General features: G+C 41.7%; 1 protein-coding gene and 1 pseudogene across 1 annotated transcript; both read right to left on the reverse strand.

Moving 5' to 3' along the window:
* Window positions 1–25,233: 25,233 nt before the first annotated feature.
* On the reverse strand, window positions 25,234–377,276 carry LOC124616297 (putative ferric-chelate reductase 1 homolog). The gene is made up of 12 exons (XM_047144600.1): window positions 377,069–377,276; window positions 99,807–100,142; window positions 74,782–74,873; window positions 73,836–74,013; window positions 73,552–73,746; window positions 73,306–73,413; window positions 72,634–72,790; window positions 50,461–50,684; window positions 50,045–50,288; window positions 48,446–48,558; window positions 37,750–37,863; window positions 25,234–25,857 (listed from the first exon to the last, which is right to left on the reverse strand). Exons 2-12 carry the CDS (start codon window positions 100,140–100,142, stop codon window positions 25,717–25,719), a joined length of 1,902 nt encoding a protein of 633 aa, XP_047000556.1. The 5' UTR covers window positions 377,069–377,276; the 3' UTR covers window positions 25,234–25,716.
* On the reverse strand, window positions 359,140–359,257 carry LOC124616928 (annotated as a pseudogene).
* Window positions 377,277–576,716: the final 199,440 nt, after the last annotated feature.

Consider the following 576,716-nt stretch of genomic DNA (forward strand, 5'->3'; position numbering starts at 1 on the left):
GATGACAACACTGTTTTTTCTAATTACCTAGAGGACATGTGCAATGACTAAGAGCACTCCTTTCACACACACAAAAAAAGCAAATCTCTATCTAAAATTAGTGAAACGCTAATTTGCAGAACTGCAAGTTAATTATTTCTGTCACATAATTTCAGCAGTTGCAGTCCAACCTCATCTATGCTTAACTGAAGCCCTCCTGTAATGTGAAAGAATTACAGTCCTTTCTCAGCTTAGCAAATTATGATCATTATTTTGTACTGGAATATCTCACTATTGCCAGACTTCTCACCAATTTGCTGAAGAAGGGAATAATATTTATGGGGACCTCTAAGTGTGCAAAAAGAGAAAAAAGTTATAAATTTGAATAATCTCTGTAAACTTATAACTTTTTCGTTATAACTAATTAGCTTAAAGCTCACACAAGTAAATTTTGTGCGAGTTTTACCATAATGCCCTAGAGCCTCCCTGTACCTTGATAATGTAGTAATTCCTCAGTTACCATGCATAGTTTTAGCTCACCCTCACTTGTCCACCAGTACCAGCCTGACAGCTACTCTGCACTGTCTGGTCTGCTGTCTCCATTTAGTTGCCTAACCAGAGCCACTGCCCATCAGAAGAAAAGTCACATATTGCAAAAGTAACATCATCAGCTATTTTTTTTTCTTTAATTATCCCTCCATTAGTTGTAGGCAGCCAGCCAGAGCAAAATCACATGTGGATGTATGTGAAAAGGGGGGAGGGGGAGTATACAATGTATGTTTATTATCCAACTGTTGTAAGAGTTTCAATATTTTCAATCCTTTTACTGAGGCTGGAGGAGGGAGATGGTGGCCCAACTGCTGTACTGTGAGCGCAGATGTTGCGGTGTCAGTGCAGATGGAGCAGTGCTTTCCGGGTGACCAGTGAGCTTCCTCATCAGAGATTGGGTGAGACTTACCTGTAGTAGGCCTGGAAGGTTAAGAGACTAAAGTTTTCCATCATGCCGCCCTCTATTCAGGCCCTCTGTATCCATTCTTCCAGTAAAACACTTTGCTGTCAAATTTTCCTTCTCCTTATTGCCCTAAATTGACTGCTGCCCCTATCATCCACTCCCGTGGCTTGGCCATTCTGCATAATAGTGACTTTCATTGACAGTTTTACTCACTTAACAGCACCTTATACTCTTCAGTCAAAGTTGTAAACTTTTAATTATTTTGGAGCATAGTCAGGAGTAGCTCCTGTTCATTTAAACATGAATGTCAGCAGATTTAGACATGATAATAGTCACAAATTCATTTAAAATAAAATGAAAGAACTGTCTGAAGAAATGAGTGTGCAGCTCAAGTTTAGCGTAAGATAGACTACTCACCAAAATGGGATGGCAGAACAACTAAATCATACCATCATTGAAAAAGTCTCACTGTATGATTCTTAGAGGCAAACTTGGAAAGTAATTTTGGGCAGAAGCTGAAATGACAGCTGCTAATATCATTAATCACAGTCCCATTTCAGTTTTAGATGGAGAACTTGAAGCAATGTTATGATGTGGAAGGAATCCAAATTTGTATGACCTGTTTGATTTCGAGCATTTTGTATTTGCACATTCCAAAGGAATTAATGACAAGCAAGTTTGATATCAGGTTATTTAAGTGTTCCATGACTGTATTGTCCCAATAGTTATGGATTATGGTGCCACAAACACATAAATTCTAAATTGGACTGAAAGTCTTTGCTGTGGCATGCAATCTTTATGACTATAATTGTTGGAAAGGCTGTGTGGTTGCTTAAAAACAGTCACTGGTTTTCTCTAAATTTTTTTATTAACTGTCATGATGACCTATTATAAACAGAGAAAAGCAACAGATTTTATATAATGAATATTACAGAAACCCAAATTTCTTATAAAAGTTAGTTCTAAACAAACAGTATACAAGAACATTGATAGAGAAATACGTACCATTTTAGATGGAAATACACGAGACTTTGATGTAGATGTCAAATGTAGTTGTTACTAATATGTAGAATAACAAATAGCACCTGCACATGGTGCCATCACTATTGGCACAAATGTAGCTATAGTAGCCAACATTGGCTCATCTGCAAAGCCAGAGTCTGAACATCATGTAGAGACAAGAATGGTGTGAAAAACATATGGAACTGGAGCAGATGAATGACTAACTAAACAGAGCACAGCATGAGGCAGAGGCCAGATGCAAGGTATTTGAAGCCAGCATAAGAACTGATGGGCACTCGTCTATCACCATCAGCAAGTGATCACCTGGGTCAATGTTTCTGCACATATAATGCTCCATGTGTGCCACAAGACCATTTCAAGCTCATCTGTGTCCATATTGATATCTGACAGTAGGAATACTAAGCCCCTCCTCTCTGAAATGGCCACATAGGGCTGAAAACAGCCAGGCTTGTGCCTTGACTACTGTCACAAAATTGGAGACGGCTTGAGGTTCCCCATCAGTGGATCCACCCCCAAGTAGGCAACACTGACACACCTGATGCCTGCAGAGCAGTGGAAGATTGCGGGGGCTGGTATAATTACTGGTCCTCCTCATCGGCGGGGACAAGGACCTGTCCACAGGTGAATGGGGAAAGAAGGGCATTAGTTCTAATTCCGTGAGCTTTGCAGAGGGGGCTGCAGGACTGATTACCATCATCGTCCCATTCTGTGGGAAAAAGTAGGATGGCAGAGGGCACAGTGGATGCAGCAGCAGGTGCACATACTGCCGCATTTCGGAGCCTTTGACTGAAAAAATGCTGCAACCAACCCCATCCCCCATGTGGCATGGAAAAGACAGAAATGCAGGTAAACTGATTGTGGATGCAACTGACTGGGATGATGGATAAGCTGTTCCTTAACAACATCTACCACAGAAATAGTACCAACCTTTGTGACCCACCTCAAAGCCCAGTACCCAAGCTGCTGTCCGCTGAAAGACCACGCCAAAGGCCCAGGGCATGTGACTCAGGTTCCACCAATTTTTAAAGAGCCCTTGGCTGGTGCCCACTCAAATGTTCTATTATCATACTGCACCCATTCACCAGCATCACCTGGTACAAAGCAAGAAAGCTAGACAGTGTATTATTGTGGGACGAGGTGCATACACAGACTTCTTCACTTGCGTCTTGAACATTTTCAGTAAGCTATCCATCTTGGAGATAGAAACCAGGTAAAACAAACTGTAGTCAGATGCAGGATACCAGTGTGAATACAAAAACAAATCTGCAGACTCCAATGACACAAATCGTTGATTGTTTTCAGATAGGAGGGTCCAATGGGGGTCTCAATAGCAAAATGAGAGGCAACACACAAATAGTAACTGTTGACATTGCAGATGACAATTCAGCAATGCGGAGGAAATTTGACAACAAATCCACTACCGACAATGACGCGCATCCCAAAAAAGGGCCTGCAAAATTGATGTGCATCTTTTCCAAGGGTGCTTTGGGGCTGGCCACACTGATGTGGCAGCACAACTGGGTCTCTACAATGGCTGCACAAGTCCACATAAGATGTTTAATATCATGATCAATTGCTGTTTGGTAGATTGACACCATGCCAAAACCTTCATACAAGACATACAACAGTGTGATGTGTGCAGCAGGTGGAGTGATGGAGGAGGCGATGCCGGAGGGTCAGTCTCTTGCAGTTTTACTCCTCTGTGGCAAGCATGAGGACCCACTAAACCAAGTTGAGGCAGTCACATGGGAGGAAAATCTTATACCCCACAGACTCTGCTCCCGAAGGAGTCTATTTGAGCCATCCTGTCTGTAATGCAGAAACAAGAGCCTCCTGTTGGTTGAACTCCAGCTCTGATCCCACTGGCAACATCAGAAGTACTTCTGCATTAGCATGCTGGGTGATGGACAAGTAACAAATGTCATAGCAATAATTACTGAGAAAGAGTGCCACCTCTGCAACCTGTGGGCAGTTCTATCCTGCTGCTTGGAATGAGGGCCGAATAATGAAACCAAACCACCAGCTTGTGGTCGGTGATGGGTAGGAACTCCAGTCCATAAAAGAAAACATGAAACTTTTTAATTCCAAAAATTGTAGCCACTTTGTTTTGAACAATAGTGCTGCTAACGATGACGATTGCATATGATGTTATTTATATGTACTTGACGATGCTGGTGCTGATTTGGGTTTAACATTTGATGATGCCACTATGGCTCCTGTATATTAGGACATGTTTCTATAAAACAGATCTGAATATGGTCATTATAGACCAAAACCAGTTGTCTGATGACAAAAAATGGCTGACCATAGATGTAAAGTAAAGGAAATTTAGTCTCTTTTCTCACTGTGAATAATTACATTGTGCTGTTGAAAGCACATTCAGGATGTAAGAAATGGGCTGCTTGGTGCCATCTATGTTCTGATGTGACAGGATTTCACCGGTGGTATATTGGGGTGCATTAACAGCCAGCATTAATGGTTCACCTGACATAAAAGAAGCCAAACAGCAAGCAGAGCACAATCACTGACCATTTGAAGGACTGAAAGCCTTTGTTAGTCCACAGACCATACAAATTTGATGCCCTTTTGGGGTGATGCCAGTTAAGGAGATGGCAGGTGTGCAGGGCCTGCTGGATGAATGTAGTAAACTAACAAATATTGCCCAAAAAGGACTGGATGTCCTTCATATCCCCAAGTAATGGCAGTTTGAAGATGATTTTTGACACACTTGTCAATAGGGTTGGGGCCATTATTGCTAAGCACATGATCCAAAAAATTCACCTCTTTTTTTGTGGACTGCTATTTCTTGTTAAATGATTCAGACTTACGAGAAAGCTTGTCTACCCTAGATTTTGGGGCAGAGGAAGATGTGAAGTCCTATGACCTGCAACGTGTAGCTCCTTCAGCCACGAGCTGGCATCTGGTTGCAGGTCATTGTAGTCTTGTGAAGCGAACGTACCAAGGAACCCCTTCCTGATTAGAGTTGTTGGAGAAGGGCATTGCTTCTTCAGCTGGGGGTTGAAGACTGATGTTCCCTGCAGATAAGGAGTCAGTGCTCCCATAAGGGGAGGTGGGGGAAGCAGTAGGAAAAGGACCCCCAACCACCAGGAGAACAGTGCACTAGAGCCACCCCAAGGCCCATATGTAGCAGACAGATAGTGATGATACAGTCACTAAAGAGAATAACATTGTCACAGCAATAGCATAGAGTGTGTGTGTGTGTGTGTGTGTGTGTGTGAACGCACAATAATGTCATCCATACAACAAAATTTGTCAACAAATAAACACTATTGAAGGAAAAGGGTGTAAGTGCCAAATAGGTCATTATTCTAATTTTGCATTGAAAGTGTCCTATGTGCCATTGCCAGTGGCCTGGAGAGAGATCTATGGTCCAGAGCGACTGCTTGTAGTTCCCACTGACACAGCTAGATGGCATCTGATGTAACTCCATGGTTGTTGGCTTGGAAAAGGATGTATGTGCCTTTCAGTATTCAGTAAGAGTCAGTGCTATACTTAGGGAAGTCTGAGTGTTGATTTATATTCACTACTCATTTAAGTGTATTTTGCTGCTTACTGAAGAATTATATAGAGCTAAGATGTTAAGGAACATCCCAAAAGTGAAGGAATTGTATAAACCCCCAGACAAGGTATGTTTCAATCAGTTCTTTGTTAAATATAACAACATAATCAACACATTGTTTGCATTAAACTCCTTCAATATTGTTGCTGATTCCGCTGTGTTCATTCTATCCAGGCTTCCTGTAAATGCAGATATGCATGCCAATCATTGACCTAGAGTGACATCCACAAGCTGTATGAGGATTTCTCTCATTTAGCAAAAGATGCACAAGGCACATATTAAATGAGTCTTATTCAACTGACAAACATTGCAAGAAGACACCAAGGGAGCTGTGAACATCCAGCAGACAGCAGAACACAAGTGTCAGCTACGTACACTATTCCATAATGGCAAGGCACCATATGGGTCTGTAACAATACCTTCTTAGCTGTTTTCAGAATATCAAAAAAGAAAAACCAACTTCTCTTGGATTGTTTGAAGAAAGGAGATGTAGTGCTCAGTGATGCCTGAGGCACTTCCGCTGCATCACACAAGCAAAAATATAATGCCACTGACTTACATAACATAAAAGATCATGTACAATCATTCCCAATAGAAGAAAGCCATTATTCGAGGCAGAAGTCAGCAAAGCAGTACCTCAGTCCTGACTTAAACATTAATCAGCTTTATCATGCATTCAAGGAAAAATTTCCTGAGGCACATATTGATGGTCGATTTTATTGCTGAGTCTTCAAGAGAGAATTTCCCAATCTGCATTTTAGATGGCCGTACGTGTGATAAGTTCATCTGTGAAATAATTGCCAGTAGTGAGGCATCCAGATTCACTGCAATTTCCACAAAAAGAGCTTCACCTCAGGAAAGCTGGGAAAGCTGTAAGACTTCTTTCTGCTTCCATTAAATCTAGTCAATATCCTTAGAGCTCCATATCTGTAGCTATCGATATGCAACAGATTATGTTCACGCCCACTTTAACACATAGTAACATGTTTTATATGTGCCAGCTGTCGAATTACAACTTGTGTATTCATGTGGGAAATTCTGCAGTCACGTGTATGTGGCATGAAGGAATTGGAGGCCGTGGAGGCAATGATATTGTATCATGTCTTTTGAAGGTTCTGTCCAATCGATTGACACCTAAGCGCCAGCTGGAAATATGGTGAGACAACTGCGCTTGTCAGAATAAGAACAAGATGGTGTAGCTGGTTCTAATGTATCTAGTAGTAAGAGGATACCATGATTCCGTTGAACTGAAGTTTCTGGTCTCTGGGCATTCTTATACACCTTGTGATCGAGATTTTGGCATTATTGAAAAATGAAAACGCGTTTGCAAAGCCATGGTACTAGAAGAACTTCAGAGTGTAGTGAGATTGTTGCAGTTACACAACCCATTTCAGCTGGAGCCAATGGCAAAATATGATTTCTTTGATGTCTCCCGTGCCTTTGATGAGTTTATAAACACAACAGCATTACAGATCACTAACAAATCGTGGATCAAAGTGTCTGACAGATTTACCACAAATTAAAACAAAGAAAACCTTCAATGAAATGGGAGCATCATACTATTTTCAAGAAGGGAAAATATGAGGAATTAGATAATATGTACGCCTTCAACAATGAGACATCAGCGATGCCAAGAAAAAAGATTTATTGGCTATGTTGGATTACCTAAATCCAAAATATCATCAGTTCTACAAGGACATCTGCTCTTCATAACTTTTTATTGTTGTATATAACAATGACTTTGATACCTTTTGTTAATATCTATAGTGAGGATTGTTCAAAACACACAACTAAATTGATTGTACCTAAAAATTACAAGAAATAAAGCATTTCTGAAGTCCCAGTTACATTTTCTTAATGCCTGAAAAATTTACTTTTTGGCTTTTACATCCTTTTCCACACATGCTCTTGAATTCTTCATTTTTGTGACCTCACATTCCTTAAACTGGTGTAGGGTCATGTCTATAAATAGAGAGATGCCAAAAGGCAGTGCAGCATGAATTAAGTGTACCTCACACTGATGCAACAGAAATCATGTCACAACCTCACAGGATGCCTGATTTTTGTAACACATCTGCCACATGGTGCCAATCCGGTTTCACAGTGATGCAGCGTTTCCTTTGCCACACGTGTTCTCAATGTACACACAAGAACTGAATCTTTCTCAAATGGCTTTAAGGAAACCTTTTAACAAAAGTTTGATAATTTCACATGTTACCATCTGACATTCCTTTTACTAATGCCATTTAGGAAGGATCAATTCAGCTTTCAAATGACAGATTAGAAATTTAAGATGAGATAATGTAATCGCTATGTTTTTCTTACTTGTTACTTCTTTCTCCATGAGTTTTGGCTATTAGGAAGCTTTAATTTTTGAGTACTAGTAATAGTGTTCCATAGATTTTGTGTTTGTTTTGAATACAGTCCAGAGACGGTTAGTGCTTATTTTCATTGTTTCCAACAAGAAGTGTCTAGTAACCACAGTTTAGTCAGCTATCAGCTGTCTTTAGTGAATTAGCAGTCTAGTTAAAAATTGATTACTTAACTCTCTACAGTAAATTGTTGATTTCTTAGGATGGATAGGATGTGTGACTGCTGTGTACGGATGCAGGAGGAGCTGGCCACTGTTTGCGAACAGCTGAATGTGCTGATGGCCACGGTCAGCCGTCTTCAGGCTGCTGCCTCTGAGTGTAGCGGCAGTGGGGAGTCTGGTGCATCGCATGGTACACCCCAGGTGTTACATGCTTCACCCATGGTCCTTGCTGTGGAGACATCTTTGCAGGTACCGAGCACGGTTGGGCCACCCTCTCGCCAAGGGGAGTGGCGGGTTCAGCGGCGTTCACATCACACGAGGCAGAGGGTCAATATGGAGGCTGACCATGTGGCATCGCCCGCTCTGTGTATGAGTGGACATGTGGCCACTCCTTCAGCAAGGTCCGAGCAGGCACACGGGGGCAGAGGTTTATCAGTGACTGGGAGCTCCAATGTTAGGCGGGTGATGGAGCCCCTTAGGGAAATAGCGGAAAGATTGGGGAAGAAGACCACTGTTCACTCTGTCTGCTTGCTGGGGGGTCTCATCCGAGATGTGGAGGAGGCCCTGCCAGCGGCGATAGAGAGCACTGGGTGCACCCGAGTGCAAATTGTTGCTTATGTCGGCACTAATGACTCCTGCCGCCGGAGTTCAGAGGTCATCCTCAGTTCATACAGGCAGTAGGCAGAGATGGTGAAGGCAGAAAGCCTCACTCACGAGGTGGAATCTGAGCTAACTATTTGTAGTATTGTTCTCAGAACCGATTGCGGTCCTCTGGTTTGGAGCCGAGAGGAAGGCTTAAATCAGAGGCCCAGATGATTCTGCGGAGATCTGGGGTGCAAATTTCTCGACCTCCACTATCGGGTGGAGAAATCTAGGGTCCCCCTGAATAGGTCAGGCGTGCACTACACGCAGGATGCAGCTACAAGGGTCGGAGAGTACATGTGGAGTGCACATGTGGATTTTTTAGGTTACAGAATTCCCTCCCTAGGCCTGACGAGACGCCCCCCGAGATGCGACAAAGTAGCAATAGGCAAAACACAACAGGGAATGACAATATTAATGTGGTAATAGTAAACTGCAGGAGCATCTATAGAAAGGTCCCATAACTGCTCTCATTAATAAATGGTCACAATGCCCACGTAGTACTAGGGATGGAAAGTTAGCTGAAACCAGATGTAAACAGTAATGAAATCCTAACTCAGATTGGAATGTATACCGCAGAGACAGGCTGGATAGTGAAGGGGGAGGCATGTTTATAGTGATAAAAAGTGCAATAGTATTGAAGGAAATTGACAGAGATCCAAAATGTGAAATAATTTGGACGAAGGTCATGGTTAAAGCAGGCTCAAACATGGTAACTGGATGTCTCTATAGGCCCCCTGGCTAAGCAGCTGTTGTGGCAGAACACCTGAAGGAAAATTTGGAAAATATTTTGAGTAGATTTTCTGACCATGTTATAGTCTTGGGTGGAGATTTTAATTACCAGATATAGACTGGGAGACTCTAACGCTTATGACAGGTGGCAGAGACAAAGAATCCAGGAATTTTTTTTAAGTGCATTACCTGAAACTTCCTTGAGCAGTTAAACAGAAAACCAACTTGTGGAAATTACATATTAGACCTTCTGGTGACAAACAGACCCGATCTATTTGAAACAGTTAACACAGAGCAGGGAATCAGCAATCATAAAGCAGTTACAGCATTGGTGATTTCAGCCATCAATACAAATATTAAAAAAGGTAGGAAGATTTTTGTGTTTAGCAAAAGTGACAAAAAGCAGATTTCAGGGTACTTGATGGCTCGACACAAAAGTTTTATCTCAAGTACAGATAGTGTTGAGGATCAGTGGACAAATTTCAAAACCATCGTACAATATGCATTAGATGAGTATGTGCCAAACAATATCGTAAGAGATGGAAAAGAGCCACCGTGGTACAACAGCTGAGGTAGAAAACTGCTACGGAAGCAAAGGGAACTTCATAGCAAACATAAACATAGCCAAAGCCTTGCAGACAAACAAAAATTACATGAAGCGAAATGTAGTGTGAGGAGGGCTATGCGAGGGGTGTTCAATGAATTCGAAAGTAAAGTTCTGTGTACTGACTTGGCAGAAAATCCTAAGAAATTTTGGTCTTATGTCAAAGAGGTAGGTGGATATAAACAAAATGTCCAGACACTCTGTGACCAAAATGGTACTGAAACAGATGATGACAGACTAAAGGCCGAAATACTAAGTGTCTTTTTCCCCGAGCTGTTTCACAGAGGAAGACTGCACTGTAGTTCCTTCTCTAGATTGTCACACAGATGACAAAATGGTAGATATTGAAATAGATGACAAAATGGTAGATATTGAAAGAGATGACAAAATGGTAGATATTGAAATACACTCCTGGAAATGGAAAAAAGAACACATTGACACCGGTGTGTCAGACCCACCATACTTGCTCCGGACACTGCGAGAGGGCTGTACAAGCAATGATCACACGCACGGCACAGCGGACACACCAGGAACCGCGGTGTTGGCCGTCGAATGGCGCTAGCTGCGCAGCATTTGTGCACCGCCGCCGTCAGTGTCAGCCAGTTTGCCGTGGCATACGGAGCTCCATCGCAGTCTTTAACACTGGTAGCATGCCGCGACAGCGTGGACGTGAACCGTATGTGCAGTTGACGGACTTTGAGCGAGGGCGTATAGTGGGCATGCGGGAGGCCGGGTGGACGTACCGCCGAATTGCTCAACACGTGGGGCGTGAGGTCTCCACAGTACATCGATGTTGTCGCCAGTGGTCGACGGAAGGTGCACGTGCCCGTCGACCTGGGACCGGACCGCAGCGACGCACGGATGCACGCCAACACCATAGGATCCTACGCAGTGCCGTAGGGGACCGCACCGCCACTTCCCAGCAAATTAGGGACACTGTTGCTCCTGGGGTATCGGCGAGGACCATTCGCAACCGTCTCCATGAAGCTGGGCTACGGTCCCGCACACCGTTAGGCCGTCTTCCGCTCACGCCCCAACATCGTGCAGTCCGCCTCCAGTGGTGTCGCGACAGGCGTGAATGGAGGGACGAATGGAGACGTGTCGTCTTCAGCGATGAGAGTCGCTTCTGCCTTGGTGCCAATGATGCTCGTATGCGTGTTTGGCACCGTGCAGGTGAGCGCCACAATCAGGACTACATACGACCGAGGCACACAGGGCCAACACCCGGCATCATGGTGTGGGGAGCGATCTCCTACACTGGCCGTACACCACTGGTGATCGTCGAGGGGACACTGAATAGTGCACGGTATATCCAAACCGTCATCGAACCCATCGTTCTACCATTCCTAGACCGACAAGGGAACTTGCTGTTCCAACAGGACAATGCACGTCCGCATGTATCCCGTGCCACCCAACGTGCTCTAGAAGGTGTAAGTCAACTACCCTGGCCAGCAAGATCTCCGGATCTGTCCCCCATTGAGCATGTTTGGGACTGGATGAAGCGTCGTCTCACGCGGTCTGCACGTCCAGCAGGAACGCTGGTCCAACTGAGGCGCCAGGTGGAAATGGCATGGCAAGTCGTTCCACAGGACTACATCCAGCATCTCTACGATTGTCTCCATGGGAGAATAGCAGCCTGCATTGCTGCGAAAGGTGGATATACACTGTACTAGTGCTGACATTGTGCATGCTCTGTTGCCTGTGTCTATGTGCCTGTGGTTCTGTCAGTGTGATCATGTGATGTATCTGACCCCAGGAATGTGTCAATAAAGTTTCCCCTTCCTGGGACAATGAATTCACGGTGTTCTTATTTCAATTTCCAGGAGTGTAGATGACAGAGGGATAGAAAAACAATTAAAATCGCTCAAAAGAGGAAAGGCCGCTGGACCTGATGGGATACCAGTTCAATTTTACAGAGTACATGAAGGAACTTGCCCTCCTTCTTGCAGCGGTGTACCGTAGGTCTCTAGAAGATAGCATTCCAAAAGATTGGAAAAGGGCACAGGTCATCCCTGTTTTCAAGAAATGACGTCGAACAGATGTGCAGAACTATAGACCTTTATCTCTAGCGTCGATCAGTTGTAGAATTTTGGAACACGTATTTTGTTCGAGTATAATGGCTTTTCTGGAGACTAGAAATCTACTCAGTAGGAATCAGCATAGGTTTAAAAAAAGACGATCGTGTAAAACCCAGCTCGCACTATTCGTCCATGAGACTCAGGTCAGCAGCTGGAAGCAGTTAATTCCATAAATTATCTGGGAGTAGGCATTAGGAGTGATTTAAAATGGAATGACCATATAAAATTAATCGTCAGTAAAGTAGGCGCCAGACTGAGATTCATTGGAAGAATCCCAAGGAAATGCAGTCGGAAAACAAAGTAAGTAGGTTACAGTACACTTGTTCACCCACTGTTTGAATATTGCTCACCATTGTGGGATCCGTACCAGATGAGGTTGATAGAAGAGATAGGGAAGATCCAACGGAGAGCAGTGCGCTTCGTTACAGGATCATTTACTAATCGGGAAAGCATTATGGAGGTGATAAATAAACTCTGGTGGAAGACTCTGCAAGGGAGACGCTCAGTAGCTCAGTACAGGCTTTTGTTGAAGTTTCGAGAACACATCTTCACCGAGGAGACAAGCAGTATATTGCCCCCTCCTACGTATATCTCGTGAAGAGACCATGAGGATAAAATCAGAGTGATTAGAGCTCACACAGAGGCGTACCGACAGTCTTTCTTTCCACGAACAGTACAAGACTGGAACAGAAGGGAGAATCAATAGAGGTACTCAAGGTACCCTCTGCCACACACCGTCAAGTGGCTTATGGAGTATGGATGTAGATGTAGAAGTAGATTTTTTTGTCAGAGGCTACTGATTCAAGAGAATTTGTATTCCATTTATAATCTTTTTAACAAGATTCTGGGGGCATGAAAGGTGCCTCCCTGAAGTATGCTAATTACGGATTTGAGCATCCCCTGAGGAACAGCTTTGGCTGGCCCATCCTTTCACTCCAGAAACATCAGAAGTGAAACAGTTAGAAAATGTAAACAATGCAGAGGTCCTTTTCAGGTCCAAAGATGACTGTTATCTCTTTAAACATGGAGGGCATATCCACATGCTAGGAAAAGCAGTTGCAGGGCCTATGTCAAAAATAGGACTGATGTCCTGTGTATTCTGGTGACCCACAGAGAGAGTTACCAGAAGAGACCTAGAATTCAAAGCAGAGGCTTACTGCCAAAAGACCTCATTGACAATATGGAAGAGCAGTTTCTGTTGAGCCCAGCATCCAGACCCAGCCCACCAATATAACTGAGGAGAAGGAAACTGAGATACTAATAGTAGAACTGAACAACTGCACAGTTACTTCTATGTGTATGCCACCATACACTGAAATTGAGGCCAACGAATTCCACTCACTTGTTGCTGAAAAGGTACATTTGATGGTTGGGGATTTCAACTGCCACAGCAGTCTCTGGGGGTGCTGCGATGATGACAAGAATGGGGAGGTGTGATCCAGTTGGCAGACACAAATGGTCTAGGTCTCTTACACAATGATAAATTACCATCCTCCTTCAGTAAAGCTGGATAGTGGAGCAGTTATGGCCCACATATGCTATTTGTGAGTAACGGGATAAACCACCGATGGATCAATGGAGTATGCCCACTCATTCCAAAAACTCAACACTGGCCAGTTATGTGTCAGCTTACTGCTATTGCCAGATCCCATAACATCCCCTTCAGATGCATATATGACTTTCAAAAAGCCGCCTGGCCCACATTTCAGAAATTACTGGATAATGCCATGTGGATACCCTTTTCCCCATCTGAAGCACGTATGGCAGGTTTGTGAAAATTGTTAAAAAATGCTCATGACTCTCCATCTCCTGAGGATGCAACAAGAACTATATCCAAGGTCTGACAACAACAACAACAACAACAACAAAGGCTGAACTGCAAAACTACCTAACTCTCTTTGAGGGCAATTCCCTGTGAGATGGCACAATAGGGGGCGAGCTATCAATTAATCAGTTCTGTATTATAGGCCGAGAGAGAGAATTGGATCAAACTAATGGAGGAACTCAACATGGCAAGAGCAGTCACAGATTGTGGAGACTACTGAAACACCTGAAAGCGACCCAACTCACTCAAGAGCCTATATGTATGTAATGGCAGACCAAATAGCCACTCAGCTTGTAAAGAATGGCAAGCCAGATCAAATCCCCCCAAAGACATGAACCCAATATTAACTGAAAAAGATGACAATGAAATGGCCAAACTGTCCTTCCCTTTTACCATAGAAGAGCTGATTACTGCCACAAAAAAATTCAAACCATAGAGGGCCACTGCACTAGATAACATCCTGACTGAGCAGATCAAATATTTTAGACTGATAGCTAAACAGTGACTATTGACATATTCAGTGCCTGTCCACAATAGTGCAAAATTCCTAGAATCTGGCAAAAAAACCAAGACCATACCTATTCTTGAACCATGTAAAGATACCAGCAGTCCAAAGAGCTACCATCCATTCTCCCTGCTATGCCATATGCATAAAGTTTTCAAATGAATTGTATAAAACTGCCTCTCACTGGCTATGGAACCTATCCTCATACTGCAACATGCTGGATTCTGTCCTGAAAAAAGGGTACCACGTAAGTGCTCAGTCTAACTCAGCACATCAAGAATGGTTTCCGAGGGGGCTATGTAACGGGTGCCATTTTCATTGACCTTACAGCTGCATCAGTCTTCAACTCCTGATGCAGAAGGTGTATGCTACGATTACAGACATTAATCTTACAACCATCACTAGAAACCTGCTCCATAGTCTGAGGTTTCTAGTGGAGTTACAGCAAAAACAAAGCCGAACGAGAAACCAGAGGAATTGCCTGCCACAGGGTAGTGTTTTGTTTTGGGGTGCAAAACCAACTGGGGTCATACACACCCAAGTCAAAAACATAAAACACGAAGACAGAGAGGAGTTAAAAAATGATTACACGTCAGTCCCTATCGACATAAGAGAAGACAGCTAAAAACAGGGATGTGGAGAAAGGTCTACAAATACACCACAGAGAAATGGAGGTCCAGAACTAAAAGTTAAATGGCCTTCACCATGTTGCTACAGTGGATAAAAAGTAAAATGCAGTTAACAGCCCATGCGTTGTTCGCTAAAATGACCAATAACTCGGAAGGCAAACCCAAGCGGAAACGTAAATGGTTAAAAAATGGGCATTCCATCAGCAAATGGCGGACAGTTGGAAGCACCAGTTAACAAATGGTGATGGCTAAAAAGGCAGTGCCCAATACGCAACCTAGTTAAAATGACCACCTCTCGGTGGGGGGGCTGTGAGGAGGTTGTCCAAGTGCTGGGAGAGGCTTAATAATCTGGAGCTTATCCCCAGGAAGGGAGGAGCAATGGCATTGCTAAAGTGACACCACCTCCTGACAAACAGCAACACGGAGATCAGAGGGGAATATAGGAACCAGTAGGCTGTGGTATGAGGACTGCAGCCTTAGCAGTGGCAGCAGCCTCGTTTCCTGGAAGACATAACAGGAACCCACAAACATCGCAGTGGCGCCATCAAGAGTGAGCAAGTGGACCCACTGCACTAAGTAATGAGCAGTGTACAGCGCACAGGGACTTTAAATGGCACCGAGAGAGCCTGAGCAGAGAACACAATAGAAAAGTCAGTGTTGCCGGGTGTACTCCATGGCCTGATACAGGGCCAATGATGAAGGCATACCCAATACCAGACCCAGTTCAAGAACCATCAGTGTACACAAAAGTACTATCACGAAGTTCCATGCGAAGGTCGTGTAATTGAAGGCAATAGAGCGAGGCTGGAATAGAGCCATTAGGAAGCAAATGAAGACTAAGGTGAACATGGGCCGCTGCACAAACCAAGGTGGTGAAGGGTTCACACCCACTAGGAAAGTTGCAGGTAGTATGAAGTTAAGCCACCAGAGCAAGAGCCAAAAGCGGATTACAGGAGGTAACAAGGAAGAGGGACGTGCCCCATTCTGGTTATCAAAGGAGTCATCGAAGAAGGAGGCATAGGATGCATGGTCACACATGGCAGACAAACGGTGTGCATACCTTCTGAGGAGAAAGTCACAGTGGTAGGACAGTGATAGTTCAGCAGCTTCGACATACAGACTCCCATCCAGGCTAGTGTGGCCAAACGGGTGCCATGGTGATGGATAGTGTTGAGATGCCATAAGAGGGACGGATATGCAGATGCATAAACAAAGCAGCCGTAGTCTAGTTTCGAACAGACAAGGGACTGGTACAAATGGAGGAGGATGGTTTGATCTGCACCCCGGGAAGTACCATTGAAGACATGTAGGACATTGAGGGACCATGTACAGTGGGCTGCCAGGTAAGACACATGGAATGACCAAGAGTGTTTGCTATCAAGAATGAGCCCCAGAATTTTGTAGTTTCAATGAACAGAAGTGCAACAGGCCCAAGATGTAAAGTCTTGAAGCTGGAAATCTCACATTTTAGGTCCTCACTGTTGGATTGAATTAAATAAATATGGAGAATGTCGTCACAGAATTTTTGTTTTTACATAAACATATTTTGCCACATTTTAGTATATCATACAGTATTTTAATTTTTTGCATTAACAAAGCCAAAATTACATTGTTCGCACAAAAATACAAAATTACATCCGATCACATCAGTGCATGCTTACGACTTCTTCACTTTGTGGAAGTAACGCTATTCCAAAGCGTTTGCAATTCTTCTTGACAAATGAATTTCTGCTAGTTACCATTACATTATTAATTTCGATTATTATTTCATAAATGAATCCAGACATAAATATAGCAAACAGTACAGGATTGTGTAATTAGTAACAGAAATTTTAAGTGTACCAATAATTTATAATTTCAGATTTTTCTAAAAAATAATTTTAACTGCACATTCAGAACTAGTACCTATCAGTTTTAACATTGAAACTAAAATATTTTATAAAGTAATTCCTTTTCATAAATTTTAGCTTGAAATACAACATACTGTGCATAAAATTGTATGAAAGTTTTCAAAAAAGCAACTGCGATAATACTGACCAGTCCAAAATTCAAAAAAATTATACTGGTATCAACAACTACTGTTGAGGAAGAGTAAAGCTAGAGGAGGATTCCTGTAACACACTAATGCCCATGGAAGGTGCAACTCTTGCATATATTCTTGGTTCTGCATAAATAGAATCCTAGCAACAGTGTTTTGCTCCCCTCTAGTTCAATTAACTTAAAATAATAGTTTTTTCCTTATATTCACATGAATATCTTTCATTTCTTGAAGAGCCAAAGAGTGTAAAAACGTCATGTTAAATTACAAGGTGTATTCTGTATGGGAAGATTTTCAAGAGCTGGGGTTCTCTTCAAATCTCCGATCCACATTAGATGCCTTAAAAATCGTACAGTCAGTATTTTTTCCATAACCATGTATGTCAACACAAATTTATAAATCCTTTCATCATTGGTTTCTCACAAATGAAAGGGATCTTTTTTATGATAACCTTTTGGACTTTGCAACAGTTACACACAGAGTTGAATGTCCGACATGGAAACTGGATAACAATTAATATACTGAATATTAGTAAAATTACTAGCTTATGAGAAAGAGTAATGTTTCATAATGCATCTCTCGTTATTTTCAGGAAAATCACCCAAGAAAAAAAAGACAGGAAAATGTCTGTGAGATCTATTATGAATTTTTTAATAACACTAAAATAGAACGTACAATCAGCTGACAGTAAGAAATTATGTGATCTAAACAAATGATGGCATTCTGTCCCTTTGACTTTTGTGTCAGCACTACTAATGTATCTGCACCTGCACATTTGATACATATACAGAAGGAACAAAGGAATGTTATGAATATCCCTCTTGCACAAAATAGGAGTTAACTGTCTGTGACGTCCAAAACAGCTAAAATGAAACGCCTGCTCTGCCTGCACAAGCAATGCTAAGCGAATCACTCCCTACAACAAATTGCGTGGCACATATCACTAAGAAAAGGACTTTAAGGATCTCCTCAAAATTGTTGCCTTCTGTAATAGACATTTTTTTTCACCTTATGCCAAAATGGTGAAGACATTTTCACTTACAAGGCAAGCCTTAGTAGAATTAAAAATAAACATCAGCTACTACTAAACAGTGAAAAATCATGGATAGAGTAACAACCATATGGAAAGGATAGATTGCTACTCACCACACAGAGGAGACATTGAGTTGCTAACATTTGAATAAGAGTACATTTGAAGAAAACCAAGAAAATGGCAGCATGTAACAGCAACATGCATTCTACCTCGAATAATAGTGCGAAGGATGTGGAAGTGAATGCTTTCTACTTTACCCATGAAGGGTGTTAAACAATAGAACTGAGTAACTTATTGCAGTGTCTATTGCAAAATATGTGCAGTCATTAGTTAGAAATCAATAGCAGCCCACAATAAATTACTTTGTAATTTTTTTGGTATGTACAGTTCATTTGTAATTGTACAAATGGAAAAGTGTTTCTGTGCACATATGGTTGCAGTTTGCTTACTGTAAAGTGATGATCAACCATTTTTCAGGGGCAACTGAATCACAGAAAGCTGTATCTGCTTTTTGTATTTTGTCTTTACCGAGACTTAAAATCTCATTGAAACATTCACTAGTTATTTTAAAGTAAATGAAAAATTGTTTCTTATCTAGATAGAGTTCTGGCATCAATGTAGGATATTCACCGTACTTGCAGTTTTCCAAAATGATACTATGGGATGCTTACCTCATTCTTCAATCATCATCTATGACAGCTAACAATAGAAATGTGTCTTCTTCATCAGACAACATCATTATGAAAAGGATCGATTGGTACTAACGGTAAAGGTAACAGACTGAGTTGCAGACAGGCACAATGAAAATATTGCACAGTCAGGAAGCACACCTCATGCATACATGAGAGCGCACTCTGGCCGCTATGGGCCATGTGCGTGTGTGCAGGTTTTTCTTGTCTGAAGAAGGCTTTGGCCGAAAGCTAAGAGTGTAACAGTCTATTTGTTGTGCCTGTCTGCTACTCAATGTATATTTCCAATGAGCAGCAGTCTGTCCTTTTCATAATATTGTAGATATTCCAACAGGGTCATTCCAGTGTGGACATCCTCTTCATTTGACTAGCTGCAGAAAATTATGTCATGCCATTAGGGCAGATTTTACTTCATGTGGATTGTCTAGATAAAACACTTCTCCATTGCTCTTGTGCAGCCGGGGCGTAATTCCAAATCTGCTGCATCACATTTCATCCAACAAGATCGCATCTGTGTAGAGACCACTTTAACATTGATTGGTACAGGTAATGGAGATCTTCAATATTTTTTGTTTCTGAGAAACCTTTCCAAAAGTACGTTAACAATGTGACAAAATATGGTCAATGGCCATTACTGTTAACTGTGTCTATGAAATAAATATTTTAAGTATGACCTTGTGGGACTGACTTCTTGATATTTACAAAGCACAAGTGAACTCTGGGACCAGATTTCTGGAATGGACTGCATGTAGCATAATTCATCATATATTGAATCTACATCTGTGCTCTGCAAATGACTAAGTTGCTTGACAGAGGTATGCCCCACTGTACTAGTTATGGTTTCCTCCCGTTCCAGTCACATGTGGGGTATGGGAAGAACGATAGTTTGAATGCCTCTGTGCATGCAGTAATAACTCTAATCTTATCCTCATGATCCCTATGCGAGCAATACGTAGTGGACTGGGGTATATTCCTTGAGTAATCACTTGAAACTTTAACAGACTTCATGACAGTTTACATCTGTCTTCAAGAGTCTTCCACTTCATTTGCTTTAGTATTAGAATGAAGAGTGTTTCACCCCATCTGGGACCAGTGCAGAAAACTTTTTGTGTGCTCTATAGCTTTACACTACCTGACAGTAGCAAAAACACACTAAAGTGGAGATCCATGTTCCTCTCACCAATAATTTTTTAGTCAAGACTGAAAACATTTTATTATTGACTCTGAAATAATGCCATAATCAAAATAAAGTCCAACTGACAAACTATGCTCATGACCATAATACATGTAAGAATTAAGTTTTTGTGATTTATTACTTGGTAAAGACAGAGAAAGCAAAGTAGGAATAGTTGGACCAAAACCCTTTTGTTCAGTATAATCTTGACATTAACGTAAACCAGCGGTAACATTTTCACCATTGTTTCAAATGGCCTTCATCAGGTTAGTGAATCTATTATTTACCTGGATTCCTGAATTGCCCTGTCTTAACATACTGATTGCCATGAGACTGTCGCTGGCCAAAGCAGAGCCTCAGTTCTGACACCATGGTCTGGCATGGTGATGAACCATCCATCAGCATGTGTGTGGCAGTCAAAGTGTTAACTGAGCTTTACCCATAATATTGTAAACATGCAGTCTAATAACATAGCAGATATCAACATTTGAGCTTATCTTAAAAGGAGAATGTAAATTTAAACATTTTTTTGAAAATTTCAAAGATAAATTTAACACCAGATGATTATGTAATCCACAGATTGTGTGTAGCAAAAACCAGCAAAGACTGTGTCTAAATGTTATTCATTTCTTAAGAAAACATTAAACAATCATGGACTTCCTCTTCTGCTCTTCACTTCTTGTTGCATTAACGGATAGAGGTATGTATAATTGCTCTGTGTAATTTGTAATTATTGATGATTAATAATGCTATTTCTTACAAATGAGTGTACAGTCATTCATAGACTCGTCTAGAATCAAGCCTTTTAATCTCATTAAAGAGTTTTAACATTTCATATGTGTTTATCAGATTGTGCACTTGGGGAAGCCAATGAAGGTCAATGCTTTCAAACAGTGACAATGCATAATAGTCACTAGGGCCGGATACATTGAGAAGACTTCAAAATAGCAATGGCAGAAGTAAGGTATTGAAATTAATGACAGTTAACCAAATGATAAGTTTTGTGATGTGTGTGAAACTGGTAACGATTCATGCCATCACACTTGTGATGTGTCTTTTCTGAGGCAAATCTTCCTTAACCGCTCTGCATACATTTTGCTTATAGCTTAATGTTTTTTTCCAATTTTTATTCTGCTAGTAAGGAAGGATACATTACAATTTCCTATGTTAGTCATATAATTATAAACAATGGTTGCCCATGTCTCTGTATATTTAATCCTTAATGGACATAATCATAAATAATACCACCGTCTTGCAAACCAACAATTCTGTCCAAAGGGCCGATATTATGGACAAGAATATTGTCCATACACTCTTAAAATAACGTAATTTGGTCCAGAATGGTGTCCATTATTTCAAAAAATTACATTTAAAATGCCATGCCAGCAACTATAAACGTTTCAGCTACTTCCCAACTGAAAGTACTGGATGGAATAACAACAATATGAAAAGGACAGATTGCTACTCACCATATAGATGAGGCATTCCGTCACAGACTGGCATTATGAAAAAGGCTGGCTTTCAGACAGAGCACTCCTTACAAAGTACAAACAACACACCTCACACACGCATGGCCATGATCTCTGTGCCCTGGGTCCCAACTACGACTGCTGCTGACATGAGGAGACACCTGCTGGGGTAGGAGGAAGGGAGAAGGTGGCGGCATAGTGATGAGATGGGGCAGGTATAGCACAGTAGGTTTGGGGCAGATGCTAGCACTGCCAGCTGTGCTGTGGGGAGGGGGAGGGGGGGGGGGCACAGAAGTAGGAAAGGAGTAAGAAGGACTGGCAGGTGCATTGGCAGTATAGGAGCCTTGTGTAGTGCTGGAGTCGAAGCAGGGAAGGCGATTGAAGGTACAGGTCAGGGACTAGCGGGAAGGCAGTGGGGTTAGGGGAATGAAGGCTATGTTGTGCAGCAAGTTTTCACTTTCACAGATCATAAAAATTGGTGTTGCTAAGAAGAACCCAAACAATGCAGGCTGTAAAACAATCATTAAAGAGAAGCAAATTATGTTTGGTTGCATGTTTAACAACTGAGTGGTCCATCTCTCTCTGTCACAGGTTGGCCGAGAGCATTCATGCAAATAGACAGCTTGTTACTTGTGAGATGCACGTAGTAAGCAGCACAGTGGTTGTAGCTTAGGCGGCAGATCACATGGCTTCTTTCACACATGGCCCTGTATGAGGTAGCAGATGTCTGACATGACTGGAGTAGTTGATAGCGGGAGGATGTGTGGGACATCTCTTGCATTAGGTCTATTGCAGGGATACAAGCCATAAGTCAAAGAGTTGGAATAATGATGAACAAGGACACTAAGTTTGTTGGCAGTGAAATACCATTGTAGGAGAGATGGGGAGGACAGTCCTCATTTCATGACATGATTAAAGATAGTCTTAACTCTCTAGTGGAGAACATGATTCACTTGCTCCTGTCCTAGTTGGGAGTCTTGGAGATAGTCAGTATTTAAAATTCTTTAAAATTCTTCTGTTTTGCAATCCCAAATTCCTGCATTCCATTTTCCACATTCAAACTCTTGCCCTCCAGAACTAGAGCAGCATGCCACCTCAAAAAACCTCTCCACTCTGTTCACCTCATACTCCCACCTTGGATTAGCACTATCCACCATCTCTGCAAGAGCCTCCAACAAATTGTCCCCACATCCCCTCAAAATCACCAAACCCTACCTCACAGACCAGCTACATTTATAACCCCTATAAGAATGCAGAACCTGAACAGACCCACAGCATAATCCTGAACGTATCCTCCAAAATTCTCAGCCCCACAAAAGTATTAGTTCTTTCCAAAAGCTTTAAGTTTTGTGCCACTCCCAAATTAAATTATGTTGGCCTTGTTGACCTTCTCTCCATCTCCCAGTAGACACTGCCTCGCCACCAATCCAACCACTTGGACTCAATCTGAAACCAATATTTAACTCTGGCAAACTGTTTATTCCTCCATTCAACCATGATCCATCCCTACTGGACCCAGACCAACTACTGACTTTCCAGAATTGTCTCAACTCGAACCTCGTGTCACTATCATCCTTCAGCATGGAAATCTACCTTACAGCTGCAGAAGGAACTGCAACCCACCACCTAAAAACTGGTCCCAACTTTATAATCCCACCTGCTGACAAAGGCTCCACCACTGGTTATGAAATGCAGGGGTTACTTGGTGGAAGGACTCCACCAGCTGTCAGGTGTAACCACCTACACACCCTGATGCTTTTCCAGAAATCCAGCCTATTACCTGTAACCTGGCTTCCTGTATAAACAACATCAACCATTTCCTCCACAGACTCTTCACAGTTCGTGTTCCGTTACCAACTGGTGTCCTGCTTGCCACTGCTGATGCCACCTCCTTCTACACTAAAATTCCTAATGCCCATGGCCTTATGGCCTTGCCATTATTGAACATTGCCATTATTTCCCTGTGCCAAGTGATTCCAAACCTACAACCCCCCCTACAAAAATAAATAAATAAATAAAATAAACACACACACAGCAGCGCCACATGGTTGTCAAACCCCATATAATATGCATGACAGTGGTTTCAGCTTGTAGATCCCACCCACCAACTCGCCAGTCAGGTGCTAAAGTAATAGAGAGAGAGGATGACAGAAGTCTTTCTCCAGCTCACTAGAAGTGAAATTCATTAGAGATGGTTTTGGGAGAAGAGCAAGATCGCTTTGTTATTTGGGGCAAAACTGTTCCAGGCAGGGTTCTATGTTGGTTCTATTTCTTGGGGTTGTGATTGGATGGTGAAGTGCTATATCCTCTTGAGGTGATATTTAACTAAGGCATTATGATTGAATTCAATGTGGAGGGCTGAAGGTTAATGTCTTTAACAAAATGGATGCCTCTTGTGCAGAGAGGTAGTTTGAAGATTGATTCTAAACCTAACTGGAATAAGTACTTCGAGGTGTTCAGATGTGATTGTAGCTTTTGTGCTTAGGCAGAAGATGTGTTGAGAGTGTAAGGTTAAGTGAGGAGACAGACCAAACTGTATTTTCCATCCAAGAAAGAGGGTGGGTGGGTAGGGGGGAGGGGGGGGGGGGGGAGGAGTAGTATCCTCATGCGCGTGAGGGATTTTGTTAAAATTTACAGCTGGCTTCTATGAAAGTGATGGTGGCTGTATTCACAGACCCACTGGCTGAAATGTGGAGGATTTGCTACAGCTGTGTATAAAGCTAACAGCAGTTGTATGTTCCAGAAGTTGTTCAGGTCTTATCAGTACTTCATACCCATGTCAGAATAACAAAGTGACTGACGATCAGTTGCTTACAAAAACAGCTACCACAGGAACACACCAGAGAGTGAGCTTGGTCACACCTGCTGTTTTGTTGTCAGTTGTCATACTGCTCTGTGGGCAATGATTATGGTTGACAATTTAACTGTTATGACTTGTTTTCACAATGTTTTATTATAGTGCACAAAACAATGTCTGCAGCTAATAGTGAAAGTGATAAGGTTATTACAGTTCTGCATAGAAAAATCCAGTGTTGTCAGTTAACAGAGAATATGCAAAGGAAATTCATGTTTAACTTAACAACTGCTGCTGCAGCTATCATATTATGCTTGCAGTAACAGTGAACTGCCAGTATCAATCATTTTGTTTGTATTATGATCCAGTTACATGCTATTAATCTTTTTTCTTGTTTGTGAAATTTCTAACTTCATACCGAATCCCACTTACCTATTTGAGAAATATGTAAAACAAAGGGCATAAGGCACAACTGCAAAGAAACTGGAAAACACATTAGATTAATATTTGACACAAACTGTCCTGTAAATACTCCAAAGTGTGGATCTTTCTACATACTGCACCACTTACAGTTTAACACACAGTAATCTGCTGTCCTTGCTAGTTTTCGTCCGTTTACCTAATTTTCTTATACTATACCTAATGTGTTCGCCTGTAGGTAGTCTCGTTTGGCAGTAAGATAGCTAATTCAGCATATTAGGCTTGTTAACAACAGGGGTAAAACTGTATATATAATATTTGCTGATATTGTCACCAGATTTTGATTGAATATCTGCACTATTAACATATTTACGACTGTCTATTTGCTTGTGATGCTGTTTTGAATTTTGTGCCAACTATGTGGTTCAAAATGGCATGTTATCGTTCAGGTACTGCTGAATGATTCTTAATTAAGAAGGTTACAAAGATAACCAAACACAAGGAACGTTCTAAAAAATGTGATGAGACTTTATTCATTCTGATATCATAAGCAATGATTTGACATGAATATTCACAAATGTTGTAACAAATTGAATGACCTTAACTTGTTTGCAGCAAATCTTTGAAACTGTCAACAAATATTACATTCCAACTACAATTACTGTACAAAAATGTCATGAAGAGGAAATATCTTACTGTAAACAAAACACAACAAATTATTCTCAGATTACCAGCATTAAATCACCTGATTTGTGGTCACAAATGGTATTAATAAGTCACTGACAATTTCAATAGTGTGATGGTCATTAAAAATTGCAGATGTAATCTGATCACAAAATAAATGAAATGTCAACACCACCATTTATATAAATATGGACATTGGTGAAACTGACACACACACACACACACACACACACACACACACACACACACAAAATACTTTCATAATTAGTAAATGTCTTCTGAATACTGAACAGTCTACACAGTTCTCACAATAGCTTTTATGGAAGTTATCTTTCAAGCATCTTTGAGCCATCTCGAGAAAGTCTCATAGCTTTCTTCAATTGGTGCAAGAGCAACTATTACAATAATTGCTACAGCAAGTCCAAGTATGATCACGATATAAATTCCAAGGAGCACTTTCCTCAAACATGTAAACTGTAAAGCAAGAAAACTGAATTAATATATGTTACAATTGAAAATGAGGTAAATTTGCTACAATAACAACAAATTTTCTTAAAATCTGTATGGTTTTCCACCACAGCTACAACTAAAATAAACACACAAAAATAACTACAGAAAAACTGTACTGAAATTTTACATGTTCTGCAGATTATTAAATATAAGCAGGTCAAACATTAATAGCAATAGGAACCCAACAACTTATGTACAATAGAGGATTTAAACACACAAACACTTTTTTAACAATTAATAAAATTCTAACTTTTATCAACACTGGAATAGGATAAATTTAATACCACTGGGCATCAAGACAGTTATTCGCTGTATACAAAGATGGGTGACAAATGAGCACAGGTTTGTTTGACTTGCAGGAAAGAGTCACCTAGACTTTGTGAGCTTCATTGTTTCAGTTGAACACGTGAAGACCTCAGCTTACATGAGCAATCTGACAATATAGAGCTCCCTGAGATCATGCAACCATTCAAGTTATTGAATGTTTAGCAATGCGATGCAGCTATTCTGACCTAAATAAGCAGCACAGCTGTGTAGGCTATGTTCACAGTGTACTTAGAATGGTCACCAGCTCAGCAGACAGCTTTGTTATAGTGCATCCCCTCTCTTCCACCAGTTTTTGGTGGGATCACTGTGGTGATGTTAGGTTAGAATCTGTTCAATCTAAGAGCTCAGAATCTATTTTAACCTCCTTAAGGGGTGGGGGACGATGATGAAATTTACCAAAATGTCAATTTTCAATTTATTTTTTATTTGTTAGTACAACTCATGGACAATAAGTTTCCAAAGTTTCAATGTTTAAATCGCATCCGAAGTGCCTGGAAAATGAATTAAAAGTGTGACGTGGCCTTCCTGCCATGCCCACATTTTGAAGCAGCACTTCAATACTAGCTGAGTGAACAACGATTCGTGTATTACTTTCAACCAAACTTGGGCAGGATATACCTAAAAGGCCATGATACATACTCTTTGGTTTTGTAGATCATCTTTGACTGTTCCGTATCATAAATGTTTCTCTAAATTCACTCCTATGGAAATGATGCCCTAAGAACACATTTGCATCTGCTACAGTTGCCATAATTACAACTTATGATGCAGTTACTGTATTTAACAATGGGAACATTGGGAAGATGAAGTTGTTACAAAGAATGGGCTTCAAGATAGGAAATTTTACTCAAGACATCCTGAGAAAAATAGTTTTACAGTGCATCTCTGCAGCTGAAAAGTCAGTTTAAGACCTGGTAAAGGAAAGAAGACAGAAAACAAGAAACCAGGAAAGAAGCCTTGAAGGGAAAGGTGACCCAGAGTACAAATGTGGTGCCTTCTGAAGAAGTGACTTAAGGAAACAAATTAGGTTGAACTTGAAATTGTGTTTCCTGAAATTTTTGTTTTTTAAAGTTTATGTACCTTTTTCTCAGATTCTATGAATGTTAGAATTATGAAATTTTGTACACATATTTAAATGATTGGAATTTTGCATGAATTTAAAATTGTACTTGTGGAATTATAATTAAAAAAATTATGAAAATTCTCCTATTTGACCTATTCCAAAAACCTCATGAGAGAAGCTTACAACATATAAAGAGATGAAACAGAGAATTTTTTGTAGAAATCTCTTGAATACTTTCTAAGAAAAAGGAACATTATTATTTTTTGAAAATAAAACTTCAAATTTCATTCAAAAAAAGTAAATGTGTTGTTTTCATGTAAAGTGTGGTACAAAATTTCATTGCCATATATCCAAAACTTCGGATTTGGTGCATTTTTGAAATAGTGTGTGTTATTCATGAACGTCCTCCTATTCCTTTAGTTATTGGAATAACGAGACAAGTTTTATGAATACACGGGATGATGAGAGAAATTTTCTGTTACATGGTTGAGATGATGTGTGGTGACTAAAGAACAAGTCTACAAACATTGCACAATTTTAAATACATTCTGAAAACACACACATGTCAATTAACCTTCAATGATTGTCATTCAGCATGTGTGTGACAGACATGCATAACTTTTACAATAAGACACACTTATCATGAAAAGCTACTAACAAGTTAAAGCACATACCTGTACTCAAGATATGCAAATGCTTTGTATAATGGAATCACCACCCTACTCGCATAAAAACACCAATAAGCAGCGTAACAGTTCACAGAAAGCTGAAGTTGTCACCTACATATGAAAATAAAAGTTACTACAGTAACTTTAAGCATTACATATGGCACCCTTCCAACTTGGCCGTATTTTTTGTGTTATAAATTATGTCTTACACTTCCGATAAAGATGTTGTGGTTTTCGATGAAGCTGCAATTTCGGTCCACAGATTCCAAGCTACATCCCCATTATGATAATTTTCGTCCTCAGAATATCACAAACTACTATTTTCGTGGGCTTAACTCGTCTTTTTCTTACAGTGTAAATATCATGTGAAAGAATGTTGGCCAATTCAGTCAAAGAAAACAGACTTATTTTAATTTCACCAGTTGCCATCCAAAATCTGTACATTCAGGCAAAGAGATCACATGCACTATGACAGCACAAGCACACTCATACTGATTTGAAAAGATCAGCTGTCCACTGTCAGCAGTGAACAACCAATGTCTGTGTCACTGACTGCAAACTGTCTGCAGCACTTGCGTGAATGTGCCAGCTGCTATCAAATACATGTCACCCAATTTTAATAAATCTATTCTGTGAAGAGATTTGATTTTTGCACATACACCATATCAAATTAAGTAAACCATTGTATGAAACTTTAAAGAGTTCGCAGAGGTAAAAATGCATTGTGTGGACTTAGTGTATTGTTCATTTTGGGTCCTACACTGCTGCAATATGAAATGTTGCTAACCTAACAATTTTTTTTTTAAGTAGAGAGCAGAGCAATATATATCTTCACTCTCAAGATATTGGTTTTTATACAGTGTTAACATTAATAAAATTGACAAACTGCATGGACTGGTTCCTAAGTGAAACAGAGGAGAAAGTCCTATCAGCATCCATTTGGAAATGCATTTGCCATGGCAGGTGGCACTGACAAATGAAAGTTCCTCTGACCATGGCAGTGCATTCTTTGTGCGTTGAAGGCTGTGTGATTGACTCAGCATACTGTAAGCAATAGATTAGTCCAGTATTCGTATCGGGAACAATCCGAGATGGTGTTTGTGTATAGCCAAGGAGATGGAAATGGTCGAGAGGCAGAACCCAATCCCCCAAATCAGCAGATGTATGCACGTTCTGCTGCCTCCTTGAGTGTTTGTCCATATGAAAGGATCCACAGTCATACTATCACCCAAAACAGGCTTGAAATTTTGTGTGATGTGGTTGGTGTCTTTGAGGGTATTTGTTTTGGTATAGCCATGCTGCCTCTACTATTTCCATCTGTAACCTGAAACTTTAAATGCATTTTTCTCAAAACTGTGTTTTTCTAATTGGTGGGAAATGCACCTCGAGGATGGTACATACAACTTTGATCATAACTCAATGCTAGCATTCCAAATTGAATTCTCCTTTTGTAACTTAAAACGCAAACTGCATCCATTTTGTGCAAAAATGTCAAACCAACCGATTGTGTCCGCTTTGATTGAGTCAGTCGTGCTGTAGCCATTAGTTAACCGACTCTCATAACTGCAATGAATTTGTGTAAATACTTACTCTAAAGTTCACCATCTTTATTGGAATGTAAACAAACAAATATTAGGATTTCTCAAATTTTCCAAGCAAAATGGCAGTTATGATATTTGAAGTGTTTAACACAATTCTGCTGAAAACATTGGTAACTTCTGACTCTGCTTAATCTTTAAGTACTCTGCATTTTCATGTTAAACATTGTTTCCGTAACTGGAGTTATATGTTCATGTGATCTAAGCCAGTGAAACTATTTTTCTACACACAAATTTGAATCGAATACGAGCCTTACTCATTAATTAACCATTCACTTATGCAAGACTTTCATTGTAACTCATAAGAAATGGGCACTTCATAAGAAGTAGGCAATCAACAATACACCTACTAAATTTTGTTTATTGTTAGTTTACATAAGGTACATGGCTGAAACCACACCGAGGTAATGTTGAAGCAGCTTTCAATTAAATCTGTTCTGTATAAGTTTTTGCCACAGTGTTATAATAAATAGGAAAGATTTATCTATGGTGCGTTGTCTGCATCATTTGTAATTAGTATGCCATACCAATGCCCTGATAATTTGATTTGAACCACAGACATGTTTTAATGAAATAGCTATCACAACTTGCCAAGTTGCACTACCCTCAAAATGAGCTGTAAATTATCAGTTAAGTAATGAAATGAAATGCCTGGTCCATTTCATAGTTCATGTGTAATGTAATAAGTGAGTGAGAATTATTATTAGTAAGGGTAAGTGAGACTGTTGGTGTAAGATTTATAGTATCATCAGGAAGCCAGTGTTTAAAGTACTGACAGCCATTTGGGGATACCAGTTTTAATCATCAGTAAGGACACAAGAACCATTAATGGAAATTAAGGATGGAGCAATACATCCAATAAGGGAAAGCCAATAACTAGTGTATAGCAGATCAATGTGCGGGGCACAGAAAAACAACTGAAAACAGTATTCACACTAGCTTTTGAACACAAACTCTTTCTAATGAAAGTAAATACCTTCCAGCACACAGACAAAAATACACACTGCTGTGTGCATGGCAAGACTAATTATTGATACTAGATTATCAATAGCAGTTGCCTGAGCTGATTGAGATGTGGAGTGGGTAGGAAAGATCTTTGAACAGATGACTTGTGAAGAAGCAAGCTGGGATATTTTTAATTCCACTCTTGTTTTGCTATCTTCCTCCTTAAAATTCATTTTTTCAAATCTGACTAATTACCATTGACATACGTGAGTATAATCTGCATTTTCATAAAAGCGAAAGGTTGGCGGTCAGTTTTAAATAATATAACTTCTGATCTAATTTTGTGCTTAGTTTCATGTATGTAATTGATTTTCTAATTTATTTGGACTATTCCTAGTTAGTATCTTTTGTTATAGGATGAAATCAGTAACTGTTTCATAACTTAAATTCTATTGTTGACTTATAAACAAATATAAATTCTGTACCAATTATAAACATATTTGGAAGACGAAACACTGGCATTCTTTAAGTATTTATTTGGCTCTATTTGAAAACTTGTTAACAAAGCCAGCCCTTAATTCCAAAGTAATTACCAGTTTTGTCAAAAGTATTGTTCGTATAAGTATTTCTTTTAATTTCATCATTTAAACAAATAATTCAGCTTAACCATTGTAGTAGAAGAAACCGTTAAAAAGAAAGAATTTTTCATGTATTCAGTTAATTGAATGAGGTATGCTTTAATTGTAATTTCTGTAACTTTAACATCAAACAATGTATAGTTTCAGTGCCTAGTATTATGAGGATATATAAAGGCCCGATTTTTGGTGCCGAGACAGTCAGTCCACAGCCGATTTTCAGAAGAGAAACTTGTGCTTGTTAGGTCAACAACAATGCATCAACTTAACTGTGAAATAAGTGTGTTAAAACAATGATAGTGTGTGTTCAATATGTACATATTATTCTGCAAGAACTGTAAACTGTGTGGTTAGATTTTTACTGCTCATAGATATTCAACAGTAAACTATCGTAGCAATATGTTTATGTTTGCTTGCAACCTATTAATGAGGCTTATCAAAGTTAACCAATAGTATTTGGGGGGGGGGGGGGGGGGTTGTGAACTGTAAAGAACTGTTAAATGCAAATGTGCACCTGTCAGCTACATCATTTAAAATAGCCAGTGTTGAACTTCCAACCCCTATTAGCATCTATGTATGACCATGCCAACTACTTTACACAATTCTGTACTGTGTCACCCCTCTTATTATTTTAATGAAATCTGCACTATAAATCTGAATAGTTTTTAGTTTATCCTGTCGTGGTGGTGTAATAAATAAAACACACACAGGACAGAACTTAAGTTTTGTTGATAGATGACTAGAGCTATTGTCACAATCCACATCACCATCCCAAAATCTATGATAAGCAGTATTTGTTCAACACTACCCTCCAAAATTCATGATAAAACAAAAGAAGGTTATACTGATCTGAAGTAATAACTTCCTCCAACATAGAATGAAGTAAAGACAAAACTGAAGAACTTGGAAAATAGGACACCAGAGTCTGTTGACCATGTAGATATGACAAAAGGCGACTGCGATACCATGCTTGCTCTGGCTGTGTGGATTACTGATGATCATTTGATGGACTAAGAACATAATCTTTTAAGACTTAACAGATTAACTATACTTTGCCTCAGGAAATGAAGAAACAGGTATCACTTGCTGCATTCCATTAAATTAGTAGAAAAATAATTTGCAGACGTTAAGGAAGGTAGTCAACTCACTATTAGAAGATTAGTGAATATATCCTCCATGACTCACTGTTATAGACCTAACTATAATGATAATGGGGAAGCCTGGGAATTTTGAAAGAACTCTGTTCACATGAGAAATACATTCCACAGTGTCACAAAGTAAAATATGTGGAAATTCTTCTGAGGTGTGGAAGTACAAAGCTTCCTCATTAAAAATGAAAAGATTTTACGGCAAACAATGGAAACTCCAGGTAGGAACATCAATAATGCAGGAAGAAACAGATTGCTACTTACTGTAAAGAAGAGACATGTAGTTGCAGACTGGCAGACAAATGTAGCTTTTGGCCACAGCCATCATCAGTAAAGAGGACACACATGCGCACATGGTTGGACACAAGTGAACACAGATGGACACAAGTGAACACGGACGAGCACATGCGCGCAACCACCAAACTCCAGCATCTCAGACCAGCATTCCGGCCTGAGATGCTAGAGAAGGCAGTTGCTGATGAAGGCTGTGGCCAAAAGCTACATGCAAGTCTATTTTAATCATGCTTGTCTGCAATTTGATGTGTCTTCTTTGCATTAAGTAGCTATCTGTCTTTTCCTACACTGTTAAGATTTTATAACAAATGTTACAGTTGCATTTTGGTGGTGGATGGATGATCCAAGCAATTTGAAAAATGTAAGAGTTCATTATGGAAGTACTTTATGACTACTACTATTTATTGTAGTCAAAGATCAAAATGATTAAAACAAGTAATGAAAGTTATGGTAAATTCTGGTATTTATAGATGTTATAATGTTATGGGAGGAATCTGAAATAGCAGTGCAGGAGAAACTTACTACTTTGACTAACCAGTTAAAATAATTCACATGCTGGCTGAGCAGATATTCACAAAACTTTGGCACATGCACCACTTAACCAATACACCTTATAGTACACATGTTTATTGTTCACAAGGATATTGGCAATTTTAGACAGTGTGTAAAGGAACAGCAGCAACCACATACATTTGTCTATTGTTGACAAAGGCCAGTGGCCGAAAGCTTTAATTGTGAAAGTCTTTCTGTTGTTCCTATCTGCGACTCAGCATCTCCACTATATGGTGAGTAGCAACTTTCCTTCTCATAATATTGTTGAAGATATAAGATTGATGAACTACGTTAGATATAGAGGCCTTTAGCAATTTGATTGTAAAAACAGTTATAAATAAATTGTCTCATTTCTATGAACATTATTACTAAAATGACAAATTACTGAAGGATGAAATATGAGTAAAACAGGATCAAACAGTGATAATTCTGAATGGACGCTAGTGGGAGAGGATAGAATTCAAATCTCTATCCAGCTATTCAGATTCAGTTTTTTTAGTTTACCTCTATTGTTCAGGATGAGTGAGAGGATGGTTAGTTTGGAAAGTGAATGGCCAATTTTGTTCTCCTACCTTATCTGATCCAAATGAGCTTCTGCACACCTGCTTCCATACTTTGTAAACCACTGTGAAATACTTAGCACATACTACTTCCCATTGCACCACATAATAATTTTCGGTTCTACTCCACTAACATAGGAGTGAGGGAAGACTGAGTGGTTAAATGCCTCTGTTTATGCTGGCTTAGCAGTCTCTTTGACAGCAGTACAAGGTCTGTTAGAGAAGTATTCGACCATTGGAGGAGGAAGAAGAAGAAGACCCACCTGGAGTGTTGGACACCTAATCACCCTAAAAGTAGTTCCCTTGGGACTCCCTACATGTTGCACACACTTTTCCCAGTGGTGCCACCATTATTGGGGCGTTTAGCTTGGCTGTTGTCGCTGCCATAATACGCTTTCTTGTGAAATCGATATCCTTTCAATAGCCTCTCGAGTTTGGTGAACAGCCAGAAGTTGCAGGGGGGCCATATTAGGAATGTAAGGAGCCCGTTTTAAGCACAGGAATCTGGTTTTTCACCAAAACAGTCTGAATCAATTGCAATGAATGTGCTGGAGCATTGTCATGATGAATGTGCCTATTTCCTGTTGACTGCAAGTATGATCTCTTGCACTGAACAGCATCACATCCTGCAGTGCTTTCTCTTGGTGTGCCACACTGTGGGAGTCAAAGAAAGCAGTCAGCATCCCTCTGACATTGCTGCACACTTGGTGAGTCTTCTTTGGGCTTGGTGACAAGGGATGCTTCCACTGTGACAACTGGGATTTGGTTTCCAGATCATACATTCACTCCCAGGACTCATCACCAGGGATTATGGTGTTCACAGAGTTGGGTTCACTGTTTCTGGAGTCCAGCATGTCCAGTGAGACATGAACACAAAGTTGCTTCTCCTCCATCACCAGCAGCTTTGGCACAAGTTTTACTGACACTCTTCATGGCCAAATCTTCCATCAGAATGGACTGTGCCAAAAAAAGGGCTGATGCTTACTTCTGCAATTTCTCTGATAGTTACTTGATGGTCTCACATCACTAGTGTTCAATTTAGCAATGATCTGGCCATTTCGGCATGTTGATGGTCAATTGGAGCAGGGCTTGTTCTCCACCGATGTGCAGTCATCTTTAAAACCATTTTACCACTCATTAATCTGTGTGATGCCCATAGTATCATCACCTAAAGCTGTCAATCTCCCAAATGGTTTCCACCTGGCTGTCACCCAGTTTCTGCCAACATTTGATGCAGTAGCACTACTCCAGTCATTCCATCATTTCCCTTGCAACGAAAAACTGACACTAGCAGTACCTCACAAAACAGCTGCTTGCCAGCAGCTGATGCCATCTACAGACAGGAAAAAAATTATGAATGTGCATGAAGGTTCAAGGTTGGCTCATGCAAGCAGGCTAGATTCAAATCCATCAGGTGTTCACAGAAAGTGAGCCTGGTAGTTTACTACTACACCTAGTATACAGGGTTTTTAATTACATCATTAGATTCTTCATTTAATATTGTTCTTGAAATTTTATAAGTAGACTTTTGTGGGATAACTGATGCTTATTTTCATATATTTGCCTGAACTGGACTTCCAGCATTTCTGTGACTGTCCAGTGGGTCATACAAACTTATGAGCAAGTGCATTGTCCTCCTTTGTATACAACTGGTATGCCCTTTAGAACTACACTGGTAATGATTAAAATTGCAAAACCAGGAATGGTAGCAAATAAAAAAATTAATTCACTTGCTTCCACAGTTTAGTAGGAAGAATAGATAATTAAATTTGTAGGAGATTTGGGGGTATACAGGAAGCAGAATTGAGCACACAGAGCTGGCTTCTGCGGTAGCAGCAGTGGCTGACACAGCTGTACATCAAATTGAGCAGAGCTTGGACAATAGATATGGCCACATCATTCCATGCTGCTTCACTCTTGCAGAAATGATCAATCAGAGTGGCTGGTGAGAGGTAGTGCAATAGCCTTTCAGCATGCTGTTACCAGATGTTTTCAATACGAGAGAGATCAGGAGAATTCAACAGCCAGGGCTTCTGTAAGGAACTAGGTTAAGACAGCAAGGACAAAACTCAGTTTTTCTGCATAATGGAGATTAAGGTAAAGACACAGGCAAAGTTAACACATCATAAATGCCTGCTAGCCAACTTACTAACTGTGCAAACCAAGGGTGTAATATTTATGTGGTGGCATCCCATGCCATGACACTACATTTATGACAATGATTACAGTCTGGCAATAATCTTTTTCCTTTGAGCCTCCACACATGGATACGTCCATTGTGTGGCTGTAAATTGAACTGCGACCAGTATGTAAAGGTCTTGGATGCTAGAGTAGCATGCAGCATTGCTGCTGTGTGCATGACTCTCTCTGTGCCTTTCACTGCTGCTGCACCAAGCAAAGCTCAACAGTAGTCCCCGTGTTGACAATCATGGTGCTCCAGGCATCATGGCATTATTTTTTTGGAACTTAACTTGCTACAGAAAATTGTCTTTTATAATCCTAGGTATATGATGTAGTTGTACAGTCCTGCACAGCTCAAGCAAACAATGCTTGTGTCCTCTTGGGCAGCAGGCTTGTGGAGCCACTGAGATCCTGCATGGCTTTTTCTATTGGCTCCCTGAACCCATTGAATCCATATTCACATGACAGTCATGGAATCCCAATGAACACAAGCAGCAGTATTGCAGAAAGATAAACTGCAGTCTTGATAGGCAATGAACCTGCTGCTGCTGCTCAATTCTGACATGCTGGTGCACATTTATCCTCCTTACATAAGGATAACAAAACCTTCTCACAAAGGACTAACAGTCACATACATTTTCTCAAGAGAAACTCTTTACATAATATATCATCATACACAACAAAATGTACGATTTTGTTAAACCTATTTTGTGCTTTTGTGCTGTTGTTGTGAAATATTAAGCATTTGCATATTATAATGTAATAGATCAAGATGAACTAATTGCAGAACATGATACACCTTTTAATAAACAAGCTGACCCATAGTAAATGATTATTATGGGAACTTTTATTTTCCACTCACTGTAATTATTGACTTAATATGTTATATGCAAACATAATTAATGTCCTCATTATTAAATAATTTTAGAGAACCAGTGTGTTTCTTATATGCAGATTTATGTGCCTAGCTTTTCAGAATTCCAAGTAGAAGGAAAAACTTTATATGATACTGTACGATGTAAAGTTCAGACACAAATGTTACGTGTGTAATTAAAATCTGAAACTCTGATTGTTGAAAATACATATGATGTAAATTCGAAGCTGGGAAGCATGTAAATTACTTAATTCTTACCAGAAAGTACATATTTATATTTTGTCAAGTATACAAATGTGCAGTTCAGTAACTCTATAATGAACTTCTCTAATTAGAATCAAGCTAAAATATTATTAGCAATACTCACGTTGGTACAACTGTTAATAATGTACATATACTCTGGTGGCAGAACTCAACAAACCAGTGTAAACTGAGTGCACCCAAGTGCCAGTGCAGTGAACGATTAATCATACGAGAGCCCAAGGTCATGTTGATAGGCACATCAATGTTTTGAGAAAATTCAATCAGAAATTTTAAAAATTATTAAGTATGTGAACTTATTTAATTTGTATGTGATTTTATTTGAGATACTAAGTATACCAAATAATACAACTTGGAACTAAATTGTTGCAGTAAGCAGTCTCAGCTGACTTACCTTCTACAGTTGGATTATGAAATAAGCAAATCAAAAAGTAATGTTGCATTTGTCTGCTGCAATATACTGATATGCTTCTTAATTATTCTGAAGGTTGCACAATTTAAATGCACATATTTTAGCTACACTAAAGGCAAGGGGGTATTGCAATATCCAAGCACATAATAAACTGGGTGCCAGGTTGACTTTTTACATGTCAACTTCACGCTGGTGCAGTTTTAATGGCCCACAGCTTATGTTTTACTCCTCTGCGTACAGTCAATATCCACTAGCTGTCTTGTTTGGTGTTAGTCCCATAAACTTTATAAATATTCTAAAATGAATTGCTAGAGTTTCTTTTAAGTAATACATCTTACCGGAGCATCATGTTTCCTGTCAGTCTGGAGTGCCATACGACTTGATGCAATGTCTTTCATTGGGAAACTGTCTATCCTTGATGCACTATGCCGTTCACTCATACAACCAGTGACCTGAAATGAAAGCAATGAATCTCTGAACAGAGTGAGTACGTGTGTGAACACACGTTGTAGCTGCAGTTGTGTTACTGATACTTTAGTCAGTGATAAACAAGAACTCAAGAACTGTGCAAATAGTTCACTTATACAATACATGTGGACACCCTCAATATTTCAGAAAATTTCTAAGGTATCTAAACAAGGTTTTTCAATAGGACTTTATTCCCACCCCCTTCCCCTTCCCCCCAATAAATTTTATCTGTGTAGTGAAGCTATTTTTATTGGGAGCAGTGAACTATGATATTTTCATAATGCACAGAAATAGCAGTATAACGAAACAATATGTCCCAATTGTTTATGCTGAAACAATTAGCAAAAATACCCACGACATAACAGCTTTATGTGAAACTGATGTCTGTGCATACCAACCAGTTTGTGCCCTTTAGCTATAATCACGAAGAAATCTAAGAAGAAATGCTTTGTACCCTACCACTGTGCACTTCTCCTTTATACAACATTAATTGCAGTTAAGTTCATTGTTCCATTTTAAACCAATCATAATGGCAGTAGGTAAAGTTTTTAATGTTGATTATACAGGAAAAAGCTTACCCTTTCCCTATGACACAGAAAAAATTTCTGTTTCAATACCCTTAACAATCATGGAAAGGATAGATTGCTACTCACTGTAAAGATGACAGTTGCAGACAGGCCCAACAAAAAGACTTCATAAGAAAAGACGAACACACATTCACACAAGCAAGCACACTTTATGCAAATGATCGCTTTCTACGGCTGCTCAGACCAGGCAAATATGTCTAACAGGAGTAATTATCTGTAGCAGAGCAGTGAACACAGAGGGATGGCAGGGTAAGGGCAGGGAATGTGAAAAAGTGGTGCATAGCAAATTGTGCAGGGACTAGGTGACAGACAAGGCTGGAGAAAGGGAACAGGAAGGAGAGTAGCACAGAAGGGGAAAAGAGCAGTGCAAAATGAGGGTGAGGGGACACGAGCTCCCTCAAAATATCAACACCACCTCTCCCATACATGTCACTTGGTCCTTATCAAACCAACATGCTATCTTCCTGGAAGTTGACCTCCTCCTCTCTCAGAGCTCCATCCACACCTCTGTCCACATTAAACACATCAATCACCATCAGTGCATGGATTTTGACAGTTGCCATCCTTTCCACATCAAAGAATCCCTCCCGTGCAGTGTAGCCATCTGAGTATGGCATATCTGCAATGATTGCACCTCCATTGCTCAGTATGGTGCCAGTCTCACAAAAGCCTCCACAGTCTGGCACAACCCCTCAGACCTAGACTGCAAACAGATTTGGTGTGCCAAATACCAATACACCACAAATCCTTCCACCACTCCCAATAATCAGTTACAAAATAATGCATCCCTGTCATCCAATTCCACCTTAGACTGGAGCAACTGAATCACATCCTTTGTCAGGGCTTTGATTATTTATCATCATGCCATGATATGTGGGATATCCTCCCAAGAGCCTTCCCATTCCTCCTAAAGCAGTGTTCCATTGCCCATCCTACCTCCACAACATTCTTGTCCAACCCTACACTACTACCAAACACACTGCTTGCCACAGTGGTCTTATCCCTGTGGAAGACCCAGGTGCAAGACTTGTCCAATCCAACCACCCAACACTTCCTATTCTGGTCCTAGCCCATCAGAGGCTGGACCACCTGTGAAAGCAGCCCTGTCTTGTACTAGCTCTGCTGCAATCATTGCACAGATTTTTATATTGGTATGAGTACCAAGCAGCTATCCACCAGGATGAGTGGCCATCTCCAAACTGCAGTGTAGAGAAAGTGGACCAACCTGTTGCTCAACATGCAGCTGAACATAATATGCTTTATTTCAATTGCTGTTTCACAACCCAGGCCAGCTAGTTCCTCCCCTCCCTCACTTTCCCCAAGGCCTCATGATGCTATACCAGGTGGCCTTGTCTGTTACCTCTAATCCATTGCATTCTGCCAGACATTACGGTTTTCTCTTCCCCCACCAATACCCTGCTATCCCTCGCTCCTTCCCCATTCCAAACTGATGCTCCCACTCAACGCATTTCTGCTTCAGTCTGGCCTGAGCAACCAGAGAGAGAGAGAGAGAGAGAGAGAGAGAGAGAGAGAGAGAGAGAGAGAGAGAGAGAGATCATGCTTTGGCTGGAAGTTTACTTAACATAAGTTATTTGTGAGAATGACCTATGTTCCACTGAGGACACACACACTATCAAAAGATGGCTGTATCTCTTATAAACGTTTTATGTTGTGGAAAAAACCCACTGCATCCATCTTGATTTTTTTATCTGTGCCTATGAGTAGTATGCAGTGACAAGCTGCAGCATGGTGACTGAATTAGCACTTGCTTGTCATGGATGTTTATGCCTTGGGGACACACTTTCAAAGTATCACGAATACCACACAGAAAATGGACATACTATAATGCAAACACTCAAGACAAATGAAGACTGTAGGCCTTTGATCTTAAGTTGTGCATGATGTGGTTGGATGTTTTGAGTGATGTGTTTCAGTCTACAAGTTACTAACATTTGAATCTGTCTTCACAAATGATGTAAACAGCTGGAACAATACAGAATATTATTGTGGAAGATGTGTTCCTCAAGTGTGCGCATGTGTGCCAGAGTGCCAGCTGCCTGTTACAGCTTCTCAATACGACTTGCCCACTGAACCTGTGCAGTCAGTGGCAGTTTGCTGGTCTACACATTGGGTCGGATACAATTTTGGCAGTTTAGCACTTTTCTATTATTAGTATCCTATTATTTTGTGTACAGGAACTTACACGATTAGTTACCAATGTTTGTGGTGATGACTAGTAATGCCTAGATTAACTAATTATTTGAGCATTAAATTAGCAGTGTATGCCTTTGTGGACAAAAAAAAAAATGGCAGCAGAAGCACTGGAATGGTTTAGGTTATTTGTGAAACAGAACAAAAAAGCAGTGGAGGAAAACAGTGAAGCATTTAACAAGAAATTAGAAAAAGTATTAAGAAACTCACAGGGCCTTTACAGTACTTAGGGATGACAATAAAACCAAATTGGAAGTTATCATTAAGACTCTATAGACTCAATGAAAAGCTAGACTTAAGAAGTTGGAAAAAAAAAATATCAACCAAAATTAGAGGCTAGAACTACCAAGTTTGCAGCAATTAAATCACATGCAAAAATGTTTGAAGAGGAATTTGAAGTCTATAGTTAACATACAGCAGAATAAAATTACTGCTATTGAGAAAGAATTAAATGATTTGCCTAATGAAGTACAAATGGACATTAATTCACAGTGTGATTTAGTGGAGGATGAAGTAAATAATTATCTGAAGGAAGTTCATAACAAAAGTACAAACCTTAATCAGATGTCAGGTACATACGCAAGCGGGTTGAAACAAAGCAGAGACAATTATTGAATGAAATTTTGAGTCCGCAAGCAACCTTTATTAGTTTGGAAGAGAGAATACAGGAGTTGGTACAACAAAAACTACAGGATGCAGCTGAATCCACTGGTATTAAAACCCTTTCTTTGTGAGATACTGTAGACCACAGAAAGGAAATACAGAAATTTTGTAACACCTTAGGAAATGAAAAAATAGAATTTAGAATTAATGAGAATAATATTAACATTGGTGTGCCTCATAGAAGACTAATAATAATGTTGGTGTACATCATTAGTTTGGGGATATTCAAATGGAAAATAGAATACCATTTTCTGAACAGTTTCAGAAGTTCAGACCAGATGGGGAGGTGCATCCAGTACATTTTTAAGGGCATTCTGTAGATCTTTACCGGAAAGATGCGAGGACTCCAGAAAGATAGATTATAGGCTTATTTGGTGATGCATCAGAATGGGGAAATGCCCATTCTGAAGGTTTCAAGTCCTGGGAGGATTTTTCAGGGAAGTTTTAAAAAGGCAATATTGGTCTCCCAGCACGTGACGTAAAGCATTATAACAGTTCTTGGGGTAATTATAAGAAGTACATTGAGTGACATATAATAAGATCAAACTATTTAAATAATGCATTATAGGAATCACATTTAGGGAAAGTGTTAATATATCAGTTGCGGCATGACACACGACTACATTTTGTAGAGGCTGGGCAACTGTGAATGAGCTACCAACTTTTGTTGAGGGATTAGATACCTTCAACAAGGAATGTAATGAAAATATTAACATTACTAATCAGAACAAGAAACAAAGGCAATAGACCATTTCCAAAGGAGAGAGAAAAGAATTTCTGTTCCATCAACAACAGACTACAACTAGCAATAGTAATACACATTCGCAGATACTAATACCTACCCCTGATAATGTGAACAATAATGCTAGTAATACTTCGGAATTGGTGAGGATGTAATAACAGGTAATTATCTGGTAATAACAACAGAAAAAACAGAATGTGCTGGGTTGAGGGCCAGGATCCAGAATGTGACTGATCCATAGTTGACACATATATACAAAAATTAATAGCCTAAATCCATACAATGCTAAGTAATGAATGGTTACTAGAGGAGGCAGAAGGTGAAACTGAAGGTATACCGCCAAAACCTGTTGTGTTAGGAGAAGTGTGTGGACATAAGGTACATATATACATTGATTCAGGTAGTGAAGTATTGATATCAAAAGAATTAGTACAGACTATAAAACAGGAACAATTAGTTCCTCTACTACCAGTTATTGGAGTATATATTGTAGGTATTAGCAGAATAAAATTTTAGTCAATTTAGTCTGAGATGAGAGTCCATAGAAAATTGGGCCGGTTTCAATGTATACAGTCTATAATAGTTGTTTCAAATGTTCACAGACTTATTGTTGGGGATAGACTGGCTGCTAAAGTGCAAAGTGATTTCAGATTTTCGTACAGCTAGCAGTCATGTGAAGTTTATGTTAAGCGTATATTGCTACCTTTCAAAATAATGAAGTTGTTATGCAGAATATAGTAATAGAGAGTAAATGTGTCCAAGATGTAAATGGACAATCAGAAAATGACGCTATCAGATTCTAGCAAATTAAAAATCAGTTTTCCCCAATGAGCCAGGAGTCATAGGAAGTTACATCTGTCAGTTTAATACCAAGAATATTAACTCATTCATATGCAAACTTTATCTTGTGCCTTTAAGTTTAAGGTCTGCAGTTCAGGATGAAATTAACAGTATGGTTATCATGAGGTGATTGAACAAAGTACTAGTTTGTGTAACAGCCAACTGTTAGGGGTTAAAAAAACCACAGGAAGTGTGTTTTTAGTTTTAGATGCATGTATACTTAATGATTACATAAAAACACAAAGAGATGGACCTGTAAGTATTGAGGAACTGTCAGCCAGATTTGAGCAGGCCCAGTATGTTAGCTCAATGGATTCAACGGCCAGATATTGCCAGGTGAGGTTGCATGAAAACCCCAAGAATTATACTACTACTATCTTATTTGATGGAAAATCTTACCAATCCTGCATCTTACCTTTTGGTTTGAATTCTCTGTGTCAGTTTTGATTCTAATTCTGGGTTAAGCATCAGCAAGAGTATTACTACAAGAGCTATGATGACAGTGACGACATTCTGTCGGTGGTGAAAAAATTGGAAAGAACTTCGTACCCTGTGCATTATACACATCACGGGGGAAGGTAATGGGGAAATCCTGTACATGCAGTTTAACAGTCTGAAATATGACATGCTAACATAAGCGTAATGAGTGGAAGATGGTAGTGTCATCTATAGAGAAATCTGTTGACTGATAGCACACGTGTGTGGTCAATAACACAAGACTGTTTTATCAGTTTTAAACAGAGTTAAAGTAGGCAGTACACAAGAAATGGGAGTAGCAAACACAAAGATTATGGTATAAGTAACAATCATCAATCAGTGTAAGAAGACAAACAACAGTTAATCACCCAGATATACATTATAAGATAAGGAGAAAATAAAATAAAGTTTTTTCTACCACCATGCAGGTTTTGCCATCAATATAAAATCAGTTGAGTCTTCAGAGGGTGAAAATGGCAATTTCAGTCCTTTCTTTGCTATGCTTTGTGGAATTTTTATTGCCAAATTGAGCTGTACGTGTTGGCTTCAATAATTTTAAATTGAAACATTGGAGGAGATCTAAATGATCTTCAGGAAAGGAATACCATCGCCCAAAGTTACAACACCAAATGTTTTTTGTACAGCAACAATCATTTAGGGAAAAGCGATTTTGTATAGGGAGTATAGTGTGGTATGCTTTAAGAAAAGGGGCGAGGACACGCCAGAAATAAAGGAACCCCTCTGTCAGGACTTGAGACATGAAATTGAGGTACTGTGCACAACTAAATTTTATATGGAGAAGTGTACTGTGCCTTAGGTGAGTTGGAGTTTAAATTAGTAGGCAGACTTGTAGAGAGGCTGTTCTACAACTAAGCACAGGTGCATTCAAGAAAAAAATGGCCTGTACCACATTTAGGGTAGAGGAGTCTGGGGACAGGTGTACAAAATAGAGGGGCTATTCCTTAGGTGAATCTGCAGAGTGTAACATAAACTGTTTTTGTAGGGAATGGATAGGTGACACTCATCTGAAAGGAAGAATGGTTGTACAGTATCTGCCCATAGAGAGGATTGAACTCAATTATTAAGGTTGGAGAAGATGCGTTGAGTGACTGTGTCACTTTGTCAAAGGAGTATCCAAATTAGTTAGGAGCAAACAACTTTACAATGGAACCCACGTGTGGTAATCTATATTCCATGTTGTCGACTTTTTCAAAAGGATGAAATTAAGTAATTTCTAATGATAAACTTCTACTGTTACCCAGCAATGTATTTCAGTTTAAATGAAGTAAACATCTCATCCTCTTTGTAAGTTAAAAGCATAATTAATGTTCTGGGGTGTGTAATGACTGAGCACAAACACCATGGTATGCTGAATTGCTGGAGACAGCTTCCACACTAACTCTTTGTGACAACATAATCATGCATGAAGATTTAAAGAAAAGTTTCCATATATTTAGTACAGATAAGTGAAACTCATCAATTGTAATATGATACCAGATATTTTACATTTAATTGTAAATAGTAGGTTGAAGGAGTTTTGCACGAAATCTTTGTCTCAATGGGGAGATTTGTAGGGTATCATGGGTTGTTCGTGAGAATGACTATGTTCCACTGAGGATGGTCATATTGGCAAAGGATGGTCAAGTCTTTAATAAACATGTTATGTAGTAGAAAAAGAAAATCCACTGTGTGCACCCCGATCTGTGGTGATGGCATGTATGCAGTCACGTGACACACTAGGAGCAAGGTAAGGCATAGTTAGCATGGTGCCCTTCCTGGATGTGGACATTTATGCCTTGGTGACACCCTTTCAAAGGGTACAATGTAAACACTCAGGACAAATGACTATTGTAAATCTATCTTGGGTGAAGTTTGATGTGGTCAGACGTATTGATTGATTTGGTTCAGTTTATGAGTTACTGATATTTGGATCAGTCTTCACAACTGATGTAAATAGTTGGAACAATACAGAAGATTACTGTTGAAAACCTATTCATTATTCTGTAGTTGAAAGTAGTGAGATACTCTTACAACATGAACTTGTCAGGATACGAAGTCAAGAGGAATAAGTTTGCACATGGCTGTGGTATGGAGTAGCCGCACTAAGAGAACAAAAATAATTATTAGTCTCACTTGAGTGCTTCAAGTGCTTTGGTAGTTGAGTTTCTGGGTCTCTGCATGTTAATCTAACTTACTACACACAGTTCTTCCACTTTCTTCCATGTCTACTATAGAGTGACAAAGTACATTTATATTGTCCTTGTTTGTGTGTGTAGTATAGTTTTCCACAGTCTTTATTATGGATAGGGACTGTGATTGCTGTGTGTAAATGGGAATGGTGTTGGTAACACTTCAATCTCAGCTCCAGGTTGTGCTGGGTTCCGTTATAGCTTGAAGCTGCAGTGGATGGGCATCACTGTTGGCTGGCTGTGTGGATCTAACCAATGTCCAGCGCATCTGACCCCTCACCCCTGGTCGAGTGGGAGGTCACCTTGGGGTGCAGCAGGTGGTGAAAGACTCCCAGGGAGTCGCACATAAGGCCTGCCCAGTTAATCTGACAAACATATTCCAGGTGCTGTCTGTGGCTGACAACCTCTCAGCCAGCAAAATCCGGGCAGTCACAGAGGGTGGGATTATTGGTACCTTGGAACTCCAATGTTAAGACACGTTACGGGGTCCCTTAGGAACATGGGTGCCAAGGAAGGAAGAAAACCAATATGCACTCAGTGTGCATACCGAGTGGAACCATTCCAGTCACGGAGCAGGTTCTTCCAGATGTCATGAAGAGCACTGGATGCAGCCAACTGCAGGTAGTGGTGGCTTATGTCAGTAATTTGGATTGGAAGAGATTCTACCTGGTTTCAAGCAGCTAACATAAGTGGTAAAGGTTGTTAGTATTGCTTATGAGATGAAAAGCAGAGCTCGCCATTTGTAGTATTGTCTACATGACCAATCAGGGATCTCTGTTACAGAGCTGAGTGGAGGGTCTGAATCAAGAGACTCAGACAATTCTGCAACTGCGTAGGCTGCATATTCTTCAATTTGCGCCATAATGTGGCTGGGTTTCAGGTTCTGCTGACTAGGTCAGGAATCCCACTACACACAGGAAGTCGCTACGTGGGTTGCAGGGGCTGTGTGACATGGACTGGGTGGTTTTTTAGGTTACTGGGTCTCAGGGAAACACAAAAAAGGCTTCAGTCTCAAAGAATGCAGGTCAAACACAGGAACATAGAGGAACTATTGGTGTAACAGTTGGAAATTATTGTAGCTGTTTTGGGAAAGTATCGGAGCTCCAGGTGCTAAGAGAAAGCACGGATGCTCAAACCATTACAGGCAATGAAAGCTGGCCTAAAGGTGGAGATAAGTTCAGCTGAAATTTTTGCAAAGAACCTAACAGTGTTCTGAGAGGATAGGCTAAACACAGTTGGCAGTAGCATGGTTGTTGCTGGTAGAATAGTTTACCTTTTATAGAAATTTAAGTAGATAGTTCCTTTGAGTTAGTGGGGGCAGAGGTTATTCTTGGCAACCGGTACAAAATTATAATTGGATCCTTTTACTGACCTCCCAACTAGGATGATACAATTGCTGAAAAGTTCAAAGAAAACTTTAGTCTAATTTCAAACAAGTACCCAACCCATACGATTATAGTTGGTGGTGACTTCAGTTTACCCATGACAGACTGATGAAAATACATGTGTAAATCTGAAGGTATACATAATACATCATCCAAAATTGTGCTAAATGCATTCTCTGAAAATTATTTTGGGCAGTTCATGAGCCTACACAAATATTGAGCAGTTATGAAAACACACTTGACATCTTAGCAACAAATAATACTGTGCTAATAATTATCATCAACACAGGGTTTCCTTAGCGAAATTAAATATTGTAATTTCCAAATTCTTCAAAAATAAATGAAAAATACACCTATTAAAAAAAAGCACATAAAATTTCACTTAACACCTTCCTTGGAGACAATCTCCACTCCTTCCAGATTAACAATGTAAGTGTAGATCAGGTGTGGCTTGAATTGAAAGAAATAGTATCAGCAGCAGTTTAAAGATTTATATCAGATAAATTAATAATTGATGGAGCTGATCCCCATTGCTACACATAATGGGTCATAACACTGTTCCAGGACAATGAAAAAAGTGTGCCAAATTTAAGCGAATGCAAGATCTCCAAGACTGGTGATCTTTCGCAGAAGCTCAATACTTAGTGTGGACTTCAATGCAAGATGCGTATAATAGTTTCCGCAATGGAACTTTGTCTTGAAACCTGCAGAAATTCCAAAGAGATCCTGGTTGTATGTCAAGTATACTAGCAGCAAGACATAATGACACTATTTATGACAGCGCTGCTAGAACAAAGTTACTAAACACAGGCTTCTGAAACTCCTTCACCAAAGAAGACTAAGCAAATACTCCAGAATTAAAAATCAAGAACAGCTGCCAACATTATTAACTTTAAGTAAATAGCCTCTGAGTAGTCCAGCAATTTAAATCACTTAATAAAAGCAAGTCTTCCAGTCCAGATTTTATACCAATTAGGATTTTTCAGAGTATGCTGATAAAATAACTCTATACCTAGCAACCATATACAACCATTTGCTCAACGAAACATCTGTACACAAGCATGGAAAGTTGCACAGGCCACACCAATATACAAGAAAGACAGTAGGAGTAATCCGCTAAATTCCAGGCCCATATCATTGAAGTCTATGTGCAGAAGGATTGTGGAACATATATTGTGTTCGAACATTACGAATTACCTCTAAGAGAATGGTCTATTGACACACAGTCAACACAGATCTTTGACTTTCTAATGTTTGTTTCAGTATCATTAAATGTTTATAAAATATTACTACTGTCCACACCACATTTGACAAATTGTTTATGATCAATAAATATGTTTATGTCTGGCAAAAACACCATATTTCAGGCCACATTACATAACAGGGTGTACAGTTTTTTGTCTCAAATTAATCACTTATAACTATAAAATCTGTGTTTTGATATAAAGAAAAGCCGTCAAATCCGTACTTACAGAAAATACTAGGTGCATGACCACATGGAACACCACATATGACACTAGTATCCAGTCCAGCCATACAGGAAGTTCAGCCTTTCCCAGTTTTGCAGCAAAGAAAATTGTAACAACTGTAAATCAGAAAACAGACACCAAAAAGTTAATTGATTTCATTTTTTTCATTTTGTTTAGATATAACTAACTGAATCAAGAAATAAAACCTTTTAATGTAATTATCAATGTGAATCGCATAAACCCCCTCCCTCTATTGACAGTATGGGGATCTACAAGGGAGAGCAGGAGGGAGTAGCATAGTACTCTCTCTCTCTCTCTCTCTCTCTCTCTCTCTCTCTCTCTCTCTCTCTCTCTCTGTGTGTCTGTCTGTCTCTGTGTGTGTGTGTGTGTGTGTGTGTGTGTGTGTGTGTGTGTGTGTGTGTGTGTGTCCCACTCCTGCCTCTCAATATTATGCTACTCCCTCCTGCTCCCCTTGTAGACCTCTATACTCTCAACATAGATGTGACAGAGTGGTCAGGAACAAGTTAGTGAAGGAAACTTCCTGGCAGGTTAAACCTGTGTGCTGGACCGAGACACTAACTTGGGAGCTTTGCCTTTCACGGGTAAGTGCTCTGGTAGAATTAAAGCTGTGGGGACAGACCATGAATCGTGCTTGGTTAGCTCAGTTGGTAGAGCACTTGCCCGCAAAAGGCAAAGGTCCCAAGTTCGAGTCTCAGGAAGTTTCATATCAGCATACACTCCACTGTAAAGTTAAAATCTCATTCTGGAAGTTAGTGAAGGTTTAGGCTGGGGATGGGGATTGCAGAAACAGCATATACTGGGGGAGGCAGGGTGGAAAGCTCTTTTTGGCTAGAGGTAATCCCAAGCATGTGGGAGACTCGAGTAGCTGAGGCAGCTTCCACAGATGGTACTGGAAATGCTATTCCAACTGTTTAACGGCAGGAGTTTCTATTGCAGCAATATGCTGCAGGAAGTTGTGATCACAGAGTAAAAGGATTTTGTGAAACAAACAGAGGCTGTCAAGTATGGCTTTGATCTTTCACAGGGCCAGATCAGTGACTGTGAGGGACTGATGGAGCTGGGAAAGGTAAAGAATCTTGCACTAGGATAGATGACAGGCTGAGATGGCAGTTTTAATGGTAAGTCCATTAGGAGGGGTACCATGTGTCTGACAAAGTAGTTTGAAGTAAAATTCTATGCACAACTTTTTATAAATTGTAAGTTCATGTAAATTCGAGAATTATTATTTTACTCGTGATTGTAGTAATGCATAAATAATCAGGCACATGAGCCCATGTGGACAGTGTTGGTCATTTGCACCAATATACAGCAGAAATTTCATTATGCAGCCATTAATTTCCAGTGGTATGTAGACTTTTCCTCCATCTTCACTGCTCTGGCGATTTTTGCAGCTGATGCATTTCTCACACACACACACACCACACACACACACACACACCAACCATTCTGCTGAAGTGTTATGAATTTAGCTCATTTCTATTTGGCACAGACACTTGGAAATAATCTCTTATGTTTTGAAGATACAGTATGTAGAGTACTATTATAATGTTTATATCTAATTTCCTTGTTCACTATGCTTACTTGCTAAAATATGTGCAGAATTTCCAATGAACCAGTGAACCCAATTAAATATTGGTCGTTGTCTCGTTCCAGGGTGAGGCCTGAATGCTGCTCCTATTGGCTGTATAAAAGCTAAAATTGTTGTAATTGTGCCAAGAATTGCATGTGGATTGTCTTCTTGTGACCAGCCACGTAGTTCCACAAAGATTATGACGAAACCAGCGATGGTGAGGACCCACGTGGTGACCATCAACATGCGATGCCACTGGAAACAATTTCCAAATAAGTTTGAGCTATAAAGTAATGGAAGTATCACATTTCAAAGTCTGTTTGTTTACGGTAGCCTTATTCTTTAGAAAATCAATAATTAAATATCTGGGAATAAAATAATCTTAAGTAAGATCTAAATACGCAGAGTTACACAGCAGCACACTTACTGCAAACCACAAGTCCTTTTTGCAGAGTTGTGTACCGACCCAAGTTTGTCTGAAATATCTCGCCAAGAGAATTCCAAGACTTGCCGTTCCTATCCATGCAGCTATCATGAACGCACCGTGGAGACGGAGCAACACTTTTGAAGCAGCAGTCCATCCCGTTACATCAGACAAGTATTTAGCAGATGATGTACTGACCTTAGCAGAGTGGATACCAATATTATTATCTGAAAATAAAAGTTATGTTCATTTTCTGCTAGTATAGAACTGCTTGTGGAAATACAACCAATCATCAGACATACAAAATTTATGATAATGGAAAATATGTTGGATTAATGGTTGGCTGCAGAACCCACCCATTAAATCAGTTAAATAGAATGCAGACTGTTAGAAAATTTCACTTTTTGTCCAAAGATGATCTTCAGATGAGAGACAATAACACACACATTCAGACTTACACAAAAAGCCCAAGCATGCCCGCACATGGTCATGGCCTTCTTTACGCTGATAGTTTTCAATAGCCTACTTTTAAATGTGTGTGCCAGTCAACACATCCTCCATCTGGTGATCAGCAATATGTTCAGTTCATACTGCTATTATTATTCCATCCCAGATTTTCCATTGTTCAAGTAGACAGAAATATGTATATGACATAAGATGAGAAGCACAATTCAGACAAAAAGACTAACAACAACAAGAACGCTCTTACTGTGATACAAACAGAGAAAAAGGAACCAAACACCCAAGCAAGCAGGCACATTTTAGGGACTTTCCCTGTTTGCACATGCACATTTTATATGAAGAGTGTCAAACAGTAGACAAAACCAGCCAGAAAAATATACAAATCTAAAAATAGTTTAATGTATTTATTAAAAATTTTAAGCCACTAAGTTAGGCAGTAGAAAAACACATTCAAAAACCTTTGGAAAGTAAATTGTTAAAACTTATTTTTGTGGCCATTTGAAGTTAAAGAAATATTTGAATAGTCTCTTATTAAAATATATAGTTGAACATGAAAAACTCTTCAGAAATATAAGGAATATTATGTGATTCTTCAATTTCTCCCAGCGTATTTCTTGCTCGAACAGTCCACAGGTGTACAGCCGATGCATAGTGTCCAATGGGCACAATATTTCAGTGATCAGACATGTCACCATCGTCAGGTGCGCTGACGAACTGAGCTGAGTGCGGGCGGCAGTCCTAAATCCCCCTTCCCCGCGAGCCGTTCTCTCCGCGGCCATGCGTCGGCAGTCGCTGAGAGGCTGGCGTCAGAGTCTATGGTGGCGTCGGTGTAACTGAATCATCCGCCCTGGTCGCTTGTTCGTTTTCATTGCTGAGTCTCTTTCTAATTAGGTTCAGTGCTGGTTCCCATGCCTTGCAGAAGTTGTAGCTGCAATCTCTGTTGATGAGTCCATCCCTGGTATGAATTTTGATAGCCTCTCTAACGATGCTGTCCCAGTATTTAGATGTCTGTGCCAAGACCCTGGTATGTTGGTAGTCCATTTCATGATTTTCGGACAAACAGTGCTCTGCGACTGCCGACTTGTTGGGGTACATAAGTCGAGTGTGCCTCTGATGTTCTCAGCAACAATATTTGATGGTGCGCACTGTCTGTCTAATGTAAGTCTTCCCACACTCACAGGGAATCTGGTATCCACAAACCTAGATCGTCTGACACTTCCCAATAGTGCTCGTGTTTTATTGGGCGGGCAAAAGACAATTCCTACTCAGTGTTTCCTCAATATTCGTCTTATTTTCCCCAATAGTGCGCCAGTATACGGTATATAGGCGGTGGCTATCTCTTCCTCCGTGACTTCGTCCATCTCCATACGCTGTACTGTAGAGGAGGGGCAGAGAGCGTGTCTACTCAATGGCAGATACTAGACTGCTGCATGGAGGGTTGCGAGTTCAAAACTCACCTGCACTGTAAAATTTTAATTTCTATATTTGGTTTGAGTACATTCTACAAGTATCCACAAATATCAAGAATCATTGCCACGCTATTTTATGTGCAAGTGCTGAATAGACCTTCATTAAGTGAAGTTAGTGTTTGTCATTCATCTAATTATACCTTCCTCTACATGACATTATTCTGGTGGAGACACTGGGTATTGGAAGTTGTGATAGCGCACATTATCGACGACACAGTGGCTTCAATCAGGCCATGACAGAGCCGCCGTTTATGTGGCGAGAAACCCGAGTTCGAGCCATATTCAGCAATTCGCAATCTACCGGAGACAGAAGAAGAGGACATTACGATGACAGCAACTGCGTGCCACCACATGAGACATCCTTCCAGGTTCTCTGGTGACGATGGCCAAGATCCAAACAAGTGGATGAAGGTATATGAGCGTATAGCCAAATTTAACACACCGAGCGAGGTGGCGCAGTGGTTAGACACTGGACTCGCATTCGGGAGGACGACGGTTCAATCCCGCATCCGGCCATCCTGATTTAGGTTTTCCGTGATTTCCCTAAATCACTCCAGGCAAATGCCGGGATGGTTCCTCTGAAAGGGCACGGCCGACTTCCTTCCACATCCTTCCCTAATCCGATGAGACCGATGACCACGCTGTCTGGTCTCCTTCCCCAAACCAACCAACCAACCAAATTTAACAAATGGGATGACACTGTGTGTTTGGCTAATGTAATTTTCTACTTGGAGGGCACTGCCAAGCAGTGGTATAAGAACAATGAGGAGACGTTCACAAGCTGGGAAGTATTCCAGGTAGAACTGCGCAAGTATTTCGGTGACACAAGACGACAGAAGTGCAAGGCTGAAGATACATTAAAGTGCAGGGCACAGCGTCCACGAGAAACTACAGCATCCCACATTCAAGACGTCTTGGAGCTGTGTAAAATAGTGGATCCTAGAATGAAGGAGGAAGATAAGGTTGCACATCTCATGAAGGGTGTTGCTGAGGACATGTATCAAGCCCTACTCCTGAAAGAGGCTTCGACAGCAGGCGACTTCATAAAATGGTGCCAGTATATCGAGACAAGGCATCAAAATAGAATTACACACAAGAAGTCTGAACGGCTTCCAAATGTCATATCGATGTCTGGGATGGAGGAAGGAACCAATTTCACAAGTGTTCATCAGATAGTGAGAGAGGAAGTTCAGGACGCACTTGGATTGCACGGCGAGCAAAAAACCGAGACACTTCAAGAGGTCATAAGGGAGGAAGTGGAACAGACATTGAACCCAATCTCTCATCCTGCATTTCCCTTTAAAACGATGAAAAAGTCGAGACCCAGGTGAAGTTATGTTCCTACAATGCCGCATGAGGAACCTGTTTGGGCACCGAGGACGACTGATGTTTGGAGGACCCAGGATAACTAACCAGTATTTTTCCACTGCAGACGACCGGGACATGTGGTGCGCTATTGTCGAGTAAGGCTGCATGTATTTGATGATGCCCGTGCCAAAAGACAGCAGACCAATCTTAGCAGATGCCAACTCTGGGACAACGAAGACAAATATGAAGATTTTGGTGCAGGATGATGTAGGTCACCATCGCTGCAAGCTGGCCACTGGAGAGGATGCTCCCAACACTCCAGTCAAGGTCTCCATCACCTTTTAGAAGCTCCAGCCAATCACCCAGCCACCACAACCTGGAAAACAAAATGGTGCCACCTTCCTTGGAGGTGAGGCCACCGAAGAGAAAAATCCTCCACCATCGATCACTATGAAAATGATAGGAAAATATGTCGATATCCTCATGGATGGCCGACCAGACCAAGCCCTTGTGGACACTGTAGCATCATATTCAGTCATTTCGGAGAAGTACCGTTGCCAGTTGCAGAAAACCATATTCATCGACAAATAAACATCAGAGCTGAAGGTGGCTAATGGGAAATATGTAAAACCTATAAAACCTGCAGGAAGATGTGTCATTCATGTGAGTAACTAGCCATACACAGCCCTTAGAATTCATCGTCTTAGAAGAGTGTAGTCAAGACGTCATTCTCAGATGGGACTTTTTGAGAGCTCCTCAAGCAATTATAGATTGTAGTTGCTCAAAGATTATGCTAGACTGTGGACAGAAAGATGTGCATCTGCATGTGTAGAGACTGTGTGTGCTGGACGAAGTAATCATTCCTGCAGTCAGCGCTACAAAGGTAGCTGTCATGTCATACCATGCATCAACCCATGGATCTTTTAGTGGAATGTAAGAGAAGCATACCACTGAAGCATAACTTGGTCATCCCAGCCTCTATAGTCTCATTGAAGAATGGATTCGGTGAATTGTGGATAGTTAACTGTCGCCGAGAACCGCAGATCCTTCCAAGACACGTGTGTAGTAAATGCTGAGCTGTCAATTGCAGAACAGCCGAGCGTCATAGACACCTCCCATGCCGAGTCTGTTGGCGAAATTAGTGCTACCACTACGAGACAAGATCTTCTAGCTTGACTATCACCACATCTCACTAAGGAACAACAGAAGAAGCTACTTGCCATTCTTCAAGAGTTCTCTGAATGCTTCAATCCACAGGTGACAAGCAAATTAGACAAATTGACCGTGAAGCACCGGATTAGCACTGGAGACCATCAACCAATAAGCCAGAGAGCATACCGTGTGTCAGCAATGGAATGTCAAATAATTCATGACGAGGTAGAGAAAATGATTAAGAATGACATCACTCAGCCTTTGCAGAGCCCATGGTCATCACCAGTGGTTGTCAGGAAGAAGGATGGCAGCTGGCGCTTTTGTGTTGATCACAGGAAGCTTAATAAGATAACTAAACAGGATGTTTACCCCCTTTCCACGAATTGATGGTACACTCGATTCTCTGAAGGGGGCTAAGTTTTTCTCTACCATGGACATGTACTCGGGATACTGGCAAATTGAGATAGATGAGGCGGATCGTGAGAAAACTGCATTCATCACCCCCTGAGGGCTTGTATGAGTTTAAGGTAATGTAGTTTGGTTTGTGTAATGCACCAGCACCTTTTGAAAGGATGATAGGATGACGGATAATCTTCTACGTCACCGGAAGTGGTCGATGTCTTATTTAGATGACATTATATTGTTCTCAGAGACATTTCATGAACACACAAAAAGACTGAGGGCTGTTCTTAAGTGTCTCCAACAAGCCGCACTGAAACTTAATCCAATACAGTATCTCTTTGGAGCAAAAGAAATCAAAATACTTGGGTACCTTGTGTCAAACGAAGGTGTGTGGCCAGACCCATAAAAGATGAGAGCTATAACGGAATTGCCTATTCCTAAAAGTATTAGAGATGTGAGAAGCTTCCTCAGATTACTTTCTTATTACCGTCGTTTTATCAAAGACTTTTGTATCGAAGCCAGGCCACTCCAAGAATCGTTAAAAGCCAATGCTAAATTTATCTGTGGTGGTGCTCAACAAGATTATTTCTATGTGCTGTGAAAAGCTTTGACGACTGACCCTGTACTTTATCTGTATGATGGGAGAGCACCTAAAGAACTACACACAGATTGCATTGGGTATGGGGTTGGTGCTGTTCTGGTGCAGATTTCAGATGGAAAAGACAAGGTTATAGCCTATGCTTCTAGGACACTTAAAAAAGCCCAGAGAAACTACTCAACTACAGAAAGAGAATGTCTTGCTGTGATCTGGGCCATGTGCAAATTTCGACAGTATCTCTATGGAATGCCATTTACAGTTGTTATGGACCATCATTCACTTTGTTGGCTGACAGGTCTTAAGGATCCAACAGGATGACTTTCCAGGTGGGCACTGTCTTCAAGAGTGTACAAAAGTGGAAGAAAACACCAAGATGCCGGCCGTGTCTCAAGAAACCATATGCAAGGCCATCAAGACTTTGATGAAGATAGTGATTGTCTCTCAGCACTCCAAGATCTCTCTATTGAGCAGAAGAAGGACGCCAAGATATCTCAAATTATGCTTGCCGTAAATCCGGTCAGAGGATGTGAAAGGACAATTTAAGATTAATTAAGAAAAACTTTGATCTGTTTGGAAAGAGGTGGCTACCAGTGATTCCTAAACATATGGCTTAGATGTTCTACAGAAATTCCACGACACACCCGAGGCCGAACATCTAGAATTTATTCAGACATACGATAGGTTCTGCAAGAGATTTTTTTGGCCAGGTTTATCTAGGAGTGTCCGTCACTATGTGTCGCACTGTAGAGAGTGCCAGAGGAGAAAGGCAGTCCCTTAGAAACCACCTGGCTGACTCATACCAATTCCACCAGCTGAAACGCCTTTCCAGCGTGTTGGGATTGACCACCTTAGATTATTTCCAACGTCTGCTAGTGGCAATAGATGGATTATTGTTTGCACGGATTATCTGACACACTATGCCATTACAAAAGCCGTGGAAACAGCCAAAGCATTCTAGGTAGCCAAATTCATCGTAGAAGACATTGTATTAAAACACGGTGCCCCCAAGGTTGTTAATTATGGAACGAGGGAAGTTTTTCAATTGAATCTTGTGACAGAGAGGAACCATCAATGCAACATTACTCATAACATGACGACTACCTACCGTCTGCAAACTAATGGGCTTACTGAATGCCTTAATAAGTCCTTGGCCAACATGCTATCAATGTTGAGCAGAACAACTGGGATGAGGTGCTACCTTTCGTGACATTTGCCTTCAACACCGCCAAACAAAACACCACAGGATTTATGCCATTTTTCCTGGCGCATGGGCATGAGGAGGAGACAACGACGACGACAACGACGACGACAACGACAGACACTGTGTTTCTGTTACATCCTGATGACATGGATGACGACTACATCGGCCAGGTGTTAACCAGAGCTGATGAACCTTGGCAGTTAGCTCGACTCCGCATGCTGCAGGCTCAAGAAAACGATTGCCGAAGGTATGACACGAGCCACCACCCTGTTGTCTACTAGCATGCTGACAATCTCTGGATCTTCACTCCTGTTCAGAAGGTTGGTCTCTCTGAGAAGCTCCTCAGGTGATACTTTAGACCTTATAAGGTTGTAAGACAGTTGTCTGATGTTACTTGTGAAACTGAAGATTTCGACCCCGACACAAGACTACGAAAGATCAGAGATACGGTCCATGTCCTTCGAATGACGCCCTATAAGGATCCTGCAACCCAGGGTAAATTCGAAGCTCCAGCGACAGGCAACAAGCAACAAGCAAAAAGGCAATGAAGAACATAGCAGCAAGGGAAGTTCTAAGAAGATTACCACCAGGGTGAACATCAGTCATTGGGAGTTTCAGTATGCAGGACTAATGACTTGTTCCCAGACTAGGAGGAGGTAACACCAAGATGCTGTTCTCTTAAGGAGGGAGCAATGTCGCAGAAGAAGCCAAGTAGCACAGTCGCCGTAGTGTCGTGGTTATGATACTAGATTGTTGCATGGAGGGTCACGAGTTCAAAAGTCACCTGAACTAAAAAAAAATTAATTTCTATATTCGATTTGAGTACATTCTAGAAGTATCCACAAATGGCAAGAATCATTGTACTGGAATGTTCTGTAGCTGTATATATACTGTATGTGTTCTGGCTGGAGGCAGTTTGCTCCGCACTCTTGTATGTGGAAGTACTGAATAAATCTTCATTAAGTGAAGTTAGCGTTTGTCTTTCATCTACTTACACCTTCCTCTACATGACAATATAACGGTAGTCCATGGACACCTTCTGAAGACCAAATTTATGTAACGGTTGATTAACATTACTTTATTCTCAACAGGGAACTCAAAGAAAAACGGGCTTAGAGTGTAGATGCTTATGGAACTATACCACACAGTCAGATAAACCAGGAGCAGTGGATGTCCATGCACAACATGTGATGGAGTAGAACACTATAAGCAATAGTTCTGTTCTGTGTGTTCGTGGCACCATGCAGAGTAAGATTATTCTCTGGCCACAAGTCTTCCATTTCCATGTACCCAAAAAACCAGAGGGCAAAGTCATGGTGTTACACCTGATCTTGGGGCTTCATTCTTCTGGACTGTTGACCAGGGGGGAGACAAATCACCACAACACAGCTTGAGCACGGGCAGCAAAATTTACGGCACACCCTGTTTAGTCGGGTATAGGTAAAGCAACTTCAAAAACTGCCATGGGACTGGGCTGCTGCTGCTGCTGCTGCTGCTTCCTCCTACTCATACTCCTCCTCCTCCTCCTCCTCCCCTCCTCTCCCCACTGCACCATTTATTTGAAGGGTTTAGGGAAAGACAATGGTAACTGAGCCGTGCTCCAGCTCACCTTGGTGCCATTGACAGGTTGGCGTCGTGTATTGGAATTGTCACCTCTCATTTTCTTAGTCTGTTCACTGGTGCTCACTTTGTCTGTCCATCAGTGGCAGCAGCAGTGCTTATCGATAGCAAATACTGTGGTACTATCTCTGGAGCGACCTCTAATATTTCTGGGTCATCTTGTGTCAGGAAGTTTGCTTAAGACGGAGGAGCAGTGAGGTCCGCACAGCGGCAGTACTCGCCAGGCCTGTGTGTATCTAGTGTGTTTGAATGAACAGTTATTTTAATGCTGTCTGTATACTGCATTTGTGGAGTGGTTCCTTCTGCCTTTTGGTGTTTTAAAAGCCAGATTCTGCAGACGCAGTCCTCTGTCCCTTCACCCTTGCCTGAATTATTCCATCATTTTACTGGTTATCAGATGTTAGGTGGATAAGGTAAGAGGGTTAGTTCGAGTCGTAAACTGTCCCTAGTTCGAGTCGTAAACTGTCCCTAGTTCGAGTCGTAAACTGTCCCTAGTTCGAGTCGTAAACTGTCCCTAGTTCGAGTCGTAAACTGTCCCTAGTTCGAGTCGTAAACTGTCCCTAGTTCGAGTCGTAAACTGTCCCTAGTTCGAGTCGTAAACTGTCCCTAGTTCGAGTCGTAAACTGTCCCTAGTTCGAGTCGTAAACTGTCCCTAGTTCGAGTCGTAAACTGTCCCTAGTTCGAGTCGTAAACTGTCCCTAGTTCGAGTCGTAAACTGTCCCTAGTTCGAGTCGTAAACTGTCCCTAGTTCGAGTCGTAAACTGTCCCTAGTTCGAGTCGTAAACTGTCCCTAGTTCGAGTCGTAAACTGTCCCTAGTTCGAGTCGTAAACTGTCCCTAGTTCGAGTCGTAAACTGTCCCTAGTTCGAGTCGTAAACTGTCCCTAGTTCGAGTCGTAAACTGTCCCTAGTTCGAGTCGTAAACTGTCCCTAGTTCGAGTCGTAAACTGTCCCTAGTTCGAGTCGTAAACTGTCCCTAGTTCGAGTCGTAAACTGTCCCTAGTTCGAGTCGTAAACTGTCCCTAGTTCGAGTCGTAAACTGTCCCTAGTTCGAGTTGCCATCCTGTTACTTGAGCATAACACTTTGCTGCCTGTCTCACTGCTTACACAGCTGTAGGGACTTTCCTCAGGTCAATCCTTAGAGCACTGTCTGTGGATCACTCCCTTCTTCATTTGGTCTGATTGTGTCAACTGTCTAAAAATAATATTTTGTTTACATTATTCCTATTGCTTGTGGCCTTCAGCCAATAAATAATTTGAATTCTCCTTAATAAGGCCTTCAGCTGTCACTGTAGTTTGTGTTACAGTCCTTTCTTTTTTTTAAAAAAATATTGTTTTAAAATATAATTTCCTTAAATAAATTATGTGTTTACTGTGCAACCCACAGTAACCGATTAGGATCTGTCCACACCTTTTCCTGCCTTCCATAAGTCCCTCGTATCAGTACCCATCAAATTTGAATTTTTCAAACCAAGTACAGCAAGACAATGGTAAACCTAATCTACACCAGGAAGTGTAACTAGTTCATCTTATTGATGAGAGATGGCAGGACAACAAACAATGTTTATTTGCTTCTGTGGGAATCCACATACACTGGTGAGAAACATTGGTAACGCATAAATTCAAAATGGAGGCAGCAGCAGATTGCAGTGAGGGAAGTTTGTTTTGATGATGACAATGATCCAGATTTCAATTTAAATGAGGAGATGGAAAATTCTACTTATATTAATTCTACTACAAGTCAAGTCAGTTTTGTTTCCCACATCATGTTGTTGTTTGCTGGTTACCATTGTCTTTATGCTAGCTAGTTAGGCTACATATTTTATTTCCATATTCAACTTTTTTACAAGATCTTTATACAAAGATAGAGTCAACACGTTTTTTACTATGTTCGCCACAGCTAGGGAGGCAATATCTATCGTATCCCTAGTGAATTTAAACCTTCCTAACCCTGTACACCAACAGCTACTTCATGAAAAATCAATACACATCACCAAGTGACAAACAGCATACTGATGTCTTAACATTAAAAACTGCACACACTGGTTGCTTACGGCACCATATTTTAAGCTGGTGGCAGGAAGTGGAACTATTAGTTTTTCAGCACTCTCTGCAAACACATTGATTTATGAACATACCTACAATGTTTCTGCATCCTTATGCTGTCTGCACTGTTGCACTCTGAATGCCTACAGTTTAATTATAATCAAGCAGTGTTCGAGTAAATTTTCACAGGATAATGGCAAAGGATTTTTATGATCGCTCTTTGCATTATCCTCAACAAATAGCTAATGATATCCTACACATGCAAAAAGGTGAACAGAAAATACTAGATTTCTCTCAAACTTGTCATTCCCTGGTAATGTATTTTGCCTATGTTTGTACCAACAAGTACCAATAATATGCAGCTGCTTGTCAGGATTTTCGAGGCTGACTGTCAGAAACCCAAATTCCAAACTCAGTTAAGAATACTTTGTTGGAAACCATAATGACAAGCATTCATTACAGTTACTCAACTATTTTACACGAGAAGAAAATTGTTGCTATTTCGACTACTTTATCAATACCTAGCTGCAAACTGATTTTTTCCTTCTTAAACACTCTTTAAAACTATTATGATTGCATATAGTGTGACAGTAAATCAAATACTAAAACGGAAGTGTACTAAGCAACTGTAACAATCAATTTTTCATTAAACTCTGACATAAAAAAACCACACAAATTGGTCAATGGAAAATTGAGGATGGAATTTAACAATATTATGAGAAAGAAAGTTGCTACTCATCATATAGCGGAGATGCTGAGTCACAGATACACACAACAAAAGGACTCTCAGAATTGAAGCTTTCCACCTTTGTCCTTCGTCAACAACAACAACAACAACAACAACAACAACAAAACACACACATCACACGCAACTGAAACCACGCTGCTAGCAGCTGCACCAGTGCATAATTGGAGTGGCAGCTGGGTGGGGGTAAGGAAGAAGTTGGGGCAGGGAGGGGAGGAATCTTATGGTGGGGGTGGCCGACACTGAAATACCGCAGGTTAGACAGAGGGCAGAGGAAAGGTGGGGAAGGGGGGGAAGGGGGGGGGTAGTGGAAAAGGAGAGAAATAAAAAGACCAGGCGTGGTGGTGGAATGACAGCTGTGTAGTGCTGGAATGGGGACACTGAAGGGGCTGGATGGGCAAGGACAGTGACTAATAAAGGTTGAGGCCAGGAGGGTTACAGGAATGTAGCATGTATTGCAGGGAAAGTTTCCAGGGTATCACGTTGGCAGTGTGTTCAGCAACAGGGTGGTCCACTTGTTTCTTGGCCACAGTTTGTCAGTGGCCATTCATGCGGACAGACAGCTGGTTGGCTGTCACGCCTACATAGAATGCAGCACAGTGGTTGCAGCTTAGCTTGTAGACCACATGACTGGTTTCACAGATAGCCCTGCCTTTGATGGGATAGGTGATGTTAGTGACCGTACTGCAGTATGTGGTGGTGGGAAGATGTAAGGGACAGGTCTTTCATCTAGGTCTATTACGGGGGCATGAGCCATTTGGTAAGGAGTTTGTAGCAGGGGTTGTGCAAAGATGGTTGAGTATATTGTGTAGGTTCAGTCGATGGCGGAATACCACTGTGGGATGGGTGGGAAGGATAGTGGCAGAACATTTCTCATTTCAGGCTTCACCTGGTCCTACTAAACCCAACGAGCCACCTTCCTAGGTGTAGATCTCCACCTCAAAGAAGGCTACACCAGTACTGACCACGAGCAATACCTCCACTTCGACAGCTGCCATCTGCTCCGTACCAAAAATCCCCTTCCGTACAGCCTAACCACTCGTGGTCATCACATCTGCAGTGACGAGCCATCCCTCTCGAAATATACAGGGTCTGACTGAAGCCTTCACCGACTGTAATTATCCTCCCAACCTGGTACAAAACAAATCTACAGTGCCTTATCTTTCCAGACCCCCACCACCTCCCGAAGTTCCACCATCCGGTCACAAATGAGTATTCCCCTTGTAACTTAGTACCATCCAGGACTGGGGCAACTGAATTACATTCTCCGCCAGGGTTTCGACAACCCCTCCCACAGTGGTATTCCGCTATCCACCAAACCTACACAATATACTCGTCCATCCTTACACCACCCCTGCTCCCAACCCCTTACCTTTTGGCTTATAACCCTGCAACAGACCTAGATACAAGACCTGTCCCATACACACCACCACCACCACCACCACCACCACCACCACCACCACCACCAACTACTACTACTACTACTACTACTACTACTACTCCAAACTGGTCACCAATTGTGAAAGTCATTTTGTTGTTCTTATCTGCAACTCAGCATCTCAGCTATATGGTAAGGAGCAACTTTCCTCCTCAAAATATCAAATTGGAAAACTATACAAATTGAATACAAATGGTAATCTCATATCCAGTATCTATGAAACTTCCTGGCAGTTGCGTGCGAGACCTGGGTTGAAGACCCTAATCTGGCACACCATTTTAATCTGCCCATAAGTTCCAAACCAGCATCCAGTCCACTGTACACTGCAGGATTCATTTCACTGTATCTTTCATGAAAGTTTCAGTAATGACTGAAGACAGCTAGCTAAAAATGGGAGAAATATCTACAACTCATCTTCTATAATTAATAAGCCAAGTTGCATTAGTGAGAGAACCACGGATTATTATTAAATGCAACATTCTGTGTGTCAAGAGGCAAAATTGAGGTCAAATTCAATCTGCTGTTTGGAAGAAGTAAAAGAAAATTCAATCTTTATTCCGTTAAAAATTTCAGATCCATTCATAATACAGGGTGACATATAAAATATATCCCCATCTGTCTTGTACATAATTTGTGGGTTCTATTAGATAACCCATTAGGCATCTCAACAGTAGTAGAGCTTGGTGAAACAAATTCACAATACCATCACTAGGAGACTAGCATTTACAATGTGGCTGACAATTGCTCAGAAACAATGCAGCAGTGATTAGCAGTTGTATTACTTTTTCACAAAACAAAAAATCCTTTTACAACTCAGTGGCAGTTTCGACATCTGTTTTACACACTGTAGGCCTCTTTCAAGAAATTCATGCACAGGCTGTATGAAACACCAATAGTGGAAGCTAAATGTCCTTGGCAAAAGTCTGTTCATCAACCAGCGAATATTGACACTGTTGGCCGAGTACACCAACCCTGGTCAAAAAGCATGATAACCAAGGTCCCGCGATCATGGTTAAAAGTAAATCTTGTTTAAAATGTTTCTGCAGTGCACCAATGTTAATCGATGGTCAGCAAACCGTCATCAGCCAACCGTGCATTTGACCACGGTAAACTCTGTACATTGCAATGGAACATGCGCTGGCGACGCAAAGATGTTAGTAAATATGAAATTGCACGGATAATCGCTGGTGTCACAGTCTCTCTTTAATGTGTTTTCCGTCAACAAGCAGAAGTCTGTATACATACGTCGGCACCTATTTCTGATCCCCCCCCCCTTTTTTTTGCGGGAGAATGATGTGGAATAAAAGAAGAACACTGAATTTCTCTAAGTACGAGATAGATGTACTTCTTTAACTGGTGGGTGAAAAAAAATAGGCAATGTGGTCTCACGTGGAGATGCAATTTAATTCTACTCCTGGTAACTTTACTCATAAAATAATAACTTTTCTAGCTTCATTGTAAGCGTAGGATGTGGCACACACTGGCTTTTAGTTTGAAATTTGAAAGTGTTATTGATGTACCACTGAAATACATGATAGGGTTATGTACATTTACACTTGGAATTGTTTTGTTAGTTTTAAATTTAAAATCCAATGCTGTGCTACTGTTAACTAAAAATTATGTGACTAACGGAAACTTTGCTGTTGAAAATTGCGAACATATGTTTCTCAGATAGCCTTGTGCTGTTTCTTCATATATGCCTATACCACTTTCTTTTTAATGAACTATTATGTAAACAACAGCCATATATAGATCTTAGATTTTTATTGCAGTCATAAGTTAAGAGCCTCAGAATGCAAAATGGACTTATAAATGTAAGTAATATAAGAATTAATTTCTGGTACTGCAAACTACAACATTTAGTTAATTTCAGGTGTGACAAAAAGATTGTGACACGCTGAAAACCTGTTATGAAAACATGAAAAGAAAACTTCAGAAAGACCTTGCAGAAGAGAAGATTGAAGTGTATAAAACAGGTGGGGTGGGGGGGGGGGGGGGGGGGCATACCCAAAAAACCAAGATCCATGATCGGGCTGAACTGTTAGAAATTGTTGGTTCCTCAATGAAACCCTTAACAAATGCATACAATTCCGATGCACAGTTTAGTATGATTGTGGATATTGTTAATATGGAGTGCAGTGCAGTGAGAACACACCACCTGCTTCAGTTGTCGAGCTAGCAAACTGCACACAACCTAGCACTTCCCACACACATGACGTAATACAAAGTAAAGAGACATCAAACAATGTTCTGGTGGATGTGACCCAGCTGCAGTCTGTTTCGCAGTCTCCTGATCCACCCAAAGAAAACATTTTCATGCCAAAAAATACATGGCATCCTCGCAGGATGCCTGCAAAACCAGGCATCAGGTTCAGGAACAATAATCGAAAATGTGTGCAAGAAGAGAGTGGAAGTACTGGGGGCCCAATTACACATGATGAAGGCAGAACATAAGGAGGAGCTGAGGATTAAAAATACATAAGTAAGCTACATGTCAGTTGCAGGCCTGTACCCATAATATTAGGTGCCAATTTCTACTTAATTGACTTAACAATGAGGTAGACTGTTAATGAATCAAAATAATAGTAATAAAGCGTCCTTGTTACTCTAACTTTGAAATGAACATATGTACTCTAACAGTTATATACATGAGGCCCAATGTAATTATGTTTTGCAATATTTACACCAGAAATATCCTAATATATTAAATTATGAGGGGAAAGTGCTCCAAACCATAACTGTGTGTGCCATTTCCCTAGTAATACTCTTCACCTGGTAATGTTTATAATGGGAACCTATAACTTTTATGACAATACAATTTGTAGAGAGGCATTTTGAGAAATACATTGCTGTGATGGGCACCCTTTTCTGCAAAAATAAATATAGCATATATAGCTTTCCTAGCTATACTCTGCACCTGGTAATGTGTACGGTGGAAACCTGTAACTTTTATCACAACAGTATTTGTAGACAGGCATACATTGCTAATATGTGCACTCTTTTCTGCAATAGTGAGATTAGCATTGTGTGGCTTTTCTAGAAATGGCCTGCATCTGTTAATGTTTATAATGGCAACCTACAGCTTTTATCACAACAGAATTTGTAGCAAGATATTTTCAGTAATGCATTCCAATGATGGGGAACTTTATTCTGCTGTAGTAATCCTAGCATGTGTGGCTTTCTTAGCAATAATCTGCGCCTGCTAATGTTTATGATGGCAACCCATAACTTCTGCCACAACAATGTATTTGTAGTGAGGCATTTTTCAGTGGCACTATGCTGTGACAAGGAATTCCCCTCTGCAAAGGTGAGCATTAAATACACGAAAAAACTGCATTGACATCAGTGACAGAGGGAGGGAGGGAGTTTTCCTTTGTAATAACTTAAAGTATTACACTTCTTACAGACAACCCACAGCATTATGGTTCCACTTTCATATCTTCCGAGGTAGCACACTCCTTAACTAATTATTGTTCTTGCACTGATCCCCAAAGTGTTAGACATTGCTGACAAAATTCCATTGCCTTTTGTAGCAATGAGAACTTGTTTTTGGTGGCAATTTCTAATCACAAATTTGTCTTCAATTTCATGTATTTTTTTGATTCCATACAGTTGTACATAATATTGTGTAAAGTGCTGCTACAGGCATGACTGGCTAGAATTAACAACGTAATTCAATTCTTTGCACAGTTTGTCATTACATCAACATTTACATAAGTGATCTGGGCTACAACCTTATAGCCACACACACTTATGTTTGAAGCAAATCATATTGTAAATAAAGAGTAGTGATTAATATGGAAACAATTTAACAACTAAACGATGCCAAACTCACATTTCATGTTATTACACAAATGATTATTTTGTGCCTATGTGTTTACTGCATATTCACAAGTTTAAGCTAATGGGTGATAAGACTGCATTAATAGTGAGCAGAAGTGCAGTAAAATAATCTCTAATCTGAAAGGTTCTCATAATAATGAATGTGCTCTCTTTAATATTGCAAAATTGTTGGACATTCACATATTTGTTGTTACAGTAGGAAATTTAAGAGATAACAAGTTTGTTTGTGTGCCCATCCTCCGCAGCAAGCATATAAATACTTGTTTTGCAAATCAAACTGCTTTTTCCTGCTGCTAGGCAGTTTGATTTGCAAAACAAGAATTTAAGAGATGTTTAGGATTGGATCTATAGTGAACATAATACAGAACTATCCATTATATTTTATTCCGTTTGATTTTACTCTCACACTCTCTAAATGTAATGGAGTCATTAGTTCTCAAATTTAAGTACATAGACAGAAACTGAACATATATATAAATAACAGTACTGCATTGCTTTCACAACCGATGTGATACAAGAAATATATCTTTAATAATGAATTATCAACAGTTCCACACTAAAAAAAATCTCTCAGAAAAGCAGCAGCTGGGTAATTGTCCGTAGGCAACATATCCTGTCTCTGGCATGCCTCAACCTCAAATTTCTCATCACACACCCAGTTCAGTGAATTCTTTTATGTTCCCTAGATAACGGAAAAAATAGATTACATGCTGAAATAACCGGGAAAATTAAAAATACGGCAGAATCCCGTAACTATAATCATAATTTTTCCATTCTGAACAATATCTGAATTTATGTTACCTTATTGGAAATGTTCATTAATTATAGCACTGCGAACTGCTTTTCCTGGTAATGTATCATCACGATACATCTGCTGTCCAGGTAGCACAGGTTCGTTACCTTAAATGTTGGGGCCTCTCTCATCTTTTAACCAATTTAAAAGTAGAGAAATTTCTGGATCTTCTCACGGTTCTTCACTGCTTGTACTCCTCGCAATATTATGTAAGAAAGCTGCACCCACTATTATTGACATTGCTTTCTGTGGATTACATCTTATTCCTACAGATGATATGGGAAATCATCTCTTCCACAAGCCATATTTTCTCTCAGCAGTGTTTCTAGTTTTAATATGAGGCCAATTATATAGATGCTCTGCTTCATTTTGCGGATTTAAAAGTGGAGTTAAGAAGTAGGATCTACATGCACAACCACTATCTCCCAATAAGTGACCTTGTGGTATTTCTCCATTTTCAAATTGTGCTCTTTGAGTATAGTTGAGAAATATGGTACTGTCGTGCACAGAGCCTGGCCATCGAGTGACAATATCTCTTATTAACAAATTGTGATCACTAATGGTTTGACAGTTAAAGGAAAAATATGATTTCCTATTGCGGAAAAGTTCCGCATTATGTTCTCCAGGAGACTGAATTCTTATATGGGTACAATCCAAGTTACCAGGAATGCCAGGAAATCGGTCCAATTGACTAAAACCATACATCACAGAGCGCACTTCTCTTGTAGGAAATTTTATAAAGCAAGGAGACATTGATGCTATGATGTCTGATACATCACTGATGATTCGTTGTGCTGTTGTACGATGTACGTTACTGTTGTCCCCAATAAAAATGTTGAATGCACCTGTTGTATATGCCCTTAAAGTAATCAAAAGTCTGTTCATTGGCAAAAAGGGGTTATTCTGATCAGTAGGAAATCCGAACCTATAATTAATTTGGTTTAATAACCACCACACTATTTCTTTTGACAGACGAAATCTCTCTTCAAACTTCCTGTCACCATAATCTTGAAAAGGGTTTCCCTTTTCCAAATCACTCCAACACAGTTTTGGTCATGTATTAAATGGTCAAGGTATAACAATTCTTCCTCAATGCCATCCATATCATCAAAATGCGCCACCAGCTTAATAATGTATGCTTCTAAAAACGCGGTTATGTCTAGAAAACTGGGAAAGAGCCCCAGTTAAATCTTACCATGGTCGATTCCCTCATTTAACTTAGATTGACGTTGGTGCACTAGAATTTTGCGTTGAACAGGATTATATATTGATTTAACCACGGTTAACTGTTAATCGAGATTGGTGCACTCGGCCATGTGAGTTGCTCTAGAGAGAAGTTCCAGCAAATCATGCAGAAAGGCAGTAGTGCAACTGAGCATATCCGTATGCTCTGTTAAATGGATTCCTAAAAGTGACCTCCAGATGTATCCATACAAGAAGACTACTTCTCAGAAGTTCACTGCAGGACACAAGCAGCAGGGACTACTGTGTGTACTGGACTGAGGAAAGAGAAACTCTCAACAAAATCTGGTTTTCAGATGAGGAGGATTTTTATTTGGATGGTGTGGTTAAGCTAAATTTACACTTTAGGGCTTCTGAAAATCCCAGAGTGCTTCATGAACAACATTGCTCTGAGGTTTACAATGTTGGTCACAATTTCCTTTCATGGTCTTACTGGACCTGTTTTCTTTGACAAAACCAAACAGTGCACATTATTTAGCCAGATTGAGATGTCTTGGCAACAAGAAACTGTTGTTCAAAGCTCCATCATTAATATGATGGTAATGATTTGGATGCTGCTATTACAATGGTTTTAAGTAAAGGACTAAACACTGCACCCAAGCCCAAGGTTTTACCAATCCCTCCATTGATCAGTGCCATTGAAAAAGCTGTTTGACCTCTTTCTATAGAATCAGCAGAAGAAATAAGAAGTGAAACTTGTCGAGCAGTTATGAAAGCTTGCCCACAACGGAGTAACATGTCTGTGACAGAGGGGGCTGCACTACGTAAGCTTTGCCAGGATACTGAGATGATGGTTCTTCCAATGATAAAGGTAATGTCACTGATTCAGTGTCTTGTGACAACTATCATGATAAAATGAACAATTTACTGTGTGATAGCACATAAAAGAAAATCAGTAAAGAACCCACCAACCAAGTGGTAAGGAAGGCTGCTTCACTTTAAAACACATGCCCTTTCCACTAGAAGTTGTGCAAAGACTTAAAGTGGTGCAGTTCCTCTGAGGCTTTATGAACTTCCAAAGATCCAGAAGAATGGAGTTCCTCTGTGTCTGATAGTAACATTGGCCCTCCAACCTATGACTGTGCTTAACATTTAGCATCACTATAAAGGCCTCCGTTGGAAAAATGTGCTTATCATGTGTGTAATTCTGAGGACTACATTGGCAAATTAAAAAATCATTCAAACTGAACACTTCTGATACGCAAGTCTGTTTCGATGTAGCGTTGTTGGTCATGAAGGTTCACTTTTGAGACTCATCATTTCTCATTGGCAAAACCTTTGACAAAGAGATTCCATAAACGAAGTCACTTCACAAAGGCATCTATATTTGCATTTGTTCTGAACTCAGTGGTATTTAAGAAAAGGTAGTGACTCTTGACTGTGCTGTAAACAGAAAAAATGGATTCACTGCCATAAACATTAATCAAAACAGGAAAACTTTGAATGGAATCATTCAAATCAACCCATCAAGGGAGGAGGAGAGAGAGAGAAAATAAATGAACAAAGAACACCACAAACAAAGTGACATTCACAGATTTATGACTCAAACCCATTTTGTAACAGTTTAGAAGCACAGTTCACTGAACAGCTAGTACTAATTCAATGTTCTGTAAAAACTAGGAGTCACAATATTAATATAACATTAAAGAAATGAGTCTGCTACACTGTATCAATTTCCATCATTAAGGTAAGATAATGTTCTGGGCTCTGGTCTTAAATGGGCCAAATGGGCCCACTGCCATGTCATCCTCTGCCAATGGCACCATTGGATGCAGTATGGAATGGCATGTGGTCAGGACACCACTCTCCCAGTTGTCACGTTTCTTGACCTGGGAACTGCTACTAATCAGTTGAGGCTCCTCAGTTGGTCTGTTAGGGCTGAGTGCACTCCGTATAAGACTTCACAGCAGGAAAAATCCCTGACAGTACCAGAAATCAAACACTGGTTCCCCACATGGCAGTCAGCCATGAAGACTAGTCGTCTTTGGAGACTACCACCACCACCACCACCACCACCACCACCACCACCACCACCGTACCCAGAAAATGCAACAAGAGGGTGAAGGGTGAAATTAGTGTTCAATGCCACATCAATTATCAGATATTGGAGACTTCAGTACAAGACTTGGTTTGGGAAGGGTGGAGGATGGAAACCAGCTGAGTCCTTTTCAGAGGAACAACCCCAGCATTTGCATCAATGGATTTAGGGAACCTTGTAAAAATTGCTGATGGCCTAAAAAGGGCTTTAACTGCCATTATCTCAAATGCAAACCTAGTTTATTACCACTGCACCACCTCACTTTGAAGAAAACATCAGAGATTATTATAAATTTTGGTTAGAAGGTCTGTATCATCCACTTTACCATTCCAGCCTTACATAGCTCAATTTGTATTTGTTAAGTCTGCTGCTCCAGTGTGTACAGATCATGTTTCAAAAGGAAAATACAGCAACAGAATACTAAACATGAGATGCTCAGACACCAAGATTTGATTTGAAAGCTCACTTGGCAATGTTATGAACGACTATGTGTTTGAGGCTACATGGTAAAACACTGCATCTTTGATTGTTTGTTCAATAAATGATCTGAAAGATGAATTTTAACAGCACTTGAGACTAGCTCATTTTTATCAATATGATTTGTTTTAAATTGATTGAAAGTGTGGGTCAAGAATTAGTGGTGGATTGGTGACAAATTATCGATCCTAATCATGTACTGAGGAGGACAAATTATCAGTTTAGTTTAATTTTTTTTTAATATTTTAAGAATTAACATTGTTTTAGTAATTAATATTTAAAGAATTTTTCTGAGTCAAATCTTCAAACTGGTTTGATGTGGCCCACCATAAATTCCTCTCCTGTGCCAACCTCTTCATCCTAGAGAAGCGCTCACAATCTACATCCTCAATTATTTGCTGTATGTGTTCCAGTCTCTGTCATCCTTTACAATTTTTGCCCTCTACAGCTCCCTCTTATACCATGGAAGTCATTTCCTGGTGTTTTAACATATGTCCTAACATTCTGTCCCTTCTTGTCAGTGCTTTCCACATACTCCTTACCTATACGATTTTGCACAGAACCTCCTCATTCCTCACCTTATCAGTCCACTTAATTGTCAACATTTGTCAATAGCAACACATCTCAAATGCTTGGATTCTCTTTTGTCCCAGTTTACCCACAGTCCATATTTCACTACCACAAAATGCTGTGCTCCAAACGTACATTCTCAGAAATTTCTTCCCCAAATTAAGGCCTATGTTTGGTACTAGTAGACTTCTATTGGCCAAGAATGACCTTTTTACCAGTGCTAGTCTGCTTTTGATATCCTCCTCCCTCCATCCGTCACTGACTATTTTGCTGCCTACCTATCAGAATTCCATAATTTCATCTACTTCATGACTACCTATCCTGATAAGTTTCTCACTGTTCTCTTCAATTTGTTTGCTTTTAGTTAGTTAATAATCCTGTTCAGTTTTCTGTAACATTTAAGTTCATTTCTGATGTACAGATTTCACATTTATAAATCTTAATTGAGGTCCGTTTATTACATACTACCATCCAAATAATAATATTAAAATCATCACTTCTTATGAATGATACACACTAAATTTCATATCTTTCAAGTTCTGTGTTAGTTCTTTAGTTATTAAGATATGAAGCTATTAAACTATGCAAAGTTTTATTTTGTTTCTCTTACTGAAGGAATCACTGAATAAGTGGAATTGTTGATGAAATGAATAAAAAACATTAGTATTTTAACCTATGCTTAGTAAATATTTATAAAATTAACTCTAATTCTGGGAAAAGTATATTCTGAACTGATTTCTCAAAACATACAGTAATAATATGTCATTAACATACCTTTGAGACTTGTGCCAGAAGCCAGAAGTAGGAAAAATGGTTGATTGGCTAAATCATATGTCTTGTTGTTCGTGTAAGTCACCACTTGCCTTCTAAATCTGCAGTAAACTCGACCATTGACGTAACTGTGATTCACTAACGTAATTCCTTCAAAAGGCTGTAAATTAACACAGCAATGAAGTACTTAATTGAAAAGGTATGAGTGACCATTTAAAACAAAAAATTCTAGTATAAACAGGCACTAAAATGTATACCTAAAGAGCTATGACCACTAGCTTATTTTCACTGCTCTGTGAAACATCTCTTCTACTGAAGAAGTGCCCATAGCTCTTTGCGCAAGGAATGGCATGGACAAGGAAGGTATGAAAGCAGAAGTCTTTTGCTGGAGTATTAATGAGTTTTGGTAGAACTCTATGATTATTCATAACATTTTGTAACCACACAGTACCTTATACAGTAAGCTAAAACAATATATACAATATCTAAATTGGGTATTACATGCAGTTATAGAGCTTCTTTTGTTGTTCAAAGCTTTGCCTACATCAGTATGCATGTGTATAGATTCACAAATACAGTTTTACATATTTGTTTTTATAAGTATCCTATCACACTATGTATATATCCAATAGTTAAGCCATGTAAGTAATAAATTCTTAGTGTAGCGTAACTTACTTTTCCATCGCGGAAATTGGCCTTGTCGTCGGGAGCATTTGATGACCTGTATGCTTGAACAGCTGTATTAGTGGCATCATAAACACACTCCACAACACTGTCGTCACCCTGTAATTGAACATTATATATGTGACTGAAATTTATTATCCAATTTGCATTTATATTAAGTCTCATGTACTAGACATACATGTGAATAAGGTCTCAAATTCACTCACTACCTCATAAAAATGACATTTTAGTGCTCACCATAATTCCATCATCTGACAAGCCAACAGCAACATATAAAGCACTATCTGCCATCATTTCAAATTCATAATCTTCTACTCTATCAAGAACCGATACCATCATACTACAACTTTTTGTTGCAAGACATTCACCAGGACCAAAGCAAGCTTTTGTTGAGCCACAGCCTTCATATATAGGGTTTGAAGGTTCTGATATCTGCATGGAAAAAAAAGGGAGCCAAACAAAGTCAGGTATCTTGCTATATTTTTATTATTAAATTATCTCTTAATAGAAGGTCAACATACTGCTTTAGGATCAGGAAACTCTGGTATAACTGGTATCTCTGTAGTAGACTTCACTGGATTCCTGGTTGTTGAGATTCCTGTTGAATGATCAGTTGTGACTTCTGGGTGTTCAACAACTTTCACTTCTTCTGACAAAATCCCTGTCCAGTAAGTCTGGAAATCTTGCACAACAGTGGCTCTGAAAATTCAGAACAGAAGATATTTGAAAAAACTAACAATACTAACAAACAATAATTAAAAATGAGTACCATAACAGCCGGCCGAAGTGGCTGCGTGGTTCTGGCGCTGCAGTCTGGAACCGTGAGGCCGCTACGGTCACAGGTTCAAATCCTGCCTCGGGCATGGTTGTGTGTGATGTCCTTAGGTTAGTTAGGTTTAACTAGTTCTAAGTTCTAGGGGACTAATGACCTCAGCAGTTGAGTCCCATACTGCTCAGAGCCATTTTTGAGTACCATAACCATTAGTTGTATGAAAATTTTATCCCTAGTATGTACAGCTTTTCACTAAATATCCCTGACAATTAATATAATGTCGTTTGTACAATTTGCATACATTTTCATAAATTAAACTCACAGCACAAAGATAAAGCTGCTACAGGACACTTGAGTTTATTCCCAACAGGCTGCTGCAGAAATGCTAATGATCAACTTATATCATCAAATGGTATAATAGTAATAAGCAGCTTTATTTTTCCTCATCTTTGTTATAAAAATATACTATATAAGAGCCATTATAAAAGAAGAGCTACAAAGTAATAGATGTTTAACTCTACAAATGTATAATAGACAATTTAATCTTCCCTACCACCAAGTTAACAATTTTGTTTAGTGGCGTGTTACTTTGTTACTGACTAAATACAGTGGCTTACTTAAATATTCATGATTACAATAACCTTAATGAATATTCCTAAGTTCTGTAATCATGAAAGCCATTATAAATTACTCACCGGAAAACGAACATTTTTATGTCTTCGTCTGGTGCTGTCCACTCAAAAGTTAAGGAATTCTTCTTTGAAGCATCCTTATGAGTTACTGCCGACTGAAACAAGTCATTAAGCAGAACTGTGTATCAGAAAATTAGTGAAAGAAATGGAAACAGGAGAAAAAGAGGACACAAAGAAACAGAAAAATACTGCACATGCGTTTAGCATGTATCTTTATACTTTATGTAAGAAAACTGGCAAATGATAGGCCATTAGGTTATTGTGTATTGTGTTTACAGTAACATAAAAAGCATATTACACTATTTCTTCTCACTCATGTACTTCAGGTGTATACTCTGCAAACCACTCTGTTGCATGGCAGATGGTACTGCCCATTGCAACACACACTACAATTTATTTCTTTTCTATTCCAATTTGGAGTGCAGGGACAATAATTGCTTAAATGCCTATGTGGGTATATACTTAAGAGCACTCAACTGTTCTTTAAACTTTGTAAGGAGACTTTCACATGAAACCAGGCATACCTTCAAGCATCTGCCAGTTCCAGTCTTTCAGCATTTCTGTAATGTTCTTCCATGGGTCAAGCAGACCTGTGACCATTTGTGTTGCTGTTCTCTGTTTGCGTTAATATACCTGGTAAGCCCTATTCGGCAATTGTGTCTCTCACTCTAGTAATATTCTTTGACAGATCACAGCCAAGTCTTTCCTCTGTATCCTGACAGTTTTTGCCCAGTATTCGAGCAGTGTAGCCAAGCTTTACTTGCGGTTAAGCATATTTTATCATCCCATTTCATACCCTTGGAAATTGTTAAAACTCTGTATTTGTTTAGAGTTTTTCAACTGTAATTATCTATCATTAATATTTTAGTCATAGGATCCTACTTCCTTGTGTTTTGTTAAGTGTATAGCTTCACATTTCTGTATATTTAAGGGAAGTTGGAAATCTTATCAGAATATAATTTAATGCTAGTGCAGCTCACGGTCTAGCTGTCAGTGTCACAGCCTCTAGATTGCAGGATCCCATTTTGGATTCCTTGCTAGACTGGAAATTTTCTTCACTTCAGAATCTGATGTTTGTATTGCCTTAATCATCTCATCTCCATTGACTTACAAATTGCAGAAGAGTCATCAAATAAAACTACTTGCCCCAGGAGGAGAAACAAGCTCTGATCACGTATCCTGGGCATTTCATTTGAAATAGTGCTTCATTACAAATGACTGCATCATCTGCAAAATGTCTAAGATTCTATTAATATTTGTTGCCAAGTCATTAATATTAAACATGAACAGCAACTGTGCCAATGCACTTCTCTAATACATTTCAGAAGTTCCTTCTAAAGGTTTCAAGGCCCCACCATCTAAGATATCCAAACTGGGTCCTCCCTATCAAGAAATTTTCAATAGTCACAAATTGTGTGTGATAATCTGTATGATAGCTCATTCATTATTAAGTGTTGGTGTGATGCTGGATCAAATGCTTTTCTGAAGTCTAAAAATAAAGCTGCCACCAAATTTCTTAACCCATAATTGTAGTATTGTAAAGTGAGCAAAGTGCGAGATTGGCTTCACATGACAAAGTTTCAGAATTCGCGTGTGCGCGTGTGCATTAGGTCGCAAAAACAACTGAGGCTTTGACAACCAGCACATCATTCTCGAAAATGGCTAATAACTCATACGGCAAACATACACTAGAATGCAAGTGGTCAAAAAGAAGAGCATTCAGTCAGGAAATGGCGAACTGTCTAAGGTTGACACCAGTGAGCCTACTGTGGTAGGGGAATCACCACCTAACAAATGACTGCTAAAGTGACAGTGCCCAATATGAAACCTAGCTAAAATAATCTCATTACAGTGAGAGGGCGAAGAGGAGGTTGACCAAACTCCCGGGAAAGGTTAAAATCTCTGGAGCTTGTTTGCATGAAGAGAGGACCAGTGATGATGCCAAAGTGACACCACCTGCACAGCCTCATCTCCCATCAGACCAATGTGACCAGGAACCCAATTAAATCACAGTGGCTCCCTCAAGAGTGAGTGGATGCTTTCTTGGACCCATTTCACTAAAGGATGAACTGTGTACAGCACACAGAGGCTCTGAAGGGCATTGACGGAACTGGAGTGTGTAACAATTTAAAATCCTGTGTTGTCTGATGTACTGCATAGCCTGGTAGAGGGCAGAGACCTCTGCTATAACTACTGAACAGTATTTCAGAAGCAGATACCAAAAATGGATGGTACCAATCACGAAGGCACACCCACCACCACAGTCAGTCTTTGAGCAATCAGTGAACACGAATGTGCTACCGCTAACCTGTGTGCAAAGGTCAAGAAACAGCGATCAATCTAATCTGCTGTAGTTTCCTTACGAAGCAAATGAAGATGTACATACTTCGCACGCGCCGACTGGCGACGCTCTGCGCTGACAAAACCGAACCGCGCGCAACCTGTGATCTTTTTCAAACGATTTTACAGAAACTATTCACTGAAAATATTTGATTTTTGTCTTACTTGTAGAGTTATATGTCAGCTTCGTGGGGAAGTGCCCTTCATCTCGCTAATGACCATTCTTATTGTGAGGTACACATTTTAGTAAGACACTACGCAAAACTCAAAAAGTTTGCGACTAAAATTAGGGGTCGCTATGATTTTGCGTTTGGTGCGTATTACACCATATGTTGCTGCGTATGAAATTTTGCTAACATGTTGAATTTTTGTTTAGACTTGGGAGGAGGTCTCTATCTGCCTCCGATTTCGAGAAAATGGATCCCATGTAGCGCTGCCACTTCCGATTTCACGCCCGCAAGTATGAAATATTCGCAACATGTCTCATATCTCGGAGAGTTTTTGACAATTCTTAAACACACGGAACTTTCTTATCTATGGCGATATATTAGTACTTCCATTTTTATTTATTTCACTCCAGCGACTGTAATTTTTTAAGAGCTAGCGAAACAAGAATTTCCTAGTATGAAAATAAACATGAAATTTCTTCTTTTATGTTACTGCAAACCGACACTACGAGGTTTTTCGTAAGCTACTGAACTCTGTGATTGCCAATTACTTGTTTACTGAGGCACTCCGTTTCGGAATTCTGACGCAATAGCTGCTGTGAGATGAGTTTGGCAAATTACACTGTGACAAAGGAAGTACAATTAAACCTGTCACCAAGAGAAATGTGGCTGTTACTCACAAACGGTGATGTTTCTTCGAATGAGAAAAGCTTAACAACTCACACAAAAATAGATTGCCAATTCTGTTGGAATTTTTGTGGAATCCCCGTAACCCATCGTATTTTTAACACTGAGCGACTGGAATGGAAACTTACCAAAGGATTTTATTTCTTCTCGTGATCTGAGCAGTATTAAAATAATGACGAGCATTCCTTCAGGCGGAATGATAGCCACATGCCAGATACTGGTTACTCACCTACGGCTTGCCAAACTGACAATGTGTGATCGCGAATAAAATAGTTGTTATTGAGAAAAATAAACAATTGATCTGTCGCACAACACAATGGTCAGTGTATCGTCAGCAGCAGAGGATAATGCGCGCGACAGAAATGCCATGTGTGCCTTGTGAGTTGGAGTTCGAAAAAAAATTGTCATGAAAGTATACGATGGGTTACGGGGATTCCACAAAAATTCCAACAGAATTGGCAATCTATTTTTGTGTGAGTTGTTAAGCTTTTCTCGTTCGAAGAAACATCACCGTTTGTAACAGCCACATTTCTCTTGGTGACAGGTTTAATTGTACTTCCTTTGTCAGCAGTACATTTCAACAAATTAAATATATCTAATCATAACACTCTTAGGATATTCCTACTTTCGTAATAATACCGACCATTTTTCTTCATTTGTGTAGCCTGTTGTACAATTAGTTTATTAATGCTGACAATGTGCATGGAACAATTGAAATGTTTTTTCTCATCACGGCGAACCAATTAAAACATTGTTATTTGTGACTGCTTTTCGAATGTTTCTAGCTTGCAGTGGAAATGTGATGTTCACATGCATGTAGTACAGTGCGTCTTATTACATTATTACATCCATATCCAAGTAATCACAGTGAGACTTCTATACTTCATATCTTGGACGCTTTTTACCAGGAGCACAAAGGGATCACACCTGTGGAGATTATACATTTCTAAATATTTTGTAACAGATCGTACAGATACGCCAGCATACTACGCAGCCAGAAGATAACCTTGTTTTACTTTCCTGCCTTGATTCTTAATCACACGATTTTATAATATTCCTTGCTTCCTTATTCACTACCCTCTGTCCCTTCTTGTGATCTGAAAACATCGCGGAGGCATATGATACAATTCCAGCGGCCAATGACTCATCAGTTACTGAAGTATGCATTTTTTTTGACAGATGAAAAACAAAACTATACAGATATAAACAACAGATCTACATGTACACATATAACAGAAAAGTATAATGTACTAACGAAGAAAGCTGGAGCGTTTAAATGGCGAAAAACGAGATACTACCCAAAGGCAATAAAATTTAGTACACAGTAAGGCAAAATTTATCGTATGGGCAATACTACCACTTCTCATATGCGCCGTGCCGATGTGAGCATATAGCCGGGCTACTTTTCCGCTTCCCGGCTCAGATTTCCCACGGTGCTAGCGAGGCACGCGCGAAGCGCGGCGCGAGAAACTGTGCCACAACCACAACGCCGCGCGACCTGGCGCAGGCGCGTGTCGCGTCCCAGTCGCGTCGCGTCGCAATTTGCGCGCTCCCATTTGAACCTGTGCAGTTACAAAAATACGCGCTGCGCTGCGTCGCGCCACACGCGCTATACGCGTCTCAATTTGCGCCTAGCCTCACAGTAAATGCGGTACTGTAGCATCCACCATCCTAAGATGAAAAGGTTATCACCCAAGCCGAGGTGGCTTCTTTCCGAGGGAGGATAGTGGGTTGATGGTGGATGGAGCTTTAAAAATAGCGGCCTGAGGTGTTGGAGATAGCAGTAGGGTCCACAGTGACATCTGCTATGGTCAGGCCAGAAAGTGGGGAATGGACTCTGGTTCTAGAGAGCAGATGGTACTGGCCCCACACAACAGAAGAGGGAGCGAGGCTGTTAAAAGAAGTAGTAAATGAGATCCAGCTACCTGTTCCGCTATTTCGAAGAATGCAACAACACTGTGCACCTAACTGTTTATAAGGAATACAGTTCACCATCGTAAGATTATTAAAAACGCAGAGAGCACATCTCTGCGTACAAATCTTGTCATGGCGTGCCTCAGTCCAGGACACGGCACAGTAAAGAAGAAATGTGGGGTATGGAACATTCTGCGGCAATAAGGAAAACGTTTCTAAGTTACTTTACCTGGTCATCACACCTGGGGAAATGATGTTCATCGAAGGTTGCCTGGGAGGAGTTTCCTTCCAGTCGGCTTTACAAAACTGCCAGTTGAGTTTACACATAGGTGGGATACGAGTCAGCAAATGGATATGACACAGGAAATCGTCACTCGAGTACATGTCGGAGAGAACGGGTTATCTAGACAATGACCAAGCTAGGCAGTGCAGAACGAGAAGTCCATTATGGGAATAGGTGTGTGTGGAGTCAAAGAAAGGGGGTGCGACAGTGTTAAAACAAATGATATTGAATTGATTGAGTTCAGCCAAGAGGGCACCTCTCCAACTGTTCCTGGGCGAGCCTGAAAGGGTGTAGTGTGCATTAAAGTCACCAAGCATCAAAAAGGGATGAGAGAGTTGATCAATAAACTGGAGGAAATCTGCCCTAGTGACACCTAATGACGCAGGGATGTAGACGTTGCAAAGAGAAAAGGGAAGCGAGGAAGGATAATATGGATTGCAACAGCTTGTAGCTGTGTGTTCAGTGAGATGGTTTGGCTATGAATGTCATCCCAGATGACTAGCATGACTTCCCCACGAGGTGGAATGTCGTCCTGGGTGGTAAGGTCAAAGTGGACCAGACAGAAATGTCAGAGGTCAAAGCACTCTCAGAAGATGCAATTTTTGTTTCTGGGAGCCAGAAAACAAGTGGACGCTGCGATTCCAAGAGCAGCTGTAATGCCTCTTTGTTGAATATAATGCCCTGAACGTTCCATTGGAGGAGAGTCAAAGCGGGGAAAGGGGAGGAGGGAACAAATGAAGGGTTGTCACCTAGACAGCTGCCGAGTGCCAGCCTTTGAGGACTCACTGCTACAGGGCGCAGAGGCTGGAGGATCCTGTTCCACGAGATCTACATAGCCGGCGGCATTCTCTCTGGGTCGGCGTATGGATCCCAGGGTGGAAAAACAGTAGATAGTGCGCACCAGCAAAATGAGAGGTCATCTGGGTGAGTATCACACGGCGATACCGTTTAAGAGATTCCCCGAGTTGGGAAAGGAGAAGACCACTTGCCTTTCTTTGATTTCTTAGAACCTTTGCTTTTGGCAGATGAAGGCTCAGATGTTCGTTGACTGGAGGGACGTAACAAGTCTTCATGGGAGCGTTCCGTATGTCCTTTCGAGCCTGCTGGTTGTGAAGCAGGTGATTTCGTCGCCGGGGATGAAGATTTGTTGGCTTGTTGCGCAGCTGTGGGAGAAGGAAATTGGGATGCTGCCATGATACTGGGCGATTTTACAACTGCAGTGCGGAACTTGAGCTGCAAGCCTGGGTGGCCATGTTCTCCGTAGAGCGAGGCATACGAAGAACGGAACTGCAAGTGCCAGATGGTAAAATGCATGGCTTTCAACTAGCCAGCAACCTGCGGAAGACATGGTAAGGTACTTTTTCCTTCACCCGGATCTCCTGAATGGCCCGCTCATCGAGATACACGGGACGGACATTATGGATGAGGCTGCATGGTCGCCATTACAACTGATACAGTGGGGAAGAGGAGGCTGGCAATTGCCCTCTTTAGCATCCCAACCGCAAGTAATACATTCGGCCGTGTTTTGACAGGACATAAGAGTGTGGTTGTAACATTGACACTAGCAGCAATGCATTAAGTTTGGAATGTACAGTCGAAACGTGATGACTTTACAGCCTGGTTTGATCTTTGAATTAAGCACTACTCGATCAAACATCAGAAATAAGAGTGGCCGTAGGTACTAAGGTAGCATCAACCTTTTTCATTCCCCAGTGAACTGCACCGACGCCATGATCAGATAGACAAGTTCGGATTTCACCTTCAGTCAGATCACCAAGCAGCTGAGTATAAATAACACCATGCGAAGGACTCAGTGTTCGACAGGCCTCGGCAAGAACAGGACAGGACAGCCTTTGAGGAGCAAAACTGTAAGCAATTGTTGGGCTTGAAAATCACAATTGGTCCCCCAGAGGCAAAATTCAGTTACGTAAGCAAGAGCAGGATTTCATAGGGCCTGCAACTGCATCAACACCTTTCTGAAAAATGAACGGATTAACCGTAGCAAAGGACTGACCTACTTCAGTACGTGATACCACTACGAACTGAGGTGCAGTTGGGTGATTCTTTGAACTTTAGCCTCATTCTGTTTACGTTGAGTAGACAGACTGACATTGTGATTGGCTCATTGCAAACAAATACCCCACGATTGCCAGCTTCTCCTACGGCGCGCTCCTTCCAACTGGGGTCGCGCGTTCAGAGGCAGGCTCACCTGCCTTAGGTCCCTACAGCACTGGGATGCCAGGGCAGGTCTGCTGGCAGAGACGCAAGATCAAAGCGTGGGACGCAATGGAGCCTCTCGCACCTGGCAGCTACCTGAGTATGGCATCTCTGCCGGCAGGCTTATGGCCACTTCCACACCAGGACGCCAGCAGAGTTGCCAAGTGCTCACCTGCCGCTCATAAATTAAGGATAATTGCAGAATGTGGTGCCACACAACGTGGCACTACACAAAACTGGCGCTAATAGCATAGGCACATAGGGAACACACATGTCAGATCTGTAAGTCCACGGTATTGCTGATAAGTTGAGAAAACCGTCCCGAAACACATGTGCTACAAAAAGCCACTGTTTCCTGCGCATGTACCCCTACATCAATATGGGATATGATCATTATGCACACGTACACAGGCCGCACAATGGGTTGGCATACTCTGGATCAGGTGGTCGAGCAGCTGCTGGGATATAGCCTCCCATTCTTGCGCTAGTGCTCGCCCGAGCTCCTGAAGTGTCCTAGGGATTTGAAGACGTGCAGCGATACGTCGACCGAGAGCATCCCAGACGTGCTCGATGGATTTAAGTCTGGAGAACAGGCAGGCCGCTCCATTCGCCTGATATCTCCTGTTTCAAGGTACTCCTCCACAATGGCAGTTCGGCGGGGCCCTACGTTTATCATCCATCAGAAGGAAGGTCGGACCCACTGCACCCCTGAAAAGGCAGACATACTGGTGCAAAATGACGTCCCGATACACCTGACCTGTTACAGTTCTTCTGTCAAAGACCTGCAGGGGTGTACGTGTACCAATCATAAGCCCACCCCACGCCATCAAACCACGACCTCCATACAGGTCCCTTTCAAGGACAATAAGGGGTTGGTATCAGGTTCCTGGTTCACGCCAGATGAAAACCCGGCGAGAATCACTGTTCAGACTATACCTGGACTTGTTCGTGAACATAACCTGGGACCACTGCTCCAATGACCATGTACTGTGTTCTTGACACCAGGCTTTACGGGCTCTCTTGTAACCAGTCGCCTGTTCAGTCGCCTGTAGACTGTGTGTCTGGAGACAACTGTTCCAGTGGCTGCAGTAAGGTCCTGAGCAAGGCTACCTGCAGTACTCCGTGGCCGTCTGCAGGCACTGGTGGTGAGATATCGGTCTCCTTGTGGTGTTGTACACTGTGGACGTCCTGTACTGTAGCGCCTGGACACATTCCTGTCTGCTGGAATCGTTGCCATAATCTTGAGATCACACTTTGTGGCACACGGAGGTACCGTGCTACGACCTGCTGTGTTTGACCAGCCTCCAGTCGCCTTAGTATTCTACCCCTCATAACGTCATCAATGTGTGTGTTGAAAATGGCTCAAAGAACACAGTCACCATAAGCACGTCTGAAAATGTCTGCACACTCACTCGCTGCACCGTACTGTGACATGCACCAACACACCTCTGCGTATGTGGACTGCTCCCAGCGCCACCGTGCGACGACCGCAAGTCAAACGCACCGCATGGTCATACCCAGAGGTGATTTAAACCCGCAAACCGCCCACCAGAGCGTTGTTTCACCATGCGTCAGCATTAGTCTTAATTTATGAGCATGAGCGTAGTTTTATCCGCCCATATGAGCATTATGGGTAGTTTTGAGATCGCATCATTTTATCTACGAGATGCAGATGAAATCAGCAACATGGGCCACTCAATCTCAGAGTTATCCAAAATGCAAACTGGAAAAAAGGTGTTGGAATTACCAGGGTCATAATTGGAGCTCAGTTCGAAGAATAAGCCTCTCCGCTTTACAATCACGTTCTAACTACTTACCATAACGCAGTTTCTGCCCTCTGGCAGGCTGGAGATCGTGGAAGTTATCGATCCTCAATTTCTACACATCCTGTTCCCGATGATCCACTCCAGCCACAAGAGCTTTACTCCACAGACGAAGCACATTTACTATCCGGGCTATGTCACTTTTCCTCGAAACCTACTTCCAGACCGAAATAGCACAGCCTAATCTCCTGTTTCAGCCATAGAGTAGAAATATCTCTGGAGTGAGCATTCAGAAGCGCAGAATTGATTGTGTGTTTTCAACATACGTTGCCACAATGGTCACGTGATCTCGGGACGGACGCCGTAGATTTGCCCGACATTTATCCTATAAATTTTGAATGTTGTCATATCGCTAGTAAAGACAGATTCCCTTCGTAAGTGCTGTGGATTTAGTATAAACGTTTTGCCGGCACCATAGCAATTTACGTCTGATATTTGAAATAAATTGGGCTCTTAGCTTTGAAGAGCAAAATGAACGAGCATGACTTCACAGAAGCTTGTCTTTCATGTCACATCTCGTCAAGTCGCTTAACACAGTACTGACGGCGAAATTCGTGTTTTGAGTCACCATCCCTAATATGCATAAAATGTTACAGTATAGTATCAGAACTGAGGAGCTAACCACGACAAAATTTGTCAATGGCCGAAGCAAACATTATAACATATGTTCTTGATCAATTATGTTTGGTAAATTACTGAGAAGTGAGACAACGTTTCAAAACATCGACAATTATTTGCTAGGGAAAATATGTACATTCATACACATCAAAGAAAGCTTCTAACGAATTAATGAAGCCTGTTAAACTTATCCATTATGTTTCTTACGTAATTTTAACGTCATTAACAACTGTATTTGACTCCTTCATTAAAGCTGACTTTTTGCTTAAAATGTCATATGGTGGAATTTGCTTCGTCTACTTATGTTCTTATACATATACATTGTGGGCGTCAGCGCCGTTGTGTTATCGTAAAACCTAAATAACTTTTCGTCTTCAGATATAAGACCTCGGTTGTGTAAGAAAGTGGAAAAAATATCCCAATCGTCATGGAACATCTCCAATTTGTCACTAAAACAAAGCGCTATTATAAAATAAAGATTATGAAGATACAACAGTACAAAATCCAATATTATAATGAGAACGAGCGCGGCGAAAATAGGTTCACTCAAGATGTTAACAGACTGGTACTGTCAAAATTTTCTTCCCGAGAAACCTTGGTGTACCGTGGAATGACGTGACGTTCCGTTGACGACCTGTGAGAATGCCTCCATTCGAAAGGTATTGTAGAAAGTTTTGGTGTTGTGTGACGAGGCGTGACGTCACCTGATGGCGGACGCGAATTGGTGTTAAACAGTTGACGTCGTCCCTAGATCACGTGACAATTCCAGTTTAATGTTGACAACATGCGCAGGACGCAATGCTCACTCCAGAGATATTTCTACTCTATGGTTTCAGCAAGTGACGCTAATGGGCCAGATACATCACACAGGCTGGAAATATTTTAGGCAGGTTTCCGACTTCTTGCCTAAACATTCATAAATTTAATTTCAGTTTATAGCAACGTACTTCTCAAATAGAAACTGAAGACCACTTCTATGTACACTTTACGGTTATAACTAAAACTGTAAATATCGTTGCAGACAACAAATAGCTGCAGAGTACACAAGTCACGAAAATCTTTTTCTCTGGTGATTATTTTCCTTAAAACGTGACTTTTTCGCCAGTTAATCTCGGGAAATATCCACTATCTCGTCAAATGAACGGACACAGTATCAGGGCACTGGAAAATAACACTGTAATGTCTTTCATAGTAAAGCGAGTCAAATAACCCGTTAATATCACGGTCAGCAGTGAATGGATGTGCCCAGAACTACTTTTTCTGCATTCTCTTTTTATTTCGAACTTGCACACAAAAGTTTCAGCTCTTTTGCCGAGCTGAGACTGAAGGCTTTCATCTGGCGTCTTGTACTGCCAGACTTGAGTGCTCGCAAGGAGACGCGGGTTCTATTCCCTGCGCAGGACTGGGTATTGTGTGTCCATCATTTTCATCATCATTGACACGCAAATCGCCGAAGTAGCGTCAACTAAAAAGACTTGCAATACGGCGGCCGAACCCCGAACGGGATATCCCCGCCAATAAATGCCATACGATCATTTCATTTCACCTGAGCGCTGCCGGTAGAAGACGTGCAGTAGCGTCCCCGTGCGTAGGGCCATCAGGTCGTTGTTCATACTTCCAGAACGATTGACGGTGGTGACATCTGGAAATTTGGGAAGGACACAGCTTAGGCAATAACCCCTCCCTGGGCCTGGCCTGCACCTGGGGGGGGGGGGGGGGGGACGTGCGAACACTGAACACTGTGTCGACCAGGGGCTCGAATTACGCGTTATCCAGTCATCTGTTATGCGTCAAACGCGTGCGTCGGTCTTCAGTAGCATACAGGGAGGACGAAGAAGCAGAAACCTCAAATGCCGAAGCGGAGGAAAGGCAGGAGATGGACAACGAAGAAAAAAAAAAAGTAGATGAGGGGTTGCTCTGGTGTCAGGCTATTAAAACCCAAGAACACATTCCAAAAAATATCTGAGACATGTTCCCGAAGGGAGGGTATAAAGAATATTACAAGGGTAGACATGCAGCACGGAAATGGAAGAGGTGCTGCAGGCACAAATTCACCGGAGATTAGTGAGCCCTCTGAGGCGAAAATACATGTTTGAAATGGAGGTGATCCTTCTGCTAAAGACTCCTTTCTTAAAACTCTGTTCTATGGTTCTGCAGGAGATGGATTTCAGGTAGGTGACTGTTTTGTTAGTAACTTCCGTGTCCCTTCTTGTCAACAGATGGGACATACTCTGTTTCAATTACTGAGCACAATCTTTTGTTTGAGAAAGCTATGGTAACTTAAATGTCGGTTGCAGTTTTTTCTGCTTTCAAAGAAGTGACATGTAATTCCCTGATTCTTCCTCCTTTGAGACAGTCTTTTGCTCCTTTGCACCATACATACATTCATTCTGAATACTCAAAAAATTACAATGATGTAACAGAAGTGATGGGATAGCGATATGCAGGTATACAGTGTGGTCCATTCATAGTGACCGGGCCAAATATCTCACGAAATAAGCATCAAACAAAAAAACGACGAAGAACGAAACTCGGTATAGCTTGAAGAGGGAAACCAGAAGGCGCTATGGTTGGCCCGCTAGATGGTGCTGCCATAGGTCAAACGGATATCAACTGCGTTTTTTAAAATAGGTACCCCATTTTTATTACATATTCGTGTAGTACGTAAAGAAATATGAATGTTTTAGTTGGACCACTTTTTTCGCTTTGTGATAGATGGCGCCGTAATAGCCACAAACGTAAAAGTACGTGGTATCACGTAACATTCCGCCAGTGCGGGCGGTATTTGCTTCGTGATACATTACCCGTGTTAAAATGGACCGTTTACCAATTGCGGAAAAGGTTGATATCGTGTTGATGTATGACTTGTGATCAAAATGCCCAACGGGCGTGTGCTATGTATGCTGCTCGGTATCCTGGACGACATCATCGAAGTGTCCGGACCGTTCGCCAGATAGTTACGTTACTTAAGGAAACAGGAAGTTGTCAGCCACATGTGAAACGTCAACCACGACCTGCAACAAATGATGATGCCCAAGTAGGTGTTTTAGCCGCTACCGCGGCTAATCCGCACATCAGTAGCAGAATACTTGCGCGAGAATCGGGAATCTCAAATACGTCGGTGTTGAGAATGCTACATCAACATCGATTGCACCCGTACCATATTTCTATGCACCAAGAATTGCATGGCGACGACTTTGAACGTCGTGTACAGTTCTGCCACTGGGCACAAGAGACATTACGGGACCATGACATTTTTTTGCACGCGTTCTATTTAGCGACGAAGCGTCATTCACCAACAGCGGTAACGCAAACCGACATAATATGCTCTATTGGGCGACGGAAAATCCACGATGGCTGCGACAAATGAAGCATCAGCGGCCTTGGCGGGTTAATGTATGGTGCGGCATTATGGGAGGAAGGATAATTGGCCCCCATTTTATAGATGACAATCGAAATGATGCAATGTATGCTGATTTCCTACTTAATGTTCTACCGATGTTACTACAAGATGTTTCACTGTATGACAGAATGACGATGTACTTGCAACATGATGGATGTCCGCCACATAGCTCGCGTGCGGTTGAAGCGGTATTGAATAGCGTATTTCATGACAGGTGGATTGGTCGTCGAAACCCCATACCATGTCCCGCACGTTCACCGGACCTAACGTCCCCGGATTTCTTTCTGTGAGGAAAGTTGGATATTTGCTATCGTGATCCACCGACAACGCCTGACAACATGCGTCAGCGCATTGTCAATGCATGTGCGAACATTACGGAAGGCGAACCACTCGTTGTTGAGAAGAATGTCGTTACACGTATTGCCAAATGCATTGAGGTTGACGGACATAATTTGGAGCATTTATTGCATTAATGCGGTATTTACAGGTAATCACGCTGTAACAGCATGCGTTCTCAGAAGTAATACGTTCACAAAGGTACATGTATCACATTGGAACAACCGAAATCAAATGTTCAAACGTACGTATGTTCTGTATTTCAATTTAAAAAACCTGTTACCACCAACTGTTCGTCTAAAATTGTGAGCCATATGTTTGTGACTATTACAGTGACATCTATCACAAAGCGAAAAAAGTGGTCCAACTAAAACATTCATATTTATGTACTACACGAATGTGTAATAAAAAAAAGGGGTTCCTTTTTTTAAAAAAACGCAGTTGATATCCGTTCGACCTATGGCAGAGCCATCTAGCGAGCAAACCATAGCGCCATCTGGTTTCCCCCTTCAAGCTAGACAAGTTTCGTTGTTTGTAGTTTTTTCGTTTGATGCTTATTTCGTGAGATATTTGGCCCGGCCACGATCAATGGACGACCCTGCATTGATGGAGTATCGCGTACACAAGGTATAGAAGGGCAGCGCATTGGCGGAGCTGTCATTTGTACTCGGGTGATGATGATGATCGTATGGCATTGTTGGCCGGGAGGCCCCATGCGGGAAAGTTCAGCCGCCGTATCGCAAGTTCTTTTTAGTTGACACCACTTCGGCGACTTGCGAATCAACGATGGACACACAACACCCAGTCACCACGAGGCAGAGAAAATCCCCAGCCCCGCCGGGAATCGAACCCGGGACCCCGTGCGCAGGAAGCGAGAACGCTACCGCAAGACCACGAGCTGCGGACTGTACTCAGGTGATTCGTCTGAAATGCCGTCAGACGTGATTATGGCCATACGATGGGAATTTACCGACTTTCAACGCAGAATGCTAGTCGAAGCTAGACGCACTGGACATTCCATTTCGCAAATCGTTTGGGAGTTCAATATTCTGAGATTGAAAGTGTAAGTGTGGCCGAGAATACCAAATTTCAGGTATTACCCCTCTCACCATGGACAACGCAGTGGCCAACGGCCTTCGCGTAACGGCCGAGAGCAGCGGCGTTTTCGTGGAGTTTTCGGTGCTTAGAGATGTGCAACACTGCGCGAAATAACCGCAGAAATCAGTGTGGGACGTACGATGACCGTATCCTCTAGGACAGTGCAGCGAAATTTGGAGTTAATGGGCTACGGCAGCAGACAACCGACACAAGTGCCTTCGCTAACAGCACGACATTGCCTGGAGCGCCTCTAATGGGCTCGTGACCATATCGGTTGGATCCTTGATGATTGGTAAACCGTTGTCTGGTCATAAGAGTCCCGATTTCATCTCGCAAGAGCTCATTGTAGGGTTCAACTACGAGCCGTGGACCAGGTTGTCAACAAGGCACTTTGCAAGCTGCTGATTGTTCCATAATAGTTCAAATGGCTCTGAGCACTATGGGATTTAACATCTGCTGTCATCAGTTCCCTAGAACTTAGAACTACTTAAACCTAACTAACCTAAGGACATCACACACATCCATGCCCGAGGCAGGATTCGAACCTGCGACCGTAGCAGTCGCGCGGTTCACAATAGTTTGGGCTGTGCTTACATGGAATGGACTGGGTCCTCTGGCCCAACTGAAGCGATCATTGACTGGACAAGACTATGTTCAGCTTCAGAGAGACCATTTGCCGCCTTTCATGGACTTCATGTTCCCGAACAACGACAGAATTTTTATGGATGACAATGCACTATGTCACGCGGTCTAATTGTTCATGATCGGTTTCAGGAGTATTCTAAACAATTCAAGTGAATTATTTGGCCGTCCTTATCGCTCGACACGAATCCCAACAAACATTTATGGGACATAATTGAGAGATCAGTTCGTGCACAAGATTCTGACCCGCAACAGTTTAGCACTTATGAATGGCTGAAGGGGCAGAATGGCTGAATATTTCTGCTGAGGTCTTGCAGTGACCGAGTCCATGCCACGTTGAGTAGTTTTACTACACCGGGCAAAAGGATGTCCGACACAATATTAGGATATAGCCCATGACATCTCACTTCAGTGGAGGTACGAAAACTCTTAACAGGCGTTCAAATTTAAATTCAGCTTTTTCATTGGTATAAATTTTCTTAAACATTTTACTGATCAGTTCACTAAGAACTCAGTTCCTCTACAGAAATGGTTTATGGTTTGTCCTCTACAACGACAGTTTGGCTCTGGACAACCAGTATAGTATACTCTTCTTTGGTGATACTGAATCTTGTTTTAACTGGAACCCCCTTTCTGAATAACCTACACTATAGGAAACTGCTACATATACCCTGCATGCAACAGAGGTCAGCAGAGGCTGGTTATCACGTTTAAATGTGCTACAAATGGTTCAAAGGGCTCTAAGCACTATGGGACTTATCTGAGGTCATCAGTCCCCTAGACTTGGACCTACTTAAACCTAACTAACCTAAGGACATCACACACACCCATGCCCGAAGCAGGATTCGAACCTGCGACCGTAGCAGCAGCGCGGTTAGTTTTCGACAGGATGTGACGTCATCCCTGCAGGCACTGAGGGCACTACATTGCTCCAAGCAGGAGGTCATTTTTCTTTGAGCACTGTGTGTGAAGTATTCGGCAAGTGTAGAGTATGAGGGATTTTAGAGGAGCAGTTGAGATTTCAGTACCATAGTCCAGTGGTCAAGTGCACCTACTAACAATAATTCGGGTTGGGTTAGATTCCCGCCGCTACTATCGCTTTTTTCTTCATTTGTTTTGCGTATGGTTGATTTTAGCCCATATATTGCTGTTTACGAAATGTAGATAATATATCGAAATTTTAATTAAAATTGAGAGCAGAACGTTATATCTGGAAGATTGTCGCAAGTGATGCACCCATTTCTGTGCATGCGCATCAGGAATCATGTAATCATAACAATCGTCTCATTTCATAAGCGCTTTAAGATACCGCAACGAGGATTTTTTTGCGAATGACAGCATGCAGAGAGGCACATATGTTATATGATAAACGCTAGAAACATTTTTTATTCACGGTGATATGGAAGTAGCTTGCTTCTCCATAGCAGTGAGAGGGCCAGAAAGACTGGACACGTAAATACAATAATGCTCTAAAGACTTACCCGTACAGCACGAGGGATTTTCGATTGTCAGTTTATGTACGAGTCCCACAGCCCAGTGCTCAAGCGCAACGACTGCCAATTAGTTGTCTCCCGTTCGATTCTAGCTGCTACTGTTTTTCCATTTTATTTTATTCCTCAAAAAGAAACGATTAATTACTAAATTTAAACGCCTTTAAATAGTTACATTTATGTAAGAAAAATTAATATATTCACTTCGGTCTCTATTGCTACCCTTGTAAGTCAAATTTCTATAGACCATCACGTTGTGGCACACTGGTAAGATTCTGCATGAGCCACCACGCTCTTCTCTACAGGAAACTATTACATAACTACATATACCCATAATGCATTCTCCGTACTGGTCAGCAAAGTGCACTGTGTAATCAATTGTGAAACGGCAATGTGCCTTTCGGGCTTTGAGCTAGCAAGCATTGCCACTTTCACATACTGTATTTGTCAGCACAGGAAGTTGCCCATTGAACTGTTACCCACAACAATGTCAACGTCGTTGCAGCATTCTTGCGTGGGGAGGGGGGGGGGGGGGGGTAGTTTGAAGATCTGCTTTTCAGTAGCCGACTATAATAAATACCCCACCGGCTAATGACTGCTGCTGCATACAAATTATGGCACAGTAAGTAGTGAGAAATTAATGCAACGTAACTATCACCTATTGCGGAGGAACAGTGAGCTTTGTCAGTCCAGACAACATTTGTAGCAGTTTCTGAAACAGTTGCGAAAAGGCAGCTACTGTCCTCTGAAAAGACGTTGCTTAAATATCGAAATTAACTGCCCAATTAAAGATGTTAATTGTGAATTGCCAGAATGAGTCAGTCATCCCACTAGACTCTACATCGTATCTATTATCGTCGCATGTAGTGCGGCGTTAATAGCGCATTTATTTTAGGAAACAGTAATGTGGCAAATAAGAGCGGAAATGTGATTTGGAAACCTCAGGCTGGTAAAAACGGCACCAATTACGGCCGTTAGGCGGAGGATACCGTACAGTCCCGACAGCATGGCGCTGGGGAGGCTCTAACACAAATAGGTACTCCTCCGCAAATTTCTGCACTACTTCGCCACGTTTTGCCAGCTGCAGGGGATGCTCGCCATTGGTTTAGACTAGATTCTAGAGGTTCATTCAGGTGTGAGTATGAGAAAAATATTAGGCCTAAGTGTCATGTAATATTTTGTGTAATGTAATATCTTGTATAGACACCTTTTATTAACCTGACACGTTCCACATCATTACGAAGTGTCGTATTCATGATGTATGGAACAAGTACTAATCTGGAATGAGATTTTCACTCTGCAGCGGAGTGTGCGCTGATATGAAACTTCCTGGCAGATTAAAACTGTGTGCCTGACCGAGACTCGAACTCGGGACCTTTGCCTTTCGCGGACAAGTGCTCTACCAACTTGCCCGCGAAAGGCAAAGGTCCCGAGTTCGAGTCTCGGTCCGGCACACAGTTTTAATCTGCCATGAAGTTTCAAGTACTAATCAGAGAGAGAGAGAGAGAGAGAGAGAGAGAGAGAGGGAGCTGAGGCACTTTTCAAAAATAAAGAAAGGGAAACGAACGCTCTTTCGTTCAACTGCGCTGAAGAGTAAGCAAAATATGCCCAAAGAGTATGCATTTAGCAAATGTCACAAATGAACTCAATATCACCCTCAAATGAAGAGCACTGTTCGTGCCACCATCTCACACACTTAATGCGCTGGATCCACTCCTCTGGAAACGCTAAAATTCTCTACTCACTTTTTTCAGTCTTTTCCTTAAAGCAGACTCCTTCGTACCAAGAGCAGCGGCAACCAAATTTGAAGTCATTCGGAAACACACACACACACACACACACACACACACACAGTAGAAATGTGCAGTTGTTCCCTAAAGAGAACATGCGCACTCTATCGTACAGAAACAATCATTCCTAGTGGAGTCAACAGATGGCAGCACACGTCACATTAGCAAAACATGTGGTTGCAGCAGGGTAGACTGGAAGCCAGTCTTTCACAACGAAGTCAAGAACTGAAAGGTACTGCTCACGTTTTCTGTGTGTAACTTATGCAACAGAGTACCAGACCTACATCAAGATAACTGGAAAGTGAGTCTTGCTTGTTTCACTCTGGAAACGCAGTATTTCTTCGGACAACTTCTACGAGATGTTTCTGATACCACTCTGAACACAACTACGTCAGATGCGAGCTAATCAGTTTAGTCAACTGTCAGGAACACAAACTGTGCTCGCTTTGGGGCCGCGCACTCTTCGGTACATTGCCCTATCTTCCATTTCGACCACCTATCGTCAGCTTCGCTGAGGCTCTCTGGACGGTGTGCCATGGCAAGAGGGCGTGCGTGGAAATATGGACGCACTTCTTATGCAGTGCACAAGCCCGGAGTGGGAATTCTAATAGACTAGAAGTAGCGTGCGTGCGGCTGGTGTATGGCGATTAACTTAGACGCCTGACGTGATCTTTCCTGGACCAGCGCGGCTCGTACCAGAGGCACCTCTCGAAAAGCGGCAGAGCGCCTTTGCCGCCGTTAACGAGGAAGTACACCGCACAACACAGCGACCTGAGACTGAGACTGAGCGTGGAAGCCGAGGGCTAACGACCGTCTTGCTGATCTGTAACTGGTGAGCATTTGCCGGATTTGTCTGTTTCCTGCAAAGACAGCGCTGTCTCCGGCTGTGACACTGACTTAACATAGACAAGTACCAGTGGTGCAGAGTAGACTGTGTCTAAAACAGTTGCGTAGTATGCGCGGTCGGCTGTAGTGCCACTCAAGTTAAATCATCCAAAGAAAAGTAAAAATTAAGCTTACGTCGGTAAGGTTCTTCTCCACTAATCGATTGCCTGTGTCATGGTTGTTTGGCAAGTTATTGCACCTGTCATTTGATTCAGTATTGAACTGGGGGCGATTATTTTTCTACATCGGCTGTCAATCAGTTTTGTTATTAATGTGCCAGTTCTTATGAGGTACGCCAGGGGAAGTTTTTGTATACATGATTTGCTTCAGTATTAATCTATGTACTATTACCTTTTGCAGCTGTTAAACTAAATCATTTTGGGTAATATCTTGTGAGGCACGGTAGATGGAGATTTGGGTGTGTGATTGCTTTATCATGACCTGTAAGCTTATTGTGTCTTTTTCTCTGTTATAGAGGTTAAATTTTGTATATTTTTTACTGTAAGGCGTCCCAGCACAGAGAGTGGTCCACGGGCATCTTTTACCTGTGAGCTGTCTACGACCTGATACGCCGCCTTCACGAGCAACTGCTACCGCTGCTTTTTCTTAAAGATTACAGCCGCAACTTCGTGTTTATCAGTTTTGTATCTTGATCTGGCCAGATCACTGTAGTTGTACCTGAACATTTTGGAGATTGTCATAGTTAAATTGTCAGTTGTTCTTCAACGGTTTCAGACGATTTGCTTTTTGAATATTAAAATTTTTAATATATTTATCTGTTGTGTTAGTCAATCCACTTACCTTGAATTTAAAATCCATTATACTATTGTCAATTGTGTTAAGGAGTTGGTCAATTTCCATACCTTAAAAACTTAAAATAATTTTATTTTTATTTTTTTAAGATTTGATTCAATTACAAATATCATTACTGTTATTATTGATTCTGCCATAAAGATTTCTGGCTAATTAACATTTTCTGTGTGAAGTTATGTTTTTCAAGTACCGGTGTATGCAAATATTTGACATGTAATAAATGGTGTAAGTGAAATCCCAGTGGCTTGTCGCCTACGTATGCATGTCTCCAAGGTATTCTACTCAATCGCACCTAGCGCAATACAATTCCAGCATTATTCCCCTATGTGACATGCTACATAATTTTAAATTACGTTAAGCCTTTAAATGGGTAACTAGCTGCAGTAAAGCTATGAGTTAGATCTTTTTTTTACTCTGTGCATATTACGAACACACACGTCTGTAAATCAAATATTGAAGCAGAAGCTTCAGGGATATGGAACAGTTCACTACTGGTGCGATTTGACATCCCTCCTTGTGTAATTTAGGTTGTGATCTTAATATGGGGGCCTCAGGATCCAGACAGGAAACATTACTTTTCTTATCCTGTCTACAAGAAATGTTTTCTTTAACTGGTCTTTTCTTTTGTTGCATCTTTGCTCAGTTGCAGTATGTCGTTTCCTACATACAAACTCGGCCAAACCATATCACTTCCTAAAAGAAGTACTTCATACATGAAACAACCTGTTCTGGTTGGATGGTTAACGCAACGAAACTACTAGATCATCAGTCCTTTTTTCCCCTAACATATAGGTCTGCTCGACTATTGATCAGAGAGAGCTTAACGCAAAACCCAGTAGAAGCAAACAAGGTCTACGAAGGGGCCAATAAAGGTAAAAAAAGAAAAAAAGCGAGACAAGGAAAACAACCTGTTCTGTAGAGAACAGTACCATACTAGCCAGTGAAATAAGAGAAACATTCCGTATCCTTCCAGATTTATATCACTAGATATCACAAACCGATACTGTAATGTTCCCATTACAGAAGCCAATACCCTCAGAACAAATTACTAAAGCACAGAACGTGTTCATAAGCTGAAATTAAAGAATTTATGACATTACTAGAACTAATCCTCAACTGCAATACATTCAGGGGTAATATTTAACAGTAAGATAGACTAGTCTTGGGCTCGTCCTTATCTGGTGCAACAGGAGGTATTTTCATTAACGCCTAATACAGTAAATATATCAGAATTTTAGTCCAAGGTGACTCGAGGGCTACGTTAATATTATAAATTTGTTCAGTAACGCACACAATTGATAATCAACATGGTGTCGAATATGGGTACCGACAAAGATCATCTCTCGATTTCCCAAGTATGTGTTGGTTCTGCAGGTAATATGTGCTCTCAAAACTTAGTACGGTAGAGAGTATTTTACGTACGGAACATAAGTGTTACTATCACCGGAAGTGAAACGATGTATCAGTGCAAAAGCCGTACGTGTATCGAGCACTTAGCAGAAGGTAATTTAAAGAACTCCCTAACGTAGCAGGAGAAGGAAACTAATACATTAAAATAGTATCTAAAAGAAGGGAGGGACAAGGGACTGTGGCGGCAGCTGCTACCACTGGAACTTATAACCTATTCTGGTCGAGTTCATTCCTATTATAGGAATGAATTTTGTTCTTTCGTGTCTTCTTAATTTTTATTGTGTTCTTTGCTTTGTTTTCGTGACACACCAAAGTTACACAAGGTTCTGGTTTTTTTTTACTACTAGTGTTCTACAAGAGGAACGAAATATCTGAAAACAAGAAGAATTTACGTTTTACAGAGAAAGAACCTACAGTGCGTATAAACAACGTTGATAGATAAACGTTTAATGACAGGCATTTGAACAGCTAACAAGTCGTAATTACAGGATAAGGAAAATAGTTTTCGACCTTATTTGGCACCTGGCAAGAAAACAAGATACAAATTATAATGGAAAAAGGGGCTATTACTGCGTTCTGCATACTTTCTGATGTGTTCCAAGCATATATTTCCTCGACCAAATAAATGTTTTCTGAAAGGTTTGGGTGATACTTTTCCTATTCTTTCAGCTCTCAGTAGTGTGAACAATTTACCATACGACCTTTGACAAGAACTTCCACTATGAATTCTCATTTGGTTATTATTGAACTGTACTGTCATTGCTTTTTTTATGTTTTGTTACTGTATTTCGATTTTTCCGTAAAAAGGATAAGCCCTCAAACTCCACAGCAGACAGCTTTCACAATACCGGCCATTTTGGCGCTGACGTGTAAACGAAAACGACCACTCAACGCAGACGGCTCAGTACAGCAATAAACCGCCAGGGCGCTGCAGTAGACGCACTTGGTGCAAGTACTCAATCGAAACAATGAAGTCGATAGTGTAAAAGGGGGCTTAAAGCCGGTATTACACTATCAAATATCTTTGTCAAAGAATTTTGGTGGTGTAACAGGGAACTTAGTCAAATGTCGTCAAATATGTGATCAAATCTAGGGCCACGCTGTAGATACGATCTTTAACAAATAAAAATAAAGTAATAATATAATAATTTATACTAATAATATGTAATAATAATTGTTGTTGTTTGGATAAGTAATTGAGAGATTAAAATTTACGCCGTGAATTTATCGAGTTTCGCACGTTCGAAGATGTACGGAAAGTAGCCAGGGCTCATATTTTTTTGTAGACAAAGTCTCATATCTGACCTCAGCTTCAATCATGACAATGGAGTGACTAAAACTACTAAAACAGAGAAAACTATATACGATTAAATAAAACATATATTCATTAAAACATAAACATTAAGATATGAATGACACGTAAAATTCTATCTAAATAATTGCAGATAATTCACAAATGAGAGCGACTTATTAATTCTGCGCCTCCTTTCTGCAAATATCAATATGTCTGACTGTGAAACCACACAAAATATTACGTCCTTCTAGGACAACGAATGACATAAGAGTGAGCTGATGCCTACTGGCTGTGACAAGAGAGCGGTGTTAACTCCTTTATTTTGCATTCTCTTGTCTTAAAAAATCGATACATATAATCTAAGTTAACTAAATTAAATATTGTCTGTGCTCGAGTGCAAATGGTTCCTTAAAGATCAAAGTCGCCGCTTGTCTTCTGTTCACTGCAATGTGACATGTTACCACGTGGAGCGTTAGCATCGCTGCAGCGTTCTGTTATCTGTAGTATTTTTATAAACATTGCCGGTAAATACAATAGGTGGGTACCGACAACTACAAAATTAATAGAGATGTATGAAGCTGATGAGGCGCTTTACAGTGTGAGGCACCCTGAATACAAAAATAGATTAAGACGATTGGAGACCTAACCTAACCTACCCCTCTCCTGTAGCAAGGAATTTGAGTGTTACAGTTAGTCTGTCTTCTGTAGATATAGCAGTTCTTAAGTTAGTATTTTGCATTGTGATATGACACACTTCACTGAGCACATACAGAAATTTATGCTCATCCATCCTTATGTAATTTATGTACGACTTGACGTTCTCCACTATAAGCTCACGTAACAAGTTTTGTTGAATGCTTTTATCGTGTCGTAAAACTCACGGCTTCACCCAGGTACGTTTCCTTTTTTCCCCGCTTCCCTTCCGTATGTGCACACAGTGCAATTGTGGTACATGCAACTGCTGCGGTTAATAACAAGTTGTCAGCCATCTTTAACTTTGACGAAAACTATGATGACAGTGTAATACCCCTTTTCAGCGCCACATCAAATATCTTTGTCAAATATATTCGACGGACATTTGATCACATCTTTGACAAAGAAATTTGATAGTGTCATACCGGCCTAAGGGACGGTCCTGTACTCACGGCTAGAGTTGTGGCAATTCGTGAATGAGTCGTTCATTTGAACGTCTCTAAATAAAGAATCGAATCGTGATACGGACGAATCATCGTTCAACAGAATCTTAAGAACGATTGCGTGTTTCCGAGTCGTGACGATTTCAAGTTCCAACGATTCATCGATTCTTAGTATGCTATGCTCCGAAGGCAACTTCCGAATCATGCCAGGTCGTGCCGAATGATTACGACCGCCAGATGGCAGTCAAGTGGAGAATGCGTGTGAACAAAGGAAGCTCAGAACGAACAAACGAAGTTCGTGGGCCGTAATATTACTCGCGAAAACCAAGCTGACACTTGGCGGTGGCTGACGGGAACGAGCGTAAAAGCATTTCCCATTTACTATTGCTACCATCAGCCCCCGCGCCGACGTCAGCTTAGTTTGCGCGAGTAATACACGAACTAGTGATGACAGAAACGATGTACAGCGAGTACACAGCTCCCAATACACACGATTTCAGACATGTCCTGCCATCTGTGAGTAAGATGTAGAACTTTTTGCATTCCGTAAGAATCGTGTCATCGCAGACTAGAATGAATCGTGAAAGAATCGTTAACGAATAGTAGGAATCAATTCGCAATGTGAGATTGAATCGTAGGAATCGAATCGGGAAAAAGAATCGTGTTGCCCAACTCTACTCACGGCGTATCGGCCGTTGCAGTTGATGGTCTTGGCGGTGTCGGGGTAGCTGGTGAAGGCGCCCTGGGCCTCGTCGGAGCCGGGCGCGCGGGCCTCGAGCAGGAAGCCGTGGATGGGCAGGCCCTGCGGCGACGCCAGCGCCACGGTCAGCTTACCGTTGCGCGCCACCTGCCGCACCGACGGCGTCACCGTGTAGGGCGGCGGCGAACTCTGCGGCGTCGAGCCGGTGTGGCGCGGCGTCATCGAGGCGCACGTGCCGTTGGGCGCGCCGCTGCTCAGCGCCCAGCCGCGCCCACACAGGCACAGCCAGAGCAGCAGCCAGGCTGTCCACTCTCGCATCTGCAACAAACGACATCTACCGTCACACCTGCTGCTCATTCACTTTCACGGTCTTATTTCTATAAAGATGGACGGAGGTTTCAGTTTAAACAAGGCTCTGGGTTCGGCATTCAGTACTCGGCGAGTCAGAAAGGACTTTACAGCTTTGAAATAATATATAAATTTGAGATAAATTACAGAATCGGCAGATGTGTCATTTTGTAGCAAACACCCTCAAGTTACTAAAATGTAGACTTTCACGGCCGGAAATGTCATGTCCATTATAATTATCCGGGCTGTTATGCCGTGGTCGGCTGATGAATTCTGTGTCAATTCCCAAGGTTTCGTCCCCGTCTGCGGGGGACATCTCCAAGGGGGTGTATAGCTCGATGGAAGGTCCAACACACCCACTGGCTCGCTACTGACTGCCGCTGAATTCAGTGACCGCGCTCTCCCGCGCCGAGGCGTGACGTCACGCGTTTTGGAAACGTCAGTGCAGTTGGCCGCTGGCCGCTGCCGTCGATCGCCGTTGCCATCACCCGGTGGTGGACGGGTGGTACACACCTTCAGCACCGGCATCCATATACCGTTTAATTTCACGCCCTCCCCCTTTCGATTCAAATTATTAGGGTGTTTGGCGATTTCGATTGCCTCCCTGTAAGAGCCTTTCGTAATATTCGCATGTGGCCGCTAGCACTTTCGTCTCCCCAAAACGAATAGAGCGGTTACCTGTTTGGAAAGCATGCTCCGCAACAGCTGATCGTTCCGTTTCTCCTTTTCTACAATTGCCCTTGTGCTCTTCCAAACGTTTTGAAAAAGGGCAATTGAAAAGGAGAAACGGAACGATCAGCTGTTGCGGAGCATGCTTTCCAACCAGGTAACCACCATATTAGTTTCGGGGAGACGCAAGTACTAGCGGCCACATGCGGATATTACGAAAGGCTCTTATAGGGAGGCAATCGAAATCGCCAAACACCCTAATAATTTGAATCGAAAGGGGGAGGGCGTGAAATTAAACGGTATATGGATGCCGGTGTTGAAGGTGTGTACCACCCGTCCACCACTGGGTGATGGCAACGGAGATAGACGTCAGCGGACAGCGGCCAATTGCACTGACGTTTTCAAAACACGTGACGTCACGCCTCGGCGCGGCGCGGGTGGGCACGGACACGGAATTTAGCGGCAGTCAGTAGCGAGCCAGTGGGTGTGTTGGACCTTCCATTGAGCTATACATCCCCTTGAAGAGGTCCCCCGCGGACGGGGACGAAAGCTTGGGAATTTACACAGAATTCCTCAACCGACCACGGGACAACAGCCCGGATAATTATAATGGACACAACCTCAAGTTCCATTCACGTTGAGCATGAGTACCCAATTCCGCCACCAGGAGCGCCAGAGTAGTGGACAGTTAAAATAGCCACTTTCATTGGCGCCGAGCGCACTCACTGTGTGTTATGGTTTCACGAATCGAACTCTACAAGAGCTGCTCGGCGTAAATTTGCACCGAGTTCGTTACAGAACCTCCAAGCAGGCTTACAATTCTCTCTTCGCACAAGAACTTTGATGGGAGAGGCTGTTCATTGCGACTTGATAAATCACCAAGTCGCCCGCGTGTTGTTGTTGTTGTTGTTGTCAAACAGGTTAGGGAGAGCTTTGCCCGCAGTGCACAAAAATCAACGAGACGCGCTTCTCACGAGACTGGCATTCCACGAAAGACTTTTTAGCAAGTAGTGCGTACACGTTTACACTTTGAAGCATATAGATTCAAAATGGCGCAGCACATTAGAGCTGCAAATAAGGTTGCTCATGGGGAATTCTGTGGGGAAATTTTGTATCCGACAGAGGACAAAGAGACATTCAACACAATCTTCAGCAATGAGTTAGCGTTTCATATCAGTGGCAGGGTGAAAACCAATAAGTGCAGAATTTGGGGCAGTGAAAATCCACAAGCAACCCCGTAATATGTTGAAGACAGCCCCGAAGTTAATTTGTTCTGTGCCCTTAGCAAACTGAAGTGTACGGCCCTTTCTTTTTCATGGAAAAAACTGGTTTTGTCTGCTTGAGTATGCTTGAAAACTTTAATTCCACAGTCCGACGAAAATGACAGATGGAATGGTTTACTACAAGGAAGGTGGTGTATCGTATTTCCTCACGGAAGTTCGAGGTTTCCTCGATAATCGCTTGCCAGGTCGCTGGATTGGTCGTGAAGGGCTAATCGCACGGCCATTACACTCCCACTGGATTTCTTTCTTTGATGTTTCATTAAAGACCGTGTGTATGTTTCTCTCTTACAAAACAATTTAGCCGAGCTGAAAATTCTATACTGCCGTTGCACAAGTTACGCCCAATTTGCTACAACGAGTGTGGGAAGAAATTAATTACCAGTGGGATGTTTGCCGCATCGCAAATGGTGGTCACATCGAACCAAAATGAGATTTGACATTTTCAAGTGAAACTTGATGTTTATTATAAAATGATTACCGATTCTGAAAGTTCTCAATAAATTTCAGTAACATTCCAAAGTTGTAAAGTCCTTTTAGAGTCACCCTGGATGTTAAGATCTCACCGGCCATCATGACTAAAAAAGCTGACGAACGCTGATGGTTAGTGTTTAACGGAATCCAGTGTCGGCACTGACGAACAAGACCATCAAGGCGCTGTGTGGTCTTGAATTGAACTCCGCTATAAACTGCTGCAAGAGACCGACTGTGGCTAAGCCTGGTTAAGAGTCCAGTAGCGAGTACACAACAGCAGAAGTGTAGCTCCTGAATACGACTGGGTCGGTCGTCGACTACTGCGCACAACATGGAAATAACGACAACTCCAGGAAGCACACTTAACAAATTACTAAAAAGTTTCCTGGCTACACATATCGTTGAACCAAAAGCCACACGAAGTACACGAAATAATTCAGCGTTTTAGTGAAAAAGCATACAGTTTGGCAACAAAGTGAAGAGTGTATTAGTTTTGAGGACAAAAAAAAAAAAAAAAAAAAAAAAAAAAAAAAAAAAAAAAAAAAAAAAAGCGCATACAGGAAGCTGAAACACACGCACACGCACAAAGAATGTTGTGTAGTGTGATGATAAACGACATTAAAATAACAGACAAGGATGAACTTACTTCCAGTTACTGACAACCACTGAAATAAGGGATAAGGCCAGAGTGAGAAACTTATAATTCAACAGTAGCACATTTTTTGAAAAAATAAGTAATGTCAGACTATTACCACAAGAGAAAATCAACCATCAACAATACATTAAAAACAGTACGTACATAATGATCACAAAAGGCAGGTGAACATGGCGAATGTAACTAGTCACAGAAGTCATAACAAACCTAAGCTGAAAAGTTTGTGTTAGTAAATGGACAAACATGACAATTGTTTTTGTAAGGTAGGATTTGCACGAAGTTTGGCCTCATGGACATTCTAGTAGCTGCAGTTTTTGCTTTCTTTCTATTAATTTCGTTTTATATTTATCTAGCTCTTCAACTTTTTCCAATAATTATCGATCATTATTTTATATTATGATTAGGGTCTTTAGGAAAAACAGAAGTGTTCGCCACTACAATGTGCGATTTTCAAGACCTCTCTATTCTGACTGTGAAAGTCATCGGTCCCATCCCTCCGAACATGTTGCAAAGAACCTGGATGGAAACTGAATACAAAGTAGTCATTCTTCGAGTCACCGCAGGGGCTCGCATGGAAGTTTTCGATGATTTAATTTTTTTAAAACTCAACTTCACATCCAACTTATTTTTTAAGAGTAAACCAACTTTATTTAATTGTTTCTTGGGAGCAAAATGAAAATAGGGCATTTCAGCGTAAACTCCGTATAAGTTCTGCAATGTTTCGGCAACTTGCCACGAAAGTTTGAACCGCTCTTTGCGTTACACGCAGAACTTTCAAGATGCCACACTGTATGTCGCTTCCAGCTGAAGCACATATTTGGTGGGTTTTATAGCTTACATCCTACGAATAGATGCTGTTTGTAAGCACCGGCACATTGAGCTGCTCTCTAAACTGTCATTAAAAAGGAGGTTCCAATGGTTCTGAGCACTATGGAACTTAACATCTGAGGTCATCAGTCCCCTAGAACTTAGAACTACTTAAACCTAACCAACCTGAAGACATCACACACATCTATGCTCGAGGCATGATTCGAACCTGCGATCGTAGCGGTCTCGCGGTTCCAGACTGAAGCGTCTACAACCGCTCGGCCACCCCGGCCTGCTAAAAAAGAGGAGTGTTATATTTGTGGTTAAACGATTTTCGTATTTTGGTGCTATAACTTGCGTGACAAAATACGCCGTTTCTAGGTACGGGACATTGAAGATTCTTAAAAATACGTGCCTTTCTTGGTAGGAATTCTAATTAACTATAAGATAACATATCGGCAATTAAAGCCGTCAGATGATCGTAACAAAAGATGTCATTGGTCGAAGTTCTGTGTCGCTTAATTGGTGGAGAAGATGAGGTACGAAGCACTGTAGAGTGGGTTCGTGTCTTGCTTTATCTTAAATTTTCATTTTTTTTATCTTCAAGTTCTCTAAAAGGTTGTGGGATTTTGTTACTAATGAACAGAAATGTTTTCTCTAATATTTAATGTTATTTAAATATGAATGTCCTGAAACGCAAAGACTCGACATGAAACTTTCCTTTTTGTCTTAACAATTTATCGCTACTCAAGTTTATGTACAATACAGACTAGCGTGACTAGCATATGAACAAGGGAGGAAATGTCCCTTTTAAGAGAGCTAACGAAGGAATTTCACGTGCGTCGATTTGCGCAAACCAAATGTATGGCTTGGGAGCCGATACAGCAGATAGCTGCAACTGGAGAGCGCTATAGTCGCAAATGGCTTGAAAATGCAAGAAGCACGTGACGCGTGGCTTGTCTCGTGGGGTTAGATTTCTCGTCCGCGTCCACGTAAACATTATCTGCCTCGTCGCGTGTGAATAAGGCTTCACCGAGCTGCTGCTTTGGACTAGCGGCGCCTACAGCCCAAGTGCGTTGATTCCCCTCTGAGGGAGCTCTCTTGCTTCTAGTGTCCCCTGAACGGCAGTGTCGCATCGTGGCGGGTTCAAGGCGAGTCACTCGCTGTCATTTCCTCGGGGAAACGTACGGTGACCAGAAATACCGCAAGTTCTTGAGTCACAACAGCGCGTCACGGCAAGAACCACAGGACGCGCGGAAATACCACCGATAGGAGAATTCCTGTGATAATCAGCAGTGACACGGACTGAACGTCCGTAGATTTTAGTATTTAGGAATCACCGCTGTAGTGGGACGCGAAATTGAAGCGTCACCCATCCACCAGTGTCAGTCCAGTTTGCAGGTGAATATAAGTTTTATTTAGTGTTTTGTTTATGTATTTTGTAATATTTGTAATGTTTGTGAATTATCTTAAGTTTTGTATTTATTTTTATGTTTCATGTACGGAGAGGGTGGCGCAACGAACGGAGACAGCATCTTCACTACCGGGACCAGAGAGAAAATTGCTGGCCACTATACGTCGCGGGTCGACAGCCAAAGAGCAACAGAAGATCCTGAAACCGAGTTGTTGCGTCGTGCTTCTAAAAGCTGAAAAAATAATTTGTAATGTTTCTACAACAAAGACGTCATAGAAAGTTTAATCATGTTGTAAATGTTCAGTCTTGTCTTGTCAAGGCTCATGTTCACGTCTATATGTAGTATATACGAAAATAAACTAGTGTATACTACAAAAGTTTAAATACATGTTCCGAGAATCATATTAAGGAAGAATCATCATAATCATCATATTAAGGAAGAATCATCATATTAAGGAAGAATCATCATATTAAGGAAGAATCATCATATTAAGGAAGAATCATCATATTAAGGAAGAATCATCATATTAAGGAAGAATCATCATATTAAGGAAGAATCATCATATTAAGGAAGAATCATCATATTAAGGAAGAATCATCATATTAAGGAAGAATCATCATATTAAGGAAGAATCATCATATTAAGGAAGAATCATCATATTAAGGAAGAATCATCATATTAAGGAAGAATCATCATATTAAGGAAGAATCATCATATTAAGGAAGAATCATCATATTAAGGAAGAATCATATTAAGGAAGAATCATATTAAGGAAGAATCATATTAAGGAAGACGTATTACTGATTTAATTGACAAGATTATTAATTTTTGACAACGTTCATCGCGAGTTTGAGTCTTAAAAGTTTGTTCAATGTGGTTTTAATATTTATTAAAGCAGATAACTTGCATTAATGTAATTTCTGAGAAGAAACAAACGACACTTAAATTGAGAAGGGTTTGCGCAAACCAATTGGACTGAGTGATGTAATTCTTCGCATACGACTCAAATGATGTTTTAATTACAGTTTCGTTGAAGAACCATTCAGAGACAACTTTAAAAAGAATTTTCATAATTTTGAAGTGTTTTGTAACTGATGTAGGTGACGAAGTCTGCACATGGTCATATGTCAAAAGAAAATCATTTATACAAAACTTACGTCGTTACACTACACCGCGTATTACAGACTCCCCACCGCGTTTTTCTGTCTATATGTGAAGGTGAATCTCAGGAACTAGTGTAGCAACTCTGATGCTGTTTTCACTGATGGACTAATTAACTAACTAGATTTTGTGTGTGTATTACCGCTACGCCAGACAAGACGTCCTCACGTAGATACGTCAGTGCTACCCCCGCAATGCCGGTACGTGTCTCTGGCATGTGGTAAAGATGAGCAGTACAAATTGTGTAGATTTTATTTGTTTTGCAGAGTCTTGATACTCTCGACTAACGATATCGGAAAGATGGCCGTGAGTAACGAGCAGATCGCTTCCAACAATACAACCAACCACTCAACTGACCTTCCGACCACAGAAAATATTACAGGCCAGGTCATAAATTTTATGAAAAATTATATTCGGAGAGTACCATTTTTGAAAATCTAATTAACCACTTCACCAGTTGAAGAGACCACAAATGCCGCCTCCCCCCCCCCCCCCCCCCCAAAAAAAAGAAACAAAATTACAAAATTTTAAATTTATCCACACTCTTCATAACAAGCTGCAAAAAAAAAAAAAAAAAGAGGGTTATCCCAAAAGTAAGGTCTATTTTTTATAAGTACATGGACCTGTTTATTTCTCGAATGGTTCACATCAGTTTACAGCTTGAACATTCAGCTATTTTTCGACATAATCACCATTTCTGTCGATGCATTTTTGGAGACGCTGTGGCAGTTTCTGTATGCCCACATCATACCACCTCGCCGCCATGCTGTTCAGAAAGTTATGAACCTCTTCTTTCACCTCTTCGTCTGAGCTGAATCGCCTTCCGGCCAAATGTTCTTTTAACGTAGGGAACAGGTGATAAGTCACTGGGAGCCAAGTCAGGACTATAGGGAGGATGGGTGATTATGTTCCACAAACTGTTGCAATAGAGCACCGGTTTGCCGAGCGAAGTGTGAGCGAGCGTTGTCATGGAGAATGTGTACGCTCTTGCTCAACATTCCTCTTCTCCCGTTCTGAATTGCCGGTTGAGTTTTTTCAGAGTCTCACAGTACCTGTCAGCGTTAACTGTGGTCCCAGCGATTCAGCTCCGACGACGAGGTGAAAGAAGAGGTTCAAACTTTCTGAACAGCATGGCGGCGAGCTGGTATTACATGGGCATACAAAAACTGCCACAGAGTCTACAAAAAATGCATCGACAGAAATGGTGATTATGTCGAAAAATAGCTAAATGTTCAAGCTGTAAACTGCAGTAAACCATTGTAGAAATAAACTGGTCTATGTACTTATAAAAAAAATTGGAGACCTTACTTTTGGGATTATCCTCATACAAGGTGGTTATAATTAAACTTTCGCTATTTGAGCCATTGTAGATAGGAATCTATTTACCGTATGGGTAACCAACTTAATACGAATGATGTTCAGACTACGTGCTGCGGGAATTGCGTTGTTAGTTGCGTACGTCATGACTTGGCGAAAGGCGCCACGTCTGGTACGATGACATAGCGCTGAAACGCAAACATCATTGTGCGTCACTTTTGCAGACAATCAACATGAGTCTGGACAACATGACCAGGGCTCTACTCTTAATGCTGTTCTTATAAAATAATAGCATTGTTGCTGTTATTCGCGGCTATCGACGCATTAAAATACAAATAGGTCCTTTTTCTGAACCTGTGTTGAATATGATACGGAAGTTCGAATTAACAAGCGATTCGGGAATTGCCATATATTTTGAAGTTACTGTTTTCATTGCTTAGAACGCTGGACACAATGTGCGATCTTCAAGCAGTGAAAATCTCTTCGGAATGTCTATACAAATGTTTCCAGAAAGTTTCAATGTCGAACAATTTTTTTTGTTAAGGCTCTCGTAAGTAGCGAAAGTTGACTTTTTTGCTGATAAGGCAATTTAACCTTATTTTGTTAGTTATGTGGTTACTAATAACAGCAGATTGCTGTATATTAACAATGCCATTAACTTCACATGGTCGGAGTTCACAGTCATCTAGAATATTTTAAAGGACATCATGTTCACCGTTGACTGTAATATTGTTATACAATTGCAGTTTCGACCTTTGGGCCATTTTTAAGTGGTACTGCGAAAGATTTTGCTTCAGCACATATCTGACTTTGAAATCCTCTCACATGTACACATGTCATTGTCAAAAATAGGCCTTTTCACTGTAGAAGTAAATTGACACCATACAAGTTCGCTTACATCGTGAGATGATGATTATTACGTGAATTGTTACCATTGTTAACATCCTTCACATAAATCGCTACAAATCAACGTTCCAACATACTGTTTATATTTGAGGGATGTTAAGATTGGTAACAGTTCACGTAATGAATCTTTCACAATGTCTAGAGCTTCGCACTCGTTTGGTGTTACTTTATGCAGTGAAAAGGATTGTTTCTGACGATGAAATGTATACATGTCTGAGGATTTTGAAGACTGATATGTTCTGAAGAAAAAAGCTTTTGCATTACCACTTGTAAATGTCCCAAAGGCCTAAACTAGTGGTGGATGTGGGGAGAGAGAGAGAGAGGGCAGAATTTTGAGAGCGGACGATTTGGACGTGTTTCCATCAGAAAGAGTAAATTTGTAATACTGTATATCATGAACTGATATATATAATTACTTTTGAATATTGTTAAAGTAAATGCATTGTTTGTTCTCTATCAAAATCTTTCATTTGCTAACTATGCCTATCAGTAGTTAGTGCCTTCAGTAGTTAGAATCTTTTATTTAGCTGGCAGTATTAGCGCTCGCTGTATTGCATTAGTTCGAGTAACTAAGATTTTTGTGAAAAGTATAGGTTATTGTTAGTCAGGGCCATTCTTTTGTAGGGATTATTGAAAGTCAGATTACGTTGCGCTAAAAATATTGTGTGTCAGTTTAGTGTTGATCAGAATAAGTAAAGAGAGAAATGCCTGAGTACGTTCATTTCTGCTCAGTTGTTTGAAAATCAAATAACGTAAGAGGTTTATCAGCACAGTAATTCATTAATTTTTCTAAGGGGGTGTTTCAACATGCCGTATGATTGCAATTCATAAACAGTCATTGGTACAGTAATGAACCATAACTTTTTGGGACTCACGGAGCCTCGATCGTCAGACAGTGTTCACGGCATCGGGTCTTCAAAACCTTAATAACGCTTCCATACGGATTTAGTTGCGCGTTTCACTCGCTGAAAATCTCAGATTGTCAGCCGTGTCGTTGGGTGTGATTAGACAGTGTCACCTCGTTGCTTCATTACACTGCTGTCTATATTTTGTTTTGTATAACGAACAGAAGAGTTACCAACTGGAGAAGAATATTGCCATTTGCCCGTAAGCTACTACTGGATCACCAGCTTGTGTAAATTCACCGGTAACTTTCTTAGGACTGAAGGAACTGCTTATTGGCAAATAAGCAGTATCTCAAATGTAATTCGAACACACAAAAATACATAACAGAATACATATATTTTTCGATATACTTCCATCTTTAATCTCAGAAACAATGTTTTCATGTACTCCCTCCCAAGCGTAACGTATTGGTTCTTATTTCATTAATCCTAGATTATGGTTTTTAATCTTATAATGAAATACTCCTCATGTAATCAAATGTACCACATAAATCTTAAGAAACGCGCGTGGTTCAACAATTACAACTGCCAAAAAACTCTGCCTGGCGTGATCGCTGTTTTTCGTTTAGGCCCTACCTCGGCCCGGTGTTCGCAGCTGCACTCGTGAATTGACCAATGGTTTTCAGCCAACTGTAGTCATCTTGTTAAAGGAGGAAATAAATTTCCTTTGAGTCTGCGATATCCGCGATGCTTGTGACTCTTCTGTGAATATAATCGTTTAGATCGCTTAAGATATGTCTATTTCTAATAACGTCGTTTCGGCTACTGCTATCAGATCTAATGCTGAAACTTCACGGCCCAATTATACATAGGTTTTATTGATAGATAATCAATTTCGAAGTTTTGGTGTGCTGAAATTCCGGTACGATGCAGCGGTGTCCAAACCGCGGGCTGCATGCGGCCCAAGGGAAGTATCACTGCGGATCAAGCAGTGAGCTCTATCATACGATCCGTAAAAACAATAAAATATCCGTTTATGTGAAGTTGTGATACACTTAACATTTTCAGTTTGGAACCATTGCCACACGACGCTACTCTCTCATTGGTCCACTTTTTTGTTTCCTCAGTGGTTACTGTTACATTGTTCGCTGTAAGTATATTAATTGTGACCCAGAAATACTTTTCTTCCAGTGTGGGTAGGCAAGCTAAAAGGTTTGACACCCCAGGAGACCGCTTTATTCGTTAGTAGTCATCTTGGGTACGAAGCGCATCAGCCACCATGGAGAAGGCGGGAGAGAGTACGCAAATGATTACAGTCTGGAGAAAAGCGCTTAAGCCCTTACGTGATGTGTATTTTAATGAAGTAAGCGAGGCAGCAGGGCGACCAGATCACCAGTATCAAAGGAGTTTAGCAAGCACCATATTGAATTGGTTAGCTCCAGGAAAATCTTGGGTCCTTTCGGAACATTTCTGCCTTCGGCAAGTACGTTCCATGTTGCAGTAAAGCTACGAGCAGCTGACGTACGTGAGACTAGCTGGGAGTTTCTCACGCTGCTTCAGGACGTGTAGTACATGGCCTCCTGGTTTCATAGCAGATTGCACAATGCTGTGTGAATTTCAGCGTTGCTTGAAAGAGCAAAGTATCTAATAAGCTGCGCTGCGATGTCTGCACTTTTCGCCGTTACTGTAGCAATGTTACTCATACCAGGAGTCTATCATCACAGTCTTAGACGACACTTGCGATAGGTGGGGAGCTACCCCAGTCGCAGCGATGTTTTAAGGGTGTTTACGGTGCCCTGAAAGAGTATTTTAATACGATAATACCTGAAGCGTTGGATCGAGCAAGGTGGCGCGTTGGAAACTATGGTATCTCATTCGGTTGGACGGCAATTTAAAACACTATCTAGTCATACAGGTATAGGCGAATGACAAGATGGTTCCTTGTAAAGAACACGCCGATTTCTTTCCGCAATACGAGCCCTAAGCCCTGAGCTTCACTCGTTCTGAAAGTGTTGGATCATTACCAGTAACTCAGCCAGAATGTTTTAAGTCATGAGCTCCTAGCAGAATTTTGGAGGTAATATTATGCTCCGGCACACAATCAGCAAGAATTCAGAAAATATCGTTCCATAGTTCTAGACTTCCAGAAGGCTTTTGACTCCTTTCCTCTCAAGCGGCTTCTAATGAACTACGTGCTTAAGGACTATAGTCGCACCAATCCAACTGGGCTAGCTTCTGTCGAAGATGAAGGGAAATAATCTTGTGTACCCCAAAGAAAGGCTTATAGGTCCTGTGCTGTTCTTAATCTTTATATATGAACGACTTAACGAGACAATCTAAGCAGTAAGATTGATTGCAGATAATGCTGTCAGTTCCCGTCTAGTAAAGTCACCATAAATTCAGAACCAATTGCAAAACCACTTGAGACACGATATCTACGAGATCTGATAAGTGGCACTTGACTAAATAAGGAAAAAAGAGATCATCCAAACGAGTTCTAAAAGAAATTCCTTACCTTTCTGTACACGATAGATCAAATTTAGTACTTATTGATTCAATTAAATACCTAGTCGAATAGTTCAGCATTAAAAATAACTTAAACTGAAACTCTGACACAGAAAAGTTATTGGGAGGCGGAACAAAGACTGCGTACGATTGGCAGAACACACAGAAGATGCAGTAATTCAACTTCGGGGAGTGCCTACGCCATGCTTGTTCGTCATTTACGGGGTATTGCTGCGCGGTATGGAATCCTTACCAGATAGGATTGATAGATGACATCGAAGTTCAAAGAAGTGTTCCTCGTTTTCTATTATCGCGGAATAAGGGACAAAGTGTCACGAATATGATAAGCTAGCGGGGGCGGCAATCATTATGAAAAGAGTTTTTCGATTGCGGCGAGATATCACCATGAAATTATCACAACTTTTCTCCTCTCCACCCCCCCCCCCCCCCAATGCAAAATTTCGCTGACTCCCACCTAGGAGAAATGACTTCTGACGAAATCAGGGAAATCAGAGTTCGCACGAAAATATTTAGATGTCCCTTATTCCCATGTGCTATTCCTGAGTGAAACGGTAGAGAAATATAGAACCATTTTCGAGCAAATGTAAATTGCAGCTTAATCGTGTACGTTTAGCTGACTATATACACAGTAACGCTGTACCGAAGATTTCTAATAATTATTAACACAATTTTCGAGAAGGGTCGAAATCTAAATTCAACTACTCGACGGGGACTTCTCCAGATATTACAACTTTCAGACTTCCGCACGAAGTGCGTCCCGCTTTTTAATCAATTTATCTTCTATTACGATGTACCGCCAGGTCTTCTCTTTTCAAGAGGAATCACAATCAACCCATCTCCCATCTTTTGTTTCGGTACATGCGAAGCCTATATCCATTTTAGTATCTTAACAGTCACAATTCTGCTATTTTCTCCTATCTGTTCTCTCCGTCATTTATCTGTTTCTTTGTTTATCCTAGTTCTGCCCCATGTAGTGAGAGCCTGTAGCACTGTTGGTGGGAACAACCTGACAGGACGTTGCCCAAGACGCGATGTCCGATTCTCCCAGACTCCCCCAATGCTCGTTTGATTGACTTTTCTTGCTAACGGTGAAACATTAACTGGTCAACAACAATTTGATCTTATGGATGAAAAAAATGACCTGGCGCTAGTAAGACTCGTGCTCTTGGGTCTCCTCACAAATTTATTTACTTGTGTAGACAGTGCATCCATTTCGAGAATCGAGAATATCTACGATTTTTCCCTGTTATAGATATTGATACTGTCAAGATATCGCTCATAGGGCTCCCTGGGATTCGAAGACTTTCGAGAATGTTTCATGTCTGAAGTCTGATAACAAATAACGAAAGAAATGTTTTCGTGTGATAATTACAAATTAATAATTATGTTTTTTTCATTACATCTACCGTGAATCCATCCATCCTTGCCAAATTTCATGATTCTAGGCTAACGGGATGTACCCTGCCGATTTTAATGAGTGAGATTACTGGTATCAAAAATCTGACACTTGGCCATACGTTGATTGCATTGACTTACCGGCTTCAACTTTTTACACTGCCGTAGGACCGAAGACCTTAGTATGTGACAAATTTCAGCTTCGTACGTCTACCCGTTACTGAGAAAAGGTGTCTTTCACAGACGGACAGACAAAGTGGTCCCATAATGGATCCGTCTTTACAGATTCACGTAATACGAAAAAATGAAAAAGCATCAGAGTAATGGATAGTACTGAGGCAATGAGAAAACTGAAGGATTTTACGTACAAATTGTTGGAATATCGACTGTTCTCCAGATGTGACTGACTTCCACTCCGTCCCAGTGTTACAGAAATTTTTAAGAAGGGGAAGTTTAGGTCAATAAATACATTATAACAACTGTATATGGGTGTTTCCGTACTTCCCAGTGTCTAACTTTCAGCACGTACTTCACTCACTAGAAAAGAAAAACTTTTTGAGCCAGTGCATACCTTAGAAGTATACGCGGCGTCTCAGCAGAAAAGGTAGACCCTTTGAGGTATGATGTTCGCGAATCTGAACAAAAACTTTTCAGTGAACGTATGCCCCTTTGTTAAATGCACTCGACATACAGCTGTTTGAAAATCACAGGCGCCAGTCGCATGTTCTTCACCAGCACTCACGTGCGAATACAATCAACACTGTTTGTAGGGTTGGCTTAGGAGCGAAGTAAAAGCAGAAACATCTCGCTCGTATTACACATGCATGCGCCCACGTGGAGGACCGTACGAATCAGGTCAGATCAGCAACATAACAGCTGTCTACAAGAGCTGCAAAATGCACTGCAATTGACGGTGGTGTTTTTGAACACCTTTTGTGAGGAAATTCACAAAAAACTGTAGATCAATTATTACCACCTGCATTACTCATGTTCCTCATTGTTTTCATTACTTTCTTCGGAAACTTAAGAACATGACAGATATTCGTATGACTTTTATTCAGAATCACTAATAGTATCAACCCACTAAGCATTCACGTTTCCTGCTGACTACCCCTATTACCAACTTCACATACTAGATGTAGTTTAAGTTTTAACTATCATAGCGAAAAAAATAAAGTTACACGATTTTTTCGCTTGTAAGTACAGTCTGCAGCGCTAGTAAACACTGAAAAACTCTCGTCACAGTACCGTGAAACCCCGTTGAAGAGGAGTCAAAAACTTAACAGCGCAGGCCATTGATATAGTGCAGTAGCCCTCTGGACTGACACATCGAAATTTCCGTTAATACAGAGAACGAGTTACAGCGCGATACTCCCCAGAAGTATTTCGTTTCTGGCGCATCCAGCGGCGTGCTATGGTAGTGTGACGTGGGGATTTCAGTCCGTACCAGCACTACAGACCTGTATGTGAGAGGACCGTTCACAAAGTAATGAAACATTTTTTTTCTCGGCCACAAGTTTGTTGTAGGACATCGTGAAATATTCCCGCTTCAGCCCCTATAAAGTTCCGTTGGGTGGTGTAGCCTTCAAAATGGCGCCTGTAAGAGGTTTCTTTTGGCGGAAAACCAAACAGTCTTAGATATTCATAGGCGCTTGCAGAGTGTCTACATAGATCTTGCAGTGAACGAAAGCACAGTGAATCGTTGCGCGTGGCGTCTGGCATCGTCGCAAGAAGGTCGTGCAAACCTGTCTGATCTCCCGCGTGCATCCGGCCGCACACGGCTTTGACTACTCCAGTGCTGGAACGTGCGGACACATTCGTTGGAGGTGATCGATGGATCACAATTAACCACCTCGCTGTTCAACTCGTTTTTTGTTAGTAGTTCTGAGGCGCATGTGCGCTCGCTCGCACTTACGTCGACCAGTTGCAGTACTCAAAGGTGTACTGTGCTATCATCAGTAAACTGGGGAAACAACTGCGCCACAAACAAAAACAGACGAATTTGTCCTCCATGACAACCCAAAGCCTCACCCAAGTCTGCACACCAGAGAGGAGCACACAAAACTTCATTGGACTGCTCTGCCTCAATCACCGCCAGGATCTTCTACCTTCTGACTTCCATTTGTTTGTCCCAATGGTTGGTTGGTTGGTTGGTTTGTTTAGAAGCGGGAGAAGGGACCAAACTACGAGGTCATCGGTCCCTTGTTCCTAATAAAACAGTGCCACAAGTTTGAGAATAAAACGAACGAAACACATAACAGGAAACGGAAAGGAAGGAAGGAAAAGCCACAAGAAAGAAGGGAAGGAAACGAACACTAAAAGGAACAAAAGAGTACAAGAAAACAGAGACGCTAGAAACAGAGTAAAACATGAAAGCAGATTACAGTGGCTGGCCAACCACGAGAATAAAAAGGGAAAGCCAGCCACTCTGCAACACATTAAAACCTCCACCCGAAAAGCACTAGGGTGGAAGACAGAGGGACAAAGGACATGCGCTAAAACTTACATAGAAGAATAAAGGCCACTCTCACAGATAAAACGTAAAACTAAAGCTGCTGTGGAGGCATTGTCGCCCAACACCGAAGGCAGGGTGCTGGGAAAGTTTAAAGTCTGCCGCAGAGCGGCTAAAAGTGGGTAGTCCAGCAAGAGGTGGACGACTATCTTTTGGGAGCCACAGCGACACTGAGGTGGGTCCTCGCGACGGAGTAGGTATCCTAGAAACGTATGGCCAATGCGGAGCCCGCAGAGGACAACTGATTCCCTGCGAGAGGCCCGCATGGAAGACTTGCACACATTCATAGACTCCTTAATGACAGCAGTTTGTTACGCGTGCTGTTATGGCATTTCGTCTCCCAAAGCCGGAAAACCCTGCGGTGTAAGACAGAACGCCGGTCAGCTTCGGAGATGCCTATCTCCAGAAGCGGTTTCCGTGTAGCCTGTTTGGCCAGCCTGTCGGCAAATTTGTTGCCGGGGATTCCGACGTGTCTTGGGGTCTACACAAACACCACGGAGCGGCGGAACTGTTCCAGGGCACAGATGGACTCCTGAATGGACGCTACCAGATGGTGGCGAGGGTAGCACTGGTCGATAGCTTGTAGGCTGCTCAGTGAGTCACAGGAGATAAGACTCGCCAGGGCACGAGCGGAGGTACTGAAGAGCACGAGATATGTCCGCCAGCTCTGCAGTGAAAACACTGCAGCCAACCGGCAAGGAGTGCTGCTCAATATGTCCTCCATGAACATAAGCGAAGCCTACGTGACCATCAGCCATTGAGCCGTCGGTGTAAACCACTTCAGAGTCCCGGAACACGTCAGCAATCCAGAGGAAGTGATAGCGGGTGGGTTGACGGAGTCCTTAGGGTCATGCAGAAGGTCCAGACGGAGCTGCGGCCGAGGTGTACACCATGGAGGCGCATGTGACGGTGCCGCAAGCAGAGGTGGTAAAGGGAAGGACTCCAGTTCGGAGAGAAGGGACCGCACGCGAACCGCAATCGTTATCCCCGATCTGGGCCGCTGATGCGGGAGACGGACTGCCACAGGCGGGAAAAGCAGACGGTTATTCGGATGCGCAGGGGAACTATGAATGTGTGCTGAGTAACTGGCGAACAGTTGCACACGTCTGATCTGTAGTGGAGGGACACCAGCCTCCACCAGTACGCTGGTCACCGGACTCGTCCTAAAATTCTTGTCACCAATCTAAGCCCACAGTGGTGCACAGGGTCGAGTAAATGCAATGCTGAAGGCGCTGCCGAACCATAAACCACACTCCCATAGTCAATTCGGGATTGGACAAGGACTGTGTAGAGCTGCAGCAGCGTGCAGCGATCTGCACCCCAGTTGGTGTTGCTCAGGCAACGGAGGGCATTGAGGTGCTGCCAGCACTTTTGCTTAAGTTGACGAAGATGAGGGAGCCAAGTAAACCGAGTGTCGAAAGCCAGTCCTAGGAATTTATACGTATCCACTACAGAAAGTGGATCGTCATTAAGGTAAAGTGTGGGTTCCGGATGAACTGTACGACGCCGACAGAAGCGTATGACACACGACTTGTCCCAATGAAGGATGCACTCCGCGGGAAGCTGTACATGGATGATGGAGAGGTTATTAATGCTGCACGACGTTGGCTCCTACGTCTAACAGTTGAGTGGTACCATGTGGGCACACGAACCCTCCCAGTACGGCGGTGTAAGGCTGTCTTACTGAACTATTTAAAGGAGTTTATGTTGAAAAACAGGGTTTTGTAGCCAAAAAAGTGGGGAATTGGAATTCTGAATAAAACCAACTTTCTTTCAGAAAAGTCTGTTGCATTACTTATTAAACGATCAAAAAACTGACAATTTTTTTGAGGTGGCAAAACTGTGCCAATCCTCGCACTGTCTATGCATGGCGGAGGAATTCTCGTAACAATGAGGAGAGAAACGCAGGAGGGTCTAAGAGCTTTCTTAGTCTTGCACGGCTTGGCGACCGATGTGCTCCGGCACGCCGCGCTGTGTTGTGTTTACCGGCAAGTCGCTTCTCTCTGCTTTCGCAACGTCCACCAAGGCCGTGTGGGCGCGCCAAGACGGCGCGCCGTGCGTGCCTGTGGAAGGGAATGGCGCTTCTACACACCTCGAGGGGTGTGTCGCTGCCCGTGGCTGAACAGCTGTGCAAGTGTCCAGTTACGGAATCACTGAAATAATCTTATGACATTAGTGGCCTGGAGCAACTGGAGACCTCGTCTAGTGTTGCTCTGCAACCTACATCTACATTTACACTCCGCAAGCCACCCAACGGTGTGAAGCGGAGGACACTTTACACGCCACTGTCATTACCTCCCTTTCCTGTTCCAGTCGCGTATGGTTCGCGGGAAGAATGACTGCCGGAAAGCCTCCGTGCGCGCTCTAATCTCTATAATTTTACATTCGTGATCTCCTCGGGAGGTATAAGTAGGGGGAAGCAATATATTCGATACCTCATCCAGAAACGCGCCCTCTCGGAACCTGGACAGCAAGCTACACCTCGATGCAGAGCGCCTCTCTTGCAGAGTCTGCCACTTGAGTTTGCTAAACATCTCTGTAATGCTATCACGCTTACCAAATAACCCTGTGACGAAACGCGTCGCTGTTCTTTGGATCTTATCTCCTCTGTCAACCCGACCTGGCACGGATCCCACACTGACGAGTAATACTCAAGTCTAGGTCGAACGAGTGTTTTGTAAGCCACCTCCTTTGTTGATGGACTACATTTTCTAAGGACTCTCCCAATGAATCTCAACCTGGCACCCGCCTTACCAACAGTTAATTTTATATGATCATTCCACTTCAAATCGTTCCGTACGCATACTCCCAGATATTTTACAGAAGTAACTGCTACCAGTGTTTGTTCCGCTATCATATAATCATACAATAAAGTATCCTCCTTTCTATGTATTCGCAATACATTACATTTGTCTGTGTTAAGGGTCAGTTGCCACTCCCTGCACCAAGTGCCTATCCGCTGCAGATCTTCCTGCATTTCGTTGCAATTTTCTAATGCTGCAACTTCTCTGTATACTACAGCATCATCCGCGACAAGCCGCATGGAACTTCCGATACTATCTACTAGGTCATTTATATATATTGCGGAAAGCAATGGTCCCGTAACACTCCCCTGTGGCACGCCAGAGGTGCTAATCTTTCTATTTGACGTCATTTCCGCAACCTGCGAGTATTTATGAAGATGAGATGAAATGATGATGACACCAGGAACATTGAGTCCCCGAGTGAAGAAAAACTCCGACCTGCCCGGGACATTTCTTCGTTCAGGATCTGCATGTTGACATTACTTACTTTAATAGCAGTTTCGAGGTTGATGTGCACATGGGACGTTTAAGAAAGTGTCTCACTTACAGGAGCTAGTATTGCACGAAAATGGAAGAGAAGTTCCTATATTATGTCCGGGAAACGATACCTTTCAAATATCAAACTGTTCTATCATTCCCATCTGCCTGTTAAGCAGAAGTAGACTAACGGATGTGACAAAAATCATGGAGGTACCACCTAATATTGAGTCGGTCTCCTTTTATTCGGGGTAGTATCACAAGTCGACGTGGTATGGATTAGTCGCGGAAGTCTCCAGCAGAAATATTGAACCATGCTGCTTTTTTAGCCGTCCATAACCATCGAAGTGTTGCCGGTCCAGGATTTTGTGCAGGAACTGACGCCTCGATTGTCCAATAAATATTCGATAGAATTCATGTAGGGCGATTTGGGTGGTCAAATCATTCGCCCGAACTATCCAGAATTTTCTTCAGACCAGTCGCGAACAGTTGTGGCTGGTGACAAGGTGTACCACCATCCATAAAAATTCAATCGTCGCTTGAGAACAAATGATCTCCAAGTTAGGACTGTTGATATTTTTTAAAATGCCGGAATCCAATATACTGATATTTAAAAATATCGGCTCTCGGTATATCGAACAAGTATCGATATATCTGCGAGGAAATATCGATGTACTGCCCATAAAAATTAGTGTTGCCCATTGTAAATACACTGCCGGTTCTAGAGCTGTATATTGAATTATTGATTTATTATTAGATATTCTGTGAATCAAGTTAGCAGCTTGCCTATCACCCTTACAGCAAGAATTTAAAGGAAAACGTTACGCGTTCACACTTTGCGATAACAACTTTGCTAACAACGTAACTGCAGTTAAGAGGCACAATAAAAGGTGTCTGATGTGTCAATCGTTCGATTTCGTCACTTATCGGATTTGTCCGGACACTTCACGTCGACTTCTGTTTTTCCAGTTCTCGAAACATCAGTGACCTAGCAGTTATAGTGTCAAACTGCTTGCTGAAGCAAAATGTTGCTATTTCTTTTGGCAGCGCCGAGCACCAACTACGTCAGCATTTCCCCTCAAGCTTCTCCGCCCACTGTTTTTAAAGAATGTCGATGTCAAGGAGTAGCACACTAGTTGAGTTAATTTTTTTTTTAACGCAACTGGTGTGCTGTTTCTTCACATCGGAAATCCTCTTATTCCATTCACACAGCCACAGTCATCAACAGGTTTACAAGACTACATGTGCTATAGCCCATGCGCGTCGCGTGAGATTTTCATGTTCTCTTCTCCAGCTCTCTACACATCGTCATCGATTGTTTCGCCATTGTTGCTTGCATTAGCTTGTTATTTATTCACTGCCTAATTATTACATGTTTGTTTGTTGTATCTGCTCGTAACGCGCAACACATCGTCCGTAATTGGCGAGCAGTCTGTAATCGGGGCCGGTTTTCCGTGCGCCACGCTATATTATTTCCCTGCGATCAACCACACAACGCTACAGTTGGCTAAACGAGAGGTTCTGCAGAATCACAGAAATTACTTCTAAAAGTGTGTAAGAATTCTGTAATGAATAAAAACTCTATACTCCAGTGGGGAGGCAAATTCCCTCTCTTCGTGCCCTCCATCCTTCAGTCACCTACACTACTGGTTTTCAGTTTTTCATAAGAACCATATACCAAGCACAAATGAACGGTGAACGAGTAAAAATGAACGGTTCCCACAAAAGAACCATCACCAGTGAACTAGTTCCCAAGGATGAACGAGTTTGCCCATCTCTAAAACACAACGACTGTGGTTTTAGCAATACGAGAAACAGACCTTTTTCTACTGTACGTGTGGCAGTAAATCACAATTTTTCATGGGCAATGGATTAGTCGAGATGATCCAGTAGCATGGCCTCCCCATTCACCGGACCTGGATCAACTTTATTTATAGCTGTGCGAACATTTAAATGCATTTGTATACGCCAACCTCCCCGACAATGTACAGACGTTACAGGAGCGTGTGACCGAAGCACGAGATGCAATCCGAATGGAGCCAGGTGACATTTAAGATGTGCATATTACTCGATGAATGGCTGAAGGAGTGGAGTGGGTGTGGTAACCACAGACAGCGCTGACTGTCGAGTGTTTCGACGTGACATACAAAAGACAGAATGGCCCGTATGGCAACATGTATTCGTTTACAGGAATTTTTCCTTCCAGTTTTAACCAACACTACCTACTATTGGGAGGCGAGACTTTTTCAACGCCTCTTTCCTTACATGGCGCTAATTCTTTCCTTCTTTGCACCATGCAGCTTGACGCTGTACGGGTCGTCCTATTGCCGTAATTTTACTGCATTTCACATGACGTTCTAGTGACGGACCGGTTGAATGATATAGTTGATGGATGGGCAGCCGAGAGTACAGGCATGGTCTAGCAGGGGGATTTCCGTCTTTTAACATATGAAAAATATGTGACAAAGTGATAGAATACAAGTCAGCCTCGACAAGGGGATTAGCTGGACAATGACTTCGTCGTTCGCAAAACCCTCGACTGGCCGTCGGTTATACCAACAATGATTATCGACAGCCGTCAGTATTGCTGTAATTTGCTAATAAAGCCTAGAAAGTTTGCTAGCTGAATTTCGTTTGTGATTACTGAACATCATAGTTACTCAACGATTTGTTGGAGAAACTTATTACTTATGAGGAAATATAAAAGTCTTATACTTTACTGCTGTTGGATGTTACTCCTAGTTCAGACAGTGTTGACTGAGATGGATGAGCAGTGTGATGTGTTAACGTGAGAAATTTTCAGCCGTGCTCTGCCGAATTTAATTTTGACGACTGAATTAATAATTAGTTTGCGAGTTGTGCGTGAACTGTTCTGAGCAAGTGGATTTTTCCTTGCGTGTAATTAGAATACGAAGGCTTTACACTTTAAGTCAGGGCCTACTAATGCTTATCGTTTATGTGCACAGGATTACATTTTTGTAGTTCAGCACCTGGTTTCTGCGGGTACCCCATGAAGCGGTGATTACAAACTACAAGTCTTCATGTTTGAAGTAGGTCGGACGGTAGACAGAGCAACTATTTTTCGAGGTTAACACTCGTACAAGGTTGGCTGATATGCACGAAGTGTAGTTGCAGAAGCTATAGGGAAATATGTGCGGTGTGCAGTATGTACAAAAACCAAGAGGGAACAATAAGACGAATACCCGGATTAAAAATGATGTAAGACAGGTATGAAGTCTTTGCCCCTACCGTTCATTCTGTATATTGAAGAAGCAAGGACGGAAATAAAACAAAGGTTCAAGAGTGATATTTTTTCACCTTTAATGTTAATGCCAGTGGTAAGACTTGCTGATGACACTTATCCTCAGCGAAACTGAAGAAAAATTATTGTATGTGTTGAATGGAATGAACAGTCTAATGAGTACAAACTATGGATTGGGAGTAAATCAAAGAAAGCCGGTCGCGGTGGCCGAGCGGTTCTAGGCGCTTCAGTCCTGAACCGCGCGACTGCTACTGTCGCGGGTTCGAATCCTGCCTCGGGCATGGATGTGTGTGATGTCCTTAGGTTAGTTAGGTTTTAGTTGTTCTAAGTTCTAGGGGACTGATGACTTCAGATGTTAAGTCCCATAGTTCTCAGAGCAATTTTTTAAATCGAAGAAAAATGAAATAATGAGAAGCAGCAGAAATGAGAACAGAGAGAAATTTAACATTAGAACTGGTGATCAGGAAATAGATCAAGTTAAGGAATTCTATTACCTAGCAAGCAAAATAAACCCTAACGGTCGGAGCCAGGACGACATCAAAAGCAGATTAGCGATGACAAAAATGGCATTCCTAGCCAAAAGAAGTCTGCTAGTATCAAACATAGGTCTTAATTTGAGGAAGAAATTTCTCAGATGTACGTCTGGAGTACAGCATTATACGGCACAGAAATGTGGACTGTGGGGAAGCTCTAACAGAAGAAAATCGAAGCATTTGAGATGTGGTGCTATAGATGGATGTTTAAGATGAGGTAAGGAATGAGATTTTCCGCAGAATCAGCGAGGACATGAGTATATGGAAAACACCGACTAGAAGATACAGGATGACAGGAAATGTGTTAAGACATCAGGAACTAAGATCCATGGTACTAGAAGGAGCTGTAGATGGTAAAAACTGTACAGGAAGACAGAGACTGGAATATATTCAGCAAACAATTGAAGACTTAAGTCGCAAGTGCTAATCCGAGGTAGAAAGGTTGGTGGTGGGCCGCATCAAACCAGTCGGAAACGGCTGAAAAAAAGTTGTAGAAATTTCTATTAAAATACTAGCTAAATCAGCAATGGGCACTAAATTCTCCATTGTAAAGCCATGGAGAAGACAGACAACGTGACAGCTATGTTGACAGGATTCGGGCCATTATTTGTAACAACATTTTTGTTAATTACGTCACCCAGTTAGGACTTTGAACATCTTGATATCGAACTGAAAGAGCGCGACTGAACATTAGCAGGATCATCCACCCGATGTACACAGCTCCAAAGCGACCACTGTAATCTTAAGCTTTTTTGTGGTGGTGGTGGTGGTGGTGGTGGTGGGAAGAGAGACTGATACTTTGTCCAGTGGGTTTGCATTAAAATGCGGTTCAACTTAGGTAATGACCATGTGCAGCAATGTATCTCTTGGGGAGGGGTGACTGGCTAGGAGCACCACTTTACTGAAACCGGTATTAGCTCCTCGTCTTACGGGCTTTCACCGTACAATCTTATCAGCCTGTGAGAGTATTAAGACGCATCATCAAACATAGTACCGTAACACTAAGTACCAACCACACAGGCAGACAAGATTGTACTGTGGAAGCCACGACGAAGAGAATGTGGAGCGTCTAACACTTCGCCCCCACACTTCTTAACCAATACATTACTATATAAAATCATTACGTAAAATTAGTTTAACAATCTATTAATTTCTTAAAATCTATGCCTGACGAGTAGAATCAATCTCAAGTGCGTCGCTTTTTAATCGTGATCACCGGTAACTGGTGTCGATTTCAATATTTTTTCCTTACGACAAATAGAAGACTGGTCCTGACATACATAGATTTAATCCCTGATGTAAGTCGAGGACGGATTACCCTAAAGGCAATGATTTATTTCTGTTACCAGTGGCAAATGCATGAAACGACTGAACCGAATCCTGTAGCTCGGAGACAACGAACAGCCAATAGTGTGTGTTTCTCAGGCAGTTTGTGAGATAATGATTTCGTTGCTGTGGTGAAAGCGACACACAAAAATTTGTGAGGTTGTTCGACCTCGTGATAATCACTTCACTGGTGCAGATACTGAACACTCGTATTTTAAACCTAATGCCTTCACTATAGACGGCAATTAATCTTATTATTTTGTTACATATTTAAGGGTTATTAGAAGTATTTACACAAGTACTTAATCTGTATTCAGTTTTCTTCCCTGCACTGTGATTACCTCGTTATGTGTGATGCCTACTTTCAGCAAGGCAGGCACAAATCCTTACCCATAAATTCTTTGAGAAGGGGGCCATAAAACCGAGGAGCCAGGCGTAGCCGCAACATCTGCCGAGTTACTCGTCAGTCCTGTTACAACCGGTTTTATATAGTGAGGGCAGGTGCCAGGAAAGAAACCTTGAGGGATGCCAAGTGCTGCGCTCCCTGGGGTAAAAGCAAAGCTCAGCCTTCTGCACGGAGAGAAATATACTAACGAAAAAATCTGAACTCTAAAAAATTAATTTAGCTGAATTTTCTCATTATGGGAGTACTGAAGGGCTATCTTTTTAATTGTTAAAAACTATTCGAAAGCCAATATCATACGAAATATTTTCTATTCAAGACAACCGGATTCAGCAGTCTTAGGTGTCATCCTCAGATCTTAGATACTTTTTTTGTACACTACTGGCCATTAAAATTGCTACACCAAGGAGAAATGCAGATGATAAACGGGTATTCATTGGACAAATATTTATACTAGAACTGACATGTGATTACTTTTTCCACGCAATTTGGGTGCATAGATCCTGAGAAATCAGTACCCAGAACAACCACTCTGGCTGTAATAACGGCTTGATACGACTGGGCATTGAGTCAAACAGAGCTTGGATGGCGTGTAGAGGTACACCTGCCCATGCAGTTTCAACACGATACCACAGTTCATCAAGAGTAGTGACTGGCGTATTGTGACGAGCCAGTTGCTTGGCCACCATTGGCCAGAGGTTTTCAATTGGTGGGAGATCTGTAGAATGTGCTGGCCAGGGCAGCAGTCGAACATTTTCTGTATCCAGAAAGACCCGTACAGGACCTGCAACATGAGGTCGTGCATTATCCTGCTGAAATCTAGGGTTTCGCAATGATCGAATGAAGGGTAGAGCCACGGGTCGTAACACATCTGAAATGTAACGTCCACTGGTCAAAGTGCCGTCAATGCGAACAAGAGGTGACCCAGACTCGTAACCAATGGCACCCCATACCACAACGCCGGATGATACGCCAGTATGGCGATGACGAATACACGCTTCCAATTTGCGTTCACCTCGATGTCGCCAAACACGGATGCGACCATCATGGTGCTGTAAACACAACCTGGATTCCTCCGAAAAAAATGACGTTTTGCCATTCGTGCACCCAGGTTCGTCGTTGAGTACACCATCGCAGGCGCTCCTGTCTGCGATGGAGCGTCAAGGGTAACCGCAGCCATGGTCTCCGAGCTGATAATCCATGCTGCTGCAAACGTCGTCGAACTGTTCATGCAGATGGTTGTTGTCTTGCAAACGTCCCCATCTGTTGACTTAGGGATCGAGACGAGGCTGCACAATCTGTTATAGCCATGCGGGTAAGATGCCTGTCATCTCAACTGCTAGTGATACGAGGCCGTTGGGATCCAGCACGGCGTTCCGTATTACCCTCCTGAACCCACCGATTCCATATCCTGCTAACAGTCATTGGATCTCGACCAAAGCGAGCAGCAATGTCGCGATACGATAAACCGCAATCGCGATAGGCTACAATGTGACCTTTATGAAAGTCGGGAACGTGATGGTATGCATTTCTCCTCCCTACACGAGGCATCACAACAACGTTTCAGCAGGCAACGCCGGTCAACTGCTTTTTGTGTATGAGAAATCGGCTGGAAACTTTCATGTCAGCACGTTGTAGGTGTCGCCACCGGCGCCAACCTTGTGTGAATGATCTGAAAAGCTAATGATTTGCATATCACAGCATCTTCTTCCTGTCTGTTAAACTTCGCGTCTGTAGCACGTACTCTTCGTGGTGTAGCAATTTTAATAGCCAGTAGTGTAGTAAAACGTTCATTTTACACTGAACGTCATGCACAAAATGTCAAGTGGGTAAAACTTAACGCAATATAAAATTTTGTCGTCGCTAAAATATTTAAAAACACACAGCCCCTTGTCCAAAAGGCCATGTCCGTACACGTATTGCTCATCATGACACCACAACTTGACATCACTGATTTCGCAGGCTCTTTTGGCTCAGTGGAATGAACGCTACTGGGCGTCTGGCTCTGAGTTGTCCTTGAAGTAATGGATTTGTAACAGTTCGTGGTGTGGTGTTAACTGCTGCTCAAACTGCTGCTGCAGATGCAATACGCCGAACACGATGGCCTTCCCTGTCGCTAGTGTCACGTGGCCGTCCGGAGCCGAAGAACGTACTCTCTCGTGGCTACCGTAGCCAGCAGTCATGCACAGTCGACACATTCCTGCCAAGTCTTCCTGCAGTATCGCAGAAGGAACATCCAGCTTCTCGTAGCCCTATTACACGACCTCGTTCAAACTCCGTGGGATATTGATACTACAGGGTGTCCGAAAAGTCTTTCCCTGATTACATAAATTGATAACTCAGGCTAGAAGTAAGAGACAAATATGAAACTGATGTCTAATTGTTTACCAACTATCAAAGCTTTTTTCACACATCAGTGAACTTCCACTTCCATTGTTGCCCAATGACAGTACACGTCGATATGACTTTGCGGTCTAAATGCTATCACGTATTGAGGACGATGATTGTTATCTCAGACGAATTGCCTTTTCCGACGAAGCGACCTTTTTTGTCAGTGGAGTAGTGAATCGCCATTATGTGCGCATTTGGAGTTCACAACCCCCTGGCGAGGTCATGGAGTGCACCAGAGGCAGTCCAAAGGTGAATGTTTGGTGCGCGCTATTGCACGACCGAATTATCGGGCCATTCTTCTTCGCTGAGGCTACCATCACATCTGCAGTGTATCTGGACGTATTGCAACTGTATGTTGTTCCTCAGCTGCTTCAGTATCACCTCGATGTCTTGTTTCAGCAAGACGGTGCACAGTCTCATTGGGGTTTGAACGTCCGTGCCTATCTCGATATGACCTTTCCTCGGCGATGGATTGGTCGTGATGGGCCAACGGTTTGGCGTCCACGCTCTCCTGACATAACCCCATTAGACTTCTTTTTATGGGGTTATGTGAAGGACGAGGTCAACTGAACACGTGTACCAGATCTTGAAACCCCGCGGCAACGGATAACCACAGTCGTTGAATCGATCCCTCCAGTGATGTTGGCTAATGTGTGGACGGAAATTAAATATCGCCTAGATGTGCTACATGCTACCAAGGGTGCTCATGTGGAAGTTAACTTATGTGTGAAAAAAAATTTTGATAGTTTGTAAACTATTAGACACCAGATTCATATTTGTATCTTACTTCTAGCCTGAGTTATCAATTTATGTAATCAGGGAAAGACTTTTCGCACACCCTGTATAATGACGTATCTGTCGCCTTAAAGGCTTTCTCGAGTAACATCAACTCACCGCGCCCAATCTCAGAGATAGCTAACGCTCACGACCATTACAGAGCGCACTTAAAGCAAACCTGATCTGCATCCTCAAAGTGGCGCTACTAGCGTCATTTTTATGCGAGTGGTGCGAAATTTAAACTTTCTTTCGTTAGTGAATATGACGTCTGGGAAACCAAGCAACGCCACAAGATTTTTAATTTTTCTTTCGGCTGGACATGTAAAGTCTAACTCAGAGGGGGGGGGGGGGGGGGGCAAAGTTTCATTCATATTGGTAGGAAGTAAGAAGCTTATGCAGCCAATAATGACAAAAATTGACGAAAGTTGGTGTCCGAGGAGATACAAAGGCGGGAAGAATGAACAACTGTAATGGTTTTCACATACAAAGAGATGTCTGATCTCTCACAGCTAAACTGCCACGTACCGGGTGATCAAAAAGTCAGCATAAATTTGAAAACTGAATTAATCACGGAATAATGTAGATAGAGAGGTACAAATCGACACACAGGCTTGAAATGACATGGGGTTTTATTAGAACCAAAAAAATACAAACGTTCAAAAAATGTCCGACAGATGGCGCTTCATCTGGTCAGAAAAGCAATAATTAGCATAACAAAGTAACGCAAAGCAAAGATGATGTTCTTTACAGGAAATGCGCCATATGTCCACCATATTCCTCAACAATAGCTGTAGTCGGATAATGTTGTGAACAGCACTGTAAAGCATGTCCGGAGTTATGGTGAAGCATTGGCGTCGGATGTTGTCTCTGAGCATCCCTAGAGATGTCGGTCGATCGCGATACACTTGCGACTTCAGGTAACCCCAACGCCAATAATCGCACGGACTGAGGTCTGGGGACCTGGGAGGCCAAGCATGACGAAAGTGGCGGCTGAGCACACGATCTTCACCAAACGACGCGCGCAAGAGATCTTTCACGCGTCTAGCAATTCTTTTTTTGTTCTAATAAAATCCCATGTCATTCCTAGCATGAGTGTCAATTTTTACCCCTCTATCTACTTTATTCCGTGGTTTATTTAGTTTTCAAATTTATACTGACACCCGATATTTTTGGCCACGCCCGCAGCAAGACACCGAAACAACCGACAATCTGCTACCGCGTGACACGCAGAAGACGTAACGTCAGTCCCTGAGAGGACTCCAGTGAGACGGGCAATGAAGGCTGTCCGCCTGCACAGCCGACACCTCACTCAGCTACTCAATGAACATTTGTGAAGACGACACCTAATTATTTTCAGGAACCACGCATGAAATAATGGGCTATTTCTGCTCCACCTGTGATGTACTGAGTAACAAGATTATCTCTTCAAAATGTTCAAATGTGGGTGAAATCTTATGGTACTTAACTCCTAAGGTCATCAGTCCCTAAGGTAACACACTACTTAACCTAAATTATCCTAAGGACAAACATACACACCGATGCCCGAGGGAGGACTAACCTCCGCCGGGATCAGCCGCACAGTCCACGACTACAGCGCCCCAGACCGCTCGGCTATTATCTCTTTATTTAAATGTACAAACAGATAACAGATTTGTTTGTTCTAATTAATATGCTGCCACATTAGCAGTCTTCCCTTCGTGTATCCTATAAAATTGGTCTTTATCTGGTAACATTCAACGGTCTGCCGCCCAACAATTATAAAGAAATGGCTGGTACGAACAGCGGGCTGCTACAAATACGTTTTATACAACTTGGCGAGAAATTTACATATTATGAGACAACTGAACACACCTTGCACTTCATGCGACTGCGATTGTCATTTTATAGTGAGTACCAGTCAATTAGTCAGTCGTACAGTAGGTGCTGTTGTGGATCCGTCAGCGGCCGACCGCGTTCTTCGAAGCAGAAATTGATCGTCTCGTCTCGTCTCCTTGTGAGACAACTGTCTTAACGCATTTGGTGATTACTTTTGAATGGGCCCATTCCGTGGTCCCGTTGTGGCGGGTGTTCTGTTTTCATTTGACTGCCCCTTATATGATGCATAGCTAGGAAGAGTGCATCTCACCAGCTTTGACAAATACGCTGTCTTTAAGTTATAATTATCTAATTTTGTACACAGTTACACTTTTAGGAAGGTTAACATATCGACGATTACAGTTTCGAACTTCCATGTAGTGCGCGCATTTAGCTGCCGTCTTAATCATGCACAGAATAGACGGCCGGCCACAATGACATCTAGGAAGGAAGCTTATTTACGGAAGATACTAGTATTAAAATATCGTTTATCATCAATTCCAAGAAAAAGTATCACTTATCTGCAAAGATATGAAAACTTCTAGAGTCTACGACGAAGCGACTTCCGACAGCGGTCTCAAAATCTCTGCATCTATGCAGGTATGCCTACATATTGGGGAATACATCACATTTATATTATGTACTTGAAAAACCGCACTGTTCACATTCAGACTACACAAGCCAACGACGAAAAAAAACATTTTTGCTGAAAATACCTTATGTTTTTAGGGTGGGAAATCCAAATATGATACTTCAAAAACTGAATCACCCACCATTTCTTCACATTTTACAGTTGAATTTATTAAATTAAGCGAGTTTTTACAGAATTTAATACCTTGTGTATAGTTAAAATAATTTAAAAAGGAAATGTAATGAATGTAGATGACGTTGGTAGCACTGCTGAAAAACATTTGATGCCAAGAAAAGACTATTTTTGTCTTAACAGATGGTGTTTTGTTTACTGTCAACCTAACTTCACTTTCCCGTTTCCTCTACATGTGTTCAGTACAATGTCTAATCGTGGTTGTAAAAACTCTGCTGACAGTCTTGTTATATTTGTGGTTAATTTGTGATTAAAAACATCAAAGAAACATTACAGACTTTGTGAAAAGGTTATCTATCATACTTCGGATCTAAGCTTGGTGATCAAGATAAATCTTGGGCGCCGCATAAGGTCTGTTGTTTGTGCTTAAGGTCTGACAAAACGATCCAAAAAGGAGAAGAAACTTTTAGATTAGCTGTTCCTATGATACAAAGGCAGCCAAGAAATCATTCCGATGATTGCTACTTTTGCAGCGTTAATATTACTGGGCATAAATCGAAAAACAAGAAGGTAACAAGCTACCCTAACCTTCCGTTCGCCATCCGACCAGTGAGGCATGGTGTAGATTTGCTGGTTTCTGGACCACCAGATGGTTTACGTTCTATTCCAACCGAAGTATTTTCTGATGTACAATCTGATGTACATGAGCCAGATGATGAATTCCATTGTAATACAGATAGTCTAGAGCCCAAATTGTTTACTCAGACCGAGCTTAACGACTTGGTTAGGGATCTGGGCTTAACGGAAGAAAAATCAATTTGTTCGCTCTAGATTAAAAGAGAAGAACTTACTGACAGCTGGAACCAGCATATACATGTATAGAAAGGGAGACACCAACAATTTTCCAAGTTTTTTTCAACAAGAAGGGATTTAGTGTAGTGCTCAGACATTCCCGGTCTGATGAATGAGTTTTGTATTGAATACAAAAAGGAAGACTGGAGACTTAATTGATTCATCCAAAACTAAAGGCTGTTTTATTACACAATGGTAACATGTATTCATTTATACCTGTTGGACATTCTGTACATATGAAAGAAAGCTATTTTTTTTTAAACCTAGAAACAGTGCTGAATAAAATAGGCTATTCTGCTCATGGTTGGATGATATGTGGCGATCTAAAAGTAATATGCATGATCCTTGTCAGCAAAGTGGCTTTACCAAATTTCCATGTTTGTTGTGTGAATGGGACAGTAGTGCTAGGGATCAACACTGGTGCAGAAAGAACTGGACTGTGAGGGAGTCTTTAAAACCTGGTGAGAAGAACATTCTACGCAAAAACATTGTAGATTAAAAAAAAAAAAACGTAGCACCTCTTCATATAAAATTAGGCCTAATGGAACAGTTTGTAAAGGCTTTGCCTAAGGATGGACCACGTTTCAAGTATGTGTGGACACTTTTGGCCAAAAGTTTCCACACCTTTTCGAAGTTGAACTAAAAGAAAGCATCTTTGTCGGACCTGACATCATATAATTGATGTTTGATGTTGACTTTGAATCCACAATTACCTCAAATGAGGAAGAAGCATGGGTATCACTCAAGCAAGTCGTTACAAAGTTCTTAGGACATGAAAAAGACCCAGAATATGGGTATTATAACTACCATGTTAAAGTAGTTTAAAACTTTAGGATGTTTAACGAGCCTGAAAGTTCACTTTTTGAACAGTAACACTGATTACTTCCCGGACAATATGGGAAATGTTAGTGCGGAGCAAGGAGAGCGTTTTCACCATGACATTAAAGTGATGGAAAAACGCTACCAAGGCCGCTGGAACACCAACATGATGGGGCTTACTGTTGGTCATTTCACCGCGAATTTCAACAAGCGACTCATCGTGGAAAAAGCTACACAAGAAGCTTAAAAAAAGCTTAAAAGAAAAAAATAGAAAGAAAATACAAAACAAATCCAACTGAAAGTGAAACCCCTATTAAAACATTATATTGTTTGAAGTAGCTTACTGTAAATACAAACCATGCTTATGTTTTAATAAAGCGTTTCATTAATTTCTTCGTTTACCGTACAGCATAGGATTTTTATACTATATGATAAAAAGCATATTGCTCGAAAACTGTTGGTGACAAAAAGACTATATTTGGATTCAGCTCAAAAGTCGATAAAGATAAGCCATCGAAGCAAAAAAGTTTTTGAAAAAATTTTAGTTGGCCTGTGCTATATGTTAGTGCAGGACAATGATTTTTAATCTAGAGTGCAACACTGTTTACATTTTCTTGGATCGTATTCAGTGAGAACCAACCCCGTCCTCCTCTCTAACAGGTCTTGTGAAATCTACACTTATGTGAGTCACTGACTTCGAAGAAGAAAAAGTTATGACCAGAGCCGAGGAAAAATCAAACTCTAGCGTTCAAGGTCTTGTGCACAATAACGACAAAAGCGATTCCAGATTATCACCAAGGAGTTGCACCGTGTCTGGCTTTTACTACGCACATTATGAACGAATATAGCCAAATAAACGACCAGTACCGCACGCACTCTCTCTGAAATGGTCGAAATCCCCGGAATGTAGCATTACTTTGAATCCAACTCACTATTCACTGTTATTAACCGATCAACTTTGATGTCCGAACTCGCTGATACCAGATCTTTAAAAAATTTTATCCCTATATTTGGTGCGTCTGAGAGTTCAGATGGATATCAGATTTTCCATTTGTGTTATTGTAAGAAATCTCTGACTGCAGAAGATTGTATTCACCTATATTTCCCTCCTAGCTTTTTAATTACAAAAATAAGCACTGCTATGTACTGTACTACGATGCCATATGATCTGTATGAATAAATCTCGCGAAATATTTTATCGGCACCAGATTTACCAACGTTTCGCAGTCTTCAGCAGTTTCGTTACAATACGTTCTCATTCGTCATGGAGCCATGAATCAGTCCTAAGAATGGAAGGACTTGCAACTTGTACCCAGTAATGATAAATAGTCCATTCAAGATTTAGGAGGTTCATCTATAGCCGCTGTAAGTGAAGCAGAGCTGGAGATAAGTTTTGACAAAATAAGATCTTTTAACGTAATTACTCCAAGGATAGTACTTCCTTTTAAAGAGACACTTGTGAACGATATCAAACAGTGAGATATTACATAATTCTTACTGTTACGTGAAAAATGTTAAGCATTATTGTTCTGTTACGCAATAAAGTAATAAGCTCTTCCGAAGTAGCAGTAGAGCTTTAAAACTACACGCCATTGCTTTTAAGATAAAACTGCCCTTGTTTCAGCCACAACTGGTTATCTTTCAAGGAGCTTTGCTATGGCGACGATTAGGAAACTTGGAGGGTCTGACCTTCGAGACATTCGTTGTCTCCACATATGGGAAACTGATATGAAGTACATTAATGGATATCAACATATCTTATCCAATGAATTTACGGCTGGTGTTGATCTCAAAGGCATAAAGAGCCCTTTAGACCTGTCTTATGTAAGCATTGGCTAGTTAGTAATCTGTTACCTTCTCCTGGAGCATCTGTGGAAGTCGACAGTTTTCACATACTCAAACGCGAGGCTTTATTCCCTTTGACTCCGGTTATTTTAGCAGAAAACTGCTATCAAAATGAGCAGAAGTAGATATTAAGAATTGTTTGTACTATACAGAAAAGGCAAAAGCAATTTTGTCTTCAGTCGAATACTGTTGGTGCGATGGTAAACGCCTGATACAAAGTCAGTTCAAAATGAGTAAAATTACTTGGAAATTCAACATGTCACGATCTGCCACCAGTCGCGTTTGTGTGTCAGATTTGACATTTTCCGTCCAGCTGATTCCATTGTCAGGCCGTGCTTACTAAGGGCGTGCACAACTGTCAGCATACGCGGCAAGCGTTGTGCAGCACTACATGCAAAACCCTATTCATCAGCTGTAGCTTCAGCCCAGTCACTTTCCTAGTCTCATGTTCCTTAGTTACTGCAGAGAATTGTGCACGATTTGAAAATCAGTTAGCACCAGTGAATAATGGCAGGTAGAAATAACCCTCGAACGTCAGGATAGCATTTTCCCAATTCAGTAACATTCGAAAGCACTTTTTTGAACACGATAATTGTCGTGTCGGAGACTGCCATGATCAAAAAATTATCCTGTGCACTGTTTTCAGTGGTTCACTTTCAGAATTTTTGGTTTCTGCTGTGACCCACAGGTTTTTCAGATCAGTGTTACGATGCTTTATGTGTTTAATACATCAAAGGCGTAACCGGTAAATAAAATACGAAACTAACACTTGTGTATGATACATTTGTGACGTTCGTTTTTCGATAACAACTCTCCTGCCTAAGAACATGTACTTAAGCACATATAGTGTAATACCCTGCGCTCCACCGTACGCTCAGTCATCGCACTTTATCTTCAGCTCCATTATCTGAACAGCGTATCACGAATTTCCATTAACATAGCAAAATTCCATTCATACAACAACATAACACAGCAGTCTCGTCAAATCACTTTCAGTGTTGGGAATCCCACTTTGGAACAACCTTGCTGCAAGTATACGAAAAATTGTAGTCTTCCCCCAATTCAAAAGATAGCTATTGTGGCAGAAGATGGACCGTTAATTTTCTTCTCCATAAAACTGTCTGCAGCTCACTCTAGTCAACTCCCCACCGTGTGTATAGCTGTCTATTGAAACAATCTGCTCTTTTTTTAAGTTCCTTTAATTTCTGTCTTCTCCTCTGTCATTATTTCTACCATTTCTGAAGGTAAGAATCACTGCATCAAAAGTGCAAAAAATTACCACTACTATTTTAGCAGTTCTAGGTATCCTCACGAATTCTCAGATTTATTTCTGTACCGCAAGTATGCACAGAAGTTGACGTTTTCCAATACGTTTTGTTATGAATCACCGCTGGTTTGATGTAAGAAGGCTCGAAGGCCCCAATGTAACCAAACTAAAAAAAAATGAAATGATAACGATTATAGAATTGAGAAATCAGCAGAATACTCAAAGTGCGGTCTGTGCAAAGCAGCTGACGAAGCAACTGACCATCTCTTTAGCTGTTGCAAAATGATCGCTCAGACTGGTTATAAGCGGAGGCACAACGATATAACAAGATTGATACGGTTTAACGTGTTGTGAAAATTACGATTTGCCGGAGGCAAGGAACTGACCGGACCACAAGCCAGAAAAAAACGTTGTCAAAACAAACGTGGCAAATTACTGTGCGGCTTCGGACAGATTGAATGCTAAAACAGTACTCCAGACATGACAACTGCGATGAAGTAGTAAGTGTCGATCATTGACATTACCATTCCAGGTGATCGCAGAATCGACTAGAAACGACTTCAAAAACTTGTCAGTGGTTCCTGTGGTTTTTGGCTCATCGAGACCAGTACTAAAGTGTCTTAGTGGACGCTCTAAAACCATTGGCACTAATAAAATATCGATCTTGCAACTACAACTCTACTGGGACCTGCACGAATTATCCGCCGATAGATCACGCAGTCTTAAACTCTTGGTAAGAGTTAGACTACCGATAAGATACGAAATCCAGCACAGACGTCATTTGCAGTGTCGCCTTAATAATAGTCCACTGTCGGCAATAGTGTAGGTTTGTTGCGTTGCCGTTCCAAGTGGAAGCTGTGGCTAGGCAGAGGGGCAACGCCCACCCTGTTAACATTTCAGCCTCTGAGCCGTGACACAGAACATCTTAAGTTACTATGCCCGTCACACTACATACAGTAAACTTAACACACTTCAAAGCTACTAAATTTACCAGCTGTTTCTAAACTAACATTTATTCATTATTCATCCTAAGGTATGAGAGCAGATGATTTCTTTCCGCAACCATTTTTTAAGAGAGACATTTTTCCCTGTTTTTAAGAAAGATTTGGTTGTTTTCTTTCATTCGGTACCCATAACGATACGGGATACTGTGTTCATATCTTGAAAGAGTGTGAATTCAAACAAATTTAGAACCCAATATGACAAAATCTTCACTGGTTACAGTTAAAGGGTGCTTTCATATACACGGAAACTTACAAAAGTTATATGTAGCTGCACATTGAAATTATATTGGCGAGGATTGGGCTATGCACATAGTGGAAAATGAAGATCAAAAATAACTTTCATCACTCGGTAAATGCAGGTGTATGTGATTAAAATTATAATAAACTAATGAATTTTCTGTTTAAACATGTCAACATTATTTGACGTAAATTAAGTACTTTCACGTTACCAAAGAGCTCACTAGAAAACTAAGTCTGCAGCGGAAACTTGTCGCGACCTGCTCTAAAATTTAAATGAACGAATCAGTTCGTCATGTAGTGTTTGTTGTTATGGAGGATGTGCTCCTTTGCAACGAGGCACTCACTTTTCAGAGAACTTCAGCGAAGAAAGTATGTCTTAACAGACAACGGTTTTTGATACTGAACACAGTAAGATGCGCTGTTTATGCCGATGAAAGTACTTAAACTCATTAAAAAAACTTTGTGTCCTCAATTTTCTGGTAGATAAAGCTATCACTGTATTGGTCATACAACAACTCGCTCTCTCTCTCTTTTGTTAAGATTTTATGAAAACATAAGTTTCGAGAGCTTCAACAATTTATTACCTGGGACGCTTTGCCTATCTTGAGTACATTGTTTTCCGTCTCTATTTTACTTATACAGGGAGGTCCGGGATGAAGCTAAGCTAATAAGTGGTCATGCGTGAAACCACAACAGCAAAAATTTGAAATTCACAGCGGTAACACAGAATTAGCAAGGGACGTGGGAGCGAGTGATGTCCGAGTTCGATATACCGCCGTGTCCGTTGTGGCTTTCGGTATCGACTGGCCCACTTCTGCGAGCTCTTTCTGACTATCAGCTTTGCATTCATTTTACATGCGCCGTCTACGGTAAGGCCTCAAGGGCTGCGAGATCTATGCCAAGCAACGACCCAGAAAGACTATGCCCCGTGCGATTTACAATTGTTCGCACGCCACCCGTGTTAAACCTGCTCGGCAATGGTGCAGAGTCTAATCCTTTCCGCTTTAGTATAGTATTTTGCACAGTCGTTTAATTCTCAGTAGACTGCAAATTTGTGTAAGGGTGTAATACAGTCTAATAATAACAACAGCCAATAACGGCAAGGCAGAGTTGGCTAGAGGACAAATGTAAGGATGTAGAAGCATGCATCACTAGGGGTAAGATAGTTACTGCCTACAGGAAAATTATAGAAATCTTCGGAGAAGAAAGAACCACTTGCATCAATATCAAGAGCTCAGATGGAAACCCAGTTCTAAGCAAAGAAGGGAAAGCAGAAAGGTGGAAGGAGTACATAGAGGGCCTATACAAGGGCGATTTTCTTGAGGAAACGGAAGAGGAGATAGAAGAAGATATGGGAGATATGATACTGCGTGAAGAGTTTGACAGAGCACTGAAAGACCTAAGTCGAAACAAGGCCCCGGGAGTAGACAACATTCCATTAGAACTACTGATAGCCTTGGGAGAGCCAGTCCTGCCAAAACTCTACCATCTGGTGAGCAAGATGTATGAAACAGGCGAAATGCCCTCAGACTTCAAGAAGAATATGATAATTCCAATCCCAAAGAAAGCAGGTGTTGACAGATGTGAAAATTACCGAACTATCAGATTAATAAGCCACCGCTGCAAAATACTAACACGAATTCTTTACAGACGAATGGAAAAACTGGTAGAAGCCGACCTCAGGGAAGACCAGTTTGGATTCCGAAGAAATGTTGGAATACGTGAGGCAATACTGATCCTACGACTTATCTTAGAAGAAAGATTAAGGAAAGGAAAACCTACGTTTCTAGCATTTGTAGATTTAGAGAAATGCTTTTGACAATGTTGACTGGAATACTCTCTTTCAAATTCTGAAGGTGGCAGGGGTAAAATACAGGGAGCGAAAGGCTATTTACAATTTGTACAGAAGCTAGATGGCAGTTACAAGAGTCGAGGGGCAAGAAAGGGAAGGAGTGGTTGGGAAGAGAGTGAGACAGGGTTGTAGTCTATCCTCGATGTTATTCAATCTGTATATCGAGCAAGCAGTAAAGGAAACAGAAGACAAATTCGGAGTAGGACTTAAAATCCATGGAGGAGAAATTAAAACTTTGAGGTTCGCCGATGACATTGTAATACTGTCAGAGACAGCAAAGGACTTTGGAGAGCAGTTGAACGTAATGGACAGTGTCTTGAAAGGAGGATATAAGATGATCAACAAACGCAAAACGAGAATAATGGATTGTAGTCGAATTAAATCGGGTGATGCTGCGGGAATTAGATTAGGAAATGAGACACTTAAAGTAGTAAGAGTTTTGGTACTTGGGGAGAAAAATAACTCACGATGGTCGAAGTAGAGAGGATATAAAATGTAGACTGGCAGTGGCAAGGAAAGCGTTTCTGAAGAAGAGAAATTTGTTAACATCGAGTATAGATTTAAGTTTCAGGAAGTCGTTTCTGTAAGTATTTGTATGGAGTGTAGCCATGTATGGAAGTGAAACATGGACGATAAGTAGTTTGGACAAGAAGAGAATAGAAGCTTTCGAAATGTGGTGCTACAGAAGAATGCTGAAGATTAGATGGGTAGATCACATAACTAATGAGAAGGTATTGAACCGAATCGGGGAGAAGAGAAATTTGTGGCACAACTTGACTAGAACAAGAGATCGTTAGGTAGGACATGTTCTGAGGCATCAAGGGATCACCAATTTAATACTGGAGGGCAGCATGGAGGGTAAAAATCGTAGAGGGAGACCAAGAGATGAATACACTAAGCAGATTCAGAAGGATGTAGGTTGCAGTAGGTACTGGGAGATGATGAAGCTTGCACAGGATAGAGTAGCATGGGGAGCTGCATCAAACCAGTCTCTGGACTGAAGACCACAACAACAATAACAGTGGACTGTAAGAAATATGGTGTTTTACAATTTTGTGAATACGGCAATAAAATAGCAGTAGAGGTCAGTTTTTCTGCGTCGTCAGAGTAAAATTATTATTTTTTTTTTTACCTCTGCAACTCAAACGGTGCTATCGTACATGCAGAATGGTATTACTTCCCGCACAATCACCTTCGTGATGTCTAACGCTTCCGGCCACCCTGACTTAGGTTTTCCGTGATTTCCCTGGTGGCTCCAGGCAAATGCCGGGAAGGTTCCTTTGAAAGGTCACAGTCGACTTCCATCTCAGCCTTCCCTAATTCGATGGGACCAATGATCTCGCTGTTTGGCCCCCTTCCCCAAATCTACCAACCAACGTCTAATAACTGGGGTAACCCTACCACATCTATACCTGGTCACCGCTAACGAAAAACTTTTTGCCAGAAGGTGAGACAGGTCCAGCGTGGGGTTGCTGGAATGAATTAGATGTAATGTACAATAAAACAGCTTTGTTACTAATGTTACTTTCTAATGAACACTCCTCACCCTTGAAGACCAACACTTGAAGCCATGTAATGGTATCTGGCCATGCTAGTCACCCTGTTTCTGTTCCGAAGACATACTGATTTTTGAACAGCTAAATGTGTACATCACATCCCATCAAGGTGGTGATTTTCCCCTAAAAGGAGCAGCTTAACCAGATCTGGAAATGAGTAACTAAAAGGTAGACGACTTTTATTAGCAACTAAAGCTCTTCTGAAAAACAAATTTATATCTAATTTTTATTAATTTTTAGCATTATTTGGAAGTATGTGTGTGGTTTGCAGCCTTGTATGGAAATGAAACTGTCGATAGAGAGCGCACACAGAAGTAAAGAAGCTTTTGAAATGCGGTGCTATGCATGAATGCAGAATATTACATGGGCAAATTTCATGGTTAAATCGGGAGGGTACTAACCCAATTTGAGGGGAAAAACAGACACCTTCACTCAAACAAAGGATAAGTTGATAGGTCACATCCTAAGAAACTTTGTAATGGAGAGAAGAGTGTGGCGGACAACAATTCTAGAGGGAGACCGAGGATGACTAGTAACCAGTTTCAGATGGATGTAGGCTGAAACAGTTACGCACAGATGATGAAGCTTGCATAGGAGAGACTATGGTGGACAGCTGCATGTAACCAATCCTTAGACTGAAGACAACAGAATATTGGATTTATTTTGTGTGAGGAGTAACATATTTTACTAAATGAAAGTAAAACGTATCGTAGCAAGACAGGGCTACAAAGTTCAATTAAGTTTCCGCGCCGGCCGCTGTGGCCGAGCGGTTCCAGGCGTTTCAGTCCGGAACCGCTCTGCTGCGACGGTCGCAGGTTCAAATCCTGCCTGGGGCGTGGCTGTGTGTGATGTCCTTAGGTTGGTTAGGTTTAAGTAGTTCTAAGTTCTAGGGGACTGATTACCTCAGAAGTTAAGTCCCATAGTGCTCAGAGCCATCTGAACCATTTTAAGTTTCCGCAGAAAGGCGATAGATTGTTTGCTTCCGTGTATAAAGACAAAATTCTGGTTCAGTGCTAATAAAATTAATACTACACGTGGGCTTCCGCAGCCTTTGTCACAGTCATTTTTCTGGGTTTGACTGAATTGTCAACATGCGAAACTACCCACGTTTCAGTCACTATTACGGGTGACCTCCTTTAGTGTATCTTTGTTTACAAAAAGATTTATTAATTGAAAATTAATACTGTACATGATTCATGAAGATCGTCATAATGTGTCATGAAATGTAGAAACACAGCTATTCGAAATACTGGGGTTATCAGTTTCTAAAATTTGCTATTTTATTTTTCTTTAAATTCTGAAATATGTCTATCTGCTTGAATTAACAACTTCCTCATCTGCTACCGAACTCAATACCTTAGTTGATATCAGCATCAAAAGTGTGAATGATTCATTGACAAGACAAATACTGCGGGTGTAAATATTTTACACCAGATTAGCAGTATTCAGTGTCGTACGCTCATTTATCTTTCCCAATAGATGAGTTTAATCGAGACCCAAACGTCATTCTGTTAACTTTATCGATAACGCGATGAGGATGGCGTCGACAAGAATTTTAAGAATACCAGTTCGTTACCAGATGATCCAGTCTCTTACTGCTGCAGTTCGAGCAAGTTTTCGAGTCTGAGCAACGATAATGTTACGTGACTTAAATTGCGGCCACGCCGAGGTTATCACTGTGATATTGAAGACAACCTTCCCCATTTCAGATCAAATTTGAATATACAAAAAAAACTCAAATAGATGATTTTTCAGATATTATGCAGCGCATCATTAGAAGTTATGTACTATACTATTGAGTTGTTCACCGTTATCGAGTTTCAGTTTTCTGTTAAACACTGAGCGAGTCGTATATACGTGGCACGCTAGGGAAATAGTGTGCACGCAAGTCTGTTCACGTTTTTCAAAATGGTTCAAATGGCTCTGAGCACTATGCGACTTAACATCTGAGGTCATCAGTCTCCTAGAACTTAGAACTACTTAAACCTAACTAACCTAAGGACATCACACACATCCATGCCCGAGGCAGGATTCGAACCTGCGACCGGAGCAGTCGCGCAGTTTCGGACTACAGCGCCTAGAACCGCATGGCCACCGCGGCCGGCTCACGTTTTTCCCCGCAATCCAATGCCGCTAAGGAATTTGTAGTATGCACCCGGATGTTGTTGGCTTCAGTCCGCAGGCTGGTTCGATGCAGCTCTCTAGGTTGCTCTATCCTGAACAAGTATCCTCACTTGCGAATAACTACCGCAATTTACTTTCACTTGAACCTGCATAGTGTTTTCATCTCGCAGCCATCCAGTACAATTTTTACCCATCTCCCCGACTCACTGCGCCGCTCACACACCACCACTAACGCCAGACTGCAAAAACCGGTCTCTATGGTTAGACAAGCTGTGCCACGAATTTGTTTTCCCCCCAGATTCTATTTTTTACTACCTCATTAGTTACTCAACTAATCTAATCTTCAGCATTCTTTTCTAACACCACATTTCAAAAGCTTCTCTTCTCTTATTGGCGGTGCTGTTTATCATCTACGTTTTACTTTCACGTAAGGCTACATACACTCCCCGAGTGCTATGATAACTTCTGAATACTTAATGTTGATAAATTTATCTTTTTTACAAACGCTTTTATTCCAATTGTCAGTGTGTTTAATAGCCTCTCATTTGGCCATCGTCACGGTCTGCTGCTCAGGTAGCAAATCGCGTGTGTTTTCGCCGTAATTATCAAGTACGTACAGCGTACTGCCCATGTCGCTGACATAAGGCTGGAATCGTCACACGACATCTGTATAAGGCTGTATGTTTACATTCCTTACACTCAAACTTGTATATCGCATGGGTATTTGCTCTTTTGCACACATTTATTAGTAACAGCAATTGTCAATAACTGTTGCTGCTATCAATGTATATATAAACACACAAAAAAATCTCTTCATAGATGACCATCACGGATGTCCAAAAGGACCTTTATTAGAATCTAGGTAGTAGTGCACTGCAAGTCAAGCTGTCCAGTTCTACTCGGTGCTCCCTCATTAGTTACGTGATTAACCCATTTGATCTTCAGCAATCTTCTTTAGTACTAGATTTCGAAAGCTTCCATTCTCTTTATCTAAACTGTTTATCGTCCATGTTTCACTTCCATACATGGCTACACTCTGGACAAAAAAAAAATCTGAAAAGACTTCCTAACACTTAAATCAACATCCGATGTTAAACTTCTTTTCTTCAGAAACGCTTTTTTTTCCATTGCCAGTCTAAATTTCATATTCTCCCTACTTCGGCCATCAGTTACTTTGCTGCTCAAAGAGCAAAACTCGTGTACTACTGAAAATGTGCCATTTTCTAATCTAACGCCCCTAGCATCACCTGATTTAATTCAGCTACATTCCATTATCCTTTTTCCCTATGTTGCCATTCCGTTCAGCTGCTCTTATAAGTCTTTCGCTGTCTGACAGAATTACAAGATCGGCTAACTTCGAAGTTTTTATTTCTCCATGGATTTTAATTCCTACTCCAAGTTTTTTTCTTTTTTTCCCTTTACTGCCTGCTCAATATACAGATTGAATAACATCGGGGATAGGCTACAACCCTGTCTCACTCCCTTCTCAACCACTGTCTCCCTTGCATAGCCCCTCGACTCTGTAACTGCTGGCCGATTTCTGTAAAAGCTTTAAATAATGTTTCACTCCCTATATTTTATACCTGCTACTTTCAGAACTTCAATAAGCTTTCTCTAAGTCTACAAATGCTAAAACTGTGGGTTTTCCTTTTCTTAACTTCCAAGATAAGTCGTAGGGTCAAGTATTGCCTCGCGTTTTCCTGCATTTCTTCGGAATCCAAATTGATCTTTCCCGAGGTCGGCTTCAACCAATTTATCCTTTTGTAAGGGGGTTCGTATTAGTATTTTGCAATCATGACATTAACTGACAGTTCGGTAATTTTCACACGTTGTAGCAACTACTTTCTTTGGAATTGGAGTTGTTACGTTCTTCTTGAAGTCTGAGGACATTTCATCTGTCTCTTACATCTTGCACACCAGATCGAAGAGTTTTACCAAGGCTGGCTCTCCGAAGGCTATCAGTAGTTCTGATGGAATATCGTCTACTCCCGGTGCTTTGCATTGACTTAGATCTTTCAGAGCTTTGTGAAATTCTTCTCGCAGTGTTATGTCTCCTGTCTAATCATCTACGTCCACTTCGCTTTCTATAATATTGCCTTGGAGTTCATCTCGCTTGTATAGATCCTCTATATCCTCCTTACACCTTTCATCTTTTCCTCCTTTGCTTAGGACTGGTTTGCCACCTGAGTTCTTGGTAGTCTTACAGCTGCTTCCTTTTCCCTAATGGCCTCTTTAATTTTCCTGTAGGCGGTATATATCTTTCCCCTAATGAAAAATGCTTCTAAATCGTTAGATTTGTCCTCTGGCTAATCCCTGCTAAGCAATTTTGCAGTTCTTGCCAGTCGCATTTTTTATACGTTTGTATTCCCTGTCACCTGATTTATTTGCAGCATTTTTAAATTTTCTCCTCTCATCAATTAAATTCGGTATCACTTGTTTTATCCAAGGATTTCTACTAGGCCTCGTCTTTGATCCTCTGCTGTCTCCACGATTTCATCTCTTCAAGGTCTTGTCTTTTACTGTGTTCTTTCCCCTGGTCCAGTCAACCTTTGCCTAATGCTCAGTCTGAAACTCTGAACTATTTCAGGTTCTTTCAACTTACCCAGGTCCCATCTCCGTAGTTTTCTACCGTTTTTTCAATTTCTTCGGTTTTAATGTACAGTTCATAGCCAACAAATAGTGGTCAGGATCCACATCTGCCCCTGAAAGAGTCTTACGAATTTAAAATTTGGTTCCTAAATCTGTCTAAACATTATATAATCAGTCTGACACATTGCAGTGTCTTCCACGTATACAACCTTTTATGATTCTTAAACTAGGTATTCTCGTGAATAAATTATGCTCTGTGCGAAATTCTACCAGGCAGCTATTTCTCATTTCTTTCCCTCAGTCCATATTCATCTAACGTTTTTCCTGCTGTTGCTTTTCCTACTGTCGAATTCTAGTGCCCCATTACAAATTTTCGACTCATAGTTATGAGAATAATTTCTTTTATCGCATCATACATTTCTTCCATCTCCATCTGTGGAGCTAGCTGGCATGTCAACTGTTACTACTGTGGCAGGCGAGGGCGTCGTGTCTGTCTTGGCAATGATAATGTCATTGCTGTGCTGTTCATATTAGGCCACCCACATTCCTATTTTCCTATTCATTATTAAATCCACTCTTGCACTACCCCTATTTGACTGTGTTTATAACTTTGTATACACCTGATCAGAAGTCTTGTTCCTCCTATTACCAAACTTCACTAATTACCCGCTATAACCTCAAACGTATCCGTAGAATGCCAGTTTTGTTTTTCCTGATAACATCCTCCTGAGTAGTCCCCGCCAGGAAATCCGAATGGGGAGGAGGGACTTATTTTCGGAATATTTTACCTATGAGGATACCATCGTCATTTAACTATACAATGGAGCTGCCTGCCGTCGGGAAAAATTACGCCTGTAGTTCCCCCTTGCTTTCAGCCGTTCCAGTACCAACACAGCAAGGGGGTTGTGGCTGATGTTACAAGGCCAGATCAGTCAATCATCCAGATTGTTGCCCCTCTTTAGGAACCACATGCTTGTCTGGTCTCTCAATAGATACCCCTCCGATGTGGTAGCACTTACCGTGCGCTCTCTCTATCGCTAAGGCACACAAACCACTTCACCAACGGCATGGTACATGGTTTATTGGGGGGAGGGTGGCTCTGGATTATACACCTCTTCAAACCACTGTGGCAAAACAGTCGCAAAAGGAAAGTGTAGGAGCCTTTTCGTACCCGCGACGTGAAGACTGGGTGTTTAAGATTGATATCTTAGTTGGAGGTATGGCACCGGAAACTAGAAACTCAACTATTTACCCCTAAAAATATTTAAATATATGATGAACTGCTATTTCCAGTACGCCAGAGCTCGAAATTCGACAATTTTCGGGACTTATCCGCATGGTGTACTAGAAAGCCAATTTGCAATTTGACATCAGCGTAATTTCTTATACTTACATCTATACCACGCAAGCTAACGGACGGTCTGTGGCAGAGAATATTGTGCACCACTGTTACTTCCCCTTTTTCGTACCAGTTGCGAATTGTTCGCTGGAAGTAAGAACGCTGTGAAGCAGTGAGCAAGAAAATGTTTACTTCCATAGATATATACAAGCAGCAATCAAATAAAAACGAGACAGATGGAGAGGGTTGGGTTGTTTTGGGTAAGGAGACCAGACAGCGAGGTCATCGGTCTCATCGGATTAGGGAAGGAAGGGGAAGGAAGTCGGCCGTGCCCTTTGAAAGGAACCATCCCGGCATTTGCCTGGAACGATTTAGGGAAATCACGGAAAGCCTAAATCAGGATGGCCGGACGCGGGATTGAACCGTCGTTCTTCCGAATGCGAGTCCAGTGTTTAACCACTGCGCCACCTCGCTCGGTGACAGATGGAGAAGTAGAGGTGCATCCAGTAAGTGATGCAACATTTTTTCCAACCAATTACGGTTGAGAAAATTCTGTATTTGTGGTGGGACGTCGTGGAATATTCTCGCTTCACTTCATGTGCGTGAAGTCTCAAGGAACTTCCAAAGTTATCCACTAGGTCATTTACATGTATTGCGGAAAGTAACAGTCCCATACCACTCCTTTGAGGTATGTCCGAAATTACTTTTACGTCTTAAGTTCTCTCTCCGTTGGGAATGTAATGCTGGGTTCTGTTTGGTAGAAACTCTTGAATCACGTCATACAGCTGGTATGACAGTCCGTACGCTCTTATTTTGTTGATTTAGGCGGCAGTGCGGAACTGTGTGGAACGCCTTCCCGAATCTCGGTTGATTCCTACAGAAATTTGACTCCACAAACGTCATAATAAGCATGGATAAAACACGTTCCAAAACCGAACAGCCGACCAGGGTGGCCAGGGTGGCCAAGCGGTTCTAGGCGCTACAGTCGCAGGGTAGAATCCTGCCTCGGGCATGGATGTGTGTGATGTCCTTAGGTTAGTTAGGTTTAATTAGTTCTAAGTTCTAGGGGACTGATGACCTCAGATGTTGAGTCCCATAGTGCTCAGAGCTATTTTTTGAAAACCGAACAACAGACCGACGTCGGAGCTATACTCTTACATATCCGTCCGTCTTTTCGGCGACTTCTTGGAAAATGGAAGTGATCTGCGCTTTTTTCCCCCCAATCAGTAACAACGTTTCACTCGTATAGCGATCTACGGTACACAGCTCATCTTAAAGCAACAGCCCTTTCGTATATTCTATGTAGAATCTTATTAGTATTCCTTACCTCTGTTGAGTGGTGTTATTTGTTTTTCTGTCCCATGGTGACTTATTTCACCATATGTCATTTTGACGATTTAAAGGAGGAACTACAGTGCGACCGTCCTCTGTGAAGCAGTTTTAGAAAATGACATACTACTTCCCCCTTCTGTGTCTTCCTCCACTTAGATGCCATTACGTCCTCACAGTGTCTGGACAGACGGCATCGACCCGTGTACCGATACGATACGGGCTCGGCAACATGTTGGAGTGCAGTACAAAACCAAAGAAAACTATCAGTGGCTGTCCTTTCATTTCTCTTAAGAAAAAAATTAGCAATGTCTGAATCTCGAAATTTGTCGCAAACAAGTGAAATGTTCTTCCATTCCACAAGTTGCGACATGGTCGCGGATTAAAACAGTGATAAAGGAAGTTTGGAATGAATCTCCCTTATTTCCGCTCATGATTACTGATCTTTTGACCTTTAGGCTACCACCAGTTTCTGTCAGCAATTATCTTCAGAAATGCAAATAAACGTGGGAAATTAAATACGACTAGTGAACAGATTACGTCTTAGAACAACAAAATACGCCATAATGAAAAATTATTGCTGTGATAGATGTGAAAACATACGTTTAATGTATGACGAGGCATACCTGTTTTATAACGTGCCCCAATATTATAAAATCATAGACACATCGTAACCAACACAAACCCAGCTTAGCAGCGCCGTACACTAAAATATGTGAAAACTAGGCCACAGTTCTGGCCGTCATACTATATCGCTACTGTTCATAACAAACTAGAGTACAGTAGCCACAAATACGTTTTGTGCCGTAAAGATAGTTAGATTTCGTTACTGTAATCATTAAATGAAGAACGCAATAGGTGAAGTCTATAGTTGGCTTGACAAATGAATAAATTATTACAGTTATACAATATAATAATTAGAAACATGAGTAAAGTGCAAATTTAAATTGTTAAAAAGGAAATAATACACGATTCTGAGACGCTCGTATGATATTTTAAATAAAAACTATGAGGTACACAAGCTTATGGAGGCCCTCCAGCGTTTAAGTTCCTCCGACTTCTGGAGTATGCTGCATTCTGGCGACTACGCCAACAGACGTCGCTGATTACTTTAGTCCTTTGTTTTCATCTTTTTTTCTTCTTTTCCTAGTTATTCTATCAATTTTATGTTATATTATTAGCTCTATGAATTGTATGTGTTTATCTAAAATGACAAGAACGTCTCAAAATCGAATATTGTCACTTAACCATTACACTTTGTCACACTAATAACGTACATTTACGGCGCACTATAGAATCTATCTACTCTGCTCTTCGTTTATTGACTACTGTACGATATTATAATTGGCGAATGTGTGTAAACTTACAGCAGCGACATTAACGATCTTACGGCACAAACGTACGTTGTGCCTACTGTGTTGCAGTTTGTTATGAACAGAAGCGATAGACACGTTATGAATGCCAGAACTGTGAAATAGCTTTCACCGTATTTTAGCTGTGTAAGGCAATGCTAAGCTGATTTTGTGTATCCTTTGTGGCTTTATAATATTAGGATACGTTATAAAACAGTTCATCAAGCCAGTCAGAAAAGTGATGAATTGAAGAATTGAAGAAGAAAAAAAAAAGGCAAGCCTCGTCACATTTTAAACTTACGTTTTCATATCCATCAAAGTAATAATTGTTGATTGTGGCATATTTTATTGTTCTAAGAGGTAATCTGTTCACTAGTATTTAATTTCTCATTTTTTGCTGTAGATCTGAAGATGCTCACTGCTGATCGAAACCGGTAGCCTAAAGACCAGAAGTTTCGTGGTCATTGGCAGGAACGGTAGAAATTCGTTTTTGCTTTTAGCTCTTTTAGTACTTTCAATCGAGATCTGACAATACTACAGATTTAACGACATTAAAAATGTGCAGAGCGCTTACGAGGAACCGTTAACGCAGTACCAATCACGTGACTGGAGGAAAGCAAGGCTGACGCCAGAAATTGAATTCAGCGCATCTGAATGCTAGGTATTCTGAACGCTGAAGGTATTCTTACTCTATGGTATTTAGTTCCGTGTATAAAGAAACAGCTCAAGTAGTCTGTACCGAGTACTTTGCGTATCGCTTCTGGATATGCAAATTATCGCTCGTTTCACGCGGTGAGGGCAACGACCCGCAGCCACGCACGCTAGCCCTCATATCGAGCGGCCTGCACGAGGATCAACCTCGGTATCGTGGCCCTCCCCTGACCACCTGTCCACTTGCCATGTTCTACAGTCACCGGGATTTTGCCTCTTTACTCTTGGTGTCTGAGTGTGGGTGGGTAGGTAGCGGTAGGTACGCAAGCTGAACGTGCGTACCGAAACATCGTTTAAAAATGCTACATCGTGAAAGGTCTAAAACATGGCGATCTTTGAAAAGTAGTGATTGAATGAAGGCACTCGTCAGCATAGTTATCAGCGCCTTCACTGGATGTCAGCGTACTCGCCTCTGAAGTTCGTAGGCTTCCACAGCCGGTGTCATTTAGGACAAAATAATTTTAGCTACTGGGCTGCGTCATTGCAAACTACTAAAACAACTAAGTTGCCGACGTTTCAATTGACTTGCTTCGGTTCTCTTCAGCACACCCTGAAGAGGACCACAGCAAGTCGGCCGAAACGTCGGCAACTAGGTTGTTTTATTAGATTACAATGACGCAGCCCAATACCCAAAATTAGTTCACCCGAAATGCTCGACCCATAGTCTGAAGAATATCTGTTTTCACAAGCAGAATTGCTGGAAGATTCCGCCAGTGAAAGATAGTAGACCATTCAGAGCTCGTTGACACCTCCCCAAATGCTTAGGTAGCAGGCCAGACACTTAACGACATTCAAAAATGCGTTTTCACCAAAGAAAAGTCACCAAGCAGCCATATGTTTTCAGAATTTATTTTATTTACACGACCAGTTTCGGCATCTCATTACGCCATCTTCAGGCCCCTTATATATGTATGTTAGCACCGAAACTGTTTTGTCATAATAGAGTTATAATACAACATACAAAACATTACAAAAACGGACAATACGCGAAATTGACACACGAATTAGTTTGCCTGTGCTCTTTTTATAAAAAAAAAAATTCTGGAACTCGTGTAGATGGAATCACCGTAGTTCTTAGGAAAAGCTAAGTTCACTCAGATTAAAAGTCTTGATTTAACCTATGAAGTACATAATTCTGTACATATCTATCGCTCAAGTAATATTACCGCTTATGATATATCAAAACACGCAACCAGAGGCAAAACTCAACGGCCGACGAATTGCTTAGTGCATAATGGTAAACAAAAAACTTTCGAGGGACTACTCATATCTAGAGGACAATGTTATAAACCACACGAAAAAAATGGAGATATTGCTTAGAGTTCCTTAAACATCAATCAGCGGGCAAATACTACGGTGGAACAAGCAATTTCTGACTGAACACCGTTCCATATCCACGCCATATGAACAGATTTAAAAATGCATGTTACACTGTTAGCGTTGTCAGCAAGGATGGCAAACAGATCTCCAGCCATGCTGGGTTATTTTCATCGTGCGAAACGTGCGTTTGAAATATGTTGTAAAATTATGACAGAAGGAAGAGAATGAAACCTGGTGGTACTACAGAGCTCAATCCTTTGCAGCAGCACCACCGGGGCCGCCGGCTTTCATGTCACCGCCTAGCAGACAGACCACCATCGACAGTGTCACCTGTCCTCACTCCTTGGGGCACTGGATAGCCGTTTGGAATGTAACCCAGGACATCAGCTTGAAGTGTTGTCATGAACTGTACGCTATTAACTTTCCTCCCTTTGCAGGACAAATTCTGATACTAAAATACTACCGGGCCGACTGCCATTGCCCAGGCGGTGCTGGAATTCATGAAAAGGATCCCAAAGAAGGCTCTCACGCTTAGAAACGCCTCGTGACCAATTATTTTGGTGTCGTTACATGTTTCACCAGTTCAACACAATTTTTAAAACAACAACAACAACAACAACAACAACAACAACAACAATAATAATAGAGTGGAGGATGTACGCAAGCAGTTAACGTATTACAATGCGATATATCCAAGACATGATCGACCATGTTAATTTATATTTATGTGACGACTGAACAATGGTTGGGAAATGATGAATGGTAGGGCAGTATGCAGCGGTAACAGAGGCTTAAATGTGATCAAGCATTAGAAGATCTTTCTGGGACCACCTACAGAGTTTTTCCCTACCTCAAATTTTTTGTTAACGTTTATGCTCGTGGACAATCTAACTACATCTCCTTGAATTTGTTTTTCGGAAGTGTATGTCGCTACTTTCAAGAATGGAATATCGTTCCGTCGATGACGAGGTCATTAGAGATAGAGCACCTGCTCCTATATTAGGAGCAGATGAAAGAATGAAATCGGCTGCGTCCTATTCGTAAGAACCCTCCCAGCATTCGCACTGCGCCACGTCGACCCGTTTGCTCGGTTCAGACTTCGCTTCTGCTGCAAATATTTTAAGTAATACTCTCGAAAGAATGCAGTAATATGAGATCGCAACTGGCAACTGCTATACTATCAGGTAGGATAAAGACATTAAATCAAGGTACATTGAGAGGTTTGAGGTAATAGGAAGTCTATTTGCGATCTAATTCTGTAACCACGAAAGCACTGTTAAGATTTTTAAAGTTCTAGGTTATAGTCATCTTCGTGTTACAGATTTCTTTCCATTTTACAATGTCTCCAGATATGGTAAAACAAACCAGAGACCTATGTTTTACCTTACGGATCTAATCTGAAACACACACGTGATAAATACTGAAGTGTTCACGATATTTTTTTTAGTTGCAGAGCAATACGCCATTTCTATGTGCTGTGCTCCGCCCCCGTAAGTCATTACCGTACATCCAAGTATATTACGAAGTCGGGAAAGGTCGTGGGGAGGGAATGTTAGGTGTCGCCCTCTATATGTAGTATGTCAGGATGCAGCAGTCACGTTAAAACGAAGTCCCAAAGACTGGACCGCTTTTGTTTTAACGTATCATCATCATCATCATCATCATCATCATCATCATCATCATCATCATCATCATCATCATCTTCACGTACTACACAAAGGCGACGCCTTATAAGACGCTGAACTCACTGTCCTCTAATTCCTGACTTTGTAATTTATGTACGGTAGTGACTTCTTGAGGGGGAGCACAGCACGTAGCACTGACTGGTTGTTCGTAATAGCTGTCGCCGATATCTCCAACTTCACTTATCTATTTCTAATAAACACTTGGTAAGAGTGACTTGCTCGCTTACGTCAAAAACATACGTATTCGTACAGCAAAAGCAGCCGCAACAATTCAAGTCTGCTTGCACTAAACAGCAGCTCCGCTAGGTGAAGCTGCTGACACATTCATCCTGCCGTCGAAACAGACTACGAAAAGTTATGTGCGCGCACTGCATTAGCCGTCAACATCGCAAATGGTTCAAGTTTGATTTGCCTGCGCAATTATATGAACCGTTCACAAAAACAGAGCATCAAACACAGGCTGTATAAGCATCTAACTTACCCGGGTTGTCATTGTTACACTGGTCCTGTTACGACGTATCAAGTGTGAAGGAGACTGTTTTCGTTGGTGTCGCCCGTTGCCCAGGGACGTGAATCACAGGCGACGCGCTCGTGACGCAACGAACGGTATCGGTTCGCACTCCGCACGCACAGTTCCGTCGCTGTGCGTCACGCACCGGACGACTAACGGAAACTGACACTAGGAAAACCCCGGCCATACTAATGCCACGTAACCGGTTAATGGACACTGCTGTAGGGCCAATTATGGCCTCATATGCTCGCTTGGGTTGCACTGGACCTAACAGCCAACCTGTCGATCAGGAGTCTCCACCAATTTCACTCTGCACTCTGTCGTTCTCTCTCTTTGAACACTAACGTTACTGGAAACTAGAAAATCCAGGAATAACGGCGCTAATGAATCTAAGACGGGATGGTTTTAATACGAGGGCTATCCACAAAGTACATTACGTTTTGGAATTAAAAATAAATAAAGTATTGTAAATTTTTTTTATTGTATACAAATGAAAGTCACACTTAAATACTACTTTTCTACATAGTTGCCATTTAAATTAAGGCACTTATCGTAGCGATGGACGAGCTTGGAAATTCCTTCGTCGTAAAATTCGGCCGGCTGTGCTTTCAACCACGTGGTTACCTCTTCTTTTGGGACAGAAAAGGTGTGATTTTTGTGGATTTCCTGGAAAGAGGCACTACAATAAACTCTCAAAGGTATTGCCAAACTCTGCACAACCTCAGAAGAGCAATACAAAACAAGCGCAGGGGAAAGTTGGGCTCAAAGATCTTGCTGATTCACGACAACGCCTGGGCCCACACGGCAAATGCCACTCGTGAAGTTCTCGAATCTTTTAAGTCGGAGTTGTTTCCTCATCCGCCGTACAGTCCCGACCTGGCACCGAGCGACTTCCACTTATTCCCAGCAATGAAGAAGTGGTTGGCTATGCAGCGTCTTGATGACGACGCACAGCTTCAAGAAGAAGTAACCACGTGGTTGAAGGCGCAGGCGGCCGAATTTTACGACGAAGAAATTTCCATGCTCGTCCATCGCTACGATAAGTGCCTTAATTTAAATGGCAACTATGTAGAAAAGTGGTATTTAAGTGTGGTTTTCATCTGTATATAATTAAAAAATTCCAATACTTTATTTATTTTTAATTCCAAAACGTAATGTACTTTGTGGATAGCCCTCGTAGCTTCCACAACGAAACTGTCGCATGGCAGAAAATCCAAAGACATTTTAGTAGTATGTGGAGTACACCCGTATAAAGACAGAATCAATACCCTCACTGCGCAGTAACAATGTTACGGATGACGGTACCGCTAAAGCGGAGTTACTAAACAGTTTTCCGAAATTCCTTCACCACGAAGGACGAAGTAAATATTCCAGAATACCAATCAAGAACAATTGCTAACATGGGTAACTTAGATATACTCGGTGTAGCGAAGCAACTTAAACCACTTAATCAGGGCAAGGCCTTCGGTCCAGCTTGTATACCAGTCAGGTTCCTTTCCACGCATGCTCATGCAGTAGCTACATACTTAGAAATCACATGTATCCGCTCATTCATCGAAAGATCCTTGCCTAAAGGCTGGAAGACGCAGAAATCACATTAGTAAAAAGTAAAAAAGAAATAGAAGTCATCTGCTGAATTACGGACTAAAATTTCTAACGTCAATTTGCCGTGGGATTTTGGAACATTCACCGTTTTCGGAAGTGATGAGTTACCTCGACGAAAACGATTTACTGACGAACAGGCAACACGGATTCAGAGTATATCGTTTTTGTGAAACAACTAACACACTATTCTCACGGAATAATTAGTGCTGTCGACAGGGGATGTCAACTTGAGTCCATATTTTTATATTTTCACAAGGCTTTTGATACTATTCCTCACAAGCGAATCCTGGTCGAATTGCGTCCCTATGGAGTATCGTCTGAGTTTTCCTGCTGGATTCGTGATTTCCTGTGTGAAAGGTCACAGTTCGTAGTAAGTGACGGGAGGTCAGAGTAGAACAACAGCGATATCCGGGGTTCCCCAAGGAAGTTTTGTAGGTCCTCTGCTGTTCCCGTTCTATACAAACGATACAGAAGATAATCTGAACAGCCCTCTCCGACTGTTTTACAGATGGTCCAGTTAAAGTGTTATGAAGTGACCAGATGATCAAAACAAACAGTAAATAATTTAGACTACATATAGGTAAAGTCATCCACGTTATTACTAAAAAAATCCGCTAAATTTCGGTTACACACATCTGAACGGTGAGAATTCAAGTAAATACTTAGTGATTACAATTACGAATAACAAACTGGAACGATTGCATAGATAATAACGTGATGAACGCAAACCAAAGACTGCGAACTGTTGGCAAAACACTTTATCTTCTGGAGTATTGCTGTTCAGTGTGGGGTTCTCATCAGATTGGACTGATTGAGTAAGGGCAGCGAAATGATGGAAGCGTGCCGCAGATATGATACGCCAATTGGGACTGGCAATCACTAAAACAAAGGCGATTTTGATTGCGGCAGGATCTTCATGAAATTTCGATCACCAACTTTGCACTCAGAGAAGGAAAATGTTTTGTTGACCGCCTACATAGGTAGAAATGATGATCAAAACAAAATGAATCAGGGCTCACTCCGAGAGATTTTAGTGGTCGTTTTTGCCGCACGCTGTTTGAGATTGGAACGGTAGAGAACCTACTGCCAGGTACTTAATCGTGAACTGCAGAGTAAACATGCATATACACGTGAATGTTGAGCACGCAGAAGAGTGCCGCGTCAATAGGCGGTTACTACTGCAAAGAGGTGGATTAACAGACCCGCAAGCGCCATCTACGCTGGATGTTATGCCAAGGTCATTCATTCACTGAAGATATGAATGACTGGAAACGAGAAAGCAAGCACCTGTATCAGCAGTCGACCTCTACGGCAGCAACATCGGCAACCGAATTCCAACAGACCACTACGACCGATGTCTGGAAACGAGTTTGCTATTGTGCATTCCGGTTTGTACTGAGCGCACCATTAAGAGATGTTGTGGTCCCGCCTGCGTCCACTTCCCGACACTGCCTTTTTCAAGACGAAATGGTGACACGGCTTCCACAGCGTCGACGAGAAACTCCGAACGCCAAAGACGTGAACGTGGCCACCAGCGCTCTGACAAGGGTAGCGTGCACGAGTCACCGCTTTAGCTCCTCTTTCGTACGATTATAGTGCATGCGTCGTACTGCTCAATTACGTTGCGCTCCTCAAACGTTTTTGAGAAACAGAAGTTCCAAGTTTAACGAGTCTGTTGAATACTAGACAAGTGCGCCAGACGCATGGCAGCAAGTTAGGGAAACCGGGGAAGGCACCACAAATGAAGCGCATTCGTGTACTGCGTTCGAATGAAGTATAAAACTTCTGACGAATCCTCCTTCAATCTCTCATGCAGTAACTGCCGCGTACCCGCTAGGCGCTACTGTGGCAGTGGTATCTACAAAACGGTAGCTTCCACTGTTGAATGGCATAATATGGAATGGTGTGGGGAGCCACCAAGTCACCTACATATTGAGGGAAATTTGAACAGCATCTACTACATCAGAGGAGTTAGTCACCCAACTTCATTAATTTCGCATGCCGTATCTGAGCAAGCCAATACTTAGCCTCACACGATGAGAATTTTTGTTTGTTTGTTTTGCACTATCTTGTGGTACCTTCAGCTTTCCTGCCCTGCACTTTCGCCGGACGTGTCAGATTACGCCATAGGTACGATCGATGGCAAGTGGTTCATCACAGTATAATATGACTGCTGACGCTTTGTGGACGGAGGGAAATTCCCAAGGAACTTATCCAGACTCCGATTTTATCCGATGTCGTTTTTCGACTGCAGCACATATTGGCTGAATGCTCACTGTCCGAAGTCCTGTACAGGTCTGCAATCAGAATCTTTTCTATATCGCCTAATCTCTGACAGTTAACTTCCAGCGTCATTTACAATTTTTCGTTTCGCAGAATGACCAACGTCAATGTACACATAGGAAGCAGTTGTCAGCTCCACCTGTAACGTTAAATACGATCTGTCTTCCTGGCTGTACCACTCCAAAAACCAAAAACGTTCTACAGATACAGTGCATGGCAAAGCAAAAAGCTATATCCAGAAGTTGATAGAAAGCCCAATCAATTTTTCATAATTGTATTTTACCGCCTCAAATTACATAAGAACATTAAGAAAATTAAGTAAACGCGACCAAGTTTAAAATAAATAATTCCAGCGAAATTACGTCCGTTCAGGCGTACACATTTTTCCAGACGAGCCTTGAGGTTATTCATCACATTCCGCAGCACTGCCAGTGGGATTTGAACCACCACCTGTGGGATCCTTTTTTCAATGCATCAGCTGTTCGTGATGGGTTATCCTGATACAATACTCCTTCGTTAACCCCACAAGAAAAAGTCGCATGATGGTAAGGCCGATAGACAGTAATGCCATACGACGCCTTTACTTCGAAAGATCACTTGATTTGGAAATAAATCATTAGCACAATTAATGCCTAATCTTGCCATATGGGAGGTTGCTCCGTCTTGTTGAAAAAAATATATCCTCGTGTATTTCGTGCTGAGGAAGTCGAGGACAAAAAAGCTTTCCAACGTGTCTGAATCTCTCTTAAGTCACTGTCTTAGAACTACCTAGATCATCTTCGAGAAACTATGACACCCTTGATGAATACATAGCGCACCACGCAGCAATTTTTGTTGAACAGAAGGGCTAATGTTGCAGTGATTCACATGGGCCCATGTGCTTGTTGACGTTACCGGATGAATGGAAACGGGTTTTATCACTTATCTATGAACTGTTTACAATGTCTTCGCTTTCATCAAGTAAATTCAACATTTCACAGAGCCGTCTCCGTCTAACAATGTTTTCTTTAATAGCCCGGACAATTTGGATCCTTTAAGGAAAATAGTGTAGATCGTTGTGTAAAATCCGCCAGACCATTCTGTTAGAAATTCCTAATGCCATCCCAGCGGGATGAGCGACGCGGACAGCTTTCGATTGCAGGTTCTTACACGCTCTATGTTCTGAGGTTACATCTTTGGTTTCCCAGACTTCTTTATCCTCATTGACGATCTCTCTTCAAAGTTCTTAACCCACTTTTTAATCGTTGAGGCAGACGCCTCGAGCTGATCCCAATCAATTTGAAACAGATTGCGAAAAGCACAATTTGCCTGCACGTGAAAACTGTAAACACCATCATTAGCTCTTATCAGATACAACAGATAACACTTTGCATGAAAGAAATGACAATGCACGAAAAAAAAAAAAAAAAAAAAAAAAAAAAAAAAAAAAAAAAAAAAAAACTCTTTCTTGATCAGATATTCGTAGTTTAAAAGTTAAGTAGTATTTGTGAGGAATTTACTGGCGACTGTATGTCGGAAGCTTTGTATGTACATTACACGAGCAGCTATTAGTTTAGTGTTGTGTGTCATCTTCTAAGGTAATGAAGTTACTTATTTTTGCGTTTCCATGTAATTGGTTCGTATTTCACAAATTCTGCAACACCTATTTCCCTCATAGATTTGATAATGGCTGCAAAATCGAGACCGGATATCTCTTCAAATAAAATACTGTGAGACCGTGATTTTATAATACAATTGTCATCAGCTTATGGAACGCACTATCTAGTAATTTAGCCCTCCCGGTTAGCCGTGCGGTCTAAGGCACTGCTTTCCGGGCGGATTACTGTCGTGGTCTAGTGTGCCGGCCATTCTGTGGATAGTTTTTAAGGCGGTTTTCCATCTGCTTCGGCGATTGCGGGCTGGTTTCCCCTGTTCCGCCTCAGTTACACTATGTCAACGACTGCTGTGCAAACACTTGTTCCACGTACGCGTACACCATAATTACTCTACCACGCAAACATTGGTGTTACGCTCGTCTGACGTTCCCGGGAGGGGGGGGGGGGGGGGGTGTCCACAGGAGGCCGAACCGCACGATAACCCTGCGTTCGGTGTGAGGCGGCGGTGGGGGTGGTCAGTGGACTGATGTAGCTCGTTATGGGGTTGTGCACCACTGAAGGCTACGGCGGAGACGAAGCCTCTCCGTCGTTTCTAGGTCCCCAGTTCCATACAATACAGTACGATCTAGTAATTTACACATGTTACCACAATAACGTAACGCGTAACTAAGCTCCTCACTCACCCGCTTGTTGCCTTATACGTTCAATCCTTAACCTTCACTGAGTCGCACCTTCCTAGACTACTCTTCGCTGTCTATTACTTCCATGCCTTTCAACGGCCTTCCGTCTTTGCAGTAAATTCTCTTTCGGCTCGCGTGGACTGCTGCCACAACTTACCGTCCTTTTTCACGTCTTATGAAACAGAAATGCGGTTTTAAGTTCTGGGCCAATATCTCTAACGTGTATTTGTTGTAGGGTACTTCGGAAAACTTCGAAGACAACGAATTGCAGGCCTTATTGGATGAAGATGATAAACTCCACACGAATTCGCGGAACAACTGAATATGACGCAGAAAGCCGTTTCTCTTCAGTTGAAATCTATGGGTAAAGTGCAGAAAGTGGGAAAATGGGTTCAGCATGAATAGAATGAAAGACAATAAGCAATTCGAAAGACCACTTGGGAAATACTGCTCGTCAGATACAAAAAGTAGTTTCTCTATCGAACAGTGACAGGTGATAAACTGCTATATATTGAGAATCCTGAGCGTCATAAATCATAGATGAATCCAGGCAAACGATCGACATCCACTGCAAGACCAAACTGCTTTGGAAAGTAGAGGGTGCTCTGTCTCTGGTGGGATCAGAAGGGTGTCATCTATTATGAGCTGATAAAACCTAGTGAAACTTAACACTGATCGCTACCAACAGCAATTTCTCGATTTAAATCTAGCATTACGTTAAAACGACCGGATTATGGGAGAAGGCAACACAAAGTCAAACAGCTATGATAATGCCCCACCACACACAGCAAAACAGATCAGGGAAACGATCGAGGCATTCAGCTGGGAAATTCCAGGTTATGCGGCTTTTCTCCAGACTTGGCTCCGTCCAGTTACCGCCTATTTGCATCACTGGGATACGCTCTCACTTAACTACGCTCCAGTTCGTATGAAAATGTACGAAAATGTACGAAAATGGCTCGCTGACTGGTTCGCCTCAAAAGAACAACTTTTTTTTGGTGGGAGAAATGTACAAATAGCAATGGAGATTATTTTGAATAAAATATTGTTTATCAGTTTCAAACAACAAATGTTTAATTATTGCAACCAAATTTCGGTTTCAGACTTCTACGCCTCGTATAGTCTACTTACGAATTTAATGTCCCTTCTTGAAAAAGCAATGCCAAAAAATTGTCACTCTTTCAGAAGGCATCTCTGGTGTGAAGCACAGCTTGTCCTCTCGGAATGAGTCCTGGTATATTTCTCTACACCAGTGCTGAAGATTAGACAAATTTTTTATTGTGACTGTTGAGAGAATGTATGATACTAAGTTTACCAATGCCATTTATTCTAAGCAAATGAATGGCATTTAAAATACTAACATGTCGTAGAAGCGACAGGTAGTGTAAAGAGAAACTAAACTGCTCGTTATGTATAGAAAAACCCCGACGTCTTATATAATTGGTTAAGTGGTAATCCTGGACTGCAGTATCTGTGAAATCTTTATTGGTAAGCCTACAAGGAAATGTACGAAAAGGACAATATAATATATACTTTATTGCTGCATTATTCCGACTTGTCTAATTGTCTACAGTGGGCCGTAGAGTCACACTTAAGTCAGCTTTAATGGATAGAAGGTATTCACAGCTTGGCTTTCAGTATTGCTGCTGAACGGTTAGGGATCTTACTTTGGGATCATTGGTAAAGGCTTGAATCTTACTCTTCGCTGAAGGGCCGTTAAGAAAATATGTAACACGATTCGAGATTTGTATTTATGCCGAATCCTATAAACATTCTTTCACAACGATCTCACCAGGAGAAAGGACGTACCGTTCATGGAGTTCCTTGTTGGAAATCTTCTTCGAAAGCTGTGTGTCCACCGTCAGATGCTTGCTATAACAAAATTGCACGTTAGTACTTTATCCCGTCTTTGTTTAAATTCGGTTTGAAAGTTTCATTTTCAGTGCTCCTACAATACGTATGCATCTGTTTCTCTCTACTTATTCTAGCCCATGCGTTCACTCAGTGTGGGCCATAATTTACGCACTCCTGATCAGTTATTCTGAAAAACCTAGGTTTGGCAGAATAAATTATTAAGTATGGCGACGCAGAATGAACATATTGGTTGCGACACCTTTGTATATACGTGTCCCATTATTGCGCCTACAAGCTTACTTCAAAGATCTGTCACTGAAAGCTGATGTACTCTTACGAAGCTTTTAGTTAGTATGAATTAATGTTGTTTTGTGTCGAACAAAACAGAACACGACGGGAAGGTAAGTTTAGCCAAACTCCTCAGCGCAGTCTTTATTAGACACTCTGCGTTCAGTACACTCCACACTCCACTTCTTTTTCACTCACTGAACCCAACTGAAGCTAGGTGATGGTCACGGTTTACATAACACTTGGCGGACAGCCTCCAGGATGAGCCTAGACGTACCTCGTGTCGCGTGATGGTTTCGCTGCCTCGTCAGTAGTCCCGGAGGCGTCTCGCCGTCTTCGACAGTGAACGCCTACCAACGGCTCTGCTGCTTCAGACTGGTCTCTCGCAGTGCGAGACGGACAGTATATAGTGCTGCCCGCCAGCGCCTGTTACGAAACGTGTGACGCGCAGCCGAATCTTGAGCGCCGTCCAGTGCCGCTGCTATCTGCTCCGCCAGGTAATCAGGAAGAAGACACACTGGCTGGCTGGGTGGTGGGGACAGATTTCCGGAACCTCTGACGCTGCCATTGCTATCTGTCCAGGCTACAGCAGTTGCGTAACACTTGCCGATGATCATCGCCAGCTATTGTGCTCATAACGCCATGTTACTTGTACGAGGGTAATCCCAAAAATAAGGTCTCCAAAGCGCTGGGGCTCCATAGGGGGTGGCTGTTGGCCCCCTTTTTTCCCTCGCTTCCTTTACTCTTTACAGAAACCACCGCACATCCGATGGAGCTTTCTGTCTTGGTGACAGGCGTCTAAAGCTAGCGAAATGAGGGATGCTCAACTACCTTACCTACCTCTAGCGCCAAGCTATCGCTAGCTGTAGACGCCTGTGTTTGTATGCGCCACACCAATAGTATCCGTCAAAACCACAGTTAACTTATCTCCTCTGGTGATTTAGATATTTTTCATAGCTGTGAATGTTGATTCGTCGCGAATGATAATGCCGATCCTTTGCTTGAATCTACTCAGAGCGATTTTGTTATATTTTTAGTTCCCTTGCCCGTTAAAGTATTTCTTCTCCAATAGTTATCACACACCATTTTTGTGTATGTGACGGTCTTGATCCATACTGTAATAGTTTACTTATAATTACAATGCCCAAATGTCGCTAATGACGTCGTAGCGTAACGACTACCGTTTTTGGCTAGTAATGTCAAGGTCTTGGGTTCAATACCTACTCACTGATGTTTTTTTATCTGGTGGAAAGATTTGGAAGGAGGTTCCTTCTGTCTTGGGAAACCAACAGAAAAGCTACTTGAATATAAAAGGAGCAAAACTGACGCGCAAATCGCTAACGTAACGATTTACGTCGAAAGGCTTGCATCAGGATAGGTGACATTTGTTAACAGCAGAAGCATCAGCCTATATTTTTTTCGGGTTAGTGAGCGAAATGCTCTATGCATTACAATTACAGGTATTATTCTTTCCAAGATTCCAGACCAGTTCTACAGAATTTAGGTCGAAACTGTGTGGCGGAACTAGGAAGGGAACATTTCCTTGCAAGATTTCTTCACTATAGTTGGGTCAAGCCTGTTATGCGCACCTACGTCACGCATTCTCCGACAACCAATATGCGTTCAGTACTGTTCTCAGATCTCTGCTGTGAAAGTGGTTGCCATCGTGAGCATTAAAGGCGACCGTAGCGAGTTATTCAGTAAACTTTTATTCCATTTCTTGCGATTTGTCACGGTCGATGGTAGAGATAAGCAACAAATTCCGCGCAGGCAAGTGAGAATTATAATTTGCAGCAACCACGCTCTTTTCTAGCGCAGAGCGCGTCTATGCGCTTACGGCAATCGTCGCCTGAAACAGTGCAATCCCCATCCATATCTCGATCTGCGGGAACAGCTATCATTCACAGATCAGACTATAGAATAAGCAGGAGTTGGAATTTCTTTGTCGCTCCGTATTACAGGCGTCGCAAAGGATCATGGTAACGTGACCGTAGAGTCATCTATCATTTGGTGCTGTAGTTGAGCGTGACCCGAGACACCTGGACTCGCAAAGGATCATGGTAGTTTGACGCTAGAGCCATCTATCGGTAGGTCCGGTAGTTTAGCATCCCTCATTTAGCTAGCTTTAGATGCCTGTGTCTTGGTGTGGCAGCGACTTTTAATGGAGTTTCCGTTAGCCACTACCACCACGAGCGAAGTTCGCTCAGTTATTCGGGTTTTGAGTGCAAAAGGCGTTAAACCAATCGACGTTGACGGAAGTGTTTGGAGTATCGTGTGTGTGTATAGTGGTGTAGAGTGTTTGCAGGTGGTCGTACTGAAATTTAAGAGGAAGGAAGCGGGAGACCGCCAAATCCCGAAGAGGCACCTGCAAAGGTTGATCAAAACGTGTTTCAAGATCGGAAGATCACTCTCAGTAAGCTCTGCAATGCTGAAGCTGAGGTTTCTAGGAACACCGTTCACCAGACTGACTGAAGTGTTGAAATTTTGGAAGGCGTGCGCAAGATGGGTTCCAAGAATACTGGCGGAAGACCTCAAACGGCAACGCGCTGAAATTTCACACCAATTTCTTCAACGCTATGCGGATGACATTAACAACATGTGGGATTCAGCAGTCACGGATGATGAAACCTAGGCTTTCCACTTCACACCTGAGACCAAACAACGGTCATGTGAATGGCGGCATCTCGATTCATCCAAGCCGCCAAAACTAGTCTCCGGTAAGGTCATGACCACTGTGTTTTGGGATAGAGAGGGAATGTTGCCGACAGGTGTTGTCAGACAAGAAACTCAGACGAGCGATTAAGAAGCTTATGACTATTCAGCGAGGCCCTACGCCCTCTCCATGACAATGCCCGCCCCCACATCGCCCATCAAACGACGACGACGAGAAAGATGAGGTCCGACGCTTCTTCAGTAGCTTGACAGCAGGCTAGCATGACATGGGCGTACAAAACTGGTACAGCGTTTACAAAAATGCATCGATCGAAATAAGAGGTTACGTGAAAAAATATTGAAGATTCGAAATTGTATGCAGTTAACTGTGAATACATGTTTCTCCATATTTTTTGAGGAACTGGAGACCTTACTTTTGGAATCACCCTAGTATCAATTGAAAGACTCAATGCAAACCTTTTAAAAAGACGTTCTGTTCGCCGAGCAGGTAAAGGAATTATTGTAAAGTGGATTTTTTTTACCCAATCACATGCTTCGTGACCCAATCACATGCTTCGTGACCCAATCACATGCTTCGTGACCCAATCACATGCTTCGTGACCCAATCACATGCTTCGTGACCCAATCACATGCTTCGTGACCCAATCACATGCTTCGTGACCCAATCACATGCTTCGTGACCCAATCACATGCTTCGTGACCCAATCACATGCTTCGTGACCCAATCACATGCTTCGTGACCCAATCACATGCTTCGTGACCCAATCACATGCTTCGTGACCCAATCACATGCTTCGTGACCCAATCACATGCTTCGTGACCCAATCACATGCTTCGTGACCCAATCACATGCTTCGTGACCCAATCACATGCTTCGTGACCCAATCACATGCTTCGTGACCCAATCACATGCTTCGTGACCCAATCACATGCTTCGTGACCCAATCACATGCTTCGTGACCCAATCACATGCTTCGTGACCCAATCACATGCTTCGTGACCCAATCACATGCTTCGTGACCCAATCACATGCTTCGTGACCCAATCACATGCTTCGTGACCCAATCACATGCTTCGTGACCCAATCACATGCTTCGTGACCCAATCACATGCTTCGTGACCCAATCACATGCTTCGTGACCCAATCACATGCTTCGTGACCCAATCACATGCTTCGTGACCCAATCACATGCTTCGTGACCCAATCACATGCTTCGTGACCCAATCACATGCTTCGTGACCCAATCACATGCTTCGTGACCCAATCACATGCTTCGTGACCCAATCACATGCTTCGTGACCCAATCACATGCTTCGTGACCCAATCACATGCTTCGTGACCCAATCACATGCTTCGTGACCCAATCACATGCTTCGTGACCCAATCACATGCTTCGTGACCCAATCACATGCTTCGTGACCCAATCACATTTTTAATCTTCAGATGCTATGGGTGGCATCTGGTGAACTCATGTTCAAGATTCTATCATAAAAAAGTGAAAGTCAAAAATAAAAAACCTTACAAAACTTTAAGGGGAGGCGTTCATTTACGTCGTCTCACGCTAGCGATATATATAAGACTGCGACGTACTTGCCAGGTGATAAGACCTCTGGCAAGAGCTGTGTGCTCGAGACAGATGCTGTGCGAGTGAATAGTAATCTGAACTGTACAGTGTATAGACACTGCACTGCTTGTACTGTTCTGGCTTACCAGTCAGCGGAGAGATGACAGCGGCATTCGAGGCCCCTAATACTCGAAACGAGCAAAAGCAGATAGTTCCTATGCTGGATGAAAGTTGTAGCAGTCTATGTACTACCTGAAAATTCATTTATTTGTTGTTATTAGCTAGAGCTGCCTTAAATGTAAGGTTACTATGTCCCGTGGGCTATTAAGTTGGCACCCTAGCGGAGGTGGTCTCACTGACTTGTTCACTGTCAGGTAGCGGTAGAGAGGTTACCGACATAAGAGCTCGCGCTCCCTGGTTAGAAAGGAGGTTATTCCTTCTATTCAGTTGCCGCCATCCATACTTAGTTACCTTCATCAGAAAATTTGAAACCCAAAGTGTGTATCAGTAAGTTCCAGAAATTAGAAACCCTAAGGAACCACCATCCGGAATTCTACCATCTGGTGAGCAAGATGTTTGAGACAGGCGAGATTCCCTCAGACTTCAAGAAGAATATAATAATTCCAATCCCAAAGAAAGCAGGTGTTGACAGATGTGAAAATTACCGAACTATCAGTTTAATAAGTCACAGCTGCAAAATACTAACGCGAATTCTTTACAGACGAGTGGAAAAAGTGGTAGAAGCCGACGTCGGGGAAGATCAGTTTGGATTCTGTAGAAATTTTGGAACACGTGAGGCAATACTGACCCTATGACTTGTCATAGAAGCTAGATTAAGGGGCTCCGGAAAGGCTCAAAATCATGAAAAGTTCAATTTTTACTTTTTTGCGTTTTCTGAATCTGCAGACTATTACCTTTTAATAGATATATAATTTATTCAATTCCGAAGACTACAACTATTTTTAATTTTTTTTTGAAATGTGTTCTACATGGGCGTGACCCACTGTGGCGCTGTTAAACTGCTGTCAAATGGTATTATTAACGTCCGTGTTCATCAGGTACATTTTAGTGATGTGAGATAAAGTATGTGTTGTGGCTAACCTGTGATGGTTCAATATATATCGCTGGTGTGATTGTCGATTGTTTCATGTTTATTTACTCTGTCGTTATCTCGAAAATATTCGTAATTAATTCTGTTTCTTGAGAGAGTGTTTCGTTGAAGTATAATAATGAGTAAAAGTAAAGTTATTAGAAATCCTCTGAAGGCTTTTAAGAAAAGGAGAAATGTTGGAAAGCCAAAGGTATGTGTTATTACTGTAAACAATAAAGACGTTAACCAAGTGAGTGTCCCAAAGAAGAAGACAGTTGGTGTAAACATAACAAAGGATTGCTAACTGGTGAAGTATACACTCATAAGCATAGTCTGCCTCATGCAATAATGGAGGTGATAAAACCTATTTTCAGAGACTTAGCAGCACCTGAACTGTTGGAAAAGTGTATTCACGGAAAAACTCAAAACCCCAATGAAAGTGTAAATAGTGTTATATGGTCGAGAATCCCCAAGACTGTATTTGTTGGAATAGAAACACTTCACTTTGGTGTGTATGATGCTGTTGCGACTTTCAATGATGGCAACATTGTAAGGTGCAAGGTATTTCGAAATATGGGAATGAAGATAGGTTCCAACATGGTACGAGCGATGCTTGCTTTAGACAAGGAACACCTTCGGGCTGCAGACAAGGCTGTAAAGAGTCTAGAAATACAAGCAAGAGTAAACAGGAGGAGGAACAAGAGGAAGCTGGAGAAGGAGTTTGCAGAGGATGAAGATAATCCATCCTATGGACCTGGAATGCACTAAAAAGTTAATCCAATCTTTGTCGCTCGATTCCCAAAACTTTTATTTTCTCATACTAATTACATGTTTTCTAAGGATCTTCCAAACATATTTGTTTCAAACTTTCAGTAAATGTTACACAGTACCTTCTGCATAATTTAACACAGCCTTTTTCCAAAAAACTGTATATTTTTGAATATATAAATAAAAAATTGCAAAAAAATGTTGTGAATTTTCATTACAATTGAAAAAAATCATCTTTAATAACTGAACTAAAATTTTGTAAAATCCCTGTGTTAAGTTGTAGCCCATATTCCAATAAATAATCTGTAAAAAGTTCAACTTCCTACCTCAAATACTTTGTGAGGAAAGATGTAATTTATAAGCGTTATTTTAACATTGCAAGTATAGGGCGATCCGGAGCCCCTTAAGGAAAGGCAAACCTACGTTTCTAGCATTTGTAGACTTAGAGAAGGCTTTTGACAATGTTGACTGGAAAACTCTCTTTCAAATTCCGAAGGTGGCAGGGGTAGAATACAGGGAGCGAAAGGCTATTTACAATCTGTACAGAAACCAGAGGGCAGTTGTAAGAGTCGAGGAGCATGAAAGGGAAGCAGTGGTTGGGAAAGGAGTGACACAGGGTTGTAGCCACTCCCCGATGCTATTCAATCTGTGTACTGAGGAAGCAGAAAAGTAAACAAAAGAAAAGTTCGGAGTAGGTATTAAAATCCATGGAGAAGAAATAAAAACTTTGAGCTTCGCCGATGACATTGTAATTCTGTTAGAAACAGCAAAGGACTTGGAAGAGCAGTTGAACGGAATGGACAGTGTCTTGAGAGGAGGGTATAAGATGAACATCAACAAAAGCAAAACAAGTATAATGGAATGTAATCGAATTAAGTCGGGTGATGCTGAGGGAATTAGATTAGGAAATGAGACACTTAAAGTAGTAAAGGAGTTTTGCTATTTGGGGAGCAAAATAACTGATGATGGTCGAAGTAGAGAGGATATAAAATGTATACTGGCAATGGCAAAGAAAGCGTTTCTGAAGAAGAGAAATTTGTTAACATCGAGTGTAGATGTAAGTGTCAGGAAGTCATTTCTGAAAGTATTTGTATGGAGTGAAGCCATGTATGGAAGTGAAACATGGACGATAAATAGTTTGGACAAGAAGAGAATAGAAGCTTTCGAAATGTGGTGTTACAGAAGAATGCTGAAGATTAGATGGGTAGATCACATAACTAATGAGGAGGTATTGAATAGAATTGGGGAGAAGAGGAGTTTGTGGCACAGCTTGACTAGAAGAAGGGTTCGGTTGGTAGGAAATGTTCTGAGGCGTCGAGGGATCACCAATTTAGTACTGGAGGGCAGCGTGGAGGGTAAAAATCGTAGAGGGAGGCCAAGAGATGAATACACTAAGCAGATTCAGAAGGATGTAGGTTGCAGTAGGTACTGGGAGATGAAGCTTGCACACGATAGAGTAGCATGGAGAGCTGCATCACACCAGTCTCTGGACTGAAGACCACAACAACAAGGAACCACAGGCGACAGGAGTATAGCAAGTGACTTCCACGATGATTATTAGATTATTTGGACGCACTACACCTAGGACTTTAGACCCGGTAACAAACGCATAGAAAGCCAAGTGACCAACTGGGCCTTTAGTTATGGTAGTAAGCAAGTGCATCATCTGGAACAGATGACCAACTAAATCGCGTCATCATTCTGCTGTCAGTTTATACGCATCATCAGAGACGGTGGCCCTCCAATTATCCGGTGCGGTCATTACAATGTATTCGTATTCCGTTGTAGAGCAGAAAATGCAATGCATGTTTGCCCGCTCACCATAGTTGGGGAAACAAAGTAATTGACGGCATTATGAACATAAAATCAACCAGCAATTCTGAAGATTTCACGACCGAATGAGAAACTGGAAGCTCTAAAACATCGTTCTGGTAGTCTTCAGTCAGATGATTCTGTAAATTGTGATTAACAGATTACATCGGCCGCATTTCTTACTACTGGTCTTACGGCGCAACTGTTAATAGCCTCGAGTCGTAGCCCCATTCAAGTGAGTCTGTAGGAGGACGACATGAACAGAGAATGTGGTGATTATTTACGACTAGCTGGGAAACCTGACGTTGATCGTATCAGAATATACAATACGGCATGGGAGAAGGCATGAGTAGCATTATAGATACGAGATGCATACAGACGTATTCATCAATAAGGACACTACGGACGGTGTTTTCCTGTTAGCAAAGTGGCCCGGTCGCGGTGCGTTGCAATGGGTGAGCGTGGTGGGCAAAAATTTGCGAAATTTGGAGCAATAAATACTCTTAGGTAAAACTAAATAATATAGGACTTAAGAACTTTACTGTATAGGTGTAAATATTTTTATTGTTTCATTCACGATGGTGATCAGAGTCCTCAACATGCAAATACTGTGGTGAGTGGGTGGCAAGTATCAACGTAATGTGTGATGCCGAACACTTAGTTCTCTTAGAAAAAGCCATATTCTCTATGATTTTTGAACTTTATCGTATTAATGGATATACTCGCTTATATAATCCTCACCCTGCTCCATCCATACTGGCATTAACATTACGTCACGCAGGCACATTTAACCGTGGGTAACAACGGGGCCAGTGCTAGTTTAGAAACATTCTTTTAACATAATAGTGTGTGAACGAAGCTGGAAAGGAAGTTACTTTATTTCATTAGGCATTAGCGAACTGAATTACAAAAACGCGCTAAATTATCGAAAGGATTATACCCACCAAGAATTAGCGAAATGTGTGTCCGAAATCACTGTAGCGTACCGTTGGATTATTTATTTGTTGGTTATGATTATTTTTATCTTTGAGTTTCTCTAGATTTATTCATTTGTGTTGGCGGTAACGCTAGTTTCGCAACAGTTCCTGCAAACGTGACCATTTTCACGTCACACACAATATCGGCGACCGCATGGCCGGGTATCGGCTGTTGTTAACATTCGATACAGGTCTCGAGATTTCAGGCGCGCCTACCGGAGATTTACAAGAACACGTCATTCTTGGAATGGTTTATTATTGATATTGCTATAGTAAAATGTCACGTAACTATTTTTCCAACGGTTAATGCCCTTCATATAAGAGTGCTCTCTTGGGAGTGAGCTATTATCGTCAATAATTTACAAATTAAGAATGAAACACTTGTTTTATATTTTGCAGTATGCTGCTTCAATGTAACGGAGCATTGAAAATACGCATCACAATTAGCATTAAATGCCACTTAATAACGCATTAACGATACAAGCCTTCAAGGTAGAATGTGGTAACCAAGACAGGAGTTAAACAGCGCATAGTTAGGTGCTAGCGTAGTGAGTAACGTCGTGGTTTCTGGAGTCTCAAGTTTTTGGTTCGTATACCGATACACGCAATCTTCTTTCATGTTAGCGTTGTTAACACCTGTTACTTTCTTATGAATGTAACAGAATTATATTCTGCTATATTGGATGTTATTTACATTCAGACTGATCTGAGAACGAAGGATTAAATATTAAGCGATTTCCGAGTATGTGGTTAGGCAGGAACTTAAGTGGATAGCTTAAACTGCTGCGAGTTAATCAAGGAGCAATAAAATTCATATTCTTCCTTGTCACAAAGTCGATAACCGATCATGCAGTCGTCGATATTGCGCGCGAAGTGAAAATGACATCACGTTTGTGGGAATTATTGTTAAACGAGCATTATCCCTATGTTCGTCGGTAAAGTATGCTTGACGAAAACACGGTGAGATATTAAAATCTGATCTGTTCGATATTACACGTTGTTATTAACGTCTAAATGACGAAACCGCTCAAGCATCGTATTATGTCGGACGAATGAAACAAACGCGTTTTCACATATACGGCAAAATTCCTAAGTCAGAGTGTATGACTTTTCCAAAGAGCCTTTCTTGCTCCATACTTCAGATTGTTACTCGCTACCCTCACCCACTGCCACGCACCGCGACCGAACTTCCTTACTAATAGCGTGAGACCAAGGACGATCTACCACTACAATCAGGAGTGGGTGGCCGCCGAGAAAAGTGTCAGCACACATACACACACAAGCCTTTTATATACAGTTTACTTCACTTATGCATCGGCTTGTTCTGTGGAAACTCTTGTAAGTTACGCCACAAGTCGAGAACAACCCTTTGACCCATTATATCTCAGAATTAATTTTTTTTAGATTTTAATGAAATTTCAGATCCAGTACCTACATAGGTTAATAATCACATTATGAATGTTAATTTATGATGATGGCCTTAAATTCATTATTTTTAACGTATAATGTACCATACCATGGGCAGTAACGGGGAAAGTTAGAGGTATGATGTATCATACGATGGGCAGTTCGGGGTAGAATTCCTTACTCAATTTTACCACAAGTAATATGATGAATTTTTTGTATCATTTATTACACGAAGAAATGAAGAAAAGTACAATAATAATTTCCATGTATTGCAATGCTCATTTTATTTATATTTTAAGGTTACATTATTTATTTATACACCAAGTTTACATGGCAAATCCATGTAGTAGAATCAACAAAATAACTGTACTGCATTACGTGAATGAAGTAAGACATGGCAATAATAAAGGACAAATGACAAATTTCATGAGATATCCATTAGATGTAGCTAAACACCATAGCGAATTGGCTTGCCTTTTATAAACCGTTTAACAAAGTGATGGCCATAATAAGGCTCCATGGCGTCATCCAAGGAGAAGTTTGACACCAGAGGTTGTGTAATGTCTTGAAATTTCTTATTTAGGTATGAAATTAATGGCCGAACCTTAAAACTTTATCTTCTTCAATGCTGTCATTATCATTGACATGGAAGAATCTATGAATTTTGTCAAACGTATTTCTGGAGCTAGAATTCGAAACAAGGACATTGTGTCAGGTCCTATCCCCAGTACATACGTCTATGCCTGACCTTACAATATGCAGATAACAGTAAAATAGCTATGTATTTGTAGATATGACTTTTTGTATGTTGTGTCCCTTTTGAGCAGCATATTTTATTGTCTCTCTCGTCAGAATCTCAACCAAATCACCACCAAGACCTTTACGAAAAAGATCTATTGAAGTCGAGTTTGACGTGCATAAATGTTCTGTTATATCAGGTGTAGGATCACAAGATACCTCAAATTTTTGTGATGAGTCTAGTCTTTCTTCTATCCAGTGCCTTGCTTTCCTAACTCGGAACCGCGATCATGATTTGGAACAGCAGGGACTTTCCTCTTGAGTGGATAAAGATTTAGCATTTTCAGCTAGGCCGTTAGCATTTACTGATCTTATCACTGCAGTTCGTCCCAGAGCCTTTATCTCCAGACCAGGAACAGTCGCAGGGTTTCCTCCTGCATTATCTTTAACAGTGTCCTCGCCATCATTTGGAGGAACAAGTACACATTCAGGCTCTTGACATATCAGAGTTGTCTGACAAAGTTTCATTATCTTCTTCTGTCAAGAACAGGATATTTAGAACCTGTTCTAAGGTCCTCTCCTTTTCCAAATTACATCTGAAATAAATCGGACCAACTGCGAGAAAATGACCCCTTACTGCCCACCCTATGATATTTCATACATGAAGATATAAGCCAGTACCATAACAAAGCAGATAAAGTACTATTTTCCAATATGTGCCTATATATTGCATTTAAGTATTCAAATTACTAATATGTAATAATATGAGCGAAATTATGAACCTGCACATCATAATTTTATAATTACATACCACCTGTCCCCACGAGAAGCAACAGAATCAATGGCACTAGAACAAATGCTTTCCACCAGGAAATAAACTGTCCTGATCTCCAGTCCTACTGTCAGTTTCAACAATGGACTTTCGATCTAACAATAAAACATAAAAGAAATATTTCAGTTGTTGACAAAGAGCTTCTTAAAACAAATATGCCAGAGAACAGCAAGCGTATGATAGATCATACGATGGGATATAACGGGTTAAATGCTTCAGAGGCTACTTGTGTGTGGGGACTGAGGTGAATGTCTGGAAGTATAGGTAATTGTCCAGTCGCAGCTCTTCCCACACACTACTCACGCCAGCACTGCCTTCTACGTAGCACGTAGCGCCAAGTGCGAGTAGTAAAAACGGCCTCCCCTCCACGGGAGTGCAGGACGTCCATTCGCGGGCAGATATCAAACGCGCTAGCACGAGCGACCGAGCCAAGTTCAAAACAGATGCACTATATATCACACGCCCACTTCCGCCACATCAAAGGCATCGCTTTCTAGCTATCTGACGCACTTTTCCGTTGGTTAAATTCTACTTATTTCGTTCGCAACGTTCAGTTCCTGCTTGCTTTGTCCGATAAAACATGTGCAAGTACAACTGAAAAAAAAGAGAAAAATTTAGTCTCTATTTCTCAATGTGCACAAGGCGTAGAAGAAAATCAGACACAATCGTGTTCCATAGATCCCAACAAGGAGAAGACCTCCAGGAAAATGGAATGAGTTAACATGAATGTTAACGAAAGGCAAGTAAATCTTGGAATCAGTCTGTATATTGAATTAAAAAACAAACTATCACCACAACAATCCTTAATGGTATTCACACTCAAGCCAGCTACATTTAAATTATAAAGAAACTTGCTACTCTTAGTTTAATGAAGCAGGAGTTACATTAAACTAGTAACTCCCATTCTTTAAAGAATCTAACTCCATGTATAAAATAGTTTAGTCTGTTTACAAATGAGAGAGTGTTAAATATTCGCCTTTAACCATGAAAGGTGTAGAAAATGTTTGAAGTGCTCTCATTATCAAACACAGGCTGAGTATAGAATGGATAATTGGGGCTCCGTTTACAGAAAAAGCTGTTTTTTTTCTCACGTGTTTATGATTGCTACGTTCTGAACTGTCTGTCATACAGTGCCACAATATTGCAAGTACAATCAGTGCTATACGTGGATACTGCCTGCAAACTTGCATTTAGAATTAGCATTAAAGTAGTAATAAATCAGTGCTTGACGCGGCAATTTCGTAATTTTATAGCGGATGCCAGCGAGAAAGTTTCACAAACATTTGAAATGATGTGCAAAGTTTGTTATAAGTAGCTAAGTGACCTCATACTAGGAGAATATAGTCGGGTACTTCGGCGCCGTTAAGCTGTGTCAATATACATACATTGTTTTACTTATTGTGTTAAACTTTAACTCATGATTATACCGCTTAAGGAGTGGTTTCTGACAGCATCTTAAATTTTTATATTTGGTAAATAATTATAGGAAGACTGGAAACTATTGTTGTCCCTCGAAGACTTCAAATAGGCAACCTGCAACTGAGTTGGTGCCCGTGCACTGGGTTATTCGCGTAGCAACAAAGGTAGCTAATGTTTATCACAAAGTGGTAGCTTAATCTTTAACTAATTGCACCGATGTTTGTGAAACGAAATTGTTATGTATATCTGTGAATACAGAGTCCCGATTACACAACTACAGGGTTATTACAAATGATTGAAGCGATTTCACAGCTCTACAATAACTATTATTTGAGATATTTTCACAATGCTCTGCACACACATACAAAAACTCAAAAAGTTTTTTTAGGCATTCACAAATGTTCGATATGTGCCCCTTTAGTGATTCGGCAGACATCAAGCCGATAATCAAGTTCCTCCCACACTCGGCGCAGCATGTCCCCATCAATGAATTCGAAAGCATCGTTGATGCGAGCTCGCAGTTCTGGCACGTTTCTTGGTAGAGGAGGTTTAAACACTGCATCTTTCACATAACCCCACAGAAAGAAATCGCATGGTGTTAAGTAGGGAGAGCGTGGAGGCCATGACATGAATTGCTGATCATGATATCCACCACGACCGATCCATCGGTTTTCCAATCTCCTGTTTAAGAAATGCCGAATATCATGATGGAAGTGGGGTGGAGCACCATCCTGTTGAAAGATGAAGTCGGCGCTGTCGGTCTCCAGTTGTGGCATGAGCCAATTTTCCAGCATGTCCAGATACACGTGTCCTGTAACGTTTTTTTCGCAGAAGAAAAAGGGGCCGTAAACTTTAAACCGTGAGATTGCACAAAACACGTTAACTTTTGGTGAATTGCGAATTTCTGCACGAATGCGTGAGGATTCTCTACCGCCCAGATTCGCACATTGTGTGTGTTCACTTCACCATTAAGAAAAAATGTTACTTCATCACTGAAAACAGGTTTCGCACTGAATCCATCCTCTTCCATGAGTTGCTGCAACCGCGCCGAAAATCCAAAGCGTTTGACTTTGTCATCGGGTGTTAGGGCTTGTAGCAATTGTAAACGGTAAGGCTTCGGCTTTAGCCTTTTCCGTAAGATTTTCCAAACCGTCGGCTGTGGTACGTTTAGCTCCCTGCTTGCTTTATTCGTCGACTTCCGCGGGCTACGCATGAAACTTGCCCGCACGCGTTCAACCGTTTCTTCGCTCACTGCAGGCCGACCCATTGATTTCCCCTTACAGAGGCATCCAGAAGCTTTAAACTGCGCATACCATCGCCGAATGGAGTTAGCACTTGGTGGATCTTTGTTGAACTTCGTCCTGAAGTGTCGTTGCACTGTTATGACTGACTGATGTGAGTGCATTTCAAGCACGACATACGCTTTCTCGGCTCCTGTCGCCATTTTGTCTCACTGCGCTCTCGAGCGCTCTGGCGGCAGAAACCTGAAGTGCGGCTTCAGCCGAACCAAACTTTATGAGTTTTTCTACGTATCTGTAGTGTGTCGTGACCATATGTCATTGAATGGAGCTACAGTGAATTTATGAAATCGCTTCAATCATTTGTAATAGCCCTGTATTTGTAGTGCAACTGCACAACGAGCACTTCTATGTGCTACGATTGCTCCGAGTAATGTAAAACATCTTTTTCTCGGCCAATTTCGGTTGAAAATGGGGAAATTGTTGTAGGACATGATGAAATATTTACGCTGCAGCCGCTATAGTTTCAGAAAGTTCCGATAGGTGGCGGTGCCATACATAACGTTCAAGATGGCGTCTGTAATGGAGATGCGTTCCGAGCAGGGAGCTATCATAAAGTTTGTTTTGGAGGAAAATCAGAGCATCGCTGATATTCATAGGCGCTTGCAGAATGTTTACAATGATCTTGCAGTGAACAGAAGCACGGTGAGTAGTCGGGCGAGGCGCTTATCGTCGCAATTATGACTTTTGCAGTGTTGGAACGTGCTGACACTGTCATTCGATGTGTCCTGTGCATCACAAACACCTCGCTGTACAACTGGACGTCTCTGTTTTTAGTCCTTACATACTTTTCAAGCGACCATAAACAATCATATGTACGGAATTGCTTGCGCGTTGAGACTGATCTTCACAATTTTCCGTCTAACATTGTCACAGGCGATGAAGCACGGGTTCATCACTTTGAATCGGAAACAAAACTGCAATCCATTGAGTGACGCCACACCACTTCTCCTCCAAAGAAAAAGTACAAAGTTGTACCTTCAGCCGGTAGAGACATGACGCTCTCATGGGGATCTGAAGGGATCTTTTGTTTTATGTCCTCCCTCATGCTGAACTATCAGTTCAGATGTTTATTGTGCTACCCTCAGGAAATTGAACGACTTCAGCATGTTCGTCGCCACAAAAATGCAAACTAACTACTGCTCCATGACAATGCAAGGCCTAGCAAGCCAGCGCCCCGGAGCGGAGCTCTCAAAACTCCTTCGACTGTTCTTCCTCATCTATCCAACAGCCCAGATCCTTCACCTTCCGACTACCAACTGTTTGGCCTAATGAAGGGGGGCACTCAGTGGGAAACAGTACAAGGATGAAGAGGTTGTTGCAGCGTCACACTGGCTCTGACATCGACCAGTAGAGCGGTACAATGCGGCCTCCCAATAACGTGGCGTAAGCCCGTTGCATTGAAGGGAGATTATGTTGAAAAAGTGTTTTATAGCCAAAAGAGTGAGGAATAAAATGGGTATTGGAATCCTGATTAAAAACAACCTGCTTTCAGAAAGGAAGTGTGGCAATTCTTATTTCATGTCGTGCTTTCAATGGTCAGCCCTCGCCGTTCACCCCCTCCCCCCCTCCCCAAATCCACCTGTTTATAGGACGTGTGGCGGATTCGTACTGCCATGACAGTGTAAGGGGTTCAAAATGGTTCAAATGGCTCTGAGCACTATGGGACTTAACAGCTGCGGTCATCAGTCCCCTAGAACTTAGAACTACTTAAACCTAACAAACCTAAGGACATCACACACATCCATGCCCGAGGCAGGATTCGAACCTGCGACCGTAGCAGTCGCGCGGTTCCGGACTGCGCGCCTAGAACCGCGAGGCCACCGCGGCCGGCAATTTAAGGGGTCCCGCAGATTTACAGCGAAATTGAAATAAACTGCGGAGATTATAACTGTGTGTTCCTGAGAGCCGTACCAGTGACGGTGCGACAATAAATATGTGGTTATGTATTTCAGCACCCTCTTGTGCAAAGGCGAAAACCACTGTTCTTTATCACCTACACTCTCGTCTAAGGACGCAATTTCATTTATGTTGCGGCGTTTACCATATTCTGTTATTTTAGGAAATATTATTGCCTTGGGGCGGGAGTAGAGAGTGGAGTGGGAGTAAGATACTTGGGGGGGGGGGGGGGGGCAGTTAAGGGAAGTTGCAGCTGCATCAGGCAATCGACTATCTGACTATGACATTACACAGTATCCGTTCTTGATGTGTGTACATACGCTAAACACTGTCTGTGAATGTTTGCGTGTTTCTTACACTCAGCGATGTCTACGAAGTGTGTGCATTCAAGAAATTTTTTTCTGTTAAGTATATGGCGAGTTTACGGTTTAAGTTTCTAAGACATCCCATTTCACCCATAGTAAAAAAGGCGGAGAAGTCATGTTTTAGATCAAAGGTAGATTAGGGTAAGTGATGGACACCACAAAACTGATGGTCATGTTGCTCCCGCTACCTAAGAGGTTGCTTGCATGGAACACACACATGTATGCTATTTGCCGTGACACATTTGTGGAGGGATCGTGGACACTACATAACAGACTACTTCTGTTTAACGAATGTAAAATGAGTCTCAAGTAAATCAAAACATACAGTTTCGTATTCACATTTGGAATCTGCATTTCGCCCAGTTCCGCATTCTGATTCCCAGTTCCAAAACCACGAACGGAATTCAGCTTGCTAGATGAAACAGACGATGTTAGTGACAAAGCAACAGCTCGCGAAGATCATGAACATCTTGAGTACACGCCATCTGCAGCTCGGCTTAAACCACAGCCACTGCTAGTGACAGTCCTTGACGATCTTTTAAGAGATAAAATCTTTTAAAGATCTCGTCTTCAAGAAAGTGACCTGTTACAACCAAGGCCGGCCAGAGTGGCCGAGCGGTTCTAGGCGCTACAGTCTGGAACAGCGTGACCGGTACGGTCGCAGGTTCGAATACTGCCTGTGGCATGGATGTGTGTGATGTCCTTAGGTTAGTTAGGTTTAAGTAGTTCTAAGTTCTAGGGGACTTATGACCTAAGAAGTTGAGAAACATAGTGCTCAGAGCCATTTGCACCATTTTTGTTAAAACCAACACTAGTAGTACATTCCGTAAACGACAGCTTGATCTTCCCACTTTTGCTTTAATAACAATGTTTGGTATAATGTACAGACATGAATGGGCTGCTAACGAAATTTGGGCTGATTCGCAATCCGGAAGAATGGCGCCTATTTATAGATTACTCAAAGAGCAGTCTCATTGCTGTTGTCTTACATAACGGAGAAGATAAACCTTCGATACCAGTGGCCATTCCGATCAGTGAAAGGAAACATCCGAGTATACTGGCTATTCGAATCAGATGGAAAATCTGTTGTGATCTCAAAGTTCTGGGGTTACTTCTGGGAATGCAGACTGGTTACACAAAATATTGCTGCGTCTTGTGTCACTGCAATAGTAAGGTAAGGGAAGGACATTATGTTGTCAAAGAATCGCCTTCGAGAGAAATTTTCCAATTCACGCAAAAAAAAAAAAAAAAAAAAAAAAAATAAAAAAATAAAAAATAAAAAAAAAGTGTCGTATGAAGTCCTTGTTGATAAAGACTGTGTTACCAGCCAACAGCTGCTGACAGGTACTGAGAAGTCAACTTGGCTTGCTTTCAAAGACGTAGGCTATAGTTTCTTGGGAACAAATGTCTGAGAATTACGGGGAATTTACGGAACACATGCTGGACTGTTACAAGGCTATGTTTTACAACACGCCTCTGTAGTTACATTTCCTTCATTCCCCTTTCCATTTGTTCCCATGCAATTCTCGAGATGTGAAAGACGAATACGGTGAGCGATTTTACCCTGATATCGCTACCATGGGAAGACAATTTGAAGGTAGATTGTCTCCAAACCTTTTGGCGGATTAGGCTGGACACTCCTACAAGGGTTTTTTGTGTCCATCCTTTTGACGGGGGGGGGGTCCTGGGGACGACGGGCGTTTACTATTGTGAGAAAATGAAAAGCCTACAGCTGTCCCAATTTTATTTATTTTGTAGCTACTAGTTTCGGTGCTTCAATGCGCTATCTTCTGGCTGTAGTTGATGCTGAAGGGGTTGAAACTATCACTCTACTTACCTCATCAGTGGCCGACGTAACTGGTTACGCAGACTATATGGCCACTTATGCGGTATATGTAGGGATCGTTTCAACCCCTTCATCATCAACAACAGCCTGAAGATGGCGCATTGAAGCGCCGAAACTGTTAGCTACAAAATAAATAAAATCAGGACGACGGCTGTAGGTGTTTCATTTTCTCACAACTACAAGAAGTTTCACCATACACCCACAAACGGAAAATTTCCAAGAAAAATTTGTAACTTGTAAGTACTGGGTGATCAAAAAGTCGGTATAAATTTGAAAACTTAATAAACCACGGAATGATGTAGATAGAGGGGTAAAAATTGACACACATGCTTGGAATGACATGGGGCTTTATTAGAACCAAAATAATACAAACGTTCAAAAAATGTCCGACAGATGGCGCTGGACAGCAAAACGTCACTGACTGCACATGACAATCGTGTATAACAGGAGCTGTAATGTTACAGAATCGCATCATCCCCAGCCTGGGTGATAAATACCTGCTGGAACGTACGATGTTTATGCAGGATGGCGCTCCACCCCATATTGCCAGACGCGTGAAAGATCTCTTGCGCGCGTCGTTTGGTGGTGATCGCGTGCTCAGCCGCCACTTTCGTCATGCTTGGCCTCCCAGGTCCCCAGACCTCAGTTCGTGCGATTATTGGCTTTGTGGTTACCTGAAGTCGCAAGTGTATCGTGATCGACCGACATCTCTAGGGATGCTGAAAGACAACATCCGACGCCAATGCCTCACCATAACTCCGGACATGCTTTACAGTGCTGTTCACAACATAATTCCTCGACTACAGTTATTGTTGAGAAAAGATGGTGGACATATTGAGCATTTCCTGTAAAGAACATCATCTTTGCTTTGTCTTACTTTGTTATTCTAATTATTGCTATTCTGATCAGATGAAGCGCCATCTGTCGGGCATTTTTTGAACGTTTGTATTTTTTTGGTTCTAATAAAACCCCATGACATTCCAAGCATGTGTGTCAATTTGTACCTCCCTATCTACATTATTCCGCGATTTATTCAGCTTTCAAATTTATACTGACTTTTTGATCACCCGGTCCATTTCAAACTTTATTCAGCTTTCTCGTCCTATTTTCATTTTATTTTATGTTTAACACATACAACTGGATTGTTACGGATTCTTTCAGTATTGTTACTAAGTCGTTTCCAAGTTTCTCGGAAGTAGTGTATGCGCCGTGTCTTTTCCAGAAAGACTGGTATGTAATGGAACATTTCTGATTTCAGTTTCGCAATCAGCGTATGTGATTTAGTTAAGAACACACACTTTCTTCTCTCGGCAAGACAAAAGTTCAGATTTGTTGCACTGTGTGAATTCCGAGCTGGTAACCAAAGACGAAACGAGCCCCGATTTAAGATTTTTTTATGCTTTAACAGCTTAACATAGTCAAGGCTTCCCTTTATACTCGTTGTGCCTGGCTTGATGATTGCTGGAACGCTGTTGCGAGTAAACGTTACGAAGAGGTGAGTTTGTAGCTTTTTCCAGTGCAGCGTGCAGCGCCAGCCACTCGCAGGTGCTGACGTCTGCTGCGGCGAAAGCTATCCACCAGATGCAGGTGCGTGTGCGTCGTTCGTGTCCAGCTACAAAGAAGGGACGCAGTACGTTACGTCACGCGCTGCGGTCCGGGCCCCGTGGAATGATTAACTATCGTGTAACATTGTATGAGCATATCATCTAGGCAGAAAAAACTTTCTGCACGTGGCGGATGACTTTCGCTTGTGTCTACGTATACCGTCAAACAATTTCGGAGCATATTTCCACAGGATCTGACACGTAAATTCGTGCGAACACTAGTTCTACCGAATCTCCACTCTTGTGATTTCATTCAAAAAGTAATGAAAACACCAGACTTACAATTAAGCAGGAATGCTTGTGCGCGTTATATCTGCAGCATTCGTCTGAATCAGGGATGGGCTCAGGCATCACTTTGTGGAACCAGATAGTATTGGAGGGACACACTTTTTAAAATAATTGCATGCATTAGTTAACTCTGTATTTCAGAAAATATATAAATTCCTGTATATAGAAGTCAATGTCCCGACTCACTCACCCACCTCACTACACCCCAGCCCAAACCACTAAGGACAGAAACGTGAAATGTGCAGATGGTGTTGGTCTACTATAGGCGTCTTTTACGAAGGGATTCTTTTGAAATTCCATCCCTAAGGAGGTGAAACAGGAGATGAAAAGTTTTTTGAAAATATGTTGCTGTTTTTTGAGGCTAGCCCTACGAAAATTGGTTTTTGATTCCTTGGTCAGGGATGAAGAAATGTGTGAGAATTTTTGGAAAATTAACTCTTCCGGAGGCGAAACAGTGAGTGAAAGTTTTCTTTCCAAATTAAATTACTAAAGAAGTATTGAAGTATTTTAAAGCAAAATTGATACTCTACTTCTCGGTTCCAAATAAATACATATTTCAGGGTTTTTGGAAATCCAACCCCTAAGGGGGTGAAATAGGGCACTAAATGTTTCACGAAAATAATTTCTAAAACATTATTAACGCTATATCTGTTGAAATCTGAATTTGTCTTCTCGGTTGTAAATAAATACGTGTTTCACTGTTTTTGAAAATTCGACCCCAAGGGAGAGAAATAAGGGATCAGCATTTCTAAGAAAAAGCAGCTACATCCATGAAAACTGGTATTTCACCTCTGTTACAAGGCAATGTGTGTTGAATGAAATATCACCACACGAATGCCAAAGGCATGACTGACTTCACCGTTTGACTCCAGCTACCTGAATCACCTTTTGGTTGTGAAAAACATTCGATTAAAGAAAGACGAAACAAAAAATCTTTGCCAGGCATAGTGTTCGCAAGGGACGCAGCTCGCTCTTCACAGGCCGCGCAAAACCCACTCTTGGGCAGTATGCTGCCCTCGGGCCGCTGTTTGTTCACACCTGGTCTAAATGTCCAGGACATTTCTTCACACGTCCAGATATGTTGGTTGTGGCCAGACAAGTTACGGGACTACCGCACACTATGTCTTATTTATCGGGTCCTCAATGCGCAAGTAGCTAACATCAGAGGTTAAATACCTGTCATCTTAACACTATCGTGGCAAATGGTCCCACTTATCCAATATCTTAGCTGGGCCCCTTCACAAAAAGTCGGGATTCTTCACTGTTTCTGCTGTCTGCCTCTGAAACAAGCTCCTCTGCTCTTCACTTTGCACACAGTTCACTGCCCTATTGTGTTCAAGAAGCTGAAGCACTTTCTTCCGTCACCCTCCTAACATTTTCTCCAAAAATTACCGTGTATGGCCGATTTTCCCCTTGTTACATAGTAAAGCTATCTTATCAAAGCTACGCTTCCTTCTCTCTTCTTTTCTGAGTGACGCGACTTTCTTTCCCGTTATATTCATTAATCATTAAAACCTACATTCCCATAACATCTGTTATGTATGAATACACGCTTTATCTGTGCTAGTGTAATTTTTAATTTCTAAATTAGTACAACATGCTTTCTTTGACAATGTGAAATACGTACAATGCCAGGTCAGATGTTGGCAGATTAAATACACAAACAATATTTCTGGAAGAATATTCTGGAGGACGATGAATGTTGAAATCGATATCTATTTTTAGTTTTCGGGTTATTAGGCCGATTTGTGGAATTTTCACATGAAATTTCATCTCTTAGAGATTTGGGAAAGGGGTTGTGGTGCGAAAGAGTCGACATGTGAAGAGTGTGTCTGAAATATGTGGAACGATTTCACCTGTACGAATCACTATCTGCAAAAAAGCACCTTCCTAGCACGTTGAATGGCCAGTTGGGAAAGTTGCTACAGTGGAGACAAACATTATTTGTGACATTAGTGTCAAACAGGGTGAATAAAAACGAAGTGAGCCACTACTGCTATTAACGTTTACTACTGCTGTCTTCAGCACGTGAGTAGTTTTTAATTTATTTTAACTCTAATTTTCCGTGGTTGAAATGAGAAACATGCATCTACTTTTGTCAATGGTATGCCCAACCATGTTTACACTGCAGATGCAATCACTTTAAAATGGTCGAAAAAACGTCGAAATCGCAATAGTGCGTATTGCAATAAATGTACAGTCAACGGCAAATATGAAGTCACTAAAAAAATTTTACGAGATTGTGAGCCCACAACAAATACGATTGTATACACAAAGCCATTTCGGGCGTTGACTGTGTTAACAGACTCAATGATATTTCATAATCTATTAATTACTGTCAGATATAAGGGTGGGAATGTAACGGTAAGAAAGTCACATGGCAGCGCGGGCTAATTAGCTGCTGTGTCATTAGGTTTCAAGTGATCGAAACGAGGTTTAAGCGAAGTGATCAATAGTTTTTCTGCGCTGTTTATATTCTTCCTACAAGGGGACATAGGAATAGTTACCCATTTTGATAAAAGAAAGATGCACTTCTCGCAAAAGCGTTCGGTAGCTTACGAAAATGCGGGATATTTCGCAGAAGGAAGTGGAAGCAAGGCTGAATGTCAGGCAGACACGCGCCGACACACGGCGCTGTTTTACGGCTGTTTACAGATAAGTGGAGGAGAGAAAGCGCCTTGTTGACAGACCTCTGCAGGACATTTAGCACAGCTCTCTCTCTCTCTCTCTCTCTCTCTCTCTCTCTCTCTCTCTCTCTCTAAGCTGATAACCATTTCCAAGACGTATGAAACGATATTTAGGAAAGGTCTTACTTCTATAGCTGCTTTCGTCTAGCTCCGTAGATAAAGTCTGCACTGTTAATCTTTTAGCAATATTCTCATAATTAAGCGTATCATTATTTGACGAAAATCTTTTTAGGCATCTGAACAGATATGAAGCGTTAATGGAATAGGACTCACAGTACGCTTTATCAATATTTTTGCACAAATAAGCAAACATTTTAGCTGTTATGATGATTCTTAGCAGCCTGGAGTATGTATGAAATGAAGCAACACGTAACAGATACGTTGGAAAGTCTTAATCAAAAACAAAAATGAAACATATATAGAATAAGCTAAAAAACAAAAAGCACATATCGTGTATGTTATACAGGATTAATTTATTTAGTTAAACAGTTTTCGGCTTACAAGCTTCTCATGAGACCGACTATCGTCGTGAAAGAAGTTACAATATTCGCAGAATACGTTGTTACTCATCTAGACTAAGGCACAAACACATAGCAAATGTCATCTTTGACAGTGCAGTGGCAATTAAAAAGGTAAAGAAGTTGATTAATAAATATAAAACGATTAAACCAGGACAAATGTATTGAACTCGAGAAAGAGTGCCTACATAACAATTTACATTAAATTAACAATTGCAATAAGATAAATTAGTCGTTGACAAGATTACTAAAGACTAGCTTGAAGAGGTATTTCATGCGGAAAGTGATACAGAAACAGCGTAAAAGATGGAATTGACTATTTTAATAGAAAAGACGGAGGACAGAGGCAAACACAGGAAATGGATGAATAGAATTGAACAGACAGTGTGAAGTAATGGGGAAACGCAACTAACTGAAATTTAGAAGCGGTGAAACAGTGAGCTGTTGCTGTGTTTGGTCGTTTAATATTAAATCTGGACAGAGGGCCACACCGAACAGCTCAATACAGCCCTCTTACGAAATTCACTTATCCCCTGTCTTCTATTATTTCCCACGTCGTCCATTTTCATTCCTTCATTTTCCTCTATTCATATATTTGTGTTTCATTGTGATTGCCTCTATACTCCGTATAGCCTGCTGTTACAACCGTCAGTTCCACCTTTTACTCTCTTCCTGTATCATTTTCCTAGAATAATATCTCTTCAAACAAAGTATCACGTCCAAAATTAAGCACATACCTGTCAAAACTATTGGAAATTGGAAATTTGTGGTACGGTCTTATGGGACCAAACTGCTGAGGTCATCGGTCCCTAAGCTTACTCACTACTTGATCTAACGTAAACTAAGGACAGCACACACCCACGTCCGAGGAAGGACTCGAACCTCCAACGAGGAGGGGCGGGGGGAGAACAGCCGCGCGGACCGTGGCAAGGTGCTCTTGACCACGCGGCTTTAAACTATTCTTTACTAGTACCAATTTGTTTCATTAGGATTGTTAATTTAATCTAAATTGTTACATAGCACTGTTTCTCGACTTTAGTACGTTTCTCCTGATTTGATCCCTTTTATTGTTCAGTTTTTTACTTTTTTTACGCTATCAACACACTGTCAAAGATGACACTGTGTTTGCATCCCAGGGGAATATATCAGAAAAAAATTTCCAAATCTTACTTTACAAATATTCTAACTTCTTCGACGACGATAGTCAGTTGAAGTATGACGACACGCAAACTTAAGTAAAGCAGTTAATTAACAAGTGTTACCAAAATTTGTAATTAATACCGAAAGTTAAAAATTCAAAAAATTTATAGATGTAGCACACACAAAAAGAGAAAAGGTAACATTAGCAATAGGCCTATCAACATAGCAGCAATCATAAAGAGAACTGTCTATAACCATACAATATCGCTGGACTATCTGTCACGTAAGCTGCCATGAAAATACTTTAATCTCACGACTACGTACAGTAGAAGTCAGATAAGGTGACAACCAACCATTATCACTCCAATAACACCAAAGGAACGGAAAGAACAACCAAATAGTGATAGAACCACGGAAATCACATGGATGTCTAAACCATCAAGAGTATGTAAAAACGTAATATAATGAAATCAATCTAAATATTACCTACAGAATTAGAAATGTACCCTAATTATGTTTCATCTCATACAGATAACTTGAAAATGGCAATTCAGCCGAAATAGGCGTATTGTAAAAATAGGACGGAATTACACTATCAAATTTTCTTTTTGATAGTGTAATAAGGAACTTTGTCAAAGTTCGTCCTTAGTCAAATTTTCTTTGATATAATCTAGCGCCTCGCCTTAGCTTTGATCGAAGGATTCGTCTTCTGTTTATTGCATGGAAAAGCGTAATCGATTGGAGCGCTAGCATCCCTGCAGCTCTGACAAATGTTTATAAACATATCTTTGAAATTCACATGATGCGTCATATCTACAACGAAATTTAAATGTACGATGCAGATTTAACATTGTACAACTTCCGGCATTCGGAATACACAGACAGAACAAGAGGAATAAAGAGAGATTAAAAATTGCTCAGGCCGTTAGCTGTGAAGCAATCTAAAGGATATACAGGGGAAGATCTACAACTTTTGTAGAAATAAAAAGCCTTCTTAATGGCTGTAGTATGTACTGAGCAACTATTTGCCTTCAGATATTCCTTCTACAGTGTTTTATAAATAGCTTCACACGTTTCCGATATTTTCGTCTATGTGCACCGCGGTATTCGAGTGCTGTACTCTAAACACTACTAGCTTTATCCTGTTGCAAGGAATCTTAACTCCCACTTTTACGGATATAGCATTTCTGAGGTCATTGTTCAGCTTCGTTATATGGGGAGCCACTTGAGCACATACGGAATGTACTATCGTCTATTCGCAAGTAATTTTGATACGACTTGGGTCCTCGATTTGCAGCTCCCGTGACAAATTTTGTTGAATGCTTTCAGTATTTCGCCGTGAAACCAATGGCTTTACCAAGGAATGTTTCCTTTTGTTCTATTATTCTGCTCCTCTCCAAAACGCAAATACAACGCATGTGTGGTACAGGAAAATGCAGAGAACAATAGTAACTCTTCGTCAGCCATTCTGAAGGAACTATGACGAAGATCTTTGTCAAAAGACATTTCATGATAGTGTAATACCCACAGACATACATTACTAGACTGGCAATGCCGTATACATCATTGGTGTCACAGAAGCTAGCAATCTTTAATAGCAATATGATGGAGAGCGCAAAGAACGGGTGAACAGCAGTTTTATCAGGAGATGAACTATCGTAAGAAGTGGGAATAAACTAACAACTAAGGTACCTTTACAGTTTTGACATAATGGTCAATACATGCGTCGTGTTTAATTTTTTGTATAACAGATGGAAAATGCAAGAGACGGAACATGTCTCAATGCAAACGTAACTGTAAATATCTTACGTGTTTTTGTTTTTGTGCTGTATGCAAGCCTAAATAATTATATTACTGTTTGGTTATCGTAGATACCAGCAGTAGTTAAATAGTTGATGTATATTTTAGGGGACTAATAATCTAGTATTACCGGACGTAACTTAATGATGTCCTTTTAAGGAGTTCTGATGAATTTCTGTTTTTCTTAGGAAAGTACGCTCGTTATAAAAGTGTTCCTGTAAACAAAACGTGCTATTTGTCTTTGATAACAAATGTGTATTCATTTGAGTGTTCTTACGAAAACTACAGGCTGCTTTAAACGTGTATGTATGTAAACCGAGTCTACACTGATGTGTCACAATTACAACGCAAATAATTACTCAACAGCAGAAATTCTTTAAACCACCTCGTAAGGCTTACAACCCCGGTTCGTTTCGGAAAATGGTGTTTGTACCCCACACAAACTTCCTGACGCCGCTATATTACTGTACCAAACGCCAGGCTTCAGTAAAAGCTACGTCTTTGACAATCTGACCCACATCAAATACATTTGTCAAAGAAAATTTGGTTGTGTAATACTGGCCATAAAAGCGAACTTAGAGTACTTTGAAATGCAGCGGGCCCAGAAGAATATAAAAGGTTATTTATATGATAGCCCACGAGTTCTTTTTAACGGCCAACACCAATCTGAAAGCGAACACCGAGTCGGTTGGTCAGTGGAGACTGACAGACGTTGGCGGTAGCGGAGACTGGGAGCTAATTAAAAAAACGAAAGTCGGTGGAGAGACTGAGGGTTGTTAGTATGTGGTAGGCCGAATCTCCACGCGAAATTATTCTTGAATTCGTTATGATCAGCCGGAAAGAAAAAAAAAAAAAAAAAAAAATCATGCAGCAGTGCACCTGTCTCCTTTGGGAAGGTGAAGTGCATGGTGACAGTCCTTGTGGAAAGTAGAACTCTTTGTCGGATGTCTCATTTTAGGAAGAGATCAGGACATTTCAACAATAGTGATTTGCTCTTGTGAGATGCTGCGCTTCTTGTAATTGCCATAGGGAGACGGAATTCTGTGGTTACGTTCCACAGCAATCACCTTGTCGCAGCACCTGAAGTCATTTGGTTCTCACTCTCCGTGCTAACCTTTCCTCGGCAATGCTGCTTTAGGAGATATTAACACCTGGTTCTGACTAGTGCCTAACCGGCACAACAATATGAATAGAAACAGCTGTTTAAACTTTTTGCTGATTGACGCGACATACGAAAAACGAAAATTAAATACACCGCTACATGGGAAACTGTCCCTGAAGGAACATTCTCTTCTCGTAATAGCTAGCAAATGCAAGTGAACAGGGGGAGCTAAGTAACGCCCTTACCATATTCTCGTCGTAGCAACTGTGTGGGCTTTGTAGGTTCTGTTACCAAGTGATCGTAAAGCTCCAAAGAAACTTGCAGGCACAACAGCTTTTCACTAACGAGCGGTGCGAAACGTGATTCTATGAAGTGCTTACTCCGGCAAACGAAGGTTAGCACACGCTTCAAATGAAGTACATCTGTAATGAAGGTAGAACAGAGTGCCAGGGCAAACAGCTGTGTGTGGGCGCTTGCGCAAGTTCGCTACACGACAGTAGGGTAGAAAGGGGGCAATGTGAAGAAAAGTACGACACGATCTAAGTATGTAAGTCTTTTCAGGCCTGACTGAGTCAGCAGGGCGAAATTATACCGAGTAACACAAAAATCTGCAAATGCGGTTAGCAAGAAGGTAAGCGGGAGAGCAAAAGTAAGTTAGCGATAAAGTATTATGACTGAACTGCAACTTCTTCCTCCCCCCCCCCCCCCCCTCTAAAAGGGAAAGAAGGTAATTGTATGACAAGTCGAGTCGACGCCGATGTCATCAGAGGCAATTCTAGCTGGGACAGGACAAGGATGGGCCAGGAAACTAGCAGTGCCTTTTCTTAAGGACATCAGCCGACAGCCACCTGAATCAATTACGGGAAACTATGAGAAATCCCAACCTGGGCACCACCTCGCGGATATTGAAGACCGTCCATCTGGAATACGATTTTGATTCGCAATGTGGCTCTTTAGTCGACTAAGTTGCGTGTGGAGGAGTATTACTGAATTTCAGGCGAATATAAGGAGGGGAAGGGGGGTACATATCGCTCCTACAGTTTGTAGAACAACTTATCTTCTCCAATACTACGGACATGGCACTATTTGCGTTAGTGAAATATAGGTGGTGTTGTACATGTATTTACAGAACACTGTTGTAACGAAATAAAGATGGTCGTTTCAAGGATGATACCCGATAGACATGCGAATATTTACTTTTGTCGTAGCTTCGTGTATTTATAATCACTACATTAAAAACCACTGGTGTGTTTCGAGAAGCCGAATTCGTTCTATTTCCAGAATACTTCAAAAGTTACTAGTCCTATCGTGGTGTAGGAGACAATATCTAAGCAGATTTTTGCTCCACAGAAGTGTTAAAAGTTTTTAGTAATCAGTTAACCATAGCTGCACATACTAATTTGCGAGAACATGTTGAAATCGTTGAACTGTTGAAACACTGATTTAACCACGATCATAGCCTATACTAATATAGGGTCGCATGTAAACTTACATTATGTTCAGTGCACTCATTTTATCACATCACACACCTTGTCGAATTTCTAAGCAGCTGTTCTATTTTGAAATAAATGTGGTGTTTGCCATCAGTCTTCTGCTACATACCGAAGATATCTTTTTTCCAGACCTGCTGCTGTTCTGTGAAATTGAGTTTTTAAATTTTTTCACGTTTTACGTATTATTTTGGGCCAAGAAACTAGTATGTGCATCTACTTTTGATGTGTTTCCTCAACTTCAAAAGAATCATCTCTAACCAGTTTTTATCCATGCCACAAGAATAGTTAACGAGCGCATATCCCTTCATCTGCTAAGCAAGGAGTAAGTTTTTGTGCAAAGACGATTTTTTTTAGAGGTTAGAATTGTTTTTGTGCAGAAAACTTTTTGTAGATGACACTATCGGACAGCATCTCATCTTGTTAGCTCCAAGTCATAAATGATTTACATGAAGGTGAGTAACATTAAAAGTAGACTACGCGCAAGCTTTTGGGCCTAAAAAGTAACATATGCCACATTAATCAGCATTTCACTATGCAAATTGTGTACTGCAGTGTTAGAGAATGGAGAGTCGTTTATATGTTCAAGCTGTTAAGAGATTTACATAGTGTTACAACTTTCAGTGTTGAAGTAGGCACAAAAATACCTGGAGAGAGTCCGGTGATCAAAGCTTGCCTCAAAGATGCACGATGTTATTTAAATGAAAGTAAGTGTGTGTGTGTGTGTGTGTGTGTGTGTGTGTGTGTGTGTGTGTGTGTGTAAATGGTAAGGATAAGCTGTTCGTTCATTTTACTGGTGACCAAGTCATTTTTCCAGAGGATGGTAGATGACCAACTACGAGCTTAGAAATTTGGGGTTTAACCAGTGATTGCAACGAAACAGTATTTGGTTACTTGAGGAGTGGGTCAGGACCTGGCGTTAGGTTTTCGAGTCGTAACGTCTTTGGACTTCTTACAAATACACTGTTGTGCGAAAGTTATGGGCGGAATTAAGTTTTGCATGATGTGTCACTGTTAAGTAACAGCTCAATGAAACTTGACCATTAATATAACTGCTACAGTATAGTACAGAAGTTAACGAAGAAATACGGAAGAAAACTAAAACGACACTTCTATTGAAAGACAATAGGTGCACGGAAGTCACCGCGATTCAGTGAATGGACTGGCCTGTCCGTTCCCCCGATTTAAAACGCATCTAAGGCGTGTAAAAAGTGTTGGGGATACATTTTGCAGCACATCCACAGTAGTAGAGCTACCTGTGGCCACCCCACATTCCATTATTGCCAAATTTATTCAAGATGGCAGCGATGACGTCATCCAAGATGGCAGCATGTAGACTTGGCAACAGTGAATGACGTCATTCAAGATGGCGGATTTTGGCGGGAAGATAGGGCAGTTGGACTACCTCCTCTAACCTAACCCTCCAGAAAAAAATTAGAGGGAAATTCAAATTCCACCAGGATAATGCGTCACACCACGAAAATGGCGGGAAAATAGACCAGCATTATCGTGCTGGAATTTGAACTTGCCACCATTTTCTAGGGGGTTGCGGGTTAGGTTAGTGGACATAGCCCAATTGGTCTATTTTCCTGCCATTTTTGTGGTGTGACGCGTTATCCTGCTGGAATTTGAATTTGCTGCCAGTTTTTTCTTGAGGGTTAGGTTAGTGGAGGTAGCCTAATTGCCCTATCTTCCCACCAAAATTCAAACTTCCCACCAAAATCCGCCATCTTGGATGACGTTATGCGGTGTTGCCAATTCTACATGCTGCCATCTTGTATGATGTCATCGTCGCCATCTTGAATAAATTTGGTAACAGTGGAATGTGGGGTGGCGCACAGGTAGCTCTCCTACTATCCACATGCACAAACGACCGCTCAGCGGTCGCCAACTGCGTAGGTGGACGAAAAGAACGCCCTACGACAAGAACTCTTTCGAGATTGTGACCAGCAGGGGAGTACATTGCAGATCATGCAGTGTTGTCCATGGTGATAATACGTCCTATTAAGGACCATACCCCACCTCTTCCAGCGTCAGGGAGATCATCATGAATAGCGGTGACTTCATTGAGGTTACTCCTTGAATGAAAAGTGTGATTTGATCGTCCCATTGATTATTTCTTGCCATTATCCTTCTGAACTATGTTGCACCAGTTACTTCTATGTATGGTGTAAGTTTCGTCGAGCTATGTTGTTTCGGAGTGACACACCATGCGGAAGTTACTTTCGTCATTAAGTCTTTCACCCCGCTGTATTCGCGAGTGGTTAGTATCAAAGATAGATCCATTAAGAGCGAAATTAAGAACCGCATTGGCCTAAGTAGACAAGCAACAAAAATCCAGTTTTATGGAGCACACGTGTTAGATCAGATATGAAGATAAAAATATTTAAAACAGAGGAAGTATAGCAACGTAATGAGCAGGAGCGTGGGAAATATAAAGAGGAACTTATTATCAACGGGGGTGAGATCTGGTAGGCTGACACTATAGGATGAAATTAAAAAGGCAGTCATACCTGAGAAAGAACCTCGGTTCATTGTAATGGATACAATCTGAGCATAATGACATAGTATGGACATGTATGCTGTGTGAGAAGACTGATGGCCTAAAATAATGATGGAATGAATTCCAGCTAATAGAAGAACCCCAACACAATATGGGAAGAGGGAGTCAGAAGAGCTGTGTCAGAGGAGTCTGCTGGCGAAAGACTGGAAATGAATATTTTGTAATGTAGTGTCAGAGAAAACCATTATAATGTTTCATTACATCGCAAAAAAAATAATGAGTAGAAAAATCAGTCAACGAATCTTTTTACAGACATAATACGTGACCCAATGGAAGCATAAAGGTGGAAAATACAAGCGTGAATAGGGAAAGAACTGCTTGATTAAACCAAATTTCGCATAGACGTTTATGTGGCCTACAGTATAATATCTAATCATGATGTTGTCGTTGTTGTGGTCTTCAGTCCTGAGACTGGTTTGATGCAGCTCTCCATGCTACTCTACCCTGTGCAAGCTTCTTTATCTCCCACTGCTTACTGCAACCTACATCCTTCGGAATCCGCTCAGTGTATTCATCTCTTGGTCTCCCTCTACGATTTTTAACCTCCACGCTGCCCTCCAGTACTAAATTGGTGATCCCTTGATGCCTCAGAACATGTCCTACCAATCGATTCCTTCTTCCTAGTCAAGTTGTGCCACAGACTCCTCTTCTCCACAATTCTATTCAATACCTACTCATTAGTTATGTGATCTACCCATCTAATATTCAGCATTCTTCTGTAGCACCACATTTCGAAAGCTTCTATTCTCTTCTTGTCTGAACTATTTATCGACCATGTTTCACTTCCGTACACGGCTACACTCCATACAAATACTTTCAGAAACGACCTCCTGACACTTAAACCAATACTCGATGTTAACAAGTTTCTCTTCTTCAGAAATGCTTTCCATGCAATTGCCAGTGTATATTTTATATCCTCTCTACTTCGATCATCATCAGTTATTTTGCTCCCCAAATAGCAAAACTCCTTTACTACTTTATGTGTGTCATTTCCTAATCTAATTCCCTCAGCATCACCCGACTTAATTCGACTACATTCCATTATCCTCGTTTTGCTTTTGTTGATGTTCATCTGATATCCTCCTTTCAAGACACTGTCCATTCCGTTCAACTGCTCTTCCAGGTCCTTTGCTGTCTCTGACAGTATTACCATGTCATCGGCGAACCTCAATGTTTTTATTTCTCCTCCATGGATTTCAATACCTACTCCGAACTTTTCTTTCGTTTCCTTTACTGCTTGCTCAATATACAGATTGTATAACATCGGGGATAGGCTAGAACCCTCTCTCACTCCCTTCCCAACCACTGCTTCCCTTTCATGCCCCTCGACTCGTATAACTGCCATCTGGTTTCTGTACAAATTGTAAATAGCTTTTCGCTACCTGTATTTTACCCCTGCCACCTTCAGAATTTGAAAGAGTATTCCAGTCAACATTGTCAAAAGCTTCTCTAAGTCTACAAATGCTAGAAACGTAGGTTTGCCTTTCCTTAATCTTTCTTCTAAGATACGTCGTAGGGTCAGTATTGCCTCACGTGTTCCAATACTTCTACGGAATCCAAACTGATCTTCCCCGAGGTCGGCTCCTACTAGTTTTTCCATTCGTCTGTAAAGAATTCGCATTAGTATTCTGCAGCCGTGACTTATTGGACTGATAGTTCGGTAATTTTCACATCTGTCAACACCTGCTTTCTTTGGGATTGGAATTACTATATTCTTCTTGAAGTCTGAGGGTATTTCGCCTGTCTCATACATCTTGCTCACCAGATGGTAGAGTTTTGTCAGGACTGGCTCTCCCAAGGCCGTCAGTAGTTCTCATGGAATGTTGTCTACTCCCGAGGCCTTGTTTCGACTCAGGTCTTTCAGTGTTCTGTCAAACTCTTCACGCAGTATCATATCTCCCATTTCATCTTCATCTACATCCTCATCCATTTCCATAATATTGTCCTCAAGTACCTCCCCTTGCATAGACCCTCTATATACTTACTCCTTCCACCTTTCTGCTCTCCCTTCTTTGCTTGGAACTGGGTTTCCACCCGAGCTCTTGATATTCATACAGGTGGTTCTCTTCTCTCCAAGAGTCTCTTGAATTTTCCTGTAGGCAGTATCTGTCTTACCCCTAGTGAGACAAGCCTCTACATCCTTACATTGGTCCTCTAGCCACCCCTGCTTAGCCATTTTGCACTTCCTGTCGATCTCATTTTTGAGACGTTTGTATTCCTTTTTGCCTGCTTCATTTACTGCATTTTTATATTTTCTCCTTTCATCAATTAAATTCAATATTTCTTCTGTTACCCAAGGATTTGTACTAGCCCTCGTCTTTTTACCTACTTGATTGTCTGCTGCCTTCACTACTTCATCCCTCAAAGCTACCTTTTCCTCTTCTGCTGTATTTCTTTCCCCCCATTCCTGTCAATTGCTCCCTTATGCTTTCCCTGAAACTCTGTACAACATCTGGCTTATTCAGTTTATCCAGGTCCCATCTCCTTAAATTCCCACCTTTTTGCAGTTTCTTCAATTTTTCCTACAGTTCATAACCAATACATTGTTGTCAGAGTCCACATCTGCCCCTGGAAATGTCTTACAATTTAAAACATGGTTCCTAAATCTCTGTCTTACCATTATATAATCTATCTTAAACCTATTATCTCCAGGGTTCTTCCATGTATACAACCTTCTTCCATGATTCTTGAACCAAGTGTTAGCTATGATTAATTTATGCTCTGTGCGAAATTCTACCAGACGGCTTCCTCTTTGTTCCATAAAAACACTGGAAAACTGCCGGATATCAGCAACTTCCTGCCACGATATTTCGGCGGAGAGTCTTCTGGCCATCTTCAGGTGAATGCCACTGTAGTAGTACTGGCGAGTACGCGCTGAGCTCCGCTATTTAAAGCCTTCTGAGGTGACATTGCGCATGCGCTGCTCAGCGCGCGCGTTCATAACGGCTCCGTGCGCTGCGCCTCGCGCCCTCCACCGTGAAAGCCTGGCGTATCGGTGTCAGGTCGATTTCCATCTTTATGCGGATAACTACGTCGACTACGAAGTTTCTTGATAACAGGATTCCAAGCAGAGTTCAGCTGATAACCGCTATCTCGATTGATGAGAGTCTCGTTGTCAGACAATCTTATTTCCACAGATTCATTGATAATCGAGCTCCAAAAGTTTGATGTATGGGCCAAAATTTTTGTGTCGATGTTCATGGAATGGTCTGTGGAAATACAATGTTCGGCGATTGCGGACTTGGTGGGCTGGAGAAGCCGAGTATGCCGTTGGTGTTCCACAATGCGTTCCTGCACAGTTCGTGTTGTTTGCCCTATATATGATTTGCCGCATTCACACGGAATTTTGTGAACACCTGGTTTACGCAGGCCCAGGTCGTCTTTAACGGATCCCACGAGTGATGAAATTTTGGTAGGAGGGCGAAAGATGACTCACTTGATACTTAATCAATATTCTGCCTATCTGTGAAGAAATATTCCCAATAAATGGTAGATAAACAGTCGTCCTGAAGGCCTCTTCCTCTTCCTTGTTCCGTCGTTTGTAGGTCTTCATCACTCTGTTCACTTGCCTAGGTGAAAAGCCATTCTTCAAAAATACTTTTTGCAGGTGTTCCAGTTCCGCTTGAAGACTATCGGCGTCAGAGATAGTATGGGCACGGTGGACCAAGGTTTTGAGAACGCACATTGTTTGTGCTGGATGGTGGCAACTAGTAGCTTGTAGGTACAGGTCTGTATGAGTGGGCTTTCTGTACACCGAGTGACCAAGTGTGCCATCACTCTTCCGTCGCACCAAGACGTCTAAAAATGGCAGACAACCATCTCTCTCTATATCCATGGTAAACTTTATGTTTTCATGTACTGAGTTCATGTGACGTAAAAATTCTTGGAGACGGTCCAGACCATGAGGCCACACTGTAAAAGTGTCGTCAACGTACCGCCAAAATACTGTGGCAGAGTCGAGTGCTCTCTCCACAAAATCCTCCATAAAATGATTGGACACCAGGGGGAGGCAAAGGACTCCCCATGGCGACACCATCAGATTGTTCGTAAAATTCGTTGTTAAATATAAAATATGTAGAGGAGAGAGTGTGCTCAAACAACGCTGTAATGTGTGCACCAAACATATTGCCAATGAGGTGTAGTGAGTCCACCAGAGGCACCTTTGTGAAAAGTGAAACCACATCAAAACTGACCAATGAATCACTACTTTGCAGTTGTAGTGACTGAAGTCGACTGATAAAATCACCAGAATTCTTTATGTGATGTGCACACTTGCCTATCATTGGTTTGAGCAAAGATGCCAAGAATTTTGCTAGGTCGTAGGTGGCTGCTCCAATGTTACTCACAATTGGACGTAATGGCACATTTTCCTTGTGGATCTTAGGCAGTCCATATAGCCTAGGTGGAACTGTACTGTTTGGTTTCAGTCTCTTGATGACCTCCTTCGGTAGAGAACTATTTGATAAAAGTTCTGCTGTTTTTCGCACTACTCGAATCGTGGGATCCTTATCGATTTTGCGATACGTTGAATCACATAATAAAACATTGATCTTATTAATACAGTCATCCCTTGGTATGAGGACAGTAGCGTTTCCTTTGTCAGATTTTAAGACTACTGTATCCACATCTGCTCGTAAGTTACGGAGGGCTATCCTCTCCATGGGCGAGATGTTATTCTTCATTGGTGCACCCCTGGTCAATACACGGCAAGGCTCTCACGGCTTCCTCTTTCATTTCTTACCCCCAATCCATATTCACCTACTATGTTTCCTTCTCTCCCTTTTCCTACTCTCGAATTCCTGTCACCCATGACTATTAAATTTTCGTCTCCCTTCACTACCTGAATAATTTCTTTTATCTCATCATACATTTCTTCAATTTCTTCATCATCTGCAGAGCTAGTTGGCATATAAACTTTTACTACTGTAATAGGCATGGGCTTCGTATCTATCTTGGCCACAATAATGCGTTCACTATGCTGTTTGTAGTAGCTTATCTGCACCCCTGTTTTTTTATTCATTATTAAACCTACTCCTGCATTACCCCTATTTTATTTTGTATTTACAACCCTGTATTCACCTGACCAAAAGTCTTGTTCCTCCTGCCACCGAACTTCACTAATTCCCACTATATCTCACTTTAACCTATCCATTTCCCTTTTTAAACTTTCTAATCTACCTGCCCGATTAAGGGATCTGACATTCCACGCTCCGATCCGTAGAACGCCAGTTTTCTTTCTCCTGATGTGGCCTACAGTGTAATATCTAATCATAGTGCATACAAATTCTGCCCACCAGCTTACCGACTTGGCTAAGTTGCATGTTTACAGAAGCTAAACCGAAGTGACCTTTTATTATTTCTTAACACAATGGCGACGGACTGCGCTACGCCGTGCCACGTTGCCCACTCTGGGGAAGGCGCAGTCCTCCAGGCGTGTTCGGCCTCGCTCCCTTTCCTTTTCCTTTCCCGAGGTCCCGGCCGCCGTCTACACTCAGGCGCACCTCTACCGTCGACCAAGGTCACGCACGACCGCACTAGCGGACAACAGCCTTACTAGCTCTGCTTCGGTTCCGCGAACGCATACTGCGGCCTCCGCCGTCTGGGCACTTTCATGTGTCACTGTAACAATACCGGACAAAAAGTTAGTCACCCGCACGGCAAATCGAGCAAATGTCGCGTAACAACAGCCGTGTACCGCAAGTCTCTAAAGGAACGGAAGGTTCCAAATCATTGGAAAAGAGCACAGGTAGTCCCAGTCTTCAAGAAGGGTCGTCGAGCAGAAGCGCAAACCTATAGACCTATATCTCTGACGTCGATCTGTTGTAGAATTTTAGAACACGTTTTTTTCTCGCGTATCATCTCGTTTCTGGAAACCCAGAATCTACTCTGTAGGAATGTATTGCGAATACATAGAATGAAGGATCCTTTATTGTATGATTATATGATTGCGGAACAAACACTGGTAGCAGTTACTTCTGTAAAATATCTGGGAGTATACGTGCGGAACCATTTGAAGTGGAATGATCATATAAAATTAATTGTTGGTAAGGCGGGTACCAGGTTGAGGTTCATTGGGAGAGTCCTTAGAAAATGTAGTCCATCAACAAAGGAGGTGGCTTCCAAACACTTGTTCGACCTATACTTGAGTATTGCTCATCAGTGTGGGATCCGTACCAGGTCGGGTTGAGGAGGAGATGAAACGTCCCCTTTGAACAATTATACACGAAGGTGCTTAAACTGACACACAATATTTTTATCGCAACGCAATCTGACTTTCAAAAATCCCTACAAAAGAATGGCCCTAACAACCTATACGTTTCACAAATCACTTACCTCACAAAAATCTTCGTTACTCTAACTACTGCAAAACAGCGAGCGCCACTACTGCCAGCTAAATAAAAGATTCTAACTAGTGAAGGCACTAACTACTGATAGGCATAGTTAGCAAATGAAAGATTTTGATAGAGAACAAACTATGTATTTACCTTACTATTGTTCAAAAATAATATATATAGCAGTTCATGACATCCATTCTTACAAATGTACCGTTTCTGATGGACACACGTCCTGATCATCCGCTCTCAAAAATCCGCCATCTCACTTCCCCACACCACCACTGCTGGCAGCTCTCCTCCAACTGCGCAACACTACCAGCTGTTCACATCCAGCTGCCCAACACTACAATGGCAGACAACAATGCAAACTATCCACCGAATGCACACTGCACAGCACAGCCAGTGATTTTCATACAGAGCGCTACGTGGCGTTACCAATAAGAAAACCTAAACAGCAAACAGCCTACTTACAGAGATAGAGAAGATCCAAAGAAGGACGGCGCGTTTCGTCACAGGGTTATTTGGTAACCGTGATAGCGTTGCGGAGATGTTTAGCAAACTCAAGTGGCAGACTCTGCAAGAGAGGCGCTCTGCATCGCGGTGTAGCTTGCTGTCCAGGTTTCGAGAGGGTGCGTTTCTGGATGAGGTATCTAATATATTGCTTCCCCTTACTTATACCTTCCGAGGAGATCACGAATGTAAAATTAGAGAGATTAGAGCGCGCACGGAGGCTTTCTGGCAGTCGTTCATTCCGCCAACCATACGCGACTGGAACAGGAAAGGGAGGTAATGACAGTGGCACGTAAAGTGCCCTCCGCCACACACCGTTGGGTGGCTTGCGGAGTAGAAGTGTAGATGTAGAACAACATCCATAGCCTAGATAATAGCCTCACCCGGAAATGGAGCGTTCACTACTTCCTTCCGATATGCCATATACAGCTTGAAGCCCCTCCTTGGGGAGTATATCCCGCTGAGGTATCACATTGCACAGACTGTTTACTCCTACGTTTCACACACTGCTCCAAATGACACAGACATTATCTGTGGCCTAAAGCCAGTTTACTACGAGCGACTTTCTGGTCAAAACTGACTACTCAATGTTGTGCCTTCCGTGCATCCGTATAAATCAGCAACGAACTACGTAGCGAGTATGTCTATGACGTCAACTATTTACAGATCGTTCGCAGTGTGGAGTTCTAAATTTCGTTGTATGTTACACACAGCGCACGCGCAGAAACGAGCGTCTCTGGTGGCGTCTGCTAATACCGAAGTGTTAACATGTTCTGTCCGAGATAATCCTGTTAGAGAAATGGATACTGTGCTATCGCGTCTTTCTGATCTATATTGTATTCGTTTTGTTGTCGTCCCACATTGGAAAGCTTTGCAGAATGCTGTGAAATTTCCCCTACAGATACAATCCTACAAGAGACACGAACTCCTCGAATGCAAGAAGTTATGTGCAAAAAAACTAACTAACCTAAGGCCATCACCACACATCCATGCCCGAGGAAGAATTCGAACCTGCGACCGTAGCAGTCTCGCGGTTCGGACTGAAGCGCCTAGAACCGCTCGGCCACGACGGCCGGCAGTTATTTGCATTTTACACAGATACGCATAAATAACAAAGTGAAAAAGTTTTTGATCGAAATGATTTCAACAGTGAAAAAAGTCCCAATTATTTGCCGGGAATAATAATTTTAGATATTTGGCATTTAGCAAGAAAACCAGATACAAAGCATAAAGTAAGGAGGAGCTATTTTCTAGGTTTCAGATCATGTTTGATGTGTTTGCAAGTATGTATTTTGTCCAGCAATTGTATGTCTGTTCTATTTTTTTTAGTTCTCAGGATGAAGTGAATTTTTCACACGACCTCTGAAAAGAACATCCATTATGACTTTTGCTTTGATCAGTGAAGATAATTGATTGATTGTAAATTTGTATTTATATTTCGATTTTTTTTTTCGTGGAAAGTGTAGCCCCTCACAGTCCCACTTTCACGGCTGATGTGCCGAACTGCACAGCAGAATTTAGTTTCCGTGCTAACGTGTGAACGAAAATAATCACTGGAGACAGACTACAATCAGTACAGGGATAGACAGCCAGGTTCGCTGCAGTAGACTCTCTTGTCCGGAGGAGTGAAATGCGAGAATGAAGTCTATTATGTAAAAGGGGCTTCATATCGGGTCATTTATCAGGATAAAACCAGGAACGCATGCATCCCCAGGAACATACTCAAGACGAAAATAGAGGAAAAAAAAAGGGGGCAATACTTTGATATCAGGAATACTGAACATTTTGTCTCATGTCTAGGGTAAATTGTATGGCGAGCCCTAATTCATGGTGCTAAAGCTCCTCTCTCTCTCTCTCTCTCTCTCCACCCCTCTCTCTCTCTCTCTCTCTCTCTACACCCCCCCCCCTCCTCTCTCTCTCTCTCTCTCTCTCTCTCTCTCCTCTCTCTCTCTCTCTCTCTCTCTCTCTCCACCCCTCTCTCTCTCTCTCTCTCTCTCTCTCTCTCTACACCCCTCCTCTCTCTCTCTCTCTCTCTTTCTCTCTACACCCTCTCTCTCTCTCTCTACACCCCTCTCTCTCTCTCTCTCTCTCTCTCTCTCTCTCTCTCTCTCTACACCCCTCTCTCTCTCTCTCTACACCCCTCTCTCTCTCTCTCTCTCTACACCCCTCTCTCTCTCTCTACACCCCTCTCTCTCTCTCTACACCCCTCTCTCTCTCTCTACACCCCCCTCTCTCTCTCTCTACACCCCTCTCTCTCTCTCTCTCTCTCTCTCTCTCTCTACACCCCCTCTCTCTCTCTCTCTCTCTCTCTCTCTCTCTCTACACCCCTCTCTCTCTCTCTCTCTCTCTACACCCCTCTCTCTCTCTCTCTACACCCCTCTCTCTCTCTCTCTCTCTCTCTCTCTCTCTCTCTCTCTCTCTCTCTCTCTCTCTCTCTCTCTCTCTCTCTCTCTCTACACCCCTCTCTCTCTCTCCTCTCTCTCTCTCTCTCTCTCTACACCCCTCTCTCTCTCTCTCTCTCTCTCTACACCCCTCTCTCTCTCTCTCTCTCTCTCTCTACACCCCTCTCTCTCTCTCTCTCTCTCTCTCTACACCCCTCTCTCTCTACACCCCTCTCTCTCTCTCTCTCTCTCTCTCTCTCTCTCTACCGTCGCCCCTCCACCAAAATACAAGATCATGGAACCACCTCTGGCCAGGACTACACTCTCCACATTCATGAAGTGGAAAATTGTGGGTGCAATCTACTATGACTTGCATCACTCGAAGAGCAAATTCACGATTCGTCAGACTACACTACATGCCTCTAGTCAGCTGTCCAGTTCTGAGTTTATTGGCTTATTGAAGATGTGCAGCTTGATGTGATGCTGTGATAACTGCCTTCTGCGAGTATGATGTCGGTCACACTCAGTTCTCATGAACTCGAAAACTGAGATGGACCTGCATTCTCTGACCTCAGCACTTCCTGTCGTGTTTGAAACAATCTGACAGGGTGTGACAGTACTCCTTTGTCTCCTTTACGTTATTAAGTCGTCTTCACAGTACATCATTCCTTTTGGAAGCGTTGGACAGTTCGCTTTGATATGCCATGAAATCTGTCAACTTCATACACGAAGCTGTCACTGACACAGGACACAAAATTTGATACAGTCTCTAAAAACTGGTTGCATGCAGCTCTCGACACTAGTCTGTGCACCCCTTTTTACCATTGCACTATTCACGTATTTCAAGGGCAGAGTAGTCAAATATTGGTCTCCCTCTAAAAAATTTATAAGCACATTACCCTTAATTACTAAATTAACTATTCTGATGGCTCACGTTGTGACCTACCAACCTATCCCCTTCTTTCACTCAGGTTATGCCGTAAGGCTCTCTTCACCCCAGCTACATTCAGCACCTCCGCTTTAGTTGTTCGATTCATCTAATCTTCAGCATTCTTCTGTAGCATTAGATTTCAAAAGCTTCCATTCCGTTCTTGTGTGAACGGTTCATCATCCAGTTTCAATTATGTACAAGACAACATCCCAGACATATATTTTCAAAAGAAAACTTCCTGAAGCATTTATATGCGACGTTTAAAAAATCTTTTTTGAATAGCTTTTCTGCAATTTATATCATCTTCTCATATCGCCAGTTTTTTGCACTCAAACGGCAAAACCAATTTACTACTTCAAGTGTCTGATTTCATAATCTGCCCATGGCCTTTTCACAGTGGTAACACTAGTTTCCGTCAGATCACCGAAGTTAAGCGCTGTCTGGCTGGGCTAGCACTCAGATGGATGACCGTCCGGTCTGCGGTGCAGTCAGCCCTTGTGAGGCAAACTGAAGAGTAGCGGCTCTGGTCTCAAACTGACATACGGCCGGGTAAGCGGTGTGCTGATCACACGCCCCTCCGCATTCGCATCCAGTGACGCCTGTTGGTTGAGGATGACACGGCGGTCTGTCGGTTCCTTTGGGCCTTCCAAGGTCTGTTCGGACTGAGACATTTCATAATGAGCGCCTGATTTAATTCGGCTACATTCCACTGCCACTGTTTCGTTTTTCTTGACGTTCAGTTTATAACCTCTTTTCAACACACTATCCGTTCCATTTAGTTGCTCTTCCAAGCACTATCACTCTCAGCCAAAATTACCATCTCATTGGCTAACCTCGTTGCTCTTTCTCGCCGAACTTTAATTCCCTTTCCCAACCACTTTCGTTTCTGTTACCGCTTATTCAGTGCACAAATTGTGTAGGGTACAACCCTGTATCACTCTCCAGAATTATTGCTTCCCTTTTATTTCCTTCGACTCCTAGCTGTAATTTGGTTTCTGTACAAGTTGTAAACAAAGTTTTGCCCCTGTATTTTATCTCTGCTATATTCAAAATTTCGAAGAGAGTATTGCAATCAACGTCATCAAAAGCTTTCTCCAAATGTGCAAGTGCTGTGAATGTAGATTTGGATTTCTCCAGTTATCAGTTATGAGAAGTCTTAGCGTTATACATCCCTGACATGGTCTGTCTGGGAGCGATGTGCATTGTGTGGCAACTGAAGAAAACGCCACAAGCCACGATCGCTAGAACACTATTATTGTAGGACCAGTTTCGACAGAGCTATGCTACGCTGCCATCTGGTAGTGAGCATGAACACTTGCAACTGACAACACAGTCATGTTTATGTTTGTATGTAGTACTTCTCCATTTGAAATGCCGACGTCTAGTGATCTTCATGATCGTGGGGGTGTGCAAATGCAGTGTGAATCGATTTAACACTGATGGATAATTTGTTGTGAAGTTAAAATCCGATCACTGCATAGCTGTGTCCTAATCAGTCATCCAATAAAATACTGTTTTAGTGATGTTGGCTTGTGGAGTCCAATTACGAGGTCATAGCCTCACAACTAGTTTCAATGTTCCTACATTCCTCTGGAGCCCACACTGATCTTAACCGAAGTCTACTTTTACCTTCGATTCCATCCTTGTACAGAGAAACCTTGTCAGTAAATTTGCAACCATGACTTGGGAACCTGAAGTTTCGATAATATGCACACCCACCAGCGCGTGCCACATTATTCGGTATTTTAAAATATTTCGCCCGCATAGAATCTCGCTGAATGAGATGTTGAAGGAACCCAGGAGAGAACTGCTGTAAGCATCTTATAATAATTATGAACTAACGTCATCTACGAGGGGGGACCCAAAAGAAACCGGATTGTTGTCATAAAAATTTATTGACGAATCTTTTCACAAAATTACTTCAGTCACCTTCAAAATACTCTCCATTATATGCGATGCACTTGTCAGGTCTCTCTTCCCACTGTTGGAAGCATGTTTGGAACTCTTCAAGTTTGATATTGTCCAGTGCCCTTTGCGAAGCTGTTTTTACCGCCTCTACATCGTCATAACTCTCCCCTTTAAGCGTTTTTTTTTCATTCGTGGAAATCGGAAAAAGTCGCACGGGGCTAGGTCCGGCGGTATACGGAGCGTGGGGAACGACAGACCACCTCTGAGATGCCATGTAGTGGGTCACTCTTAAGGCCGTGTGTGCTGGAGCGTTGTCGTGATGCAGAAACCAGTCACCTGGTCGCCAATGTTCCGGGCGTTTCCTCCTCACATCCTCTCGCAGACGCCTTAAAACATCCAAGTAAAAGTGCTGGTTAACAGTCTGGCCAGGGGGGTACGTATTCCCGATGTACAGTTCCACGAACATCAAAACAGACAGTGATCATCGTCTTCACATTTGACCTCACTTGCCTTGCTTTTTTTGGTCTGGGAGAGTTGGGAGTCCTCCACTGGCTAGACGCCTGCTTGGTTTCTGAGTCATACCCGTAACACCAACGCTCATCCCCTGTAATGACTTTGTTCAAGAAGTTTGGATCACATGCAATCTCTGTTTTCAAGTCCTGACACACATTCATGCGGATGTGTTTTTTGCTCCTGTGTGAGAAAGCGCGGAACAAATTTAGCAGCAACACGTCTCATGTGCAAATCCTCACTCAAAATCCGCTGGCACGAGCTCCAACTGATTCCTGTCTCTGCTGAAATTTGGTCTACCGTTTGGCGGCGATCCTCGATCTTTTGGCGGACATTGCCAATGTTCTCCTCATTTCGCGATGTTGAAGGGCGTCCAGAACGAGCTTGGTCTTCAACACACATCTCACCACGTTTAAAGCGCTCAAACCACTCGAAAACCTGTGTGCGGCTCATAGCGTCGTCCGTTGCAGTTTTTTTAAGCAGGAAGTTGCCATAACGACTTCGCAGAGGTAACCCGCCAACAGTCAGAAACTCAATACCACACTTTGACATTCAGCTCTACACTGACGCCGTCTGTACAGCTGTTTCATGAAGGTCTCTACTAACACCATCTAGCGTGAGAACCCTGCACTACGTCTACGAGTGGCAGCGCCCTCAGAGTCCGATTTCTTTTGGGTCCCCCCTCGTACTCCACGTGCGTTGTTTCAGGAGAGGAACTAGCCAAAATGTGCAAAGAACAATGGTCTTACGTTTCGCAGTAATTTGCACTGTATTTCTACCCCCATTTTTCTGCAATGAGAAATCGTTTCTTCCCCCTCCGCCACGTACCTGTCACGGGCACAAAGGCGTGTTTGGGTGTCTCGACGGTGGCACTCCAATGGAGCGTGGTAACCGTTATGCGAAAACGGAGTCCCGCTGTTCGCTAGAGGACAGCAGAGGAGAAGAGAGAAGAGAAGAAAACCTTTCTCCGCCGCAGGGCCCACACTGGGCTTCGTCCACCGTCATCATCACGCATACTCCCGCGCCACCTGGCTACGCCTTTCAAAATGGCACCGAATGAATTTCAATCAACAACGTAATCGCAAAGTGTGGCATAATCCAAAACCAGTAGTTTTCCGCTGAGGTGTGACGCAAACACATACGATAAGAGCAAATCTCATTTATCGCGAAGTGATCTGTGTAGCGTCACACCTTACATGCTTAGGACTGAAAGTAAATTGCGGTTACCTAACCTAGGAACTTTAACACAAGGTTATGTTGTGCAATACTAAACGAATCAAACAGTTTTAGATCACTTTCTCGTTCGAAATTACGGAATGAAAAAAATGCTGATGGTTCTCGTATTCCGTGTACATCTACCATTCAATGGCAATATTCGAAATGACAATCCTGGCCACAGCACTGGCGATGTAACACTGCCTAAGCACGTAGATTGAAACTGACAACGAGAAACACACTTAATACCTATACCATCTCGAATACACAGACGCTGTGAACGGATTTTCTCTGAATGTTCCTTTTCCATGGAACTATAAATTCACTTTTTCGAAGCTAGTTCCTTGAAGACTATTCTGTAATCCTCCATTCGGTCATAGAGCAAGATCAGAAGACTATGATCTCTAAGTATGTACAGCGAAGTCCCTAGTGTTAGGCGAGTGCATAAATTTTTAAAAATAAAAAGACGGAGGTTAGGATGAAGGGAATCAGCCGTGCGCTTACCCAAGAAACGCCGCAATGATTTGGTGAAAAACAAATATGAATTAACTTTGATTTCATAACGAATCAGTGTGCACAGCGACTGTATATTAGTTAAGGAAGGATAGGAACATAGCAATCAGTCGCGGCGCCACTTTTGTTACTCTTGCCTATCCAGATTTCAGCTACAAATAGCCATCATCAGGGCTTTTGAGTGAGTTAGATGTGAAAATTAACTATCAGTTTAATAAGTCACGCTGCAAAATACTAATCCCAATTCTTTACAGACGAATGGAAAAACTGGTAGAAGCCGACCTCGGGGAAGATCTGTTTGGATTCCGTAGAAATTTTGGAACACGTGAGGCAATACTGACCCTATGACTTATCTTAGAAGAAAGATTAAGGAAAGGCAAACCTACGTTTCTAGCATTTGTAGACTTAGAGAAGGCTTTTGACAATGTTGACTGGAATACTCTCTTTCAAATTCTAAAGGTGGCAGGGGTAAAATACAGGGAGCGAAAGGCTATTTACAATTTGTACAGGAACCAGATGGCAGTTGCAAGAGTCGAGGGACTGAAAGGGAAGCAGTGGTTGGGAAGGGAGTGAGACAGGGTTGTAGCCTCTCCCCAATGCTACTCCGTCTGTATATTGAGCAAGCAATAAAGGAAACAAAAGAAAAGTTCGGAGTAGGAATCAAAATCCATGGACAAGAAATAAAAACTTTGAGGTTTGCCGATGACATTGTAATTCTGTCAGAGACAGCTTGGAAGAGCAGTTGAACGGAATGGACAGTGTCTTGAAAGGGGGATATAAGATGAACATCAACAAAAGCAAAACGAGGATAATGGAATGTAGTCGATTTAAGTAGGGTAATGCTGAGGGAATTAGATTAGGAAATGAGACACTTAAAGTAGTAAAGGAGTTTTGTTATTTGGGGAGCAAAATAACTGATGATGGTCGAAGTAGAGAGGATATAAAATATAGACTGGCAGTGGCAAGGAAAGTGTTTCTGAAGAAGAAAAATTTGTTAACATCGAGTATAGATTTAAGTGTCAGGAAGTCGTTTCTGAAAGTATTTGTATGTAGTGTAGCCATGTATGGAAGTGAAACGTGGACGATACATAGTTTAGACAAGAAGAGAATAGAAGCTTTCGAAATGTGGTGCTATGTTGAAGATTAGGTGGGTAGATCACATAACTAACGAGGATGTATTGAATAGAATTGGGGAGAAGAGGAGTTTGTGGCACAACTTGACAAGAAGAAGGGACCGGTTAGTAAGACATGTTCTGAGACATCATCAAAGGATCACAAATTTAGCATTGGAGGGCAGTGTGGAGGGTAAAAATCGCAGAGGGAGACCAAGAGATGAATACACTAAGCAGATTGAGAAGGATGTAGGCTGCAGTAGGTACTGGGAGATGAAGCTTGCACAGGATAGAGTAGCAGGGAGAGGTGCATCAAACCAGTCTCAGGACTGAAGACCACAACAACAACCATCTAACAAACTCGCAGCAGCACATGTCACCATAGGATATACTCTATACGCCAGTGAACTCATACAGTGACATGTATTGCTGCGATTTTGTTAGATGGTGACTCACAAGAAAGCTCTGAAGACGGCTATTTGCAGCTGAAATATGGATATGAAAAAATATAGACACAGTGACCAATTGCTGTGTTCCTATCCTTCAGAGTATATATAACCCTGTTACTTTAAGTGTGAATCTAGTGCCCCACAACATTCGGTCAAACAGAGTTCTCATTGTCAGATGTTTCCTCCCTATCTATAGTGCACGTCCCTTGGCATTCATTATTACTCAGAAGAGTGGTGCAGAAGTCCCCTAAAGCTATACTGAACCATACTGCCTCTACTGTTCGTAGCTGCGAAAGTGTTGCCAGTGCATCATTTTGTGCACGAACTGACCTCTCAGTTACGTCCCGTAGGTGTTCTATTGGTTTTAGGTCGGGCGATCTGAATTCTCCAGAATGTGCTTCAAACCATTCGCGAAACTATATGGTCTGGTGACATTGCCCATTGTCATCTACAAAAATTCTATCGTCGTTTGGGACGAAGTCCATGAATGGCTCCAATTGGTCTCCAAGTAGCCGAATATAAGCATTTCCAGTCGATGATCGGTTCAGTCAGACCAGAGGACCCAGACCATTCAGTGTTAACAGAACCCACACCATTATGAAGCCGACAAGAGCTTGGAGAGTGCCTTCTTGACAGCTTGAGTTCATGGCTTCGTGGTGTCTGCGCCATACCCGAACCCTGCCATCAGTTCTCATCTAAAATCGAGGTCATCTGACCAGGCACACTATTTTCCAGCCATCTACGGTCGTAAGCCCAGTAGAGGTGATGTCGGGCTGTTCGCAAAGGCATTCGCGTAGGTCGTCTACTGCTATATAGTCAGTCTGTAAACTCAAGAGCGAGCAGAGCTTTTGGTGGGGGAAGTGGCCTTTCCCGGAAGAACGCTGCCACCGGCCTACAGGGGCACCCAAAATCCGTTGCCCGTTACCTGTCTAGAGGTGTAGATCGGCGTGCAGTGATATACGTCGTTTCTGTTCGTATGATCTTAGTTGCCAGTGTTATTTAACTTTGTGTACTTACTGATATACTTCGATTTCAGGAAGTGATGGATAACCGTCTAGCATTGCAAGAAAATTTGCAGAATACGAGGAAGAGGAGGTAGTTGCGGAGTAACGAGCGTTCGATCGTCTCTAACGTTGTTGCGTCGTGTATTAAAGAGGCGACACAAAAAGAACTGTTGGCTAATATTACCAGTCACACTCAAAGGGCTGCAATTTATGCAAAAGTCAGCCTCGTCCAATAGGACGCATAAGGAAGGAACGCGAAAGTAAGTCGCATGGTTTAGTGGAATCGCCACGAAGAGAAACTAATAATCCTGGTAGGAAACCGAACGTTACAGAGTTTCAAAATCACATAAAACCTTTGATGCTTATGGAACACTAAATCTCTAGCTCGGTCACTATTCACCTGAATCTGAGACATATTGCTTGAAATTTGTGCGCAATAGCTATTCTAAACACTGCTGAAATTTTTTTGAAAAATGTCCATCGATTCTGGACTTTTAAGCAAAAAGCTTGACATACGAGATGCGTTCACGTATTAATTTTTATTTTTTGTAAGAAATTTATTTGTTAATCTACAGCAATTCTATCCTCTTCAAAATATTCCCCATTAAATACTATATACTTGTGCCAGTGCTTTTTCCAATTCCCGAAATTCTTTAGGAACTGGGGCAGTTTATGGGTCTCTCAACTGTGCATTTTTAATCTCATCCATGCTTGTAAAACCGCTGTCCTTTAAGGCCTGCTTTGAAATGTTGATACCACTTTTATTCCCTTGGTTCACTTATAACAGGCTCACCAAAAGCAATATTTAACATCTGTAATTACACGTAATTCAATTCCTATAACAAAATTTAACACAGATTCTCTACTCTATTTTTATACAAAACAAATTAATCGTTGATGCTACCAAAACAAATTAATCGTTGATGCTACCAAAACAAATTAATCGTTGATGCTACCAAAACAAATTAATCGTTGATGCTACCAAAACAAATTAATCGTTGATGCTACCAAAACAAATTAATCGTTGATGCTACCAAAACAAATTAATCGTTGATGCTACCAAAACAAATTAATCGTTGATGCTACCAAAACAAATTAATCGTTGATGCTACCAAAACAAATTAATCGTTGATGCTACCAAAACAAATTAATCGTTGATGCTACCAAGACAAATTAATCGTTGATGCTACCAAGACAAATTAATCGTTGATGCTACCAAGACAAATTAATCGTTGATGCTACCAAGACAAATTAATCGTTGATGCTACCAAGACAAATTAATCGTTGATGCTACCAAGACAAATTAATCGTTGATGCTACCAAGACAAATTAATCGTTGATGCTACCAAGACAAATTAATCGTTGATGCTACCAAGACAAATTAATCGTTGATGCTACCAAGACAAATTAATCGTTGATGCTACCAAGACAAATTAATCGTTGATGCTACCAAGACAAATTAATCGTTGATGCTACCAAGACAAATTAATCGTTGATGCTACCAAAACAAATTAATCGTTGATGCTACCAAAACAAATTAATCGTTGATGCTACCAAAACAAATTAATCGTTGATGCTACCAAAACAAATTAATCGTTGATGCTACCAAAACAAATTAATCGTTGATGCTACCAAAACAAATTAATCGTTGATGCTACCAAAACAAATTAATCGTTGATGCTACCAAAACAAATTAATCGTTGATGCTACCAAAACAAATTAATCGTTGATGCTACCAAAACAAATTAATTGTTGATGCTACCAAAACAAATTAATTGTTGATGCTACCAAAACAAATTAATTGTTGATGCTACCAAAACACGTGTAACCTTTTTGACAGCTGACAACAGAGTAAGTACCCAATATGCGTAACATTGAACACATAGTTTTGAGACATGTTTACGAAGACAGTGACAAAAATTAGTGCAAATCGGACAAATACAACACGCAAAATTATAAATTTCTGCTTACTTTTTAAACACTCTTCGTGTTGCAAGAATTGTTAAGTTTCAATGCAGTCCTTCAAAGAAAAATTCTACCTTTTAGTAGAAACACAAAGTAAGAACAAGCCTCAAATTCTTGAGATTGGTTGCATTATATGGGGTTCGTCTAACGAATGGCAATAGAGGAACATACAATACATTCACATGAACAGGCATTCGGTTCTTTGTTTGTAGTACAATCATGACTCCCTTTCTTAATATTATTTACTCTATGATGATGTGTTTCGGAAGAAGGTATCGTTTTTTGTATTCCTTATGGTCTTAATACATTTGTCTAAAAATGAACGCAGCCGAGAAGTATGTGTTCACGGCGTCGCCACAGATTTAAAGCGCGCGCCGCGGGAGGGCTGGTACTACGTTGTGAAAGCCTGTAGAAGCGCCTTGTGACGTAGCTGGGTTGGCCGAGTGGGGACTCGCTCGCTCGCTCGCTCGCTCGCTCGCTCGCTCTTCAGTTTACCGACAGACTATAGCCCGTAACACCAAATTTCGCCACACGGTCGTAACAGATACGTTCGTCGCACGTCCCACATGGATTTCTGCGGTTATTTCACTCAGTGTTACTTGTCTGTCAGCACTGACAATTAAGCAAACGCCGTTGCTCTCGTTCGTTAAGTGAAGGCCATCGGCCACTGCGTTATCCGTGGTCAGAGGCAACGCCTGAAATTTGGTACTCTCGGCACGCTCTTGACACTGTGGATCTTTGAATATTTAATTCCACTATGTCATCTGCATCTAGCTCCAACTACGAACCCCGCCCTGTGGCCCGAAAAACGTCAAACTTTTCATGTGACTCACCTGACTACAAAGGTCAGCTCCGCCAGTGCACTGCCGTTTTATACCTTGTGTACGCTAAAGTAACTATCTGTAGGTGTGCATGTGCATATTGCTATCCCATGATACTTAACCTCAGAGTATACTGCAGGCGACGGCAACGTAACGGGACAGCAAAGTTATCAGCACACACTGAGGATCTGCTGGGACTAATATGCGAACACTGGCGCTGCATGCCATACTTCACATCTCAGTAAATTAACAGTCGTGTGCGTTTCTAGGACGCGAAGCGAAACGTCAGAGGTGCTAAGCTTGAGACAACACCCGACGTCAGGGCACCGTGTGCCGTGTACTTGTACGCTGAATCTGAACATCTGTTTCGTTCACCTCTCCCGGCCGCGATACGACTGTCATTGTAGACTTACTGCATGTACTGATCGAAGCAGTCTGATCAACTATGTCCCTTCAGAGAACACTTCCGTGGTTCCTTATTTATTGGACCAATGCTAAAATCTTCGACAGTACAGCTGAGATGTGAAACGAGGTAAGTGGTAAGCGTGCCTCACGTGTCTACCTCAGATGCTTGGGGGTAAGGCCGGCAAGTGTGTAATATCGCTACGTGCGAGATCGCCAAACCCGCTGTCCAAGACTGAGTGAAGAAAGTCTTGTGTGCTTCGTAAACAGATGTACTAGTACACTTCACGTAGCCCCGAAGAAACATCCACAACGCATTTCGCTACTGGTATGTCATTCACTGAAATTAAATATTTGTATAAAAATTATTTAATAAGTACTATACGATAGCGAGTGAAGCCGAAGCTACCCGAGCATACGAGTTGGTTTGATAAATTTCCATGTAAGAATGCGACGTTTTTATTGCGCCTTCATAGCTGGTAAGCTTGATTATTCCAAGGATCGTATAAAAAATCTCAACAGTGTCACAAGTACAGAGCACAATTCGTTGTTGACAGTCGTCTGAAAGGATCAGTGTGTCAATTGGGATTGAAAATGGAGAAAGCTGAGTTTCGTGCTGTTATTAAACTATTTCATTAGAAGGGTTGGGCTACCGCACAAATCAAAACGGAACTGGACGAAGTTCACGTGGACTGCACAGTCACATATACTTTTGGATTAATGAATTTCAAAGTGGTCGTACGAGCACACCGAAGACGAAGGACGTCCCTGTCGTCCAACGGACACCTTCACAGAGGAAACCGTTGACAAAATCCATGACATGGATCAAAATTCGTGAGACTGGTAACACTGTAGACATCTCATGTGAACAAATGCGTAGTATCCTGCAGAGAGAGTTGGCTATGAAGAAGCTTGAAGAGGTGTGTGCCGCGATTGCTCACTGTCGAGCAGAAGCGCATCTGGCCTAACATTTCAATGCGGTAACTGGCGATGTTTAATCGCAATCCGCATGACATTTTGCGCCGATTTGTGAATAATGAAACCTGGATCCACCGTTACACAATAGAGCAATAAAAAACAGTGAAAACAATTGACAATGGCTGGTGAAAGTGCTCCGAATGAAGCAAACATTTTTTTTGAAGCTCTTAAGGTGATGGGCACAGTTTTTTTTTTGGGGGGGGGGGGTGATTCCGAGGGAATAATCATCCTAAATCACTTGGAAAAACGCAAAGCAATAACTGGACCCTATTATACTTCATTGTTGGATCATTTAAAACCTGCAGTGGCTGGGAAAAAAAAGAGACGCAAGAAAGTGCTTGTTCACTAGGATAAAGCATACTCCCGCACATGAACGAAAACAAAGAGGAAATGCATTAATTGGGCTTTGAATTGGTTCCTCGTCCATTCTTCACCAGACAGCCTCAAACGATTTCTTTCCCTTCAGTGACTTTAAACATTGGCTTGCTGGGAAGAAATTTTCATCAAATGAATAATGGTTGCAGTCAACGAGTACTTTGCCGAGTCTGACAAACTCTTTTACCGATGGGATTAAAAAGCTGGAGGATCGCTGGACCAAGTGTATATCATGTCGGAAAGTAAGATGAACTCTTTACGAAAAAAAGATTTTTCTTGCCTTTTTACCAGACTTATCACACCAGCCTCCTATACGATTTGAGCTACGTCTATTTTAGTTAGTTTTCAGATATCCGCTGTAGTGACACAGTTTACTTTTAGAGACACATGTAGGGCAGATGAGCTTGTGGGTATGGAAATGTCTTGCATTGTTGTTGTTGTTGTTGTTGTTGTTGTTGCTCGCGTTAGCCATCAATGCCACGCCGCTGGGTAAAGCCTATCCCAGCTTCCCTGCCCTGTGTTATGGTGGTCTCCATAAGATATCAGTTTACCTCGCTATCTTCTTGTCTTAGTTTTATTTTTTTTTTCTTCATTCAATTTATTTAGTTTTCTCCGCCCGTCGTTGCATCTTCTCATGTTTCTCAGTTGTTATGGTTTTAGTATTTCACTTGGATCAGCGCAACATTTATTCCTGGTTTGTTTCTCATCCCTTCAGTTTTGACCCTGTCGGTGCTACACTTTACATACTGAGAATCACATGTTAAGGTGAGACTGATGCACAGAATGAATGTTTTCTTTTTGGAAGTGCATGAATTAAGAATTAGTAAAATCCAATGCTTATCGCAGGTAGCAATTTTCTCTTGCCGAATGTTGTTGAATGACAGAGCTTTCTCATCAGTTAAGTGTTTGAGATGAGTTTTTTATCTGCAGCAAGAGGTTTGACAACGTTACGCAATAATAGATTATTTTACCTGTAGATGGCTGTCAGACGAGGTACGACGACGATGGTAACACGTTCCGAGAAATTTTAAAGGCGGGCTCCGCTCGGAGCAAGAGTGTTTTAGGTGATGACAGCTTAAACGAAATCATAATGGTGGGTGAGGAGCAACTAGGAATGATCGACATTCAACGTAACTTAAAATGAAAGACGACTGATTTGAGAAAAAAAAATCAGCCAACCAGTTGCAGGTACAAAAATTTATCAACAGTCCTTGACCATGGTTTCAACCATTCTAGAATTGTCTTCAGAAGTAGAGAACACGTAAAATCACACTGACGACAAATATCAGAGCAACGAAGCACATATTATATAAAGTGGTCTGTGTGAACATTAGTAAAACCAAATAAAATACATTAAACATTCCCATTGGAACAGGGCTAAGCGTGTACATTTAAATGTAAAGACTTATGCCCAGCTCCCACGCGAATGGTTTTTAACGGATTTTTTGTGTTACTAATGGTCACACCATGTTATTTGATAAGAGCTGCTTTGCTCTGGAATTTGTCATTGCCAATATGTGATTTTACGTATCCATATACTTCTGAAGAAGACAATTTTACATCTGTTGAAATCATGGTCAAGGGTTGTTAATAAACCTGTATACCTTTATTTTACAGGTCCGTTTTGATCACACACGCTTTTACACTATTACCGGTTTCGGCTACTGCCGTCATCAGATCATAAAATATTTTTATGTAGTATCAACGTCAAACTAAACATGTAGGTACGTAGTAAGAGCACTTACATGTACCCACATGTTTAGTTTGACGTTGATACTACATAAGAATATTTTATGATCTGAAAATTGCAATTCCCGAAACCGGTAATAGTGCAGTGCCAAAGTTTGCGAGGTCAAGACTGACCCGTAAAATAAAGTGCCAAAATATAATTGTCTTCAATTGATAAATCTTTATACCTGCAACTGGCTAGCTGACTTTCTCAAACCATTCATTTACGTTCGCCGTTGCTGATCAGCAGCTACGTTCAAAATTTGAAAACAAATACCTAACTCGAAGAAAGGCACCTGGCGAAAACATTCCGTTAGGACTACTGGTAACCTTGGGAGAGCCAGCCACGACAAAACTATTCCACTTCCAATATGTGGGAGACAGGCGAAATATCAGACTTCAAGAAGAATGTAGTAATTCTAATTCCAAAGAAAAGTAGGTGCTTAGTATGTAATGATCGCAGAATATTGACATGAATTATTTACAGAAGAATGCGAAGACTGGTAGAAGACGACCTCATAAATGATCGGTTTGGATTTCTGAGAAGTGTAGGAAAACCCAAGGCAATACTGACCCTATGATATATCTTAGAAGGTAGGTTAAGGAAAGGCAAACCGAAGTTTGTTGCAGATTTAGAGAAACCTTTTGACAGTGTGTACTCAAATTCTGAAGGTAGTACACGGAGTGAAAGGCTGTTTTCAACTCTTACAGAAACCAGACTGCAGTTTCAGGAGTCTAAGGACACGAAAGGGAAGCCGTAGCTGAAAAGGGAGTGAGAGGGCTGCGGCCTATCATCTCTGATGTTCTTCAATCTGCACATTGAGCAAGCAATACAGGAAACCAAAGAAAAATTCGGCAAGGAATTTAAGTTCAGTAAGAACTGAGACTTCCCGACGGCATTTTAATTCTCTCAGAAATAGCAAAAGACTTAAGTGCAGTGTAACCGAATGGACAGTGTTATTTTAAGGTGAATGCTAATAAAAGCTAAACAAGGATACTGGAATGTAGGCCAATTAAATCCCGTGTCACTGAGGCAAATGAGAGACTGAAAGTAGTTGAGTTTTGCTATTTTGGCAGTAGAATGTGTGGTGGTGGCTGAAATAAAAAGATGTGAAATCAACGGCAAGAAAAGAGTTTCTGAAGAAAACTTTATTAATATTGATTACAGACTTAAGTGTTACATCTCTTCTGCAAGTAGTTGTACTGAGTTTAACAATGTGAGGAAGTGATACAAGGACGATGAACAGTTTAGACAAGAAGAGAAAGAGGCTTTCGAAAAGTGGTGCTACAGGAGAATGCTCAAGATTAGGTGTGTAGATCTCTTAACTAGTGAGGGCATACTGAACAGAATTTGAGATAGAAATTTGTGGCACAACTTTACTAAAAGAAGGAGTCTGTTGACAGGGCATGTTTTGAGACATCAAGGGATTATTAATTCAGTACTGGAGGTGGGTGGGTGAGTGAGTGAGTGAGTGAGTGAATGAATAAATATAAAAATTATACTGGGGATGCAAAGCGATTTAGAAAAGATTGCAGTATGGTGTGGCAGGTGGCAGTTGACGCTAAATAACGAAAAGTGTGAGGTGATCCACATGAGTTCCAAAAGAAATCCGTTGGAATTCGATTACTCGATAAATAGTACAATTCTCAAGGCTGTCAATTCAACTAAGTACCTGGGTGTTAAAATTACGAACAACTTCAGTTGGAAAGACCACATAGATAATATTGTGGGGAAGGCGAGCCATAGGTTGGGTTTCATTGGCAGGACACTTAGAAGATGCAACAAGTCCACTAAAGAGACAGCTTACACTACACTCGTTCGTCCTCAGTTGGAATATTGCTGCGCGGTATGGGATCCTTACCAGGTGGGATTGACGGAGGACATCGAAAGGGTGCAAAAAAGGCAGCTCGTTTTGTATTATCACGTAATAGGGGAGAGAGTGTGGCAGATATGATACGCGAGTTGGGACGGAAGTCATTAAAGCAAAGACGTTTTTCGTCACGGCGAAATCTATTTACGAAATTTCAGTCACCAACTTTCTCTTCCGAATGCGAAAATATTTTGTTGAGCCCAACCTACATAGGTAGGAACGATCATCAAAATAAAATAAGAGAAATCAGAGCTCGAACAGAAAGGTTTGGGTGTTAGTTTTTCCCGCGCGCTGTTCGGGAGTGGAATGGTAGGGAGATAGTATGATTGTGGTTCGATGAACCCTCTGCCAAGCACTTAAATGTGAATTGCAGAGTAATCATGTAGATGTAGAAGAGATGAATATAGTAAGCAGGTACTACTCGATGTAGTCTGCACTAGTTATTCGGAGGTGATGAGGCTTGCACGCAATACAGCAGCATGGGGAGTTGTATGATGATATTTGGTTTGTGGGGTGCTCAACTGCGCGGTTATCAGCGGCCATACAAATTCCCAACCTTTTCACGGTCTAGTCTCACCACTTTCCCGAATGACTACGAAATAATGAAGACAACACAAACACTCAGTCCATGGGCGGAGAAAATCCCGGACCTGGCGGGGAATCGACCCGATAACAGCTTCCGTTAGCACTCGCTGCTTCAGCGTCTGAAAAGGTTACAGTAACTAGTGGATGTTCGAGCAGTCTATGGACTGCGGTGTGGTGAGCAGGAGATGGTTCAAATGGCTCTAAGCACTATGGGACAACATCTGAGGTCATCAGTTAGGTTTAAGTAGTTCTAAGTTTAGGGGACTAACTTAAGGACGTCACACACATCCATGCCCGAGGCAGGATTCAAACCTGCGACCGTAGCAGCAGTGCAGTTCCAGGCTGAAGCGCCTAGAACCGCTCGACCACTGAGGCCCGCGGTGAGCACGAGAGAAGCAGTTATGCAGCTGTTTCCTGCTGGAGAGGATGAGGACGTCTGGAAGAGTGGCTGTTAGCTCAGATCAGCGGTCCCGGGACTCAGCAGCTCCATCCAGCGAGTCCAGACATCTCCAGTGGAGTCAAATACCTGTCCGCCTCCGTAGCTGAATGGTCAGCGCGTCTGACTGCCGTGCGAGGGATCCGGCTTCGATTCCCAGCACTGCCGGCATTTTTTCTTGCTGGAAGGACCGGCGCGGTGTGCACTCAGCTTCGTTAGGCCAACTGAGATGTTACTCCACCGGTTAGTAGCGGTTCCAAGGTCAAGAAAGCCAACAACGACCGAGAGAGCGGTGTGCTGTCCACATGCAGCAACATAACGCCGTGTCCCGACTGGCCCGTCTATAGCCAAAACGCAGAACTTAAATATCCGATGTCCAAACTCCAGAAAAAGAGGCATAAGAATAATAACCAAAAATACTAGTCGAGCACATTGTAAAGATCTGTTCAAAACACTGGGGATTTTAACGGCTCCATGTGAATACATTTACCAGTTAGTTATACACATCAAAAATAACATTGGTAATTACTGCACAAACAGTTTTGTCCATGACCATGCAACAAGACTCAACTTACATTTACCAAGAAAAAATAAACAGAAAACTCAAAACAGCATTTTCCATCAAGGAATAAAACTTTACAATAAATTACTAAAAGATCAAAGAAATTGCAAAAATACATTTATTTAAAAAGGCAGCTAAAAAGTACCTGTTATGCAATACATTTTATACATTGAAGGATTACTTAGATAAAAAAGTAGGGGGTTTGATAAAAAAATGTTGTACAAATTAATAATAATTATAAAACATCCAACATTACACATAACACCTTCACATTATGTTTTTTCCTTCTTTTTTCCTTTCTAGAAATACTTACCCCCAAGCTAAGCATAGCACAATACTAACACCTCTTCCTATTTCTGACTAACATTTCACTCATTATGGAGGGTTGCTGACTGTTTTTCAGGGTAGCACATGGGAAGTTGCGGTACAGAAAATGGCCCAGAGTGTGTCCAGTGAGTGCAGCGACTGATAGAGATATGAGCGAACGGTGTGGCATTACATTATTTTAATTAGTTATTTGTAAAAAAAAAGTATTGTATACCAGGAATAAATCTAATGATTATGTCTAACTAGAAGTCTGTAAATATGTATGTATACGAATTAGTTTATGTTAAATTGATCTAAACTTGTAAATACTTTGACTTGTCTTATATCCTTGCTGCTGCTGCTACTACTGCTACTGCAGACCGACCTGGCATTCGGTATTATCTTTGCCGATTCGGTGCCTATTTCGCAGCAAAAACGGGTGAAACCTTGCTAACAAATTGCGAATTACCGATATATGTTTTTCACTTTAAAGAACACTTAACCAGAACACCTTGTTGTGCCATCCACCTGAACCTCTCGTCGTCATCGTCTACCAATGGAATCGACCAACGTGGTACTCACCTAACAGACGCCGTTCAAACCTATCCCCGTGACCGGAAGATTGCGACAGTCCGCCGGGACTTGGCCCAGTAGAAGTCTCGAGTCGCTTAGCAGCAGGTCTGTGTAAGGACGACGCTAATGGTGCCGTGACAACCGACGGTGACAACGAAACCGTACTGACGAGTCATCCTTCACTACCTCCAAAGACACTTGCCGAATCACTGTATGGGAAGTACAACTGCAGCTTTAGCTTCTTCACTTTTTCGTTTATGATTCTAGGAGCTGATTTCTTAAAAATAGGTGACATCTTTTCTGTTTCAAATATTAAGAATTTTCACGGGACTATTGTTTGTGCCGACTACAGACAGTTACAAACTACTAACAGCATTAACATTCATTTTTCTACTGCAAGTAACCATCTACGGCTGCTGCTAACGGTTCACTTCACACGCTACTGTATTCAAATGTGCTGTTATACTCTTAATTGAAAATGGGAGAAACGACGATATCTGATGACTGCCAACTACATAGCGTTTAGAATCTCTCGACCTATTTAGCACCGACGCATATCTGCTAGTTTACAGCTGTGGTTATGTTTTATTGGTAACGTTTTGAATAACTATCATTAGCGTACCCACCAATGCGCATGTTTGGTTTCGCAATGCTAGTACAGCTCGTCTTTTTCACTGGACTCTTTGATAAAGGTTTGTTTTTAATGTAGGTGGAGCCTTGAAAGATTCGGTTACTCATCGAGTACCTTTGCGATAATGCATTGCGCAACATATTACTACACAACTGCTGACGTAGAACGCCACTCAAATCACGATGCATACGCAAGATGGCCCGCAAACCAAGCCTGCACCATAATCTTAATATAAGCCGTTGACGGACACTCTCTTATCAGTCCACTGCTTCCATTCACGATTAAATTTCGGACTTACTAATATCGCAACTGATCAACAATAAGATCTAACACTTAGTGCAGAAAATGGAGAGTATTCATTAAAAACTAAAAAGCCATAAACCCCAACTTCGCACTTCATTTCGTCATGATACACATCGTGTCTTCTTCGCTCGTCATACTGCTAAATTCAGTTTTTTTCGGCGTTTTTAGCACTCTCTTTCTGTAGTCAGACTCATCTAGCGTCACATCGCCTTTTATCCTGATTTAGAAGATAGCCATGTGACTGCAAAGCGCGATCTTCACAAAGACGAGTGCGGAAAATAGCCCGAAAGCTATAGCCTGGCTGTCCGGCGTACCGGATGAGCAGTTTGAATTCAGACGAGCGCATTTGTTCGGGTCTAAGTCCACCATCTCGAACCACGGACCAGTGGTTGAGAGCATGCTTACCTCATTTTTCGATTCCCAGATATTGTATGTGACACCTCACTTTCAAAATTTTTCATGAAGTTCAGAGCTCATCTCTCTCTCGGGGACCAACAATGACAAGCGATGCTTCATGCAGAACACGACTGGTAACTGTTGCAAACGTCACCACCTTGCCAGTAGACATCACGTCAGCGTAAAATTTAGTATGCTAGCTTCCATCAATCTACTAGGAAGAACGAAGATGAACAGAACATCATTCTTCAGTTACGAAACTGGTTTCCTTATGCTACGTTTCACTCAAGTACACTACTCATCAGTTGTGTTGGATAACTAAAATGCAAATTCACACGGAATTCATAGGTCAAAACGTTAAAGTATCATATTTTATACTATTCCGTAACATACCAACGTAAACCGTACTCACAGCAGAGATTTGTGTTCTCCCTTCACTTGCAGGACACAGACGATGAAATTTCATCTCTAATAAACCAGACCCAGAAAACACTGATTTCGAGTTTGAAGATAGCAATGACAAATTTGAAATAAATGATTCGGAAAAATAATACTACTTCTTGGGAAATTTTATGACTAACCTCTTAGCCACTTGCAGTAATATTTTAAACCAGTAGGGGAAAGAAATGAACATGGTTCTTACAGGCACCTGGATATGTATGTCGATAACATTTTTTTAATAATGAGAAACTGCAACTTTGAGATAAGGGAATGTAGAAATTACAGATTTTTTTTATTTTCCCGCAAACAGCTTTACACAAACCGAGGTGGTTATACTACAGTCAGTGTCTCAATCTTCGGAAGGCTTTAAAGGTTTCGAGACCGTCTAAATGACGGTTTTTTGCGAAAGTAGGTAAGTTTGCTAATTTAAAGGATGCAGAACGTTCAGAGAAATCATTTGGTACTAGTTTCGACAAAGTGAAAACATTCTTTGCAAGTTGTTTTTGCACAACACTAATCGGTCATCCACGTTTGATAATGTTTTGGGTTCGAGGAACAAGGATACCAAAGGTAGTAGGCACCATTGCCAGAAAAAGACTCTTCCTTCTTTGAGTCACCCTGAAAGTAGTAGTTCGTAGTGCTGTTTCTTGACGAGACAGACAATATGATCGCTTCTGGAAAGCGAGGCCTATGCTAAATATCGAGTGAAACTTGTTTGACGACCCCACAATCTACAAACATTTGCGCTGACGAACCACTGATCCCACGTCAGCAGTGGGCTCCAGAAGAAAGATGTTCTAGAGGGGCCACAACGGAGGAAAGTGGCACCAATACCAGATACAGGTGCAAGGAAAGACTGTGGAAAGCATTTGCCTGAAAGAATGTCAGAGACGCAGGAAACGTATCTAAGGGCCGACACTCGGGCTGCAACTCATTGGCATTTGTGAGATGTGTGTCATGTTAAGCGTTCCTTTGTTTTAATGACAACCTCCTTCAGCAAAATTTAATACACAACTGTAACTGATGCATGTGTGTATGACAATCGTATAGCGTAACACCGAAAAATCTCTTGAACACTGTATTTCATTTCTTGTCACTCTTGAGTTAACGAGCATTTCGCACTCATTTAAATATATGGCCGAAAGAGTCAGCCCTCAGGAATTGTGAAAAGTAGCTCTGTCGTCCAGGACCGTGTGCCACAAAGAGCGCAGATTCACCAAGAGATGGGGAAACTCAAAGACGTGTATTGTCTATTGAGGTCTAAGCGCTGTAGTCTGCGAGTGAGAGAGACGAGAACCTACTTCATAGGGAAACCCAGTAGAAGCCGTTTGTGGCCAAGGAGACATAACAGTGTTAAATATGGCGGACCGAAGATCAGCCATAAAGGGAAACATTTATGAAAACTACTTAGTTCTGTAGTAGTGCAGGGAAATAAGCCACAGTAATTTTAATCTACCAGCCTTCATAAAATTTCATGGTGATCCCAATAAAACTTGAATATAGATCATATCTATAATAGTTTGGGATTTACTGTTAAAGTGAAATGAACATGTTTTGTAACGAAGACCCGAATGCGAAAATCTGAACGCTTTTGTCGATCTTAACGATCGACATTTAATATAGAAGCGCATCATTAAAATAACAAATGTTGTAAATATTAACTTTATTTGTTTAAAAGACATAGCAAACTTAAATTATCAGTATTTACAGTTAAGCATCAGATCATTTCCTCCACACGAGACACATTGAACGATGACAGCATGACACCTTATTGAATCATTAGGTAATATAATAATTGTTGTAAAGTTTAGTGCATAATGGTTACTTTTGTTCTTTATTTATTTATCAGAAAGCAGATTGGTGTAAGGCTACTGCCCGTGGCATTCAAAGCTAAGGAGGACATTGTATTGGTATTAAGTAAAATAATTTAATGTTTATTATGTAATGGATATTATTGTTGCTTTATTTAGAACGTGAAAGTCGCCAAACTTCCATTATTTAAATATGTTAAAATGTAAAATAACTTAGAATAATCTATAGCTAATCGGACGGACAGCTTCAGGAAAGGGAACTGCACTAGTCTGTTGACCGAGGATATTAGTCGCGCGGAAAACACGGCCGGGGACGGACAGAGGACAGTGCTGGTGCAGATGGGAAAGGGACAAGTCTGGTCTAGACACCAAAGGGTACAGTTCGGATGCAGACGCGAAAGCAGACAGTCTTAGGCAGCTAGGAAGTGAAAAAGACTTCGAAAACTTCGCGTTGTGTAGTATCGCGGGACGAAGTCTCTGAGCGGTGAGCAGCCGCGCGCCTGGTGTGAACTGACTTTTCGCGTAGATAACTTACTTCGCGATGAGATTGTGTATGACTGAACTGTGTCAAATGGATATGCGCTCGAGTAACAGTAACTCTAAATCCGGCCACTTTCGCTATTAGTTTGCTTTCTGAATAAACGTTCTAACCAAATCGTAACTGTGTGGCCTACATTTATTGGTCGTTAATTTAGTTCCCGTTATTATTACTACTGTTATTATATGCTATGTCAACTTTGTATTTCGCAAACTTGCCACCAGCCAGACAATTTAACCAAAGGGTCACAAGTGTAATTTAGGGTGTGTAATGCGACACGTGCGGTTCAACCACTAGGCGAGTTTGAGCCAAGACATTTCGACGAAGAGAAACCGCATGTGAGCCCGAACATCTCTGGGATGTTAGCTCGCACTCTAAGGCTATGAAAAAAAGGTTTTGTTTTCATGTCAGTGCGTGTACTGCTATAGGTCTGAAGACGTTAATGTGAAAGTAGTATGTGCTCTAAAGTGAAAGAGGGAAAGACGGCTCCAGTATTGAAAACTTTGCAGCAGTAATGTAACTACAGTAAGCCATCTGACGATGAGTGAAATGGCGAAACACCTCTATGTGCGAAATCATGTGAATGAAACTGAATCCACCTGGGAGCTCTCTACCACCATCACAAATAAAGGAGAACACAGTTCCAACAAAATTGACGCTTGATAGTATGAAGTGAAAGATTGCTTAAAATCTAGAAGTTTCTAAATTATGACACTTTTGACGATATCTATGTTATTTAGAAGTAAATGCCTCGTTCGTCATACGCTCTTTGTAATTTTTTGCTTACACCCACCTATCCATTCTAAATAAAACATTCGGAGATATGTATCTGCCGTTCATTGTGTAATGATGTAAGATTTAGCAGAACAGTCACGACATTGCTCAAGACACACTTGAGATGACGAATCTGAGGCCAGAATCAGCTCCGTTCCTCGGTATCTGAGTCGTTAGGAACTGTAAACACAAAGGAATTTTTAGCTTATATAAACGCAAGTCTCGTCGAAAAACCAACGTGCGAAATTTATATCTTTAGCTTATGTAAATACGAATCTCGTCAAAGAACCGACGTACGACATTTATATAAATGCAGACAATCGCACAACAAAGCTCTTGCAGCTTACGTAACGTCCGATCACACTCGGTAACGTCGTGATCCATACTGTCGCAAAGAGATAGGGAACCATTTCAGTGAATGAGCCTACGCCCAGTCCACGCAGTAAATCACTGGAGAAGCCAATTCGGTCTGACGAGGCCAGATTGTGTTACACCGATTTCACCTTTCAGAGTGTAAGACACCTTCGTGGCGCACTCTCTGTTCGAGGAACGCACTCTTCCTGAATGACAGTCGTGAGACAGTTGAAGCTTGCACCGGACAGTACGCTGACGTTCCAAGAATGCTTTTGATTAGAACCATGAAACTAAATGATTCTGTTTCACGACAGTTCTAAAAACCAATGTTCGAGTAACGTCTTTTGAAGTGGCCCATAATATGAAAGCATTAACTCCATTAAGAGTCACCAGTATTGCACAATATGCTGACGTAAGATTCCCAATCAGTACCTGTTTCTCGTTTATATTCGTCTATTCCCACGTCTTGATTCAAGTTACCAGTCAGAACATATGTATTTCTAGCTTTCTATATCTGCTGGTGCTTTAAATTTCAGAGTCACTTTCGTTATATATTTGCTGAATATCATCAGTTTATTTTTTTTGTTGTTAACTGAAACCCCCCCTCAGTTTAGGTAAGATGAGAATAGAAGCTTTTGAAATGTGGTGCTACAAGAGACTGCTAAAGATAGATGGGTATATCACGTAACTGATGAGATACTGAATAGAACTGGAGAGAAAAATTTGTGGCGAAACCTGACTAGAAGAAGGAATCAATTGGTAGGACACATTCCGAGACATCAAAGAATTATGAAATTAGTACAAGAGGGAAGTTGGGGATGGGAGTAAACAATCTTAGATGGAAGCCACAAGACGAATTATTACTTCCACTGCCTGAGTCATGGATAAAACTGGGAACGAGAAACAGTTTGTCATGAGTACTTTGGAAAGGTATTTTTCCAACCTGAAAGAAACATAGTTCTTTCTGGTTTTCCTTTGTTGAGAAGATGTCAGGTAGTTGGGGAAGTTCTTGGTTCGTCGGTGAGGAGCAAAACAAAGTGGGAAAGACAAGAAAAGAGCCATTTTAAGACTAAGATGTTTAAGAAATAAACAGTGGCGAGGATGACGAAATTTTGCCAAACTACGTTTTAGTGTGAGTAGTTCTTCATTGCTCCTGAAGAAACTGGTTATCCCTTTTAACAGTCAGATTTAAACGACTACTAAGATAGAGGCATCGTTTCGGGGAAGGATGAGACAATCCGAACGACTGACATTGAAAAATTCTGAACTCCCCACGTAACATCATTACTCATCTCTGAATGTAAAACGGGCTGCCCGAACAGACAAAACTACTCTCTTCTTTAGTTATTACAGAGTTAAGATATTATGCAGAAAATTGTACTTCACACTAATAAGTAAAAGGCTTTGACACCGAAGTCAAGAGAGATACACTTGACACCTTGATGAGTATAAGAACTTACCGGATTTAGCTTTCTTTTTAATGGCACCAACAACTCTGATGTGTGATGTCCAAGAACCGAGTCAAATTCCTTCTTTTATATTTTAGATTTGATTCTAAACACACTTGCGATGACAGAAGAAATGATGAATTAGCGCCCTTTCGTGAAGTGACGGACATCATATACCCCTTCCGAATATGTCACTGTCTAAGAAATTCGACTTACTTTCAGAGGGAAGTGTCCCTTGAAAATTTATATCCTACAAATTCCAATGAATGTCAAGATTCTCACTTGGCAACGAGCGCACATTTTATTTTTGCAATGGGAGAATCTACATAGTTAAAAATACAATTCAGAGGGAAGGCTCCTTTTACCAACATCAGACATCTTTCGCCTGCGTGAAACATGAAAAATACGAATCGGAATGTAACAGCCGACAGCTGGTTTGCATCGTACGAATTAGCTTAGGCGCTCACCTTTGTTGACACCATCCGAGGGAAAAACTAAGTACTTCGTGGATTGGTGTGAAAGGATTAGGTTCAGTGAAATTAAAATTTCTTTACCAGCCCGACAAGAAGCTTAGCACCACTTCTACAAAGTACGAAAACGTAATACTTGTACTCACCATGAATGATTGAGGAATCGTAAATACCAACACACGGAAACTTTACGTCGTTTAATTCTCCAATCTGACTAACGGACGGCTTCACTCTTTCGACAGACTGTGTCACTCTTACACTACAGATGCCGGTTATTGCTGAAGTAACTGGCTTTCGGTTATATCGCTCTTCTGCACTCCTGTTTCACTTAAACCGATCAAAATAACCGGTTCCTGAAATAACCGATTTTCGGTTTTTTATCCCTTTTATTTTCTGCGGTAAACTTAAAACTCGAACGTAGATTAAAAACTTTGTCTCGACAGTTTCAAAATACATGGAATCAAAATACTAAAGTAATAGGCACATAAAGCTTGGTCCAGCCCCCGTTCGCTGCTTTTTTCGGAAAGCAATAAGCGTCTGAAAATTAAAAAGTCAGTAGTATCCCATTGATTTTAATTTTTTGAGACTACTCAAAAATCATATTGTAATCTGGGATCGTACCACCGTTTTGGCATTACGAGTAGTCTGTGCTAAAGGGTGAAACCTGAACTATTTTTCGTGTTAATCTGTCCGCTTTCAAGGGCTACAAGACGGCGAGGGCATATTATGTAGATACAGGACTTTCTATTTTGAATGTATACTATGACTGGATTGTGCTTAAGTTTTTAATTTATTACTGTTGCTGTAATTTCCATTTCGTAGAAATGGCAGACAAATCTGATCTGTTGAAGCCAATGAAGCATAGTAATTCATTGCCAAGTCAATTCGTAAAAATATTTCTAGACCAGCGTTTACACCATACAATGGATGCTCGGCGACGACAAAGGGAAACTACTCTATACATATGGTGGGGCAAGTCTTCCATTCTGCACGTGTATCTTAAGGCACGAGACAGGGCGACATCATTGTCTCAGCACTGCTGCACCAATTCTTATACCATATTTTGGTTCCCCGTTTCTGTCGGCGTTTTTATTAAAAGAGCACTGATCGCATTTTCCATTCCCTGTAATAATGTAATATCTAAAGCCTATGCAAATTTTGCGAATAAAAATTACTCCTTTCTTTAAGGAAGTTTATTTAAATACTAAAAAATTCAGCACTGCTGCTATGGCCAACTGATGTCAGTTCTTTCATTCGGTTATTAGTAAAAAAACAAACACCTGTTATCACTGAGACCAAACAAATACTGAAAAATACCAGTTATTCAGATATAAAATCCAGTGTCGGTTTTAAATGGTCGGTTTCCCCATCTCTATACCGCTGTCGTTGGCCCATGCGATTTTTATGGTATACTCGATATAATGGTAGTGAAAAGCTGCGTTTTATTCACCACAGCTGGACGTCAACTGACTCGACAAGATTTTTTGAAACATCTTGTCTGAGCCTTGTATCAGTGGAAGACATTGTGAGCACTAGGAAAACCTTACGTTTCGAAATAGGAATGGTTCTTGGAACTAAAGATACGAAACACCCAGCCTCTGTCCCGCCACGCCTCAATAGTGAGATGCCACATGTGCGATAGTAAAACCAAGTAATGAATACAAGAACACAAGCGCCAAATGTAATCGTCCAGTTTCCAAGAAACATGAAAGACTTAATTCACCATGTGTGATGTGTGATGCAAATGATTCATAAAGTGAATAAGTAAAAGATTCATTCTGTGATGAAATCTTTGAATGTTAATTTGTTCTTATTTTCAAAGTTTATGTACCGTTCAGGTTTGTACACTATTCGAAGGCTGATTTTAGTATAGTCAGTAGTGTAAGTTGCTTTTGTTTCGTCACTGAAAACGCAATTCCAAAAAACTTTCGAGTTTTTTTTCGGAGGTTTACTGGTTTATTTTTGATGTCAATACAATACTTCGAGTTAATATACACTGAACCGCTAAAGAAAAGCAATTTCCAAATTTGCTACCCTTTGTCTCAGTTTGCGATACCAATATGTTTCCTTCATACTTCTACTTATATGAGAAATACTGTTCTCATATTCAATGATCGCTCAAGTTTATATATCATTTTGGTGTTCATAAAATGTCAGTTTTGAATTTGTGTCATTTTGGTATACAACAACGTATCCACTTCTGTGTAATTTTCTTGCCTTATTTCTTTTCTGAAATATCGGAATGCTTCTTTCTGCGTATTTTAGGTGCTACAAGCCACAATTTTACTTAGTGAGGCTTTAAATTTGAGGGTATACTCGTAGCCACCTTTGAATTTATTGTATGTCGTTTTGACGCCTGCCCGATGCGATTAGGTGGCATGGCTCCAGAAATGTAAGGTTCGAGCAGACCACGTGGTAGACGGTGTTCCAAGTCCTGGTAAACAATGGCGCATCCAGGTTTATTGTGACAGTGTGGTTCCGCCTGAACTGTAGCAACGGTCCGAGACACATCCAACCTTCTAACCCTGAGGACATGCGCAGCATACAATAGTCGTTCTCAATTTTCTCAGCGTAAGAAGGCACCAGCCCACTTTGCGGTATGCGTCGAAACTGACGAAGTTTAAGAATCCGGAAGAGTTTGCACACTGAGCAATAGGATGGTTTCAATCGGTCCCCTAGAGAAATGGAGATTATGAAGGTGGTGGTTTGTGGGGCGCTTAACACGGACGTCATCAACTCCCCTACAAGTTCCCAATCTTTCCAGTTCCAATCTCGCCACTTCCCGAATGATAAGGACAACACAAAAACCCAGTCCCCGGGCGGAGAAAATCCCCACCCAGCCGAGAATCGAACCCGAAACCCCATGGTCCAGAGGCTAGCCACTAGACCACGAGCTGCGGACGCGAAATGGAGAGCGTTACCCACGTAAAATTAATAATATGTCTTATAGTTTCAGAGAAGTAACTATCAATAATCAACGTTTTATAGATCAACACGAAGCACGCTATAGAACGACAGTTTAGCCAAACGAGCTATTAATTGAAATCGTCAATACTACGGCAGTAACAGAATTTTCCATAGATGCTTGGCACAACATTAGGGAGTTTGCCTATTTCATGTTCACGTGTCTTGTGAAACGCATAATAAATCCAGGAAGAAACTCTAAACCTAGCGCAATGATTTCATTGTGATCGGCTACAACCAAAAATTGCGTCATCTCCAGTGTTTATAAAATTTATTAGAATAATTAGTCGCATCCTTTCGTATCACAGTAAATTTTCCACCACTTCGATAGCCGTGTGATCGAACTGTTTTAAGAGACTAGGTTTGTAATCTACACACATTTTACAGGAGTGTGGACCTTTATGTAATTATTATATGCTGTTCATTTTTTACTGGTCTCAGGTGAATAATTTGTTTCTGTTCATTTCTTCTGTTACAAGATTTTGTTGAAAGGGAAACAGTAAGTTTTCTAAATTTCTTCAAGTGTTTATTGACTATTCTGTCAACAGCTGTATTTATCTTAGGGAACTAGTTTCGAACTTTACAGGTTCATTTTCAGGCCGGTCCTGAGGCTGCATTGAGAGTGCCTGATCTTAATAACGAACATCAAAGTGGCAACACATGCTTTATAAAGTGTTTGCAGAATGAATGCCACCATCAACACACTTATCAAGTCACCAAGTCAAAATCAAATGACTGACTTGATAAGAGGCGTGTGTGGATTTTTGTATTTATTCTGCAAAGAGCTATTAAGCATGTTTTGCCACTTTGCACTGTCAGTGCAGCCTCAGTAGGACTGGCCTGAAAATGAACCTGTAAGTTCGAAACTAGTCGCCTAATATAAACACCGCAACTGTTGACAGAATCTTTGATAAACGCTTTCAGAAATTTGTTTCTCTGTATCTTCTATAAATTGCAATTAAGAAGCTGTATAATGAAGTAGATACGACCTATGTAAATATATGACCGCAGCATGGCGTTAGGGGGGGGGGGGGGGGGGTCGCAAATGCTGTTAAGAGGAGAGATCTGCTCACGCTGATAGTGAGCACGTTGCAACCTTAACTTTACAACCAACCACAAACAGGTCACATCGATGGCTATAGAGATTTTCTTTATCTAAGCATTCTTCCCATTAATGTATATCAGATCCGATAAAGACCAGTACGAGTGGACTTTGCGCTTTACTTTCACTGAACCAACTAACAAGATGGTTAATGGGGCTGGTATGCTCTTCCTTCTTCATTCGCTTATGGATTGATTCAGACAAAATAAATTGTCTACCTAAGCGTCTGCTCTTCATTAGAGTTTTTTTTTTTTTTTTTTTTTTTTTTTTAGAACGCAAGTTCCTAACTACGGCGAAGCCACCATTTCCTCGTAACTAGATGCTACACTGGGCGAAAGTTTTCCATTAAAATTATTAGTTCAAATGCGAAGAGAGTGTTGCAGTCCGGTTTCAGAGTAGTCCCATGTTTCACGTCAATTTAAGATTACAGTTTGGAGTAGTACGTGATTTTCCGTTCGTTGGAGTTCGAAACCTCTCGACAAGTTGCACGATTCCCTGAATATCGCACCTACGTGTATCAATTCTTGGATTTATGAAAACGGTAGGCTGGCAACTGTGAGGGTTGAATCCACGTCATCAATGGACAGCTGATATACAGTGGGAATGGAGTTACCGCTGGAACAACCGGTTTCATGTTATAACGGATTTTTTATGTAGTTTAATGTGAATATTAAAACCGCTAAAAATAAATTTCTGAAGCGACTTATTTTCGTTTTTTATTGCTATTATTCCCAGCCCTTATAACCGTACAATTCGAACAAGTACTAAAAAATTCTGAGATTCCTTCTGACTTACTTTCATTATACATTTGAAGGCACATAGCATCAAAATAGCAAATAAATAAATAAATAAATAAATAAATAGGTTTGTAAAACGAAACAGTCTGTCCACTTCCCTATTTTTCTCGAAAGTAATGAGCATTCTTAATAGTAAAAACTTCACCAGTATTCTCCTACTGATTCTAAGTTTTTTAAATCTTTGCTCAATAATAATAGTGCAATAGAGGCTCATACCACTATTTGTGCTTTAGGAATAGTCACTTCTGGAGGGTGAAAACTACTTTTCGTGGAAAGTTGTTGGTTCCCAAGGGTTACAGATAAAGGCACATTATGTAGAGAGGGATCAGATCAGCTGCTTTCAATTTTTATTAAAATGTATATCTTTACTTTTAATTGGGGGTTTTAACACATTTATGGAGAACACAAAATATGCTCTTTCAAGAAATTCAAATTAACTATTCTAATAGTGGGCAAAAAGTAACATTTACCAGGAACAACTAAATGTATAAAATATAAATAACGAATTATTCCATTGGCCAAAATTTGTTCAATCTGTTCATAAATACTCTTTATGTAATGTGTTTTTCTGTAAGCTGAGACCTATCATCAGAACATCATTTAGTAACTACAGTACCTACCAATATTTCGGAAGCTATAGAACTTCCTACCAATTTTTTATTTAAGCGGGCTATTTCGAAGCAAAAATATTACCATCACTGCTATAGCAAATTGTTATATCGGTGCTACACCCGGCTATCAGTAAAAAATACCCCACGAACGAGACCAAATACCGAGAAATACCGGTCACTACACAAGTAAATTACCGGTATAGGTTGTAACCCGTCTTCGCCGGCCGAAGTGGCCGAGCGGTTAAAGGCGCTACAGTCTGGAACCGCACGACCGCTACGGTCGCAGGTTCGAATCCTGCCTCGGGCATGGATGTGTGTGATGTCCTTAGGTTAGTTAGGTTTAAGTAGTTCTAAGTTCTAGGGGACTTATGACCACAGCAGTTGAGTCCCATAGTGCTCAGAGCCATTTGAACCATTTTGTAACCCGTCTTCTTTTTAACGTTAACGATTATTCAAGGCCTGTTTGCTGCTTTTTCTCCATCTCTCTACTCATTTATATCAACTTCTTCCTCAAACTGGACGAGTATTCACCCACTGCATACCCCAAACGTATACATATCTCGCTTTCAGTTTCAATGTCAGTGAAATTTCCACTAAAATTTCCGCTCAATCTTCTGCAAAGCGAGATTAAACAATCAGAGGCATTCCTATTTCAGCTCTATCATACCAAAACTTTTCGTTAAATTGTTTTCCGGGTTTAACTTGCCCTTTGTACTCTACACGCAGATTTAGCTAACTAGCGTATGTAGTAAAGCCGATACTGTTTATCTGGAAAGTCTCAACTGCTCCCGCTATACAGTTTTATTTACTACCAACATTACACGCAAATCAGTACGGTCCAGCATCAGCTCGATACATAGCAGCATTAAATCTGTATTGTAGTGAACCGTCCTTTCTGGAATCCTTTAAATCCTTCGGCTAATGACGGAATTCCACCCAGGTCACAGTTCGGACAATTTACTTTTGTTTTAATAATTTCGCAGGATATCATTATCCGGTTGTTACGATGGAACCCACTCTTTACTTGCGTTATCCATATTACAGAAGCCACACGGAGCCTAAATTAGGACAACCACACCGTGATCCGAACCCAAATCCCCTGAACACGGGAGCAAAGTCTCACCTGTCCAGGCCAGGTACCTTCCTGCCTTTGTAGTATTCACACTCGTGAAGCAATCGTTTTAAAATAGTCGCTATTCACCAACAGCCGGTTAAGACAGCTTTTCCCGGTCAGCACTTAAAACCTTAAGCTTTGCTGCAGATGTTTGCGGGTAAACATCACGCGCCGCGCGAGTGAGGTTACGTGTTTGTTTGCATGCTTTGGTGCAAAAGAAAACAGAGGCGGGGGGGGGGGGGGTGATCAAAGCCTGTTCGCTGCAAGTGAGTCTTACCTCCCCGCTGATACATCACCTACTTGTTCACATCTATCTTTCAATTAACACTTCTGAACTAAACATGTGGAGATTGTAGAAGGCTCTAAACAAAACCTCTAACAGCAAGCGTTGAAAACTAATATTTACACAGAATGATCTTTGAGGAACTTCAGAATTTCTTCCGAAGTTCGTTTTATTTCAAACAAAAGCAGATTTGAAAATTCCATTGTTGAAATCACAAAAATATGGTGGTAACGAATATTACTTCTATTATTCATCGCAACTCTCAATACATACGACTCGTATCTTAAGCTCCCAACTAAGCTTCGTAAAACAGCCACTAGGGCCCAAAGAGAAAATAAGTATTCAAAATAGCACATACATGGGGCAAAAAAGTCCAAGTTTTCAAAATAATTGTAATTTGCGTTTTTGAGGATTGTTACTGAGTGATGCTAGTTAGAAATTGGGAAGTTTCTCTATTCCATTCGCCGTAACAGGCTCTTTGGGAAATCAATCTAAGCTATTTTTATTTAAACAGTAATTTTGATCGAAGTGCAGTCATCGTCAGGATTTCATTCTGGTACTCACTTTAAATTAATGCTGCCGATTCTTTTTTTATGATGGCTTATTGACTGTATAGATGCTTCCTCTTCGTTAAGTCTTGTCCAGCCGAAGCTTTGGTCATTCATTCGAAGACGAGATGTCTCTGTGATTGGCGGAGTAATATACTTAAAAGGTCAGGATGACTTCCAATAGGACCAACAAAACATAAGAGCTATCGACAATCAGTTTTATTTGAAAAGTATAATACATCATTTATTGATTTATTTATTGTTCCGTGGGACCACATTAAGGAGAAGTCTCCATGGTCATGGAACGAGTCAATACATGAAATAACACGATTGTAGAAACAGATAACAATGGGAAATCCAAAATGGAATGTAATAATATTCCACAAGCTGCGACAGTCGCGAATAAAACAGTGACCCGTATATACAATAAGTTTCCTTTAATTTACGTCTATGGTCACAAACTTTTTGTTAACAGATTACCGGTTTCGGTCTATAATGACCATCATCAGATCTGTTTTATAGGACTGTTTTTATAAAACAGATATGATGATGGTCATTATAGACCCAAAACCAGTAATCTGTTGACAAAACTTTTGTGATCATAGACGTCAATTAAAGGAAACTTATTGTAATAAAATTCTGTGACTTAGCATCTCCGCTATGTGGTGAATATTAATACATCTTTGAGATACACTACGAATGATGGTCAAGTAGAACACACCAGTTGTCAAATAGATTCTCTTGAGGTTGAAGCTCTTTTGCCTTTGTTTGCTTTAATACATATGTTTTTGGATGAATCCGCCTTAACAAAACAATTTTGTTTTTGACCCAAACAGCCGGCCGGGGTGGTTGAGCGGTTCTAGGCGCTACAGTCTGGAACCGCGCGACCTTTACGGTCGCAGGTTCGAATCCTGCCTCGGGCGTGGATGTGTGTGGTGTCCTTAGGTTAGGTAGGTTTAAGTAGTTCTAAGTTCTAGGGGACTGATGACCTCAGCAGTTAAGTTCCATAGTGCTCAGAGCCATGTGAACCATTTTTTTGACCCAAACACGATGCTGCAGTTGCAGTATCATCAGTAGGTTTTATATGATATGGAACATGGTGTGATTTTACTTCTGTATTACAGTGCGTTTTTCTTCACAGTTTGTCATTTTTCTTCATCTTCTTCACTGTTAAGTTCTGTGTATTGAGTTGTCAGTGTCTTGTTTTTACAGCTGGTAAAACACGTTATATAAAGTGATCGCTGATGACTGTCACGATCAACATATGCCTACTTAACTAAGTACGTACATATTGATTGTGACAATCATCTGCGATCATTTTATGAAGCATATAGCATTTGTTATTAAGATCAGGCACTTTCAGTGCAACCTTCTTAGGCTACGCTTGAGAATGAACCAGTTGGTTCGAAACTAGTGGCCGACCATACATACTGCAACGCGTTGTAAAACTGAAGTTCATTAATTTTATAGTGACAGATTTGGGCCTATAATGTAAACTCAAAAGACATTAAATTCATCAACTTGATATAATACACTATAGTAAGAATAGTGTATAATGGAAACGGTCAACAAAGAGGCTGCTAGGGATGTAGGAATTGTCTCTCCTACAAAGTGAAAGCAGGAAGATGGAAGGAGTATATAGAGGGTCTGTACAAGGGCGATGTACTTGAAGACAATATTATGGAAATGGAAGAGGATGAAGATGGAAGTGGGAGATACGATACTGCGTGAAGAGTTTGACTGAGCACGGAAAGACCTGAGTCGAAACAAGGCCCCGGGAGTAGACAACATTCCATTAGAATTACTGACAGCCTTGGGAAAGCCAGCCATGACAAAACTCTACCATCTGGTGAGCAAGATGTATGAGACAGGCGAAATGCCCTCAGACTTCAAGAAGAATATAATAATTCCAATCCCAAAGAAAGCAGGTGTTGACAGATCTGAAAATTACCGAACTATCATTTTAATAAGTCACAGCTGCATAATACTAACGCGAATTCTTCACAGACGAACGGAAAAACTGGTAGAAGCCGACCTCAGGGAAGATCAGTTTGGATTCCGTAGAAATGTTGGAACACGTGAGGCAATACTGACCTTATGACTTATCTTAGAAGAAACATTAAGGAAAGGCAAACCTACTTTTCTAGCATTTGTAGACTTAGAGAAAGCTTTTGACAATGTTGACTGGAATACTCTCTTTCAAATTCTGATGGTGGCAGGGGTAACATACAGGGAGCGAAAGGCTATTTACAATTTGTACAGAAACCAGATGGCAGTTATAATAGTCGAGGGACACGAAGTGGAAGCAGTGGTTGGGAAGGAAGTGAGACAGGGTTGTAGCCTCTCCCCGATGTTATCCAATCTGCATATTGAGCAAGCAGTAAAGGAAACAAAAGAAAAATGCGGAGTAGGTATTTAAATCCCTGGAGAAGAAAGAAAACTTTGAAGTTCGCCGATGACATTGTAATCCTGTCAGAGGCAGCAAAGGACTTGGAAGAGCAGTTGAATGGAATGGAGAGTGTCTTGAAAGGAGGGTATAACATGAAGATAAACAAAAGCCAAATGAGGATAATGGAATGTAGTCTAATTGAGTCGCGTGATGCTGTGGGAATTAGATTAGGAAATGAGATCCTTAAAGTAGTAAATGAGTTTTGCTATTTGGGGAGCAAAATAACGGATGATGGTCGAAGTAGAGAGGATATAAAATGTAGACTGGCAATGGCAAGGAAAGCGTTTCTGAAGAAGAGGAATTTGTTAACATCGAGTATTGGTTGAAATGTCAAGAAGTCTTTTCTGAAAATATTTGTATGGAGTGTAGCCATGTATGGAAGTAAAACGTGGACGATAAATAGTTTGGACAAGAAGAGAATAGAAGCTTTCGAAATGTGGTGCTACGGAAGAATGCTGAAGATTAGATGGGTAGATCACGTAACTAATGAGGAGGTATTGAATAGAATTGGAGAGAAGAGAAGAGAAATTTACGGTACATGTTGACTAGAAGAAGGGATCGGTTGGTAGGGCACATTCTGAGGCATCAAGGTATCACCAATTTAGCATTGGAAGGCAGCATGGAGGGTAAGGATTGTAGAGGGAGACCAAGAGATGAATACACTAAGCAGATTCAGAAGGATGTAGGTTGCAGTAGGTACTGGGAGATGAAGCTTGCACAGGATAGAGTAGCATGGAGAGCTGCAACAAACCAATCTCAGGACTGAAGACCACCACCACCACCACCACCACCACCACCACCACCACCACCACCACCACCACCACCACCACAACAACAACAAAGTCATCGTTACGTCAGTTGTTATACAGGGTGTTACAAAAAGGTATGGCCAAACTTTCAGGAAACATTCCTCACACACAAATAAAGGAAAGATGTTATGTGGACATGTATTCGGAAACGCTTAATTTCCATGTTAGAGCTCATTTTAGTTTGGGCCCCATGTTCTTCCACCTACGCTCAATGGAGCACATTATCATGATTTCATACGGGATACTCTACCTGTGCTGCTAGAACATGTGCCTTTACAAGTACGACACAACATGTGGTTCATACACGATGGAGCTCCTGCACATTTCAGTCTAAGTGTTCATACGCTTCTCAACAACAGATTCGGTGACCGATGGATTGGTAGAGGCGGACCAATTCCATGGCCTCCACGCTCTCCTGACTTAACCCTCTTGACTCATTTATGGGGGCATTTGAAAGCTCTTGTCTACGCAACCCCAGTACCAAATGTAGAGACTCTTCGTGCTCGTATTGTGGACGGCTGTGACACAATACGCCATTCTCCAGGGCTGCATCAGCGCATCAGGGATTCCATGCGACGGAGGGTGGATGCATGTATCCTCCCTAACGGAGGACATTTTGAACATTTCCTGTAACGAAGTGTTGGAAGTCACGCTGGTACGTTCTGTTGCTGTGTGTTTCCATTCCATGATTAATGTGATTTGAAGAGAAGTAATAAAATGAGCTCTAACATGGAAAGAGAGCGTTTCCGGACACATGTCCACATAACATTTTCTTTCTTTGCGTGTGAGGAATGTTTCCTGAAAGTTTGGCCGTACCTTTTTGTAACACCCTGTATACAGACAGGCACTATAGCACAGCAATCTAGCTGGAGAGTCATCAGTACTACAGTCAAGCCACGTTTGGAAAACTGCTCCAACAACAAAATGGGAATGCGCGCACATGCATACGTGCGCACACGTGCTGCGTCTCTTCTATGGCACTGGCCAGGTATCCGCAGCCGATAGCAAAGAGCTTTAAATTCGCGTCGCGTCACTACGACCACTACGCAGTCGCCTCTCGGTAGCGTGACGTAGTACGGCAGACATGCAGCCCGCATTCCTGCGCCGCAGAAAAACCGAGACGAGGCCGCCGTTGCATCACAGCCTGCTGCTACAGCTGACCCCACTCCCACTTCAGTCCTTCCCACCTGTGCGTCCCACCGACCGCGCCAGTATACCAGCGCAGAGGCTGCTGGGCGCACACGACACACACTGCCACCGACCCTGGCCGATCCGGCGCCATTGTTAAAACTCTCCCAGCGCGCATGCGCAGTTCCCAGCTCGCCGCGGATAGCGTGTGGCTTGTTTGCAGTATCTCTTTTCGGTGTCTTGGGAGTTGTGGTATCCTCTTTCGACAGCTGGCTAGCTCAACTGTCTATCTCGGAGTGATGAGGCCAGACATACACGGCTATTTAGATGTAGAGAGGGGCAAACTCATTCATCCTTGGAAACTAGTTCACTGGTGATCGTTCTTTTTTTGGAAACCGTTCATTTTTACTCGTTCACCGTTCATTTGTGCTTGGTATATGGTTCTTATGAAAAACTGAAAACCAGTAGTATAGGTGACTGAAGGATGGAGGGCACCAAGAGAGGGAATTTGCCTCCCCACTGGAGTATAAAGTTTTTATTCATTACAGAATTCTTACACACTTTTAGAAGTAATTTCTGTGATTCTGCAGAACCTCTCGTTTAGCCAACTGTAGCGTCGTGTGGCTGATCGCAGGAAAATAATATAGGGTGGCGCACGGAAAACCGGCCCCGATTACAGACTGCTCGCCAATTACGGGCGATGTTTTGCCCGTTACTAGCAGATACAACAAACAGACAAACATGTAATAATTAGGCAGTGAATAAATAACAAGCTAATGCAAGTAACAATGGCGAAACACTCGATGACGATGTGTAGAGAGCTGGAGAACATGAAAATCTCACGCGACGCGCATGGGCTATAGCACATGTAGTCTTGTAAACCTGTTGGTGGCTGTTTCCCAACTTAATAGACCACAAGTGTCTTGTATAAAATTCTTCGTTCGACTTCCACTACATAGCTATGCTACGTTGTGAACAATAATCGTTTACACCCTATAGACACTTCACGTTGTCTCTGAGTTCGTAGGCGAAGTAGACTTTATCTTTGAAGCATAAAATAAAATGTGGTTCTCTCATTATACTTGCGTCACACGCTTAGTAAAAATTAGATTTTTATGTTGCATTATTAAAGTTAATGCAGCAATAATAATAATAAAGTTCGCAGTAATAAGGTTTTTGGTTTGAAAGCTCCTTCTGCACAAATGTTTTTGAGGTAATAAGTAAATACTATTTTATGGCAATCTATGTCTTTTCAAATGGAGAGGCACCGCTTTTCCTACTGAGCCAAAATGACCCACAACCAACTTTCTTTTCTTTTTCAAAGAAAAGAAACTAGCAAGTAATGCAAATTGGAAACAACCAAACTTAAAAATAATTAGAGCTTCCTAAATGTAACGTTTTGTATATGAAAGATACACGAAAATCTTTTTATATGATTTTTCTTACACTAAAAATTAAATTATTGAAAGTTAGTTGCTAAGTCAAGACGATGAAACCAAAAAATATATGAATAACAAAAAACCTTGCCTTGTTACAAGTATGTCTTCTGCTGTTCATCGATATAATGAAGTGAGCTGATATGCCCTTTTGTTACCTGAAAAGACGTACCTGTTACATACAACGTGAGTTTTATGTAATTTACGTAACTATAAAATACTTTTTGATTACCGGTCGTGGACGATGAATAGCCAGAACCAAGTGCAAGAACAGTTTGGAACACATGTAAAATGGGCGAGCGCAGTGAACGAAGCGAACAACTGGATACTGAACTAACTAGGAGCAGCTGGCAGTGGAACTGAGACAGGTGGTAATGCGAAGAACGACGAGCACGCGACCGAGGCTGGAGCGAGAACTGCCGAAGTGACCGCCGCGACCGAAGTGAACTAGTGAACTATGAACCGATCGTTCCTCGTTCCCAGGAACTATAAGTAGACCGCCGCGATCGAAGTGAACTTTGAACCGATCGTTCCTTGCAATTCGTTCCTCGGTTCTTTCGTCCATCTCGGAGAACCGTTCCTTTGCACCCGTTCGTTCACGAACTACTCATCTCTATTCAGATGTGTGTTGCCTCGCACTCCGTGATCAACGGACATTTTTCGCACCACAAAACTGGACACCGCCCTTCGCCATTCTAAAATTGGACACTGACGTACGCTGTACTACACAGGTGTCAAGAACCTGCAAAAACTGTAGTACAGGGTGTCTCATAGCAAGTTTGTATCTGATGTGTCAAAATAGAGGGCCATAGACAAGGGTTCCCAGGTAGATGTGTTTCTTGACTTCCGCAAGGCGTTCACAGTTCCCCACAATCGTTTAATGAACAAAGTAACAGCATATGGACTATCAGACTAATTGTGTGATTGGATTGAAGAGTTCCTAGATAACACAACGCAGCATGTCATTCTCAATGGGGAGAAGTCTTCCGAAGTAAGAGTGATTGCAGGTGTGCCGCAGGAGAGTGTAGTAGGACCGTTCTTATTCACAATATACATAAATGACCTTTTGGAGAACATCGGAAGTTCACTGAAGCTTTTTGCGGATGATGCTGTGGTATATCGAGAGGTTGTAACAACGGAAAATTGTACTGAAATGCAGGAGGATCTGCAGCGAATTGACGCATGGTGCAGGGAATGGCTATTGAATCTCAATGTAGACAAGTGCAATGTGCTGCGAATACATAGAAAGAAAGATCTTTTGTCATTTAACTACAATATAGAAGGTCAGCTACTGGAAGCAGCTAATTCCATAAATTAACTGGGAGTAGGCATTAGGAGTAATTTTCAATGGAATGATCATATAAAGTTGACCGTCGGTAAAGCAGATGCCAGACAGATTTATTGGAAGAATCCTAAGGAAATGCAAAATTGGTCTGAACACTATGGGACTTAGCATCCGAGGTAATCAGTCCCCTAGCACTTAGAACTACTTGAACCTAACTTAATAACATCACACACATCCAAGCCCGAGGCAGGATTCGAACCTGCGACCGTAGCGGTCGCGCGGTTCCAGAAAGGAAATGCCATCTGAAAACAAAGTAGGTTACAGTACGCTTGTTCGCCCACTGCTTGAATACTGGTCACCGGTGTGGGATCCGTACCACATAGGGTTGATAGAAGAGATAGAGAAGATCCAACGGGGAGCAGCGCGCTTCGCTACAAGATCATTTAGTAATCGCGAAAGCGTTACAGAGATGATAGATAAACTCTAGTGGAAGACTCTGCAGGAGAGACGCTCAGTAGTTCGGTACGGGCTTTTGTTGAAGTTTCGAGAACATACCTTCACCGATGAGTCAAGCAGCATATGGCTCCCTCCTGCGTATATCTCGCGAAGAGACCATGAGGATAAAATCAGAGACATTAGAGCCCACACAGAGGCATACCGACAATCTTTCTTTTCACGAACAATACGAGACGAATAGAAGGGAGAACCGATAGAGGTACCCTCCGCCACACATCGTCGGGTGTGTTGCGGAGTATGGATGTAGATGGAGGTTTAAGTGTATCTACAAAATCTTTATTATTGAAATATCCACTTTAGGAATTGATTTCTTAAAAATAGTGTCATTAAAGCTCAATCCGGCACGCCTACGGCATTAATTAAAAGATGAATAAATTTTTGCATGACGGCTCGGCATGCAGACAATGTGATGGCCGACACTTCGCTACGGATATTTTCTGTCAGTTGCTCCAGAGAAGTCTGACATACTCTGTAGGTTTGACATATCCCCAGGAGGAAAAAATCTATGGGGCCAATTTATGCCGCGCGTCCTGGAGATCAATTTGCCAGGGAATATTTCACGAAGTCTTAGTACAGATACATTGGACATATGTGCTATGATTCCATCGCGCTGAGATCACTTTCTTTGCCAATGAGCAGGAAAGTTTTGCAATTCAGGCACCAAAATGTCATTTAACGTCGTCACATAACGTTCCCAATTCGCTGTAACTGCACACCGCTCTCGTCCTTGAGAAAGGAAGGGCCAATTACTCCTCGAGTTGACATCACAGCCCATACAGTACGTTTTGGCGAATTAAATGGTTTCTCATGCTTCTGTTTAGGATTCGTTGCATTCCAGTAGCGGCAATTTTGCTTTATTGATTAGACGTCCTGGTAAAAATCAGCCTCATCGGAAATTATGATGATTTGATAAATCAAGGGCACTGTCACATTAACTGCAGCCAGTGTCTGGCATCCCGAGGCTTTAATTCTTGCAGCAACTAGATTTTGTAAAGGTGCAGTTAGGACTTTTTGGAGAATACTGTGCAATAATAATTCACGTACCTACCAGACCGACTTCTATGCTCTCCACGGATTCACCCGTCCTTTATGACCTTGGTCGCCCGGATTTCGTTTTGGCCAGTGTTGAACCGGTCAACGCAAACGTTTTGAACCATTTCTGAATCAGGGGAACACCGAGCGTAATTTAAATTATGCAACCCACGATCACTGCAAAATTTCCTCCGTGCTACAGTCCCCGATTTACCGTTTTTTATAGAATTCTCGCACACAGAATGCGGGGTCCCCTTGAATTCCTAGAGATCAAGCAAGCTACGAACTAACCCCCTCTCCCCCCCCCCCCCCCACACACACACACACACACACACACACACACACACACACACACTCCCACCCTCCATTTTTTTCCGATTTGTTGCGCATGCGCAGAGACCTCTTCAAATATGATCTTTCTTTTGAGAAACCCCGTACATCGTTGCTTAGTTAGCATCTCGCCAGCAACTACAGCAGGCCTGGTATTCTTTGTGGACGGACACAGAAATTCTTACTTTCAGCAATCAGAACCATTTCAATTGTCTCATGCTTTTCAAAAGACTCAGTTGTCTATATCCATAGCGGACAACAAATTTTGAGTGTGTGTGGGTGGACTACATAACTAATGGGAAGGTACTGAATCGAATCGAGGAAAAATGGCACAGCCTGACTAAAAGAAGGAATCTGTTTAGAGGACATGTTCTGAGGTATCATGGAATCGTTATTTTAGTAGTGCAGGAAAGAGTAGGAGTAAAAATTGCAGAGATACTAAGGCTAGAATACAGTAAGCTCATTCAAGTGGATGCAGGTCGATGTGTTATTTGAAACTACCGGTGTCAGTCAAATAACAGACGCCCTCAGACAAGCAACATTACAAGACATGCGTCCATTAATGACGCTCTCCAATGGGTAAAACATACCTGTGTCCATTAATGTTTGTCTGCCTCACATACGCTATATCCGCTCAATCCTATCTGAGCAATATTCTAGAATGGGTAGCAGAAGTGTATTGTCAGCAGTCTCCATTCCACGAGAACTTATTTTTCGCGGTGGCGACATATCTACATACAAATTATTGCTTCAATTCACTCTTCAGTGCCTGGCGAAGAATTAAGGGGAGTTTGAACGCCCTATCCCGACATCATTAAATTTAGTGACTTGGCTTCCCTGTATTTCAGGTACCACTGTAGCTATTGACAAACTTTGACAGGACATTAAACTTTACATTCTGAACTACAATAATTGCATTTCAGCCACTGCTTTCGGAAATACAATTGGTTAATTACACGATTAGAATTGTGTATTTTTTGTACGTTATCCTAAATAATTTTAATTATACATAACATTGTGTTCTTTTAGTTCAGTAGACGCAGGATATGTATGTTATTACTACCTGAAAATTTGAATACTATGAGTGGTTTCTGAGATTTAGGGAATTTGCAATAGAAAATGTAAATTTCCAGGAACGGCTTCTAACACCTTTATAACACAGCAATCCGCAGCCCTCTATATAAAAAATTACCGATTTTATTAGATCTTGAAGTAATACACGTCAAAATTATAACGTTTTCAGCCGGTGTAAAATCAAATGATCGTAAATTGTTGGCCGGGAGGCCCCATGCGGGGGAGTTCGACCGCCGTATTGCACGTCCATTCTACCTGACGCCACTTAGACTACTTGTGAGTCAATGATTATGATGTGAGACACACAACACCCAGTCACCTCGAGGCAGAGAAAATCCCTGACCCCGCTTGGAATCGAGAACGCTACCCCAAGAGTACGAGCTGCAGGCGTAGATTATATTTAAAAAAATAAAATACTTCCCATTTGAGTTTGTAAGTGATTATATATATAAATTTATTCGGAAAATCGCAAATTTTATAATAACATAAAAATCGGAAAATGTGAAAAAATTTTCCGTCCTAACTCCCCTTAATTGAACCACTTTCACTATTGCTCTACCTTCACCTCTCCAACAGCGTTTAGGGAAAGCGAACACGTAAATATTTCCGTACAGCTCTAATTACTCTTATTTTATCACGATGCTCGTTTCTCCATATGAATGTTGAATTCAACAAAGTATTTTCGAATTCACAGGAAAATGTTGGTGACAAATGTTGTGAAAAGAGCTCACCGCAACGAATAACGCCTTTGTTTTAGTGACTGCCTCCCCAACAAACGTACCACATCCTCTATTTCACGATAATACGAACCGAGCTGCCCTTCTTTGGACTTTTCCCACGTCTTCTCGCAATCCAGTCTGGTAATGATCCCATATCGTGGAACAATACTCCAGACAAGCTTACTGTGGGCAGTCTCTTTAGTAGATATGTTGCATCTTGTGAGTGTTCTTCCAATAAAACGCAGTCTTTGGTACGCCTTCCCCATATTATTTTACATGTGATGGTTCCAATTTAAGTTTTACGTAATTGTAATCCCCAGATGTTCAGTAGGATTGAAAGTAATAACAGCTTCAGTGCGAATGCACGCTATATCCAAACTCTTACGTGAAACTGGTGGTGGTGGTGGTGGTTAGTGTTTAACGTCCCGTCGACAACGAGGTCATTAGAGACGGAGCGCAAGCTCAGGTTAGAGAAGGATTGGGAAGGAAATCGGCCGTGCCCTTTCAAAGGAACCATCCCGGCATTTGCCTGAAACGATTTAGGGAAATCACGGAAAACCTAAATCAGGATGGCTGGAGACGGGATTGAACCGTCGTCCTCCCGAATGAGAGTCCAGTGTGCTAACCACTGCGCCACCTCGCTCGGTGGTGAAACTAGTAAAGCTGCCAGGAATAAGGATAATGAGCGGCGGACGTTAGATGTTTAGTGTGCGAGAAGTTGAGAATTTGGGTTGGACGAGAGCGTGTCAGACAGTCGAAGTGATTGAAGCGATCGCTCGTGTATAGCGGGCAATCTGGGTCAGGAGTCCCAGTCCAGCACAAATTTTCTTTCTGCCTCTGAATTTAATTCAATGCACAATTGCAGCTGAGTCCTGTATTTCTCTTAAATCACTTATCGTGTTATTTAGTGCGACAACTGACAATCACAACATAGAAAATAGTTAGAAGCTACAGTATATAAATAACTGTCACTGCAAGAAAATCGGGAAAACTTTATCCAGTCTCATTTGTAGATTGACTGCAGTTTTGTAGTATCATAGCTGTGTCCTTGCATAAAAGTAAAGGATCTTGCGGCACTATTGGCCTCTATGTCTGCAGTTGTTTCGACACTTGTGCAAGTCTATTTCACGCCAATTTGACGAACTGCGCGTCTTTGTGATGAGATGAAGTGACTGGGACTGTGCAAACACTCAGTTCCCGAGGGCAGAAAAATCTTTGACACGGCACAGAAATTTTAGCCAGAGGTTGACAAAGCGATAAAAGGAAAACATCTTAGTACCGACACGGAACTGAACGCCGAATATCTAGATAATGTGTGTCACCCACTCACTATCCCACACACAGTAATATCACATTTACATTTACGCCTTCCACATCAGACAACAGGAGCCTGACTAAAGCATAATTCTGACGATAAGTTAACTTTTATTCACAACAGGGACAGGACACTTTTGGTGCCTTCAACTTTTTAGTATATGCCTGTCACAGAACTCGTCTGCTGATTTCCAGTTTGAAAAAGAAAATTATGCAGTTAAAGGTATAGAGTCTGCAGTATATAGCATTGTCCTTACTACTGCAACAGCAAGGTCAGTATACAGCTATTACATTTTCAAATCAAAGCTCGTACTGGTTGTGTTCCCGTCTGCATCAGTTGCGAGAATTTTGAAGCAACTGGAATGGTTAAGGATTATGGTTTGGAACGCGCACTTACAAACTGACTAACGTTTTAAGTTTGTTGACACTGACAACGTTGGAGATAAGCGATTTTTTTTGGTGCATATTAAGGGTCCAAATCCTGCAAGTCAAGATCGCAAATGAACTGTATTGTGATTGCTAGTTTTAGCTACACACCGAGCCATCTTCTGATAATAATACGACTGTCTTTATTAATGTAATTGCCATAATGCTTAACACATCATAAGATCATAAGATTTCGAATGAGAACATCCATACAGAATGTGTAGGCGGAATAATTTGACATATCGTTGATGTGCAATCAATTAGAACAAAAGTCATGAAACGAACATATCGTTCAAGCTTCGTAACCGACATTGGATCAGTATTTGGGTTGTTTCATAGCAGAGATCATCGTGAGTACGTCATTACAAGCGGTACATGAAGACAGTATTGCAAGTAATATAAAGTTTGTAATCCACATTACGTAAACATGCGTGGCCAGTACTGGAAGGAACAGGAAACTCCAGTTCACTGCAGTGTTGGTCACACATTATTCCACTTAAAGGTTCTGTATGAAAGTTGTCATTCAACATTTATGGTTCAAATGGCTCTGAGCACTATGGGACTTAACATCTGTGGTCATCAGTCCCCTAGACTTAGACCTACTTAAACCTAACTAACCTAGGGACATCGCACACATCCATGCCAGAGGCAGAATTCGAACCTGCGACCGTAGCGGTCACGCGGTTCCAGACTGAAGGGCCTAGAACCGCACGGCCACACCGGCCGGCTCAACATTTATGACTGTTACGCTGTCATGGCAATAATATTATGATCTGAAGACGGCTCATGTGTAACAAACTAGTGTTCAAAATTTGTTTGCCATCTTGACGTCATGCATTTTCAGTTCTAAACGTATATAAAAAAGTAAATAGTGTTTGGGACTAAGCAATTGCGATACTCATAGGAATTTCAGAGTAAGCCTCTTCAAATGGCCGCTGAAAGAGTTTAGACTGGCAAAAATATTTAGCAGTAGGTTCCCGTTTTATCTTTCCAGACAATGGCGCTTCCTTGAGCATACGCATAATATTAGCGACGTCAGTTCAGCCTGACGATATATTTGACGCTTTGATATAGCTTAAAAATTTCACGGAAGAAAAAATGATTGACATATTTATAGTAATTCTTATTGAAATTAAGATCTGTCACCGTTTAAGGTGATGTGGAATGGGCGACTACATTATGAGTTGTCCATTGATGTTTACAAACAGGAATAGTAATCAGATGACTATCGTATGAAGATCTGGGCAGTAACATTAGGGTCATATCTGAATCATATGCGAATGAAGCAACATTTGGATCAATGAGTCATACAGGAGCACGAATGTTCAATTCAAGAAGGGAGAAATGTTCACAATTAACAGCGACACGGGGATACAATAGCAAATTAACTGGCAAAAATGTTGATATATGTTGATATGGCGATCAAAGCGAGGGGACATACAATGTTAACACGTGCAGTATTTATGCCAGAAATTTACCGAAAAATTCTGTTACCGCAGACCAGAAAATTTTACGAAGGTACAAAAAGCAGGTCACATACTTTACGAGTGCCTACAACTGTATGTAAGAGCGTTAGAATGTACCACGGGATGTGTGACGCTGGCGAATCAGAGATGCTGATTTCTATTTCATCATCGACATCTAAACAGTGATTTTAGATTATGAATTTATAGAATGACGGAGCAACATAAAAAAAAGTAGGTGGATAAAAATATGGTAAGAAAAACATTACCAAGCCTAATACAGTGTCGGAAAACCACTGACATTCGAAACAGCTTCCAGTCGTCTCGGAATGGATATATACAGATTATCTATTGTTTTTAAGGGAATCTTATTCCATTCTTCTTGGAAATATTGACAAGTTGAGGTAACCATGATTAAGATGGATAGCGACTACGCACTCTTCCCGCCGAAGTTGCTATAACATTGAGAATTGGTGACTGGCGGTGAGGAGATACGAGACAATTCAGTTCACCCTCGTGCTCACAAAATCAGTCCTCGACGATGCGAGAGAATCTGGACAGGGGTCGTACTTTTTTAGAACACAACATCAGCATTTGAGAACGAACATTGTATCTTAGGATGGACCTGATCAGCAAAAATGGCTTGACGGAACTGAAACCTTGCAGAGCAACAATGGGGCCCCTAACATCCACGCTACAGCTGCCCGAAACACAGAAACCCGCTATGTTTCACTACTGGCAGCAAGCAGTCAAAATCGCAGGTTTGGGGCGGCGTGCGCCACACGCAAACTCGGCCAGGAATTGGAAATAGTGGGAAACAAGACTCATCCGACCAACTGACTTTCTGCTATTGCTCCACAGTCGTGATTTTATGGCTTCAGCAACATGTTTTCCTGTGACGAGCCCTTGCATCACTGACGACTGGTTTTGGAATTACAGCGTGCCCTGCAATTGCCTGCTTATGGAGCTCCTTTCGTGTTGTTTTGATGCTGACAGGGTTCGTGAGTACGACATTCAGCTCTGCAGAGACTCTTGCAGCTGTCGTCCCCTTATTTTTCGTCATAATCCTCGTCAACGGCCGTCCGTCACGATCATTCAACACACTTCCGTGTTCCGACTCGGCAGATATTTTTCTGCTTTCCCTGCATGCGGTATAAATCTCCTGTTCCCAAACGCTTCGGTTTCCTTGGTTACGGAAGCGTCGAGCTTACGAGCACCCGCAACAGTTTGCCCACGTTCAAATTCACTCAGCTCCGACACAATGCCCCCAACACTGTTGTGGACAACGCATTTCAGACACTGCACAGGTGTCGTTCGTGGTCAGAAACAGCGCAACACGCAGGCTTGGCTAATATCTGTATATGTTCAAGCACGGACTTTTCGCGGTGGTTTCATATCTGTCAAACCTCTATACCTAATATTACACTTACTAATAAATACATTCATCCGCGGCAACTTTTTGTATACAGACTATAAAATAATGTTTCTCAGAGAAGGTTCCCTTCAGCCTATTGCGTTGTTAATGCAGCAATTCCTACTTTTAAGAACAGATTTTCGGAAGCTGACGATGTGGCTACGCAGCAGCTCCAGTGTAGTGTGCAGGTTGTACCGACAATCTGATTCCATACTTCTAATTGATCTTGTTTAACGATAAGACCGGAAAGGTGATCTTTCTAGTAACTGTGGTGGCAAATTTCTGTTCCAGTTTGCAAAATATTCTTTTGTTGTGCTATTTTATAATGTTTACTCCTTCAAATAGGATAAAGAAGCTGATGCATATGCTTTCGAATCTACGGTGGAGCAACAGAGGTGGCTAACGTAAATTCAGTCGGCAGTAAGCTACTCTTCGGATTCTCTTCAATTGTCTGTATTAGCTACATGCCATATTCAACATATTCGTTAACTGTATTACTTTCCCACTCGCAACATAGTTTTCTACGAAAATTTGATGGGTAGGCGCTTCTATAGACTGAAGAATGGCACAACGTAACTGCGAGATCTATAATTTCAACTGCTGTTAGCATTGGCGGTGCACTAGAATAATAATAATAATAAATAATAATAATAAATAATAATATATAATAATATAATAAATAATTGTATATGCCAGCGAAACCTTGACACTTAAAAGGAAAACAGATATGGAAAACCTGAAGAAAGAGGAAAGGAAAATCATTAGGAAAATTCTGGGACCAAGATGGACCAAAGAGGGGTATAGATTACAGAAAAATTCTAAAATTGAAGAATATTCTAACATAGAGATAGACATGAGGAAGAGGCGTCTAAAATTCTATGGCCACATAATGAGACTTCCCGATCACAGACTTACAAAAAAAAATAGTAAGATACGTAGCATCCCTTGTTAATGGAGGAGAATGGATCAAAAATGTAAAGAAAGATCTGGAATTAGCCAACATTACTACTGAAGACATGAACAAAAGAAACAATTTCAAACTTAAAGTTGACAAATGGGAGGTCAAACCAGAGACAAAAGCGCCGAGAACTGGAACAAAATGGAGCGAAGAAAGAAAAGCTGAATTCTCGCAAAGAATGAAGACCTGGTGGGCAAACAAGAAGAATAAGAAGCCCCAGAAGTGAACCATCTTTACTTAGCGTCTTCCATGTTGGGAGCTTTACGACTAATAATAATAATAATAATAATAATAATAATAGTAGTAGGAGTCGTAGTAGTAGTAGTAGTAATAGTAGTAGGAGTCATAGTAGTAGTAGTAGTAGTAGTAGTAATAGTAGTAGGAGTCATAGTAGTAGTAGTAGTAGTAGTAGTAATAGTAGTAGGAGTCGTAGTAGTAGGAGTCGTAGTAGTAGTAGTAGTAGTAGTAGTAGTAGTAATAATAGTAGTAGGAGTCGTAGTAGTAGTAGTAGTAGTAGTAGTAATAGTAGTAGGAGTCGTAGTAGTAGTAGTAATAGTAGTAGGAGTCGTAGTAGTAGTAGTAATAGTAGTAGTAGTAATAATAATATTGACCTACTCATTTGGAGCAATGAACACAGACGTAGAAGCACTCAATACACTTACACTATCACAATGCCACAAATATAGAATACATCACATACATTCAGCAACAGAAAGATTCACATTAATCAGAAAGGAAGAAGGAAGGGGATTTATCGACATAAAAAACCTACATTATGGACAGGTAGATAATTTAAGAAAATTCTTTATAGAACGAGCAGAAACTAGCAAAATACACAAAGCAATCACTCATATAAATACATCTGCTACACCACTGCAATTTCATAACCACTTTTAGATCACATATCAACAGATACGAAGAAAGCAAATTGGAAAAAGAAAACACTACATGGCAAGCACCCGTATCATGTAACACAGCCACACATCGATCAAGACGCATCCAACACATGGCTAAGAAAAGGCAATATATACAGTGAGATGGAAGGATTCATGATTGCAATACAGGATCAAACAAACACCAGATATTACAGCAAGCATATTATTAAAGATCCAATACCACAACAGATAAATGCAGACTTTGCAAACAACAAATAGAAACAGTAGATCACATCACAAGCGGATGTACAATACTAGCAAATACAGAATACCCCAGAAGACATGACAATGTAGCAAAAATAATACATCAACAGCTTTCCTTACAACATAAACTTATAAAACAACTCGTTCCCACATACAAGTATGCACCACAAAATGTACTGGAGAATGGGGAATACAAATTATACTGGAACAGAACCATTATAACATAAAACAACACCACATAAACCTGACATCATACCAATAAAAAGAAGAAATTAACTAATCGAAATATCCATGCCCAATACAGCAAATATACAAAAGAAAACAGGAGAAAAAAATTGAAAAATACATCCAACTGGCTGAGGAAGTCAAGGACATGTGGCATCAGGATAAAGTTGACATTGTACCAATTATACTATCAACTACAGGAGTCATACCACACAATATCCACCAGTACATCAACGCAATACAGCTACATCCGAACTTATATGTACAACTACAGAAATCTGTAGTTATTGATACATGTTCAATTACCCGAAAGTTCCTAAATGCAATATAACATATACCGTACAGTTAAAACGAAGTCACGCTTGATCAAGGTCCGCGTCACTTTCCATTTTTAACCAGACATAACGTCTGAGAAAGGAAAGAAGATAATATCGTCAATCACTGGACGCAGCTCCAAAAAAATCTTTCAGTTTTACAGAACATTCAGTACAGTCTAGGGATACTTCTTGAATTAGTCTGAAGTGTAATTCTTGTCTTATCGTTTGTTATTATTGTTTAAGCCACGTTACAATTCTTTTCACAGTAGTAATCAACGAACGCCATTTTTTTCCGATCGAGCACGTTGGCAAGTTACGATATACAGCCTTTACCTGGACATGAAGCTGATGTCGTATGTTCAGAAACAGATTCGTTTCAACGGCGAAAAAATTTACATTTGTGGCAAATATCCTTTCTTCCGACATTTAACGTCGGTATTTTGTGTAATATTGCTGTTACGATGTTTCAAATACACCAGTATCGATATTGTAACATCTGTGTTTAAACTCCGAACATAAGTGAAACGTAAATATCGATGGTGAACATCCCTATTACGGTAACAACTGCGAGCCTCTGCTTTTGTGGTGAGATTTAAGTACAAATGTGTGTAGTTATACGACGCACCAGGTGCGCACTGAACTCGGCGGCACTATCTAGAGCGTGGTAGAGGATACTGTCCCTTTCACTGGCAATATACCGTTCCCTATGTTTCTTCGTGTTCTGGAAATCATCCTGAATCGCACTTTCTGGGACAGCCCACGCGTCTGTTGTCGCACTGCCTGGCATATCCTCTTGGTTTGCAAACGACATTTTTCCAACGTGGTTTTAAGTTTGGGAAAGCGGAAGACGTCTGCTAGGTCCGGAGGATAGGGTGGATGGAGCGCAACGGGTGTCTAATATTTTGTCAGATGGTGTAGACAAGGAGGACGCATAAGCTGGTGCACAGTCACGATGCAGCATAGGCGTACCTCAGACAGCTAAAATTCCCAGACAGACTTAAACAGGCGATACGAACACACTATCGATAATGTTGCAGTTAAAAAACCACTAACAGAACCAATCGCCACCATCTTTGACTGACTCACGCGTGCTTTTTATGGACAAGGAGACCCACTGTCACATCTGACTAATCAATCTAATGTATCTGTAAAACACACACACACACACACACACACACACACACACACACACACACACACACACAATTGTTCTTCACTCTCTTTCATTGCCACTCTGTCACTAATCCAAACAGCAGCTTGTGCAGGGGCTCACTTAAGCTCGGCAACGAACACAGTGAAACGGGGCTAACAGCAGTTTGTTTTCCCAACTTAGCGACTGGGCGTGCTGAGAAGTCTCAGCACGCGTTCTGTCGCACGAGGTGCATTTTCAAAACTTCGGTCTTCTTTTTAAAAGACGTATGTTTCTCGGTAACTCTCATTTCTCTAATTTTAATCGATGTAATTGCGCGAAACGTACAAGAAAGTAATAATTAGTCGTACTTAGTTCATATAGTATGTTCTCTATAATTACAGACCAGTCTTTCGTGACACACACTTTCGTACAGTGCACCACACAGTAATTTTTTAAGCGTTTCCATAACGCTTTAATGTTTACTTAACTCCCTGTTAGGAGTCTTCAATTCTGTGAAGTTTTTGTTCTTTTTCTTCTCACGTAATGTCAGGATCGCATACTGACTGACAACACCGAGTAATTAAATAGTCTCTTACTAATAATCGTCAGGAAGTCCAATGCTCCATCGCACTTTACCTTGTCTCGCTCTAGCAATCTGGTCACTGGAACGTCAGCCATTCATTCGGTGGGCGTAGCAGCTGAAGGCAAGAGTGACGTGGCGGACACTGCTGACGTCAGCAGCCGCCTGGACACCTGGGCCCACGCATCAAGGTCAAAATACCAGGGACTTCCCCCTCACTGCGCAACCGTTCTCGCCAGAAGGGGAGAGCAGTTTCTGGGACCTGAAATTTAATTCTGTTTCACATGAAACTTGATATTCCCCAAGTCCGTTGACATGGTTGTTTTGCGCAGGAAGTCTACAAATACTAGTTTCATAAATTTGTGGTGGTAAGAGTCTTAAGCAGAAGCGTATTCATCGACATCTACAGAGATACACCGCGAGCAACAGTACGGTGCGTGGCGGAAGGCGCCCTCTACCACTACTTGTCATTTCCTTTCCTGTTCCACTCGCTAATAGAGCGATGGGGAAAAGTGTGTGTATATGCCTCCGTATGAGCCCTAATTTGTCGTGTCTTATCCTCGTGGTCCTTACGCGAAGTATTGGAGGCAGCAGAATCTTTCTGCAGTCGGCTTGAACTGCCGGTTCCCCAAATTTTCTCAGTAGCGTTCCTCGAAGTGAACGTCGCGTTCCCTCCAGGGATACCCATTTGAGTTCCGGAAGCATCTCCGTAACAGTTGCGAGTTGTTCCAACCTTTCGGTAACAAATCTAATATCCCGCCTTGAAATTACTTCGATGTCTTCCTTTAATCCGACCTGGAGCGGATCCCAAACTCTAGCAGAATCAAGAATAGGTCTCATCAGCGTCCTATATGCGTTCTTGTTTACAGATGAACCACACTATCTTAAAATTCTCCCAATAAACTGAAGTCGACCGTTCGCCTTTCATACCACTGTCCTCTTTCTCGTTCCATTTCATAACGCTCTGCATCGTCAAGTCCAGATACTTGAACGATTTGACTGCGTCAAGCATGACACTAGTAATGCTATATCCGAACATAACAGGTCTGTTTCTCCTACTCGTCCGCATTAACTTAAATTTTCTGAGAGTCTGTGTATTGTGGCTTTTAACGGCACAGGTCTGACGTGTCTTCATCGGTGGCTATGTGCCGCATTTTTTAGTCGTAATTGTGCTGTCTACACATTGCAGTTTATGTAGAAAAAACTGATGAAGAGTTGCGCATCATTTAATTGCACAAATAATTTTCATAGCCGGCCGGTATGACCGCGCGGTTCGAGGCACTTCAGTCTGGAACCGTGCGACCACTATGGTCGCAGGTTCGTATCCTGCCTCAGGCATGGTTGTGTGTGATGTTTTTAGGTTAGTTAGCTTTAAGTAGGTCCAAGTTCTAGGGGACTGATGACCTCTGATAAGTCCCACAGTGCTCAGAGCCATTTGAACCATTACTTTTCATAGGTTCGTGGATGTTTTATGTATCAGTTTACTTTCCTGATAAATGTGTGTCCTACGTAGTAATAAACGTGCATGCTGGTTTGCCGTTTGAAAATCACAGCTTTTAGAAATATTGTTAAATGCTGTCAGGAGGCAAGGTTTCCGACCGACATAAAAACAATTTTCTATGTTTGGAACTTTTCGAGGGAAGTTGTTTTCCTGCGCACTACGTAAATTGCAGAAGGCTGAACTATGGTGTTCTATCTGTCTTTTTCAAAACCTTACAGCAGAATGAAATTTTGTTTGTCAACCATAGGGCCTATCATATTTTAACTATAGACCTTTAAAGACACTGAAGTGCAAGCAAAAGGAGATATCGCGCTTGAGTTTACCGCCACAACGGCCGTATTCAGTTTGCCCACTGAACACCATAGACGATTTACGGGGTTTTGGACCCTTTGTCGGGGCCCGCATAAGCAGCAGGAGCTAGACAGGGCCGTACTGGTACGTAAATCGCGTTATACCGAACATCGTACTGTTTGTATTAATGCTTTGCTGCAATATATTTCAATATTGTGGGGTAACGGTCGAAAGGCATTGTGTTCGTTAACAAATGAAAACGTGTTGCCCGCAGTGTTTCTGTATACGCGAACGTCACTTTTTCATCTACGCATTTGTAACTGTCACTAAGCAACTGAAGTAACACCCCTGAACTGAACTGTACCTCTTGCGTGGAAATGCATTTACTGACACTATGGCGCCCGTACAGTTCTTAACTTCATTGCAGTACTCCGTTGCAAAATATTCTGAACGTATTTAACACTCCCAGGTAATATCTGTTGCACTGTGGACTGTTCACGGTTACCACTTACGTACTGTTCAAAGGGAAATGACTGATAGGAAGTGTCGAGCCGTGGTTGGTCTTTAATGAGCAAACGGTGCCACGAACGTTTTGTTTCGTAATGTATCGGTACCGATACAGTCAACGCATCAAATTCGTATTGATGTTTTCAAAACTCAAAGTAGTTATTTGATGTTCTAATTTTTGGAGATGGAAATTAGTTTTTTTTAACCGACTGCGAGAGAGAAATGCTGCTGTGAAAATATGCATTTCATTTTCTTCCTTGCCGTCTGTTCTACCATACGAGGGAACATACACAGCAGCACACATTTTTCGTATGTGTCACTTGCATGTTACTCTATCTCGAACTGATAGTTCAGAAAACTAGTTCATACTCTTATCACACATAATACGAATAATGTATATTCAGAAGTTTTGTGATTGTACTGTGGAAAAACATTAAAAAACCTGTAAGAACAAAAACCAATGACTAACACAAAGAATATTCTGTATGATTCATTATACTTTCGAGATCCATAGCAACAAGGAAACGAAATTTGCGTCCTGACGATCCCAAGGATATCCAAGATTAGAACGTATATTCAATTCCACAAACATTTAGCAGTTGCGGAGCTTTGCCGTTCAGTAGTATAATAAAACTATCGATATGCCATTAACCCTAGAACACTAAAGGACGGAAAATTTTATGCCGCTATTAAACCACTGAAGTTTACTACACATTTTATTCACAATAAGTCATTTTTAGGTTACTCATTGTTAATTACCATTATTGTATCTCCAATGGTATGTTACACTCCAAATTAAGGACAAGGTTTCCCATTTTATACCCTACTGCAATCTTAAATTTTATGAGGAATTTTTAATCTGGGGTTAATAATGGTAGGCGCTTGCTGTGGGTTATCAGTAACACGCTGTAACGAATTTAATATTTTACTAGCGCCACTGCCTTATTCCGTAGTCATGTCTCACGTATTTTCATGTTTCTTTATCCTGTAGGCGTAAAAAATGTAATGCTGCAAATTAAACGTCTCGTAAAACTGGACTGTAAGTGGTTTCAATGCAGCACCTAACGCTAGACAAGAACTGCAGGCTTTTGTAGGAATTTGAGTCCCAAACGTTTCGGTGGAGATGCATGGCGCTTCTTTTCTAATCTTTATTGTACTTTTGACACAGGGTAGTTTCAAGAATTTACGTCTCTGTACAAGAACCCAACAATCACTATTGCCAACGTTAATACTGCTCTTTAGAGCATTTTTAGAAGGACATACCTCCCAGGAGTTTTCCTTATAACTCTGTAGCAACAGAGAAACTGCTTGGTGCAACAATTAACTCTGTTTATCGAGACGAGGTATCTTCGAAGTATGGCAATCTTCCATTTCTGTCAAGTGGCCTTGAGCGTGCACCTTCGTACAGTTTTTACATCAAGGACAGGCGTTGTGGAACTACGAGAGGAAATGCTCAGGTGAGGTGAGGCGCCCAGATTAAATCGCCAGCTTACTGCGGGGCGATGATTCAGCTGTCCTGCAACTGCCATGACGACAGGGGGCGGTTACTCGCAGCCGGAAATGAAACTCGTTACTTCCGCTCAGCCAAGCATCGATTTTGTGCGTGTGCACAGTACGGAACAAGGAGGGAAAGCGGGGTATTAATTAATGAGCGTATGCAGTGCATGTCAGACTGAGCAGTTTCCAATGGCGATCTTATCTTATCCAGGGTCTCTTGCCATTGGGCACAACGAAACAAGCTGGCAAACATAGCATACCTAGTGATTCTTACCTGGTTCCCTGTTTAAGGATACGCGTTCATTTCGATACCTGGCTGCAAAGCTCAGGGATTCTGCATAAATTCCGCTGCTGTTCAGTATCACATTACATATACAGGGTGGTCAGAAAATGTCTGAAACGCTTGTGATGTTGTAGGGCATATTGTACTGAGACATAAATGTTGAGCAAAAAATGGGATACGTTGCGCCGTGTCCGGGTTATTTAGCATTGAAGTTAGCCAATCAGATCGTCGCGCGCGTAAATTCAAGTTTCAGTTAACGAGACAAAGCACTCGTTGGGCAACACCGCCCCTGGCAGGCCGCTTGAGTGAGCGCGCTACGTCCCGATTGGCTAAATTCTACGCGGAATAACTCGGAAACGGAGCGACGTATCGAATTTTCTTAACATTTGTGTCTCGGTACAACCTGCCCTGTAACATCCCTACAAGCATTTCACCCATTTTCTGACCACCCTGTATGTTGTTGTTGTTGTTGTGGTCTTCAGTCCTGAGACTGGTTTGATGCAGCTCTCCATGCTACTCTATCCTGTGCAAGCTTTTTCATCTCCCAGTACCTACTGCAACCTACATCCTTCTGAATCTGCTTAGTGTATTCATCTCTTGGTCTCCCTCTACGATTTTTACCCTCCACGCTGCCCTCCAATACTAAATTGGTGATCCCTTGATGCCTCAGAACATGTCCTACCAACCGATCCCTTCTTCTTGTCAAGTTGTGCCACAAACTTCTCTTCTCCCCAATCCTATTCAATACTTCCCCATTAGTTATGTGATCTACCCATCTAATCTTCAGCATTCTTCTGTAGCACCACATTTCGAAAGCTTCTATTCTCTTCTTGTCCAAACTATTTATCGTCCATGTTTCACTTCCATACATGGCTACACTCCATACGAATACTTTCAGAAATGACTTCCTGACACTTAAATCTATACTGGATGTTAACAAATTTCTCTTCTTCAGAAACGCTTTCCTTGCCATTGCCAGCCTACATTTTATATCCTCTCTACTTCTACCATCATCAGTTATTTTGCTCCCCAAATAGCAAAACTCCTTTACTACTTTAAGTGTCTCATTTCCTAATCTAATACCCTCAACATCACCCGACTTAATTCGACTACATTCCATTATCTTCGTTTTGCTTTTGTTGATGTTCATCTTATATCCTCCCTTCAAGACACCATCCATTCCGTTCAACTGCTCTTCCAAGTCCTTTGCTGTCTCTGACAGAATTACAATGTCATCGGCGAACCTCAAAGTTTTTATTTCTTCTCCATGGACTTTAATACCTACTCCGAATTTTTCTTTTGTTTCCTTTACTGCTTGCTCAATATACAGATTGAACAACATCGGGGAGAGGCTACAACCCTGTCTTACTCCCTTCCCAACCACTGCTTCCCTTTCATGTCCCTCGACTCTTATAACTGCCATCTGGTTTCTGTACAAATTGTAAATAGTCTTTCGCTCCCTGTGTTTTACCCCTGCCACCTTTAGAATTTGAAAGAGAGTATTCCAGTCAACATTGTCAAAAGCTTTCTCTAAGTCTACAAATGCTAGAAACGTAGGTTTGCCTTTCCTTAATCTTTCTTCTAAGATAAGTCGTAAGGTCAGTATTGCCTCACGTGTTCCAGTGTTTCTACGGAATCCAAACTGATCTTCCCCGAGGTTGGCTTCTACTAGTTTTTCCATTCGTCTGTAAAGAATTCGTGTTAGTATTTTGCAGCTGTGACTTATTTAGCTGATAGTTCGGTAATTTTCACATCTGTCAACACCTGCTTTCTTTGGGATTGGAATTATTATATTCTTCTTGAAGTCTGAGGGTATTTCGCCTGTTTCATACATCTTGCTCACCAGATGGTAGAGTTTTGTCAGGACTGGCTCTCCCACGGCCGTCAGTAGTTCCAATGGAATATTGTCTACTCCGGGGGCCTTGTTTCGACTCAGGTCTTTCAGTGCTCTGTCAAACTCTTCACGCAGTATCATATCTCCCATTTCATCTTCATCTACATCCTCTTCCATTTCCATAATATTGTCCTCAAGTACATCGCCCTTGTATAGACCCTCTATATACTCCTTCCACCTTTCTGCTTTCCCTTCTTTGCTTAGAACTGGGTTTCCATCTGAGCTCTTGATATTCATACAAGTCGTTCTCTTATCTCCAAAGGACTCTTTAATTTTCCTGTAGGCGGTATCTATCTTACCCCTAGTGAGACAGGCCTCTACATCCTTACATTTGTCCTCTAGCCATCCCTGCTTAGCCATTTTGCACTTCCTGTCGATCTCATTTTTGAGACGTTTGTATTCCTTTTTGCCTGTTTCACTTACTGCATTTTTATATTTTCTCCTTTCATCAATTAAATTCAATATTTCTTCTGTTACCCAAGGATTTCTACTAGCCCTCGTCTTTTTACCTACTTGATCCTCTGCTGCCTTCACTACTTCGTCCCTCAAAGCTACCCATTCTTCTTCTACTGTATTTATTTCCCCCATTCCTGTCAATTGCTCCCTTATGCTCTCCCTGAATCTCTGTACAACCTCTGGTTCTTTTAGTTTATCCAGGTCCCATCTCCTTAAATTCCCACCTTTTTGCAGTTTCTTCAGTTTTAATCTACAGGTCATAACCAATAGATTGTGGTCAGAGTCCACATCTGCCCCTGGAAATGTCTTACAATTTAAAACCTGGTTCCTAAATCTCTGTCTTACCATTATATAATCTATCTGATACCTTTTAGTATCTCCAGGGTTCTTCCATGTATACAACCTTCTTTCATGATTCTTAAACCAAGTGTTAGTTATGATTATGTTGTGCTCTGTGCAAAATTCGACCAGGCGGCTTCCTCTTTCATTTCTGTCCCCCAGTCCATATTCACCTACTATGTTTCCTTCTCTCCCTTTTCCTACACTCGAATTCCAGTCATCCATGACTATTAAATTTTCGTCTCCCTTCACAATCTGAATAATTTCTTTTATTTCATCATACATTTCTTCAATTTCTTCGTCATCTGCAGAGCTAGTTGGCATATAAACTTGTACTACTGTAGTAGGCGTGGGCTTCGTACCTATCTTGGCCACAATAATGCGTTCACTATGCTGTTTGTAGTAGCTTACCCGCATTCCTATTTTCCTATTCATTATTAAACCCTGTATATGAACAACATTATGCACATCACAATAATGACGTACGGGTGAACCAAGGACTTGATATCACTATCCCTTATTGTCTCTCTTCCCCCCAATCGACCAGTTACCCAATAGCAGAGGACTGAGCTACTGGTAGCCCTAGCCCCCCTCTATCTGTATGCGAACTGCATGACAGAGGGTACCTTCGAACAGGTTTTCGTGCATGATACTGTTAGGTAATATGGCAGCATCTCTTCCTTCAGTCAAAACTGCGTCCATTCGCCCTGCCTTCCTTGTGAACATTCAAATTTTCTTCTAGTCTAACCTGGTACGCAACCCGCAGTCCTTCATCGGATGCTGTACTATACTATGTTCATCATAACAATAAACCAAAGTAAGCATTACGCTTTGCATTCTTCCGCGTTTGCTTGAATCTCATTGGATTTCGATTCACGTCGAGCGGAAGCCGAGCCGCGTCCAGTACAGTCAAGTACGATAATAAGGATACTTTTTATGCTGTGTTACATGCGCACAGACTGAGCGATAATGCGGGAGAACAGGTTTACCGGCGCGTTAAGCTTGGGCAGCACTGGCCAGCCACCTGGTCTAGCTAACCCGCAATGATGTGAGCAGATGCAGTTCAGACGTAAAGAGAGACTAATAAAGAAACAATATAGCTTCGAATATCATTTAATTTTTAAAGAGAATGAAATAATATTCCGCAAAACTCCAGCATTACCGCACGCTTCTCAGGTGACCAGACGGAAACCATAAAATGATCTCGTTCTCGCCTCACGTAGTATTCTAATTAGAAACAAGAGTGATGGAAATTGCAAACTTAAACACAGGGTGATTTTTCTGAACGATTTATGCTTGATGTAAAAGCATACTGCACGGATTTCACTGTACTGTTTAGTACTGAAGCCACTGAAGGGATTAATTACAGTCAGTTGTCTAGTATTCTCTTAGTTCCTCCCTTATACAAATGCGGGAAATACATTTCAGTTCTGCTACGTTACAAAATTGTTAAGGCTGCTACGTTGATAACGAGTTTACCAACAGAATCCACGAAGCCACCCAAGCTCCGCATTCTCTCTTCTTTTATGAGGTGCTGTTCTATGTGTTATTTCTCGCGACAAATCCCGTAACTTCACTCCAGCTTTGGGTTCATGTTGTGCGACACTTGTCAATCTGGTTCGTACGAGGCTGCATCTGTGGTATAAAACAATGGACATAGTCGAAATAAGGAGTATTTGGTATTTATTTTGCCTCAAAATATTTTATTAAGAGTATTCCATAAAATATAGATAATTAAGAATTTATATTTGAAATGAAAAATTTTACGTGCGATGTGTAATTAGAAACAAGACGACGTGCATTATTCATAAAAGAATGACGAATTTTACAATTATGAGATGTAGGTATTTCAAAGTTAACGAAAAAAAAAAACTAACGAGACCTTAACCAGCGAACCACGAACTAAAGTTGGTCGTCAATGTGCTACGTTGCCGCTTTCGCTATACTTCTCATTTGAATGTGTCTCGGAAAACTTCAAAGTCTTATTTCTCGGCACTTCCTAACCGTGTTCCATGCGCTTGTTTCGCTATGGAACAGAACAGCCTCAGCCATTTTAAATACTGCGTAAAGAATTAACAGCGCATCAATCAGAGCACAACAGTAGAGAGACCGTGACTGTACACGATTTTTGAAATAAAAACTGCATAGCTAACGCTTGATTAAGAAAAACGTTGATGGCTGTTAATACTTTAGACAGTCTTAAAGTTTCATTTAACGTAACTTAGTTGTAATATAGCTGATACAGAAATAGGACCTACTTCCATGAGTGTGACAGTGCACGCGTGCTACTGCTTCTAACCAATCATCGCGTTTGTGGTTTTTTTACATCAGGTTTATTCTTATGATGAACGGAGAATAGCGTTGTGAATGGACTATGTAGATACATCATAGTGGTTCATTTGGTATTTTTAGCTATTTTTACTTCGAGAGATTTATGTTACACTAGTTACTCGCTCCGGCTACACATACTTCACATCTTTACAGTGCCATGCCAAATACATTTTAAAACGATCTAGTTCATTTTACAATCAAAAAAGCTTTCTGCAGCTCTTACCGTAAGTAATCACGAAAGATGAGCAGAGCTTGCAAAGCATTTTGGGCTGCGACTATCTCACCTGCAAGGAAACAAATACAGTTTTTACACATTCCATGCCTAGAGGACTTTTTAACAAGTACAGAAGTCTGATTTTAGGATTAACTTACATCATAGAAATATTTCTAAAGAAAAGAAAATATTCCTCAAATTTTCACCTGGCTGTCCAATAGACCGCTTATCTTACTATGAAATGCATTGCAGAAGTATTGTGACCAAACCGATTTCGAAAAGTGTACAATTCATCAGCCAAATGACAATTTGAAATAAGCTTAAATAACAACTAAGTTTAAATAATAATTTTACTTATGAAGATCAATTTTGGTTGTCACCTGATAGTGTGGTTGATTATTCATATTTTGTGAAACACAAATAAAATAATAGAAATACGGTTGTAAGCTCGAACAGAAAACTTGCTTTTGAACAAATTACTATTACAGTTTCTACATTCAGATGAAACAACGAAGAAAATTACTGAAAAATTAAATGCCTAACAAGCGAAATATATTGTGGTAAACTAATTCCGATTGCGAAGATAAATTACAGCGGCGGTACCCATCTTCTACATAGTATCAGACCTCACTAGATGACAACGGGCGAAAGCTCGAGAATTTGGCAGACATGACTCCCGGCCCACAAAGCTGTACGCTCATTTCCATTTGCAAACCCTTGTTTGTTGATTAGTTGCCATTGTTAATATGACGTATGCCCTAGAATGTATTTTAGCTCGTGTTTCAGTTATTTTTATTATTAAAATCCACAGTGCCATACAGGTCGTGGATATAGTACCAACGGAAGTTATTAGCTCGCAGGCTCATCAAAAGATCAGTGCTCGAACACAGACCACCTTGAAACAGCGAAAACTGAACTGAAACGGTGGAAGACGAATTCTCCATAAACACTGACTTACGTATCGCAAAATTTAACAGATGGCCCAACTAATCTTTTCATAGAGAAAAAATATAAAGTTTGTGAAAATTTTCATGAAGAAATGAAGTTCAGCAGGAACATCTAAGTTCTGCTTGTCGAATTCTGATGATTAAGCAAAATTCAATTTCCTCCTCAAGCGAAAGTTTTAAAATCGTTTACATCACCATTTCTTATTTGGCAGTTGCTTAGTGTGGTTGTAAAGAGGCGTGGCCGTTGGCTTGGATTACCATGTATCTGCTAAGCCACCTTGCTTTCTTTATGCTAATTTTTAGTAGTTTTTAAGTGCTGATTTGTTTATTTAAGTTTGAACTAGAAGAAGATTTGGTTATGAAGGTGGGGGTCAGTTAATACCCATAGGAATGCCTCCGAAAAGGAAGTGTGTTGGTCAGAAAAACCCTGCAGCCAAAAGACAAAGCTATTCCGGCGTCGGAAACACCTGCACAACGGAAGCTTCGTTTATAGCATGACCGTACAAGAACGTCTAATTCTAGGGCAAGTGAAGTAGCGACAACTTTGATGATGTGTCACATTACATCGTACGGGTCTTTGATGCCGCTGGGGTTTAGCTGACGACAGAAAATGACCCCAAATCCAGATTCTGAGACTAAAACGCGATTTGCGTCATACAAACAACTGCCAAAACAAACTTAAATGAAGTAGTTTTGTAATAGTGAAACGAAATGCTTGGCTAAGTTCCATGAGTATTGAGGTCAAAACTCAGAATAGATTTTTTAACGACTAATCCACAGAACCGTGCTGTGTGTTAACACTTATCATCACTGAACGTAACATATCTATCAGTAAGTTTAATAGGATGGTTTTAACAACTGTCTCCGTTTAAAGATCTTTACGATTTTTGTTAGCTTCGTAACGGAGAAACTCATCTGTCATCTGAAGTGAGTTACAGTTCCCAACAACGATAAGGCTCTCTGCAGTTGGTTTGTACTTTGATTTAAGAGCCGGGGAAAACCCACATTCTGTGACGTTGAGTCATACACAAAGTGTTTCTCGCGTCTAAGTCTACGTGTTATATAATGCACTAAAGCGTTATAATGATGTATGCTGACAATCTCTTCCCCCCTCCCACGATCTCATATAACCGTTATCAGTTTTCGGCGAATTTAGACAAAGAATTCTGTAACACTTGCGCAACGGAATTTGCAACGACATACATGCTTTGTTCTTAAAACAGCTGTTATGCTGTATAGTTATGCTTTCGTCAGAATTCCTGGTGGTGTGTCTACAAGTGATTGGAAGTGATGTTGCAGAAAAATTTCGTAACTTTTTTAAAATGAGTGATGAAGTGGCGAGAGGGTGTGAAGGAGGAGGAGGAGGTTGCTGGCAGATGAATGAGAATTAAAAAAGCTACAGGATAAAAATCTACAGGACCATTCACCATTTTTTACTGACTCCAAACAGGAACGGTATATATAACGTCGAAATAGGACGTTAACACTTTGATGGCAAAACGCTCCAACTACTGTACTATGCAAGTTTCCATTATTCGAAGGACCGTTTTTTTAAATCTAATCTCTATAAAAAGTATTCTAATACACATCAACCATACACAAAAAAGCAAGCAGGAAGAGTGCACGGAGTGATAAGATACTTTCGTATCTAGAAATTTGATTGCCGACTATATTTCGTCAAACTTTAGTTAAAAAAAATGACAGTACACTTATAAATTCGCAGCTAACTTACGTGTGATCATGTATTATTATAATGGAACAGAAGTTTTGTTAACCAATTTCTAGCGAATATAGGAGTAATTTTAGTCTTGCAGCCCCGGCATCACACATTAATTCCTTAACTTTAGTGTGGTACTGGCAGATGTGTGCGGACCGATTGGCTGGGAGGAAAGCGAGTGTGGGAGAGTTTCAGACGCGTGAGGGCATCATTCATTGTGTTTGTTGGAGGTCCGAGCATCTCCAGTAATATTAAGTTAGGGAGACAACTTCGGGTAGTCTTTCCTAATAGGAAAAGAGACGAAGTTTGTATCAACGTTTGTCTGCAAATAGACTGTGAACCTGTAATAATCCATTAGTACTGATACAATATATTACACATCACATGGTATTAATTTATTATTTAATTAATGCATATTTGCCGACTTATGGCACAGCATTATACTTTAGTTTGAACTAAATCCAAGCACAACGGCCTTTTATACATTACAGGTACAAACCAAGATGGGTTTGCTTACAGACAATCACGTTGAAACGATCGAGATGCCACATGGGATTACCGAGCCACTTAGCCTGGTAGAACGCGCCATCCAACTGAAACATTGATCTATTTCTCGGCATTTTTTGTGAACTTTTGCCCTTTCAGAGAGCAACGACGTGGGTGGCGCTCTTACACCAGCTCTGGAACGAGAGGCTCTACAGGCTAAGAGCTCCAGGTACGGGACCTGCCAGCACTGATTATGCCGAAGGCCAGTGTCGTTTATTTTCCTCCGTGAAAACTGATCACCTACAACGTGTACAGGGATCATCGGAGAGAGGATTTTCCTCCAGAAGAAAGGTTCTGCCACTGGTTTTTGCAACATACAACTATCATGGGTTTCCTGTTGCCAGCACTCTTCACAGACGAAGCGAGCATTGGGGAAGATTGTGTCATAAACCTACATGATCATACGTGACATATGAAAAATCTTCAGAGAACGGTTGAATCTTCTCATCAGCAACAGTTAGCATCATTGTTTGGGCAGGGATTATTGGTGACCAACGAAAGGTAACATTTGCTTTGTCTCACTACGCCTTAATTGAGACACATATGTAGAAGTTCTGCAGAGTACTCTGAATCTTTTGCTGGAGCACGTGTCTTTAGCAATGTACTTTGTTGTTGTGGTCTTCAGCCCGAAGGCTAGTATTATGCAATGCAGCTCTCCACAGCACACTATCCTGTTCAAGTGTCTTCGTTTCCGACTAGCTAATGCAAACTTGCAACCTACATCCTTTTGAACCTGCTTACTGTATTGATCTGTCTCTGTTGTGAGCGTTAATCCTGTTCTCCCACCCACAGACCCAACCCCACAGACCCAACCCCACAGACCCAACCCCACAGACCCAACCCCACAGACCCAACCCCACAGACCCAACCCCACAGACCCAACCCCACAGACCCAACCCCACAGACCCAACCCCACAGACCCAACCCCACAGACCCAACCCCACAGACCCAACCCCACAGACCCAACCCCACAGACCCAACCCCACAGACCCAACCCCACCTCGAAAACCTGAATTGGCGATCCGTTTATGTCTCAGAATGTGTCCTATCAACTGATCTCTTCTTTTAGTGAAGTAGTGGACTGAATATCTTCTCAGTTTGATTTAGTACCCAATTAGTTACATGATAAACCATTACTGATCAGGATTCTTCTGTAAAACCGCATTTCAAAAGCTATTCTCAGCCATAATGGATAAAGTTTTACTCTCTTTTTGTCTGGACTGTTGATGTCCACGTTTCACTTCCATACAAGGCTACACTCCAAGCAAATATCTTCTGAAAACTATTCCTCACAAAACTACATTCACTGTTTACACATTTCTCTTCTTCAGAAACTTTTTCTTGCCATTGCCATTTTATGTTTTATATTTTATCTACTTCGAGCCTCAGTTATTTTACTGTCAAAATATCAACGCTCATATTTTCTAATTCCCCAGCGTTGCCTGATTTAATTCTGCTACAAGCCTTGACCCTTGTTTTGCTTTTATTCACGTTCGTCTTATCCCCCTTTCAAGAGAGAGAGAACATTCCGTTCAACTGCTCTTCCACCCCTTTGCTATCTCTGGAGGAAGTACGTCATCAGCAAACCATAACGTTTTTATTTCTCCTCCCTGAACTGTAATTCCTTCTACAAATCTTTCATTAATTTCCTTTATACGAGCTTTCCCGCCTTTGCTTAGTACTGGTTTTCCATCTGAGCTCCTGCTTGCCTTTCTTCCAAAAGCCCCTTTAATTTTCTATAGGCGGTATCTATCTTTCACCTAGCTATTTTCTCACATAACCGCCACCCCGTTCAATGCATTTCGTGAACTGTGGCTTTAGCTTGTTTATGGCGTCCTCTAAGAACTCTTCCGCCAGCTCCTTCCTCCACTCTGCAGCTGCTCGTCGCTTGAAGATTTACTTCTATGTGCCTTCAGGGAGTCGAGAAGATCATCTCCAGACGCCAAGTCAAGTCAGAGGAAAATTTGAGGTGGTTCAAAACATGCCAAACAAAGGAGTCCAAGGGCGCCTTCGTAGCTAATACTGTGCGTGGACGGGGTTGTCGTGCAACATGCACATACCTCCCATCAGCATTCCATCCTTTTGTTTTGAATGCTCCTTTCAGTTTTTTAGGGTCTCAATGTCTATGTGCATTGATTGTCTTCCTTGAGGCAGAAATTCTACTAAAATACCTTTTTGGTCCCAAAACACAGACCATGAGTTTTTGCCCGAAGTTATGGTTTTGAATGTTTTGGGATTGGCACTGTTACTTACAATCCGTATTGATTGCAAAATTTTTATTCATATGACCGGTTTCGTTCATCTAGAACGATCTTCAGATTTGATATTTCGGTTACAGGAACAATCCGTCCAAATCTAGCAGCTTTCACATGCTGAGTCACCGAAACCAGTCATACGAATAAAAATTTTGCAATCAAGACGGATTATAAGTAACATTGTAAAATGACTGATTGTTGCTATCCTATCAGACATTATGTCTGTTTTTGCAAAATTTTGGGAGTGGCACAACACCATTGTAGGAAGGAAGGCAGGCAGGCAGGCAGGCAAGAAGGAAGGAAGGCAGGAAGGCAAGAAGGAAGGAAGGCAGGAAGGCAAGAAGGAAGGAAGGAAGGAAGGAAGGAAGGAAGGAAAGAAAGAAAGGATTGGATTTAAGTCAGGTCGACTTCGAGGTCATTAGAGACTAAATACAAGCAGTGTCTAGCGTGAGGAAGGGAATCCGTCGTGCTCACTCAAAAGAACCATCCTGGCATTTGCCTGAAGCAATTTAGGGAAATAACGGAAACTTAAACCTGGATGGCCGGACTCGGGTTTGAACCGCTATCCTCCCGAGATACTACTGCGATGATTGATTTTGTCTCAAGCGTGTAATGAGCCACCCACGTTTCGACTCCACTCACAATAGAACTCAGAAAATCCTCACTTTCCAATTTATACCTCTCAAGAATCTACAGGAGTGCATTTTTCTTGTGTTGCCTTGTCACATGTTTGGGATGCATCTTGCCCACAGTATCCAGTATTCCAGCGTTTCTGTGAGTGTGTCGTATAGTAAGAGTACTGGGGAAATGTCGAAACATTGCAGAAGTGACACTCTAATACACGTGGAGACACTGATATATCTTGTTGCAATAGGTTTATTTTAGAGACTGAGCTGAAGAAAAATTTCATTGTCAGACTGAAGTTTCCTCAGACACCACTGTACAGACATTGTGAACGATGTAACCTCGGGGTCATACACTCTAAAGCTGTGGCACATGCAGTTAGATTTAGTTTAGGAGCGCTCAGCAGCGCGGCACATGAATTCCGCTCCTGTGTTACGGGCAAACACCGAGCGGAGGAGCAACAGCTGCTGCGTCAGCCCGATGAAATAATTAAATCAATTTTGTTTGGCAGCTCTGTAAGAAATGTTACTTCTAACCCCCCGCAGCAGATAAGCTTAATTGCTCAGCAACTACCTTAGAAAAAAATTGCCATTCCGTCGTCTGGTATACTCCAAAGTTTTAAAATGCTGAATGGAACAAGCCTGGTGAGCTGCAGCAAACCCGTTTTTGGGCTGAAGACTAACAACAACGACCGCGACCTGCCCATGGTTTTAAAATTCTGAAGTGCGATGTCTAGTTTCAGATCAGTGTAGGACTGTAGCATGCTTTTGGTGGTTATTTATAAAAGTGCCATCTTGTAGTCGATGTTGGAAGCTAAAAGCTGGAGGAAGTGCGTTGTCCACGGCCTGTTTGGTCTCCATGTGGGCGTAGGGACGCTGCTCCACCCACACTGCGCACAACAAAGGCTTTGGTAGGCAGTGCACGTCACCGCCCGCCATTGTCCTCAGCCTGAGGTGAGGTCCATCTGCGTCCACGTGCGTGGACACACACACACACACACACACACACACACACACACAAAGCGCGCGCCTCTGGACACCGCATGCTACAACGGGAAGCGATAAATCAGGCATCTATTTCCAGAAATTCCTGTTTTCCTGCTGGTCAAGGTTTATCTCAAAAGAGAGAGAGACGCTACTACATTCACCAAAATTCTAACAACTCACGTAGTTTAATTTCTGTAGGGTCAGGCAGACCAGTGCGAACGGCTGTCTAAAAGAAATATTGTCACCATCTGAGACAGCGAGGACATGAAGACTACAAAAGTAAAACTTTAACCAGTCAATTCAATGCGACGGTTACTCAGAAGTGTTACCATGCTAAGTGCCACATCTTATTTACTTTTATACAGACATGCCCAGCTATTAGTTTAATAAGCCATGCCTTCAGAATACTGATGCTTTTTTGTCGGAAGAATGGGAAACTGATTACGGCTGACCTCTGCTAAGGTCAGTTTAGGCACTGACAAATGTGGGGAGCAATTTTGGCCCTAAGGCTTTCTTACATAATATGCAAACCTGCGTTAACATTTGTGGATGGTTTTTAACAATAGGGACTGGAATACCCTCCTCCAAATTTTGAAAGTAACAGGGATAAAGTACAGGGAGCTGGAAATTACGTTCAACTTGTGCGGAAACTAGACTTCACTTATGAAGCCTCGAAGTACATGACACGTATGCCACAGTTGGGAAGGCAGTGAGACAACGTTGTAGGCTATCCCCGATGTTATCCGATCTGTACACTGAAAAAGCTATAAAGGAAACTAAGGAGAAATTTGGAAAGGAGATTAAAGTTTAGGTAGAAGGAATTAAAACTCTGAGGTTTGCCGATGACACTGTAATTCTGCGAAAGACGGCAAATGACTGCCGATCGATTGGTCTGATTGGGTACCGTCTTGAAAAGCTATAAAATGTATATCAGCAAATATAAAACGCCGAGAATCGGATTTAGTCAAATCAGGTGATGAGGGAATTAGATTTGGAAATAAGAGAATAAGGGCAATAAATAGATGCTGGTTCTGCTATTTGGACAGCAAAAAACTGACGACGGCCGCACTGAAGGGGATACAAAATGCAGACTAGCAACAGCAAGAAAAGCGTTTCTGCTAGAGAGGAATTTATTATAAACCAATATGAATTTAAATGCTAAGAAGTCACTTCTGGAGATATTTGCCTGTTTGTAGCCTCGTGTAGAACTGACACGTGTGCGTTAAGTAGAACCCACAAGAACAGAATAGAACCTGTCGCAATGTTGTGCTGTTGATTTGATGAATAGCGAAGATTAGATTGGTAGACTAGGGGGTGTCGGGCGTCTAGCAACACCTGGAGTATACAAAATTCCATGTAGTTGTGGACGAGGATATATTGGAACAACGAAAAGAAGTTCTGCTCTGTAGCCCAGTAGAACGACGTATGTAATTTTTCGTATTCCTGCACGGAATAACAACGAAAAGAAGTTCTAACACCCGCTTAGCCGAACATAAAAGAAACTGTCGCTTAGGATACATCGAAAACTCGGTCGTAGCTGAGCACGTTTTTAGAGATGAGAATCACGAAATTAAATGTAATGAGACAAGAGTTTTAGCACGAACACCCGATCATCATGCGCGCATGAATAGAGAAGCAATAGATATTCACAACCACCATAATTATTTTAATAGCAAAGAGGAACTTTTAAAGTTGGACAAAATATTGATGTCTACGTTGTGGCAGCAGAATGACAACCCATTACTCTTAATAGAGAACGATGACGCCTTCCAAAGATAGGCATCACGTGACGAATGGCGGCGCCCTCTATGCGCTCTATAAATGCGAGAGTACCTGGAGCCTCAGTGGCAGTAGCCGGGCGACCTCAGAAGATGTCTCCGGCTGATGGAGACGAAACTTTGGGTGGAAATTTTATACATCGACCACGGCCTCTCAGCCCGGAAGTTTTAACTGAAGACAACACCGGCCGTGAAAGCCTACATTGTGTGATCTGCTCTGTAGCCCAGTAGAACGACGTATGTAATTTTTCGTATTCCTGCACGGAATAAAACGCCTGTTACTTTATAATATATGAACGGTTTTCGAGTGGCACTGAAACAGTTCTCACTTTTCCCAATCGTCTGTTCCTTACGAGACGCGAGTTTGCGACAGTAAAGTGAGTCCAGAATTTCTTACAACAGTTTCGTCCGAAAGTGAGAGCTGTCTTCATGAGCTGCTTGAAGTCAAAGTAATTCCTTCCATGAAGGTGTCTTGTTAGCTTCAACACTGACTTAATATACTTTTCCTACCCCACCACCACGACACGTGTACCACCACTGTGAACAATGAATGGAAGACATACAGGTTATCAACTGATTTACACACTTTCTGATTGCTGGCCATTTAAAATAGAAACTATTGTTGCCCGGAGTGCGTATAGCTTACGGATATCTATTACCAGAGAATTTGTCGCCGTATATTATGCCTCCGCTAAACTGAAAATTCCTCTAACCCAAGAGCTGTGTCATATGCAGGTTTCAACTGTAGCTTACTCGGGAGAACGGAGGTTCCAGATAACTGTACTCACCGAGAGCAATTAACCTTTAAACTGACTTGCAGCCTACTTCGTCTGAAGTTTCGTTTAGTGCAAATACACAGTGGTGCAAGACACCGCACATTCTACACTGATCTCTCTTGCCGTGGAACAACATTTATCGTCGCGCAGCGCACAACTCTTTGAAATTCGTTGGGTAGTAACTTCAGCAATGCATAATCGGCAGAGAAAAGTGCAGCACTTCTCTGAAATAAAAGCTTTTGGTCGGTTCTAGTTATTCCCATAAAGTCTACAGCTTCGTAATAAATGGATTATCTCACTATTTCTGACGTTGTCCATCATATATATGCTGATCAACTTCTTCACTCCCTTTTTAATATTTAGCCCTATATGAATTTCAGCCTGGTAAAACAAAAACGTTGGTTGGCGACTAACATTTCTCCTCGCAACGCTACCTGTTCCGTCATACGTTTAGTCTGGTAAAAGCATGGCAGTCGCTGAACAATTTGCCACTGGCAAAGCAATACATGCGCTCTAGCCGAAGCCCTCACGCATATCAGCGGTTGAAGCAGACTGTCAGCCAACCTTAAATCCGTGGAAGGGCCTCATACTATGGACTACACCATAAACATGCCACCACTACAGTCGAACATCTAGGGATATTAACTGAGGACATTTGACGGCGAAACATCTCATCATGAACTTCCACAAAGGACTAGCAAGTTACCAGCACACACGCTTCGCCACACGCGCTATGGCTGTTTACGGAGTCGAAATTATGTATTAAGTTTCGTCTGCAACATAACATCCGTTTATCATCCTATGGTCTCTTCCCTCAACCCCCAACCCCGCCCTTTTTTAACTACCAGCATCTACCCATTGCATCAGTCGGACAAGCGCCAGAAGTATCAGCAACAATCACATCGAAATAGCTTGCACTTTAATAATTCTCTCTCCACCATATCTACAGCCTACTGTTGCGTAACAAGCAAACTGATTAATTCGTATGTCCTCTTCCCTCTCACATTTAGCATTTTGATTGCTTCAGTGAGCGTTAGTTTACATTCTAATGATGAAGGCAAATTTAGACAATCCCAACTCGCCACCTACGTAGAAAGACAGGCATTTTCGGTTCCTTGTTAGTATACACTTACCTATTTGTAGACGTGTGTATTGATTTATTTACATCGACGAACGACCTTGCCGATGTGACGTGCACAGCATGTGGGGGCATGAGAACGTATCACGTTGTGCACTGGCGTAGTATGTATGGGTCTGACGGGTGCGTTTTCCCCTCTGCCGTCGTGGGTGAAGGTCACGTCTTATTCGCGACGCTACACGGAAATGATCTGTTTTAAGAATACGAACACTTTTGAATCAGACGTGTGGTATCTTTTTGCACTCTAAAACGGGTAAAAAAATCATATCGCGAAGTTACTTTAAATACCTTTCGAACGTGTTGATCTTCAAGGTCGATTACTTACTCGTCTTTCGGCAGCTGGAACCTTCGTCCAAGCTCATGCCACCTGTTGCAAGGTCAGTGTCCTACGTAAAACGGGTATGCTACACGCCTGAGATTCAAGTACCAATGAACTTACTAAAAACATTAGCAAGATTAAAAACGTTATCTGTTTATAAAAGATGCTGGAAGTGGTGGTCATGGACATTCAGACATCGCTGAATTCGTGTAGTGGGAATACCATCACGCTGAAGCGTTGTTAATTTCCCTAAGTAATGTTCCGTTTAAGATCGTCTATTATGTGGGGATTGTCAGCACACACTTTGCTTTTCAGTGTGTCCATAAATAAAAACACAAAACACATTGGTGATGTGGGTGATATTTTGGTTGGATGTATGAGTGGTTGCTCCATCTTGCTGGAATACTGTGTACAGCTTCTCCCCATCTGTTAACTGTGCATACGAGTCAAAGATCTCTGGATGTCTGGCACTGTGTAGGTATGATTGAAAAATATGGGGCCAATAATGCGCATGCTGGCAACATACTCCAAACACCTATCTTCATGCAGAATGCGGTTTGTCCTACGAACAGTATATAAAATTCTAGGACTTTACAAAACCTAACAAATAAAACCAGGCTTCATTTGACGAAGTAAAGCTAGGAGTCCAAGAAACCACTAGCAATTTATGTGAATAATTAGTTACAATAAGGAACCCTTTTTTCCTGATACTCAAGATTTCAGCTCTTGCATCACGCTCTCACGATTGTCTTTAAATTTCGTATCTTTTGGTCCACGATGACACGATGTACAAGATACACCAAGCTACAAAATTGTTTACGCTTTTGTGGCCAGTTGTTGACAAACTGCCTATTTGCTTCTGTCTCGGGTTCTTCGGTCGACATTCTGATTATTTTACTGACGTTTCGCCAGCACGAGTGGCTGGCATTGTCAAAGCTTCACCCTCCATCGCCGGTGGTGAACTGGAGCCGAGCTCGCGGCCGGAGCCTATATGTACCTGGCGCGCCAACGTCCGAGGGCTTCTCCGCGGTCATTTCCAGTGCGGTTCTCCTCTTGCTACCCGCGACGGTCGTTCGCTGCAGTACGGGAAGCCAAGATCCGTTTACATTTCTTGATGGAGCCTTCCTTTATGTAACACTCCACAGTATCAATTTGCTGTTCTAATACAAACTGCCCCACTTCTGTAACAACTCTTCAATAAGACTGACGCACGAACACACAGTTGCACTCAACTTTCTGATAAAATGCAATATAGCCAACTTTTGAGACAGTGTTGCCACTTCACAAGCAATTCGACTAAAGATATGGGGGACACACTACATGTGCTCGTCTGTGCGCTCTAGTTTGTGACACTCGTTTCTCTCGTTTTTGTGGTCACGTTTTGCCACAAACATCTACTGAATATGAAAATGGAAGTTATGTCCTTTACCTTACGTGAGTCCTTTATTTTTCAAGTTTTACGTTCATGGAAAGTATTTTTGTATGTACTTTTGCCGCCTCAAAATCCTGAAATTTTTAGTTACCTTTCGGGTGTTATCAAGCTATATTTAAATGAATGAAATATAAACCGCGGACAATTAACACAAAAACATTGTCCACCCTCATCCACCATTTTGAATTTTATAGATTCAAAGTAAAATGTTGAACTAGTAGAACTCTTGCAACACAGCAATTTTTTGTTTATTCTGTTGTAGATTCTTTGGGAACAGTCATTTACCAGAAGATATCTGTATGATATTTTTAATCCTCAATATGGATTTAATTAAACGGTTAAGGGTAATCTTGGAAGTGATTTCGAATGCCAACAGCACTGTCACTGAGAAATTTAATGCCACTGCTCATGGAACTGCAAAAATGCACACAGATTTGTATGGCTGGTTTCCTATGCCACCAACTATTCACTAAGTTTTAATGCATGGTGCCAAAGTCGTATATAATGCAATTCTACCTACAGGCCAGTTGTCCAAGGAGGCAGCTGAGGCCCGTAACAAGCACGTATGGCAATACAGAAGAAATTCTGGTCGAAAATTTTCACTTTTAGAGTGTAACAGGTGCACTACGCAGATTGCTACTATTTTCACACCCACATTTAAGTTACAGCAGATCAAGTATTCATAACGAGAGTGCCCCATTTTGTGACAGGCAACCGGTTAAATGGTGGCAAGTAAACAGCATTTACCAGTAGATGAAAATGATAGCGACAAAGCTACTCAGGAAGGCAAAGACGACGAAGAGGAATATGACCAACGGTGGACACTGATTATAGATACACTAACAGTTTGCTTGTCAAATCTTTTTTAGCGAATATACATGTAATGGTGAAAAGTACCGAACTATCAGTTGAATAAGCCACGGCTGCAAAATACTAACACGAATTCCTTACAGACGAATGGAAAAACTGGTAGAAGCCGACCTCAGGGAAGATCAGTTTGGATTCCGTAGAAATGTTGGAACACGTGAGGCAATACTGACCTTATGACTTATCTTAGAAGAAAGATTAAGGAAAGGCAAACCTACATTTCTAGCATTTGTAGACTTAGAGAAAGCTTTTGACAATGTCGACTGGAATACTCTCTTTCAAATTCTAAAGGTGGCAGGGTAAAATACAGGGAGCGAAAGGCTATTTACAATTTGTACAGAAACCAAATGGCAGTTATAAGAGTCGAGGGGCATGAAAGGGAAGCAGCGGTTGGGAAGGGAGTGAGACGGGGTTGTAGCCTGTCCCCAATGTTATTTAATCTGTATATTGAGCAAGCAGTAAAGGAAACAAAAGAAAAATTCGGTGTAGGTATTGAAGTCCATGGAAAAGAAATAAAAACGTTGAGGGTCGCCGATGACATTGTAATTCTGTCAGAGACAGCAAAGGACTTGGAAGAGCACTTGAACGGAATGAACAGTGTCTTGAAAGGAGGATATAAGATGATGATCAACAAAAGCAAAACGAGGATAATGGAATGTAGTCGAATTAAATCGGGTGATGCTGCGGGAATTACATTAGGAAAAGAGATGCTTAAAGTAGTAAATGAGTTTTGCTATTTGGGGAGCAAAATAACTGATGATGATGGTCGAAGTAGAGAGGAAATAAAATGTGGACTGGCAATGGCAAGAAAAGCCTTTCTCAAGAAGAGAAATTTGTTAACATCGAGTATAGATTTAAGTGTCAGCAAGTCGTTTCTTAAAGCATTTGTATGGACGGTAAATAGTTTGGGCAAGAAGAAAATAGAAGCTTTCGAAATGTGGTGCTACAGAAGAATGCTGACGATTACGTGGGTGGATCACATAACCAATGAGGATGTATTGAACAGAATTGGGGAGAAGAGAAATTTGTGGCACAATTTGACTGGAAGAAGGGATCGGTTAGTAGGACATATTCTGAGGCGCCAAGGGATCACCAATTTAGTATTGGAGGGCAGCGTGGAGGGTAAAAAATCGTAGAGGGAGACCAAGAGATACACTAAACAGATTCAGAAGGATGTAGGTTGCAGTAGGTACTGGGAGATGAAGCTTGCACAGGATAGAGTAGCATGGAGAGGTGCATCAAACCAGTCTCTGGACTGAAGAGAACAACAATACATGTAATGAAGCTCAAATAATTTATTTCATTTGATAAAATAATCTTGGCCTGTTTTACAGAGCGAATACTCCTATGGGCGACGCCACAGGGAGTTTCCGCTGTCAAGAGAGGTCGCCTGAGCCGCTGACACAGCGGTCGCACAAGGCTGTGTACTTGGAGGCCTCCGTTACAGAACGGGAGCCAGGTAACGTGCGTGGTAACTGGGACATGGTCGCACCTGCTGTTGCCAATCTCGAAGATGACTGCCACTCACATAACGTAGATGGTTGCGACACCAGCACCGTTATAGTCTTAACACAAAATGGATGCGAAATGGACAGTTAATGGTTGAACTGCTTATAGTCTTAGTTCATGGTTTTGGCTACTGCCATGTTCGAAGCTTACATAACTATTTATTCTCTACCATTTATTAAAGGAGGCACTGGGTTTATGACGTCTATCCACGTAGGAATGACCAATTTCAGTGCTTTCTTCGGCGATGTTCTCTCTCAGATAATTTGTTAGAAAAATAGAACGGGAAAGGTAGGCTCTTTCAGCCGTCAACGTGCTGCGAATGATGTTGAGAAAATATCACGAGTAAGAGACCAATACAGTGTAACAACAGTGACATTACTACCTTCATCATTGAAGTCTGCCATAGTAGATGTTCAATATACAAGGTGTGTGTGTGAAAAGTAGTAAGACTGACAACACAGCGAGTGATCTGGCAACACTGTGGTGTTCTCGCGTGGATGTGTGCGTTCATCCCTTCCAGATGCTCAGTCCGAGTTTCAGCTCCGTACAGTCGTCACGTGATTGTTGAGAGCGACATCAATGAATTAGTGTTTTCGTTGTGTGTTACAAAAATTGAAAAGTAGTTTAGAGCAAAGTTATACAATCAAGTTGTGTGTTACGGAAGCCACGAGTGTGACCTTAAAAAGTTGAAACAGGACTATGGGGAACAATTGTTATCAAGAGCACATTTTTTTTTTTGCCGGTCACATTTTTGGAAGGCTGAGAACACGTTGAAGATTAACCACACTCGGAGAGACCAACTTCAGAAACCGACGAAAACGTCGAACATCTGCGTTCTCTTGTGAAACAAGACCACATTTACCAATAAGGATGACGAGTGATGTGTTGAGGACTTCCACTGTACATCAAATTTTGGCCCAAGATTTGCTAAAGGTCAGGGGCCAAAATGGTGCCGAAAAATCGGCCAACTGAGCAGGACAATCTAAGAAACGTGTGCGTTTATGGTCTTGACAGGACTGCCAGTGACCACAAATGGTTCAGACGTGTGATCACAGGTAATGAATCCTGGATATATTTAGTACGATCCTGAGAAAGTGGCAGTGAGGTGTGTCCCAATGAGAGATGTCCTGTAACGGAAAAAATCTCGATTGAGTAAATCGAGGATCGAAACAGTGCTGATTTGCTTTGACAGTAAGGGTATCGCGCCCCCTCAGTCTACACATTTCACATTTGTTTTGAGTCTCTGCGATGGAGATCAGAACCGCGACACCCTGCGCTGAAATCACACTATTTCCTTCTGGGTGAACGAGAAAAAGATATGACACACCGCCGCTCAGAATCGACATGCAAAGGCCTCAGAGGAGTGGCAAAAGGGCGTCAATGAAACCACCCCTTTCTTTTGAGTCCCTTATCCACACAAATTTCGCAGTCGAAAACGACAGTTCTCGGGACGATGAGCAACAGGACGAAGTTCTTGACAACGTTAGACAATGCTGCCACCCCCCTGGGCGTTTCAACACTACTTTAAGGCCATCGTGAGGCTGCTACACCACTGAATGTTATTCTCTCTCTTTGGTGTGCAGCGCGACCGCAGTTTTCGCCCTCCTGTACGGGTTGAAACACCCTCCCCTCCTGTGTCATAATCACGCAGGAATGCAACGTTGACGTGTGCGTGAATGAAACAGGAGAGTCCCTGCAAGACCCCCAGTCCGCCAACACCCTCAGTGCCACACACTCAACTTTGCTGAGCACGTTACAAATGTAGCTAACACAAATTTCAAAATGAAATCAGTTTGGCGGCTGAAGGTCGGGAAGCCCTGCCCAAGGGGTCTCAAATGGATTACTCAGGCCCTGTAGTGTCCCTTTTGCAATATTCACCATTATCGAGATGAAACATAAATAAAAGTGACTGTATTTGACTCAAAATGAACTGCAAACATCGATTTATCTTCTAAAGGTAATAACACTAACTGTAAAATTATACAATATAGATCGATAGATGGAGGAAAGACTTTTTATTGAATGAGATTATAATGTGTAAGTAATTAAAAGAAGTATTATCTTTGTAAGAGTATAAAAAACAATCCAATGCTCATTCTGTCTAGTCTGTTTTGTTCTGTTCGTTCTGGTGTTCCGGTGGTAGGAGTAATCCATCGAACTACAGACCTATATCATTGACGTCGGTTTGCAGTAGGGTTTTGGAGCATATACTGTATTCAAACATTATGAATCACCTCGAAGGGAACTATCTATTGATACGTAATCAGCATGGTGTCAGAAAACATAGTTCTTGCGCAACGCAGCTAGCTCTTTATTCGCACGAAGTAATGGCCGCTATCGACAGGGGATCTCAAGTTGATTCCGTATTTCTAGATTTCCGGAAAGCTTTTGACACCGTTCCTCACAAGCGACTTCTAATCAAGCTGCGGGCCTACGGGATATCGTCTCAGTTGTGCGACTGGATTCGTGATTTCCTGTCAGGAACGTCGCAGTTCGTAGTAATAGACGGAAAATCATCGAGTAAAACTGAAGTGATATCAGGTGTTCCCCAGGGAAGCGTCCTGGGACCTCTGCTGTTCCTGATCTATATAAATGACCTGGGTGACAATCTGAGCAGTTCTCTTAGGTTGTTCGCAGATGATGCTGTAATTTACCGTCTAGTAAGGTCATTCGAAGACCAGTATCAGTTGCAAAGCGATTTAGAAAAGATTGCTGTATGGTGTGGCAGGTGGCAGTTGACGCTAAATAACGAAAAGTGTGAGGTGATCCACATGAGTTTCAAAAGAAATCCGTTGGAATTCGATTACTCGATAAATAGTACAATTCTCAAGGCTGTCAATTCAACTAAGTACCTGGGTGTTAAAATTACGAACAACTTCAGTTGGAAAGACCACATAGATAATATTGTGTGGAAGGCGAGCCAAAGGTTGCGTTTCATTGGCAGGATACTTAGAAGATGCAACGAGTCCCCTAAAGAGACAGCTTACACTACACTCGTTCGCCCTCAGACTATTGCTGCGCGGGGTGGGATCCTTACCAGGTGGGATTGACGGAGTACATCGAAAGGGTGCAAAAAAGGGCAGCTCGTTTTGTATTATCACGTAATAGGGGAGAGAGTGTGGCAGATATGATACGCGAGTTGGGATGGAAGTCATTAAACCAAAGACGTTTTTCGTCGCGGCGAGATCTATTTACGAAATTCGAGTCACCAACTTTCTCTTCCGAATGCGAAAATATTTTGTTGAGCCCAACCTACATAGGTAGGAATGATCATCAAAATAAAATAAGAGAAATCAGAGCTCGAACAGAAAGGTTTAGGTGTTCGTTTTTCCCGCGCGCTCTTCGGGAGTGGAATGGTAGGGAGATAGTATGATTGTGGTTCGATGAACCCTCTGCCAAGCACTAAAATGTGAATTGCAGAGTAATCATGTAGATGTAGCTGGAGTAAGGTACGCAAGCTATTGTGCTGCGCTAGCATCTGTTTCTGTTGTAACGTAATTGCAAATATTTAATGGTGTAAACTGTGTCCTAGTAAGAATATATTAGTGTAAAGTGATCTCCGTGTGTTATTTCAGCAACCTACGCCACATTTATCGTATAAAAAGAATATTTAATGAAAATTATTTAGCATGTTTCCAGCTACTGCGGAGCGAGTAACAGCGATCTCTGACTTAACAATTAGCCGCCATTACGCGGTACATTTAAAAACGTTTTTTCACAGCACAATGTCTCATAGCCGGAGCGGAAGAAATTATGTAAAAATATTCAGGGAGATTAATTGAAGGAATCCAGTGAAACAATTTTATTAAAACTTTTTTTCTGTGATAGTAATAATTTCAGATCAGTGAACTGGAGTTGAGTAATACTACCCTATTGCATTTACAGTAATTTGTAGGGAGCCTGGCTCTCGATAAAACCAGATAACACGTAATTGGCAACCTACGAAATTCATTATTTTCCTTATTATATCTCTTTCGTATTTTTGAAATTAAACGTAAAAACTAACTTCACTAAAAATCAGTAACAGATCACGATAAATCAAAGGACAAACAAATTTACTAGGAGAGTGTTTCCTCTAAGTACATAGTTACATTATTTTTTTAAAGAGATAATACCCCAGGGGCTAGAGCAGCCGCTAGGTTGATTTGGTTTTCAAATTTCTGAGATACGTTTATAATGTGCTCAACAAAGTTGCGTGGGTGGAACATCTACATCTACATCTACATTTATTCTCCGCAAGCCACCCAACGGTGTGTGGCGGAGGGCACTTTACGTGCCACTGTCATTACCTCCCTTTCCTGTTCCAGTCGCGTATGGTTCACGGGAAGAACGACTGTCTGAAAGCCTCCGTGCGCGCTCGAATCTCTCTAATTTTACATTCGTGATCTCCTCGGGAGGTATAAGTAGGGGGAAGCAATATATTCGATACCTCATCCAGAAACGCACCCTCTCGAAACCTGGCGAGCAAGCTACACCGCGATGCAGAGCGCCTCTCTTGCAGAGTCTGCCAATTGAGTTTGTTAAACATCTCCGTAACGCTATCACGGTTACCAAATAACCCTGTGACGAAACGCGCCGCTCTTCTTTGGATCTTCTCTATCTCCTCCGTCAACCCGATCTGGTACGGATCCCACACCGATGAGCAATACTCAAGTATAGGTCGAACGACTGTTTTGTAAGCCACAGAGGGTGTTGCCAAACTGGTGGGTTGTAGAGATACTCTTTGGCGTTTTATTCACGCACACGTTAATGTTGCAGTCCCGTGTAATCACGCAGGAGGAGGCCGGAAAAAGGGAGGCTTGAAAAAGCGTAAGTACCCTTTACTGATTCGGATCTTGTTCGAATTGCGTTGAATGGTCTTGAATAATCACTGGTGGTTCCAACCTGTAAACGAGAGTAGATATTGCGGTCGCGCTGTGCTCCCCTCCAAATGGGTCATGTCATGTTTAAAAGGGATGCAGCTCCACAATGTCCTTAGAGAAGGTAGGAACGTCCGAAGGCGTCAACAGCGTCAAAATTTTTGAAGTAAGTCTTTCTGTCGCTTATCGCCCTTCGAACAGTGTTTTTCGACCGCGAAGCGCGTGGGAACCGACGATCCATCGAAAGGGGTGGTTTGATTGACGCTCTTTGTGCCACCCCCTGAGCCCTTTGCATGACGATTCTGAGCGGCGGTATGTCGAATGTTTCCCTCCGACACCCATAAAGAACTGCTCGACTTCAACCCTGGGTATCAATCTTCCTATCTCAAGCACAGAGGCGTCAAGAGAAGGGATGAAATATGGGTAAGCGTGGCTGTGACGACCTTATGTGACACGCCCGTTAGCCCGTGGGTGCCATCGCAGGGCAGCTTTTTCACAATCACAGATGAACGTTGTAGGCATGTTTGAACCGAATTTCGCGACGGGAGACAGTTACGGAGTTTCGAATAAGTTATCCTTTAGGAAAAATTTCCTCGAACCACAACTGGTCCCATCACGATAACAGATCCTTTCTGGGCCAGTAACTCCTGTTGTTGTTAACCCCCTGCAAGCGACTGCGACAGAAAAGTTGCAGTGGTACACAAAGTACCCTACAGCCACACACAGCAAGGTGGCTTTGAATATGTATGTAGATTGAATCTACCTACGACACTAACTCCTTCGCTGTGCGCCTCAACAATGCACTGCAGAAGAGAACACACACACATACAGACAGACAGACAGAGAGAGAGATATTGGAGGGGGAATCGCGAAAGGTCCTGAAGACGCACCGTGACCACGCTTATTGTCCGCCGCTATGATGCAGGCGCGCGCGCCCCCAGAGGCGGGAATGTAGCCGACGACGGTGACTGCGGCGAAATTGCGAAACAGCAGGAGTTAGGAGGGCGTGATTACAGTAGCTACCGTGCACTCTGCGAGGAAATTGACAATTTCCTACAGCGCTGCGGACAAATAACGCAAAGCGACATTAGTTCTTAATTTGCCGCTGTCCTGCGCAAACAGTCGGCAGCTGCCTTCGTGACTGTACCCGGGAATTATCCTGCCCTGACGATCTGTAATTAGCAACAAATTACGTGCTACTCTTTTTTAATGTTTGTTCTTTGGCTTGATACCATAAGACTACAAAATATCAGTCCCCATTACCCTTCCTCCTATTCCCTCTGAAACAAGTAATTTTCAAATTAACCCCCTCTAAAACAAGTAATTTTATATTTAAGTGTGTATCAGTTAATGTGGTGCTAGAAAATAGGTGCTAATGTACTGAAGACCACTGCCACGATAAACTGAAAAAATCGACACAATGACGATCATCATGATCCACGTCAACCACCAGTGGAAGCAAAAATTATGTATTGAAATTTAATAGCTCGTTTTTCATAAGAGTTCGAGGCTAATTTGGATCGCTTGAATAATTCTTAGGTCATTAGGTAGGACCTATATATGTAATTTCGCCTTTTGACCTCTGCAACGTGATTTTCAATAACTTGATAGCAAAGTATTGGTAAACATTACGTCCAACGATTGGTAGGGCCCTGTATCGTCTAATTGTTTAATTGCAGTTAGGACTATTCAGTTACAAACAATTGGGTAAGAAAAAAGAATATTACGTTATATTGATAATTTTTATTTATGGACCGTCTGACAGCAACTGAATAAAACACAATTTTAGTGCCATACGCGCTTCGCCTTTGTTTTTTGCAAGGCATCATCAGTGGCCTGGAATATGTACATATGTTACTGAGGAAGACAGGACTACAAAAGTTGTAGAAAAAAGAAATTTAATGATTTTACAATGTTGGAAACATGTAACAACTGTCATACTGTCAATATGGTATACTATTGTTTAACCTAATGGAATCTAATTACTTCGTAATTACTGTAATTCACAACAGTAAACTAATTAACAATGTAAACCAATTTTTTATTTAGGCTCTCTGTTATATACTGAAATTCCATCCACACTAAAGAAAATAATGTACTCTTAGTTGACGCAGGTAACATCGTAGGAATACTTGCGATACGTAGTTTTAGTGCAATTAACAGAAACGTAGTATCGTTTATTTGTATCTTTTCACTTATTTTTCTGTGAAAACTATTTTTATCCTATTTGACTTATTTCGATTGTAATCTCCAAATAATAACGTTTTCTGTGTTTCTGAACAAATTCTGTAATTGTAATTAACGAAATTACTATATGCAACAACGTTCGAATTGTTAAGCAGTGCATTTAAGACCGCGAGAAATCGTGGGAGGGAGAGGGGTGGGGGCTATGCAGTGAGAGATTTTGAGCTGCACTGTGTGACGTACCATCAAATAAATTAGCTTACACCTACATCTTTGACTTTCAAGTTATTAGACAACCCTGGTGTTCTTTGGCTCGTTATCAAATTTACAGTAGACAACTGGAGCGGACCAACGGAAAGGAGTTGCGTTCTTGCCAACATCTTTTTCGCACAGTCTGAGTTACACCCGTCCAACTTTAAGATTAACAATCTCAGGGACTTACTTTGATTTTGTTTTATTTGATAATTATTATCCCAGCAATACTGTTACACCACAGTCTAAGAACCAAACAGGAAAGAATGTCCGCAGTTAGAACGCAAGCTGCTTCTGACGGCTAAGAGCAAAGTTATTATACTGGGACTAAACCGCCCTATCCGCTACAAAGAGCAAGATTCTGGGCACATCCCATACCATTTGCCTAAGCCTTCTTTCATAGAAAAACTCTCGTCTGTTCCCGTACAGTAAGGCGTGCAGGAGAGCTGCAAAAATTTTGGAACGTAGTTGGAAAGTATTTTTCGTCCTTTTTCTTGTGCTTTTGGCCCGAATCAGCGCAGGGGTGGCATGATTATTAACGACTTTACCATGGTTAGTCGCCAACCTCTTCTTTCCCCGCCCCGGCACCCTGGACGGAATGTGCGTAATCCTAATAGTCTGCCTGTAGTGTTATTCGCGTGAAATCGAAAGTTTTGTAAATATTTGTCAGTCGTGTAACTGGGGGCGGGACTTTGGTACCAACCCGGTATTCACCTAGTGGAATGTGGGAAACCACCTAAAAACCACATCTAGACTAGTCGTAAATCTGCCAGGCAGATTCGATCTGGGGGCGGAATACCACTTTGTCCCGAAGGCGGAGGTTTAACATGAATGGTTATTCGGGCGGATCAGTTTAGAGGTATTGGCAAATTTAAAGCGGTGAAGAGCGTAACTTTTTCTGCTTCGAGAGCTCAGATGGTAAGAACACTGTACGTCAGACAACGTTTCAACCTCCAGTCTCAGTCTGCCAGACAATTTTAAACAACCAACAGAGTAAAGTTTATTTCCCGGACTGAAGGTCTTACCGACTTGTTTGTATCTTTTGACTACGTTTAGTATCACCATTTTTAAGTCAGTTTGTGAAGGAGATAGTGAGCGTGTTTTCTCACATACTAATTTTGTAGAACCCTTTTCTTGCTATTGCGAACGCGTTTTCGTCTTCCCTACATCGGCCGTCCCCAGATATTTTGTTGCCAAAATACGAACTCATTACTTTCAACGTCTTACTTCATTATCAAACTGCTCCAGCATCGCCTGATTTACATTTACGACAACGCATAACCTTTATTTTACTTCTGTTGATGTTCATCTTATACCCTCTTCCTTTTCACTACCAACACTCATATTCGACGTTTGACACAATGTCATCGGCAAACAGTTCATTACGCTACAGAAAACTGATTGATCATCGTATTCTATTGTCTCTTCCACAGAGCATTGTAATGCAACCTTACAAACCATAGTGTCTTAACAGCAAGCTCAGTGAAGCGCGAGAGTTTCATAGTCAAACAAATAGATTCTTTTTACACCCGCATGCTAGTTTGCTTCACAGAACTCAGTTTTTATTTCGATTTCTACATAAAAGATAAGATCAGCAATGGACATTATGAAGTGGTTACATCACTTCACGCCATGCGTCGGTAACATTGTTCCACAGAAGTGCACAAAGGCTCTTGCTACGGAACAATGGCAGTGCGCAGAAGGCATGTATTATACAACAGCAGTAACACAGCATCATACCTGTCACTGCCTTATCTCTACACTCTTCGGTAAGTATGAGTGATTAAAATACGATTTCTGCAGATCGATAACAACTGAGTACGTGAAAGTATTTTTGTATGACGATTAACACTGATAAGATTACGAAGCGACTCATTGATCAATAAGTCATTTGAAAACTTGAGGCTTTCTTGTGCTGTCAAGGTCTGAAATTGCGTAACGTGCAGACGATGACATCAGTCCCCTGGAATCTAAACCTGAAGGCTTCTTGGCAGTAACCAGTTTTCGTCGGTAGATGTTTAGGAACCACTCATGTCATATCAACTACACACTTACCAGAAATCCCTGGTTTTTTTGACCACAAATACATTCTCTTGTCAAGCTGGATTGGTTATTGATCTGCGCAGTACAGTTGGTTAAAACTGGACTTTCGCGACTTGAGAGGGCTGCCGTGAAAAACAAGTGATTGTACGACAATGAAGCTTTGTGGAAACATTTCTAACGACAAGCGGAAGAAAAATAATGGAGACATTTTAATTTCACTTGAAAGGGTACCATTTGTTAGTTACATACCACGTCTACGTTCCGGGTTAGAAACGTCGCTCACTGTCACGGCCATCTTCACCCACGACAATCCTGAAGTCAGTGCTGATAACATTCCACAATTGTTCGTAGCACTTTTGTTAACTGTGGACCACCTGCCTTGACAGCTCGTGCACCGCTTGAAGACCGCACATTGCGTTCAGCATTCTAAGCCACGCCAACAGTATCATCAATTTTTGCCACAATTGCCCGTCGGCGTTTTGCAAGAGCAGTTCCCAAATCGCCCAACTTCCGAATCACGTTCTATTGCGGTGCGGAAAGAGGACCTCTCCATATTCCTTTAATGTGTCGATACTCGCCAAAAGCAGCATCACTATTGCTGTTTCATGAGGCATGTGTACGGGTGAAGCCCTGTTCACCTTGACCAGACCCATGTTGACTGACTGTATTGCACGCGGATGCTTCTATGTAAACCCCACGCCACCGCACCAGTAACGGCTCCTATCGGCAAGTCACGACACTAACACTAATAATAATGTAAATCCTGTAGCGAACAGTTTGCAAATCATTCCTATGAAATTTGGTACCCTTAGTGCAAATAGTTTACCGTCTACCCGGGCACAGTTACCGAAAGTATAATCATCCTGTAAACAGACTACAGTGATCCAGCCGTTACTGCGGCTCAGACCAAGACTCGCAGCTCCAAACAAATATCATGCTTATAAAAATCTAACAAATGTAGGGCAAACTTATGGGAAGCAACTGTCCATATTCCAGATGCGACTATCAGCGAGATCCATAAAATGTGTGTAATACACGACAGTCTGACATTCGTCGGAATGCCATAAAATTATCACTCGCTTGTGGTATGAATGATTACGTCGTGGAGACGAGATGGCGTGATGTGTGTGCAAATGAAAACATCTAAGTCGTCAGTCAAATACCAAATTGCCAATTTCTTGATGCCCAGAATAGGACGCATCAACGATTCCCTTCTTTATGTCAAAGTGTGTCAGTTTTTCCCCAAAGTTCGATTTAGTATCACGTCATCAGTTATTTGATCTGCCCTTAGCACCATTGTTTTCTTGTCTGAACTGCTTATTGTCCACATTTCACTTTGTTAAAAGGCTACACTTCAGACAAATAGCTTCAGAAAATACTTCCTAGCACTCAAATTTACATTAGATACTAAGAAATTCTTATTACCAGTCTAGATTTTATATCCTCTACTTTTGCCACCAGTTTTTGCTATACATATAGCAAAACTCATCTAATTTCAGTATCGTTTGAGTGGTTGACTTTTTAATTAGAGGTAAAGAGTTTTATGGTGTATCTTTAGGTCTGATTCTAGGCAAAGTATTTAAAATTTTGAATCACACTCAGTTTTAACAAAGTTAAAACTTCTATGGGGTACGCAAAACGTAGCTATTTAGTAGTTACACAGCGCCAGTACTTTTTTGTGAAAATGTGCAATATAACCTCCAACAAAAAATTGTTTAATTTTATACTCATAATTGCCACCAATGTATTTCAGCGGAATTATGTTGATCCTGATGATCTACAAATAATTTTCGGCACAAATTTCAGCAAAGTGATGGATCGACTGCTGCCTGCTTTTGCGAAATTCATGACATCGAGAGGTTATACTAATTCTCCTGATCACTTCCGATATATCTGAGGGCAACTTTTAGTGAAAAAAGTAGCAGCAGACAATTTCAAACTTTTGAGAAAGAAGTGTATTTTTTCGGACTTTAGCATAAAGGGTGGGGCTCAGGACACATCATGGGTCCCCTTATGGAGTGTGTTGTTGTGAGGAAGGACGTTATTTTCTATGCAAATGGGACAGTCGCGAGGCCAAGCACTTGACTCAAAAAATGGGGCCAATTAGAAAGCCAAAATTTGGTGGTTAAAAACGAGAACGTTCAATAAGATTCAACAGTGGATAAAAAAAAAGGTTGCCTCCACTTCATATAAAACTTGGCATTACGAAAATGTGTTAATGCCCTACCAAAGGATGTTACAGTTTCAAGTATGTAGCAAGGAAGCTACTGTGGCTATCAGAAGCTAAGAGAAATGATGTAAACTAATGAAAGACTAAGGCTTTGACGACAACATGAATTAAATTAGATCGGCTTGGATATCCTTTGCTTACTCTGGCAAGTTTCTTCGCAATAGCCAAAACCTTGTTTACGAGATTCTGGTAACTTTTAGAGTATTGGATGCCTCTGAGCCTGAAGCTGCATTTTATGAGGTCCGGCGTCACCTATTTCGTGGAAAATAGATGTGGTGCGAGTGAGAAACAAGGGCAAAGGTTCCATCAAAAACTAATGGAACGAGTGTACCAGGGCCGATGGGATTTCAGCATAAAGTCGACCGCTTCTTGATGCTGTATGGCAAGTGTCTTCTATCAGCGCACAGAAGAAAAGCAATGGAGATTTGAGGAAAGAAAAAAAAAGAGGCATTAATTTATGCCTTTGTATTACTCCTGAAGATGATCATACTCCATTAAGATGCTAGAAATGCCTTATGTTTTTGAATTGTGTTTTTATGAATTATATGGATATTTTTTTTTGTGAAAGTGAGAGAGAGGAAACTTACAATATCAGAAACCATTAGAATCTCACAAAATGATTAAGATTAAAATTGCGAAGTATAAATTTGTAGACTTTTGTTTCCTTACGCGGTTCTCTCGGAATCGCGTGGTTTAATTTGACAAAATTCTATTACCGTTGTTTTATTTCTGCTGACAATGCTGTAACCTCTTTTTCAAGACGCTATACATTCCTTTCCACTGCCTTCGAAGTTCTTTGCTATCTATGAGGTTTGCCAGTAAGACTTTAATTCTGTCGAAGTATTTGTTTCATCTCCACAAAATTCAATACTCATTCCAAATTGTGCCTTTATTTCCTGCACAGCTTTATTTGATGAATCTGAAAAGCAATAAAGGACGTCTCGTTATCCCCGAACATCGAGACCTTAGTATGTCTAAGGTACAAATAGGAAATACTGTACAAAAGCAACGGATTAGACATTTTCGCTTGGTAATGGATGTCCCTTTATGCGCAGGAATACTTCAGCACGATGTCTTGTCTCCTGGAATCTGTGTGACGCCTAACTGCCGACATTCCTCCTCTTTCCCGGCCTTTCGCTCTTTACAATCTCCCTCGATGACCCGAGGTTATCGTTCCCACTTCCTGCCGCTTCTGTATGCACTACCAAGCCAGCTCACAGAACGCTCTCCCAAGAAATTTGGAACCTCTCTATATCAACCCTCTAAAATAAAAATGTATATAGAAACATTTTTTTAACTAATGTTAAGTCTGCACTTTTCAGTATGCAATATTTAGTGTTGAGACAAAGAAAGGCTGGAGTAGTTTAACTGTTCTTGAGGGACCCAAACAGCTATGTATTCACCCACAGTTTAACTTATTGGGCACTTGCCAGCATGGTTGTGAGCGTCCTTGCAGGATATGAACTAAATGCTTAGTGAGGAAATTCTTCCCTCCTAAGCAATCGTCTTGTGACAATGGCTCATGGAGAGACATTAAGATTGCTGGCAATAATACAGAAAGTTGTTTCTGGCTATGTTTGAAAGGCTGTACGTTGAGCGTTTTCAGTCAGTTGGCCACCAAACGGTGTCAGCCAGTCAACTGGTGGGCAGGCTTCTACTGAGCAATCGCTGTAGTTCCGCAGACGTAGTTAAATTGTGTGTTACAATGGGTAGTAAAACTGACGGGAGCGTATCCGTCTACTTGCATGTTCAGGCTCTTTCCTGATGCTTACAAAACTTATAATCCTGACATACAGAGAAACTGTAAAAGTTATTTTTTTAGTACTTGTGGTACATTTGACTTACCACCAATAAAAATCTGAGTCTCAGTTTAAAAATGTATGTTAAAAAATCAGGATGAACTTTATGACTAACCAAATAAGGATGAACTAGCCACTCTAAAATAAATGAACAACCGACATTTTTATTTGACAGTCTGTACATCACGAGCCATTGTCATCTTTTTAACATGCGTCACATTTAAAACAGTGGACATCGTTATCTCGAGAAACTGCTGTCCCCTGGTCAGAACATGAAACGCAATAAAATAAAATGCAACGCACCAATTCTGATGGGAGGAGGAGGAGAGAGTGTGTGTGTGTGTGTGTGTGTGTGTGAGAAGACTCTTCTCACATCTAAAGAAGGGTCTTTAACACTACAGTATGATCTGTTAATAACTCTTGTCAGTTGAGTGACAGTCTAGGAAGTAATTCCATAGAAATGGAAAGTGTCAAGGAAGGGCGAAATTTTCATTACGTTGCTACATTATGTGCGTAACTCAATTCGTCTGTGACCTCTACCTAGAGTGTAATTTATCCCGCTTTCTCAAGCAGTCGAGTTGTGTGCAACACAAACTTAACCCTGTGGCGCATAGCGTCCACTACAGTGGACATCTGTTAATGGTCGTTTCTTTGGCATTTTCAATCAGTCCTGAGGCTGCAAAAGCACACAGTTCACTGCAGTGGGCACTCCCTACTGGTGTGTCCTGCATGCATTTTCAACCTCATGACTGATCGAAAACACCACAGAATTGACCATTAAAAGATGTCCACTGCAGTGAAATTCATGCACCACAGGGTTAAATAGCTTGCATCTATAAAATTGGCTTTTAACTGGACCAACAAATGTATCAGTAGTTGGTGGACTTACAAGGAATCTTGCTCCTCTTTTTTGTGTAAGTTATGGACTCACGAAAGCAAAGGCAGAAACTAATTCCTCAGCGACGTTTGGGCCGCTTTGTGACGAAGGAAGGAAGGCAGGTTAGGTTTTAACGTCCCGCCCACATCGAGGCTGTTAGAGATCCCAAGCTCTGTTTCAAGGTGGGGATGGAAATCGGACACGCTTTTCAAAGAAGCTATCCTAGCATTTTCGGGAAATCACATAGAACCTAAATCTAGATTGTCGTGCGCGGATCTGAACCATCGTCCTCTCGAATTCGAGTCCAGTGTGCTATCTACTGCGACACCTCGCTCGGTGAGTCACTGGGTAAGAAGTCTATGCACAACTTTACAAGAGACATGAAGCAGTGGGGGCAGTATGATGGACCTGCAAAAAATACAGTGTGACTCTATTGAAGAAAGTTTTATGTAATGTGAATGCAGGAGACTTATAAAGTACCTTAAATGTTGTAGAGCAGTTAATGAAGAACTGTGTCTTGCACGAGATGCTGGCATCGTAAGCCATTCTTTGAAAGGATAATACAGCAAGACCTGAGTAGTTTGTTTTGTTTTAGGGCGCAAAAACAACTAGGGTCATACGCTGCCATGTCAGAACTGGAGAACAGGAAGACAAAAAGAAGTTAAAAACGACTACACGTTAATGGCAATCGACGGAAGATAAGACAGCTAACAACGCGGACGTGGAGAAAGCAAGGCCCAAGTGTTTTCCTCTGGTGGAAAGGCATTTATGGTATGGGTTGACCGATAATCGACCCCATTCATTATAGAGGGGTCCAAAAAAATGTATCCACTGTTTAAAAGTCCATAACTGGCAAACTAATTGACGGAGTTGTCTCATCTTTGGTAGTGTAATAGTTTGTAGTTCCGGCAATCGCCACACAAGCGTTGTATTGCGTCGTTTTCTTTTGTCAGATGACAGTCGCCAGATAGTCATTGTTTTGTTCTTAGTTGCACCTAGTTACTCGAATAAACATGGCTGCCGCAATGCTTACATTCGATGAAAGGCAGTCAGTTTTGAAGTGGTATTTTAAGTACGAAAACATTAATGAGGTTCAACGGCAATGGCGAAATGAGAATCAAAGAGCCACCGACACGTTTAACGATTCGTCGCATTCGAGACAAATTTGAAGCCGAAGGCTGTGTTAAAGATGTGCACAAACAACGATCTGGACGACCTGTAACAGTAACAAGCCCAGCTAACTCCCATCGTGTGTTACAACAATTCACTCGCTCACCATAGAAGTCTGTGAGACAGTGTTGCCGTGAAACTGGAGTGAGTCGCTCAAGTGTTCGGTGAATTTTGAAGATAGCAAAGTGGAAGTGCTACAACCCACGATTGCTACACGTAATGAACGAGGACGACCCAGATCGTAGAATGGAGTACTGCGAATGGTTTACTACCATGGTGCGCAACGATGAGGAGTTTGCTGAGATGATTGTGTGATCTGATGAGGCACAGTTCAAACTCAATGGTACAGTAAATCACCACAATTGCATCTTCTGGGCCGCCGAAAATCCGAACGTCCATGTAGACAAAGCCGTGAATTTGCCAGGACTAAATGTGTGGTGTGGGTTGTCTTACCCGAGCTTGATTGGGCCACTTCTTTGACGGCACAGTTACCGGTGAGGTGTACCTTCAGAAGCTTCAGACATCCATTTTACCTGCCATCCGAGATTTGCATGGAGTCTGAAGAGTTTAGTTTCAACAAGATGGTGCCCCAGCCCACTACCAAAATCGTGTTAGGGCGTATCTCGACGAAAATCTACCAGGAAGATGAATAGGCCGTAGAGGTGCTGTGGAGTATCGACCTCGTTCCCCAGACCTAACTCCTCTGGACTTGTTGTGAACACTAAAGGACGTCGTTTATCGACAAAAGCCACGCACATTGGATGAACTTCGAGAATCCATCGTACATTCATGTGCAAATATCCAACTGAACATGTTGCAGTCAGTAGTTCGTGCTGCAGTTCGGCGGCATCGTTTGTGTGTGGATGTCAATGGTGACCATTTCGAACGCCTACAGTGATATCTTTAAGTTGGACTTTAAGTTACACTTTCACCAAAAATGAGACAACTCCATCCATTGGTTTGCAAATTATGGACTTTTAAACAGTGGATACATTTTTTGGACCCCTCTGTATTTGGCATCCTGTGATTACTTAAAGAATTTCGTGACAATCTTTCAAATCCACTAATGTTATGAGAGATTCCGGGAGGTCTACAAAATACCGATCTAGGCTAAGTATAGGAACGGTATCTATTAAATCGAAAAAGGTTGGACCTGGTGCAGTGAGCTATACCACTTAACGTGGGTAACTAGGTTGCTTTAATTTAACACTTGAAGAAATCTTTAAATGCCACATCGCAAAATATTTCTTTTGCTGTGATGCGAGAACACGAATCAGAAGGAACGTGATGTGCAAGAAAAAGAAATAATTCTGGATCCGAAAGGTTCGGTGAAGTAGCCAGTGTCACCAACTTGCCTTTCCCTCTATATTTATACTCCGCAAGCCACCCAATTGTTTGTGGCGGAGGGCACTTTACGTGCCACTGTCATTACTTCCCTTTCCTATTCCAGTCGCGTATGGTTCGCGGAATGAATGACTGCCGGAAAGCCTCCGTGCGCGCTCGAATCTCTCTAATTTTACATTCGTGATCTCCTCGGGAGGTATAAGTAAGGGGAAGCAATGTATTCGATACCTCATCCAGAAACGCACCCTCTCGAAACCTGGACAGCAAGCTACACCGCGATGCAGAGCGCCTCTCTTGCAGAGTCTGCCACCTGAGTTTGCTAAACATCTCCGTAACGCTATCACTCTTACGAAATAACCCTGTGACGAAACGCGCCGCTCTTCTTTGAATCTTCGCAGTAGTGTGTGTCCGTGCAGCATTCCTATGCCTGGGCAGCCGCAGCGTGGCTGGAACAGGCGCCTGCTCGCAGCGAGGAAGCTATCGCAGACCTCACAGCTCACAGACCGCTTGCTATCTGGAGGTCTCTAACCCGGTCCGTCTAACGGTAAGTCAGACACCGCGCAGCACACTCATTGTCCGAGCGAACGGCTGCCGAGTGCGGAAAAGTGCTGCGGCTCCACGCAACAGCGCGGACTTCCAGCAGGTGTGACCAGTTAAATAGCAATGAAATAAGACACTTCGACGCCGTGTTTCATGCGGTCAAAACAAACCAGCGGAAAAATGCTCCTACCGGAGTACAAAAAAAGGCGGATATGTTCCTCTTTATTAGAAGACTGACAAAAGTTGGGTACCAGCCGCCTCATTCTGCCTTCCTCACCATCTTTGAAATTTTCGCAAAAATATTGCCATGCAAACATATTCGTGGCTTTTTATTCTGGAGTGAGGGAAAGCAATCCAACAGAAGATTAATGGGCGCCGTTGAGAGGTAAATTAGGGAAAGGTATGGAAGGCTCAAACAGGCAAAAAGCCAACGTCTAGTTGATATCCTTTCATGACATAATCGATATTGAATTTAACCGACGGAATACGAAAATACAGCAAATTAAGGAAGCTAAAGGAATACAGAGGTACAAAAATGAGATCGCCGAAGTGTGAATGGCCAAGCAGGAATTGCTTCAGAACTTACGCAAGATTGTAGAAACAAGTAAACCTACGGTAAAGGTGTGTACAGCCTATAGGAAAATTAACCTTTACAGAAAAAAAGCTATAATAATATCAAGAGTTCAGATGGCAAGCCAGCACTACGCGAAGACACGAAAATTGCATGGTGGAAGAAGTATGCACAACGGCTAATATAAAAATTAGTTGGGAGTACGATACTGCGAGAAGAATTTGACAGAGCACTGAAAGGCCTGGGTCGAAACAAGGCCCCGAAAGTAGATGGCATTTTCAGAATTTGAGATCGTCGGTCGAGTTAGGCATGAAGAAATTTCTGGTGTGCAAGACTTAAGAAACTGGCGAGAGAGAGAGAGAGAGAGAGAGAGAGAGAGAGAGAGAGAGAGAGAGAGAGAGAGAGAGAGAGAGAGTGTGTGTGTGATTTCAATAACAATATAATAATTCCAATTCCTAAGGATGCAGGTGCTGACAACTGAACACTTCCGAAGCATCAGTTATGGCTGAAAAACACAAGTTATTCTGGGAAGACTGGAAAAACACGTAGAAGGCGGCAACGGGGAAGGTTTTGGTTCAGGAAAACGTAGGAACACCCAAGCCTGTATTGCCCCTAGACTTGCCTTAGTAGTTTGGTTGAGGATACAAGAATCTACGTTTACAGCATTTAGATCTACAGAAGAATTCTGAACGTAGCAGGGAAAAAGACTAAAGGTTATTTACAACTTTCTCAGAAAGAAAACAGCAGTTTTAGGAGTTTAAGCACATGAAATGGAAGCTGTGATTGAGAAGGTGAGAGGGCTGCGTTCTACCGCTGATAATATTCAGTCTGCACTCTCAGCAAGCTGTGAGAAAACTAACGAGAAATATGGAAAGTGAACTGAAGGCCAGGGAGAAGAAATATAAACTTTGAGGTTTTCCGACGATATTGTATTGCTGATAGAAATTGCTAAACAGTTCGAAGAACAGCTGAATGGAATAGACAGCGTCTTGAAAGGAGGTTACAAGATGAACAACAAAGTGAAAAAGGGCAGTGGAATGTAGTATAATAAAATCTGGCAATGCTGAAGGAATTAGACTAGGCAATGAGACATTTAAAGTAGAACAGTTTTGCTATTTGGAGAGTAAAGTAACGGCTGATGACTAAGTATCGAGGGTACTTAAGTAACGGTTGTTCCAATTGTCAAGAAACTTTCAGCAGCTTTAGAATACTCATACAAAAAGGACAGAATCATATCCTCTACCTAGCAACTAATTTTTTCGCCAAAAAAATGAAACTTATCTCTTGCTTTTGGAAGTTTGGAACTATTTCAAACTTCACTGTGAGCCTATGTAAAGATTCTCCATTGCCACGTAATTCTGGGACTATCCAGTGGCGTAATGTATCTGGCAAGGAGAATTTTCCAAATAAAGTTTTATTACACAACTAAACAAATACATCAGTGTATAAAACACAATTCAGTTTCAGAGCATATTTTTACATATTTCTTCAATCTTCTCTTAAGATATGTACATGTATTTATAGGGTGAGTATACAAATTCAGCAGTTGTGTAACTTACAAAACCAAACACAAAAATCTACCTTTCTATACAATGTAACCTCCCCACCGCAATTTTTAAAAAGAAAATACAGCAATACATAATAGAAATGGGGGCCAAGTGTAACCTCCCCACAAAAATTTTAAAAGAAAATAACGATACTAATTAGAAATGCTGATGGACATGGCTCTATGCATAACCTGCCTACAATCAAATGTACTGACAATGGCAACAAATGTGAAATTCGCAATCTGACTCAATTATAAATCCTTCAAAAAATTAAAGTCCATTCAGTGACAAGAAAATTCAATTAAACCGAAATATCGGTTTTTGGCCCTGTGTAAAAACAATCAGAATTAAAGTCTTACCTCAGAATAAATGGATGTCACATATCTGCTCTTGTTGTTGCGCACCACTTGGAGGAACTACATTGCAAATAATAATATTCTCCTTTTTTTTGTAATTCTAGTGAAATTTTTCTTCAAAAAGAAGTGGAATGAAATGGGAAGTGCAACGAGATCTTTAGTTCAAAAAAAATTAAACTTTTGAGAAAATGCTTTTGAAATAAAAAATTATTATTGGGAGACTTGTTGGAGAATAATTACAATAAATAAAATTTTTCATTATCTAATGATTATATTAATTAACAGTATACCTTATTCCTCATCTTGACCATTGTTCCCGACCGCCTACATCACACAACCGCACTGGGCTGCTACTACTGACCGACCGCTCTGCATGACGACTACAGACTGAGTACTGCTCTCAACTAGACAGAGCTACAGACTCGCAACGACTGACTGACTGCTACTCTGCATAGCGACAACTCACTCGCAAAGACTACTACTGACTGAGAACCGCTCGCAACACTCGCGCGGTCAAGCGCATACTCTCTGGTCACAGATGCTACAATGCCTCGCCATTGCTGCTGCGTTACATACGTGTTTCATAACCCTCCACTCGGGGGGCAAAAATTTGGCAGCGATGGTGAGTCATTTGGACTTGCCAAGCGCGGCAAAATTTTTCTTTAATTAACAAAATCCTACAACTTACAGAATATTTAAATGTTGTGCACACGCACTAAGTACAAAATATATCAGACAAGGACAAAATGTGAATACTAAACATAGTAGCAAATCAGAAAAAAGTATATACAAACTTTTTGACAGATAAAGTGCACAGGCACTGAAAAAATTCTTTAGCATATGCAGAACAAATAAACAGACTGGCAAGAATAATTAGATGTAGTACATAAAGTAAATGTTGTGCACACGCACTAAGTACAAAATATATCAGACAAAGACAAAATGTGAGTACAAAACATAGTAGCAAATCAGAAAAGTATATACAAACTTTTTGACAGATAAAGTGCACAGGCACTGAAAAAATTCTTTAGCATATGCAGAACAAATAAACAGACTGGCAAGAATAATTAGATGTAGTACATAAAGTAAATGTTGTGCACACGCACTAAGTACAAAATATATCAGACAAAGACAAAATGTGAGTACAAAACATAGTAGCAAATCAGAAAAGTATATACAAATTATTTGACAGATAACAAAGTGCACAGGCACTGAAAAAATTCTTTAGCATATTCAGAACAAATAAACAGACTGGCAAAAAATATTATGTTGACAAGTGTACATGCACTGAAAAATGTCTTTAGCATTGTCACAACAAATAAACATAATGGCAAAAAAAAAAATTCATGTCCAAAGTGCACATGCACTGAAAAATGTCTTTAGTATTTTCACAACAAATAAACATAATGGCAAACATCATGTCGACCAGTGACATAAGTGTACTCACACTGGAGTTTAGCGGATCGAAAAATGTATAACCTATGAACATAAATGATGTTACCAAAAAAATTTTTTCTTTATGTGACAAGAATCAGGATAGGAAAGGGAAGGATTGCATCATGGTTGTAGCACTTTAGATTGCACACAGCTGCTCTGAAAGTCCATATCTTTCCACAGTAGTACAACACCAAGTGACACAACTTGAAGTTCTTTTCTCATCAGAATTTATCAGTGTAGCCAAGACACTGAACTGTCGTAGTAATGTTCCATGTTTTCATTTTGGCAGTACATTAGGTACACCAAACAGTGGGACCATAATAATGTCTTCATCGCTCATGGTGGTGGACAGCATGTCGTGTCAACACCACACTCTTACAAGGCACACCAACGTAGAATTAGTGCAAAACCAAATATAGTGCTCCATGATCACTGGGATAAACAGGACAAATGGACATTGCAGTAATTCAGGGTAGTCAGCTTATGAGGTGAAGGACATCAAGTCACATAATATTGACAATTACAGTCTTCATGAGTAGTTTGTGGCATTCACAGCCTAGTTATTGAACATTTCTGTACCAAGTATGTAGTATTACAGAAAAATGTTCATTAATTGTTTTACACAGAATCAGTAGCCTTCTTTTCCTGGTTACAAAGCATTATGAAATAATCGCATTCTTTTCAGTTACAGAGTATAATCAAGAATCATTAACCTTCTCCTAATTACAGTTAATTAATCATTTGTCTTTAATTAATCATTTGTCTAATTACAGTTAATTAATCATTTGTATAATTACAGTTAATTAATCATTTGTCGTTAATTAATCATTTGTCTAATTACAGTTAATTAATTAATCATTTGTCATTTCAATATACTAAGAATTATTAGCCTTAATTAATTACAAAGCATTATTAAACAGTACCATAGTTAATTAATTATGTGTCATTCCAATCTATTAAGAATCATTAGTCTTTTCCTAATTACAAAGCATTATGAAACAGTCACATTCATTTCCAACAACAAAGTGTCAACATTGGAAACAAGAGCTAATCAATGGCATAATTAATAACAATTCGTGGAGTGACATTAATTATTGGCACTCAGTGGCCATCAAGTATTGAATAGAATAAAACATAGTTCATCATTCAGTATTATTCAGATCATTACAAAGTCATTATTAAAAATCAGTTAATTACAGTCAAATCATTAGTAATCACAGGCATTACAATAAACAGTGGCAGTTATTAGCTAGTGACAAAGCATTATTTTGAATATAGTCTCATTAAGAGGTCATTACTCGAGTGACATGCTATTCAGAGTTGATCAGTATTATTCAGAATTATCATAAACTAGTGACATTATGTGGGACTGGTAATACATTTTTTTGGTAGCAATGCATTGCGTTGGGATCGATAATTAATTGCTGAGGCATAATACTTTTTGTTTTTGACCTATTGCTGCAAATGAGGATAGGTAACGTCATTCGTCATGAGTCAGCTGTAGCAAGATTATGTAACAAGGCAGTACATGTGATCACATTTATAAATGATAAACACAAATGGGTAAAAAATATAAAAATGCAAGTACTAGAACAGGTATAATAAGTAACAGGTTTAGTAAGTGTCATGAAAAACTTCTCCTGGAAAAAATACAAAAACGGATTATTGACCTGAAAGAAGAAACGCACACTATGCTGAAAAGTAGTGAACTTCGAATTAACAAGTAGTGAAATGTGTATAAAATGTGTTCCATAGCTGTCCTTTCCAAAACTTTCCGTCATCCTACTATGCAATGTAACACCTGCTGTCAAAGCAAACCGCAACAAATACTTAAATAACTACGTAGCATAAAGAAAAAAACTTCATTATCCATATCATCATAACTTCACCATTATCATCACCTGTAAAGAAAAACTTCATTATTCATAATACCATTTCCTTCATCATTATTCATCAGTATTCACTATCATCTGCAAAAAATCACTTCATTACTCATTACATAACTATTCCTTATCTCTAGCATATTTCATCACTAAAACTAAGATGTGTAGTTCTCTCTGACAGCCTGCAACAATCACCTTGTATTCTGAAAGAAAAAATTAGTTAAGACTGCTATTCTGTGATGAGTATAGTATAGTCTTGTTAATGCTTGTTAATCCTGATCCCTTTACTCTTCCTCATAAAGTTATTGCATCTCCTTTCGTTTATTCCGTAGGTGAAATTCCCATTTATGTTAAATTTATTTCTTAGAATCATCATTCCTTTCTGAAATTGATGAACAAAGATTAATGTCTTGCATTTAAATCCTATACCCACTAAATAATGACTGGTTTATGGTGACACAATTAACCATACAGCATAACATGACAGAAAACGTAATATGTCCAAGACATTGACAGTGTTCGGATGCGAAAAAATGTACACAGAATAATACAATGCAGTAGCAAAAAAATGTGAAACAGTCACGATGTTGAGATGTCATAAGGCAAAAAAAAAAAAATGTCAAAGTCGACTGGTGTGTGTTATATCTTAACTATCTCATAGTGCATGCAAACAAAACTGGAGTACAGTCATATACACAAAAAAATGGAAAATGTGCACGGTCTGATGTGTAACGACAAGAAAAGCGACCTGCTAACCTTACCTTGCCGGGCACTTGCCAAGAAAAAAAATACGATAATCATCAATAAGTAGTCACATAAATATAATTGCAGAAATAGTCGTAAATGTGGGCGCAATTTTTTTAAAAAGAAAATACAGCAATACATAATAGAAATGGGGGCCAAGTGTAACCTCCCCACAAAAATTTTAAAAGAAAATAACGATACTAATTAGAAATGCTGATGGACATGGCTCTATGCATAACCTGCCTACAATCAAATGTACTGACAATGGCAACAAATGTGAAATTCGCAATCTGACTCAATTATAAATCCTTCAAAAAATTAAAGTCCATTCAGTGACAAGAAAATTCAATTAAACCGAAATATCGGTTTTTGGCCCTGTGTAAAAACAATCAGAATTAAAGTCTTACCTCAGAATAAATGGATGTCACATATCTGCTCTTGTTGTTGCGCACCACTTGGAGGAACTACATTGCAAATAATAATATTCTCCTTTTTTTTGTAATTCTAGTGAAATTTTTCTTCAAAAAGAAGTGGAATGAAATGGGAAGTGCAACGAGATCTTTAGTTCAAAAAAAATTAAACTTTTGAGAAAATGCTTTTGAAATAAAAAATTATTATTGGGAGACTTGTTGGAGAATAATTACAATAAATAAAATTTTTCATTATCTAATGATTATATTAATTAACAGTATACCTTATTCCTCATCTTGACCATTGTTCCCGACCGCCTACATCACACAACCGCACTGGGCTGCTACTACTGACCGACCGCTCTGCATGACGACTACAGACTGAGTACTGCTCTCAACTAGACAGAGCTACAGACTCGCAACGACTGACTGACTGCTACTCTGCATAGCGACAACTCACTCGCAAAGACTACTACTGACTGAGAACCGCTCGCAACACTCGCGCGGTCAAGCGCATACTCTCTGGTCACAGATGCTACAATGCCTCGCCATCGCTGCTGCGTTACATACGTGTTTCAACAACTGCAAAATGTTCTCTCAAAATGTGGCAACTAACATTACAGACTGGCACCTCAAGGAGCGCTAAGTAACGTGACGCATCATCTGTGTATTATTTTTCTTTCTGGTAAATACTGATGAGCTCGTAACGCTACAATTCGATGGCTGCTAAGGAATGACTGGCCCATTCATTGTAGCTCTCATTTCCTAGGAAAATCCTGAAGGATGAGCAACGATGCAAGATACGTCCAACGCGATTCACCATTTTCTTGTGAAAACTGTGAAATATGAGGAATATGAGGAATGCACATTCCTCGTAATAGCTTTGTATATGATGGTATGATTTTTGTGGAGATACTAAGTGTATCAATGTCGTCCTCTTTTAGATGAGAGAATATGTTCTCATGTAAGCCGATTACGTCTTCGAAGCATGAATTTGGAAGATCACTGCGGAAACAAAGTCATTGGATACAAATTTCTTTCTATGTCAGATTTCTTCTTGTCAGATGAATATTGTTTATATATACGTATGATCCAGCAGTCGTTATGAATTAAGACACAAGGGAATTACAGACATTGGCTGCGAGTGGGCATTGATTTAAATCATTTTGTGCCGGACCAGGATTCGAAGCCGTGTCTCCCGCTTACTAGGCAGATGCTCTGACGACTGAGCCATCCGGACACAGTGGTCATTGAAACTGCACGCACTACCGTAGTACGCCTCCCGTCAGACCCAAATTCAAGTTATTCACATATTACTATTTTAGTGCCCGTTGCCCACAATCCTTTTTACTCGCGTCATTTCACAATTTCCCATAAGAGATCGAGCGTGTTGTGAAGCCGCACTGAAGTGATCAGTGATCAAAACAGTCTTAACTGATTCTGCATATCGGGTATCAGACAGTTTGTTGGTAGGTTTGTGGAGGTATGTGGCATTAGATGTCTGCGCACAGGTCACGTAATCCGTATAAATAATGGGCCGCTGATTTGCACACGCGGTGATTGCGCCCGATAGCGACCAAACTGGGTTCCACAGCGTTTACATCAGGCGAATTTGGTAGCAGAGGCATTAATGCGCTTTCACTAAATTGCTCCTGAAGCCACTATGGCACAGTTCTGGTTCCGATACACGAACTATCATATTGCTGAAATATTACATCGCTGTCGAGGAAAACATCAATCATGAAGGGATGTAGGTGGTTCTCAGCAGACCGCGTGTCAGTTTACTACCACAGGTCCTATGCAAGCTCAGGAAAATGCCTTCCATAGCATAACACTGTTCCACCAGCCTGCGTCCGTGTCGCGCTGTACGTTTCGTGCCGCCGTTCACCTAGATGATGCCGTTTGTTGAGACGACAGCCGACCTAGTGAAGTAAAAATGTGATTCACCCGAAGGGCCGACACGTTTTCATTGATCTACGGTCGAATCCCGAGGGTCCCGTACCCACTGCACTCTTAACTGAGTATGTCGTTGGGTTAACATGTGAAGACGTAAGGGTGGTCTGCTGCTGAGCAAGTTCAACAATGTAGGATGAACGGTGTGCTCCTGAACACTTGGGTGCACCAGTATTGTGCCCTTTCCGTAGAGATGCCACAGAAGACCATCTATCCTACTTTACAGAGCAGACAAGTCTCCGGACCTCACGTTCTGTGAAGAATCGTGGACATCCGACAGTTTAGCACGTAGTGGTAGTTTGACAGCTTCATTGTCCTACCTCTTTCCATAGATGTTCACGGCAGTAGGTAGTGAACATTCGATCAGCTTCGCCATTGTCGGGATACTCGTTCACGGGCTCTGCATATTAATAATCTGACCTCTGTCAAAGTCTCTTATCTCAATTTTCCGATTTGCAGCCGGTATCTTCGTTAGGGTGATCCCAACCGTGTCTGCTCCGCCAACTTTTGTTACCGCGTCCCACGTCCGCAACGTCACATCCAATGTCGCGGTGATCTCCGATGAGCTAAAACGTTATTACCACTGCCCACGCTAGGTTGAATGCCTCCTGGTAGTGTTGCGGTCATGTGATGCAATAAGGAAAGAATGTAAGCTGAAGAGAGACTAATGGCAATCAAAGCGAAGATATGCGCAGCGAATGCGGAAATCCACTGATATAAGCTGTTTCGACAAAGGGTACATTTTTGTGGCGCAACTCCTGGAAGAGAGAATCTCTGAAACAACGAAGCTGGTGGTCTGTTGAGTAACGTAGAAGTAAATATCCTCTGAGTAGTGAAGCAACAAATCACTTGATGAAAGGAAGTCTTCTGGCCCAGACTGTATACCAATTAGCTTCCTTTCGGAGTATGCTGATGCATTAGCTCTATACTTAATCATATACAACCGTACGCTCGACGAAAGAGTCGTACCCGAAGACTGCAAAGTTGCACAGGTCACACCAATATTCAAGAAAGGTAGTAGGAGTAATCCACTAAATTACAGGTCCATATCGTTAACGTCGATATGCAGCAGTATTTTAGAACATATACTGTGTTTGAACATTGTGAATTACCTCGAAGAAAACTTTCTATTGACACACAGTCAACATGGGTTTAGAAAACATCGTTCCTGTGAAACACAACTAGCTCTTTATTCACATGAAGTGGTGAGTGCTATTGACAACGGGTCTCAGATCGATTTCTTATTTCTGGATTTCCGGAAGGCTTTTGACACTATACCACGCAAGCGGCTCTTAGTGAAATTGCGTGCTTATGGAATATAGTCTCAGTTATGTGACTGGATTTGTGATTTCCTATCAGAGGTCACAGTTTGTAGTAACTGACGGAGAGTCATCGAGTAAAACAGAAGTCATTTTTGGCGTTCCCCAAGGTAGTGTTACAGGTCCTTTGCTGTTCCTTATCTATAAAAACGATTTTGGAGACAATTTGAGCAGCCTTCTTAGGCTGTTTGCAGATGACGCTCTCGTTTGTCGACTAATGAAGTCTGCAGAAGATCAAAACAAACTGCAAAACGATTTGAAAGAAATATCCGAATGGTGCGAAAGGGGGCAGTTGACCCTAAGTAATGAAAGTGTGAGATCATGCACATGAGTGCTAAAAGGAATTAGTTAAACTTCGGTTACACGAGAAATCAGTCTAATCTAAAAGCCATAAATTCAACTAAATACCTAGGTATTACAATTACGAAGAACTTAAAGTGGAAGGAACACACAGAAAATGTTGTGGGGAATGCTAACCAAAGACTGCGTTTTATTGGCAGGACACTTAAAAAATGTAACAGACCTACTACGGAGACTGCCTTCACTACGCTTGTCCGTCCTCTTTTAGAATATTGCTGCGTGGTGTGGGATCCTTACCAGATAGGACTGACGGAGTACATCGAAAAAGTTCAAAGAAAGGCAGCACGTTTTGTATTATCGCGAAATATGGGAAAGAGTGTCGCAGAAATGATACAGGATTTGGGCTGGAAATCATTAAAAGAAGGCGTTTTTCGTTGCGACGGAATCTTCTCACGAAATTCCAATCACCAACTTTCTCCTCCGAATGCGAAAATATTTTGTCTCCGACCTACGTAGGGAGGAACGATCACCGACATAAAATAAGGTAAATCAGAGCTCGTACGGAAAGATTTAGGTGTTCATTGTTTCCGCGCTCTATACGAGATTGGAATAATAGAATTGTGAAGGCGGTTCGATGAACCCTCTGCCAGGCACTTAAATGTGATTTGCAGAGTATCCATGTATGTAGATGTACTGCCGTCGTGAGCCCCTATGGAAAGTGGCTGAAGTGTGGTGGAGTAAGGAGTAGGGCGTACGCTAGTTGTCGACCACATCGTCACAAAACTTAGAGGTCCGAGGATAGTCCTCAGAGATCCGGGACAGGCAGCGATCTGTGGCAAATCTGACTAATGTGTACAATGTTGACACCGTTCACAGGCCACTGTTGAACATGGGGGCTCCACGTCACATGACCCCTTCGTGTTCCTGTCGACCGTACGATACCACCAGTTATGATCGCATTGGGCGCAGCATCACTGAGTTTTCCCCGTGGATCATTAGCAAGGTGTCGGCTGTCGAATGAATGATTTCTTGTTACACTAGGTCGGTGCTTTTAATTCTTACACGCCGTCATCCAAGCGAATGGTTGCACGAAACATGCACCGCGCCATAGATACCGGCTGGCGACGGCAGAATTACGCTATGTAGTAAATTGAGTTACATTTCCATCGGATCTGTGGTGGTAATCCAAGGCATTATGACAGCAGTGAACTACGTATTAACATTTTTGTGGACCACCTGGATCGCTTAATGCTCGAGGTCGGGGCCCTATGGCGATGACATCTTCCAGCATGATAACTGTCCGTATCGCAAGGTAAGAATCGTGATACAGTTGAGGGGAATTATATGGAACTCACATTGATTGATTGCCAGCAAATGTGCTGGATTTGCACCCATTGGAAGACACATCGATAGCCAGCTGCGTGCCCCGTAAACCACCGTCCCGTAATTGGTGGCAATTGATTGACCTGTGCGTAGACATCTGCTGACACATACTTCTGGAATCCTGTCAAGAACTTTTAGGGGATTCGGTGAAATGCCGCGAGCAATGAAGATAATGGGCAAGGGTCACTACATTAGGCGTGTGTCGATAAGCTGAGAATTTCGGTCTAATCACTCTAATGGGAGGCGTGGTGGGTAGCCAGTGCAGTTGCAAAGACTACCGTATCCGGATGGCTCAGTTGTGAGAGCATCCGCCCAGACAGCACATCTAGGTTCGAACCCTGTTCAGGCACAAATTTTCAACTTTCCTCATTTATTTCGATCGATGCCAGCTCCGCAGCCAATGTCTATAATTCCTTTGTGTCTGAATATTTATGTTGCCTCCACAGCGCTGGAAGAATTTGGTATGTCTGCAGCGTAACATGAGATATAAAAAAAATTCTCCATTTCATCTCCAGTCTTTCCTCTGTTTCTTTATTTGAATTTGAATCGATTCTGTTCTTATTTAAATCTTTGTCTGTTGTTACAAAAAAGACAACTGCTTGGAGGTAAAATACTACTTAATGACCTGAACAGGTTCAATCTTCCAATAATTCATATTGCAAAGCATTTTTTTCTTGCCAAAGTATCCTAATGTGAAGTGCATTGTTCTGATTTGACAACTTTTTTATGTATCGCACCAGATGAGTCAGACTGGTTAATACTGAGAACGATCCAAGGGTTCTTTCTTCGAAACCCTTGACATGATCTACTTTTCTGCAATAACTGTCTCTTAGAAGGTTTGCTTTTGTTTGTTCCCTAACTATTCCGTACGACTAAGTCTTCGCTATTTTTTACCCTTTGCAAGATGGTCGACTTTATGAATTCCCTTTTTCCGCGGTCACTGCCTTTCTGGAAGACGAAAATTTTCTGTTCTTGCGTGGTATCGCAAGCAGCATTGACATATTTCGCTTCAGACGTGAGAAACGGACTGGTGTTTCATCCACAGTTCTAAAGGACCAACAATATCACCAACACTCATTTTTTAAAACCGGCTAAATGTTGCTGGGAAATTCATTTTAGCATTTGCCTCTTTTAAGACCTGAAGAGACGTAGCGCATATCACTACATAACACAAGAGTAAATTTTCATGTGTAATTGGCCGTACTCACTCTCGTTAGATCTATCTGGCACGCCATTAATCGCCAATCGTCCAGTACCCCGTTCTGTACTTTCAATATGTTCTCATCTCTGATCCCCGTTTGTGGAAATCTTGTTGAAAACGAAGGTAACTCTTCGTGAACCATCTACTTTGTACGAATTGTCATTGGCGATGAAATATGTAACTGTATTCCAGATAATCTGATGACGCTGACTTGAGGATATTTGACAAGCGATAGTACTTTTAAACTGCATCAAACCAATATCGGCACTAGAGGCCAAGGCAACAAAAGTCAGATTCTAATCTATGGCATTAGTCCACGCTACCTTAAGAGAAACCAGGTGTGCATGGACGAAGTTCACATACGCTAGAGGCGTAAGGTGGCTACGTGAAAGTGCGTGTGCGTGTGCGTGTGCGTGCGCGCGCAGTTCACAGTACTTTTATAACTGAAGTTATAAAATTAGGTGCACATGAAGTCTAAAATATAGGCTAATTCATTATTATTCATTAATAAAGTAAACAGCAGTGGGAACTATATCCCAAACACCCTTTATTTAGATTTCATATCATTCGATGTGCGGAAGGACAATTTAACTGCTTCTAGCTTTCGCTGTTGGGAAGAGCTACCTCCCGATAAAAGCCACACAGGACTGGTACAATTCTAACAGTAATAAAAATCAACAATAAATTAGAAGGTCGCTCAAAGTGAGTAATGTTATCCGTTTTACATTCAAATTTAAACGTCAAGGAAGCTAGAAACACCTTAGAATTAAATCAACACACGATTCTTTAAACAATCTAACTGCCTTGTATAAACCAGCTTTAAACTTTGATTGCTTTACAAATAAGTTGAATATTTGCTTGAATAATTTAAGGGAGAAGTTTAGAGAATGTTGAAATTATCTGTTAACCTTGTTGGAAGTTGGTAAGTGCTCTCATTCTTCAGTACACGATGAACAGTCTGGGTAATTTGCGATTAGTGGGTTACACCGCCTGAACACAGGTACACTGCTAATTTTAGTACTTGTTTTTCTGTGTTTAACCTTTCACGTAAGATTATAGGTCTTATTGAGCAGATTATGTCAGCATTTTAAATTCAGTCAATAGTTGCACCAAATATCAAAAATAAAATTTTTGTTTGGCAACGGAGACCTTGAGATAGGCGAACTGCAATTGCCTCAGGATAGGCCTTAGTAATATAACCATCCGAAGAGATTATGATCAACAATTTTAGTTTCAAGATCAATTTTTTTAAATGTTTATCACACTGGCAGTGTCGCAGTGCATGCTCCCGCCCCCTCCCTCCATTCTAACCACTATATCCAATAGTCTTTGTACAAACATTGTAAAAGTGTGAATTGCTTTTTATGTTACCATAGACTTCACGCACTAACGATTCTTCGTAAAGTAGAAGGAACCAGCCTTTAAAGGGCAGTGCCTGTGCGGAAGCGCGTTTGAATTGCCTCGTTTCTTTTGAATGACTGGAAGGCGCCGCGCCATGACCGAGCAGTCTTTAGGCAACCGAAACTTATTACACTCGACTGCCAGTCGAATTCTTTCCACTTTCCCATGATAGGCCCTTTTTAGTACGATATAATGCAAGGAGCGGGCGCACCAAGCTTACATGATTTTTCAGTCCGAACCGCCAAGCTGGTACAGAGTCCCGGTATGAAGTAGTGTACCCCCTGTGTGTGCCCTTTACATAGTTTTGCAGGGAGAAGATGTCTGGATGCGTTTACTGGATAATGTGGAGAGCACTCAGCGAATTGTAACAGACAGGAACGTTTAGGAATAGGCAACCAGATGCTTTCAATCTTTTGGTACACCTTTATGAAGGCCACCTGATAAAGTTTGAAAAAGTTGTGATTGTCCAACAACCAAAGGAAAATCGCAGGTCAGACACTCCGACTACATATCTACCTGTAATTCACTACTGCGGCAACGACGTCTCAGCCAAAAAGTCTGAACGAGATGTGTAGGAGCAACACACACTGAAGGAATTCGTTCGAGGAACTTGCGGACAATTCGTTCGAGGAACTTGTGAACAACTTCGGCGATTATCGCGTAAGTTTGTGTTGTGACTAACTTTCTCGGGAACGGATTAGATTATTTTTCCAGTAGACAATAAGCATGTATTTCCAAGGCTAGACGCTGAAGGATGAACAAAACACTTAACTTCAAGTGGCTGCTACCTCTACGATTCAGTGTATATTTACACCATAATAATACCAACAGTTTTGTGGGTACTCTCAGTAGTTGATTGAATTTGCCTTACAAAACTCTATTGGAACTCACGTAGTTCTAGGTATCACTTTCTCCCCCTTAATTTTTGGGAACAAAACGACTATAGTCAAATTGCAGCCTTAGAAGTCTATTTAAGAAACGAATGATCGTGTTTTAGAGTTTCACTGTGTACATCTGGAACCTTTCGACAGACAACACAATTTCGGCCCTCGGAAATATTGTACTAGTGGATATGCATTTGGAGCGTGAACATTTCGATAGAAGTTTACATGTAATTTCAAAAAATGGTTCAACTGGCTCTGAGCACTATGGGACTACTGAGGTCATCAGTCCCCTAGAACTTAAAACTACTTAAACCTAACTACCTTAAGGACATCTCACACATCCATGCCCAAGGCAGGATTCGAACCTGCGACCATAGCGGTCGCGCGGTTCCAGACTGAAGCGCCTAGAACCGCTCGGCCACAGTGGCCGGCCACAATTCGCCCAGTCTTAAATAACACTACTTTAGCACGTTACTATTACATTCTTTCACTCATTTGCTCCTAAGTGGTGCGCCGCATGTCTTCGCATTTCGACGGATTACTGTATCTTCTCTATAATGAATTACGAATTCTTTCAAAGACGCCGAATCACCTCGGGAAGCTTGGTGAAACGGTACAATTCGCTAGCCCAGTTCTTCAACCGTATCAGCAGGGATGCTGTACACTTCACTTTTCTAATGGCTCCAGATTGAAGTACCAAGTGGAATGAGGTCAGACTACTTTCGAGACTAAGGTAGAGTCTCTGCTCGACTATCCATCTTAGACGATATTGGCGCGTTAGCTACCACATCACCAGCAACAAGCGCTGGTACCATTACTGCGCGCACCACATTCCGCACTCATGGTATTAATGTACACGCAGTTAGACCAATGGATGAGTTTGAATGGGCATGAGTTTCGTTTCACTGATGACTGACGCTTCTATCCAGTGGTGATTGACATTTCTACAGCACTATGGGCTTCGTAAATATACACGCTTTCTCGTGAAAGTAAAAATAAGCATCTCCTCCATTGCTTTCCTCATACCAGTTCCTCTCTTGAACGCGGCAGACCGTAAACTAAGAGGTGAGTTAGTTTGCATGGCCTACATCCGCACCAAGCACAGAAATATTAGTTTTGTATATGGAGAAAGTATCTTGCTGCATAGTATTTTATTTGTTCCAGACGCACTTAGCTTTTTACTTTAAGGCATCTTCAGTGGAGTCTAGAATGATGGAATTTAGTTTTGATACGCGACATTAAGTTAGATTACTTACAATTATTCGAGTTGTTTGGCCGACATCTGCGTTCCCTCTCATCTGGTCACATGTTGGTAGTCGCGCTGTAACTTCACTTACGAAAAGTAAGCGTGATATCGCGTTCCGAACTTATTTTCACAATTTTCATGGTCTTCGCGCTGACTGCACTATTATTCCTCTGTCACTATTATCCCTCTGCAGATAAGGAAACATTCCAACAGATCATCGTCGTTGTCAGCACCACCGTAACAGTACCACCCCTCACTGCCATGAATCCCTCCACAAAACCTTTATACCAACATTCAAATCAACTGAACACCAAAATTTGCAACCACACAACTTCCCTCCCTCTCCCCCCCCCCTTTTAAAACAAATTCTTTACGCACTATGCACGAAATAAAGCAGATAAAGATTTAAACGGAAGAAGGGATTGTACGTAAAATTAAATTTCAGCAAGATGACGAATAAAAACAATGAATGAAATAACGTGGACGAAACTAAGATAAAAGGGAAGAAATTCAGCCGAAATCAATAAATTCACTTCAACAATGATTCCACATGGAAGAAGAATAAAAGGAAGAAAAAATGAAACGAACTTAATACGTTGATTAAAATGACATATGTAAAAAATACATTAAAACCAAATAACTGAATAAAAATCACGATCAACGTGATTTCGATAGAGATTTAAAAATAAAAATCTTCAAAGCAGCTGATGAGATTCGAACTTTTTGAGTGGGAGAACTGCACTCTACTATTTTGAAAGGTGTAAAGCATCACGCGAAATTTCATTTTTCTTTTGTCCATTACTCGCAAATGAGAGTCCACACGGATTGACTGCTGCAGGGTACGATACTTTGTAACTTAATCTACATCACTGTATTGATAGTTTCGAAAAGCCAGTCCAATCGCTGGGGCCTTCCTCCTTTTAAGTTACACGCGGAGGTGTCTCGCGTGTTAACATCCGGCCGTGTGTTTAGAGCTGGCCGCGTGCCTGGAGGTTTCCCAACGCCACATGCCGGCTTGGCTTTCACTGCCGCGGTTGGCTGGCCGGACACCTCGCAGTCCACGGCAGCGGGCCTTGCTCGGTTTCTCCGTCTGACAGCCCAGCACAGCTGTCCACCAGGGACCAGCCCGTGCGTCGCTTCCCTAGTGTCTGTGTGCCCTGCAGACAGGCCGCTTTTAACGAGGGTGCTTCGACAAGTCTAATAAATTTCCGTGAGGAAACGTTGGTGAGCTTGAGTATTCCAAGGATCTACATCTACATACATACTCTGCAAGCCACCTGACGGTGTGTGCCGGAGGGTACCTTGAGTACCTCTATCGGTTCTGCCTTCTATTCCAGTCTCGTATTGTTCGTCGAAAGAAGGATTGTCGGTACGCCTCTGTGTGGGCTCTAATCTCTCTGATTTTATCCTCATATACGTAGGAGGGAGCAATATACTGCTTGACTCCTCGGTGAAGGTATGTTCTCGAAACTTCAACAAAAGCCAGTACCGAGCTACTGAGCGTCTCTCCTGCAGTCTTCCACTCGAGTTTATCTGTCATCTCCGTAACGCTTTCGCGATTACTAAATGATCCTGTAACGAAGCGCGCTGCTCTCCGTTGGATCTTCCCTATCTCTTCTATCAACCCTATCTGGTACGGATCCCACAATGTTGAGCAGTATTCAAGCAGTGGGCGAACAAGCGTACTGTAACCTACTTCCTTTGTTTTCGGATTGCATTTCCTTAGGATTCTTCCAATGAATCTCAGTCTGGCACCTGTTTTACCGACGATCAACTTTATATGATCACTCCTAACGCGTACTCCCAAATAATTTATGGAATTAACTGCTTCCAGTTGCTGACCTATTTTGTAGCTAAATGATAAGGGATCTATCTTTCTATGTATTCGGAGCACATTACACTTTTCTACATTGAGATTCAATTGCCATTCCCTGCACCATGCGTCAATTCGCTGCAGATCCTCCTGCATTTCAGTACAATTTTCCATTGTTACAGCCTCTCGATACACTACAGCATCATCTGCAAAAAGCCTCAGTGAACTTCCGATGTCATCCACAAGGTCATTTATGTATATTGTGAATAGCAACGGTCCTACGACACTCCCCTGCGGCACACCTGAAATCACTCTTACTTCGGAGGACTTCTCTCCATTGACAATGACATGCTGCGTTCTGTTATCTAGGAACTCCTCAATCCAATTACACAATTGGTCTGATAGTCCATATGCTCTTACTTTGTTTATTAAACGACTGTGGGGAACTGTATCGAACGCCTTGCGGATGTCAAGAAACACGGCATCTACCTGTGAACCCGTGTCTACGGCCCTCAGTCTCGTGGACGAATAGCGCGAGCTGGGTTTCACACGACCGTCTTCTTCGAAACCCATGCTCATTCCTACAGAGTAGATTTCTAGTCTCCAGAAAAGTCATTATACTCAAACATAATACGTGTTCCAAAATTCTACAACTGATCGACGTTAGAGATATAGGTCTATAGTTCTGCACATCTGTTCGACGTCCCTTCTTGAAAACTGTGATGACCAGAGCACCTTTACCAATCTTTTGGAACGCTACGCTCTTCTGGAGACCTACAGTACACCGCTGCAAGAAGGGGGGCAAGTTCCTTCGCGTACTCCGTGTAAAATCGAACTGGTATCCCATCAGGTCCAGCGGCCTTTCCTCTTTTGAGTGATTTTAGTTGCCCTTTGTTGTCTATTTCGATATCTACCAATTTGTCATCTGTGCGACAATCTAGAGAAGGAACTACAGTGCAGTCTTCCTCTGTGAAACAGCTTTGGAAAAAGACACTTAGTATTTTGGCCTTTAGTCTGTCACCCTCTGTTTCCGTACCATTTTGGTCACGGAGTGTCTGGACATTTTGTTTTGATCCACCTACCGCTTTGGCATAAGACCAAAATTTCTTAGGATTTTCTGCCAAGTCAGTACATAGAACTTTACTTTCGAATTCATTGAACGCCTCTCGCATAGCCCTCCTCACACTACATGTCGCTTCGCGTAATTTATGTTTGCCAGGCTTTGGCTATGTTTATGCTTGCTGTGAAGTTCCCTTTGCTTCCGCAGAAGTTTCCGAACTCGGTTGTTGTACCACGGTGGCTCTTTTCCATCTCTTATGATCTTGCTTGGCACATACTCATCTAACGCATATTGTACAATGGTTTTGAACTTTGTCCACTGATCCTCAACATTATCTGTACTTGAGACAAAACTTTTGTGTTGAGCCGTCAGGTACTCTGTAATCTGCTTTTTGTCACTTTTGCTAAACAGAAAAATCTCACTACCTTTTTAATATTTCTATTTACGTACAAAGGGTTTCAACAATGTACAGTGTACAGGTTCATTGTTGTAGCGGCCTGAATTAGTGAGTCGATTGCTACTGAAAATGGAGAAAATCGAGTTTCATGCTGGTACTAAATATTTTCATTGAGGGATTGGACTGCCGCGCAGATCGAAGCAGAAAGTCTCACGGATTCTCCACTACCCTTGAAGATCATTCACTTTTGAGTTAATGAATAAACGACGTTGGACAAGCACCGAAGACAGAGCGCGCTCCGACCGCCCACAAAGGAAACAAATGAAAAAAATCCACGATATAGCAAGGTACTGAGGGGCTATTCTGCGTATTTCAACTGTAAGCCCTATGCAATACGAAACTTAAAAAATCTGTTAAAGTGATACAATTATGTTAATTGTCAATACATTCCAGTATATAAAAGGTCGAAATTTCTTCATACGAAGAAAGTATTAAACATCTGAAGGCAGAAGTCAAAAGATTCCGTTCACAGGACTAATTCGCATGAAATAACTTTTACTACAGCGCGCTAGTTCCCCGAGTCAAGGACGTTTCGCATTCAGTGCGTGCTAATATCGCCGCATGTGATTGTAGTAAGGGCATTTTCTGTTACGTTATTGACAGAACAACACACTTCAGAGGTAAGCGAATTGTGTTATTCCCATAGTTAAAGAGTAAAACCTAAGAAATTTAGATGTACCATGCATAATAACGTTAAATTTTAAACTCATCATGTTAGTTGTATAGTAACAATTTATGCAGTGCGTCTCCACAAACATTGCTGGCGTTTTCCACAAAGATCTGACTTGTCGCGTCTTTCGAAATGTCGGCGGGGGTCTATTTCGCCCCATACACGTCAGCCTATTTCCGCTTACACAAATCAAATTAATGTTTTACTGCGAAATTCTAGAGAACACGTTCTCTATTTCTTTTCAGTTGGCCAGTAAATACAGAAGTAAAAAGCAAAGTGCTTCATGGTGCGTGGCAGATATGAAGCAAGCAGCAACAAATGTTACAGGGAGCTCCTCTGGATAAAGTACCAGCAATCTGCTTCATGATTTCGCGAAGCGTGAGTGGATGCAAAAAGAAAGAAAAATATTTGCTTATGATAAATGCTCGTGATTGACAAATTTATTTTGGCACTCAAATAGCACTCCCTATATGGGTCTATTCCACTCAGTGAACAGGCTGTTCTGCCCCGTGTATTTCAGTGTCAAAATCACAAGCATTTACCGTAGGTAAATATTTGTTCCTTTTTGCACCCACGCACGCTTCGTGAAATCATGTAGCAGATTGCTGGCACTATCCAGGAGCTGTCTGTACCCTTTGTTACTGGTTACTTCATATCTTCCAGAATGAAGCACTTTGCTTTTTTCCTTTTGTATTTACTGAAATGAAAAATCAAGAATGTATTCTCCGTAATTTCGCAGTAAAACATCGATTAAATTAGTGATTTGTGTGAGCAGAAATGAGACCACGTGTACGTGGTGAAATAGACCTCCGCCGACATTTCGAACGACGTGGCCCGTCCGACGTTTGTGGAAAAGCCAGCAATTTTTGTTGACATACTGCATAAGCTGGTTCTTATACGAGTTACATGAGTTTTAAAATTTTACATTATTGTGCATAGTACATATAAATTTCTTAGGTTTTATTCTTTAACTATGGGAATAATTCATCACAATTCGCTTACTTCTAGAGTTTTTTGTCCTGTTCTGTGAATAAAGTAACAGAAAACGCCATTACTATAACCCCATACGGCGACACATGATACTAGCACACACTGAAGGCGAAACGGACTCGACTGTGGGGAACAAGCGCACTATAGTAAAACTTAATTCAGGCGAAAGAGTCACGTGAGCGAAATAGCTCCGCTATACCCTAATGCAAGACCGCTGCATAAAAATTCCTAAGATTACTGAGAGTGTAGGCCTCTGAAGTGACCGAGTGCTTCGTGTTCTGCACGGAGAATTGGCTACGAAGAAGCCGTGGGCGCCGCGATTGCTTGACCCCAAGGACATCCGACAATGTATGGCGATGTTTAATCGCCATCTTTAATACTTATCCGCCGATTTGTGACTCTTGATAAAATCTTCAACCATCATAACGCAGCAATGTCAAAACGATAATCACAACAATGAACAAAGGCTGGTGAAAGTGCATCGAAGAAGCCAAAGACCATTTCGTAACCTGGTACGGTGATGGCCACTTTTTTTGGGATTCCCTAGGAATAATGCTCTTAGATTACTCGGAAAAAAGCAGAACAATAACTGGACCCTTTTATGCTTCACTGTTGGATCGTCTGATTCTTGCATTAGCTGCAAAAAGCCTAAGGCTGGCACGAAAAAATGTGCTCTTTCACCAGGATAATGCAACATCCCTTACATCAGCGATAACAACGGCGAAAGTACATGAACTGGGCTCTGAAATGATTCCTAATCCGCGCTATTCACCAGGCGTAGCCCGAAGTGACTACTTCCTGTTCCTTCACTTTTAACTTTGCCTTTCTGGGGAGAAATTTCCATCAAATAACGCAGTGATAGTTGCAGTCAACCAGCATTTTGCAGAGTCGGACAACCTATTTTTCAGATGTGATGAAAAAGCTGGAGGATCACTGGGCCAAGTGTGTATCACTCTAAGAAGGCTATGTTGAGAAGAAAGGTGGTTTGTTTACGAAACATTTTTCTTGCTTTATCAGACTTATCAAAACAGCCTCTATTACGCCTGTACAGCCCCCAAATGTTTGCGGTTTTGTTTCAGTCCCGGTAGTAATACTGCCACCAACGCTTGTAAGTAGGCTGTTTATGTTTTCTTATTGGCAACGTTACGTAGCGCTCAATATGAAAATCACTGGCTGTGCTGTGTGCAGTCTGTGGCTGCTTTGCATTGTTGTAATACTCGCCATTGTAGTGTTAGGCAGCTGGCTGTGAACAGCGCGTAGCGTTGCGCAGTTGGAGGTGAGCCGCCAGCAGTGGTGGATGTGGGGAGAGAGATGGCGGAGTTTTGTAATTTGTCATGAACTGCTATATATATTATGACTATCAAGGTAAATACATTGTTTGTTCTCTATTAATATCTTTCATTTGCTAACTATCCCTATCAGTAGTTAGTGTCTTCCATAGTTTGAATCTTTTATTTAGCTGGCAGTAGTGGCGCTCGCTGTATTGCAGTAGCTTGAGCAGCGAAGATTTTTGTGAGGTAAGTGATTTGTGAAAGGTATAGTTTAATGTTAGTCAGGGCCATTCTTTTGTAGGGAATTTTGAAAGTCAGATTGCGTTGCGCTAACAAAATATTGTGTGTCAGTTTAAGGACAGTCTTGTATAATTGTTCAAAAGGGGATGTTTCACGCTACGTAGGCACAGATAAGACGCCGGCCTCCAGCATCAGCCGCCACTGATGGGTAGTCCAGGGACCTAACTATATCGATCCAGCCTGGGGCGCAAACTGCTGTGAACTAACATCGCATGGGTCAGAAGGTCTACCGAACCGGCAACCCAGAATCAGCGTTCAACACGACCTCACTGCATCCGACATCGCAGATTATCCGATAGGACAACACGGGCAGTGACCTGGGAGGGACAGAGTATCCCAGAACGGCAGTGTCAACATTCGTGCAGTCGTCATCTCGCAGAGCTTCGCCGTCGTCATCTCGCAGAGCTTCGCCGTCCTGAGCCCAGGGCTGTTGCAGCGATCTGAGCCACTGGGTTCAACAGATTCCTCGCCGGCTTGCTAAGCCAGCAGCCGCCGCCAAAGATATGGCGACGAGATGTATTCGGAGAAATAATCGAAGTAATATTTAATCCTGCTTTGTTGCATTTGGCGACGCCACAAAAGTTCCTCATCCTTCATTCTGGCCAATGGTAGAGGGTTTCCAGTCCCGGAGTGAGCGATGTACGTATTCTCAGGTTGTTATTTACATAGGCGTAGTCAACTTACAAATTGAGGAAGTGCCTTACCGTTTCTTACGAGGGCATCCGAAGGATGAACTAAATCCCTTGGCACACGATATACTGAGAAGTCTCAATAGAGCAAAGGTACCATGTCACGTGATTCGTCTACAACATATTACAGGACATGCTGATATTAGCGACAACGAACTAGCAGACCAACTGACGAAAATTGTGCAGCATTTATTTCACGCTGATAGGCCACTATCATACTTTGATCGTACTCGCCAACAAAGCAAAAACAGAATGGACTGTGTTAGTAGACGTGGTTCGTAACATTAAAGGCACGTGGCATTCATTGATTGTGACATTGCACATATACACTACTGGCCATTAAAATTGCTACACCACGAAGATGATGTGCTACAGACGCGAAATTTAACCGACAGGAAGAAGATGCTGTGATATGCAAATAATTAGCTTTTCAGAGCGTTCACACAAGGTTGGCGCCGGTGGCGGCACATACAACGTGCTGACATAAGGAAAGTTTCCAATCGATTTCTCATACACATACAGCAGTTGGCCGGCGTTGCCTGGTGGAACGTTGTTGTGTTGCCTCGTGTAAGGAGGAGAAACGCGTACCATCACGTTTCCGACTTTGATAAAGGTCGGATTGTAGCCTATCGCGATTGCGGTTTATCGTATCGCGACACTGCTGCTCCCGTTGGTCGAGATCCAACTACTGTTAGCAGAATATGGAATCGGTGTGTTCAGGAGGGTAATACGGAACGCCATGCTGGATCCCAACGGCCTCTTATCACTAGCAGTCGAGATGACAGGCATCTTATCCGAATGGCTGGAACGGATCGTGCAGCCACGTCTCGATCCCCGAGTCACCAGATGGGAACGTTTGCAAGACAAAAAACATCTGCACGAACAGTTCGACGACGTTTGCAGCAGCATGGACTATCAGCTAGGAGACCATGGCTGCGGTTACCCTTGACGCTGCATCACAGACAGGAGCGCCTGCGATGGTGTACTCAACGACGAACCTGGGGGCACGAGTGGCAAAAGTCATTTTTTCGGATGAATCCAGGTTCTGTTTACAGCATCATGATGGTCGCATCCGTGTTTGGCGACATCGCGGTGAACGCACATTGGAAGCGTGTATTCGTCATCGCCATACTGGCGTATCACCCGGCGTGATGGTATGGTGTGCCATTGGTTACACGTCTCAGTCACCTCTTGCTCGCACTGACGGCACTTTGAACAGTGGATGTTACATTTCAGATGTGTCACGACCCGTGGCTCTACCCTTCATTCGATCCCTGCGAAACCCTACATTTCAGCAGGGTAATGCACGACCGCATGTTATAGGTCCTGTACGGGCCCTTCTGAATATAGAAAATGTTCGACTGCTGCGCTGGCCAGCACATTCTCCAGATCTCTCACCAATTGAAAACGTCTGGTCAATGGTGGCCGAGCAACTGGCTCGTCACAATACGCCAGTCACTACTCTTGATGAACTGTGGTTTCGTGTTGAAGATGCATGGGTAGCTGTACCTGTACACGCCATCGAAGCTCTGTTTGACTCAATTCCCAGGCCGTTATTACGGCCAGAGGTGGTTGTTCTGGGTACTGATTTTTGAGGACCTATGCACCCAAATTGAGTGAAAATGTGATCACATGCCAGTTCTAGAATAATATATTTATCCAATGAATACCCTTTTATCATCTGCATTTCTTCTTGGTGTAGCAATTTTAGTGGCCAGTACTGTAGTAAAAAAACGTGATAATGGATCATCCAGGTGCAATTACAATGTACAATCTAAAATTACTTTATACCCGATGTTTTATGTAAGAGAATAAGGTCACCAGCGCTGCAGGGTTTGCGTTACGGCCGATATGCAGCGGAATGATTTTAATCAATCATTTTTAATCGATGACTGATCTAACGAAATATTTACTTAATCGTCACTTGTGCCTGAGAATGTAACGGAGAGACATAAGGAGTTATTACCAGTAAAAAGGTCTCCGCCGTCTGCACGCTGAGGCTAAGAGCAATAAATCGTTCCGATTCTTTCGCGTCCACCAATGAGGGAATTTCATTTTGTAACTGACTGCATATTCAGGGAACAGAAACTAACAGAGGACGAGAGCAGTGTTGGATGAAAAGCAGATGGTATTCGTTGATTAGGACATTGCGCATATATAAATAGACTGTGATAACTACAACAATCTAAGAACAATTACACTAAATAATATTTTAAGAATTAAATATTATTTTCTCTTAGAGTAGCTGTTAGTTCCATGGTCAGGTACGCTGCCAATTGTACATGCCACTTCCAAATTTTTACAAAAGGACAGTTAGTACTTTATCTTTTCTTCTATTTCAGTAAATATCTCACATAGTTGTGTTTTGAATTTTGTAATGCAGTCAGCAAACGCCATATTTGAGTCACTGTATGACAGTTTTGCCTGGCGAAAGATGTTTTATTTGAAATCAATGAAATGAAAAATCAGTGCAGTGGGATGGAAAACCCCTAAGTTTCTATGTTGCCAATTCTAGCCAGCAATTACATGGACAAATTCTTTGGAAGCGCAGAGACGTCTTTTTGCACAATGCAAGACAGTATTACTCGTGCTTGAACGTTGATTCCAGCAAAAACAATATTGCTTGGCACATATGCTCTGCCTGTCAAACCCCTATCTTTCAGACGACGAGACACTATCTTCGTAACGTTATCAGGGATTAGGGAGTTCGACAGTCAGAACGGCCGATCTGTTGTCTCTCTGCCCACACTGGCTGTCTCTGGTAACCATACAAAGAGTGTTACATTCGCAAACGATACTATAGACGTCACCTAACTTACGTTGTTCGAGGTCTGAAATTTAATGGGGGCATGTTACTCCAGCGTATCAAATCTACTAAAGAAACAAGAGGGTCCAGCCATCGTTAAGCCGGTAATAAAACTATCTGCGATGATAATAGACATGTTTCTATACCCACTATTACAGGCAGGCCAAATCACGCTCGGTCCGGACACTGCACACTAAACAAATCTGTACATTAAGCAACGGCTCTTCAATGTTCTGGTCAGTATTTTCTGATGCCTAATGTAAGTCACGATAGCATGACATTCAGAAACCACCGTCCATCGCGCAGGTTGCCCTTAACTCATGCACAAAATTTGTATGAATAAATATGCAAGTCTTTCATGAAAGAAACGGGACGTAACTGCCACCTGTACAGCTAATAGACGTTGGCCTTTCGTCCACATAAGCAATGTTTTCTGGTGTTCGGACACGTTTCGAATAATTTCACAATTATCTCTCTGGTGCTTAGAGTGCGTTGTCACCTTCCTGGATTTCGTTACAATTTCTAATCCCCTAGCGTATGTTGTACAAACCGTTTCCTGACTAAGGGCCCTAAATAGCGTTCAACAGCCCCTCACTTCGAAATTTTTCCTCGTTCTTCAGCAACACATTTTAAAATCTTGGCGTTTTTTACTTGTGGTTCTGCCGGCGTTCATCTTTCACTTGCATGATACCTATCTACAGGTCAGCTATTTTGCCGCCTGAAACCAAAAACGATTGTCATTTAAGGTGGAAACTGACGGGCGGGGGAGATCTTTATTAGTGTGTGGCTCTACAGGCTGTCAGAGGAAAAAAACACTATAACGTACCATGATTGGCTATTGCAGTACTCAATCATCACATTCCTGAGAAATGCATGTCGATATCTGCTGTGTTATGGAACTGGGCAATTGCATTCTATAGTTGTAGTTTTGAAAGAAATGGCAGCGTCAGCAGTTGTACAGCGTTCCTCGTATTTATCCAAACACAAATTTCCTCAATTTTTATGTAAAACCATTATCTTTTGCCTTCAGTGGCCAGCTTACGGAAGTTTCAACCGAGCCTAGTCCGCGAAAGGCCAGGCCTTTTTCATCATCAGTGCTTTAGTATGAAAATACTCTTACAAATTTTGATCAGGACAAAATTGATGTTCAAATAAAGACTGTGTAAGCTGAAATTGATATATTCCACTTGTCACTTCATGATCTCCTTGTACTTTTTTGCGAAAGTTGCAGATCTGCAGATCCATTGCCGTTCAGAGTAACTTGCGAGCACTATATTAACCATTAGTTGGTGTGTGTGTGTGTGTGTGTGTGTGTGTGTGTGTGTGTGTGTGTGTGTGTGTGTGTACACGTTTACACTTGAGAACAAGAAAAAACACTTCTACGGATTATTACCGAAGTTGGTGGGACTATTGAACACATAGGGAGAAAGAGGGCAGTGCAATACGAATTGTCACCGGTTTGTCTTATCCACGCAAGAGCCATTGATGAGAGGTTAAACTGGAAGCAACACATTGATGGTCTGCTGAAACGTCTCAGTTCAGCTACGTATGCTATTAGGGTTATTGGAAATTTTGGTGATAAGAATCTCAGTAAATTAGCTTACTATGCCTACTTTCATTCACTGCTTTCGTATGGCATCATATTCTGGGGTAATTCATCGTTGAGTAGAAAAGTATTCATTGCTCAGAAACGTGTAATCAGAATAATTGCTGGAGCCCACCCACGGTCATCCTGCAGACATCTATTTAAGGATCTAGGGATCCTCACAGTAACCTAACAGTATATATATTCACTTATTAAATTTGTTGTTAGTAATCCAACCCAGTTCAAAAGTAATAGCAGTGTGCATAGCTATAACACCAGGAGAGAGGATGATCTTCCCTATGCAGGGTTAAATCTGACTTTGGCACAGAAAGGGGTAAATTATGCTGCCACAGAAGTCTTGTCACCTACCAAACAGCATCAAAAGCCTGACAGATACCCAACTAACATTTAAAAATAAATTAAAAGAATTTCTAGATGACAACTCCTTCCACTCATTGGCTGAATTTTTAGATATAAATTAAGGAAAAAAAAGAACTTAAACATTAGTGTCATGCAATATTTTGTGTAATGTAATATCTTGTACAGACATCTTTTATTAACCTGACACGTTCCACATCATTACGAAGTGTCGTATTCATGATCTATGGAACAAGTATTAATCTAATCTACTTCGAAATGAGAAAAACTCAAAAACGCTTGAAGAATGACCAACCGTCTGGCGAAAGGCTACTTAAAAAGTTTCAAGAGCCAGCATTAGGTGAGGCATCTGGCTATGTACTACAGTCCTGTAACATCAGAGATTACAGCGCGAACCGAGGCAATTAAGCAGTCATTCTTCCACGACTCAAACGTGAAACGGGTACGAAGAGGGCCTACTGTGTGGTGCAATGGGAGTACCCTCTGCTATGCACTTGTCGTTTGCAGAGAGTGGGTGTAAATACTTTTCACGTAGGGTTAGCTGGAGGAGTTCCATGAATTCGACAATATCTGTGTATGAAAATTCGTGTTTCAAAAGGTTGCTGTTATATGTTCTTGTTTGGGAATGTTTGAGTAATGGTTGGTGATGTCAAGTGATAAAAATTGAACATGTTTGAGATTTTTGGATTTAGTTCAGCTAGTAATAAACTGCTTGTTATAGAACATGTTTCATATGTGTAACTTTTGTCAGAATTTATGTCATTTTTAATGACAGTTTGTATACTGGGCTATTGATACCGTTTTTACCATGGGGCATATTGGATTGCCTTCTTTGTTTAATTTTGACCGTGTTATTAAGTGTTGTACCTTTAGGTTCATGCATGTGAGATTTCTTTCCGGTTTCTGTCAATAGGAAATGTGTTTTCTTTTGTTGTTCCATAATTTTACTTTGAAATTTTTGGGGTATTTTTTAATGTGCTGAATATTATTAGCATCATTGAATTAATGTGTTTTGTCTACGTAGTCCGTTTCTATCGCAACTAATGTACTACTGTTGTCGGACTTTGTAACTATGGTTTGGTTTGCTTTTCAGTTTCTTATTTATGGATTTTAGAGGTTTTGTATTATCTATTGTATATTTACGTCTATATTTCTTCATTTATTTCAAGATGCTTGCTGGCTTTGTGATCTATTGTTGCTTTTGCATTTGAATTTAAAACAATTTGGGCATGGAACTGCTCTAATGGTATTTTTCCATACGGTGTGCTTTACTGAATTACACACTCAACCAATTTAGAATATGAAATTTTGACGAGTATCTTCAATTAAAATTGTTATCTACCCATAAATTTTATCCTCGCTCATCTGACAAACTTACCTGAGCATAATGACACAGCGTTGTCTTTTTCACGTCCTGAGCGGTATTTCCATTTGCTTCCTAGCCAACATTTTCCGTTGATCAAGAAGAAAGTTTTTTCCTGTTTATAGGCATTTCGTTACGCATTCCTGGGCCCGAGTATTATCGGAACCTAGGGTCCCACACAAACAATGTAGCCGCAATAGCTGACGGTTCCTCAGTTTTCCGTGAACACTTCAGGCGATCAGAAGAACGCCTGCACTTGTGTTGAATACCGTTTACGAAAAACCTGCAACGACGGATGCCAAATACTATTAACGTCGTGCCTTATAAATTCCCCTTTGTAAAGCATTACACGTATCTGTGAACTAACAAATACGAAGCGGAACATATACAGAGCACGAAAATTGTTTTTCTGTACAATCGTCGTGAATATAAATGTCACTTGCGATACAGCCACTCTTACAAGCCACCAGGTATGTAGCTCGCCGTTTGTGAAATGTGCACAACGTTCAGTGCACGACATGTCCACTCCGTAATGACCTCTGGCGTGCTAATTACAGCCTCATACAAGAGGGAAGTTTCAAACATTGCCTGTCTCTGAAAGGACAAATTAGATTTTAGAGAGTGCTTTTTAATTTTTCAGCACGGTAATTTTGCAAGTATCAAAAGCTAGCAGGGCCTAGGTCTATACCAACACCCTCGAAATTTGTCCTCCACAAAATACACGTTCAGTCTCCACTGAATTTCATGTTAATCTTTGTCCAATATGCCATTTTTTAATTGCCTGTTTGGGAACAGAAAATTCTTTTTTACAAACAAATCCGTAAAGGAAAACATTTGTGAAAGCACTTCAAAGCCAAGGTCGAGTGTTCTTAGCAAATACGTAAGACCTATGTGAAGGCATGTCATTGTGGTGAAAAACAACTTTCTTCCCTGCAAGATGTTTGTGTTTAGCCTAAACAACTTCTCTCTTGTGCAGAGATGACGCATGAGTACTCCAGACTATGCGTTTACCCTTGAAGTACCGCACCACGAATTTTCATGAGATCCGAGACGTAAGTTTATTTGCAAAGGAAGAGACTGAGGTTTCACATTCCGTCGACAACAATATCGTTAGAGATCTCGTACTGGGGACGGATGGAGAAGGAAATCAGTCATGTCCTTTTCCAGGCATTTGACTTGAGCGATTTATGGAAAGCACGGGATACGGCTTCATCGTGCAACCACTGCGTCACCTCGTTCGACAGCTTTTTCAACAGACGGACACTCATTTTCTTCTTTTCTCGCCCGCCGTTTCACACATCTCGGGTGTGTATTTCATGTTACAGTTTTTACAAGACATCACAGAAACACTGCAATTTCGCTAAAAGAAGTAATCTGCAGCGAAGTTCATTAGAAGGTGCTCTTGGTCGGTGGTTAATGAAGACGCGGCACCCATTGAGTTGACACATTCTATCAAAGTGAGCGACGCATACGCGCTTGTGTAGTTTCAAACGGGTTTCATTGGATACGACTTTGTGATTTCCACTAAAATCTCATCGGCCTTACAGATTTTTGGATGTTTTGAGCACTTATCTTCAATAGATACTCGACAACTTTTTTTGCAGCCCATTACCTACCTATTGAAATCTAAGAGAATAATCGTCCAGTCTCTGGTAACTCTCATACATAGGTACTTCGTAACTGTTGCTAGTTCGCATTATCCGTTTTCTCTGGAATTCAGTCTCACGATCGCCACAAAAACAAAACGTGCACGCAAACTTCACAGAACGCCGCAATCATGCACTTTAACAACTCCCAATACAAAGACTGGCGAAAAAGCATCTAATTATTCTCACACAAACGATAACCTAATTTTAATAAAAACATTTTACAAATAAATCAGAAATAGCCATTTTTAAACCACAAAATGAGCTAATGTTAATTATCAATAAACGTTAAATGCGAACATTTTTAGGTTAGGCTTTACCGTGACTGTTACAGACATTAAGGTACTGTAGTTTACTTATTTAATGTTTACCATTAGATATCAGTTTAATTTTTCATAAACGTTATCCTAAACCATATTTTGAAATAGTGTCTCGTTTCTCCACTAGGCAGTGCCACAAGTTCCTCCAAAAACCGTAACACAACACACACACACAAATGTAATACTTACTAATGTAAACCCACCCGATGATGGATGTTTAAACCTTCGAAACGCGTCGTGGAAATAAATAAAACGGTGACTGGTAACAGTGAAATTGTTGTTTCATTTAATGAATAAACGTATTTGATCGTTTTCCGAAACTTTACACCTGGTTTTCTACATTTTAAATACGTTGTCTCAAAATCTGATATATCCTTACATCTTCCAACTTTCAGGCCGTCCACCTTCCAATGACGAGAGGAATGGAGTGATAGAGGAGCGTTGAAGCAGTGTGTCTTTGCCTAGCATTGGCAAAAATAGCGCGAATGAAGCATTCTACGTCGCAGAAGCCAAATGCGTCGTACGACAACGACACTTGTTTGAATCGGGTTATTATTTGCCTCTGTGAGCAGTTTGCCATTTGGCTGTTACGCGATATCTGGAATTGCACCTATCAGGGACAAAGCCAAACCGTGAGTTTCATTTGATGCTCTTATCGTAAGAGGCGACAGCTTCACCAAATCCGGAATACGGAACGGAATTTAATGTTCGTCTACATATTACCGTTGTCAGTGTGTGATAAATCCCTTTAGTTTTGGTAATTGCTATACAGAAAGTTTTTTTGAATTATCTCTTTTCTTTCTAATCTGACAGCCGTAGTATGTCTTCAGATCCAAACAGGGAGCGAAACATTTTGACTACTTTAATCACTCCAGTTTACTGTATTGTTTTTGCTAGACAAGTATTGGAGACGTGATAAGTAAGGAAAAGCTATTCTGGACAACAAATTAAAACTTGTCTTCTGGGGGATTAGCTCCACTGTGAAAGTCGACAGCCGGATAACATGTAGGGCTATCACTATCACGTAAGTGTCTGGACTAAACCCATCAGGCCGGCCGGAGTGGCCATGCGGTTCTAGGCGCTACAGCCTGGAGCCGAGCGACCGCTACGGTCGCAGGTTCGAATCCTCCCTAGGGCATGGATGTGTGTGATGTCCTTAGGTTAGTTAGGTTTAATTAGTTCCAAGTTCTAGGCGACTGATGACCTCAGAAGTTAAGTCGCATAGTGCTCAGAGCCATTTGAACCAAACCCATCAGAGTACTGGCCGGACTTGGGTTTACTCACCAATGTAGCGTACGTTATCGTGTCACTGACTGCATCCACTGCTGTACCTAAATCCTCCGGTAAACTGATAGCTGTTTTTAAAATTACTTCCATACAGTTGCGTACCCACCACGGGTGACAGCTACCGCCAAAATTTGTTTCCAAAAGGATTACGCAGCTGCTTACGGGAAGGGCATATCCAAACGTCGTTTGAGGTACATTCTTGGCAAACCGCACGGGATGGTGACGGTAACTTACGACTTTCTTCCTGCACTCTGTTCTCGTCAGCCACGAACATTAGATTTTTGAGAAGCTAAAATAATGTGTGAGAACTTAGAAGTAACGATTTCATGCTCTCTAAAGGGATGCGGAATGTCTCGTTAAGAAGCCCAAGGAGTACGCACAAAGAAACTGCATTTTCAGAAGGAGAATGCTAACACGTGTCCCACATGGCTCGATAATGGGACGCTCTTTGTGTCGTTATACAGGGTGACTTATTAACGCTTAAAAAACCCCGAAGCAGCATAGGTGGCGCCGAGACAAGTACTTTAATATAAAGACAAGGTGCCGCAAATCTGAGGAAAATCCCTAAAAGTATATTACAAACGTTGAACGTGTTACGGCACCGGATGATGTACCTCGCCGCACATGTAGCGATGGAGCGCAACGTCCCATCATTCACGTGGGTGTGGCTCCGGGCCTACGCGCTGGACTTAAGCGCGTGGGGCTCAGGGTTCGACTCTTGTCTGGCAGGCTGTGTTTCAGGCGTTGCGTTAGACAGTTCTGTGTTTATATTCCTATAAGATTTATTATTTCATTTACCGGTCTAGCGGTCTCCGCTAGTTAATTGCAACGCACATACAACAAAAACCTATCATACTGCGCCACAAGTAAATAAATATAAGCTTCCAAATTGCACCGCTATCAGTAAATGACCTATGCAGCCATCACTAAATGAAGTCTAAACAAAAACAAAAAAGTGGACAAGGAAAGAAACGAAATAACAGGTTTTGTTGGTTACGTCGAAGACAATTTTGTAACTTCCACGTGTAAATTTCGAAAAGGTGTTCGGAAAGTGAGTAGTCTAGTGGGTGGATGTCTAGCACTGCCCCATACCGCGAGGGTGGGATCGACAAGCGCAGTCGGTACACGTGGGCCGAGGTGCGTCATCAGATGACGTCACATCTTCATTTGTCATCCACATCTGGGGTGTTTCCCGACGTTTGAGGTCACATGTGTCTTGTATTAAATTACTTGCCCCGGCGTCATTTGCGTCGCTTCAGGGGTTAATAATCGCCCTGCATATAAATAATTTCCAATCATACTGTATATCCAAGAAGCAGAAATACCTCATCGAGTCATCACTTGAAAATGTAAATATTTCCTGAAAATATTGACACACTGCAAAAAAAGAAGTGTCATTGAACTTTGAAATACCGCGTACGGTCTGATCACACTATTAAAACATGCATGCAAGTAGGTAGGTAGATACGTGAAACTATTCTAAATCATTGAGTGTGTCGGAAAGAACCTGAACTTCGTGTCACATGTTACAGATCTTAAACACGTAAGCTCTGCAACTTCCGCGTTACTGATTGTATCAGATTATGGAGGTTAAAATGTAGAAAGTTCACGTCTCTATTTTTATTCACAAATGTCTTATGGCATCATATTCTGTGGTAACTAGTCACTGAAAGAAGTGTTTATTGCACAGAAGCCTGTAATAAGAATAACAGGCGATTTCCATTCTAGCACCTGTTTCATACAGCTGTAAACAATTCAGCACACTAACCACAGCGTTACAGTAAGTCAACATGCTCATGTAGTTTGTCGTCAATGATAGATGACAGTTCCAAGACAGTAACATTCATAAACTGAAGCAGTTGCAGAAATGACCTGCACTTTCAATTACGAACCTTTGCTGTGGCACACAAGGGAGTAGTACTCAGCTGTAGGCGTCTCACCACCTACCTAGTTATGTCAATAATTTAATTGCAAGTAAAATAAACTTCCACTGAAATACCTGCTTGAACCACGTCTGCTACCACAACCACATATACTTTGTGATCAGAAGTATCCGAACACCTGGCTGAAAATGACAAGACCGTGGCGCCCTCCATCAATAATGCTGGAATTCATTATGATGTTTTCCCACCCTTAGCCTTGATGACAGCTTCCACTCTCGCAGGCATACGTTCAATCAGGTGCTGGAAGGTTTCTTGGGGAATGGCAGCCCGTTCTTCACTAAGTGCTGCCCTGACGAGAGGTATCGATATCGGTCGATGAAGCCTGGCACGAAGTCTGCGTTCCAAAACATCTCAATGGTATTCTGTAGGATTCAGGTCAGGACTGTGCAGGACAGTCCATTACATGGGTGATGTGTAACCACTCCGCTAAAGGCCGTGCATTATGAACAGGTGCTCGATCGTGTTGAAAGATGCAATCGCCGTCTCCGAATTGCTCTTCAACTGTGGGAAGCAAGAAGGCGCTTAAAAAATCAATGTAGGCCTTTGCTGTGACAGTGCCACGCGAAGCAAGGGGTGCAAGCCCCTCCATGAAAAACACGACCACGCCATAACACCACCGCTTCCGAATTTTACTGTTGGAACTAGACACGCTGGCAGACTGCGTTTACCGTGCATTCTCCCAACCCACACTCGGCCATTGTGTACCGTGATTCGTCACTCCACAAAACGTTTTTCCACTGTTCAGTCGTCCAATGTTTACGCTCCTTACACCAATTGAGGCGTCGTTTGGCATTTGCGGCGTTATGTGTGGCTTATGAGCAGCCGCTCAACCATGAAATCCAGGTTCTCTCACCTCCCGCCTGTCATAGTACTTGCAGCGGATCCTGATGCAGTTTGGGGAATTCCTGTGTGATGGTCTGGATAGGTGTCTGCCTATTACACATTACGACCCGCTTCAACTGTCGGCGGTCTCTGTCAGTCAACAGACGATGTCGGCCTGTACCTTTTTATGCTGTACTTGACCCTTCACGTTTCCACTGCACTGTCACATCGGAAACAGTGGACCTAGGAATGTTTTGGACTGTGGAAATCTCGCGTACAGACGTGTGACAAGTGACACCCCATCACCCGACCACGTTGGAAGTCTGTGAGTTTGGCGCAGCGCCCCATTCCGCTTTCTCACGATGTGTAATGACTGCTGAGGTCGCTAAAATGGAGTACCTGGCAGCACAATGCACCTAATATGAAAAACGTATGTTTGAGGGTGTCTGTATACTTTTGATCACATAGTGTAATCCGCAGGAGCTGTCATTGAGAGCTCCGATTACGTCTGCATCCCGTGAATTCAAAAATTTGCCACAACAAGCGTCTTTAGATTGCATTAAAATTTTACCAGATATTAAGTTTGAAAACCCACTGGAATGGTAGTGGAGAAAAAAATGCCAATGAGCAATACAAGCGGATAAGTAACTTCAGAAACTTAACAAAGCTCCCACAGTAGGCCTTCGCTGACTCCGATTTACCTGCGAGCCACACTCTTTAGCTTACAAACAAATCAGCAGGTGTGGTAACTGCTCAGCTAATGGTTGAGCTCAGGTAATACGTTAATGGTCTGATAACAGCAGGACAGAGCCAGCGAGCTTTGGCAGCCATCTGCCCACTTCACACTTATCCCGTAAAACGACACGAGGGACTCCACGCCAAGTAGCGCGTACACTCGCTCCAGCCCACTAGGTTGCTTTTTCGTCTTCTGATGCTGTTACTCTAAGTATTTGGACCTGAGCTGTAGGCTACATTAAAAAAACTGCACATTCTTCGTTCGTGGAAAGTAGCTCAACAGAAGTCAGGCTGTGTAACCGCAGCACGTTCCGTCGTGGTCTGAACTACAACGAGAATGAAATGTAGAGCAAGGAAATTAAAAACGTCTTGTCAAACTTCTACGGAACCTGTATGTGCTACAAAGATTGACAGACGCTTAATTACTTTCCCTTTTTGTGTGTATTCCAGGTAACAGAAGAAATCATTTTCCTTTAATCTAGAAAAAAAAACTAAGGCGCATCATTCAGGAACCTCAATATTGTCAACAATGTGACACCAACAACGTCAGCTAGTAACAGTTTTATGTCGTTTAAAGTAAGGACTAGTTTGTTCGGTGTCTTCAAATGAAGTTTATCTAGCAAGACTATTTTAACCACTTTGACTGTCCACTGCTACATAACGCCAAGACGCTATGTTATTAGGTTTAATGCCTCTCACGGATACGGAACATGTGCTATAAGACATCCAGAAGTTTAAAAGATAGCATGAAACTGCTGATTTTCTGTGAAGTATGGAAAACTATCTACAAACCCACATTTTTGATAAGTGCCCTAAAAAATTACGAATCGTCATGACACACCATATCTAGAACCACTAACGAATAAGAATTGCTGAACAACACTAATCCTGTTTGTTTCATTATTCGATCGTGTCTTCAATTTACAAGGATTTTACGCTTCTCCTCAAGAAAGTTTCCTGTAAGCTTCTCCTCAGGAAAGTTTGCTGTTCAGCTGAGTACTGCTACTTAAAAGACTATTTTTCTACATTTTTCGAAATGGCTTCATGATGCTACTATCTTTTTTGCAAAAATGTTTAGTGCCATGGTATTCCAGTGTAACTAAGGGCGGCAGTTATATTTCGCCCTTCAGTTTTGGAAGAAAATATGATTCATGTTCTTGCGACGTCATCTATACACTTAACAGCACGTACTGCGATATCGGAAACGGATAGGTAGCAAGAAATAATTCAACAGCGTGCAGCCGCAAGAATATGAATCAGAGTTTTACGACAGTGTGCTGTGAGTGTGTGAAAGAATGTTACAATATTCTAGAAGGAATCCATGCCTCTCATTTCAGGGAAGTAAGGTAAGCGGTAGTAACTCCGCATTGTCTTATTGTCTGCCCTGTCTCGTTTCCTTGAAACGATGAATCAGCTGGCAGCGAAACGTACAGTAAAGCAAGGTCACTAGTCCACAATCACCAGAGATTATTACTGCACAAGAAATGAATTATTTCCTTTCGACGATCACGTTTGTTTAACTAGGTTGAAACCGATGTATCTCTTAACTAATAGGGAATTTATTCTCTCTTTGACAACTACAAGAATGTTTTAGATATTATTGAATTTATACGTTATGGAATGAAGCCTAAAATATGACTAACTGCACAATAACGTGCGTGACAATCTAGGTGCGATATTACGACTGACACATCGAACTGCGTGCTTATTTTCACAGAAAAGCTTTATCGTATGTGTGACACAGCCAGCGCCGAACCGCTACAAGAGTTCCGCATACAATTCGCGAAAGCCGCCGCTATGTTACTTTCTCGCACACTATCAACGTCATGTGTTATCGGTATCATAGAACTACTACGGAAATCTTTGATCTGCAGTCATGAGCAACTCTGTCGATAGCCGAGACTTCGCAGTCGCTTCCCAGTGCGTGTCGCAGTGACTGAAGATTCCGCGGCCAGAAAGAATTACTACTGAACGGAGGCATTTAATGGACACGAGATTTTAAGATGAGGTTATCCCCTAAAATCTAAAACGCTGGGTACAGCTTAGACTTCAGAGGAAAGTAGCGGCCAAATTACGTACATGTATCTAACAGGAGATCCTGGTATAGATATCAGTAGGGTCAGATTGAATCAGGCCAATTCAAAGGCTGACCACTAACGGACAGGAGTTAACTGCATTTCAGAAGCCTGGCCTATTGCCTTCTCTCGACGAGCAAGGAACAACATGCCACACAGCGGATACCTATTGTTAGATTAATAGTTCGGTGTGGAACACTTACGGGAACGATATTTTGTTGATGTCCATACCGGTCAAGCTGCTTTGTCATGAGGCAAGAGAAAGTCTCCGTACTTTACCACTCCTGTTGCGCCGATATTTTGAATTTGGTTGGTTGGAGAATGGACCAAACTACGCGGTCATCAGTCCCTCCGACCTGACATGAACTAAAACCGATAAAATCTCACATCAAAAGAGGGAAATACAACATCCATAAAATGATAAACTATTGACAGGGAAGGAAGGAAAAGAATAGAAGACGAAGTGAGGGAAAGAAATTGACTAATGACAGGGGCATGAAGGAAGAAGCACAGGAGACAAGAGAGATGCTCAGGACATAACAGACCCCATGAGGAAAGGAGTGTGAAGGCAGGGGGCCGGGGTGAACCACCAAGCCCAGATGAAGCCAATCCAGTCGGGGTTAAGGGGGGGGGGGGGGGAGCACGAAAGCCGGTCATCCCCTCCACTCTCCGATAGATATTTTGAATTTCTGTCATTGAACGGGTAGTTTGAGGCTGAGCTAGGTTCAAAAATGGTTCAAATGGCTCTGCGCACTATGCGACTTCTCAGGTCATCAGTCGCCTAGAACTAATTAAACCTAACTAACCTAAGGACATCACACACATCCATGCCCGAGGCAGGATTCGAACCTGCGACCGTAGCGGCTACATCTACATCTACATCCATACTCCGCAAGCCACCTGACTATGTGTGGCAGAGGGTACCTTGAGTACCTCTATCGGTTCTCCCTTCTATTCCAGTCTCGCATTGTTCGTGGAAAGGAGGATTGTCGGTATGCCTCTGTGTGGGCTCTAATCTCTGATTTTATCCTCATGGTCTCTTCACGAGATATACATAGAAGGGAGCAATATACTGCTTGACTCCTCGGTGAAGGTATGTTCTCGAAACTTCAACAAAAGCCCGTACCGAGCTACTGAGCGTCTCTCCTGCAGAGTCTTCCACTGGAGTTTATCATTACGATTACTAAATGATCCTGTAACGAAGCGCGCTGCTCTCCGTTGGATCTCCTCTATCAACCCTATCTGGTACGGATCCCACACTGGTGAGCAGTATTCAAGCAGTGGGCGAGCAAGCGTACTGTAACCTACTTTGTTTTCAGATTGCATTCCCGTAGGATTCTTTCAATGAATCTGTCTGGCACCTGCTTTACCGACGATCAACTTTATATGATCATTCCATTTTAAATCACTCCTAATACCTATTCCCAGATAATTTATGGAATTAATTGCTTCCAGGTGCTGACCTGCTATATTGTAGCTAAATGATAAAGGAGCTTTCTTTCTATGTATTCGCAGCACATTACACTTGTCTACATTGAGATTAAATTGCCATTCCCTGAACCATGCGTCAATTCGCTGCACATCTTCCTGCATTTCAGTACAATTTTCCATTGTTTCAACCTCTCAATATACCACAGCATCATCCACAAAAAGCCTCAGTGAACTTCCGATGTCATCCACAAGGTCATTTATGTATATTGTGAATAGCAACGGTCCTACGACACTCCCCTGTGGCACACCTGAAATCACTCTTACTTCGGAAGACTTCTCTCCATTGCGAATGACATGCTGCGTTCTGTAAAGCTCGGCTCCAAACTGTAGCGCATAGAACCGCACGGTCACTCCGGCCGGCGCTGAGCTAGGAAATTCTAGTCATTTTATGCAATGTCTTACCGGAATCAGACGAAGATCGTTGCTCAGTTATGTCACTTTTCACCTCTCTCCCCTATTGTGCTATTGTGTGTGTGTGTGTGTGTGTGTGTGTGTGTGTGTGTGTGTGTGTGTGTGTGTGAGAGAGAGAGAGAGAGAGAGAGAGAGAGAGAGAGAGAGAGAAATATTCTGAGTTTCACTATGATTCTGAATCCACGTTGAACTACAAGACACTTCTGGGTAAGTCGGTCCGAAACAGAACAGCTCCAATACGGCCCTGCCTAGTAAAGCACTGTGTTGTTCAAACCAACATCTGGGACAGGTTTACCTTTCTCAAACAAAGGAGTCTAGTCATGGCGATGGTTTTATTATCCATTGAGAGACAATAGCAAGTGGAAAACGGCGGATGTGCAGCGGCTCTGCCCTTGCAGGAGCTGACGGCTGGCCATTAGACGTGTGATGCCTACACGGCTATGAGGAACGCTAGACACTCCCACGACTGGTGATGGGAACCGTCGCCGGCTGCCTGCCGTCCTCGAGGCTGTGTGGAACGAGGACGCGCCTGGGAGACACCCACCCACCTGCTAACCAACACGTCACGTGAAAGACATCGAAGGGCCGTTCCGCGAAGGACCAGCGCACTGTGTCTCTCTCTCTCTCTCTCTCTCTCTCTCTCTCTCTCTCTCTCTCTCTCTCTCTCTCACACACACACACAACACATAAGTAATTCCGTTATCACTTTCTGAACAGTGTAATTCAAAGAGGGACAAAAGAAGCAGGACCGACGAAATCCTAAATATATTATGGTCTACCTGATATAGGTAGACCATAATATATTTAGAATTTCTGTCGTGCTTCTTTTGTCCCTCTTTGAACTACCCTGTTCAGAAAGTGATAACGGAATTACTGATATGTGATATATCTAATGAAAGGGAAGCAGTGCTTGGGAAGGGAGTGATACAGGGTTGTAGCCTATCCCCGATGTTATTCAATCTGTATATTGAGCAAGCAATAAAGGAAACAAAAGAAAAGTTCTGAGTAGGTATTAATATCCATGAAGAAATAAAAACTTTGAGGTTCGCCGATGACATTGTAATTCTGTTAGAGACAGCGAAGGACTTGGAATAGCAGTTAAACGGAATGGACAGTGTCTTGAAAGGAGGGTACAAGATGAACATCAACAAAAGCAAAACGAGGCTAATGGAATGTAGTCAAATTAAGTTGGGTGATGCTGAGGGAATTAGATTAGGAAATGAGACGCTTAAAGTAGTGAGGGGGTTTTGCTATTTGGGGAGCAAAATAACTGATGATAGTCAAAGTAGAGAGGATACAAAATGTAGACTGGCAATGGCAAGGAAAGCGTTTCTGAAGAGAAATTTGTTAACATCGAGTATAGATTTAAGTGTCAGGAAGTCGTTTCTGAAAGTATTTGTATGGAGTGTAGCCATGTATGGAAGTGAAACGTGGACGATAAATAGTTTGGACAAGAAGAGAATAGAAGCTTTCGAAATGTGATGCTATAGAAGAATGCTGAAGATTAGATGGGTAGATCACATAACTGATGAGGAGGTATTGAATAGAATTGGGGAGAAGAGGAGCTTGTGGCACAACTTGACTACAAGAAGGGGTCGGTTGGTAGGACATGTTCTGAGGCATCAAGGAATCGCCAATTTAGTATTGGAGGGCAGCGTGGAGGGTAAAAATCTTAGAGGGAGACCAAGAGATGAATACACTAAGCAGATTCAGAAGGATGTAGGCTGCAGTAGGTACTGGGAGATGAAGAAGCTTGCACAGGATATAGTAACATGGAGAGCTGCATCAATCCATTCTCAGGACTGAAGACCACAACAACAACAACATACCTTATCTACCACAAGGAAACGCAGTTCAACGAATTGTTCCAATGACCTATTTCTTGTGGCTATAGATCCTTTATCCAGACGACCTATGATTAGCAAGCGAAAGTGAGCATTCCTGGATATGGAACACGAGCTCGCGAGCGCTCTAAATGTGCCCTCCAAATACTATCTGAACCAACACTAAGTTCCATCTATTAGAATTTCTACTGCGCTTGCTTGCTTCGCGAGATGTAGGAAAGACAGACGTTGTGTGTAACAGAATGGGGCTGAGCTGCAGTTTAAGGAATTGCTGAAGTATCTGAGTAAACACTAGACAGAAGAAGCAGAAGGCACTTCAGCACACCCAGTCGGGTCTAGTGGTTCCGCGGTAAAGCGTTTGACTGGAAACAAAAATTTCGCGGGATCGAATACCAAAACTTTTATTTTTGAGACTTCGCTTTAGCCTAGCCTTCACGTCTGCGACGTCAGGAGTCACTAGAAACGACATGTGGTTCGGATTCCACGTTAAACAGTAGTCCTCTTTCTCAGGCTGGGTAACTAAGGTAGTTTAGGGACACGCAAGTCGCCTAACTGGCGTCCAGTTGAGAAACTTTCACCAGGCTAGTGAGTCAGTAACACGTAGCGAAATGACTGCCTCCCCTTGGGTGCTCTCACAGCTGGAGAATATGATAGACTAGACCTGTCAGCATTCTGTATGTCTCAGTATCACCCGCCGATGATTATGTTCTACCCAGTTCAGCCCCACCGTCAACAACGGGACTTTTGGCGATTTTTGACATTCACAGAATCCATAATGATGTTCGAAGCACAGAAGCATCCTACTGCTACGACCTTAGAACCAGTCCCAAGAACTCCGAATGTTATAATGTCCAAGATGCCACCCTGTTAACTAGAGAATGAATTCCATTCCCCCACCCCTTCTCTCCCCCGTTTACCTCAATTACCTCCTGGGTTCCGTATAATCTGGACTACTTAGAAACTGAATCGCCCGTGCACCGACGTAGTCTAATCAGGAGTGTAGACATAAGCAATTCTCTTTTTCCAAATGTGAAGGCAGTGTAGTCGTCGTATGTGGCGAAGAATTCAATTAAAAAAAAAATGTTTCCCAAGTACAGTGGACGGAAAATGTGTACTAGATGTAGCCAGATTTTTGTTTGATGCCCAAAAACTTTATCTGTCTACTTTTTCCTATTGCTTTAATTTTTATAACCTTTTTTGCCGTATTTACGCGATGTGGGTCGACGTTCCGAAATATTACACAGTATAAAATGTCCTGCTGCTTAAGTAACAGAAGAGAAAATCAGTTCTGCTTATGTTCTTTGATTCAAGCAGTCCACCACCTCCTCGCATCGCTACCAACTTTCTATTCACGTTCTTCGCTAGCTTCACCCCGTCTCAGCAAGTCCCTGTTTCGTGAATTATTTTAAAAAATTTTATTTGAACTCTATGGTACTGGCAACACATGCATTTTTAACTGGAACTATATTCCAGCCGTATACTGAGATTTGTGTTTCTCATGTATGTACATTCATCATAGTATTATGGGAAGCATTCTTTGTTTCGTATCATGGTAACGGTACCCTTCAGAACAAACAAGTTCACTTAGCCTACATTCAAATTATCAGACTGACGGCTACTGAACTTTCTTCGTGAATAATGAACAATCCGTTAGTTGCAAAGTTGGAAAGTTTATTTAAATCTTCCAGTTTACAACGAAGATTTTATCCTATGGTTGCTGTTCCAGTTATGAAAATTTTTTTTAAAGGTCTATAAAACTTGGAATTTGTTTGTGTTTTCCAAAATTTCTTAAGTGTCAAGGATTTGTTGTGAGAAGATATGAGAAATCACTGGTGGCGCTGACTTAACCACTTCCAGAAGATTCCCGTCCGTTACTGCACCTTCAAGCCACATACCACGCAACGTTTATGATTGAAATAACGCAAGATGAGCAGTAGATATTAAATGATTTCAAAGAGAGGCTCCTAGGAACACAACAGGCTGGTATGTTGCGTGCGAGAGTGCAAGCAGAAATTAAATCGTCATCTTTGGAAGGACAAGAATATGGCAAATGGGGACTGAACTTTAAGATCGAAAGGGCAGAATACTAAACCGCAGGTACATAATTAAGAGATCTTCAAATATCAGGCGATGTAATCAGGGGGAATTGTGTAAGTTATAATTCCTTAAGGAGTATAATTACACTGAGGTGACAAGTCATATGCACACATACAGATGGCGGTAGTATCGCATACACGAGGTATCAATGGGCAGTGCATTGGCGGAGGTCACTTTTACTCCGGTGATTCATGTGTAAAGCTTTTCGAAGTGACTGTGGCCGCACAACGGGAATCTACAGACTTTGAACGTGCAGTGTTAGTTGGAACTAGACTTTTGTACACCCCATTTCGGAAATTGTTAGGGAATTTAATATTATGAGGTCCAGTGTCAGGAGCGTGCCGAGACTACCGAATTTCAGGCATTACGTCTCACCACGGACAACGCCGTGGCCGACAGCCTTCACTTCACGACAGAGAGCGGCTTGCAGAGAGTTTTAAATGCTAATAGACAAGCAACAATGTGTGAAGTAACAACAGAAATCAATGTGGGATGTACAGCGAACGTATCCGTTAGGACCGTGCGGAGAAATTTGACGTTAATGGGCTACGGCGGCAGACGACAGTAACAAGTGCTTTTGCTAATAGCACGACATCGCCTACAGCGCATCTCTTGGTCTCGAGACCGTATTGGTTGGACCCTAGGCGATTGGGAACCCGTGTGCTGGTTGGGTGAGTCCCGACTTTAGTTGGTAAGAGCTGATGGTGGAGTTCGAGTGTGCCGCAGACCCCCGAAGCTATGGACCCAAGTTGTCAACAAGACACTGTACAAGCTGGCGTTGGTTCCATAATGGTGTGGACTGTTCACATGGAATGGACTGGGTACTCTGGTCCAACCGTGCCGATCATTGAGAGGCAATAGTTGTATTAAGCTACTTGGAGACTATTTACAACCATTCATGGGCCTCATGTTCCCAAACAAGGACGGAATTTTTACGGATGATAATGCACGATATAACCAGGCCACGGTTGTTCGATTTGTTTAAAGAACATTCTGAACAATTCCAGCGAATGACTTTGGCACCCAGATTGCCCAAAATGAATCCCGTGTAACATTTATGGGACATAATTGAGAAGTGAGTTTGTGCACGAAATCCTGCACTGGCAACACTTTCGCAATTATGGACGGCTGTTGAGACAGTATGGCTCAATATTTCTACAGGGGACTTGCAATGACTTGTTAAGTCCATACCACGTCGAGATGCTGCACTACGGAGGCCTGCCACGGTATTAGAAGGTATCCCATGACTTGTCACCCCACTGTAATAAAGATATGGAGATGACTTGAGAAAAAGATTGAGCTCAGCTAGAAGAGCAATATCAAAATTGAATTCCCTTTTGTCGTCCCACAAAAATCTTATTAAAAACGAAACTTTATACATATGGTGCCACTTCTGAGCCAATTATCTATGGTTCGGAATGCTGCGCGATTATAGAGAAGCAGCAAAAGAAAATTGACGATGTAGAAATGGATTTTCTGAGCGAGCATCAGGGATCTCCATTTTCGAAGATAAACAAATAAGGATGCACGGCACATAACATACAAGAAATATAATGGATGAAAGAGCGTAGAAGACATTCATTCATGCTATGGATAATGAGAATGGGACAAGAAAGAATAGCGAAAAATAAATAAATACAGAAAAATAAAGGTTTGAGGAAGACCGCTATTGAATGGATTCAAGGAATAGAAAGGAGGATCAACAGAAATTTGACCGTTAAAGAGAGACATAATAGGTTACAGAGGCTGGAGCCGTGGGAACCCCGCGAATATTTTTGGAAGGAAGGCGACGTTATCGTGAAAGTCAAGTACATCTACATCTATACTCCGCAAGCCATCGTTATATGCGTGGCGGAGGGCACTCTGTAACACTACTAGTCATTTCCTTTCCTCTTCCACTCGCAGATAGAGCGAGGGAAAAACGACTGTATGTGCCTCCGTATGAGCCCTTACCTCTCTAATCTGATCTGATCTTCGTCACCCTTACGCCAAATGTACGTTGGCTGCAGTGGAATCGCTCTGCAGTCAACCTGAAATGCTGGTTCTCTAAATTTTCTCAATTGTTCTCATCCAAAAGAAGTCTTTCATCCGGTGATTCCCATTTGATTTCCCGAAACATCTGCGTAATATCTGCGTGATGTTCGAAACTACCGGTAACAAATGTATCAGTCCGCTTCTGTACGCTTTCATGTATGCCTTTAGTCCGACTTGATGCGGATCCCAAACACTCGTACTCAAGAATACGTTGCAATAGCGTCCTACATGCTGTCTCCTTTATAGATGAATTTAACTTCCCAAAATTCTCCCAATAAACTGAAGTGGACCATTCGCCTTCCCTACTACGGTCCTTACATGCCCAGTCCATTTCATATCGCTTTGCAATGTTACGCAAGATATTTAACCCTTCTCATCTGGATTAACTTTCATTTTTGTGTACATTTAGAGCTAGCTGTCATTCACCCACCAACTAGAAATTTTGTCTAAGTCATTCAAAAACAATACCTTGCCATACGCCATAAAATTTGGAGAGCCGATGTTCCAGGAAGACAGTGTGACAGTTATACTGCCACCAGCGTATACGCTCGCGCACTAATCATGAGCGAGAGGCAAGAGTGAGCAGCGCCCGTACAGAGGCCTATTCTCAGTTTTCACCCCTCCAAGCCATTGTACTAGGACAGACAACTGCAAATATTGCTACGAAGAACCTTCTGCCACGAAGTGCAGAGTGACTTGTGTATATGTAACAGTGACAGGGACCGTGCCGTGCGTTATCCTCGTCGGAGGATAGTTTAGCACGAAGATGACGCAGGTTGTTCATCAAGGAATGATCAATCCAGAGAGCAGCTACAATTCTCGGTAATGTGCTGTCATCTACGGCCGCAGACTTCTGGACTTATTTCCTCACGATGATACGCAATACTTAGAAAACTGCACGGAAATGCAGTCACGCCTAGACACCACTTCAGCGTTGAGCAGAGAGAGAGCTGAGTTTAAAGATAGAGAACGCAAAGCTGATCATTTCACTACACGGAACGATTAAGCAGGTTTCATTGTGGGATTACAACCGGAGTGTCATGCCCAAGTGCCGGTTTATATTTTAAGATACCGGGAAACTGCAACTGATATGCAAGAGCCTGCTTCTGGAACGCTTGCACTGGAGTTTACATCTACATCCATACCCCGCAAGCCACCGACGGTGTGTGGCGGAGGGTACCCTGAGTACCTCGATCGGTTCTCCCTTCTATTCCACTCTCGTATTGTTCGTGGAAAGAAAGATTGTCGGTATGCTTCTGTGTGGGCTCTAATCTCTGATTTTATCCTCATGGTCTCTTCGGGAGATACGTAGGAGGAAACAATATACTGCTTGACTCCTCAGTGAAGGTATATTCTCGAAACTTCAACAAAAGCCTGTACCAAGCTACTGAGCTTCTCTCTTGCAGCCTTCCACTGGAGTTATCATCTCCGTAACGATTTCGCGATTACTAAATGATCCTGTAACGAAGCGCGCTGCTCTCCGTTGGATCTTCTGTACCTCTTCTGTCAACCCTATCTGGTACGGAACTCACACCTGTGAGCAGTATTCAAGCAGTGGGCGAACAAGAGTACTGTAACCTACTTTGTTTTCGGACTGTATTTCCTTAGGATTCTTCCAATCAATCTCAGTCTGGCATCTGCTTTACCGACGATTAATTTTATATGGTCAATCCATTTTAAATCACTCATAATGCCCACTCCCAGATAATTTATGGAATTAACTGCTTCCAGTTGCTGAGCCGCTATATTGTAGCTGAATGATGAAGGATCTTTCTTTCTATGCACATTACACTTGTCTACATTGAGATTCAATTGCCATTCCTGCACCATGCGTCAATTCGTTGCAGATCGTCGTGCATTTCAGTACAATTTTCCATTGTTACAACCTCTCGATATACTACAGCATCATCCGCAAAAAGCCTCAGTGCTTAAGCAACCTTCATAGAAATAGTGTCAGAGTGTAATACATAACCGTGTCGTGTCAGGTTATACAGTATTCTATCAGTGCCAGTCAGTTGTGCGAGAAAGCGAGCGCCTTCAGCGCTCTGAGACATTCATAATTACTCTTATTTTTCACATATCAGAATTCACTTGTAATCGAACCAGTATAGGAGATAGAGTTTTCTGATATCGCGGTACATTGTTCAAAGCCACCGTTAGGTAAGTTTTTATCTTGGGAAGTTCAATCATAATAGTGACTAGAAAATTGTTTACTTGTGAATTATGTGTTAGTGAAGTGCAATCTAGAATACAGTAGATTCTGAAGCAGAAGGTACGCTTACTTATCAATTTTCAACGATTCCTTGATTTCACATGAGCAGAGTTACGGCGTCTGTTATGTCCTTCGGAAATTGGTGTGAACTGATTTGGTGGACGAGTCTGCTCGCGGTCACACCTATTACAAGAGCCCAATTGCTCTTGTCTTTAATTACAGAAATTTAAAAGACTACCAATCATTTCTCAATAAGATACTGTCATTGCCCAGAGGCAGACTACAAGGAATCTAATGCAAGAATAAAGACTAAGGTTTAAGGGTTGTCGAGATTTGTCAATGCAACGGACATACTTCCACCAGATTCTGCAGCACGCAGAATATCAACTGTACAAAATTTTCTGCTCTACTAGAACTATAGTCACGCAGTTATTCGTACTGCTCCATTTAAATAAATCTTGACAAGACGTTCTTAACTCTGCGGACTAACAGTTTCGAAGTTATCAGTTTCCCAGCACTCTTACAAAGAATGTATTAAGCTTTAACCAGAAACAATAGTTAATTTATAATTAACACGAAACCACTAACTTGCCAAGAGATTTAAACTTTATTCAAAAGAAATTCTCTTTGTGATAATATAGTACCGCTAACGGACATAGAGCTGCTACAGATGAAGACGGTTTGACTTCGAGTCTACGACGCACTCACTGGTATCACGGCTGGGTATGGGTGCGAAATAAACAGAGCCGCATCCTTTACGAAGGATTTAATCCCAGCATTCGCCTTTATCAATTGAGGGAAACCACCGAATACAAAGCGGCTGCCGGATGACGAGCTCTACTCCTGAATCCAAATCCGATACCTGAAGCACTGCACCATTTCACTTACTGTATTGTGTATGTAAAGAAACGCATCGTCTGAGGCCTAGGGTTTGGTAGACTTTCTCGACGCGTGACAGCAATATTTTTCCTGTTGCCGCCGCGAAACTTGTGTACAAAATTTCGAAACGCACGCGTGGAGTTCGTGAAGTAATTTTTCTGAATTTTTACATATTTCGGAGAGGCAATGAAGTTGTCAGTTACTTCACTCTATCCTTGAAAGGTATCTACCGAAAACAAACATTTCCTAATAGAAGAAGAATAAGAAATGAAGTGGTGTGCTAACAGATAAGTTACCAAAGATATTGTACACAATTAAAACAAACGCTTAACATATGGCACTGGAGACTTCCACGGCATAGTAAGAGGAAAAACTCAGCTATACTGGAGCGACGGAGTTAGGTGTGCGATGCAGGAAGGACTGGCAAGATAGAAGATGGAAACTTTGATGCGAGAGATGCAGCACGGTGTAGAAAACTCAGAATGGAGGTTCAAATGGCTGGAGCACTATGGAACTCAACATCTGAGATCAGTCCCCTGGACTTAGAACTGCTTAAACCCAACTGACCTAAGGACATCACACACATCCATGCCCGAGGCAGGATTCGAACCTGCGACTGTAGCAGGCGCGCTGTTCCGGACTAAAGTGCATAGAACCGCTCGGTCACAGCAGCCGGACAGAATGGAGGAAAAGAAGCATCGTCGGTTCCTCAGTTCACATGGAGTTTCAAAGACTAGATCTACATTAAAGGTCAATCAACGGTTAAAACGTCAAGAATGAGAGCCTACGATTAGATGATTAAGATTTTCTGAATGTGGCTACACCACTATCCTTTGCAGAAATTTAGAAACCCTTCCCAGTCGTCATCGTCCAACACGTCGGTGATCATGCGCTAACTTCGAAAGTATGTAGTCTTTCGTACGTCGTACACCTGTCTTCCACTTCTTAAACTCCTCGGCCATGTCATTAACAGGTCTAGAGATAACAGCATAGTACGCCCTGTAACACTTTACGGATCTTCTACGGAGTGTTCGGAAATTCCCGTTATAAACTTCTAGGACTTAAAGAGGGGAGTGAGTACATAGTATTTTGAGCTGGCACCTATGCCCGGAAACGTGCCGTTTCCTTGCTACAGCCGTTTGAAAACATGTATGCAACAGGGTAGTCGTAATGGGAGGAGAGGCGGGTGCTTACGTCGGGTCGGCTGATGTCATTTGACATCTATTCTACTACCTCTCAGGTGACTAACCTCATTCACGTGTCAGAGTGTTGGTGCAACATGTGTAGGCACACGTTTGCAGAATACACAGACATAATCCTTCTGTATGGCGAAGCTCACGGTAACGCAAGAGTCGCTCGTCGCCTTTATCCAGATCTTTCTCCACAACGTTCTACTCAGTCGCATACTCGTTTCGCCGCAAGTACGCAATGGCTTCGAGGAAGGGTGCCTTCATCAGTGAGCGTGGCTCTGTTGCTCCAAACAGACGCCGCACACCCGAATTTGAAGAGTGGCTGATGTCTGTGGAAAGTTTCCTTTTTGTTTCTTTGGTTATCAATGATTGGATTAGGAAACTAGTGATGTACTGGGTCAAGCGTAATAAATTACTTGAAAAAATTGGTCGCGTTACCAACGTGATTGCCGGCCGCAGTGGTCGAGCGGTTCTAGGCGCTACAGTCTGGAACAGCGCGACCGTTACGGTCGCAGGTTCGAATTCTGCTTCAGGCATGGATGTGTGTGATGTCCTTAGGGTAGTTAGGTTTAAGTAGTTCTAAGTTCTAGGGGACTGATTACCTCAGATGTTAAGTCCCATAGTGCTCAGAGCCATTTGAACCAACGTGATTTCAAATGGCCTTAGCACGGAACGGTGCATTTCTGGACATGGGTTCGTATTCAAAATATCATGTAATCCTCTGTACAAACCTTAGATGTATATAACGCTATACACCATGTATAGCGATGCTGACAATGCTACTATTTTAATTATATTAACAAGTCTTTCCTTTTTATTCTTGAGTACATTTCGGAAGCTGCTACTCATGTAGCAGTTATAAAAAATAAAAACGTTAAATACGACAGCTTCAAAAGCATGCTTCACATATTGAAAAATATTGGTACGAAAGTCGTCATACCAAAACTTTATTACTGCCTAAGGTATCTAGCAACTTCTGCTAAACTAGAGGAACACATCGTGCATCTGCACTTTGGACGCAACAAAACGAGTCCCGAAACCAACGTTTGTTAACACTGTGGATCAGATATTGTACGAAGCTCTACTACAGATAGTTCGCCGTTGAACAAAACTGTAAAATATAGTTGGAATGATGGTGGTTGTTGTGGTCTTCAGTCCAGAGACTGATTTGATGCAGCTCTCCATGCTACTCTACCCTGCGCAAGCTTCTTCATTTCCCAGTACCTAATACAACGTACATCCTTCTGAATCTGCTTAGTGTATTCATCTCTTGGTCTCCCTCTACGATTTTTACCCTCCACGCTGCCCTCCAATGCTAAATTTGTGATCCCTTGGTGCCTCAGAATATGCCCTACCAACCTATCCCTTCTAGTCAAGTTGTGCCACAAATTTCTCTTCTCTCCAATTCTATTCAATACCTCCTCATTAGTTATGTGATCTACCCATCTAATCTTCAGCATTCTTCTGCAGCACCACATTTCGTAAGCTTCTATCCTCTTCTTGTCCAAACTATTTATCGTCCATGTTTCACTTCCATACATGGCTACACTCCATACAAATACTTTCAGAAACGACTTCCTGACACTTAAATCTATACTCGATGTTAAATTTCTCTTCTTCAGAAACGCTTTCCTTGCCATTGCCAGTCTACATTTTATATCCTCTCTACTTCGACCATCATCAGTTATTTGGCTCCCCAAATAGCAAAACTCATTTACTACTTTAAGCGTCTCATTTCCTAATCTAATTCCCTCAGCATCACCCGACTTAATTCGACTACATTCCATTATCCTCGTTTTGCTTTTGTTGATGTTCATCTTATACCCTCCTTTCAAAACACTGTCCATTCCGTTCAATTGCCCTTCCAGGTCCATTGCTATCTCTGACATAATGTCATCGGCGAACCTCAAAGTTTTTATTTCTTCTCCATGGATTTTAATTCCTCCTACAAATTTTTCTTTTGTTTCCTTTACTGCTTGCTCAATATACAAGGCTATTACAAATGATTGAAGCGATTTCATAAATTCACTGTAGCTCCATTTATTGACATGGTCACGACACGCTACAGATACGTAGAAAAACTCAAAGTTTTGTTCGGCTGAAGCCGCACTTCAGGTTTCTGCCGCCAGAGCGCTTGAGAGCGCAGTGAGACAAAATGGCGACAGGAGCCGAGAAAGCGTATGTCGTGCTTGAAATGCACTCACATGAGTCAGTCATCACAGTGCAACGACACTTCAGGACGAAGTTCAACAAAGATCCACCAACTGCTAACTCCATTCGGCGATGGTATGCGCAGTTTAAAGCTTCTGGATGCCTCTGTAAGGGGAAATCAACGGGTGGGCCTGCAGTGAGCGAAGAAACGGTTGAACACGTGCGGGCAAGTTTCACGCGTAGCCCGCGGAAGTCGACGAATAAAGCAAGCAGGGAGCTAAACGTACCACAGCCGACGATTTGGAAAATCTTACGGAAAAGGCTAAAGCAGAAGCCTTACCGTTTACAATTGCTACAAGCCCTGACACCCGATGACAAAGTCAAACGCTTTGAATTTTCGGCGCGGTGGAGATAATTGATCAGCAATTCATGTCATGGCCTCCACGCTCTCCCGACTTAACCCCATGCGATTTCTGTCTGTGGGGTTATGTAAAAGATTCAGTGTTTAAACCTCCTCTACCAAGAAACGTGCCAGAACTGCGAGCTCGCATCAACGATGCTTCCGAACTCATTGATGGGGACATGCTGCGCCGAGTGTGGGAGGAACTTTATTATCGGTTTGATGTCTGCCGAATCACTGAAGGGGCACATATCGAACATTTGTGAATGCCTAAAAAAACTTTGAGTTTTTGTATGCGTGTGCAAAGCATTGTGAAAATATCTCAAATAATAAAGTTAATGTAGAGCTGTGAAATCGCTTCAATCATTTGTAATAACCCTGTACAGATTGAATAACATCGGGGACAGGCTACAACCCTGTCTCACTCCCTTCCCGACCACTGCTTCCCTATCGTGTCCTTCGACTCATAACTGCCATCTGATTTCTGTACAAATTGTAAATAGCCTTTCGCTCCCTGTATTTTACCCCTGCCACCTTCAGAATTTGAAAGAGTATTCCAGTCAACATTGTCAATCGCTTTCTCTAAGTCTACAAATGATACGTAGGTTTGCCTTTCCCTAATCCATTTTCAAAGATAAGTTAGTTGGAATTAAGAACCGGATATGTAGGACAGAAGGAACACTGCGTTCCTGGCGCGCACGGCGGTGCGGGTCACCTTGCGAATGCGGATCAAGACCACTTCAGCCAGGTCGGCGCTGTCGTCCCAGTAGAAGGCCGCGACTCACTGCGGGACAGACCTTGTCACGGCTAGCGGTAAACTACCAGCCGTTTAGTCAGCAGAACAGGGTCCTGGAGGGTACGTGAATGAAGACCAACGTCATCTCAGCCGAGTGATTGCTGGTAACGTCAAACTCTTCAGAAATTTCATAAAGATACTGGAAGATACTCGTAAAAAATAAACTTACTTTCAATGAAATACGCACCACTGTAACTTCTGTTCCCATTAGTACTTAGGTCCTTACATAAGCATGCTACCTACTTCCTTTCCGTCGTGAAAACATCTTGTGAATTGCCAAGAGTTAGAAGTTATTACATTGTTCTTCACTGGCTAGCCAACAAAATATCACACTTAAGGGTTCATTTTTTTTTTTGTAGAGAATGAATTTTCACTCTACAACGTGTAATAAATCTTTTCTCTGAAGTTCCGTGTTTAAATTTAAATGTTCGATGCCTCAAATTTAAGCCTGACTTAACTTAATGTTCATACTTAAATTATATATTCCACATACAAAGAAGATTTTATATAGATTGGACCAACTAAACACTATGCTTATGATAATATAATTTTATTTTTCATGCCGATCCGTTTAGCAACATCACTCTTCAACCATCAAAATCAGTAATCACAATTAACTGAAATGAGTCAAAAACCACTTTCTAGTGTAACAATTATTATGTTCTGGTTTTCATGTAATCAAATTTGTTTTCATTTTAAAATTTTTCCTTATTTTATTAGGACATGCATGCATTTTATGTATTTCATAATGGCTGCAGTCGCCACAGTGCATGTTACTTCGGACTTGCATGAATGTGTGAAGGAACAACGCACTTTACTTCCGAACAACACAGGGGCTGCAGTATCCTATTTATCCGCCGACACCGGGCAAGTGACTCAAAATGTCTTCCCCAGTCCTCAACTGCTTAGTGTTCATCACATTCTTCGTCTCCGTTACAGTTTAGTGGACGTGTTCTCAAATGTGGAGTTGGCGAAGGCCCATTTGCTGTACTGATTAGCAGATGGTGATGGCCATGGCGCTCAACGTTTGTATCGGGAGTGATTTCCGGAATGACAGTGTCCAGACGAGAGGACGTGTGAAGTAACTGATCGTCGTCTTAGAGAGCATGGGTCGTTTAATCCCACAACTTGCGACTGAGACATGCCTTGAAGTACGAGGACATCTCATCTAGAGGGAGAACTACGTCGTGCAGTTGACAACAACCCTAGTGTCAGCGTTAAGACAATTAGCTGCAATAAACAGTGTTGACAACATGAGACTTGAGAGTGCTACACGAGAGAGCGTGTGCAGGCAGAATTAGCAGCTGATTTTGCAGCACGGGTACAATTCTGAATATATTTCATTCAAAAGTGCCAACTCTCCGTTTTAATGACAATGTGCTGTTCTTGGACCAAGCCCCGTTTCAAAGTAGATGATTAACGTGTTGAAGTGTTATAGAAACTGAACTGTAACACGAAAATAAAGCGTTCCCGGACTTATACCCATCTATGAAATTTTCTTCCTGTATATGGGAGGGATGTTTCCAGAAAGTTTGGCCATACCTTTCTGTTACGCCCTGTTTAATGGTAGGCTAATTTTCCAGGAGAGTTCTTGACACTAGCCATAAAAAATTTAATGTATTGCTACTGAATACTAATTTCCAAAAAGTGATGATACTGCTGCAAACAACAAATGAGTGCTGCCGCTAAGGACGGAAAGGAGATCAGGAAACAACCCAGTAATAATCAAAATTAAAAAGTCCGGTAAATTCATCTTTAGGGACTGTTCTAGTATACACTAGACTGAATTATGACTACTGAACATGAGACGCAGCGGGCTATGTATACAAACAGGATCACATAGTTTGACCAGCCCGTGCTCTGTGTGGCTTGGGCAGAAGAGAAACTCGTCCGTTACCCCGGAGATAGAAACAGATTTCATATCGCTAAGAGCGCGGAAAGTGAAAGGCTTGTCATTTCTTCCGAGCGCTTCCGCAGAGGAGAAGCGTTCTTGCTCCACGCCAATTACCCATTTCAGTGCTATAATCCTTTAACTCTGCTGCGCGACACTGCGTTACGCAAATGGAATCATCAGGCTCAAAGATTCTTCCCTACAGCTGAGGCTACGTTATAGTTTCAGCCTTGGTTTTTCGATTTGACGTAAAACATCTGTGGTTACAACTGTACGAGGCGGAACCTGGGACGTCCGAAGTGATTACGATGGTGGACTACAATCACGTCCACGATCCTTACTATTGTAATATATAAGAAATTATCAGCCTCGATTGCGGTAATGAAACCAACCTGTACCTAGGTTTCAGCCCAAGTACTTGAGCCTTCTTCGGAAGATATACCTTATTCTATAATACGTCTATGAGGACATGGTCTAGAAATAAAACAGCCTTACTATTGTATCAGTAGACAAAGTGAACGGCCCGTTTAGGTATCTTCATGACCCACTGTACAGCGCACGGTAGAGGGTGCTTTCTATTGCATCACTGTGCAGAACGCTTAAAGCAAGACTCCGAAGCAGCTCAAAGGTGGTGACTTGAGAAAACTTCACAAGCCAAGATCGCTGAAAAAGCATTTCTTTGGATGAGCGGTTTCTACAGATGTTGGATCTTCTGTTCTGATGATAGCAAAGCTCTGTCGAAAGTGGTCATCCAGAAAAAATTCTTTAACGATGTCTGCTTGTGAAGTTTTATTCATTTACCATACATTATAGTTACCCTCATACTGACACTGGCAGGAATTAGTAACTATTCAAAGGAGCCCTGTTGGATTTCTTACCAGCCAGCTCGGTCACAACGGGTGTTACGAAAATGCTCAGTTAGCTTAGATGGGAATCGTTTCAACAAAGATCTTTCCGCGAAACGCAATTGAAGTTTACAATGCCATCATCTATGTTATGCAGAATACGTCTACTGCTTCCACAGTTAATCTTTTGTGAGGTCCGTAACAACAAAGTAAGGCAGGTTATGGCTCATGTCTGCAGCCGTGGCGCCGGCCAGTAGCTCAGCGTGTTCGGTCAGGGGGCTGCTTGCCCTCTGTAATAAAAATCTGAGTAAAGGAAACAATTTGATTAATAATCAGCATTGGCAGCCGAAGACTTCCGGCGTAAGAAGTCATCACTCATTCATCGAAACGGCCTTGCCAAAGAGGGCGGAGGAACTGACAGATACAGGGCACACTTGTCCTAGGGGTGGTAAACTGCCCCTAAAGGCGGAAGAATCAGCAATCATCAACAGCATGAGGATGCAGAAGGCAATGGAAACCACTGCATTAGACACAATATGTATCCACAGGACATGTGGCCTGTAATTGAAATGTCATGATCTCTCCATTGGCAAAAGATTCCGGAATAGTCCCTCATTCGGATCTCCGGCGGCGGACTGCCAAAGGGCGAGGTTACCATGAAAAAAAGATTGAATAATCAACGAAAGGATAACGTTATGCGAGTCGGGGGGTGGAACGTCAGAAGCTTGAACGTGATAGGGAACTATAAAAGGGAAATGCAAACGCTCAATCCAGTTATAGTAGGGGTCAGTGAAGTAAAGTGGAAAGAAAACAAGGATTTCTGGTCAGATGAGTATAGAGTAATGAACAGCAGCAGAAAATGGTATAACGGGAGTAGGATACGTTATGAATAAGAAGATAGGGCAGAGAGTGTTACTGTGAAAAGTTCAATGACAAGAGTTGTTATCAGAATCGACAGCAAACAAACACAGACAGCTATAGAGTTCAGGTATAAATGCCGACGTCGCAAGCTTAAGATGGAGAGGGGGAGAGGGGGAGAGAGAGAGAGAGAGAGAGAGAGAGAGAGAGAGAGAGAGAGAGAGAGAGAGAGAGAGAGAGAGAGAGAAAGTATGGGAATATTGAAAGGGTAATACTGTATGTAAAGGGGGATGAAAATCTAATAGTCATGGGGGACTGGTATGCAGTTTTAGGGGAAGGAGTAGAAAAGGTTACAGGAGAACATGGGCTTGGGACAATGAATGAAAGAGGAGAAAGACTAATTGAGCTCTGTAACAAGTTTCAGCTAGTAATAGCGAATACCCTGTTCAAGAATCACAAGAGGAGGAGGTATACTTGGAAAAGGCCGGGAGATACGGGAAGATTTCAATTAAATTACATCATGGTCAGACAGAGATTCCGAAATCAGATACTGAACTGTAAGGCGTACCCAGGAGCAGATATAGACTCAGATCAAAATATAGTAGTGATGAAGAGTAGGCTGAAGTTCAAGACATTAGTCAGGAAGAATCAATACGCAAAGAAGTGGGATACGGAAGTACTAAGGAATGACGAGATATGGTTGAAGTTCTCTAAGGTCATTGATACAGCAATAAGGAATAGCTCAGAAGGCAGTACAATTGAAGATGAATCGGCATTTCTAAAAAGGACCATCACGGAAGTTGGGAAGAAAAACATAGGTACAAAGAAGGTAGCTGCGAAGAAACCATGGGTAACAGAAGAAATACTTCATTTGATCGATGAAAGGAAGTACAAAAATGTTCCGGGAAAACAGGAATACAGAAATACGAGTCGCTGAGGAATGAAATAAATAGGAAGTGCAGGAAAGCTAAGACGAAATGGCTGCAAGAAAAACGTGAAGACATCCAAAACGAGATGATTGTCGGAAGGACAGACTCAGCATACGGGAAAGTCAAAACAACCTCCGGTGACATTAAAAGCAAGGGTGATGCTATTAAGACTGAACGGGAATTCCACTGTTAAATGCAGAGGAGAGAGCGGATAGGTGGAAAGAATACACTGAAAGCCACTATGAGGGGAAAGATTTGTCTGATGTGATAGAAGAAACAGGAGTCGATTTAGAAGAGATAGGGGATCCAGTGTTAGAATCAGAATTTGAAAGAACTTTGGAGGACTTACGGTCAAATAAGGCAGAAGGGATAGATAAGACTCCATCAGAATTTGTAATATCAATGGGGGAAGTGGCAACAAAACGACTATTCATGTTGGTGTGTAGAATGTATGAGTCTGGCGACATACCAATCTGACTTTCGGAAAATCATCCACACAATTCCGAAGACGGCAAGAGCTGACAAGTGCGAGAATTATCGCACAATCAGCTTAACAGCTCATGCATCCAAGTTATTGACAAGAATAATATACAGAAGAATGGAAAAGGAAATTGAGGATGCGCTAGATGACTATCAGTTTGGCTTTAGGAAAGGTAAAGGCACGAGACTGGCAGTTCTTACGTTACGGTTAATAATGGAAGGAAGACTAATGAAAAATCAAGACACGTTCATGGGATTTGTCGACCTGGAAAAAGCGTTCGACAATGTAAAATGGTGCAAGATGTTGGAAATTCTGAAAAATATAGGGGTAAGCTATAGGGACAGACAGGTCATATACAATATTTACAACAGTCAAGAGGGAATAGTAACAGTGGACGATCAAGAACGAAGTTCTCGTTTTAAAAAGGGATGTAAAACAAGGATGTAATCTTTCGTCCCTACTGCTCAATCTGTACATCGAGGTAGCAATGCTGAAAATAAAAGAATGGTTCAGGAGTGAAAATAAATTCAAGGTGAAAGGATATCAATGATACTATTTGTTGATGACACTGCTATCCTGAGTGAAAGTGAAGAAGAATTACCTGATCTGCTGAACGGAACGAACAGTCTGATGAGTACAGAATATGAATTGAGAGTAAATCGAAGACAGACGACTTTAATGAGAAGTAGTAGAAAGGAGAACATTGAGAAACTTAGCATCTGGATTGATGGTCGCGAAATAGATTAAGTTACGGCAATTCTGCTACCTAGGTAGTAGAATAACCAATGACGAACGGACATCAAAAGCAGACTAGCAATGGCAAAAAGGGCATTCCTGGCTAAGAGGTCTACTATATCAAATAACAGCCTTAATTTGAGGAAGAAATTTCTGAGAATGTACGTCTGGAGTACAGGATTGTATGGTACTGAAACATGGACGGTGAGAAAACCGGAGCAAAAGATAATCGCATTTGAGATGTGATGCTACAACAAATCTATGTCAGTGAAATTGGCCGGTAATTATGTGCATCCGATTTTCTACCCTTTTTATAGACAGCTATGATCTCGGCCTTCTTCCAGTCCCGTGGAACTTTCCGCTGTTCCAATGATCTCTGATAGATGATGGATAAGAATGGTGCTGTATTTGTAGCATAGTCAACATATAATCTTACGGGGATACCGTCTGGGCCAGATGCCTTCCTGGTGTCTAAGGATCTTAACTGTTTTACAATCCCAGATACGCTAATCACTGTGTCAGCCATCCTTGCGTTTGTTCGATAATTGAACGGGGTAGTGGTGCTGCAGTCCTCTACCGTAAACGAGTTTCTGAAAGTTAGGTTTAGAATTTCGGCCTTCTGTTTATCATCATCCGTTACAGTACCCGTACCGTCAGTAAGAGAAGGTATTGAATTATTTGGAGGTCTGAGCAGTGCAATGGCGAACTTTTGAAATCACACAAAATTCGACAGTGAGAGGAATTTAGTCCCCAGTGTACAGTCACCGAGAGAAGATTAAATGTAATCATGGGTCGTGTTGATTTGTTCCACACATGTTATGGTGCCCACAATTTACTGCAAGCTTGACAAGCATGTATGTGCTAGCATTCTGCACAAGTCACCCTCGCCCGATATTTTAATCATCCTTTTACAGTTTGTGTAATCAATGACGCGGTCGTTTCGGTCGTGTTTGCAACTGCGATTAACGAAACTATACTATGTGTAGAAAGTGACTTTTAGAGTCATCAGTCTTCAGACTGGCTTGCTGCGGCCAAGCCTCTTCATACCGGACTAGCACTTACACCCCACATCCTCAATTATTAGTTGTATGTATCCTGATCTAGTTTCCTCTGTAGTTTTTCCCTTCTTGTGCCACTGAAGTTAATCCCTCGTGTATTAAGTGCCCATCATCCTGGTCTTCCTTCTGCTCAGAGTTTCGCACATCGTTGCTCGACGATTCTGCAAAGGATTCCATTTATCATAACATTTATTTACAGACTTCTTTAACACCACATCTCAAACGCTTCCATTCTCTTCTTTCCGGTTTCCCCAAACTCCATGATTCATTTCGAGCAATGATGTGCTCCAGGCAAACTCTAATTTATTGCTGTAAATCAGGCCTACGACTAACAAAATAAGTGATTCTAACATTAATGTACTCAGTGAATTGATCTACCCACCAGGATGATATAATCTAAAGAATGGACAGATATATTTGAACATTTGGTCACTAAAGTCGCTTCATTAAAGGCAAGATGAGAGAACACACGAGTAACTAATACTGTTATTTCTGGCGGCTGTGAAGAACTGAGTAACTAGCCACCTCTTATTCCTTTCACAAATTTTGTTCTGAAAAATGTATTTCCGTTATTGACGTCTCCATCGGCAATCGGTTTAATTACTTGGGGTTTTCAAACAATATGATGTGATGCTGCACAATTATTCTTTTAGTTTAATTAGTTCCATTTCCATCCAACCCGCCCGGTTAGCCGTGAGTACTATAACGCCACTTACAGAATCGAATCCGGCAAGCGGATTAACGACGAAGCTTGGTGTGCAGCCTGCCTGGATATGGTTTTTAGGTTGTTTCCCACATCCCACTAGGTGAATACTGGGCTGGCACCCAAGTATTGTTTTAGTTGCTAGACAAACATTTAGATAACTTTCGCTCGCTTTCACATTAACAACACTACACGCACACAATTTGAGTCCACATTTTCCGTCACAGGAGGTAACAGGAATGGCATCTGGCACCACTTAAACTAAAAACTGAACTAAACTCTGCACGAACAGACCATGAAGGCACAATGGTACCTACCGGCCGCCGTGTCATCCTCAAAATGAGCACTGTGGGACTTAACATCAGAGGTCATCAGTCCCCTAGAACTTAGAACTACTTAAACCTAACCTATGGACATCACACACATCCATGTCCGAGGCAGAATTCGAACCTGTGACCGTAGCGGTCGCGCGGTTCCAGACTGAAGTGCCTAGAGCAGCTCGGTCACAACGGTCGGCCTGTCATCTTCAGCCCACAGGCGTCAGTGGATGCGGATACGGAGGGTCATGTGGTCAGCACACTGCTTTCCCAGGCGTATGTCAGTTTACGAGGCTGGAGCCGCTACTTCTCAATCAAGTAGCTCCTCAGTTTGCCACGTAAGGGCTGAGCACACCCCGCTTGTCAACAGCGCTTGGCAGCCCGGATGGTCACCCATCCAAGTGCTAGCCAAGCCCGACAGCGCTTAATTTCGGTGAGCTGACGGGAACCGGTATTACCACTGCGGCAAGGCCGTTGGCACCCCCGTAAACGAAGCATCCCAAATACATTAACAACCATCCTGACTCTGCGCCGATGAGGGACAAACGCACAAGAAAAAGACTTCCATTTTCATCGGCTAGGACAAGCTCAAATAAAACGCCCAAACAGATAACTATCTTAAATAGCTTGATAACTTGCAGCGACGAAAACCATCTTAGAACGAGTCTTTGCTTGTAAAACTATGCACAAATTTAAACATAAAAGCAGAGACGCTTGCGCAAACTTGCATAGTCTAAAACCGTTCAAGCTTCAAGCCACACGAGTGGTTAAAAAACAACTTTCAACAGAGGAACCTAAAATTCGTTTGTGTGGTCATATAGTCCGTAGTTGCTTTACATTTGAATATTTTAATTTCGTCTTCGTAACTACAAGAAATGCGTGATCTTGTCACTAAGCACGTTTCATTTTATTATCAGTGGTCTGTAATGGAAGTTATTCGCAATTTAATTGCCTTCGAGATGAAAAACAGTTCGTTGCAAACTATATTTACTTACTGGAATGAGATTTTCACTCTGCAGCGGAGTGCGCGCTGATATGAAACTTCCACAGAAGTGCTTCAAGGTTCGCAGGAGAGCTTCTGTAAAGTTTGGAAGGTAGGAGACGAGGTATTGGCGGAAGTAAAGTCGTGAGGACGGAGAGTGAGTTGTGCTTGGGTAGCTCAGATGGTAGAGCACTTGCACGCGAAAGGCAAAGGTCCCGAGTTCGAGTCTCGGTCCGGCACAAAATTTTAATCTGCCAGAAAGTTTTATGTTTACTTACTGCATTTCATGCCTGGTTTTCCTCTCATCAGGAATTACCGCCTCCTTACGCGTTTTTAGGTCGTTTCTTGATTTGACACTTTATTCTAGTCTGATCCCACAATGCTTGGCAGAACTGCACTGTAGAAATATAACAGTGCATGATCTGCTTATTTGTATCCTTCTGGAGTACTGTGCAGTGTTGTCAACTTTGCCACTAGTTTTTCCTTTGATCTAAAACTTTTCCCTCTTTTTGTCATTTGTATTTTTTGTTTATTTGTAACATCTTCCACTACAACTTTTTGTTATACATCATGTATGCAGAGTGTGAGTGTGTGTGTGTGTGTGGGGGGGGGGGGGGGAGGGGGGGGGAGGGGGGCGTAGGAAGGTGTAGGGGTGATAGAACACGAGGGCGGGGGGGGGGGGGGGTGAAACCCACAGCAGCAAATAACCTGATCCTCACAAATAGCACCAAGGGGGCCGCCGAGCTTTATTTCCCAATCCGAGGGACGGATCAGTAACTGTCACATGCATCACTTTATGTGGCACTGCAGAGGTGTTTGAAATTCAAAGCAGGATAATGACGCAAGGTCTGGTGGACAGGAACTTTACATCATCGCCTCTCCTCCCCTTGGCAGTGAAAATTTTTTCCACTACCAGGATTCGAACTAGCTTACCCTCAGGTTGAGCACTACCGCTTAAGTGTGTGTCAGCGACCTCTACCAATCAAGCGGGTTTCGTTGTTTGTGTTATTCCAGAATGGTTTCTTGTAGTTGTGAAGACGGGATTAAAATACCCTCAGTAACAGGCGCGTAAGTTCGCTTGCACGAAATGCTTGCGCATGCGTACTCGCCAAACTTTAAGTAGCGTGTATGGGCACTACCTCCAAGGGCCGGCTGTGTTAAGCCGGGTATTTCCCAGTGGCCGGCGCGGCTGTGAATCAGCCAAGGCCGGCAGCGCGCGGGCCGATCTCCGAGCCGTTGTCCCAGCTCCGCCTATGCCTGTGCCTGCCGGCCTCGGGCCTCCGTGTCTGTATCCGGCGGAACGGCAAAGTTCCGCTGACGTAACGACCTCCTGCCCACGGCACACGCCGCCTACTTCTCTACGCAGAGACGCATTTCTGGCGAGTGCGAGGTGACGTCCAGGAAATACAGATATCGTTCGCGGTTTTTACTGTCTTCTGTCCCTACTACCTTCCCTACTCCATTCCGCAAACACTTCAAACGAGTTTGTACATCCGTAGCCTTTTGCTGTCTTATTCGCTGTCCGGAAACTACTGGAACGTCATCAACAATACAGTCTAGCAATTTCTTGGAACGGCAACTGCACAACACTGATGGCCATATTCGACCGTTTCGAAGCCGTGTGTGCGCGCGCGTGTGCAGGTTCGCATTTTCATTGTCAACTGGAATGTATTTTTCAGTATTCTTCGCCAATCAGGAATCAGCTTTAAAGAAAGGAGACGTATATAACACCTGCAATCGGAATAGTTCGCTGTGGTAATGAAGAATCAGCTAACATTGAAAATGGGGTATGGTAATAATTTAATCCATACAAAAAATGGTTCAAATGGCTCTGAGCACTATGGGACTTCTGACGTCATCAGTCCCCTAGAACTTACAACTACTTAAACATAACTAACCTAAGGACATCACACACATCCACGCCCGAGGCAGGATTCGAACCTGCGACCGTAGCAGTCGCGCGGTTCCAGACTATAGCGCCTAGAACCGCTCGGCCACCCCGGCCGGCTTAATCCATACATGTGGAATGCAATCGACAGGGTGGAGTAAGTAGTGAACACAGGAGTAACAATTCATGAAGATGTAAACATGCTGAGATTTGCCGATGATGTAGCACTAATTGTAGAAAGTAAAGGAGACTTGGAAAAGATTCTTAAGATAACGGATAAAATAATAAAGAGGAGGAATTCCTTACGACAATAAACACAAAAAAGTTCTAGTCTGCAGTAAAAACGAAGAAAGCGAGAGCGGCGAAGTTGAAAAATGAAACGGTTGAAGTGAACGAGTTTGATTACCTCGGAAGTAAAATCACGAGTGATGGAAGAAGCTATCAGGAGGCAGTGTGCAGAGTTGCCCAGGTCAAGAACGCTTTTAATACGACAAACATTTACTACAAAGAGTATACAATCTGACGCGAGGAAGTAAATGTTGAAAACCTATATGTGAAGCATTGCGACATACGGCAGCGAAGCTTGGACGATAGGTGTGAAAGACATGCTGCATTCGAAACATGGAGCTACAGAAAAATGAAGGTCAGCTGGAGAGAAATGATCGCTGACGAGGAAGTTTCCATTAAAGCAAGAAAGGAAAGATACTTCATGACACATAAAAAGCAGGGCTCAACAGAAATTAGGAAATGAATTGCAATGGCAAAAGGACTCAAGACCAAACAAATTACTTTGTGGATCACTAAACAAAGATCTGAGGAAAAGACTTGCCAAATGTTACATCTGGAGCGTTGCACTATATGGTGCGGAGACCTGGACATTAAGAAAGGAACATGAAAGAAGATTGGAGGCACTAGAGGTGTGGATATGGAGAAGAAAGAAAAAAGTGAAATGGGAAGACCGAGTAAGGAGTGAGGAAGTATTAAGTAGAGTTGGAGAAGAAACATGCTGAAAGTCGTCAGAAAGAGAAAACGGAACTGGATTGGACATTGAGGAGGGATTGTTTATTGAAGAAAGGACTAGATGAAATGGTGGAGCGAAAAATGGAAGAGCAAAAAATATATCAAATGCTGGACAATATCAAAGGAGGCAAATATTCAGACAGACAAAAGTGGAAGAGGCTTAACCCACGACAAGACCTGCAAAATACCATACACAATTGATAAACCATATTTTCCGACGTAATGGTCAATCTAAAGTAATTAAGGGTGTAGCAGAAGACCCAGACTGGAGAACATTAAACATAATAGATACGAATTGTTGTTCATACTACGAGCTGAAACTGAAGGCGCACATGCAGGAAGAATGGAGAGTTGCTGCCAACCAGAGAGAGAGAGAGAGAGAGAGAGAGAGAGAGAGAGAGAGAGAGAGAGAACAATGGGGCTATTATTAGAAAACTTCCATTAGAAGTATGTAAAGATACTGTCATAAAGACAGCCAGCTGATGGAGCAATGAGCGGAAATGCGGAAGAACCGTCACCTCCTGACTACAGTCCCCTTCCACAGCACTACATCAGTGGTTATCCGTGTGTATATTTAGATGCAACGCAGTCGAAATGACTGCCAGTTCTCTGGCAGAGAAGAATCGGGTTTTGGTAACTTCTCTCATCCAAAACTTATCTTTGGGCTCAATATTAGCATAGGAATACATTCACAAGGCAATACAGATATCCGAATAGCTGAATTCTTAATATTGTGGATAAGCATCTAGCACAAATTCCCTACCGCATACCATCGTACAAATGATGAAAGGCTCATTATTATTTTGCGGGATCTCTTCGTTACACGGAAACATAAGTTTCCACAACCATACACGATTTTGCTATACGTTTCAGCGAAATCCCGCAGTTTCATTACGTTGTAGCATTTTACAAGAACTCAATTCCAGGTTTACTTAAATTGTATATTTTGTTGAAATAAGCGTCCTTAGGCAAGTTTGTGGGTCAAAATTTCAAGCTCACGAACTTACTTTATGGATAATTCATTTCAGTAGGCAAGTTTTCACATCCAAACAAGTCCTGATCTGTGTTTCCTTCCTCGCAGGAGATATTTGGCCTTTCCAGCACTCCTGTTCCGAACAAGCGTTTCACAAAGCATCCGTATTTTAAAAATTTCAAGCTCTTGTTTACAGAAAGTCTGAAATATTTAGTTGAGCACCATTGCTGTCACGGGATTTCTTGAATATACGTATACAGGGTGGTCCATTGATATTGACCGGACCAAAAGTCTCACGAAATAAGCGTCAAACGAAAAACTACAAAGAACGAAACTTGTCTAGCTTGAAGGCGGAAACCAAATGGCGCTATGGTTGGCCCGCTAAATGGCGCTGCCATAGGTCAAACGGATACCAACTGTTTTTTTCTAAAAATATAGGAACCCCCATTTTTTATTACATATTCTTGTAGTACGCAAAGAAATATGAATGTTTTAGTTGGACCACTTTTTTCGCTTTGTGATAGATGGCGCTGTAATAGTCACTAACATACGGCTCACAATTTTAGACGAACAGTTGGTAACAGGTAGGTTTTTAAATTAAAATACAGAACTTAGGTACGTTTGAACATTTTATTTCGATGTTCCAATGTCATAAATGTACCTTTGTGAACTTATCACTTCTGAGAACGCATGCTGTTACAGCGTGATTACCTGTAAATATCACATTAACGCAATAAATGCTCAAAATGATGTCTGTCAACATTTTCATTAGAAAAGTCACCTGCTTTATCATCCTATCTGGAACACACGCGAGTTTTTAAGGTTAGTTCTGAAGGAGTTAGCAGTGATGCACACGGAACTTTAAATCTTGCGTCAAGCTGTGTGTTTCTCGTATAAAGACATTTCCGTCCAGGAAAGAACAAAGGACGACTTTGAGTAGACCATAAGCGAGTGCGTATATGGATATGATGTCTGTTCTTTCGGACATGTCCGAAAGAACAGGCACCATATCCATATAAGTATATAGTTCTGGCAATACCGGCCATGACCACCTCCTGTGCGGATGCACACATATTACCCTAGCTCTTACGGGACTTGGTAAGAATGTCTTCCACGAGTAATGAGAGTGTTGGATAGGGACACTACGAATGTGGTGTGAGGACATAAGGTGAGAATGTGGGTCTCGCGGGAGGCGTGCGCGAGATAGTCCTTGCAGTCGCACTATCCTCCGTGCCCTCTGTGGCTCAGATGGATGAAGCGTCTGCCATGTAAGCAGGAGATCCCGGGTTCGAGTCCCGGTCGGGACACACATTTTCAGCTGTCCCTGTTGATATATAAAAATCAACGCCCGTCAGCAGCTGAAGGTATTAATATACAATTCTAATAAGCGAATACGGTCAGAGGATTCGTCACCAGAAGATAGAACACCCGAAATGATGAAAGGCATCGCCTCGTGAAGTGATTCCAACTAGCTAGCATATCAGAAGATGAAAGGGTCACGCGTATTATGAGGCCTTCATACAGTAAGTATTATTAAAGATTTATGGAATCTATGCTACTTATTTTGTAGATTTTTCCTTCTATAAGTCAGTAATACACAACACTCAAAACTTTGACCTGTTTTATAAGTTATGGATGCATCTAATGGTCATGAACCCAAAAGTTAACAGTAAAGCAAAATTTAAGTGAAGGATGGAGATAGCAATATGCCGTGTTCTCTTAACAGAAACCATTTTGCTTTAAGCAGTTTACGTGAACTATGTAAAACCTAAGGCTGGATGTGCAGCGGCGGAGACTAACATACATCCTCCAGACAAGGAACGCTATATCTTAACCTCTGCATCACTGACCGGCAGAGACTACGACGTCGGCCGGGAATGAATCTCTCACAGAAAGCTGACCACGAGCAGCCTTATTTGGCGATTCAGGCCAGTTTCCCGTGCTAAACGTGCAGTAATAGTGGACGATCCGTATAACTGCAAGTAGACTTTTGCAAGTCGCGAGGAATTCTCGTTGTGTTCCAGGATGCACGATTGACTTCTCAGACCAAAAAGCTTAGCGAGCGACTGCTCAGCTGATGCCACAGCTATCACACGCTACGACTTGCTTTCACCGCTGGCCAACAAAACAACTTGCAAATCCCTTAAAAGCGTGCCACCCCAGGTTAGAAGCGTACTCTGAGGGAAAGCGGTTCTGATGCAGCGACAAATCCGTTTCCATCCCACCGTTTTCATTAGCTAAGACCGGAAAGGTATTTCGCGACTAAGACTACAGGCATTTACATTTCAAGCCCCCACAGGTGGCCGACGTATAACATATCAGTAGTGATTAAAATCATTCAGTGATTGTATCCAAAAGGAATGAATGTTTATATTTAAACTTTCCATTGTGACGGAAGGTGGAAACGCAATCTTGCTATGAGTCGAGATCATAACTAGTCTGTGCTTGCAAGAACCGTTTTTAATTTTTTAAGGGCAGTACAGATTTCTGTACTATGAGCCCCAGTTGCAACTGGTGTAGATACTTCTAATGGTGTTGGGTATAACTTCTTCGGCATCACAACTTGACATGGTCGATCAACAATCTTCTCTACAACACCACACACAATTGCCACCTTCTACATCTACATCCATATCCCGCAAGCCACCCGACGGTGTGTGGCGGAGGGCACTGAGTACCTCTATCTGTTCTCCCTTCTATTCTACTCTCTTATTGTTCGTGGGAAGAAAGATTGTCGGTATGCCTCTGTATGGGCTCTGATCTCTCTGATTTTATCCTCATGGTCTCTTCGTGAGATATACGTAGGAGGGATCTCCTCGGTGAAGGTATGTTCTCGAAACTTCAACAAAAGCCCGTACCGAGCTACTGAGCGTCTCTCCTGCAGAGTCTTCCACTGGAGTTTGTCATCTCCGTAACGCCTCCGCGATTACTAAATGATCCTGTAAAGAAGCGCGCTGCTCTCCGTTGGATCTTCTGTATCTCTTCTATCAACCCCATCTGGTACGGATCCCACACTGGTGAGCAATATTCAAGCAGTGGGCAAACAAGTGTACTGTACCCTACCTCCTTTGTTTTCAGATTGCATTTCCTTAGGATTTTTCCAATGAATCTCAGTCTGGCATCTGCTTTACCGACGATCAACTTTATATGATCATTCCATTTTAAATCACTCCTAATGCCTACTCCCAGATAATTTATGGAATTAGCTGCCAAATGATGTGTTAATTTTGTGTGGAGTTTTAGAGGAGTTTGTTGCCCGTATTGTTGATTGGTCATAGCAAGTTGTGATCCCGAGGAAATTATACGTAACACCTGAAAGTATACAGGTTGTCTTTCCTATGGGTCGTCAGACATTTTCTCTGGTGTCTCAGCAAATATTTTCAATTTCGTTTTTGCAGCGTGTAGCTGGAGTCCGTCCTAGCGAATACTGTACATCGCATCTCATGTGATGCCAAGCATCTGTTTGTTTTTCGTTACAAAAAATGATTTTTATAGCGGTATTTTACATACCCATTCCACAGAGCAGTCCCAGATTATTCTGGTACGATATTCGTTCTAAGCAAAGAAGGGAAAACAGAAAGGTGGAAGGAGTATTAGAGGGTCTATTCAAGGGCGATGTTCTTGAGGACAATATTATGGAAATGGAAGAGGAGATAGAAGAAGATGAAATGGGTGATATGATACTGCGTGAAGAGTTTGACAGCACTGAAAGACCTAAGTCTAAACAAGGGCTCGGGAGTAGACAACATTCCATTAGAACTACTGACAGCCTTGGCAGAGCCAAGCCTAACAAAACTACCATCTGGTGACCAAGATGTATGAACAGGCGAAATACCCTCAGACGTCAAGAAGAATATAATAATTCCAACCTCAAAGAAAGCAAGTGTTGACAGATGTGAAACTTACCGAACTATCAGTTTAATAAACCACTGCTGCAAAATACTAACACGAATTCTTTACAGACGAAGCCGACCTCGGGGAAGATCAGTTTGGATTCCGTAGAAATGTTGGAACACGTGAGGCAATACTGACCCTACGACTTATCTTAGGAAATAGATTAAAGAAAGGCAAACCAACGTTTCTAGCATTTGTAGACTTAGAGAGAGCTTTTGACAATGTTGGCTACGAAGTCTTTCGCGACGTATTTCTTGAGTAAAAATCTCTCTGTGTACATGCCGCGTCAAATCAGGATAAATCTCCGAGCTTTCGACCACTACCTCCATGGTCGTCGTCAGAGCTAAAACTGACAGTCGTGAACTAGCGAGGTTCCCACTTTTATATGCAAAGGACGGCTACTGATTGGCTGGAATACGTCAGCGATATGGCGCGTAGCGAAGTGGTGCCCTCTACTTCCATAGATGTAGTTGCTATCCCGCGTTGCTTGCAGCGCCATCCCTTGAATCAGGAGGTAAAGTGCGAGAAGTTTTTCTCTACGATTTTTCTTTATCCAGTGCACTCTTCCAAGTGTTGCTAAGTGCATAGCCATTGTCTCTATTAAAGTTATTATCGCTAAGTCTAATTTCGACTGCTTCCCGGATCACAGAGTCGCAGTAATTCGATGTGTGGGCTATTACTCTGGTTTCTTCAAATAAAATCTTATGCTTGTTAAGCAGGCTATGTTCAGCCACCGCTGATTTTTCCAAATACCTGTATTTCAGGTGGCGTTGGTGCTCGATGCAGCGGTCGGCAACGGTTCTTACAGACTGGCCCACGTAATTCTTGCCGCATTCGCAAGGAATAGTATAAATTCCCGGCACTCTTAAGCCAGTCAAAGATAGTCTCGGCTTAAGAGTGCCAGGAATTTATACTATTCCTTGGGAATGCGGCAAGAATTACGTGGGCCAGTCTGTAAGAACCGTTGCCGACCGCTGCATCGAGCACCAACGCCACCTGAAATACAGGTATTTGGAAAAATCAGCGGTGGCTGAACATAGCCTGCTTAACAAGCATAAGATTTTATTTGAAGAAACCAGAGTAATAGCCCACACATCGAATTACTGCGACTCTGTGATCCGGGAAGCAGTCGAAATTAGACTTAGCGATAATAACTTTAATAGAGACAATGGCTATGCACTTAGCAACACTTGGAAGAGTGCACTGGATAAAGAAAAATCGCAGAGGAAAACTTCTCGCACTTTACCTCCTGATTCAAGGGATGGCGCTGCAAGCAACGCGGGATAGCAGCTATATCTATGGAAGTAGAGGGCACCACTTCGCTACGCGCCATATCGCTGACGTATTCCAACCAATCAGTAGCCGTCCTTTGCATATAAAAGTGGGAACCTCGCTAGTTCACGACAGTCAGTTTTAGCCCTGACGACGACCATGGAGGTAGTGGTCGAAAGCTCGGAGATTTATCCTGTTTTGACAATGTTGACTGGAATAATCTCTTTCAAATTCTGAAGGTGGCAGGGGTAAAATACAGGGAGCAAAAGGCTATTTACAATCTGTACAGAAACCAGATGGCAGTTATGAGAGTCGAGGGGCATGAAAGGGAAGCAGTGGTTGGGAAGGGAGTGAGACAGGGTTGTAGCCTATCCCCGATGTTATTCAATCTGTATATTGAGCAAGCAGTAAAGGTAACAAAAGAAAAAATCGGAGTTGGAATTAAAATCCATGGAGAAGAAATAAAAACTTTGAGGTTCGCCAATGACATTGTAATTCTGTCAGAGACAGCAAAGGACTTGGAAGAGCAGTTGAATGGGATGGATAGTGCCTTGAAAGGAGGGTATAAGTTGAACAACAAAATCAAAACGAGGATAATGTAATGTAGTCGAATTAAATCGAGTGATGTTGCGGGAATTAGATTAGGAAATAAGGCGCTTAAAGTAGTAAATGAGTTTTCTATTTGGGGAGCCAAATATCCGATGGTGGAAGTAGAGAGGATATAAAATGTAGACTGGCAATGGCAAGAAAAGAGTTTCTGAAGAAGAGAAATTTAACATCGGGTATAGGGTTAAGTGTCAGGGAGTCGTTTCTGAAAGTATTTGTATGGAGTGTAGCCATGCATGGAAGTGAAACGTGGACGATAGTGTAGACAAGAAGAAAATAGAAGCTTTCGAAATGTGGTGCTACAGAAGAATGCTGAAGATTAGATGGGTAGATCACATAATGAGGAGGTATTGAATAGAATTGGAGAGAAGAGAGATTTGTGGCACAACTTGACTAGAAGAAGGGATCTGTTGGTGAGGCATATTCTGAGGCATCAAGGGATCACCAATTTAGTATTGGAGGGCAGCGTGGAGGGTAAAAATCGTAGAGGGAGACCAAGAGATGAATACACTGAACAGATTCAGTAGGTTGCAGTAGGTACTGGGAGATGAAGCTTGCACAGGATAGAGTAGCATGGAGAGCAGCATCAAACAAACCTCCGGACTGAAGACAACAACAACATTCGTTTTGGCGATGTGTTGGCAGAGATAGTAAAACACAAAGAATGATCAGTACCTCCAGCAGTGACTGAACAGCAATGCTGCACCGAGGTAGCAAACAGCATGGGCCAGGGAGGTGCTGTCACTGATGGAGTACTGGTTATTCTTCGTGTTTTACATTCCCTGCCAACACATCGCTAAAACGAATATCTTACCTGACTAATTTGGGACTGCTCTGTGGAATGGGCATATAAAATTCCGCTATAAAATCATTTTGTTTTTAACAGTAAACAAATCGACGCTGGGCGTCACATGAAAGACGCGATGAGCAGTATTTGTTGGGCTTAGAAAGTCCCTATAATTTTTAGATCCTTAGAAATAAATTTTTGTAAAGTAGTCTCCATATGGTACGTTCGTTTAAAGTACAGGGGCCATTGCAGTAAAACTTGCTTGATTACTACATTTCTGCCAGATAGAATCTTCCTTTTGCGGGAGTGCTGGACTGACCCTTTTATTGAATGAACTACCTAAAAGCCAGGGAGCCTCCCCAGCGATTGTGTGAAACGTCACAGGAGGGTTCGAGCTGCTACCCTGTGAAGTCGTCTGCAAGGAACTATTTTTTCACTATGGAGGCACCCCAGAGTCAACGTCGATAAAATAAAACTAAGGGGGCACAAGCTCCCAGATCACTTCAAAGCAGTATCTTGTCGTGGTTAGTCGATTTCGGTACAACGTGAACACATGTAAAAGCCTACTGTCCTCGTAGTTACAACGTGTGATGGACTTCATTATCTTTAAGTCATGTGTACGGCAAACTCAAAATAGGTATTCGGCCGTATCTGTAGAAGATAGGTGCAACTTCGGCGGTCGCTGTTACACGTGCTCGCGTCCAGTACAGCAAGCAGCCGACTGCCAGCTCACCGATAATTGTGGAAAGAAGCGCGCTCATGTGCCCGCGCCCTCATCTCTACCACTCGTGGCTCAGTAACTACATCTACACTCCGTGAGCCACCCAACGGTGTGTGGCGGAGGGCACTTTACGTGCCACTGTCATTACCTCCCTTTCCTGTTCCACTCGAGTATGGTTCGCGGGAAGAACGACTGAGGGAAAGCCTCCGTGCGCGCTCTAATCTCTCTAATTTTTCATTCGTGATCTCCTCGGGAGGTATGAGTAGGGGGAAGCAATATATTCGATACCTCATCCAGAAACGCACCCTCTCGAAACCTGGACAGCAAGCTACACCGCGATGCAGAGCGCCCCTCTTGCAGAGTCTGCCACTTGAGTTTGCTAAACATCTCCGTAACGCTATCACACTTACCAAATAACCCTGTGAAGAAACGCGCCGCTCTTCTTTGGATCTTCTCTATCTCCTCCGTCAACCCGATCTGGTACGGATCCCACACTGATGAGCAATACTCAAGTATAGGTCGAACGAGTATTTTGTAAGCCACCTCCTTTGTTGATGGACTATTTCCGTTCGATTAGTTCACTCTGCCTATATCCCTAGTAAGTTTCCCTAACTGTTGGAAAGAACTTCCATTGTTATTTTCTGTCTTACGTATTCTTTCCCCAATGCACAGCTTGTTATCTTGAGATTTGATTCGATTAAGAAGTTAATGTACCTCAACCACACAGTAAGTATTGCAAACAGCGTAAACTACAGCGTTGTTCGTATAATTTGGGACCTCTTATTACTGCAAGTCGATTTCAGAATGATCTTCAGTGCAGCACTATGACCAGTCGACTTCTACAGTCACGCACAAAATGTAGCTACCAACATAGGTGTCTACCGCGAATAACACGCCAACTAGCAGTTTGAATCTTGCCTGCTAGTTGGCATGTTCTTCACGATAAACATCGATGTTGGAAGTTACATTTTGTGCCTGACTGTAGGAGTCCACTGGTCATAGTACTGCACTGAAGATAAGTGATTGAAAGATTTGCAGAAATGAAAAAGTTTCAAATTTATACGACCAATGATGGAGTTTCCCTTGTTTGCAAAGTTTGCTTTGTCAGTAGTGATGTAGAATTGTGGATTCGTGGCCGTTACCGTATTGTGAACGCAGTCTCCCCATTCCCCCACATGTCTCAGGTCAGTATAAGGGTTTTGAATTCAACTCCAGCACTTCTTATTCCTCTGTGGCTCTTCCATATTGTACTGTAATCAACCCAATTATACATTAGGACTCCTATAATACCAGCACGTATTATCATTATCTTAGTATCTTCGTTTAAAGGCACTTAAAAAACTGAGCGCATAAAAACTGCAGAAAAAATTATTTCTGCTCCTAAATATGTATATCCCATGTGTTCAAAATTATGCTTAAGTTTAAACATTCCATTAATTTTGCTAAATATGTAACAGCTATTGGCTCTGCCAAAGATATAACCTTTTTGCTTTGTAAAACGTGTTCATTGCATAGAGACTTGGCGAGAAGTGGTTGTAAATGGAAGACGAGACGTATTTTGATGCCGCAGAAAGTCTTATTTGTTCAACTTGTGCCATTCTCACATGTGCAATCGTGCGGAAGGTAAACGTTTGAAAGTTAAGATCCTTTACTTCATTTAGTATTTCGAGGACTACCGGATTTTCAGCAATTCATCATTTCATCCGTCTAAAAGGAAAACTGCGAACTGCGAACGTTATCATGCCTAAAAAAATAAATAAAAGACAATCAGCTCAGTAAAACTTCATATTTTCGTATGTGTATGTGCCCTTTGATGTAATTTCAAAATGAGTAACGTCCGGTTCTGAGGAAAAGTGAAGTAGCAAATTACAACCTTAGCCTAGGAAACTCAAGCCGCTAGCCGCAACCTGCTGCAAGTTGCGAGCTCCGATGTTGAACGGTCAAATAGATGGGCAGTTTTTGCAAGTAAGCCGTGATCTGTACTACTGCAGGAAGGAGTGACAATTGCAGGCGTCGATAGAAATCAACCATCTTATTTCCATTTTAATTAAAAATTTTCCTATGAAATGATCGTATCCCACCTTTTCAGTTATAAATCTAGTCACCGGTGGTAAAGCAATACAAAATTTGTCTGGGGTTTACACGTCTGGGACATACCAGTCCAAGTGTTTTCCACAAAAGCAGCTACACTGGGATATCCTGTTCTCTGCTCCACACTTGCGTTCCAGAAAAACATTTACCAGGGAGGTTGTTCAGCGAGCAAAGGAAAGACATGCTGGGAAAGACAGGGAAACAAATGTGTCAGGGGACAGAAGGTCAGACACGAATAGTGAAAATGGTATGGAAGGTGGACGGAGCACGCCGAATAGACCTAGTGGGTTCAAATGGCTCTGAGCACTATGGGACTTAACTTCTAAGGTCATCAGTCCCCTAGAACTTAGAACTACTTAAACCTAACTAACCTAAGGACATCACTCACATCCATGCCCGAGGCAGGATTCGAACCTGCGACCGTAGCGGTTACGCGGTTCCACACTGAAGCGCCTAGAACCGCACGGCCACACCGGCCGGCCATGACTAAGTGGGCCAAGGCTGGATTCCAAGATAAGGAAAGCCTAGGAGAAGGCAGGCAAACGACTCTAGAAAGCAGGCAGTTTAACACTGTTACGGACTGACAAGTCCGAAGTGGTTCTTATTCGGCGGTTGATGTCAAGTGGCCGATGAGTCCCACTTCTATAATTGTTGTCACTCTTTTCTTCACGGGACTTATATTTGTTGTTAACTGCACTTCAACTTTTCAGGTCTTTTTTAGCGGGATTCAGAGCACCCCATTTTAGCACTGCTTCGTATTACTTTCTCTGAGTCTTAGTAATCATCTTCAATTACGTTTGCATTTCTTCCAGACTTTTCCATCAAAAAAGTTTTCACTCTAATATGGGACACATATGTCTACTGACAGTATGTTTGCTTTCTCCTTGCTAGAAATTTTCCCAATTAACGGTGTCAAGTCAACTTTTTACTGTCTTTCATCATAATGTTAGCTCCATAACCATGCTTATCACGATGATCTTTAACGCCATGCTGTTGAAGGTGTATGACTGTTCATTACAAATGAATAATCCCAAATGTTTGTTTTCATAGAATTAGATCTTTATGGCAGTATTTAAAGAGAACGTATTGCTATGTGGAGATTATCAGGTGACTGAAGTACATTACACTCTTTTGCAACTGATTAATCAACAAATGAGCATATGTCAAGCTCTACCAGTATCTGAATGGTTATTCGACCTGTCAAGGGCCCGGAGTGGAGATGCATTTTTAGACCCCTTGCGAGGAAAACAAATCAAGCTGTGACGTGGAAAAGTCCTTTTTTTACCGAATAGTTTCCTCAAAATCGAATGAAAAAGACTGCATAGCGCAGAAACGCGCGAATCACAAAAACACGTTTTACTTTTTATATGAAAGATAAAATATTCACCAACCGACCTCGAATACTCCCCTGCAAAATGTAAAAGTTCAGCATCAGTTTAAAAAAGGCCGGAGCATGTAATGGTTAGTTCCACGGTATCCAGAGCCATATTTTGCAAAATCTCTGAAGTATTTCGTCATTCACCACGAAATTAAGGTGAATCGCTTCCCCACCCACCCGTCAGATACTAGGTGTTATTTTAACAAGTTATCACTCGTTCCTGAATTTTACCAGTAAGGCAAAGCTGATGACAGAACCCAGAGCCTGTAATTTAATATTAATATTCCTGCAAACTGCACTAAATTCAAAAATGCTCACTTCGTAACTGAAATTACTTTGTACGTAACAATGCTTTGCTTGGTCAATCGATATAGCCGAAATTAATAAACAGGACGCATAGGTGTGGTCACGATTTAATCCCATTCCGCAACTTCTCTTTTAAAACTATCGTGAGTATAGGTGAATGTAAAACGAACGTTGATGGGTCAGAAACGCACGTTTACCTTTTAAAACTTGTTTTGCGAAGGCCGCAATTTTGTGAAGGACGCAATAATATCCCAACGCCCTCGCAGGCTAACTGGTTCAGCACTTGCTTCATATCAGGTGTGACGGAAGGTTCCGAGAGGTGATTGTATTTCAACGAAAACGAGTAAGAGTGGAAGAAAAGTGAAACAAAAGGAACTTGCAAACCTACTTGCAGGATCTTTGCATAGGAAGCCAATGCCACCAAGGTGGAATTATGCCGTAATTGTTTACTTCACAAGAAACGAGAAAAACACATGTAAAACCGAGACCAACAGATGAAAAACTACAGAACCACCATTAGACTTCAGAATACAGAGAAATTCAGAACTGAAGGAAGGTTAAGGTAAGGAAAATTCCACATCCCTATACTGTTCCCAACTGTCAGACTGCAGATTGTGACAAAACTAAGGAATGGGTCTTAATGGAACATATCTAAGCTTCTGGGGTGGTTAACTCCAACGGAACAAGTGCCAAACGAGACCTGAAAGTCTATTTTAGAACGAACATTATACAATGAACATACCGAAAATAAAATTGTACATACTAAAAACGAAGTTAAAACAGTTTTTTGTATGAAAGGCCGTCTATGACAAGTAGAGCCGGGATCAGTGAAATGTCACTAAAATTTAGTTTGGAGTACTTTCAGTAAACTCCATAGGATTCTCAAAACGAAGCACCCGATGAGTCAGAAATAGAACTCTACAATCAATGCGTATTATCTCGATTTATGGCTGTAGGACATGAACTTGTAAAGTGAAAACCATTGAAAAACAGGATTGATCCACCAGCAATGGAGAGCTACATGTACAGTATCAACATAGGAAAAAATAGATATGGGAACAAACCGGTGTTCAAGACGTAATCATGGCAATTGAAAAAAGATGGGCTTATGTACGATAGGTGGACCACGGATTAGCTGGATTACAAGAGATAAGAGATGAGCAAACGACGACATAATGGAAGGTGGGTAGACGTGACATTTGAAAAGAGTGGCGCACAAACATAACGCTTATAACCACTATACATATACTAGGCAAACCACATCTTTTACACAGATGGCCAGTACATATCACTATCTGTAATATGTGTATAGTAAATGGTTAATTTCTCATAAGCACTAACTTATTTTCATACACACAGTTGCACACTGATCTATGTTCTCGTCCTGGACCGTTGAAATGCGTGAATTATCTACTCCGACAGTTTGTAATGGGTTGGCTTGTAATTAGAATCTGACAGTTTGCAGATAAGAATGCAAGCGAACATCACTTATCAAAAAAAAAAAAAAAAAAAAAAAAAAAAATTATAGTATGGGCTGACTGGCATATATTACAGGCTTTTTGTCTTTACATGTATAGAATTGTCTTCGTCAGAATGTGGACAGAGATAATTCAGTCTCAATTTGGATCAAACAAAAATATTATTATTGTTAACTATTTTCGAAAATTGCGGGGGAGGAGAATTAGCCGTAAGCGGGTGCTAGTTTTTTCAGTAAACAGAATACAAGTGTATATCGAAACAACCAGCATTGCAAATCTACCTTTCGTAATTTGTAAGAACGAAATGAGGACGCACACGATGGTACAAGTTGTCACTCCTGTCTGTTCTTCCTGTCACTGAGTAAGCAACTTATGAAGGTCTCTTAAAAAGGTATTACAAGGCTGTCTGCGATAAGCCAGAGGCTGGGATACGTTTCCTCTTCAATGAATTGGAGACTCGGCTAACCAGAGTTGACAATATTCAAACAACACTCCACAGAGTGCAGTAGGGCACGTATTATCGCAAGAGATAACACTGCACGTTTCCGCGCCAAATATAAAGACGACTCTGGTCAGAAAGTGACAAATTAGCCGTCAAACTACTTTCGCGAATGACACTTATTTCCTCGTCCACTGCGAACAATTTCGATATCGACATCACTTGTGAATTATTCTCGAGGTGGCGAGAGACCTTCACTTTATAGTTATTTCCAATTCACACACTGTAAAGGTCCTCTTATTTGCGACATGTGCACCCTTTCATCAACGCTGTAAACAAAGAAGCCGATTGACCCAGCAACGTCTCACTTGCTGCAAAGGTAGGCGCGTCAGAAAGGCTACATTGACACCGTGAAGTAACAAAAAGTAATTCGATGTCAGGGAAAAGTGACTGACCTTAGACAGTTGGCTCCTTCGACGTCGGATGTGATGAACTTAGTTTCAACCGTGACAGCTTCCACTGTAGTAAGCAACACTGCGTGGACTGGGTAAACAATCTGTCTTCTGATGGAACACCTGTTACCTGTTGCTCCGAACAACGACAGCGGTTGTACTGAGCAGACAGCCACGCGCTCTTTGCGTCCCTGGGATGGACGCCTTTCCTCATTGGCTCGCCGAAGCTCCGCCGTTCACTACCCTCCACGAGGTAGTTACGCTCGCCGTCGCTAGGTGTCAGTGCTAGTGGCGTCTGACATGATACTTCGCACTAGGAATGTGGTCGCGACTGCACAGCAGCCACTAGGTTCGTTATTTTTAATTTTTCAGTTGCAGGCGTGTCATTACGGTATTGCTTGCACTTCATTTGTGTACAGTTACTACGTGGTCGACTGTAGTATTCTCACAAATTCCTCGTTAATACTGGTCCTTGCAGGCACGTAATCAGGATTTTGTCAAAGGAGAGGTCTGATTCGTTATAGAGGACCTTAAAAAGATTATGTTTTTCATTTATTCTGAAAATTTCTATGAAGCAAGGCTGGCGTCGGCCTTTATATTAGGCCATTATCAAGTGTATCCGAAAATTATGTTGCACAGAAGAAGTCAAATGTCGTCATTGGACAGTGCTTTCTACAGCATACCTTCCCGATACACGTGATAATGGCCTAATTTAAGGACCGAACCCGGTCGTGTGAACTGAATGAAGTTCTAAAAATTTAGTTGGAGCGGCGTTTTGTTAAATTAAATACTGTCGTTACTTAGGACTACTGTATTTTGGCAAAACACTAAGAAGCAGTCATGCTCCGGCCCCCCTTCGTCCTTCAAGGTCATTTTACGCTCTTCTTCTTTCAATCTGGATTTGAGCTGAGGAAGTGATCAGGAATGGACGAGCGCAAATTTTTGGGGCGTCCTTATTATTACCGACAGTGTTGGTGTACGTGTCTGTGGTGTGGGGGAAGACCACTGACTCAAGAAGTAGAGGGTGCAGAACCGACCTCTAAAACTTGTAAGTAGGCTGTTTAGGTTTTTATGTTGGTAACGCCACGTAGTGCTCTGTTTCAAAATCGCTGACTGCGCTGTGTGCAGTCTGTGGCTGGTTGGACTCATTGTTGGAATATTCACTTGTGTAGTGCTGGACAGTTGGATGTGAACAGCGCGTAGCGTTGGGCAGTTGGAGGTGAGCCGCCAGCAGTGGTGGATATGGGGAGAGAGATGCTCGAGTTTTGAGAGGCCACTATGAGCGGACGATCTGGACGTGTGTCCGTCAGATATAGGAAATTTTTAAGACTGGATGTCTTATATATAATGACTTTTGAACACTATTAAGGTAAATACATTGTTTGTTCTCTATCAAAATCTTTCATTTGCTAACTATGCCTATCAGTAGTTAGTGCCTTCAGTAGTTAGAATCTTTTATTTAGCTGGCAGTATTGGCACTCGCTGTATTGCAGTAGTTCGAGTAACGAAGATTTTTGTGAGGTAAGTGATTCATGAAAGGTATAGGTCATTGTTAGTCAGGGCCATTCTTTTGCAAGGATTATTGAAAGTCAGATTGCGTTGCGCTAAAACTATTGTGCGTCAGTTTAGTGATGACCAGAATAAGTAAAGAGAGAACTGTCTGAGTACGTTCAGTTTTGTTCAGCTGTTTCAGTTTCAAATAACGTGGAAGTTTACCAGCACTGTCGTTGTTTTCATACAAAAGGGAAGTTTCAAACTGCTCTGCGCTCCCGAGGCTGTACTCAAGAATGTCTGCTGCACGGAGACACTGGAGTTCCGCTTTTACGGGACGGAATCCGGGAGAGTGCATGTGCCTTGTACGAAAAGTCTGTTCAATACCGCCATCGGCTCGTCATTGAACTGGGCCACAATCCACGCCACAAGCCAACAACTCGTTGGCCTGTCCTGTTGCGAGAATAATTTTGCAGCCTGAGGACATCTCACCTCCACATCACCATAGGCCAGTCTTGCTGCGAGAATAATTTTCTCTGCAGCAGCATGAGGACAATTACCTCCACATCACCTAGGTCAATCCAGCATGTCAGGTAAAACGTAACACCATACCGAGCGGTTCATCAGGAACAACATTTTAATGTTCAGCCTGCACACATGACAAACAAAGAACTGTCTACAATTATTGCCACTGTGACTGCGACTGACACTGCTGATCTAGTGAAGAGATCTGTGTTCGACAGAGGCGCTAGAAAAATTTTTGGTGGCGAAAATGCATAGGATCTGGATTTATTCAGCCTTACAGTTTTCTAAATTTCCTCATTTAAGTGTACAGCCGTCACTTCTCGTAGTGTAAAAGGATCATTTTTTGCATTAAAGAATGTCCCGGCAGACAAACGCATGAGTCTATGTGAGACGAATTCAGATTGTTATTTATTTGTCTTGTGGCGTTTAATGCCTTGTGTCCCTGAAGAGATCTTCGGCTTGCCTTCGATGCCGCTCTTTTGATTTAAGCAGAGGGGCTGAATCTTCAAGGGAATTAGAATCTGTCAGGAAAGTAATGAATTCGGAAGGGATTGGCTGTGACCCCAGTAGGGGTCCAAACCCAGTACATGGCTGACTTGAAAATGGGAAACAAGCAAAGCCATTTTCAATGTTGCCGGCGAATGGATATGAACCACCTCACCTTCCGAACCCAGTGATTGCTCAACGATCAGAGCTACCCCGGTCAGTGGCGAATTTGCAAAACCTGGTTGTTGTACATTTTTTAAAAGTAAAATAAAATGCATGACGACAAAAAACGAAGTTCTGATATTGCATTTTTTCCTTTAATTGTGCATTTTGGTCACTTGATAGTGCATGGATGTGTGCATATTTTAAGAGTTAATAGTGCAAGGAATTCTTGTCTTTAATTATTATAAATTTCGGACGAAAGGGGGAAGGGAGGAGGAAGCTGAAGCAGGGATGCAGGGAGCAGTCGGCTCGGACGAATCCAACTAGCCCGCTAAAAAAACCTTTTAAAACCGAACGAACTATAGAATGTGCCGTCATCACATACCCCTTCGCTCTCCCCATTGTGTCATGTCGGAAGTAGTTTTCATAACTGAGAGCCGCCGTGGTGACGGGATTGGGCGATAGTTTGCCGTTTGGGCTTCTAATGATAGAATATTGCACAAAGAACTGCAACTATCGCCGTTTGGGCTATATTTTTGTTGATGAGCGCTATTTTTGGGCGACGTGGACGAATCCAAATGTATTATATGCACTGTTTTTGAGCTAACGTTATTTGTAATGACGTTTATCGCTCCGCTGCGTCGTGAAATTCAGAAATATTGCAATCCCAAAGTTCTGCCAGCCTCGACGCCAGTGTTAATATTTAACAGCCATAATAGGTAATAAGGCTTGTAATGTTGTTGCTTTAATTTGTTCTGAAAGCGGTGCTGATAGACAATAAAAGCGGGTTAAAAGCTGTGAGCTGTCTGGGGAAGTTAACCTTGCATTACTGAGCAACTGTTTCACCAGATATCCACTCTAGCTTACCAAATTCCCAACCAGACCAACATTAATTATAATCTTTTAATCGTCATATGACAACTGGTGATATATATATATACATAAAGAGAATTTAAATAAAAAGAAGTAAATCAGTTTATATTTGGAAATTTATTTTAACATTGATCATTGAAATTTCAGCATATTAAACTTGATTCATATCTAAACTGGTGCCTTATTTAGGATTGTGAAAATGTGAGTTTGTAATCTTACGGAACACATCAAATATGGGGCCAAGAATGGGAGACTGCATACAACACTGCATTCATAAAATAACACATGAAGAACATTGAAACATATGCAAGAGGAAATTAACCACAACCAACCAATTCAATTTTCACCCAAAGAAGTTACGTTCATAGCGCAATCCTGTCCATCATGTAATTACCACACACTGGTATACTAAATTCATACTAACTCTCTGTGAAATCTTCCCAAAAAGAATAGCTGAGGGCTACTTTGATGATTACATCACATGCTTCACGTGGTCAACTTGGTTTACACAAAGAGTGTAACTCCACAATAATTTTGATAATTAAAATAAATTAGATCGAAAAGCAATTTACAAAAGAAAAACCTCGAACTGGTTACTATCATCATACTATTAACCTGATGGGTCAAACAATTGTATGAGCACATGGTACTGGTCTCGCAAAGTACACCTCACGTGGGCTGAACACAAAGAAAAGTTGCTATATTGAAAAATATTGTCAAGACAAGACGTTATAATCTCACACACATTCGCATTTAAGACTGATGATCTTAGAGTTACTGATCAACACGTGGTTCCACTTTACTCACAAAGTAGTGACAAAGCAACTACTGGAAGATATTCTGAACTTCACACTCGAAATACACTGCGTTGCAATTTAAGATAACATTAGATATCTTAGAGCTAAACCTGAAAAGGTGATTAAATTTTCAGTTAGGCTGAACTTAAGAAATCCATTGTCCTACTGACTTAGCAGACACGCGCTTAGCCGGAGATCTTACCACTTCAGACGCTCGCTGTGGACAGACTGCTGTGGGTCCCTCCTGAGGGGTGCCTCACAAATACAAACGGAAGTGACCAGAGAGGCAGCTTCCTATACCAACATGACAAGGGACGGACAGGAACATACTAAGAATGGAAACCTCTTTGCTTCTAGAAAGCGTAGCTACCTGTTCCGACGTTGGTCCTACTGTTCTCTAGCAGACAGGCTTGTCAGCTACCATCAAGCATGCAACTAGAAATACATTTACTCATTCATCCTCTCACACAGAAGGGAAGGGGGATGACAGTATCTTATCATATACAGTATATAAAAGAAAGCGGATGTAGGTTCCGTATGAGACTGTGTGACATGAATTACATATAAACTGTGCTTTAAAGTGTAGTAGTGTGACAGATCGTTCTTGTTTATGTGTAAAAGTAACACGTTCCACTGCTCAGTCTACTCCCAGATAGTCAGAAACACCACAGTAAATTTAGAAGAGGAATTTATGCCGTAAATGACAACAGATTTAAGAAATTAACATGAAAGGAATCCAACAGAGACCTTTCAGGCTGTTGTTGTGACGTGTACATATTTTTAAGTTACGATAACACTAGGTGAAGAACCAAAATCAATTTTCCTCTTCTTCCTTGTAACGAACTTAGGCATAATTACAAACTATCAGAATAGCAAACAGCTCAAAAACAATAAACGGTAATTTCGAATCTATCGTTGGCCTTTCATCGTATGATTGAAAACTAATATATCTTTCAGTTTTACTACACGGCAACGAGGTAGCGTGTACTTTCATTTAGGTGATTTTTTTTGGAGGGGGGGGGGGGTGTCCGGACTTGTACTTGAAATTTTGTTAATAGGCTTTCGCGGAATCTGCATCGACATCTACATCTATACTCTGCAAACCAACGTGAGGTGCATGGCAGCGGGTAAGGGCTTCTTCGCATTCCATTTACGTGTGCAGCACGGCAAGAATAATTGTTTGCATGTCTCTGTGCGTACTGTAATTGTTCTAATCTTGTCCTCACGATCCATATGTGAGCAATACGTGGAAGGTTGTAGTGTATTGCTAGCGGTATCGTTTAAAGCCGGTTCTTGAAACTATCTTAGTACGTACACTTTCTCGGAATATTTACACCTATCTTCAAAAGTCTGTCAGTTCAGTTTCCTTAGCATCACTATAACACTCTCGCACAGGTCAAACAAATCTGTGATAATTCGTGATGCCCATCACCGTATTCCCTATTAGACCTATTTGGTATGGGTCCTATACACAGGAGCAATATTCTAGAATAGGTCGTACGAACGATTTTTAAGAAATCTCCTTTTATAGACTGATTATACTTCCCAGTATTCTACCAATAAACCGAAGTTCACCACCTGCCTTACTCACAACTTATCCTATATGATCATTCCATTTCATATCCCTACAAACTGTTACACCCAGGAATTTGTATGAGTTGACCGATTCGAACTGTGACTGTCTGATATTATAGTCAGAGGATAATACTTTTTTTTTGTTTTTCGTTTTGTCAAGAGCACAGTTTTACATTTCTGAACATTTAAAATAATATGCCATTTTTTGCTCCACTTTGAAATCTATCGATATATGACTGAAAGTTTGTGGTAAAGACTATGAGATCAAACTGCTGTGGTCATCGGTCCCTAGGCTTACGCACTACTTCATCTAACTTCAACTGACTTACGCTAAGGACAACACACACACCCAAGCCCGAGGGAGCACTCGAATCTCCGATGGGGGGTGCCGCGCGAACCGTGACAAGGCGCCCTAGACAGCAAGGCTACCCCGAGCGGCGATATATGGCTGAATGTTTATGCAGTTTATTTCAGACATAGCTTCATTATAGATAACTGCATCGTCTGCAAGAAGTCTGATGTTACTATTAATATTCGGCGGAAGGTCATTATTATGTAACATGAACAATAGGGGTCCCAACACATTCACTTGGGTCACACCCGAAGTTACATCTACATCTGGCGATGCGATGACTCTCCATCCAAGATAACATGCCGCGTCCTACCTACTAAAAAGTTATCAGTCCACTCACATATATCACTCGATACTCCATATGATCGAACGTTTGACAATATGTGTAGGTGTGCTACTGAGTCAAATGGTTTACGGAAATCAAGAGGTAATGCATGTGCCTGACTACCTTTTAGTATGTCATGTGAGAAAAGTGGAAGTTGGGTTTTACATGTTCAATGTTTTCTGAACCCATGCTGGTTGACATGAAGCAGATGTCCAAAATACCTCATTACTTTTGAGCTCAGAATATGTCCTAAGATTCTGCAACAAATCAATGTCAAAGATACTGGACGGTAGTTTTATAAATCACTTTTACCGCCCTACTTGTAGACGGGTGTGACCTGTGCTTTCTTCCAGCTACTGGGCACGGTTTTTTGTTCGAGGAATGTATGATAGGTTATAGTTAGAGGAGGGGCTAGCTCAGCTGGAAATTCAATATAGAATTTGACAGGAATTCTGTCGGGCCCTGGAACTTGGTTCTATTTTAACGATTTCAGCTGTTGCTCAACACCACTGACACTATTTATTGTGACAGAATACTGCGTATCTGTGTTACGAAAGGTGTTCAGTTTACATTTCCAAACATTTAAAACAAGATGCCAATCTATGCATCACCTTGAAATCTTATCAAAAGCTCTTTGAACATCCACGTTTTTAACAACTGCATCTATTCTTTTCTGCATTTTTCTATACAGATGTAGCAAATTATACGATTACTGAAACTGTGCTCACTAGATCCTGAAGTCACTGGCATTGTTATAAATATACACAATGCTGTTTCGATATTTAGATCAGCCATGTCAAGACTCATCAGCTTTTTCACCTGGAACTTGGAAGCAGCTCCGCTGTATCAATGTTACTGGTGTATTTGGCACCAAAATCAGCTGCGTATTTTTCACCGCGCGGGACTTACATATCTTTTATTTAAGTCGTTTCTCGACAGGAAGTTAAAGTCGGATGAAATACTGTGATTATCTGAATTCTGTTTTCCGTCTCACTTGTTATTCTGCCAAGCTCAGACTGTTTGTCCTTCTCGTGTACAATCACGTAGGCATGATTCCTTATAAGTGATATGCCCTCTAGTATTACAGGTGATTCTGAAATGTTTCTGTTTGCTGAAGAAACTAGCTTGCTAGTAAATGATGATGTATGCGCCGGCCGCAGTCGCCGAGCGGTTCTAGGCGCTTCAGTCTGGAACCGCGTGACCGTTACGGTCGCAGGTTCGAATCCTGCCTCGGGCATGGATGTGTGTGATGTCCTTAGGTTAGTTAGGTTTAATTAGTTCTAAGTTCTAGGGGACTGATGACCTCAGATGTTAAGTTCCATAGTGCTCAGAGCCATTTGAAGCATTTGATGTTGTATGCAACGTTGACACTGTTTCAGAATCTTGTTCAAAAACTTAATTCTCCCATTTTTACTATTAGAACAATATCTGAAGTACGTGATGGTTCGACATGAAAAGTAGTCTACTTTGCTTATTTTCATTCGCTTGTGACGCATGGTATTATATTTTGGTGTAACTCTTCCCATTCTCAGAGGATATTTTTGGCTCCGAAAGAATTCGGACAATAAGTGATGTAAGTTTGCAAACCTCTTGTCGACCTCTGTTCATTAGTCTGTGTATTCCGACATTGGCCTCTCAATATATATATTCTTTACTGTCGTTTCTTGTCACCAATGTCAGCTTATTCCTAAGAATTAGCATCTTTCACTCGGTTAATGCTAGGCAGAAATCCCATCACCATTTGGATGACACTCCCTTGACTCTTGTGCAGGAAGGTGTGCAGTATACTGCTGCTTTCATTTTCAGCAAGCTACCACAAGAATTCAAAAATCTTAACAGCAATCCAGGCGCTTTCAAATCGAAAGACATTTCTTCTGTTTTGCCGAGGAGTTCCTTGAAAAATTAAGGTGATTCCTGTGTTATATTGTTGATTCCCCTTACATAAACTTATGGCTCGTTTTTTTGTGTTCATAAACATTTTATCTGTTATTACTTTTATGTGGTAATTTCGTGAATTGGCACGTTCAATGACATTGGAGATTTGCACCTCATTTTGCTCCTATGAACAAGTAAAATAAAATAAATAAAAAAGGGTAATGCATGTTTATGCTGCAGCCTCTCCGCTGAAGAAACCCACGGTTACCGTCACAGTTAACCTGCAACAGCGCCTCCTGCTTCGCGGGCGTCCGCCCGGATACGCGAATGTGAACGATGCGTCCACATGGGCACAGCAGAACAGACAGATACAAGAGCTAGTTAGGTTAAACGTATAGCCCAATGGTTAACAAAGAAGCTTATGACTTTCGATGCTTTAGAGTGTGTCCGACTTCCATTCACGTCTAATACATACGAGATATGGTTATAAAATGACGCGACTGATGCTATCACGGAGTAAGTACGCTTGCTGCAAATATGAAGGACCAATAGTTGTGATGCGTGTAACACCTCGGTTCAGTTTACAGTGATAAAAGCTATAGAAAGAATAATTTAAAACTAAGAATAGAATTTTTAGAGTGGAAAATAGTGTAGAATCAGAGTTCGGTAATTGCAGATCGAAATTATAGTATATCAGCATGTAGTTTAACGTCTAAGTACAGCAAAGCCACGGAAGCTCCGTCATGGAGAAGGCAGTGACGTTAAACTCTTGTGATGAAAAACCTATAAAAAGGCCTTATCGTCATTATTGCAGCCTTTTTCCCTTGATTGTTTCGTTAAAGGTTCAAATGGTGCAAATGGCTCTGAGCACTATGCGACTTAACTTCTGAGGTCATCAGTCGCCTAGAACTTAGAACTAATTAAACCTAACTGACCTAAGGACATCACACACATCCATGTCCGAGGCAGGATTCGAACCTGCGACCGTAGCGGTCGCTCGGTTCCAGACTGTAGCGCCTAGAACCGCGCGGCCACTCCGGCCGGCTTCGTTAAAGGGTGGGGAACCCGTGTCAGTCAGCGAGACAATAATTAGATTGGACTTTATCGTGTTACGATTCACGATAAACTGTTAGAATATTACGGAGATTTAAAGTGATGTAGTGTACGGTCTCTGACTGTTGGTAGCAACGGATTATTAAGGGAATTTTAGGACTTTAGTGCTAGATTGGAACTTTACGGACATATAGACGACAGAAACTCAAATTATCTGCTGATACGAGAGAATTCAGAGGTACCGGTAATCAGACATTAACGTGTGGACTTTTGAAAGTGTCGTGTGCCGTTAGTTGCGAATCTGGATGTGGAGTGCATATCGGCATTTGCGGACTATTTAGATTCCTCCAGGCTATGAACCTATTAAATAGACCATCATCCATCACCATCTTAATCCTTGAATATAGAATGAAGGTGAAATACAAGAGTGTTGTACTTATTTCATTTACCTAATACTAATCAGTGAAGGTTTTACGGAACCAAAGCTATTTGGCAGGAAGTCAGCACCATCTAACGGAAAGCGTAGGCATTAACTAACACGGTAACTGAAGTGAAGGTTTACGTGTTTTACGGACTGCTTAATATGAACTTTTGTGACTCTTTGACGTCCCCACTCCCTCCGAAAGGTGGCGCAGGCTGTCTTAATCATAAAAGGGGAGAGTTTTAGCCGGGAAAATTACTAAATAAAAGCGATATTTACAAGACTCGCAGTAATAGCAAAACACAAGGCCCGCACCTCATCGGAGAGTCGTCGCTGTCACGTCGGTAAGTAAAGCCGGAAAACCTATCGACGATACGTATCTACGAGCAGACGTCGACGTGGAGTACCTAAAAAGGGAGCCACAAGAGAGTTGGGGATGCTTCATGCGTAAAGCCTTCTTCCCCGAATGTGCCCTCTCTGATCTCTGCAGACAAATCATTGTGGTCGTGGCCTCCGTCTGTGTAAAAGCTGTTTTGTTTTGCAGGAAAAATGAGAAATGTAATAACAGAGCAACGCATTGTCATGAAGTTTCACATGAAACTTGGAAAAAACTGCTACAGAAACTTTATCTTTTACTAAAAGAAGTGTGTAGCGAAGATGTTTATCATGTACACGAAGTTTTTAGTGGTTCATGCGTTTTCAGTACAGCCGAGAAGACGCCGAACGTGACTCACACCCGGTACGCCCTTTAACATCAAAAAAGGATGACGATATTGAAAAAGTAGGTAGTCTGATTTGATCTGAACTTCGGCTGAATATTCGGTCGATTGCTGAAAATGTAGGAATTGACAAGGAAAATTTTACATACCCAATTTAACATGAGAAAAGCGTTTGCGTAACTGGTGCCGAAAATTCTCACTAGCGAACAAAAAGAAGCTCGTGGAAATGTATCTATCGACACTTTGAATAACACTGAAAATGATCCTAATTCCTTGGAAAGAGTGATAACATGCGAGGACTCTTGGTTTTTCCTTATTATCCGGAAACTAAGCGCCCGTCCATGCATTGTAAGGGCCCAATTTCATGGAGAGATAAGAAAGCTCGAATGAGCATTGCAAGATTCATGGCGATAATGATCGTTTTCTTCCGATAATCATGGAATTGTGGCAGTTGATGGTTGGACTGCTGACACAATATCTGCGTATCTAGTAATTCTGGCAACTGATGTGTTATACATGGGTATCATAACAACCTGTACCGCATCAGAAACAGCCTGAAGATGACGCACTGAAGCGTTGAAGCTGGCAGCGACAAAATAATATAAAATCATAAGGATGGCTGTAGGTGTTTTTATTTGTCACGTTTTGTAAATGTGTTCAAACATGTCTTTGAGAATAAGTCATTTGCGTACACTTACTGTCATTAATGCTTAGAACATTATGGTTCTCTCATGTTTTTAATTCATCAGTGATAGGTTGCGTCCCTTAACAAAAATTATCCTCTGCGTGTATCCTACTGTTGGTCAGTGTTTGGCGGTGAGGCCCTGCAACAGCCCTAGGGCTATATGAGCGATCTGGCCATCTACACAGACCCTTCTGCGCACAATTGTACAGTATTCACGTGTTTGCTGTGATGATAATCTGTGCATGGGATGGAGTCGTGATCTTATTTCTTCAACAACCCATAACAGCAAATACTGCCTATCCGCATCTATGATAACACTTGGCTGACTTCCCGAATGTCCAACTTGTAACTACAAATTGCGTCTATAATCTACAAGAACAAAGGACAATCACCGAGCGAGGTGGCGCAGTGGTTAGACACTGGACTCGCATTCGGAAGGACGACGGTTCAATCCCGCGTCCGGCCATCCTGATATAGGTTTTCCGTGATTTCCCTAAATCACTCCAGGCAAATGCCGGGATGGTTCCTCTGAAAGGGCACGGCCGACTTCCTTCCCCATCCTTCCCTAATCCGATGAGACCGATGACCAAGCTGTCTGGTCTTCCCCAAACCAACCAACCAACCAAAGGACAATCGTTGTTCGTTTGAGCTACATGTAGGTTTGGCCAGCTGTCAGTTTGCCGATGATAGTCCATCACACAGATAATGTTGAAAAATGGTTCAAATGGCTCTGAGCACTATGGGACTCCACAGCTGAGGTCATCAGTCCCCTAGAACTTACAAGGGAACCTCCCCATCGCACCCCCCTCAGATTTAGTTGTAAGTTGGCACAGTGGATAGGCCTTGAAAAATTGAACACAGATCAATCGAGAAAACAGGAAGAAGTTGTGTGGAACTATGAAAAAAATAATCAAAATATACAAACTGAGTAGTCCATGCGCAAGATAGGCAAGATCAAGGAGCGTGTGAGTACACGAGCGCCGTGGCCTCGTGGTTAGCGTAAGCAGCTGCGGAACGTGCGGTCCTTGGTTCAAGTCTTCCCTTGAGTAAAATTTTATTTTCGCAAAGTTATGATCTGTCCGTTCGTTCATTGACGTCTCTGTTCACTGTAATAAGTTTAGTGTCTGTGGTTTGCGACCGCACCGCAAAACCGTGCGATTAGTAGACGAAAGGACGTGCCTCTCCAATGGGAACCGAAAACATTTGATCGCAAGGTCATAGGTCAACCGATTCCTCCACAGGAAAACACGTCTGATATATTCTATACGACACTGGTGACGGCATGTGCGTCACATGACAGGAGTATGTTGTCGACACACCTAACTTGTACACTTGGCGAATGGGTAAAAAGATTCTTCTACCTTGGCAGATTTAGGTTTTCTTGTGGATGTGATAATCACTCCCAAAAAAGTGATGAAAACATAAGACTTTGTCACATAAACTAAAAATAAAAAATAAAAATTTTCACTCGAGGGACGACTTGAACCAAGGACTTTTCACTTCGCAGCTGCGCACGCTAACCCTGAGACCACGGCGCTCCTTGGTTGAACTTCCTTAATGTTGCTTATCTTACACATGGACTATCCAGTTTGTATATTTTGCTTATTTTTTTCATAGTTCCACACAACTTCTTCCTGTTTCCTAGATTGATCTGTGTTCAGTTTTTCAAGGCATATTCACTGTGCCAACTTATAACTAAATCTGAGGGGGGTGCGATGGGGAAGTTCCCTTGTTAGAACTACTTAAACCTAACTAACCTAAGGACATCACACACATCCATGCCCGAGGCAGGATTCGAACCTGCGATCTAAGCGGTCGCGCGGTTCCAGACTGAAGCGCCTAGAACCGCTCGGCCACATCGGCCGGCAGATAATGTTCCCTTGACGTCATTTGAGGAAGCTGGTCATCCTAGTCGCCTTTTCTCCTTCTCTTACCACCAACTCTTGCTCTGCTGTCAAACAGTACATGTCTACTGCGTGTAAGTGGTCCAAGTGATTGCAGCGCCCCTAGTTTGTGTCTGGTTGTGCTGTGGTAACCACGTACTCAATATATCTTGTCCTTTACTTCATGTTTTTCCGAGCTATCGCTGCTTTTGCCTTTTTTCCTCTATAATTGCTGGACTGTCCAGTCTTCGTTCTTTGGACATAACAATCTCACCTAATCGAAAACAGTCCTAAGAGCTCATTGCAAGTGAGTCCCGAATGGGCGTTACACTGTAACCTCCCAACAGAAAAGTTCCGTAACCTCCCAACAGTAAAATATATAACCATAACATTGACATTTAGTGTAACCTCCCAACAGAAAAGTTCCGAAACCTCCCAACAGTAAAAAAATATAAGCATATAATTCACATACAGCGTAACTTCCCACAGATAAATTCCGTAACCTTGGAACAATAAAATGTGACTAATCTCCTAATAAAAAATTGTCGCTCACTTATAACCTTTCAATACTGACTGTGAATGTAAACTGGTGAATTTTGGACGTCAGCAGTGCTGCGTCATGGCCCTGAAAGATCATTCTGAATAAATAGAAAATTCTTACCTCAATAAGGTGGCCGGATAACGCGTATATATCTGCTCCTATAAGAAATTTTTCTGGCACAGCTCAGTGCAATGCTGGCTGATAGATTTGTCATGTATAAAAAGAAAGAACTGATTTTTCTTCACAATAATCAGGATGACCAGGGATAGGAGAAATTAGTAAAATCTTTAAAGTGAGTTGAATGATTGTCGAAAGTTAATTTTTATAAGAAAGATTATTATTAAGAGATTTCTTTTTAAAAGCATTTACATGGGACTTGATATAACAATAGTACATATGCACGAGGCTGCTTTTACTTTATACTACAACGCTCAGGCACCGCCATCGCTCCCACGACCGGCCCAGCCAACTCCACACACATGACTGCAAGCAACTACTTACTCCTACTGCTACATAGCTCCTACTGCATACAACACTGCTCTCTGGTCTTTGATTCTCTTATACCTTACATATCGCAGGCAGCGCGTGAGCAATCCATCGAAATTACATCTACTCGAGTGCGCTAGCAACAAATTCCTTAATCATGGACCTCTTACAACACAACATTGGACACTGCTATTCCGTCGAAGTTGGTACTAGTAGAAATCTCCATCATCACACATCGCAGCTCAATATGTGTGACACGCACACACACGCACACACACACACACACACACACACACACACAATGATGAATCAAAACTTTATGACCACTGTCCATCGCGTGAATGTAAAGAGATGTACATAAGTAGAGCAGAGACGAATGGGTAATTATTCTAGCGACGATACTGGTCTAAAATGGCGAAATTAAATGACATGAGCAACTTTGACAAAGGGAAGGTTATTGTGGAACCTAGTCTGGGAACAAGCATGTCGAAAGTGCCGAAGCCGTCTGGCTGTTCGCGTGCCACTGTCGTGAGCATACAATGACAAAAAAGTCGCAACACCAAAAAATAGTTAATGTAGAGTAATGAAATTTGGAGAATACATTTATCTACATAACATATTTAAGTCATTAACATTGAAATATCGTAGATTAATGTAAGCGGAGGGACGATTGATGCTTGGGACAGAGTTCCGCACACTAGTTACTGCCTGCCATCCATGTAGAGCACGTGTTGGTCTCACCGCGGACTGCTAGACTGAGCCACACACAACTGATTTCATCAAAGTGTACGGGCCTGATGATGGCGTTGACGCAACGTCGAAACTAGTAGCGAAGTAAATATAAAATCTTGAGTACAGCTGGAGGAATTTCATTTTTAATAAAAATTTAATATTACGACAAAAAGGATTTCAGCAGCATTGCAGACGTTTGAAGTAAGTCGGTGAGGAAACTGAAAATTTGTGTTGAATGGGGACACTCGAATCCATGTACTCCAGTTGTTTGGAATGGTTGCCTTAATTGCCTCTTTTTAATTTTTTGCAATGGTACAATGAAAATTTGTGCACATGCCGGGACTCGAATCCGTATCTTTTTTTTAAAGTTTAAACAGGAACAATAGAAAACAATTGCCTTTTTATTAGAATTGCAAAATGAGCTTAACAATTTCTTTATATATAAACTTATATAAGCTGAACAGAATAACTATAAACCAGACTGACGTAAAATTAACATTGTAATAAGTAGTAATGGTTGGAAAGTTAAACATACTACATAAACTGAAAAACACAATGAAGTTATGTTAAAAAGAAATACTCCTCTAACTATGATTCAAATTTCAAGGATATCTTTCACAAATTAAAGCAAATCCGTATTCATATATATCATTTAAGTGAAGTTAAATTTCGGTAACAAACACTTCAGTGTCATATCACAAATAATATTTCTGTATTGCTTGAAAGCTATTAAAATGAACATTATTCTCACATAACATAAAGAAAGAAACACACAGCACAATGGAGGACTGCATGTCCAATTTCCCCAATGCTCTGTCATCTGGGTATATCTTCTCGTAGGCAAATGGGATCCACCGATTCTTCTGTTCATACTTTCATCACGTTGATAATTTAACTTCTCCTATCCTGGACGTTCCAGCTATGCGGGGGTCTCGAAATGCACCCCATATGAAGTAAGGGAAATACTGTCGGTATTTCGGATTGCTCACGATCTTCAGATGTCGTTCCTGTAAAAAGGTCCAAAAGTCCATCACGTTCTTTGGGCCATCTCTGAACAAACAGAGCAACGAGCAGCCAGGAAGCCACGTTACGGCATTCGTTTTAGTACGAGAGTAGTACATCTCGTCAGGGAAGAATATAACCCCTGGTACAATGCTGTGTTGTCCCATTCGAATATACAGGGTGGTCCATTGACAGTGACCGGGCCAAATATCTCACGACATAAGCATCAAACGAAAAAACTACGAAGAACGAAACTCGTCTAGCTTGAAGGGGGAAACCAGATGGCGCTATGGTTGGCCCCCTAGATGGCGCTGCCATTGGTCAAACGGATATCAACTGCCTTTTTTTAAAATAGGAACCCCCATTTTTATTACATATTCGTGTAGTACGTAAAGAAATATGAATGTTTTAGTTGGACCACTTTTTTCGCTCTGTGATAGATGGTTGCTGTAATAGTCACAAACGTATAAGTGCGTGGTATCACGTAACATTCCGCCAGTGCGGACGGTATTTGCTTCGTGAAACATTACCCGTGTTAAAATGGACTGTTTACCAATTGCAGAAAAGGTCGATGTCGTGTTGATGTGTGGCTATTGTGATCAAAATGCCCAACGGGCGTGTGCTATGTATGCTGCTCGGTATCCTGGATGACATCATCCAAGTGTCCGGACCGTTCGCCGGATAGTTACGTTATTTAAGGAAACAGGAAGTGTTCAGCCACATGTGAAACGTCAGCCACGACCTGTAACAAATGATGATGCCCAAGTAGGTTTTTAGCTGCTGTCGCGGTTAATCCACACATCAGTAGGAGACAAATTGCGCGAGAATCGGGAATCTCAAAAACGTCGCTGTTGAGAATGGTACATCAATATCGATTGCACCCGTACCATGTTAGCATGCACCAGGAATTGCATGGCGACGACTTTGAACGTCGTGTACAGTTCTGCCACTGGGCACAAGAGAAATTACGGGACGATGACAGATTTTTTGCACGCGTTCTATTTAGCGACGAAGCGTCATTCACCAACAGCGGTAACGTAAAGCGGCATAATATGCACTATTGGGCAACGGAGCATTTATTGCATTAATGTGGTATTTGCAGATAATTACGCTGTAACAGCATGCGTTGTCAGAAATGATAAGTTCACAAAGGTACATGTATCACATTGGAACAACCGAAATAAAATGTTCAAACGTACCTACGTTTTGTATTTTAATTTAAAAATCTTATCTGTTACCAACCGGTCGTCTAAAATTGTGAACCATATGTTTGTGACTATTACCGCGCCACCTATCACAAAGCGAAAAAAGTGGTCCAACTAAAACATTCATATTTCTTTACGTACTACACGAATATGTAATAAAAAATGGGGGATCCAAATAAAAAAAAACACAGTTGATATCTGTTTCACCTATGGCAGCGCCATCTAGCGGGTCAACCTGGTTTCACCCTTCAAGCTAGACAAGTTTCGTTCTTTGTAGTTTTTTCGTTTGACGCTTATTTCGTGAGATATTTGGCTCGATCATGATCAATGGACCACCCTGTATGCATGGCAAAACAGCGTTGAGAAAGCTATCACTAATCTAATATTACGACAAAAAAGACGTCAGCTGCATTACAGGCGTTGAAATAATTCGGTGTTGAAAGCCGACAATTTGTGTTGGGCTGGGACTGGAACCCATGTAGTTCATTTGTTTAAAATGGTTGCGTAACTGCCTCGGCCGTCTAGACACACTTCAGGGGCGACCAAAATTCTCATCCTGTTACGGTCAAGCGGCATCCCCATCTGACAGAACAGTTGCGACATTTGAATATATATATATATATATATATATATATATATATATATATATATATATATGAGCGAGGACCGCTCTAGATACTTTGAGTGCGGATGCATCCTGCCTACCGAATCCCTGTAGGGATGAATGCCATGGGGGGAGAGCTACTTGCGCTTGATAGGTTAAGAATTTGGGTCGTCCGGGCTACGCGTTAAGACAATCATTCTAGAGAAGCAGAGCATCCGTGATCGGCAAAATTTTACAGTCTTCACCATTGATTTATTTCAGTGCCTTTAAGGCGACTGAAGTAATGTATCTTTACCTTCGCTCGACCACCAGTGATATCTGTTCTGTCTGTCATGTCCGACAGAACAGACACCAAGCTTCCGTATGTCATTAATCTCATAATCTCTTTCTACTGAGTTCTTTATTACAAGAGAAATAAAATTTCACTACCAGTCGTTTAACAACGAAACTTTCTTCCAGACAACAGCATGGTCAGCGAAAAAGTAATAATGCTTCTGACCTTATCTGATACATCTTTGATGTATACTGATCGGCAAAAATCAAACAATGGCAACTTCAGGTTGGAATACCAACAATGCTGGAAAAGACAGATTGTTACTTACCGTAAAGAAGACACGCCAAGTTGCAGACAGGAACGATTAAAAAACACTCACAAATAGTTTTCGGCCACAGCCTCGTCAGTAAAAGAGACACACACACACACACACACACACAAGAAAGCACACCCCGCGCATACACGACCGCGTTTGTGTGTGCGTGAGGTGTGCTTATGTGTGTGTGTTTGTGTGTGTGTGTGTGTGTGTGTGTGTGTGTGTGTGTGTGTGTCTTTTATTGACGAATGCTGCGGTCGACAGCTGTATGTAAGTGTCTTTTAATTGTGCCTGTCTGCAAATTGGCGTGTCTTCTTCACGGCAGGTAGCAATCTGTCTTTTTCTACAATTTGATGCATGCTAAGATCACTATATGTCCTATTACGCTTCCTTGTCACATACACGACGTTACTTCCGTTTCTGGCCGTCCAGAATATTATACCGCGTCCTATTAATGATACATGCTTCAGGCTAGCTGCATATATGTGATAATAATCGGTATGCTTGTATCCATATGCTTGTTTGGTGGTTCTTTCCAACAAAATGGAGCGCTGCTTCCAACGCCTGGCGGAAATCTAAAAAGACGGAATTTATCTGTTCATCTGCTTTTAGGCTACTATTTGCAAGATATAATGTCTAAACTGTGTTTCCCGCGAATGGATACGTCTACATGTGCTCGCTGACAATATCATTACAATCGCCACATATTGTTCTCTATGTTGCAGTAGAAATAACATCCTGAGAGGTGTGGCTCAAGGAAGTCACGTGCGGGGATTGGATAAATACATAGAGACACAACGAATCCAACACAACATACTACCACGACTAATACAGTGCAGGAAACACGTTGGCATCCAAAACGGCTTTCAGTTGTCTTGGGACGGACACAAACAGGAAGTGTATGGGTTCCAAAGAAATATTATACCGTTCTCCCTGCAAAATACTGACGTGTTCCAGGTGACGATTACGGAGGTATTTGGCGATCACGCACCTTTCTCTCAAAAGTAGACAACGAATGCTCAATGATATTCAGATCTGGTGATTGTGGTGGCCAGGGGGCATCCGACAATTCATCCTCGTGTTCACAACTCCAGGCCTGGACGATTCGAGCTATGTGAACAGCGGCTCTCTCGTCTTGGAACACAGCGTCACCACCTGGAAACAAACATTGTACCATGAGATCGACCTCATCAGCCAAAATGGCAGTAATGTGACCCTGCAGAGTAACTATGGGGCCCATGGAATACCACGGTATGGCTGCCCAAAACATCACCGGCTCCACGGCATGTTTCACGCATGGGATGTAAACTCGGCCAGAAGTGGGAAACAATCTGAAACACGACTCATCCGACCAAATGACGTTCTTCCGTTGATCCTTAGGCCAGGTTTTATGGCTTCGGCACCACGTTTTCCTGTGACGGGCATTTGCATGACTGTTGAGTGGTTTGGGACTTCCCTCCTTATGGAGTTACCATCTTGATGCTTTGGTGCTGACAGGGTTCGCGAGTGCGAGATTCAGTTCTGAAGTGACTTTTGCAGCCGCCGTCTTCTTCGTTTTCGTCACAACCCTCTTAGATGGCCGTCCGTCACGACCATGTAACATTCACTGTTTTTTCGTCGCTTTCCCTGTATGCGGTACAATCGTTGGATATGGTGCCTCTTGAAACACGCAACACTTCGTCTTTCATAGTTACGGAAGCACTCACTAAACGGGCACCAAAATTTGCCCACTTTCGAATTCACTTTGCTCCGGCATAATGCATTCACAACTTCAAGGACAGTGTTCTGACCACGACTGACACTTGCAACACATTGAGGGCACTGCACATGTGCCGTCCGCGGTCAAATATTACAGCACACCCTGCAAACGTGGTTAGCTTCTGCAATTATGTTCAAGCAAGTATTTCTCGTGGTTTTTCCATACTTTTGTCCAACCCCTCCAGATGTGGTATTTCTGGATTTCCGAAAAGCATTTGACTCGGTACCACACCTACGTTTATTTTGAAGGCATGATCGCATGGGGTATCAAACGAAATTTGTGACTGAATTGAGGATTTATTGGTAGGGAGGAAGCAGGATGTTATCTTCGGCGGAAGGTCGTCAACAGATGCGGGAGTAGCTCCAAGAGTGTCCCAAAGTGGCGGAATGTCGGAAACTTGTTTTACGTATCCATAAATGAGAATTTTTGCACTTCACAAAACGAAAACAGAAGTAGTATCCTACGACTCCAATAAAGCGAGTTTCAATTTCAAACGGTCAGTTCACATAAATAACTGGGCGTAACAATATGTGAAGATACGGAGCGGCATTATCACATAGATCAACGACAGGTACAGCACGTGGCACATTTGATTCAATTGTAGGATGCTGGGAAAGGCTCTCCATCCACAAAAAGAAAATGCTGATTAATTAATTCATTCATCGTCCCCTGTATTTTACTGATCGCCAGTGTCCATTTCAAAGCACAGCTTCATCGTCAGCGCCACTCTTATCGTTGAGAGAATTTCATTGTGAAATGAAAGAAAGTGAGTACCTCTGAGTCTCGTGTGTTGAATATACTTCTTTTCCATGGGATTATTCTTCTGTTTGTTTCACTGTCTTAGTTTGCCGGGTAGTGTCCAGTTGACTACCATTCAATAATTTCGATGATTTGGAAGCTACCCAATGCTTTTGATGCCCACTTTGCACTTAGATTGCACCCGACTATCTCACTCATGTGAGAGGAGGCTCTCTCATGCTGAAAAAGATCTTCTCGCAGACAGACAGCTATAATGTGTCACTATTGCATTCTTGAGTCCGAGGACTGTTTCGAAGAGGCTCTCAACGCTAGAGCCAGTCTCTTTACTTACTGCGAGCATATTCAGAAAGTGTACTGCGAACATAATGGGCTGTGACTTTTTTTGTTTCTTGGTGGGGGAGGGGAAAGGACGATTGATGACACTGAGTACTGTATCAAAACGTCATCGGTCGCGAGTTCAAACTCTGCCACCCCTTAAATTTTGATTAATAATCAGCATTGGCGGACGAAGACTTCCGGCATAAGAAGTCAGCCCCATTCTGTCAACGGCCTCGTCAAAGAGGTACAGGGCACTCTCTTGTCCTTTGGGTGGGAAACTGCTCCTAGAGGCGCAAGAATCAGCAATGATCAACGGAAATCACTGCATTCAAGAAAGGTAGTAGTAGTAATCCAGTAAATTACAGGACCATATCATTAACATCGACATGCAGCAGGATTCCGGAACATATATTGTGTTCGAACATTATGAATTTAAAAAAAAATGGTTCAAATGGCTCTAAGCACAATGAGACTTAACATCTGAGTCATCAGTCCCCTAGAATTAGAACTACTTAATCTAACTAACCAAAGCACATAACACACATCCTTGTCCGAGGCAGGATTCGAACCTGCGACCATAGCAACAGCGTGGTTCCAGACTGAAGCGCCTAGAACAGCTCGGCCACACCGGCCGGCATTATGAATTACCTCAAAGAAAACGGTCTATTGATACACAGTCAACGTGGGTTTAGAAAACATCGTTCTTGTGAAACACAACTAGTTCTTTATTCGCATGAAGTGTTGAGTGCTACTGTCAAGGGATTTCAGATCGATTCCGTATTTCTGGATTTCCAGAAGGCTTTTGACACTGTATCACACAAGCGGCTTGTAGTGAAATTGCGTGCTTACGGAATATCGTCTCAGGTATGTGACTGGATTTGTGATTTCCTATCAGAGAGGTCACAGTTCGTAGTAATTGACGGAAAGTCATCGAGTAAAACATAAGTGATTTCTGGCATTCCCCAAGGTAGTGTTATGGGCCCTTTGCTGTTCCTTATCTATATAAACGATTTGGTAGGAAATCTGAGCAGCCGTCTTAGGTTGTTTGCAGATGACGCTGTCGTTTATCGACTTATAAAGTCATCAGAAGGTCAAACAAATTGCAGAAAGATTTAGAAATGATATCTGAATGGTGCGAAAATTGGCAGTTCACCCTAAATAACGAAAAATGTGGTGTCATCCACATGAGTGCTAAAAGGAATCTGTTAAACTTCAGTTACACGATAAGTCAGTCAAATCTAAAGGCCGTAAATTCAACTAAATACCTAGGAATTACAATTACGAACAACTTAAATTGGAAGGAACACACAGAAAATGTTGTGGGGAAGGCTAGCCAAAGACTGCGTTTTATTGGCAGGACACTTAGAAAATGTAACAGATCTACTAAGGAGACTGCTTAAACTATGTTTGTCCGTCCTCTTTTAGAATACTGCTGCGCGGTGTGGGATCCTTACCAGATATGACTGACGCAGTACATCGATAAAGTTCAAAGAAGGGCAGCACGTTTTGTATTATCGCGAAATATGGGAGAGAGTGTCACAGAAATGATACAGTATTTGGGCTGGACTTCATTGAAAGAAAGGCGTTTTTCGTTCCGACGGAATCTTCTCACGAAATTCCAATCACCAACTTTCGCCTTCGAATGCGAAAATATTTTGTTGACACCGGCCTGCATAGGGAGAAACGATCACCACGATAAAATAAGGGAAATCAGAGCTCGTACGGAAAGATATCGGTGTTGGTTCTTTCCCCGCGCTATACGAGTTAGGAATAATAGAGTATTGTGAAAGTGGTTAAATGTGATTTGCAGAGTATCCATGTAGATGTAGATGTAGACATAACGTGTATCCAAATGACACGTCGCCTGTAATTTAAAAAAGTGTTATGATGACCTGTCCATTGACAAAGATTCCGGAATAGTCTCCCATTTGGATCTCCGGAAGGGGATTGCCAAGGAGGAGATGACCATGAGAAAAAGACTGAATGACCAACGACAGGATAATGTTATATGAGTCGGGCGTGGAATGCCCTAAGCTTGAAAGTGGCAGGGAAGCTAGAAAATTTGAAAAGGGAAATGCAATCTGGATAAAGCAGGGGTCAGTGAAGTGAAGTGGAAAGAAGATAAGGATTTCTGATCAGATAGTGTAGGGTAATATCAACAGCAGAAGAAAATGGTATAACGGCAGTAGGATTCGTTATGAATAGGAAGGTAGGACAGAGAGTGTGTTACTGTGAACAGTACAGTGACAGAGTTGTTCTTATCAGAAGCGACTGCAAACCAACACATACAACGATAGTTGAGGTATACATGCCGACGTGACAAGCTGAAGATGAAGAGACAGAGAAAGTATATGAGGATATTGAAGGGGTATTACAGTCTGTAAAGATGAAAATCTAATAGTCATGGCGGACTGGAATGTAGTTGTAGGGGAAGGAGTAGAAGAAAACGTTACAGGAAAATATGGGTTAGAGACAAGGAATGAGGGAGAAGAATGAGTGATTGAATTCTGTAATAAATATCAGCTTGTAATAACGAATACTCTGTTCAAGAATCACAAGAGGAAGAGATTCACTTGGAAAAGTTCGGGTGATACCGGAAGATTTCAGTTAGGGTCAGACAGACATTCTGAAATCAGATGCTGGATTGTAAGTCGTACCCAGGAGCAAATATAGACTCAGATCACAATGTAGCAGTGATGAAGAGTAGGCTGAAGTTTGAGAAATTAGTCAGGAAGAATCAATACGCAAAGAAGGGGGATACGGAAGTATTAAGGAATGGTGAAATACGCTTGAAGTTATCTAAGGCTGTAGATAGGGAAATAAGGAATAGATCGGTAGGCAATAGAGTTGAAGAGGAGTGGACATCTCTAAAAAGGGCAATCACAGAATGTGGAAAGAAAAACATAGGCACAAAGAAGGTAATTGCGAAGAAATCATGGGTAACAGAAGAAGGAAGTAGAAAAATGTCCAGGGAAATTCTGGAATACAGAAATACAAGTCGTAGTGGAATGAAATAAATAGGAAGTGCAGGGAAGCGAAGACGAAATGGCTGCATGAAAAATGTGAAGAAATCGAAAAAGAACTGATTCTCGGAAGGACTGACTCAGCATATAGGGAAGTCAAATGAGCGTTCAGTGAAATTAAAAGCAAGGGCGGTAACATTAAGATTGCAACAGGAATTCCACTGTTAAATGCAGAGGAGAGAGCGGATATGTGGAAAGAGTACATTTGAAGGTCTCTAAGACGGGAAAGATTTGTCTGATGTGATAGAAGAAACAGAAGTCGATTTAGAAGAGATACGGGATCCAGCATTAGAATTTAAGAGAGCTTTGGAGGACTTAGGATAAAATGAGGCAGAAGGGACAGATAACACTCCACCAGAATTTTTAAAAACATTGAGGAAAGTGGCAATAAAAAGACTATTCACATTGGTGTGTATAATGTACGAGCCTGGCGACATAGCATCCGACTTTCGGAAAAGTATCATCCACACAATTACGAAGACTCCAAGAGCTGACAAGTGCGAGAATTATCACTCAATCAGCTCAACAGCTCATGCATTCAAGTTGCTGACAAGAGTAATACACAGAAGAATGGAAAAGATAATTGAGGATGTGTTAGATGACGATCAGTTTGGCTTTAGGAAAGGTAAAGAAACCCGGAGACAATTGCGGCTGATAATGAAAGCAAGGATAAAGACCTGAAAAAAAGCGTTTGACAATGTAAAATGGTACAAGATGTTCGAAATTCTGAGAAAAAGACGGGTAAGCTATAGGGAGAGACGGATAATGTACAATATGCACAAGAGCCAATAGGGACTAATAAGAGTGCACCAAGAAAAACGAAGTGCTCGGATTAAAAAGGGTGTAAGACAGAGATGTAGTCTTTCGCCATTACTGTTCAGTTTGTACATCGAAGAAGCAATGATAGAAATAAAATATAGGTTCAGCAGCGGAATTAAAATTCAAGGTGAAAGTATATCAATGCCACGATTCGCTGATGACATTGCTATACTGAGTAAAATTGAAGAAGAATTACGTTCTCTTCTGAATGGAATGAACATACTAATGATTGGATTGAGAGTAAATCGAAGAAAAACTGCAGTAATGAGAAGTAGCAGAAATGAGAACAGCGAGAACTTAACACCAGGATTTTATGGCCACGAAGTAGATGAAGTTGATGGAATTCTGCTGCCTAGGCAGCAAAGTAACCAATGACGGACGGAGCAAGAAGGACGGCAAAAGCAGACGCGCATGGCAAATAGGGCATTCCTCGCCAAGAGAAGTCTACTAGTATCAAACAAAGGCATTGATCTGAATATGAAATTTGTAAGAATGTACGTTTGGAGCACAGCTTTGCATGGTAGTTGAACTTGGACTGTGGGAAAACCGGAACAGAAGAGAATCGAAGCAATTGTGATGTGTTGCTACAGACGAATGTTGAAAATTAGGTGGACTGATAAGGTAAGGAATGAGGAGGTTCTGCGCAGAATCGGAGAGGAGAGGAATATGTGGAAAACACTGATAAGGAGAAGGGACAGGATGATAGGACATCTGTTAAGACATGAGGGAATGACTTCCATGGTACTAGAGGGAACTGTAGATGGCAAACACTGCAGAGGAAGACAGATATTGGAATAAATCCACCAAATAATTGAGTACGTAGGTTGCCTAGACAGTGTAAAAATGGACAGTTCCCGTCACACTAGAGTAGCGCATGACGTTTGTAAGATAGTCAGCAAAAACCTAACTAATTCTCATAATATTGTTAACTCCTAAGCGACCGTGCGGCTGTCATTATATTCAGAAAAATGTTCAAATGTGTGTGAAATCTTATGGGACTTAACTGCTAAGGTCATCAGTCCCTACGCTTACACACTACTTGACCTAAATCTCCCTAAGGACAAACACACACACCCATGGCCGAGGGGGGACTCGAACCTCCGCCGGCACCAGCCGCTGTCATTATATTCCATGGAGTATTTTATCTGGTTGACAATCATGATATACTTTTACATTTTAGTTTTTATTCCTAAGACGTTTCTGTTCGACGAGAGCACTTTTGCTCAGACGTTTTAAACCATGGTGTGATTACATGTAAGAACATTCTGTTTGTACGTAATTTCTGAAATTAACCCTATTGAGCGTATATTATTTCAATCCTTGTCATTAAATTTTTAAGTATTCCATGTAACTTTTTATTCTGATGAAGATTGTCCTAGTGCAATCGAAATCATGGTCAATTGACAAAATTTTGTGCAACCGAAGTGGTTGTATATGCGTCCTGTAACATAAAAATCTAGTACACTTACTTTCTAAACATGCCTCGTACGACAAACTGCATCCATTTGAACTTGATAACTTCTGTATCTTCAAACGTTCCCGTCTCTCTATGATTTTTACCCTGCACACTTCCGTTCTTTACCAGATTAGCTCCTCCTTCAGGCCTCAGGATGTGCCCTGTCAACCTATCCCTTCTGTTAATCAATCTTATGGGACTTAACTGCTAAGGTCATCAGTCCCTAAACTTACACACTACTTAACCTAAATTACCCTATTACTTCTATTCTCATCAACTTAATCTACATCTACATATGTTACGCCACAAGACACTGTGAATACGCTGGCCGCGGTAGCCGAGCGGTTCTAGGCGCATCAGTCCGGAACCGCGCGACTGCTACGGTCGCAGGTTCGAATCCTGCCTCGAGAATGGATGTGTGTGATGTCCTTAGGTTAGTTAGGTTTAAGTAGTTCTAAGTTCTAGGGGACTGATGACCTCGGATGTTTAGTCCCATAGTGCTCAGAGCCATTCGAACACTGTGAATAACATGATGCCGGCCGAAGTGGTCGTGCGGTTAAAGGCGCTGCAGTCTGGAACCGCAAGACCGCTACGGTCGCAGGTTCGAATCCTGCCTCGGGCATGGATGTTTGTGATGTCCTTAGGTTAGTTAGGTTTAACTAGTTCTAAGTTCTAGGGGACTAATGACCTCAGCAGTTGAGTCCCATAGTGCTCAGAGCCATTTGAACCATTTTTTGAATAACATGATGATTAGTTAGCCGCTGTACCCATCTAATCTTCAGTTTTCTTCCGCGTCACCCCAGTTCGATAATTTCCTCCGTGTTCAGCTGGCGGTGCTCCATTCCCTCTGAGCAGCAGTGTGTGTATCTCACTCGGTACGCAGCCCGGCGCCTCAGCCGCTGCCGTGCTCCGTCGTGTTGTAGCTCTGCTGTTCTCCGCGCCGCCTCTTCCTCGCACAGCCCGCGGCTATCAGGTGGAAGATAAGCGCGGAAGCTGCCAAGGACTCGCGGAGCCAGTTCCGCATACAGCGGTAACCTTGTGCTCCTAGGTTACGCGATCCCTTCGTTTCGTCTAAGTTCAGCGCTAATCTCGTTTTCGCTACTCCTCATTACTTTCGTCTTTCTTCGGTTTACTCTCAAACCATTGTGTGTGCTCATTAGACTGTTCATTCCTCTCGACAGGTTCTGAAATTCTTCCTCACTTTCAGCGGTGACAGCACTGACGTCCTTTCACCCTGAAATTTAATTCCTCTCCTTAAACTTTCTTTCTTCACCGTCATAGCTTCTCCGGTGTAGAAACTGAACAGTATGGATGAAACAAAAAAATGCTTCAAATGGCTCTGAGCACTATGGGACTTAACATCTATGATCATCAGTCCCCTAGAACTTAGAACTACTTAAACCTAACTAACCTAAGGACAGCACACAACACCCAGCCATCACGAGGCAGAGAAAATCCCTGACCCCGCCGGGAATCGAACCCGGGAACCCGGGCGTGGGAAGCGAGAACGCTACCGCACGACCACGAGATGCGGGCTATGGATGAAACATTACAACTTCGTCTTACACGCTTTCAAATCCGATCACTTCGTTTTTCCTCGTCCATTCTTATTTTTACCTCTGGGTTCTTGCTCAAATTTGCATATTGTCGTCTTTCCCTATTGCTTACATCTCTTTGCCTGAGAATTTCCAACATCTTCCACCAAAGGACTGAAATGACAGTGGTAGACAAAGTACCCTCTCCCCCCCCCCCCCCCACCCCCCCCACCCCACACTGTAAGGTCGCTTGCGGAGAATAGATCCAGATTTTACATTATCTGCTTTTTAATTTCACCAAAAGTTATTTCGAGGTTTGTACACTACTGGCCATTAAAGTTGCTACACCAAGAAGAAATGCAGATGATAAACGGGTATTCATTGGACAAATATATTATACTAGAACTGACATGTGATTTTTCCACGCAATTTAGGTGCATAGATCCTGAGAAATCAGTACCCAGAACAACCACCTCTGGCCGTAATAACGGCCTTGATACGCCTGGGCATTGAGTCAAACAGAGCTTGGATGGCGTGCCCATGCAGCTTCAACACGATACCACAGTTCATCAAGAGTAGTGACTGGGGAATTGTGACGAGCCAGTTGCTCGTCCACCACTGACCAGACGTTTTCAATTGGTGAGAGATCTGGAGAATGTGCTGGCCAGGGCAGCAGTCGAACATTTTCTGTATCCAGAAGGGCCAGTACAGGACCTGCAGTATGCGGTCGTGCATTATCCTGCTGGAATGTGGGGTTTCACAGGGATCGAATGAAGGGTAGAGCCACGGGTCGTAACACATCTGAAATGTAGCTTCCACTGTTCAAAGTGCCGTCAGTGCGATCAAGAGGTGACCGAGGCGTGTAACCAGTGGCACCCGATACCATCACGCCGCATGATACGCAAGTATGGCGATGACGAATACACGCTTCCAATGTGCGTTCACCGTGGTGTCTCCAAACACGGATGCGACCATCATGATGCTGTAAACAGAACCTGGACTCATCCTAAAAAATGACGTTTTGCCATTCGTGCATCCAGGTTCATCGTTGAGTACACCATTGCAGGTGCTCCTGTCTGTGAAGTAGCGTCAAGGGTAACCGCAGCCTTGGTCTCCGAGCTGATAGTCCATGCTGCTGCAAACGTCGTCGAACTGTTCATTCAGATGGTTGTTGTCTTGCAAACGTCCCCATCTGTTGACTCACGGATCGAAACGTGGCTGCACGATCCGTTACAGCCATGCGGATAAGATGCATGTCATCTCGACTGCTAGTGATATGAGGCCGTTGGGATCCAGCACGGCGTTCCGTATTACCCTCCTGAACCCACCGATTCCACATTCTGCTAACAGTCATTGGATCTCGACCAACGCGAGCAGTAATGTCGCGATACGATAAACCGCAATCGCGATAGACTACAATCCGACCTTTATCAAAGTCGGAAACGTGATGGTACGCATTTCTCCTCCTTACACGAGGCATCACAACAACGTTTCACCAGGCAACGCCAGTCAACTGCTGTTTGTGTATGAGAAATCGGTTGGAAACTTTCCCCGTGTCAGCACGTTGTAGGTGTCGCCACCGGCGCCAACCTTGTGTGAATGCTCTGAAAAGCTAATCATTTGCATAGCACAGCATCTTCTTCCTGTCGGCTAAATTTCACGTCTGTAACACGTCATCTTCGTGGTGTAGCAATTTTAATGGCCAGTAGTATATATGCTGAATCAGTCCTTCTGAACATCATTTCCTTTTTGATTTCTTCACATTTTCCCCGTATCTAGCCATTTGGCTTAATCTCCCCTGGACTTTCTACTGATTTCATTCTTATTCGAATTATATTGCTGCAATCCTTTCTTTCCTAAACATTTTTGTATTTCCTTCTTTGTCGATCAACTGAAGTGCTTCCTCTGCTCCAAAGATTTCTCCACAGTTACCTGATTGCCTCTACGTATTCAGTATAAAACCTGACGGGCTTCTGAGCAGGTCTTGTGGCCTCGCAAAGATTGAGTGCACCCTGCTTGCCGACAGCCCTCGGCAGACCCGTATAGTCACTCATCTAAGTGGTAGCAAAACCCGGCAGCGCTTAATTTCGGTCATCTAAAGGGGATCGGTGTTACTGTTCAGAGTCTTGAACTGTTTTTCGATTTCAGTCTCTTATTTGTAGACCTGAGGTTTTCGCATCCGTACGACGGTTGAATATAGGAACTGTGTTGTACTCTTCTTCGAAGGCTAGAATGTAGTGCTTTGGCCTTCGTTTTAACATCTTCAGTGTCGATGCCCTAATAGTCAGAGAGCAGTTGAACAGACTACTTTGTTCCATTGACTGTCTTTACGCCGGACCAAAACTCTTTAGGATAATTTGACAAGTCAGCCAACAAGATCTTGCCATCCAGTTTATTAGACGCTGCTCGCATAGCTGGCTATACGCTTGGTTTGACTTCAGGTTTTGTTCGTCAGCAAGGTTTGGGCTTCGTCTGAATCTGCTATGCATCTCTCTCTGATTTGGTAAAAGCTTCCTAATGATGATATACAGAGATGGTGGGCCCTTACCCTCCTTCAGCATCTTCCGCGACCTACAAGATGTCTGAATTTGTGTCAGAGAGCCTCCACGTTCTCCTCCTTAGGGAGCAATGTTTTCGATAGCTCTGGTAATGTGCCGTCTCCACTCTGCCATCTTCAGTGTAGATGGTTTAAACTTAGCACAAAAAAAGCCTCACCGAGAAAGTAAGAATACATTAAGAAATCAGTCGGTTTGGCAAGTCCGACTTTGGATACTCCGAGAGGTACACACGAGCGGGCAATGAACGAGTACAGTGATGAGAATTCCCTTTCTGTGTCTGGAGGAACTGTCAGTCAGTCTCCTTGTGGCTGCCTCTACCACTTAATGCATTTAACCCATTTGACATCCACAGGATGTTCTAGCTAGGGTGGAGTTCTTCCTTTCATAAAGTCGGCTTCATGTGTTCTTACAGAACAATGAGGTAACGTCCACGGAAATTAGCAGTGGAAAGATTCGATCTGTTTCGGCTGACTTATCAGGAGCAAGTGTTGAGGTCTCTGCTTTTACACCTCGACAGAACAATGCAAAACTGATGATAACAATGTGTTATTTCGACATGAAATGCGGAGTCCTCCACAACGTATCCAAAGGCACCATAATTAAAGAGCGTTACTACGTTCAGGTGACTCCCAGTCATGCGGCGATAAGTGTCGATCGATTTCGCGGCACAAACTGAAATCGGTTATGCGCAAACCTTTTGCAATGGGCTTGTGACTTTCTCTTATTTATATATATGAAGATGGTACCTGTTCTTTCGGACCTGTCCGAAGTAATGAGTATAATGTGTAGGGGGACTAGGAATATAGTGCGGGACAATAAGTTGGGAATGTGGGTCTCGCGGGAGGCGTGCCAGGGATAAATCCCTGCAGTCGCTCTATCCTCTGTGTCCTCAGTAGCTCAGATGGAGCTGAAACGGTAGCTCAGCGTGTTCGGTCAGAGGCTGTAGCTGCCCTCTTGTAATAAAAAACTGAGCGAATGGAACAACGAACAACCTGAACAAGTGTCATCGGACGTCCGCCACGAACAAATTCAACGAACAATATAGAACAAAATCAGATTTAAAAAAATGAATAGAGCGTCTGACATGTATGCAGGTGGTCCCAGGTTCGAGTCCCGGTCGGGGCACATGTTTTCAACTGTCCCTGTAGACTTATATCAACGCCTGTATGCAGCTAGGGGTATTCATTTCATTGTAATTTCTCTTATTTCTTAGAGTTAGGTAGTTAGTTATTTTCATGTTCCACGTTGAAAGGTCTCTGTTGGATTCCTTTCATGTTAATTTTTTAAAACTGTTGTCATTTACGGCATACATTCCACTTCTAAATTTACTGTGGTGTTTCTGACTATCTGGGAGGAGACTGAGCAGTGGAACGTGTTACTTTTACACATAATCAAGAACGATCTGTCACACTACTACACTTTAAAACACAGTTTATATGTAATTCATGTCACACAGTCTCATACTGAACCTACATCCGCTTTCTTTTATATAATGTATATGATAAGATACTGTCATCCCCCTTCCCTTCTGTGTGAAAGGATGAATGAGCAAATGTATTTCTAGTTGCATGCTTGATGGTAGCAGACAAGCCTGTCTGCTAGAGAACAGTAGGACCAACGTAGGAACAGGTAGCTACGCTTTCTAAAAGCAAAGAGGTTTCTATTCTTAGTATGGTCCTGTCCGTCCCTTGTCATGTTGGTATAGGAAGCTGCCTCTCTGGTCACTTCCGTTTGTATCTGTTAAGCACCCTCGGTAGGGGCCCAGGCAGTCTGTCCGCGGCGAGCGTCTGAAGTGGTAAGATCTCCGGCTAAGCGCGTCTCTGCTAAGTCCGTAGGACAATGGATTTCTTAAGTTCAGCCTAACTGAAAATTTAATCACCTTTTCAGGTTTAGCTCTAAGATATCTAATGTCATCTTAAATTGCAACGCAGTATATTTCGAGTGTGAAGTTCAGAATATCTTCCAGTAGTTGCTTTGTCACTATTTTGTGAGTAAAGTGGAACCACGTGTGGATGATCCGTAACTCTAAGTAAGATCATCACTCTTAAATGCGAATGTGCATGAGATTATAACGTCTCGCCTTGACAATATTTTTCAATATAGCAACTTTTCTTTATGTTCAACCCACATGGGGTGTACTTTGTGAGACCAGTACCACGTACTTATACAATTGTTTGACCCATCAGGTTAATAGTAAGATGATAGTAACCAGTTCGAGGTTTTTCTTTTGTAATTTGTGTTTCGATGTAATTTACTTTAATTATCAAAATTATTGTGGAGTTACACTCTTTGTGTAAACCAAGTTGACCACGTGAAGCATGTAGTGTAACCATCAAAGCAGCCCTCAGCTATTCTTTTCGGGAAGAGTTCACAGTGAGTTAGTATGAATTTAGTATACCAGTGTGTGGTAATTTCATGACGGACAGATTTGCGCTACAAATGTAACTTCTTTGGGTGAAAATTGAATCGGTTGGTTGTGGTTAATTTCCTCTTGCATATGTTTCAATGTTCTTTGTGTGTTATTTTATGAATGCAGTGTTGTATGCAGTCTCCCAATCTTGGCTCCATATTTGATGTGTTCCGTAAGATTACAAACTCACATTTTCACAATCCTAAATAAGGCATCAGTTTAGCAATGAATCAAGTTTAATATGCTGAAATTTTAACGGAACAATGATCAATGCTAAAATAAATGTCCGAATATAAACTGATTTATTCTTTTCATTTAAATTGTCTTTTCATAAATATATCACTGGTTATCGTAAGATGACTACTAAAAGATTATCATTAATGTTAGTCTGGTCGGGAATTTGGTAAGCTAGATTGGATACCTGGTGAAACAGTTGCTCAGCAATGCAAGGTTAACTTCCCCAGATAGCTCACAGCTTTTAACCCGCTTTTATTGTCTTGAATATCAGCACTGCTTTCAGAACAAATTAATGTAACAACATTACAATGCATTATTTTGCACGATAAAAGGCAATGATGTGGAACGACTCATTTGATATTCACGCAGCAAATTAACTTGTAAATACACTGAGGTGACAAAAGTCATGGGGTAGCGATATGTACAGTCATGCTCAAAAGTATCCGAACGACCTGAACTGCATTTCGCCTGATTCGCATGCAACCCACATAACGCAGCTATCTAGCAGGTCCTCTACTCGCTCCTTGGTGCAGTCGTTGACTATTGAAAATGGTCCCAACAAGTCACCACTAGAAACACTGCTCTGTATTGCAATAACTCAAGATGTTCAGTTATACCACGATACTAGAAATATCAGGGAACATCTTATCACAGATTAGACCATCCTTAAGGCTTGTAAGCTCACATTTACTGAAATAAATGACATACCTGAAATGTTACCACTCTCATAATTACGTCAGATACGTAATGCACGTAGTAGGTTCGTCGTATTCATGATTTCCTCTTCAGTGTAACATATCGTACTTGTTATTTAACACAAAATGACATTAAAAATTTAAGTTATTCACTAGCAGGTAGTTGAGAATATGTATGAACTTCAAATGACACGCCGAACCGTCTCGTTCTGCATATGGATTCAAACCCAGGTCATGCAGACTAAGATTTCGCAACTGACGGAAACTAACAGTCATTCCTGACCTGACATACAGAGAGTGATATACTTCGATTTTAGAGAGTATCAGTTAGCAAATATCAACTTTAAATTACATAACGTAAACATTTTTAACGGACGCGAATTCCTAAACTGCATCTATTGTCCCTATTAACGAACTACCAGAGATGTTAAATATCGCTCATTCACAAGTAACTTGCTTGAAATGCTGTGAGGTAAAGCTTTGTGTTGGACAGGGATTTGAACCCAGAACCTAATCGGATTTTTATCGAAGCACAATCAACTGTGATACATCCGAATTTCTCGGCAGTAGCTAGATGTTTTAACTGAAATGACGACATGAAACATTACTTTTTGCCCTCCCAGAACTCCAAACCGGCATCTATCGCTGTTATATTCTAGAGAAAACGAACGTTAAATATGGGTTTGTTACACCAGCAGCGATATGTGAGCATGTTTGAACTACAAATAATATGACGAAGACTTCAGTGCTGAATGAGAATCGAACCCCACACATATCGTTGTTGACTACACAAAAAGAGACGTCAGCTACCGAATTTTTCTCCGCCAACAGCTCAAAATAACATACTTGAACTTACAGTGATCTCTCAAATAGTTCTGTGTCCCACAGGGAGTCAAAAACGTCAGATTTCGTTATTGTAGACAGTGAATGAAAATGCATTAAAAATCAAAATTATTATCCACCAGCAGGTAGGTGTTCTCATGCTAGACCTTGATAATGCATAATGAAAACTTTAGTGCCGGGCCAGGATTCGAACCCATTCTTGTACAATATGTGGAGATGTTGAGGAATCCGCAGTTTTGAACAAACAACAAACAGTAGTCGAGCTGTATTGTCACGAAGGGATCAAATTCCACGTTAAGGTCCGTCTGAGTTGCATTCCAAGTTCAGAACCAATTTCATCGACATACAGAAGCTCAAATAAACGATGGAATTAGTGTCATGTGACCCTACATAGCGTTTGTTTCGTCACTAGAAATAAATAACCAGTATAAGAAAGGTTGCTGGTGATAGAGTTCCCACATTTCGCCACTCCTGACCTTATTGTGGTTCATCCTAACGTCTACTTGGTAGAGAAAGAATATCATGTTTAATGTGAATTTCAGACCACAATTCCATTATACCTTCTTCACTTGGCGTAGCCAGAAGAGAATAGAATCGGTCTCTCCCTATTAAAAATCATCAGCACATGTTGAAATCGAACCCAGACCATCAGCACATCAACCTATCATCAATCCAACAGACCACGAAATCTGCTGCGGTGCGACATATTTTTCTATCATAACACCATTGCGGCACACTCGATGAGAATTCTGACACACAGGCTCCCTGTAATGGTTTGCAGCATGTTCAGTACATTCATTTACTTGGTTGACCGAATCGCTATGAACTAGCTGCCTCGGCTCTCCAGCGCTTACATTCGACTCTATTTTGTAATCACTGCAATAAAATCACGTAGCTGTCACCTACACAGAACGGCCAACAGTGTAGGATGCAGTAATTTAAATAGCAAGTCTTTCTTTCCATTTGAGCTACTCTACTGCGCTATCTGTTTGTTGAAAACGTCGTGCAGTGCAAAAGAAAAGCTGTAACTGTCTGTCTCTCAGATGTCTAGATCCGGCCATACGCATTATTTCACGACACTGTGGAATAAGGAAGTTCTGGAAGAACTGTTGTTGACTTCTAGAGTTGCAGTAGCTACCTAATAGGTAGTAGCATAACGGTAAGCGTTGCGCACCATAGATAAAACGTCGCGAGTTCTATGACATTTGCTGCTACATTTTTTAAAACGCAATTCTGCTGTCTGCTGATGTTATCAATTTATTGGAACTTTGAACATAATTCCCTTCGCTTCTCAACCCAAAATAGCTGCATGTGGAAAAAGGGCTAACTTCTGCGACATTTTGTTCTTTGCGGATTTAATAGACGGCCAGACAGCAGATGCATCTCAAAGCGTTTGTATTATGAATGGGGAGTGTGCATCGTGCCAATATAGAAAAGTATTTTCTACATTATCTGTCGTCTGATAGTGCATTTTATTCTTCTTCAAACCTTGTTTGACAGCTTTAACTCAGAACAAGTTTTCTACGTGGATGTAATCAATAAACTGCATATGCATTGTCAGACTGTTATAGATAACATCAGAGAATTCGCATGTATCGTTGATGATTAACTTCTCTCTCGTGGTTAATATTGCTTTAACAACACTAATAGAAATCTTACGAAAATTGTGGACTGTATTATAAGAAATGAAATGAAACTACCCACGATAACCTTTCGACGAAAGTCTGTTTTAATAAAACTGAGTATCTGTACAGAAGCGTGCCTCTATCAGCATGAATTAGTAAAATATTACTCACTTAGATTTCGATTGTGTCTGTGTTTGATTGGTATGCTGTGTCATACTCAACAGGTATGCAAATGTGGTATTTCATAAATAAAGTTATGTATTCCTGGAAGCCCAAAATTTGCTTGTCAGCAGCGGAAAGAGGTGTCACGTGTTGTGCAGCATTGTAAGTTTTTCACCATTGCAGTATGAGCTGAAAGTATTTTGTCACGATTTCCTTCTCGATGTTTGATCTGTGTACTTGTAGCTCTTCCACAGAAGGGATAAAAACGTTACTGTCTGCGAACCATAACAGACGTTTATTCACAGCTCAACACGTCACCACACAGCTAGCAAAGAGGTATGTGTTGTGCCTTCCTCTTACGAGGCCAAAAGCGGATTCAACTCGTAAACCGCTATTTAAAGGACGAGATTAGTTGCGATTTCCACGTGCAACGGCTTTCCTGTGCTGAAAACCGTAAATTTTGATCTTTTGTTACACCTCAAGCGATAATAAGTCAGATTATTCAATGGAAATGACAGGAAATATCAAGTGAACTTTGAGGCTTAATTCCGTGCACACCAGGAAGCAACTCGTCGATCACAGAGTTGTCAAACATACCTTGCCTTGTTGCCAAATCTCAGTTACAGTACTAGCAGGAAGAAGACGAACCTATGTGATCCTACACCAGGCTGGGAAGTGACAAAAGCTGGCGTGTCAAAGACGCGGCTGCTGGTATACGTAATGCGTCTGATTCGCATTTCTGTAACTCGGTTTAGGGACTGGAGCGTACTTACTAATAATACTCAGAACTGACTGCAAACTAAGCATCATAAATCAGTACCTCTCATACCTGTTTTTATATTTCATTCGTAACTGTACTCAAAACTAAGAAACTCATTCACGGACTTTTTCGTGCCTCGCCGATAGTTGAGCACAACAAACAAATAAAAACAAAAAAAGAACGTGTGTGTGTGTGTGTGTGTGTGTGTGTGTGTGTGTGTGTGTGTGAGAGAGAGAGAGAGAGAGAGAGAGAGAGAGAGAGAGAGGGGGGGGGGTAAAATATTGTTGTAAAGGAATTGAATACCGCTATGTAAAGAAATCTTACATTAAAATGACAAGTTCCACATCATTACGAAATGTCGTATTCATGACCTATGGATCAAGTATTAATCTAACCTAATCTAATCATATCATATTGCTGTCTAGCTGTGAACAGACATGAATTACCGAAATTTTCGCCAGTATCATTAAACAAAACTAAAGCTGAAAATAAAATACGGCAGTTTTTGTAATAAACAAGGACTCCTATCAGGACCCTTTCATCCCTGTTAACTAACCACGAAAGATGTCTGATATACCTCCATTCAGAAGTAACAAAGTCTGTTTGCATTTAAAGATGAATCACGTGATGTGAAGTTCTGTGACAGAGATACGAACCCAACACGTAATCGGATTGTTAACTAAGTAAAATCTTATGGCACGTATTGGTTTTTCTTACCAGCTGCTCGGTGTTTGAATCTAAAATAAGGATACAAATTTTTGTGCCTGAGCGACAATCGGACCGCACTCGTATCGTTCTTCTTTATCGTCCACGAATATAGCCTAAGTATCAATTGCTTACTCACCAACAGTAAGACGTGTGCGTGTTTGACCAGAAAGTGTTGGCAACACATGAACAGACATCAAAAATGCACGTTAATTTTCACTAGCACGCCGGTGTGCACGTGATAGAACTTGAAATGAAATTATGAATATTTTTGTACTGGATCAGGAATCGGACCCACATACTCACCTTTGGAAGAGACCTAGAGAAGATTGCAGTCTTGGAAAAAGGAACAAAATGATTGAACTATACTGTTCCGAGAGATTCAGATCATCGAAAGAGGAGATACGAATTCGAATCACACTCCAGAACCAAATTTATCAACGTCTCTAGTTAAATCAAGTACAAGTAAAATAAGAGCCCTGTTCCTTTAAATGGCTATCGGTTCATCAAATAAAATAAAATTTTCTAATGTAAGTAAGTTTACTGGCGACAGTGAATCTGTTTACCATGACCTCCACCTATGTCATTTCCCAAAGTAGAGCGGCTCTGTCCAGTTGGGAATGAAGGAACGTGATGTTTAATGCGGATTCTGGATTATAACGTCTTTCACTTGAGGTTATCAGAGGTAAAGAAAATCTGTTTGTTCCTCTTAAAAGTAAATTCCTGAACCCACGCATTGCACCTGTGACAGTTCGTCCACCAGGCCATTGTAGCCACATTTCCCAGCCCCAGGAGTGTGCTGTAACGGATGATGTGCTTAGCTTACAAAATTAGTCACGGTGGAAAAAATACTAGTCTATGAAATGGTTAAGTAGAAGCAAGCTTCTGACGCGGAGATTATGCTATTGTCACGTCAGCAGGATGTAAAGACTCTTCTAGGCATCATAGCCTCGATGTGAAGCCATTTTGAAATTTTAACTAATTAAGGAAATTTGTTAGTCCGAGAATATCTACTATGAAGTGTGAAGTTACCGGATAATTCAGTTATTACCATCATTTTTACTATCATTTTCTTCATACGGCTGCTGGAACACATGTGCTTGAAGATCATTTATGGCCTTTTGGTCATTATAGAAGAAGTTCCCTGTCTATGGAATCCTTTTCATGTTAATATCAAACATCAGCAATTACTCGTAGATTACATTAAAACTGAAGTAATTGATGAAGACGTTACTTGATAACAAAAACGCGCTGCCTTTCTTCATTTACTTGCCGCTAGAAATGGCTGTCGAACACTGCCAAACCAAAAGCTTTGGGATCATACTGTCTTCCGATATAAGTCGCTGTCAGTTCTTCCATATGATTTGGTCGACGTGACTTGTTTCGAGTTGTGTATGTCAGAGAATGTTTTAGAAAATCAATTGTTTTCCTTTGCAATAAACAGAAAGATTTTCGTTCTAAGCTACCCAAGTTGAAAATTTTCGCAATATTAGTTCATATTTAATATTCGCTTCTATAATGTAGAAAAGTATTTCACAGTTGCCAAACCTGCATCCGACTCATTGTCCTTACACTAAGTCGCTGACCATAAATTCTAGCTCAGAGTGACACCAGTTTAAGTAACCTAATGTAGCGAAGACTGTTTGCCAGTGCTCTTTCTCACCGGAAAATATGCAATTCAATCATAGGGCACCATAAGTACACTGTAACAGTAATTTTTGTGTGTATGAAATGCATACGGATCTGTTCCACGTCTGTATACAATATGCCTGACCTAAACAGGCCCTTTATCATTACAGGCCCTGGGCGATGCAACATCATACTGACAACAGTAATGTGCTTATACTGACAACCTCACTGTTCGTTTTACCTGATTTTGCAATCATTTAAATAAAACAACATGATCTTCCAGTGGGAGACATTTCGTCCCCTTTTTTACTTCTGTGAAATTTGTCAGTAAGCTTTTTGCCTTCCAACCAGCGACATGCGGCAGAGTACGGCCGATAAACGATCCACAAACCGCGATTTAGTGCCCGTAAGACAATTTCTTTAAACATTGGCGTAGCTGAAGGAGTTTAGTTTCTTCTTAAATCGTCTTATTCAGCAACAGTCATAGATATCTCAAATCGGAAAAGCTCTTTACCCAGGTACGAACGTTGTAAAACAAACTTCCCACAGTTTATGTCAGGTTGATCTTTTCGTCTGATAGCACTGCGTAGGTATTTTGTCTAAGAGGTGTCACAAGTAGTGTTCCTGTAGCTGTGGGAATCATTGGTTGAAAACGAGTTTAACACCAGTGGTTACAGCACTGCTAAATGTTCAAAATGATTATCAACCTGAGTTCATCCACAAACTGAGGTATATTTATAATATTGAAGCTAGACTGTGTATCCTTGTCTTCCTTGAGTGGGCATTGGAAGGCGTTGACACACACGTATACAATACAATGAATACTTCGAACGCTATAGTTAACGTTGCTCTCATAAACTAATTTTGCTTTTTTAATTCTTCTGGTCCTTAAGCGTGCAGTATGTGTTGTGGATACAGTCATAGAGAAAAAAACTGACCACCGAGTCTTTCACGTAAGCTGGACAATACAGGTGTGCTCCCCTCAGAATTCTATGTCCGGCAACATGCTCTATCTGGCAGCATTGTAGACTGCTTCACTTCCTGGAGGAACTCTTGACTGCAGTCTGAGCACATCACTCTTGTCTACGACCCTAGTCTTGAGGTAAAACGTCTGGTAACCAAAAGCACACGTCGACAAGATTTTTATCGCCTCTTTCCTCTCGGTGCTAAAGTTATGAGTATAATTCAAGCGAATTTCACTTTCTGTCACTTTGGTAGTAACAGTTTGGTTCAACAATATTTTAGCGAGAAATTTATTCACCGACCATCTGCCTCTGAACACCGCAAGCGTCTGAGTTTTCTGGGACCCGTTTGCTGCCTACCGGCGGGGGCTGAGGCACTGCGCTGCTTCGCATGCTGCGACAACGTCTGCTCCTCACTCTCAACGGTGTAAAGACTTCAATCTTGTTGAGTGGTGACCCATAAAATCTTTCTACGATTTGTGTTTCATACTCGATAGCAATGGAGGCACAAAACCGTTTTTATTTTATGAGTATTTTATTACACTAGTATGCAATACATCAATGTGGCACAGAATTAATTTCATTGTTTCTGATCCAGTGCGCTATAATTAAAGCGTCACACCCAGTTTTTTTTCTTTTCACAGGAGATTCTGCAAATGTTTTATTTTTGTCATGGATTCATATGTGTTAGTCAAGGAACAGAGAGTAAATGCAATGTAATGTGTTTGGTTTCTTTCTTTGATTCGCTATGGTAAATGGATGTGAGACATTGTTTCAATACCTTTCAGAACCTGCTCTATAGCTACTAAGGCAAATTGCTTGTTTTGAGATCCATACATTTAATAATGGAGAAGTGAACGCTGTTCGAAAGTGATATTTAAAATATTCAATTGGATTTAAGGCGGCAAAATTGCCCATATTTGAAGGTGCCCAGAGAAAAAGTAAATTGCTACAGCCGCTGTTAGCAAATGTCTGCAGAGAGTTCTTAATTGCTACTGTGGAAATTTAGCATAGAGGCCCTATAATAACTAAGAGGTTCCTTTCCTTCATACTTATCACCCTGGCATGTGAGTCTTAAGTGAAGAACAATATTGAATTTCATATCGTTGACGGTCGATTCGAATTTCTTCAGAGACGCTTGTATTGTGAAGCATCTTTGCAGTCAGAAAGCCGAGATCTATGACCATTAACACAACTTACTGTGTTGAGCTACCAAGAGGATTTGATGTGTAAAGATTTTCTCCTGATTTCGTTACAGAATTTTTTATGGAAATTCGCAGCCCCATAAAATAAATCAGAAAAAAAAGCTGGCAGATGCTGGCCCCTACCACGATTGGAACTGACGACTCATGGAGCTGCTGCGACACGAGACATGGGCGGTACCACAGGGCTACGGACATGCTGCTGCAAGCATGCCACTCCCATCATGGTGTTGGTCGCTCAGCCTCATAATGCATCGTGAAAGATAACAAAAGTTGTCACTTATGTGAAGAATAGCATTTCTATAGCGAAAAAACTGAATTTTCTGTCTCAGTGTCTTAAATTACATGAGGATTATATAGCACGAGTCATTCAAATTGAAATGGAATATCAAGTAAATTTAGCGAGTCAATTCAGTACCATACGTGGAAGTGATTGCACTGTCACAGTGTTGCCTAATGTTTGTGATGATGGTGCCAATTCTCAGCTGTGCTAGGAACAGCTTTGTAGCGTTATGGGAGGAGAATCCTGTGCTCGTGTCATAGGAGGATACGTAGAGGAGGTGCGGGGTTTGGTTAATATGTAGCATTTTCTCCTACTAGTAGTGTCAAACACTCAGGTGCGTAATCTTCCATCACGATTACAGTTTCCCACAAAATATATACGAATAAAACACTTACCTTGTTAGTTTGTGACAAAAGATTATTTCAGTACAATAGAAAGTCTTTGGAAATTAACTTCGCCCACCTGTCACGAAAAGTAAGATAACAAACACTTTGCACCTCGAAATCGATTGTATCATACAAGTAGAATTTCATGAATTGCACGAGAATGTAGAAAAATGTTGGTGCAAATGGAAGCTGTAAGAAACACAGTTCACTAATTATTCTGTAACACGTAATAATCAATTAATTTGAAAATTCAGAAGAGAACAAACTAAAAAGTCAGAAACTAAAGTGCAGATGCGGGCACTGTGCAAGCTTGCGTTTTTTCATCTTCAGATCTATACAAATAATGTATGCTAACCAACGTATTCATTGCTTTCGTAATGTTTCCCTGTTGTTTAGTCTTCTAGTGATGAACTGGATCCACACCCATGAGTCTGATTGTTTCTTTGTATCCTTCCAACTACTATCTTTGTGTGTTATTGTTCGGTGTTCAAAAAGCAAAATATTATGTCTGCTCGCACGAGTTATTAAAACGACGTCGCATGAAGGATAACGAATTATAATCAAAATACAGTAAGACGCCAATTTGTTTGTCGTCACGGTGTTAGGTCGATAGAAACAGTTGGGTGTTATAGGCTGCATCACCGGCATCCTGATGTCGTCTCCTCTTATTCAGATTTTCATATTACCCTGAACACAAGACGCCGAGATAAATGTGTATATTCTCCGTGACGAAACATCCCACATTCCATTCATCCTGATCCACTCTTTACGTGCATCGGCAGCAATGAGTGATAGGAAAGCTGTTGTGAGACGAATAACAGTGAAAATGGTAGTAATAACAAATCAGTAATCAAGGATGTTTACTGCATTACAGACGATTAACAAAATAACCAAGAAAGGCTCAGTGTTTAATCGGCCCACTGCATAGCTGTTCTTACCACTTTGTTACTGAATTCGGTTCTGGTTGTTTGCAGAGAGAAAAGCCCTATAGCCATACATATCCCTAGTACAACGAGATATTACCTATCAACTATCCTTGCTTTACATCACGAGACGAACATGGCGTCACCGAGCTGATATTTGAAATGTTGTTGTTGTTGTGGTCTTCAGTCCTGAGACTGGTTTGATGCAGCTCTCCATGCTACTCTATCCTGTGCAAGCTTCTTCATCTCCCAGTACCAACTGCAACCTACATCCTTCTGAATCTGCTTAGTGTATTCATCTCTTGGTCTCCCTCTACGATTTTTACCCTCCATGCTGCCTTCCAATGCTAAATTTGTGATCCCTTGATACCTCAAAACATGTCCTACCAACCGATCCCTTCTTCTAGTCAAGTTGTGCCACAAACTTCTCTTCTCCTCAATCCTATTCAATACCTCCTCATTAGTTACGTGATCTACCCACCTTATCTTCAGCATTCTTCTGTAGCACCACATTTCGAAAGCTTCTATTCTCTTCTTGCCCAAACTAGTTATCGTCCATGTTTCACTTCCATACATGGCTACACTCCATACAAATACTTTCAGAAACGACTTCCTGACACTTAAATCTATACTCGATGTTAACAAATTTCTCTTCTTCAGAAACGATTTCCTTGCCATTGCCAATCTACATTTTATATCCTCTCTACTTCGACCATCATCAGTTATTTTACTCCCTAAATAGCAAAACTCCTTTACTATTTTAAGTGTCTCATTTCCTAATCTAATTCCCTCAGCATCACCCTATTTAATTTGACTACATTCCATTATCCTCGTTTTGCTTTTGTTGATGTTCATCTTATATCCTCGTTTCAAGACACTGTCCATTCCGTTCAACTGCTCTTCCAAGTCCTTTGCTGTCTCTGACAGAATTACAATGTCATCGGCGAACCTCAAAGTTTTTACTTCTTCTCCATGAATTTTAATACCTACTCCGAATTTTTCTTTTCTTTCCTTTACTGCTTGCTCAATATACAGATTGAATAACATCGGGGAGAGGCTACAACCCTGTCTCACTCCTTTCTCATCCACTGCTTCCCTTTCATGCCCCTCGACTCTTATAACTGCCATCTGATTTCTGTACAAATTGTAAACAGCCTTTCGCTCCCTGTATTTTATACCTGCCACCTTCAGAATTTGAAAGAGAGTATTCCAGTTAACATTGTCAAAAGCTTTTTCTAAGTCTACAAATGCTAGAAACGTAGGTTTGCCTATTCTTAATCTTTCTTCTAAGATAAGTCGTAAGGTTAGTATTGTCTCACGTGTTCCAACATTTCTACGGAATCCAAACTGATCTTCCCCGAGGTCCGCTTCTACCAGTTTTTTCATTCGTCTGTAAAGAATTCGCGTTAGTATTTTGCAGCTGTGACTTATTAAACGGATAGTTCGGTAATTTTCACATCTGTCGACACCTGCTTTCTTTGGGATTGGAATTATTATATTCTTCTTGAAGTCTGAGGGTATTTCGCCTGTCTCATACATCTTGCCCACCAGATGGTAGAGGTTTGTCATGACTGGCTCTCCCAAGGCCATCAGTAGTTCTAATGGAATGTTGTCTACTCCCGGGGCCATGTTTCGACTCAGGTCTTTCAGAGCTCTGTCAATCTCTTCACGCAGTATCTTATCTCCCATTTCGTCTTCATCTACATCCTCTTCCATTTCCATAATATTGTCCTCAAGTACATCGCCCTTGTATAAACCCTCTATATACTCCTTCCACCTTTCTGCCTTCCCTTCTTTGCTTAGAACTGGGTTGCCATCTGAGCTCTTGATATTCATACAAGTGGTTCTCTTCTCTCCAAAGGTCTCTTTAATTTTCCTGTAGGCAGTATCTGTCTTACCCCTAGTGAGACAAGCCATTACATCCTTACATTTGTCCTCTAGCCATCCCTGCTTAGCCATTTTGCACTTCCTGTCGATCTCATTTTTGAGACGTTTGTATTCCTTTTTGCCTGCTTCATTTACTGCATTTTTATATTTTCTCCTTTCATCAATTAAATTCAATATTTCTTCTGTTACCCAAGGATTTCTATTAGCCCTCGCCTTTTTACCTACTTGATCGTCTGCTGCCTTCACTACTTCATCTCTCAGAGCTACCCATTCTTCTTCTACTGTATTTCTTTCCCCCATTCCTGTCAGTTGTTCCCTTATGCTCTCCCTGAAACTCTGTACAACCTCTGGTTCTTTCAGTTTATCCAGGTCCCATCTCCTTAGATTCCCGCCTTTTTGCAGTTTCTTCAGTTTCAATCTGCAGTTCATAACCAATAGATTGTGGTCAGAATCCACATCTGCCCCTGGAAATGTCTTACAATTTAAAACCTGGTTCCTAAATCTCTGTCTTACCATTATATAATCTGTCTGATACCTTTTAGTATCTCCAGGATTCTTCCGGTATACAACCTTCTTTTATGATTCTTGAACCAAGTGTTAGCTATGATTAAGTTATGCTCTGTGCAAAATTCTACAAGGCGGCTTCCTCTTTCATTTCTTCCCCCCAATCCATATTCACCTACTATGTTTCCTTCTCTCCCTTTTCCTACTGACGAATTCCAGTCACCCATGACTATTAAATTTTCGTCTCCCTTCACTACCTGAATAATTTCTTTTATCTCGTCATACATTTCATCTATTTCTTCATCATCTGCAGAGCTAGTTGGCATATAAACTTGTACTACTGTAGTAAGCATGGGCTTTGTGTCTATCTTGGCCACAATAATGCGTTCACTATGCTGTTTGTAGTAGCTAACCCGCACTCCTATTTTTTTATTCATTATTAAACCGACTCCTGCATTACCCCTATTTGATTTTGTATTTATAACCCTGTAATCACCTGACCAAAAGTCTTGTTCCTCCTGCCACCGACCTTCACTAATTCCCACTATGTCTAACTTTAACCTATCCATTTCCCTTTTTAAATTTTCTAACCTACCTGCCCGATTAAGGGATCTGACATTCCACGCTCCGATCCGTAGAACGCCAGTTTTCTTTCTCCTGATAACGACGTCCTCCTGAGTAGTCCCCGCCCGGAGATCCGAATGGGGGACTATTTTACCTCCAGAATATTTTACCCAAGAGGACGCCATCATTATTTAATCATACAGTAAAGCTGCATGTCCTCGGGAAAAATTACGGCTGTAGTTTCCCCTTGCTTTCAGCCGTTCACAGTACCAGCACAGCAAGGCCGTTTTGGTTAATGTTACAATGCCAGATCAGTCTATCATCCAGACTGTTGCCCCTGCAACTACTGAAAAGGCTGCTGCCCCTCTTCAGGAACCACATGTTTGTCTGGCCTCTCAACAGATTCCCCTTTGTCGTGGTTGCACCTACGGTACGGCCATCTGTATCGCTGAGGCACGTAAGCCTCCCCACCAACGGCAAGGTCCAGGGTTCATGGGGGGGGGGATATTTGAAATACATTTCTGTTTTCTCTCTCTGTCTCTCTCTCTCTTTTTATTTTTATATTTTGAGGAAAGCATCGAGAAGCGCGAATAATAAGCAAGTAGGAATATAACCTGTTTACAGTTATTTTCATTGGGATACATAATGTAAAAAAACAGCTTTTAAGTGTATTTTTGCGTAATTCCTGTTATTGACTGTCTATTCGTGAGCTTCCTCGCATTCAGTGGGGTGAAACCTATCAAAGAAGCAAGCAAAACACAAACATTTCTTGCACCATGCGCAACACACAAACGAAATCTCGTTGCTCTGACGTGTTGTCCGCTATATTGCACGGAAAACATATCTGATTGATGTTGCTAAATACAGCTCTATCAGATACCAATATGGATGCGTACCAAGTGTATAAAAGTATATCTTGCAATACGCAGAAAGTCACATAGAGGTATTCAACTGAAACATAGCCATGACCAAGATTGTAACTGGGGTCGAGAGCATCGTCGTCTACGAGCTTGACAACTCAAACGGTAACAGTGCTCGGCCGCTTAATTACGTTTACTAGTATCAAAGCTACAGCATGAAAGCACAAAAATGTTAATAACCCAAAGATAACAAACTTTGGAACCCATAGAAAGTAAGGCTGTCATCAGTTGGAAGAATGGTTTGGACACCACAGTGCTTTAATAGGCACGGTCTTGTAGGAGGTGGAGGAGGAGGAGGATATTAGTGTTTAACGTCCCGTCGACAACGAGGTCATTAGAGACGGAGCGCAAGCTCGGGTGAGGGAAGGATGGGGAAGGAAATCGGCCGTGCCCTCTCAAAGGAACCATCCCGGCATTTGCCTGAAACGATTTAGGGAAATCACGGAAAACCTAAATCTGGATGGCCGGAGACGGGATTGAACCGTCGTCCTCCCGAATGCGAGTCCAGTGTGCTAACCACTGCGCCACCTCGCTCGGTGTTGGAGGTGGTATGCCATTGCTTTCCTCCGACCTTTGAGTTGACTTACCTAGCCAGTTAATAGGGGAACCCACAGTTTAACGTGGCTTTTGGACCACAGTGCAACCGGCTTGAGTGCCCGTACGGTACTAGGCGCTACAGTCTGAAGCCGAGCGACCGCTACGGTCGCAGGTTCGAATCCTGCCTCGGGCATGAATGTGTGTGTTGTCCTTAGGTTAGTTAGGTTTAATTAGTTCTAAGTTCTAGGCGACTGATGACCTCAGAAGTTAAGTCGCATAGTGCTCAGAGCCATTTGAACCACAGTGCAACTCGGCATTTTTCACATCAAAAAACACTGCCCGATGGGAAATAAAAGTAAATGGCACATAAAAATCGTGGGCCTGACGAGGGATTGTACTTGAGACCTTCGTATCCGTAGTCTTGCCATTTATCACTTTGCCACCATGCAGCTGCTACTATGGTTTCTACTGAGCATTAATATTAAGGATCTCTCGTTTGTGCCTGCGTTGGCACTTGCGTGTCCCTTAGGAGACCTTATTTTTGGCGTTACCCTCGTATACGTATGTGTAAACGCCTTCCAATGCCCACTCAAGGAAGACAAGGATACACAGTCTAGATTCAATCATATAAATACACCTCAGTTTGTGGATGAAGTCAGACTTAGGTTGATAATCATTTTGAATATTTAGCAGTGCTGTACCCACTAGTGTTAAACTCGTTTTCAACCAATGATTCCCACGGCTACAGGAACACTACTTGTGACACCTCTTAGACAAAATACTTACGCAGTGCTATCAGACGAAAAGATCAACCTGACATAAACTGTGGGAAGTTTGTTTTAAAACCTTCGTACCTGGATAAAGAGTTTTCCTATTTGAGATATCTGTGAACGTTGCTGTATAAGACGATTTAAGAAGAAACTAAATTACTTCAGCTACGCCAATGATTAAAGAAATCGTTTTAACAGCACTAAATCGTGGTTTGTGAATCGGTTACTGGCCGTACTCTGCCGCATTTTGCTGGTTAGAAAGCAAAAAGCTTACTGACAAAATTTCACAGAAGGAAAATGGGGACAAAATATCTCCCACTGGAAGATCACGTTGTTTTATTTCAATGATTGCAAAATCAGGTAAAACGAACGGTGAGGTTGTCAGCATAAGCACATTACTGTTGTCTTGTTACTTCTGAATGGAGGTATATCAGACATCTTCCGTGGTTAGTTAATAGGGATGAAAGGGTCTTGACAGGAGTCCTTGTTTATTACAAAAACTGCCGTCTTTTATTTTCAAGTTTAGTTTTTTTTACTGATACTGGCGAAAATTTCGGTAATTCATGTCTGTTCACAGATAGACAGCAATATGATATGATTAGATTAGGTTAGATTAATACTTGATCCATAGATCATGAATACGACACTTCGTAATGATGTGGAACTTGTCATTTTAATGTAAGATTTCTTTACATAGCGGTATTCAATTCCTTTACAATTTTTTACTCTCTCTCTCTTTCTCTCTCTCTCTCACACACACACACACACACCACTCACACACACACACACACACACTCACACACATTCTTTTTTTGTTTTTATTTGTTTGGTGTGCTCAACTATCGGCGAGGCACGAAAAAGTCCGTAAATGAGTTTCTTAGTTTTGAGTACAGTTACGAATGAAATATAAAAACAGGTATGAGAGGTACTGATTTATGATGCTTAGTTTGCAGTCAGTTCTGAGCATTATTAGTAAGTACGCTCCAGTCCCTAAACCGAGTTACAGAAATGCGAATCAGACGCATTACGTATACCAGCAGCCGCGTCTTTGAGACGCCAGCTTTTGTCACTTCCCAGCCTGGTGTAGGATCACATAGGTTCGTCTTCTTCCTGCTAGTACTGTAACTGAGATTTGGCAACAAGGCAAGGTATGTTTGACAACTCTGTGATCGACGAGTTGCTTCCTGGTGTGCACGGAATTAAGCCTCAAAGTTCACTTGATATTTCCTGTCATTTCCATTGAATAATCTGACTTATTATCGCTTGAGGTGTAACAAAAGATCAAAATTTACGGTTTTTAGCCCAGGAAAGCCTTTGCACGTGGAAATCGCAACTAATCTCGTCCTTTAAATAGCGGTTTACGAGTTGGATCCGCTTTTGGCCTCGTGAGAGTAAAGCACAACACATACCTCTTCGCTATCTGTGTGGTGACGTGTTGAGCTGTGAATAAGCGTCTGTTATGGTTCGCGGTTCCAGTCTCGCAGACGGTACCGTTTTTATCCCTTCTGCGAAAGAGCTGCAAGCACACGGATCAAACATCGATAAGGAAATCGTGACAAAGCACTTTCAGCTCATACTGCAATGGTGAAAAACTTACAATGCTGCACAACACGTGACACCTCTTTCTGCTGCTGACAAGCAAGTTTTGGGTTTCCAGGAATACATAACTTTATTTATGAAACACCGCATTTGCATACCTGTTGAGTATGACACAGCATACCAATTAAACACAGACACAATCGAAATCTAAGTGAGTAGTATTTTACTAATTCGTGCCGATAGAGGCATGCTTGTGTACAGATACTCAGTTTTATTAAAACAGACTTTCGTCGTAAGGTTATCGTGGGTAGTTTTATTTCATTTCTTATAATACAGTCCACAATTTTCGTAAGATTTCTTTTAGTGTTGTTAAAGCAATACTAAACATGAGAGAGAAATTAATCATCAATGACACATGCCAATTCTCTGATGTTATCTATAACAGCCTAACAATGCACATGCAGTTTATTGATTACATCCACGTAGAAAACCTGTTCTGAGTTAAAGCTGTCAAACAAGGTTTGAAGAAGAATAAAATGCCACTATCAGGCGACAGCTAATGTGGAAAATACTTTTCTATATTGGCACGACGCACACTCCCCATTCATAATACAAACGCTTCGAGATGCATCTGCTGTCTGGCCGTCTATTAAATCTGAAAAGAACAAAATGTCGCAGAAGTTAGCCCTTTTTCCACATGCAGCTATTTTGGGTTGAGAAGCGAAGGGAATTATGTTCAAAGTTCCAATAAGTTGATAACATCGGCAGACAGCAGAATTGCGTTTTAAAAAATGTAGCAGCAAATGTCATAGAACTCGCGACGTTTTATCTATGGTGCGCAACGCTTACCGTTATGCTACTACCTATTAGGTAGCTACTGTAACTCTAGAAGTCAACAACAGTTCTTCCAGAACTTCCTTATTCCACAGTGTCAAGAGACAATGCGTATGGCCGGATCTAGACTTCCGAGAGACAGACAGTTACAGCTTTTCTTTTGCACTGCACGACGTTTTCAACAAACAGATAGCGCAGTAGAGTAGCTCAAATGGAAAGGAACACTTGCTATTTAAATTACTGCATCCTACACTGTTGGCAGTTCTGTGTAGTTGGCAGTTACGTGATTTTATTGCAGTGATTACAAAATAGAGTCGAATGTAAGCACTGGGTAGCCGAGGCAGCTAGTTCATAGCGATTCAGTCAACCAAGTAAATAAATGTACTGAACATGCTGCAAACCACTACAGGGAACCTGTGTGTCAGAATTCTCATCGAGTGTGCCGCAACGGTGTTATGATGGACAAATGTATCGCACCGCCGAGGATTTGGTGGTATGTTGGGTTGATGATAGGTTGCTGTGCTGATGGTCTGGGTTCGGTTTCAACATGTGCCGATCGTTTTTAATAGGGAGAGACAGATTCTATTCTCTTCTGGCTACGCCAAGTGAAGAAGGTATAATGGAATTGTGGTCTGAAATTCACATTAAACATGATATTCCTTCTCTACCAAGTAGACGTTAGGTTGAACCACAATAAAGTCAGGAGTGGCGAAATGTGGGAACTCTATCACCAGTAACCTTTCTTATACTGGTTATTTATTTCTAGTGACGAAACAAACGCTATGTAGGGTCACAGGACACTTATTCCATCTTTTATTTGAGCTTCTGTATGTCGATGAAATTGGTTCTGAACTCAGACCCGGCACTAAAGTTTTCATTATGCATTGTCAAGCTCTAGCATGAGAGCACCTACCTGCTGGTGGATAATAATTTTGATTTTTAATGCATTTTCATTCGCTGTCCACACTAACGAAATATGACGATTTTGACTCCCTGTGGGACACAGAACTATTTGAGAGTTCACTGTATGTTCAAGGATGTTATTCCGAGCTGCTGGTGGAGAAAAATTTGGTAGCTGACGTCTCTTTGTGTGTAGTCAACAACGATATGTGTGGGGTTCGATTTCCATTCAGCACTGAAGTCTTCGTCATATTATTTCTAGTTCAAACATACTTACATATCGCTGCTGGTGTAACAAACCCATATTTAACGTTCGTTTTCTCTAGAATATAACAGCGATAGGAGCTGGGTTGGAGTTCTGGGAAGGAAAAAAGTAATGTTTCGTGTCGTTCTTTCAGTTAAAACATCTAGTTACTGCCGAGAAAAACGGATGTGTCGCAGTTGACTGTGCTTCGCTAACAATTCGATTAGGTTCTGGGTTCGAATCCCTGTCCAACACAAAGCTTTACCTCATGGCCTTTCAAGTAATTTACTTCTGAGTCAGCAATATTTAACATCTCTCGTAGTTCGTTAACAGGGACAATAGATGCTGAGTAAGAATTCGCGTCCGTTAAAAATGTTTACGTTATGTAATTTAGAGTTGATATTTGCTGACTGATCCTCTCTAAAATCGAAGTATATCACTCTCTGTATGTCTAGTCAGGGATGACTGTTAGTTTTCGTCAGTTGCGAAATCTTAGTCTGCATGACCTGGGTTTGAATCCATATGCAGAACGAGACGGTTTGGCGTGTCATTTGAAGTTCATACATATTCTCAACTACCTGCTCGTGAATAACTTAAATTTTTAATGTGATTTTGTGTTAAATAACAAGTACAATATGTTACATTGAAGAGGAAATCATGAATACGACGAACTTACTACGTGCATTACGTATCTGACGTAATAATGAGAGTGGTAACATTTCAGGTATGTTATTTATTTCAGTAAATGTGAGCTTACAAACCTTAAGGACAGTCTTATCTGTGATAAGATGTTCCCTGATATTTCTAGTATCGTGGTATAACTTAACATCTTGAGTTATTGCGATACAGAGCAGTGTTTTCTAGTGATGACTTGTTGGGACCATTTTCAATAGTCAAACGACTGTACCAAGGAGCGAGTAGAGGACCTGCTAGACACCTGCGTTATGTGGGTTGCATGCGAATCAGTCGAAATGCAATTCAGGTCGTTCGGATATTTTGAGCATGACTGTACATATACAAATGGCGGTAATATCGAGTACACAAGGTATGAAAAGGCAGTGCTGTCAATTATACTCAAGTGATTTATGTGAAACGGTTTCCGGCTTGATTGCGGACGTATGACGGGAATCAACAGTTTTCGAACGCGAAATGGTAGTTGGAGTTAGACGCATGGGACATTCCATTGCAGAAATACACTCCTGGAAATTGAAATAAGAACACCGTGAATTCATTGTCCCAGGAAGGGGAAACTTTATTGACACATTCCTGGGGTCAGATACATCACATGATCATACTGACAGAACCACAGGCACATAGACACAGGCAACAGAGCATGCACAATGTCGGCACTAGTACAGTGTATATCCACCTTTCGCAGCAATGCAGGCTGCTATTCTCCCATGGAGACGATCGTAGAGATGCTGGATGTAGTCCTGTGGAACGGCTTGCCATGCCATTTCCACCTGGCGCCTCAGTTGGACCAGCGTTCGTGCTGGACGTGCAGACCGCGTGAGACGACGCTTCATCCAGTCCCAAACATGCTCAATGGGGGACAGATCCGGAGATCTTGCTGGCCAGGGTAGTTGACTTACACCTTCTAGAGCACGTTGGGTGGCACGGGATACATGCGGACGTGCATTGTCCTGTTGGAACAGCAAGTTCCCTTGCCAGTCTAGGAATGGTAGAACGATGGGTTCGATGACGGTTTGGATGTACCGTGCACTATTCAGTGTCCCCTCGACGATCACCAGTGGTGTACGGCCAGTGTAGGAGATCGCTCCCCACACCATGATGCCGGGTGTTGGCCCTGTGTGCCTCGGTCGTATGCAGTCCTGATTGTGGCGCTCACCTGCACGGCGCCAAACACGCATACGACCATCATTGGCCCCAAGGCAGAAGCGACTCTCATCCCTGAAGACGATACGTCTCCATTCGTCCCTCCATTCACGCCTGTCGCGACACCACTGGAGGCGGGCTGCACGATGTTGGGGCGTGAGCGGAAGACGGCCTAACGGTGTGCGGGACCGTAGCCCAGCTTCATGGAGACGGTTGTGAATGGTCCTCGCCGATACCCCAGGAGCAACAGTGTCCCTAATTTGCTGGGAAGTGGCGGTGCGGTCCCCTACGGCACTGCGTAGGATCCTACGGTCTTGGCGTGCATCCGTGCTTCGCTGCGGTCCGGTCCCACGTCGACGGGCACGTGCACCTTCCGCCGACCACTGGCGACAACATCGATGTACTGTGGAGACCTCACGCCCCACGTGTTGAGCAATTCGGCGGTACGTCCACCCGGCCTCCCGCATGCCCACTATACGCCCTCGCTCAAAGTCCGTCAACTGCACATACGGTTCACGTCCACGCTGTCGCGGCATGCTACCAGTGTTAAAGACTGCGATGGAGCTCCGTATGCCACGGCAAACTGGCTGACACTGACGGCGGCGGTGCACAAATGCTGCGCAGCTAGCGCCATTCGACGGCCAACACCGCGGTTCCTGGTGTGTCCGCTGTGCCGTGCGTGTGATCATTGCTTGTACAGCCCTCTCGCAGTGTCCGGAGCAAGTATGGTGGGTCTGACACACCGGTGTCAATGTGTTCTTTTTTCCATTTCCAGGAGTGTAGTTAGGGAATTCAATATTCCGAGATACACAGTGTCAAGGGTGTGCAGAGAATACGTAATTTCTGGCATTCTGACAACGCAATGGCCGACAGCCTTCACTTAACGACCGTGAGCAGCGGCGTTTCCGTGGGTTGTCAGTGCTAACACACAAGCAGAACTGCGCCGAAATGAGGGCAGTAATCAATGTGCGACGTACGACGAATGTATCCATTAGGACAGTGCGGCGAAATTACAAGGCCCTCATCTGTCCATCGTCACATACGCAAATGTTACATCGATACCCATCCCTCCCAAGTTTACCACTCCTTCATCAAAATCCTTGACCGCAGTGTATTTCCCCTCGCTATGACCTCCCCTACACGTATCTTGTAGCAGCTAATGAAGTTCCCACGTCTGCATGTACTAGTTGACTTTACCAAAGAAGGGAAAGTTCTATTCATCACTTATAATGATTACTTCTGGCAAACACTCGTCCATTTCGATGACGACTATAAAATTTTCACAAAACACCAGCCTTTTCCTATGTGACATTGTACAAGATCTATTTCAGTCTCTTCAGTACAATCTTTCTTGTGGATTTTGGTACCTGTAACTATAGAACGGGTCTACACGATTATTTTTGTGGACTCTGTAGGAAATATTCACCCACTTCGTAGACTGTACACTTTGTCACCCAATGTATCCTTTCCCTCGGTACCGTATACATAATTTGTACTGAAACGATCTGCAACACCTCTTTTTCTTCATCACAGTACTGGCGCGGCGCCCAGATCGCTTCTAAATGATCGTCAAATGACGGCAAATCCTCAGTTGAAGCTCACATCGGCTGATGAGTCTCTGTAGCCGCCGTATCAGTTTGCTGCTAGATCAGACATACACTCAGGTGCCATCACCAGTACTTATCTTTTCAAGATTTTGACCATGGCTGCGCTTCAGCAACTGTGCATGCAAGAGCTTCAGTAGGTTAGAAATCACAGCCAACTAGTTGCAAAACACAGGTTTATGAAACCTTGTCTAAGCTCTCAACGGTTTTAAAACAGTCTGCTTTAGAAGATATTGAACGTAAAATAACATTATCTATAGCGAATGTCGTAGTCGTTGACTGTCTAGACATGTACTACACAGTAAATGACTCCTACATTCGCTGCAGATAACGTGATTTTATGTACAATATCTTCTGAAGAAGACGGTTTTAAAACTGCTAAAACCGTGGTCAAGGTTTAATAAATCTATATTTTGCAACTAGTTTGCTGTGATTTCTAATTCATTGAAGCCCTCCCCTTTTGCTGTTTTCTAGTGGACGACAATGTGCCTGCTGAATGCCAAGTATAAAATGTGAGAGAACAACTGCAAACTTCCAGGGTACAAGCCCCGTTTTTTCCTAGGGTTTTTTTGACAGTTAATGTACCTTTCGCTGTTAAATGGTGGAGCCATCTCCGAAGCCTACTCGGACCTAAAATCTGCCCTCATAAACTTTTTCCATCTGTTACAAAGATCTTTCGAGCATATAAGAAGCTTTGATAACTGCAGTTGACCAGTATTCTGTGTTATCGACATACGACAAAGTAAAAATGGGTATCACCTTTGTTAGGCGGCCATGGAGAAAGAGTTTGTAAGAAACAGTAAGGATAAAGATGTATTTAAGGTAGCTAAAGTGAGCACACGCTTCTACGATGCACTAACTAGAATTGTAACATACTCCCCTTTTGCTGCAATCCTTGTACTGTGGTGTATATAAGAGCAAGCTTTGGCAGTTTGCACTGTGTCTTTATAGATGTTTTTCTGGATAGTTATTTGTTAACAGAAGTGCTCTTGCAAGGACTTTGTAGATACTCCGGCTAGGCGGAGAATCCATATCATCTTTGGATGTTAAATGAAACGACCCACACCTGGTGGGGTATCCAGTAAGAAAGTAAATATTCTTGCACAACATCTTTATCAATTTGCATGCATGTTTACACAGAGAATATGGAAAAAAATCTGTATATGAAAGGGGAATACAAGATATCTGCACTTACTGTAAATACTACTGGAAAGTGATCACACATTGGCATACTTGCAAAAAAATGATAGGTTCGAAAGTATTTACTATGTTAGGGGACATACAAAAAAATCTATTTGTAAACCACCATTCCCAGTTGGATCTGCTTAAAGAAAATCGTTGTGTTCTTTCAACATGTGATGAACTGGACACTGCGTATCTTGTTCATCTTGTTATTCTACACATCTTAAGAAAAAGGTGCCATAGATTGTTACTGTTTCTAGAAATGATGGTATTCCATAGGTCTTAATAAAAAGAGGGGATGTTTTGAATAAACTTTAACAGATCCCTATTAATCCTATCAGTAACAACAGGGGGTGGGGGGCGGGGGGGGGGGGGATGTTACGTTAACCTCACCTTTCATAAATATTGTAAGTTAGTAATTTACTTTACATTTTAACATTTTGAAGAAAATAGTTATTATGAAATTACGATGAAATGAATACGCTTAGCTGCATACAGGCGTTGATATAAGTCAACGGCGACAATTGAAAATGTGTGCCCCCACCGGGACCTGAACCCGGGATCTTCTGCTTACATGGCAGACGCTCTATCCATTTTTTTTTAAATTACCGGACCGAGACTCGAACTCGGGACCTTTGGCTTTCGCGAGCAAGTGCTCCACCATCTTTTTTTTTTTTTTTTTTAAAATCCTCCACTACAGTCCACCGCTCTACCAACTTTTTTTTTAAATCTTTATTGAACAAACGGAGAGTACATATATGTATACACAAAGCAACAGTTCTTCAAGGTACCAGTTAAACATATACAAATGAGTATTAGGTAAACAAATTATTAGAATGACATTAAATACAACAAAATATAACATATCCTCTTTTCTTTTTTCTTTTGTTCTTTTTTTTAATAATTTGTATTGAACAAACTAAAAGTACGTATACATTCACTATGCAAGAGTTTTTCAAGGTACCATTTAAACATATACAAATGACTGTTAGTTAAAAAAATATTAAAAAGAAAAACATGAAATACAATAAAATATAACATATTCTGTCTTGTTCCTTTTTTTTAATTTTTTTTTTTTTTGGTCGATGCATGAGAACGTGGATAAGGGTGTTGCATCATGTGACAGGTAGGCATGGTACACCCCAACTTTGAGGGGGTCAAGGAAGACTCTGCGGAGATAACCGGCAAAAGTTTGTCGGTAAGATGGTTTTCGGGTGAGGGTGCTACGGGCGGTCACAACTTTGTACCAGAAGTCAAGGACTGTATGTGGACCACTCTGAAAGAGGTATTCTAAAGCCTGTCCTCGAAACCAGATTAGGGTATGGTGCTTAGCAAGAGGGTAGTGAAATGTCTGGGGCAACAACAGGAAATCCGGGGTTACCGTCGTTGGCGGGGCACGGAGGTAAAAGCCCACGATTCTTCGGATGAGGAGCCATACGTTTTGTTCCAGGGGGCACGTAAGACGGTGCTCGTCGGTGTCTTCGAGCTGACAGTCAGTGCAGAGTGGGGAGGTGGCCAGTCCTATGCGATAAAGTCGACTATTAGTCGGGAATTTTCCATAGACTAAAACATACCAGAGTGCAGACACAGACGACGGTAAAAAGGGTGCATGCACACAGCCCCAAACCGTGCGCCAGTTAATGTCAGGATGCTGTAGCACCATGGGGTCGCAAGAGTTGGACAGCATAAACAAACGATAATAATCTTTTGTACGGGGAGGACGGGCGACTAGAAGATCGGCCCGTACGTAGCTGAATCCATCTGAGCCACCGAGGACACAGAGGAAAGTGCGACTGCAGGGACTTAACTCTGGCACGCCTCCCGTGAGACCCACATTCGCAACTTATTGTCCCGCACTATATTCATAGTGCCCTGCCTATTATGCTCATTACTCGCCGTTTTACTGCCGATTCCCGTAAGAGTTCGGGCACTGTTTGTGCATCCGCACAGAAGAAGATGCTCAAATGGCCGGCGTCCTTAACATTTTCAACTGTCAACCTCTGTATGCAGCTAAGGGTATTCATTTCATTGTAATTTAGTTCTAACGAGCTGCATGGCTCGGACATGTCCGAAAGAACAGATATCACCTTCGTATAGAGGGTAGTCCATTGATTGTGACCGGGCCAAAAATCTCACGAAATAAGCGTCAAACAAAAAAACCACAAAGAACGAAACTTGTCTAGCTTGAAGGGGGAAACCAGATGGCCCTATGGTTGGCCCGCCAGATGGCGCTGCCATAGGTCAAGCGGATATCAACTGCGTTTTTTAAAATTGGAACCCCCATTTTATATTACATATTCGTGTAGTACGTAAAGAAATATGAATGTTTTAGTTGGACCACGTTTTTCGCTTTGTGATAGATGGCGCTGTAATAGTCACAAACATATGGCTCATAATTTTTAGACGAACAGTTGGTAACAGGTTGTTGTTGTTGTTGTGGTCTTCAGTCCTGAAACTGGTTTGATGCAGCTCTCCATGCTACTCTATCCTGTGCAAGCTTCTTCATCTCCCAGTACCTACTGCAGCTTACATCCTTCTGAATCTGCTTAGTGTATTCATCTCTTGGTCTCCCTCTTCGATTTTTACCCTCCACGCTGGCCTCCAATACTAAATTGGTGATCCCTCGATGTCTCAGAATATGTCCTACCAACCGATCCCTTCTTCTAGTCAAGTTGTGCCACAAGCTCCTCTTCTCCCCAATTCTATGCAATACCTCCTCATTAGTTATGTGATCTGGTAACAGGTAGGTTTTTTAAATTAAAATACAGAACGTAGGTACGTTTGAACATTTTATTTAGGTTGTTCCAATGTGATACATGTACCTTTGTGAACTTATCATTACTGAGAACGCGTGCTTTTACAGCTTGATTACCTGTAAATACCACATTAATGCAATGAATGCTCAAAATGATGTCCGTCAACCTCAATGCATTTGGCAATATGTGTAACGACAGCAAGTAGTTCGCCTTCCGTAATGTTCGCACATGCATTGACAATGCGCTGACGCATGTTGTCAGGCGTTGTCGGTGGATCACGACGGCTAATATCCTTCAACTTTCTCCACAGAAAGAAATCCGGGGGCGTCAGATCCGGTGAACGTGCGGGTCATGGTCTGGTGCTTCGACGACCAATCTCCCTGTCATGAAATATGCTATTCAATACCGCTTCAACCGCATGCGAGCTATGTGCCGGACATCCATCTTGTTGGAAGTACATCGCCATTCTGTCATGCAGTGAAACATCTTGCAGTAACATCGTTAGAACATTACGTAGGAAATCAGCATACATTGCACCATTTAGATTGCCATCAATAAAATGGGGGCCAATTATCCTTCCTCCCATAATGCCACACCATACATTAACCCGCCAAGGTCGCTGATGTTCCACTTGTCGCAGCCATCGTGGTTTATCCGTTGCCGAATAGTGCATATTATGCCGGTTTAGGTTACCGCTGATGGTGGATGACGCTTCGTCGCTAAATAGAAATCTGTCATCGTCCCGTAATTTCGCTTGTGCCCAGTGGCAGAACCGTACACGACGTTCAAAGTCGTCGACATGTAATTCCTGGTGCATAGAAATATGGTACGGGTGCAATCGATGTTGATGTAGCATTCTCAACACCGACGTTTCTGAGATTCCCGATTCTCGCTTAATTTTTCTGCTACTGATGTGCGGATTAGCCGCGACACCAACTAAAACACCTACTTGGGCATCATCATTTGTTACAGGTCGTGGTTGACTTTTCACATGTGGCTGAACACTTCCTGTTTTCTTAAATAACTTAACTATCCGGCGAACGGTCCGGACACTTGGATGATGTCGTCCAGGATACCGAGCAGCATACATAGCACACGGCCGTTGGGCATTTTGATCACAATAGCCATACATCAACACGATATCGACCTTTTCCGCAATTAGTAAACGGTTCATTCAACACGGGTAATGTATCACGAAGCAAATAGCGTCCGCACTAGCGGAATGTTACGTGATACCACGTTTGTGACTATTACAGCGCCATCTATCACAAAGCGAGAAAAGTGGTCCAACTAAAACATTCATATTTCTTTATGTAGTACACGAATATGTAATAAAAATGGGGGTTGCTATTTAAAAAAACGCAGCTGATATCCGTTTGACCTATGGCAGCACCATCTAGGGGGCCAACCATAGCGCCATCTGGTTTCCCACTTCAAGCTAGACGAGTTTCCTTCTTTGTTGTTTTTTCGTTTGATGCTTATTTCGTGAGATATTTGGCCCAGTCACTATCAATGGACCACCCTGTATATAAAATAGTTATTGTTTGCAACGAGATCTTTTACCAGATCCTGTAATTGTTTTAATTTTTGTGTAAACTTAACCCAAAAGTTGAAGTCTGATTGATGTGTAGTGGTAGTTACGACCTTACACATCAAATCTCATACTCAATATTGCCAGGTTATGGATCCTACTTAGACATCATCGTCTCTTTAAAAAGTATAATCTTAACAAAACACAACAAGAATTTACAGAATTTATATTTTTAAATATTTCTAGTGGTGGTTATAAAGTCCATCCCCGTTCTGTTGATAGTGTACGATATTGGCAACGTGTTGTTATTGGTAGGATTAAAGAAATTACTGCTGTAAGTGCAGATGAAGAGAAAAACTGGAAATGGAACAGATCAAGGTCAAAAAGCAAAAAGCGGAGTATTTGGCGAAAACAGTTACCACAAAGAAAATCTGTAAATAGCTACTAAAAAACAGCAAGTCATTGTAAATGTGTGAGCAAGATTTACAAGATACTTTAAACACAATATATGGAAGAAATCTGGATATGAATGGGGAATGCAAGATATCTGCACTTACTGTAATACTAATGGACAGTGATCACGTGTCCGCAGCTCGTGGTCGTGCGGTAGCGTTCTCGCTTCCCGCGCGCGGGTTCGATTCCCGGCGGGGTCAGGGATTTTCTCTGCCTCGTGATGACTGGGTGTTCTGTGATGTCCATAGGTTAATTAGGTTTAAGTAGTTCTAAGTTCTATGGGACTGATGACCATAGATGTTAAGTCCCATAGTGCTCAGAGCCATTTGAACCATTTGAAGTGATCACGTGTTGGTTTACTTGCCAGAAAGTAAGGGGTTCGAAGGTATTTGTTACATTATAGAGTATGTGGAATAAATATGTTAATAAACCTCCATTAGAGGCTGGATGTGCGTAAAAAATGCAGGAAATTAAGGGCAAATTTTAAGTCCTCGAATGCTCTCGATTACTGGCAGGTGTGGTGCATGCAGCCTCTTTAGTAATCTGTTGCATCCTCTAAGTATTCCAATAATAAAACGTGCTACTGCCGTGACATATAGTAATAACATTAGTTTACATGATGCTTCGTACATAAGAGCTGTAGAAGAGAAGCGGGCGTTTTGATATTCTGTGTAATTGACAGTGATCACACTATGACTACGGATCAACTATCGATATAAACCCGACTGGGCCATAGTAGCGTCACCTGGCGAGGAATGACTGCTAGTCAGACGCACACACGGTGTATGCCGCATCAGTGAGCGTGCTGTCCGAGTGTGGAATGATGAAGGCTCTCGTTTTATCTGAGTTTGACCTAGGGCAAATTGTGATGGCCCAGAGGCTCGGCATGAGCATTTTTGGAGCTGCAGGACTTGTCGGGTGTTCGAGGAGTGCTGTGGTGAGTGTCTTCAACACGTGGTGAAACCAAGGTGGAACCACGACCAGACGTAGTGGGGTTGAGAGGCCACTCCTCATTACAGACGTCGGATGTCATAGGGTGGACAGACCGGTAAAACGGGACAGGCGGCGAATTGTGGCAGAACTAACATCAATGCAGGGCGGAGTACAAGTGTGTCTGAACACACAGAGCACCGAACTCTGCTAACGATGGGCCCCCTCAGCCCATGAGCCGTGCATGTGCCAATGTTAACACCACGACTTTAATGGGCAAGTGGCATCGGCACTGGACGTTGGAGCAGTGGCAGAGGATTGCTTGGTCTGATGAATCCCGATGCCTTCTTCATCATGCTGATGGGAGGGCGCGAATCCGTCGTCTTCCAGGGGAGCATTATGTTCTGGCGAACAATCACGTGGGCATCCATGAGTCCAGTGGAGCTCGTGAAAGACACCATGGCGGCCAAGGAGTGTCGCACACTGGTTGCAGACCACGTACACAACTTTATGATGATCATGTTTCCCTATGGCAGTGGCATTTTCCAGCAAGATAATGAGCCATATCACAAGGCCAGGCTTGTGATGGAGTGGTTGGAGGAACACAGTGGCGAGTTCCAATTGATCTGCTGGCCGCCAACCCGATCGAACCTATGTGGCATGTGACTGAATATGGCATCAGAGTTCATCGCGCACCTTCCCTCCCAGGCTTCATTGGAATTCGATGACTTGTAGGCGCAGATATGGTGCCCACCCCATCCAGTGATCAATCAAGGTCTCATTGGTCCCATACCATGGTGCGTCGCTGCTGTTATCTATGCCAAAGGTGGATGTACAGGGTCATAATACTCTGACTGATCAGTGTACATTGCATTAGAGATACATACTCATAGACCATATGGCAGAGTTAGCAAAATTCTGTATAATTATATACTCTCAGAGGATGTATCTGTTTTGTCAAAGAGAGATAGTGCAAAGCAGCATCCTGTATTGAGATAGATAATTCTTAGATAGGTAAGATTACATCATGATCTTAATACACTCATGCTCATAAATTAAGGATAATTGCAGAATGTGGTGCCATGCAACGTGGAACTACACAAAACTGGCGCTAACAGCATAGGCACATAGGGAACACACTTGACACAGATCTGTAAGTCCACCGTATTGGTGATAAGTGAGAAAACCGCCCCAAAACACATGTGCTACGAAATGCCATAGTTTCTTGTGCTTGTACCCTGACATCAATATGGGATATGATCACTATGCACACGTACACAGGTCACACAATGGGATGGCATACTCTGGATCAGGTGGTCGAGCAGCCGCTGGGGTATAGCCTCCCATTCTTGCACCAGTGCCTGTCGGAGCTCCTGAAGTGTCCTAGGGGTTTGAAGACGTGCAGCGATACGTCGACCGAGACCATCCCACACGTGCTCGATGGGGTTTAGGTCTGGAGAACAGGCAGGCCACTCTATTCGTCTGATATCTTCCGTTTCAAGGTACTCCTCCACGATGGCAGCTCGGTGGAGCCGTGCGTTATCATCCATCAGGAGGAAGGTGGGACCCACTGCACCCCTGAAAAGGTAGACTTACTGGTGCAAAATGACATCCCGATACACCTGACCTGTTACAGTTCCTCTGTCAAAGACATGCAGGGGTGTATGTGCACCAATCATAATCCTACCCCACAGCATCATACCGCGACCTCCATACAGGTCCCTTTCAAGGACATTAAAGGGTTGGTATCTGGTTCCTGGTTCACGCCAGATGAAAACCTGGCGAGAATCACTGTTCAGACTATACCTGTACTTGTCCGTTAACATAACCTGGGACTACTGTTCCAATGACCATGTATGTGTGCTTGACACCAGGTTTTATGGAGTCTCCTGTGACCAGGGGTCAGTGGAATTCACCTTGCTGGTCTCCGGGCAAATAAACCATGTCTGTAGACTGTGTGTCTGCAGACAACTGTTCCAGTGGCTGCAGTAAGGTCCCGAGGAAGGCTACCTGCGGTACTCTGTGGCCGCCTGCAGGCACTGATGGTGAGATATCGGTCTTCTTGTGGTGTTGGTCGCGTACTCTAGCGCCTGGAGACGTTTCCTGTCAGCTGGAATCGTTGCCATAATCTTGAGATCACACTTTGTGGCACACGGAGGGCCCGTGCTATGAACTGCTGTGTTTGACTAGCTTCCAATCGCCTTAGTATTCCCTCATAACGTCATCAATATGTGTTGTTTGAGCCATTTTCGACACACAGTCACCATTAGCACGTCTGAAAACGTTTGCAAACTTACTCGCTGCACCGTACTCTGACATGCACCAACACACCTCTGCGTATGTGGACTGCTGCCAGCACCACCGTGCGACGACCGCAGGTCAAATGCACCGCATGGTCATACCCCGAGGTGATTTAAACCCGCAAACCGCCCACCAGAGCGTTGTTTAGCCACGTATCAGTATTATCCTTAATTTATGAGCATGAGTGTACTTCTCTCGTGATCTTAACACTTGACACACTCAGCATACGGAAGCAAGTGCAAGAATTGAAAACAAGTAAGTCGCCAGCTCCGGATGGAAAGCGAATGCGGTTTTAGAGAGAATACTGTAAGGCATTGGCCCCTTACTTAGCTTGCATTTATCGCGAATCTCTCACCCATGTGAAGTCCGAAACGACTGGCAAAAAATATGATTCCTGTGTATAAGAAGGGTGAAAGGAGGACCTGAAAAATTACAGACCAATACCCGAAACGTCGATTTGCTGCAGAATTCTTAAACATATTCTCAGTTCGAATATAACAAATTTCCTTTTGACATAAAAACTTCTATCCCCAAATCAGCAGTTATTTAGAAAACATCACTCATTCAAAACTGATCTTGACTTTTTCTCACATGATATCCAGCGAACAATTGCTATTCCTAGATTTCTGTAAAGTGTTTGACACGGTTCCTACTGAAGGCTGTTAGTGAAGGTCCGAGTATATGCATTAGGCTCCCAGATATGCGAGTTGCTTGAAAACTTCATAAGTAACAGAATCCAGTACTTTGTCCTCGACAGCGAGTTTTTAGCAGAGACTAGCGTACAGTCAGGAGTGACCATGTGAAATGCGACAGGCCCACTCTTACTCCATATATACATACAGTAAATGATATGATGCTCAGGGCTAGAAGCAATCTGTGGCCGTTTGCTGATGATGCTGTAGTGTACGGTACAGTGTCGTCGTTGAGTGTCTATGGGAGGATCCAAGATGACCTGAACAAAATTTTTAATTGGTTTGATGAACGGCAGCTTGCTCTAAACGTAGAAAAATCCAAGTTAATGCGGACGAGAAGAAAAAACAATCCCATAGTGTTGGAATACAATGTTTGTGGTGTGCTGCGTGACACAGTCAGGTCGATTAAATATCTGGGCCGCAACTTTGCAAAATGATATGAAATGGAAAGAACGCCCGCATCTCGTGGTCGTGTGGTAGCGTTCTCGCTTCCCACGCCCGAGTTCCCGGGTTCGATTCCCGGCGGGGTCAGGGATTTTCTCTGCCTCGTGATGGCTGGGTGTTGTGTGCTGTCCTTAGGTTAGTTAGGTTTAAGTAGTTCTAAGTTCTAGGGGACTTATGACCACAGCAGTTGAGTCCCATAGTGCTCAGAGCCATTTGAACCATTTTTTTTGAAATGGAAAGAACACCTAAGGATGGTAGTAGTGAAGGGGAACTGTTGCCTCAGTATATTGGGAGAATTTCAGAAATGTTTTAAAAAACGTCGAGGATTTAACGTCATGTTTCTCATGTTTTATTCATTTTTGTTATCCTTTCATAGCCTATTATGTCATGTAGAGGGTGAGATAAGCAGATTTGCAATGCATCAGTAGTAACTAAACAACTAGTTTGCATATATTTCCTTTTTAATTCTTATTACAATTGTAGCTTGCCATCACGGTGCACTTTGTGTGGCTTGTAAGTGTAGTAGATGCTAGTCAGAGCTGTGGGGTGAAGGACAAGGCACACGCTCTTCCCACGACAGAGCGAGCCTGGGACGCTAGGCCGCACAGCTCAAGCTTAATGAGTTTACGACAGGGCGCTGCCATCTGCCCAGAGGGAGGCCGCGATGCGGTCTGCCATCTCTCCAGGGCACGAAGAGCGGATGGCACAATTTTTTGCTCCTAAACGAACAACTGGCATCAGAGCTTGCAAAACAGAAAACATGCTTTTACGTTTCGTTTTACTGCTTCCGCTGTGTTAGAGAATGGCCCCCCTCTCTGCTCGCAGGGAAGACACCGCCATCGACTGAGTGTATTCTTAAAGATGCGGACCCAGGACGCAAAATTACCATCTACCACCCATTTCTGAGGTGTTTTCCTTGCAAAACAGAAGACATGCGTTTACGTTTCGTTTTACTGCCTCCGCTGTGTTAGAGATGGGCTCCCCTCTTTCTCCCCACACTGCGAGGACAGCTCCATTGGCAGAGTTTAATCTAAAACATGCGGAGACAGGATGTAAAAGAAATACCACCCACCACCCTCTTATAAAGAGTTTTCCTTTTTGGATCCGTGCCTTAGCTTGAAAACCCTGTAGCATTCACAGACCGCAATTCCTACTGGCGAAAATGATGTGACTTCAGAGAGGTGATTGTCGTGTCTCACACCTGTACTAGAAGACTGAAATTAAACATTCGACTGGACAAGATTCTTTTATTTTTCTTTTGGTAGAAGTGCATTCCCGCAGCGCTCAGACCTGAGTTTGGAAAAGACAAGTGAAAAAGAGAGAAGTATAGGAGTACAACTAACATTTGTTTTGAGTGGGTCCACCTTCAGCAAAACACTATTTTGTTTTTGTCCCAGCCTTGTTTCACTGCAGCATCATCAGTGGTTTTTTTGTTGTTATGGCTTCTTACCATATGGTGTGGTTTTCCTGCTGTATTACGTTTTTGTAGTGTCTGTTTTTCTTTACAGTTTGTCATCTGCAAGGTTTTTTTTCGTCATCTTCTTCATAGCTTTGAGTTGTCACTGTCTATCAGCTGTCAAGTTTTTGTAATTGCCACCGGGAGACATACGGTCAGTCTTCACGCTCCGTTGCCGGCCGCGGTGATCTCGCGGTTCTAGGCGCGCAGTCTGGAACCGTGCGGCTGCTACGGTCGCAGGTTCGAATCCTGCCTCAGGCATGGATGTGTGTGATGTCCTTAGGTTAGTTAGGTTTAAGTAGTTCTAAGTTCTAGGGGACTGATGACCACAGCAGTTGAGTCCCATAGTGCTCAGAGCCATTTCATTCTCGCTCCGTTATCAGACTTTAGCTCTATTCTGGGCTCTCGATACTCTGACTCCAGATCAAACAGTCATCTGACTCCATGAAATTGTAGGACAACTTCTGCTTTGGTATGTGGTCATGGAAAACATTCGCTTTGTTCAGTGCAATTGTGGAATGACGTTCTACCTCAGTATTTAGCGAAGTAGACATATTTACGTCTAACCTGCTCTCTCAGATTAAAAATTTCTCTTTAGACACGAAATTTGACGGGCGTAAATATCCCGTAACATCTCGTAAAAATGAATTTCTTTTACATTCTTAGTGATAAATATTTACGTTAATACAGATAGCTGGATTAGAGAAGATGCTATTTATAATTACATCAGTAGTAGCTGGTAGTATGACAGAAAAGATAGCGTTCTGTGACTTTCCAAATTAGGAAAAAAATTTCAAATGGAAAAATTAACTTGAATTTCATATTTTCGTCTTAAATTTGTAAGTTATGGAAGCCCATGAGTGTACGGGTGTCAACTAAATTTCAACACCGTAATAGGGAGCTTTAACACAAAACATCCGCCAGTCTCCAGTACTTTTGATTTATTACTTATACTATTTTCTCTACTGTTTTGAGAGCTATTTACAAAATACACGTTTTTGACAGGGCTGTACCATTTACAACTATTAAGATAAAACAAAAATACCTTGTTTAGTAATACTTATGTTATAGAGGTATAATATATATTTTTCCAGATATCAGAAAGTGGAAAGTACCTACCTGACATTTTTCAGTTCAAGTGCAAGAGCTTCACTCCAAGTGTGGGTTCGATATGAATGTCACTCAGGATCACATATTTTAGTGAATTTATTCCTTCTGACTTTATTCATCCCAACAGAATACTCATTATCTTGTAATTTGGTTCTTAGCAAGTTAAATAGGTTTGAATTAGATTGGACTTGTATCGTCGTCCTTGTTGTTGTTGTGGTCTTCAGTCCTGAGACTGGTTTGATGCAGCTCTCCATGCTACTCTATCCTGTGCAAGCTTCTTCATCTCCCAGTACCTACTGCAACCTACATCCTTCTGAATCTGCTTAGTGTATTCATCTCTTGGTCTCCCTCTACGATTTTTACCCTCCACGGTGCCCTCCAATGCTAAATTTGTGATCCCTTGATGCCTCAAAACATGTCCTATCAACCGATCCCTTCTTCTAGACAAGTTGTGCCACAAACTTCTCTTCTCCCCAATCCTATTCAATACCTCCTCATTAGTTACGTGATCTACCCAGCTTATCTTCAGCATTTTTCTGTAGCACCACATTTCGAAAGCTTCTATTCTCTTCTTGTCCAAACTAGTTATCGTCCATGTTTCACTTCCATACATGGCTACACTCCATACAAATACTTTCAGAAACGACTTCCTGACACTTAAATCTATACTCGATGTTAACAAATTTCTCTTCTTGAGAAACGCTTTCCTTGCCATTGCCAGTCTACATTTTATATCCTCTCTACTTCGACCATCATCAGTTATTTTACTCCCTAAATAGCAAAACTCCTTTAGTACTTTAAGTGTCTCATTTCCTAATCTAATTCCCTCAGCATCACCCGACTTAATTTGACTACATTCCATTATCCTTGTTTTGCTTTTGTTGATGTTCATCTTATATCCTCGTTTCAAGACCCTGTCCATTCCGTTCAACTGCTCTTCCAAGTCCTTTGCTGTCTCTGACAGAATTACAATGTCATCGGCGAACCTCAAAGTTTTTACTTCTTCTCCATGAATTTTAATACCTACTCCGAATTTTTCTTTTGTTTCCTTTATTGCTTGCTCAATATACAGATTGAATAACATCGGGGAGAGGCTACAACCCTGTCTCACTCCTTTCCCATCCACTGCTTCCCTTTCATGCCCCTCGACTATTATAACTGCCATCCGGTTTCTGTACAAATTGTAAATAGCCTTTCGCTCCCTGTATTTTACCCCTGCCACCTTCAGAATTTGAAAGAGAGTATTCCAGTTAACATTGTCAAAAGCTTTCTCTAAGTCTACAAATGCTAGAAACGTAGATTTGCCTTTTCTTAATCTTTCTTCTAAGATAAGTCGTAAGGTCAGTATTGCCTCACGTATTCCAACATTTCTACGGAATCCAAACTGATCTTCCCCGAGGTCGGCATCTACCAGTTTTTCCATTCGTCTGTAAAAAATTCGCGTTAGTATTTTGCAGCTGTGACTTATTAAACTGATAGTTCGGTAATTTTCACATCTGTCAACACCTGCTTTCTTTGGGATTGGAATTATTATATTCTTCTTGAAGTCTGAGGGTATTTCGCCTGTCTCATACATCGTGCTCACCAGATGGTAGAGTTTTGTCATGACTGGCTCTCCCAAGGCCATCAGTAGTTCTAATGGAATGTTGTCTACTCCCGGGGCCTTGTTTCGACTCAGGTCTTTCAGTGCTCTGTCAAACTCTTCACGCAGTATCTTATCTCCCATTTCGTCTTCATGTACATCCTCTTCCATTTCCATAATATTGTCCTCAAGTACATCGCCCTTGTATAAACCCTCTATATACTCCTTCCACCTTTCTGCCTTCCCTTCTTTGCTTAGAACTGGGTTGCCATCTGAGCTCTTGATATTCATACAAGTGGTTCTCTTCTCTCCAAATGTCTCTTTAATTTTCCTGTAGGCAGTATCTATCTTACCCCTAGTGAGACAGGCCTCTACATCCTTACATTTGTCCTCTAGCCATCCCTGCTTAGCCATTTTGCACTTCCTGTCGATCTCATTTTTGAGACGTTTGTATTCCTTTTTGCCTGCTTCATTTACTGCATTTTTATATTTTCTCCTTTCATCAATTAAATTCAATATTTCTTCTGTTACCCAAGGATTTCTATTAGCCCTCGTCTTTTTACCTACTTGATCGTCTGCTGCCTTCACTACTTCATCCCTCAGAGCTACCCATTCTTCTTCTACTGTATTTCTTTCCCCCATTCCTGTCAATTGTTCCCTTATGCTCTCCCTGAAACTCTCTACAACCTCTGGTTCTTTCAGTTTATCCAGGTCCCATCTCCTTAAATTCCCACCTTTTTGCAGTTTCTTCAGTTTCGATCTGCAGTTCATAACCAATAGATTGTGGTCAGAATCCACATCTGCCCCAGGAAATGTCTTACAATTTAAAACCTGGTTCCTAAATCTCTGTCTTACCATTATATAATCTATCTGATACCTTTTAGTATCTCCAGGATTCTTCCAGGTGTACAACCTTCTTTTATGATTCTTGAACCAAGTGTTAGCTATGATTAAGTTATACTCTGTGCAAAATTCTACAAGGCGGCTTCCTCTTTCATTCCTTCCCCCCAATCCATATTCACCTACTATGTTTCCTTCTCTCCCTTTTCCTACTGACGAATTCCAGTCACCCATGACTATTAAATTTTCGTCTCCCTTCACTACCTGAATAATTTCTTTTATCTCGTCATACATTTCATCTATTTCTTCATCATCTGCAGAGCTAGTTGGCATATAAACTTGTACTACTGTAGTAGGCATGGGCTTTGTGTCTATCTTGGCCACAATAATGCGTTCACTATGCTGTTTGTAGTAGCTAACCCGCACTCCTATTTTTTTATTCATTATTAAACCTACTCCTGCCATACCCCTATTTGATTTTGTATTTATAGCCCTGTAATCACCTGACCAAAAGTCTTGTTCCTCCTGCCACCGAACTTCACTAATTCCCACTATATCTAACTTTGACCTATCCATTTCCCTTTTTAAATTTTCTAACCTACCTGCCCGATTAAGGGATCTGACATTCCACGCTCCGATCCGTAGAACGCCAGTTTTCTTTCTCCTGATAACGACGTCCTCCTGAGTAGTCCCCGCCCGGAGATCCGAATGGGGGACTATTTTACCTCCGGAATATTTTACCCAAGAGGACGCCATCATCATTTAATCATACAGTAAAGCTGCATGTCCTCGGGAAAAATTACGGCTGTAGTTTTCCCTTGCTTTCAGCCATTCGCAGTACCAGCACAGCAAGGCCGTTCTGGTTAATGTTACAAGGCCAGATCAGTCAATCATCCAGGCTGGTGCCCCTGCTATTAACTTAAATTTGAACAGGGATCTTTCGGTACGTATTTCAGCATGTGACAGGGTTAATCACATTTTCACCATCAACCACCAGATGTGTCTGTACAAATAGATCCGTCATACAGTACAAGAGCTGAGCCAGCACACCCTCAGATGCAGCCACGTCATCGCAGAACAACCGTTCGATACGGTAAAGTGTATCTTGACTCCAACAGTGTAGGGAATCTTGATGTCGAATCCTTGCTCAGGACTGGTTATGATTCAATAGATTGTTAGACGGGCATGCCAAGTTTAATACTATAGTCCTTTTCGCTTGTTTTAAAACATTCATCAGCCAGTTGTTTCAGTTCATTTTGCTATTGTTGAATGACTCTTACTTACACCCATCACACTACGAGCAGTGTTGCTGAAACAAGTTGAGGGAGCGCTTTTGTTTGTTTGTTCAAATGAATGAAACCCTTTAAACGTACGTACTTGTATTGTATCGTATTGTATGTTAACCGGGGACCTAGAAACGACGGAGAGGCTCCGTCCCCGCCGCAGCCGCAGTGGTCCGCAACCCAACGACGACTACCGCAGTCCACTTCACCCCTCCTCCGCCCCACACCGAACCACTCTTTCAAGGTTATAACATACGTACTTTCTTTCAGGTTACTAGTACAAGTCATCATTTGTATCTGTATATGATTCTTAAGTGTGAGAGAGCCACTGATTGAATTGCACATAATTATTTTGGTGAGAGCCAACGTCCTTGCCGCAGCGGTAACGACGGTTCCCGTCAGACCACTGAAGTTAAGCACTGTCGGGTTTGGCTAGCACTTAGATGGGTCACGTCCGGGCTCTGCCCAGTACTGTGAGTGGGTGCACTCAGCCCTTGTGAGGTCAACTGAGCAGTTACTTGACTGAAAAGTAGCGGCACCGGTAACGAAAACTTCGAGCGGTTTGCTGACCACATGCAACCCCTGTTCACAGTACGAGCAGCCCTTGGGGCTCGCCATCTCACAAGTGTTCATGACGTCGCCTTTCCGGCTTAGATCTTTTTTAATATGTGACTTGTAAGTACTGCATCTTTTCGAGTCAGTACAAACTTTAATTTTATTAATGTACTATATACCTAATGTTTTAGTACAGTTAGCCTAATTCTGAAGACGACGCTCATAGTAGCGTCGAAACTAGGTCAATTTTGACTTAATATTTGTGACCGAGGGCTTATTTGTTACAATATAGTTATTTGTTTTTTTTTTTTTTAATTTGGATCAGATGCGTAATTTTTCGATAAATTCGTAGAAAGATGTTATTCATATGTCAAGATACCAACCTTGGGTTGAATGTCACAGGGTTGATTTATTTCTTGAGTTATTCAATATCCGTTGCGTACTTTTGTTAAACATTTAACTTAAGGGGAGTAGTGTGGTGTTTGACGAACATGCACACAATTCAAAGTTATTCAAATACACGACACTAAACTGGAATCTTGCTGTGTAGCTCATCTATAAAAGAGACCACATATAGAACATTAGTGTGACCAATCTCGTATACTATTGGAGTTTATCCGGTTCCCACCAAGGTGGATTAAAGACAGACAATGAAGCGACTCAGGCGTGCTGCTAGATTTGGTACTGCTAGGTTTGATCAAAAAACGAGTATTACGAAGATGTTTCACGAACCCAAATGCGGATCACTAGGACAGTGTTAGAACACAACTCGAACTGTTCCAACAGTTCACGTCACAGATCGGGAAATCCCTGGTTCTGTTCAGTCTTCTGATCGGCCTACCACCTAGTGAATTTTCTTGGTACTATCGCAACGACCTGTGTTTTTGATGCACTATTGATTTTAGTAACAAAAACAATTGCTGACGTGGTGTGAAATATCTTCTAGGTTGCAGATCATGCGTAACGACAGCAACTAATGAATAAGACCGCAAACATGATACTGTCCAATTCTCAAGGTTTTGTTCGTCCCACTATCTGGTGACGTCTGACGGTATTAGCTCCTACACGTGTCTTACCGCTATAATTCATTCTCGCGATAAAAATTAGTCACTGTATTACTATCAATTTTGTTTGTTTAGTATTTGATTCTTAATTACTTGTCTTGATTGTATTATCTGAATGTTGCCGTCTTGTTTTCAAACTGATTAAAATCTGATAACGTTTTTATCTGTTATTCTGCTATGTGAACAGGGACTGAATTTTCCATTTGCAACATACCTCGTAAACCATCACCGCCTCTCATAAGCAAATAAAACATTATAATGGGTTCAGTCAAGTATTCTTTTTTGGAAGGTAACATTTCCTTCTTAGTTTGTTACCCTTACTTAAAAATCCGCATAAATATTTATATATCCCTACATATCGGTACTATATGAGAACTCATTGTAAATTTGTTCAAACCCAATAAGAGTTAGTGCAGTGGTAGGATTTAACGCTATTTCCTCTAGCATTTCATGAAACGGTCGAGTTTTAAGAGGAGCTATAGCTTATTGTTGTAGCTTGTCCGTAGTTCCTTGCGTTTCCCTTGCACTCGAGCCGCGCGGGTCAAATGTCACGTGATTGTTCGAACAAGCTCGACAGTGTATCGAATTCTGCAGCATATCGGGAAACTTCTAGCCCGTTCGAAGGGGAGTATCATTTGCCCAGCCCTAGGGACCATTGGAGGGAAGAAGATCTTCTTCTCGCAAAACACATTTAACAAAATTTTGAGAGCCAGCATTTGAATTTGACTACACAACGATTCTACTGCCGCCAACTTACATTTCGCGTAAGGACCATAAAAATGAGATAAGATGGAGGTATATACAGAAAATCGTTTTTCCCTCGCTCCTCTTACGAGTAGATCAGGAAAACAAATGCGGGTACAAGATGCCGCCACCACGCACCGTATGGTGGGTTGTGAAGTACATATGTACTTGTAGATGTAGGTGTAAACATGGGGTGGCCAGCAGTGTGCTACAGTCGGTTGGCAGAAGCACCTCTAGTGCTGGTAATGTATTTTCGGGTCGTCGTGCGTCAGGCAGTTAGCTTAGGATGAGGTTCAGTGAGGTCCGGACAGCACCAGTATTCTCCCGGACAGCTGGCGATACATGGCCGGGGTGACCGAGCGGTTCTAGGCGCCACAGTCTGGATCCGCGCGACCGCTACGGTCGCAGGTTCGAATCCTGCCTCGGGCATGGATGTGTGTGATGTCCTTAGGTCAGTTAGGTTTATGTAATTCTAAGTTCTAGGGGACTGATGACCTCAGAAGTTAAGTCCCACAGTGCTCAGAGCCATTTGAACCATTTGTAGGTGTCACCACCGGAGCCAAACTTGTGTGAATGCTCTAAAAAGCTAATCATTTGCATATCACAGCATCTTCTTCCTGTCGGTTAAATTTCGCGTCTGTAGCACGTCATCTTCGTGATGTAGCAATTTTAATGCCCAGTAGTGTAAGTAGAATAACATACTTAGGCATCAAGCTATAGCAATAAAAGTAAGGGCGGCATAAATATTTCTAGGAGTGGGGGAGCCGGCTGCTGTGGTCGATCAGTTCTAGGAGCTTCAGTCCGGAAGCACGCGGCTGCTACGGTAGCAGGTTCGAATCCTGGCCTCGGGCATGGATGTGTTTGATGTCCGTGGGTTAGTTAGGTTTAAGTAGTTCTAAGTCTAGGGGACTGATGACCTCAGATGTTAAGTTCCTTAGTGCTTAGAGCCATTTTTGGAGTGGGGGAAAAATCTTCGGTGGCCATATTTGTGTCATAAATTATACTAAGGCTAAATACTTCTTGGGTCATAAATTATAGCCATTAAGATAAATGTAGCAACAAGGATAATTGGGTCATAAATTAAGCTTAAATAAACATAGAATAAGAGTCCAAGTTGACTATTGGGGTGTAGTTAATTTACGCATCAGTCATAATTTGTGCTTAAGTAAACATAAGAGCACAACTAGTATACCGCGGGAGGGGGGGGGGGGGGGGGGTTAGTGGGGTTGCCTATCTGCTTGTCCCTGCGCCAAAATGGGCTCTGTTCCCTTACTACTAATGACAAAAAATTGTACAAGTCAACAACTTCCAAGAGATGCTGGCTGCTTAAAGCATTTGTTGTACAGGCCTCTACCCATAATAATCCAAAAGATCGGAGCATGTGCGGGGCCATCCTGCACTACTTGTCCACCCATTATAGTAGACATAATGACAACACTCTAGAAATCAGAAACGAAGCGAGTACGAGTCTATGTTCGGGTTGCATACTTCATAAATCAAGGTGCCGCCGATACCAGGCAGGGCAGCGAAGTGGTTAGCGCACTGGACTCGCATTCGAGAAGACGATGGTTCACGAAAGGGAGGGACATGAAAGGGAATCAGTGGTTGGGAAGGGAGTGAGACAGGGTTGTATCCTCTCCCCGATGCTATTCAATCTGTGTATTGAGCAAGCAGTAAAGGAAACAAAAGAAAAGATCGGAGTAGCTATTAAAATCCATGGAGAGGAAATAAAAACTTTGAGGTTCGCCGATGACATTGTAATTCTGTCAGAGACAGCACAGGACTTGGAAGAGCAGTTGAACGGAATGGACAGTGTATTGAAAGGAGGGTATAAGATGAACATCAACAAAAGCAAAACAAGGATAATGGAATGTAGTCGAATTCAGTCGGGTGATGCTGAGGGAATTAGATTAGGAAATGAGACACTTATGTAGCAAAGGAGTTTTGCTATTTGGGGAGCAAAATAACTGATGATGGTCGGAGTAGAGAGGATATAAAATGTAAATTGGCAATGGCAAGGAAAGCGTTTCTGAAGAAGAGAAATGTGTTAACATCGAGTATAGATTTAAGTGTCAGGAAGTAGTTTCTGAAAGTATTTGCATGGAGTGTAGCCATGTATGGAAGTGAAACATGGACGATAAATAGTTTGGACAAGAAGAGAATAGAAGCTTTCGAAATGTGTTGCTACAGAAGAATGCTGAAGATTAGATGGGTAGATCACATAACTAATGAGGAGGTATTGCATAGAATTGGGGAGAAGAGGAGTTTGTGGCACAACTTGACCAGAAGAAGGGATCGGTTGGTAGGACATGTTCTGAGGCATCAAGGGATCACCAATTTAGTATTGGAGGGCAGTGTGGAGGGTAAAAATCGTAGAGGGTGGCCAAGAGATGAATACACTAAGCAGATTCAGAAGGATGTAGGTTGCAGTAGGTACTGGGAGATGAAGAAGCTTGCACAAGATAGAGTAGCATGGAGAGCTGCATCAAACCAATCTGAGGACTGAAGACCACAACAACAACGACAACAACAACATGGCCTTTAACGAAGCTCTGTTTGTGAGCCTGTGCAGCGTGTAAGACGCAAATTAATTGATGCAAAGTGCACAATTGCAGATGCGTTTAATGCAAACAAAATGGTTGTATTCTTCGTTTGTTCCACCTCCATCACGAGAAAACATACTGGGCACAGAGCAACGTCACCGTTATATCCATGAGATAAAAAGTGCATCATTTCTGTATTCATTCGATCAGGACACGAGTTTATGGGGTAACAGCGAGTTGTGTAACTTGTTATTCATTTCATTAGTTCATTTTAATAATCAATCACCATTTAGAGAATACACTTTATGCTCAAATTATGTTTTCTGTTACTGTTGTTGCAGACTCTGCACCCGAAAGTGCGTATTTGTCATCGAAATTGCTTGACATTCTCTGGATAGACGTTAAATATAAAAATGAATTTACAGCAGTTGTCGAAAAAAAATTATCTACGTAAATCTATGTGTAAACTAGAGATGGGTCGTTGGCGAACTAACAGGTCCAAAGGAAGATTTCACCAAGGTGAACGGAACGAGCGAGGAACGAATTGTAAGGAGCGGTCTTTCATAGTTCACTTCGGTCGCGGCTTTCTGATTATAGTTCCCGGGAACGGGAAACGGTCGGTCTCGTTCCCAGACGGCACGTAGGCCGGTCTCGTTCCAGCCTCGGTCCCGTTCCCGTCTGTCTCGGTCTTAGTCTCGCTCGGCCGGACTCGTCCTTCTTTGCGTGGCCACTATATAGTCGCAGTTCCACTGCCAACTGCTCGTAGTTAGTTCAGTATCGAGTTGTTGTTGTTCGTTTCGTTCGCTTCGCACGCCCATTCTAGATCTGTTTCAAACCTTTTTTGAACTCTGGACTTCTGGTCCTTTCGTATTCTATTCAGCGTCCACGACCGGTAATTAAAATGTATTTTATAATTACGCAAACAACATAAAAATCATGTGGTATGTAATACATATATCTTTCCAGGTAACAAAACGGCGTGTCAGTTTACTTCACTATTTCGATAAACAGCAGAAGAAATACTTGTAAAAAGGCAAGATTTTTTGTAATTACACATGCAAAGGGCGTCGGCACAGCTCACACGAACGGCAGTTTTCCGTCTTTTTTTGATCCAAGGTGAAAGAGCATGTAATTGTTATGGAAGGCAGGCCGACTTACAACCAAATCAAGCCCGCGCTTCGTAATCGAGTGTATGGTGTTACATTTTGTAAAGAGAATATGATAAATCCTACAATATTATTTCAGTGGTACAGGGTGGCGCATGAAAAATCGACCCTGAGTACTAGGCTGCTCATTGTCGCTTACCAATCGTCATCTCTTGTTTCGAAGTTGTTTGCATTAGCTTATGTGTTATTTCTTCACTGCCTAATTATTACATGTTTATCTATTCTGCTCGTAGCGGTCAACAAATCGTGCGTAATTGGCGAGCAGTCTGTACTCGGGGTCGGTTTTTCGTGCGCCATCTTATATTATTTCAGTGCGATCAGCCACATAACGCTACAGTTGGCTAAACGAGATGTTTTGCAGAATCACGAAAATTAAAAATATGTGGGAATTCTGTCACGAATAAAAACTCTATACTCCAGCGGGGAGGCAAGTGTCCCCTCTTGGCGTCTTCCATCTTCAGTCACCTATGCTACTAATTTTCAATTTTTCATAAGAACCAAATACCAAGCACAATGAACGGTGAACGAGTAAAAATGAACGGTTCCAAAACAAGAGCGATCACCAGTGAACTAGTTCCCAAGGATGAACGACTTTCCCATCTCTAGTGTAAACAGAACAATACTCACTACTGACCAATCAGTCGTTATGCTGGTATATAATTAGCTTCTGTCATTTAGGCAGATCGGACGTTTTGTGGTATTTCAACTTGCACTGGAGAATGGCTATAAAGCCGAAATCATGAAAGCGTGAAATAAATGAATCCTAATTTACAGTTCAAAAATGGTTCAAATGGCTCTGAGCACTATGGGACTTAACATCTGAGGTCAACAGTCCCCTGGAACTTAGAAATACTTAAACCTAACTAACCTAAGGACATCACACACATCCATGCCGGAGGTAGGATTCGAACCTGCGACCGTAGCGGTCGCGCGGTTCCAGACTGTAGCGCCTAGAACCGCTCGGCCACACCGGCCGGCTTAATTTACAGTTTAATGGCGAAAATTTCTGTCGCGTATGTCGCTGGAGTGGCGCGAGTCCGTGGTTTACTTGCGAGCTCATGTACTCGTTGTCCTCTCTTAGCGAGTCGAGTCCACTGGTATCGGACAACAGACTTCTGCGACGAGGTGAGCCTGTGGGCACACGGAGACAGCGAGTTCGGGGATGACGTCACAGGACTCGCAGGCGAGTTCGCAGCGAGTATACGGAGCCCATTTCTGATCGGTACAACACACACAATTAAAACGACCTCGCCGAAGCAGTGAGCGATGAGCCTTGGGGACGACCAGGAAGGATTTCCTGAAATCTTGGCAGCCCTCTCGCCATCTTTACACCTTGGATGTTATGGCAGCACACCCACTGTGAATCTTGAATCGTGCCACAGCAAGCCCAGGGCTAACAATTTAGATACAGTAGTGTAATGTAGCTTAGTCCTGTGTAGTGTTGTATAGTGTAGTGTAGTCTATAATTTGAAGCCATTTTGACTATTTTTCGACCGTGACTGTCTCGAGAAATACGTAAAGATTTCTTAAATTACCACTACCAGTCACAAACTTTGTCAACTATTATATTACTTATTTATTTAGCGACATGTTTCGAGGGAATACCTCATGTTCAGGCTAAATGGAATTACAAAAACAATTTTACAATAAGATCACACTGATGTTACATGGTATTTTCGTAAATGCCGTGGTTATCCTGTAGAAGAAGAGAAAACTTAGTAAGAGGCGATGTCACTTTGGAAGCTGGGCTGCCGGCCGCGGTGGCCGTGCGGTTCCAGGCGCTTCAGTCCGGAACCGCGTGACTGCTACGGTCGCAGGTTCGAATTCTGCCTCGGGCATGGATGTGTGTGATGTCCTTAGGTTAGTTAGGTTTAAGTAGTTCTAAGTTCTAGGGGACTGATGACCCAAGATGGTAAGTCCCATAGTGCTCAGAGCCATTTGAGCCGTTTTTATTTAAGCTGGACTGATGTTTGCCAAAGTGAGATCGCTTCTTATTAAGTTTTCTCTTCTTCCACAGGATAAGCACAGCATTTAAGAACTGTAACATCAGTATGTCCTTATTGTAAAATTGTTTTTGTAGTGCCATTTAGCCTGAACATGAGGTATTCCCTCGAAACATGTCGCTAAATAAATAAGTAATACCAACAGTCAACAAAGTTTGTGACTGGTAGCGGTAATTTAAAAAACCTTTGCACAGTCTATAATTATAAAGTATCAGGTCTGAGATGTAATAACCGGGTACAGTAAATTAGAGCAGTAGTATGTGCCTTCTGGATTTTGTATGGACCATATGTCCGAAAGGTATGTAGATATTTTTTTCATGAAACATCACAATTCTGATTTATACTAGTGCATTCGAAATTATATTATTGTTGTATCCATATAGAAGGTATTCGGAAATTTCAGTTACAAAAACTGTCTCTGTGAGTGTTAGAGTGACATGGTTGAGGATACGATACACCGACGTGATCCTTCTGAACGGCGAAGCTCGCGGTAATAGAAGAGCTGCTCATCGCCCTTATCAAGATCGTCATCCACATCGTTCGACTCTGTAGCGTACCCTTTTCGTCACAATTACGAAACGGCTTCGTGAAAGCCGGACCTTCACCGTCAACAGGCGTGACTGCGGTGCTCCGAGGAGACGCCGTACTCCTTAATTGGAAGAGGCCGTACTGCATGCAACACTGGTCTGCACTTTTATCTAGATAACAGACTAAAAGAAAAAGTAGCGAAGGGAGACATCATCAAAGCATCTCGAACTGAACTGAAATATGGTAGAGCACCATCTTGCATACAGTATACGTTCCTCTTATTTCCAGATGCACAATTGTAGCATGTCGGAAAAAGTGTTCGGAAGAAAGTCGCTGTAGACAGCAGCTGTAAGACGCACTGGGAGAACATATGGACCTACCAGACAGTTGACTACAACTTATGCCGGTGTCTAGCGTCAACTGGAGACTTTCGTCTATCCACAGACGTTGTGGGGCTTCGTGCTTATGTAAAAGCAAACGGAGATCACATCGAATATGTGGTATATGTGGTATGATTTTCTGACTTAAAAACCTCACTAAGATAACTTCGGAAACGAAAGATTTTCGAACTTAGGTTCTGAACATTTGCCCTTGTTTTCATTTGAGGGATCTGCTCTATAGTTTGTGGTGGTGGTGGTGGTTAGTGTTTAACGTCCCGTCGACAACGAGGTCATTAGAGACGGAGCGCAAGCTCAGGTTAGGGAAGGATTGGGAAGGAAATCGGCCGTGCCCTTTCAAAGGAACCATCCCGGCATTTGCCTGAAACAATTTAGGGAAATCACGGAAAACCTAAATCACGATGGCGGGAGACGGGATTGAACCGTCGTCCTCCCGAATGCGAGTCCAGTGTGCTAACCACTGCGTATAGTTTGTTAAAGTATTTCTATACAAGATGTAGAAATACAAGAAGTGCTTCAACGGAAAGGGGCGAGACTTCGTAACAACCAAACGGTTGAAATTTGTGTATACCGCTTTGGGACAACATAGCGTGACTTTCAGGGACGCGAATGTACTGTCCTCACCTCCCCTTAATAAATCCGAAGCTGTGGCCTCAGCAGGCAAGATAATGCTCACCGTCTTTTTCGACATCCGAGGTCCGATACCGGTCAAATTCCTAAAGCACGGAAAACCATTAACAGTGACGTGTACTGTGAGTCACTCCGCAGCCGACACAAATCCATCAAGAGCAACCGGACTGCGCTGCTCACTGAGGGAGTGGCTGTGCTCCACGGCTCAAGTTCAAGTGGGAACAGCTCGAGCATCTGTTCTACAAGCCGGACATGTCGCCCTGAGACTTCCATACGCTTGGTCTACGGAAAAAGAAAAGAGCCGTTCAGAGGGAAGCGCTTCTACTCGGACGACGAACTGGACACAATGGACACAACCACAGGGAATCCTTCGGTTCGTCAAACAGAGGGATCGTTATCCTCAGGCCTCTGATGCTTACTTGTGAATAAAGACTTCAGTTATACCCGTAGTGTTGTTTCTCACCTTTTCTTTTGAACACCTCTCATATTTTTGTAGTTAAATTGAAACGTCACAGGTTTACTCCTCATTTAACTAACTGATTAACTTCTACATGTTTAATAATCAATTTTATGCCGAGAGCGTCCTTTCAATGTTTCGCATAGTTAATTAACTTCTAGATTCAAGAATGCTTCCGTGTATATTTTTTCTTCTGTTGGTATCACACCTCCTCTCTCATCCTTTGATCCCGTGATGTAGGTGGATGGATAAACGTAATTATACATGGAATATACGAGGGCTATCCACAAAGTACATTACGTTTTGGAATTAAAAATAAATAAAGTATTGGAAATTATTTTTATTATATACAGATGAAAGCGACACTTAAATACTACTTTTCTACATAGTTGCCATTTAAATTAAGGCACTTATCATAGCGATGGACGAGCTTGGAAATTCCTTCGTCGTAAAATTCGGCCGCCTGCGCCTTCAACCACGTAATGACTGTCTTTTGGGACAGGAAAGGTGTGATTTTTGTGGATTTCCTGGAAAGAGGCACTACAATAAACTCTCAAAGGTATTGCCAAACTCTACACAACCTCAGAAGAGTAATACAAAACAAGCGCAGGGGAAAGTTGGGTTCAAAGATCTTGCTGATTCACGACAACGCCCGGGCCCACACGGCAAATGCCACTCGTGAAGTTCTCGAATCTTTGAAGTGGGAGTTGTTTCCTCATCCGCCGTACAGTCCCGACCTGGCACCGAGCGACTTCCACTTATTCCAAGCAATGAAGAAGTGGTTGGCTATGCAGCGTTTTGATGACGACGCACAGCTTCAAGAAGAGGCAACCACGTGGTTGAAGGCGCAGGCGGCCGAATTTTACGACGAAGGAATTTCCAAGCTCGTCCATCGCTACGATAAGTGCCTTAATTTAAATGGCAACTATGTAGAAAAGTAGTATTTAAGTGTCGCTTTCATCTGCATATAATAAAAAAATTTCCAATATTTTATTTATTTTTAATTCCAAAACGTAATGTACTTTGTGGATAGCCCTCGTATAATAATCTGGGTTAGTCAAAGATGGTAGCAGTAGGGTAGTTTAGCACCAACATAACAACGTGAGCAGATTCGGCAGAGAGTTCGTGATTCCAAAGATAGTGGGGATGAGCAGGGCAGAGTTTGTGAGGTTGGTTCTCACTGAGGTCCTACCCCCACCACCAGTTTTTTTTGAACGATTGGCGGTTGGTCCTGGAACGCGCCATGGTAGCACACTCTGGGGCCGCCGATTGAACGAGCCGGACGCAGGGGTGCGGCGCTCGTCATGGATGGTGAGAAAAGTTATTCATAATGTAGGTCTTTTGGGGTAACATTGATTATGAAACATGTTCAGGTGTGAATTAATACCGGGAAACGTTCAGCGATATTGTATTTGTAGAAATTTTTCAGATTAATGTGTTTCAACTAGCGGACTTGAGCGCGAGGTGATTGAGGGCATGAACCAACGGTTCTTGTTCTTAAGTCAATAGCAGATAGGTTCATTAATGTTTCATTTGTTGCATAGTTTAGTTCCAGATACAAGCAATATAAATTTTCCATGATTCAACGATTTATTTTACTCGTTTCTTTGTTGTCGAACTTGGCCACGTGTTGCCAGCATTCATTACGGTAGGCACTAGATTTGCCTTTCGTTAATCGTGGCATGAATAATGTGGAGTCATGAAGCCTGGGCTGATTTGCTCACGTTGCATTGCGGTTGCATAATACGCGGTTTCAACATGAACTTATCCGCATGGTACTGCATGTGAAGTAACACAAGTAATGTTTGAGAGAGTGAAAGGTGGTATCCTTCCCTTCTCCGCGTGTTAAATAGGTGTGACAATAACTAAATGGTGTTAAGAGGCCACCATTCAGTAACATTCATTTTTACCCATTTTAATCATTAGTGGATGTAACTGACATCGAAGTGTTGTCTATGTTTCCGGTATGACGAGATGCAAGAGATAGTGAGTGCTTCATGAAGGTTTTGTCACTGAGAGTGGTAGTTTTCTTAAATATAATAGACTTCATGTATGTTTTGTCACAGAGAGTAATAGTTTTATTAAATGTTATCGAAATAAATCAGAATGATAATTGAAATTCTCTCTTAGCGTTATTTAGTATCCTTCATCCATACCACTGAGATAATGACTATATTCTATGAATTTTCAATCCAGGCATATCCATTGTATGCCTTATGCACTTCATGCGACTAACTGAATTCATAGTATCAAAAAAAAAGAAAGTCTTACAGTCCCTAATGTGCACGTATTGTTCCATGGCAATTCACCGATGTTGCGTTATCCGTTGCTAAATAGTCTACAAATCTGGCTGCTGGACCTGTGAGGATTTCCCAGCTTTACAGAATCAGCACAGACATGAACGCGAATACCCGAAACAACTGTTCCTCTCAGAACCCGTTGACCAAGGACATTGGAGATGTCCTTAAAATCCTACAACTCAACGTAGAAGGAATGAGTAGAGCTAAATCTGACTACCTAATTAAAGTCCTGGACAACCATTCAGTGAATGCTGTCTTGCTCCAGGAAACACATTGCGCCGACGAAAAGCAGTTAAAAATAGATGCAAACTTCCAGGCTATTCCCTTGTTGCAGCAACTTACCACGCTAACTATGGCACTGCCACCTACTTTAAAAACAACACTGACCAGGTCCACGGTATAAAAACACACACTGACCCAAGCGCCTACGTCATAAGAACAAAAATTGCTGATACTGAAGTCATCAACCTCTACAAACCCCCAACTCAGTCATGGAATGACTCTGCTATTTCCAACATACAACATCCTACAGTGATAATGGGCGATTTCAACAGCCACAGTACCCAGTGGGGATATAACAACACTGATGAGGATGGGGAGGGAGTAATGAAATGGGCGGACATAGAAGACGTCTTCTTGATCCATGATCTAAAGGATAAAGGGACTTTCCACTCGGCTAGATGGAAAAGAGACTACAACCCCGATCTGTGCTTTGTTTCCAGAGACGCCAAAAAGCTACCATTACGCTGCAATAAACAGATCTTGCCTGATTTTCCTCGTAGCCAGCACAGGCCCGTCCTGCTGTATGTCGGTATACAGATTCCAATAGTGAGATCTACACCTAAACCTCGATGGAATTTTGGCAAAGCCAACTGGGAAGCCTTTACCGCCGAAATGGACCACAACATCCAGTGGATCCCACCTGCATCGAAGAACTACAACTGCTTTGTGGGATTACTCCTAGCCATTGCCAAAAAATACATTCCCAGAGGCTACAGGAAAACTTATATTCCCGGCTGGAGCCAAGAATGCATAGACCTATATAATGCATATTCGCAAAACAACGATCCTGAAATTGCGGACGAGCTTCTCCAATGCCTGGACTCAGCAAGACGAGAAAAGTGGCACACTCTCATGAAAAATATGGACTTCAAGCACTCCAGCAAGAAAGCCTGGTGCCTTCTTAAAAACCTAGGTGAAAGCTCCATTAAAACCTGTATGGGTGGCAACATACACCCCAAAGAGGTAGCAAACAGAATAGTTAACCTTACGAGAAAAACACCACGGAGCAACAAGGATAAGACTATGAGAGTAAAGAAAGAACTGAGAACCAAGCTCCGACAATCCACACCCGACAACAATTTCTCAAAAACCTTTACCATCCTAGAGATCACAGAAGCACTGAAAGAAATGACAATGGGTAAAGCGGCTGGTTTAGATGAGGTCTACCCCGAGTTCTTACGGCACCTAGGACCTCGAGCTCTACTGTGGCTAACTCAGTTTTACAATGACATCCAACGATCGGAAACACTACCACCACTATTTAAACAAACCAAGATCGTCGCCATTCTTAAGCCTGGCAAAGATGAAAAGCTCCCGGAGGGCTATAGACCTATAGCTCTTCTAAGTGTATGTTACAAACTATTGGAGAGACTTATTCTCAACAGAATAAAACCCATTGCTGAGAATTTCATTCCTATTGAACAAGCCGGATTTAGACCCGGTCGGAGCTGCTGTGATCAAGTATTATCTCATACCACACATATTGAGAGTGGATTTCAAAGAAAGAAAAAGACAGTCACCGTGTTCATAGATCTATCGTCAGCATATGACACAGTGTGGAGGGAGGCAATGATTCTTAAACTCCAACGCATTATTCCTTGCAAGAAAACGGCTACCCTAATCAACAATATGCTTTCAAATAGATTTTTTGAAGTACACCTAGATGGAGAGATAAGCAAGAAATATAGGTTAAATGATGGCCTGCCCCAAGGATCCGTGCTAGCTCCATTACTTTTTAATATATGTGCATCAGACCTACCAGAGACATCTTCTAAGAAGTTTATCTATCTATGCAGACGATATTGCTCTCACGTATCATCATAAAGACTTCCACAAATCCGAAAGAATCATTGAGGAAGATCTTATCAAAATGGATGAATATTTCGAAACATGGAGGCTCAGACCTAATACTTCTAAAACCCAAGTCTCCTGTTTCCACCTCAACAACAGACAGGCAAACTATGCACCCCACGTAGAGTTCAGAGGCCAGCTGCTTAACTACAATCCCCTCCCAAAGTATCTGGGAATTACATTGGACCGATCTCTGATGTACAAGGAGCACTTATACAAATGCGCAGAAAAAATCAGAACCAGAAATAATGTCTTACACAAACTCACTGGGAGTAGCTGGGGAGCAAGCGCCACAGTTCTCAGAACATCTGCTCTTGCACTAGTATATTCGGTGGCTGAATACTGCGCTCCGGTCTGGCTAAACAGCACTCATACAGCAACGGTGGACACCCAGCTAAACGACACCATGAGGCTCATCTCAGGCACTATTAAACCGACGCCCCACCAATGGCTCCCGGTACTGGCTAATATAGCCCCACCTCTTCTAAGGCGAAGATCTGCACTGAAAAGGGAATGGCAAAAGTGCGCTAACAACCGTGACCTACCCTCACACGAAGACTGCAAGAATCCCAGCCACAGGCTCAAGTCCCGTAAGCCATCATGGAGATTAGGGCAACAGCTGATCGAGGACAATTATGATATCGACGAAGCCTGGCGTCGGGAATGGGATATGTCTAACCCTGATCACCTTAACTTAGTCTCGGACCCAACCGTACGGCCCGAGGGCTTCGGTCTTCCCAGAAAATCTTGGACAACTTTAAATCGTATCCGAACAGGCTATGGTAGATGTAATTATTGGAAGCACAAATGGGGACAGACTGACTCACCCAACTGCGACTGTGGGAATCCACAAACTCTACATCATATCGCAATGGACTGCCCTACGAGGAGATTCCCTGGCACAATGCAGGAGCTGCACCTCCTGGAGGGAGATGCTTCTGGCTGGCTGAGGGACTTGGACATACAACCATGAGTCTGGTCTACTCTTCTCCTTCTGAGAAACCTATTACTAGATACTGTTACTATAATTTCTATGTATTTTTGTGTATTTTGTGTTTTACTTCCTTTTTTAGATCTAATACTTGTTTGTTGCTTGTAACATTGGCCATTCATTGTTTTTATACGTTGTTTGTGTCACTACTTACTGCTGTATTCTATTAGCCATACGAAATATATATATATATATATATATATATATATATATATATATCCGTTGCTTCATTTTTAAATTAGACTACTATCTTTTCTATCGGGTTTTATTACCCACATCTCAATTTATCGGGCCTAATTGAAAGAATTAGACACACAGCGGTGGAAATGGGAACCATGGAGCACTGCGTCCGCTTGTATTAAAGGGAGATACTTCTCACATGAAAATTAATCAGCCTATCTAACGAGGGGTAAACTTTCAACATCACTACGTGTGTTAGAGAATGCGTAAAGTCAGCAAAAAGGGAATTCCTCACACTGGTTTCACACTCTAAAAAAAGAACAATATCGGTTCTATAAAGCAAGAAGCAAAATAATTCTTTTCATGGTTCATGCCGAATCTCAGAGAGCATACCCGTGTAAAGAAACGTTCTACATTTTAACGGAGATATTTCTTAGAAATTCTACGTTGTTGGCTGCTAAACTGATGCTTAATTGAGCAAGTAGAGGAAGAGAAAGTGAATTTATCAGGGTGCTGATACCAAAACTTCCGCGACCCAAGCCAACTGCACGTAAGACGCAGACATCCGGAAGAAAGCGATTAAAACTTGCATTATGAGTTGCAGACAGGCGCTGGCCCGTTACAGCCAACGGTAGCAAACAGCTGTAGAGTGGTCCACCTCTATCTAAGTAAATCCGCTGGTTTCGGAGGAAATAGCCATCATCGTCGTTTGGTAGCACGGAACACGCAACGTTCCGCTTTTAAAGTGAGAGTGAAAAACCAAAGACTACGAGTAGAACTTCATGGGAGCCACTCCTTTCACCAGCACGCAGTAGACCTCGTCGGTCCCTCGGGTGCTTTGCGACAGGCTTAGATTACCGGCTGCATCCCGCATCTCCATATCCCACAGACGCAAATGGCATGCTTCGTCGTCCACACAAGACAAAGACCCTCTCTTATAACGATTATTAACCCCTTCAAGACCGAATTAATTTCTGTATTACCTGCTAGCGTGTGCATTGTTGAACTGTTTCTTGAATACAAAAAAAAAAAAAAAAAAAAAAAACAGTGTCTGTGAAATTCCCTTACTATTTATACCGGATTAGCGTGACGTGTATTACGTGTCTAGGCTTATTACGAAACCTTCGATAACTGTGGGTATTGGTCAGTAAATATACGAGGGTGAGTCAAATGAAAACCTTAAGTTTGTAATAACAAATCGAAATTTCGCGCCGTTATCTTATAAGTTGGTAGGCGTGCTACAAGCAGCGTGCAGAATGGCCTGTAGGTTGCAGCATAGTTCAGATGCACACATACCGTCGCAGTATCAGTATAAAGATGGCCACCCCCCTTAAAGACTTGCACCAGGGAAGAACAGCGTTCTGTTATCCGGTTTTTGCGTAGTGAAGTTGTGAAACCTATTGAAATTCATCGATGAATGAAGGTTCAGTACGGTGATGCATGTTTGTCACAGCAGCAAGTCTACGAATGGATTAGGAAGTTCGCAAATGGTGTGACTTCAGTGGAAGGTGCTCCTTATCCAGGTCAGGCACAATGAGTTGTGACTCCATAGAACATTGCAGCAGTTGAACCCATAGTGAAGGAAAACCGCTGAGTGACACTGAATGACATTGCAGCATGTTTAGTTATGGGTCAGCACACCAAATTGTGCATGATGTGCTCCAGTTTCACAAAGTGTCTGCAAGATGGGTGACACGGCAGCTGACTCCTGAAATGAGAGACCGACGTGTTGATGCTTGTGGAGAACTTCTTCGGCGCTTTGAACTAAAAGGTGATGGCCGCCTTGCAAGAATCGTTACTGGGGACGAAACCTGGGTTCACTTCCACCAACCGGAAACGAAGAGAGCGAGCAAGAAATGGCGCCATTCCTCACCACCAAAACCAAAAAAGTTTCGAACAGAACCGTCAGCAGAGAAAGTTATACTGATGCTCTTTTGGTACGAAAAAGGTGTCATTTTGGAGCATTACATGCCTAGACGGACCACTATCACCAGTGCATCATACACAGATGTCCTAAAAAATTATCTGCGGCCTGCAATCAAATCAAACCGACGTGGGTTGCTGTCAGCATGTGTCCTTTCGCAACATGACAATGCAAGGCCCCATACTGCCCGTACAACAGTTGTAACAATCACAGACCTGCATTTTGAGTGTCTTCCTCATCCACCATACTCACCAGACCTTGCCACAAGTGATTTCCATATGGTTGGACCACTCATAGACGCAATGGGAGGGAAGAAGTTCCGTTCTGATGAGGAGGTACGCCACACAGTGCATGAGTGGCTGCGCGGACTACCAAAAGAATTTTGTTCTAAAGGAACTTATGCACTTTGTAAGCGCTGGAGGACTTGCATTGAACGTGGGGGAGATTATGTTGAAAAGTGAGACAGCTTTGTACCACTTCTGCACAATAAATAATATTTTTAAAAAATATTTAAGGTTTTCATTTGACTGTGTGTAAATCAATTTTTAAGTAAGCGATATACTTTGCGAGCTGCTGCTTTCGTTTTATATACACTGTTGGGGAAAAAATCACAACAACAAAAAGTAATTAAAAGTAGACTAATGAAATTTCGGGAATACGTTCGTCTAAGTAACATATTTAAATGATTAACATTGCAAGATCACAGGTTAATGTAAGCGCAAGATGTGAAATGCTGGGTACGGTCGCAGGTTCGAATCCTGCCTCGGGCATGGATGTGTGTGATGTCCTTAGGTTAGTTAGGTTTAAGTAGTTCTAAGTTCTAGGGGAGTGATGACCACAGATGTGAAGTCCCATAGTGCTCAGAGCCATTTGAATTTTGAAATGCTGGTACATTAACAACCGGTGTAACCGTCAGAATGTTGAGCGCAAGAATGAAAACATGCACGCATTGTGTTGTACAGGTGGCGGATGTCAGTTTGTGGAATAGAGTTCCATGCTTATCGCACTAGATCGGTCAGTAAAGTTGTTCGTGGATGACGATAGAGTTGTCGTCCGATGATGTCTCGTATGTGCTCGACTGGTGATCGAGCAGGCCAAGGTAACATGTCGACACTTTTTAGAGCATGTTAGGTTACAACAGCGGTATGTGAGCGAGCATTATCCCACTGGAAATCACTCCCTGGAATGCTGTTCGTGAATGGCAGCACAACGTGTCGCATCACCAGACGTACAGTTTTGCAGTTACGATGCGCTGGATAAGTACCAGAGTACTGGTGCTGTTATACGAAATCGCACACCAGTCCATCACTCCAGGTGTGTGTGGCATGCAGACAGGTTGGTTACAGGCCCTCAACTGGCCCCATTCCAACCAACACACGGCCTTCACTGGCGCCGAGACAGAGCCAGCTTTCATCAGACAACACAACGGATCTTCACCCTGCCTTTCAGTGAGCTATTGCTTGACACCACTGACGTAGCAAATGGCAGTGGTTCGGAGTTGCTAGAATGGACGCTACAGGGTGTCTGGCTTGGAGCTGTCCTTGAAGTAACCGATTCATAACAGTTGCTGCTCAAGTTGTTGTTGCAGATGCAATATGAGGCATCAGAGCCATACGCTAAACATGATTGTCTTCCCTCTCGGTACCGCCACGTGGCCGTCCGGAACTGTCTTCTTGCGACCGTACATTCTCGTGACCACCACTGCCAGCAATCATGTAGAGTGGCTACATTCCTGCAATGTCTTTCAGCATTATAACAGAAGGGACATCCAGCTTCTCGTAACCCAATTACACGCCCTCGCTGAAACTCAGTGAGGTGTTAATAATGGCGTCTTGGTCGCCTTAAAGGCATTCTTGGCTAACATCAACTCACTGCGTCCACCCTCAAAGGTAACTAACGCTCACGACCATTACAACGTATAAAGCAAACCTGATTTACGCCCTCAGGGTGGCGCTATTAGCACCAGTCTTATGTGACTGGCGCGAAATTTGAATATACACTACTGGCCATCAAAATTGCTACACCAAAAAGAAATACAGATAATAAACGGGTATTCATTGGACAAATGTATTATACTAGAACTGACATGTGATTACATTTTCACGCAATTTGGGTGCATAGGTCCTGACAAATCAGTACCCAGAACAACCACATATGGCCGTAATAACGGCCTTGATACGCCTGGGCATTGAGTCAAAAGCTTGGATGGCGTCTACAGGTACAGCTGCCCATGCAGTTTCAACACGACACCACAGTTCATCAACAGCAGTGACTGGCGTATTGTGACGAGCCAGTTGCTCGGCCACCATTGACCAGACGTTTTCAATTGGTGGGAGATCTGGAGAATGTGCTGGCCAGGGCAGCAGTCGAACATTTTCTGTATCCAGAAAGGCCCGAACAGGACCTGCAACATGCGGTCGTGCATTATCCTGCTGAAATGTAGGGTTTCGCAGGGGTCGAATGAAGGGTAGAGCCACGGGTCGTAGCACATCTGAAATGTAACATCCATTGTTCGAAGTGTCGTCAATGCGAACAGGAGGTGGCCGAGACCTGTAACCAATGGCACCCCATACCATCCTGCCGGGTGATACGCCACTATGGCGATGACGAATACACGCTTCCAATGTGCGTTCACCGCGATGTCACCAAACACTGATGCGACCGTCATGATGCTGTAAACAGAACCTGGATTCAACCGAAAAAATGACGTTTTGCCATTTGTGCACCCAGGTTCGTCGTCGAGTACACCATCGCAGGCGCTCCTGTCTGTGATGCAGCGTCAAGGGTAACCGCAGCCATGGTCTCCGAGCTGCAGCAAACGTCGTCTTAACTGTTCGTGCAGATGGTTGTTGTCTTGCAAACGTCCCCATCTTTTGACTCAGGGACCGAGACGTGGCTGCACGATTCGTTACAGGCATGCGGATAAGTTGCATGTCATCTCGACTGCTAGTGATACGATGCCGTTGGGATCCAGTACGGCGTTCCGTATTACCCTCCTGAACCCACCGATTCCATATTCTGCTAACAGTCGTTGGATTTCGACCAACGCGAGCAGAAATGTTGCGATACGATAAATCGCAATCGCGATAGGCTACAATCTGACCTTTATCAAAGTCGGAAACGTGATGGTACGCATTTCTCCTCCTTACACGAGGCATCACAACGACGTTTCACACGCCCACCGGGGATGGTTGGTTGGTTGTGTTGGGGAAGGAGACCAGACAGCGAGGTCATCGGTCTCATCGGATTAGGGAAGGACAGGGAAGGAAGTCGGCCGTGCCCTTTGAAAGGAACCATCCCGGCATTTGCCTGGAGCGATTTAGGGAAATCACGGAAAACCTAAATCAGGATGGCCGGACGCGGGATTGAACCGTCGTCCTCCCGAATGCGAGTCCAGTGTCTAACCACTGCGCCACCTCGCTCGGTCCCGCCGGGGAGGCCGAGTGGTTCTAGGCGCTACAGTCAGGAACCGCGCGACCGCTCCGGACGCAGGTTCGAATCCTGCCTCGGGCATGGATGTGTGTGTTGTCCTTAGGTTAGTTAGGTTTAAGTAGTTCTAAGTTCTAGGGGACTGATGGCCTCAGATGTTAAGTCTCATAGTGCTCAGAGCCATTTGAACCATTTTGAACAACGTTTCACCAGGTAACGCCGGTCAACAGCTGTTTGTGTATGAGAAATCGGTTGGAAACTTTCCTCATGTCAGCACGTTGTAGGTGTCGCCAACGTCGCTAGGCTTGTGCGAATGCTATGAAAAGCTAATCATTTGCAGGTCACAGCATCTTCTTCCCGTCGGTTAAATTTCGCGTTGTAGCACGTCATTTTCGTCGTGTAGCAATTTTAACAACTTTCGTCTGTGTCGCACATTCTTGGTGTTGTTATTTTTTTCCCTTCAGCATATTCAAAACGCGGAATACACAATCCCATACCACACTGTTCACAGCAGCAACGCGTATCTTTTCGTATTTTGCCCTTGCTGCGTATACTGCATCCTCTTACAGGTCAGTGTTGTTTTACTGACGATTTAACGAAGCGCCTTTCTCGAAGCTGCTATTGGTTTTTCTCGTCTGATCCACGACATCCAGATCTTCTCCTTTCACGGTGGTATGTCTCTAAAGTCTCACGAATGAGGCCGAGATGTAATTCGGTGACTGGAGTATTCTTTTCCGGTATGAACGTTGTAAATAACGTCGCAATTTATCACGCACGTGTCGAAAGAGTGAAAAAAGGTTTTTTTTGCACCATTTCAGTGTTTTCTGAACGCATTCGGTTGAGGTAAGTAGAAAGCCGTATTTGTGGACTGCACCCACAGATGCGCTGTAATCGAGCACACGTTTTTTCTGAATTACTTTGACAGTCCACTTTCACAGCTGATTTCATTGCAGCAGCATGGCATGTCGTCAACATAAATACATCTCTTTTGTCATGCCATTTCAAAGACATTATAATATTTCTTACGTGAATTCCACTCTCCTCTTTGCAGTTTGGTTTCAAGTTCTGGCGTACCTTTCCCGTTCATGTGAAATGTGCCTTACGCATTTTTTCCTCTTTCTTGCAAGTAGTGAAAGGCAAATGGACTTACGGGACAGTTGTCCACGTTTAGTTTGTGTTTTATAGCGTGCATTTACTAAGAAAACCTCGAGATGTATGTATGCGACGTTAGCACTCCTGGCAAGCTCAGCTTTTGTCACATTTATACGTTTTTAGCACTGCAGGTACGATGACTTTACACGGATGTATATGGGGGCTGGACAACAATTTGGAAACACTGCGACAGATGTATACTCCAACGCGAATACCAGAAGCTGAATATACCGCTACAGTTGTAAGGTTCTTTTTATTTAACACTCCATGCTCTGTGCTCGTTGGCAGCACACCGCGTCTTGTACGCCTCCACCGGACGCCGATGGCGACACCTACAACGTGCTGACATGAGGAAAGTTTCCAACCCATTTCTCATACACAAACAGCAGTTAACCGGCGCTGCCTGGTGGAACGTTGTTGTGATGCCTCGTGTAAGGAGGAGAAATGCGGACCATCACGTTTCTGACTTTGATAAAGGTCGGATTGTAGTCTATCGCGATTGCGGTTTATCGTATCGCGACATTGCATCTCGCGTTGGTCGAGATCCAATGACTGTTCGCAGATTATGGAATCGGTGGGTTCGGGAGGGTAATACGGAACGCCGTGCTGTATCCCAACGGCCTCGTATCACTAGCAGTCGAGATGACATGCATCTTATCCGCATGGCTGTAACGGATCGTGCAGCCACGTCTCGATCCCTGAGTTAACAGATGGGGACGTTTGCAAGACAACAACCATCTGCACGAACGAGTCGACGACGTTTGCAGCAGCGTGGACTATCAGCTCGGAGACCGTGGCTGCGGTTACCCTTGATGCTGTATGACAGACAGGAGCACCTGCGATGGTGTACTCAACGACGAACCTGGGTGAACGAATGGCGAAACGTCATTTTTTTGGATGAATACAGGTTCTGTTTACTGCATCATGATGGTCGCATCCGTGTTGGGCGACATCGCGGTGAACGCACATTGGAAGCGTATATTCGTCATCGCCATACTGGCGTATCACCTGGCGTGATGGTACGGGGTGCGATTGGTTACACGTCTCAGTCACCTCTCGTTCGCATTGACGGCACTTTACACAGTGGACGTTACATTTCAGATGTGTTACGACCCGTGGCTCTACCCTTCATTCGATCCCTCCGAAACCCTACATTTTAGCAGGATAATGCATGACCGCATGTTGCAGGTCCTGTACGGGCCTTTCTGGATACAGAAAATGTTCGACTGCTGCCCTCGCCAACACATTCTGCAGATCTCCCACCAACTGAAAACGTCTGCCCAATGGTGGCCGAGCAACTGGCTCGTCACAATACGCCAGTCACTGCTCTTGATGAACTGTGGTATCGCGTTGAAGCTGCATAGGCAGCTGTACCTGTACACGCCATCCGAGCTCTGTTTGACTCAATGCCCAGTAGTATCAAGGCTGTTATTACGGCCAGAGGTGGTTGTTCTGGGTACTGATTTGTCAGGATCTATGCACCCAAATTGCGTGAAAACGTAATTACATGTCAGTTCTAGTATAATGTATATGTCCAATGAATACCCGTTTGTCATCAGCATTTCTTCTTGGTGTAGCAATTTTAATGGCCAGTAGTGCAGAAAGCCGTATTTGTGGACTGCACCCACAGATGCGCTGTAATTCAGCACACATTTTTTCTGAATTACTTTGGCAGTCGACTTTAACAGCTGCTTTCATTGCAGCAGCATGACATGTCGTGAACATAAATGCGTCTCTTTTGTCATTCCATTTCAAAGAAATTATGGTATTTCTTGATGTTAATTCCATCTGTCCTCTTTGCAGTTTGGTTTCAAGTTTTGGCGTACCTTTCCTGTTCATGCGAAATGTACGTTATGCATTTGTTCCTCATTCTTGCAACTAGTGAAAGACAGATGGACTTACGGGACAGTTGTCCACGTTTAGCTTGTGTTTTGTAGCATGCATTTACTAAGAAAACCTCTAGACGTATGTAAGCGATGTTAGCACTCCTGGCATGCTCAGCTTCTGTCAGATATATACGTTTTTTGCTCTGCAGGTGTAAGCTTATTTTCCGTCGCTGACATAGAAGACTTCAAACCTTTTTTCCTTCCCGTCTGGGCAAGCTGTGCAGTGACTAGAGTACATGTAAAACTTACTGGGACAGGGTAAATGCTGGCTACAATGAAGTCGATAATTCGAGTGTAATATTGGCATTTTAATTTGATATTCCCCACAACTGACAAAATTTACAAAAAAATGTAAATCTCTTTGTCCACCCACACACTCCTGAGAACAGCACATTAACAATTTGCAATTACGCGTCCCTATTACCGGCAGCTGCATTGATAAATACTCGGCACCTCGCAAGGTTAACTACCAGATCAAGAATATATTTGGTAAGTTGTTGGAAGTGGTTAAGCGTTGGCGAAAATCTCACTTCTGAGCCCACAAAGTGCTCTAACCGCAGAACTCTGCACGGAACACGCGTTGGTGCAGTGCTGCGATACAGACCGTATATCTGCCTTCGAAGACGATGGCCAAAACGCCTTCTCTAAGTCCATACCGCTCGATGGCTGAAGGCGAAGTCCCCTCTCTCCACAACTCTCCCGTCTCCCACGCGTCCGAAAACGCGGCGGAAGAATACTCTGTTTCGGCCAATGTCGAACGCTCTATCATCGCCGAAATCCCTCCAACGGCATTTCTGAGATCTACCCAATGATCGAGTACGCTATAACGCCCCTAGGCAAACGAAATTCCAAACTTCGCCACGTGTTGCCCAGCACGGGTAGCTCCGGATGCCGGGCTACCCCCAAAAGCGCCGTATTGTCCCGCGTTTCCGGTGACCGCTACCTGCCGCCCACGGCGGCCCGGCGAGCTACGGCCATCTGCAGACTTTACATTCAACAATTCTCAACTTCCGACGCTTGATTTGATTTGATTTTAACAGGAGAGCTAAAACAGCTTAGCTCTAACCCGCCACTGCCCGCACCGAAACTAGATTTATTATGCGGTATCGCTCCCTGTATATCTAGTAAAGCCAACCAGTGCCATTGATTAGTGCAAGGAGTCCCTCTACCAGTTTTTTGTTAGACACAATTTCTTCAGGTCTAGTTGTCCCGAAGATTCTATATCTTTTACTCTCCAATGCCATGCATTCAAAGATTAGGTGTGATGCAGTTTCTTCACCCTCATCACAGATCCTACATTTACGGTCCTCTTCCATTATACCCATTGTGTGTAGGTGTTTCTTGAAGTTCCCATGGCCGGTCATCAGTCCAGTCATGAGTTTGATCTCTTTCCTGTTCAATTCCAGGATTACAGAGCTTGTTTTAAAACATGGCTTGGGCATCATTACCTTACCATGTTTTTATTTACGGACGTTGGTCCAATACCCTACGTGCTGTTTCCTAACCCTGTTCCGTACTCCTAATTTGCTCATATTGTTGTTGTGGTCTTCAGTCCTGAGACTGGTTTGATGCAGCTCTCCATGCTACTCTATCCTGTGCAAGCTTCTTCATCTCCCAGTACCTACTGCAACCTACATCCTTCTGAATCTGCTTAGTGTATTGATCTCTTGGTCTCCCCCTACGATTTTTACCCTCCACGCTGCCCTCCAATGCTAAATTTGTGATCCCTTGATGCCTCAAAACATGTCCTACCAACCGATCCCTTCTTCTAGTCAAGTTGTGCCACAAACTTCTCTTCTCCCCAATCCTATTCAATACCTCCTCATTAGTTACGTGATCTACCCACCTTATCTTCAGCATTCTTGTGTAGCACCACATTTCGAAAGCTTCTATTCTCTTCTTGTCCAAACTGGTTATTGTCCATGTTTCACTTCCATACATGGCTACACTCCATACAAATACTTTCAGAAACGACTTCCTGACACTTAAATCTATACTCGATGTTAACAAATTTCTCTTCTTCAGAAACGATTTCCTAGCCTTGGTGATTGTCAAGGCAGATTCCGGTCCAATAAATGGAGTTGTTGCCCCCATCCTAGCCAATCTATCGGCTTGTTCATTGCCACAGATCCCTGAGTGGCCAGGGAGCCACACTAGGTACACCCTATTGCTTCCCCCTAGCTCCACCAGAGCCCTGTGGCAAACGCTTTAAGGTAGTGGCTCAATCATGCAGACATGCAGGGAATCCTGCTCGAGAGTGTCTCATACTTATCGTAATTCAGTAGAGTCATGATCTGATGCCCTTGCCAGCCCCTTTATTATTAATACTAATGTGGCTAAGTTAACATGCAAGTGCCCATGTCCTGGCACCTTACACAGGTACGATGATTTTACCCGGATGTATACAGGGCTTGGACAACAATTTGGAAACACTGCGACAGATGTATAGCCGGCCGGAGTGGCCGTGCAGTTAAAGGCGCTGCAGTCTGGAACCGCAACACCGCTACGGTCGCAGTTTCGAATCCTGCCTCGGGCATGGATGTTTGTGATGTCCTTAGGTTAGTTAGGTTTAACTAGTTCTAAGTTCTAGGGGACTAATGACCTCAGCAGTTGAGTCCCATAGTGCTCAGAGCCATTTGACAGATGTATACTGTGGTGTCACCGCCAGACACCACACTTGCTAGGTGGTAGTTTTAAATCGGCCGCGGTCCATTAGTACATGTCGGACCCGCGTGTCGCCACTGTGTGATCGCAGACCGAGCGCCACCACAAGGCAGGTCTCGAGATACGGACTAGCACTCGCCCCAGTTGTACGGACGACGTAGCTAGCGACTACACTGACGAAGCCTCGCTCATTTGCAGAGCAGATAGTTAGAATAGCCTTCAGCTAAGTCAATGGCTACGACCTAGCAAGGCGCCATTAGTAACATTGCATGTATCTAAAGAGTCTCACTTGTATCGCCACAATCTCCAGATGTACCAAAAGGATGGATTAAAGTTAAGTATTCCAGAAGCTACGTACTTTTCTTTATCGCATTCATTACGTATCCTGTTTCAGACCTCACGCCATCCTGCTTTGGCTTAGCGCGTGCCTTTCGGCTTCCTCTCATTGTGTCTAGGCTGTCTTGTCTAGACACAACATATACTCCAACCCGAATACCAGAAGCTGAAAATACCGCTACAGTTGTAAGATTCTTTTCATTTAACACCCCATGCACTGTGGTCGTTGGTAGCACACCGCGTCTTGTACACGTCCACCGCAACGCTCGGGGTCACAGCACCAAGTTACGACACCTGACGATGGGCGTATAAGATCCCGAACTCGGTTGTTTGATAAATACACTACTGGCCATTAAAATTGCTACACCACGAAGATGACGTGCTACAGACGCGAAATTTAACCGACAGGAAGAAGATGCTGTGATATGCAAATGATTAGCTTTTCAGACCATTCACACAAGGTTGGCGCCGATGGCGACACCTACAACGTGCTGACATGAGGAAAGTTTCCAACCGATTTCTCATACACATACAGCAGTTGACCGGCTTTGTGTGATGCCTCGTGTAAGGAGGAGAAATGCGTACCATCACGTTTCCGACTTTGATAAAGGTCGGATTGTAGCCTATCACGATAGCTGTTTATCGTATCGCGACATTGCTGCTCGCGTTGGTCGAGATACAGTGACTGTTAACAGAATATGGAATCTGTGGGGTCAGAATGGTAATACGGAACGCCGTGCTGGATCCCAACGGCCTCGTAACACTAGCAGTCGAGATGACATGCATCTTATCCGCATGGCTCTAACGGTTCGTGCAGGCACGTCTCGATCGCTGAGTCAACAGATGGGGACGTTTGCAAGACAACAACCATCTGCACGAACAGTTCGACGACGTTTGCAGCAGCGTGGACTATCAGCTCGGAGACCGTGGCTGCGGTTACCCTTGACGCTGCATCACAGACAGGAGCGCCTGCGATGGTGTCACTTTTTCGGATGAATCGAGGTTCTGTTTACAGCATCATTATGGTCGCATCCGTGTTTGGCGACATCGCGGTGAACGCACATTAGAAGCGTGTATTCGTCATCGCCATACTGCCGTATCACCTGGCGTGATGGTATGGGGTGCCATTGGTTATATGTCTCGGTCACCTCTTGTTCACACTGACGGCACTTTGAACAGTGGACATTACATTTCAGATGTGTTACGACCCGTGGCTCTATCCTTCATTCGATTCCTGCGAAACCCTACATTTCAGCAGGATAATGCACGACCGCATGTTGCAGGTCCTGTACGGGCCTTTTTGGATACAGAAAATGTTCGACTGCTGCCCTGGCCAACACATTCTGCAGATCTGCCACCAACTGAAAACGTCTGGCCAATGGTGGCCGAGCAACTGACTCGTCACAATACGCCAGTCACTACTCTTGATGAACTGTGGTATCGTGTCGAAGCTGCATGGGCAGCTGTACCTGTACACGCCATCCAAGCTCTGTTTGACTCAATGCCCAGGCGTATCAAGGCCGTTATTACGGCCATATGTGGTTGTTCTGGGTACTGATTTCTCAGGATCAATGCACCCAAATTGCATGAAAATGTAATCACATGTAAGTTCAAGTATAATATATTTGTCCGTTAACGTTACGTGCCAAAATATGAGGGAGTCATGGTAAGCCAGAAGCACCTTGTCGAGGCGTCATTCTTCTTTCGATGTTAACGAGGTGAAGTGTTATTCCATTTGCGATAGATTAGCAGTGAGAATAACTGAAGCTTTTATATTCACTTATCTGGGCACAATACACTGAAATGGAAAAAGTGGGGAAAATGAACACAAATACGGAAGAGAGAGATATATGCGATCGGGAATTAAATTTCTTTGAGGAGCATTATTCCTGATGAAGAAGTTGCAAGAACAAGTTCCGCTGTAAGTAACGTTGAATTGGCAGCAGACCTCGAGGAAAAAGTTGAATTACGGTGCCCATTAATAGGTCCATTTAATGACCTGTGTAAATGTTCAGCATCAACATTAAAACTAAATTTTGAGTCACTTACAATGCAGCATACTGTAGAAAAACAACAGAATATCAAGGAAAATTTTGATCGCCTCACGACAGAACAAACGGCGAGGTTAGAGGAAAATTTCGAATGAATGCCGAATCAACATGCGTTTCACATCAGTACCAGCAATCGATAGCGAATGAGTGAAGATTTCGAGCGATTAGCTAGCGTAATGGGGCCCCTTAGGGAAATGGCAGCAAGAGAGGGGAAGAAAACCAATGTGCACTCCGTGTGCATACCGGGGGGAGTCATTCCAGATGTGGAAAGGGTCCTTCCGGATGCCATGAAGGGTACAGGGTGCACCCATCTGCAGGTGGTCGCTCATGTCGGCACCAATGATGTGTGTCGCTATGGATCGGAGGAAATCCTCTCTGGCTTCCGGCGGCTATCTGATTTGGTGAAGACTGCCAGTCTCGCTATCGGGATGAAAGCAGAGCTCACCATCTGCAGCATCGTCGACAGGACTGACTGCGGACCTTTGGTACAGAGCCGAGTGGAGGGTCTGAATCAGAGGCTGAGACGGTTCTGCGACCGTGTGGGCTGCAGATTCCTCGACTTGCGCCATAGGGTGGTGGGGTTTCGGGTTCCGCTGGATAGGTCAGGAGTCCACTACACGCAACAAGCGGCTACACGGGTAGCAGGGGTTGTGTGGCGTGGGCTGGGCGGTTTTTTAGGTTAGATGGCCTTGGGCAAGTACAGAAAGGGCAACAGCCTCAACGGGTGCGGGGCAAAGTCAGGACATGCGGGGACCAAGCAGCAATCGGTATTGTAATTGTCAACTGTCGAAGCTGCGTTGATAAAGTACCAGAACTTCAAGCGCTGATAGAAAGCACCGCAGGAGTCCACTACACGCAACAAGCGGCTACACGGGTAGCAGGGGTTGTGTGGCGTGGGCTGGGCGGTTTTTTAGGTTAGATGGCCTTGGGCAAGTACAGAAAGGGCAACAGCCTCAACGGGTGCGGGGCAAAGTCAGGACATGCGGGGACCAAGCAGCAATCGGTATTGTAATTGTCAACTGTCGAAGCTGCGTTGATAAAGTACCAGAACTTCAAGCGCTGATAGAAAGCACCGAAGCTGAAATCGTTATAGGTACAGAAAGCTGGCTTAAGCCAGAGATAAATTCTGCCGAAATTTTTACAAAGGTACAGACGGTGTTTAGAAAGGATAGATTGCATGCAATCGGTGGTGGAGTGTTCGTCGCTGTTAGTAGTAGTTTATCCTGTAGTGAAGTAGAAGTGGATAGTTCCTGTGAATTATTATGGGTGGAGGTTACACTCAACAACCGAACTAGGTTAATAATTGGCTCCTTTTACCGACCTCCCGACTCAGTAGCATTAGTGGCAGAACAACTGAGAGAAAATTTGGAATACATTTCACATAAATTTTCTCAGCATGTTATAGTCTTAGGTGGAGATTTCAATTTACCAGATATAGACTGGGACACTCAGATGTTTAGGACGGGTGGTAGGGACAGAGCATCGAGTGACATTATACTGAATGCACTATCCGAAAATTACCTCGAGCAATTAAACAGAGAACCGACTCGTGGAGATAACATCTTGGACCTACTGATAACAAACAGACCCGAACTTTTCGACTCTGTATGTACAGAACAGGGAATCAGTGATCATAAGGCCGTTGCAGCATCCCTGAATATGGAAGTTAATAGGAATATAAAAAAAGGGAGGAAGGTTTATCTGTTTAGCAAGAGTAATAGAAGGCAGATTTCAGACTACCTAACAGGTCAAAACGAAAATTTCTGTTCCGACACTGACAATGTTGAGTGTTTATGGAAGAAGTTCAAGGCAATCGTAAAATGCGTTTTAGACAGGTACGTGCCGAGTAAAACTGTGAGGGACGGGAAAAACCCACCGTGGTACAACAACAAAGTTAGGAAACTACTGCGAAAGCAAAGAGAGCTTCACTCAAAGTTTAAACGCAGCCAAAACCTCTCAGACAAACAGAAGCTAAACGATGTCAAAGTTAGCGTAAGGAGGGCTATGCGTGAAGCGTTCAGTGAATTCGAAAGTAAAATTCTATGTACCGACTTGACAGAAAATCCTAGGAAGTTCTGGTCTTACGTTAAATCAGTAAGGGGCTCGAAACAGCATATCCAGACACTACGGGATGATGATGGCATTGAAACAGAGGATGACACGCGTAAAGCTGAAATACTAAACACCTTTTTCCAAAGCTGTTTCACAGAGGAAGACCGCACAGCAGTTCCTTCTCTAAATCCTCGCACAAACGAAAAAATGGCTGACATCGAAATAAGTGTCCAAGGAATAGAAAAGCAACTGGATTCACTCAATAGAGGAAAGTCCACTGGACCTGACGGGATACCAATTCGATTCTACACAGAGTACGCGAAAGAACTTGCCCCCCTTCTAACAGCCGTGTACCGCAAGTCTCTAGAGGAACGGAGGGTTCCAAATGATTGGAAAAGAGCACAGATAGTCCCAGTCTTCAAGAAGGGTCGTCGAGCAGATGCGCATAACTATAGACCTATATCTCTGACGTCGATCTGTTGTAGAATTTTGGAACATGTTTTTTGCTCGAGTATCATGTCGTTTTTGGAAACCCAGAATCTACTATGTAGGAATCAACATGGATTCCGGAAACAGCGATCGTGTGAGACCCAACTTGCTTTATTTGTTCATGAGACCCAGAAAATATTAGATACAGGCTCCCAGGTGGATGCTATTTTTCTTGACTTCCGGAAGGCGTTCGATACAGTTCCGCACTGTCGCCTGATAAACAAAGTAAGAGCCTACGGAATATCAGACCAGCTGTGTGGCTGGATTGAAGAGTTTTTAGCAAACAGAACACAGCATGTTGTTATCAATGGAGAGACGTCTACAGACGTTAAAGTAACCTCTGGCGTGCCACAGGGGAGTGTTATGGGACCATTGCTTTTCACAATATATATAAATGACCTAGTAGATAGTGTCGGAAGTTCCATGCGGCTTTTCGCGGATGATGCTGTAGTATACAGAGAAGTTTCAGCATTAGAAAATTGTAGCGAAATGCAGGAAGATCTGCAGCGGATAGGCACTTGGTGCAGGGTGTGGCAACTGACACTTAACATAGACAAATGTAATGTATTGCGAATACATAGAAAGAAGGATCCTTTATTGTGTGACTATATGATAGCGGAACAAACACTGGTAGCAGTTACTTCTGTAAAATATCTGGGAGTATGCGTGCGGAACGATTTGAAGTGGAATGATCATATAAAATTAATTGTTGGTAAGGCGGGTACCAGGTTGAGATTCATTGGGAGGGTCCTTAGAAAATGTAGTCCATCAACAAAGGAGGTGGCTTACAAAACACTCGTTCGACCTATACTTGAGTATTGCTCATCAGTGTGGGATCCGTACCAGATCGGTCTGACGGAGGAGATAGAGATGATCCAAAGAAGAGCGGCGCGTTTCGTCACAGGGTTATTTGGTAACCGTGATAGCGTTACGGAGATGTTTAATAAACTCAAGTGGCAGACTCTGCAAGAGAGGCGCTCTGCATCGCGGTGTAGCTTGCTCGCCAGGTTTCGAGAGGGTGCGTTTCTGGGTGAGGTATCGAATATATTGCTTCCCCCTACTTATACCTCCCGAGGAGATCACGAATGTAAAATTAGAGAGATTAGAGCGCGCACGGAGGCATTCAGACAGTCGTTCTTCCCGCGAACCATACGCGACTGGAACAGGAAAGGGAGGTAATGACAGTGGCACGTAAAGTGCCCTCCGCCGCGCACCGTTGGGTGGCTTGCGGGGTGTAAATGTAGATGTAGACAGTCTGCACAACTCAACAGATTGAATATTAAGTTAGTGTGTAAGTTCGTAGCGTTCTTGATTTGCATGTTGGTATTCCGATTGCTATGGTTTATTTATCGATTGTAATTATTTATTTGTAGTTCATTGTTGCTATTTGAGTTTACATGCTGTCATTTTGTCACTTGGAAATAGTAAGTGGGGCTGTGGACGCTAGAAAATGGAGTGCCAAGTTGTAAGTAGGCTGTTTAGATTTTTATGTTGGTAATGCCACGTAGTGCTCTGTACGAAAATCACTGACTGCGCTGTGTGCAGTCTGTGGCTGGCTGGACTCATTGTTGGAATATTCGCTATTGCAGCGTTGGGCAGTTTGATGTGAATAGCGCGTAGCCAGTGTTGCCAATTTAGCGACTTTGTCGCTAGAAATGGCGACTTTTGCCTTCGTCTTAGCGACAAAAAAAACTTTTTAGCGACAAAAATTATTTAGCGACTTATCTGGCGACTTCTGGAGTACTGACGACTTTTGAAGTACAAATCAAAACTATTTTGGGCCAGTATTTTCATTAACAAAAATAAGATTTTAACTATAGAGTGGGTACTACACTGACTTTGTTCTAGATTTACTAAGTTAAATTAAGTTCTTAGCAGATCATGTAGCATTGCTCAGCATTTAGTATACCTGAATGTGTGAATTGCCTACAGAGTAAGAAAACCTTGACTGTAGAACAATTCATTATTCATTACCCACTAGCCTGTTATCGTCGATAGCGTATCGATCTATAATTCTTCAACTTTTGAACTCCCTTTATTTTTGGATTTGACAAAAAACATACATAATATTGTTGTTGTTGTGGTCTTCAGTCCTGAGACTGGTTTGATGCAGCTCTCCATGCTACTCTATCCTGTGAAAGCTTCTTCATCTCCCAGTACTTACTGCAACCTACGTCCTTCTGAATCTGCTTAGTGTATTCATCTCTTGGTCTCCCTCTACGATTTTTACCCTCCACACTGCCCTCCAATGCTAAATTGGTGATCCCTTGATGCCTCAGAACATGTCCTACCAAACGGTCCCTTCTTCTTGTCAAGTTGTGCCCCAAACTCCTCTTCTCCCCAATCCTATTCAATACTTCCTCATTAGTTATGTTATCTACCCATCTAATCTTCAGCATTCTTCTGTAGCACCACATTTCGAAAGCTTCTATTCTCTTCTTGTCCAAACTATTTATCGTCCATGTTTCACTTCCATACATGGCTACACTCCATACAAATACTTTCAGAAACGACTTCCTGACACTTAAATCTATACTCGATGTTAACAAATTTCTTTTCTTCAGAAACGCTTTTCTTGCCATTGCCAGTCTACATTATATCCTCTCTACTTCGACCATCATCAGTTATTTTGCTCCCCAAGTAGCAAAACTCCTTTACTACTTTAAGTGTCTCATTTCCTAATCTAATTCCCTCAGCATCACCCGACTTAATTCGACATTCCATTATCCTCGTTTTCCTTTTGTTGATGTTCATCTTATATCCTCCTTTCAAGACACTGTCCATTCCATTCAACTGCTCTTCCAAGTCCTTTTTCTGTCTCTGACAGAATTACAATGTCATCGGCGAACTTCAAAGTTTTTATTTCCTGTCCGTGATTTTAATACCTACTCCGAATTTTCCTTTGTTTCCTTTACTGCTTGCTCAATATACAGATTGAATAACATCAGGGAGAGACTACAGCTCTGTCTCACTCCCTTCCCAACCGCTGCTTCCCTTTCATATCCCTCGACTCTTATAACTGCAATCTGGTTTCTGTACAAATTGTAAATAGCCTTTCCCTCCCCGTATTTTACCCCTGCCACCTTTAGAATTTGAAAGAGAGTATTCCAGTCAACATTGTCAAAAGCTTTCTCTAAGTCTACAAATGCTAGAAACGTAGGTTTGCCTTTCCTTGATCTTTCTTCTAAGATAAGTCGTAAGGTCAGTATTGCCTCACGTGTTCCAATATTTCTACGGAATCCAAACTGACCTTCCCCAAGGTTGTCTTCTACTAGTTTTTCCATTCGTCTGTAAAGAATTCACGTTAATATTTTGCAGCTGTGGCTTATTAAACTGATTGTTCGGTAATTTTCACATCTGTCAACACCTGCTTTCTTTGGGATTGGAATTATTGTATTCTTCTTGAAGTCTGAGGGTGTTTCGCCTGTCTCATACATCTTGCTCACCAGATGTTAGAGTTTCGTCAGGACTGGCTCTCCCAAGGCCATCAGTAGTTCTAATGGAATGTTGTCTACTCCCGGGGCCTTGTTTTGACTCAGTTCTTTCAGTGCTCTGTCAAACTCTTCAGGCAGTATTGTATCTCCCATTTCGTCTTCATCTACATTCTCTTCCATTTCCAGAATATTGTTGTCACGTACGTCGCCCTTGTATAGACCCTCTATATACTCCTTCCACCTTTCTGCTTTCCCTTCTTTGCTTAGAACTGGGTTTCCATCTGAGTTGATATTCATGCAAGTGGTTCTCTTTTCTCCAAAGGTCTCTTTAATTTTCCTATACGCAGTATCTATCTTACCCCTAGTGAGATAAGCCTCTACATCCTTACATTTGTCCTCTAGCCATCCCTGCTTAGCCATTTTGCGCTTCCTGTCGATCTCATTTTTGAGACGTTTGTATTCCTTTTTGCCTGCTTCGTTTACTGCATTTTTATATTTTCTCCTTCCATCAATTAAATTCAGCATCGCTTCTTTTACCCAAGGATTTCTACTAGCCCTCGTCTCTTTACCTACTTGATCCTCTGCTACCTTTACTACTTCATCCTTCAGAGCTACCCATTCTTCTTCTACTGTATTTCTTTCCCCCATTTATGACAATTGTTCCCTTATGGTCTCCCTGAAACTCTGTACAACCTCTCACTTTATCAGTTTGTCCAGATCCGATCTCACTACATTCCCACCCTTTTGCAGTTTCTTCAGTTTTAATCTACAGTTCATAACCAATAGTTTGTGGTCAGAGTCCACATCTGCCCCTGGAAATGTCTTACAATTTAAAACCTGGTTCCTAAATCTCTGTCTTTTCGTTATATAATCTATCTGATACCTTCTAGTATTTCCAGGATTCTTCCATGTGTACAACCATCTTTTATGATTCTTGAACCAAGTGTTAGCTATGATTAAGTTATGCTCTGTGCAAAATTCTATCAGATGGCTTCCTCTTTCATTTCTTTCCCCCAATCCATATTCACCTACTATGTTTCCTTCACTCCCTTTTCCTACTCTCGAATTCCAGTCACCCATGACTATCAAATTTTCGTCTCCCTTCACTACCTGAATAATTTCTTTTATCTCATCATACATTTCATCAATTTCTTCATCATCTGCAGAGCTAGTTGGCATATAAACTTGTACTATTGTAGTAGGTGTGGGCTTCGTGTCTATTGTGGCTACAATAATGCGTTCACTGTGCTGTTTTTAGTATCTTACCCGCACTCCTATTTTTTTATTCATTATTAAACCGACTCCTGCATTACCCCTATTTGATTTTGTATTTATAACCCTGTATTCACCTGACCAAAAGTCTTGTTCCTCCTGCCATCGAACTTCACTAATTCCCACTATATCTAACTTTAACCTATCCATTTCCCTTTTTAAGTTTTCTGACCTACCTGCCCGATTAAGGGATCTGACATTCCACGCTCCGGTCCGTAGAACGCCAGTTTTCTTTCTCCTGATAACAACATCCTCTTGAGTAGTCCCCGCCCGGAGATCCGAATGGGGGACTATTTTACCTCTGGAATATTTTACCCTAGAGGACGCCATCATCATTTAACTATACAGTAAAGCTGCATGCCCTCGGGAAAAATTACGGCTGTAGTTTCCCCTTGCTTTCAGCCGTTCGCAGTACCAGCACAGCAAGGCTGTTTTGGTTAGTGTTGCAAGGCCAGATCAGTCAATCATCCAGACTGTTGCCCCTGCAACTACTGAAAAGGCTGCTGCCCCTCTTCAGGAACCACACGTTTGTCTGGCCTCTCAACAGATACCCCTCCGTTGCAGTGTTGCCAACTCTAAAAAATGCGAGTCGCTAGTTTCAATATCAAAAGTCGCTAGAAAGTCGCTAAAACTGATTTTACTCGGGGTGTACTGAAAATTTCGTGCTGTATATGGTGCAATAAGCCAGTGGGGATGGGGGGGGGGGGGAGCAATAAAATATTAATAAAAATTGTCTCATGCGTAATTGCTATATTGTCTTAATTAAATGACGCATCACTTGCAACAACATACATATAAAATACGCTAACTTTTAAACATGTTATCACAATTGATGCAACACATAAATTGCCGTTTCAATCATAGTAGTCAAATATACTAGAGATATAGAACTATATTTGTAACAAAAGAAAGCAAGAACTCAAATTAGATTATAAAATATATACATACCGGTATGTGAGCTATTCATCATCGTCACTCAGAAGATCGAATAACTCTTCTGTTTCATGCTGTGACAAAACTGTAGTTGATGTATAGGGTTGAACGTCGCTCAAAAGATGCTGTTGCAGTTCGACTGGTTTTGTCGCAAAAAAGGAACTTTTGTTCGTTCCAGTAAGCTCCAATGCGTCTGACGGTATGTGAAAAGATGCACAATCTTTATTTTGTTTCTTCAGCTGGTCTCTCAATATGATCAAAGCATTAATTGTCTTTAACGATAATCTGTTAAGTTGTTTAGTTTTTATAATGTTCATAGAACTGAATATTCTTTCCACTTCTGCATTTGAATGCGGTAGGCATAGAACAGTCATTGCTAGCTGTGAAATCAAAGAAAATGGATTCTCCCCTGCGGCATTTTTATACTGCATAAACTCATTCCAAAATCGAACAGTGTTAGTAGTGTTATTCCATCTAATGAAGTTGATATTATGCCATTCTTGCAGCATACCGTCTATGAAATCGCCACTAAAACCCAATTCTTTAGCTACATCCGCTACAGCATTATTTTTATTAACTTTTAGTGTTTCTTCAACATTCAGCATTGACATTTTTTTCAGGATCGTAACGTTACTTGGCAGTCTTTGTTGAATTTCTTTTATGAGTTTCAGACTAAACTGAATGCATCTCTTCTTCAAATAAAATTTATTTTCTTCAGACAAACTTGACTCAGACAATTTCTGTTCAAACATAAAGCCAAGGTTCGGATTTGCGTATATACATTCGCTTGGAACTAGTGTTGTCAACAAATCAACAGTTGGAAAAACTGTGTTTTGTCCGAGTGACTGCATGAGAAAGACAAGTGTATCTAGTAGTTTGGTGGGGTCATTCTCTTCTCCTTCAAAAGTTTTTATTGCTGTTTGTACGTAAGCATGTTTAAGGTAAAACATGTAAAGATGATTTGAGTCGTCACAATACATCTTGTACAAAATATCGGCAGTGTTACAGTTGTCTTGAAACATGGCAAGCGAAAAATGTAGCTTTAGTTCTTCCCACTGCTCCAGAATTCTTCGTTTTGCTGGTTCAATTGAAAGCCACCGTGTTGCACAGACCTTCAAAATTGTTAGTGGTTGTTTTCCACAATTTACTGTCTCATAAACCTTTTTATATTCCTCTTGTCTTTTGGGTGAAATGGAGAACCAATTGTAGGTTTCCCGTACAAGAAACTCTATGTTTCTAGGTATGGTATTCACTGAGGCGTGCGAAATTGCAAGCTGAAGAGAGTGACAAATGCAACGGATCTATACCAAATGTTTCAAACCATATTCTCTCTTGAGTTGTTCGAAAAGCCCATTGTTTATTCCAACCATTGCAGAAGCATTATCTGTGATAATTCCTACCATATTAGCGATTGGAAGTTTTAGATCTTTCAAAGAATTCACAAGAACAGCAGCCAGATTTCTTGCATTTGCAGTTTCTACTACAGCGAGTTTGAGAAATGCTGATCTAATGGTTTGGTTGTTTACACTATAGTACCATATAACGATACCTAGCATTTCAGATATTGATACATCTGTGGATTCATCTATTAGTACACTGTATTTTTGGTTACCTATATCTTCAACCAATGATTGTGTAAAATATGGAGCCAGAACTTCATTTATAATGTTAGTGCACTTTGTACGAAATAATTGCATGTTTTTAGCGCCCTCATTACCGGAAAACACCTTCTTGCACAGTATTCCTAAATGATCTACAGCTAAAATAGAACAAGGTTCAGCAATAAATAAAGAAAGGGCGCCTTCTGCTCTGCTTGCTATTCTAACTGTAGTTTTCGGAACAATTTTCACAGGTAAGGTGGTTTGTGTTTTTTTTTTAAATCAATTTTTTGTTTATACTTAATAGTTTCGAATGCTTTCTAATATCACACAATTTAGCATAAAACTCTGTTGCACATACTTGATATCATGCCTTGGATAAGTCTCCAACGACTGGTTTCAGCCACCCATTTAATTCAGGTTCTGCTACCCACGCATTCTGATATTTTTGAGTGTACTGCTTCTTCTTCTGCGGTAAATCCATTATGTAAGCCACCACAATAAAGGTTTCAGCAATTTATAATCACTGAAAATACATTAAAACTTAGGCGAACTAGAGGTCATGAAACAATCTACTCACTCTGTAACTCGATATCAGTTCTATTGTTCATTGTTTAAAACGTAATAATGTCTGAGATACCCCCACCGAATTGTTCTTGCGTTACCACTGTGCATGTGGTAATAATTTGACTGCAAGTTAAAATTTCGAAAAATTAGAGGTTGTTGGACAGAAATGTATTTTTTTTATACTTAATATTACGTCCCCCCCATGAACCATGGCCCTTGCCGTTGGTGGGGAGGCTTGCGTGCCTCAGCGATACAGATAGCCGTACCGTAGGTGCAACCACAACGGAGGGGTATCTGTTGAGAGGCCAGACAAACGTGTGGTTCCTGAAGAGGGGCAGCAGCCTTTTCAGTAGTTGCAGGGGCAACAGTCTGGATGATTGACTGATCTGGCCTTGCAACACTAACCAAAACGGCCTTGCTGTGCTGGTACTGCGAACGGCTGAAAGCAAGGGGAAACTACAGCTGTAATTTTTTCCCGAGGGCATGCAGCTTTACTGTATAGTTAAATGATGATGGCGTCCTCTAGGGTAAAATATTCCAGAGGTAAAATAGTCCCCCATTCGGATCTCCGGGCGGGGACTACTCAAGAGGATGTTGTTATCAGGAGAAAGAAAACTGGCGTTCTACGGACCGGAGCGTGGAATGTCAGATCCCTTAATCGGGCAGGTAGGTCAGAAAACTTAAAAAGGGAAATGGATAGGTTAAAGTTAGATATAGTGGGAATTAGTGAAGTTCGGTGGCAGGAGGAACAAGACTTTTGGTCAGGTGAATACAGGGTTATAAATACAAAATCAAATAGGGGTAATGCAGGAGTCGGTTTAATAATGAATAAAAAAATAGGAGTGCGGGTAAGATACTAAAAACAGCATAGTGAACGCATTATTGTGGCCACGATAGACACGAAGCCCACACCTACTACAATAGTACAAGTTTATATGCCAACTAGCTCTGCAGATGATGAAGAAATTGATGAAATGTATGATGAGATAAAAGAAATTATTCAGGTAGTGAAGGGAGACGAAAATTTGATAGTCATGGGTGACTGGAATTCGAGAGTAGGAAAAGGGAGTGAAGGAAACATAGTAGGTGAATATGGATTGGGGGAAAGAAATGAAAGAGGAAGCCATCTGATAGAATTTTGCACAGAGCATAACTTAATCATAGCTAACACTTGGTTCAAGAATCATAAAAGATGGTTGTACACATGGAAGAATCCTGGAAATACTAGAAGGTATCAGATAGATTATATAATGAAAAGACAGAGATTTAGGAACCAGGTTTTAAATTGTAAGACATTTCCAGGGGCAGATGTGGACTCTGACCACAAACTATTGGTTATGAACTGTAGATTAAAACTGAAGAAACTGCAAAAGGGTGGGAATGTAGTGAGATCGGATCTGGACAAACTGATAAAGTGAGAGGTTGTACAGAGTTTCAGGGAGACCATAAGGGAACAATTGTCATAAATGGGGGAAAGAAATACAGTAGAAGAAGAATGGGTAGCTCTGAAGGATGAAGTAGTAAAGGTAGCAGAGGATCAAGTAGGTAAAGAGACGAGGGCTAGTAGAAATCCTTGGGTAAAAGAAGCGATGCTGAATTTAATTGATGGAAGGAGAAAATATAAAAATGCAGTAAACGAAGCAGGCAAAAAGGAATACAAACGTCTCAAAAATGAGATCGACAGGAAGCGCAAAATGGCTAAGCAGGGATGGCTAGAGGACAAATGTAAGGATGTAGAAGCTTATCTCACTAGGGGTAAGATAGATACTGCGTATAGGAAAATTAAAGAGACCTTTGGAGAAAAGAGAACCACTTGCATGAATATCTACTCAGATGGAAACCCAGTTCTAAGCAAAGAAGGGAAAGCAGAAAGGTGGAAGGAGTATATAGAGGGTCTATACAAGGGCGACGTACGTGACGACAATATTCTGGAAATGGAAGAGAATGTAGATGAAGACGAAATGGGAGATACAATACTGCCTGAAGAGTTTGACAGAGCACTGAAAGAACTGAGTCAAAACAAGGCCCCGGGAGTAGACAACATTCCATTAGAACTACTGATGGCCTTGGGAGAGCCAGTCCTGACGAAACTCTAACATAAAAGAGATACTGAATTTAATTGATGAAAGGTGAAAATACAAAAATGCAGTAAGTGAAGCAGGCAAAAAGGAATACAAACGTCTCAAAAATGAGATCGACAGGAAGTGCAAAATGGCTAAGCAGGGATGGCTAGAGGACAAATGTAAGGATGTAGAAGCTTATCTCACTAGGGGTAAGATAGATACTGCCTACAGGAAAATTAATGAGACCTTTGAAGAAAAGAGAACCATTTGCATGAATATCAAGAGCTCCGATGGAAACCCAGTTCTAGGCAAAGAAGGGAAAGCAGAAAGGTGGAAGGAGTATATAGAGGGTCTATACAGGGGCGATTTTCTTGAGGACAATATTATGGAAATGGAAGAGGAGGTAGATGAAGATGAAATGGGAGGTATGATACTGCGTGAAGAGTTTGACAGAGCACTGAAAGAACTGAGTCGAAACAAGGCTCCGGGAGTAGACAACATTCCATTAGAACCACTGACGGCCTTGGGAGAGCCAGTCCTGACAAAACTCTACCATCTGGTGAGCAAGATGTATGAGACAGGCGAAATTCCCTCAGACTTCAAGAAGAATATAATAAATCCAATCCCAAAGAAAGCAGGTGTTGACAGATGTGAAAATTACCGAACTATCAGTTTAATAAGTCACAGCTGCAAAATACTAACGCGAATTCTTTACAGACTAATGGAAAAACTAGTAGAAGCCGATCTCGGGGAAGATCAGTTTGGATTCCGTAGAAATGTTGGAACGCATGAGGCAATACTGACCTTACGACTTATCTTAGAAGAAAGATCAAGGAAAGGCAAACCTACATTTCTAGCATTTATAGACTCAGAGAAAGCTTTTGACAATGTTGACTGGAATACTCTCTTTCAAATTCTGAAGGTGGCAGGGGTAAAATACAGGGAGCGAAAGGCTATTTACAATTTAGTACTGGAGGGCAGCGGGGAGGGTAAAAATCGTAGAGGGGGACCAAGAGATGAGTACACTAAGCAGATTCAGAAGGATGTAGGGTGCAGTAGGTACTGGGAGATGAAGAAGCTTGCACAGGATAGAGTAACATGGAGAGCTGCATCAAACCAGTTTCAGGACTGAAGTCCACAACGACAACAACACCTGCCCGGATTCACAAAAGATAACAGCGACGGTGTGGTGTACTACAAATTGCTGCTCCGAGGTGTAACCATCACTGTTGACATTTATTGTCAACAGCTGAGACGTCTTGTAGTGACAGTCCGACAATAACGACCAGAAAGACTGCGTGCAGTGATGCTACTCCACCATAACACCCGCCCCCATTCTGCTAGACTGACACTAAACGCTATACAGGAGTTCGGTTGCAAAGTCATTCCGCAGCCACCTTATTCAGCTGATCTTGCGCCCTCAGATTTTCACCTTTTCCGCTCTCTATCGAACAACTTTCAAGGAACTTCCTTTCCGGATGAAAATGCGCTCCGACCATGGCTCGACGAATTCTTCGTCTCGAAACCACGTGCTTGCTACAGCTGCTGAATCGAAAGTTACCCCAGCGGTGACAAACTATTGTAAACAGTGAAGGAGAATATATATTAATAACTTAAGTCTCTATTATGCGTCTCTCCCGTGTTTATTAAACTTGTGGAAAAAGCTACCTCTATGGTCGAAGGTTCGAATCCTGCCTCGGCCATGGATGTGTGTGATGTCCTTAGGTTAGTTACGTTTAAGTAGTTCTAAGTTGTAGGGGACTGATGACCTCAGAAGTTAAGTCCCATATATGCTCAAAGCCATTTGAAAATGCTACGAACTTATGTACCAACCCAATACAAACCTAGACACTGTAACAACGGAATTAGTTAATTTAAAATTAGTTAGCAAAGGTTTGCGAAACTGCAATGAAAATCAGAAGTAAAGGAACTGAAAGACAACCAGTCTGAATTACAAAATACTGTGGTTCTCAGAGTACTGTGGTTTTATCTTCTCAGAGTAGCCACATGAATAATGAATTTGTTAGTTGGTTGCACGAGAATGGCGATGAGTTTACCGAATGCTTAACCGCTCAAAGTGAAAAGAATAATGACGGATTTGTTAATTAGCCACAACAGAAAAATGCTCAGGTTTAAAAGTTTTTGAAAATGGAATTAGTATCGATAGTACAGAACGCGAGTGCGGATATTGGAGCTAATTATAAAGATGATAGCGAAGGAGTTTAATTCGAATTAGTTCGATTGAGATCTATGCTCACACAGGAATTTCCGAGATGGAAGGAAAGAGTGGAGACTCAAGTGAGCAAGCTAGAGCAGGAGCTGTTCGTTGTGCGTAGAGTGCATTCAGAATTACGTGACCGTTGGATGTGCATTCGGAAGGGCATACATAGGGAGAGTGCTAGTGGTGGGGGTTGCGAGCAAGCACTGTAGGAGAAATACCGAGCGTTGTAGGAGAAATGTCGATTTAAACTGAAGTCTATACTCACATTTTTTGTAAGTACTCAGTGGAGCCCCCTCCATGCCCACACCTGCATGGCGACCATTCAAAAAGATCTACTGTCCCCTTTGCTTACGTTAGTATCTAGAAAGAATTCCACTGAAAATGCAATGAAGCAGCGATTTATTTTCACCATGCTTTTTAAACATTTGTAGCTTTTAAAGAAGCGTCATGCGTTGCAAAATTTGAGTAAAATTTACGTTCCTATTGTTTCCGTGTTAAAATTTGCCATAACGCAATTGAGTTTATACAATGTCACCTCACTAACTTGTCGTGCAGGCGCAGTTGCGAGAGAGTTCTGAAACAGTGGTTTATTAAGTCAGGAATTGTGGAAAGGCAAAGTTAATAGCTTATGAAAAAGCACATCCTCGCTACAAAAATAAATGTGTAATGTCTTATGCTGTTTCAAAACACACAGCATTCCTGCTTTCACCAACGAACGATGGCCCAGAAAAATTACATTCTCTCATCAAAAAAGTCTGTAGTTAGTGGACTAACACCATAAATAATGAAATTTTGTATAATAACCATATGGTTACTCTCCTCATTGCATGATAGCATTTGCCGAAATCTCATTTCAGTAACTCAAACCATTTATGAAATTTGAGGAATGTTGTGGATATTTCAGTCTGGCTTTATCGCAGATCAATCTGCTCTAGATTGGTGACAAAAGACGCCTCTACCCAAGCCTAAATAAAAATTCAATATCTTAACTAAATCTCATATGCACCAACATGTAATATAATATGCACCAAACGCAAATTCATAGCGATCCCCATTTTTCATTACAAACTTTTGCTAATATTACTCTGTGTCGTACTTAAACGCAAATATCTCAATAAGTACGACCATTAACAAAGTGATGGGCACATCATCATGATGCTGACATATAAAGCTACAAGAACGAAAAATGAAATTTTCCTACCGAATAGTTTCTGTAAAATGGTTGAGAAAGAGTGCAGGGCGATTCTGTCGTCGTAGTGCGTTACCGAAGGGCAGAAAGTGGGCAAAAACGTCCGTGTCCAGTTCCGGTCAAACGAACGAACTTGCGCAGCGCTCTGTACGAAAATTGCTCACAGCGCATCGGCCACCAAATCGGGTACGGACTCAAATAATGTGAGAGAGACATCTGTTGCGGTAGCCAGCGGCAGCAATGAATACTACACTTCGCCGTAACCGGAAATAATTTACCGAGAATCGAGTAATCATACAAGCCCGTTTGCAATCTACCCACAATGTGAGCGGGGGCCGGTGAACTCATTATCATCAGTGCTCATTCTAGAAAGGCTTTTAAAACACTGCCAGTTTCAGGTCCACATACCCGATGAAAAAAAGAGCACATCCAGTTGTATTCATGAAGAGTTTTGTGATGTCCTCCATAGATCGTGGACAGTGAAACGTCCCCTTTGAACAATTGTACATGACTGTGCTTAAACTGACACACAATATTTTGTTAGCGCAACGCAATCTGACTTTCAAAATTCCCTACTAAAGAATGGCCCTGACTAACATTAAACTATACCTTTCACAAATCACTTACCTCACAAAAATCTTCGCTGCTCAAGCTACTGCAATACAGCGAGCGCCACTACTGCCAGCTAAATAAAAGATTCAAACTATGGAAGGCACTAACTACTGATAGGGATAGTTAGCAAATGAAAGATATTAATAGAGAACAAACAATGTATTTACCTTGATATCATCATATATAAATATAGCAGTTCATGACAAATTTCAAAACTCCGCCATCTCTCTCCCCACATTCACCACTGCTGGCGGCTCACCTCCAACTGCGCAACGCTACGCGCTGTTCACATCCAGCTGCCGCTGCCCAACACTACAATGGCGAGTATTACAACAATGCAAAGCAGCCACAGACTGCACACAGCACAGCCAGTGATTTTCATACAGAGGTGGCGTTACCAATAAAAAAACCTAAACAGTCTACTTACATAGCCCCCATGCTCCCCACAAAGAATTTTACAAATTGGATTGGGCAGTGGCCAATACAGATTTGCAAAAATTTTTCGTAATTACAATAACAAAGAAATCAAATGCACACACTTATTGATACAATGTTGGTCAAAAGCTCAAATTTTCTCACAGTCCATAAAGACAGTCCTGATCGTTCATTACGGTAAAATAGTAGTGTTTTCTCAAAGTCTGAGCAGAAGAAGAAAATGCACACGGAAGTAGTGGATTTCCATGCAGTCTTGAAGAAGTAGTGTTGTCCTTCCAACGGAAAGACAGTGCTGACTCTTGACATGCATACAGGTAATGGGCCACAACAGAGCAAACCCACAGCAGAGTCAGTCGAAATTTTGAAGAGTATTGGTAGGTAGGTCATCACAGAGCAGACCCACTGTAGTCCTGGTAGAGATTACGGTATTGGTGGGCCACCAGAGGTGCAGACCCACTGCAGTCCTTGTAGAAATAATGGTATTGGTGGATCATCAAAGATGTAGACCCACTGTAGTCCTTGTAGAGATAGCCAGCAGCCATCTGTTGTGACTGTGCAGGTGCACAATCACCATTGAAGAGTCTTGCGTATAATATAGCAAGTCCATAACCCACCACTTGTGCACTCACAAAGTTTTTGGAATTGTCCTTATAACCAGCAATGCTGTTATCCAGTCCCTTGCTGAATTATTAACACACGTGCAAACACTAACAGTCCCAACTTCTCACATATTGTCCATATACTATGACCAACAGAAATGTGTGCAGTGAAATGTAACTTACAAGTTAATAATATCATGAACTGGTGAGAATTACAATTTTATAACATAAGAATACAATAACAGAGGTACAAAATACATCATTAAAAACATAACAATACAGATAACATTTGTAGTACAGGCTTTACAAAAGAATCGAACTAACATATACATCAGTGGAATTATGACATGAGTACATACATAAAAGATCACAATAACTTTTGAAACATCAACTTCACACATGAGCATTAACACAAAACAGAATAACTAATGTCTAAACATCTTTACAAAGTAAATAACACATTATTAATGCCAATTGTATTTGAGGATAACAGTATTCCTCATCATAGTGAATGTAACTTAGTATTAGAAGAGAAAAAAGTTCTATGAAACAGTACACAGAGACAGGAAGAAAACAAATACACAAGGGTACACAAACATATAGTGGGATAACACCAATAGGAAAGGACAGGGTTCGTTTTCAGTGTAACATGTGGTACTGCAGTCCAACCCAAAACTTCATATATCTTTCCTCTTATTTCATCCTTTGTTTCCACCAAAAAAATTCTATCTAAGCATGCTTTCTGTATTTATATGTTCACACATTTCTTACCTCAACATTTATTTCCAAGAAAATCCTACCTAAACCTGTTTTCTGTACTTTTTTTCGTATAACGTCTCATTGCATTTCTTCCAATTCATCGCAACTCATTCTCTTAGAGGCTACCCCCTCTTAAGCTAACTTAAATCTACTGAGCTCAGATGCTAAACTAAGGGACGAGGCAATGCAGCAGCACATAAAACAATTAATATAAACAGCAATAAAAAAATGGAAAATCGCAAAGCAAGCTACAGTAAATCTAAATTACCAAGCAATTCAACACTACAACTAATATGAAGCAATGCGCAGCAAACAAAAAAATAAATCTGGCTTAGCAGAGTAACACAAATTAAAGTTCAGTAGCACTATGCCTGGCAAACAGCAGCTTATATCGAACCATGACATAGCTCAAGCAGAAAAAATAGTACACTAAAGATAAAAATGCAGATAAGGGAAATGTATAATCACATCTTAATGTCTAAGTAATTAAAGTGGTGCACCACAACAACTTATTGTAAAAGAAATATTACCATGTACTTGAAAATAATATTATGTATGCAGCTACTGATACTAGTCCCTTCTTATTGTTCTTTCCTTTCCAAGTGCTCCTTTTTTGAAGAATGTGGAACACAAAATTATTATTTAATAGATCTGTTGACAGAAAGTGTTCACATTAGCAAATGCATCTAAGTTTATTTTATAAAACTAATGCTGTAACACAGCTGGAAAACAGGTATCAAATGAAATAAGCAATTACGCAAACCATAGCATAAAAATATCATTCAATAGTCATGTGAAATTTCATAAGTTAGTAGAAATTCTGTCAACTCTCGTAGAAAGACGCTTGTCGTAATCAGGTGTGCAGATGTAAAAATATTTCTCGTCATTTCATTAGGCATTTCAGTAAATATCATAAATTATGAGCTCCACAGTACGCTTTCAACAAGGAAATGTCAATATGGAGGATAATGGCCTCCCCCCCTTTTTTTTTTTTTTTCTACCTGTGCTTCCGGAAAGGCACACCCTAATGGCTTGTTCTCCAGGTGTCTGACACAGCGGTGTGCCGACGACGCACGTGCAGGTGGTCACTTAACTTTCTTACGGAAATATTTACGACAGCAGTTTCCGCTACAGTGACAGTCTCACATAAAAATATTTCACAGGTCAAGAATTAGCGTTGCAAATCTGTAGAAAGAAAATCCTATAACTATAAGTGTCCAAATAAAATATTCGTCAGCATTGTGATACAGTCACGCATTTACGCACATTTCATAACTCTTAAAGTACGATTCTTGGTTTCCAACATACTTCTTATTCCTCATATACGGTAGCATCATCTTATTGATCATAAACATATCTCAACAGCATAGTACACATCGTCGTCGTAATAATAACATCATAACACCTCAGTCAAATCTCAAAAACGTCGTAGCTTTCTGTAATAATTTCAAAACCTAAAAAAAAATTCTCTGCTCATTTCAATAGTGTCATCTACCTCAAACGTACTTTAAAATCATGCTCCCTTACCAAATATATCATTCAAAGCTCTCATAGTATCACAATGGTTCCGAAGAAATATGAACAGTTTACAAAGTACAGACAAAATACAGTTTCATAAGTGTGAAGTTACCCAACTGTGTATTGCGTAAACATGTGTCACTGATGTAGTAAAAAAATGTTTATCTCTCAGTTAAATAATCAGATAGCTGTGTAATTTGTGTGTTAGAGAAATATGGTACCGATGTGTAAAGTTGTATAAGCAAATACCATATTAGCTAGGGTTCCTTGTGGTTGCCACACACATGGTACACAAAGTAAGCGTGTACCCCCCTGAGGATTAATGTAATTATACCCTCAGGTGTTACAGATTACAGCAATGAAATGAAATGTATCACTGAAAACCTTTGTATCATTGTACTTCAAATATCTTTAAAAATAAATGTTTTAAGTACAAAATTAATCACTCAAATACGTGTCCTGTAGCGCTAAATGTGCGTCTTGTTGCAACATAATCTCTGTGGAAGTGTCGTAGTTATCGTCCTCCGAAAGCTAAGTTCTGCAGAAGTCAATGTACTTACCTCATGATAAACAAAAGTGAAATGCTTTGTGTATAGATATCGTAGTTATTACGCTTATTGCCATGATGAAGAAAGTACTGTGCTGTAACGTATTGTTGTGCTACGGAAAAGGCAATCTCATTGTAGCTATACCACAAAAGTTACTACTAAAACATGTTTTACTTTGCAGAATAAAACAGAAAAACTGTGCAGAAATAAAACAGAAACACTACAAAAGCAACATTGTAAATTGTCACTCATTAGTAGCATCGTGATAAAATCGTGTAACTGTCACATAAACTAACACTGTGTCATCTGGTATCTCACAGAAAGTACTTTAAATCCAGAATATATTTTCAAGTCAACCAAAATGTTGCATTAAAATCTCATTAGCAGCACTGGTAAATGTTCTAAATATGTAAGCCTTATAGTCGTTCCATAATCGTGCAACTAACAAGCAAGAATGTACACACACAATAACACTGTGACGTCTGTTCACTATAACAATGCATTCGTCATTTCTGTTTAAATAAGTTCTCTTGATTCTTGATTGGATATTTAACTTTAAACATTGTTGTATGTTAACAGATTCTAAGTCTGACAAAGCATATTAGTAATGTGAAGCGAAAAATTTTATGACAAAGACTAAGTTAAAAAGCAGATTATCTTTCAATAAACGGTTTTACATGTGAAATGTGGTGTAAACCTTTACTCTTCCTAGTACGCAGAGTTTCAACTTCAACGCAATTATCATGTGGTATACATCGGATTCTGTAAGGTCCATTGTAAACGAGAAAGAATTTGTGACTCAAGTGTTTCTTCTTATGTGACAATGAATGAGCTTTAATGAGAACTTTCTGACCAATATACAATTTCTTTGCATTTGCTTTACCGTGTAGTTTTCTCCTTTTGTCTGCTGCAGATTTTATATTTTTAAGAGCCAAATCAATTATGTCTTTGTGCCGAAGTTTACGTGTATTCGGGAAAGGTACAAGCTCTCTGATTCTGTTCGGTGGTTCTTCATTCTTCAGTACAAGAGTAGGTGGTAAAGCAGTGGAGTCGTGAGGCATTTCATTCAGCACGTTTTGAAATAAGTGTAAATATCTGTCCCAATGCTGGTGCTTTCTGTGACAATAAAGTCTGCAAAGCTTATTGATTTCTTTCATAATCCGTTCGGAGGGGTTACAATGTGGTGAGTACAATGAAATAAAAACAGGTTTGATTTTATGGTTGCGAAGCATGCGTGACCAAACAGCAGATCTGAATTGAGGTCCGTTATCTGAAATGACTTTACTAACGTGTCCAACTTCACGTAAGAAATTTTTAACAAAGGCGTTGGATACAGACCGCCCAGTGGCTTTACGTAACGGTGTAAAAGAAACAAATTTTGAAGTAAGTTCAACAGCGACTAGAACGTACGAAAATCCATTAGATGTTCTGACAAGCGGTCCCAAGAGATCAACAGCAGCAAATTCTTTTAATTTAGAAGGAATGATAGGAAACAACGGAGCACGATGTGAGACAGTAGATGGTTTCGCCTTTTGACAAAGTTTACAAATAGACAAGACTCTTCGAATTCGCTTTTCCATATTGTTAAAATAACAAGTCGTTCGAAGAATATGATAACATTTTCGTGGGCCAAAATGTGCGTAGCTGAAATGAATGTACCAAATGAGCTTATTAACAAAATCGTCTGGAATGCAAAGTACCCATAGCTTGTCATCAACAGTGCAGCGTTTGAAGAGTATGTTGTTTCTAACCAGGTAATAATGCCGAATCTGTGTGTGTGTCTTTTCATGCCATTTGCTCTTGATGTCTTTCCAAATCGGATCTTTATCTTGTTCATGAGCAATGTCCTTTAAAGATGTGGTGATGAAGTTTTCAAAGGCGACTTTCTGAATGTAAAGAATACTGAAATTTTTCTCAATGTTGCCTTCTGTGTTACTTTTCTCAAGCCCAGCCGGTGCGCGTGACAGTGCGTCCGCAACAATGTTCTCCTTGCCGGGAATGTAGACTATTGTGAAGCGGAATTCTTGCAGAAACAATGCCCAACGTTTTAACCTATCATGATTTAATTTTGAAGACATAAGAAATTGTAATGCACGATGATCACTGTATACTTTTACGTGCTTACCAGAAAGAAAGAAACGGAATTTGTTAAATGCCCAAACGATAGCTAAAGCTTCTAATTCAGTAACGGAATAATTTTTTTCAGATTTTGTTAGCACTCGGCTAGCAAAAGCAATGGTTTTCTGAACAGTAGTGTCATTTTCTGTGGCTTCTTGAAATAAATGGGCACCAAGACCGACTTTAGAAGAATCCGTGCTAAGGCAGAAATCTTGTGACAGATCTGGATGAGCTAAGATTGGCGCGTGAAGTAACGCTTCTTTCAAAGAATTGAATTCCAACTGTGCTTGTTCGTCCCAGTTCGAAATAGTATTTTTTCCAGTGAGAGAACAAAGTTTTGGTGTAACAAGAATTTGCATATTCAGAAAACGACGGTAAAAATTTACGAGACCTAGAAAACTGCGGACTTGTCTTTTTGTGGATGGAACTGGAATGGCTCTGATTGCTTCTAACTTTTCAGGATCCGGCTGAATGCCTTCAGAAGAAATAATATGTCCCAAAAACCTCACCTTTGACCTACCGAATTCAGACTTTTCCAAGTTAACTGTAATTCCAGATTCTGCAAAAATACGTAACAAACTGTTGAGGATGCGATTATGTAGTTCCCATGAAGCTTCTGCTATTAGCATATCGTCCACATATAAGGTGATGTGACGTTTTAAGAACTCAGGTAATATGGAACTGAGCCCGCGAATGAATGCTGCTGAAGAAATGTTCAAACCAAAGGGAAGTTTCCGAAACTGATAACAAACGCCGAAACAAAGGAAAGCTGTGTATTTTCTACATTCTGGATGAAGTTCGATCTGATAAAAGCTGGATCTGAGATCAATAGAAGACAACACTTTTACACCATTAAAATTTTGAAGAAGTTCTTCTAACGTTTGCGGCCTGTCTGTTTCAGGAATAATGATCGTATTGATTTGTCTCGAATCTAAGACAAGCCTGATCGATCCATTTTTCTTCTCAACAACATGTAATGGATTGTTGTATGAGCTTACTGCAGGCTCAATAATGCCCTCGTCGAGCATAGATTGTATTTCTGTTCTAACACGGTCCCTATAATGTGCTGGAATTACATATGGTCTAACACAAAATTTAGTATGCTCACGAACACGAAATTGGTATTGAAATCCCTTGATTGTTCCTGTTTTATGAGTAAAAGCTGTGGAATGTGCTTGTAAAATCTCAAAAAGGTCCTGCCTATCAGTGTCATTACAATTCTCAACTGTTTGAATTTTATTCTGAATTAACTTATTAGTGTCAAATATGCCGTCGACATCATCCCTGTCAGTACTTGCAGAGTGATTGTTAGGGTCTAGTTCCGTAGAAAATTCCGAACTGTTATCTAACAGAAGGTAAAGCCGATTAACTTCTTCGTCATGATTTGAGAGCCAATCTTCAAATTTCAAAGCTACTGACTTACCTTCTTTTTTTAAACTTATTTCAGCATCGTGAAAGTTTAAGATTGCTTTGTATTCATTCAAAAAATCTACTCCCAATATAATTTCCGTCGACAATAATGGAACAATAAGAAAGCTCATAGAGAAGCTGTGGCTTTGACAAAAGAATTCTAAGTTGGTTTGTCGGCGTACATCTACACTTTTTCCAAAGATTGCACCTTGTAATTTAATCTTACGTAACGGAAGTGTGGGACAATCGTTCGATTTGTTGCATTTGCGAAAGGCTGTTTCACTAATTACTGAAATGGGACTGCCAGAGTCAAGTACTGCCGTAAATTTTACATCATTTACTGTAATGTGAATCACAGGATATGCAATGTTGTTATGTTTTATGTCGTGTTCCTGGAGTAACATGTCCCTAATGTCTTCCATTTTTACGTAATTACTAGCTACGGCAACTGCGTTGTTAGTGTCATAAGAACGTTTTGTGGCTGCCAGCGGTGTGAGTCATTGCCTATTGTCTCTTTGTTGGCGAGCGTCGTTATTGGGATTTGGAGACCTAACTTCTACAAATTCACCGTGACGAGAGGGCCCTGCCCTGTTTAAATCCCGCCAGTTCTGATGCAATTCAGGTCTGTTGTTACGATCACATCGTCTGTCGTCATGTCGATAGTTCCTGTAGTTTCTTTCTTGTCGGTTAAGTGGTGGAGAATTTCTCCCTGAATCGTAACTGCATGCTGGACCGTTGCGTCTAAAGTTATTCTGTCTCCCTTGATAATAATTATTTTGGTTCCCAAATTGTCTGTTTCTCTGATTGTCTCTGTGATAGTCACTACCGCGGAGAGGTGATCTTTCCCTGTAATTATTACTACTCTGCCAACGGTTGTCATACGGGTGGTGTCTGTTTTGGTCACGATATGTATTGTGAGAATAGCCTTGTCGTGTCCAGTTATTATTTCTTTCATCGTGGAATTGTGACAGATGTGACCTGTAATTGTTGTGCTCCTGTTTCCGCGTTCCCCGATTGTCAGTGTCAATTTCCAATTCTTGTAACAGACCCTGAAAAGCTTCAATGTCATCTTTGCAACGTCCTGCTAAAATAATATGTCGTAAATGTTTAGGCAATTTGATTAAGCAAATGCGGATGAGTTCTGAGGGGCTGTATGGGTTTGAAAGATATTGATTCTTATGCAACATGTCTTCAAAATATTTCACAAGACTGGAAAATTCAGATTGTTCAAAGTGTTTCATCATCATGATGCTATGTTTTACTCGGTCTTGTGTAGCTTGAGACCAATATGCTGAGAGGAAGGCATGGTAAAATTCTCCTTCACTGTGGCAATCGTGAATGACCGATCACATTCTTACAGCTGGTTCATTCTCTAAATAGCCACACATAAATTCTAATCTGTGTTCTAACGACCAGTTGGGAGGAAAACAATGAGAGAATTGATGGGGCCATGCTTGTGGATGAATGTCATTGCCAGAATTCTTAAATGTTTTGAATTTACGTGTAGTAATGAACAGCTTATAGTCAAAGTCATCATGTCGGCGAGTCGCATATCGGTCATTGTTAGGTCGTGTCGGCCGTTCCATCTCAAAATTCGGTGCACATTGCCAATTTCTTTCATAATTTCCGAAGTGTCTTGTGTTATTATTTTGTGGTTGTTCCGTATTTCTAAGTCCCTCTTCCCGTATTGGAGCGCGAGTGGCCTCTGAAATACGTAATTCTTGTATTACCTGAGTCAGCTGATCTTGTACTTCCCGGATTTCTCTTTGGTGTTGCGTATTAATTTGATTCTGATTTTGTTTGAATTTCCTAATTTGTTCGCACTCTTCTGTGTCATTAAAGACTACCGGTTTTGTGTCGTTCAGATTATCATCTACCTTCATAGATAAGTTAGTGAACTGATCCGAAAGTTCGGCTACTTTCTTCGATAGTGTACTTATTTCCTCAGTGTGTTTTTCTGAACCAAGTTTCAGAGTATCTACTGTGTCCTTAAAGTTTTTCTGAGTTTTTGCAAGTTGCGTAACCGAATCGGTAGATGCAACTGAGTCAAATTTAGCTTGCAAGGTCTCATGATTTTCATGAACAATAATTTGCAGTTCTTTTATGGCTGCTTCGTGATTCTGTAATGCATTTTCATGCCGCGAAAAAATAGGTTGAAAATGCTCACAAATTTGAGTTTTTACGTCATTACAGACTTTTTGACATTTCAATTCAATGTTATGTAACTCAGTAGTTAAATCTTCACGCGTTTGTTCAAGAGTTTGTTCCAATGAGTCTAACTTTTGAAGCTGTTGCTGTGTTTGTCTCTGATTTTGTTCCAGTGTGTCTAACAGTTGCTGTGTTTGTCTCTGATTTTGTTCCATTGTGTCTAACTTTTTAAGATTTTGTTCCACTGTGTCTAACTTTTTAAGATTTTGTCCCATTTGTCTCTGATTTTGTTCCATTTGTTGCATTAATTGCAATAATAGTGTATTAGTGTCTGGAATCTGTTTCTCTACGCCTTTCGGCAGTGCATTTGCACCGGCAACATTCACATTTTGACAAGCAGAAAATAAGTCTTGACTTATTTGAGAAAACGGTGATGACCCAAAACCTGAATCTACAGTATTTGCGAAATTGTGTCCTGTCATTTAGGATTCCTGAGGCGAGCTGTTGCCGACCGATCGATCGATAATGCTTCCCTGTTTACTACCTGTTTCAATGTCTACACCATTGTTTGCAGCCCGCTCCATTTCCATATGCACAATTACCAAATTACTACTTTGAACATCAGTTAATTCATTACTCGGTGGCGCTAACACACTGCTTTCATTTTCACTGTCATTTCTCAGTTTACTTTGGAGCCTAGTATTACGTTTTTCACACGCCATTATTGTCACAGTATTTCACACGACAACACAGAAAAACACAATTTGAAGATCAAAAATAAGAGAACACATTAACATAGCACTGAAAATAATATCTAGTTAATTGCAGCTGCGAAATACTTGCTGCAAATCTACATGCATGCCACAACTGTTTTACTGTACAACCATGAAAAACTACAACTACAAAGGAAATTCTCTCTATAATTACGCGCTAGCAATAAACAAAATTTACACTAATTACACAAACTACAAGAAAAAATCAGAAGATTCCAGTGAGGTATCCTCGGCTAAGGGTCGACATATGAAACGTCCCCTTTGAACAATTGTACATGACTGTGCTTAAACTGACACACAATATTTTGTTAGCGCAACGCAATCTGACTTTCAAAATTCCCTACTAAAGAATGGCCCTGACTAACATTAAACTATACCTTTCACAAATCACTTACCTCACAAAAATCTTCGCTGCTCAAGCTACTGCAATACAGCGAGCGCCACTACTGCCAGCTAAATAAAAGATTCAAACTATGGAAGGCACTAACTACTGATAGGGATAGTTAGCAAATGAAAGATATTAATAGAGAACAAACAATGTATTTACCTTGATATCATCATATATAAATATAGCAGTTCATGACAAATTTCAAAACTCCGCCATCTCTCTCCCCACATCCACCACTGCTGGCGGCTCACCTCCAACTGCGCAACGCTACGCGCTGTTCACATCCAACTGCCGCTGTCCAACACTACAATGGCGAGTATTACAACAATGCAAAGCAGCCACAGACTGCACACAGCACAGCCAGTGATTTTCGTACAGAGGTGGCGTTACCAATAAAAAAACCTAAACAGCCTACTTACAACAGACACTCAGAAAATACAATTTGTCGTATTACACATCCAAGGTGATGAAGCGCTTTGGGCTTCTGATGCAGTAGATCGATGTGATTCAGCCGCGCGGGATTAGCCGAGCGGTCTAGGCCGCTGCAGTCATGGACTGTGCGGCTGGTCCCGGCGGAGGTTCGAGTCCTCCCTCGGGCATGGGTGTGTGTGTTCGTCCTTAGCATAATTTAGGTTAAGTAGTGTGTAAGTTTAGGGACTGATGACCTTAGCAGTTAAGTCCCATAAGATTTCACACACATTTGAACATTTTTTTTATGTGATTCATATGCAAAATTTGAGAAAGCATTGCTGACTGTATTGATCTCCCTGTACTCAGGAACTCCTTGGAAAGGAGGTTTGTTGCAGCCTTGAATGTTACAGCAACAAACAGGGGTCTTTGATAGAATATTTCCAAAAAAAAATTTCTGAAGAGTCTCTATAGAGTCGCTTCATAAGCTTGTTGTCCCATTTGTGTCTGTTTACGTCTCATTCTCTGCGTCGCTTGTCTGCACTGTAATTGTATTAACTCTCCCAGAACGACTGAGCATTGGAACTGATAAAAATTCAATATTTATCTGACTTTAAATGCAAGCAAATGTGCTTCACATCAGTATGTCAATACTTTATGTGATCCATTTATTTTCCATGTGTAATCCAGATCTATATTTACCCGTCCTACGCTTATCTTACTTTGTGTGTGTTAGAATTTGAGTGAATGGGTGTTTTTATGTGTCTTTCCTGGTTTGTCTTGTATTTGCTGATTGAGTTACTTTTCATCTGCTGAGAGGACAGGGTAACCAACTTTGTATCTCTTACCTGGGCTAGGAGGTCTATCCCTATTGATCGAGAGTTGTCTAATTGTCAGGTTAGTGGCGGAAAAGGTCCCTATGGTCCCTTCCGTTTCACATCTAGGTTTTCTGGGTGCTCTGAGTGGACCGGTACTTTCCTGCTGGCTGTTGGTGAGTATAGTTCATACCTCTTAAAGTAAGCCTTTTGCTACCAGTTATGAGACAGGGCCGGCCGCTGTGGTCGAGCGGTTCTAGGCGCTTCAGTCCGGAACCGCGTTGCTGTTACGGTCGCAGGTTCGAATCCTGCCTCGGGCATGGATGTGTGTGATGTCCTTAGGTTAGTTAGGTTTAAGTAGTTCTAAGTTCCAGGGGACTGATGACCTCAGATGTTAAGTCCCATTGTGCTTAGAGCCATTTGAACCATTTGAACCATTAGACAGGTCGTAGCTTTAACCGCGATCTTCACGCGTTAAGTCTTTGTGTGTGCGATATTTCTTTTTGATACATCTGGCGCGATGTATCAATATTCAGTGCGGTTGTCGTCAAAGATCGCATGGCACATTGGCAGATTGGTGGTGTGAGCTCATGGAGACGACCCCTGTTTAAGTGGATCTGTTTGTGAAAAATGACCAAAAATTTGAAAAAAAATATTTTCGTTCTATAGAAAAGAGCATTTTATGCTCTACAAAAATGTATAGCTTATGGACATTTCCATGTTTCATTTGTTCATAACTTTACGCCTGGGGCCTGGCAAGCGGCGAAAGACTTCCCAGGCGGCCGCACGTAAGGCCTACCCGGTTCGTCTGACAAACGGGTTCCAGGTGCTGTCTGTGGCTGACACTGTCGCTGAGCTAGATGCCGTCGCCTGTCCTTTTTCAGAGAAAACTTATCAGCCTACAAGATCCGGACAGTCACAGATGGTGGGACTATTGATAGTTGGGAGCTCCAACGTTAGGCGTGTTGTGGGGCCTCTTGGGGACGAGGCTGCCAAGATGGGAAAGAAAACCAATGTACACTCCGTGTGTATACCGGGTGGAGTCATTCCAGACGTGGAACGGATCCTCCCGAATGCCAAAAAAAATGGTTCTGAGCACTATGCCACTTAACTTCTGAGGTCATCAGTCGCCTAGAACTTAGAACTAATTAAACCTAACTAACCTAAGGACATCACACACATCCATGCCCGAGGCAGGATTCGAACCTGCGACCGTAGCGGTCGCTCGGCTCCAGACTGTAGCGCCTAGAACCGCACGGCCACTCTGGCCGGCCCCGAATGCCATGAAGAGCACAGGGTGCAGCCAACTGCAGGTGGTGGCACACGTCGGTACCAATGATGTGTATTACTTTGTATCAGAACAGATTCTCTCTGGTTTCTAGTGGCTAACGGAAGTGGCAAAGGCTGCCAGTCTTGGTTGCAAAATGAAAGCAGAGTTGACCATTTGCCCATTTGCAGCATAGTCGACAGGACCGATTGCGGACCTCTGGTACAGAGCCGAGTGGAGGGTCTGAATCAAAGGCTCAGACAGTTCTGCGACCGTGTAGGCTGCAGATTCCTCGATTTGCGCCAAAGGGTGATTGGGTTTCGGGTTCCGCTGAATAGGTCAGGTGTCCACTATACGCAGGAGGCGGCTACACGGATAGCAGGGTCTGTGTGGCGTGGACTGGGCGGTTTTTTAGTTTAGAGCCCTTCAGCCACAAAGGGTGCAGGCCGAATCCAGGAAGAATGTAGATACAGGAACCATCGGTATAACAGTTGTAAATTGTCGTAGCTGTGTTGGGAAAATACCAGAGCTCCAAGCGCTAATAGAAAGCACTGATGCTCAAATAGTTATAGGCACTGAAAGCTGGCTAAAGCCGGAGATAAGCTCAGCCGAAATTTTTTCGAGGAACCTAACGGTCTTCCGAAAGGCTAAGCTAAACATGGTTGGCGCTGACGTGTTTGTTGCTGTTAGAAGTAGTTTATCTTGTCGCGAAATTGAAGTAGATAGTTCCTGTGAGTTAGTATGGGCAGAAGTCATTGTTGGCAACCGGAATAAAATAATATTTGGAGCCTTTTACCGACCTCCCAATTCAGATGATACAGCTGCTGAAAGGTTCAAAGAAAACTTGAGTTTGATTTCAAACACGTACCCGACTTACACGATTATGCCTTTGCTCTCTTAAATATTAGCTTGGTTTTTCATTCTGCACAAAGGGACAGTAATATCAAGGAAATAATCGAGAGCGGAAGTGCATTGAATTACTGTGCCAAATTTACAGGTTATTGACTAATTATTCGAGTTGCCTTAACAAAATTACTTACTCTGGTTTTCATCTACTTCACTTCAGTCGAAATGTTCTTATCTTTTGTGTTGAACAGGCAGTATGATAATTTCCAGTTCAGTCTTTCCTCGTATATTAGGAAGGGCTTGGTCTGGTGGCGACCGTGTAATTTAATTGAATAGTTATGTCTTTTAGGTGGCTTAACCACTGATCGTGCACAAATGCTAAGTGTGCATGCGAACTGGTACTTAACATACGTCGATTCAGCGAAGTACCAACAGTAAGCTACAGACCTATAGCATATATAGGCCCGACCATGGCCAAGGATGCGCTGGACTGGGGAATTTCCTGATGTGGTGTTAGGTTTCGTATTGCGTTACTTGTATGCAAAGCTTTTTTCCACGACGCTCAAACAGCTTCTGTATTTATTGAGAGAAAGAGTTTGTCTCAGTGTTGTGGACAGCGTTGTTTGTTGTTTATTATATTTGTTTCTGTGTTTTAAATCGGGTGATTTTTTATATTTTTTATTGTATCTTGCGTTAGACGATATTGTGCTAGGCTGCGTGGGAAGCTGTTTTATTATACTGTAAATTTATCTTGTTGTATCGTCGTGATTAGCTGCCTCGAAATTTTTTATTCGGTTGTGTGGTAAATTATTCTTGAAACTATGAACATGCGTAGCCGATCGAAGAGTAATAGTCAGCGTAATCAATTAGAGAGTAACCAGGAAGAGCAAAGTATAAGGTTAAACTCAGAGAGTGAACCATCTGAACGCGTCCTAAAAGAGGTAGCAAGCGCCTTTCGATACTGGGAAGAAGTCGTATATCTTTGGGAGACAGATTGCAGTAACCCTGAGAACATGGAGCAAGTGATGTGTCGGATATGTGTGACAGGATAGACGAACCCGCCAAATGATCAATTAACACTTCAGAGACAGACATGACTGAGCTCTTGCGACATCTGTTGACAGCGCAGTCAGCTGAAATCCAGAAATCCGTTAGTGAATCCGGAAACGTGGCTGAAGAGCAATGTAAAGAGTCAGGACAGCGAATGAAAAGCGTCGTGATGACTTAGAAGCGGCGAATCGTAAGTTCGACAGGAACGAGGTAAATAAACTATAAGACTAAGGAATGAAATAGCGATTGAGTTAGGCAAAACCATAAACCTTGAAAGGTGGCTACACTGAGTCACAGTGCCAGAGATTGCGCCAAAGAGTATTATTCAGCCGCCTCCACTGGCAGTAGTTGTTCAGAGAATGTAAGGTAGTAGTAGTTCTGAGGTAGCCGTGAGCGGTGCTTGTTGAGAGTATGTCGATAGCAGTACTAGTTGTGAGCATGTCGTGTGCAGTTGTTCTGATGGGCTAGACAATAGATGCTGTTCGAATGGGGATGTTGTAATGATCAGAGTGTATTTTTCGTCAATATATATGAGGTAACATAAATTTTTGTATTTCAAATTCCCTAAATAACAATGCCTCTTGGTCACAGGTTCAGTCAACAAAGCATCTGGCTTGTGTTCATGTATTAGACTGTAATTCTGGTTTCTATATGCAATTATAGTATTTCTAGATTTTTTATTCCTTCATTGTAAATAGTGTTTAAAATATTTTGTCGTATTGAGGAAGAACCATGCCAGATGTGTACGTTGAATCACACTTCCACATACAGAACAGTTACACTTATGCTTTGTTGTTTCGTAGCTTTTTGTTTCGTAGCTTTTATAGTTGCTGGGGACTTAATTAATTAATTGTGTTAACGGAAATTTCCTTTCATTCTTTATTGTTATTCTATGCAGTCAGATTGCGTACTGATACTACTCAGGGCCAACCGGTTACGAGACTTCGTAATCGGACAAACAGGGACTAAAATTAAAAATATTTGCATTATATTTAATTAAGCACCCATGCACGTGGCGACCGCTGCTTCGGATCGTCCCTTGGAATTCTTTTGATAGTAAAAGTAGCAGACAGTAGGATTGTTGTAGTGATTTGTAGTTTAGTAATTGTAGTTTGAACAGCATGTATAGATTTTGTGATTGAACATTAGTAGTTGTCTTGTAATTCTTCTGACGGTATTTTTGTGGAATTTAATTTTTGATGAGTCGTATACGGGTTTGACAATTTTGTGCAATTGTGAAGGTTTTAATTGTTCGTTAGGCGTGTTTGTCGGGAAGCATTTCATGTGAATGGTATTGTTGGTGATAAAGTGTTATATTGTGTGTAATTTTCGTATAGTGACGAGTTTTGTAAATGATTACGCGATCGATGAAAAAGGCAAAAATGATGGATAGTGAGAATGACGAAATTGTTAACATGGCGAACTCGCCAACACAGGAGAACGGTATGATGAATAATGAAGTAGAAAGCAATTTAGTGAGTCGGGAAAATAGTCCGGAACCAGTTCAAAATTTTTCACAATCAAAAGGGAATTTGAGGCGTTACGAAAGCAAGTCAAACAAATTGAAGCGAAATCGTAGGAAAGGACAGTGGAAGAAATTTAGAATCACAGACAGCAGAGGGCTTTGAAGAAAATAATTTATTTCATTTACGAGAAGCAACAAGAGAGCGCCAGGCGCGCGAACTTGATAATAATCGACATTGGGACTGGGACAGACGCGGTAGGTCTTTGTCGCCACGAGGCGAAAACTTTGACTATAAACACTTTTTAACTGTTCGGAAATTTAAGATCTTTTGCAATTCTAAGAATGACATACATCCATGTTCATGGTTAGATCAATTTATGTACGCACTTCCACCAAATTGGCCACTAAGTCACAAACTGGAATTTGTGTGTGGATATTTAGAAAACGAACCGGCGACGCGGATGCGCGCACTTATTAGAGATTGTAATAATTTAAATGATTTTTATCATGCATTTCTATCGGCATATTGGTCCGAAAACACGTAAGACAGAGTCAAACATAGTCTTATTATGCAGCGTAATTTTAAACAGTCGGAGTTCCACACGTCGGCAGACTACTTTGAAGACATGATTCGAAAGAATCAGTTCCTTTCCAACCATTATAGCCCGACTGAATTAATTCGCATTTGCTTAACTAAGCTGCCACAATCGATAAGACAAATTGCTTTAGCCGGAAGATGTAAAGACGACATTGAGAATTTTAAGACTTTGCTACAAGAACTTGAGTATGACAACGACGACGGGACTTCTTGTAATTTTTTCAGTAACGGTAATCACAATAGATTTTCAGACAGAAGGGATAATGATCGGAACGGACGTTATATGGGTAATTTTGAGAATGACAGACGAAACAGACAGGACAATAGATACCAGCCTTATGACAATAACAGACGTTCTAACAGAAATTACACAGACAATTATAATAATGGAAACTCATACCGGAATGATCAATCATACGGGAACGGTAATCGTTATCATCAAGACAGAGATTATTCATACAATAATAGGAATTCTTACTACAGAAATAACCAGGGTAGTAGATATAACAATAATTTCAGAAGTGACAGTGAAATTACACAAGAAGTAGCCATGCAGATAGACAGGAAAACAGAAATTTTAATAACAGACACAACCAAGAATTTACATGTAACAGACAGGAGGGACCTAATTGGCATCCTCCACGTGACAGAAATTCAGAGAGACAAGTGCAAATCGTAGAAACTGATCCGCGAAATGACGCGAATAATGAAAGACGTGACGCAAACAAACGACAATGACTTGTAGCTTCGGCTTCTGGCAGCAATATAGACGGTTCAGAAAGTAATGACACTACGAATTTACACTACGTACGCCTGGAAGACATGAGAGACATTTTGCTAGATGAAAAGGAAAATAATGTAGACGCATTTTTACATCCTGTTATTGAAGTATGTGTGAGTAAGAATACGTTTACTGCTGTTTTAGATTCTGGGAGCCCATTGAATGTTATTAGTGAATCAGTTTTTCGTATATGTGTAAGAACTATTGCTTGTCCTGTGTTACCTGTTTCTAAAACTACAATTCGAGGAGCTATTTCTGGAAAAACTGTGGAAGTCAAACAATAGACCAAAATAAATTTCATTTGTCAATGATATGAATTTTCTGCTAATTTTATTATTGTTCCATTACTCAGTACACAAATTATATTAGGTATGGAGTTTCTTAACACACATAAGGCAATTTTAAACTTTAAGGAAGGAAGTGTGAACTTGACTGTTGCCGGAATGCCGAGATGTTTGAAATTTTTCGAGTGTTTAACGAAGTCTGAATCAGACTCAAAATGTTTAAGGTTTCTTACTTCTGATGTTTTCGCTGAGTATTATGACGACAATGTGTTCATTCATGACAACGACATTAGATACAGTGACGGGATGGATGATATAATTAATAGCGAAGAATTAATTAATGAAAAGGTTAAGAAAGCTGAAGTGCCAGATGACGTTGCAAGAGAAGAACTGCACCAAATTTTGACTTCGAATGCTACAGTATTTAGTCATCACACAGGAACTATACAAGGCTTACAATATTTATTTAAAGTAAAAGAACACACACCATTTCGAGGAAAAACGTACGCTATTCCTTTGGCTTACAGAGACAAGGTTAAGAGTGAACTTCAATACATGTTAGATCAAGGCATTATTGAGCCAGCAGTCAGTCCTTATACCAGCCCATTACATGTCGTTCTTAAAAAGGATGGGTCAATTCGTTTGGTTCTGGATTCCAGACAGATAAATAATATCATCATTCCTGAAACTGACCGTCCACAAAATTTAGATGAACTTCTTCAACATTTCCATGGAATTAAAGTTTTATCCACGATTGATATGCGCGCAAGATTTTGGCAAATAGAACTCCACCCTGATTTTAGAAAATACACTGCCTTTTTAGCATTTGGTAAGTGTTACCAATTTCGGAAATTACCGTTTGGACTTACTATATCTTCTGCAGCATTCATTCGTAGTTTAAACGAAATTTTACCTGTTTATCTTCGTGACAATATTACTTCATATGTTGACGATATTCTTATTGCTAAACGTTCTTGGAGTGAGCATAACAAAATTTTGGATTCATTATTACGTATTTTTGCAAGAGTTGGCATTAAAGTGAACTTGGAAAAATCTGAATTTGGTCGTTCTCAGGTGAAATTTCTTGGTCATATTATTTCTACAGAAGGTATTCTTCCTGATCCAGAGAAACTAGACGCTATTCGTAATTATGCTGTTCCTACTACAAAACTTGATGTTTGTAGTTTCCTTGGTGTCTGTAATTTTCTTAGACGCTTTGTTAGATTGGACAATTTGGCCACACCTCGTTTATGTGAACTATGAGGAAAGAATTCTAATTGGTGTTGGGATGAGGAAGCTCAGTCAGAATTTGAACAACTTCGTGATGCTTTAGTTGCTGCTCCACTTCTTTCACATCCGGATTTATTTAAAGATTTTTGTTTGGCGACGGACTCATCATACAAAGGCCTAGGTGCACACTTATTTCAAGAGATAGAAGAAAACGGCGTTGTAGTACAGGAAACTATTGCATTTGAAAGTCGCGTTCTCTCTAAATCAGAAAAGAATTATTCGATTACGGAACTTGAAGCCTTGGCTGTTGTTTGGGCTTTCACAAAATTTCGCATATTTTTGTATGGGAGACATACTAAGGTTTACACCGATCATCGAGCTCTGGAATTTCTTATGTCAACAAAATTAACACATGGAAGATTGTCACGATGGGCACTGTATCTACAGGAATTTGATTTTAGTATTGTTTACATACAGGGTTCTTCAAATATTATTGCTGATGCTTTATCACGTGCACCTATGGGTTTGAAACAAAGTGCTGAGGAGGACTGCAAAGAAAACAATTATTGTTTGATGTATATTCAAGGTGTTGCGTTTGAAAATGTTATTTCGTCTTCGCTCCAGGACATCGCTAAGGAGCAAAACAAGGATCCAATCTGGAAGGACATTAAGGAGAAGTGGAGGAGAAAGGAAAGCGTAGCGATTAGACAGTATTATTTAGTTCGCAATGACATTCTTTTTAAACGAAAATCGGTCGACAACTCTGTTCGGTTAGTTTGCATTCCTGATGAGTGGGTTAATAAATTGATTTGGTATACACATTTCAGTTATGCACACTTTGGTCCCAGAAAATGCTTTCATAAATTACGAGAAAATTGCTACTTCAGTAATATGGAAAAACGTATTCGATCTGTTCTTGCCAAATGCAAATTATGTCAAAAGGCTAAGCCACCAACTATTTCTCACAGAGCACCGTTGTTTCCTATCATTCCAGCGAAATTAAAGGAGATGGCTGCAGTCGATTTGTTCGGTCCAGTGGTTCGTTCTACTAATGGTTTTGCGTACATTTTGGTAGCAGTGGAATTGACATCAAAATATGTGTGTTTTACACCTTTACGCAAAGCAACAGCTCGTTCAGTATCTAATGCTTTCATCAAACATTTTCTTAAAGAAGTGGGTCATGTTGATAAGGTTATATCAGATAATGGATCACAGTTTCGCTCTAAAATTTGGGTTCATACTCTACGGCGTCGTAAGATTAAACCAATTTTCATTTCACTTTTTCACCCTCAATCTAACGCTTCAAAGAGATGGATGAAGGAAATCAATAAATTGTGTCGACTTTATTGTCATCAGAATCACAGAATGTGGGATCAGTATCTTCATATTTTTCAAAACATTCTGAATGAACTCCCTAATGATTCAACTTCTTTACCGCCTATATTAATATTAAAAAATAAAGCACCGACAAATCACATTTCTGAATTAGTTCCTTTTCCGCCTTCACGAAAACTGCGGCATACTGAAGTTGTCAACCTGGCTCTACAAAATATTGCATCTGCGGCTGCTAGAAGAGAGAAATCAACAATACGTCCTGGTCGTTTAAAAACTTTGTCAGTTGGTCAAAAGGTGTTAATTAAGTCTCACCGTTTGTCTCACAAAGGAAAATTGTCGCAAATTTTTTCTGCTTTACAACGGTCCATATAGAGTTCGCAAAATTATCCATGATAACACTGTCGAAGTAGAAACTCTTAAATCTTGGCGCTCTAAGGGAATACATCATCTATCGAACTTTAAAATTTTTGTGGAATGACATACTTTTGAGAAACTAACAGTTATACGTAAACACGCGGAGAATGCAAGGATACTGCGCCGTGTTCTGGCGGCGGCACATACTCAAAGCAACAGTCAAGTCTGCGCGCCGCACAAGGCAGTCATTGACCGCAAACAATTATTTCCTACGTCACGCCTACCTACAGCTGATCGAGCGCTCAGTGCGAATGCACTGACAGCCGTAAACAAATACACAGTCTAATTTCTGTGATTAAATTTAGTATAAAGCTATAGTGACTTGATAACTTATGTTATTAACGTTCAGTATTTTTCAGGATACAGTTGTATTAAATATTTAAGAACTTCAGGTAAATTCTGTGTGTGTCCGACGTTAAGAGGACTTACTATTGAGAAAATTTCAGGAAGAATGTAATTTCGAAGAAGAAAGTAATAAACTAAAAAGGTAACTATTAATTGAGTTTATTTTTCAGGAAACATATTTCCACTTAGGTATGTACTTTATACGTAATTTGCTGCTCGCGATTACGTGATTTATACTTTGTGCTAAATTTTATGTTCTATGAATTTACTTGTGAAGCGACGTGCTTGCGTACATTTACTGATTTTGACAACGACTGATTAATGAACAGGGTTGTTACTTATGTATATTATGCATCGCTTGGCTGCACTGCTTTTTCACTCATGTCACATTTTTTTATTATGTGCCTGCTGTGCTTATTTATTTAAATTATAATTGTCACCTTATTAGTTGTGCTGGTATGGTTATGTATGTAAGTTATACTTTGTGATTTATCTGCTTGCGCCTTCATGTTTACTTATTAAGATTACATATGAACATTTATTTTCCTATGCTGATATGATGCTAATTGTTGTGACTTGGCAATACAACCAAGCCACTAGGAGATAGCCGAAAGCCACGCGTTTAAGCTCACGCAGGCTGACGTGAGGTCTGGAACAGTTAAAGGAGTTGAGTCTAGTAAAAAAAGTACGGAGCTTCTGGAATACTTAACTTTAATCCATAATTGGTGAACATCGGTCTGACGGTACATGCATCACAAGATAAATAGCAAATGATAATGGCGCCTTGCTAGAGCGTAGCAAATGACGTAGCTGAAGGCTATGCTAACTATCGTCTCGGCAAATGAGAGCGTAATTTGTCAGTGAACCATCGCTAGCATAGTCGGCTGTACAACTGGGGCGAGTGCTAGTAACTCTCTCTAGACCTGCCGTGTGGCGGCGCTCGGTCTGCAATCACTGACAGTGGCGACACACGGGTCCGACGTATACTAACGGACCGCGGCCGATTTAAAGGTTACCACCTAGCACGTGTGGTGTCTGGCTGTGACACCACACTAATGACCTGTTTATTATGTAAGATATATATTTGCTGCTTTGCCTATGGATTGCATATTTACACATTTCTGTTTTGTTGTCATAACTACTCTTTAATTTGGTATATAGAAATGCTGATATACAGTGTACAAACATGGAGTTTAGGTCACACCATGGTATTAATTATAGATGGTTCGCTTGGTAGAACCTCGTTATAGGGATTGTGCTACATCCACTTGTTAACATTTTGTTCTCTACTGGTATATTTACTCGCTATTGCATGTTTTGCTTACGCTCAGTGCCTTATATTTTAAGATAAGTAAATGAACTGCTGTAATTCTACGAACGACATTGGAACAAGAAACTCCAGAAACTTCATTGAAGTCACATGAGCTAGAGGTTTTGTGGAAGCTGTATAAATTTATGATAATAGGAAGGAAACTAATGACATGACATACCAACACTAGGTTTAGACCATTGACAGTTATTACACTGCATTCTTCGTGAGCAATTGAAATAGCAAGTGACACTTGACACAAGAAATACTCCACATGTCTGCTTCTGTTTTGCCATGATTCTTGAAGTGGTGTACACACTGTGAAATATTACGATCATTCACACTCTGTACTCGTACTTACTTACTGAAAGTTATTCAAACTAAAGGCTGTTAGAGGTCATGTATGCATTTATTTTATTTAATGATGGACAAGGTAGCCAAAATGTATTTTATAATTCATAATGAGTAGAAGATTTGGGTCAGATGGATTACACAGAGGTTGTGTGTGGACATTGTGTCTTCGGATTGCATGGGATGATAAATTGAAGTTTGCACTAGGATTTTATCTGTACTTGTTCGAGGAGACTGACTAGAGGAAAGAGTTGATATGGAAGTGAAATGCTATTGGCAGTAAGGTTTATATGTATCGACGTATTGAAGAGGTATTATTGAGGTATTGAGATTGTGTGAAGTTGATGATTATTGGAGTTTTGGTGGACAAGAGGTAAGGTAAATGGTATGAATGATAAGGTTTGTATGTATCAACGTAAGAGGTATTATTGAAGTATTAAGATTATGTTATGCTGATGATTATCAGTTTTGGTGGATAAGAGGTAAAGTAAGTGAGGAGCATATTTTTTTTTGTTGGTTTATATGGATCAAGGAGGATGAAGATGGCAGACTAGAACACTCAAGTGGAAGGAGGATTGTCTACACACACACTTTGTTAAATCAATAAGCAGTATATACCTTTTTTTGGAGAGGGGAAGTATTTGCATATCTTGGCACCCTGACAGTTGTTCAGCAACCGTACATTTTGATTTGGCTTGGCAAATATTGGTCTTGACATGATGACTATGACGTTGACTAACTATTATTCACTGTTATACACTGTTGCCACTACTACTTGATACACATGTTGAACATCAAATTTTGACAGAATTGCATTTACACAATTAACACTATTCAATTACACAGTAGTACTTAAATGTGGATGAAAGATGAGTGAGTGTGTTTGTGTGTTTTCCTTTCCTAATCCCAAATAATTGGTACCGACCTATCTCCTAAATATTGTTTTACTTGTTTGTTGTGGCTTGCACTGACACCCATAAATATTATAGGTTTACTGATATTTGTGTATTTGTAATAGTTAATATGACAATTATTTGACATCATTTGTGTGTTTATTATAATTTTTATGTTTAGTGTAAGAGCATTGATAATAATTTTGTAAAAGCAATTGTGTGTGCCTTCAAACTGTTGTTCGTGCTTGCACCTGTTCAACATTGCTGGGTGCCACTGGGAAATGTTTAATTTCTGCTGATGAACTCTGATAAACTGTCTAATTAGTGATAGTGAATATTATGGACTGTTACCTGCACTTGTTCAACATTGCTGGGTGCCACTTCGAAATGTTTAATTTCTGCTGATGAACTCTGATAAACTGTCTAATTAGTGATAGTGAATATTATGGACTGTTACCTGCACTTGTTCAACATTACTGGGTGCCACTGTTGGAACTGCTTCTACTGAAATAATGTCACTTGTTGCTGTCTGCACCTGCTCAACATTGCTGGGTGCCACTGATGGAACTGCTTCTACTGACATAATGTCACTTGTTGGTGCCTGCACATGTTCAACATTGCTGGGTGCCATTGATGGAACTGCTTCTACTGAAATGATGTCACTTGTTGTTGTCCACACCTGTTCAACATCGCTGGGTGCTACTGATGGAACTGCTTCTACTGAGATAATGCCACTTGTTGGTGTCTGCGCCTGTTCAACATTTCTGGGTGCCACTGTTGGAGTGCCACTGTTGGAGCTGTTTAATTACTGCTGATGAAATGTTATGAGACTGCTATTTGCACCTATTGACCATTGCTGGGTGCTACTGTTGGAACTGTCAACCACTCTGAGGAGTGCTACTTGTTTATTGAACTATTGAAAGGATTTTATGTGAATATTTGTATAAACTGATTTTTTGTGTATTTACTGTTTATGAAATGTTATGAGACTCTTACCTGCACCTATTCGTCATTTCTGGTGCCATTGATTGAATTGTTTAACCACTCTGACAAGTGATACTCGTGTAAACTATTATGTAAAATCACATGTACGCAAGCATTTGTATTCCTTACTGTATTTTAAATATTAGGTTATTGAAGGGTCAGTGCAAAACCAAAATTTATTTAGTTATGTGATATTTATTTATTAATATTATCTTTTATTTTTGTCTGTATTTTTTTTGGACGCATTTGGTGGTATTTGCTCCACCAATGCTGGCAAAAATACCACCAGATTCTAGCCCGTGGAGGAGGGGCATATGAAAGGTGGCTGCATTGAGACACAGCGCCAAAGATTGCGCCAAAGAGTATTATTCAGCCGCCTCCACTGGCAGTAGTTGTTCAGAGAATGTAAGGTAGTAGTAGTTCTGAGGTAGCCGTGAGCGGTGCTTGTTGAGAGTATGTCGATAGCAGTACTAGTTGTGAGCATGTCGTGTGCAGTTGTTCTGATGGGCTAGACAACAGATGCTGTTCGAATGGGGATGCTGTAATGATCAGAGTGTATTTTTCGTCAATATATATGAGGTAACATAAATTTTTGTATTTCAAATTCCCTAAATAGCAATGCCTCTTGGTCACAGGTTCAGTCAACAAAGCATCTGGCTTGTGTTCATGTATTAGACTGTAATTCTGGTTTCTATATGCAATTATAGTATTTCTAGATTTTTTATTCCTTCATTGTAAATAGTGTTTAAAATATTTTGTCGTATTGAGGAAGAACCATGCCAGATGTGTACGTTGAATCACACTTCCACATACAGAACAGTTACACTTATGCTTTGTTGTTTCGTAGCTTTTTGTTTCGTAGCTTTTATAGTTGCTGGGGACTTAATTAATTAATTGTGTTAACGGAAATTTCCTTTCATTCTTTATTGTTATTCTATGCAGTCAGATTGCGTACTGATACTACTCAGGGCCAACCGGTTACGAGACTTCGTAATCGGACAAACAGGGACTAAAATTAAAAATATTTGCATTATATTTAATTAAGCACCCATGCACGTGGCGACCGCTGCTTCGGATCGTCCCTTGGAATTCTTTTGATAGTAAAAGTAGCAGACAGTAGGATTGTTGTAGTGATTTGTAGTTTAGTAATTGTAGTTTGAACAGCATGTATAGATTTTGTGATTGAACATTAGTAGTTGTCTTGTAATTCTTCTGACGGTATTTTTGTGGAATTTAATTTTTGATGAGTCGTATACGGGTTTGACAATTTTGTGCAATTGTGAAGGTTTTAATTGTTCGTTAGGCGTGTTTGTCGGGAAGCATTTCATGTGAATGGTATTGTTGGTGATAAAGTGTTATATTGTGTGTAATTTTCGTATAGTGACGAGTTTTGTAAATGATTACGCGATCGATGAAAAAGGCAAAAATGATGGATAGTGAGAATGACGAAATTGTTAACATGGCGAACTCGCCAACACAGGAGAACGGTATGATGAATAATGAAGTAGAAAGCAATTTAGTGAGTCGGGAAAATAGTCCGGAACCAGTTCAAAATTTTTCACAATCAAAAGGGAATTTGAGGCGTTACGAAAGCAAGTCAAACAAATTGAAGCGAAATCGTAGGAAAGGACAGTGGAAGAAATTTAGAATCACAGACAGCAGAGGGCTTTGAAGAAAATAATTTATTTCATTTACGAGAAGCAACAAGAGAGCGCCAGGCGCGCGAACTTGATAATAATCGACATTGGGACTGGGACAGACGCGGTAGGTCTTTGTCGCCACGAGGCGAAAACTTTGACTATAAACACTTTTTAACTGTTCGGAAATTTAAGATCTTTTGCAATTCTAAGAATGACATACATCCATGTTCATGGTTAGATCAATTTATGTACGCACTTCCACCAAATTGGCCACTAAGTCACAAACTGGAATTTGTGTGTGGATATTTAGAAAACGAACCGGCGACGCGGATGCGCGCACTTATTAGAGATTGTAATAATTTAAATGATTTTTATCATGCATTTCTATCGGCATATTGGTCCGAAAACACGTAAGACAGAGTCAAACATAGTCTTATTATGCAGCGTAATTTTAAACAGTCGGAGTTCCACACGTCGGCAGACTACTTTGAAGACATGATTCGAAAGAATCAGTTCCTTTCCAACCATTATAGCCCGACTGAATTAATTCGCATTTGCTTAACTAAGCTGCCACAATCGATAAGACAAATTGCTTTAGCCGGAAGATGTAAAGACGACATTGAGAATTTTAAGACTTTGCTACAAGAACTTGAGTATGACAACGACGACGGGACTTCTTGTAATTTTTTCAGTAACGGTAATCACAATAGATTTTCAGACAGAAGGGATAATGATCGGAACGGACGTTATATGGGTAATTTTGAGAATGACAGACGAAACAGACAGGACAATAGATACCAGCCTTATGACAATAACAGACGTTCTAACAGAAATTACACAGACAATTATAATAATGGAAACTCATACCGGAATGATCAATCATACGGGAACGGTAATCGTTATCATCAAGACAGAGATTATTCATACAATAATAGGAATTCTTACTACAGAAATAACCAGGGTAGTAGATATAACAATAATTTCAGAAGTGACAGTGAAATTACACAAGAAGTAGCCATGCAGATAGACAGGAAAACAGAAATTTTAATAACAGACACAACCAAGAATTTACATGTAACAGACAGGAGGGACCTAATTGGCATCCTCCACGTGACAGAAATTCAGAGAGACAAGTGCAAATCGTAGAAACTGATCCGCGAAATGACGCGAATAATGAAAGACGTGACGCAAACAAACGACAATGACTTGTAGCTTCGGCTTCTGGCAGCAATATAGACGGTTCAGAAAGTAATGACACTACGAATTTACACTACGTACGCCTGGAAGACATGAGAGACATTTTGCTAGATGAAAAGGAAAATAATGTAGACGCATTTTTACATCCTGTTATTGAAGTATGTGTGAGTAAGAATACGTTTACTGCTGTTTTAGATTCTGGGAGCCCATTGAATGTTATTAGTGAATCAGTTTTTCGTATATGTGTAAGAACTATTGCTTGTCCTGTGTTACCTGTTTCTAAAACTACAATTCGAGGAGCTATTTCTGGAAAAACTGTGGAAGTCAAACAATAGACCAAAATAAATTTCATTTGTCAATGATATGAATTTTCTGCTAATTTTATTATTGTTCCATTACTCAGTACACAAATTATATTAGGTATGGAGTTTCTTAACACACATAAGGCAATTTTAAACTTTAAGGAAGGAAGTGTGAACTTGACTGTTGCCGGAATGCCGAGATGTTTGAAATTTTTCGAGTGTTTAACGAAGTCTGAATCAGACTCAAAATGTTTAAGGTTTCTTACTTCTGATGTTTTCGCTGAGTATTATGACGACAATGTGTTCATTCATGACAACGACATTAGATACAGTGACGGGATGGATGATATAATTAATAGCGAAGAATTAATTAATGAAAAGGTTAAGAAAGCTGAAGTGCCAGATGACGTTGCAAGAGAAGAACTGCACCAAATTTTGACTTCGAATGCTACAGTATTTAGTCATCACACAGGAACTATACAAGGCTTACAATATTTATTTAAAGTAAAAGAACACACACCATTTCGAGGAAAAACGTACGCTATTCCTTTGGCTTACAGAGACAAGGTTAAGAGTGAACTTCAATACATGTTAGATCAAGGCATTATTGAGCCAGCAGTCAGTCCTTATACCAGCCCATTACATGTCGTTCTTAAAAAGGATGGGTCAATTCGTTTGGTTCTGGATTCCAGACAGATAAATAATATCATCATTCCTGAAACTGACCGTCCACAAAATTTAGATGAACTTCTTCAACATTTCCATGGAATTAAAGTTTTATCCACGATTGATATGCGCGCAAGATTTTGGCAAATAGAACTCCACCCTGATTTTAGAAAATACACTGCCTTTTTAGCATTTGGTAAGTGTTACCAATTTCGGAAATTACCGTTTGGACTTACTATATCTTCTGCAGCATTCATTCGTAGTTTAAACGAAATTTTACCTGTTTATCTTCGTGACAATATTACTTCATATGTTGACGATATTCTTATTGCTAAACGTTCTTGGAGTGAGCATAACAAAATTTTGGATTCATTATTACGTATTTTTGCAAGAGTTGGCATTAAAGTGAACTTGGAAAAATCTGAATTTGGTCGTTCTCAGGTGAAATTTCTTGGTCATATTATTTCTACAGAAGGTATTCTTCCTGATCCAGAGAAACTAGACGCTATTCGTAATTATGCTGTTCCTACTACAAAACTTGATGTTTGTAGTTTCCTTGGTGTCTGTAATTTTCTTAGACGCTTTGTTAGATTGGACAATTTGGCCACACCTCGTTTATGTGAACTATGAGGAAAGAATTCTAATTGGTGTTGGGATGAGGAAGCTCAGTCAGAATTTGAACAACTTCGTGATGCTTTAGTTGCTGCTCCACTTCTTTCACATCCGGATTTATTTAAAGATTTTTGTTTGGCGACGGACTCATCATACAAAGGCCTAGGTGCACACTTATTTCAAGAGATAGAAGAAAACGGCGTTGTAGTACAGGAAACTATTGCATTTGAAAGTCGCGTTCTCTCTAAATCAGAAAAGAATTATTCGATTACGGAACTTGAAGCCTTGGCTGTTGTTTGGGCTTTCACAAAATTTCGCATATTTTTGTATGGGAGACATACTAAGGTTTACACCGATCATCGAGCTCTGGAATTTCTTATGTCAACAAAATTAACACATGGAAGATTGTCACGATGGGCACTGTATCTACAGGAATTTGATTTTAGTATTGTTTACATACAGGGTTCTTCAAATATTATTGCTGATGCTTTATCACGTGCACCTATGGGTTTGAAACAAAGTGCTGAGGAGGACTGCAAAGAAAACAATTATTGTTTGATGTATATTCAAGGTGTTGCGTTTGAAAATGTTATTTCGTCTTCGCTCCAGGACATCGCTAAGGAGCAAAACAAGGATCCAATCTGGAAGGACATTAAGGAGAAGTGGAGGAGAAAGGAAAGCGTAGCGATTAGACAGTATTATTTAGTTCGCAATGACATTCTTTTTAAACGAAAATCGGTCGACAACTCTGTTCGGTTAGTTTGCATTCCTGATGAGTGGGTTAATAAATTGATTTGGTATACACATTTCAGTTATGCACACTTTGGTCCCAGAAAATGCTTTCATAAATTACGAGAAAATTGCTACTTCAGTAATATGGAAAAACGTATTCGATCTGTTCTTGCCAAATGCAAATTATGTCAAAAGGCTAAGCCACCAACTATTTCTCACAGAGCACCGTTGTTTCCTATCATTCCAGCGAAATTAAAGGAGATGGCTGCAGTCGATTTGTTCGGTCCAGTGGTTCGTTCTACTAATGGTTTTGCGTACATTTTGGTAGCAGTGGAATTGACATCAAAATATGTGTGTTTTACACCTTTACGCAAAGCAACAGCTCGTTCAGTATCTAATGCTTTCATCAAACATTTTCTTAAAGAAGTGGGTCATGTTGATAAGGTTATATCAGATAATGGATCACAGTTTCGCTCTAAAATTTGGGTTCATACTCTACGGCATCGTAAGATTAAACCAATTTTCATTTCACTTTTTCACCCTCAATCTAACGCTTCAAAGAGATGGATGAAGGAAATCAATAAATTGTGTCGACTTTATTGTCATCAGAATCACAGAATGTGGGATCAGTATCTTCATATTTTTCAAAACATTCTGAATGAACTCCCTAATGATTCAACTTCTTTACCGCCTATATTAATATTAAAAAATAAAGCACCGACAAATCACATTTCTGAATTAGTTCCTTTTCCGCCTTCACGAAAACTGCGGCATACTGAAGTTGTCAACCTGGCTCTACAAAATATTGCATCTGCGGCTGCTAGAAGAGAGAAATCAACAATACGTCCTGGTCGTTTAAAAACTTTGTCAGTTGGTCAAAAGGTGTTAATTAAGTCTCACCGTTTGTCTCACAAAGGAAAATTGTCGCAAATTTTTTCTGCTTTACAACGGTCCATATAGAGTTCGCAAAATTATCCATGATAACACTGTCGAAGTAGAAACTCTTAAATCTTGGCGCTCTAAGGGAATACATCATCTATCGAACTTTAAAATTTTTGTGGAATGACATACTTTTGAGAAACTAACAGTTATACGTAAACACGCGGAGAATGCAAGGATACTGCGCCGTGTTCTGGCGGCGGCACATACTCAAAGCAACAGTCAAGTCTGCGCGCCGCACAAGGCAGTCATTGACCGCAAACAATTATTTCCTACGTCACGCCTACCTACAGCTGATCGAGCGCTCAGTGCGAATGCACTGACAGCCGTAAACAAATACACAGTCTAATTTCTGTGATTAAATTTAGTATAAAGCTATAGTGACTTGATAACTTATGTTATTAACGTTCAGTATTTTTCAGGATACAGTTGTATTAAATATTTAAGAACTTCAGGTAAATTCTGTGTGTGTCCGACGTTAAGAGGACTTACTATTGAGAAAATTTCAGGAAGAATGTAATTTCGAAGAAGAAAGTAATAAACTAAAAAGGTAACTATTAATTGAGTTTATTTTTCAGGAAACATATTTCCACTTAGGTATGTACTTTATACGTAATTTGCTGCTCGCGATTACGTGATTTATACTTTGTGCTAAATTTTATGTTCTATGAATTTACTTGTGAAGCGACGTGCTTGCGTACATTTACTGATTTTGACAACGACTGATTAATGAACAGGGTTGTTACTTATGTATATTATGCATCGCTTGGCTGCACTGCTTTTTCACTCATGTCACATTTTTTTATTATGTGCCTGCTGTGCTTATTTATTTAAATTATAATTGTCACCTTATTAGTTGTGCTGGTATGGTTATGTATGTAAGTTATACTTTGTGATTTATCTGCTTGCGCCTTCATGTTTACTTATTAAGATTACATATGAACATTTATTTTCCTATGCTGATATGATGCTAATTGTTGTGACTTGGCAATACAACCAAGCCACTAGGAGATAGCCGAAAGCCACGCGTTTAAGCTCACGCAGGCTGACGTGAGGTCTGGAACAGTTAAAGGAGTTGAGTCTAGTAAAAAAAGTACGGAGCTTCTGGAATACTTAACTTTAATCCATAATTGGTGAACATCGGTCTGACGGTACATGCATCACAAGATAAATAGCAAATGATAATGGCGCCTTGCTAGAGCGTAGCAAATGACGTAGCTGAAGGCTATGCTAACTATCGTCTCGGCAAATGAGAGCGTAATTTGTCAGTGAACCATCGCTAGCAAAGTCGGCTGTACAACTGGGGCGAGTGCTAGTAACTCTCTCTAGACCTGCCGTGTGGCGGCGCTCGGTCTGCAATCACTGACAGTGGCGACACACGGGTCCGACGTATACTAACGGACCGCGGCCGATTTAAAGGTTACCACCTAGCACGTGTGGTGTCTGGCTGTGACACCACACTAATGACCTGTTTATTATGTAAGATATATATTTGCTGCTTTGCCTATGGATTGCATATTTACACATTTCTGTTTTGTTGTCATAACTACTCTTTAATTTGGTATATAGAAATGCTGATATACAGTGTACAAACATGGAGTTTAGGTCACACCATGGTATTAATTATAGATGGTTCGCTTGGTAGAACCTCGTTATAGGGATTGTGCTACATCCACTTGTTAACATTTTGTTCTCTACTGGTATATTTACTCGCTATTGCATGTTTTGCTTACGCTCAGTGCCTTATATTTTAAGATAAGTAAATGAACTGCTGTAATTCTACGAACGACATTGGAACAAGAAACTCCAGAAACTTCATTGAAGTCACATGAGCTAGAGGTTTTGTGGAAGCTGTATAAATTTATGATAATAGGAAGGAAACTAATGACATGACATACCAACACTAGGTTTAGACCATTGACAGTTATTACACTGCATTCTTCGTGAGCAATTGAAATAGCAAGTGACACTTGACACAAGAAATACTCCACATGTCTGCTTCTGTTTTGCCATGATTCTTGAAGTGGTGTACACACTGTGAAATATTACGATCATTCACACTCTGTACTCGTACTTACTTACTGAAAGTTATTCAAACTAAAGGCTGTTAGAGGTCATGTATGCATTTATTTTATTTAATGATGGACAAGGTAGCCAAAATGTATTTTATAATTCATAATGAGTAGAAGATTTGGGTCAGATGGATTACACAGAGGTTGTGTGTGGACATTGTGTCTTCGGATTGCATGGGATGATAAATTGAAGTTTGCACTAGGATTTTATCTGTACTTGTTCGAGGAGACTGACTAGAGGAAAGAGTTGATATGGAAGTGAAATGCTATTGGCAGTAAGGTTTATATGTATCGACGTATTGAAGAGGTATTATTGAGGTATTGAGATTGTGTGAAGTTGATGATTATTGGAGTTTTGGTGGACAAGAGGTAAGGTAAATGGTATGAATGATAAGGTTTGTATGTATCAACGTAAGAGGTATTATTGAAGTATTAAGATTATGTTATGCTGATGATTATCAGTTTTGGTGGATAAGAGGTAAAGTAAGTGAGGAGCATATTTTTTTTTGTTGGTTTATATGGATCAAGGAGGATGAAGATGGCAGACTAGAACACTCAAGTGGAAGGAGGATTGTCTACACACACACTTTGTTAAATCAATAAGCAGTATATACCTTTTTTTGGAGAGGGGAAGTATTTGCATATCTTGGCACCCTGACAGTTGTTCAGCAACCGTACATTTTGATTTGGCTTGGCAAATATTGGTCTTGACATGATGACTATGACGTTGACTAACTATTATTCACTGTTATACACTGTTGCCACTACTACTTGATACACATGTTGAACATCAAATTTTGACAGAATTGCATTTACACAATTAACACTATTCAATTACACAGTAGTACTTAAATGTGGATGAAAGATGAGTGAGTGTGTTTGTGTGTTTTCCTTTCCTAATCCCAAATAATTGGTACCGACCTATCTCCTAAATATTGTTTTACTTGTTTGTTGTGGCTTGCACTGACACCCATAAATATTATAGGTTTACTGATATTTGTGTATTTGTAATAGTTAATATGACAATTATTTGACATCATTTGTGTGTTTATTATAATTTTTATGTTTAGTGTAAGAGCATTGATAATAATTTTGTAAAAGCAATTGTGTGTGCCTTCAAACTGTTGTTCGTGCTTGCACCTGTTCAACATTGCTGGGTGCCACTGGGAAATGTTTAATTTCTGCTGATGAACTCTGATAAACTGTCTAATTAGTGATAGTGAATATTATGGACTGTTACCTGCACTTGTTCAACATTGCTGGGTGCCACTTCGAAATGTTTAATTTCTGCTGATGAACTCTGATAAACTGTCTAATTAGTGATAGTGAATATTATGGACTGTTACCTGCACTTGTTCAACATTACTGGGTGCCACTGTTGGAACTGCTTCTACTGAAATAATGTCACTTGTTGCTGTCTGCACCTGCTCAACATTGCTGGGTGCCACTGATGGAACTGCTTCTACTGACATAATGTCACTTGTTGGTGCCTGCACATGTTCAACATTGCTGGGTGCCATTGATGGAACTGCTTCTACTGAAATGATGTCACTTGTTGTTGTCCACACCTGTTCAACATCGCTGGGTGCTACTGATGGAACTGCTTCTACTGAGATAATGCCACTTGTTGGTGTCTGCGCCTGTTCAACATTTCTGGGTGCCACTGTTGGAGTGCCACTGTTGGAGCTGTTTAATTACTGCTGATGAAATGTTATGAGACTGCTATTTGCACCTATTGACCATTGCTGGGTGCTACTGTTGGAACTGTCAACCACTCTGAGGAGTGCTACTTGTTTATTGAACTATTGAAAGGATTTTATGTGAATATTTGTATAAACTGATTTTTTGTGTATTTACTGTTTATGAAATGTTATGAGACTCTTACCTGCACCTATTCGTCATTTCTGGTGCCATTGATTGAATTGTTTAACCACTCTGACAAGTGATACTCGTGTAAACTATTATGTAAAATCACATGTACGCAAGCATTTGTATTCCTTACTGTATTTTAAATATTAGGTTATTGAAGGGTCAGTGCAAAACCAAAATTTATTTAGTTATGTGATATTTATTTATTAATATTATCTTTTATTTTTGTCTGTATTTTTTTTGGACGCATTTGGTGGTATTTGCTCCACCAATGCTGGCAAAAATACCACCAGATTCTAGCCCGTGGAGGAGGGGCATATGAAAGGTGGCTGCATTGAGACACAGCGCCAAAGATTGCGCCAAAGAGTATTATTCAGCCGCCTCCACTGGCAGTAGTTGTTCAGAGAATGTAAGGTAGTAGTAGTTCTGAGGTAGCCGTGAGCGGTGCTTGTTGAGAGTATGTCGATAGCAGTACTAGTTGTGAGCATGTCGTGTGCAGTTGTTCTGATGGGCTAGACAACAGATGCTGTTCGAATGGGGATGCTGTAATGATCAGAGTGTATTTTTCGTCAATATATATGAGGTAACATAAATTTTTGTATTTCAAATTCCCTAAATAGCAATGCCTCTTGGTCACAGGTTCAGTCAACAAAGCATCTGGCTTGTGTTCATGTATTAGACTGTAATTCTGGTTTCTATATGCAATTATAGTATTTCTAGATTTTTTATTCCTTCATTGTAAATAGTGTTTAAAATATTTTGTCGTATTGAGGAAGAACCATGCCAGATGTGTACGTTGAATCACACTTCCACATACAGAACAGTTACACTTATGCTTTGTTGTTTCGTAGCTTTTTGTTTCGTAGCTTTTATAGTTGCTGGGGACTTAATTAATTAATTGTGTTAACGGAAATTTCCTTTCATTCTTTATTGTTATTCTATGCAGTCAGATTGCGTACTGATACTACTCAGGGCCAACCGGTTACGAGACTTCGTAATCGGACAAACAGGGACTAAAATTAAAAATATTTGCATTATATTTAATTAAGCACCCATGCACGTGGCGACCGCTGCTTCGGATCGTCCCTTGGAATTCTTTTGATAGTAAAAGTAGCAGACAGTAGGATTGTTGTAGTGATTTGTAGTTTAGTAATTGTAGTTTGAACAGCATGTATAGATTTTGTGATTGAACATTAGTAGTTGTCTTGTAATTCTTCTGACGGTATTTTTGTGGAATTTAATTTTTGATGAGTCGTATACGGGTTTGACAATTTTGTGCAATTGTGAAGGTTTTAATTGTTCGTTAGGCGTGTTTGTCGGGAAGCATTTCATGTGAATGGTATTGTTGGTGATAAAGTGTTATATTGTGTGTAATTTTCGTATAGTGACGAGTTTTGTAAATGATTACGCGATCGATGAAAAAGGCAAAAATGATGGATAGTGAGAATGACGAAATTGTTAACATGGCGAACTCGCCAACACAGGAGAACGGTATGATGAATAATGAAGTAGAAAGCAATTTAGTGAGTCGGGAAAATAGTCCGGAACCAGTTCAAAATTTTTCACAATCAAAAGGGAATTTGAGGCGTTACGAAAGCAAGTCAAACAAATTGAAGCGAAATCGTAGGAAAGGACAGTGGAAGAAATTTAGAATCACAGACAGCAGAGGGCTTTGAAGAAAATAATTTATTTCATTTACGAGAAGCAACAAGAGAGCGCCAGGCGCGCGAACTTGATAATAATCGACATTGGGACTGGGACAGACGCGGTAGGTCTTTGTCGCCACGAGGCGAAAACTTTGACTATAAACACTTTTTAACTGTTCGGAAATTTAAGATCTTTTGCAATTCTAAGAATGACATACATCCATGTTCATGGTTAGATCAATTTATGTACGCACTTCCACCAAATTGGCCACTAAGTCACAAACTGGAATTTGTGTGTGGATATTTAGAAAACGAACCGGCGACGCGGATGCGCGCACTTATTAGAGATTGTAATAATTTAAATGATTTTTATCATGCATTTCTATCGGCATATTGGTCCGAAAACACGTAAGACAGAGTCAAACATAGTCTTATTATGCAGCGTAATTTTAAACAGTCGGAGTTCCACACGTCGGCAGACTACTTTGAAGACATGATTCGAAAGAATCAGTTCCTTTCCAACCATTATAGCCCGACTGAATTAATTCGCATTTGCTTAACTAAGCTGCCACAATCGATAAGACAAATTGCTTTAGCCGGAAGATGTAAAGACGACATTGAGAATTTTAAGACTTTGCTACAAGAACTTGAGTATGACAACGACGACGGGACTTCTTGTAATTTTTTCAGTAACGGTAATCACAATAGATTTTCAGACAGAAGGGATAATGATCGGAACGGACGTTATATGGGTAATTTTGAGAATGACAGACGAAACAGACAGGACAATAGATACCAGCCTTATGACAATAACAGACGTTCTAACAGAAATTACACAGACAATTATAATAATGGAAACTCATACCGGAATGATCAATCATACGGGAACGGTAATCGTTATCATCAAGACAGAGATTATTCATACAATAATAGGAATTCTTACTACAGAAATAACCAGGGTAGTAGATATAACAATAATTTCAGAAGTGACAGTGAAATTACACAAGAAGTAGCCATGCAGATAGACAGGAAAACAGAAATTTTAATAACAGACACAACCAAGAATTTACATGTAACAGACAGGAGGGACCTAATTGGCATCCTCCACGTGACAGAAATTCAGAGAGACAAGTGCAAATCGTAGAAACTGATCCGCGAAATGACGCGAATAATGAAAGACGTGACGCAAACAAACGACAATGACTTGTAGCTTCGGCTTCTGGCAGCAATATAGACGGTTCAGAAAGTAATGACACTACGAATTTACACTACGTACGCCTGGAAGACATGAGAGACATTTTGCTAGATGAAAAGGAAAATAATGTAGACGCATTTTTACATCCTGTTATTGAAGTATGTGTGAGTAAGAATACGTTTACTGCTGTTTTAGATTCTGGGAGCCCATTGAATGTTATTAGTGAATCAGTTTTTCGTATATGTGTAAGAACTATTGCTTGTCCTGTGTTACCTGTTTCTAAAACTACAATTCGAGGAGCTATTTCTGGAAAAACTGTGGAAGTCAAACAATAGACCAAAATAAATTTCATTTGTCAATGATATGAATTTTCTGCTAATTTTATTATTGTTCCATTACTCAGTACACAAATTATATTAGGTATGGAGTTTCTTAACACACATAAGGCAATTTTAAACTTTAAGGAAGGAAGTGTGAACTTGACTGTTGCCGGAATGCCGAGATGTTTGAAATTTTTCGAGTGTTTAACGAAGTCTGAATCAGACTCAAAATGTTTAAGGTTTCTTACTTCTGATGTTTTCGCTGAGTATTATGACGACAATGTGTTCATTCATGACAACGACATTAGATACAGTGACGGGATGGATGATATAATTAATAGCGAAGAATTAATTAATGAAAAGGTTAAGAAAGCTGAAGTGCCAGATGACGTTGCAAGAGAAGAACTGCACCAAATTTTGACTTCGAATGCTACAGTATTTAGTCATCACACAGGAACTATACAAGGCTTACAATATTTATTTAAAGTAAAAGAACACACACCATTTCGAGGAAAAACGTACGCTATTCCTTTGGCTTACAGAGACAAGGTTAAGAGTGAACTTCAATACATGTTAGATCAAGGCATTATTGAGCCAGCAGTCAGTCCTTATACCAGCCCATTACATGTCGTTCTTAAAAAGGATGGGTCAATTCGTTTGGTTCTGGATTCCAGACAGATAAATAATATCATCATTCCTGAAACTGACCGTCCACAAAATTTAGATGAACTTCTTCAACATTTCCATGGAATTAAAGTTTTATCCACGATTGATATGCGCGCAAGATTTTGGCAAATAGAACTCCACCCTGATTTTAGAAAATACACTGCCTTTTTAGCATTTGGTAAGTGTTACCAATTTCGGAAATTACCGTTTGGACTTACTATATCTTCTGCAGCATTCATTCGTAGTTTAAACGAAATTTTACCTGTTTATCTTCGTGACAATATTACTTCATATGTTGACGATATTCTTATTGCTAAACGTTCTTGGAGTGAGCATAACAAAATTTTGGATTCATTATTACGTATTTTTGCAAGAGTTGGCATTAAAGTGAACTTGGAAAAATCTGAATTTGGTCGTTCTCAGGTGAAATTTCTTGGTCATATTATTTCTACAGAAGGTATTCTTCCTGATCCAGAGAAACTAGACGCTATTCGTAATTATGCTGTTCCTACTACAAAACTTGATGTTTGTAGTTTCCTTGGTGTCTGTAATTTTCTTAGACGCTTTGTTAGATTGGACAATTTGGCCACACCTCGTTTATGTGAACTATGAGGAAAGAATTCTAATTGGTGTTGGGATGAGGAAGCTCAGTCAGAATTTGAACAACTTCGTGATGCTTTAGTTGCTGCTCCACTTCTTTCACATCCGGATTTATTTAAAGATTTTTGTTTGGCGACGGACTCATCATACAAAGGCCTAGGTGCACACTTATTTCAAGAGATAGAAGAAAACGGCGTTGTAGTACAGGAAACTATTGCATTTGAAAGTCGCGTTCTCTCTAAATCAGAAAAGAATTATTCGATTACGGAACTTGAAGCCTTGGCTGTTGTTTGGGCTTTCACAAAATTTCGCATATTTTTGTATGGGAGACATACTAAGGTTTACACCGATCATCGAGCTCTGGAATTTCTTATGTCAACAAAATTAACACATGGAAGATTGTCACGATGGGCACTGTATCTACAGGAATTTGATTTTAGTATTGTTTACATACAGGGTTCTTCAAATATTATTGCTGATGCTTTATCACGTGCACCTATGGGTTTGAAACAAAGTGCTGAGGAGGACTGCAAAGAAAACAATTATTGTTTGATGTATATTCAAGGTGTTGCGTTTGAAAATGTTATTTCGTCTTCGCTCCAGGACATCGCTAAGGAGCAAAACAAGGATCCAATCTGGAAGGACATTAAGGAGAAGTGGAGGAGAAAGGAAAGCGTAGCGATTAGACAGTATTATTTAGTTCGCAATGACATTCTTTTTAAACGAAAATCGGTCGACAACTCTGTTCGGTTAGTTTGCATTCCTGATGAGTGGGTTAATAAATTGATTTGGTATACACATTTCAGTTATGCACACTTTGGTCCCAGAAAATGCTTTCATAAATTACGAGAAAATTGCTACTTCAGTAATATGGAAAAACGTATTCGATCTGTTCTTGCCAAATGCAAATTATGTCAAAAGGCTAAGCCACCAACTATTTCTCACAGAGCACCGTTGTTTCCTATCATTCCAGCGAAATTAAAGGAGATGGCTGCAGTCGATTTGTTCGGTCCAGTGGTTCGTTCTACTAATGGTTTTGCGTACATTTTGGTAGCAGTGGAATTGACATCAAAATATGTGTGTTTTACACCTTTACGCAAAGCAACAGCTCGTTCAGTATCTAATGCTTTCATCAAACATTTTCTTAAAGAAGTGGGTCATGTTGATAAGGTTATATCAGATAATGGATCACAGTTTCGCTCTAAAATTTGGGTTCATACTCTACGGCATCGTAAGATTAAACCAATTTTCATTTCACTTTTTCACCCTCAATCTAACGCTTCAAAGAGATGGATGAAGGAAATCAATAAATTGTGTCGACTTTATTGTCATCAGAATCACAGAATGTGGGATCAGTATCTTCATATTTTTCAAAACATTCTGAATGAACTCCCTAATGATTCAACTTCTTTACCGCCTATATTAATATTAAAAAATAAAGCACCGACAAATCACATTTCTGAATTAGTTCCTTTTCCGCCTTCACGAAAACTGCGGCATACTGAAGTTGTCAACCTGGCTCTACAAAATATTGCATCTGCGGCTGCTAGAAGAGAGAAATCAACAATACGTCCTGGTCGTTTAAAAACTTTGTCAGTTGGTCAAAAGGTGTTAATTAAGTCTCACCGTTTGTCTCACAAAGGAAAATTGTCGCAAATTTTTTCTGCTTTACAACGGTCCATATAGAGTTCGCAAAATTATCCATGATAACACTGTCGAAGTAGAAACTCTTAAATCTTGGCGCTCTAAGGGAATACATCATCTATCGAACTTTAAAATTTTTGTGGAATGACATACTTTTGAGAAACTAACAGTTATACGTAAACACGCGGAGAATGCAAGGATACTGCGCCGTGTTCTGGCGGCGGCACATACTCAAAGCAACAGTCAAGTCTGCGCGCCGCACAAGGCAGTCATTGACCGCAAACAATTATTTCCTACGTCACGCCTACCTACAGCTGATCGAGCGCTCAGTGCGAATGCACTGACAGCCGTAAACAAATACACAGTCTAATTTCTGTGATTAAATTTAGTATAAAGCTATAGTGACTTGATAACTTATGTTATTAACGTTCAGTATTTTTCAGGATACAGTTGTATTAAATATTTAAGAACTTCAGGTAAATTCTGTGTGTGTCCGACGTTAAGAGGACTTACTATTGAGAAAATTTCAGGAAGAATGTAATTTCGAAGAAGAAAGTAATAAACTAAAAAGGTAACTATTAATTGAGTTTATTTTTCAGGAAACATATTTCCACTTAGGTATGTACTTTATACGTAATTTGCTGCTCGCGATTACGTGATTTATACTTTGTGCTAAATTTTATGTTCTATGAATTTACTTGTGAAGCGACGTGCTTGCGTACATTTACTGATTTTGACAACGACTGATTAATGAACAGGGTTGTTACTTATGTATATTATGCATCGCTTGGCTGCACTGCTTTTTCACTCATGTCACATTTTTTTATTATGTGCCTGCTGTGCTTATTTATTTAAATTATAATTGTCACCTTATTAGTTGTGCTGGTATGGTTATGTATGTAAGTTATACTTTGTGATTTATCTGCTTGCGCCTTCATGTTTACTTATTAAGATTACATATGAACATTTATTTTCCTATGCTGATATGATGCTAATTGTTGTGACTTGGCAATACAACCAAGCCACTAGGAGATAGCCGAAAGCCACGCGTTTAAGCTCACGCAGGCTGACGTGAGGTCTGGAACAGTTAAAGGAGTTGAGTCTAGTAAAAAAAGTACGGAGCTTCTGGAATACTTAACTTTAATCCATAATTGGTGAACATCGGTCTGACGGTACATGCATCACAAGATAAATAGCAAATGATAATGGCGCCTTGCTAGAGCGTAGCAAATGACGTAGCTGAAGGCTATGCTAACTATCGTCTCGGCAAATGAGAGCGTAATTTGTCAGTGAACCATCGCTAGCAAAGTCGGCTGTACAACTGGGGCGAGTGCTAGTAACTCTCTCTAGACCTGCCGTGTGGCGGCGCTCGGTCTGCAATCACTGACAGTGGCGACACACGGGTCCGACGTATACTAACGGACCGCGGCCGATTTAAAGGTTACCACCTAGCACGTGTGGTGTCTGGCTGTGACACCACACTAATGACCTGTTTATTATGTAAGATATATATTTGCTGCTTTGCCTATGGATTGCATATTTACACATTTCTGTTTTGTTGTCATAACTACTCTTTAATTTGGTATATAGAAATGCTGATATACAGTGTACAAACATGGAGTTTAGGTCACACCATGGTATTAATTATAGATGGTTCGCTTGGTAGAACCTCGTTATAGGGATTGTGCTACATCCACTTGTTAACATTTTGTTCTCTACTGGTATATTTACTCGCTATTGCATGTTTTGCTTACGCTCAGTGCCTTATATTTTAAGATAAGTAAATGAACTGCTGTAATTCTACGAACGACATTGGAACAAGAAACTCCAGAAACTTCATTGAAGTCACATGAGCTAGAGGTTTTGTGGAAGCTGTATAAATTTATGATAATAGGAAGGAAACTAATGACATGACATACCAACACTAGGTTTAGACCATTGACAGTTATTACACTGCATTCTTCGTGAGCAATTGAAATAGCAAGTGACACTTGACACAAGAAATACTCCACATGTCTGCTTCTGTTTTGCCATGATTCTTGAAGTGGTGTACACACTGTGAAATATTACGATCATTCACACTCTGTACTCGTACTTACTTACTGAAAGTTATTCAAACTAAAGGCTGTTAGAGGTCATGTATGCATTTATTTTATTTAATGATGGACAAGGTAGCCAAAATGTATTTTATAATTCATAATGAGTAGAAGATTTGGGTCAGATGGATTACACAGAGGTTGTGTGTGGACATTGTGTCTTCGGATTGCATGGGATGATAAATTGAAGTTTGCACTAGGATTTTATCTGTACTTGTTCGAGGAGACTGACTAGAGGAAAGAGTTGATATGGAAGTGAAATGCTATTGGCAGTAAGGTTTATATGTATCGACGTATTGAAGAGGTATTATTGAGGTATTGAGATTGTGTGAAGTTGATGATTATTGGAGTTTTGGTGGACAAGAGGTAAGGTAAATGGTATGAATGATAAGGTTTGTATGTATCAACGTAAGAGGTATTATTGAAGTATTAAGATTATGTTATGCTGATGATTATCAGTTTTGGTGGATAAGAGGTAAAGTAAGTGAGGAGCATATTTTTTTTTGTTGGTTTATATGGATCAAGGAGGATGAAGATGGCAGACTAGAACACTCAAGTGGAAGGAGGATTGTCTACACACACACTTTGTTAAATCAATAAGCAGTATATACCTTTTTTTGGAGAGGGGAAGTATTTGCATATCTTGGCACCCTGACAGTTGTTCAGCAACCGTACATTTTGATTTGGCTTGGCAAATATTGGTCTTGACATGATGACTATGACGTTGACTAACTATTATTCACTGTTATACACTGTTGCCACTACTACTTGATACACATGTTGAACATCAAATTTTGACAGAATTGCATTTACACAATTAACACTATTCAATTACACAGTAGTACTTAAATGTGGATGAAAGATGAGTGAGTGTGTTTGTGTGTTTTCCTTTCCTAATCCCAAATAATTGGTACCGACCTATCTCCTAAATATTGTTTTACTTGTTTGTTGTGGCTTGCACTGACACCCATAAATATTATAGGTTTACTGATATTTGTGTATTTGTAATAGTTAATATGACAATTATTTGACATCATTTGTGTGTTTATTATAATTTTTATGTTTAGTGTAAGAGCATTGATAATAATTTTGTAAAAGCAATTGTGTGTGCCTTCAAACTGTTGTTCGTGCTTGCACCTGTTCAACATTGCTGGGTGCCACTGGGAAATGTTTAATTTCTGCTGATGAACTCTGATAAACTGTCTAATTAGTGATAGTGAATATTATGGACTGTTACCTGCACTTGTTCAACATTGCTGGGTGCCACTTCGAAATGTTTAATTTCTGCTGATGAACTCTGATAAACTGTCTAATTAGTGATAGTGAATATTATGGACTGTTACCTGCACTTGTTCAACATTACTGGGTGCCACTGTTGGAACTGCTTCTACTGAAATAATGTCACTTGTTGCTGTCTGCACCTGCTCAACATTGCTGGGTGCCACTGATGGAACTGCTTCTACTGACATAATGTCACTTGTTGGTGCCTGCACATGTTCAACATTGCTGGGTGCCATTGATGGAACTGCTTCTACTGAAATGATGTCACTTGTTGTTGTCCACACCTGTTCAACATCGCTGGGTGCTACTGATGGAACTGCTTCTACTGAGATAATGCCACTTGTTGGTGTCTGCGCCTGTTCAACATTTCTGGGTGCCACTGTTGGAGTGCCACTGTTGGAGCTGTTTAATTACTGCTGATGAAATGTTATGAGACTGCTATTTGCACCTATTGACCATTGCTGGGTGCTACTGTTGGAACTGTCAACCACTCTGAGGAGTGCTACTTGTTTATTGAACTATTGAAAGGATTTTATGTGAATATTTGTATAAACTGATTTTTTGTGTATTTACTGTTTATGAAATGTTATGAGACTCTTACCTGCACCTATTCGTCATTTCTGGTGCCATTGATTGAATTGTTTAACCACTCTGACAAGTGATACTCGTGTAAACTATTATGTAAAATCACATGTACGCAAGCATTTGTATTCCTTACTGTATTTTAAATATTAGGTTATTGAAGGGTCAGTGCAAAACCAAAATTTATTTAGTTATGTGATATTTATTTATTAATATTATCTTTTATTTTTGTCTGTATTTTTTTTGGACGCATTTGGTGGTATTTGCTCCACCAATGCTGGCAAAAATACCACCAGATTCTAGCCCGTGGAGGAGGGGCATATGAAAGGTGGCTGCATTGAGACACAGCGCCAAAGATTGCGCCAAAGAGTATTATTCAGCCGCCTCCACTGGCAGTAGTTGTTCAGAGAATGTAAGGTAGTAGTAGTTCTGAGGTAGCCGTGAGCGGTGCTTGTTGAGAGTATGTCGATAGCAGTACTAGTTGTGAGCATGTCGTGTGCAGTTGTTCTGATGGGCTAGACAACAGATGCTGTTCGAATGGGGATGCTGTAATGATCAGAGTGTATTTTTCGTCAATATATATGAGGTAACATAAATTTTTGTATTTCAAATTCCCTAAATAGCAATGCCTCTTGGTCACAGGTTCAGTCAACAAAGCATCTGGCTTGTGTTCATGTATTAGACTGTAATTCTGGTTTCTATATGCAATTATAGTATTTCTAGATTTTTTATTCCTTCATTGTAAATAGTGTTTAAAATATTTTGTCGTATTGAGGAAGAACCATGCCAGATGTGTACGTTGAATCACACTTCCACATACAGAACAGTTACACTTATGCTTTGTTGTTTCGTAGCTTTTTGTTTCGTAGCTTTTATAGTTGCTGGGGACTTAATTAATTAATTGTGTTAACGGAAATTTCCTTTCATTCTTTATTGTTATTCTATGCAGTCAGATTGCGTACTGATACTACTCAGGGCCAACCGGTTACGAGACTTCGTAATCGGACAAACAGGGACTAAAATTAAAAATATTTGCATTATATTTAATTAAGCACCCATGCACGTGGCGACCGCTGCTTCGGATCGTCCCTTGGAATTCTTTTGATAGTAAAAGTAGCAGACAGTAGGATTGTTGTAGTGATTTGTAGTTTAGTAATTGTAGTTTGAACAGCATGTATAGATTTTGTGATTGAACATTAGTAGTTGTCTTGTAATTCTTCTGACGGTATTTTTGTGGAATTTAATTTTTGATGAGTCGTATACGGGTTTGACAATTTTGTGCAATTGTGAAGGTTTTAATTGTTCGTTAGGCGTGTTTGTCGGGAAGCATTTCATGTGAATGGTATTGTTGGTGATAAAGTGTTATATTGTGTGTAATTTTCGTATAGTGACGAGTTTTGTAAATGATTACGCGATCGATGAAAAAGGCAAAAATGATGGATAGTGAGAATGACGAAATTGTTAACATGGCGAACTCGCCAACACAGGAGAACGGTATGATGAATAATGAAGTAGAAAGCAATTTAGTGAGTCGGGAAAATAGTCCGGAACCAGTTCAAAATTTTTCACAATCAAAAGGGAATTTGAGGCGTTACGAAAGCAAGTCAAACAAATTGAAGCGAAATCGTAGGAAAGGACAGTGGAAGAAATTTAGAATCACAGACAGCAGAGGGCTTTGAAGAAAATAATTTATTTCATTTACGAGAAGCAACAAGAGAGCGCCAGGCGCGCGAACTTGATAATAATCGACATTGGGACTGGGACAGACGCGGTAGGTCTTTGTCGCCACGAGGCGAAAACTTTGACTATAAACACTTTTTAACTGTTCGGAAATTTAAGATCTTTTGCAATTCTAAGAATGACATACATCCATGTTCATGGTTAGATCAATTTATGTACGCACTTCCACCAAATTGGCCACTAAGTCACAAACTGGAATTTGTGTGTGGATATTTAGAAAACGAACCGGCGACGCGGATGCGCGCACTTATTAGAGATTGTAATAATTTAAATGATTTTTATCATGCATTTCTATCGGCATATTGGTCCGAAAACACGTAAGACAGAGTCAAACATAGTCTTATTATGCAGCGTAATTTTAAACAGTCGGAGTTCCACACGTCGGCAGACTACTTTGAAGACATGATTCGAAAGAATCAGTTCCTTTCCAACCATTATAGCCCGACTGAATTAATTCGCATTTGCTTAACTAAGCTGCCACAATCGATAAGACAAATTGCTTTAGCCGGAAGATGTAAAGACGACATTGAGAATTTTAAGACTTTGCTACAAGAACTTGAGTATGACAACGACGACGGGACTTCTTGTAATTTTTTCAGTAACGGTAATCACAATAGATTTTCAGACAGAAGGGATAATGATCGGAACGGACGTTATATGGGTAATTTTGAGAATGACAGACGAAACAGACAGGACAATAGATACCAGCCTTATGACAATAACAGACGTTCTAACAGAAATTACACAGACAATTATAATAATGGAAACTCATACCGGAATGATCAATCATACGGGAACGGTAATCGTTATCATCAAGACAGAGATTATTCATACAATAATAGGAATTCTTACTACAGAAATAACCAGGGTAGTAGATATAACAATAATTTCAGAAGTGACAGTGAAATTACACAAGAAGTAGCCATGCAGATAGACAGGAAAACAGAAATTTTAATAACAGACACAACCAAGAATTTACATGTAACAGACAGGAGGGACCTAATTGGCATCCTCCACGTGACAGAAATTCAGAGAGACAAGTGCAAATCGTAGAAACTGATCCGCGAAATGACGCGAATAATGAAAGACGTGACGCAAACAAACGACAATGACTTGTAGCTTCGGCTTCTGGCAGCAATATAGACGGTTCAGAAAGTAATGACACTACGAATTTACACTACGTACGCCTGGAAGACATGAGAGACATTTTGCTAGATGAAAAGGAAAATAATGTAGACGCATTTTTACATCCTGTTATTGAAGTATGTGTGAGTAAGAATACGTTTACTGCTGTTTTAGATTCTGGGAGCCCATTGAATGTTATTAGTGAATCAGTTTTTCGTATATGTGTAAGAACTATTGCTTGTCCTGTGTTACCTGTTTCTAAAACTACAATTCGAGGAGCTATTTCTGGAAAAACTGTGGAAGTCAAACAATAGACCAAAATAAATTTCATTTGTCAATGATATGAATTTTCTGCTAATTTTATTATTGTTCCATTACTCAGTACACAAATTATATTAGGTATGGAGTTTCTTAACACACATAAGGCAATTTTAAACTTTAAGGAAGGAAGTGTGAACTTGACTGTTGCCGGAATGCCGAGATGTTTGAAATTTTTCGAGTGTTTAACGAAGTCTGAATCAGACTCAAAATGTTTAAGGTTTCTTACTTCTGATGTTTTCGCTGAGTATTATGACGACAATGTGTTCATTCATGACAACGACATTAGATACAGTGACGGGATGGATGATATAATTAATAGCGAAGAATTAATTAATGAAAAGGTTAAGAAAGCTGAAGTGCCAGATGACGTTGCAAGAGAAGAACTGCACCAAATTTTGACTTCGAATGCTACAGTATTTAGTCATCACACAGGAACTATACAAGGCTTACAATATTTATTTAAAGTAAAAGAACACACACCATTTCGAGGAAAAACGTACGCTATTCCTTTGGCTTACAGAGACAAGGTTAAGAGTGAACTTCAATACATGTTAGATCAAGGCATTATTGAGCCAGCAGTCAGTCCTTATACCAGCCCATTACATGTCGTTCTTAAAAAGGATGGGTCAATTCGTTTGGTTCTGGATTCCAGACAGATAAATAATATCATCATTCCTGAAACTGACCGTCCACAAAATTTAGATGAACTTCTTCAACATTTCCATGGAATTAAAGTTTTATCCACGATTGATATGCGCGCAAGATTTTGGCAAATAGAACTCCACCCTGATTTTAGAAAATACACTGCCTTTTTAGCATTTGGTAAGTGTTACCAATTTCGGAAATTACCGTTTGGACTTACTATATCTTCTGCAGCATTCATTCGTAGTTTAAACGAAATTTTACCTGTTTATCTTCGTGACAATATTACTTCATATGTTGACGATATTCTTATTGCTAAACGTTCTTGGAGTGAGCATAACAAAATTTTGGATTCATTATTACGTATTTTTGCAAGAGTTGGCATTAAAGTGAACTTGGAAAAATCTGAATTTGGTCGTTCTCAGGTGAAATTTCTTGGTCATATTATTTCTACAGAAGGTATTCTTCCTGATCCAGAGAAACTAGACGCTATTCGTAATTATGCTGTTCCTACTACAAAACTTGATGTTTGTAGTTTCCTTGGTGTCTGTAATTTTCTTAGACGCTTTGTTAGATTGGACAATTTGGCCACACCTCGTTTATGTGAACTATGAGGAAAGAATTCTAATTGGTGTTGGGATGAGGAAGCTCAGTCAGAATTTGAACAACTTCGTGATGCTTTAGTTGCTGCTCCACTTCTTTCACATCCGGATTTATTTAAAGATTTTTGTTTGGCGACGGACTCATCATACAAAGGCCTAGGTGCACACTTATTTCAAGAGATAGAAGAAAACGGCGTTGTAGTACAGGAAACTATTGCATTTGAAAGTCGCGTTCTCTCTAAATCAGAAAAGAATTATTCGATTACGGAACTTGAAGCCTTGGCTGTTGTTTGGGCTTTCACAAAATTTCGCATATTTTTGTATGGGAGACATACTAAGGTTTACACCGATCATCGAGCTCTGGAATTTCTTATGTCAACAAAATTAACACATGGAAGATTGTCACGATGGGCACTGTATCTACAGGAATTTGATTTTAGTATTGTTTACATACAGGGTTCTTCAAATATTATTGCTGATGCTTTATCACGTGCACCTATGGGTTTGAAACAAAGTGCTGAGGAGGACTGCAAAGAAAACAATTATTGTTTGATGTATATTCAAGGTGTTGCGTTTGAAAATGTTATTTCGTCTTCGCTCCAGGACATCGCTAAGGAGCAAAACAAGGATCCAATCTGGAAGGACATTAAGGAGAAGTGGAGGAGAAAGGAAAGCGTAGCGATTAGACAGTATTATTTAGTTCGCAATGACATTCTTTTTAAACGAAAATCGGTCGACAACTCTGTTCGGTTAGTTTGCATTCCTGATGAGTGGGTTAATAAATTGATTTGGTATACACATTTCAGTTATGCACACTTTGGTCCCAGAAAATGCTTTCATAAATTACGAGAAAATTGCTACTTCAGTAATATGGAAAAACGTATTCGATCTCTTCTTGCCAAATGCAAATTATGTCAAAAGGCTAAGCCACCAACTATTTCTCACAGAGCACCGTTGTTTCCTATCATTCCAGCGAAATTAAAGGAGATGGCTGCAGTCGATTTGTTCGGTCCAGTGGTTCGTTCTACTAATGGTTTTGCGTACATTTTGGTAGCAGTGGAATTGACATCAAAATATGTGTGTTTTACACCTTTACGCAAAGCAACAGCTCGTTCAGTATCTAATGCTTTCATCAAACATTTTCTTAAAGAAGTGGGTCATGTTGATAAGGTTATATCAGATAATGGATCACAGTTTCGCTCTAAAATTTGGGTTCATACTCTACGGCGTCGTAAGATTAAACCAATTTTCATTTCACTTTTTCACCCTCAATCTAACGCTTCAAAGAGATGGATGAAGGAAATCAATAAATTGTGTCGACTTTATTGTCATCAGAATCACAGAATGTGGGATCAGTATCTTCATATTTTTCAAAACATTCTGAATGAACTCCCTAATGATTCAACTTCTTTACCGCCTATATTAATATTAAAAAATAAAGCACCGACAAATCACATTTCTGAATTAGTTCCTTTTCCGCCTTCACGAAAACTGCGGCATACTGAAGTTGTCAACCTGGCTCTACAAAATATTGCATCTGCGGCTGCTAGAAGAGAGAAATCAACAATACGTCCTGGTCGTTTAAAAACTTTGTCAGTTGGTCAAAAGGTGTTAATTAAGTCTCACCGTTTGTCTCACAAAGGAAAATTGTCGCAAATTTTTTCTGCTTTACAACGGTCCATATAGAGTTCGCAAAATTATCCATGATAACACTGTCGAAGTAGAAACTCTTAAATCTTGGCGCTCTAAGGGAATACATCATCTATCGAACTTTAAAATTTTTGTGGAATGACATACTTTTGAGAAACTAACAGTTATACGTAAACACGCGGAGAATGCAAGGATACTGCGCCGTGTTCTGGCGGCGGCACATACTCAAAGCAACAGTCAAGTCTGCGCGCCGCACAAGGCAGTCGTTGACCGCAAACAATTATTTCCTACGTCACGCCTACCTACAGCTGATCGAGCGCTCAGTGCGAATGCACTGACAGCCGTAAACAAATACACAGTCTAATTTCTGTGATTAAATTTAGTATAAAGCTATAGTGACTTGATAACTTATGTTATTAACGTTCAGTATTTTTCAGGATACAGTTGTATTAAATATTTAAGAACTTCAGGTAAATTCTGTGTGTGTCCGACGTTAAGAGGACTTACTATTGAGAAAATTTCAGGAAGAATGTAATTTCGAAGAAGAAAGTAATAAACTAAAAAGGTAACTATTAATTGAGTTTATTTTTCAGGAAACATATTTCCACTTAGGTATGTACTTTATACGTAATTTGCTGCTCGCGATTACGTGATTTATACTTTGTGCTAAATTTTATGTTCTATGAATTTACTTGTGAAGCGACGTGCTTGCGTACATTTACTGATTTTGACAACGACTGATTAATGAACAGGGTTGTTACTTATGTATATTATGCATCGCTTGGCTGCACTGCTTTTTCACTCATGTCACATTTTTTTATTATGTGCCTGCTGTGCTTATTTATTTAAATTATAATTGTCACCTTATTAGTTGTGCTGGTATGGTTATGTATGTAAGTTATACTTTGTGATTTATCTGCTTGCGCCTTCATGTTTACTTATTAAGATTACATATGAACATTTATTTTCCTATGCTGATATGATGCTAATTGTTGTGACTTGGCAATACAACCAAGCCACTAGGAGATAGCCGAAAGCCACGCGTTTAAGCTCACGCAGGCTGACGTGAGGTCTGGAACAGTTAAAGGAGTTGAGTCTAGTAAAAAAAGTACGGAGCTTCTGGAATACTTAACTTTAATCCATAATTGGTGAACATCGGTCTGACGGTACATGCATCACAAGATAAATAGCAAATGATAATGGCGCCTTGCTAGAGCGTAGCAAATGACGTAGCTGAAGGCTATGCTAACTATCGTCTCGGCAAATGAGAGCGTAATTTGTCAGTGAACCATCGCTAGCAAAGTCGGCTGTACAACTGGGGCGAGTGCTAGTAACTCTCTCTAGACCTGCCGTGTGGCGGCGCTCGGTCTGCAATCACTGACAGTGGCGACACACGGGTCCGACGTATACTAACGGACCGCGGCCGATTTAAAGGTTACCACCTAGCACGTGTGGTGTCTGGCTGTGACACCACACTAATGACCTGTTTATTATGTAAGATATATATTTGCTGCTTTGCCTATGGATTGCATATTTACACATTTCTGTTTTGTTGTCATAACTACTCTTTAATTTGGTATATAGAAATGCTGATATACAGTGTACAAACATGGAGTTTAGGTCACACCATGGTATTAATTATAGATGGTTCGCTTGGTAGAACCTCGTTATAGGGATTGTGCTACATCCACTTGTTAACATTTTGTTCTCTACTGGTATATTTACTCGCTATTGCATGTTTTGCTTACGCTCAGTGCCTTATATTTTAAGATAAGTAAATGAACTGCTGTAATTCTACGAACGACATTGGAACAAGAAACTCCAGAAACTTCATTGAAGTCACATGAGCTAGAGGTTTTGTGGAAGCTGTATAAATTTATGATAATAGGAAGGAAACTAATGACATGACATACCAACACTAGGTTTAGACCATTGACAGTTATTACACTGCATTCTTCGTGAGCAATTGAAATAGCAAGTGACACTTGACACAAGAAATACTCCACATGTCTGCTTCTGTTTTGCCATGATTCTTGAAGTGGTGTACACACTGTGAAATATTACGATCATTCACACTCTGTACTCGTACTTACTTACTGAAAGTTATTCAAACTAAAGGCTGTTAGAGGTCATGTATGCATTTATTTTATTTAATGATGGACAAGGTAGCCAAAATGTATTTTATAATTCATAATGAGTAGAAGATTTGGGTCAGATGGATTACACAGAGGTTGTGTGTGGACATTGTGTCTTCGGATTGCATGGGATGATAAATTGAAGTTTGCACTAGGATTTTATCTGTACTTGTTCGAGGAGACTGACTAGAGGAAAGAGTTGATATGGAAGTGAAATGCTATTGGCAGTAAGGTTTATATGTATCGACGTATTGAAGAGGTATTATTGAGGTATTGAGATTGTGTGAAGTTGATGATTATTGGAGTTTTGGTGGACAAGAGGTAAGGTAAATGGTATGAATGATAAGGTTTGTATGTATCAACGTAAGAGGTATTATTGAAGTATTAAGATTATGTTATGCTGATGATTATCAGTTTTGGTGGATAAGAGGTAAAGTAAGTGAGGAGCATATTTTTTTTTGTTGGTTTATATGGATCAAGGAGGATGAAGATGGCAGACTAGAACACTCAAGTGGAAGGAGGATTGTCTACACACACACTTTGTTAAATCAATAAGCAGTATATACCTTTTTTTGGAGAGGGGAAGTATTTGCATATCTTGGCACCCTGACAGTTGTTCAGCAACCGTACATTTTGATTTGGCTTGGCAAATATTGGTCTTGACATGATGACTATGACGTTGACTAACTATTATTCACTGTTATACACTGTTGCCACTACTACTTGATACACATGTTGAACATCAAATTTTGACAGAATTGCATTTACACAATTAACACTATTCAATTACACAGTAGTACTTAAATGTGGATGAAAGATGAGTGAGTGTGTTTGTGTGTTTTCCTTTCCTAATCCCAAATAATTGGTACCGACCTATCTCCTAAATATTGTTTTACTTGTTTGTTGTGGCTTGCACTGACACCCATAAATATTATAGGTTTACTGATATTTGTGTATTTGTAATAGTTAATATGACAATTATTTGACATCATTTGTGTGTTTATTATAATTTTTATGTTTAGTGTAAGAGCATTGATAATAATTTTGTAAAAGCAATTGTGTGTGCCTTCAAACTGTTGTTCGTGCTTGCACCTGTTCAACATTGCTGGGTGCCACTGGGAAATGTTTAATTTCTGCTGATGAACTCTGATAAACTGTCTAATTAGTGATAGTGAATATTATGGACTGTTACCTGCACTTGTTCAACATTGCTGGGTGCCACTTCGAAATGTTTAATTTCTGCTGATGAACTCTGATAAACTGTCTAATTAGTGATAGTGAATATTATGGACTGTTACCTGCACTTGTTCAACATTACTGGGTGCCACTGTTGGAACTGCTTCTACTGAAATAATGTCACTTGTTGCTGTCTGCACCTGCTCAACATTGCTGGGTGCCACTGATGGAACTGCTTCTACTGACATAATGTCACTTGTTGGTGCCTGCACATGTTCAACATTGCTGGGTGCCATTGATGGAACTGCTTCTACTGAAATGATGTCACTTGTTGTTGTCCACACCTGTTCAACATCGCTGGGTGCTACTGATGGAACTGCTTCTACTGAGATAATGCCACTTGTTGGTGTCTGCGCCTGTTCAACATTTCTGGGTGCCACTGTTGGAGTGCCACTGTTGGAGCTGTTTAATTACTGCTGATGAAATGTTATGAGACTGCTATTTGCACCTATTGACCATTGCTGGGTGCTACTGTTGGAACTGTCAACCACTCTGAGGAGTGCTACTTGTTTATTGAACTATTGAAAGGATTTTATGTGAATATTTGTATAAACTGATTTTTTGTGTATTTACTGTTTATGAAATGTTATGAGACTCTTACCTGCACCTATTCGTCATTTCTGGTGCCATTGATTGAATTGTTTAACCACTCTGACAAGTGATACTCGTGTAAACTATTATGTAAAATCACATGTACGCAAGCATTTGTATTCCTTACTGTATTTTAAATATTAGGTTATTGAAGGGTCAGTGCAAAACCAAAATTTATTTAGTTATGTGATATTTATTTATTAATATTATCTTTTATTTTTGTCTGTATTTTTTTTGGACGCATTTGGTGGTATTTGCTCCACCAATGCTGGCAAAAATACCACCAGATTCTAGCCCGTGGAGGAGGGGCATATGAAAGGTGGCTGCATTGAGACACAGCGCCAAAGATTGCGCCAAAGAGTATTATTCAGCCGCCTCCACTGGCAGTAGTTGTTCAGAGAATGTAAGGTAGTAGTAGTTCTGAGGTAGCCGTGAGCGGTGCTTGTTGAGAGTATGTCGATAGCAGTACTAGTTGTGAGCATGTCGTGTGCAGTTGTTCTGATGGGCTAGACAACAGATGCTGTTCGAATGGGGATGCTGTAATGATCAGAGTGTATTTTTCGTCAATATATATGAGGTAACATAAATTTTTGTATTTCAAATTCCCTAAATAGCAATGCCTCTTGGTCACAGGTTCAGTCAACAAAGCATCTGGCTTGTGTTCATGTATTAGACTGTAATTCTGGTTTCTATATGCAATTATAGTATTTCTAGATTTTTTATTCCTTCATTGTAAATAGTGTTTAAAATATTTTGTCGTATTGAGGAAGAACCATGCCAGATGTGTACGTTGAATCACACTTCCACATACAGAACAGTTACACTTATGCTTTGTTGTTTCGTAGCTTTTTGTTTCGTAGCTTTTATAGTTGCTGGGGACTTAATTAATTAATTGTGTTAACGGAAATTTCCTTTCATTCTTTATTGTTATTCTATGCAGTCAGATTGCGTACTGATACTACTCAGGGCCAACCGGTTACGAGACTTCGTAATCGGACAAACAGCGACTAAAATTAAAAATATTTGCGTTATATTTAATTAAGCCCCCATGCAACCTATATCTCTGACGTCGATCTGTTGTAGAATTTTAGAACATGTTTTTTGCTCGCGTATCATGTCGTTTTTGGAAACCCACAATCTACTCTGTAGGAATCAACATGGATTCCGGAAACAGCGATCGTGTGAGACCCAACTCGCTTTATTTGTTCGTGAGACCTAGAAAATATTAGATACAGGCTCCCAGGTAGATGCTATTTTCCTTGACTTCCGGAAGGCGTTCGATACAGTTCCGCACTGTCGCCTGATAAACAAAGTAAGAGCCTACGGAATATCAGACCAGCTGTGTGGCTGGATTGAAGAGTTTTTAGCAAACAGAACACAGCATGTTCTTATCAATGGAGAGACGTCTACAGACGTTAAAGTAACCTCTATCGTGCGACAGGAGAGTGTTATGGGACCATTGCTTTTCAAAATATATATATAAATGACCTAGTAGATAGTGTCGGAAGTTCCATGCGGCTTTTCGCGGATGATGCTGTAGTATACAGAGAAGTTGCAGCATTAGAAAACTGTAGCGAAATGCAGGAAGATCTGCAGCGGATAGGCACTTGGTGCAGGAAGTGGCAACTGACCCTTAACATAGACAAATTTAATGTATTGCGAATACATAGAAAGAAGGATCCTTCATTGTATGATTATACGATAGCAGAACAAACACTGGGTAGCAATTACTTCTGTAAAATATCTGGGAGTATGCGTACGAAACGATTTGAAGTGGAATGATCATATAAAATTAATTGTTGGTAAGGCGGGTACCAGGTTGAGATTCATCGGGAGAGTGCTTAGAAAATGTAGTCCATCAACAAAGGAGGTGGCTTACAAAACACTCGTTCGACCTATACTTGAGTATTGCTCATCAGTGTGGGATCCATACCAGATCGGGTTGATGGAGGAGATAGAGAAGATCCAAAGAAGAGCGGCGCGTTTCGTCACAAGGTTATTTGGTAAGCGTGATAGCGTTACGGAGATGTTTAGCAAACTCAAGTGGCAGACTCTGCAAGAGAGGCGCTCTGCATCGCGGTGTAGCTTGCTGTCCAGGTTTCGAGAGGGTGCGTTTCTGGATGAGGTATCGAATATATTGCTTCCCCCTACTTATACCTCCCGAGGAGATCACGAATGTAAAATTAGAGAGATTCGAGCGCGCACGGAGGCTTTCAGACAGTCGTTCTTCCCGCGAACCATACGCGACTGGAACAGGAAAGGGAGGTAATTACGGTGGCACGTAAAGTGCCCTCCGCCACACACCGTTGGGTGACTTGTGGAGTATAAATGTAGATGTAGATGAAAAACGTTGAGTAGCGTTGAGCGGCATCTCGGTGAGGTTGAAAGCGAGCAGTTACGGGTTAGCAGAGCGTCGAATAACAGGATAGTAGGCATTGGAAGTTTAGTCCCAGCGCGAACGCGCAGAGCTATTGTCCCCAGATCAGAAAGCGGCTGCAGAGTTTCCGGAGTCCATTTAATAGCCACGTAGAACAGAACAGTAAGGCGATACGTGATCTGGAACAGGAACTCGAGCGTAACAAACAACAAAGTGCTTCGAGAAACAGGAATTAAGTATCGAGCTCGCGAAGGTCGCACAAACAGTAAGCTACAATTCGGCCACAGGCGTGGCGATAATACGCTGCCGGTTGCTGTATGCAGTACCGAAGAAGTCCGTTCCTTGCTAAAATTTCAGCGGGGCCAATACGAGATCAATCGTAGACACGCGGGCGCAATCCATGACTTGAGGGAATGTGTGGGTCAACTCGAATCATGTGTGAGGCGTCATGGAGACGAAACCTCAGGGAATAATGGTCGTAGAGATACAAGTGCAGAAAGCGAATTTGGACACGAGGATGAGTGCGTAATAGGAAAAGATATGTTGCTGAAGACATTTGGGGGCGGAGTAGAGTCACTCGCAATCGATCTCCAGGAAGGGAAAGGCGAAGTTTCGATTTTGAACATTTCCTTTCGCTGAGGAAGTTTAAGGTGTTTCAGAACTCGGCTAATGCAATTCAACGTGGCCTAGCACACACAAAACTGAATTCATGAGTGGTTTCTTAGCTGGGTATGCCATGCGAATGGGCACTGTAGTGTGATGCTCTGTGATGGTAAGCGAATTTCGTCAGGCTTTCTTCTCGGCTCACTGGTCGGAGCCTGCTCAGGGTAGAGCCGAACATAGCATTATCATGGTACCCTTCTTCAAATATTCAGGTTTAACGAGCGCTGCACGTCTGTAGGAACATATGGTACAGGCTAATCAATTTTTATATGGTCCATCCTCATCTACATCCATACTCCGCAACCCGCCTGACGGTGTGTGGCGGAGGGTACATCGAGTACCTCTATCGGTTCTCCCTTATATTCCAGTCTCGTATTGTTCGTGGAAAGAAGGATTGTCGGTATGCTTCTGTGTGAGCTCTAATCTCTCTGATTTTATCCTCATGGTCTCTTCGCGAGATATACGTAGGAGGAAGCAATATACTGCTTGACTCCTCGGTGAAGGTATGTTCTCGAAACTTTAACAAAAGCCCGTACCGAGCTACTGAGCGTCTCTCCTGCTGAGTCTTCCACTGGAGTTTATCTATCATCCCCGTAACGCTTTCGCGATTACTAAATGATCCTGTAACGAAGCGCGCTGCTCTCTGTTGGATCTTCTCTATCTCTTCTATCAACCCTATCTGGTACGGATCCCACACTGCTGAGCAATATTCAAGCAGTGGGCGAACATGCGTACTGTAACCTACTTCCTTTGTTTTCGGATTGCATTTCCTTAGGATTCTTCCAATGAATCTCAGTCTGGCATCTGCTTTACCGACGATCAACTTTATATGATCATTCCATTTTAAATCACTCCTAATGCGTACTCCCAGATAATTTATGGAATTAACTGCTTCCAGTTGCTGACCTGCTATTTTGTAGCTAAATGATAAGGGATCTATGTTTCTATGTATTCGCAGCACATTACACTTGTCTACATTGAGATTCAATTGCCATTCCCTGCACCACGCGTCAATTCGCTGCAGATCCTCCTGCATTTCAGTACAATTTTCCATTGTTACAACCTCTCGATACACCACAGCATCATCCGCAAAAAGCCTCAGTGAACTTCCGGTGTCATCCACAAGGTCATTTATGTATATTGTGAATATCAAAGGTCCTATGACACTCCCCTGCGGCACACCTGAAATCACTCTTACTTCGGAAGACTTCTCTCCATTGAGAATGACATGCTGCGTTCTTATCAAGGAACTCTTCAATCCAATCACACAATTGGTCTGATAGTCCATAGGCTCTTACTTTGTTCATTAAACGACTGTGGGGAACTGTATCGATCGCCGTCCATTCTGACGAACAGAGCTGATCCGTATTTGCATGACTACATTGTCAATCTACATGCGCCACATATTCCTAGGTTGTGAGATGCGAAGATGATGTGGAAGCAGAATGAGATTTTCACTCTGCAGCGGAGTGTGCGCTGATATGAAACTTCCTTGTAGATTAAAACTGTGTGCCGGACCGAGACTCGAACTCGGGACCTCTACCATCTGAGCCACCCAAACACGACTCACGCCCTGTCCTCACAGCTTTACTTCTGCCAGTACCTCGTCTCCTACCTTCCAAACTTTACAGAAGCTCTCCTGCGAACCATGCAGAACTAGCACTCCTGAAAGAAGGGATATTGTGGAGACATGGCTTAGCCACAGCCTGGGGGATGTGGAAGCACTTAAGCGATGCTACAAGACTTTGAATATGATTCGGGGGAGTACGCGTCTAATTCCATGACCGAGTGACAGTGCGGAAGCTCAAGATTTCAGTCGCGAGCTCAGCCGAAAACGCCAACGAGAACGATTGAGGGGAAGCTACCGCCGAAGTAGCGAGAGCGACGAACGGTCGTGGCGAAACTGATCACTGACCATGATCAACGGAGTGGCAATAGTAACGGATGGTAGGAAGAACTGGGGAAATGAAAATAGTATGAGCAGTCACTACCGGAATGAAAGGCGCTTGAACGCCATCATGGGAAACGGCGGGAATAGAAACCACACAAATAGAGACCGCTCACGAAGGTAACTTGTGGAGGATAGGAATGCGGTGGCGGGGCCACCAACGCGAACGAGCAGCCAGAAATCTGATAACAGAATCGTACAGAACAGGACGGATTTGTGAGCCGGACAAGTGGGAATTTTCTATACATGGAAGAGGATGACGTACGACAGGATATGTCACAGGAGGCTACGTGGGACAATGTTCCAGCTATTACGCTGGTTGTGACCATCTGTGTTAAGGAGGCCCAGCAGAAGTGAGTTCTGTATATTGGTAGTAAAAAATGGTTCAAATGGCTCTAAGCACTATGGGACTTAACATCTGAGGTCATCAGTCCTCTAGACTAAGAACTACTTAAACCTAACTAACCTAAGGTCATCACACATATCCATGCCCGAGGCAGGATTCGAACCTGCCACCGTAGCAGCCGCGTGGTTCCGGACTAAAGCGCCTAGAACCGCTCGACCACAGCGGCCGGCTATTGGTAGCCCTTATTCAATTATTGACGAGGCAGCATTCAGGAAATGCGAAGAAGTTTGTGACTGGCCCATTCTTCCGGAGCGAGGGACGAAAGGGAGGGCACTATTTACGGGGAAAGTGTAGAAATCAGACGGCAAGCTAGGATAAATTTCTCATGCCAGGGGCGTGGATCTGAATTCAACTTCTGTATTGTGCCCCTGATAAGTGTTGCGGTCATTCTTGGAATCGATTTCATAAGTTTACAAAAAGCTGTAATTGACGTTTGTGGAGGATCTATGACAGTGCAGGTTCAGAGTAACCCTATCAATTTAATTTCTGATTAGAGAGTACTACGCAAAAAGATGTGAAACGAGTTGCTTGAGATTTCCCTCTCGTAATGAGTCGCAATTCGAAATTGAGTTCAGCGTTAACCTAGTGGATGTGGTGAACATGGAAAGTACGCTGTTTTTCTTCAGGTTGCGAACAGAAGTGCTACCGTAACCGCAACCATGGTCGTGGACCGGTAGATTCTGCGTCAGATAGTTGAGAGGCACCTGGATGTGTTTTTGGATACACGATAAATGGATTCACTTATAGATTCAGGATGCGTGAACACCAACCTTTTCTTTTTTGTTAAGTCTTATCCCATTCCACTTGCACAGAAGGCAAGTGTGCAGAAACAGTTACAGAAGATGATGGAGGAGGGGGGTTATTGAGCTTGGAAGAAGCACATGTAAATCGCAATTATTGGTTGTATCGAAGCGTGACAGCCCTTTTCTTTTGGTGGTAGACTCCCGGAAAATAAATAACCTGATTACGCCAGAAACAGACAGGCCGGAGAGCCTTGACAAGCTCCTCTATAGTTACAAGGAAGTCAGGATATTATCGTCGTTCGACCTCCAATTAGCTACTGGGAAATTAAAAAGTTCTTTAACCTTTTCAACAGACCCCATCTAATTACACATAATCCTCACTCCAAAATCAAAAGGGCTTCACCACATATTCAATGTGAAACTGTTTATTGAATAAAGACAACAGATGTTAAGTAGCTTCCCTTTAATCGAGATATATTTTGCGGTCTGATTGTGGAAATATTGTAACAAGTTTTATTTGGCGTACATAATATGTATTTTACTTGTTTTATAATTTATAGGGTATTTGTGTGCATGGAGGAATTCCGTACAGGTGTAATTGTGTATATGCTTGCCTTTTGATCCGAAATGTGACTTTAGTGGTATGAAAGTATCTAACTTACTGTTGTTCTCTGTTGGTAATCTAAGCTGTGATCAGTCATTTTTGATGAAAATGAATCTTGAGATGTCATTATGTTTTATATATCATATGTAAGTATAATGGTAATAATTTTGTGTTGGTATTTTTCTTAGTAAAGTAATCTGGGCCATTTACATATGTTCAAGGGGAGCCAGTCAATCTTTTCAGTAGTGATTCTGAATTATTTTTGCTAGTCCCCGATCGAGAGGCCAAGCTACAGATCGGTATTGGTGGATCTTTTATCAGATGTAATTTGTTCTATGTTGTAAGAAGAGATAGCACTTGGGTTTTATGTTGGGCTGTAAGTAAGGGTAGTTTGGTAGGTGTGGGAATGTGATTAATCTATACTCCTCTGTTGTCCTTATCCCTACTCCCAAAATATAATCACTTTTCCTTTGAGGCATCATAAACAATTCGTCATAAACGATCATTAAAATTGGTTTAGAAATGCGCCACTTTTATGAAGTCAAACTGACTCAATAAATTTATGGAAGCCTTGCATAATAACTATATTTTCTCATTGATATCGACCGTTATCTGGTTGACTGTCTAGTTAATAATACAAAAATTCGTACGATATTGCAGTGCATATATTATTCTCGAATTACGATGCAAAATTCCCTTGGTCACGCATGCATGTCCGAAGTAACAGGCACTGTGGCGACTAAAGCCATTATGAAATACACTGAAGCGCCAAAGAAACTGGTATAGGCATGCATATTCAGGTACAGAGATATTTAAACAGGCAGAATAAGGGGGTGCGGTCGGCAACGCCTATATAAGACAAAAAGTGTCTGGCACAGTTGTTAGGTGGGTTACTGGTGTATATTCGGCGCACGAGCGTTGGGACACAGCATCTCCATGGTAACGATGAAGTGGAGATTTTCCCGTACAACCATTTCACGAGTGTAACGTGAATATCAGGAATCTGGTAAAACATCAGATATCCGACATCTCTGCAACTGGAAAAAGATTCTGCTAGAAAGGGACCAACGACGACTGAAGAGAATCGTTCAACGTGACAGAAGTGCAACCTCCCGCAAATTGCTGCAGATTTCAATGCTGGGCCTTCAACAAGAGAGAAAATGAAATGAGCGTATGCTATCGCTGGCCGGGACGCCCCTTTTTGGGGAAGTTCGGCCGCCAAGTACAAGTCTTATTTCATTCCACGCCACATCTACATCTACATCCATACTCCGTAAGCCACCTGACTGTATGTGGCGGAGGGTACCTTTAGTACCTCTATCGGTTCTCTCTTCTATTCCAGTCTCGTATTGTTCGGAAAGAAGGATTGTCGGTATGCCTCTGTGTGGGCTCTAATCTCTCTGATTTTATCAGCATGGTCTCTTCGCGAGATATACGAAGGAGGAAGCAATATACTGTTTGACTCCTCGGTGAAGGTATGTTCTCGAAACTTCAATAAAAGCTCGTACCGAGCTACTGAGCGTCTCTCCTGCAGAGTCTTCCACTGCAGTTTATCTACCATCTCCGTAAGGCTTTCGCGGTTACTAAATGATCCTGTAACGAAGCGCGCTGCTCTCCGTTGGATCTTCTCTATCTCTTGTATCAACTCTATCTGGTACGGATCCCACACTGGTGAGCAATATTCAAGCAGTGGGCGAACAAGCGTACTGTAACCTACTTCCTTTGTTTTCGGATTGCATTTCCTTAGGATTCTTCCAATAAATCTCAGTCTGGCATCTGCTTTACCGACGATCAACTTTATATGATCACTCCATTTTAAATCACTCCTAATGCCTACTCCCAGATAATTTATGGAATTAACTGCTTCCAGTTGCTGACCTGCTATATTGTAGCTAAATGATATGGGATCTTTCTTTCTATGTATTCGCAGCACATTACACTTGTCTACATCGAGATTCAATTGCCATTCCCTGCACCATGCGTCAATTCGCTGCAGATCCTTCTGCATTTCAGTACAATTTTCCATTGTTACAACCTCTCGATATACCACAGCATCATCCGCAAAAAGCCTCAGTGAACTTCCGATGTTATACACAATGTCATTTATGTATACTGTGAATAGCAACAGCCCTACGACACTTCCCTGCGGCACACCTGAAATCACTCTTACTTCGGAAGACTTCTCTCCATTGAGAATGACATGCTGCGTTCTGTTATCTAGGAACTCTTCAATCCAATCACACAATTGGTCTGATAGTCCATACGCTCTTACTTTGTTCATTAAACGACTGTGGGGAACTGTATCGAACGCCTTGCGGAAGTCAAGAAACACGGCATCTACCTGGGAACCCGTGTCTATGGCCCTCTGAGTCTCGTGGACGAATAGCGCGAGCTGGGTTTCACACGACCGTCTTTTTCGAAACCCATGCTGATTGCTTCAGAGTAGATTTCTAGTTTCCAGAAATGTCATTATACTCGAACATAATACGTGTTCCAGAATTCTACAACTGATCGACGTTAGAGATATAGGTCTATAGTTCTGCACATCTGTTCGACGTCCCTTCTTGAAAACGGGTATGACCTGTGCCCTTTTCCAATCCTTTGGAACGCTACGCTCTTCTAGAGACCTACGGTACATCGGTGCAAGAAGGGGGGCAAGTTTCTTCGCGTACTCTGTGGAAAATCGAACTGGTATCCCATCAGGTCCAGCGGCTTTTCCTCTTATGAGCGATTGTAATAGTTTCTCTATCCCTCTGTCGTCTATTTCGATATCTACCATTTTGTCATCTGTGCGACAATGTAGAGAAGGAACTACAGTGCAGTCTTCCTCTGTGAAACAGCTTTGGAAAAAGGCATTTAGTATTTCGGCGACCGCGCGCCGGTGATGAGGATGAAATGATAATGATGACGAGGACAACACAACACCCAGTCCCCGAGCGTAGAAAATCTCCAACCCGGCCGGGAATCGAACCCAGGCCCGCTTGCATGGGAGGCGGGCACGATACCACTCAGCTAAGCAGGTGGACTGTCAACAGGTATCAGCATGCGAACGTTTCAACGAACCACCATCGATATGGGCTTTCGGAGCCGAAGGCCCACTCGTGTTCCCACAATGACTGCACAATACGAAGCTTTACGCCTCACCTGGGTCCATCGACACCGACATTGGACTTTCAATGACTGGAAACATGGTGCCCAGACGAGTCTCATTTCAAATTGTTTCGAGCGGATGGACAAGTACAGGTATGGAGACAATCTAATGCATCCGTGGACACTGCATGTCAGCAGGAGACTGTTCAAGCTACGGAGGCCCTGTAACGGTGTGGGGCATGTGCAGCTGGAGTGATATAGGACCCCTGATATGTCTAGATACGACTCCGACAGGTGACTCGTATGCAAGCATCCTGTCTAATCACCTTTATCCATTCATAACCATTGTCCAATCCGATGGATTGGGCAATTCCTGCAGGACAATGCGACACACCACACGTCCAGAATATCTACAGAGTGACTCCAGGAACACTTCTGAATTTAAACCCTTCCGCTGGCCACCAAACTCCCCAGACAAGAACATTATTGAGCATATCTGGGGAGCCTTGCAACATACTGTACAGAAGAGACCTCCACGCCCTTGTACTATTACGGTTTTACGGACAGCCCTACAATATTCGTGGTGTCACTTCTCTCCAGCACTACTTCAAACATTTGTCGAGTCCATGTCACGTCGTGTCGCGGCACATCTGTGCCCTCACGGGGGCCCTACACGATATTAGACAGGTGTACCAGTTTCTTTGGTTCTTCTGTGTACGTGAAATGTATTCGGAGTTGCGAAAAACCATGACGACAATGAGGATTTTTACCGAACTGAGACCCAAACTCCGATTTCCCGCTTATAGGGAGCGGTCGACTTACCGTTTGGCTACCTGAGCATGACTCACGGCCAGACCCTAACTACTGTATATCATCAACATGTGTCTACAACCTGTATTCGTACATCCATTATGTATATCCCCATACAGAGGAGACTTGTACTTGAAAGTCGCTTGCCTTGTGTTGGCGGATAAGTAAGATACTTTAGCGCCCATGTTATTCCAAATTAGGATGCAATGGACGCTCGGCACGTTATCCACACTGGTTCAGAGCGTAGTGGGCGCTGTTTCAGTGTGAGTGGCGCAGTGCAAAGTGGACGAGGGTTCTCGTAGTGGAGCAACGCATGTTTATTGTGGAAAGACACTTGACAACACAGTTGTGAAAACGGTGTGGTCAGTTGTATGCTGAAAAGTTTAATGGTCGCAAACTGCCAGTAAAGAGTGCCATGCAACGCTTAGTCCGGAAATAGTGCCAGACAGGATCTGTTTCGAAAAACATTCCGAAACGTGCCCACACGCCAGAAAATGTGGCAGCAGTTCACCAGAAAATGCTGAAGAGTCCTACCAATTTATCCCAATGCCTGTCGCAAGAGACCAGCATATCACGTCGATCATGCGTACGAATACTCCAACTGGACCTGCACATGCATCCCTAGCGAGTGTCTGTTGTTCATGTATTAAAGCCAGCAGATGCTCCTCACTGCCTACAGTTTTGTGGGTGGCTGTTCACTGAGATTACAGTGAATGGCCGGCCGGAGTGGCCGAGCGGTTCTAGGCGCTACAGTCTGGAACCGCGCGACCGCTACTGTCGCAGGTTCGAATCCTGCCTCGGGCATGGATGTGTGTGATGTCCTTAGGTTAGTTATGTTTAAGTAGTTCTAAGTTCTAGGGGACTGGTGACCTCAGCAGCTAAGTCCCATAGTGCTCAGAGCCATTTGAACCATTTTTTACAATGAATGGCTTGGACATGGATCTGCTCTTTATATCTGATGAAGCTTGGTTTCACCAGAGTAATTATGTCAGTTCACAGATTCACAGGTTCTGGGCAGCGGAAAACCCACATAACTTCCACGAAACACCACTGCATAATTAGAAGGTTGGGGTTTGGTGTGCAGTGTTGCAAGCTTCCTACTTTCTTTTGTAATCAGGACTTTAATAAAAATGGCAGGATAACGTTAATCGGACCTCAGGGAGGAGTTGTGATCTAAATAACAATAGATTTATTCATTCTTAACATCACAAGACAAATAAAATGTTTAAAGGAACGTCACATAAGCAATTTTATTTGACAAACGCTTTCGCTAATATGTGGTCCATGGTGGACAAAATGGTTCAAATGGCTCTGAGCACTATGGGACTTAACTGCTGAGGTCATCAGTCCCCTGGAACTTAGAACTACTTAAACCTAACTAACCTAAGGACATCACACACATCCATGCCCGAGGCAGGATTCGAACCTGCGACCGTAGCGGTCGCGCAGTTCCAGACTGTAGCGCCTAGAACCGCTCGGCCACTTCGGCCGGCTCTATGGTGTACAAAGTGATCAGCTGGGGATCGACGCACGACACTAACCAGAACACTAATCGCTTTATCTGACTTCATACATGTGAATCTGGGGTATGGCACAAAAACTACGCCACAATCAAGCATCTATGCTCTAGTGTTCCATAAATAAAAATGTGGTTCCAAAGAATAGGGTGCTAAGAAGCATATGCTGGAGCCCTACGCCATAGCAGCGAATACTTTACCCTTCTTCTGGTCAGGGCGGTACACCACGATGCGTTCGGCGACTGAAATCACAGACGGCAGCAGTCTGTTATTAATGGCGCCCGCCCGAAAACGCAAGTATGCGGTCTCGCGTTCTGCTAATTCGGAACGCAGGTATTTCACTATGACCCTCTGAAACCGCGATGGATTCCAGTGTGCGGGTGGACCCATTTGCTGGTCTGCCAAATCAGTTTGACTCCGTGCCACGAGTATGCGTGATGGAGTATGTCAAATGTTTAGACAGCCGAGTCAGAACAAATAAGTACACCCATGCATTTTACCATTTAGGTAAAGATCTGCTGTTCTTTACTTGCGAGCTGCTAGTACTAGAGTGAACACCTCTCTTTCTCTCAGCTTTCCTCGCCATCTCGATAGCAAAGTACGTTTACATCTTAGATTACTCCCACTTTAGCACAAGCCAATCACGAACTGAACCGCAGCATTCGAAGTTGGAAGAATGCCCCTTGCTCTGCATACACATATTTGACCAACCAGAGACTTTAAAGTTAATTGGGAGAAAAGAAAAAAAGACACAGCTTCGTGGCCTCTTTCCCACGTGTTTACGCTGTGTCTTTTGCCAACAACATGACCCGCTCGTGGTCTCCTGGTAGCGTTCTCGCTTCCCGAGCACGGGCTCCCGGGTTCGATTCCCGGCGGGGTCAGGGATTTTTCCTGTCTCGAGATGACTGGGTGTTGTTGTGTCGTCTTCATCATCATTTCTTCCTCATTACGGTCGGAGGAAGGCAATGGCAAACTACCTCCACTAGGACCTTGCCTAGTACGGCGGCGCGGGTCTCCCGCATCGTTCCCCTACGCTCCGTCGCGGAGTATGGGACTTCATCATCATCATCATGACCTGGATAGAACCACAACCCTCCATAAAAAGATCGTTATATCCCCTGTTGCGTTCATTTCGATTTTTCCAAAGAACAGTCATAAACTTCACTCGTGTCTTCACAAATATGTTTTCTAACAGAGTCTGGACGTCTGGGCGCCAGTGACGTGTGCCACAGAAATTCACAGAAAGCTCACAGTTGTCTCATCGGCTTCCAGCCTAACAAGGGCCCATCGTCTGCTTTATTGCCAGTTTTCAAAGCTCTGCCCATTGCAGCGGAGACTTCTCGGAGCTAGTCAACTTACCTGGACGAGGGCGCTGACCGACCGGCGCCATCCAACGTGTCTGCACAATAAGACTGCGGAACTCGGCAGTCTGGCCCATCCTCTGCTTTATTGGCTATCCTCAATGCTCTGTCCATTGCAGTGGCGACTCCTTGGCGCTAGTCAGCCTACTTGGACGCAGCTGCCGACCGACCGGCGCCATCCAATGTGTCTGTACAATGAGACCGTGCAAATGTTTTCACCGAGGTTCTGCAGAAAAAAAGCCACCCTTGGCCCTCAGTCGCCGTACGCTTTTACTGCTGTCGTTTAAATCGGCACCCTATTCCTTTGAACGCAGGTAAAGCTTACCGTTATTCCTTCACTAGAGCACACAAGCAAGAGCGTTAACTACTGCCCAACATTTCATCAGGATGTATGAAGTCAGATCGTATCCAGGTATAGCAACCAAGTAATAAAGATCTACTTCCCTAAGAACATTGTAAGAGGTCCATGATTAAAGAATTTGTTGCTAGCGCACTCGAGCAGATGTAATTTCGATGGATTGCTGACGCGCTGCCTGCGATATGTAAGCTGTAAGAGAATCTCAGACCAGAGAGCAGTGTTGTATGCAGTGGGAACTGTGTAGTAGTAGCTAGCAGTCGTGTGTGGAGTTGGCTGGGCCGGTCGTGGGAGCGATGCCGGAGCCTGAGCGTTGTAGTATAAGGTAAAAGCAGCCTCGCGCATATGTACTATTGTTATATCAAGTTCCATGCAAATGCTTTTAAAAAGAAATCTCTTAATAATAATCCTTCTTATAAAAATTAACTTTTGACGATCATTCAACTCAATTTAAAGATTGTACTAATTTCTCCAATCCTTGGTCATCCTGATTATTGTAAAGAAAAGTCAATTCTTTCTTTTTATACATGACAAATCTATCGGCCAGCATTGAACTGAGCTGTGCCAGAAAAATTTCTTATAGGAGCAGATGTATACGCGTTATCCGGCGACCTTATTGAGGTAAGAATTTTTTATTTATTCAGAATGATCTTTCAGGGCCATGACGCAGCACTGCTGACGTCCAAAATTCACCAGTTTAAATTCACAGTCATTATTGAATGGTTATAAGTGAGCGACAATTTTTTATTGAGAGATTGGTCACATTTTATTATTGGTAGGTTATGGAATTTATTTATTGGGAGGTTACGCTAAATGTCAATGTTATATGTTTTACTGTTGGGAGGTTACACTTGTTTTCTTTTCTTTTTTTTATAAGAAAGATTATTATTAAGAGATTTCTTTTTAAAAGCATTTACATAGGACTTGATATAAGGCTGATTTTACCTTACACTACAACGCTCAGGCTCCGCCATCGCTCCCAGATCAGATGCTGACTTCGGCAGGTTACATTGCCAATATTTGGAAACCATTTGTGGCAGCATTAACTGGGAGGAAAGGAGCTACAGTTACTTCTAACGGGTTGGAGCAACTACCAACAGCAGGCCGAATCATGGAGCACATTTGCAAAATTGTTAACAGGTCTAATGTGTATCATAACAACCCTCATAGTCTCCAAGAACTTACGAAGAAAGTTTCGGCTGAGACTGCAGCAATTCCAGCAGTCCATCTTCGATCTGCCTTCAGCAACTTGTGGACCAGGGCCCAGAAGAGCCAAGAGATGAATGGTGGTCACTTTCAACATCTGCTATAGTCAGGTTAGTACTGTATTTCCTTTCCTCTGCTGTGGTTCTTTGTACCCTGGAGCTCTGTTCTCAGGGCCACTTTTATTTGCTCCACCCTATACAAAGATTTGCAAAGCTCTTGAATAGCGAGTTCGTTAAGATAATGAATATTTATTGGGTGCCAATACTTTGCAATCAACACACCTGTGTGAAGCACATAGAATGTATTCGCAATTGCGAATACGAACAACCAGCAGCTGTATAATGGAATGCGACAATGAAAATTTGTGCCGGGCTGCGACTCGAACGCGAATTTGTCGCTATGCGCGAGTAGTCACGTTAAATGCTTTGGTTATCCGTGCAAGACACAGGCCAGAGACAAAAAGACTCATGGCCAGAGAAACATTTTAACCCTTTCACTGCGTATTTATTCTGAGCCACGGATACTACACTCCTGGAAATTGAAATAAGAACACCGTGAATTCATTGTCCCAGGAAGGGGAAACTTTATTGACACATTCCTGGGGTCAGATACATCACATGATCACACTGACAGAACCACAGGCACATAGACACAGGCAACAGAGCATGCACAATGTCGGCACTAGTACAGTGTATATCCACCTTTCCCAGCAATGCAGGCTGCTATTCTCCCATGGAGACGATCGTAGAGATGCTGGATGTAGTCCTGTGGAACGGCTTGCCATGCCATTTCCACCTGGCGCCTCAGTTGGACCAGCGTTCCTGCTGGACGTGCAGACCGCGTGAGACGACGCTTCATCCAGTCCCAAACATGCTCAATGGGGGACAGATCCGGAGATCTTGCTGGCCAGGGTAGTTGACTTACACCTTCTAGAGCACGTTGGGTGGCACGGGATACATGCGGACGTGCATTGTCCTGTTGGAACAGCAAGTTCCCTTGCCGGTCTAGGAATGGTAGAACGATGGGTTCGATGACGGTTTGGATGTACCGTGCACTATTCAGTGTCCCCTCGACGATCACCAGTGGTGTACGGCCAGTGTAGGAGATCGCTCCCCACACCATGATGCCAGGTGTTGGCCCTGTGTGCCTCGGTCGTGTGCAGTCCTGATTGTGGCGCTCACCTGCACGGCGCCAAACACGCATACGACCATCATTGGCACCAAGGCAGAAGCGACTCTCATCGCTGAAGACGACACGTCTCCATTCGTCCCTCCATTCACGCCTGTCGCGACACCACTGGAGGCGGGTTGCACGATGTTGGGGCGTGAGCGGAAGACGGCCTAACGGTGTGCGGGACCGTAGCCCAGCTTCATGGAGACGGTTGCGAATGGTCCTCGCCGATACCCCAGGAGCAACAGTGTCCCTAATTTGCTGGGAAGTGGTGGTGCGGTCCCCTACGGCACTGCGTAGGATCCTACAGTCTTGGCGTGCATCCGTGCGTCGCTGCGGTCCGGTCCCAGGTCGACGGGCACGTGCACCTTCCGGCGACCACTGGCGACAACATCGATGTACTGTGGAGACCTCACGCCCCACGTGTTGAGCAATTCGGCGGTACGTCCACCCGGCCTCCCGCATGCCCACTATACGCCCTCGCTCAAAGTTCGTCAACTGCACATACGGTTCACGTCCACGCTGTCGCGGCATGCTACCAGTGTTAAAGACTGCGATGGAGCTCCGTATGCCACGGCAAACTGGCTGACACTGACGGCGGCGATGCACAAATGCTGCGCAGCTAGCGCCATTCGACGGCCAACACCGCGGTTCCTGGTGTGTCCGCTGTGCCGTGCGTGTGATCATTGCTTGTACAGCCCTCTCGCAGTGTCCGGAGCAAGTATGGTGGGTCTGACACACCGGTGTCAATGTGTTCTTTTTTCCATTTCCAGGAGTGTAGAATGCTCAGTAGGGGTCACTCGCAGGCGAGGTGCAAGCTGTGACGTCACCGCCACACTGCATTGGGCACACGGCGCACACAGCTTTAACTCACACGCAGATATGAATGTAATCGAGATTTTCTATGTTTTACTGTATTATTATTATTATTGTTATTTATTTTGTTATATGGTCGGTGAAACGCTAGTGTAAAGCCTGTGAAGGACTTCTTTCACCATGTCGGACGACACAGATTTTTTTCTGGGGGAAGAGACTCATACAGACTTAGATCATATAGATCAGCTAGTACACCGTCCTTTCATAACCGTTTGCTGTTGACAGCCACAAAAGTGCTTTCAATCACTTTCTAAACATATTTTAATAGTAACTCATCGCTACATCGAGGGAGATGATTCCATAAGGTCTTTTATTTCTGCTTGCATAATTTCTAACTGTTGGGGTAAGGACGCATTGCCGCATTCACAGCAGTGTTTGTTTTCCTGGTGAACGTTGTATCTAGTAGTATTTTCTTCATTAGCTGGTAAAAAATTTACCTCCAAAATATCTTCTGCTTGTTTACGATAGCTTTATTTTTGTGCCAAAATAATTCTCTCATTATTAGGATTATTACTACACCCTAAATTAGCACCGGAGGTTGGCAGATTTAGAACTGGAACAGCATCAGTCTTCAACTTGCGTTTCGAAGGAATATTCAACAGTTCACTTTTCAAATCCCCTTCATAATCCGATCCAGTAAAATGTATTGAGCAGACACGAGCATTTTCAACTAAAAACGAAGCGTTCGTCCATTTGCGTGTCGCCTCATTGTTTTTAGGAAACATAAGAAACTTCTGAAGAAGAGAAATTTGTTAACATCGAGTATAGATTTAATTGTCAGGAAGTCGTTTCTGAAAGTATTTGTATGGAGTGTAGCCATGTATGGAAGTGAAACATGGACGACAAATAGTTTGGACAAGAAGAAAATAGAATCTTTCTAAATGCGGCGCTACAGAAGAATGCTGAAGATCAGATGGGTAGGTCACATAACTAATGAGGAGGTACTGAATAGAATTGGGGAGAAGAGAAATTTGTGGCACAACTTGACTAGAAGAAGGGATCGGTTGGTAGGACATGTTCTGAGGCATCAAGGGATCACCAATTAAGTATTGGAGGGCAGCGTGGAGGGTAAAAATCGTAGAGGGAGATCAAGAGATGAATGCACTAAGCAGATTCAGAAGGATGTAGGTTGCGGTAGGTACTAGGAGAAGAAGAAGCTTGTACAGGATAGAGTAGCATGGAGAGCTGCATCAAACCAGTCTCAGGACTGAAAACCACAACAACAACATAAGAAACTTAATTCATAATTTTCTTACTTGTCTGCTGTGGTTAGTACAATTGGCGATTGCACAGCAAACCATTATTCTTTACTTAGAAACTGGCTCTAAAAGCCCTAAATACATTGATAATTACGGCGTAACTCTTTGATCAATCGCCAGTTACTAATAAAAATTCACACTACCGTAAACAACCTGGTTTTTCGTCGTAAAGACAATTACAACACAGTAAGTTACGGTAAATCGGGCTACTGAGTGCTGGTTGGGTTCACTCTGACGTTAGCGGCGTGGTTTGCTACTGCGCATACACCTCGTGATCCCTACCGTGTATTCTAGGATCCGTGGTCACCTGCCATGTGCGCGTAATTTTCAAGTGATGCATACATATATGACTGTAGCAGTCTATCGATATTATTGAGAAAAGATTAATATCTAAACTGCTGTATTATCTTGTTAAATTCTTTCTTTTTCAATTCTTATGGATTATGTTATTTTTTTAAAGGTACTTTATTAGGAGATAAAATTGCATAAATTGTTCCATTATTAAAACTGTAGAGTCTCGTATCTTCGGAACCAGAAAAGGAGCCGTAAAGGTGCATTACATTTTATGCAAATGTATCTAGTGTCACTTCGTCATGTTTTGCACATACAAGACACCTTCTGTGGGCGGTCTTCTTCTGTGATGTCCCTGGGATTAGCAAGATAAAGTGGCGCTCGGCTAGACGTAAGGGATTATCAGCATCAGCCGATCTCCAACCACGACGGTCTGTCTGCAATCGCAAGTGAATCTTTAGGATCTCCTTCATGAGTTTCTGCAGAAAATCAGATACTGAAATATTTCCTCCCGTTTGCGTTTTATATTATGCATGAACATTCAGCAGAGACAGCTCCGCCAAATGAAAAAACAGTTTTTTATACTATTTTACAATTGTTCGTATGGATTCTACTGAACTTAGCATAATGTCGCGCCTGTCGACGGCCCCCATAATTTCATTGTGGCTTGCATTGCAAACTGGTTTTCTTTTTGCTTCATTAGTGCTTCTTCCAATTTTGTCAGCCGCTATGATTTAGCTTTTATGAGTAGCTGAAAGCATTCTGACTTCCCGCTTGTTCTGCAACGTGAGAGCAAGAAGTTTATCTGTTCACATAAATTAGATCTCATTTGTTTTAAGTTTTTTTATATATAAAGTAGGCACGCCTTTACGATATTTCCTTACAATTCCACAAGCTTTAGTCACTCTACTACGTGGATTAGAAAATAATGCTGGGCTAGTGAACCAATTCTGTACCTACAGTGTGTGACTTTTACCAAGGTAGCGTTCTAATAAAGTAACAACTTTGCTTCCAGGTATTCGATAATTTACACCAAAATGTTTCTTTTTTACGTTCGTCGCTGCACCCACATAATAAAGTCAGCAATACATCCAGCTTCACAATCACACAACACAAAAAACATTACGGCAGATCTACGGCGTTCAGCTAGAATGTACGTTCTGCAGAAGAGACGGCCTTTGCAGAGAACTAAACTTCCACCAATGCACAATTTTTTTGAGAGAGATGGAAAGCATCTGGAAATGCTTTTCTTAGATGATCCACAGTTCGTCTAATTTTCCAGATTTTATCATCTCTGTTGTCATCATTGTTGTCAACAAAGTGTGAACGTTCTTAGTAACAGAAGGTACCTGTCTCTTGGCATGATTTGCGCAAACACTGGATTAGACAATAACGGACCGTTAGTCAAGTAACTGTTTATTTAATTTTTTCTCATATGAGCAATCAGAAAATTTACAGCAAGGAAGTAGTAAATTTCATCCCCGTTTGTGTTTTTCCAAAGTCGCAGTCTTAATTTCTTCCTGACGTCGTTGCGAAGGTGCTTGTAATATAAATTGCATTGCTCAACTATGTAGCTTACAATTACTAGGTAAAAAAAAATTTGAAAGCCATCATATTAGTTCACAGATATTTTGAATATTCGTGGTGAAGGACTCACCTGCCGGATCATCGGCATCACTATCTGTCCAACCACAATCAGCTGGATGTGACATGATGAAGTTCTCGTCGTCACTTTAATTTAGAAGACTCACCATCCCACTTTCTGAAAACGGTAACGTCCTGTTATTGTATTTGTTAACACGGAAAGCGCAGCGCTCAAACTAGGTAATGTTACGATGCCAATGATCTCTAAAGAGAATTCAGTATTCAGTAAGTCGTTCGGGTAATTCTCAGTATTCCAACAATTAGACCGCGCTTGTGCAACAATCATCTCCAACTCACTGCCCGGATAGTACACACTATACGTATCTATATGTGTAAATGAGAAAACTAGTATGTCAAATGATGACTGAAAAATGGACAAACTATTATTTTACATTTTGTAATAAGCAAAGGCAGTATTAATTACTTGAAGGTCAAAATATAGTGTTATCTGTACAATATAAACTCTTAAAAATGTAAACTTTATTATCCATGAAAATTTAGCAAACATGCTGCAAAGGGCTGGTCATACTTGAATGTAATGACATTTTTGTATATATTGTTTCTAAACCTTAATGTACAAATATCTGAGATATCATAGTAATCTTTTCATCGATGTATTATACTTTTACGTAAATGTAAAATGAATTGATGACTGTAAAACAAGGATTGACGCCTGTCTCTCCATCCCTGTTTTTTTCCTCGTTTTCCAGTGGACCGCGCCTGAGTTGGTGGGCGAACAAATCACTAGAGGCACAAGTTAGAACACGGATCTCAGTCAAGCGGCAGAAACCATCACCAGTAGTAACAAATGACAAAATTTAAGAACTGATTAGGATGCAGTAACCCGCAATTATGTTATATCAGACTCGAAATACAAATGAAAGTCCCTTTACGTATATTTTTGTCGAAACAATACGAATGTAACTAAAAGTAAAAGACAGTCCTTAACAATTCGTGGTAACGCTACCACTGGGCTTTGTATGTACAAAGTGAAGTTAAGTCTGTTGTTGAATGTTGACCCCAGAGGCAAGTGTGCATGCGGGGCTCAGCATTCAAGGGACATCTGTGGCGTCACAGCCAGATTTAACATATTTTTTCCCCATATCAAGAAAAATAATTACTAAATGAAAGCTTCTAGTACGCTTCAGTGAAACAATATTTAGTTTCATTGATTAAAACATCTACGTAATGCAACGATGTGTGAACCTTGTTACTAGTACTGATATAAAAATTATGCGAAGTTATCACTGTTAGAATATTATAAAAGGACATGCATGAGTGTGGAAAGTCCTTTTGTTCTTTAGCTCTCTTGATCTCTTGTTCTCTAGCTCTATTGCGCTCTTGTTCTCTTGTGGTTAAGGTCTCGTTGCGTATTAGGTCTTTCTTGCTCATTGTCGGTGGGCTGTATTACTGACGTGTGTAGTCTGAATGTCTATTGAAGCATAAAAACTAATCTGCATGTTATGACCATGTTGTTTGAAGATACTCTTTCGCCGTGCGGTTAGAGGCGGCCCTTCCCGCCGGAGGTTCGAGTCCTCACTCGAGCATGGGTGTGTGTTCAAAAAATGGTTCAAATGGCTCGGAGCACTATGGGACTTACCCTAGACTTAGAACTACTTAAACCTAACTAACCTAAGAACATCACACACATCCATGCCCGAGGCTAGACTCGAACCTGTGACCGTAGCAGCAGCACAGTACCGGACTGAAGCGCCTAGAACCGTTCGGCCACAGCGGCCGGCAATACCTTAAGAGCCATGAGCACTTATCCTCTAGAAGAGATGTTTTTCACAGTAGCGAAGATAAATATGTGCTCATGGCCGTTAAGGTATCCACTTTAGAGCCCATGTTCACTGGCCATGTTTTCTTCTTTTGGCCCACATTACCTCCTCTCAAAATACGAAAAGCAAAAGGTTTTCAGTAGAAGACCTGTGTCTCACAGTAGCGGAGATGAGCAAGTGCTCTAGCTCTTAAGGTATCCATTTTAGAACCTGTTGTTTACTACACAATTTTTTCTTGTTTCGGTCCATACTACGACCTCTGAAAGTTTGCCCGTGGAGCTCTGATTTACCCATTATATTCCTTCCACCCTTCAACCTTCCCTTCTTTGTTCAGTTCTGACTTACAATCTGACCTCTTGATGTTCATGCTGCTATTTCTCTTTTCTCCAAAGGTTTGTTTAATTTCTCAGCAAGTATACAGGGCATCTATCTTATGCATGTTCCAACTGTTTTGCACTTCTCCGCTAGCCATTCCTGCTTTGCCATTGGACACTTCGTGTCTGTCTCATTCGTTAGATGCAATTATTTCCTTTTTGCCTGCTTCGTTTGTTGCCTTTTTATATTTTTGCTTCCTTCAATTAAATTCAAATATCTAATGCCTTATCCAAGGACTGCTATTGAACCTTGCCTGTTTTCTTATTTGATCCTTTGTTCCTTTCACTATTTCACCTCTCAAATCTTCACATTCGTCTTGTATTTCTTTCTCCTGTTTCAGTCTGTCGCTACCTAATGCTGCTTTCGAACCTCTCACTAACCAGTGGTCCTTTAAATTACCCACGCCACCTCCTTAATTGTCTATCTTTCAGGAATTTCTTCAGCTTGCATTTTAACATCAGCTCTCTAAATCTCTGTCTCTTTTGTTTTCCTTTATTGAATTTCGAATCCCCCCCCCCAGAGTGGTGGGCTGGCTGCAGCTTAGTACGCTGCTCTTCAGCCTACAGAATTTTTAAAACATAAGAAGAAGATAAGAAAAAATATAAGCAGGCGATGAAACGGTGACTTAAATTGTAAAACGGCGGAAAATTGTGGAAAGTTAAAAATAAAACACAGGGTTGGCGGTGCTAATAAAATACACAGGACGCAGACAGGTAAAATAGTAGGCAGACAATTAAAAAACACGGCGACAGTCTAGTTTCCGTTCACAAGAGATATAAAAATCACACCCAGCGACATTAGGATTTCCATTCACAACACTTCGAGAAAGACGCACGACACTGAACACTCACTGGAAACACAGTACTAAAAAGTTGGCACGAAGATGCCAGACACACCACAACCAAGGACAGATGGGGTCGACCTGGACAGATGAGGGGAAAAAAGGGGGGAGGAGAGGAAAAACGAAGGGGGGGGCGACGGAGGGAGAGGACTCAGAAGGGGGGCAGGGCAGATGCGAGAGGGAATGGGGAAAGGCAGAAGATGGAAATGCAAAAGGACTTGGGGGAGAGACGGGAGGCAGAGAGAAAACACGTGGGGAAAGACAGGATGGGAAGGGGGGGAGGGAGCCCAGGAATAGGACAGAGTAAGGGAGGGGGAGGTGAGGATCAGAGTTGACAGGAGGGATAAATGGAAGGAGAGAGGGCATCATCCGGGAGGGGGAGTTGACGGAAGCCACCTCGGGAAAGGAGATGAAGGGTGTAGAGCTGGAGGGTAGGGGGGACACAACGGTGAAGGCGCGGCAGAGGGCGGGGGTTGGAGAGGAGAGGAGCAACCAAGGGGATGAGGGGCATCAAGATGCCGGGAGGTGTAGAGTATGCAGATGTGTTCAAGGAACAGGAGCAGATGGGGGACAGCAATCAGGTCGTAGAGGATCTGTGTGGGGGAATCTGTTTTCTCATTAAATAATTTAACTGAATCAGGTTACCCTCCATTCAGAGGCTGTTGCACGCAGCGACTGTTATTTTGATTTGTAAATAATAGATTTCAGCTATCAATCGTCATTTAGAATATTTATTGGCAGATCTAGATTTCGGCTAGCAACTAGCCATTCTCAATGCACTATCCTTTTTTGGTCAATGCATGTAATGCCTGTTGGTCTGGCTTTGTACACAGTTCATGGAATCAGTTGATTCCCTATGCCTGTGTCTGTGCCTGTTGGCCTGGCTTTGTACACAGTTCATGGAATCAGTTGATTCCCTGAACTTTTTACAAAGCCAGACCAACAGGCATTACATGCATTGACCAAAAAGGATAGTGCATTGAGAATGGCTAGTTGCTAGCCTAAATCTAGATCTGCCAATAAATATTTCAAAGGACGACTGATAGCTGAAATCTATTATTTACAAATTTAGCTGAAATCTTCCGACAATAGCAAAAATGGCTCTGAGCACTATGGGACTCAACATCTTAGGTCATAAGTCCCCCAGAACTTAGAACTACTTAAACCTAACTAACCTAAGGACATCACACACACCCATGCCCGAGGCAGGATTCGAACCTGCGACCGCAGCAGTCCCGCGGTTCCGGACTGCAGCGCCAGAACCGCTAGACCACCGCGGCCGGCCGACAATAGCACAATAGACGTGAAAAATGAAGTGTTTTGAACAGTTTGCATCCGTCTTCAGACTCATGATTCTCACCCATTGTGGCGCTTCTTTCGTTGTGATGAAATCGTGGGCCAACCAAATGTGGCCTTTAGTGAATCGGTGAAGTCGTGCTTGCCTGGAATGTTTCCCACTTCCGGCGAGCACAAATAGACCTCCTTCACCTGTGGTAACGCCAGTGACGAAAGCCAGGTGGCATCGTTGTTCGGAATTCGCTATAAATATAGTCCCCCGCTGTGGAGTAGGTCACAGTCGGTTAGATTAGGCCATGACTGTAGCGGAAGTCGCAGCAAATAGAAATCGTGTCACCGGTACGCGTTGCTTGCACAAGAAACTTTGTTTTATTTTATGAGGCGAAAGGCGTATGTGGTCATAGGGCATTTATTACACAATTTATTTGAGCTAGAGTGGTTGATAATTCTGAACGCGGGCGTCCTCTTTCGCGTGATTTGTTCTTCTTGGGACATTCAGCAGTATTATTTCATTGTTTTCCCCAAGACTTCAAACTCTTTAGGATATCTGCGAAATTGCGTAGCAATGAGTATAGATGCCGAGTTTGAATGTGAGACCAGAACCAAATTTACTCATGTCATTTAAAAGTCAAACAAGCGCACAACTATCTCCTGATGACCAGATCAGTTAAACCTCTTTTACTGCTGCAGAACAAGTGCGATAGGTGACCACCGAACTGCATCTACATCTGCGTGGCATCAAGAGCACAGTGACATTAGTAGTAACACCTTTTTCCGGCCAGGACAACAACCAAAATCTACCGAAGAGCAAAAGATGACACGAAACAGAGCTTTCAAAAACACTCGAAAGCACTACCGCCAGAAATACTTGCAGAAAACGCATAACAAGCAGTTGGTTTTGATGAGGATTTTTGTATCGGGTTAATCCATTAACTGATTGACGCAAGGACGGCCGGAGTGGCCGAGCGGTTCTAGGCGCTACAGTTTGGAACCGCGCGACCGCTGCGGTCGCAGGTTCGAATCCTGCCTCGGGCATTGACGTGTGTGATGTCCTTAGGTTAGTTAGGTTTAAGTAGTTCTAAGTTCTAGGGGACTGATGACCTCAGAAGTTAAGTCCCATAGTGCTCAGAGCCATTTGAACCATTTGATTGACGCAAAAACGGCCGCCAAGCGAATGACGATTAATAGGTGGCAAGGAAACCTTTCGTACAGCAAGAATACTTCGAATTATCGTAGGGCTACATGAATCCAGATGTTCTTGAAGCTCTCTGTTCACAAAACTATTTGTTTTTGACTTCAGTTCTATTCAGTGTGATGACGTGTTTGAATTTTTAAAGATTAAGGAGCATCTCATCTGTAATAACACGTTTTCTGGTGTAGACAATATTGCGGTATTAATTTACATCTGGACTGATTGCCGTAAGTTGGCGTCTTGAAGTAACAATTTGTATACACTGCGCAACACAGTTAAAAGGGTCACTTTTTCGAAACCCCGTAACTATTTCCGATTGCGACACAGGAGCTTAAATTTGGGTCAAAGCGGTCTACAACCTCCCTCTGTGACAGCCCAAAAGCGTGGCGCCGTGCGACGTCATTTTCGGACTCGGCGACGCATCAAACAGCACGGTGTCAACCCATGCGGAAAAGAGGCCAGAACTCAGAAGTTCATGTGAGCTCCAACGTGGGTTAATGGTGTCACTGGCATAAAATTTCGCCACAAGTCTGCCCATCGCCACTACTGACGTGTCATACGATGGGGAAGTCGTTACGCCTATTCTTATACACATTTCACAACCTATTTCGACACATGTGCGATGGAAGTCAAAACCGTAACGCCCAACCTCGCGGTTTTCATATGGATGGCCGAGGAAACGCCTCTGCGACGGAAGTCAGAACCCAGACTTTCAACGTTGAAATCAAGTGGTTTTGCTTATGGGTAGTCGAGGAAATCATTTCTGTCACCGCCGCTCAGCACAGACACGTAACGCGCTCTGGAGATGGTATGAAGGTCGCCAATGAAACCGCCCCTCCCCTTGGGGCGTTGGTTTCCACAAATTTCGTCGAATTGTTTTGAACCGTCCACAACGGTTCCACTCACTACGCTAGAGCAGACGTTGCTGTCATGCTACACTCCAATGACCAATGGGTTTGCGGGCCCTCTATGTCCTTAGA

This window comes from Schistocerca americana, chromosome 5 (genome assembly GCF_021461395.2).
Source record: "Schistocerca americana isolate TAMUIC-IGC-003095 chromosome 5, iqSchAmer2.1, whole genome shotgun sequence".
NCBI classification, from domain to species: Eukaryota; Metazoa; Arthropoda; class Insecta; order Orthoptera; family Acrididae; genus Schistocerca; species Schistocerca americana.

What these genes read in the sequence shown, in the direction of transcription:
- LOC124616297 (XM_047144600.1), bottom strand. Translation starts at nt 100,142, where the DNA reads ATGCGAGAGTGGACAGCCTGGCTGCTGCTCTGGCTGTGCCTGTGTGGG. An exon ending in AGTTTCCTGATCCTAAAGCA is followed by an intron (nt 73,747 to 73,835) that starts GTATGTTGACCT and finishes TTTTCCATGCAG; the next exon opens with ATATCAGAACCTTCAAACCC. An exon ending in TTCTGCACATATTTTAGCAA is followed by an intron (nt 48,559 to 50,044) that starts GTAAGCATAGTG and finishes TCTGATTTACAG; the next exon opens with TTGTTACAATTTTCTTTGCT.